Source organism: Heterodontus francisci, chromosome 1 (genome assembly GCF_036365525.1).
Source record: "Heterodontus francisci isolate sHetFra1 chromosome 1, sHetFra1.hap1, whole genome shotgun sequence".
In the NCBI taxonomy this organism is placed as follows: Eukaryota; Metazoa; Chordata; class Chondrichthyes; order Heterodontiformes; family Heterodontidae; genus Heterodontus; species Heterodontus francisci.
In genome coordinates this window covers 132,208,372-132,785,087 of record NC_090371.1, presented here as the reverse complement: position 1 = coordinate 132,785,087, position 576,716 = coordinate 132,208,372, and the positions used below count along the sequence as shown (strand labels likewise).

The window sequence follows — 576,716 nt, the reverse complement described above, 5'->3', positions numbered from 1 at the left end:
CAGTCCTCCGGCACCTCACCCATGTTTAAGGATGCTGCAAAAATATCTGTTAAGGCCCCAGCTATTTCCTCTCTCGCTTCCCTCAGTAACCTGGGATAGATCCCATCCGGACCTGGGGATTTGTCCATCTTAATGCCTTTTAGAATACCCAACACTTCCTCCCTCCTTATGCCGACTTGACCTAGAGTAATCAAATCTTTCTTAAAGTGGATGTGCTGGCCAATTCAGTAGATGTTGGATTACTTACTTGCTATGATCATAACAAGAACCAATCCAACAGGTTTTCTTGAGTTAACAAAGGAAGAGGTTAACTTTATTGTACCTAAACTGAACTAATAAAATCATAAACAATGTTCCAACTTTCAGTCTCACTCACACACTGAAGGTTTACACACGCACAAGTAGGTTACAGAGTGGGGAAAGGTAGATTGGTTGAGTTAGAGTCCATAAAAAAGGTACACAGTTTGTGGAGGTTGATGATTCGGCTGGCTTTTAGCTGAATTCAGTGGTCTTGAGGCTTTTAGTTTGAAGAGGTAGATAATTGGTTTAATGAGTCTCTTGGAAACATCAATGTGGATGATTCCTTCAGTGGGGTTTCTGATTGTAGCCAACGTATGCAAAGGTGGTCAATCAACAAGTGGTTTTTGAAAGCTTTCAAGTTAGAATGGAGAGAGAGAGGCACTCCAACTTAGGATCTGCTCATGTTAGAATCCAGTTGCTTCTCCTCTGCTACAGAGCAAAACACCAGCTTAAAACCACAGATGAGGAGGGGCTTGTTACATGATAGTCACTCAGTCATTCAAACACAGTAGTTAGCAGTATTTCTTTGCTTCCTGAGAGAACAGGTAGTTCCTTTAAACTTCCTGGGTCGTGGTTCTTGCTGGGAAATGCATACATTTTGTCTCTCTCCTCACAAGCATTGCAGTGTAGGATACAGTGTTGCAAATCAGGTAATCATCTTAAGCTGAAAGGGTAACTTTGCTGGCAGCTTATCTTTTTAAAAATGTCTTGAAAATAAATACAAATTCAGATCTCCAGTCAGTGGACCAAAGAAAATTATTATTTAACAAAACACATTGGCGTAACACCTCCCCACCATGCAAAATGAAATGTGACAACAGAAACATTTCATTATGAGGCCATAAATTAAAAAGAAACACACACACTTCTCAATCTCACTGTCATACCCATAATCTAGTTATTTTTTTATCCGGGATGGTTCCGTGCTGAGCTAAACCCTAGATAAAGTGTCACCTATCAGATTGTTTTTCCCTGCAATGTGGATAATCTTTAGGTGGTAAGGTTGCAGAAGCAGGGTCCAATGAAAAAGCCTTGCATTATGAGTTGTGAATTTCTTTATAAATATCAAAGAATTGTGGTCAGTATAAGCTACGATCTTTCTATATCTATTTTGGACATATACCTCAGAATTGTTGAAATCCAGCAACAGTCCCAGGGTTTCCTTCTCCACAGTACCACTGTTAATCAAGGATGGCATTGGTGCAATAGTCAGAGATGACCTTGGTTCAGGAGATCGGGATGTAGTATCAGTTTGGGTGGAGATGAGGAATACTAGGGGAAAGAAGTCACTAGTGGGAGTGATCTACAGGCTCCCCAACAGTAATCACAATGTAGAACGAAGCATACAAGAAGAAATATTGGGTACTTGTGATAAAGGGATGGCAATAATCATGGGTGATTTTAATCTACATAAAAACTGGAAAAATCACATTGGCAATAGTAGCCTGGATGAGGAGTTCATAGAATGCTTTCGAGATAGTTTCTTACAACAGCACATTCTGGAACCAACCAGAGATCAGGTTATATTAGACTTGGTATTGTGTAATGTGACAGGATTAATTAATGACTTCAGAGTAGACACCTCTAGGTATCAGCGACCACAATATGATTGAATTTTACATCTAGATTGAAAGAGAGAAGAGTGGGTCTAAGACTAGTATTTGAAACTTAAGTAAGGGCAACTATGTGAGCATGAAAGCTGATCTAGCTGAAGTGAACTGGGTTACTAGGCTCGGAGATAGATCAATAGAGAAGCAGTGGAAGACATTTAAGGAGATATTTCAGAATACTCAGAATAAGCATATTCCTACAATAAAGAAAAATTCTAAGAGGAGGATCCACCATTCACAGTTAACTAAAGAAGTTAAGGAAAGCATAAAACTTAAGGAAAAAGCATATAATTGCACAAAGGTGAGTGGCAGGTCAGGTGATTGGTCAGAATATAAAGAACAGCAGAGAATGACTAAAAGGCTAATCAGGAGAAAGAAATTAGGGTATGAGAGGAAGCTAGCTAGAAATGTAAAAACAGATAGCAAGAGTTTCTACAGGTATTTAAAAAGGAAAAGAGTAAGTAAAGTGAGTGTTGGTCCTCTCGAGAGTAAGAATGGGGAATTAATAGTAGATTTTTTTTTTAGAGATACAGCACTGAAACAGGCCCTTCGGCCCACTGAGTCTGTGCTGACCAACAACCACCCATTTATACTAACCCTACAGTAATCCCATATTCCCTACCACCTACCTACACTAGGGGCAATTTACAACAGCCAATTTACCTGCAAGTCTTTGGCTGTGGGAGGAAACTGGAGCACCTGGTGAAAACCCACACAGTCACAGGGAGAACTTGTAAACTCCTCACAGGCAGTACCTAGAATTGAACCCGGGTCCCTGGAGGCTGCGATGCTAACCACTGCGCCACTGTGCCGCCCTGTGGATAATAAGGAAATGGCAGTAATAGCTGTAAATCAGGAGGTGGATGGAAGAGAGGAATGTGGTGAAATTTCAATCACCAGGGAAGCGGTACTGAGCAAACTGATGGAACTGACAAGTCCCCGAGTCCTGATGGGCTTCATCCTAGGGTCTTAAAAGAGGTGGTTAATGAGGTAATAGATGCTTTGGTGTTAATTTTTCAAAATTCGCTAGATTCTGGAAAGGTTCCATTAGACTGGAAAGTAGTAAATATAACCCTTCCATTCAAGAAGGCGGGGGGAGGCAGAAAACAGGTAATTATAGGCCAGTTAGCTTGATGTCTGTCGTGGGGAAGGTTTTAGAATCGATCCTTAAGGAGGCTATAGCTGGGCACTTAGATAAACTCAAGGTAATTGGGAACAGTCAGCATGGTTTTGTGAAAGAGAAATCATGTTCAATCAATTTATTGGAGCTCTTTGAAAGGAGTAACATGCACTGTGGATAAAATGAAACCCGTTGACGTACTGTACTAGGATTTCCAGAAGGCATTTGACAAGATACCACATAAAAGGTTATTGCGCAAAGTAGGAGCCCATGGTGCAGTGGGTAACACATTAGCATGGATAGAAGATTGGCTGGCTGGCAGAAAACAGGGAGTATGCATAAATGTGTCCTTTTCTGATTGGAAGGGTGCGACGAGTGGAGTTCCGCAGGGGTCTGTTCCAGGGTCTCAACTTTTTACAATTTATATCAATGACTTAGATGAGGGGAGTGATGCCATGTTAGCTAAATTTGCAGATGACACAAAGAAAGGTAGGAAAGTTTTTTTTAATTCTTTCATAGGATGTGGACATCACAGGCCAGGCCAGCATTTATTGCCCATCCCTAATTGCCTTGAACTCAGTGGCTTGCTAGGCCATTTCAAGGGCATGTAAGAGTCAACCACATTGCTGTGGATCTGGAGTCACATGTAGACCAGAACAGGTAAGGACAGCAGATTTCTTTCCCTAAAGGACATTAGTGAACCAGATGGGTTTTTACAACAATCGACAATGGTTTCATGGCCATCATTAGACTAGTTTTAATTCCAGGTTTATTAATTAAATTCAAATTCCACCTTCTGCTGTGGTGGGATTTGAACCCATGTCCCCAGAGCAATACCTGGGTCTCTGGGTTACTAGTCCAGTGACAATACCAGTATGCCACCGCTTCCGCCTATGTTGTGAAGAGGACATTAGGAGGTTGCATACTGAAATAGATAGGTTGAGTGAGTTGGCAAAAATCTGGCAGATGGAGTACAATGTGGGAAAATGTGAAGTTGTTCACTTTGGCAGGAAGAATAAAAAAGCAGAGTATTACTTAAACAGAGAACAACTGCAGAATTCCGAGGTGCAGAGGGATCCAGGTGTTCTAGTGCATGAGTCACAAAACATTAGTATGCAGGCACAGCAAGTAACAAAGAAGACTAATGGAATGCTATCCTTTATTATGAGAGGAATTGAAAATAAATGTAAGGATGTGATGCTTCAGTTATGCAGGGCATTGGTGAGACCACATCTCGAATACTGTGTGTAGTTTTGGTCTCCTTATTTAAGGAAAGATATAAATGCGTTGGAGGTGGTTCAGAGGAGATTTACTAGAACAATACCTGGTATGAGTGGATTGTCTTATGAGAAAGGTTGGACAGACTGGGCTTGTTTTCACTGGAGTTCAGAAGAGTGAGGGGAAACTTGATTGAAGTTTATAAGATTCTGAACAGTCTTGACAAGGTGAATGTAGAGAGGATGTTTCCTCTTGTGGGTGAGTCCAGAACTAGGGAGCACTGTTTCAAAATTAGGGATCGCCCTTTTAGGACAGAGATGAGGAGAATGTTTTTCTCTCAGAGAGTTGGGTGACTTTGGAACTCTGCCGCAGAAGGTGGTGGAGGCGGGGTCATTGACTATTTTTAAGGTGGAGATTGATAGATTCTTGTTAGGCAAGGGAATCAAAGGTTATCGGGGTAGATGGGTGTGTGGAATTCGAAGCACAAACAGATCAGCCATGATCTTATTGAATGGCAGGGCAGGCTCGAGGGGCCAGATGGCCTACTTCTGTTCCTAATTCGTATGTCGTATGTTCATATAATGAAGAATGGAGAAATAGCAGTGAAGCTAAATGATTACTTTGTGTCTGCCTTCACTGAGAAAGATACAAGAAATCTCCCAGAATTAGACATCCAAGGGACTAGGGAGAATGAGGAATTGAAGGAAATTAGTATTAGTAAGAAGGTTGTATTTGAAAATTAATGGGGCTGAAGGTTGATAAGTCCCCAGGACCTGATATTCTACATCCCCGAGTGTTGAAAGAGGTAGCTATGGAGATAGTAGATACATTGGTGAGCATCTTTCAAAATACTAAGGATTCTGGAATGGTTCCTGCAGATTAAAAGTAGCAAATGTCACCCCATTATTTAAAAAGGGAGGGAGAGAGAAAGCAGGGAACTACAGACCTGTTAGCCTTACATCAGTAGTAGGGAAAATGCTAGAATCTATTCTAAAGGATGTGATAAATGGGCACTTGGATAATAATGATCTGATTGGGCATCGTCAACATGGATTTATGAAAGGGAAATCATGTTTGATGAACCTGTTGGAGTTTTTTGAAGATGTTAGTAACAGAATTGATAAAGGGGAGTCAGTGGACGTAGTTTACTTGGATTTTCAGAAGGCTTTTGATAAAGTCCCCCACAGGAGGTTAGTTAGCAAAATTAAATCACATGTGATAGGAGGTAATATACTGGCATGGATTAAGGATCGGTTAACAGGCAGAAAACAGAGAGCAGGAATAAACGGGTTATTCTCACGTTGGCAGGCTGTGACTAGTGGGATACAGCAAGGATCAGTACTTGGGCCCCAGCTGTTCACAATATATATCAATGATGTGGATGTGGGCACTAAATGTAATATTTCCAAGTTCGCAGATGACACAAAACTAGGTGGGAATGTATGTTGTGAGGAAGATGCAAAGCAGCTTCAAGGGATTTGGACATACTTAGTGAGTGGGCAAGAAGGTGACAGATGGAATATAATGTGGAAAAATGTGAGGTCATCCACTTTGGTAGGAGGAATGTGCAGAGTATTTCTTAAATACTTTCTAAGAGATTAGAAAGTGTAGATGCACAAAGGGACCTGGGTGTCCTTGTCAATAAGTCACTGAAAGCTAACATGCAGGTGCAGCAAGCAATCAGAAAAGCTAATGATATGCTAGCCTTTATCGCAAGAGGATTTGAGTACAGGATTAGCAAAGTCTTGCTTCAGTTGTATAGAACCTTGGTTCAATCACAACTGGGGTACTGTGTGCAGTTTTGGTCCCTATACCTTAGGAAGGATATTATTGCCATACAGGGAGTGCAACGAAGGTTCACCAGACTTGTTCTTGGGATGGCAGGACTGTCCTATGAAGAGAAGTTGGGGAAACTGGGCCTGTATTCTCAAGAGTTTCGAAGAATGAGAGGTGATCTCATTGAAACCTACAAAATACTTAAAGGGATAGACAGGGTAGATGCAGCAAAGATGTTTCCCCTGGTTAGGGAATCTAGAACCAGGGGACACAGTTTCAAAATAAGGGGGAAGCCACTTAGGATCGAGATGAGGAGAAATTTCTTTACTCAGAGGATTGTGAATCTTTGGAATTCTCTACCCCAGAGGGCTGTGGAAGCTCAGTCATCAAGTATGTTTAAAGCAGAGATTGGCAGATATCTAAATACCAATGACATAAAGGGATATGGGGATAGTGTGGGAAAAAGTCATTGAAGGGGATGAGCACCCATGATCATATTGAATGGCAGAGTAGGCTTGATGGGCTGAATGGTCTACTCCTGCTCCTATATTCATGTGTTCCTATGTTCCAAGTTTAAAGTGTGATTATTTTTAACTTATGGGAACCAGAAGACATAACATGCTTGGTGTCCATCTTGCCTGTTAGTGCCACCCAAATATATCACAGTGACAGATAAATTTTACCTAAAAATTCTTAGTGGTGACATGTTATCATCACTCACCTAAGAGCTGGAGTTTGTTGACTCTAATTATACAAGAGACAGGCATCTTCCGATTTAGCAATATTTTAAAATTAATTGTGCCAATGGGAATTTATATTATTTGCACCAGCCACATATCAGCTTGTCATTGATTGATGACATTTTGTATTCTGAAATGCAGTGTGACAGGTATATGATTAAGTTCAAGAATCTCATCGTGAATGTCATTATCAAGAAATAAATTGAGACTTATTTTCAATAAAAAAAAAATCCAAGCTAAAAACAGGTTTGCAAATGTTGCTGAGTGATATGATACACAGGTCAATTAAAATAAGAATAAAAAGAAAAACAGATTTATACAAATCCCACAAGTTAAAAGAAAACAAGGACCCAGAAATTCTGTGAGTTCTCTTGTGGTGTTCTGATGTAACTTCAATGGAAGATTGGAGATAACTCTCAAGGCAATGGTCAAGTTCCGTAATAACCCAGTTGTGCTGGATTACTGCTATTTTTTTGCCGGTTCTGCTGACCCTTCATCAGAGTTACTGTCGGACATCAGCAGAACTCCTGTGAGATTTCAGGGCCAAGAACTATGGGAGGAGGAATCTGGATAAAAGGCACATTGAAGATGCAAAATAGATTATCAAGATGGAAGGTTCGAGGTGACAAGCTGCTCTGTGATTTGCTAACAGAAGACAAATGTGGCAGGAAACCATGCCAATATTCCTATTGCTAACATGAGTTATCATAATAGAAACAACAAACGAGAACTGCAGGCCCAAGTGCCAAATGTGTTAAAGATGATTAATTCAATGACATACATAACAATTGCTTTCCAATCATTTCTCACCCAAGTGTCAACCCATGGTGCCTTTCTTAAAAGAAGGTTTACTAACTCTGCTGTTCCTAGTGGGCCTGAGCAAAGCTGGTGGAAGACAGCTTTCGCTCATGTTGACACCCTGGAAATGCTCATGGTCAGCAATTTCGGAGAGCTCGAGACTGTGAGTTGCATTTTTCTAACAGAAATCTTGTGAGACACCTTATTGCTACCTTCTGGAAATTCAGGTAGACTGCATTTCCTTTATCTATACAATCAATCACTTCTTAAAAATTGCTAATTTATCAAACACAGCTTAGCTTTAACAAATCCATGCTAGCTGCCCTTATTAGACATTGCATGTAACAATGCTTACTAATTTTATCGCATATTAAAGATTCTGAGGGTGACAAAATGGGCTGAGTAACACCTGTTATTTCAGGGCTTTGGGTGCTGCTCAGGGAACAAAATGGTGTCTGATGTACATGCACATACTTCTGCCATATATCACAACTTAGTGACTTGGCAATTCTGATTTGATGCCCTCTCTTAACCTTGCACAGCTGAACATGCATTAGATAGCAGGAAGGAACCCCACACCAGAGCTATTTAAATGGATCAATTATTAAAGTAGTTGCTAATTGCTGGTTTTTAATTGATGTCTTCTGGATGTTGCTAGGATTCTACAAGTGTTCGTTGCTTTCCATAGTTTTTACAAGTTGCCAAAGTCTACAGGGAGTGGTGTGACAAGTGCTGAACGACTTCTTCGTGACTTCAAGGTTCTGCACAAACCAATTGCTCCTAAAAAGGACAAAGATCATTGATCTGAATGCTCTGGACAAGTCCCGCAGTATACGGCAGAGTAGGTGTCAAGATTCATGGTGGTCTGCTGCATGCTGCAGAACCTCGCTGTCATGAGGGAACAGCCCTTGACACCAGCTATACAGCGAGCAGCTGAGGAGCAGGAGCATGAGTAGGAGCAGAAGAGGAGGAAGAAGGAGGGAAGAGGAAACCTAGACAGCTTGTTTCTACCCAGGCTCTCCATGAGGAACTAATTCAAATGTGATACCAGTAACGACAGCCCCAATTCCCCATTCAGCAACAGTCCCACACTCCCTATCTTCCCTATACTTGACCACAATTCAAAAATGAAAATTACCACAAAATAAACATTCTACACCAAATTTGTAAATGAAATTGTGCCACATTGCATACACAATTAAGCTAATCATGCTTGTGCATTCCCTTAGTGCCTGTCTTCCATGTGCCTTTGCCTATCTTAGTGCTCCTACGCAGTGCTACCCACTGGCTGCAGCATGGCTGATGGAAGGCTGCTGAGTTCCAGTTGGGGAGACTGCAGATGGTCTTGGAGGATGATCTCGTGCAGCTCTGAGCCTCAAAGCCCCAGCTGTGGACTGCACCAACTCAGCATGAGTACAATAGTCTGGGCTTGCTGGCTGACAGAAAATGGAGAGGGCATTGGTGGAGTGGTAGGGGTGGAAGGATGAATGTTATCTTCCTGAAAGGGATCAGCAGGTTTGTGCACCATAGAGCCAATGCCACTCCCCTGGCTCGACTCCTCAACAATCCTAATAATCTGTTGGATGACAGATTGTTGGACTACTGTGAGACCCTGAAAGCCCCTTTGAACTATATTCCAAAGCCATGATGGCAGCAGTCTGTACTTCCACTGCAGTAGTCAACTGGGGCATTGGGTGGCTGCTGCTTTGGTTGCAAAGTAAGTTGTGACATCGGCCATCAGACTCTGCATTATGGTTGGCTTCACAAGTGTGCGAATGGATTTTGCCACCACTTCCAATCTGGAAAGAATGGGTTCAATGCGCAAAGGGTAAAGCTGTGGTGAGTGGTGGAGGGAAAATAAGAGGTGCATACTTATACAATCTGCAGCTTGTAAGCCCGGAGAGATTGTGGGCTGAGGGATGTGTGGGCTGTAAGAAGGTCAATTAGTTATGAGGATACTGCCATCTTTGATGGTTTCAGCCCCGCCGCTGGCCACAACTTCAGCAATGACCTTTCCAAAAGTGGCAAGTATGGTCTCCATGGGGTTTAGGACATACAGGTGCACCTTTCCCACTTAGGCTAACTCCTGCTGTCTCTGGTTGTGCACCACCTTGTCCTTCAAGAGAGACATGTGTCAGTAAGCATCATGCAATCTGCTTGGGTGATTCCTACATTACAACAGTGACTACAATTCAAAAGTACTTCATTGGCTGTCAAGTGTTTTGGAGTGTCCTGAGGTCATGAAGGCAATATATAAATGCAAGTCTTTCTTTCATTTTTGATGTGGCTACCACGGTTGAATAGTTGACAGCATGTGAAGTTGTGGGTGTGAGGCTTGCAGCAGTGCTAAGTTTGTGAGGGGGAGGTGAAGCTATGAATTTTATGAGTCCTGATTGATAGAGATTGTTGGTAGGAGAGCGATGCAGGAGTAGTGAATTGAGTAGTGGCTCTGGCTAGTGGGGCAGTTGATAGGATATGGTATTTGAAGATGCAGTCACTGACCTTGACCACTTGTGTGAGGCCCTTGAGCTGCTTGTGGTACTGCACCCAGGTCCTCGGGGCTAGACTCATGGCACTGAGCTCCAAAGCTACCTGCTTTCACTGCCTTTTGACCATGTGTCTGGAGGGCCTCCTGCTCCCTATGGATCCAGGAACACAAAAACACAAGAAATAGGAGCAGAGTAAACCATATGGGTCATCGAGCCTGCTCCACCATTCAATACGATCATGGCTGACCTTAGGCTTCAACTCTACTTACCCGCCTGCTCGCCATATCTCTTGATTCCATGAGAGACCAAAAAACTGTCTAACCCAGCCTTAAATAAATTTAATGATGGAGCATCCACAACCCTCTGGGGTTGAGAATTTCAAAGATTCACAACCCTTTGAATTAAGTAATTTCTCCTCATCTCAGTTCTAAATGATCGGTCCCTTATTGCTGAGAGACCAAAAAACTGTCTAACCCTCTGTGTTTTAGATTCCCCGACCAGCGGAAACAATCTCACAGCATCTATCCTATCCAGCCCCTTTAGAATCTTATATGTTTCAGTGACATCGCCTCTTATTTTTCTAAACTCCAGAGAATATAGGCTCAATTTATTCAGCCTCTGATCATAGGACAACCCCCTTATCCCAGGGACCAATTTAGTGAACCTTTGCTGTACTTCCTTCAATGCAAGTATATCCTTTCTTAAATGTGGAGACCAAAATTGCACACAGTACTCCAGATGTGGTCTCACCAAAACCCTGTACAATTGTAGCAATCCCCTTGCAATAAAGGCCAACATGTCATTTGTAATTGTTTCTTGTACCTGCATGCCAACTTTCTGTGTTCCTTGTACAAGCACACCCAAGTCTCTTTGAACATCCATACTTACAATCTTCATGCCTTTTAAAAAATATTCTGCTTTTCTATTCTTATTACCCAAGTGAATAACTCCACACTTCCCTACATTATACTCCATCTGCCATCTTGTTGCCCACTGACTTAAACTGTCTATATCTCTTTGCAGCCTCTCTGTATCCTCCCCACAGCTTACCATTCCACCTACATTTGTATTAAGATAACTAAGATACATTACTCTCTGTCTCTTCATCTAAGTCATTAATATAAATTGTAAATAGCTGAGGCCCCAGTACTGGTCCTTGTGGCACTCCATTATTTACTGCCTGCCAACTTGAAAATGCCCCGTTTATGTCCACTCTTTGCTTCCTGTCTGTTAACCAATCATCAATCCATGTTAATATATTATCTTCAACTCCATGAGCCCTTATCTTGCTTATTAACCTTTTGTGTGGCACCTTATCGAATGTCTTTTGGAAATCCAGGTATACTACATCTACCGGTTCCCCTTTATCTATCCAAATAGTAATATCCTCAAAAAACTTTAATAAACTTGATAGGTAAATTGGCCATTGTAAATTGCCCCTAGTTGTAGGTAGGTGGTAGGAAAATGGTGGGAATGTGGTAGAGAATATGGGATTAATGTAGGATTAGTATAAATGGGTGGTTGTTGGTCGGCACAGACTCGGTGGGCCGAAGGGCCTGTTTCAGTGCTGTAAGTCTAAAAAAAAGGATTTCCCTTTCGTAAAGGCAATGTTGACTTGTATTAATCATATTGTGCTTTTCTAAGTGCATTGTTAAGACTTCCTTAATAATAGATTCCAGCCTTTGCCCAATGACTGATGTTAGACTAATGGGCCTCTAGTTCACTGTTTTCTCTCTCCCTCCTTTCTTGAGAAGCGGTGTAACATTTGCCAACTTCCAATCTGATGGGACTATTACCGAATCTAAGGAATTTTGGAAAATTATAGCTAACGCATCCACTATCCCTGCTCCCTTCCATCTCCTCCACAAGACTGCCAGTGCAACATCCAAAAGCTTTGGAATCTGCACTCTCCTATGTTGTGTCATTCCTAACTATTCTCTAGGAAAGATTCACTTTCTGCATGACTCCCAGCACCTACTCCAGCTGCAATGCACCTCCCCTTTAAGAAATGCAGTCTGGCTTTAAGCCATGCAGACTAACCTTAATTAATGCTGAGATGTTTTGGGCCCCCTGCTGGTGCGTGTAGTAAATGAACAGTGTTTTTTCTGTGTTTTATCTGCTTCTAAAAGCTAATATTTGATTTTAGCTCACATAGCTCCCTTTTCTGTTATACTTTTTACATACCCCATGAATTGTTTTAACATTGTTAGCCATAACTTGCCACCATTTTAAATTAGTTTTAATCTTTCTATTTATCCTCAGAATTTTTTTTTTTACTTTGCACCCTTTTTTTGCCTTGTAAGAATATATTTAAGTTGTTATCTGTGTTCCATCTGAAGATTTTCCACTGCTGATTTGTCCACCTGTTCTCTAACTTTTCTACCCAGTCAATGTGGACCGGACCATTCTCTGAAATTTTATTTTTCCCAGTCCAGCACCATTATCCTTAACTCTTCAGTGTCCTTTTCTGTTCTTACATAGCATCGAACTATTTGGTGGTCACTATTGTCATTTGTTCTTCTATTCTCACATCAGTTATTTGTCCCACTTCATATTCCAAAATTAAATCAGTTATTTTTCTTGTTGGATGAGAGACATAGTTAGCTTGGAAACAGTTCTGATTGCATTCTAATAATCATTCCCTACTTTGACCACATGTATTACCTTTATTCCAGTCTGTATTGGGATAGTTATAATAGCTTTGTGTTACTGTCCAGTTGTATTTATATAACCCTCTGAATTCTCTTCAGATCTCACATCTACCTCATCTCCACAATTTGGCCTGGAATGCGCACCAAAAACTGTATAATTTTTCTTCCTATTTTGTAACGCTATCTATTTGGATTCCATCTTACCACCATTTCCAGCACATTCTTACATTGTAGTGCAGTGACAGAAGCCTTTGCCAACACTGCCACTCCACCTCCTTTCCCTTCCTTCTACTCATTATTTTACAATTATTACCAATAGATTTCAATCTTCACATGGACTAGTCAGGTGGGCAGAACAGTGGCAAGTGAAGTTCAATCTGGAGAAGTGTGAGGTAATGCTTTTGGGAAAGGCTAACAGGGCAAGGGAATACACAATAAATGGTAGGACACTGAGAAGCATAGTGCATGTCCACAGATCCCTGAAGGTAGTTGGACAAGTAGATAAGGAGGTCAAGAAGGGCATATGGAATACTTGCCTTTATGAGGTGAGGTGAGAGTGACTGTCCTTGACATCAAGGCAGCATTTGACTGAGTATGGCATCAAGGACCTCTAGCAAAACTGAAGTCAATGGGAATCGGGGGAAAACTCTCTGCTGGTTGAAGTCATACCTAGCACAAAGGAAGATGGTTGTGAATATTGGATGTCAATTATCTCAGGACATCACTGCATGAGTTCCTCAGGGTAGTGTCCTAGGCTCAACCATCTTCAGCTGCTTCACCAATGACATTCCCTCCATCATAAGGTCAGAAGTGGGGACGTTCGCTGATGATTGCACAATGTTCAGCACCAGTCGCGACTCCTCAGATACTGAAGCAGCTGTGTCCAGATGCAGCAAGATCTGGACAACATCCAGGCTTGAGCTGATAAGTGACAAGTAGCATTCGTGCCACACAAGTGCCAGGCAATAACCATCTCAAACAGGAGAGAATCTAACATCTTCCCTTGATGTTCACTGGTATTACCATCGCTGAATCCCCCACTATCAACATCCTGGGGGTTACCATTGACGAGAAACCGATCTGGACCAGCCACATAAATACTGTGTCCACAAGAGCAGGTCAGAGGCTGGGAATTCTGTGGTGAGTAACTCACCTCTTGACTCCCCAATGCCTGTCCACCATCTACAAGGCACAAGTAAGGAGTGTGATGGAATACTCTCCACTTGCCTGGATGAGTGCAGCTCCAACAACATTCAAGAAACTCAATACCATCCAGGACAAAGCAGCCGCTTGATTGGAACTCCATCCACCACTTTCCTCCACCACCGACGCACAGTGGCAGCAGTGTGTACCATCTACAAGATGCACTGCAGTAACTCACCCAGGTTCCTTCGACAGTACCTTCCAAACCCATGACCTCTACCACCTAGAAAGACAAGGACAGCAGATGCATGGGAACATCACCACTTTCAAGTTACCCTCTAAGCCACATACCATCCTAACTTGGAACTACATCACCGTTCTTTCACTGTCGCTGCCTCCCTCCAATTCATCCTCACTATCCCTTTCGCCCTCCTCTTTCCTGACTGCCTGACAGACATGTGCTTGTTTGTCCCCTTCCCGGCTGTGATACCGTTTTTACATATTGATGCGGCACAGCCTTTGTTTTTCCTACGATCAGAGGTGTCAATTATATAATTCACCTGGCTAATTCTCTTTACTACTCTGTAGGGGCCACTGAACCGGGCTTTCAATGGTTCTCCCTGTATTGATAATAGCACTAACACATGGTCTCCGGGCTGAAATATTCTGGCCTTGGCACGTTGATCCACCTGCCTTTTCATAACTCTCTAGGAGGCTTTTAGGTGTTCTTGAGCCACTGCACATGCTCTCATGAGCCGTTCTTGAAACATGAAGACATAGTCCAACAGGGAAGATTCATCCCTGAGTCCCAAAAACCTCTCCTTGATTAGTTTTAAAGGATCTCTGACATTGTGTCCATAAACTAATTCAAAGGCTCTAAAGCCAGTGGACTCATTGGGTGAGTCTCTGGTAACAAACAGAATAAATCCCAGCCCTTTGTCCTAGTCATAGGGGTACTCATAGCTCTGATCATTGTCTTTAGGGTCTGGTGGTACCACTCCAAAGTCCCTTGTGACTGTGAGTGGTAGGCTGAGGACTTTAGCTGGGTTATGCCCAGATTACCCATGACCTTTTGAAAAATACTGGACAATTTGTTCCCTGATCTGACTGGATCTCAGCAGGCAGCCCATATCAGGTGAAAAATTGGGTTAGCCCTCCATCACTACCTTGGCAGAGATGGTTCTTCGAGAGATGGCCTCTGGAAATCGGGTAGCCACATCCATAATGGTGAGAAGATACTGGTAGCCCCCTTTTGTTTTTGGCAGGGGTCCCACACAATCTACCAGCGCTCTGCTGAATGATTCCCAAAAGCCGGTATGGGGGTTCACGTTTTATTGCAGGTTGAGGCTACTCCACCATCTGGCGTGTGTGGCAAGTCTTACAGAACTCCACCACATCCTTGTGGAGTTGTGGCCAGTAAAAATGCTGTCTTATCCTGGCTTGGGTTTTTCTGATACCGACATGTCCAGCCATTGGAATCTCGTGCGTTATTCTCAATATTTCCCTGTGGTACCTTGGCGGCACCACTACCTGGTGAACCACTGTCCACTCTTCGTCTGCAGGTCTGTGAGGTGGTCTCCACTTCTTCATCAGCAACTCATCCTTTAAATAGTAGCAGTCTGGAACTCCCTCTAATTCAGCTTCAGTTTGGGCTATCTGTCCTAACTTTTTTAACCCTGGGTCGGCTTGTTGAGACTCAATGAAGGAAGACCTGTTTAACCCATCCTTTGGGTCCTCTCACTTCCCAAAGAAGGTTTCAGATAGCCAGACAGTAGGGTCATCTGTCTGCAGTGCCAGTTCAGCCTCCTCTGATGGAGCTTGTTTGGCCATGGACTAAGTCACCACACAGTCAGGAAAAATGTCAGGGACCTTTTCCTATAACTGCTCTGTCTCCTTGAACTCTTTTAGTCTCTCAAAAACCACTGGGGAAGCTACCACCTTCGCCCCACCAGATCATTACCCAGGAGCAGGTCAACCTCATCTACAAGTAAACTAGGGACAATCCCCACGTTTACCAGTCCTGAAACAAGGTCGCACTCCAGGTACACCCGGTAAAAGGTATGACCATATACCTTACTCCGATACTATTTGCTAACACTCCAGCATTCAATGCACTCTGTGGGGGAAAAGTCATGCCTTTTTCTAGCAGAAGAGTTGGGTGGCCCCTGTATCCCTAAGTGTAACTATGAGCTTACTCGCCTCATTTGAGGGGTATGGAGTCACTTTTCCTCTGGACACAAAGTCCTGGTATCGCGCAGGGATTTTAAGTTTTCCAGCACTCTCATTGGTAGGTTTACTGGGTTTTACTGCCACAGTTAAAGCCACAGCCTGCTCTGCTGTGCTTTCCATCAGGACGCCTTTTCCTGCACTGGTCTGGTGTGCCCTGAAAACCTATAGGTTTTACCTGTAAATTTCAGCAGTCAGCTCGAAGGTGACTTGCCTCATTACAATGGAAACACACAAGTTTTTGAGCGTCACTCCCACTCTCAGCACCAACCTTTTTGGACTGAGGAGGGTCCTTTGTATTTTCAGCTCTCCCTTCTCGTTCAGGGCTTTTCATTTTTCATCACTTCTATCCTTTTCAGGTTTTTGGAGTTGGCTAGGAAGGGTTTCCCGAGGGGCAAGGACTTGTGAATAAGTGGATAATCATCAGCCAGGATTGCTGCCTACCTGACTCTTGGAACCTTTTGTTCCTCCACGTGGTTTCTTATGGAAAGGGGAAGCACGTTTTTGAACTCCTCGAGGAGTATTACCTTTCTAAGGTTTTCATAAGTGGACTCTATCTTAAGTGCCCGTATCTATCTGTCAAGAGCGAGTTGCTTAACCCTTTCGAACTTGATGTATATTTGTTCCAGCTGCTTTGAGAGAGTTTGGAACTTTTGGTGATATACCTCCGATAATAGCTCATATGCATTCGGGATAGCATTTTTAGTCATCTCATAATCTAATGAACTCTCATCAGGCAACAGTGAAAAAACCTCATGGGCTTTTCCTGTTAGTTTGCTTTGCCATAACAGTGTCCAGCTGTCTACAGGCCACTTCAACTGTTTTGTAAGCTTTTCAAAACAGCTGAAAAATGTTTCCACATCCCTGTCATTGAACTTTGGAATCAACGAGGAGAACTTTAAGAACTCAACTCCTGGTCCTGAGTTAGGGATAGTTCCCTCACTAGCGGTGCCTTTGGTAGAGAAAACAGAAAGGCAGAGTATTTCTTAAATGGTGAGTTGATGTCCAAAGAGACCTGGGTGTCCTTGTTCATGAGTCACTAAAAGCTAGTATGCAGGTGCAGCAAGCAATTAAGAAGGCAAATGATATATTGGCCATCATTGCAAGGGGATTTAAGTACTGGAGTAAAGATGTATTGCTGCAATTGTATAAAGCCTTGGTGAGACTGCACCTGGAGTATTGTGTACAGTTTTGGTCTCCTTATTAAAGGAAGGATATACTTGCCATAGAGGGAGTGCAACAGAGGTTCACCAGACTAATCTCTGGGATGGTGGGACTGTCTTATGAGGAGAGACTGCAGAAACTCGGCCTGTATTCTCTAGCGTTTCAATGAATGAGAGGTGATCTCATTGCAACTTACAAAATTCTTACAGGGCATGACAGGGTGGATGTAGATAGGATATTTTCTCTGGTTGGTGAGTCAAGAACAAGGGGACATAGTCTCAGAATAAGGGGTAGGCCATTTAAGACTGAGATGAGGAGGAATTTCTTTACTCATAGGGTGGTGAATCTGTGGAATTCTCTACACCAGAGGGCTGTGAAAGCTCAATTGTTGAACATGTTCAGGACAGAAATCCATAGATTTCGGAATACTAACGACATCAAGGGATATGGGGATAGTGGGGAAAAATGGCGTAGAGGTAGATGATCATCCATGATCTGTTTGAATGGCGGAGCAGGCTCGACGGGCCGAACGGCCAACTCCTGCTCCTATTTCCTATGATCTTATGATCCTATGATTTACAAGAGTGCATCAAATATTAAAGTAAATAAGCAAGAGCCAAGTCTGTGGCACCATGGGTGGCTTAGCTGCACAAGAGGGGAGGAAAAGGAATGGGAGAACTATAGTGATAGGGGTACTATTATCTTCTTCTTTGGTCTCCTTATCTCGAGAGACAATGGGTAAGTGCCTGGAGGTGGTCAGTGGTGTGTGGAGCAGCACCTGGAGTGGCTATAAAGGCCAATTGTAGAGTGACAGACTCTTCCACAGGTGCTGCAGAAAAAATTGGTTGTCGGGGTTGTTACACAGTTGGCTCTCCCCTTGCGCTTTTGTCTTTTTTCCTGCCAACTGCTAAGTCTCTTCGACTCGCCACACTTTAGCCCCGCCTTTATGGCTGCCCGCCAGCTCTGGCGAACGCTGGCAACTGACTCCCACGACTTGTGATCAATGTCACAGGACTTCATGTCGCGTTTGCAGACGTCTTTAAAGTGGAGACATGGACGGCCGGTGGGTCTGATACCAATGGCGAGCTCACTGTACAATGTGTCCTTGGGGATTTTGCTATCTTCCATGCGGCTCACATGGCCAAGCCATCTCAAGCGCCGCTGACTCAGCAGTGTGTATAAGCTGGGGATGTTGGCCGCCTCGAGGACTTCTGTGTTGGAGATACGGTCCTGCCACCTGATGCCAAGTATTCTCCGGAGGCAGCGAAGATAGAATGAATTGAGACGTCGCTCTTGGCTGACATACGTTGTCCAGGCCTCGCTGCCATAGAGCAAGGTACTGAGGACACAGGCTTGATACACACGGACTTTTGTGTTCCGTATCAGTTTGCCATTTTCCCACACTCTCTTGGCCAGTCTGGACATAGCAGTGGAAGCCTTTCCCATGTGCTTGTTGATTTCTGCATCTAGAGACAGGTTACTGGTGATAGTTGAGCCTAGGTAGGTGAACTCTTGAACCACTTCCAGATTGTGGTCGCCAATATTGATGGATGGAGCATTTCTGACGTACTGCCCCATGATGTTCGCTTTCTTGAGGCTGATGGTTAGGCCAAATTCATTGCAGGCAGCTGCAAACCTGTCGATGAGACTCTGCAGGCACTCTTCAGCGTGAGATGTTAAAGCAGCATTGTCAGCAAAGAGGAGTTCCCTGATGAGGACTTTCCGTACTTTGGACTTCACTCTTCGACGGGCAACGTTGAACAACCTGCCCCCTGATCTTGTGTGGCGGAAAATTCCTTCTTCAGAAGACTCGAACGCATGTGAGAGCAGCAGGGAGAAGAAAATCCCAAAAAGTGTGGGTGCGAGAACACATCCCTGTTTCACGCCACTCAGGATAGGAAAGGGGTCTGATGAGGTGCCGCCATGTTGAATTGTGCCTTTCATATTGTCATGGAATGAGGTGATGATACTTAGTAGCTTTGGTGGACATCCAATCTTTTCTAGTAGTCTGAAGAGACCACGTCTGCTGACAAGGTCAAAGGCTTTGGTGAGATCAATGAAAGAAATGTAGAGGGGCATCTGTTGTTCACGGCATTTCTCCTGTATCTGACGAAGGGAGAACAGCATGTCAACGGTCATGGATGAGCTGGACATACAGCCAACAAAATCGGAACTCAGTGATGCCATTGATTCTCTACCCAGCGGAAAAGCCCCTGGGAAGGACAGCATTACCCCTGAAATAATCAAGAGTGCCAAGCCTGCTATACTCTCAGCACCACATGAACTACTATGCCTGTGCTGGGACGAGGGAGCAGTACCCCAGGACATGCGCGATGCCAATATCATCACCCTCTATAAAAACAAAGGTGACCGCGGTGACTGCAACAACTACCGTGGAATCTCCCTGCTCAGCATAGTGGGGAAAGTCTTTGCTCGAGTCGCTCTGAACAGGCTCCAGAAGCTGGCCGAGCGCATCTACCCTGAGGCACAATGTGGCTTTCGTGCAGAGAGATCGACCGTTGACATGCTGTTCTCCCTTCGTCAGATACAGGAGAAATGCCGCGAACAACAGATGCCCCTCTACATTGCTTTCATTGGTACTATTATAAGGGGTATATATAGGCATTTTTGTGGCCGCAAACGTCACTCCAGGATGGTATGTTGCCTCCCTGGTGCTAAGGTCAATGATGTCACAGAGCTGCTGCAGGACATTCTGAAGGGGGAGGGTGAACAGTCAGAGGTCGTGGTACATATTGGCAGGATGGAGGTCCTGCAACAAGAATTTAGGGAGTTAGGTAGCAGATTAAAAAGCAGGACTTCAAAGGTTATAATCTCTGGATTACTCCCAGTGCTACATGCTAGTGAGCATAGGAATAGGAGGATAGAGCAGATGAATGCATGACTGAGGAGATGGTGCAGGAGGGAGGGCTTTAGTTTCCTGGATCACAGGGTCTGTTTCTGGCAAAGGTGGGACCTGTACAAGTTGGATGGGCTGTACCTGAACCTTAACAGGACCAACATCCTTGATGGGAGGTTTGCTGCTGCTGTGGGGGGGGGAGGCGGAGGTTAAACTAATTTGGCAGGAGGATGGGATACAGAGTGGAGGTACAATAGGGGGCGATGCACAGTCAAATATAGAAGAGGAACTGAGGCAGTCTGGAAGGCAGAACAAATATAGACCTGTTAAGGCACGTGAAAAATGCAAGGCTGGATTGCATCTATTTTAATACAAGGAGTCAATTACTGGAGTAAGGAGGGATAATATCTTAGAAGGTTCCTCAAATGAGGCCATATGGGCAGAACTTAAAAACAAAAAGGGGGCAATCACTTGGCTGGGAGTGTACTACAAGCCTCCAAACAGTCAAGGAGAGATAGAGGAGCAGATATGTAGGCAAATTTTAAAGAGGTGTAAAAGTAACAGGGTAATAATAGTCGGGGATTTCAACTTCCCCAATATCAACTGGGATAGTCTTAATGCAAAATGCTTAAAGGGGGTGGAATTCTTAAAATGCATACAGGAGAGCTTTTTGAGCCAGTACGTAGAAAGTCCTACAAGAGAAGGGGCAGTATTGGACCTAATCCTAGGGAATGAAGCCGGACAAGTGGTAGAAATGTCAGTGGGGGGGCATTTCAGGGATAGTGACCATAACTTTGTGAGATTTAAGGTAGTTATGGAAAAGGACAAAGATGGACCAGAAATAAAGGTATTGAATTGGGGGAAGGCCGATTTCAATATGATAAAACAGGATCTGGCCAAAGTGGACTGGGAGCAGCTACTTGTAGGAAAGTTTACATCACATCAGTGGGAGTCATTAAAAGAAGAAATAGTGAGAGTTCAGAGCCAACATGTACCCATTAAGGTGAAGGGTGGGACCAAAAAATCCAGGGAACCCTGGAGGTCAAGGGATATAGAGAATTGGATCAGGAAAAAAAAGGAGGCTTATGGCAGATTCAGAGCACTAGAGGTGGATAGAAAGTGTACGGAGGTACTTAAAAAAGTAATTAGGAGAGCGAAGAGGGGACATGAAAAAACACTGGCAAGCTAGATAAAGGAAAATCCAAAGGCATTTTATCAGTATATTAAGGGCAAGAGGATAACGAGGGAAAGAGTAGGCCAATTAAGGACCAAAGTGGTAATCTGTGTGTGGAGCCGGAGGATATAGGTGAGGCTTTAAATGATTACTTTTCATCTGTGTTCACTATGGAGAAGGACGATGTAGGTGTAGATATCAGGGAGGGGGATTGTGATATACTTGTTTATATTAGCATTGAAAGGAATGAGATATTAGCTGTTTTAGCATGCTTAAAAGTGGATAAATCTCCAGGCCCAGATGAGATGTATCCCAAGCTGTTATGTGAGGCAGGGGAGGAGATTTCAGGGGCTTTGACACAAATTTTCAAATCCCCTCTGGTCACAGGAGAGGTACCAGAGGATTGGAAGACAGCAAATGTGGTACCATTATTCAAGAAGGGTAGCAGGGATAAACCAGGTAATTACAGGCCGGTGAGTCTAACATAGGTGGTTGCGAAACCATTGGAAAAAATTCTGAGGGACAGGATTAATCTCCACTTGGAGAGACAGGGATTAATCAGGGATAGTCAGCATGGCTTTATCAGGGGGAGATCGTTTCTAACTAACTTGATTGAATTTTTCGAGGCGCTGACTAGATGTGTAGATGAGGGTGAAGCAGTTGATGTGTCTACATGGACTTCAGTAAGGCTTTTGATAAGGTCCCCCACATGGGATATTGGCTAAGAAGGTAAGAGCTCATGGGATTCAGGGCAATTTGGCAAATTGTATCTAAAATTGGCTTAGTGGCAGGAGGCAGAGAGTGATGGACGAGGGTTGCTTTTGCAAGTGGAAGCCTGTGACCAATGGTGTACCACAGGGATAAATGCTGAGACCCTTAGTGTACATTAATGATTTTAGTGTACATTAATGATTTAGACGTGAATATAGGGGGTATGATCAGTAAGTTCGCAGATGACACGAAAATTGGTAGTGTCGTAAATAGTGAGGAGGAAAGCCTTAGATTCCAGGACCATATAGATGGGCAGGTAAGATGGGTGGAGCAGTGGCAAATGGAATTTAATCCTGAGAAGTGTGAGGTGATGCATTTTGGGAGGACTAACAAGGCAACGGAATATACAATGGATGGTTGGACCCTCGGAAGTACAGAGGGTCAGAGAGACCTTGGTGTACTTGTCCATAGATCACTGAAGGCAGCAGCACAGGTAGATAAGGTGGTTCGGAAGGCATATGGGATACTTGCCTTTATTAGCCAAGGCATAGTATATAAAACAGGGAGGTTATGATGGAGCTGTATAAAATGCTAGTTAGGCCACAGCTGGAGTACTGTGTACAGTTCTGGTCACCACATTATAGGAAGGATGTGACTGCCCCGGAGAGGGTGCAGAGGAGATTCACCAGGATGTTGCCTGGGCTGGAGCATTTCAGCTATGAAGAGAGACTGAATAGGCTAGGGTTGTTTTCCTTGGAGCAGAGAAGGCTGAGGGGGGACCTGATTGAGGTATACAAAATTATGAGAGGCATTGATAGGTTAGATAGGAAGAAACGTTTTCCCTTAGTGGAGGGGTCAATAACCAGGGGGCATAGATTTAAGGTAAGGGGCAGGAGGTTTAGAGGGGATTTGAGGAAAAAACTTTTCACCCAGAGGGTGGTTGGAATCTGGAACACACTGCCTGAAGAGGTGGAAAAGGCAGGAACTCTCACAACATTTAAGAAGTATTTAGACGAGCACTTGAAATGCCATAGCATACAAGGCTACGGGCCAAGTGCTGGAAAATGGGATTAGAATAGTTAGGTGCTCGACGGCCAGCACAGACACAGTGGGCTGAAGGGCCTATTTCGGTGCTGTATGTTTAAATAAAGATGTATTTAATCTTCTGCAATATGTGTACAATATTTACAGCACTTTTGTCACCTTCGTGCTGAAAACTGTTTCTTTTTCCGTTTTCTGCCACTACCTCTAGGTGCTACCCCAACATTATCAGCTGAGCTGGAGGCAGTCTGCTCAGTGTGCTGCCCCATGGCTATGGATGACCAGGGATGGCGTCCTCTGGAATAAAAGGGCCTTAATGGCTCCATCCTACTCGTAGTCCGCAGCAATGGTGTGTGACTATGCCCTATGTGCTTGCCTGCCAGAGGTAAGGGGGTCAATTTTGGGGGAACATGAGACGTCGCTTACTCTGGGGCTGTCCTGAGAGGAAGACCCCGGGGCAGCTGACACATGCTCCTCCTCCATCTGGGTGCATGATGGCACCTGCCTGTCTCCCTGAGGGGAAGGAGTGCCTGGAGGGCAGTCCAGGTTCCTCGCCCCCTCTTGCTTAGACTCTGCTGCGTGGAGCCCACATCAACAGCGTTGGAGTGCAGGTCAGAGCGGATATGGTTCGAGTGTTCAACCAGACTCACCACGGAGCTCACCAAACTCTCGACTGAGGAAGCCATATGTTCATATGCCTGGGACTTGACATAGACTCCTCCATGGCAAATGCAAAGCCACGCATGACCTCAAGCATCTCAGACATATTTTCCACATGGCTTTGCTGCACATTCAGCAGACTTCTCGTAGCAACAAACAGAGGATCATCATGAGCCTGAGGCTGAGCAGGAGCCTGGTGCCCAGTAGTCATCCAATTGTCAGGGGATCGGGCTGGCACATGCTCCCTTATCTGCTGGGACGTGTTTGTGTTGTGGCCACCAGATTGTGACCCAGATTCTAATCTTAATCCCTCCACAGACCGTGTGGATGTATCTGCACTGGCGGAGTTGCAAGAAGAGGCAGGTGACTGTGCACCCTCTGGGGCATCGGCTTCACCTTCCTCCCCAGAGGAGGCGTCTTGGGCCATGCAGCGTTCTGAGACTCAAGTATGGGTACCTGCAGTGGAGACACAAATAGAGGCACTTTAAGCATGTGCTTCACATGAGTTCACACAATTTCTTTTGGTGTGTACATGTGGCTGCAAGACTAAAGATGACACTTCATTCTTATGCCTTGTGAACCCATCCTCACCATCTGTGATTACCCTGCCTTCCTCTTCTCTCGCTATTTCTGCTGCCTCCTCCTTAATCAGTGTCAGCACTCTGGTGTCTGGGACACCTCCACCTGTCTTTGCCCCACTCACGCTGGTTATGGGTGCGTTTATCCTGCAGGAGACAGTGCAGATTTGATGACATGTAAAAAGATGAATCACAACCATTGCATTGACATTACTCATTCAGGACTGGCTTTTGCATGACACATCCAAGCTCATCAACAATGCCAATCATCAGCTTTGCACATAATCAGAAAGTGTATAGCACCAAGGCTGCACAGGCATTCTACTGTCTGCCTTGTCTGCCCTCTGTCTTAAAGAGATGGAGTAAGGGAGAAAAACAATGGAACAGTTTCGCCAAGACTACTTACCCTTGCTGATCTGAGCAAGTCATTGATATGCTTGCAACACTGCACCCAGGTTCACCAGGTCATCCCACAGTTCGAGACCTCCTCTGCTACCTCCATCCAAGCCACGTTGGTGAGACAGGAGTGTCTTTGCACTCCATCTTCAGGGAAGAGGTCCTCCTGCTGTACCCTGACGGCCTGGAGGAGAGCTTGCAGGGAGGTCTCACTGAACCATGGGACGTGATGCTGCCTGCTGGCTGCCATTTTCTTTGTTCTTGCAGTGGGAAAAAAATGATGGGGAGTTAGTACTGGATTTGGAAAATTAAGGAAGGCGAGATGAGTTACAAATAGGTAAAAGATTTAATTTTGGTAACTCTGAAGACACTTACATAACACGAAGGCTGCTACTCCTTGAGGCTGGAAACACAGAACGTGGTGCTCGTGGTGCTTGAGTCAGTGATGGTGGAGGGTTCCACCAATGAAAGGCTGTCCCCACCTCATGATTGCATGTGTATCCCGTGCCCGTTGCTGCACTGTTCATTTACATACAGAATTGCATGGAATACGGGAAAAATGGCAGAAGTGGAAGGAGTGCCAACTTCCGGTCTTGCCCTCGGAAACCAGAATTGTCTGTCCTTTGCCCTCTCATCAATAACCTTTTTCTATATTGGCTCATGATAAACATAGTCCACTTTCAACAATAGGCTAAGTTGGAAGGACAGAGAGATCAGGAAAAGAAGAATAATAATCTAAAAGAATTCACAATCAATGGTTAGTCTGCATTCGAAGGAAGAATGAAATAAATTGACAGAGACTAAATTCCTCTTTTAAGCATCTAAAAGCAACTGAAAAATGTGAAGGTAATCTTTTCAGTAGTGTCTGTATATTTGTGGTGTAAATGATAATATCTGTAGCACTGCTTCAACAGAAATATAGATATGTTAAAATCAATATTGCCCTGTAAAAACTGCATTGAGTAATCTTCATGCAGCACCAGATGTTCCACAAATATTCCCAGAAGTTAAAATAGCAGTTCAAATAACAGATTTTTCACAGCAGCCTGCAACAGAAGGCAGCCTGCCTCGGAGCTTTGTGAAGAAACAAGTGTGTTTCATTTTTTTCAACTTTATTTTTATTTCTTCCTAAGTTATGCTTGCCCAGTCTTCAGGCAGCCAGCAACTATCTTCATCCTGAGGAACTGGTGTGCTACATTGCTCTTCCCATAGATCTCTCCCCATCTGCTTGTATGACTTTCTTGAGGTGATGGTTCCCTGACACTGACTGAAAGAGAGGTTTAAATAAGTATGAGAATTCAAATAATTACTTAAGTTTTCTTTGTTATAGTAAAGGATTCAGATGATATGCTTCAGTGCAATTTTTAGTCTGATTTGATCCTTCTGATTGCAAACAATTCGATATGTAAACCTTAAAGCATTTTTTTAAAAAATCTCTTTATGGAAACTGGCTAATCTATTCACAAATAAAAACAAAAAGTGCTGGAAATACTCAGCAGGTCTGGCAGCATCTGTGGAGAGAGAAACAGAGTTGACTGGCTGAATTTTAATAGCTTCAAGAAGTGTGCTGCACACACACCAGACATGCACCACAGAGTCGCTGCAATATTTTGCGCAGCGGCTCATTAACATGGATGGGACGGACTGCCCACCCCTGATAATGTAGAGGGGGTGGGTGCACCATCCCCAGCAACAGCGTCCAGCACAACCGCGCAGCCGCTGGTGCCATTTTTAATGGGCTTCATGCCCTTACAGGCAATTTGAATATTTAAACAGAAATGGAGGGAACATTTACAGTTATAAGTTTAATAAAAGATCGAAACCCTTCTCCCACCCCCCAATGACTAAACACTTCATTCATTGTCTTCTCCACACAAAAAAAATTCTTTCCATCCCAAACATTCCCCACCAAACTTTGTTACCTTTGCCCTTCAACCCCTTCCTGCCATCCCCTCAGTCAATAGTAGGAGTTTTCTCCACTCCCCCCTCCCACCCAGAAAATTTCACTCCTCCCCCGTCACCAGCAGTGCTATGCCCCGGATCTCCGAACGGAGACCTGAAGGCGCAGGACTTCCGGCAACTGGCTGGAGTATCGGTGTGGGATGGCCGTTGCAACGAGATAAGTAATTATTCTTCAATTATAATTTATTTACATATGTTAATGAAGTTTTTTTTGCTGAGCGACGGGTGGGCTGCCCCGAGGTCTCGCCCCCGCTGGTAACATGGGGGCAGGGCCTTCCCAGCTTCGAGGCCCATGGCGGACCTCTCCTGGAAGGATTTTCCGCAACCCCCCCGCCACAACCCCCGGAGTCAGGGGTCAGTAAATTTCAGCCCAGCGTTTCAACCTTTCATCAGTACTGGCAAAAGTTAGTAATGTAATCTAATAGTGAATATTTGGAATTGGAACATACAGCACAGAAGGAGGCGATTCAGTTTATTGTACCTGTGCTGGCTTTCAGAAAGGGCTTTCACAGAAAGAATTGTTACAGCACTGCAGGAGACCATTCGTTAAGTTGTGTCTGCGTTGGGTCTCCAAAAGAGCAATTTACCTACTGCCACTCCCCTGCCTTCTTCACATAGCCAAGCACATTCTTCCTTTTCAGATCCAATTCCCTCTTGAATGCCTTGATTAAACCTGCCTCCACCACACTCTCAGGCAGTTCCATTTTCCTGCCCTTCCAAAGGGGTGATTTTAACCCTGCCTATCCAGTGGACCCCGGTGAGGAGCGGAGGGGAGATAGGTAATTAAAATCACCCATGCGACTCACTGCCTGACATCTTGCTCTCTTCCGCATCCGGTTGCTCTTCTGAGATGGTGAGAAGGACCCTTGCTGGAACCAGAGGAGTCCCCCATTATATATGCAGATTGGGGTCAGTCGACATCATCTGGGTCGGATTGTTATTTTAACCATGTAACTGAATGGGGAAGTGGGTGTGACTTTCCTGCCAGGTTAACCCAGCAGGAAGAAGAGATGGGAGGCCCATAGATGGAAGTTTTTTAAAAATTGTGACTTTGCTTGTGAAAGTAAGAGGAGCAGAAATGGTCAGAAAGGAAGTTTCGTACTCTGCTGCCCCGAGCTTCTCCCTGATCATAAGGTCATACTCAAACCCCCTTCTTGTGACTTAACCAATTTAAAAAAAATTCTTTTATGGGATGTGGGCATCGCTGGCTAGGCCAGCATTTACTGCCCATCCTTAATTGTCCTTGAGAAGGTGGTGGTGAGCCACCTTCTTGAACCGTTGCAGTCCATGTGGGGTAGGTACACCCACAGAGCTGTTAGGAAGGGAGATCCAGGAATTTGACCCAGCCACAGTGATGGAACGCCGATATAGTTCCAAGTCAGGATGGTGTGTGACTTGGAGGGGAACTTGCAGGTGATAGTGTTCCCATGCATCTGCTGCCCTTGTCCTACTAGGTCGTAGAGGTCGTGGGTTTGGAAGGTTCTGTCTAAGGAGCCTTGGTGCATTGCTGCAGTGCATCTTGTAGATGGTACACACTGCTGCCAGTGTGCGTCGGTGGTGGAGGGAGTGAATGTTTGTGGATAGGGTGCCAATCAAGCGGGCTGCTTTTTCTGGATGGTGTCTAGCTTCTTGAGTGTTGTTGGAGCTGCACCCATCCAGGCAAGTGGAGAGTATTCCATCACACTCCTGACTTGTACCTTGTAGTCAGGCTTTGGGGAGTCAGGAGGTGAGTTACTCGCCACAGGATTCCCGGCCTCTGACCTGCTCTTGTAGCCATGGTATTTATACGGCAACACCAGTTCAGTTTCTGGTTAATGGTAACCCCCGGCATGTTGATAGTGGAGAATTCAGCGATCGTAATGCTGTTGAATGTCAAGGGGAGATGGTTAGATTCTCTCTTGTTGGAGATGGTCATTGCCTGGCACGTGTGCAGTGCAAATGTTACTTGCCACTTATCAGCCCAAGCCTGGATATTGTCCAGGTCTTGCTGCATTTCTACATGGAATGCTCCAGTATCTGAGGCATCGTGAATGGTGCTGAACATTGTGCAATCATTAGCGAACATCTGCTACGGCTCCTTGATGCCACACTCAGTCAAATGCTACCTTAATGTCAAGGGCTGTTACACTCACCTCACCTCTGGAGTTCAGCTGTTTGTCCATTTTTGAACCAAAGCAGTAATGAGATCAGGAGCTGAGTGGCCTTGGCGGAACCCAAACTGAGCATCACTGAGCAGGTTATTGCTAAGCAAGTGCTGCCTGATAACACTGTCAACACCATCGTCCATCACTTTACTGATGATCAAGAGTAGATTGATGGGCGGTAATTGGCTGGGTTGGATTTGTCCTGCTTTTTGTGTACAGGACATACCTGGGCAATTTTCCACATTGCAGGGTAGATGCCAGTGTTGTAGCTGTACTGGAACAGCTTGGCCAGGGGCACGGCAGGTTCTGGAGCACAGATCAGTGAATCGAATTGGCTGAAGACTGGCATCTGTGATGCTGGGGACTTCAGGAGGAGGCCAAGATCGATCATCAGCTCAGCACTTCTGGCTGAAGATTGTTGCAAATGCCTTATCTTTTGCACTGATGTGCTGGGCTCCGCCATCATTGAGGATGGGGATATTTGTGGAGCCACCTCCTCCTGTTAGTTGTTTAATTGTCCACCATCTTTCATGACTGGATATGGCAGGACTACCAGGGACTTTTCCTTCAGTCACTTCCAGCCTCACATTGGGGTACAGCCTTCCAGCCAGCTGCCGTTTCCCACTGGTGTTCAGTGCAAAATTGACTAGGGCATAAATGAGGCCTTGGGGTTAAAACCGCCTGGACCTCACACTGGCAATGTTAGGAGGGGGAGGGGGGCCTTACTGCATGCCACAATCCCTGCCCAATTCCCTGCCCACATTAAAAGCTTAAGTTTTACTTTTTCAACTATTTCGTCATTTCCTTTGAACTTATGGGGTGAGAATTACAGCAGGACTTACAGCAAACAGAACCTATGGCCGGGATTTTCAATTGCCTGTGGGGGCGAGATCGGTGTGGGCACGCTTTGAAAATAATGCTCACGGATGGTGTGTCAGTGGCCCAACAGCTCCAGAATGTGCTGACATTATCAAAGTGAGGGGGTGGGGAGCTGGGAATCTGCTCACCTTCAATTAGCTGCCTGTTAAGCTCCTTGAGGAGCTTGTTAACTGGTTGGGAGGGTAAACAAGGTCTATTTACTCAGCAATCAGCAAGCAGAGTCTACTTAAATAGTGCATTGCAGTAAACAGTATCTATTTCACTGGCATAGACCCTTTGGACCAAATGGCCTGTGTTTGTGGTATCAAAACCATAGGCAGGATTTTGCTGTGAGCTTTGGGACCCTGATGTCAAGATCAAATGGGGGTACTGAGCCCACGCTTGTGGGGAGACAGACAGAGGAGCTATTTTCCAGGAGGTGCCTTCCTAATTATGGATAGCGGGTGGTCTCCCAATCCTGCCTACCCAATTACAGGGCTGGCAGCTCTGGAGCCTCGGTAGTCCCATCAGGACAGATGGCACTAGTAGGGCAGGCCTGAGAATGCGAGGGCACCTCCATTTTTGAGGCATAACAATATTTTTTTTATTCTTCTCTGGGATGTCAGCATTTCTGGCAAGACTAGCCTATGTTTCCCATCTTTAATTGCCCTTGAGAAGGTGGTAGTGAGCCGTCTTCTTGAACCGCTGCAATCCATGTGGCCAATCTGAGGCACCCCATTTTGTGCCACTGTCTGAGATGAATTTCTACCCCATAGTCTCTAAAAACTACAGCCAACAGATATCATGATCAAAAATACAGCAAAGTCTCCCAATAAAAGCAGGATTATTCCTTCAGCAAAATGCAATGATTGGAGGGTTGTTACATAAAACAAATGATATCTGTAAAATCAATCAATCAAGCAGTGTGAGCTTCAGACGCGATTGACAGGGGAATTCCTCAATCATCTCCATTCTGACTGGGACTTATGGTGCAGGCATAAAAGTAAATCTACTAACCTTCCTCTCTGTTCTTTTGATCATGATCTTAAATTTGTGCCTTCTAGTTACTGAATCACTAACAGTGGAGATAGGTTTTCTTTATCTTATCAAAACCTCTCATAATTTTGAACATAGCTATTAAGTCCCAACTTAAACCACTTTGTTGTAATGAAAAGGTCTCCAGTTTCTCTAATCTCTCCTTATAACTAATGTCTCATATCCCCAGTATCATCCTTACAAATCTTTCCTGAACCCTCACCACAACTTTGAGATCCTTCCTAAAGTAGGGCTCTGACTTTCATTAATAACTTTCCTATTACCCTCTGGATCACATGTCATACATATCAAAATGGATGAAGCCTGGCTAAAAACAATAGGCCAGCAATCTAACTGCATGTCCTTTTCAAAGTGTAGGTATGATTATGTAAAATGACAGATGCCTAGATGTGCAATTGGAAACTTTTAATATAGTCTTGGGGTTCAGTTAGTATTGCAGTTTGTAAGATGTTTTCAACTATAGTAATATAGTTTCAACCATTTATAATATTTACTATATATGTGTAGAATAAGATTTAATTCTAAATTCATCAAAAACAAAATTCTAGTCATGTTTGATTCAATCGCAATTTCTTTAAAAATTCTGCTAAAATATGAAAAGTTTTCTATTTGGCTTGGAGCAGCTGCTCATCAGTGGAGACAAGCTGTCACTCCCAATCAAAAAGACATTTCTTTCAGCAGAAAAACAGCCCTTGTTTTGGAAAAGAGATTAATAGCTTAATATCTAAGACTCTGGTGGTGAAGTGTCACTTTTTGACAAGTGTCATGCTAGGCCCCCACCTGCCAAGAATGAAGCTCTTCAATTTTGTCATGAACATTGATTTTTAACTGTTGTTGGAGTGAGGAAGTGACTTGTTAAACACATCAGCCATGGCTGGAAAAAAACATTTACATACTAACAGACATCGAAGGTGAGGAAGCGCTTTCCAGGGCCTGCTAAGGAGGATACAATCCACAAGGGCCAGGACTGGGTAGACCAGCTGATCATATGACTAACTGGTGGTTCCAGGGTTTTCTTTTGAACTGGCCACAGAGAGTGTGAACTCAGAGAGAATGATTATTTGCTCCTGGACTGAGAAGATCTCTCCTGTCTGCTCCCATCTTTTTCTCACAAGCCTCTGAATCCACTGAAGAGAAATGAACCTCATGAGAGAAAAGTCTCTTACAGTGAACAAGGTGTAAGAAGAATACTGGGACTCAAAGAAAAGCAAGATATACCTACAATGAAGGACTCATGCTCGAAGAACCGTAACAAAAATTCTTCAGATATTGCCTCAAACTGTTCCACTTTATTTTTCTCCTGCTCTTTTCTGTCTCTATTTGCATGTGTGTATCGTGTATGCATGCTAGCGTAGGCGCGTAGTGTATCCAAAGGAGTTCACTGAATTAGAGTTTAAGTTTAGTCTTCTTTAAAATTAAGAAAACCTGTTTTTGCTGGTTTCTTTGCCTTATAGTTGAAAAGCGGTGAACAAGGATTCTCCAAGGAGGAGCTAAAAACACAGTAGGCTGAATTTTACCGGCCTCTCGACACCGTGGGTTGCGGCGCTGGGGCCAGTAAAATGTTACGGGGAGAGGCCCACCTCGACCCGCGACATCGAGAAGGGCCCGTCGCATATTACTGGCAGCAGGCGGACCTTGGTGCGGCCCCCCGCTGCAGGGCAGTAGGCCCTTTATCTCCATATGCAGATTGCCACTAAATAGATCCAAAATAACTTAGCTGCCATCCCATGCCGATTTTACGACCTCCGTTCAGCCTTCATGCACTTCTGGAACTCTGCAAAGAGCTCCGAGGCGAGAACCTGGTAGGGAGGGGGGAGTAATAAAAATTTTAGGGCGGGAGGGGGGAAAACAAATTTAATTTGTTTTGTGAATGGTAGGAAGGGGTTAGAGGCCAAATGTTAGAAGGTTGAGGGGGAAGTTCGGGTATTTGAGAAATCAATTGATGATCATTTCAGGCAATGAAATGGACAGTGAGTCTAACATCAGGCAATGAAATGACCATTGGGGGGGGGAGGGGGGGGTGGGTTGGAGAAGGGCCTCCATTACTTACTGTTATATTTAATGAAAATCAATTATGTTTTGCCTTTAAAAATTAAAATTAATTGTAAGGGCTGAAAGCCCTTTAAAAATGGCGCCGGCGCTGGTGCGGTGGCGCCGGATGCCGTTGACGGGGTCGTGGAGGCCGCCCCGACACGTTATCCGAGGCGGGTGCTCCGCCCACACTATTTAAATGAGCCCCCGCAAGAAATATCGAGGGGGCTTCTCGGCGGCTGCTGAATTGGGGCACCCCACTGAGTTCAAAGGGCGCCACTGCGGAGCGCAGCACCCGAATAAAATTCAGTCCAGTGTGTTTAAAAATAAAACCCTATTACGGTAAGACCAGTGAAGGATGAGAGGGACCCCTAGACACCTTTTTCACCTGGTTGCAACACAAGCTATTCTGTTGAGTTGAAATGCAGTCCATCTTATTTGGAAAAAAATATTTTCCTGGTTAACTCATTGCTTGGTATACAAGGAGTACTTAATCTAAATAAGATATTACAAATTGCATTCAGCACGCCTTGTCAGTGACTCCCACAACCCATGAAAGAATAAAAAAATTAAAGTAATACAAATAATGTTTTATTGACTAAACATAAAATTAATTAGCAAAGCTAAGGGATATAGAGGATTGGATAAGGAAAATAAAGGAGGCTTATGGCAGATTCAGAGGTCTGAAAACAACGGAGGCCCTAGAGGAGTATAGAAAGTGTAGGGAGGTACATAAAAAGTAATTAGGAGAGCAAAGAGGGGGCATGTAAAAACACTGGCGGGCAAGGTAAAGGAAAATCCCAAGGTGTTTTATTAGTAAGGGAAAGAGTAGGGCCCATTAGGGACCAACGTGGCAATCTGTGGAGCTGGAAGATGTAGCTGAGGTTTTAATTGATAACTTTTCATCTGTGTTCACTATGGAGAAGGACGATGTAGGTGCAGAGATCAGGGAGGAGAATTGTGATATACTCAAACAAATTAGCATTGAAAGGGAAGACTGTTAACAGTTTTAGCGGGCTTAAAAGTGGATAAATCTCCAGGCCCAGATGAGATGTATCCCAGGCTGTTATATAAGGTAAGGGAGGAGATTTCAGGGGCTCGAACACAAATTTTCAAATCCTCTTAGGCCACAGGAGTGGTGCCAGAGGACTGGAGGTACAGCAAATGTGGTACCATTATTCAAGAAGGGTAGTAGGGATAAACCAGGTAGTTACAGGTCGGTGAGTCTAACATCAGTGGTAGGGAAACTATTGGAAATAATTCTGAGGGATAGGATTAATCAAGAATAGTCAGCATGGCTTCGGCAGGGAGAAATCATGTCTAATCAATTTGATTGAATTTTTTGAGGAGGTGACTAGATGTGTAGATGAGGGTAAAGCAGTTGATGTAGTCTACATGGACTTCAGTAAGGCTTTTGATAAGGTCCCGCATGGGAGATTGGTTAAGAAGTAAGAGCCCATGGGATCCAGGGAAATTTTGCAAATTGCATTTAAAATTGGCTTAGTGGCAGGAGGCAGAGGGTGATGGTCGAGGGTTGTTTCTGTGATTGGAAGCCTGTAACCAGTGGTGTACCTGAGGGATCGGTGCTGGGACCCTTGCTGTGTGTACTGTTCATTAATAATTTAGAGGTGAATATAGGAGATATGATCAGTAAGTTTGCAGATGACACAACAATTGGTGGTGTTGTAAATAGTGAGGAGGAAAGCCTTGGATTACAGGACAATATAGATGGGTAGATAAGATGGGCAGAGCAGTGGCAAATGGAATTTAATTCTGAGAAGTGTGTTGTGATGCATTTTGGGAGGACTAACTAGGCAAGGGAATATACAATGGGTGGTGGGACCCTAGGAAGTACAGAGGGTCAGAGGGATCTTGGTGTACTTGTCCATAGATCACTGAAGGCAGCAGCACAGGTAGATAAGTTGGTTAGGAAGGCATATGGGATACTTGCCTAGAGCAAAGACGTTACGATGGAGCTGTATAAAATGCTAGTTCGGCCACAGCTGGAGTACTGTGTACAGTTCTGGTCACCACACTATAGGAAGGATGTGATTGCACTGGAGAGGGTGCAGAAGACATTCACCAGGATGTTGCCGGGGCTGGAGTATTTCAGCTATGAAGAGAGACTGGATAGGCTAGGGTTGTTTTCCTTAGAGCAGAGAAGGCTTAGGCTGGACCTGATTGAGGTATACAAAATTATGAGGGGCATAAATAAGGTAGCTGGGGAGAAACTTTTTCCCTTAGCGGAGGTGTCAATAACCAAGGGGCATAGATTTAAGGTAAGGGGCAGGAGGTTTAGAGGGGAAATGAGGATAGAGTTTTTCACCCGAAGGCTGGTTGGAATCTGGAACACACTGCCTGAAGGGGTTTTAGAGGCAGGAGCTCTCACAATATTTAAGAAGTATTGAAATGCCATAGCATACGAGGCTGCAGGCCAAATGCTGGAAAATGGGATTAGAACAGATCGGTGTTTGATGGCTGGCACAGACACGAAGGACCGAAGGGCCTGCTTCTGGGCGAAATAACTCTATGGCTCTACATAATGAAGCTGATTCATTTTGTGTTTTCCCATCCTCATTAACTGGCAGTTAAATGTCGATGAAGGAAACAATCCTAAAATAAATATTTTACTTGTGAGATTTTTCTTAATTATTATTTGGCAGCTTTGATGCCATTGTGTTACTTTATAACATTTCACTGATCTGAATTTTAATTTACTGGTGCCATGCGGCATCCAATAAACTGTCCAATGTATAACAACGTCACTGAAAAAAGGCATCACCACTGAAATGGTTTGAAGCATAAATCTGTTTATTTACTGAGCAGTTATTGTGTGTCTAGAATAACGGTTGACTGTTGATGCCATTTGTTAATCATTAATTGAATAATAATTGCTCTTTAATTTCTCAGATAATGTGTTCTATTGATTACACAGAACCAATAGTATCACAATTGCATGAAAACCCTTTTCCAACAGCATCAGGAATAGATTGTTAAATTATAGCAGTGCTCTCGGTTGTTCAAAATCTAGAACTGGGGACACAGACACAAACTTAGAAAGGAAGGTGCACCCACAACAACAACAACAACTGCAAGTTGTATTTATATAGTGCCTTTAACATAGTAAAACCTTCCTAGGTGCTGCACAGGAGCGTTATCAAACAAAATTTGACACTGAACAATGTAAGGAGATATTATAGCAGATAACCAAAAGCTTGGTCAAAGAGATAGGTTTTGAGGACTATCTTGAAGGAGGGAAGAGAGGCAAGAGGTTTAGTGAGGGAATTCCAGAGCTTATGGCCTAGGCAGCCGAGGGCACGACTGCCAATGGTGGAGTGATTAATATCAGGGATACTCAAGAGGCCAGAATTTAAGGATTGCAGATCACTCAGAGGGTTGTGAGGCTTGAGGAAATTATAGAGATAGGGAGGCATAAGGCCATTGAGGGGTTTGAAAAGAAAGTTGGGAATTTTAAAGTTGAGGTGTTGCTTAAATGTAGGCCAGTGTAGGTCATGAGAGGTGATGGATGAATGGGACTTGAGTTTTGGAATGACCTCAAGTTTAAGGAAGGCAGAAGATGGGAGGCCGGCCAAGAGAACAATGGAATAGTCAAGTCCAGAGGTAACAAAAGCATGAATGAGGGTTTTAGCAGCAGATAATCTGAGGTGGGGTGGAGCTTGGTGATGTTAGTGAGGTGGAAATAGGCAATCTGTCACAGATATGTGGTCAGAGGCTCATCTTGCGGTTAAATATGACACCAAGGTTGCAAACAGTCTGGTTCAATTTCAGACAGTTGCCAGGGAGAGGGATGGAGTTGATGGCTAGGGAGCAGAGTTTGTGGAGGGAACAGGAAACAATGGCTTCAATATTCTCAATATTTAGTTGGAGGAAATTTCTGCGCATCTAGTACTGGATGTCAAATAAGCAGTCTGACAATTTATAGACAGTGAAGAGATCAGGAGAGGTGGTGATGAAGTAAAATAAAAGCAAAATACTGCGGATGCTGGAAATCTGAAACAAAAACAAGAAATGCTGGAATCACTCAGCAGGTCTGGCAGCATCTGTGGAAAGAGAAGCAGAGTTAACGTTTCGGGTCAGCGACCCTTCTTCGGGTGATGAAGTAAAGTTGGGTGTCATCAGCATATATGTGGAAACTAATGCTGTACTTTCAAATGATGTTACCCAGTGGCAGCATGTAGATGAGAAATAGGAGGGGGCCAAGGATAGGACCTCAGGGGACACCCGAGGTAATGGTATGGGAACAGAAGCAAAGCCATTGCAAGCGATGTTTTGACTATAAATAGATAGTTAACAATGGAACTAGGTGACAGAAGCCCCAAATAAAAACAGAAAGTGCTGGAAATACTCAGCAGGTTAGGCAGCATCTGTGGAGAGAGAAACAGAGCTAACATTTCAGGCAACAGTGGTAATGACCTGGACTGACGGTGGTGGAAGTGGAGAAAATCAATGATATCAAAAGGAAATTGGATTGGCACTTGAAGGAAATAAACTTGCAGGGCTACGGGGATCTAGCAGAGGAGAGGGACTAAGTAGATTGCTCCATGGAGAGCCAGCATGAACTCGATATGCCATAAATGACCGTATGACTCTAGAGTTGGAATTTTACATTGTGCGGGAGGCCCCGCCCACCGGCCAAAAAGTCAAGGGCAAACACGCCTCTGTCGGGCCTGGAAGCCGTGCTACGATTTTACATGGACCAAGCCCTTAATTGGCCTCAGGCAGGGCTTCCGCCCCTTTGAGGCAGGAAGGCCTGCCTTCGAGAGCTGCCGGCCAATCAGTGGAACGACAGCTTTCAGTGCCAGCAGCGCCACCAGGAGCAGGCCATTTCTCACTGCTGCTACCCCTTGTAAAATTGCAGCGGGGGCGGGAAGGTGACAGGAATGCCAGACCATCTCCCATTCAATTTGACAACCCCTCCGCCTCCAGGGTGTGGATCAAGAGGGATGTCAGCCCAGAAAAAGGTAGGTTTGTGGGACCTGGTCAGGGACAATCAGCCAAGCCCTGGTGAGGGAAAGGGAGTCGGTTGGGAGGGGAAGTGGGAATATATTTCAGTGGGGGCAGTTGGGCCATAGAGGGTGCTCTACGTGGGGCACAGGGTGCCTGATCAGGAGCGCCCTCCCCAGCCTGCAAAGAGGCTGCCCAGTTGTACGCCTGGGGGGCCTGTACTGCCCGCTGGCCGCAGGTAAAATACCAGCGGTGGCAGGAGGAGGCTCTTAAGTGGCAGTTAATTAACCACTTAAGAGCCTTAACAGGCCTGGAGCGGACAGGCCATTTCTTGCCGCCGCCACCCTTCATAAAATTGTAGCGGGGGTGGGAAGGCAACGGGAATGGCACCCCCACGCTTCACACTCAATTTTACAAACCCTCTGCCTCCAGTCTGCTCCTGTGGAGGTGGAGGGTGGGGGGGGACTAAATTCTGGTCTGTGACTGTATGGGGGGAGTTTTATCCTGTCCCCTGCAGTGGAGGCAGGGAGAGCATAAAATTGGGTAGGATGGTGGCTGCGGAGACACCGCCACCTTCCCACCTCTGCCAAAATTAAGTCTGAGAGAGGAAGGCCTGTGAAAAATTAATACCCAATTCAGGGCCTCATCCTGCCATCGCGGTAATTAGCCCTGTCGAAACACCATGCGGGCAGCTACCTGGCTCTGCAGTGGCGCTGCTCAGTGGAAGAGCTGCCGGTCTCTGATTGGCCAGCAGCTCTCCAAGGGCAGGACTTCTGTCGCTGGGCTCCTTGATTCTGTGGAAGGCCCACTTCTGTCCACTTAGGTGCCTAATTGGCACGAGATTTGGTGGGCCTGCCACAGAAGAGGCAACATGGGGTTCTTGGCGTCACTTTTTCCAAACGACGAGACCCCTGTCACCAGCATAATATTCCGGCCTATGACTCTGTGACTTCTTTCTGTACCATAAAATAGGCCCACCCAAAATCCACAGACCTGATATCCATGGGTAAGAGCCAAACTGTTCCCACTCACAACTTTCAGCTTTGACCTCACCAAAGGTCGTAGTATTGGGTGAAGTAATTTACTTTGAAAAAGGTGGGCTGGCATCTAAGCAACCAGGGACACATCTGAGGCAACTGACTGCCCCAGCAGACTATAAACTGTGATACAGTGTACCAGACAGGGGTGGGGGTGGGGGTGGGAAACAGATGGGGATGGGGTGGGTAGGGAAATGGTGCTGGGGGGGATAGATGGCAAAGAAAAACCTGCTGATATTTTTATGAGTTTAGGCCATGTCCCAGAACAGGCAGGGAGGGCCTCTAAGCCTGCCTGGAGCTGGCCCTGGTCTGCTGCCAGGAGCCCACCTCCAGGCAGCTAAACTGTCCCCTCACCCACCTCCGGGAACCTGGATACCACCTGGAAAATCCCAGTTGGCATCCTTCAATTGGCCTTTGTGACCAGGATGAGCTAAATCGGCTTCCCGCCTTGTGCCGGTGGGTAGCCCTGCCGCTGCCCGCATCCTACCTCTGGAAAAATGGCCCAGGGTCAGGATGGAAACAGAGAACAAGTATGCAGCCTGGCAGTACTATTTTTAACTCCCACACACCTCTGTTCCTGGCCCCAGTGGGAGTTCAAAATCTAGATCCTATTCCAAATTCACTACTAACTTCTTGGGATTTCTGGCATACTTATCTCTTGCTCTAATGTAAATACTGATGCAAAGTAATTATTCAGCTCGTTTGCCATTTCCCCTCATTTTCATTGACAATCCCAAGCTACCCACATTGCTCCTCATCACCTGCTTTACCCTAACAACAGTAATTTTTTTCTGTGTTAATTTTGATATCCCTTGTAAGTTTCTTTTCATATTCCCTTTTTGTTGCCCTTACTGTTTTGTCAGTCTGCTGTTCTTTGTACCTTTTCCATTTGTAAGGATCTGTGCCTTTTTTTTTTACATTTTTGAAAGCTTTTCCTTTTCATTTTATGCTCTTAGTAAAGGGCTGCCTTTTCTGACAAGTTGAGCTCTTGTCCCTGAGAGGTATAAACAGGTTCTATATCACAGTAAATTCTCTTTTGACCACCACCGCACTGATCTTCTGTTGTTTTACCCACTGACAGATTTGCCAAGTTTACTATGGACAGTTTCTGTCTCATCCCATTGAAGTAAACCTTACCTAAATCTGGAATCTTAGTAGCTGTTTTGTGTTTCTGTCTTTCAAAAACTACATTGAACTTGATCATGTTATGATTGTTATTACATAAATTTTCATGCACTGTTAGGTTGGTAGCTAAATTGGGCTCATTGTTTATTATTAAATCTAATATTGCCTGCTCCCTTGGTAAGTCAGGACATATTGCTACAGAAAACTATCCTGGACACACCAAGAAATTCACTACCTTTCTAGTCTGCTACCCAATCCGACGTTAAAACCACTCTGTCTAATTTCTGCATTTGTATAATCCACCATTTCAGAGCTACTATCAGCGGGCATATACACAACTACCATCTGCAGTCTTAAATCCTTTTCTATTTCAAAATCCTTTGTCTTTAAATGGAACTTTCCACTAAGAAAGAAACCTACAAAGACTTCAGGCCTGCAACCACTTAGAATTTGGCTTTTGAGAGAATTCAAGAGGTTGACCATGAACCCTGAAAACCTACCTCATTTGAAAACTACTTAACCCTATCTGTCTCTTCTTGTGTGCATGTGTGTGTGTGCAAGTGAACGTGTGAGTGGATGCGGAATGGATAATTTTGGGATAAGGCATATTGCTCAATAAATAATTAACCTTGTGTTTTAAACCTGCAAGAAAACCTGTCACAGTCTGATTATTTGACAAATTAAATACAAAGGGGTTAAACCCTAATAACAAAAAACAGTTGCTGCGGTCAGGTGGGAGTTGAACCATGAGAAGCACCCACACAACTCACCATGACAATCCTTAATCACTCAGGCTACTCCTCACCCTCTACTATTTTCCCTATTCTACCCTGTAGATGTTGTAACTTGGTATATTTAGTTACCAGTCCTGATTATCTTGAAGCCATGTCTCAGTACTGGCTACCATGCCATACCCTCCAGGTTGAATTTACACCTTGAAGTTATAATTTTAATGATGGATCATAGGTACTTCACTTATTAAAAACATTGAAATGTGTTAAGACCACTGTTAAAATGACGAGAAAAGGAATTTCAGATTATCCCATTCAAACACTAAAGTCACTAATTGTAATTTCATCCCACAAAAAAAAAGAATTTCAGGCTCTTGCTATAGCTTAGCTGGTACTGATTAACACAGGCCAGGTATCACTGGTTTAGTCTCTGTTCTGTACTCTAAATTGATTTCAGCCAGCTGTGAGCATGCTACAATTAGCCTCAGTGTCTGCCAGTCAGGGAGGCAAAAATCATCCATGTTTCTGTCTCCTGATTGTGATCCAGCAACCCCTTCAGAAAAAATGCGTGTGGGTGTGTGTGTGTGTCTGTGTGTGTGTGTGTCTGTGTGTATGGGCTGAGTTTTCCCAGCCCTGTGAAGGTGGGCTGGGAAGGGGGAGGAGTCGCAACATCAGGTGGGAAGATGTCAGGGCAGAAGCCCAATGTCTTCACATCAGATCCGGATATTGCAAAATGTGCCTGGAATGGAAGGAGGCCATCGCACTTCCACAGGGTGGGCAGGTAAATAAGCTTGATAAAAAGTCAATTAACTTGTATTTTACAAGAGTTTTCAGATTTTTCCATGCCTGCAAGTAAATTACCAGAACTTGCCAGGTATAACAAGGTGGTAAGTTAGGAAGAGGTCTGTTCTGGCTGCAAACAGCAGCCATTGTGAGAACTTGAATGCCTTGGCAGGAAGGGTGGAACAGCGTGGCATTGGCATATACGGTGGGGAGAAGGGAAAAAGGTGCCAGAGCTGAAGAGGCATACTGCCAGGGTGCCATATCGACACTAGCACTTGTGCGGATGGAAGGCGTGGAAGGAGGGCCTGGACACTGACTGAATCTACAAGCCATGGGCCTTATACACTCAGGTCTTGTTTCCTCCAATGAGGAGAAGCAGCAGAGAGGGAGAGAGCTGCAGCAAAGGGCAACAGGGCAGCATCAACCAGAGTGGCAGCAGGATCACCAGCCTTGGGTGGGTGTTAGGGGGAAAGGAGGGGAAGGGCACAGAGAGTCATGCAACTGGTCTTCTGTGCAGAGAAGAAGTTACCCATCAGAGAAAGTCTACAGAACGTGTCTCAGCTACCTTCAGATGTCAGAGCAGCAGTGTTGCTGAAGACTGTACTTTTCCAGGGAGGCGGACACAGAGCTGTGTGCCATGCTGAAGGATGAGCTGAGCCCAATGGGAAGTGGTGACCACGCAGTGCCAGTGGTGCTGAAGGTCACTGTGGCGCTGAATTTCTACACTTCTGGATCATTCCAGGGATCCACTGGAGACAAGTGTTGGATCTCCCAGTCTGCAGCTCATCACTGCATCAAGATAGTCACCAATGCAATGTTCAAGAGGACCAGCCAGTACATGCAATTTTGCACCGATCCAGACAGTAAAGCTGAGAGGACCATAGGATTCTGAGCCATCGCTGGATTCTCCAAGGTGCAAGGTGTCATTGACTGCATGCATGTAGCCATCAGTGCTCCCACTGACCAGCCAGTAGCCTAAATCAACGGGAAGGGCTTCTACTCGCTCAATGTACGATGGTCTGTGAATTCAACAAATGATTCTTGCCGGCATGTGCACAGTTCTAGGAAGCAGCCACAATGCCTATGTACTAAGGCAGTGTCAGTTGCCAGGCCTCCTGTGCACCTTGAAGTATGAACTTGAAGAACTAGGGAAGTAGAGTGGGCTTTAAACTAAATAGTGTGAGCGAGGGATCAAGTGAGGGAAGATGTGATAATTTAAAGGGAGAGAAGGCAAGAGAGCAAGATAACAATGAGGACAATGATAATCAGAGTGTAGCAGAAAGGACAGGGCATACATATTCAAGAGTGAGCCAGCAGGTAAGACAAGAGGTTGTGAACTAACAGAATGGGGGGAGGGTTCTGGACAGGTGAGATTTAGAAATCCAAAGAGAAAGGCCAAGGCATTGGAACAATATAGTGTTGTGGGTAAAGACAAGCTGAATGGGACAGGACGGGACAGAGAGTTTAACAGAAATTGTACATCAGCAAATAAGGCCATTCAAGGGAATAGTCGCAAAAAAATGAAATTACAGGTTTTATATCTAAGAGAGTATTAACTTTATCCTGTACAAGCTTACATGCTACAGTTGTCCTGTTGACTGATCTACTCAGTTTTTACTTTCATTTTTCTTGACAGAACTGTTACAATGGCAATCGTCCAGTCCACTGGCATAACTTCTTTATTTAAGATTATGAAAGATTATGGTCAGAAACTCTGTATTTTGTAAGATTATTACATTACTAAAAGTTACTAACCAGAATACTAATTGTTAAAATTTAGTTATTATAAACTAAGTAACTTATTATCATAAACTAACATTAGCTTTATTAGAACCCTTCTTTGTTGTATGGTAAAGTGGGAAAACTTAGGGAATAGGGCACAATATAAACAAGATGTCAAGGCAGTGGGATTCTGGGAGATTATGTCAAGTTTTAAAATGATTACTTGCAGTAAAAGGGTGAGACCTTGACAGCAGACAGTGTAAACAGCTTCTGTAAGAACAAAATGTAGGTTTGTCTCATAATGAGATAAGGAACCACAAAATGTAGAAGCATTGCGATAAAGTAATTAACGCAAAATGGTATTACCTAAATAAATCCAAAAGGGTAGCAACCATCACAAAATGATCCTTGGTTGGTTAAGAAAGGCATCCTTTAATACAAGACTGGTCACTTATTGGGAGAGGGAGGGTTAGTTGAAAAGCTGCCAGGATAAAAGAAGTCTTGTCTTTGACACTTTACGGCAGAGAATTTTCAAACAAGAGACAAGAAACAGAGAGAGACCGACCAAAATCTTGAAGACCAGAAGTTGCAAGAGAAAGTGTCATGCACTCTGTCACCCAGTCTCTAATATGGGTAATATCTGTGTTAAACTGTTAATCACTGCCTGAGTTTGTGACTATGGTTTATCTGAAAACTTAATAAACTTGTCCTTACCTTTATCTCAGTAAAGTCGATTCACAAGAAGCTTTGTGCTGCCAAGTCTGTTCCCACCTTAGAAGGGGGCATAAACCACCCCTATCTTATTAAATCTTACACTATCTTGACTTCTGACTGTGTTATTGGTTGCATGCCATTAAGGCCCCGTGTCCATTCTACATATATCACAAGGACAGCAGCAGTTTAAGAAGAAGACCTACTTGCTCTCATCTTCTCAGGGTAACTGGGAATGGGCAATAAATGTCACCCTCTTCTTGAGAATAAATCAAATATACCTAGTCTGCTTCAGCAGGATTGGGTGTAAATTCAGTCTGACAGGACCTCTGCCAGCCACATAGATACTGATGATTTTCTTGCCTCTGTGTCTTCTAAATAGTGAGAAAGGATCTGGCCTCAGAAGATCATGAAGTGGAATCAGTATGGATGGAAATAAGGAATAGCAAGAATCAGAAAACACTGGTAGGCGTAGTTTATAGGCCCCCTAGCAGTAGTTATGTGATGGAGTATAGGTATAATAGGCTTAATTAGGTAGAATTTAGAAATAGTTAAAGTATTACACCTTTCAGAATTAAAGATTGAATAAATGGTCAGGTTTTCGAGACCCACTGACATTCCCCTTTCAGAAGGTAGAGTTAAAAAATTTCAAGGTCCCTGTTCTGAACCAGAAACAAGTTGGGAAATCCATTTATGTCTCTGTTGTCAGGGGCTTCAAAGATAAACACACACATTGAAATATCCTGTCAGTAAGAGGTGGCAATAAACTTAATTGGTTTGTGCAGACAGGTCAGCTCTGGAGGATGCTTTGGGGTGCCATGGAAAGGGCAGTTATCGATAATGAAACAATAAATGGAATGGACTCACAGGAACAAGAGGTTAAGTAAACACAATTATACACATTTTGACCAGATAAATGCTCACAACTTCAAAAGCAAAGGAATTTCAGTAAAACATTAAGTGGAGATGGTAATTAAAGATATGGATTTTAAAAGGAAGATAAACAAACACAGGAAGGTCACATCTATATGCTAAAAGATGACACTTCAGAAACATTATAAACATGAGAGATTTTGAAGCAACAATTAGAAGTGTTGAATCCTCAAACAATGCTTCTCAACTAAGAGGAATTTAAGGTAAAGGGTTTACTTTAAATTTTGATAGATGTTCTGGATATTCTAAGATATTTTGCTGTAACATTAGCAAGATTAAACTTTTGGATTCTATGTTAGAAATAAGATTATGTGTTACATCTTTTAGTAATATTTGATGTTGTGATATACTTATCCACTTAGAAGTGTATTGCATGTTAAATTCTTTAATAAATCTATAAAAGTTAATAAATCGTCTCATGTTGCATTCTGTATACAACTACAAAGAACCCCCTCTCTGTGTCTCTATAAGTGGAGAGATACATATTGAAGAGAGTTCCTAGACTCGTATAATATCTGGATTATTTATGATTTAGCTATATTTATTACAAATAGGCTATCCGAAAGATGGTAATATTCTCTGTTGGTTTTCTTTCTTTGAGGGGAAGCTAATACAATTCTTTTGACCCAAATAAGTGTCTATAAGAATTTGTCTGGTTTGAACTTGATTAAAGGAGATTCACAGGGATGTACTCCTGATTTGGTTTAGTCCCTATAAGGGGTTAAAGTCATAAATCACTTCAGTTACACCATTGGACAGAGCATTAAACAGGAAATTATTGGAGCTTGTAACAAAGGCAATGTAATAATTGTGGGGGACTCAAATCTTCATATAGATTGGGACAATGAAATTGGCAAGAGTGGTCTAGAAGATCAATTTGTAGAATGTTTTCAGGACAGTTTCTTGGACCAATACATTGTGGAACTGAATAGAGATAAAGCCATCTAAGATCTAGTATTGTGTAATGAAGCAGGGTTAATTAGTAATGTCACAGTAAAAGATCCACTGAGAAACAGTGATCATAATACCATTGAATTCCATGTTCGGTTTGAAAGTGACATGTTCCAATTACAAACAAGTATCTTAAACTTAAACAAAGCCAATTACACAAGTATGAGGGGAGAACTGGCTAAGGTAAATTGGGTAAATAGACTAAAAGGTATGGCAGTAAATGAACCTTTAAAGAACCTATTTAAAATATTTAACAAAAATACATTCCATTGAAAAACAAAAACTCAGCAAGAAACACCCATCCATGGCTCACTCAGGAAGTAAAGGATACTATTCAATTAAAAGAAGAAGCTCACAGTATTGCAAAAATGAGCAGCAAGTCTGAGGATTGGGAGTGTTTTAGAAACCAGCAAAGGGCCACCAAAAAGTTGATAAAACAAGAAAAAATAGAATATGAGAGTAAACAAGCCAGTAATATAAAAACAGATTGTAAGAGCTTTTAAAGGTATATCAAAAGTAAGAGAGTAGCTAAAGTAAACGCTGGTCCCTTAGAAGCAGAAAGAGGAGAAATTATAATGTGGAATGAGAAAATGGCAGAGGCATTGAACAAATATTTTGTGTCTGTCTTCACAGTAGAAGACAGAAGTTCCATACCGGAAATAGACAGTAATCTAGGGGCTAAAAGGAGTGTGAAAATTAAGAAAATTCATATCAGCAGAGAAAAAGTATTGGAGAAACTTAAGGGACTAAAACCTGACAAATCTCGAGGACCTGATGGCCTACATCCTAGGATTCTAAAATAGATAGCTGCAGAAATAGTGGCTGCACTAGCTATGATTTTCCAAAATTCCTTAGATTTGGGAACAGTCCCATCAGATTGGAAGTTGCCAAATATTACACCGCTTTGCAAGAAAGGAGTGAGAGAGAAAACAGTGAACTACAGGCCAGTTAGTCTAATATCAGTTGTTGGGAAAATGGTGGAATCTATTATTAAGGAAGTCTGAAGAATGCACTTAGAAAAACACAGTATGATTAGAACAAGTCAATGTGGTTTTACTAAACAGAAATCCTGTTTGACATATTTATCAAAGTTTTTTGAGAATGCAACTAGTAGGGTAGATAAAGGAGAACTAGTAGATCTAGTATACATGGATTTCCAAAAGGCATCAATAATGTGCCACACAAAAGGTTAATACGCAAGATAAAGGCTCATGGAGTTGGGGGTACTATATTAGCACGAATAGAGGATTGGTTGACAGATAGGAAGCAACGAGTGGCATTAACAGGGCATTTTCAAGTTGGCAGGCAGTGAATAGTGGAGTGCCACAAGGATTAGTGCTGAGGCCACAGCTATTTACAATCTATATTAATGACTTAGATGAAGAGACAGAGAGTTTGCTGATGATGCAAAGGTAGGTTGAATGGTAAGCTCTAGAGAGGACACAGAGAGGCTGCAAAGAGATATCGATAGGTTAAGTGAGTGGGCAACAAGATGGCAGATGGAGTATAATGTAGGGAAGTGTGAAGTTAGTCACTTTGGTCATAAGAATAAAAAGCAAAATATTTTTTAAAAGTTGTGAAACTGGTATGTGTTGATGTTCAAAGAGACTTGGGTGTGCTTGTACAAGGAATACAGAAAGTTAACATGAAGGTACAGCAAGCAATTAGGAAGGCAAATGGCATGTTGGCCTTTATTGCAAGGGGATTGGAGTACAGGAATAAGGAAGTCTTGCTACAATTGTACAGGGTTTTGGTGAGACCACATCTGGAATACTGTGTGCAGTTTTGGTCTCCACATTTAAGAAAGAATATACTTGCACTGGAGGCAGTGCAGCGAAGGTTCACTAAATTGGTCCCTCGGATCAGGGGGGTGTCATATGATGAGAGGCTGAGTAAATTGAGCCTATACTCTCTGGAGTTTAGAAGAATGAGAGGCGATCTCATTGAAACATATAGGATTCTAAAGGGGCAGGATCGGGTATATACTGAGAGATTGTTTCCACTGGTCAGGAAATCTAAAACACAGGGCACAGTCTCAGGATAAGGGACCAATCATTTAAGACTGAGATGAGGAGAAATTACTTCACTCAAAGGGTTGTGAATCTTTGGAATTCTCTACCCCAGAGGGTTGTGGATGTTCCATTGTTGAATACATTTAAGGCTGCGATAGAAAGATTTTTGGTCTCTCAGGGAATTAAGGGGTATGGTGAGCAGGCAGGAAAGTGCAGTTGAATCCTAAGGTCAGCCATGATCATTTTGATTGGTGTAGCAGGCTCAATGGGCCATATGGGTCTACTTCTGCTCCTATTTCTTGTGTTCTCGATAGATACTGTGTGACAAGGGCTACCCATTGAAGATGTGGCACTGATGCTTGTGAAGAACCCTAGCACTGCTGCAGAGGAGAGATACAACACCTACCACAGCAACTCAAGGGACCATCAAGCAGGCCATAGGGCTTCTGAGGATGAGGTTCTGATGCCTAGACAGATCTGCTGGAGCCCGACAATATGCCCCAGCAAGGCTCTCCTGGTTCGTTGTGGTTTGCTGTGCAGTGCACAACCTGGCTCTCCAGAGGGGAGAGCAATTGACCACTAAGGATATTGTTGTTCACGATGCCTCCTCCGATGATGAGGAGATACAGGAAGATGATGACCAGGCGCAGGATATTGCGAAGACCCAGTGACCACAGACAAGGCACCATGCTATATGTGCAAGGGATGCTCTTTACACGCTCATACAGGAACTGTTCACATGATCCTTTCTGACAGAACCATGCAATCCAATAAAGCTTCAGCACTCTGCAGCCCTGATGCTGCCTCGTTCATCAACTTTACCATTTACCTGGTGCCAGTTAGATTGGGCACTGTGGCATGGGAAATGCCTTGACATCACATGATGTGCTCCTATCCAGTAAACCCATTGATGAAGCCTGAGGTACAACGACCCCAATCCCACTTCCCCCCGCTCCCCATCCCCTGCAAAGGAAACAAGGATAACTCAGGGGTGCTGCATTAGAAACTTAATGGTGTTACGACTATTTTCAAGGCTTCAGGAATTTCAAAAGTAGTAACCTGTGAATCCCAAGTGCAGTTAGGTGCTCTTCTTAAATCTCTTTAGTGAACTCCTACATGGTGCTCCCCCCATGCTATCAGCTGAGGTGGAGGCAGGCTCCTGACCTTGCTGCCTGTGGCTTAGGATGAGCTTGACATTCGTTTTCTGGCTGCCTGAGGCCTTGAAGGCCCTGGCACATTGATGGCCTCCTGCAGAGGTCAATGAGTCTCCTCTGTCATTGTAGCTCAATGTGGCGCTGGTGTAACTGACCGAGGGGCCGACGAGTCGTTGTACACACCAGGAGAGCCCTGAGAGGAGCCCCCAGATACTTCAAGCAGAATCTTCTCCTCCATTTCAAGGCACACCCATAACTCCCTTATCACATGAGGAGTCCGAAGACCTGGCAGTGACTCCAGCCACCTCCTCCTGTTCTCACCATGCCATTGCTGCAGCAAGCTCATGCAGCTGCTGATGGCATGCAGATCCATGTGCCTCTCTGGCATCCAGAGTAGTCTGCTGGATATGGCAATCATTGAGGATCACCAATGTCTCCAAAGTGGAAGACAAGTGCACGTACACCAGAGACATGGCAGCACTCATAGCCTGGATGGACTCCTCAATCGTCCGTAAATGGGGGCACTTAGCCTCTGGGATCTCCGCCAGATGTTCCCTCATCTCTCGCTGCAGCTTCAGCATCTGCTGCTTTGATGATGACTCCAGAGGCATGTCATCAGCCTGAGGCTCAGCATCACCCTGGCCTCCCACAGTCCTGCGAGTATCAGTGGCCTCGTCTGTCACAGTCTCTGTCAGCTGCACGGGTATCTGTCATGTAAACACCAGATTGTGATCCCAAATCTACTTGTGAATGCATATACCTGATGTGCGAGTATCTTTGCTGGTGGAAGGTGCAGGGGAATGATGTGCTGGTGTGTCCTCTGAGGCTCGTTCTTCCTCCTCAGACATGGACGCCTGTCCCATGGTCTCTGCAGCTGGCTGCCCTTGACTTCGACTTGCATGAGAGAGAAGAGTAATTAGAGGATGCTGAGTATTCCATCATGTCCTTCAGTCCACTCCTAGTGTGGAGCTCCATCTGACCAGTGGTGGACACATGAGCACTATGCCTCATATTCGCCAGAGGCTTTCTTGTGCTCATCCATTTGGTCACACACTCTCCTGTCTCTCCACTCCCATCTCATCATCTGTGAAAGAACAGTCCCTATGCTATCCACCATGCTCCAGTGCCTCCTCCTTACTGGGGGTCAGGATTAAGAGATATGGGACACACTGCCAGTCTTTGCCCTTTCCTGAGCATTGTGGGCTGTCTTTTCCTGCAAGCTCACAGATGATCATTGTGAATCACACAACAAAGGCAGGCACATTGCCTATGATGTTAGCCACCTGATTGTCCATGATGGACCCACAGGTATGCCTTCTGCATGCGGCCACTCAGAAGCAGCAGTGCAGGACTCACCTGAGATGGGCTGGGGCCATTAATCAATATGCTGCCATGCCTGCCACAGCCAATGCTGCTGCATGGCCCCATTGCCAGGACCCTTAGTTGGCATCTCTTCTCGGACTAGCTTATCCTCACGCCTCACCACATGTAAACCCCTAAGGCTTACATAGGTGGTGCACCTATCTTGGCGAATCGCTTGAGGTCATTCACCCTCTTATGGCAATCCATCAGGATCTAGGGGAGAATCCCATTGCTGATGACCTCCTCTGCAATCACCATCCAGGCTTCCTTGGTCTGGCAAGCAGTTCTCCTCCTCCTGTCCTGGGCAAAGAAACCACCTGCCTTGACAGAGCAGCCTGTAGGAGAAACAGCAGGGAGGCATCGGGAAATGGTGGAGCCACCCGGGATCTTGTTTCTGCCATTTATCTATTTATTATTTAGAGATACAGCACTGAAACAGGCCCTTCTGCCCACCGAGTCTGTGCGAACAAGAACCACCCATTTATACTAACCCTACAGCAACCCCATATTCCCTACCACCTACCTACCCTAGGGGCAATTTACAACTGCCAATTTACCTATCACCTGCAAGTCTTTGGCTGTGGGAGGAAACCGGAGCACCCGGCGAAAACCCACGCGGTCACAGGGAGAACGTGCAAACTCCGCACAGGCAGTGCCCAGAATCGAACCCGAGTCCCTGGACCTGTGAGGCTGCGGTGCTAACCACTGCACCACTGTGCCACCCCAAATCACTTGCTTTCTGCTACTGTCCCTCTAAGTTTTCTTTGCTGCTACAACAATTGAAAAGTGCTGGCACCAATTTATAGATGGTGCCAGCACTCCCAGCGGTGTGACCTCACACCACCATTGGCGCCCTGCTGGCCACCTCCTCTGCCTGCTGGCAGCTAATTGGCCTGCTGCTGCATAATCACACTTTGCAACCTGCCCCCCTGCGCAAACGGCACTGCCGCCCACTTCCGTTCCCTGTGACAGGACTGCGGGCGGATCTGAAAAATTCAACCCATGTGTGTATCTGTCAGGCAAGGACAGAATCAGGCTGTGATTGTCCATCCACCACAGTCAAATAGTCCAGTAATAATAATTACAGTTTAGGCTATGACATGATGAATTGTCATTATGTAAGGTACTGGAGGGTTGATGATTTGATTGGAGCAACAAATCTCCTCAGGAGAGCAATAGCAATGCAGAAAAATTGGGTGCATGTGGAGGGAGGGATAAAAGCAGCAAAAATAACTGAATTGTGTGCATTCTGTATCAATTCTCCAGTATGTTTACACTGTTTGAATGTACTGATATGACAGACATGATTAATATTCTATACTTAGATGTAATGGGGTAGTTTTGAGCTGGAGCAAATAGGAAGCAGTAAAACTGATAGGTGTGAGCTGAAAATTGCTTCAGAGCTTAATTTACACAGTTCCCCACCTCTCCTGGAATTTTTCACTAGAAGTGATAGAGTGCATGCTCCCATATATAGGTAAGCATATTGGAAAAATATGCACATGACTTCAAATTGGTTATCCAGCATTTATTCCATCACTTGTGCCACAGCATTGCTGGACAATAGTGATGACTGTTTGACCCTGATATTGAGTAAGTTGTGCTACAGGTAATGCAAGGGTTATTTTAAATTTAAATGCCCCAAAAGCCTATGGAATCAATCTCAGTGCATTTGATTACATAATTTTCAAGCAATTTATACCACATTTAACTGGAAGCACAGAGGCCGATGGCTTACCAACCCGTTAGCTGACCTGCTGCAGCCCATTTCGTCCCCACTCCAGGTCGGTTCTTCCACAGAGGCCTGGGAGCCCAACAAAATATTTAGAAGACGCAGAGGCAAGAAAATCATCAGTATCTATGTGGCTGGCAGAGGTCCTGTCAGACTGAATTTACACCCAATCCTGCTGAAGCAGACTAGGTATATTTGATTTATTCTCAAGAAGAGGGTGACCTTCTCATTTATTGCCCATTCCCAGTTACCCTGAGAAGATGAGAGCAAGTAGGTCTTCTTCTTAAACTGCTGCTGTCCTTGTGATATATGTAGAATGGACACGGGGCCTTAATGGCATGCAACCAATAACACAGTCAGAAGTCAAGATAGTGTAAGATTTAATAAGATAGGGATGGTTTATTAGAATTAGAATTAGAATTAGAACATTACAGCGCAGTACAGGCCCTTCGGCCCTCGATATTGCGCCGACCATCTGACCTACACTATTCCATTTTCATCCATATGTCTATCCAATGACCACTTAAATGCCCTTAAAGTTGGCGAGTCTACTACTGTTGCAGGCAGGGCGTTCCACGCCCCTACTACTCTCTGCGTAAAGAAACTACCTCTGACATCTGTCCTATATCTATCACCCCTCAACTTAAAGCTATGTCCCCTCGTGTTTGCCATCATCATCCGAGGAAAAAGACTCTCACTATCCACCCTATCTAACCCTCTGATTATCTTGTATGTCTCTATTAAGTCACCTCTCCTCCTTCTGAGGTTTATGCCCCCTTCTAAGGTGGGAACAGACTTGGCAGCACAAAGCTTCTTGTGAATCGACTTTACTGAGATAAAGGTAAGGACAAGTTTATTAAGTTTTCAGATAAACCATAGTCACAAACTCAGTGATTAACAGTTTAACACAGATATTACCCATATTAGAGACTGGGTGACAGAGTGCATGACACTTTCTCTTGCAACTTCTGGTCTTCAAGTTTTTGGTCGGTCTCTCTCTGTTTCTTGTCTCTTGTTGTTTGAAAATTCTCTGCCGTAAAGTGTCAAAGACAAGACTTCTTTTATCCTGGCAGCTTTTCAACTAACCCTCCCTCTCCCAATAAGTGACCAGTCTTGTATTAAAGGATGCCTTTCTTAACCAACCAAGGATCATTTTGTGATGGTTGCTACCCTTTTGGATTTATTTAGGTAATACCATTTTGCGTTAATTACTTTATCGCAATGCTTTTACATTTTGTGGTTCCTTATCTCATTATGAGACAAATCTACATTTTGTTCTTACAGAAGCTGTTTACACTGTCTGCTGTCAAGGTCTCACCCTTTTACTGCAAGTAATCATTTTAAAACTTGACATAATCTCCCAGAATCCCTCTGCCTTGACATCTTGTTTATATTGTGCCCTATTCCCTAAGTTTTCCCACTTTACCATACAACAAAGAAGAGTTCTAATAAAGCTAATGTTAGTTTATGATAATAAGTTACTTAGTTTATAATAACTAAATTTTAACAATTAGTATTCTGGTTAGTAACTTTTAGTAATGTAATAATCTTACAAAATACAGAGTTTCTGACCATAATCTTTCATAATCTTAAATAAAGAAGTTATGCCAGTGGACTGGACGATTGCCATTGTAACAGTTCTGTCAAGAAAAATGAAAGTAAAAACTGAGTAGATCAGTCAACAGGACAACTGTAGCATGTAAGCTTGTACAGGATAAAGTTAATACTCTCTTAGAAACACAAGGGTTAATAGTGGACAGCTAACACTGACTTGCAAAAGATGAAATGTTGAACTGAGGCCCTGTCTGCTCTCCAAAGTAGAAGTAAAAATTCCCATGGTACTATTTCAAAGAAGAGCAGAGGTGTTATCCCTGGTGTCCTGCCCAATATTTATCCTTCAATCAACATCACCAAAGCAGATTAACTGGTCATTATCACATTGTTGTTTATGGCATCTTGCTGTGCTCAAATTAGCTGCTGCATTTCCAACATTGCAACCGTGAGTACTGTTCAAAAGTATTTCATTGACTGTAAAGTGCTTTGGGATGCCCAAGGTTGTGAATGTTGCTATATAAATGCAAGTTTTTCTTCTTTCTTTTTTGAGTAAAGAAGTTGAAGTGTACATTCGGAACAGTCACCCACAGGATCATTAAAGCTCTGATGACAAATTAAAGTGGTTTCTGATGTTCATTAAAGAGTCATTTAACTGGCGAGTGATGCAATTAATGACCTCTCCTAACAGTGACCACCTGAACAAGAGTAAAGAAGTCATTGCTGAGGATTGTGAGCACCACTTAAAGCCATGATCAGCTTTCACTGTTCTCTTGCTGCTGGAAATCAACTGACTACATTGTGCTTGAAGATAACAATTGGTACATACCAGGTGACCTTATGGGACACTTTGTCAAGACTTCACCAAAATCCATAAATATTTATTTCACAATTTCTCCAAGGAAATTTACCTAAAAAAAATGAATGCTGTGCTACTATACCTTATTAGAGACATCATTGGAGTCACCAAGAGAAAGGGAGTTCTTGGTCATGGGCATCTTGCTAAGCATCCCGCTTGGTTTGAAACAAGAATTGGAGAGAGAGATGAGGCCAGCCAGAGCTGGAGAAAAGAGAGAGGAGAGCAAGAATTCATGGTGACTTGCTGCATGCTCCATAATCTTGATCATGAGAGACCAGCCATTACCACTAGCAATTGTGCCATAGGGGCAAGCGCAGGAACCACAAGAGGAGGAGATGGAGAAGGAGATGGGGAAGCAGGAAGAGGAGGAAAGGAGAGAGACGAGGGGGACCAGAGGCAGCATCAGAGGGTTCCAGATAGATGACCTGCACCTGGGAAGGTGTTGCTAAAAAGATAGATGTTTCCTTTTTATTTGAGTGGTGCCAAAAATAGCCAATGCTGAGAGTTTCAATACCTTTATTTCTTCCTTTAGCAGAGAATGCAGTTTACATGTGAAGTAGGATTAGTTCCGGAGTACAATATGTCTCCTTTGCTACCCTATTATTTTCTTAGCAAGTGTGAATTTACCTTTGTTCCCTTGATTTGCTCCCTTTACCACCTGACCTCTCATCGTACGGTCCCTTCACTGATTCTTCATCGTTTCCAGACTGATCTAAAGCCCATGTTTATCTTGCATGTAGTCTTTCCCTCATCTGTCTGTTTTCACTGTCTGATCTGTCTGTTTTCTTTATGAAAATTACAAAGACACAGCTGCAGTCTCAGAAATCCTCTTGTTTTTCAAACCATTATAGTCAGGGGCCTTCTTCTTGCAGGCTTTCAAGGCCCAGCCACAATGCCTTATTCAATAGACCATTGTTCAATTCAGTACACATATTATCTTGCAGTATGATTTCGATTCGATATGCTGAGCTAACTTTTAATTTCCATCTACTTCTGTGCCACTTTTTAACCCATGTTCCAACAGAGGGATGCTCAGCACCAATTAATTGATGACCGCTGTTGAGAGACATCTTCCACCATCGGACTTCAGAGCACTGTTGCCACATGCCTTACCTTCCATACCTGAGGAACCATCAAGAAGTCCACACATCTACACTCAATCCTTTCAACCCCTTTCCCATCAACAACACATTAATAAAAGACCTCCAATTCCAGCACTACACAATTACTATATTCAGTCTTTATCTAGAGCAAACACAAACAAGAAAACGCATTGCAAACAACAATACTTTCAAATATTAAGCCATTTACCCGTAGTCACTATCCTATCAGAGCTCTAACCTAGTCTGGTGATTTTATAAAGTGCAACTCCAGTGGTAGCTGCAGGTGAGTTGGATGACTGCTGACAATCTGAAGAGGGCAGTTCAGATGTCCTCCTGCAATGCCTTTGAGAGACCTTGAGTGGGCCATGATGACCCCGCCTTAGACTGCACTATCTCAGCATGGGCTTGAGCAGTCTGGGCTAAAGCCTGGCTCGGATATAAAGTTAAAACACGACTTGGGCCCAAGCCGACCACAGCCAACCCGGGCCCGAGCCCTTCAACTTTTTTCCATACCTGACCCAACCCAAAAATATCAAACTTGTTATTAGTACAGGGAGGGTTGGGGAGGCAGTGGCGTCGTGGTATTGTCACTGGACTAGTAACCCAAAGACCCAGGGTATTGCTCTGGGGACATGGATTCAATTCCCACCACAGCAGAATGTGGATTTGAATTCAATCAATAAATCTGGAATTAAAAAGCTAGTCTAATGATGGCCATGAAACCATTGTCAGTTGTTGTAAAAACCCATCTGGTTCACTAATGTCCTTTTGGGAAGAAAATCTGCTGTCCTTACCTGGTCTGGCCTACATGTGACTCCAGACCCACAGCAATGTGGTTGACTCTTACATGCCCTCTGAAATGGCCTAGCAAGCCACACAGTTGTATCTAACCGCTAGCACTGTGGGTGTACCTACCCCACATGGACTGCAGCAGTTCAAGAAGGCAGCTCACCGCCATCTTCTCAAGGGCAATTAGGGAAGGACAATAAATGCTGGCCTGGCCAGCGATGCCCACATCCCATGAATGAATACATTTTTTTAAAATGCATCAAAACGTAGATTAAAAAGAAAACAATACAAAACAAAACCCGACCACAGCCAACCCAAACCCGACCCAACCAGAGCCTGAATGCTGGACACAGAATATAAACCTGACCCGAACCCGACACATGCAGTCGGGTTTGGTCGGGTTCGGGTTGGGTAGCCAGGCTTTAGTTTGGGCTGCCTGGCTAACAGGTAACAGTGAGGGCAATAGTGGAGTGGCAGGGGAAGGATCATGAATGCTGCCATCCAGAAAAAGACCAGTAGGTTCCTGCTGGATGATTCTCATGTGACTACATTGGGGTTTTTGTTGATCCAGCTCACTTCTGTGCTGGAGGACTGATCTCTGGGCAGCTGAGACATTCTGAAGCCCCTTTCAACCAAAGAGCTTGGCATCGCCTTGGCAGCTGTCTGAGCTTCCATTGGAGCACTTTGCCGTTCCATGGAAGGTGCATGACTGCAGTGGTTACTGCAACTTCAATCATCAGATGCTGCCTGATGTTGGGTTCCACAGGTTTCTGGGTGGAATTGGAAAGAAGGGGTTCCAGGCTCTGAATCAAACCACGAGCCAAGCTGGAGGCAGACTGCTCCATTCCACCTTTTTTTTATTCATTGAGATGTAGGCATCATTGGTAAGTCTAGCATTTATTGCCCATCCATAACTGCCCTTGAGAAGGTGGTGGCGAGCCACCTTCTTGAACCACTGCAGTCCATGTGGTGTAAGTACACCCACAGTGTTTTTAGGAATGGAGTTCCAGGGTTTTGACCCAGCGACAGTGAAGGAATGGCGATATATTTCTAAGTCAAGATGGTGTGTGACTTGGAGGGGAACTTGCAGGTGGTGGTGTTCCCATGCATTTGCTGCCCTTGTCCTTCTAGGTAGTAGAGATTGTGGGTTTGGAAAGTGCTGTCAAAGGAGCCTTGGTGAGTTGCTGCAATGCATCTTGTAGATGGTGCACACTGCTGCCACTGTGCGTCGGAGGTGGAAGGAGTGAATATTGAAGGTGGTGGATGGGGTCCCAATCAAGCGGGCTGCTTTGTTCTGGATGGTGTTGAGCTTCTTGAGTGTTATTGGAGCCGCACCCACCAGGCAAGTGGATAGTATTCCATCATACCCCTGACTTGTACCTTGTAGATGGTGGACAGACTTTGGGGGGTCAGGAGGTGAGTTACTCGCCTCAGAATTCCTAGCCTCTGGCCTGCTCTTGTAGCCACAGCATTTATATAGCTTGTCCAGTTAAGGTTCTGGTCAATGGTAACCCCCAGGATGTTGATGGTGGAGATTCAGCAATGGTCATGCTGTTGCACATCAAGCAGAGCTGGTTAGATTCTCTCTTCTTGGAGCTGGTCCTAACCTGGCACTCGTGTGGTGTGAATGTTACTTGCCACTTATCAGCACAAGCCTGGGTGTTATCCAGATCTTGCTGCATGCAGGCACGAACTGCTTCAGTATCTGAGGAGTTGTGAATGGTAGCAAACACTGTGCAATCATCAGCTAACATTCCCACTTCTGACCTTATGTTGGAGGGAAGATTAGTGATGAAGCAGCAGAGGACCAGCAGAGGACATTTGGGCCTAGGAAACTACCCTGAGTAACACCTGCAGGGATGTCCTGGGGCTGAGATGATTCGTCTCCAACAACCACAATCATCTTCCTTTGTACTAGCTATGGCTCCAACCATTGGAGAGTTTTCCCCCGATTCCCATTTACTTCAATTATCCTCAGGCTCCTTGATGCCACACTTGGTTAAATACTGCCTTGATCTCAAGGGCAGTCACTGGCACCTCACCTCTGGAATTCAGCTCTTTTGTCCACGTTTGGACCAAGGCTGTAATGAGGTCTGGAGCTGATTGTCCTGGTGGAACCCAAACCCAAATCGGTCAGCAGGTTATTGCTGCGTAACTGCCATTTGATAGCACTGTCGACGACACCTTCCAACACTTTGCTGATGATTGAGAGTAGACTGATAGGGCAGTAATTGAACAAATTGGATTTGCCCTGCTTTTTGTGAACAGGGCATCCCTGAGCAATTTTCCACATTGTTGGGTAGATGCTAGTGTTGTGGCTGTACTGGAACAACTTGGCAAGGGGCGTGGCTAATTCAGGAGCACAAGTCTTCAGTACTACAGCCGGGATATTGTCAGAACCCATAACCACAACTTGTAAACTTTTAGGCAGGTTGTCCATTGCGCCAAACATTTGGTTTGTCAAAACTTCTTCTGAAGCTTGGCTCTACGATGTCATCTGGCTCCTCTAGGCATAAGTAAGATGAGACCTTGCACCCACCACAACTCCCACAAGCTGGCACCTGTGGTGTCCCCTCCACACAGCATTGCTGCTGCCTAATAGCAGAGAAAGCAGATCATATGTGAAGTCGGATTAGTTCTGGAGTACAATATGTCTCCTTTGCTACCCTATTATTTTCTTAGCAAGTGTGAATTTACCTTTGTTCCCTTGATTTGCTCCCTTTACCACCTGACCTCTCATCGTACGGTCCCTTCACTGATTCTTCATCGTTTCCTGACTGATCTAAAGCCCATGTTTATCTTGCATGTAGTCTTTCCCTCATCTGTCTGTTTTCACTGTCTGATCTGTCTGTTTTCTTTATGAAAATTACAAAGACACAGCTGCAGTCTCAGAAATCCTCTTGTTTTTCAAACCATTATAGTCAGGGGCCTTCTTCTTGCAGGCTTTCAAGGCCCAGCCACAATGCCTTATTCAATAGACCATTGTTCAATTCAGTACACATATTATCTTGCAGTATGATTTCGATTCGATATGCTGAGCTAACTTTTAATTTCCATCTACTTCTGTGCCACTTTTTAACCCATGTTCCAACAGAGGGATGCTCAGCACCAATTAATTGATGACCGCTGTTGAGAGACATCTTCCACCATCGGTCTTCGGAGCACTGTTGCCACATGCCTTACCTTCCATACCTGAGGAAACATCTACACTCAATCCTTTCAACCCCTTTCCCATCAACAACACATTAATAAAAGACCTCCAATTCCAGCACTACACAATTACTATATTCAGTCTTTATCTAGAGCAAACACAAACAAGAAAACACATTGCAAACAACAATACTTTCAAATATTAAGCCATTTACCCGTAGTCGCTATCCTATCAGAGCTCTAACCTAGTCTGGTGATTTTATGAAGTGCAACTCCAGTGGTAGCAGCAGGTAAGGTGGATGACTGCTGACAATCTGAAGAGGGCAGTTCAGATGTCCTCCTGCAATGCCTTTGAGAGATCTTAAGTGGGCCATGATGACCTCGCCTTAGACTGCACCATCTCGGCATGGGCTTGAGCAGTCTGGGCTAAAGTCTGGCATCTGTGGTGTCCCCTACACCCAGCATGGCTGCTGCCCAATAGTGCCAGTGTCCCACTGTGCAGATCCAAGTTCTACATTAGGCTGTAAGTTACATATGGGACCTGTCTCTAAGCTGATACATACCAACAGTGGTAATATTTAACACAGTGCATTCTGCCTCACTATCCTCCTCTTCCTCTGGGGTCAATGTGGCGCTTCCTCCTTTTCCAGTTCCTCTAGTGCAGTGCGCATAGGCGCTATTGGAGGATGTTTGTGATGAGACCGTATGAAGCGAATGAGTGAGCATAGATCTGGAATAGTTGTGGATCTGTAATGAAGTTGAAGTGGCCACATAACTCGAAGGTGAGATATCCCCTGTTTTGCCTGAGGTCATAGCATCTGCCATTCCCCATCTAATCACTGACAGCACTGCCTGCTCACCTCCATAAATTTGCCCAGGCATGCGCCATGGAGAGGTCACTCCAAAATCACTGACCACCTCCAGGCGCGTATCCATTGTCTCTCGAGATAAGGAGGCCCAAAAGAAAGAAAGAAAGAAGAATATTGGCAAGTGTGTTTGTGTGTGTGATGCATCACCATGGTTGGAGAGCTGTAAGCTGTGGCTGAGGTGTGAGTAGTGCCCATGAAGGATGCAGTACTGTGGGTTTTATTAGTGTTAGTGTATAGTTACATGTTTTTTTTTTATTCGTTCATGGGATGTGGGCGTCGCTGGCCAGGCCAGCGTTTATTGCCCATTCCTAATTGCCCTTGAGAAGGTGGTGGTGAGCTGCCTTCTTGAACCGCGGCAGTCCATGTGGGGTAGGTATACCCACAGTGCTGTTAGGAAGGGAGTTCCATCCGGTTTCATCCCTTTTTATTGACTTCATAGTGGTTAGGTACAACTGAGGGCTTGCTAGGCCATTTCAGAGGGCATGTAAGAGTCAACCACATTGCGGTGGGTCTGGAGTCACATGTAGGCCAGACCAGGTAAGGACAGCAGATTTCCTTCCCTAAAGGACATTAGTGAACCAGATGGGTTTTTACAACAACCGACAATGGTTTCATGGCCATCATTAGACTAGCTTTTTAATTCCAGATTTATTAATTGAATTCAAATTCCACTGTGGTGGGATTCGAGCCTATGCCCCAGAACAATACCCTGGGTCTCTGGGTTACTAATCCAATGACAATACCACTACGCCACTGCCTCCCCTGAAAAAAAATGTACTCACCCAGTACATTTCACAGCTTCAGTTAAAGTATGTGCATGAGGCGAAATACATTGCTCCATGAAAATTGCTCCCAATCAGCACTTGTGTACTAAACATACGGGTCTCCATATTAATGCCACCAGGCACATCTAAGTCATGGGAATCACCAATTACCCTTAAAATTGTGGGCTAAAAGGAGACTTTTAAACAGGCATGCCTTAATAGCACAGCACACATTTAGCACCTGTTTTCAGCCTTTCCGCAAAATAATCCCCACAGTCTTAAAGGAAGTGCATCAGCATGGTTAGTAAGTTTGCTAAAGGACAGAGAGTGAGAGTTAATCAATCCTTTTTCAACACTGAAGGGATGTTAACAATAGTGTCTCTAAGGGTTTGCTTTGCTGGGAGTGTACTACAGGTCACCAAACAGTCAGGGAGAGATAGAGGTGCAGATATGTTTGCAAATCTCGAAGAGGTGTAAAAATAATAGGATAATAATAGTAGAGTATTTGAACTTCCCCAATATTAACTAGGGTAGTCTTAGTGCAAAAGGCTTAAAGGGGGCAGAATTCTTAAAGTGCATCCAGGAGAGCTTTTTGAGCCAGCATGTAGAAAGTCTCACAAGAGAAGGGGAGCTACTGGATCTGATCTTAGGGAATGAAGCCAGACAAGTGGTCAGTGGGGGAGCATTTCAGGGATATTGACCATAAGTCTGTAAGATTTAAGGTCGTTATAGAAAAGGACAAAGATGGACCGGAAACAAAGGTACTGAATTGAGGGAAGGCCGATTTCAATAAGATAAAACAGGATCTGGCCAAAGTGCACTGGGAGGAACTACTTGTAGGAAAGTCTGCATCAGACCAGTGGGAGTCATTCAAAAAGGAAATAGTGAGAGCCAACATGTTCCCGTAAAGGTGAAGGATAGGACTAATAAGTCCAGGGAACCATGGATGTCAAGGGATATATAGGATTGGACAAGGGAGAAAAAGGAGGCTTATGGCAGATTCAGAGGGCTGAAAACAGCAGAGGCCCTAGAGGAGTTTAGAAAGTGTAGGGACGTACTGAAAAAAGTAATTAGGAGAGTGAAAGGGAGGCATGAAAAAACACTGGCGGGCAAGATAAAGGAAAATCCCAAGGCGTTTTATAAGTATATTAAGGGCAAGAGGATAACCAGGGAAACAGTAGGGCCCATTAAGGACCAAAGTGGCAATCTGTGTGTGGAGCCGAAGATGTAGGTGAGGTTTTAAATGATTACTTTTCATCTGTGTTCACTATGGAGAAGGACGATGTAGGTGTACAGATCAGGGAGGGGGTTTGTGATATACTTGAACAATTTAGAGTTGACAGGGAAGAAGTATTAGCTGTTTTAGCAGGCTTAAAAGTGGATAAATCCCCAGGCCCAGATGAGATGTATCCCAGGCTGCTATGTGAGGCAAGGGAGGAGATAGCAGGGGCTCTGACACAAATTTTCAAATCCTTTCTAGCCACAGGAGAAGTGCCAGAGGACTGGAGGACAGCGAATGTGGTATCATTATTCAAGAAGGGTAGTAGGGATAAACTAGGTAATTACAGGCCAGTGAATCTAACATCAGTGGTAGGGAAACTATTGGAAAAAATTCTGATAAGGTCCCACATGGGAGATTGGTCAAGAAGGCAAGAGCCCATGGGATCCAGGGCAATTTGGCAAATTGGATCTAAAATTGGCTTAGTGGCAGGAGGCAGAGTGTGATGATCGAGGGTTGTTTTTGCAATTGGAAGCCTGTGACCAGTGGTGTACCACAGGGATCGGTGCTGGGACCCGTGCTGTTTGTAGTGTACATTAATGATTTGGACATGAATATAGGAGGTCTGATCAGTAAATTCGCAGATGACACGAAAACTGGTGGTGTTGTAAATAGTGAGGAGGAAAGCCTTAGATTACAGGACAATATAGATGGGCTGGTAAGATGGGCAGAGCAGTGGCAAATGGAATTTAATCCTGGAAAGTGTGAGCTGATGCATTTTGGGAGGACTAAAAAGGTGAGGGAATATACAATGGATGGTAGGACCCTAGGAAGTACAGAGGGTCAGAGGGAGCTTGGTGTACTTGTCCATAGATCACTGAGGGCAGCAGTACAAGTAAATAAGGTGGTTAGGAAGGCATATGGGATACTTGCCTTCATTAGCTGAGGCCTAGAATATAAGAGCAGGGAGGTTATGATGGAGCTGTATAAAGCACTAGTTAGGCCACAGCTGGAGCACTGTGTACAGTTCTGGGCACCACACTATAGGAAGGATGTGATTGCACTGGAGAGGGTGCAGAGGAGATTCACCAGGATGTTGCCTGGGCTGGAGCATTTCAGCTATGGAGATTGGATAGGCTAGGGTTATTTTCCTTAGAGCAGAGAAGGCTGAGGGGGACTTGATTGAGGTGTACAAAATTATGGGGCATAGATAGGGTAGATAGGAATAAACTTTTTCCCTCAGCGGAGGTGTCGATAACCAGGGGGCATAGATTTAAAATAAGGGGCAGGAAGTTTAGAGGGGATATGAGGAAGAGGGTGTTTGGAATCTGGAACACACTGCCTGAAGGGGTGGTAGAGACAGGAAACCTCACAACATTTAAGAAGTATTTAGATGAGCACTTGAAACGCCATAGCATACAAGGCTACGGGCCAAATGCCACAAAATGGGATTAGAATAGAGTGGTGCTTGATGGCTGGCGCGGACATGGTGGGCCGAAGGGCCTGTTCCTTTGCTGTATAGCTCTTTGACTCTATGACTCTAGGGTTCAGGTTGTGAGCCTTGCTTTATGCAATATACATATAACTGAAAAGTGAGTCAATAACTGAAGGGTACAAATTTAAGATTATCACCAATAGAAGCAAAGGATAGGTTAGCAGATTTCTGTTCTGCAGAGTACTATTAGGACACTGCCAGAAAGAGTGCTGGAAGTAGAATCCATAATAGCTTTTTAAAAAGGAAGTTGATCAATATTTGAATAAAAAACAATAATATTGTGTGGGGAAAGGGACTAATGAGACTAAGCGACTGGCTCTTTCAGAGAGCTGGCACAGGCCCAATGAGCTAAATTATTTCCTCTCATGTTGTAAAATTCTGTGATCCTATATTATACTGTGGGGCTTCTGTTAAAACATTGAAATATTTGCAAGCTTTAAAAGTATGCAAAATCAGCTACCAATGCTTCTTCGCTCTAAGATGTTGTCATCTATCAAACACATCCCCCTGATTATTTCTTATTTCATTAAACATAGATCATAAATAGGCTACTGTTACAAACTGATGCAACAATAGATTTAATAGAATCTCTTGAGAGAAGCTTAATTGCAAATAAATGCATGAATCCTCTAGCATCATGCAGCAAACAGCCCATCCAGTTTGAAAGAGAGAAGAATGAGTCTAAGACTAGTATTATAAACTTGAAATGTAGTCATGAAAACTGAGCTAGCTGAAGTGAACTGGGTTACTAGGCTTGGAGATAGATCAATAAAGAAGCAGTAGCAGACATTTAAGGCAATATTTCAGAATACTCAGAATAAGTTTATTCCTACTATAAAGAAAAATTCTAAGGGGAGGACCCACCATCCGTGGTTAACTAAAGAAGTTAGGGAAAACATCAAACTTAAGGAAAAGGCATATAATTGCACAAGGATGAGTGGCAAGTCAGATGATTGGCAGGATGTGAGGAGTGGAGTCCCGCAGGAGTCTGTTCCGGAGCCTCAACTTTTCACAATTTATATCAATGACTTAGATGAGGGGAGCAATGGCATGGTAGCTAAATTTGCAGACGACACAAAGATAGGTAGGAAAATATGTTATGAAGAGGACATAAGGAGGTTGCAAACCAATATAGATAGGTTGAGTGAGTGGGCAAAAATCTGGCAGATGAAGTAAAATGTGATGTTGTTTACTTTGGCAGGAAGAATAAAAAAGCAGAGTATTACCTAAACGGAAAACGACTGCAGAATTCCGAGGTGCAGACGGATCTAGGTGTTCTAGTGCATGAGTCACAAAAAGTTAGTATGCAGATACAGCAAGTAATAAAGAAGGCTAATGGAATGCTATCCTTTATTACGAGAGGAGTTGAAAATAAAAGTAAGGATGTGATGCTTCAGTTATACAGGGCACTGGAGAGACCATATCTCGAATACCGTGTGCAGTTTTTGTCTCCTTGTTTAAAGAAGGATGTAAATGCGTTGAAGGCGGTTCAGAGGAGGTTTACTAGATTGATACCTGGAATGCGCGGGTTGTCTTATGATGAAAGGTTGGACAGACTGGGCTTGTTTTCACTGGAGTTTAGAAGAGTGAGGGGAGACTTGATTGAAGTTTATAAGATCCTGATCGGTCTTGACAAGGTGGATGTGAAAAGGATGTTTCATCTTGTGGGTGAGTTCAGAACCAGGGGGCATTGTTTTAAAATTAGGGATTGCCCTTTTAAGACAGACATGAGGAGAATTTTTTTTCTCAGAGGGTTGTGCGACTTTGAAACTCTGCCTCAAAAGGTGGTGGAAGCGGGGTCACTGAATATTTTTAAGGCGGACGTACTTAGATTCTTGTTAGGCAAGGGAATCAAGGGTTATTGGGGGTAGATGGAAGTGTAGAATTCGAAGCACAAACGGATCAGTCATGATCTTATTGAATGGCGGAGCAGGCTGGAGGGGCTGAATGGCTTACTTCTGCTCCTAATTCATATGTACGTATGTAATTACCGAGCCTGCCTTAAATCCAAGGCTCGGCAAGTCTATGCAAACATTACAGCATTCAATCTTAACGAAAAATCAAAGACAGGAATGAATATGAAGACTTGTCTATACTTAGCACATCACAGTTTTTCAGAACTGACAACCATGAAGGTAAAATACCAACAATTTCAAATGCTCAATTTTTTCACTTGCGTGAAAAATGTTACTGTGGCATTTAAATATGAGCCTTTGGTTAGAAAGGAAGTGCAGAGTTCTTACATCCATGCTCAATGCATTTAGTACCTTCGAAATAAAATTTAAGCTGATTTATCTGCACTTTTTAAAGGTGAATAATTTGTAGCAAATAGCTCTGCAATTATGGCACATGCGGGAGCGTCAGTACAAAAGGCTTTCTGGCTCCTTTAGATAAGAATGGGTGAAATTGATTTGTTCTCGTGTCTTGGGCACCAGGAAGGATACCTGCACCAGAGCGGTTAGCTAGGTTTGAGGCATAATGCCTCATTTAAATTAGATCACCGAGCTGTGTATCACCAGGCAGCTCGCTGACAGAGATGATTTAAATTTTCAGGCCGCTGCATCACTCGGCAGTGGCCCTCAGATAGGTCCTGGCGCGGGAGGAGATGGTCAGAAGAGGCGTGGTGATCAAGAGGGGTGCAGAGGCGATCAGGAGGGGAGGAAGCAATTGGGAAGGGTGTGGAGGCACTTGGGAGAGGAAGAGAGGACGATTGGGAGGGGAAGGGAGGAGGCGATCAGGAGGGGAGGGGAGATAATCGGGAGGGTAGGGGTCATCGGGAGGGGAGGAGACAATCAGGAGTGGAGGGTGGTAATCAGGAGGGGAGGTGATCGGTAGGGGAAGAGGCGATTGGGAGGGAAGGGGGCAGTCGGGAAGGGTGAGGGGAGGGCTGATTTGGAGGGGGGTGGGGGTGTGATCGGGAGGAGCGGGGAGGCAGTAAGGAAGGGAAGTGATTGGAAGTTGAATCTATAACTGTCCAAAAGCTACTTCTGCTCAAGTAAATATGAAGAGCTTTCAAAGAATAATGCAGATGGAACATTAGTTTTCATTTTCTTCCAAGAAACAAGTATCACAGCAGAGTTGGTTCAATCTACAAAGTTATTTGATTCATAAGTAGTTTGATCAGTGAAATACATTTATATAAAAATATTTGATCTGTAAAAGTACTTGATAATTTTTGGAGAGCACATATCAGTAAGCTATAGATCATAACTCTCAGATAATTCTTGGTATCACTGAGCCACTTTTTGCCATCTGTTATTCTATCTCTAAAGTTCAATAGCAATTTTTCTTGAAAGCCTCTGTGAAGAATGTCACTTTTTGTTATTCACTGATCACTGAAAATAATCTTTCATTATGTACTTTCTCATGCTTCCCTTTGTATGGCTCTGCTCCAGTGGATATAGCCTGAGATTTCAGTTTTTCCTTTCAGAATTTTGATTGTGCAGGATTCCAAACAGAAAATCTTTCTGTAAATTACTTTAGCAACCGTGTCCCTCCTCTGCTGGTGCTAACCAATGCTTTGAGAGGAAACAATAAGATAATGCATTCTTTCGATTTTGTCACTGAGTTTAAGAGACATAATTGAGCTGAGTAAGGAACTGGCTGCATTGTCACAAATGAAAGTTGTTATTACTTGTGGACTCCTGGCAGAGTCAGTGCTTGGGCCATTGTTTTTCATCAGCTTAACCAACAACCTGGATGAAAGCATTGGGAGGGAATTTACTGCAACAAAATGGATGGCACAGGCATAGGGACAGGTGCAGCTGTAAGAGCTTCATATTTTTAAAAAAGGCTGGAGGCAAATCTAAATGTAAAAAAAGACTTACATGAATATAACAACTGTCACATCCTTAGGATATTCCAAGTGCTTCACAGCTAATAAAGTACTTTTGGAGAATAGTCACTATTTCAATGTAGGAAAACAGGCCAGTCAACCAGCAAGAAATGGCAATGTGATAATGATCAGATAATATGTTTTAGCAATGTTGGTTGAAGGATAAATGTTGCCCACGACACCATCGAAAACTCTGCTGCTCTGCTTCCAAATAACACCATGGAATCTTTTCCATCCACCTTTGAGGGCAGATAGGGCCTCAGATTAATGTTATATTTGAAAGACAGCAACTTTCAACAGTGCTACACTTCCTCAGTACCAGCCTGAAGTATTAACTTAGATTATATGCTTAAGTTCCTCAAATGGGGCTTGAACAGACAACCTTCAAACGTCAGAGATGAAAGTGTTATCACTGAGCCAAAGCTAACAGAAATGGAGTGAGGCCAGGGGCTGGAGGGTGGGGTGGAGGGGAGCGGGGAATAAGCCTGGATCTGGGGAAATCTTTTGATGTACATAGATGGTGAATTTGAGTTGGCACAGCTCTAAACATACATACACCATGCAGTGTTGTGTGCTCAAGGCTGCAGAGTGGGAGAAGAACTCAAAGGTTACAGGGTACACATCACTGAAGGTCCATGATCAATGCCACAAAGCATTTGCAAACTGAGGAGAAGAGAACTATATCGTCGTTCCTTCACTGTGACTGGGTCTAAATCCTGGAACTCGCTTCCTAACAGCACTGTGGGTGTACTGACCCCACATGGACTGCAGCGGTTCAAGAAGGAGGCTCAACACCACCTTCTCAAGGGAATTAGGGATGGACAATAAATGCTGGCTGGCCAGTAACGCACACATCCAACAAATGAATAAAGAAAATTAAAATGTGACACCGTTTCACTTCAGGAGATATTAGACTAGACGACTAAAAACTTGGTCAGAGTTTGGTTTGAGGGAGCGTCTTCAAATAGGAAAGAGAGTTCGTAAGACGGAGAGGTTTAGGAAAGGAATTCCAGAGTTAGGGCCTTGGCAGCTTGAAGACACGGCCACCAATAGTGGAACGATTCAAATTGGGGATGCCAGAGAGAAAGAGGAAGAGATTGGGATGGAGAGTGTCGGTCAGTGTTCCTGCAAAGCTGTGTGCAGCAGCCTGGAAGGTACCACGCAGGTCCTGTTCTGTGATAAATTACACACGTCTTCAAAGATTCTTCAAACATTTAGAGGCCTCGGACCCAGGCCCAACGGTGGAACCCTGGACCATAGGTAAGTGAGGTGGAATTCCCTGGCAAGCAGTGTTGGGGGGGGTGTCATCATGCAGTCCAGGGGAGGGGGGTCCCAAATTGTCCATGAAGGAGGGACTTTCCTTCCCCTAAGCCCACAGGGAGGGTGCCCTGTGGTGTAAGGCATCCTCCCTGCGCAGCTGAGTGGCAGAGGCACTCTGAACGTTAGTAAGATCCCAGCAGTGGCAGGAAGAGGCTCTTAATTGGCTGTTAATAGGCCACTTCAGGGCTTCAATTGGCCTCTGGGCAGGAAGGCCATCATCGGCCTATCCCACCCCCAGGAAGATCACTTGGCGACAGGGAGACGGCACCCCACCGTCCCCCTGCCACCCATCATGATATCCTCTGCCCCCCTCCTCCACCTCCGCCCCGCCCCGGGAGCCAGTAAAAATCACCCATAGTGTCATTGATGTCACAAAAGGAGGCCATTCAGACAATCAAGTCCATACTGGCTCTCTATGAAGTAATCCAGTCAGTCCACTCCCCTGCTCTATCACCATAGTCCTGTAAGTTTTATTCCTTCAAGTGGCCATCTAATTTCCTTTTAAATCATTGATTGTCTCTGTTTCCACCACACTCATGGGCAGTGAGTTCCAGGCCATTGCCACCCACTGCATAAAAAATTTCTTCCTCCCATTCCCCCTGCATCTCTTGCCCAAAACCTTCAATCTGTGTCCCCTAGTCATTGTACCATTAGTTAATGGGAACAGTTTTTCCCTGTGTAACGTATCTATGCCTATCATAATCTTGTACATCTCTATTAAATCTCCCTTCAATCTCCTTTACTCGAAGGAGAACAACCCTAGCATTTCCAACCTAACCTTGTAACTAAAATCCTTCATCCTTGGAACCATTCTGGTAAATCTCCTCTGCACCCTCTCAAGGACCCTCACATCCTTTCTGAAGTGTGGTTACCAGAACTGGATGCAATACTCTGGTTGTGGCCTAACCAGAGCTTTATATAAAGGTTCAGCATAACTTCTTTGCTTTTGTACTCAATGCCTTTATTTATGAAGCCCAAAATCCCATATGCTTTGCTAACCACCCTCTCAATATGTCCTACCACCTTAAAAGGTCGATGCACATGCACCCCAGGTCCCTCTGTTCCTGCACACTCTTTAGCTATTAAGTATATATTGCCTCTCCCTATTCCTTCTGCCAAAATGCATCACCTCACACTTGTCAGTATTAAAATTCCATCTGCCACCTGTCTGCCCATTCTGCTAGCCTATCTGTGTCCTGTTGCAGGCAGTTCATATCATCCTCACTGTTTGTTCAAAGTTTGGTGTCACAGCAAATTTTGAAATTCAACTCTGTATTCCAAGATCCAAGTCATTTATATAGAGCAAAAAAAAAAGCAGTGGTCCCAGCACTGACCCTTGGGGAACACCACTGTCTACTGTCCAGTGAAAATCAACCATTTACTACGACTCACTGTTTTCTGTCCTTAAGCCAATTTTTAAAATCAAATTGGTCACAGACTCGCCTATTCCATGAGCCTCAATTTTGTTAACCAGCCTTTTATGTGGTACTTTATCAAACAGTTTGTTAAAATCTATATAAACAACACCCACCGCATTCCCTTCATTAAACTTCTCTGTTACTTCATCAAAAAATTCAAATTAGAGTTGTTAAGCATGATCTGCCTTTCACAAATTTGTGCTGGCTATCCTTAATTAACTCAATCCTCTCCAAGTGCTTGTTGATTTTATTCCTTGATTATTGTTTCTAAAACCTTACACATCACTGATGTTAAACTAACTGGCCTTTAGTTGCTAGGACTGTCCTTACACCCTTTCTTGAATAAGGGTGTCACATTTGCCTTTCTTCAATCCTCTGGCACCTCCCCCATAACTATGGAAGATTGGAAGATTATGGCAAGCCCTTCTGCTCTTCCCAATCCCACTTCCTTTAGCAGCCTGGGATGCAAGCCATCTGGACCAGGTGTCTTCTCTACCCTAAGCATCGCCAACCTTTCCAGTACATCCTCCCTCTCAATTTTTACCATATCCATTGCCTCGACTCTCTCTGCTTCTACTGATATGTCATATTCCTCTTCCTTAGTGAAAACTGATACAAAATACTCATTAAATATACTAGCCTTGCCCTGCACCTCAAAGCCTGAGTACAGATCCCTGGGAACATCACTTGTCACAATAGACCAATGAAAGAACATCTCACTATCCCTGCTCTCCTACATTCTAACCTATTATTAATCCATATTACAAGGTTAACTCCAATTCCATTTGCTCTCCTACATTCTAACCAATTATTAATCCATATTACAAGGTTAACTCCAATTCCATTTGCTCTCATTTTTGCTAATATTCTTTTGTGCATAACCTTCTCAAATCCTTCTGGAAATCTATATAGAGAACACCCATTGACTCTCCCCTATCCACTATGCTATTGACCACCTCTAAAAATTAAACTAGATTAGTCAGACAAGATCTCCCCTTTCTAAATGCATGTTGACGCCCTTTGATCAACTGATATAAGTCCAAATGTTATCTTTGATGATAGATTCCAGTCACTTCAAAGAATTACTGTTAAACTGACAGACCTGTAGTTACCAAGTTTCTCTCTACCTTCTTAAATGATGGAGTGACATTTGCAATTTTCCAATCCAAAGGAACGATTCTTGAATCCAGAGAACTTTGGGAAATGATGAATGTTCTAATTATTATAGTTCTCTGTCCCCCCCGCCTTTCTCAAAAACATATCTAATTGTGACCCCTTCAATAACTTTTCTTGGTAACTTACTCCAGAAGTATATTTCTCTTTGTAAAAAGAAAACCTGGCTACCTTCCCATCTAACAATAACATATTATTAATTTGTTGCCCCTGATATTTGAACTTTTCAGAAAGTGAATAAACATTAACATTGTTAACTGTCCAGCTTTATCTGATGATATCTCACAGGGAAAAGTCCTGAGACCCCTGCTGTTCATAGCTTAATAATAATGCAGGTATTGTGAATAGAAAGTTTAAGTTTACTGATGGTATTGCAGCACCATGCTGTTTGGAAAGCAAGATTTTCTCAGAAGTGAGAATATAATTCAAAAATGTGTTCCGAGAATTCATAACTGCAAAGATAAATACCAGATGACATTTCATATTGGAAGGATGTAAAAATATATTGTTACAATCGGGTGAGGAGGGGTCAAAAGGCTCCCCTCTGGTCCCTCTCCTTGTTTGACCATAACAAGGTTTATTTCTTTTAAACAGTGAATATGCTTACCAATCCAGTAAGTGTTTAACCCTTTTAGGTGCAGTGATCTTAAAAGAACCAATTGGACAGGTTTTCTTGAGTTTAAACAAGGAAGAAATTAGTTTATTGTCCTAAAAAAGACCTTACCTAAGCAAAAATAATAAACTACACTCCAAATTTTATACACACACACACACACACACACACACACACACACACACACACAAGAATCACACACAGACAAATAGGTTATAGAATGAATAAGGATAGTTTGGTTGGATGAGAGTCCAGAACAAATAAAATAATATACAGTTTTTCGAGTCTGGTAATTCAGTTATCTTCAAGCTAAATTTGTGGTCCTGAGGTTTCTGATTGGTCGAGGTGGCCTCTTCCTTATTGGTCGAGGTTCAGGATTTAGTGATTTAGATGGTTTTCTCCCTGGAGTCTTTGTCTGCAACAATGATAGACTTGGATGTTTTTTTGCCCATAGCCAGAGTCCAGAACTTACAGTGTTACCTGGAAAGAGAGAGAGAGAGAGACAGCCTCATTGAGGTCTTGCACTCGTTAGCTCAGATGGCTTGTCTGATATGTCCAAAAGAAACTCCATGTTTTCAAACAGACCGGGGAGACTGTCACATGATCCTCACAGTATATTCTCTCTTTCACTTTAATGAGATCCAAGTCTAACAATTCCAATCTCTCTCAGGTCTTATTGTTTCAATATTTACCCCTTGGAGATTTGTCTCCACCAGTGTTAATGTTCCAACATGGCTTTGAATGTCTTGCTAATGAAAGCAATACCAAATAGCTCATTCAACTGTTCAACCCATCATTCTGGATGAGGGCTATTCAGTCATGTATCTCCATCTCGATTCCTTGGAATGTGAGGTATTTCAATGCAAATTGTGGTAGCCATCTTAGCTGCTGTCTTTTTGGAAGTTGAATTTAGGATTCCAGCTTTCATTTTTAAAAGTTTAATTTAGGTTTCCAACCGATGAATTAAAAATGATCATTCAGCATAGTACGTTTTCATGACAATATAAACATTGGTACAAAAACTGTTTTATTCAGTCAGGTGATAGCAAGGTTTCTGCTGCAATGGTTGACTAAACATTAAAAAGTTTACATTTAACACTGTCCGTTGCTAATGCAAATAAAAAGACAAGCTGTACAAAAATGAAAATGTCATATTGACACTATAAGAGACATCTGGAAGAAATTTGGTGTAGTATTGCAAAAAGATCTGATCATCAACTACAGAACCAGAATCATTGGCTCCGATTTTAGCAAGGGGGGAGGTGCAAGAAAGTTGTGCAAGTGTCTCAAAATGGGCAAAGTTTTCTGGGAAAAACTGAGATGCTGTGGCTCAGCCAGTGATTTTAACAGCCAGGCCTCATTTCAATAGATTTCCTCAGATTCCCATCCAAACCCAGCCAGATCCATCGCCGGGGGTCAGAGGGCGTTGGGAGGAGGGGCGGGGGGGGGGTGATGGGTGAGGAGAAATTCAGGTGGCAGGAAGTCACAGCAAGGGACTGCATGAATGGTCCATGGATCCCAGCAATTAGGTAAGCAGTAGGGAGGGGCGAGGGAAGCCCAGGAAAGTGAGGCCCAATGTTTCCATATGGGCCTGGTTGCGCACTTCTGCCCTTCCTGGCTCAGAAGAAAAGCTAAAGGAAAATCTTAAGCTAGTCTGCCTGGGCCTCTTCTGGCCCACAATCCACCTCCCAGCAGGTTTGACCTGACAGGGAGGACACCACTGTTATCCCCGTCAGACCACCGACTAAAATGGCAATCAGGTCCTGATGATGTCATTAGGACCTGATTTGCATATTCAGAGCAGGGCTCCACTGCCTTCCTGTGGGTGTCCTGCCCACCTGCACACCTGCTCAAAAATGTAAGTTAATAGTGGGACTCGAAGGGAAGGCAGTGGGATTACAGGGTGTAAATTGGTGCCCTTATTTTAACTGCCCACCTGGTTTCCACCAGACAAGGCAAGTAAAAATTATGGCTATTGTTTCTCTTGATTAGCTCCTCAGATTTCAACATTTAATTTAATACTTTAGTGAGGGTATTAAGAATCATTATACTGAAACATAGATGGAGGGAAAGGTAAGAGTTCAAAAAATGTATAAAGGAATGTTTGGGTCTTAAAGGGAATAGAGGGAATAGTTAAAATCATAAGTGGAGATGGTGAAGTAGATGTGGAGAACAATACAAACAATGCCCGCCCAAAATAGCACAACACAACTTTTTATAACTTTTCATAATCAGTTTCCATCTGTGGCTTTGTCTCTCAATCACAGTGAGATCTATCCACATCATAATACTGAGAACTTAATTCTTATCCTGCCTAGGGCCTTTTCCAGATATTCTGACTCATCTGTCGATTGAAACATTTTGAGTCTCTGTACTTCTATAGGGATCATTCTTGTTATCCCTGATGAGATTCTCAATCCTCCAAACTGAGACAATTACGCTACTAAACCACCCAACTTATCTATAATGATCTCTGGTTAACTGCTTCTAATGTTCTATTAGCTACTTGCCTTCAGCTCAACAAATCTGTGGTTCAGATTATTTGCGGAATAATTTTGCCCCTAGGAGATCTTATTCAGTCCAAACCATTGCATAACTTTGTTTACAGATAACTGACTCTGCTTTGTAAAACATTGAAATACATGAAATATTTATCATATCTTATTCTATTTATATTTATTGGTCTACTAAATTAGTATAATGGAGCGATCAAATTGTGGAGCATTTGTTAATGAGAAAACCTATCTGTTTAGAACCTGCAAAAGGGATTGATTCAATACTGAAGAATTTGGAAGCAATTTGATAAGCATCTCATCATGATACCTTAGATATATGGAAAAGTAGCAATAGAGGAAGTTTCCTCGGAAGATCATTTCCCTTCTTTCAGCTGGCTTCTTCATTAATGTGCCAAAGTATTTGACTGCTTTCCTTTCAAACTTCCTTCAACAATGTATAATTCACTGGAAAGTCTGAGACCACTATTCGCCAAAACATTGATGCCATCTCGTAACTTCACTGCAATCTTAGATGAGAACCCTTTTTGCTCCTTTTGCTACATATGATATGCAGAATTGACTTTCTGAATAATCAACTAACGCAATCAGTTGCATAATTTAAGGGGATATTTTCTCCAGTGTATGTGCCAAGTGGGCTGGGGGCAGAAAATAAGGACAAAAGCTGAATGCACAAAATACACAGGTTGTAAATTTCTGGTGATTAAGTTGGGACCTTCCCACTTGCATTTTATATAGCATTGCACCTGTTATGTGACGTCACTATCTTGTCCTTTTTTAAAGAGGCACACGCTAACCCCAAAAGAATAACATAGGCAGGGAAAGTACCTTCTGGTACAGCTAAAGCGGTATTGTTTGCATTGCTTCAGAAAACAATTTCAGAACTTTCCTTTGACATTTTGGCTTACTTTCGGGTGCAATAGTTTAAGTGCATTTTCTTTCTTCCATTTCAGCTCAACTTCACCTTTTTGTTTTTTCTCCACTTTTTCTCTTTAATACCTCCCATTCAGGGAGTTTTCCTGCCAATGGCAACAGCCTCCTCACCTAGGAAGGATTATACATTTATTAGTTTCTCTTGGAGAACTGAGGAGGAGTTCCATAGGAATGCACTGAATCAAGTGGCCTTACTGTATTAGCAACTGCCCTTTATCGTGGTATTGGCCATCTCTTTACCTGTGTGTTTATCAAGCTCTGTCTTTGACTTTCCAAGCTGTCTTTGTTGTTACTTTTTCTTTTATTTCCAAAATATACTTTATTCATAAAAATCTGTAAAAAATACATTGCAAAACAGTTTCAAACAGCACCAAAAAATACAAACATTGCAAGGGAGATCAGTTTCCTTCATTACAATCATGAGTTGCTTCACAACCCTTCCATTTCACATTTGTCATGCCAGTTACATTTTTACATTTACAGCAAATGAAAATTTTCCCGATACAGTTCGAGGGGTTTCCCATGGATCCAGCCCCTCAGTTCAGCTTGGTGGGGGGCCCTTACACTGTGGTCTTTCCCCATTGAGCCTTTGCTGCGGCTGCCCCAAGCTTTAGTACGTCCCTCAGCACGTAGTCCTGGACCTTGGAATATGCCAGTCTGCAACATTCGGTCGTGGACAACTCTTTGCGCTGGAAGACCAGCAAGTTTCGGGCAGACCAAAAGGCGTCTTTCACCGAATTGATAGTCCTCCAGCAGCAGTTGATGTTTGTCTCGGTGTGTGTCCCTGGGAACAGCCCGTAGAGCACAGACTCCTGTGTTACAGAGCTGCTTGGGATGAACCTCGACAAAACCCACTGCATCTCTTTCCACACCTGCTTTGCGAAGACACATTCCAGGAGGAGGTGGGCAACCATCTCTTCCCCACCACAGCCACCGCGGGGGCATTGTGCGGAGGGGGCGAGACTTCGGGTGTGCAAGAAGGATCTGACGTGGAGGGCCCTTCTCACCACCAGCCAAGCTACGTCTTGGTGCTTGTTTGAAAGTTCTGGTGATGAGGCATTCCGCCAAATGACTTTGACGGTCTGCTCGGGGAACCATCCGACAGGATCCACCGTCTCCTTTTCCTGTAGGGCCTTGAGGACATTCCGTGCAGACCACTGCCTGATGGACCGGTGGTCAAAGGTGTTTTCCCGCAGAAACTGCTCCACGAAGGATAGGTGGTACGGCACGGACCAACTGCATGGAGCGTTCCGCAGCAATGTGACCAGGCCCATCCTTCGCAACACCGGGGACGTAGTGACACTTGGAGTTTGCGTACTGGAGGTCTACACACAGCTTGACGCAGCCGCACACGAAGGTGGTCATCAGGATGAGGGCCACGTTGGGTACAATTTTCCCGCCCTTGTCCAGAGATTTGAACATCGTGTCCCTCCGGACCCGGTCCATTTTAGATCCCCAGATGAAGCGGAAAATGGCTCGGGTGACTGCCACAGCGCAGGAGTGGGGTATGGGCCAGACCTGCGCCACGAACAGCAACAACGTGAGCGCCTCGCACCTGATGACCGGATTCTTACCCACAATGGAGAGAGATCACTGCCCCCACATGCTCAACGTTTGTTGTACCTTGGCTACTCGCTCCTCCCAGGTTTTGGTGCACGCCCCGGCCCTTCCGAACCATATCCCCAGCACCTTCAGGTAATCTGACCTGACGGTGAAGGGGACAAAGGATCAGTCAGCCCAGTTCCCAAAGAACATGGCCTCGCTCTTGCCGTGGTTAACTTTGGCTCCCGAGGCCAGTTCGAACTGGTAGCAGATGCTCATCAGTCTGCGCATGGACAGCGGATCCGAGCAGAAGACGGCGACGTCATCCATGTACAGGGAGGTTTTGACCTGAGTGCCTCCGCTACCTGGGATTGTCACCCCTCTTATGCTCGCATCCTTCCTAATAGACTCAGCAAAGGGTTCAATACAGCAAACAAACAAGACCGGGGAGAGAGGACAGCCCTGTCTGACTCCAGATTTGATCGGGAAACTTTCCGATTCCCACCCATTGATTGAGACTGCGCTACTGATGTTTGTGTGGAGCAGTTGGATCCAATTGCAGATTCCCTCCCCTAACCCCATTTTGGAAAGCACGTCCATCATGTAGGTGTGTGATATCCTGTCAAAAGCCTTCTCCTGGTCCAGGCTGATGAGGCAGGTGTCCACCCTCCTGTCCCGTACGTAGGCGATCGTATCCCTGAGTAGCGCGAGACTATCAGAGCTCTTCCTGCCGGGTACAGTACAGGTCTGATCGGGGTGGATCACCAACTCCAGAGCAGACTTGACTCGACTGGCTATGACTTTGGACAGAATCTTGTAGTCAACATTAAGCAGTGAGATGGGCCGCCAATTTCTGATTTCTGCCCTCTCCCCCTTCCGCTTGTAAATGAGGGTGATGATGCCTTTCCTCATGGATTCTGACATGCTGCCGGCCAGGAGCATACTCTCGTATAGAACAAAGAACAACAAAGAACAAAGATAATTACAGCACAGAAACAGGCCCTTCGGCCCTCCAAGCCTGCGCCGATCCAGATCCTCTCTCTAAACATGTCGCCTATTTTCTAAGCTTCTGTATCTCTTTTCTTCCTGCCCATTCATGTATCTGTCCAGATACATCTTAAAAGACTCCATCGTGCCCGCATCTACCACCTCCGCTGGCAATGCGTTCCAGGTGCCCACCACCCTCTGCGTAAAGAACTTTCCACGCATATCCCCCCTAAACTTTTCCCCTTTCACTTTGAACTCGTGTCCTCTAGTAATTGAAACCCCCACTCTGGGAAAAAGCTTCTTGCTATCCACCCTGTCTATACCTCTCATGATTTTGTACACCTCAATCAGGTCCCCCCTCAACCTCCGTCTTTCTAATGAAAATAATCCTAATCTACTCAACCTCTCTTCATAGCTAGCGCCCTCCATACCAGGCAACATCCTGGTGAACCTCCTCTGCACCCTCTCCAAAGCATCCACATCCTTTTGATAATGTGGCGACCAGAACTGTACGCAGTATTCCAAATGTGGCCGAACCAAAGTCCTATACAACTGTAACATGACCTGCCAACTCTTGTACTCAATGCCCCGTCCGATGAAGGAAAGCATGCCGTATGCCTTCTTGACCACTCTATTTACCTGCGTTGCCACCTTCAGGGAACAGTGGACCTGAACACCTAAATCTCTCTGGACATCAATTTTCCCCAGGACTTTTCCATTTACTGTATAGTTCACTCTTGAATTGGATCTTCCAAAATGCATCACCTCGCATTTGCCCTGATTGAACTCCATCTGCCATTTCTCTGCCCAACTCTCCAATCTATCTATATTCTGCTGTATTCTCTGACAGTCCCCTTCACTATCTGCTACTCCACCAATCTTAGTGTCGTCTGCAAATTTGCTAATCAGTCCACCTATACTTTCCTCCAAATCATTAATGTATATCACAAACAACAGTGGTCCCAGCACGGATCCCTGTGGAACACCACTGGTCACACGTCTCCATTTTGAGAAACTCCCTTCTACTGCTACTCTCTGTCTCCTGTTGCCCAGCCAGTTCTTTATCCATCTAGCTAGTACACCTTGGACCCCAAGCGCCTTCACTTTCTCCATCAGCCTGCCATGGGGAACCTTATCAAACGCCTTACTGAAGTCCATGTATATGACATCGACAGCCCTTCCGTCATCAATCAACTTTGTCACTTCCTCAAAGAATTCTATTAAGTTGGTAAGACATGACCTTCCCTGCACAAAACCATGTTGCCTATCACTGATGAGCCCATTTTCTTCCAAATGGGAATAGATCCTATCCCTCAGTATCTTCTCCAGCAGCTTCCCTACCACTGACGTCAGGCTCACCGGTCTATAATTACCTGGATTATCCCTGCTACCCTTCTTAAACAAGGGGACAACATTAGCAATTCTCCAGTCCTCCGGGACCTCACCCGTGTTTAAGGATGCTACAAAGATATCTGTTAAGGCCCCAGCTATTTCCTCTCTCGCTTCCCTCAGTAACCTGGGATAGATCCCATCCGGACCTGGGGACTTGTCCACCTTAATGCCCTTTAGAATACCCAACACTTCCTCCCTCCTTATGCCGACTTGACCTAGAGTAATCAAACATCTGTTCCTAACCTCAACATCCGTCATGTCCCTCTCCTCGGTGAATACCGATGCAAAGTACTCGTTTAGAATCTCACCCATTTTCTCTGAGTCCAAGCATAACATTCCTCCTTTGTCCTTTAGTGGGCCAATCCTTTCTCTAGATACCCTCTTTCTCCTTATATATGAATAAGAGGCTTTGGGATTTTCCTTAACCCTGTTTGCTAAAGATATTTCATGACCCCTTTTAGCCCTCTTAATTCCTCGTTTCAGATTGGTCCTACATTCCCGATATTCTTTCAAAGCTTCGTCTTTCATCAGCCGCCTAGACCTTATGTATGCTTCCTTTTTCCTCTTAGCTAGTCTCACAATTTCACCTGTCATCCATGGTTCCCTAATCTTGCCATTTCTATCCCTCATTTTCACAGGAACATGTCTCTCCTGCACGCTAATCAACCTCTCTTTAAAAGCCTCCCACATATCACATGTGGATTTACCTTCAAACAGCTGCTCCCAATCTACATTTCCCAGCTCCTGCCGAATTTTGGTATAGTTGGCCTTCCCCCAATTTAGCACTCTTCCTTTTGGACCACTCTCGTCTTTGTCCATGAGTATTTTAAAGCTTACGGAATTGTGATCACTATTCCCAAAGTAGTCCCCTACTGAAACTTCAACAACCTGGCCGGGCTCATTCCCCAACACCAGGTCCAGTATGGCCCCTTCCCGAGTTGGACTATTTACATACTGCTCTAGAAAACCCTCCTGGATGCTCCTTACAAATTCTGCTCCATCTGGACCTCTAACATTAAGCGAATCCCAGTCAATGTTGGGAAAATTAAAATCTCCTATCACCACCACCCTGTTGCTCCTACATCTTTCCATAATCTGTTTACATATTTGTACCTCTATCTCACGCTCGCTGTTGGGAGGCCTGTAGTACAGCCCCAACATTGTTACCGCACCCTTCCTATTTCTGAGTTCTGTCCATATTGCCTCACTGCTCGAGTCCTCCATAGTGCCCTCCTTCAGCACAGCTGTGATATCCTCTTTGACCAGTAATGCAACTCCTCCACCCCTTTTACCTCCCTCTCTATCCCGCCTGAAGCATCGATATCCTGGGATATTTAGTTGCCAATCATGCCCTTCCCTCAACCAAGTCTCAGTAATAGCAATAACATCATACTCCCAGGTACTAATCCAAGCCCTAAGTTCATCTGCCTTACCAACTACACTTCTTGCATTAAAACAAATGCACCTCAGACCACCAGTCCCTTTATATTCATCATCTGCTCCCTGCCTGCTCTTCCCCTTAGTCACACTGACTTCATTATCTAGTTTCTTACAGGCTTTTGTTACTACCTCCTCACTGTCAACTGACCTCAATTGGTTCCCATCCCCCTGCCACATTAGTTTAAACCCTCCCCAACAGCGTTAGCAAAAGCACCTCCAAGGACATTGGTTCCAGTCCGGCCCAGGTGTAGACCGTCCAATTTGTAATAGTATACTTCCTGCAGGTCCGGGCCGACCCAGTCCCACAGGGCCGAGTAGGTGATAGTGTTTCCAGGGGTCACAAGAAGGGGAGGTACTGTTGAAATGTTTGATGAAATGCTGCAGTACATCCTGTAGATCATACACACTATGATCACAGTGTGTCAACAGAAGAGGGGTTGGATATTGAATCCAATGGCAGGGGTGTTAATCAAAGATGGTGTTGAGTTTCTTGAGCATTGCTGTAATTGGGCAGTAAGCATTCCTGACTTGAACCTTGTAGATTCTGGAGAGGCTTTGAGTGTTGAAGAGATGAGTTGTTCGTTACAAGGTACCCTGTTTCTGTCTGTCTTTCTGGCCACAGGCCAAGGGTTTCTACTTTGGAAACAATCAGTGGTCTAGGAACATATCAGCGAACATAAAATCTTCTGTAAAGCACCATTCTAAAATGTAATTACTTTTTAAAGAGAAAAACTGCATTAAAAGATATCCTTTGACATATTTAAGAATGGTAACCTGGTACAGTTTTATTAATGCAGCTAAAAATGGGTTTATCATAAGAAATAAGTATTTTAAATCAGAATGTCTAGTCCACCACCTCTGAGTTACCTGATTTGACTTTATCAAACTATTCAGAACCATTTACTAGTTACATTAGTATATAGTAGTCAGTTTATCATTAAAGTTAAAAAAAAAGCTTTTAAAGTGTGCCTCTTCCTGTCCTTGTGCTTGAAAAAACAAATTAATTTTAAGAGCCTCCTTGAAGGCCCATGAATGGGTGAAATCAGCGGAAACACAAAGGTGATTAATTTCATCTGGGGCGTGGCCAATGTTGTGGGCACGGTCATCCTCTAGTGCAGTGTTTTTTAAATTAGCATAAAAGATCACAGAAACTCACTTTGTGCTGGATGTAATTTGTGCTTGAAATGCCTCAATCTTTGTGCTGGCTTGGCTGATTTTGGCAAGCTGTGCTAAAAAAAATTAAGCCACAGTGTTTATACAATTGATCCAGTTAAGCTTCTGATCAGTGTTGAGCCTGCAAGATGTTTAATGGTAAGGGATTCAGTAATAGTATTGCTGTTAAAGAATAGCGGGAGATGATTGGGATTTCTGATGTTGGTCATTACCTGGGACCTTTGTGGTGTGGTTATTGCTTGACACTTGTCGGCGCAGATATAGATGTTATCCAGGCCCTGCTGTAACTTAGCATAAGTAGCTTCATTATCAGTTGTAGATGGTGCTGAACATTGTAGAATGAGTGAACAGGCCCACCCCTGACTTGATGACGAGGGAAATTCATTGATGAAACAGCTGATGATGGTTCTGCTGGTGTCCAAGCCAACATTTAACCCTTACATTAACTAACCCATACTAACATTATTAAACAGATTATCTGGTCATTTATCTCATTGCTGGTTGTGGGACTTTTTTTGTGCATATTGGATGCCATGTTTCCCTGCATTGCAACAGTGAATACATCTCAAAAGTACTTAACTGATTTTGAAGTACTTTGGAACCTCCTGAAATTGTGAAAGACCACATATAAATGCAAGTAGTTTCTTTCTTTATAAAAATAAGTTAGGTAGGACTGGGTATAATGAAAGAAATAATGGGAGCTTGTCAGAAAGATTCAGCAATAATCATGGGGGATTTTAATCTACATATAGACTGGAAAAATCAGATGGGCAATGGTAGCCTCAATGAGGAGTTTGTAGAATGTTTTTGGGATAGTTTCTTCAAACAGCACATTCTGGAGCCAACCAGAGAGCAGGCTATACTAGACCTGGTATTGTGCAATGCGATAGGATTAATTAATGACCTCATAGTGAAGGCACACCTAGGCAGCAGTGATCATAATATGAATGAATTTTACATTCAGTTTGAGGGAGAGAAGAGTTGGTCTAAGAATAGTATTTTAAACTTAAATAAGGGCAATTATGAGGGAATGAAAGCAGAGCTAGCTAAAGTGAATTGGCAAAGTAGGTTAAGGGATAGGTCAATAGAAATGCATTGGCAGATATTTAAGGGGATATTTCAGAATACAGAGAATAGATACATTCCAACGAGAAAGAAAAATTCCAAGGGGGGACCAACCATCCGTGGTTAACTAAAAAAGCTAAAGGTAGTTTCAAAATTAAAGAAAAAGTATATAATTGCACAAAGATGGGTGGCAGATCAGAAGATTGGACAGAATATAAAAAACAGCAAAGAATGACTAAAATAAGGAGGGAAAATTAGAGTACGAGAGAAAATTAGCTAGAAATATAAAAACAGATAGAGTTTCTATAGATATTTTTTTAAAAGTTAACAAAGTGAGCGTTGGCCCTATAGAAAGTGAGTCTGGGAAATGAATAATGGAAAATAAGGAGATGGCAGATGAATTGAGCAGGTATTTTGCATCGCTCTCCTCACTATACAGGATACAGGTAACATCCCACAAATAGCTGTAAATCAGGAATGGAAGGGAGGGAGGAACTCAAGAAAATTGTAATCACCAGGGAAATGGTACTGAGCAAATTGTTGGATCTGCGGGCTGACAAGTCCCTGGGTCCTGATGAACTTCATCCTAGTCTCTTAAAAGAAGTGGCGAGTGACATATTTGATGTGTTAGTTTTAATTTTCCTAAATTCTCTAGATTTGGGGAAGGTGCCATTAGATTGGAAAATAGTGACTGTAACTCATTTATTCAAAAAGGGAGGGAGACAGAAAGCAGGAAACTACAGGCCAGTTAACTTAACATCTGTCATAGGGAAAATGTTAGAAGCTATTATTAAAGACATGTTACAACCGAGGCAGGAGGAGTACACTGTTAATTCAGTCCCACTTCTCCACAGGTCACGACATGTCAATAAATTTTCCCACTTATCGAAACAGTCAGTTAGATACTCTATTTGTCCCCAGAATAAAGCACACCAACCAGGTTATTTTAATAAACAACAAAATTATCTGTATATTGTAAACCAAGTCTTAACCAATAATGAAGTAAACATATACGCAAAGTGAAATATTAAAGGTCCTTATTTTTGCATCCTAGCCCTCACACACACACTCACATACAAAATCGGTTCATCGGGGTAAAAAAAGGGATTTTTGTTTACAGCTGTTACAAAGAAATAGAAGGAATAAAAATAATTTTGACTGCAGAGAAGATATGGAAGTCCTTTGTGTTGGAAAGGTGTCCCAAAGGCAAATAGGTGGCTGCCACTAGGAATCTTTCCAGGAAATGTTGATGAAGTCTGTTTTTGATAGGCGTTCAAAGAAATTCAGCTGCAGAAGACTTCACATAGGTCTTACATCAGGTGTACAGTAACAAAGGTTTCAGTTCTCACACATTTGATGCAAAGTTCTTTGAAAAATGCAAGGTTCTTTGAAAAACACAAGGTTTCTGCAAACATTCAGGATTTCGACAAAATACAGGAGACAACAAGACAACTTCCTACAACCTTTGGCTTTTCAAGAGCAGGGATTCTTCAGAGAGGTAACAGTTGTCTGGACTTTCCTCTGTTCTCCTGGCAGATCAGTAAGCAAATTCCAACTGCCTCTCTTAGTCCAAAAACAGCTGGCTTTTAATAGTTCAAATCATAATCATAAATCCTGTCTTGTCAATAAGCAAAAATAGCTCTTAAGTCAAACCCCCTGCTATGTTTACCTGAAATCATGTGCCTTCCAATAAAAACTTGTTTACTAGTCAACCTTTTGTTGACCTTCCTTTTAAAAGTAAAACACCCACAAAGCTCAGCAATCTCCTGATGATTTAATGTCCATGAAATATTTTTCAGTTTTTGCAAATATAGATTCTCAAGTTTCAACAAAAAATGGAAACCTGGGCCGGGATTTTACCCTTGGCGGGCGGGAGTCATACATTGACTGAAAAGTCGATGGTGAACCCATTTCCGCCTGGCCTGGAGATCCGACCCGTATTTTGCAGGTCCCCGGACTTTAATTGCTCTGAGGCAGGACTTCCACCGGCTTGAGGCAGGAAGTTCTGCCAAATAGATCTGCCAGCCCATCAGTGGGCTGGCAGCTCTCAGTCCCAGCAGCACCACCGGGAGCGGTGACTGCAGCCCAGCTACCCAAAGAAGATGTCGGGGAGCCCAGAACCAAGGTAAGGATTGTTTGCCTCGTCAGGGTTGATCGGTCGGGCCTCGAAAAGGTAAAGGTGGTCGATTCGGGGGCGGGGGGCATATTGGGTGTTTGGGGTGGTTGCGGCAGTGGAGGCAGCCCTCCATTGGGCACAGGGTGCCCAATCATGAGGGCCCTCCCCAGGCCTTCAGAGAGAAGCCTTCTTTTGTCAGGCAGCTTCTCTTGGGCTCGGCCACCTGACCGGCCATGGATAAAATCCCGGTGGTGGTGGGCCACTTAAGGGCCTTGATTGACCTGGGACAGGTGGACCGTTTTTCACCACTGCCATCCTGCGTAAAGTGATGGCAGAAGCAGGAGCAGGTCGGGAAGGGTCTCCCGAGCCTCCTGCTCCATTTTACGCCCCCCGCCGCCACCTTCCCGCTCTTTGGGGGGGGGGGGGTGTAAATTTCAGCCCCTCATAACAGGCATTATAGCAGGACACAGAAAAATTCAAGGCAATCAGGCAGAGTCAACATGGTTTTGTGAAAGGGAAATCATGTTTAACCAATTTATTGGAGTTCTTTGAAGAAGTAACATGTGCTGTGGATAAGGGAAACTAGAAGGCATTTGATAAGGAGCCACATTCAAAGATTATTGCAGAAAATAAAAGCTCATGGTGTAGGGGGTAACATTTTGACATGGATAGAAGATTGGCTAGCTAACAGGAAACAGAGAGTAGGCATAAATGGGTCTTTTTCTGATTGGCAAAATGTAGTGAGTAGTGTGCTCCAAGGATCAGTGCTGGGGCTTCAACTTTTTGCAATTTATATAAATGACTTGGATGAAAGGACCAAAGGTATGGTTGCTAAGTTTGCTGATAACACAAAGATAGGTAGGAAAATAAGTTGTAAAGAGGACATAAGGAGGCTACAAAGGGATATAGAGAGGCTAAGTGAGTGGGAAAAGATCTGGCAAATGGAGTACAATGTGGGAGGAATCTTCCTGCTCATTGTGGCAGGAAGAATGAAAAAGAAGTATATCATCTAAATGGTGAGAGATTGCAGAGCTCTAAGATCCAGAGGAATCTGGGTCTCATAGTGCATAAATCGCAAAAGGTTAGCATGCAGGTACAGCACGTAATTAGGAAAGCTAATAGAATGTTATTGTTTATTGCGAGGGCAATTAAATATAAAAGTAGGGAGGTTATGCTTCAGTTATACGGGGTGAGACCACATCTGAGGTACTATGTACAGTATTGGTCTCCTTATTTAAGGAAGGATGTAAATGAATTGGAAGCAGTTCAGAGAAGGTTTACTAGACTAATACCTGGAATGTGCACGGTGTCTTATGAGGAAAGTTTGTACCGGCTCGGCTTGAGTTTAGAAGAGTAAGGGGCGACTTGATTGAAACATATAAGATCCTGAGGGGTCTTGACAGGGTGGATGTGGAAAGGATGTTTCCCCTTGTGGGAGAATCTAGAACTAGGGGTCGCTGCTTAAAAATAAGTGGCTGCCTATTGATGAGAAATTTTTTCTCTCAGAGGATTGAGTCTTTGGAAGTCTCTTCCTCAAAAGGCAGTGGAAGCAGAGTCTGAATATTTTTAAGGCAGATGTAGATAGATTCTTGATAAGCAAGGGGTTGAAAGATGATTGGGGATAGACGGGAATATGGAGTTGTGGTTACAATCAGATCATCCATGATCTTGTTGAATGGCAGAACAGGCTCGAGGGGCCAAGTGGCCTATTGCTGCTCCTAATTCATATGTACATATGTATGTTCAAATGGAGGTTACCAAATGCTTTGTAAAATCATGGTTTCTAAGTTAACATGCCAGAAAAATGACACACCAATGAATAATGCATTTTTTAATAGTACGTTGAGTTACACACTATTTCCTTGGGAGGCAGAATCTATCCCCGGGAGGTGAAAATGGTTGAGTCAAGTTTATCACAGACTGGAAAAGTGGGTTGGGCAAACCGCATTTACTTTTCCCGTGCTTTTTGTGCTGGATTTTCAAAGGGCTGCAGGGTTGGAACTCGGTGGGGGCACCATTTGAAAATTGCAGCCCCAGAAGTCATCTGAGAATCCAAATGCCTCCAAGACAGTTTCAAATTTTCAAAGTGTTAGCGGTGGGGAGGGAATGGGGAGCATGTATGCTGCCAATGAATGGCCTATTAAGCTCCTTTAGGAACTTGATAAGGGGCTGGGACATTTGGGGAGGCAATTTTTCAATCTGATTTTGGCGATCTCTATCAGCCTGGTGCACGTTGGTGCACAATATTGTGTTAGTGCCTTCTTCAGCAATAAGGTACTAAACAATGTTGAGTTGAAAGTTAATTAAAGAGTGAGTTCTTTATTATTAAGTAACAGGTTTACAAGACAGCGGTATAATACACCTGTGACTAGATGACGAACACAACTGCAACTGAAAAGTCACTTGTTAGTTGATGTCACTTCCTGTGATGATGTGTGAAGTACTCAGACTGCTAAAGTGGTATCACAACACAAAGCTATCGGGGTCACGGTGGGGCAAAAGAAAGTTTATTTCTATTTGTGTTGAAATGAAATTTGAAGGGCCAACTAGCGCTGGGCCAAGCGCTGTACTTCCACTTGCCGTCCATGGTCACTTTCCACTGCCTTTATCGTCCTGACCCTTTTTATGAGCTGTCTGCTCTCCTCGGCAAGGCAACAGCAGCCCCCAACATGACTGCTGCCTGCCTTTGCCGCTGGCGCCAGACAGGCAGTTCCCGCCTCCTGGAGCTGCTCGATGCCTCTAATTAGCGTTCAAAGATTACGTTGCGAGAGTGACGCAGCTGAAGCATTGGGTCAGGACCTGGAATTCATCAGGGTGTTGGGTTCCCGACACGACTTTGAAATTCCAGCCTCTTGTGTCTACATTCTTAAATTTAAGTCTGTGGTTCCCCCAAATCTGAATATATTCAGTCACATGTTCTGGTAACCTTCTCTCTTCAATAAGACTTATTATTTCAATATTAAATCACTTGGAATAACATCAAAGAAGCAATTGTTAGCTTCATGCTACCTCTTTCAGTTTCCAAATAGGAAAATGTAACGCTTCATCCAAACATATGTATGAACATATGAATTAGGAGCAGGATTAGGCCACTCGGTCCCTTGAGCCTGCTCCGCCATTCAATAAGATCATGGATGATATGATTGTAACCTCAACTCCACACCTACCCCCAATAGCCTTGCTTATCAAGAATCTGTCTACCTCTACCTTAAAAATATTTAAAGACTCGGCTTCCACTGCCTTTTGAGGAAGAGAGTTCCAAAGACTCAACACCTTCTGAGAGAAAGAATTTCTCCTCATCTCTGGCTTAAATGGGTGACCCCTTATTTTTAAATAGTGACCCCTAGTTCTAGATTCTCCCACAAGGTGAAACATCCTTTCCACATCCACCCTGTTAAGATCCCTCAGGATCTTATATGTTTTAAACAATTCAGTTAAATAGTATTATTTATTAATCACTGTGAACATGGATGCATATCATTATCAGTACTGTTATGATCAGGTGAGAAAGGTGTCTCGGGGTTCCTCTCAGCCTTCACCTGGTCTTACGGTAACCAGGTTTTATTTGTAAACACATTGTGTTTTTAGCTCCCCCTTGGTGAATCCTTTTTCACCGCTTTTCAATTATAAGGCAAAGAAACCAGCACAAACAGTTTTCTTAGGTTCAAAGAAGAAAAGTTGAAAGTTATTAAACTTGAACTTAAACTCTAATTCGGTTGACGCCTATGGATACACGACGCACCCACGCGAGCATGTATATGCAATACACACATGCAAATAGAGACAGAAAAAGAGCAGAAGAAAAATAAAGTGGAAAAGTTTGAGACAATATCTGAAGAGTTTTTGTTACAGTTCTTTGAGCTCACTGTAGAGTCCGTGATTGTAGGTAGATCTTTTCATTGGGGCCCAGTATTCTTCTTAAACCTTGTTCGCTGTAGAAGAATTTTCTCTCTCGGGGTTCAAATGTCTTCAATGGATTCCGAAGCTGGTAAAAGAGATGGGAGCAGGCAGGAGAAATCTTCTCAGTCCAGGAGCAAAAGGTCTTTCTGAGTTCAAACTGTTTGTACAATTCAGAAAACCCAAGGTTGCCAAGCAGGTTTGTCATGTGACTAACTGGTCTGACCATGTCTTGGATTGTATCACCTTAGCAGTCTCTGGAATGCTCCTTTTACACACAATACCTGGTGATCAAGGTTCAATGTGGGTTGAATGTGTCAGGGAATGGCCCTTTGTCCTTCCGACCACCGTCTGTTAATATGCAAATGTATTTTCCAGCCATGGCTAATCTGTTTCACAAGTCCTTTCTTCACTCCAGTAACAGTTTACAATCAATGTTCATGACAAAATTAATGTGCCTCATTCTTGGTAGGTGGGGGCCTAGCATGACAGTATATATTGTTTTGTTGTCTTGACAGAAAATTTGTTGACGCATTTTGAGGTAGCCCTTTTCAAAAGGGCATAAGATTGTAAACACTCATCATGAGCATATATAAGATAACTTTATAATAGGCACTTTGATAGCTTAGTCTGCTCTCAAGAAGTAAAGACAGGAAACAGTTTATACAGATCGATGTGCTTTCTCCCTGTGGAGTCTGGAATGCATTGCTTTCAAACATCGCTAATCATGATTCACAGCTTAACATAGAATGCCCCAGAGTGTTCCCTCTAAATTCTGTATTGCTGTGTTACATAGTAATATTAAATAATTCTGCTAAAAGATACTCAGAAGCTCTGGAAATGTTTTACTATTTCAACATCATAATTTTATATGTCTGATTGCTCCCCAAATCCTCAGATCAATGTCCATTACAGCACAGCTATGCCTGTGAACTTAAAGAAATTATATGGCAAATGGGCTAATGACAACGGCAAACCCAGCCCTGTCGATCCAGCAAAGTCTTCCTCACTAACATCTGGGGGCTTGTGCCAAAGTTGGGAGAGCTGTCCCACAGACTAGTTAAGCAACAGCCTGACATAGTTATACTCATGGAATCATACCTTAGAGACAATGTCCCAGACACCGCCATCACCGTCTACAAGTGTGTCCTGTCCCACTGGCAGGACAGACCCAGCAGAGGTGGCGGCACAATGGTATGCAGTTGGGAGGGAGTTGCCCTGGGAGTCCTCAACATCGACTCCGGACCCCATGACGTCTCATGGTATCATGTCAAACATGGGCAAGGAAACCTCCTGCTGATTACCACCTACCGCCCTCCCTCAGCAGAGGAGTCAGCAGAAGAGTTCCAGACCGGTAAGTATAAAAAACTTATCTCGGGGATTCGCGGCCTGTATCCAGGGAGAAGACTCGGAGGGCAGAGTTCCAGACCGGTAAGTATAAAAAACTTACCTCGGGGATTCGCGGCCTGCATCCAGGGAGAAGACTCGGAGGGCAGAGTTCCAGACCGGTAAGTATAAAAAACTTACCTCGGGGATTCGCGGCCTGCATCCAGGGAGAAGACTCGGAGGGTGGAGTTCCGGACCGGTAAGTATAAAAAACTTACCTCTGGTAAAAGAAAACTGAAAGTGACGTCACAGGAAAGCTGTGACCTGATTGGCTGGTAGGGAATTTGTACTGAATTTGAAAATAAAACATTGATAAAAATTGATTAAAACCCTAATTAACTAATTAATAAGTAGAGTAACTAAACCAGAGGGAGGAGATTACTGTATTTAGTCAGCATTTAATATTTATAGTAGGAATCTAGCACTAGGGACCATATAGTTAATTATAACAATTTAGTAAGGATTTAATAAAAGTATTTATTTTTATTTATTAAATAGTGCTAGAAATGTCAGTTAGAGGGGTGAAGTGCTTCACCTGTGAGATGTGGGAGGTCTGTGACGCTTCCAACGTTCTGGACGACTACATCTGCAGGAGGTGTACCCAGTTGCAGTTCCTCACTGACCGCATGGATCGGTTGGAGCAGCAACTGGATGCACTTAGGAGCAAGCAGGTGGCAGAAAGCGTCATAGACAGGAGTTTTAGAGAAGTGGTTACACCCAAAGTGCAGGCAGATAGATGGGTGACCGCTAGAAGGGGCAGGCAGTCAGTGCAGGAATCCCCTGTGGCTATCCCCCTCTCTAACAAGTATACTGTTTTGGATACTGTTGAGGGGGATGGCCTATCAGGGGAAAACAGCAGCAGCCAGAGCAGTGGCACCACGGCTGGCACTGTTGTTCAGCAGGGAGGGACAAAGCACAGAAGAGCAATAGTTATAGGGGACTCGATAGTCAGGGGCACAGATAGGCGCTTCTGTGGATGTGAAAGAGACTCCAGGATGGTATGTTGCCTCCCTGGTGCCAGGGTCAAGGATGTCTCTGAACGGACAGGGAGCATTCTGAAGAGGGAGGGTGAACAGCCAGAGGTTGTGGTACACATCGGTACCAACGACATAGGCAGGAAGAGTGATGAGGTCCTGCAGAGACGTGGCTGAACAGCTGGTGTAGAAGGGAGGGTTTCAGATATCTGGACCATTGGGATCTCTTCAGGGAGAGATGGGACCTGTACAAGAAGGACGGGTTGCATCTAAACTGGAGGGGCACAAATATCCTGGCTGCGAGGTTTGCTAGCGTCACTCGGGAGGGTTTAAACTAGTGTGGCCAACAGCCAGCAGGAGGTAGAGAAGCAGATATGTAAACTGATTTTGGAAAGATGTAAAGGTAACAGGGTTGTAGTGGTGGGTGATTTTAACTTCCCCTATATTGACTGGGACTCACTTAGTGCGAGAGGCTTGGATGGGGCAGAATTTGTCAGGAGCATCCAGGAGGGCTTCTTGAAACAATACGTACATAGTCCAACTAGGGATGGGGCCGTACTGGACCTGGTATTGGGGAATGAGCCCGGCCAGGTGGTCGAAGTTTCAGTGTGGGAGCATTTCGGGAACAGTGACCATAATTCCATAAGTTTTAAGGTACTTGTGGATGAGGATAACAGTAGTCCTCGGGTGAAGGTGCTAAATTGGGGGAAGGCTAATTATCACAATATTAGGCAGGAACTGAAGAATTTAGATTGGGGGCGGCTGTTTGAGGGTAAATCAACATCTGACATGTGGGAGTCTTTCAAACGTCAGTTGATTAGAATTCAGGACCAGCATGTTCCTGTGAGGACGAAGGATAAGTTTGGCAAGTTTCGGGAACCTTGGATAACGCGGGATATTGTGAGCCTAGTCAAAAAGAAAAAGGAAGCATTCATAAGGGCTGGAAGGCTAGGAACAGACGAATCCCTTGAGGAATATAAAGACAGTAGGAAGGAACTTAAGCAAGGAGTCAGGAGGGCTAAAAGAGGTTATGAGAAGTCATTGGCAAACAGGATTAAGGAAAATCCCAAGGCTTTGTATACGTATATAAAGAGCAAGAGGGTAACCAGGGAAAGGGTTGGCCCACTCAAGGACAGAGAAGGGAATCTATGTGTGGAGCCAGAGGAAATGGGCGAGGTACTAAATGAGTACTTTGCATCAGTATCCACCAAAGAGAAGGACTTGGTGGATGATGAGCCGAGGGAAGGGAGTGTAGATAGTCTCAGTCATCTCATTATCAAAAAGGAGGAGGTGTTGGGTGTCTTGCAAAGCATTAAGGTAGATAAGTCCCCAGGGCCTGATGGGATCTACCCCAGAATACTGAGGGAGGTAAGGGAAGAAATTGCTGGAGTCTTGACAGAAATCTTTACATCCTCATTGGCTATAGGTGAGGTCCCAGAGGACTGGAGAATAGCCAATGTTGTTCCTTTGTTTAAGAAGGGTAGCAAGGATAATCCAGGAAATTATAGACCGGTGAGCCTTACGTCAGTGGTAGGGAAATTATTAGAGAGGATTCTTTGGGACAGGATTTACTCCCATTTGGAAACAAATGGACTTATTAGCGAGAGGCAGCATGGTTTTGTGAAGGGGAGGTTGTGTCTCACTAATTTGATTGAGTTTTTTGAGGAAGTGACGAAGATGATTGATGAAGGAAGGGCAGTGGATGTTATCTATATGGACTTCAGTATAGCCTTTGACAAGGTCCCTCATGGCAGACTGATACAAAAGGTGAAGTCACATGGGATCAGAGGTGAGCTGGCAAGATGGATACAGAACTGGCTCAGTCATAGAAGACAGAGGGTAGCAGTGGAAGGGTGCTTTTCTGAATGGAGGGATGTGACTAGTGGTGTTCCGCAGTGATCAGTGCTGGGACCTTTGCTCTTTGTAGTATATATAAATGATTTGGAGGAAAATGTAGCTGGTCTGATTAGTAAGTTTGCGGACGACACAAAGGTTGGTGGAGTTGCGGACAGTGATAAGGATTGTCAGAGGATACAGCAGGATATAGATCGGTTGGAGACTTGGGCGGAGAAATGGCAGATGGAGTTACATCCGGACAAATGTGAGGTAATGCATTTTGGAAGGTCTAATGCAGGTGGGAAGTATACAGTAATTGGCAGAACCCTTATGAGTACTGACAGACAGAGAGATCTGGGCGTACAGGTCCACAGGTCACTGAAAGTTTCAACGCAGGTGGATAAGGTAGTCAAGAAGGCATACGGCATGCTTGCCTTCATTGGTCGGGGCATAGAGTATAAAAATTGGCAAGTCATGCTGCAGCTGTACAGAACTTTAGTTAGGCCACACTTAGAATATTGCGTGCAATTCTGGTCGCCACACTAGCAGAAGGGCGTGGAGGCTTTGGAGAGGGTACAGAAGAGGTTTACCAGGATGTTGCCTGGTCTGGAGGGCATTAGCTATGAGGAGAGGTTGGATAAATTTGGATTGTTTTCACTGGAACGACGGAGGTGGAGGGGCGACATGGTAGAGGTTTACAAAGTTATAAGCGGCATGGACAGAGTGGATAGTCAGAAGCTTTTTCCCAGGGTGGAAGAGTCAGTTACTAGGGGACATAGGTTTAAGGTGAAAGGGGCAAAGTTTAGAGGGGATGTGCGAGGCAAGTTCTTTACACAGAGGGTGGTGAGTGCCTGGAACTTGTTGCCGGGGGAGGTGGTGGAAGCAGGTACCATAGAGACGTTCAAGAAGCATCTTGACAAATGCATGAATAGGATGGGAATAGAGGGATACGGACACCGGAAGTGCAGAAGGTTTTAGTTTAGGCAGGCATCAAGATTGGCGCAGGCTTGAGGGCCGAATGGCCTGTTCCTGTGCTGTACTGTTCTTTGTTCTTTGTACTCCTCCATGTTGAACAGCACTGAGAGGAAGCACTGAGAGTGGCAAGTGCACAGAATGTACTCTGGGTGGGGTACATCAATGTCTATCACCAAGAATGTCTAGGTAGCACCACTACTGACAGAGCTGGCCGAGTTCTAAAGGACATAGCTGCTAGACTGCGTCTGGGGCATGTGGTGAGGGAACCAATAAGAGGGAAAAACATATTTGACCTCGTCCTCACCAATCTGCCTGCTGCAGATGCATCTGTCCATGACAGTATTGGTAGGAGTGACCACCACACAGTCCTGTGGAGTCGAAGTCCAGTCTTCACATTGAGGATTTCCTCCATCGTGTTGTGTGGCACTACCACCATGCTAAATGGTATAGATTTCGAACAAACCTAGCAATGCAAAACTGGGCATCCTTGAGGCACTGTGGACCATCAGCAGCAGCAGAATTGTACTCAACCACAATCTGTAACCTCATGGCCCGGCATATCCCCGACTCTACCATTACCATCAAGCCGGGGGATCAACCCTGGTTCCATGAAGTGTGCAGGAGGGCATGCCAGGAGCAGCATCAGGCATACCTTAAAATGAAGTGTGAACCTGGTGAAGCTGTAACCCAGAACTACTTGCATGCCAAACTGCGTAAGCAGCATGCGATAGATAGAGCTAAGTGATCCCACAACCAACGGATCAGATCTAAGCTCTGAAGTCCTGCCACATTGAGTCGTGAATAGTGGTGGACAATTAAACAAAAAACAGGAGGAGGTGGCTCCACAAGTATCCCCATCCTCAATGATGGCAGAGCCCAGAACATCAGTGCGAAAGATAAGGCCTTTGCACCAATCTTCAACCAGAAGTGCCGACTGGATGATTAATCTCACCTCCTCCTGAAGTCCCCAGCTTCACAGATGCCAGTCTTCAGCCAATTGAATTCACTCCACGTGATATCAAGAAATGACTGAAAGCACTGGATACTGTAAAGGCTATGGGCCCTGACAATATTCCAGCAATAGTACTGAAGACCTGTGCTCCAGAGCTTGCCATGTGCCTCGCCAAGCTGTATCAATACAGCTACAACACTGGCATCTACACTGCAATGTGGAAAATTGCCCAGGTATGTTCTGTACACAAAAAGCAGGACAAAGCCAATTCAGCCAATTACCCCCCCCCCCCCACCACCCCCATCAGTCTACTCTCAATCATCAGTAAAGTGATGGAAGGTGTCATTGACAGTGTTATTAAGCAGCACTTGCTTAGCAATAACCTGCTCAGTGATGCTCAGTTTGGGTTCCGCCAGGGCCACTCAGCTCCTGACCTCATTACAGCCTTGGTTCAAACATGGACAAAAGAGCTGAACTCTAGAGGTGATGTGAGAGTGACTGCCCTTGACATCAAGGCAGTATTTAACCAAGTATGGCATCAAGGAACCCTAGCAAATCTGGAGTCAATGGGAATCGGGGGAAAACTCTCCACTGGTTGCAATCGTACATAGCGCAAAGGAAGATGATTGCGGTTATAAAAACAAGAAATGCTGGAATCACTCAGCAAATGATTGCGGTTGTTGGAGGTCAATCATCCCAGCTCCAGGACATCACTGCAGGCGTTCCTTAGGGTAGGGTCCTAGGCCCAGCCATCTTCAGCTGCTTTATCAATGAACTTCCTTCAATTATAAGGTCAGAAGTGGGGATGTTCACTAATGATTGCACAATGTTCAGCACCATTCGTGACTCCTCAGATACTGAAGCAGCCCCTGTAGAAATGCAGCAATATCCAGGCTTGGGCTGATAAGTGGCAAGCAACATTCGTGCCACACAAGTGCCAGGCAATGACCATCTCCAACAAGAGAGAATCTAAACATTTCCCCTTGTCTTTCAATGGCATTATGATCGCTGAATCCCCCACTATCAACATCCTGAGGGTTACCATTGACCAGAAACTGAACTGGAGTAGCCATAAAAATACCATGGCTACAAGAACAGGTCAGAGGCTAGGAATCCTGTGGCAAGTAACTCACCTCCTGACTCCCCAAAGTCTGTCCACCATCTACAAGGCATAAGTCGGTAGTGTGATGGAATATTCTCCACTTGTCTGGATGGGTGCAGCTCCGACAACACTTAGGAAGCTCGACATCATCCAGGACAAAGCAGCCCGCTTGATTGGCACCCCATCCACAAACAGTCACTCCCTCCACCACCGACGCACCGTGGCAGCAGTGTGTACCATCTACAAGATGCACTGCAGCAACACACCAAGGATACTCAGGCAGCACCTTCCAAATCCGTGACCTCTACCACCTAGGAGGACAAGGGCAGCAGATACATGGGAACACCACCACCTGAAAGTTCCACTCCTAGCCACACACCATCCCAACTTGGAACTATATTGCCGTTCCTTCACTATCACTGGGTCAAAATCCAAAATCCTGGAACTCCCTTCCTAATAGCACTGTGAGTGTACCTACCCCACATGGATTGCAGCGGTTCAAGAAGGCAGCTCACCACCATCTTCTCATGGGCAATTAGGGATGGGCATTAAATGCTAGCCTGGCCAGTGACACCAATATCTCCTGAAACTAATAATAAAAAAAAAATAACAGTGGGTTAATTCAAACTGAGTTCAGTAGCTTCTTTGCAGCAAATAAATATAGAATTGACAGAATGATTAGCTTATGTTCATTCATTCAAACATCTTTCCAATTGCTCAAGCCTCCCACTTCTCTGTAGTTAGTGGATCTGGTTTCTATTTTTGCGTTGTACTTGTTTGCTAATCATTTGAGGTGAATGATTCCTTGCTTATGAGGATGAGAGTGCTTGAGGTACAAATAGAACTCTTCCAACAGGGGCTTTGTTGAAGAATATTTTGCCTCATGGTTTTCTCCTTTGGAATAAATTCAAATCACAGACCAGAATACAGTTGCATTGTTTGCACATATGTTTGGGTCCAACCACCTACGGAACTCAAAGACTACTCAAGGCATATGAAGGAATCATAGAACAGAACTCAAGATGTGCATGGATTGCATCCAGGATTTAGAGACTGAAGCAGGCTTTGCATGAAAATCAGTATTTTCAATGTTACTTTGAGAACATTGTTAGGTTAATGACAATGATATTTAATGGTAATTCAGGTCTACTTCCATTACTATCATTATAATTATGCCTGACAGCAAAGTTTGAGATTCAAAAGATGATAGCTAGGCATTCTTTTCTGAAAAGAAAATGGGAAAATACATAATTTATTGCAATGTGCTGACATGTATATTAGATACTGCCTCACACAGCCATTACATTTAGCTGGAAGGAAGCTTCTTGCTGAGGGGATGGTAGGAAAAGAAAATAATTATGTAAGTGTAACATTAATAAGTAGAATTGTCTGATGCAGTAAACTCCTTAAATTCATCACTGTGATAATTTAATGAAACTTGTTATTTTTCATGTCCATTTGATTTGACAGTTTAAGGTTTGAGATTTAAAGTAGCTCATCTAGTATTTCACTTCTTTTCATGCTTTTATTTGTTCCTAGGATGTGAGTGTCGCTGGCAAGGTCAGCATTTGTTGCCCATCCCTAACTGCCCTTGAGAAGGTGATGGTGACCCGCCTTCTTGCATCACTGCAGTCCACCTTGTGTAGGTACACCCACAGTGCTACTTTGCAGGGAGTTACAGGTTTTGATCCAGCGACAGTGAAGGAACAACAACATGGTTCCAAGTCAGGATGGAGTGTGGCTTGGAGGGGAACTTGCAGGTAGTGTTCTCATGCCTCTGCTGCCCTTGTCCTTCTAAGTGGTACAGGTTGTGGGCTTGGAAAATGCTATCAAAGGAGTCTTGGCGAGTTGCTACAGTAAATGGAACACACTGCTGCCACTTTGCACCAGTGGTGTAGAGAGTGAATGTTTAAGGAAGTGAATGGGGTGCCAATCAAGCAGGCTGCTTTGTACTGGATGGTGTTGAGCTTTCTGAGTGTTGTTGGAGCCACACTCATCCAGGCAAGTGGAGAATATTCCATCACACCCCTGACTAGTGCCTTGTAGATGGAGGACAGGCTGTGGGGAGTCAGGAGGTGAGTTACTTGCTGCAAAATTCCCAGCCTTTGACCAACTCTTGCAGCCATGGTATTTAAACAGCTGGTCCAGTTAAGTTTCCTGACTAGCTTTAGAAGTGTTAGCTTTCTGAGGTTTTTTTTGCATGTTTAGGGAATCAGAATGATTAAAGTCAATGTTGCATAGTAAAATGCCCAGTCGTATACTCATGAAAATAAACTCCTGTATATAAAATATTGTGGCCATTTGTGAAAATTGTCTTGGAGGAAGGTTGAGGGAGCAGAGATCCAAAATGACAGCATTGTTTTGTTTGCCATAAGTGTTAGAATAATGTTTCTGGTTAGTTTTAAAGGATGTAACACAATATTTGAATGTAATTTTATTGTTTACTTATTGTTTCAATTGTATAAACTGGTAAGTAACTTTTCCTCTCAGTAGAATAATACTAGAAATTTTAGTACATACAATTCTCCTACTAACTATAAAAATTTCACCCAAGCTTCCAGTATCACTTCTAGCTTTATCAGTACTGTAGCTATTAGTTGCATCATGCTTAATGTATGCATTATATCTAATAATGCAACTCTATTTCCTAGTGCCACTCATTCACTGGTGTTACTTTCTTGTGTTTTACTTTTGATCCATCACCTAATCCCTTTTGCCATTTTACAGAGCATTTTCTAATTCCATCAACAGTGGTGGAAGCCAGGTTAACATAGGAACATAAGAAATAGGAGCAGGAGTGGACCATTTGGCCCCTCGAGCCTGCCCCGCCATTCAACTGGATCATGGCTCAATGCCATTTTCCCCCACTATCTCTTGATATCTTTAATATCTAGAAATCCATTGATCTCTGTCTTGAATATACACAATGACTGAGTCTCCACAACTCTCTAGGGTAGAGAATTCCAATGATTCACCACCCTCTGAATGAAGAAATTCCTCCCCACCTCAGTCCTAAATGGCCTACCTCTTATTCTGAGATGGTGTCCCCTGGTTCTAGAACCCCCAGCCTGGGGAAACATCCTTCCTGCATCTACCCTGTCAAGCCCTGTAAGAATTTTGTATGTTTCAATGAGATCACCTCTCACCCTTCTAAACTCTAGAGAAAATAGTCCCAGTCTCCTCAATCTCTCCTTATAGGACAATCCCGCCAACCCAGGGATCAATCTGGTGTACCTTCATTGCACTCCCTCTATGGCAAGTATATCCTTTCTTAGGTAAGGAGACTAAAACTGTACACAATACTCCAGGTGCGGTCTCACCAGGGCTCTACGATTGCAGCAAGACTTCTTTACTCCTGTATTCAAATCCTCTTGCAATAAAGGCCAACATACCATTTGCCTTCCTAATTGCTTGTTGGACCTGCATTTTAGCTTTCAGTGACTTATGCACAAAGACACCCATGTCCTTTTGGACATCAACACTTCCCAATCTCTCACTATTTAAGAAATACTCTGCATTTCTGTTTTTCCTACCAAAGTGGATAACTTCACATTTTATTCCATCTGCCATGTTTTTGCCCACTCACTTAGCCAGTCTAAATCCCCTTGAAGCATCTTTGCATCCTCCTCACAATTCACATTCCCACCTAGTTTTGTGTCATCAGAAAACTTGGAAATATTACATTTGGTCCCACATCCAAATCATTGATATAGATTGTGAATAGCTGGAGCCCAAGCACTGATCCTTGTGGTACCCCACTAGTCACAACCTGATAATGCAAGAATGACCCGTTTATTACTACTCTCTGTTTTCTGTCCATTAACCAATTCTCAATCCATGCCAGTATATTACCCGCAATCCCATGTGTTCCAATTTTGCTCACTAACATCCTATGTGGGACCTTATCGAAAGTCTTCTGAAAATCCAAATACACCACATCCACTGGTTCCCCCTTATCTATTCTGCTAGTTACATCCTCAAAAAACTCCAAAAGGTTTGTCAAACATAGTTTTCCTTTCATAAACCCATTTTAACTCTGTCTAATCCTACCATTATTTTCTAAGTATCCAGTTATCACATCCTTTATTATAGATTCTAGCATTTTCCCTACTACTGATGTCAGACTGTTCTGATGAAAGGTCACAACCTGAAACGTTATTGCTGTTCCTCTCTCCACAGATGCTGCCTGACCTGCTGAGTATTTCCTGCATTTTCTGTTTTTGTTTCAGATTTCCAGCATCCGCAGTATTTTCCTTTTGTGTTAAATCTATGTCTTCTAGTTTTCAACCCTTCTGTCAAAGGGAACAGTTTCTCTCTATCTACTCTGTCCATTCCCCCTGGTATGGCCCTCATCTCCGCTCCCTTAAGTCCAAGGGACGCAACCTTGAAAGAATATAGCGGACAACTGGTTTAACCATCTGGCTGGACTATGTAAAACACTATTGGGTCCTGTTGACATCTGCTAAAACTGGTCATTATTCCAGAATCATCTTGGAATGCAAAGATAACCCCCAGCTTCTTTTCACTATTGCAAACTATCTTCTTAAACCTCAATACCCTGACTCTCCACCCTCACCTCACTCTTGCAAGCTACCGACCCATCTCCAAAATTCCCTTTCCCCTCCAAAGTTCTTGAATGTGTTTGTTGCCTCCTAAATCTGTTCCCATCTTTCTCAGAACTCAATGTTTGAATCCCTTCAATCAGGTTACCCCCGGCCACATTACCGAAACAGCTCTTATCAAAGACACAAATGGCATCCTAAATGACTGTGACAAAGGTAAACTTTGCCTCCTTGTCCTTCTCAACTTGTCTACAGCCTTTGACATGGTTGACCACATCAGTCTCCTCCAAATCCTCTCCACTGTTGTCCAGCTAGGTGGGACTGCTCTCACCTGGTCCATTCTTATCTATCTATTTGTAACCACAGAATCTCTTGTAATGGCTATACTTCCTGCTCCTGCAGAGCTACCTCTGGTGCTCCCCAAAGATCTATCCTTGACCCCCCTCCTATTTCTCATCTACATGCTGCCCCTTCAGTGACATCAACCAAAAGCACTGCGTTAGTTTTCACATGTACGCCTCTCCTGGGTGGTGCCTCAGCAATCCTAGTGATCTGCTGAAGAACAGAATGCTCATCAGATGTGAGACCCTGACAGTCGCTTTGAGCACTGGTATCCACAGCCATGATGGCAGCAGTCTGAGTCTGCAGGGCACCAAGCTATGAATGTGAGGTATGAGTCATGCTTGATAGAAAATGTTAGTAAGTGAGTGAAGGGTGGGGTGGGTAAGGTTGTGGTTCATTTGTGAAGATGTGGCATTAGAAAATGCATTCACTGACCCTGACCACTTGTGTGAGGACATTGAACTTTTTGTGGCACTCCATTCAGGTCCTTGGAGTTTGGCTGCTAGCATTGACTGCAACAGCTATCTGTTCCCACTGCCTTTGTGGTGTCTGTCTGGAGGGCTGCTTGATCCCCCTGAGGGAAGAGAACCTCTCTCCTCCAGTCCATCTCCTGCACCAAGACCTCCTGTGCTGCACTGGAGAACCTTGGTGGACACTTTCTCTCATTTTCTACTCCACTTGCTGCTCATAAACTCTTATGAACCAGTTCCAGCATCGGCTACAGCCAGAATGTACCTTGCCTTTAAGGGATGCAGTCTGGCTTTAAGTAGTGCAGGCTAATTTTAAGTGGTGCTAGCCTCACACGAACTCGGGCCCCCTACTGTGGTGTGCAACCACTCAGCAATGCCTTTAGCACTAATTTGTTAGCTACTGTCATTGAACTTAGCAGAAAGCATGAAGTTTGCGTGCTGCCAGCATCACAAAGGCTGGGTGCGGTTTAATCGGGCATCGCGATCCCTACATCGGTAATCAGGTAATCCAATTTTTTCATCAGATACTCAAAATGTTCAGCATATTTATGACTAGAAGGGAAGCAGAAGCAACATAGACCTGCTGTGCCCGAAATGCAAACAAAGCGTTCCTTAGAGAAGCCTAAATGAGTAGACAGCAGAAGAAGCTGCTTTCCAAACAGTTGTTCATTGCGTTTTACACAAAGGAGATAGAAGAACAGATCACCCACTAGTGCTGCTGAATAATTAATAGAAATGTGTGCCAGTAAAAGCAAATAAAGAAAAAAATCGAACAAATATCACTCATGGAGTCAAAACTTTTCTTTCAAGCAGAGGAGGAATATTTTAAATTGGTAAGCTTTCCAGCTCGGAACAAATTCTCTGATTAGAGGTTTCTAACTTCCAAATTGCTCCTCATCTCTCCCCAAGAGACAGACATATGCGGGGTGCTATTCTATGGCACGGCTCCCATCTAGTACGTCACCCAAGTGGCTATTCTTCAAGTGAATTGGTGCATGTCAGCAACTATTTCACTGTGGAAGGCTGCACAGCTGAGTCTAGTCATGTTTGTTGTGTTATTGATTTCTGAACACAAATACACCAAACAATCTGAGGCTGAATGGTAACTAAAATGAAAGGTTCTTTATTACAAAATAACAGCCTTACAGGGGAGCTCTGAAACACACATGCTGACTGTTGACTAACAGTGCTCAAACTGCTATATCACATGTTGGCTTACATCACTGCCTGTGATGATGTATGTTAAACTATTTACATATTCAACAGTATGTTAACTAATAATCAAACAGTTAAAGCAATATCACAACATCCCCCTTTCCCTAAATGGAAATGTCAGAACTTATAAGCTATGTACATAATGAAATAGGATAATTGTGAACAATATTTACACCTGTATTAACTCTCATGTTCATTATTCAAGTGTCTCTGAAATGTACAGATGTTCTGCTAACTCAACCTGATCTGGTAACTGTGAAACTTTGTTGAGATCTGAAATTGTCAACTCTTTTCTCTTGACGAATGGGTTTGGATTGACAATCATCTTGTACTTGAGCGTTGTAGGTGTCATTTTTCTTAGTTCCATTCTAAGAACTTGGATGTGAATGTGTTCTCGACGGTACAGGAGTGTCAGGCCTCATGCTGTTGGATAACTCTATCAGCTGACATCTGTTCCTTCTCAACATTGCTCCGTTCAAGCTGGTTACTTCGTATGACCATGGCACGTTACAGATCTTTGACTCTTCTGCAGTGAACCATGTCTTCTGTTGTGGGTGGATCACTCTGACTGCCTGTCCTACCTGCATAGGAGGTAGCTCCACACCTGCATGTTTGTCATTTTCTCTTGTTTCACCAATAACTTGTCTTAGATTGACAATGATCTCATCAAGTGTTGACTCAGAAGAGTTGTCTTGACTTGCCTTCCGAACATGATCTCTGCTGGGGATGGTAATCCCGTAACTAGAGATGATGCTCGTAAATGCAACATGGCTATGTGGTGATCTTGGTTAGTTTCTCTGCACTTCAGAGTTAATGACTTTACTGTGCGTACCATCCTTTCTGCCAGGCTGTTTGACCTAGGGTAATGTGATGATGATATAACATGATTTACAGCGCAGTTTGCACACATATCTTGAAATGGCTTGGCTGGTATATTATGAACCATTATCCAACACTATCTCCTCTGGGGAACCAAACAGACTAAAAATTGTGCTCATCATATTTGCTACTGTTGCACTTGATGTATGCTTCAATTGACTGATGATAGGGAACTTGGAGAAGTAGTCAGTTATGAATAGAAAGTTGTCACCTTTGACAGTAAATAGGTCAGTGGCTATTCTTGAACATGGATGTGATGGAACATCATGATAATTTTTATTATAGATTTTTTATTTAGAGATACAGCACTGAAACAGGCCCTTCAGACCACTAAGTCTGTGCTGACCAACAACCACCCATTTATACTAACCCTGCAGTAATCCCATAATCCCTACCACCTACCTACACTAGGGGCAATTTACAATGTCCAATTTACCTATCAACCTGTAAGTCTTTGGCTGTGGGAGAAAACCAGAGCACCTGGCTGAAACCCACGCAGTCACAGGGAGAGCTTACAAACTCCACACAAGCAGTACCCAGAATTGAACCCGGGTCCCTAGAGCTGTGAGGCTGCGGTGCTAACCACTGCACCACTGTGCTGCCTCTGTGGCGCTCTGTGTTGGCTCAGTTGAGCATGCATCGCACGCACATCGCACATCCTCACTGCCTATTCTATGTCACTGTTGATTCCTGGCCAATAAACTGTCTTACATGCAAGTCGTCTGGACTTTTCAAAGCCCATGTGACCTTGATGTAATTGTATAAGGATATCTTGACAAAACCTTTCTGGAATCAGCATTTGCCTTCCTTTAAAAATAACACTACTGGATATTCCTAACTCATCATGTTATGGCCAAATGTTTTTGAGTTCTGTGGGAACCTCCTGCATCAGGTCAGTCCATCCACTGATAATAAGCTGTCATAATACTTTTAGAACAGGATCTTTGGAAGCCCCTTCTTAGAGCTCTCCGTGTTTCTTCTGTCCAAATCGCATTAGGTCGATATTGAAAATGTCTTCCAGCTCAACATCGATTTTATACACTTGGACATTGTTACGATTAGGTGAGAAAGAGGTCTGGGGGTCCCTTTCAGCCTTCACCTGGTCTTACTGTAACAGGATTTTATTTTAAACACACTGTTTTTAGCTCCCCCTTTGCGAATCCTTGTTCACCGCTTTCCAATTATATGGAAAAGAAATGAACACAAATAGTTTATTAGATTTAAAGAACAAAAGTGCAATTTATTAAAACTTAAACTCCAATTCAGTTAACGCCTACGGATATACGCCGCGCCCCACGCTAGCATGCATACGTGATACGCAAATGCAAATAGAGACAGGAAAGAGCAGAGGAAAATTAGTGGAGATTTGAGGCAATCTCTGAAGAGGATTTTTTGTCACTGTGCTTCGAGCTCGCTGTAGTCCTTGTTTGTAGGTAGATCTTGCTTTTCATTGGGGCGCAGTATTCTTCTTAAACCTTGTTCGCTGTAGGAAACTTTTCTCTTTTGGGGTTCATATGTCTTCATTGGATTCTGAAGCTGGCGAGAGAGATGAGAGCAGACAGGACAGGCTGCGGCAAGCCAGCCATGAGAGGTCTTTTCAGTCCAGGAGCAAACATCTTTCTAAGTTCAAATTCTCTGTGACAAGTTCAAAAAACCTACAACAGTCAGTTAGTCATGTGACTAAACTGGTCTGACCACACCTGTTTGTGTATCCGGCCATCTTAGCAGTCAACCTGGAATGCTAGCTCCTGCACCCTAAATGTCTGGTAATCAAAAGTCCATTATTGATTGAATGTCTTTTGTCCCTTTTAAGCACTGTCTGTAAATGTGCAAATGTCTTTCCAGTCAAGGGTCTGGTGTTGCTTTCTTTTAAAAAGCAAGTTATTTCTTTATTCCAGTAACAGTTTAAAAAAATCAATGTTCATGTGGTGAAATTAATGTGCCTCATTCTTGGCGGATGGGGCCCTGCATGACAACATCTAACGGTACGTCTTCTCATTTCTTGGGGTTGGGCTGTCAGCTCAGTGTGTCAAATGTAACGATGAAGTTTCCAGGTTCATATCAAACCTTACAGTCGTGCCCTTGTATCTTAATTAATAGCCTTTGTAGTCGATGTGGCGTGCTGGTGAGTGGTTTTTGCTAAATCATTGCCAACGGCTTGTGATCTGCCTCGACAACAAGATGTTTTCCAAAGAGATATGTATGAAACCTTGTAATACCAAATACTAGTGCTAATGTTTCTCATTCTATGTTTGAATAATTCGCCTGATTGGATGACAAACTTTTGGAACCAAATGCAATCGGTCTGCCTTCTTGTAATAGACATGCTCCAAGAACCTTTTGCAAAGCATCTACCTCAAGCGGAGTTTCCTTTCACAGATCATACATTGCAAACATGCTTCTTTAGAAAGAGGCTGTTTCAGCGAATCAAATGTGTATTGATGATCTTCATGCCACAAGAATGGCGTATCTTTCTTGAGAAGTTCACCTAGTGATGATGCTTTCTCAGAAAAATTCAAGATATATGGTGCTAAAAAAATTGAATAAACCCTAACATCTCTATAAATCTTTCTTGTCTTGAGGAGTAGGCATCAATTTAATATCCTCAACCTTACTGGGATCCAGTCTTCTACATGTATCAGAATAGATTGATCTAAAAAAGTTGATGTGGTTGACATTAATAGCACATTTTTTGCTGTTCAACAAGAGACCTTCCTTTCTGGCTGTTTCCATTAAGATGTGATGATTCTTGTCTGCTTTTCTTTAGTACTTCCCATGATTACTATATGTCTGCAATACAAACACATCCAGGAACATTTTCAGTGATGCAATCTATATGCTGTTGGAACAGGTCTTGACTTACTGAGAGACCAAACAGTAAGTGTAAAAAGCAATATCTTCCAAATGGAAGTTGTGAGTTCCTGTGAATCTTCAGAAAGGTAGACCAACCAGTATCCATGCTTTGCATCTAATTTCAAAAAAATTTTAGCTATCGCAAATCTCAGATTGAACTCTTCCAAGATAGGAATTTTGTGAGGAAATTTTTTGAGTGCTCGGTTTAACCTTCTGGATCTAGACATACTCTGATGGTACCGTCCTTCTTGATCACAGCAGTTATAGAGCTGCACCAATCAGCATGTTGCTGAACATGGTGAATAAGTCCTTGCCATTGTGTCAAGCTCAACTTTTATCTTGTCCTTGATCTTGACAGTGCACTTCTGTGATAGATCTATGGAGGGAACAATGTGGTCTTTCAAATGAAGAACAGCATCTCCTCTAAAACTGCCCATGGTATCAAATTTGTCTGGGTACATTTGTCGTAAATCGTGAATGGACTTAATGTGGTCACATGTACCTTGACTGTGTAGCACAGGCATATTACAGATTTCATGAATCATCACAATCCAGAGTTCATTGTATGCTGGTAGTCCTGCTACCGCTGGACCATTGGTGTCAACAATGTATAAGACTTGTGGTGACCATGCAGAATTTCTGTATCTGCACTCCAACGTCAGTGCTCCCACACAGCATATTGGTGAACCATTATATGCAGTGAGTCGAGCTGTTGTTGGCTGTAGAATAGATTCCCATTTCGCCAGGTATCCTTTAGTATCCGTAGTGGTAAAATGTTGGTGTTTGCCCCAGCATTGAGGTTTTGTCACAGCTTGTGCTTGCCCCTCTTGTTCAGGCATATGATTTTGATTGTAGTGAAGGCTTCCAACTGTGTAACTGCATCCATGTGGTGTGCAACTGTTACCATATGCAAGGCTTGTTCACTTTCAGTGCCTTATTCGCTGTTTAGGTCCTTACCAACTTCATGGACATGCTTGTGTTTAAACTGGTATTTGATTAACTCTTTTCTGCTTTTGCCACTAGGCAGTGTCTGTTTCTTATTGAGCTGGGGCTTGTTGTGGCTTCTGACTGCTTCTTTATCACCAGACCTCCTGCACAGTCTTGCCCAGTGCCCTTTAAGACCACATGCCTTGCAGGTATCCCTGAACACAAGACCATTCCTTGGCCAGTGCATCGGACCTCACTTTCCGCATGCCTTGCCCTGTCAAGGTGTCTTGGCTACCTCGCCTATGCTTGTTGCTGCTCCAAGTACTTGTATGCACTGCCTGCTTGCAGCAATGGCTTTGTACTTTCTGCCTTCACGAAGGAGACTGTCAGCATTGTATCCTTTTTCTTTATCCAGCAGGCATTTTTGGAGCACCATTATTGGCGCTGGTGCAATTACCAGTTCCATTATCCTCTCGGATAATTCTGCATCCAAAATAATCACAGACTTTCCCTTTCTCACAGCAAATACTGACAAATTGATAGATGGTTTCTTGGGCTGCTGCCTGTATGCCATTAGTTCCAGTCAATGTATCCTGAAATTAACCTTGACCTTCAGTTGGTCTCCGAACATTGACCAGAGTTACAATGTGTCTTTCTGGTCTACCTCTGACAGTCCAGAAGTGTTGATGTGATGGAGCTCCTCATTACCAATTGCAATTTTTATCGTAATGGCCTGCTTTGAGCTCTGACAGCAAGACTGAGAAAGCACAACTCCATGCGCTGTTTGAAGAGTTGGAACTTGGGGAGGAGATCTTGAACCTTCTAGTTCATAGCTGGATATTTTGTGGCCATGGTGCCAAACATCTTGTGTATAAGAAATCTCTGCTAGAGCTTTCCCCTTTAATTGCTTTCTTTTTTTTAAAACTTTCCTTGAAGGAAAAAGCAATGCAGATCAGCTGTGCCTGCAGCGTTGGACCTCTGCCACGCCCTGAGCACTGTGGCTTCACCACTGGCTTTCAGCCTGCGATCAGGGAGACTACACACACAAAGCTCTTTTAGCAGAAGAAATACAATGCATAATGGCTGTGCCGTACTGCAGCCCTGACTCAAACAAATTCTCTTTCCATTTTGCAAGCCCGCTGCCAGCTACCAATAGAGCAAACTACTCTATTTGTTTACTCACACTCTCCCAGAGTACCGATTTTGGAGGATGGTCTTCAAATTCTTGAAGGTTCTCCTATGAGGTATAGACAGGGTGGAAAGCAAGAAGCTTTTTCCCAGAGTGGGGGAATCAATTACAAGGGGTCACGAGTTCAAAGTGAGAGGGGAAATGTTTAGGGGGGATATGCGTGGAAAGCTCTTTACGCAGAAGGTGGTGGGTGCCTGGAACGCGTTGCCAGCGGAGGTGGTAGACGCGGACACGATAGCGTCTTTTAAGATGTATCTAGACAGATACATGAATGGGCAGGAAGCAAAGAGATACAGACCCTTAGAAAATAGGCGACATGTTTAGATAGAGGATCTGGATCGGCGCAGGCTTGGAGGGCCGAAGGGCCTGTTCCTGTGCTGTAATTTTCTTTGTTCTTTGTTCTATGTGGTTTCCATCTTAATTCTTCTTCTAATTCCAGGTGTTCGGCTATTATGTCAATTATCTCTGCTTTTTGGCACCTAATTTCAATTTTAACCCCACTTTTGCTGCCAATTCATTTAATTTGTTCTTAGTTAAAGTTATCAAGTCATTTAGGGAAACACTCTGCTTTCCCCAAAACTCTGCTGCAACTGCTAATGCCATTATTATGGTATAGAATATACCTTATTATACAACAGACCTAATTCCTTTTATTTCTTTGTAATTGGCATTAGATTTAGATCCCAACAATTGAGTTTACAATTCATATGATCTGAGACACAAGAGCAATTAATATGATGTCAGACGCGAGCCCTCCAAATTAGTCTGATTCTGATCCTAGACGTGAGCCGCCTAATTAGATATGATCCAATTGTGGGCGAGCCCCCAATTAATATGTTATGGCATGACCGCTCAAGACAAAGACCCCAATCAAAATATATGATTCTGAACGCGGTGGGAGCAACACACTGTCAATTCAGTCCCGCCGTACCACAGGTCGCATCATACATATCTTTAAGCTTTCCAAATCAAAGAAAGCAGCAGCCGAATTGAAACAATCTAGTAACTCCTGAATGAGGTGAACCAAACCAGGTATCTTTAGATATCAACAAATTAACTGTTTATTAAAAAAAACTAAAATATTAAACATTACTAAGATAAACCAATATCTTCTTTGGCCTCCTTATCTCGAGAGACAATGGGTAAGCGCCTGGAGGTGGTCAGTGGTGTGTGGAGCAGCGCCTGGAGTGGCTATAAAGGCCAATTCGAGAGTGACAGGCTCTTCCACAGGTGCTGCAGAAAAATTTGTTTGTCGGGGCTGTTACACAGTTGGCTTTCCCCTTGCGCTTCTGTCTTTTTTCCTGCCAACTGCTAAGTCTCTTCGACTCGCCACTCTTTAGCCCCGCCTTTATGGTTGCCCGCCAGCTCTGGCGAACGCTGGCAACTGACTCCCACGACTTGTGATCAATGTCACAGGACTTCATGTCGCGTTTGCAGACGTCTTTAAAGTGGAGACATGGACGGCCGGGGGTCTGATACCAGTGGCGAGCTCGCTGTACAATGTGTCTTTGGGGATCCTGCCATCTTCCATGCGGCTCACATGGCCAAGCCATCTCAAGCGCCGCTGACTCAGTGGTGTGTATAAGCTGGGGATGTTGGCCGCCTCGAAGACTTCTGTGTTTGAGATACGGTCCTGCCACCTGATGCCAAGTATTCTCCGGAGGCAGCGAAGATGGAATGAATTGAGACGTCGCTCTTGGCTGACATACGTTGTCCAGGCCTCGCTGCCATAGAGCAAGGTACTGAGGACACAGGCTTGATACACTCGGACTTTTGTGTTCCGTGTCAGTGCGCCATTTTCCCACACTCTCATGGCCAGTCTGGACATAGCAGTGGAAGCCTTTCCCATGCGCTTGTTGATTTCTGCATCTAGAGACAGGTTACTGGTGGTAGTTGAACCTAGGTAGGTGAACTCTTGAACCACTTCCAGAGCATGGTCGCCGATATTGATGGATGGAGCATTTCTGACGTCCTGTCCCAAGATGTTCATTTTCTTGAGGCTGATGGTTAGGCCAAATTCATTGCAGGCAGCCACAAACCTGTCGATGAGACTCTGCAGGCACTCTTCATTGTGAGATGTTAAAGCAGCATTGTCAGCAAAGAGGAGTTCCCTGATGAGTACTTTCCGTACTTTGGTCTTCGCTCTTAGATGGGCAAGGTTGAACAACCTGCCATCTGATCTTGTGTGGAGGAAAATGCCTTTTTCTGAAGACTTGAACGCATGTGAGAGCAGCAGGGAGAAGAAAATCCCAAACAGTGTGGGTGCGAGAACACAGCTGTGTTTCACGCCACTCAGGATAGGAAAGGGGTCTGATGAGGTGCCGCTATGCTGAATTGTGCCTTTCATATTGTCATGGAATGAGGTGATGATACTTAGTAGCTTTGGTGGACATCCAATCTTTTCTAGTCGTCTGAAGAGACCATGTCTGCTGACGAGGTCAAAGGCTTTGGTGAGATCAATGAAAGCAATGTAGAGGGGCATCTGTTGTTCGCGGCATTTCTCCTGTATCCGATGAAGGGAGAACAGCATGTCAATGGTCAATCTCTGTGCACGAAAGCCACACTGTGCCTCAGGGTAGACATGCTCGGCCAGCTTCTGGAGCCTGTTTAAAGTGACTCGAGCAAAGACTTTCCCCACTATGCTGAGCAGGGAGATTCCACGGTAGTTGTTGCAGTCACCGCGGTCACCTTTGTTTTTATACAGGGTGATGATATTGGCATCGCGCATGTCCTGAGGTACTGCTTCTTCGTCCCAGCACAGGCAAAGTAGTTCATGTAGTGCTGAGAGTATAGCAGGCTTGGCACTCTTGCTTATTTCAGCGGTAATGCTGTCCTTCCCAGGGGCTTTTCCGCTGGCTAGAGAATCAATGGCATCACTGAGTTCCGATTTTGTTGGCTGTACGTCCAGCTCATCCATGACTGGTAGAGGCTGCGCTTAATTGAGGGCAGTCTCAGTGACAACATTCTCCCTGGAGTACAGTTCTAGGTAGTGCTCAACCCAGTGGTCCATTTGCTTTCATTGGTCAGTGATTATATCCCCTGATTTAGATTTGAGGGGGGCGATCTTCTTGATGGTTGGCCCAAAAGCTCTCTTAATGCCATCATACATTCCTCTGATGTTTCTGGTGTCTGAGGCCAGCTGAATATGACTGCATAGGTGTTGCCAGTAGTCATTTGCGCAGCGCCTGACTGTTCTTTGTGCAGTGCTTCTGGCTGCTTTAAGTGCTACGGATGTTAACTCACTGGGGGCTTTCTTGTCGTTCAACAGTACAATGCGCTTAGCGGCTATGACAGGTTCCAGCTCTTCAATGTGAGATTGAAACCAGTCTGCATTCCTCTTCGCACGTTTGCCGTAGGTGGTCAAAGCTGACTCATAGATGGCATCTCTGATGTGGGCCCACTTGGTCTCAGCATCCCCTGTGGGAGTGTTTTGAAGGGCTTTTACAAGTGAATTTAGAAATTTTTGTAACAGCTGTGGATGAGAAATTCTGCTCGTGTTGATGCATGGGTGGCCCTTCTGCGTGGAGTGATGCAACTTCTTTGGTCTGAGTCTAACCATGCTGCACACCAGGGAGTGGTCAGTGTCGCAGTCCGCACTGTGGAAGCTGCGTGTGATTTGAACACTGTTTAAGGAGCTGGTCAATATCTAAAGACCTTATAACTTACTTAAAGAATCTAACTCCTGCATTCACATACATATACCCAAACTAACAGTAGTTTGGTGTTTAATTAGCTGCTGGAAAAAAATAGAAACAACAATAAAGTCTTTGCAGATTACACTTCCTGACGAACGGTCATCTGATACAACACAGTCAAAGTCCACTTGCTGTCTTCCATGGTCCAATGAATCCAACGATAAATCTGGGAATTAAAACCTGGTATAATGATGACCATGCAACCAATGTTGATTGTTGTAAAAACCCATCTAGTTCACCAATACCCTTTAGGGAAGGAAATCTGCCGTCCTTACCTGGTCTGGCCTCCATGTGACTCCAGACCCACAACAATGTGGTTGACTCTTAAATGACCTCTGAAATGACCTAGTAAGCCATTCATTACAAGGGCAGTTAGGGATGAACAATAAATGCTGGCCTAGCCAGCAATGCCCACATCCCACAAACGAATAATAGAAAAACATAAATACTGTGGCTACAAGAGTTGGTCAGAGGCTGGGAATTCTGCGACAAGTGACTTACATCCTGACTCCCTAAAGCCCTTCCACCATCTACAAGGCACAAGTCAGGACTGTGATGTAATACTCTCCACTTGCCTGGATGAGTGCCGCTCCAACAACACTCAAAAATCTCGGCACATCCAGCAGAAAGAAGCTGTCATGATTGGCACCCCACTAACCACCTTAAACATCCACTCCCTCCACCACCAGCACACTATGGCTGCAGTGTGTACCATCTACAAGATGCGCTGCAGCAACTCACCAAGGCTTCTTCAGAGGCACCGCCCAAACCCACAACATCTACCACCTAGAAGAACAAGAGCAGCAGGTCAAAGGTGGAACACCAACCACTCCAAGTCATATAATATCCTGACTTGGAAATATATCACTGTTCCTTCAACTTTACAGAGTCAAAATCCTGGAACTCCCTCCCTAACAGCACTGTGAGTGTACCTTCACCACATGGAATTCAGTGGTTCAGGAAGGCTCACCACCAAACTCTCAAGAACATTTATGGATGGGCAATAAATGCTGACCTTGCCAGCGACCCCACATCCCGTGAATGAATAAGAAGCAACCCTGGTTGAAGTCACTTAACTGAGTGCAAGTATCAAACTCTGCCCCTGAATGGTCAGTATCACACCAGATACCTCATTTACACACTTAACCGTTGCTGGATTAATATAGGTACAATGTCAAAGAGTGCATCATTATATAAGGATGGATAAGTCTGTGCAATTTATTATGTGGTCCTTCCTCTGTCACCTGGCCTATAATCCCTCCAAGACACATAATCACATGTAAAATCTTTGGAATTCTCTAACCCAGAGAGCTGTGGATATACAGTTGTTGAGTATGTTCAAGACAGAGATCGAGAGATTTTTGGGCACTAAGAGAATTAAGGGATATGGAGTAAATGTGGGAAGATGGAGTTGAGGTAGAAGATAAGCAATGATCTTGTTAAATTGTGAAACAGCTCGAAGGACCAAATGGCCTACTCCAGTTCCTATTTCACAGGTTTTAGAGACCCATTGGATCATTGTTCCAATGCTCCATGGGGATGTGATGGGCGGAGAGGGACATTTCTTCCAGCCTGCCACTTCTTCGTGTCTCCTATCATCGCTGGCAGCTGAAAAACATGAACAGAAAATTGTGGTCCCAAATTGTTTGGAACCGTCTGATTTGAATTTAATAAATAACTTGTTGCTCATGGTTATAGGATGTAGGATTATTTTGGCTTTTTATCCATAAATGTGATTGCATCCATTTCTGATGCTTTCACCCATTAACATGAATTTTAATAAGGTAAACTGATGTGCTGGTGTTTTACATGACCAGGATGGGGCTTGTCCATGCTGATTTTGGAAATGGCCTCTTTTCTAAGATCTGTTGTACTATGATTCTATATCCTACCTCATACTCCTCTGGGGCAGCAGTTGAAATATATATTAGCTCGCCACTGACTTTCTCCGCTCACAGCAGTGACCTGTTGATGCATTTAATTGACGTGCTCGGTTTACAACAATTCTGTGGCAAGCAATTGTGGCAGTCTAGTCATAGGGGGCACAGTATTAGTGTTTGGGTAGTGTCATCTCCCTGTCTGTCATTGTCTCAAAGCATATTACTCCTATGGTTTTCTATATTGAGCCTCTCATGGCCACCAAGTTTTTAAATGTCAGTTGCTTCCAGTTCCATTCACTGCCATCATTAACATAGATATTATTGTACAGATGGTCTGTTCAGCCAATCCTGACACCTATACACCTACATGAGGAATTTCTGGTCAATTCCCAGCATGATACAGCATCTGCAGTATTTTACTTTTATTTATGATACAAGTTTCCTTCATTACCTGACCCACAAAACATTGTAACTGTTCAGTTAACATGTTATTCACAACCTGGAGAAGCCCTGCGTAGGACAAATGGCTTTGGCTGTGGCTAGGGCAGTGCAATGAAGAGTCGATTTTGCTTTGACTCATTTAGTGAAAGACTTCACTATGAAATGAAGGTAGTTATTACTATGAATTCACCAGTGTAATCAATTTGGAGGTGCTCCCAGAGTCTCATTGGGGTTTGGGAAATGAGAAAATGCATTCCTATATCACACAGACTAAATTCATAATATACAAAGGTATTAAAACTGACTTGTGTTTTGTTAAGCTACATTTCATTATTTCTCGTTATTCGTTATACTCAATATAGTTTTCATTATTCCCACCTCAGGTAGGAGTGATCAGCCAGGTCACCAATCATTCATTTAAAACTCAAAATTGATCCCAAACAGTAAACAGCAAACACATTCCAGTATTGGAGACAAAAACACAAACCGTAGAATCATTGAATTAACAGTTGAATGGCAGGGGTAGGGGGTGGGGAAGGAACTGGAGATTGTTTCTGGATGAATGAATGGATTAAAATGAACTAAATGGCCTTTTGTATGATTTTGTGAAATTTGCAGAGGTTCTGCTGTATCAGCTATAACTATAGAAGATAGATTTTATTGAAAAGGTCTGCAAAAAAAATGGCTTGCAGCTCCTGCCAGAATGTACTGTCAGTAGCAGTGCCACAGATATGCACTTCCATCTATACCACAAGCCCAGGGGTTCTCCAAAGTCAATTATTTGCATTCTTTTCAGCAGATTCTGACCAAAAATCTACCAGGAATTGAGCACATTTGCCAATGGGGAAAGAAACCAGTGTGTTTCTTCAGGATTTAAAGTTCTACAGCAGCTTAAAAGGGGAATTGTGTGCAATTCCTGTAAAATGGGTTACACAAAATAATGGCTGCAAGATGATCATCAGTTTGGACAAGGTAATTATGCATTTTACCAACTAAAGAACTCACCAGAACCAACTTATCTAATGTTCTTTTAGCACAATCAAAGCCAGCATGCTGTTTGTGCTGCTGGTTCTGACATTGTGAAACACCTTTGTGTAATCTTACAGTTGTCTGTTCGTCAACACACCAGTAAGAGATTTCTATATTACCAAACCTCAACAAGCTACCAATGAAATAACCATAGAAAGTGCTGGAAATACTCTGCAGGTCTGGCAGCATCTGACCTGCTGAATATTTCAAGCACTTTCTGTTTTTATTTAAGATTTCTGCCATCAGCAGTATTTCGCTTTTATATTAGGCTACTGTCATGGAGACCCCACCTGCCAAGAATGAGGCATATTAATTTTGGCCTATGAACATTGATTTTAAACTGTTGCTGGAGCGAGGAAATGACTTGTTAAACAGATCAGCCGTGGCTGGAAAAAACATTTACATACTAACTGACAGTGCTTGTAGAGACAAAGGACCATTTCCTGGCAAATTCAACCCGCAATGGACTTTGATCACCAGACATTGAAGGTGAGGACGCTCACATTCCAGGATGACTGCGAAGATGGCCAAATCTACAAACAGACAAGGTCAAACTAGCTAGTCACATGACTAACCTGCTGAGTCTTTTTGAATTTTACAGACAGTTTGAGATAGAAAGACTGTTTGCTCCTGGACTGAGAAAACCTCTCCTGTCTGCTTCCATCTCTTTCTCACGGAACTCCAAATCCACTGAAGGCATGAACGTCAAGAGAGAAAAGTCTCCTACATCAACCAAGGTTTAAGAAGAATACTGGGCCCCAACAAAAAGCAATATCTACCCACAATCAAGGACTCTACAACCAACTCGAAGAACAGTAACCAAAACTATCTTCAGATATTGCCTCAAACATTTCCACTTTATTTCTTCTGCTCTTTTCTGTCTCTATCTGCATGTGTGTATCACGTATGCATGCTAGCGTAGGCATGTCGTGTATCCGTAGGCGTTAACCGAATTATAGTTTAAGTTTAATAAAGTTCAACCTTTCTTCTTTGAACCTAAGAAAACCTGTTCGGCTGGTTTCTTTGCCTTACAATTGGAAAGCAGTGAACAAGGATTCACCAAGGGGCAGCTAAAACACGGTGTGTTTAAATTAAACCCTGTTACGGTAAGACCAGGTGAAGGCCGAGAGGGAACCCTAGACACCTTTCTCATCTGGTCGTAACAGAAATTTGGGGGCTCATCTGGAATTGACCCACAGACAAATGAGAGAAATTGGAAGTGGGAAGCCAAGTTGTTCCCAATCAAACAAGAGCAAGATTTCAATACAGGTTTTCTTGTGGTTGCGTGTCCTTTGAATATTAATCTGTCTGCGACTGAAGCTAGTAGCTCCCCAAGCCACAGTGAAATAACTTGGGATAAGTTATATGCACTGTCTAAGGAGGAGTTTAGGAAAATGGCTGAGCAGTGGGGATCACTGTACGTGGCAAGCCTAGAAAGTCTGAACACCTAAGCATATTGGCCGACCATTTTCCCCTTGAATCTGAAGAAGCAGAAACAGGATTAGAAGTAGACCCAGACAGGGTATTGATAGCAAAGGTACAATTGGAACAAAAGAAACTTTAATTTGAGGAGAGAGAGCCATCCAGAAGGAATGTGAAGACAAAGAGAGGGAGGAGAGAGAGAGAGTGGAAGAGCTTCCAGAAAAAATGCAAAGAAAGAGCTATGGCAGCTTGAGTTAACTAGGGGGCGACAAAGTAACCCCAGTGAAAGCACGGCCAATATGGCGGAGTGTAATTCAGGGCTGGGTACAGAATTGTTAAAACTATCTCAACTAATCCCAAAATTCAATGAGGAAAATGTGGAAGTGTTTTTGTGTCTTTTGACAAACTGGAAAGATAGCTAAAATGGCCAGCTGAGACCTGGCCTCTTTTATTACAAAGCAAGCTAACTGGAAAAGCCCATAAGGTTTATTCTGTGTTACCAGATGAGAGTTCATCAAATTATGAACTGAAAAAAAATGCCTCAGGGCATATAAATTAGTACCGAAAGCCTGTCACCAAAAGTTCAGAACCCTCAAGAAGCAAGCTAATCAAACTTATCTAGAGTTTGAAAGAGGTAAGCAGCTGGCTTTTGACCAGTGGCTGAGGGCTCTTAAAGTACAGCTAAGCTATGAGATCTCAGAGAAGTAATTCTGTTAGAAGAATTTAAACACCATCTCCTACTCTCCATAACGACACATGTAGAGGAGCAGCGGGTCCAGAGAGCTCAGCAAGCGGCCTTTCTGGCTGATGAGTTTGCATAAATTTAAAAGTCGGTTTCTCGGGGAGTACCTTTCCTAGTCACCCCAACAAATCTGAAAAAGACAAAGGTTGGGAAGGTGATAGGAGCCTAAACACTCCTAGGCGAGAAAGAAAATCAGGAGACACAGGGGGCTCTCCACTAGCCAAAAGGGAAGGTGCTGTGAGCAGGATTGAGACCCGGAGACCTGTATGCTTCCATTGTAGTAAGGCAGGTCATCTAAAAGCTGACTGCTGGAAATTAAAGGGAAAACCGGTAGGATTAATCAGGGTACATCCGCTCAGTGAATAAGGAATCCTGAAGGAGAGCACAACAGAGCAAGCTGTGGCTTTAACTGCAGTAAGAGTGCAACCCAGGAAGCTTACCACTGCAAGTGCAGGAAAAGTTAATAAGATTCCTGAAGGCTTACAGAGTTTTGTGTTTGAAGGGAAAATAACCCCTCATGTGGGGCAAGCAAGCCCACAGTAATCCTCAGGGAGACAGGGGCTACTAGATCCCTTTTACTGGGAAAAGTCTTGACCTTACCCCCAGAGAGTGCAGTGAACTCCAAAATGGTGGTGAATGGTATTGGAGGGCAGTGTATGCCTGTACATGTACACTGGGTGCTCCTGGAGTGTGACCTAGTTTCAGGACCGGTGGCCATAGGGAGCATCACTAGTTTGCCTTTGGACAGGATTGACCTGCTCCTAGGTAATGATCTGGCGGGAGTGAAAGTGGTAGCCCCCCCAGTAGTGAAAGAAAGACCACAGGAGGTCAGAGATTCAGGGTAGTGGAAGGAGTCGGTCCCTTGCAGTTTCCCTGAATGTGTAGTGGATCAGGCCATGATCAAACCAACTCCCCCAGAGGAGACAGAATTGGCACTGCAGGCAGATGACCATGAGGACTGCCTGTCCGAGACTTTCTTTGGAAAGTTAGGAGACCCTGGGAATGAATTAAATGGATTTTCCCTAGGTGTGTCTCAGCGAGCCAACCCAATATTGCAAGAGTTAGCACAGGCTGCCCATTCTGAAAGTGAAGCAGAGGGAGTCCCTGATTGCTACTATTTAAAGAATAAGGTACTGTTCAGGAAATGGAGTTCTCCTCACAGACCTGAGAGCAAGGAGTGAACAGTAGTTCACCAATTAGTGGTGCCACAGAGATACCGGAGAGAAATATTAAGAAGGGTCCACGAGACTAGAGTGGCTGTACATGATGGTATACAAAAAATCAAAGCCCGCATAAGACAGCACTTTGACTGACCAAAACTCCACTAAAATGTGGAGGAGTACTGCAGGAGTTGCTACATGTGCCAGGTTGAGGGGAAACCCCAACCTACAGCGAAACCTGAACCCCTAAGTCCTGTACTGGAGGTCCCTCCAGTAGACGGCTGGTGAACTGTAAGGGACCGCTGCCGAGAACAAAAGGGGACAGGCAGGCACATGGCTGGAAAAAGTTTAGAAAAGGAAGGGGAAAAAGTGACCAAGAGGGCAGGCTAAAGGAAGTCCGGGAGGAAATCCGGACGAAAACCCCGACTGTCCGGTCAGCCAACCCCGACAAATTTGAAAGGTTAGACTCCACATCCTCCTGTGAAGGGCAACCTGCGATTTTTTTGAATTTTGCAGATAGTTTGAAAAACTGTTTGCTCCTGGACAGAGAAGACCTCTCCTGTCTGCTCCCATCTCTTTCTCACGGAACTCCAAATCCTGAAGATGTGAACCTCACGAGAGTAAAGTCTCCTACATCGACTAAGGTTTAAGAAGGATACTGGGCCCCAACAAAAAGCACGATCTCCCTACAATCAAGGACTCTACAACGAGCTCAAAGAACAGTACCTAAAACCATCTTCAGATATTGCCTCAAATTTTCCATTTCATTTCTTCTGCTCTTTTCTGTCACTATCTGCACGTGTGTATCGCATATGCATGCTAGCATGGGCGTGTCGTGTATCCATAGGCATTAACCAAATTAGAGTTTAAGTTTAATAAAGTTCAACCTTTCTTCTTTAAACCTAAGAAAACCTGTTTGGCTGGTTTCTTTGCCTTACAATTGGAAAGCAGTGAACAAGGATTCACCAAGGGGGAACTAAACACAGTTTGTTTCAAAATAAACCCAGTTACAGTAAGACCAGGTGAAGGTATAGTCTAGGCCCCTTTCTTACCTGTTCGTAACATTACCAATAAAGCTGGATCTCACCTCTCTCAGGAAAGTACATCCAGGGATTCTTTTCCACAAAGCCCTCCAGATGCCTGAACATGTTGGTGTGCAGCAAGGAGATGAAATTGTCTGAACATTTGTACTGGAGATACAACCTTCAACCAAGCAGATTGAAAAATCCTGTCTGAGTCACGTTGGGTTATAAATTGGTTAAGCCACAAAAATGGGTATAGGGATTTCAATGCATGATTTACCCACACCCATTGGGTGGAGTATGTGAAGATAAAAAGATTGGTGAAGACAAATGTAGGTGCCTTACAGTCAGAAACAGGGGAATTTATTATGGAGAATAAAGAAATGGCTGACCAACTAAATGCATACTTTGGTTCTGTCTTCACAAAGGAGGACACAAATTGCATACCAGAAATGTTGGGGAGCACAGGGCTTAGTGAGAGAGAGGAACTGAAAGAAATCAGTATTAGTAGAGAAATGGTGTTGGGAAAATTGATGGGATTGAAGGACAATAAATCCCCCGGGCCTGATGGTATGCATCCCAGAGTACTTAAGGAAGTGGCCCTAGAAATAGTGGATGCATTGGTGGTCATCTTCCAAGATTCTATAGTCTCTGGAACATTTCCTACAGATTGGAGGGTAGCTAATGTAACCCCACTATTTAAAAAGGGAGTTGGAGAGAAAACAGGGAATTATAGACCAGTCAGCCTGACGTCAGTAGTGGGGAAAATTCTAGAGTCCATTATCAAAGATTTTATAGTAGAGCACTTGGAGAACAGTGGTAGAATCGGACAGAGTCAGCATGGATTTACGAAATGGAAATCATGCTTGACAAATCTACTAGAATTCTTCGAGGATGTAACTAATAGAGCTGATAAGGGGGAGCCAGTGGATGTGGTTTATTTGGACTTTCAGAAGGATTTCGACAAAGTCTCACATAAGAAATTAGCATGTAAAATTAAAGCGCATGGGATTGGGGGTAGTGTATTGTGATGGATAGAAAATTGGTTGGCAGACAGGAAACAAAGAGTAGGGATAAATGGGTCTTTTTCCGGATGGCAGGCAGTAACTAGTGGGGTACCACAGGGATCGGCCTAGGACCCCAGCTATTCACAATATACATTAGTGATTTAGATGAGGGAATTAAATGTAATATCTCCAAATTTGCAGATGGCACAAAACTGGGTGGGCGGGTGAGTTGTGAGGAGGATGCAGAGAGGCTTCAGGGTGATTTGGACAAGTTGAGTGAGTGAGCTAATGCATGGCAGATGCAGTATAATGTGGATAAATGTGAAGTTATCCACTTTGGTAGCAAAAACAGGAAGGCAGATTACTTTCTGAATGGCTATAAACTGAGAGAGGGGAATATGCAGCGAGACCTGAGTGTTCTCGTACACCAGACACTGAAGGTAAGCATGCAAGTCCAACAGGCAGTAAAAAAGGCAAATGGTATGTTGGCCTTCATAGCGAGAGGATTCGAGTACAGGAGCAAGGATGTCTTGCTGCAATTATACAGGGCCTTGGTGAGGTCACACCTGGAATATTGTGTGCCGTTTTGGTCCCCTTATCTGGGGAAGGATATTCTTGCTGTAGAGGGAGTGCAGCGAAGGTTTACCAGACTGATTCCTGGGATGGCGGTGCTGACATATGCAGATTCGCTGGAGTTCAGAAGAGTGAGCGGGGATCTCGTAGAAACCTATAAAATTCTAACAGGACTTGACAGGGTAGATGCAGGAAGGATGTTCCCGATGGTGGGGGAGTGCAGAACCAGGGGTCATAGTCTAAGGATACGGGGTAAACCTTTCAGGACTGAGATGAGGAGAAATGTCTTCACCCAGAGAGTGTGAGCCTGTGGAATTCGCTACCACAGAAAGCAGTGGAGGCCAAAACATTGTATGTTTTCATGAAGGAGTTAGATTATAGCTCTTGGGTCTAAAGGGATCAAAGGGCATGGGGCGAAAGTGGGAACAGGCTACTGAGTTGGATGATCAGCCATGATCATAATAAATGGCGGAGCAGGCTCGAAGAGCCAAATGGCCTACTCCTGCTCCTATTTTCTATGTAGTTAACAAAATATGGCCCTGTACACTACTTTTGTAGATCTGTCCAAGGCGTTCTATACAGTTGGCCAAGATGAGCTTTGGAAGATACTATTTAGCTTGGGGTGCCCTCCAAGGCTCCACATCATTCTCTGTTAACTGCAGGAAGATCAGAAAGATCAGGTCAAGCAGAATGGAGCCCTCTCAGACAGCTTCCCTATCTCCAAAGGTGTTAAGCAAGGGTGTGTTCTGGCACCAACCCTTTTCTCTATTTTCTTCAGTATGCTGCTTCAAGAGGCAAAGGCAGGCTTGACAGAGGGCATATACATCCACTTCCGAACAGAAGGCAGTCTTTTCAGCCTGCAACAACTACTGGCACATACCAAAACCACTGAAGAACTTACCGTGGAGCTTCTGTTTTCTGTCGATTGCACCTTTCTGTCACACATGGAGGAGGTAATGCAGTTCATTGTAAACTGTTTTTCTCAGGCAGCAAATGCTTTGGGTCTTACTACAAACGTAAATAAAATTGAGTGCTGTATCAACCACGGCCCCAAGGAAATTACAATCCACCGCAGATCAACATTGGCAGTGCAACCTCAATGCAGTAGAACATTTTACCTATCTAGGTAGCATTATCTCAAATGATGACACTGTCAACAGGACATAGACAATTGACTGTCCAAGGCCAACAGCTCCTTTGGTTGCCTGTCGAAGTTTGTCTGGCGAAACCATTCACTATGCATCTCTACTGAAATTCAAGTATACAGAGCTACAAGTCTGAAACAAGCAGACGTGACGCTGACAAAGAAAGATGCAGACATCAGAAGAAGTCCGCTTCTACCAGATCCCCTCCAAACCAGGAGTTCTTGTGCCCCAAGAGCCTTCAGATCAAGAATTGGCCTTTTCAGTCACCAACGATCTTGCCAACTACCACAGAGACCAGCCTTCCCATGATTGCACTTGCAAAGAATCTGCCATCATTAGATCATCATCAGTGAATAAGTACCACAACTTCACACGCTTACATGTATTTCAATGCCAAGTCTCTTGGTGAAGTACCAGTGTGCACACAGCTTGTGGAGGAGCAGGACAAATCGGATATAACTTCTAGATACCGGCGTTTTACAACACATGTGCAACCTGGAAGTTGATGCCCTATTTACTCCCTAATAATGGTGAGCGCTGATAGTCTCATAATTATTATTATTAGCACAAAATCCAGGCCAATGAATTTACTTGATGTTTATTCACTTGCTTTTATTCTGATAGCATTAGCATTACTAGGGTGGTGGGAATTAGGGCTTTTAAAAGCTTTATTTCGTCTCAGAATGTGAATGACACTGACAAGGCCAGCATTTATTGTCCAACCCTAGTTGCTATGAAAAGGTGGTAGTGGGCCTTCTTCTTTGAACTGCGGCAGTCCTTATGCTGATGATGATCCCACCTTGATATTAATTAGGGAGTTCCAGGATATTGACCCAGTGATGATGAAGGACAACAATAACATTTCAAATCAGGATGGTGTGCGATTTGGAGGTGATGGCGTTTCCAAGATATTGCTATTATCGGTGATAACAGAGGAAGGAAGTGCTCAAAGTAATAAAAACAGAAAGTGCTGGAAATACTCAGCAGGTCAGGCAGCATCTGTGGAGAGAGAAGCAGAGTTAATGTTTCAGGTCTGTGACCTTTCATCAGAACTGGCAAAGGTTAGAAAAGAATTAGGTTTTAAGCAAGTGATGGGGAGTGGGGTGGGGGAGAGAACAAAGGGGAAGGTGTGTGATAGGGCAGAAGGCAGGAGAGATTAACAAAGATGTCCTGGGACCATGGCAAAGAGCGTATTACTGGTGGGTGAAAGACAAAGCATTAGTCCAGAGACACTCTTAGTGAAAGAATAATGAGCAGTTCTGTCCAAAAGTACAACATGAAAAACAGGCATGTGATTAAAAAATAAAACAAAATCATTTGAAAAAATTAAAAAATAAAAATAAATTAATAAAAGGCAAGTCATGCTCTGAAATTGTTGACCTCCGCAAGGTTGTAGAGTGCCTAATCGAAAGATGAGGTGCTGCTCATTGATGTTCACTGGAACACTGCAGCAGACCAAGGACAGAAATGTGGGCATGAGAGCAGGGTGGTGTGTTGAAATGGCAAGCAACAAGAAGCTCAGGGTCATGCTTGCACACTGAGCGGAGGTGTTCCGCAAACCGGTCACCCAATCTACATTTGGTCTCCCCAATGTAGAGGCGACTACATTGTGAGCAGCGACTACAGTATACTAATTGAAGGAAGTACAAGTAAATCTCTGCTTCACATGGAAGGATTGTTTGGGGCCTTGGATGGTGAGGAGAGAGGCAGTAAAAGGGCAGGTATTACACCTCCTGCGATTGCATGGAAAGATGCTGTGGGAAGGGGATGAGGTGTCAGGGGTGATGGAGGAGTGGACCAGGGTGTCGCGGAGGCAACGATCCCTTTGGAACACTGACAAGGGAGGGGAAGACGTGTTTGGTGGTTACATCATGCTGGAGGTAGTGGAAATGGCAGAGGATTATCCTTTGGATGTGGAGGCTGCTGGGGTGGAAAGTGATGACAAGGGGAACCCTGTCGCAGTTCTGGGAGGGAGGGGAAGGGCAGAAATGTGGCAAATAGGTCGGACACAGTTGAGGGCCCTGTCAACGACAGTGGTGGGCAGCGGGCGGGGGCGGGGGGGGTAATCCTCGGTTAAGGAAAAAGGAAGACATGTCAGAAGCGCTGTCATGGAAGGTAGCATTATTAGAACAGATGCATCAGAGATGGAGAAACTGGGAGAATGGAATGAAGTCCTTACAGGAGGCAGGGTGTGAAGAAGTGTTGTCAAGGTAGCCATGGGAGTCAGTGGGATTATAATAAATACTAGTGGACAGACTATCCCCAAAGATGGAGACAGAGAAGTCGAGGAAGGGAAGGGAAGTGTCGGAGATAGACCATTTAAAGGTGAGAGAAGGGTGGAAATTGGAAGCAAAAGTGATGAATTTTTCCAGTTCAGGGCGGGAGCAGGAAGTGGCATCGATACAGTCTTCAACGTACTGGCAAAGGAGGTGAGGGAAGGGGCCTGAGTAGGACTGGAACAAGGAATGTTCGACATATCCCACAAAAAGACAGGCATAAGTAAGACCCGTGCGGGTACCCATAGCAACACCTTTTATTTGAAGGAAATGAGTGGAGTTGAAGAAGAAGTTGTTCAATGTGAGAACAGGTTCAGCCAGGCGGAAGAGGGCGGTAGTGGATGGGAACTGGTTGGGCCTCTGTTCAAGGAAGAAGCAGAGAGCCCTCAAACCATCCTGGTGGGGGATGGAGGCGTAGAGAGATTGGACGCCCATAGTGAAGAGGAGGCAGTCAAGGCCAGGAGACTGGAAATTGTCGAAATGGCGTAGAGCGTCAGAAGAGTCACGGATGTAGGTGGGAAGAGACTGGACCAGGGCAGAAAAGATAGAGTCAAGATAGGAAGAAATAAGTTTAGTTGGGCAGGAACAGGCTGAGACGATGGGTCTACCAGGACAGTCCTGTTTGTGGATTTTGGAAAGGAGGTAGAAGGGGGCTGTCCGGGGTTGTGGGACTATGAAGTTGGAAGCTGTAGAGGGAAGTTCTCTGGAGGAGATGAGGTCAGTGACAGTCCTGAATTTCCAGCACTTTCTGTTTTTATTTCAGATTTCCAGCATCTGCAGCATTTTGCTTTTATTTTGGTGCTCAAAGTAACCTTGGTGAATTGCTGCAGTGCATCCTTAGATCATGCGTCCTTTAAACATAGCATATTGGTGGTGGAGAGAGTAGATATTGTCCTCATCGTAACCTTCCTCCCGGCCACCACTACCTCCCCTGTCTCTGGGCACAGCAACCTCCCATCAGTTCACCACTATCAGCCTGATCACCCACCCCTCCCTTTCCCTCAGCCACAGCTCCCACCCCAACCCCCAACTACCAATCTCCCTGGCTTGTGGACACACCCTTCCTCACTTACCTGATGGCTACAGTGCTGCCAGCAGTTGCCTGGTTTGCCACTACGCTTTGTGACATTTCTGTGCAGCTCGTTGGCTCCATGGAAATGAGGTCTGAGGCCCAATGTCAGGGGCACATCTTTGGGCTTCATCATTCAGACACAGGAATTATGCCTACAGGGCTGCCCGAATTTCTAGACCCATGTGCTCATGTAGAAGCTAGATCCAGAAATTATTAGAAACAGTTATCAATGATGCTGAACCTTCCAGGGTGCATCTCTGCTTCCTCCATTTCCTGCTCCTCCACATCTACTACACCACAATCCTCTTCTTTATCCTGCTGTCTACTTACTCTTTGTAGGGCAAATTATGCAGGATAAAGCAGATCATGCTTACTTTGGACACCTTTGCTGGATTTTACAAAAGCAGGCTGCTTGAGCAGTCTAAATAGCACTAAATTGTGCAGTACACAGTAATTCAGATGGATGTATGTGCCTCATTGTTTTTGTATTCTGCAGCTGCTCTGAAGTTTCTCAATTAGTTTATCAGCCAGAACTACAGTGAATAGCATTGGTCTTGCTATCCACCCGAACCAGAAAATAATAAAGACACCATAGACTAACTCATAATGAGGGCATCATAGATTCTTCTGGAATAGAGAGCATGTATTTACATGATTCTGTTTCTGTCACCAGATACCAACTGGACATTAACTCAATTCTAAATTATTCTTTTTATGTGAGCATTTGCAGATACCACAAAGATTTGGCCCAATTTTATGACACATGTGACCCATGCCCTGCCAAAGTAGGACCATTATGATTGTTAATTCTGTTTATAAAATCTCACGAATAGAGGAAAAAATATATCAAATTGATATGTATCCAATACCTATTTTCCCCAAGTTTGAGATATTTAAAGAGGATTTGGAATAAAACAAGATACAAACATGAAAAAGTTTAACATGAAAGGGTTGAATCCTTATCACTGATTGCAGGGAGCTATTTATAATATATGACTGTTACACATGTGTTGGTATTTGGGACACATTGCTCTTAGGTTTCAGTAACCACAGTAACACAAGCTCGTTATCTTTGTTTGAAAATTAGGTCTAGATGGGATGAAAAGGAATTTGGAAATTTTGTAGACAGCACAAACTAATTTGTGAAATCCTTTAAGTTTCTGGGATGAATTCTGAGGCATTTTTTGAGCAAGTATTTGCACAGGTGAATCATATGTACTTTGTTAGTTGTTTCCTTATATTTTCTTTCTCTTTCAATGTGTTATATTTTTGAAAACTGGGTGGAATTTAGTTTATTTTAACATTTGAAAAGAAGTGCGATTAAAATTGAAATAAAACTTAAGAAATAAAACCATGCAAATCAACTTACCAAAGCTCCTTAGGTAGCACCTTCCAAACCAGCGATCCCTACTACCTAAAAGAAGAAGGGCAGCAGATGCATGGGAACACCACCACCTGCAAGTTCCCCTCCAAGTCACACACCATTCTGACTTGGAACTATATCGCCATTCTTTCACTGTCGCTGGGTCAAAATCCTGGAACTCCCTTCCTAACAGCACTGTGGGTGTACCTACCTCACATGGACTGCAACGGTTCAAGAAGGCAGCTCACCACCACCTTCTCATGGGCAATTAGGAATGGGCAATAAATGCTGGTCTAGCCAGCAGCGCCCACATCTCATGAACGAATAACAAAAATGGAGCAATAAAAGCCACAACGAAACAATATAAATAAATAACAAAACTAGAATAAAATGAAGCAAAGCAAGAGGGTCTAGAAATTCAATGACCCGCATATTTTTGAGGCACAAAATGAGTGCCCAATCATCCAATATGGCAACCAGGGTGTACGTGCTGATCAGGAATTGGAAGTTCACTGTTGGTCATATCACATTGGATTGCTCCGAAGACATGTGGAGCACATGCTAAAACTATTAAAATCCTCGAGCCTAGTCTTTAAGGTACACATTGTGCCAATCTCTGAGCTGGTACTTGTGAGGGTCAGATTGAAACATAGAATTATACAGCACAGAAGGATGTAATTTGCTCTATTGTGCCTATGTTGGTTCTTAGAGCTAACCAATTAGACCTACTCCCCTGATCTTTCTCTAAAGCCCTGTAAATTTTTCCTTTTCAGGTATATATTCAAATCGCTTTTGAAAATTACTATTGAATCTGCTTCCATCATCTTTTTGGGAAGTGCATTCCCAAAAGACCATAATAACTTGATATCATCCTGAGGAAGGCTGGCCTCCACTTTCTGAAGTGGCAGATATACTTCCACAGTTTCAGCACCTGAAATGTAACAGTGGGTCAAGGGTTAGCTTTTACTGTGAAGGGAGAGCAGAGAAAGAAATGGGTAGTGAAAGCATCTGCAGTTTATCATGCAGAGTGTATAGGCCGAAGCAGGGGAAGCCAGTCATTATGGCTGTAACTCTTCTGCATACCTGTGAATTCCACCCTCTTTGACTGGGGAGAGGTTATGTAGGCCGGCTCGGCCTCCTCTGATGACAGCCTTCTGTCTGGAGTTGTTGGCAACTTTATGCTGCAAGAAAGAAGGGAGTGTGTTAGTTAGAGTGTTGTGAGGCGTCAAGACAATGTGCTTGTCATGGTCAAATAGTTGACATGCCAGTGCGCACATGTGATGTGTGTGCAAGTGTGAGTTACAGTAATGGTGAATATGATGAGAAGGAGGTGGAGTGAAGTATGGTGCAATGATTGTAGGAGAGCAAAGGGGAGTGAAGGAGATACGTGTTGTGAATATTAAGGATGTAAGTGGTGGAGGGTGGAATCTTAACATAACAGACCTGCATGCAGAGGTGCAGGCTGGTAATTGGTCTGGAAACTGTTGGTATTTGAAGCAGGCTTTGCTGTGGCATTAGAATATCACTTCTGGGTTTCCCAACCAAACAGAGGGGGCACGTGGGATGACGTGCCGAATCTGTCAAAGGAAGAATTCCTAGTTAAAAGGCCTTCGGCGTGAATCAGAATGGCTGAACTGTATGTTGATTCCTGAAGCTTCAGCAACTACAGGAATGGAGAGGAGACCTGGGTTGGCTGCCCCCAGATCTCTCACTCTTATCTGGAGGTCTTGCTGCAGGATCTGAGGGACTGCAGTGAGGTGAGCTCCCCCAAGGGCAGAGGAAAAGGGAAATCTCTCCATCCAAGCAGGCATGGATGGAAATGGCTGAGGAAATGAGCAGCAGGAATAGAAACCTGGAAACAGTGCTCGAGGAGGATCAAGAATCTCAGGAGGGTGGGGAAGGTGAGTGGCATAACAATTTCAGGTGCCAACCCCAACATTCCGACTTCTCCAGCATTCTTCTGCACAACACTCCTCAGAAAAACACACCTTGCAGCTCCGCTCATTCCTCTTTCTTTGGGCATCTCCTCTCATCCCCATCTGAACATCTGATATTCACACTTACCCTCATCCTCATCTTTATGCCTTCTCACACCTATCCCTCACAGTCACCCTCCACAAATGCTCTCCACTCAATCCATTTCTCACACACGCAACTCTCTGCTTTCTCTCCTTGCAGAAGAGAGCGCACAATTCAAGGGAGAGGCAGAGACTCTGGTGGGGTGGGTGACCCTCCAGTGACAGACACCTTGATGGCCACTGGCAATGCTCCACTGGGAAGGAGGTCTTGTTCCAGGAGGCTGCTGGTTTCAGCAGTGACCTGCCATGAAAGCCTGAGCCTCCTGAGTCACTGCTGCTCACATATGTCGAGAGAGTTGGCTTCTACCTGCAGACCCTGTCTTGGGGGTCTCTTCTCCTTTGAACTAGATCTCTGTGTCCATCCTCTCTGTCCTGTGGAGCAGCATGTGGCTGAGCAGAAGGCAGCTGGTGCAGTTGCTTGTGTTGCTCCTGCTGCTGCTGGTGGTGTTCGTGTTGCTGCTCTTCTTGTTCCTCGTCAGTGGTGCAAGGTGGAGCTGCATTAGCTGCTCTCATGTTGTAATGAAGGCTGACAGCAGGGATGTGCAGATCAAGGTTAGTGAAGTCCAGTGCTTGTGAAATGACTTCCAAGAAGTTGGAAATCATCTTTCAAGCAGTGGAAGTACACTCTCAGAAGAAGTGCTGTGGGCACCAGCCTCTCACCTAGGCATGGCTGCAGTTCTTCAGTTTCATTTTTTGAAGGTTTCTCAGCCTGTCAGCGTCACTGAACAAGCACTGCCCCCCACTGTGCTCTCACCTTATGTACCCTGACACTGGCTGTTAGAGCCAGAATTCTGGGTTAAATCCTGAGCTAATTGGGAATTTACAATATTGTAATGGCTTACCCAACAGCTCCACAGGGGTTTCCCGCTCACCTGCAAACCTGCGCATGTTAAATCCAGAAGTGGGCAGGGTAAGTGGGATTTCCATCCCAACGTCATTTTTCAGACCACCTCCAGGCGCGTATCCATTGTCTCTCGAGATAAGGAGGCCCAAAAGAAAGAAAGAAGAAAGAAAGAATCTCCCCACCTGCACCCGAACCCATTCCCCTTGGCCGTTAAAATTCTGCCTAAGAGAGCAATTTTTTTACCTTGATAACTCTGATGAGGTCATTGAACTTTTTCTGGCCTTGCAGCTAAGCCCCTGGCATCAACCTCCTCAGGGATTGCTTCCTGTTAGAGATGGAACTGTTGTCTGGAGGGCTTTCTGCCCCTAGACAGAGCAAGATCTCCCACTAATACAAGTTCTGATGAAAGGTCATCGACCTGAAACATTAACTCTGTTTCTCTCTCCACAGAAGCTGCCAGACCTGCTGAGTATTTCCAGTATTTTCTGTTTTTAATCAAGATTTCCCACTGCCTGGACTAGGGTCTCCAAAGCAGCATCTTAGAACCACAGGAAGCAATCTGCAGGTCTTGCAGCCATTTCTGTGTTTGAGTTCAGCTATGTTTTCCTGTTGAATCCAAGGTGCATGTCCCTTTAAGAGGTGCTGGCTGACTTTAAGTGACGTCAGAGATGCCTACTTTCCAACTCCCTGGAAGAGGTGTGTAGCCCATGAGTAGCACTGGCTGCATGCCTGAATCACTATATTAATGTCCAAGCATGAAATTAACATGTTGCCGAGGAGCATGTGAATAGGCACTTGCAGTGCCCCTTGCGCGCCTGTTTTTAAGGATGATTGAATTTCTAGGCCGAGATGCACAAAATCCTACACGTGAAGTGAAAGTGATGATGCAAGCCAACGAAGCCCTGCTATGAATTATCATGGTCCAAGTGTTATTACTTCAACCTTTTTTTCCATAGTTTGCAGGTTTTTGAAGTGGATCACAACCCAATGTAACTACTGTGAGGCTCAAAACATTTTGATTCTCTGGCCTCATTTGCATTGAAGCAGTGAGCAATGTTCCCTCAAATTTCTGCTTGCTGTGTGCAGCCGGCTGGTTGAACTGCGCTGTCCCTTTAAGTTTGACTGCCGCGCATGCGTGCATCATAAAAGGAACGATATGTGTGCACGACCTGTTTGTTCCCTACGTAGCACATTCCCGATTGCTGCACAGCCACAGAGCTGAGAGGGAACATTGGCGGTGAGCTGCCAGCACAATCCGAGTGCTGATAGCCAGCTCTCCTTCTGAGGAAAAGAACTGAACCAGCAGAAATCAATTAAAGTGGAGGGTCAGGCCAGGCTAAAACAACATCAGGGTCCTAACTATGTTATAGGACCCTGATATGCATTGTCTAGTTCGTCTCCTACCTCTTTACAGTGGGAGGCCTGGTCATCTATAATGAAGCCCAATTGAAAATGATAACGGCTATGCGTCAGGCAGGAAGATAGTGCTAACTGTTAGTTTGCAATCATAGTCTTGCTACCACCCCATTCTTGCTGGAAAAAGGGTTGTTAGGGAAACCAAAAGCAGGGCCAAGATCTTGAATTTCTCAACTGTATGTCACATATCCTGATCTCTTTCCCTGGTCTGTCAGCCACGGTGACATCAACAACCTCTGTCGAGATGTTCCACAGCAATCTCTCCTCCATCCTGGACAGTCTTCTACACCACTACTCTGCTCGCCTTAAGCTTGAATATGCTTGCTGTTTGACCACCTGGGCTGTTCAACTCCAGATCTGGCTGAATCATTTCAAGCTGTGCCGTAAATTAATCTCCATGGCCAAAGCAACTTTCTATTCATGCAGTGCAGAAACAATTCACTGTGAACACTGAATTGCAAGCACACAGGGATCTTTTTGTGACCACTGCTGCTGCTACCACTGACTGTGTTTCAAATTTTGTTCCCCTCGACTCCCAACGCTCTTTCCTGCTCTCTACTCAACTGAACCTTAACAAGCCTTTTCTTTCCATTTCTTCCTCATCATCCCTCAGTCTTAAACATGCTCATCTTGTCTATGAAACTTACGGCTGCAAAATTCAGCTCTGTAGTGTTCATAGTTGCAGTGTTACAAATGCAAAATAGTGTCCATGACGCGTCCACTCACTTCCAATATGGCCCATGCCAAACGCCATCTTGTAGGGGGCATTAAAACACAGGCGTTAGGAGCATGCACTGGAAGTATGCAGAGTAAGCAGATCAGTGTCTAAGACTGATTTGATGCCAGCGCTGCCATTTTGGACCTTGCCGCTCTAGTTAACAGCCTCTCTTAAACATACACAGCTGAACATGCATTCAGCAGCAAAGGAGAACCCCACACCAGCGCTAGTTAAAGGGATCATCGACAACTTGCAAATTAGTTCCTGAGTATTTTCTACTGACTGTTTGTGGAAGGGCTGGGTGTTCTTAGCAGTTGGTTACAGTTGGTGAAGTCTGCAGGGAATGGTGCTGCACGTGGGAAAGGCATTGTTTGTGACCTCAAGGGCTTTGGGCACACAAATTGCTCTCAGTCATGGGGGCTACAATGGCAGTCCCCATTGGGCTGCAGCATGAGAGGGAGAGGATGCAGAGGCAGAAAATAAGAAGAGGAGTTGTTCGCAGAGGGAGGAGGAGGGGAGAAGGGCTCTCAGGAGGAGGCCTTATCCACTTAGGTTCTTCCAGGAGCACTTCTACCCCACCTAAGCCATAAGCAATGTGTTTGGCATCTGCGCTTCACCAAGAAGGTGCTCAAAGACTCTGTCAGCTCTTGGAACCAGACCTGCAGCCTCAGAGCAGGGTGAGGACAGCACTGTCAGTGGCTGTGAAAAAAACCGGGGCTCTGAATTTCTTTTCATCAAGATCCTTCCAGCACAGTAGACAGAAGACCTAGCAAACATCTCCCAGTTCACCATTCAGTGCTTCATCAGAGAGGTGACAGAGGCTCCGTATACCAAGAGAGGGGAGTTCATTGTGTTCTGTCTGAACAGGGAGAAGCAGGAGGAGTGAACATGTAGCTTTGCCAGGATAGCAGACATCCCCATGGTGCAGGGTGTCATTGACTGTACACAGGGTGTAGTATCTCAATGATGTACCACAACAGCAAAGGTTAGCACTCGCTGAATATGCAATTGGTGTGTGACCATGCTCAGCACATCATGCTGGTAAATGCACGCTATCCTGGCAGCAGTCGTGATCAGAGCTCCGTCTGAAGTGCATGTGTTCACAGATACGCAGTGTCACGCTAGGCCCCCACCTGCCAAAAATAAGGCACATTAATCTTGTCATGAACATTGATTTTAAACTGTTACCGGAGTTAAGAAAGGACTTGTTGAATAGATCAGCCGTGACTGGAAAAGACACTTGCATATTAACAGACGGTGTTTGGAAGGACAAAGTAGCCATTCCCTAACATTCAACCCACAATGGGCTTTTTATTACTAGATGTTGAAGGTGGGGGAGCTCACATTCCAGGTTGACTGAATACAACCCCATACACTCAGTGAACAAGAGTCACACACCTTACCATCCTTCTGTTACAGACCATTACAGAATCCTCTTGGCCACAATCCTGAAATAACAGCCACCACATTACACCCATTTCATACCCACTTTATGCAACAAAACTTCCAGTAAAAAAACTCAGTGAATCACTTATGCATTCCATTAATACCTGTCTTGCAGATGCCTTAGCCTGTCCTAGTGCTCCAATGCAGTGCTACCCTAGTGACTGCAGTATGGCTGGTGGAAGGCCGTTGACTTTCAGTCGGGGAGACTGCAGATGGCCTTGCAGGAAGACTCAACCAGCTGTGGGCCTAGAAGGCCCAAATTTGGACTACACCACCTTGGCATGAATGTAACAGTCTGGGATGGCTGACAACAGCAAGGGCACCAGCAGAGAAGCAGTGGTGGGGGCACAATTGCTATCATCTTGAGAGAGCAGGTCAGTAGGTTCATGCTCCACGGAGCCTCTGCTACTCCCCCGGGGCCGTGACTCAGTAATCTGAAGTAACCTGTTGGAGGACAGATTGTTGGTCAGCTTTGAGACCCTGAAAAACCCTTTGAGCACTGGAATCTGCAGCATGATGGCAGCAGTATGAGCCTGCATGGCACCAAGCTGAGATTTCCTGCAGGTCAGAGCTTCCACTGCAGCACTCAGATATTGGATGGCTGCTGCTTGTGCTGCATTGGAAGCTGAGAGATCAGCCACCAGACGCTTTATCATGTCGGATCCTCATGTGCTTTCATGGTGTCCGCCACCACTTCCACCCTGGAAAGGATGGGCTCCAAACTCTGCATGGAATTCAGTACCAAGTCGGAGCTAGACTCCTCCATGCCCCTTGAAAGCGACAGCAGGCATTCTGGCAGGACTGCTGGTGCACCAAGCATTTCTGTATTCATAACCATCAATCATTTTCTATACACCATCCCATCAAATCCCTCAATCTGAGTCTTCTGCAGCCGAACTCGTGTACAGCCTCGCCCTTTCCCCAGGGAGCTAGCACACAAACTATCCTTCCCCTCAGCCTGGATGCAGCCCACTCATGCCCAACGATTCACCAGGTGTAGCTCTCACCTCTAGAGTACGCAGTGTCAGTATCTGAGCTGGTGGTTGCGAGTGTCAGATCGAGTGAAAATGTTTCTTCTTCATCAGTCTTTTGTCCCTCGAGGATGTCATCCTCCCACACCACTGCCTGCCAAGGAAACAGTTATTGGGTATCTGAAAGCTTAAAGGCAGAAGGGTAGGTTTGGTGTGAGGGAGGTAGGAGAAAGCAAGAGTTGCCTGGTTACACCATCTGCAACTAATAAACCAGAAGAGATTGCGGGATGAGGTGAAGTGGGATGTGAGAAGGTGGATTAGATATGCGGATACCATCATCCTCTATGGTTTCAGCCTCAGTCATGGTCACACCAGTTTAGCAGGGGAAAGGGTTGGAAGGGGAGCCCAACATCTTACAGCTGCCACGGCATATTACCAGTGGCAGGAACCTCAGTGGCACAGCTATCCACCGAGCTATTTTTGATATTCATTCCTGGGATGTGGGCATCGCTGGCTAGGCCAGAATTTATTGCCCATCCCTAATTGCCCTTGAACTGAGTGCTTAGAGTCATAGATTCATAGAGTTATACAGCACAGAAACAGGCCCTTCGGCCCATCATATTCGCACCGGCCATCAAGCACCTATCTATTCTAATCCCATTTTCCAGCACTTGGCCCATAACCTTGTATGCTATGGCGTTTCAAGTGCTCATTTAAATACTTCTTAAATGTTGTGAGGGTTCCTGCCTCTACCACCTCTTCAGGCAGTGTGTTCCAGATTTCAATCACCCTCTGGGTGAATTTTTATTTCCTCAAATCCCCTCTAAACCTCCTGCCCCTTACCTTAAATCTATGCCCCTAGTTATTGACACCTCCGCTAAGGGAAAAAGTTTCTTCCTATCTACCCTATCTATGCCCCTCATAATTTTGTATACCTCAATCAGGTGCCCCCTCATCCTTCTCTGCTCTAAGGAAAACAACCCTAGCCTATCTCTTCATAGCTGAAATGCTCCAGGCAACATCCTCCAGTGCAATCACAACCTTCCTATAATGTGACGACCAGAACTGTACACAGTATACCAGCTGTGGCCTAACTAGCATTTTATACAGCTCCATCATAACCTCGCTGCTCTTATATTCCATGCCTTGGCTAATAAAGGCAAGTATCCCATATCCCTTCCTAACCACCTTGTCTACCTGTGCTGTTGCCTTCAGTGAACATAGAACATAGAACAGTACAGCACAGTACAGGCCCTTCGGCCCACGATGTTGTGCTGACCCTTTAACCTACTCTAAGATCAAACTACCTATATACCCTTCATTCTACTATCATCCATGTACCTATCCAAGAGTCGCTTAAATGTCCCTAATGTATCTGCTTCTACTACCACCGCTGGTGATCTATGGACAAGTACACCAAGGTCCCTCTGACCCTCTGTACTTCCTTGAGTCCTACCATCCATTGTATATTCCCTTGCCTTGTTAGTCCTCCCAAAATGTATCTCCTCACACTTCTCTGGATTAAATTCCATTTGCCACTGCTCTGCCCATCTTACCAGCCCATCTATATCATCCTGTGAGGCTTTCCTCCTCACTATTTATAACACCACCAATTTTCATGTTGTGCTGCTAGGCCATTTCAGAGTCAACCACATTGCTGTGGGTCTGGAGTCACATGAAGGCCAGATCAGGTAAGTATGGCAGATTTCCTTCACTAAAGGATATTAGTTAACCAGATGGGTTTTTACAACAATTGGCAAAGGTTTCATGGTCACCTTAGACTAGCTTTGTAATTCCAGAGTTATTAATTGAATTCAAATTTCACCATCTGCCATGGTGGGATTTGAACACATATCCCCAGAGTACTAAAATAAAAGCAAAATACTGCGGAGGCTGGAAATCTGAAATAAAACCAAGAAATGCTGGAAATACTCAGCAGGTCTGGCAGCATCTGTGGAGAGTTTCAGGTCAGTGACCCTTCTTCAGAATGAGCAGATATTAGAAATACGAAAGGTTTTAAGCAAGTAAAGCGGGGGTGGGGCAAGAGATAACAAAGGAGAAGGTGTAGATAGGACAAGGTCACAGAGAATAACTGACCAGAAGGTCATGAGCAAAGGCAAACAATATGTTAATGGTATGTTGAAAGACAAAGCATTAGTACAGATAGGGTGTTAGTGGATTGAAAATTGAACAGTCACAAGCATAAACATAAAAGAAAAGTGGCTAGGCAAACTGAACAAACTAAGATAAAATAAAATAAACTCAAAAAAAAAAGAAAGAAGAAAAAATAAAAATAAAAAATAAAAAATAACTAAAAATAAAAGTAAAATGGGGGCCCCGTCATGCTCTGAAATTATTGAACTCAATGTTGCGTCCGGCAGGCTGTAGTGTGCCTAATCAGTAAATGAGATGCTGTTCCTCGAGTTTGCGTTCATATTCTTTGGAATATGCAGCAATCCCAGGACAGAGATGTGAGTATGAGAGCAGGGGGTGAGTGTTGAAATGGCAAGCAACCGGAAGCTCGGGGTCATGCTTTCAGACTGAGCAGAGGTGTTCCGCAAAGCAGTCACCCAGTCTGCGTTTGGTCTCCCCAATGTAGAAGAGACCACATTGTGAGCAGCGAATACAGTATACTACATTGAAAGAAGAACAAGTAAGTCACTGCTTCACCTGAAAGGAGTGTTTGGGGACTGGGATAGTGAGGAGAGGGGAGGTAAATGGGCAGGTATTACACCTCCTGCAATTGCAGGGGAAGGTGCCGTGGGAAGGGAACGAGGTGGTGGGGGTAATGGAGGCGTGGACCAGGGTGTCGCAGAGGGAACGATCCCTTCGGAATGTTGACAGGGGAAAGGAGGGGAAGATGCATTTGGTAGTGGAATCACGCTGGAGGTGGCGGAAATGGCGGAGGATGATCCTTTGGATATGGAGGCTGATGGGGTGGAAAGTGAGGACAAGGGGAACCCTGTTGCGGTTCTGGGAGGGAGGGGAAGGGGTGAGGGTAGAGGTGCGGGAAATGGGTCGGACACGGTTGAGGGCCCTGTCAACCACAGTGGGTGGTAATCCTCTGTTGAGGAAAAAAGAAGACACATCAGAAGCGTTGTCATGGAAGGTAGCATCATCAGAGCAGATTCGACGGAGACGGAGAAACTGAGAGAATGGAATGGAGTCCTTACAGGAGGCAGGGTGTGAAGGTGTGTAGTAGAGGTAGCTGTGAGAGTCGGTGGGCTTATAATGGATATTAATAGACAGCCTATCTCCAGAGATGGAGACTAAGAATTCAGGGAAGGGAAGGGAAGTGTCGGAGATGGACCATGTAAAGGTGAGAGAAGGGTGGAAATTAAAAACAAACTTGATAACGTTTTCCAGTTCATGGCGGGAGCAGGAAACGGCACCGATACAGTCATCAATGTACTGGAAAAAGAGTTGGGGGAAGGGGCCTGAGTAGGACTGGAACAAGGAATGTTTGACATATCCAACAAAAAGACAGGCATAACTAGGACTCATGTGGGTACCCATTGCAACACCTTTTACTTGAAGGAAGTGAGTGGAGTTGAAGAAGTTGTTCAATGTGAGAACAAGTTCAGCCAGGCGGAGGAGGGTGGTGGGTGGATGGGGACTGGTTGGGCCTCTATTCAAGGAAGAAGCAGAGAGCCCTCAAACCGTCCTGGTGGGGGATGGAGGTGTAGAGAGATTGGATGTCCACAGTGAAGAGGAGGCGGTTGAGGCCAGGAAATTGGAAATTGTCAAAATGATGTAGGGCATCAGAAGAGTCATGGATGTAGGTGGGAAGAGACTGTACCAGTGGAGAAAAGATAGAGTCAAGATAGGAAGAAATATGTTCAGTGGGACAGGAGCAGGCTGACACAATGGTTCTGCTGGGACAGTCCTGTTTGTGGATTTTGGGAAGGAAGCAGAAGCGGGCTGTCCGGGGTGCGGGACTATGAGGTTGGAAGCTGTAGAGGGAAGATCTCCAGAGGAGATGAGGTCAGTGATAGTCCTGTGGACAGTCGTTTGATGTTCGGTGGTGGGGTCATTGTCCGGGGGGAGGTAGGGAGAAGTGTCTGAAAGTTGGCGCTGAGCCTCTAGAAGGCAGAGGGCAGTACGCCATACAACAACAGCACCACCATTGTCTGCAGGTTTGATGACAATGTCGGGGTTAGACCTGAGAGAATGGAGTGCCTCAACTTCAGAGGGGGACAGGTTAGAGTGAGTGTGGGGGGCAGAGAAATTGAGATGACCAGTGTCTCGCCGACAGTTTTTTTTCTTCTTTCTTTTTCTTTTTTCTTTTTTTATATATTTTTGTGTTTATTTTATTTTATTTTATTTTATCTTAGTTTGTTCAGTTTTCCTGCCCATTGTTTTTCCATGTTTGTGCTTGTGGCTGTTCAGTTTTCAGTCCATTAACACCCAATCTGTACTCATGCTTTGTCTTTCAACACACTATTAACATATTGTTTGCCTTTGCTCCTTGACCTTCTGATCGGTTATTCTCTGTGTCCTTGTCCTATCTACACCTTCTCCTTTGTTATCTCTTGCCCCACTCCCGCTTTACTTGCTTAAAACCTTTCACGTTTCTAATATCTGCTCATTCTGAAGAAGGGTCACTGACCTGAAAAGTTAACTCTACTTCTCTTTCCATAGATGCTGCCAGACCTGCTGAGTATTTCCAGCATTTCTTGCTTTTATCCCCAGAGCACTAGCCTGGACCACTGCATTGTTAGTCCACTGACATTACCACTACTCCACCACCTCCCCCAGTAAAATGGTTTTGTCCTCCTTAATGTAATGTGTTTTGAGATGTCTTTCTGTGTGGAGATATGTGATAGAAATGTAAATTGCTGTCATCTCTGAGGTTTCCCTTCTTTGTTAGTTGATTTTTGCATGACTGGGGCCAAAGTTATATCTGCTTACAGATGTGCACAAGACAACTTCAACCAGTCCGCTCAACCGAATCTAACATCTAGAGAGATGAAGGATCTACCAAGGTAAGGGAAATGCAGAGCAGGTAATTGAGGACAAATTTACCAATTGTCAGTTATTTCTTTCAGGTTTATGGAAAATGTGGAGAAAGTAGTTCATGTTAAGTTAGCAAAAAATAACTGAGAAGATTACAATTGCAAATTGAGTTTAAATGTTGCCTGTGTTTAGCAATTTGAAACTCTAGTTATATTAGCATCTTGTAGATAAAGAAAGAAAGTGTCAAAAACTAACCAATTTGTCAGTGATTGTGTTAGTGATGTGGCTAATTCATACAGGATGAAGCCCAATTTTAATTATAGGCATGTTACCATCCCACTTGTAAATGTAATAGCTTCCGTTAGATGTGGTTAAATGATAGTGGCACTGCAGCCTCACAGCTCCAGCGACCTGGGTTCAATTCTGGGTCCTGCCTGTGTGGAGTTTGCAAGTTCTCCCTGTGTCTGTGTGGGTTTCCTCCAGGTGCTCCGGTTTCCTCCCACAAGCCAAAAGACTTGCAGGTTGATAGGTAAATTGGCCATTATAAATTGCCCCTAGTATAGGTAGTGAAATATAAGGACAGGTGAGGATGTGGTAGGAATATGGAATTAGAGTAGGATGAGTATAAATAGGTGGTTGATGGTCGGCACAGACGCGGTGGGCCGAAGGGCCTGTTTCAGTGCTGTATCTCGAAATAAATAAAATAAAAACATTTGGTATAGAAATTTGAAAGCATCCATTTTTATACATTTTGCCCACAGAATCATTCTGTCAACTCATTCTTTCACACTAAACCCTGTCACCAGGTTTCTTGGAGGCACTCAAGATCACGTCATTGGCACCAGCTGGACCTCATCGTCACAAGGCGAGCCTCTTTAAACAGCGTTCAAATCACACACAGCTTCCACAGTGCGGACTGTGACACTGACCACTCCCTGGTGTGCAGCAAAGTTAGACTCAAACCAAAGAAGCTACATCACTCCAAGCAGAAGGGATGCCCGCGCGTCAACACTAGCAGAATTTCTTATCCACAGCTGTTACGTAAGTTTCTAAATTCACTTGAAAAAGCCCTTCAAAACACTCCTACAGGGGATGCAGAGACGAAGTGGGCCCACATCACAAACGCCATCTATGACTCAGCAATGACCACCTATGGCAAACGTGTGAAGTGGAATGCAGACTGGTTTCAATTTCACTTTGAAGAGCTGGAACCTGTCATAGCCGCTAAGCGCATTGCACTGCTGAACTACAAGAAAGCCCCCAGCGAGTTAATATCCATAGCACTTGAAGCAGCCAGAAGCCTGCACAAAGAACAGCCAGGCGCTGCGTAAATGACTACAGGCAACACCTATGCAGTCATATTCAGCTGGCCTCTGACACCGGAAACAACAGAAGAATGCATTAAGAGAGATTTTGGGCCAACCGTCAGGAAAATCGCCCCCCTCAAATCCAAATCAGGGGACACAATCACTGACCAAGCAAATGGACCACTGGGTGGAGCACTACCTAGAACTGTACTCCAGGGAAAATGTTGTCACTGAGACCGCCCTCAATGCAGCCCAGTCTCTGCCAGTCATGGATGAGCTGGATGAATAGCCAACAAAATAGAAACTCAGTGATGCCATTGATTCTCTAGCCAGCGGAAAAGCCCCTGGGAAAGACGGCATTACCCCTGAAATAATCAAGAGTGCCAAGCCTGCTATACTTTCAGCACTCCACGAACTGCTTTGCCTGTGCTGGGACGAGGGAGCAGTACCACAGGACATGCGTGATGCCAATATCATCACCCTCTATAAGAACAAGGTTGACCGCGGTGACTGCAATAACTACCGTGGGATCTCCCTGTTCAGCATAGTGGGGAAAGTCTTCGCTCGATTCACTTTAAACAGGCTCCAGAAGCTGGCTGAGCGTGTCTACCCCAAGGCACAGTGTGGCTTCCGAGCAGAGAGATTCACCATTGACATGCTGTTCCCCCTTCACCAGCTACAGGAGAAATGCCGTGAACAACAGATGCCCCTCTACGTTGCTTTCATTGATCTCACCAAAGCCTTTGACCTCGTCAGCAGACGTGGTCTCTTCAGACTACTAGAAAAGATTGGATGCCCACCAAAGCTACTAAGTATCATCACCTCATTCCATGACAATATGAAAGGCACAATTCAGCATAGCAGTGCCTCACCAGACCCCTTTCCGATCCTGAGTGGCGTGAAACAGGGCTGTGATTATCGCACCTACACTGTTTGGGATTTTCTTCTCCCTGCTGCTCTCACATGCGTTCAAGTCTTCAGAAGAAGGTGGCAGGTTGTTCAACCTTGCCCATCTAAGAGCGAAGACCAAAGTACGGAAAGTCCTCATCAGGGAACTCCTCTTTGCTGACGATGCTGCATTAACACCCCACACTGAAGAGTGTCTGCAGAGACTCATCGACAGGATTGCGGCTACCTGCAACGAATTTGGCCTAATCATCAGCCTCAAGAAAATGAACATTATGGGACAAGACGTCAGAAATGCTCCATCCATCAATATCGGCGACCATGCTCTGGAAGTGGTTCAAGAGTTCACCTACCTAGGCTCAACTATCACCTGTAACCTGTCTCTAGATGCAGAAATCAACAAGCGCATGGGAAAAGCTTCCACTGCTATGTCCAGACTGGCCAAGAGAGTGTGGGAAAATGGCACACTGACACGGAACACAAAAGTCCGAGTGTATCAAGCCTGTATCCTCAGTACCTTGCTCTACGTCAGCGAGGCCTGGACAACGTATGTCAGCCAACAGCGACGTCTCAATTCATTCCATCTTCGCTGTCTCCGGAGAATCCTTGGCATCAGGTGGCAGGAGCGTATCTCCAACACAGAAGTCCTCGAGGTGGCCAACATCCCCAGCATATACACCCTACTGAGCCAGCAGCGCTTGAGATGGCTTGGCAATGTGAGCCGCATGGAAGATGGCAGGATCCCCAAGGACACATTGTACAGTGAACTCGTCACTGGTATTAGACCCACCGGCCGCCCATGTCTCCGCTTTAAAGACGTCTGCAAACGCGACATGAAGTCCTGTGACATTGATCACAAGTCGTGGGAGTCAGTTGCCAGTGATCGCCAGAGCTGGCGGGCAGCCATAAAGGCGGGGCTAAAGAGTTGAAGAGACTTAGCAGTTGGCACGAAAAAAGACAGAAGCGCAAGGGGAGAGCCAACTGTGTAACAGCCCCGACAACCAGTTTTATCTGCAGCACCTGTGGAAGAATCTGTCGCTCTAGAATTGGCCTTTATTGCCACTCCAGGCGCTGCTTCACAAGCCACTGACCACCTGCAGGCGCTTACCCATTGTCTCTCGAGACAAGGAGGCCAAAGAAGACCCATAGAATACTAACAGCCATTGCTCAAATGGGGAGGTCTGAGGAGCCCGGGATTTTGGGCCTTGGACCTCATTATCATGTAGATGGTGCAGTGGTAGAAACATGCACAGGTTCGTAAGGCAATATTCAGATAATTGATTGGGTCAGATCACAGAGATCTGGAGGAGGAATAGTGAGGCCTCACATTGTGATCAGAGAGCTGTGGCGTCAGGGACAAGATTGCGAGAGTCTGGAGTATTGTTGCTGGGGTTCGGGGGTTGTGCTGGGATAGGGGTGGGGATGGCTAGGAAGTCAGGGCCGGGGCTTGGAGGGATATTGGGTGGGCCTGGAAGTTGAAGTCAGGAGTGAGATCGATTATAATGCTAGGTGCTTACCCTTTTGTAATTCTGGGCTCTTTCGGGTTGGTTTTCCCAGAGGCGATCAGCACTGGTGCTGGCTGCCTCAGGCACAAACCAAAGTTACAAAATAGAGCAGAAGCAGATGTTAGTCCCCTTATTTGCATGCGTTAATTGATTAACACTTGCTTCAGATGTGGGCAAAGGACGCCTCTTGTTTGGCCTTTACCAAAATGGCATCTGTCGTGCTCGCACCAGCATTGTACACACACAGCGAGAATGCCATTTTGAACACAAAACGACACCTATAGCACTGCAAAACCAGTCGCTATGGGGTCGAATTTCTAGTCCTTGTACTTATATAGCACCTTTCACAATTTCATGACATTTCAAAGCATTTTACAGCCAATCATAGAATCATAGAAAGTTTAAGGCACAAAGAGAGGTCACTTGGCCCATCGAGTCTGTGTCGGCTGAAAAAAGATCTACCCATTCCAATCCCACCTTCCAGCATTTGGTCCATAGCCCTGCAGATTACGGCACTCGAGGTGCATATCCAGACTCCTTTTGAATGAGTTGAAGGCTTTGGCCTCAACTACCCTTTCAGGCAGTGAGTTCCAGACCCCCACCACCCTCCGGGTGAAAAAACTTTTCCTTATCTCCCCTCTAATTTTTCTACCAATCACTTTAAATCTGTGCCCCTTAGTCACTGACCTCTCTGCTAAGGTAAATAGGCCTATCATCTCCACTCTATCCAGGCCCCTCAATATTTTGTACATTTCAATCTGATCTTCCCTCAGCCTTCTCTGTTCCAAAGAGAACAACTCCAGCCTATCCAATGTTTTATCATAGCTGCCTTTTTCCAATCCTGGCAACATCCTCGTAAATCTCTTCTGTACCCTCTCTAGTGCAATTACATCCTTTCTGTAATGAGATGACCAGAACTGTATACAGTGTTCAAGTTGTGGCCTAACCAATGAGTTATACAGTTCCAGCATAACCTCCCTGCTCTTATATTTTATACCTCGACTAATAAAGGAAAGGATGCCATATGCCTTCTTCACCACCTTATCGACCTGTCCTGCTACCTTCAAGGATCTGTGGACATTCACTCCTAGGTCCCTCACTTCCTCTGCATTTCTCAGTATTTTCCCATTAATCGTGTTTTCCTTTGCCTTGTTTGACCTCCCCAAATGTATCACCTCACACTTCTTCAGGTTGAATTCCATTTGCCATTTTTCTGCCCATCTGACCAGTCCATCAATATCTTCCTGCAGCTTACAGTTATCCTCCTCGCGATCTACCACACGACCAATCTTTGTATCATCTGCAAACTTCTTGATCATGCCCTCTACATTTAAGTTGAAATCGTTAATATATACCACAAAAGGCAAGGCACCCAGTACTGAGCCCTGCAGAAAGCCACTGGAAACAGCCCTCCAGTCGCAAAAACACCCGTCAACAATTACCCTTTGTTTCCTGCCACTGAGCCAATTTTGTATCCACTGCTGCATTTCCCTGGATTCCAAGGGATTTTACTTTTTTAACCCGCCTGTCATGTGGGACCTTGTTAAAAGCCTTGCTAGAATCCATATAGACCACATCAACTGCACTACCCTCATCTATCTTCCTTGTTTCTTCTTCAAAAATTCGATCACGTTGATCAGACAAGATCTTCCCTTAACAAATCCATGCTGACTATCCTTGATTAACCTGTGCCTTTCTAAGTGACAGTTTATCCTGTCTCTCAAAATAGATTCCAATAATTTGCCCACTACTGAGGTTAGACTGACTGGCCTATAATTATTTGGTCTATCCCTCATTCCTTTTTTAAACAAAGGTACAGCATTAGCAGTTCTCCAATCCTCTGGCACCACACCTGTAGGCAGTAAGGACAGGGAAATGATGGTTATACCTTCCATTATTTCCACTGTTGCTTCTTTTAATAGCCTGGGGTACATTTCATCTGGCCCTGGTGATTTATCAACTTTCAAGGATGCTAATCCCATTAATACTTCCTCTCTCCCTATGTTTATCATATCCAATACTTCACACCCCTCTTCCTTAACTACAATATCTGCATCGTCCCCCTCTTTTGTGAAGATAGCCACAAAGTATTCATTAAGATCAATACCAACATCTTCCGCCCCTATAAATAGGTTATCTTTTTGGTCTTTTATGGGCCCTACTCTCTCCTTAGTTATAAAAACAAGAAATGCTGGAAATACTCAGCAGGTCTGGCAGCATCTGTGGAGAGAGAAGCAGAGTTAACATTTCAGGTCAGTGACCTTTCTTCAGAACTGGCAAATATTAGAAATGAGAAAGATTTTAAGCAAGTAAAGCGGGGGTGGGGCAAGAGATAACAAAGGAGAAGGTGTAGATAGAACAAGGTTACAGAGAATAACCGACCAGAAGGTCATGGAACAAAGGCAAACAATATGGTAATGGTGTGTTGAAAGACAAAGCATTCGTACAGATAGGGTGTTAACGGACTGAAAACTGAACAACCACAAGTGCAAACATGAAAAAAAGGTGGGTAGGTAAACTGAACAAACTAAGATAAAATAAAATAAACACACAAAAAATACAAAAAATAATTAAAAATAAAAGTAAAATCGGGGGCCCGTCATGCTCTGAAATTATTGAACTCAATGTTCAGTCCGGCAGGCTGTAGTGTGCCTAATCGCTAAATGAGATGCTGTTCCTCGAGTTTGCATTGATGTTCACTGGAACACTGCAGCAATCCCAGGACAGAGAGGTGAGCATGAGAGCAGGGGGGAGTGTTGAAATGGCAAGCAACCGGAAGCTCGGGGTCATGCTTTCGGACTGAGTGTAGGTGTACTGCAAAGCGGTCACCCAGTCTGTGTTTGGTCTCCCTAATTTAGAGGAGATCACACTGTGAGCAGCGAATATCGTATACTACATTGAAAGAAGTAGAAGTAAATTGCTGCTTCACCTGAAAGGAGTGTTTGGGGCCTGGGATAGTGAGAGAGGAGGTAAATGGGCAGGTATTACACCTCCTGCGATTGCAGGGGAAGGTGCTGTAGGAAGGGGACGAGGTGGTGGGGGTAATGGAGGAGTGGACCAGGGTGTCGCGGAGGGAATGATCCCTTCGAAATGCTGACAGGGGAAGGGAGGGGAAGATGCGTTTGGTAGTGGCATCATGCTGGAGGTGGCGGAAATGGCGAAGGATGATCCCTTGGATATGGAGGCTGATTGGGTGGAAAGTGAGGACAAGGGGAATCCTGTCGCGGTTCTGGGAGGGAGGGGAAGGGGTGAGGGTGGAGGCGCGGTAAATGGGCCGGACATGGTTGAGGGCCCTGTCAACCATAGTGGGGGGGGAATTCCTCGGTTGAGGAAAAAGGAAGACCTCTTTAGTTATCCTCTTACTCTTAATGTATTGATAAAACATCTTTGGGTTCACCTTGATGTTGCTTGCCAATATTCTTTCATGCCCTCTGTTTGCTTTCCTAATTTCCTTTTTGATTTCACCCCTCCACTTTCTATTCCTCTCGGCTTTCTGTGGTATTGAGTTCTCGGCGTCGGCCATAAGCTTTCCTTTTCTGCCTTATCTTACTCTGTAAGCTCCTTGACATCCATGGGGCTGTAGATTTGGCCATCTCACCCTTTTTCTTTGTGGGAACATGTTTACTCTGAAGCCCTTGAATCTTCCTTTTGAACAGTAAGCTATGGCTTAAAAATATCAAAATATCCATGCCATGCATTTGATAAAAGTATGTGGAGTGTTGCACAGTTGAAGTACTAGGTCCACCCTCAGTAAACTGTGAAATATTAGATGGTGTGATGATGGTAATCGACCTGAAACATTAACTCTGTTTCTCTCTACACAGATGCTGCCAGAACTGCTGAGTTTTTCCAACATTTTCTGTTTTTATATGAAATATTAGAGCTCCCTCTAGCAGGCACATCCATTTAACAGCATATCTTGTAGGCCTTTGCCTTCAGACCTATGGAATGTTCCGCCTTTAGGTTCTATAATAGTGCTTGAATTGTGCTCACATATGGTTGGTTTAATTTTAAATCAGCGTTCATTTCCTCCATTTCTAAGGGTTCTTCATTTGAGAACCTATGGATTGGACAATAGCATGGTGTATGTAAAAACAGTGGTGTTCCCGATCTGTATTTCATTGGAAGTGAAAAGTCCTTGTCAAATTAAAATTGTGCTTATAAATCCTGCAATGACATTTTCATTCATCTGCTTTTCCATCATTGTATTTTGAGGATATTTGTTGAATTTTATGCATTTTTTTCATTGTAATCTTATTGTGACTAATAGATGCTGCCAGTACAAAGCGTCATGTTAAATCAACTGTAGAATCTTTCACCTTTCCGTCCAAAAGGAGGAGGTGGTGCCCTGCAAATGGTGGGCATTGCTGTAGCCATGGCAGTGTTTACCAACGACTACTGCTGAGCGACAAGAGCAGCTTTCTAAATTAGGCAGTAGACTCATTTAAAATGGAAATCAGGGTCCTACACCATCAGTAGGCTCCAATGGTGTTTTTCTAACTGGGCTGGATGGAGTGTGTGCTGAAGACAATCCTTTTCATATTTGTGGGACCGAGTAAAGCTGGAGTGTTCCTCCATGTTCCACCATTCCAGCCTCTACACTCCTGTTTCCACTCTGATTCTTCCTCCCTCCTCAAATTGCCCTTTCTCTTCTCACCAGGAACATACCTTCCTCCGACCCGCAGGCCAGCCAGGCCATCTAATATTGTGGTACCCGGACAGGAGAGTTCAGTTGCCAGCTATAGCCACTGGCTCCATGCAAATTAGGCCTAGTTCTCAAAGTGGACTGGGCCTTCCAGTGACTCTATTGTGCAGTCAGATAACTGTTCAGATATTGCTCTGGGTGGGGAAATCCATCCATTATTTCATCATGTGAAACTGTTGGGTGAATTACAAGTAGGAATTTGATTGTGAGATTGCCAAAGGAATGTTGTTTTCATTGGGAAAGGAAATACCATGACTCTATTATTTGAGGAAGAAGTGTATCTTATTTTACACAACCCGCAATATCACTGTAGAAATTAGAATATCTGAATCATAATTTTGACTCTTTTTGTCACAGATTGCAGTCAGAGACTGCCTTAAATTCCAAACCACGGTGCATATTGTAAGCTTCAATGGTAATCTGGTCGAGCAGATTGTCCACCAATTGTGAAATCTACCCTCAAACAATCCTCATTCCAATTAAATAAATTGGATGAAAATCAGCGGAGTCTACAGCGAACAGATAATCTGTTTTTCCAGAAGACTAGCCTGGTGATGTAAACAAAAACTTATCCCCACAACTCAAAAGATTCCCCATTTAAGGTATCCTGACAGTCTGTGCTCAATGCAGTTCCATTTTTAATAAAGTGTTCGTTCATCACATCACATTTGAATACCCGCTAAACTACAGTGGAGTAGATTTGTACAGCAGATTAGATTACAGTCAGTTCCTCTCAACAGCAAGTCAACTTTTCCAATGTCAATGAAAATACTCAGCTGAAATTGCACTCATCAGGATGAGCCTTAGAATGGCACAAAATGATCACAACATTGGCACTAAAAACAGCATAACACTTTCATTAAATGCCAAAAGCTAATTCCATCAGTTGGCTGGAAGTTAGATGCGTCAATGGGAAAAATTGTGGGTGCCACATTTTGTGGTACTTAAATAAGACAAACATATCAGATTCTTCAAAACAGTTTTAGTCCTGGCTATTATATGTCTTGGATATTTCTTATGTGATTTTGGCTAATTGGTGATTTCTGACAAGTTTTGGAGCAAATTGATATGCAAATCAATTCAAATTATCAGAGTTTATTATACTGGAAAAATCTATCAATTATTCTTTCAACCAAGATTTTAGGACAATTAATGAAGGAACATTTCTACAACACACTCTGCCTTATTGTTTGTAACCAGGTTGTTTAAAAATAAAAGCCTAGAAATTGCAGTTAGTGCTATTAGAAGACAAACTCTTAATGAGTTTGTACGATTTCTTGGAGGTAAAATTCAGCTTCAGCAGGGTTAGAGAGGCCAAATGGACAAAAATGGATTGGTTGCCCATAATACATCCCGCCCAATTTTCCTTTTCATTGATTTATTCAGAGGCATTAAAATTAAATAAGCTCAAAGAAATTTCTGATGAACACAATAAGTGTTCAGATGTTTCTATCCCATAGCCTGATTGATAAGCCAAATCTTTATTAAGAGCTCTGTTTAGCCTCAACATCCTTTCAGTTATTTCTATTTTTCGGTATTTTAAATGCCAATGATACTGAAGAAACAGCTTTTTTTTGAAGGAGCCATTACATCTGACCTGAGAGAAGACTGTACTTCAAAGGATTTTATGGCATAAGAACCAACCTTTGATGTTTCAATCATTTATGACTTGATCTACTGCAACAGATCAGACACAAATTACATCTCCATGGGGAAGGCCCCTAGGTAACCAACAAGAATCGGACGGCTAATCTTTTTAGGAGCAGTATTTGTCCACCCTTGCTTTAGCAAAGATCTGTAAGCAAAGCCAATCGAAGGAACTCAACTTACCTGTTTGTCTGTTTGACCATTTCTCTAACTGTATCAAAGATGCTGTGTTATTTGGACTGACTTCAAGAACACAGTTATGCAGTTTCAAGATTATTATTGAGGGCTTTATCTCCCTCGCATTGCCTGGCTCACTAACACCTCCAATTCAGTTATGAAATTATATATTAATATTCACTAATTAAAGAAAAAATCAGAAGTAAAAAATTGAAAAAACACGAAGGATTGAAATATTTGTTTTAATTTTTAAAAGGAGATAATCCCTCTTTAAGCAAAACACATTCAACTTGCTTTTAAGTGAAGTAGCCATTTTTAAAGGGATAAAAGGTAAAAGTAGCATCAAACAGACCAAACCATCAAGAACGTTACATTACTTGTGACAACACACAGCAAAAGAGATCATGGTTATATCACTTTACAGGATTTAATCTGTATTGACAAATCTTGTCTTTGTTGTAAGTGACAACAATCCTGCATTTCTACGCAAAGTTTTTGTTGGAGAACTGAATCCACTTCTTTCTTGTAAGGAGACTTATAGGTTGGAAAGTGATGGCACTGAACAATAAAGTTAACAGCCAGTACGTAATCATGTCCCATTTGTAATTGTTCCAGCTCATACTCTAAAACAACTATCAGCTTGCAACCAGCCTTCTTGCTCAGTGCTGGAAAAAAACTCCATTTAATTTAAAAACTGCCAGAATAGCAGAGACAAATGTGAAATTTTCTCGGGTTAATTCACATCTAGCTTAATAATGGTTATGCACAGTAAATAAAAAAATGGGAATTTTAAATACCAATATCATTATTTCAAAGACAGTAATAACATTGAAAGGAAAGAAAGACTTGCATTCATGCACCACCTTTCATGACCTTAGGACATCCCAAAGCACTTTAAGCCAATGAAGTACTTTAGAAGTGTAGTTACTGTTACAATGTAGGAAACACTGCAGCCAATTTGTACACAGCAAGTTCCCACAAACAGCAATGTGATAATGACCTGATAATTTTTTTTTTAGTGATGCTGCTTATTACAATAAGCAATATAGGAAAGTTAGCCTATTGGCTGTGATAATTCTTGTCTATAAAAATGAAACATATTTTATCAACCGTTGATGTTTATTTTCTGAAGCACAGATAGAGTTTCCTATAAGAGCATCATGGGATAGAATTTCCATAAGGGTTCTCCTGATCTCCCATCATAACTTCAGTGGAAGATTGGCAGAAACCCTGACCATATACGTTGGTTATCCAAGGTTCCATCTGATCTACCACCAAAGCTACGATGGGAGATCCCATCTTGCAATTTAACATGGAGTTCATATCCCACCCTTTAGGCGGCCATATGCTCTGCACTGTCATATTTGTTTGGCAGTTTAGGCCCATTGGGATTTTGGCTAAAGTACATTTTTAAAGCCTTCAATGGTAAGTGTGCTGCTTCTTAATATTAATTAAAACGCAGATTTCAATTTTGAACTTGGGGACGGAAAGCATTTTTGTAAGCAAATGTTTTCCACCTGAAAGCTTGGTCATATTCCTCTCTCATTTTCATTGAGATAACATGTTTCATTTTTTTTTCACCACCTTCCTGGGTTTGGAGGGCTGCTCCTTGCAGTCTGAGGAGTTCTGTAATATAAATAATAATTTTTGCTCCAGCCAATGGGAAACACACTTCAGTGATGTGGGAAAGAACTCACTTCTTTCAAGATAGTTTTTAACCACTGCCCACTTTTACTTCCCAGGTGAGAAAGGCAAACTGATAACCTGGAAGAAGCCTAGTTAACAATGACAGTCAAGGGTGGGATTCATTCAGCTCTGCTGATGGTTAGGCAGCATTGGGGATCACCGTGCTTAGCACAACATGACTAGATGGGACAGACTTGATGGACCAGATAATATTTTCCTATCCATTAATTTCATTCAAAAAGTAATGACTTTGTGAGAAAATATTTGCAAACTTTTATCTTGTTGAGGTGAGGGAGTAGAACTGAATGTTATTTCTGTCATAATGACATCGACTGCAAGTGATGCAATGATGGGTTTCAACGTAATTATCAGTTTTGCGGCATAAGCTTTCACTTATATGAAAAACAGTTTACCAAGTGTATTATCATGATGACAGTGTCGCTATCTTAATAGATTGCTATACAATCCTGTAAGCGGATATGTCAATACAATTTAAAGCGTTTATATTATTCTGGTTTACTGTAAACTCTGGAGGGCCAGCTCAATTTACCGCAGCATATCATACCAATATAAAAAATCTTCTGTAAATCTTCAATTAAAAAACAAAATAACATTAACTTTTTTTAAGAAATTGCAGTTTAAAGTATGCATGAATTATTCATAAATGTGTTTGGATTTTGAATTGCTCTTTATGAAATGCATTTATGTCAATCAAACTAAATCTATAACCAAAGTCATTACGAAATTAGGGGACGGGGGTGGGGGGGGGGGGGGGGAGATTTGCTCTACATTCTAGTGTCGCAAAATTGCAAATATGTTTATAAAGAATATAAGGGAGCTTGGATAACCAAAGTGCCTGATTTCCCTTCAATATGCATGAAAGTCGGCTGGATTCCTTTACTGGTGATTCTGATGATACTGATTTTCCGATAGTTACTGCGCCCAGACAGTCCACTGCACCCGGGCACAGATCCAGGAAAATCTTCCCTCACGCACAGAGAACACCTTTAACCGAGGCATTCATATCCCAAAAATATTGCACTTTTTTTTTAATCGCTCTGTTTTCATTCAATTTTAATAGCCGAGGAATGAACGCAGTTAGACAACAGATTTTTTTGGTATTTTAGTGTTTGTTTAAGCACTGTAATGCCTAAAACTGGGAATACTGTAAATTCTTCAAAAATATTTTAACTTAAGTCTTGGCATTTGGTTTCTATTTGTGTTAAAATTATGCAAACTATTGCTAAATTAAAAGTGACTATTCTAAGAATATAACCAAACTGGAGATTTCACTTGTGTTATTAACTATTAACTTGTGTTAATAGAGAACAATACAACGGCAGCTAGCTGGTAGTGGCCGGCATGATCTTATAACGACAATGACTGCAACCTTTTAAGTTTGCTAGAGCTGCATCACATCCTATCTTTAAGCCCATGCATAACTGTTTCTGACACATCGATGCACTGGTGGAGAATCCATTAGTTTTGCTACTGTCATTAATCAGACAGAAACGTGCCACAACAGATAAATAATCCAACTGCATGGCTTGCCAGCAGATCAGGTGAACCTACTGGAAATGTTTGAATCCAGTGAACTAACTTGTTTTTTCTAAGCATACAAGGTACGCCTCATGTCATATACAGGACTGTTTCTGACTGATCAGCTGACAGACGTTGTTCAGTTTTTTTTACAATCATCACAATTCATTAGATAAGACAAAAAATATAAGACGGACAGCAGGTGACTGAGAACCACAAACCCTTATTTCAAACAGAGCTCAAGCTGCAGCCAGTCTTTTGTTTTCATTTAAAGTCCATATTTCTGTAATAATTCAGACTGCCATGGGCGCTTACGCTCTGGAAACTGAACAGGTATTTTGATCTTCCTAAAATCCTGGATGCATTTTTTCATTTCATCCTCAACGCTCAGCTTTTCGTTAATTTTCTTTTTGCAGAGGCTTGAGTCACGGGAATTGTTCATCAGCGTTTGGAAGAGTTCACTGTTTCTGCGTTTGTCGGGCTGCTGCATCCACTGAACGGGGGCTTTCTTGGAAGGCCGATCCAGTGTTAGGGTGTTAGGCTGAGGTGGTGCGGACTGCGCTGCACAAGCGACATTTTCCTGCGGAGTGCTGCCTTCTGACTGGCTTTCACAACTGGAGCTGGAGAGCTCGTTACAAGACGTCGCACTTTCCATTCCTTTTTCTCCCTTATCAGGTTTCCTACCATCACATTCCGACTTTGGTGAGGCTGGTCTTTGTAGTCCTCCTATTAAAGTTAGAAAAGGGCTGATAAAACAAAAAATTACTCACAGACATTTTCATTACTTTGTTTCACTGCATCATGCACTGGTACAAGACAACAAAACTATACCTTCCTTTTGAAGTCACTAAGGGAAGATGTGGAAGTTCTGTGGCACGACACCCTAATAAATAGTTCACAACCACCTGAGAAAAAATGTGCATGAATTACTATCACTTTCAAAGCCTAACGCCCAGTAACATAAGAATTTCTCAGACCTGGGTTTGTGAAAATGATGAGCATTGGCAGAGTCAGCCCATGGGATTCGGCACAGCAGGTCTTTTGAGGAGACATAACAGCTACTGGGAAATGGAAGGATACTGGCTGATCCAAACGGTACTTCCCCGTGTTCCTATCATCTCCTGTGGAATTGTTCACAGATGAACATAGAATTTGTGCCCCTGTGCTTCTCCCCTTCACTTTGCCTTTCTGTTTTTATTCCATTATTTCAAACCCCCTCGATTCTCTGTATGGTTCTTACATACTTTCTTTTGTTGTCATCTCTCTCTGTCTCTTTTTACACTTGAGTGTCTCCTTCCATTGTCACCTCTCTCCACTACACCTCCAGTTTCTCTCATTGTGCGTTTCTCTTTCTTCTGTATGTAATTTTCAGTCCATCATTTTACCTTCCACTCTATACATATCGCCCATACTTTTTTGCCCATTCCCCCTCTCTCATTCCCCTCTCTCTCATAGCAAATTGAAAGCACTCATGGACTCCCATCTCTTTGATAATCACCGGTCCTTCGGTGTAAAGCTATCCAGCATCAGCCCAATCCTTAAAGTTCCCATGGAAGTGTCTGACCATCCTGGAAAAACTTCAGTTACATAATAACCCAAGAGATCACACCTCTCAATATCTTAGGCAGCAGCTCTGACACCATTTCCATCATCAACTGATTGGTCTGCTTCAACAATTTTTTTCTTGGAATGTTGGGAGACAGATTTACAACAGGCTGAGGAGGGTTGGTGCTTAACCTTATCCCAGTCCTTCACTAAACTGTTCTCAGGGAGTTTAGGGAGTCAAAATATTTACAAGCAACAGCAATCAGATCCTTTCACTTGCCAGTTGCAACATGAGAGTGTTAGAGAAAGTGGGTGGGTGGGTGGGGGGAGGTTTGGGGCTGGGAGAGAGCAGCAGACCAAATCCTGAGAGGGAGTGGGCATTGGGGGCCAGGGGTGGGGGATGGAGGGCGAAACCATGCCTGCAATGGAAGTAGACAGACTGGAGTTGGGAAAGGGTATGGAAGATAATGATGACTGGAGTGGATGTGAGACAGCAGGCATCCTGGGGCAGGAAGGGACTGCATAGCCTGAACATGAAATGATAATTCACAGAAAACTGGGCTTCAGAATCTACAGAGAAAACAGCATTAGTTTGGGGAAAAATGCTTCCAAAGGTGCTTCAGGAAATTCTCAGTTAGCAGAAATGTAACAGACCTAGAAACCGACAAAAAAACATTTCTCACAGGGAGCAACATTGACAGGAACTGAGTCAATGAACATGATGGCCCCAGGACCCAGCAGCTTTACAAGGAATGAAATGGTCCCAAAGGGAATAGGAACCCTCCCATCTGCAAAGCTCTGACTGTGATAACCTGCCTGCTGCCTTTTGAGAATCTACAATCTACCCTGTGGGTTAATTGCCAGAGGAAGTGCTGAATCAATACAAATATGTGTTAACTTCTGGGTCTGGGAAGGCATTAGAGGGGCCTGGGAAAAACCAGGCATAAAGCGGGGGGAGGACTTTGGAAGCAGGGATGAAGCACCAAAAAAGAGCAGACGCAGCCTGGGGAATGAGTAGAGCATGAGTGGGTAGGGGCTGAAAGAACAAGAGGGGTTCTAATCACTGGGAAGGGAAGGTCTGAGCTATGCTCATGCTCTAGATTATCAGGTGGAGCCAGAAACAGCAGGCTGGATTTTATGCAGCCAGCAGGGAACCCAGCCTCGTTCATTTTGGGGATATCTCCGGATGCATTTTATGGTGCACAGACAATTAATTGCCCACACCAGGAACCATGTCCATTTAAGGTTGGCGATCCCACCTCCAAGAGCTGTCGGCCAATCAAAGAGCTGGCATCTCAGAAGTCCCAGCAGCGCCACGGGGACTGTGGCAGTGCTGGAGCCTCGAAGAGGAGGTAAGTGGGAATAGGCTCACCAGGGTCAGTCAGGCAGTCCCTGGCAAAGGTGGGGGGGGAGGTGTTGTTGAGGGCTGGAGGGTGCTGTTGGTACAGGGCTGGCCTTTGCCACTGGGAGCCCTCCGTGGGCCACAGATTGCCCAAGCAGGAGGGCCCCCCAACCCCTAATCAGCCTACAGGAAGGCTGCTCGGTTTTACTGGACGACCTCCCCATATGGTGGGGCTCCCACCAGCCACTGGCGAATTACCAGCAGCAGTGGGATGAGGCCCTTACGTGGCCATTAATGGCCACATAAGGGCTTCAATTGGCCACTGGGCAGGAAGACCATCCTCAGGCCTTCCTCACCCTGACTGAATTAAATGGCATTGGGAAGGTGATGGGCACTCCACCTGCCACCTTCCCTCACTATTTTATGGGGCCTCCTGTGCCCCCTCCCCCTTCCTGCCCATCTCTAGAGGGCTGGTAAAATTCAGCCCAGTGCATATGTGAGAAAATCAGGAGTTTTAGGGAATGATCAAGAGATGTTATCAAGGAGAATAGCCTCGGGTCAGGCAAAGAAGAGGCATATATGGCTGAGATCCTTCAAAATAGAGCAGGTCAAGGCACAGCAGCAAAGTTTGCATTGAGAGGTGAGAAGAAGTGTTGGAGTGAACTCAGGCTGAGAATTCAATAAAATGCCTGGGGTGGAATGGGGAATTGTCATGGTAACTGAAAATATGTTGCCTTTTTTCAAGATGACTGGTTGGTTTCTTACTTCATGATTGTTTGGTTTTCTGAATTAATCAGTGTATAAAAAGGGTATTAAATACATTTGCAGTAAATTATTTAAGAAAGAATTTGAAAAAGAAGTCTCGGAATGTACTTGGTTGGTTTTGTGAAAACGGACAACAAATAAAAATGCACAAAAGTAGCACTTTATCACTTCATAGACACCAAAAAGTGACACTTCAGCAGTGGGAACCTTGGACTGACACCAGACACAAGAATTCTTCTTATATTGATAGATATGGAATAGTAGATAGCTACAGACAGAATTACAAGGCAGTAGTAGAATTGGCTTCAGATGAATTATATGTTTATGCTTGTCATCTAAACCATTAAATTGCTTTATATAATCAACTCCCCTTTAAATAAAGTTAAAATAATAGTTACACACCACTTTTTAATATGTTCTCTTCCCGAGGACTGTGACTCATGTTAGGTATATATATTTATTTAGAGATACAGCACTGAAACAGGCCCTTCGGCCCGAGTCTGTGCTGACCATCAACCACCCATTTATACTAATCCTATATTCCTACCACATCCCCATCTGTCCCTATATTTCCCTGCCCCTACCTATACTAGGGGCAATTTATAATGGCCAATCTACCTATCAACCTGCAAGTCTTTGGCATGTAAGAGGAAATCGGAGCACCAGGAGGAAACCCACGCAGACACAGGGAGAACTTACAAACTCCACACAGGCAGTACCCAGAATTGAACCCGGGTTGCTGGAGCTGTGAGGCTGCGGTGCTAACCACTGCGCCACTGTGCCGCCCTAAGTATAGTTGAACAAGTGGTATCAGTCTCCCAGTACCTTACTTAATTTGCTGTTAATTATATGTAATCCTAGACAATAAGTTTTGAGTGTTAGCCAAGCTCAACACTATCTCCACCTGATGTCCAAACATTCGTCTAGAAATTTAATTGCACCCAAAAACAGGCATGCAAGAGGCAGGTCACGCAATGCTTGCACCTGTCCATGTGCTCCCAGGCAGCATGCTATATTAGTGCTGGGACCTCATTAAAATGATTCAGGATTGAAAGGAGTGCTACATAAACTGCATGTCTGTTTGGCAGAGTTGGAAATTGGGCTTCTTTAATACCACTTAAATGTAACCTGCACCTTTTAAAGGGGAGGTGCATTCCAGCTGCAAACACTAGAGAAACACTTCTGAACACAGAGATGGCTGCAAGACCTGCAGATCGGACCAGCAGGTTTCCAATGCTACTTTGAAGGCCCTGGCCCAGGAAGAGGGAGATTCTGTGACCCCAGAGGACACAAAACCAAAAACCAGGAGCTTATCACCAAAGACAGGGCTGCAAAAAGGTCAATGACCTCATCAGAGTTGTCACTGTAAGAATACTTATACTTTCTGCTCATACTTTCACCACCTACAGTCTTGATACCCACTTCTCCAGTTTCCTACGGTCACTGCGTTACATTTCACCTCCTTCTCTTCAAGCTCACTGCTATTGCAACCCTCATTTCCCCACACCTCATCTGACACATTCCATATCAACTAATTGACCATGACAGCTACATTGTCTGAACAACTCGCAAGGATGTCACGAGCACATTGCAGGAGAAGGTCATGCATAAGTACATAAGAAATAGGAGCAGCAGTAGGCCATTCGGCCCTTCTGGCCTGCTCTTCCGTTCAAAGTATTGAAGTCAATGGGAATTAAAATTGGGTGAGGTCTATAACAGGCAGCTGATCGAACATTGCCCATTTAACACTATTGCCTTAAGAAAAAATTACCTCCATTGTTGTAAGCATTAGAAAAGATATTCTTCAATTCTCATTGAAGAGCCTGCCCTAAGTATTAATCTGTTTTGGGGTTTCAAGTGGTGGCTGACCTTGTGATTGTCCAGCTTTTTCTGCTTTTTTGGTTAGCATGAAGAGCATTTAGCTCATATACAAATGCACATCATTTGATTGTGAGAAGGCAATACAAAGCTCTTTTTTATTTTGAGCTGTTCAATTATTCATTGTTACAGCCATAAGGGTCAGACAAAAAGGCTGCGTAGAAGCAGAAACACAGGAGGATCTTGGACAGGGGACAATGTTTGCTAAAACATTGAACAGCCAGAGGTTGTGGTACACATCGGTACCAATGACATAGGCAGGAAGAGTGACGAGATCCTGCAGGGGGAGTTTAGGAAGTTAGGTAGAAAGTTAAAAAACAGGACCTCCAGGGTTGTAATCTCGGGATTACTCCCTGTGCCACGTGCCAGTGAGGCTAGAAATAGGAAGATAGTGCAGCTAAACATGTGGCTGAACAGCTGGTGTAGAAGGGAAGGTTTCAGATATCTGGACCATTGGGATCTCTTCAGGGACAGATGGGACCTGTACAAGAAGGACGGGTTGCATCTAAACTGGAGGGGCACAAATATCCTGGCTGCGAGGTTTGCTAGCGTCACTCGGGAGGGTTTAAACTGGTGTGGCAGGGGTGTGGGAACCAGAGCAGTAGGACAGCAAGTGAAATAAATGAGGGGGAACGAGTAAATAAGGCCAGTAAGACTAAGAGGAAGAGCAGGCAGGGAGATGTTGCGGAGCACAGAGGGACCAGTGGTCTGAAGTGCATTTGTTTCAATGCGAGAAGTATAACAGGTAAGGCAGATGAACTGAGAGCTTGGATTAGTACTTGGAACTATGATGTTGTTGCTATTACAGAGACTTGGTTGAGGGAAGGACAGGATTGGCAGCTAAATGTTCCAGGATTTAGAAGCTTCAGGCGGGATAGAGGCGGATGTAAAAGGGGTGGGGGAGTTGCATTACTTGTTAAGGAGAATATCACGGCTGTACTGCGGGAGGACACCTCGGAGGGGTCGTGCAGCGAGGCACTATGGGTGGAGCTCAGGAATAGGAAGGGTGCAGTCACGATGTTGGGGGTTTTCTACAGGCCTCTCAACAGCCAGCGGGAGGTAGAGGAGCAGATATGTAGACAGATTTTGGAAAGATGTAAAGGTAACAGAGTTGTAGTGGTGGGTGATTTTAACTTCCCCTATATTGACTGGGACTCACTTAATGCTAGGGGCTTGGATGGGGCAGAATTTGTAAGGAGCATCCAGGAGGGCTTCTTGAAACGATATGTAGATAGTCCAACTGCGGATGGGGCCGTACTGGACCTGGTATTGGGGAATGAGCCCGGCCAGGTGGTCGAAGTTTCAGTGGGGGAGCATTTCGGGAACAGTGACCATAATTCCATAAGTTTTAAGGTACTTGTGGATAAGGATAAGAGTAGTCCTCGGGTGAAGGTGCTAAATTGGACGAAGGCTAATTATAACAATATTAGGCAGGAACTGAAGAATTTAGATTGGGGGCGGCTGTTTGAGGGTAAATCAACATCTGACATGTGGCAGTCTTTCAAACGTCATTTGATTAGAATCCAGGACCAGCATGTTCCTGTGAGGAAGAAGGATAAGTTTGGCAAGTTTCGGAAACTTTGGATAACGCGGGATATTGTGAGCCTAGTCAAAAAGAAAAAGGAAGCATTCGTAAGGGCTGGAAGGCTAGGAACAGACGAATCCCTTGAGGAATATAAAGACAGTAGGAAGGAACTTAAGCAAGGAGTCAGGAGGGCTAAAAGGGGTCATGAAAAGTCATTGGCAAACAGGATTAAGGAAAATCCCAAGGCTTTTTATACGTATATAAAGAGCAAGAGGGTAACCAGGGAAAGGGTTGGCCTGCTCAAGGACAGAGAAGGGAATCTATGTGTGGAGCCAGAGGAAATGGGCGAGGTACTAAATGAGTACTTTGCATCAGTATTCACCAAAGAGAAGGACTTGGTGGATGATGAGCCTAGGGAAGGGAGTGTAGATAGTCTCAGTCATCTCATTATCAAAAAGGAGGAGGTGTTGGGTGTCTTGCAAAGCATTAAGGTAGATAAGTCCCCAGGGCCTGATGGGATCTACCCCAGAATACTGAGGGAGGCAAGGGAAGAAATTGCTGGGGCCTTGACAGAAATCTTTACATCCTCATTGGCTATAGGTGAGCTCCCAGAGGGCTGGAGAATAGCCAATGTTGTTCCTTTGTTTAAGAAGGGTAGCAAGGATAATCCAGGAAATTATAGGCCGGTGAGCCTTACATCAGTGGTAGGGAAATTATTAGAGAGGATTCTTCGGGACAGGATTTACTCCCATTTGGAAACAAACGAACTTATTAGCGAGAGGCAGCATGGTTTTGTGAAGGGGTGGTCGTGTCTCACTAATTTGATTGAGTTTTTTGAGGAAGTGACGAAGATGTTTGATGAAAGAAGGGCAGTGGATGTTATCTATGTGGACTTCAGTAAAGCCTTTGACAAGGTCCCTCATGGCAGACTGGTACAAAAGGTGAAGTCACACGGGATCAGAGGTGAGCTGGCAAGATGGATACAGAACTGACCCGGTCATAGAAGACAGAGGGTAGCAGAGGAAGGGTGCTTTTCTGAATGGAGGGATGTGACTAGTGGTGTTCCGCAGGGATCAGTGCTGGGACCTTTGCTCTTTGTAGAATTTATAAATGATTTGGAGGAAAATGTAGCTGGTCTGATTAGTAAGTTTGCGGACAACACAAAGGTTGGTGGAGTTGCGGATAGTGATGAGGATTGTCAGAGAATACAGCAGGATATCGATCGGTTGAAGACTTGGGCGGAGAAATGGCAGATGGAGTTTAATCCGGACAAATGTGAGGTAATGCATTTTGGAAGGTCTAATACAGGTGGGAAGTATACAGTAAATGGCAGAACCCTTAGGAGTATTGACAGGCAGAGAGATCTGGGAGTGCAGGTCCACAGGTCACTGAAAGTGGCAACGCAGGTGGTTAAGGTAGTCAAGAAGGCATACGGCATGCTTGCCTTCATTGGTCGGGGCATAGAGTATAAAAATTGGCATGTCATGCTGCAGCTGTACAGAACTTTAGTTAGGCCACACTTAGAATATTGCGTGCAATTCTGGTCGCCACACTACCAGAAGGACGTGAAGGCTTTGGAGAGGGTACAGAAGAGGTTTACCAGGATGTTGCATGGTCTGGAGGGCATTAGCTATGAGGAGAGGTTGGATAAACTCAGATTGTTTTCACTGGAACGACGGAGGTGGAGGGGAGACATGACAGAAGTTTACAAAGTTATGAGCGGCATGGACAGAGTGGATAGTCAGAGGCTTTTTCCCAGGGTGGAAGAGTCAGTTACTAGGGGGCATAGGTTTCAGGTGCGAGGGGCAAAGTTTAGAGGGGATGTGCAAGGCAAGTTCTTTACACAGAGGGTGGTGAGTGCCTGAAACCTGCTGCCAGGGGAGGTGGTGGAAGCAGGTACGATAGCGACGTTTAAGAGGCATCTTGACAAATACATGAATAGGATGGGAATAGAGGAATACGGACCCCGGAAGTGCAGAAGGTTTTAGTTTAGACAGGCATCAAGATCGGCGCAGGCTTGGAGGGCCGAATGGCCTGTTCCTGTGCTGTACTGTTCTTTGTTCTTTGTTCTTTGTTCTAAAACAGGGATCTCATACATCAGAGTTCATTGCAACTCTCCTTCGCAGCACACCACATTAGATATCTTTGAAATCATTAATGAATTTACAATTCTGATAGGAATCAAACAGTGTTTTATAATGAGTCAAAGATAGTAACCAATGATTAACACTGGATTGTTATCTAGCATATTGGTTTAGATGATAATTGACCAGGATAGTAGATAGAGGAGACCAATCTGACATGATTGGTGAAGAGATGATTTCAGCAATTGGGTCTTCATTTGAAGACACCGAGGAGGTCATTCAGTAGGTATGCACAGTCAACAGTCATTGACAAGAATCTACATACACTAACAAAAACTGTTTCAATGGTGATAGGCAATAATTCTAGTCTAATTAAACGATGAAATCAATGGACAATGAATCAAAAAATCAACCCTTGACCATACCATCCTTGCAAACTGCCATCCCATCTCCAACCTCCCTTTTCTCTCCAAAATCCTTGAACATGTTGTCACCTCTCAAATCCATGCTTATCTTTCCTGACACTCCATGTTTGAATCTCTCCAATCAGGTTTCCGCCACTGTCAAAGTACTGAAACAGCTCTCATCAAAGTCGCGATGTAACTGTGGCAAAGGTAAACTTTCCCGTCTCATCCTTCTTTGACATGGTCAGCCACATCCTCCTCCTCTAACGTCTCCCTATTGTCATCTGGCTGGGTGGAACTGCTCTCACCTGGTTCCATTCTTTTCTCCCTGATCATATCCAGAGTATCACTTGCAATGGCTTCTCTTCCTGCTCCTACACCGTCACCTCTGGGTTCAAGGATCTACCCTTGAGCCCCTCCTATTTCTCATCTACATGCTGCCCCTCAGTGATATCATCCAAAAGCACAGCATTAACTTTTCAAATGTACGCTGATACACCCAGCTCTACCTCACCACCTCTCTCAACTCCTCTCCTGTTGCTAAATTATCAGACTGCTTACCTGACATCCAGTACTGGGTGAGAAGAAATCTCCTCCAATTAAATACTGGGAAGACTGAAGCCATTGTTTTCAGTACCCGCTCCAAACTTTGTTCCCTAGCTACTGATTCTATGCCTTTTCTGGCAAGAGTCTAAGATTAAACCAGTCTGTTTGCAACATCTGACCCCGAGATAAGCTTCTGACCACATATTCACACCGTCACTAACACCACCTATTTCCACCTCTGTAACATTGCAACATTGGGCGGCACAGTGGCGCAGTGGTTAGCACTGCAGCCTCACAGCTCCAGCGACCCGGGTTCAATTCTGGGTACTGGCTGTGTGGAGTTTGTAAGTTCTCCCTGTGTCTGCGTGGGTTTTCTCCGGGTGATCCGGTTTCCTCCCACAAGCCAAAAGACTTGCAGGATGGTAGGTAAGTTGGCCATTATAAATTGCCCCAAGTATAGGTAGGTGGTAGGGAAATATAGGGACAGGTGGGGATGTGGTAGGAATATGGGATTAGTGTAGGATTAGTATAAATGGGTGGTTGATGGTCGGCACAGACTCGGTGGGCCGAAGGGCCTGTTTCAGTGCTGTATCTCTAAACTAAAACGAAACTTTGCCCCTGTTTCAGCTCCTCTGCTGCTGAAACTCTCATTCATGTCTTTGTTTCCTCTAGACTTGACTATTCCAATGAACTCCTGGCTGGTCTCCCACATTCTGCTCTCCGTAAACTTGAAATCATCCAAAACTCTGCTGCCCATGTCCTAAATTGCACCAAGTCCCCTACACCTATCACCCCTGTGATGACCCACATTGACCCACATTGGCTCCTGGTCAAACAACGTCTTGATTTTAAAATTCTCATCCTTGTTTTCAAATCTCCCATGGCCTGGACCCTCCCTATCTCTGTAATCTCCTCCAGTCCGAGATATCTGCACTCATTTAATTCTGGCCTCTTAAGCATCCTCGATTTTAATCGCTCGACCATTGGTGGCTGTGCCTTTAGTTGCCTAGGCTGTATGTTCTGGAATTTCCCCCCCTAAACCTCTCTGTCTTTCTACCTCATTTTCCTCCTTTAAGACACTCCTTAAAATCTACCTCTTTGATCAAGTTTTTGGTCATCTGACCTAATATCTCCTTTTGCGGCTCAGTGTCATATTTTATTTTATAAAGCTCCTATGAAACACTGTGGTATGTTTGATTACATTAAAGGTGATATATAAATCTAAGTTGTTGTTTTAAGAGTAAGCTTAATCTAGAACCCTTTAATGATTGTTGGATTATTACACCAAACCCAAGAGATTCTCACTCTCTCAGAGATAGGCAAGGTGTACCCTTGCAGGCTGCAGTAAAAAGCCAGAATCAACTTGTTTTGGAATAGTTGTACTTGAAAGTAGACCCATGCATCGGGGGTCATTAAGATTGCACCTTTATTTTCTTTTTATTATCATGGACCACAGGAAATTAACCATTCTCATTGTCTAAAGCACCTTCTGATTATTCATATATTTTATGTAAAGCTTGTTTGTTGGTTTACAGTCAACTATTTCTCAGTAGAATGCGTTTCAGTCTTCTGCAAAGAGAAGACAATACATGTGACAAAACGCACAATATTACAGTAGCTGGTATTCTCAGCCAAGTTTCCATGTTGCAATCCTGGATTATGACCATTTAACAAGATATTAGGCAGTAAAAGATGTACTCTAGATTATTGGGGATGAAGTCTGCTTACAACAACAACAAATTGTATTTATATAGCACCTTTAATGTAGTAAAACATTTTAAAGCACTTCTCAGGAGCGTTATCGGACAAAATTGGACAACAGGCCACTTAAGAGGTATTAAGAAAGGTGACCAAAAGCTGGGTTAAAGAGGTAGGTGTAAAGGCGTCTTCACAGAATCACAGAATAATACAGTGCAGAAGAGGCCCTTCGGCCCATCAAGTCTGCACCGATGCATTAAAGACACCTGACCTGTCTACCTAATCCCATTTGCCAGCACTTGGCCCATAGCCTTGAATGTTATGACATGCCAAGTGCTCATCCAGGTACTTTTTAAAGGATGTGAGGCAACCCGCCTCTACCACCCTCCCAGGCGGGGCATTCCAGACCGTCACCACCCTCTGGGTAAAAAGGTTCTTCCTCAAATCCCCCTTAAACCTCCTGCCCTTCAACTTAAACTTGTGTCCCCTCGTAACTGACCCTTCAACTAAGGGGAACAGCTGCTCCCTATCCACCCTGTCCATGCCCCTCATAATCTTGTACACCTCGATCAGGTCACCCCTCAGTCTTTCTCTGCTCCAGCAAAAACAACCCAAGCCTATCCAACCTCTCTTCATAGCTTAAATGTTCCATCCCAGGCAACATCCTGGTGAATCGCCTCTGCACCCCTCCAGTGCAATCACATCCTTCCTATAATGTGGCGACCAGAATTGCACACAGTACTCCAGCTGTGGCCTTACCAAAGTTCTATACAACTCCAACATGACCTCCTTGTTTTTGTAATCTATGCCTCGATTGATAAAGGCAAGTGTCCCATATGCCTTTTTCATCACCCTATTCACCTGCCCTTCTGCCTTCAGAGATCTATGGACAAACACGCCAAGGTCCCTTTGTTCCTCGGAACTTCTCAGTGTCAAGCCATTCATTGAATACTTCCGTGTCACATTACTCCTTCCAAAGTGTATCACCTCACACTTTTCAGGGTTAAATTCCATCTGCCACTGTTCTGCCCATTTGACCATCCCATCTATATCTTCCTTTAACCCAAGACACTCAACCTCACTGTTAACCACTCGGCCAATCTTTGTGTCATCCGCGAACTGACTGATCCTACCCCCCACATAGTCATCTATGTCGTTTATATAAATGACAAACAATAGGGGACCCAGCACTGATCCCTGTGGTATGCCACTGGACACTGGCTTCCAGTCACTAAAACAGCCAGCTGTCATCACTCTCTGTCTCCTACAGCTAAGCCAATTTTGAATCCACCTTATCAAATTACCCTGTATCCCATGTGCATTTGCTTTCTTGATAAGTCTCCCATGTGGGACCTTGTCAAAGGCTTTGCTGAAATCCATGTAAACTACATCAACTGCACTACCCTTATCTACACACCTGGTCACATGCTCAAAAATTTCAAAGAGTCTTAAAGGAAGAGAGAGAGGTGGAGAGATTTAGGGAGGGAATTTGAAAGTTTAGGGTCATGGCAGCTGAAGGCAAAGCTGCCAATAGAGGAGTGATTAAAATTGGGGTTGTTCAAGAGGCCAGTACTGGAAGAGTACACATTTCGCAATGGATTGTAGGGCTGAAGGAGGTTACAGAGATAGGGACTGGGAGTTTATGGGCCCCCTCGAGGTGGGATCGGAGGTGGGGGGTACGAACATTGCAGCTGATAGCAGGGTGGACAGCGGGGCGGAGGTCCCATTACCTCCCTGCGCCCAGCAGTCTTCACGGGGGCGGCTTAGGCCGACAACGCCTTCCCGCCCAATTGAGGCCCTTAAGTGGCCTATTAAAGGACAAGTAAGTGTCTCTACACACCACCTGTGTGATCTTACCAACAACGGGGGGGCCTCCACTACACAGGAAGATGCCTTGTAAAATGAGGTGCTCTCCCTGTGGGCTTGGGTGGGTGGTCCCCCTCGGTGGCTAATTTGTGCCCCCTGGAAGACCACCTCCGGGAACAACTTTACCCCACATAGAAACATGGAAAATAGGAGCAGGAGTAGGTCATTTGGCCCTTCGAGCCTGCTCTGCCATTCATTATGATCAAGGCTGATCATCCAACTCAGTAACCTGTTCCTGCTTTTGCCCCATACCCTTTGATCCCTTTAGACCCAAGAGCTATATCTAACTCCTTCTTGAAAACATTCAATGTTTTGGCCTCCACTGCTTTCTGTGGTAGCGAATTCCACAGGCTCACCACTCTCTGGGTGAAGACATTTCTCCTCATCTCAGTCCTGAAAGGTTTACCCCGTATCCTAAGACTATGACCCCTGGTTCTGGACTCCCCCACTATCGGGCACATCCTTCCTGCACCTACCCTGTCAAGTCCTGTTAGAATTTTATAGGTTTCTATGAGATCCACCCTCACTCTTCTGAACTCCAGCGAATATAATCCTAACCGACTCAATCTCTCCTCATACTCAGTCCCGCCATCCCAGGAATCAGTCTGGTAAACCTTCACTGCACTCCCTCTATAGCAAGAGCATCATCCCTCAGATAAGGAGACCAAAACCGCACACAATATTCCAGATGTGGTCCGACCAAGGCCCTGTAGAATTGCAGCAAGACATCCCTGCTCCTGTACTCGGATCCTCTCGCTATGAAGGCCAACATACCATTTGCCTTTTTTACTGCCTGTTGGACCTGCATGCTTACCTTCAGTGTCTGGTGTATGAGAACACCCAGGTCTCGTTGCATCTTCCCCTCTCTCAGTTTATAGCAATTTGGATAATAATCTGCCTTCCTGTTTTTGCTACCAAAGTGGCTAACCTCACATTTATCCACATTATACTGCATCTGCCATGCATTTGCCCACTGACTTAACTTGTCCAAATCACTCTGAAGCCTCTCTGCATCCTCCTCACAACTCACCCTCCCACCCAGTTTTGTGTCATCTGCAAATTTGGAGATATTACATTTAGTTCCTCATCTAAATCATTAATATATATTGTGAATAGCTGGTGTCCTACCACCGATCCCTGCGGTACCCCACTAGTCACTGCTTGCCATTTGGAAAAAGCCCATTTATCCCTACTCTTTGTTTCCTGTCTGCCAACCAATTTTCTATCCATCACAATACACTATCCCCAATCCCATGCGCTTTAATTTTACATGCTAATCTCTTATGTGGGACTTTGTCGAAAGCCTCTGAAAGTCCAAATAAACCACATCCACTGGCTTCCCCTCATCAACTCTACTAGTTACATCCTCGAAGAATTCTAGTAGATTTGTCAAGCCTAATTTCCCTTTTGTAAATCCATGCTGATTCTGCCCGATTCTACCACTGTTCTCCAAGTGCTCTGCTATAAAATCTTTGATAATGGACTCTAGAATTTTCCTCACTACCGACGTCAGGCTGACTGGTCTATAATTCCCTGCTTTCTCTCTACCTCCCTTTTTAAATAGTGGGGTTACATTAGCTACCCTCCAATCTGTAGAAACTGTTTCAGAGTCTATAGAATCTAGGAAGATGACCACCAATGCATCCACCATTTCTAGGGCCACTTCCTTAAGTACACTGGAATGCATACCATCAGGCCCTGGGGATTTATCGGCCTTCAATCCCATCAATTTCCGCAACACCATTTCTCTACTGATACTGATTTCCTTCAGTTCTTCTCTCTCACTTAACCCTGTGTTCCCCAACATTTTGGTGTGGTATTTGTGTCCTCCTTTGTGAAGACAGAACCAAAGGGCGGCACAGTGGCGCAGTGGTTAGCACCGCAGCCTCACAGCTCCAGCGACCCGGGTTCAATTCTGGGTACTGCCTGTGTGGAGTTTGCAAGTTCTCCCTGTGTCTGCGTGGGTTTTCTCCGGGTGCTCCAGTTTCCTGCCAAAAGACTTGCAGGTTGGTAGGTAAATTGGCCATTATAAATTGCCCCTAGTATAGGTAGGTGGTAGGGAAATATAGAGGGACAGGTGGGGGGGATGTGGTAGGAATATGGGATTAGTGTAGGATTAGTATAAACGGGTGGTTGATGGTCAGCACAGACTCGGTGGGCTGAAGGGCGTGTTTCAGTGCTGTATCTCTAAACTAAAGTATTCATTTAGTTGGTCAGCCATTTCTTTGATCCCCACCGGGACCCCTCATCCACTGGACTGAACCACCACCTCCCCCCCCCCCCCCGCCCCCATTTTATCTCACCTGGGCGTTCCGGATTGTCTCCAGCAACCCCACCTCACCTACCTATGTTCTGGGTTTTCACCACTGGGCCTGGGTATGAGGCCCTCTGCAGTACTGGCAGTGGCCACCATCCCCGGTGGCACTGCCGATACTGTGAGCTGCCTGCCCTCTGATTTGTCAGCAGCTCTTGGAGGCAGGCTCCCTGTCCCTTTATAGTGTTTAAAGGGCCAGGGAGCCTGCCTCCTAAAAATTTGAAGCAAACAGGCTGGAGGATTGCTCCAGGGGGGCACGAAAAGGCAGAGGCTGGGCTCCCCCCGCCTTTTCGGTACAGCGTCAGGAGCCCCGTCTCCAGCACAAAATACTGCCAGGGTGTGGGGAGCCCATTGAGAAATTTGAACACAAGGTTGAAAATTTTAAAAGGGAGTTTGTTAAGTGAGGAGATTTTAGGGGTTAATCGCTCGAAAGTCTAGTTTTTGTTTTGTTTACATTTTGCAATTAACTGAAATTACTGTTTAAGATGCAAGATAAGCTTTTTACAGTTTTAAACGGGCATGCAGGTTCTCTGAGAGTAGCTGTGGCTAGTTAATTAAGTAGCTAGCTTAAAGTGGTTTCTGAGCTCCAGCAAAGCTGACACATCATTGTTTCAGACAGTATAAATTCAGGGGACTCTCAGTGCTGCTTGGATTGCACGGAGTGCTGCTGGAGGGCACAGAGTGTGAAGAAGAGAATTTGGTAAGTGATGGAGTTTGGAAAGGAGGAGAACAATCAATTAATTTAAGAAAAAATAAATTTAATTCAATTAACAAAATAAAGATGGCAGGACAGATGATGTGTCATGGCTGCAGTATGTGGGAGTTCCTGTACGCCTCTGCAATCCATGGCAATCACATCTGTAGTAAGTGTTCGACTTGAGGAGCTTCAGCTCAGAGTCATTGAGCTGGAGGCTGAGCTGCAGACACTGCGATGCATCAGGGAGGGAGAAAGTTGCCTGGATACTTTGTTCCAGAAGGCAGTCACATCCCTTAGGATAGGGTCATCTGTTTTGGTCAGTAGTCAGGGTCAGGAGGGTGTGACTGCGAGTCAGGCAGGTAAGGGGATCAAGAAGATGGGAGTGGAGGAGCCTCAGCCCTTGCAATTCAGGAACAAATTCGAGGTGCTTGCAGCTTGGACAACAGCAAGGGCTGTAGTGTGGATGAGCATACTGACCATGGCACTATGGTATAGGAAGCCATTCAAGTGGGAGGAGCAAAAAGGAAATTAGTGGTAGTAGGGAAGAATATAGTGAGGAGTTTTGACACTGTTCTCTGCAGCAAAGAGCGGAAGTCCATAAGGCTGTGTTGCCTGCCCAGGGCCAGGATTTGGGAAATTTGCTCAGGGCTGGAGAGGAACTTCCAGTGGGAGGGAGAGGATCCAGTCATCCATGTAAGTACCAACAACATAGGCAGGACAAGGACAAAGGTTCTGCATAGTCAGTAAGAGGAGCGAGGCACCAAATTAAGAAACAGAACCTCAAAGGTAATAATCTCTAGATTATTATCTGAGCCATGTGAAAATTGGAGTAGGGCAAATTAAATTAGAGAAATGAATGCGTGGATGAAAGACTGGTATGGTAGAAGTGTGTTCCAGTTCATGAGGCACTGGCAGCAGTACTGGGGAAAGTGGGGGCTATATCATTGGTATGGTCTACACCTGAACTGTGCTAGGACCATTGTTCCAGTGATCCACATAACTAGGGAAGTAGAGAGGGTTTGAAACTAAATAGTGGGGGCAAGGGATCAAATTTGGGAAGATGTGGTGAATCAAAGAGTAGAGACAAGGCAAGAGAGAAAGGTATTAATTTGGGAAAATATAAACAGGAAGGAACAGTGAGTATAAATCTAAGAGTAAATCAGCAGACAAGGCTAGAGGTTACAAAAATATTAAAAGGACAAAACTAAAGGCTCTGTATCTGAATGCAGGTAGCATTTGAAACAAAACAGATAAACTGATAGTGCAAATAGAAATAAATAAGTATGATCTGATAGCCATTACAGAGACATGGCTGTAGGATGGCATAGATTGGAACTTGAATATTGAAGGGTACATGACATTTAGGAAGGACAGGAAGCTAGGAAAAGGTGGAGGGCTGGCCCTGTTAATTAATGATGGTATTAGCACAATAGAGAGGGATGACCTAAGTTCAGGAAACCAGGATGTAGAAGCAGTTTGGCTCTATGAGAAATGATAAAGGCAAGATGTCACTTGTGGGAGTGGTGTACAGGCCCCCTAACAGTAACCACACGGTAGAATAGGGCATTATGGAAGAAATAATAGGAACTTGTCAGGAAGGTACAGTGATAATCATGGGGGATTTTAATCTGCAAATAGACTGGAAAAATCAGATGGGCAAATGAGGAGCCTAGATGAGGAGTTCATAGAATGTTTTCAGGATAGTTTCTTAGAACAGCACATTCTGGAGCCAGCCAGAGAGAAGGCTATACCAGACCAGGTATTGTGCAATGAGATAGGATTAATTAATGACCTCATAGTGAAGGTGCCCCTAGGCAGCAGCGACCATAATATGATTAAAATTTACATTCATTTTGAGGGAGTGAAGAGGGGTCTGAGACCAGTATTTTAAACTTAAATAAGGGCAATAATGAGGGCATGAAAGCAGAGATAGCAAAAATGAACTGGCAAAGTAGGTTAAGGGATAGGTCAATAGAGATGCATTGGCAGAATTTTAAGGGGATATTCCAGAATACACTGAATAGATACATTCCAATAAGAAAGAAAAATTCCAAGAGGAGGACCCACCATCTGTGGTTAACTAAAAAGTTAAAGATAGTACCAAACTTAAAGAAAAAGCAAATAATTCTGTGAAGCTGGATGGCAGGTCAGAAGATTGAACAGAATATAAAAAGCAGCTAAGAACGACTAAAAGATTAATACAGAGGGAACAATTAGGGTACGAGAGAAAGCTGGCTAGAAATATAAAAACAGAAAGTAAGTGTTTCTATGGATATTTAAAAAAGAAAAGAGTTAACAAAGTGAGCATTGGTCCTATAGAAAGTGAGTCTAGGGAATAAATAATGGAAATTAAGGAGATGACAGATGAATTGAATAGATATTTTGCATCGGTCTTCATTATTGAGGGTCCAGGTAACATCCCAGAAATAGCTGTAAATCAGGAAATAGAAGGGAGGGAAGAACTCAAGAAAATTACAATCATCAGGGAAGTGATACTGAGCAAACTGTTGGAGCTGCGGGCTGACAAGTCCTTGGGTCCTGGTGGACTTCATCCTAGGGTCTTAAAAGAAGTGGCTAGCGAAATGGTTGATGCGTTCATTTTGATTTACCAAAATTCCCTAGATTTGGGGAGGATTCCATTTGATTGGAAAATAGCCAATGTAACTCCTTTATTCAAAAAGAGAGGGAGACAGAAAGCAGGAAACTACAGGCCAGTTAGCTTAATATCTGTCATAAGGAAAATGTTAGAAGCTATTATTAAAGATGTTATAGGAGGGCACTTAGAAAAATTCAAGGCAATCAGGCAGAGTCAACATGGTTTTGTGAAAGGGAAATCATGCTTAACCAATTTATTGGAGTTCTTTGAAGAAGTAACATGTGCTGTGGATAAAGGGGAACTAGTGGATGTACTGTACTTAGATTTCCAGAAGGCATTTGATAAGGTGCCACATCAAAGTTATTGCGGAAAATAAAATCTCGTGGCGTAGGGAGAAACATTTTGGCATGGATAGAAGATTGGCTAGCTAACAGGAAACAGAAAGTAGGCATTAATGGGTCACTTTCTGGTCGGCAAGATGTAACGAGTGGTATGTCACAGGGATCAGTGCTGAGGCCTCAATTTTTTACAATTTATACAAATGACTTGGATGAAGGGACCAAAGATATGGTTGCCAAATTTGCTGATGACACAAAGATAGGTCAGAAAGTAAGTTGTGGAGAGGACATAAGGTGGCTACAAAGGGATATAGATAGGTTAAGTGATTGGAAAAATATCTTGCAGATGGAGTATAATGTGGGAAGATGTGTAATTGTCCATTTTGGCAGAAAGAATAAAAAAGAAGCATATTATCTAAATGGTGAGAGATTGCAGAGCTCTGAGATGCAGAGGGATCTGGGTGTCCTAGTGCATGAATCGCAAAAGGTTAGTATGCAGGTACAGCAAGTAATTAGGAAAGCTAATAGAATGTTATTGTTTATTGTGAGGGGAATTGAATACAAAACTAGGGAGGTTATGCTTCAGTTATACAGGGCATTGGTGAGACCACATCTGGAGTACTGTGTACAGTATTGGTCTCCTTACTTAAGGAAGGATGTAAATGTGTTGGAAGCAGTTCAGAGAAGGTTTACTAGACTAATACCTGGAATGGGTGGGTTGTCTTATGAGGAAAGGTTGAACAGGCTAGGCTTGTATCCGCTGGAGTTTAGAAGGGTAAGGGATGACTTGATTGAAACATATAAGATTCTGAAGGGTCTTGACAGGGTGGGTGTGGAAAGGAAGTTTCCTCTTGTGAGAGAATCTAGAACTACAGGTCATTATTTAAAAATAAGGCATCGCCGATTTAAGACAGAGATGAGGACAATTTTTTTTCTCTCAGAGGGTCGTGAGTCTTTGGAATTCTCTTCCACAGAAGACGGTGGAAGCAGAGTCTTTGGACATTTTTAAGGCAGAAGTAGATAGATTCTTGATAAGCAAAGGGTGAAAAGTTATTGGGGGTAGACGAGATGTGGAGTTGAGGTTACAATCAGAGCAGCCATGATGGTATTGAATGGCGGAGCAGGCTCGAGGAGCTGAGTGGCCTATTCCTGCGCCTAATTCATATGTTTGTATGTTATAATCGAGGCTTTGCTGGACTGGGTGCCAATGTAGATCAGCGAGCATAATTGTGATGTCTGAACAGGGCTTGGTGAGAATTAGAACATGGGCAATAGAGTTTTGATTGAGCTGAAGTTTACGAAGGACGAAAGGTGGGAGGCTGGCCAGAAGATCATTGGAGTATTGCAGAAGTGATTAGAAACATAGAAACGCAGGAACATAGAAAAATAGGACTAGGAGTCAGCCATTCAGCCCTTCGAGCCTGCTCCGCCATTCAGTATGATCATGGCTGTTCATCCAAACTCAGTAACCTGTTCCCACTTTCTCCCTGTATCCCTTGATCCCATTAGCTCTAAGACTATATCTATCTCGTTCTTGAATATATTTATAGAATGAATATATTAGTGACATCAAACCTGGCAAATGAGAAAAAAAGACAAAAACTGAAAAACTGTTAACAGTAATTGTAATGAAAATGGAGTTTACATTCAATGACAAATGTATATTTTATATAGCTTTAAGATGGTGTCCATGTGCTTCTTTTGAAAGCTGTAATGATGGTATACATTCATTGGATGGGTATCACTTCCACTGCATTTCTCATCCCGTCAGGTCAGCTCCTGGTACCAGGCCCAATATGGGACAACAGCTCACTATATTTATTAAAATTAGGCTCTCCCTGGAAGTTCCTGCTGGGTCAACATTCATCTGATCAAACAGCTGCTAATGCCTTTGTGCCCTCAACCCACTTGATCCACAGATCGTCCAATAAGTCAATTTCTGAGCTCCATTAAAGTTTGATCCAGTTTTACAGATTCTTCAAAGGATAAAGGGTATTTTATATGATGTTACAGCCACACTGTCTATTAGGTTCCCTAGAAACACTGCACAAAATCAGTACAGTATTACAAAAATTCTTCCATAGGCTATATAAAAGCTGCTCCACTCATGGAGCATTCCTTGCTCACATTTAAATGGGCAGACAAAGAAAGAAGAGCAAACCCAGCACAAATTTCAGGAAATTGTGTTTGCTCTTCTTTTTGAAAAGAAAATGTATCCTCGGGATGTGGGCATTGTTGGCACGGTGAATATTTATTGACCATCCCTAGTAGCACTGGGAAGGTGGGTGGTGATGGGCCTTCTTTCTGGAATCATTGCAGTCCGTGTATTAAGAAATTGTTTAATCTTAAATATAACTCAAAATTCTATCAAAAAACAACTTGAATTTATATAGGACATTTAGCAAAGAAAATGTCCCCAGGTGCTTCACAGATGGGTTTCGGACTGAACATCAAACCAGGAGGAGAGGGATTAGCAGATGAGGTCGAATGCTGTTAGGTGGTTTTGGTGGTGGTGGTTCCAGAATTTTGACCCAATGACTATGAAGCAACAGTGATATATGTCCAAGCCAGGATGGGCATGAGTTCAAGAGAAACCTGAAGGTAATGGTGTTCCAATGAACCTTTTGCCCTTGTCCTTCTAGTGGACAGAGATCAAAGCTTTGGGAGGTTCTGCTGAAGAACCCTTCACAAGTTGCTATAATGCAAACTTTAGATAGTAAACATTGTAGCCACAGTATGACAGTGGAGAAGGGAAGTGAATATTTAGGCTCGGGGATCAAGTTAGGCTGTTCAGAAATGAAATCAAGAAGCAATCTTTTTTTTTACAGAAAGGGTGGTAGAAATTTGGAACTCTTGCCATAAGGCATGAATACTGGGACAATTGGAGCTTTCAAGACTTTGCAGGATACTCTTACGTTAGAAAAATCTAACGGATATGGAGGCAAAGTCTGGAAAATGGAGTTCAGGTGCAGGTCAGTCATGATCCAACTGAATGGTGGAACAGGTTCAAGGGATTGAATGGTCTTCATGACTTCCTAAAGTTCCTAAGTGCGATCAAGCAGATGCTTTGTCCTGGACACTGTTGAGCTTCTTGAGTGTTGTGGCAAGCTGCACCAATCCAGGCAAATTTAGAGTATTCCATCATACTCCTGACTTGTGCCTTGTAAGTGGTGGTGTCTTTAGGGAGTCAGGCTATAGTAGCCAAAACATTTATGTGGCTGGTCCAGTTGAGCTTCTGGTCAATGTTGATGGTGAGGGATTCAGCAATGGTAATGCCACTGAGGAGAAGATTAGCTTCTATCTCGTTAGACTTGACCACTTCCTGGTATTTGTGTGGTTCAAATGTTATTTGCCACTTATTAGCCCAAGCTTGGATGTTGTCCAGGTCGTGCTGCATGCAGGCATGGACTACTTCAGTGCATGGTTCACCCAGTATCTGAAGAATTGAAAATTGAACTGAACAACGTACAATCATCAGCAAACATCCCCACTTCTGACCTTATGATGGAGGGAAGGTCATTGATGAAGCAGCTGAAGATGTTTGGGCCTAGGATATTACCCTGAAGAACTTCTGCAGCGATGTCCTGGGGTTGAGCTTATTGGCCTCCAACAACCATAACCATCTTTCTTTGTGCTAGGTATGACTCCAACCAGTGGAAATTTTTTCCTGATTCACACTGACTTTGGTTTAACTGGAGCTTCTTGGTGCCACACTTGGTTATTTTAATTTTTCTTGCATTAAATCTGGGGCCTGAGTAAGGCTTAGAGAAGCACTTCAGCTCACTAATATCAGAAGGCCAAAATAAATTGGAACAGGGTCCCCTCTACCAATAATTCTCTCACTCTGTACCAGTTGCATACTTATTCTCCCGCCACACAGGCCAGATAAATGGCACTTTGGATCTGATTTCGTTAAAGTAACAATATCAAAGGCCAAGTGTAAATTCACTAGGGTGTTACCAGAGGTGACAGGTTGCAGTTATGAAGAGAAATCTGAGACATTACAGGATCTGAGATGTGTTGACGGGTGATCTGATAAAAGTCTTCAAGATTATGAAAGGTTAAGACAAGACAAATAGTGACATGTTAATCAGAAGGCACAAATGTAAGATTATCACAAAAGCAGATGGTTCAAATGGGGAACTCTCCACCGCCAACCATTTTTGAAGCAGCGTCCTTTTTTTTTAAAGGGATTTTAAAAATATTAGCGGATATGGAGAGTAAATATCAGATGACATGGCTCATGTGGAAAGTAAAAATACCCATGCAGACTTTGACTGAATGGCCTGTTCTTGTTCTACACCGTTCCATATGAAATGCTATGGCCCAACCTGCAGTATTGGAAAACTATGAACCATGGAATATGGTCAGAGTAAATTCAAAGTATTTCACTATTTTGAATACTTAGTTAATCACAGCATCTGTTTACAGCTCAATCAACGGCATTGAATCAATTTTGACATGCCATCGTTCTATTAACAATTAGATTAGCAGTAAATATTAAAGACTGAAAACCACCATAAAAATGATTCTGTTCAATGCATTGTTGCACGTCCAATCTGTTGCTGTGAAGTGAGGAATAATCACAGACATCACAGGAAGACTGGAAAACCCATTAACCAGGAAATTGGTCTCCGGGTCGCATTTGCACAGTATTGGTGAGCTACGGATGTCACTCAGCCATTCTGATGCTGCTCGCAGGTCAGGGAGTTCTCAAGATCCTCTGGCTGGGAGGCAAACTTTCCTACTCCTTCTGACTCCTCATTAAGATTAACAAAAACAATTAAAACTTACCTGTTCTTTGGTGGCCTCCAGCAGTGCCTTTAAAGATTGCTGGTCAGGCCGCTGTAGATCTGTAAAAACTGCACAGTGCATGGTCCACCCAGGCTTTGCTGGATTTGGTGTTGAGGTCCCAAAACAAGTGTTAGGCCCCAGTTGACCTATTTTAGACTGATGGCCCAGGCATGGCAACTTGCACTCAGAACTTGCTCCCCTCAACCTCTATTTTCCATCCAGAAGTTGGATACAATGCTGACCTATTTCTCTCCCATAAACTGGGGGAGGACTGCATGCTTGCTGTCAACCCTCTAATGGACCTGAGCATAGGGACCATCCTCCATATATTAGCTTATTAAACAAGGTTATCAGCATTTAGTTCCATTTTGACAATAATCAGTATCAGTGGTTAGCGATGCAGGAACTAGTTTGAGACTGGCACCTTCTTAAAGTGATGAGGAGCTGGTACAGGAGTGTGAACCCTGCAATACCTTCTGCCCAGGAAAACCATAGCCCTGTGCCTATATGCAAATGTAATAGTGCTCCATTCACTGCCACCCAAAAGTTGGTTATATTTTTAATTAGCACAGATCTTCGCCAACATTTAAAAATGTTACAAAAATTACAATTAAAAGCTTTGTTTAACCACCTAGGTACTTGTTAACGTTTGCTTTGCACTGGCTATATCTGCATTGCTTTCGATGTGAAAACAAAGCAGATGTCAGGCAATCATTTCAAAATGCTCTCCCATCATATGATCCCAGCAACTTCACTCCAGAGTTAAACTATGCAAGTTGTGTCAATGCTAACCACGTCATATACCCAGTCTTTAAAGCGCACAAACACACTGCTTTGTATCACCTAATTGGTTCAGCATCATAATGACTCAGTTGTCTGTTTTTCGCTACAATGATCTTTGCAGTGCTGTAATATTAAGCTTGCTGAACAATTTACTCAGTGAAGGACAGAATAGGGATGAGTTCATCTTCTTGAAATGTGATCTGACATGGCACCTGGCACATTTATCCACTACAACCTTGTCCTGCAGCAAGATTTACCACATCTATTTGAATATGTACATTTTACACATGTGCTAGAATGAGACTTGATTGAGTGGTAGCATTCCTGCCTCTGAATCCTACTCCAGACAACAATGAGTGCAGATAGGAGTTTCAGCCTCTGGGTTGACATCTAGCAGGATAAACACATCCGACGGGAGGGGAGCAGCAATTCCTCATTGTATAGAGCTGGTTCTCCTGATAACCTGACTCACAGAACCCTAATAACCTGTCCACATTAAAAAAGGAACTTTTTCATGAGAACAATCTGCTGGATGTAAAGCAGTGGAAGACATGCCCCAACTGCCCTTAGGCACAGGAGGGAAAGTAAAGACACTAGTGGTAGTCAACCTCCATGTTTTTCTCTTCCAATATTTCTCTTATCCTCATCTCCTGACAGTGTTGACTCCCTCATGGCAGTACAGTTCTAGGAGGGCCAATTGCTGTCCAACATCTTATTCAGTGGGTATCATTAAGGAGCGAAATTTGATAATGACTAGTAGCTAGCTACGTGACTGTGAAGGAGATCAATGACTGGATAGCCCCTATCCTACACTTGACATACATACAGACACCCGTCCACCAAGAGTCACTGTATAGAACTAAGGAGCGGTTACCCTGGCTGATAGTCCCCTCTCTAACTCAGTGGTCATACTGCCATTGGAGCAGCATATGAACATATGCACAAACATACGAATTAAGATTAGGAGTAGGTCATTCAGCCCCTTCGAGTCTGCTCCACCATTTAATAAGATCATGGCTGATCTGTTTGTGGCCTCAACTCCACTTTCCTGTCTACCCCGGATACCCTTTGACTCCCTTGTTAGTCAAGAATTTATCTACCTCTACCTTAAAAGTATTCAATGACCCTGCCTCCACCACTCTCTGGGAAGAGGGTTGCAAAGACTCACAACCCTCAGAGAAAAAAAATTCTCCTCATTTCTGTATTAAATGGGCGACCCTTATTTTTAAACAGTGTTCCCTAGTTCTAGTCTACAAGGGGAAACATCCTTTCAGCATCCACCCTGTCAAGTCACGTCAGGATCTTACATGTTTCAATAAGATCACCTCTCATTCTTCTAAACACCAATGGATACAGACCCAGCTTGTCCAACCTTTCCTCCTAAGATAACCCCCCATCCCAGGTATCATTTGAGTGAACCTCCTCTGAACTGCCTGGAATGCATTTATATCCTTTCTTAAATAAGGAGACCAAAACTGTACACAGTACTCCAGATGTGGTCTCACCAATACCCTATACAACTGTAGCAAAACATCCCTACTTTTGTATTCCATTCCCCTTGCAATAAACGATGCTTATACAGGAGCAGCTTTTTGTATTTTCTATTGCCTTTAGTCCAGATTTCTTGGCTGAATCGGCATTTCTATTTCCTTTCCACAGTGCTTATCTTCACATTCCAGTAATTCAGAAGCAAAGGGCAGAATTTTACTGTTCCCCAGTGGCAGGAACGGAGGTGGGGGGGAGCCAGTAAAATAGCAGGGAGCCACGTCGGGACGGCTCCCTGACGTCATTCCGCTGCTATGGAAGTTTTCCAGCTTCGAATTACAAGGCAGATCTAATTTGCATACTTAAGGGCCCCATTAAGGGCAATTTTACAGAACAGAGGTGGAGCAGCCACCAGCTTAATGCAGGCACCCTCCCTATGGCAGCCCAGGGGGCCATCAGAGCTGGAGACTCCATGGCCCAAAGAGGGAGCCGCAGGCAGGCACAGGTAAAGCACCCAGCAGCCACAACAATCCCCCAGAGGGGTTTCCCTCTGATCCTTGCCTTCCTGAATTGTTTATTTTTAATTTACTTACCTGGAGGTGCCCCAAGGACTCCTAGCTGCCTCAACAGCATCCACCTCTCAGATTGGGGCTGCTGAGGTTTAACTGGATGACCGGCTTGCAGGCAGTGAATTAGTAGGCTGCCTGTGATAAAAATTGTTGAGCTGGTCCCACTGTCAACAAGTGTGGACTTGGGACCTAATTTTCGTCCTGGTGTCAGGGTCCTGAAGCCCCTGGTAAAATTCAGCCCAAAGCCTCTATCCCTGAACCATGCACACAAGAAAACTCTTAGGTTTGATCCCATCCCTGATCTGCGATCATGTAACCCAGCACAGATTACAGATAAAACCTGGGATCTTCCTGAAAGCCCAGCAATGTTTGTTCAATCAATAAAAATGTAAGACACATCATCAGCCATAAATATTGACCAGTCAGTCTGCAACATTTTCATTGAGTATGTTACACATAAAAACTGAGTTTCAGCTTGTACTGCACCGTGATTGAGGTTTACTACCTCCATAATGGAAAAAAAGGCACTTAAGTGGGTTGGGAGTCCAGGGATAAGGTGTCACTTCCATTCCTGTTGAAGGCTGTAAAATATTTCACTTTTCAGCTGCATTTTCCTGATTGGACACTCCGGCTTAGAAATTTATTGATGCTACATTTGTTTTACAGTTGTAAAGTGGATGATTAAGTGTTCTATACAGTGGGCGGTGTGCACACGTACATTCTGTGCTGGAAGTGCATCACCCACCATATTAGTAAAGGCTGTCACATAGGCATTCCAGGCCCTTCCTGCATCAAACATTAGACCCTTTGTATAAGCATACAAATTGTAGTCTGTACAAAGATTGCACCAGCTGGCCTGCACTATCCAATTTCTGCCCAATGAGTCACCTCAGGTTTGCAATCCCACTGACAAAAATATGTAACTTTGCTGATGAATTCTAATGAAAGATCATCGACCTGAAATGCAGATGCTGCCAGACCTGCTGAGTATTACCAGCATTTTCTATTTTCATTTCAGATTTCCAGCATCCACAGTATTTTGCTTTTGTAACTTTTCTGTTGTTATTCACAAGCTACATTTAATGTCTGAGATACAAGTTTTAAGCTTTTCTCTTTTATATCTTCCCGTAGCTCCGAGTGGCTAGTTTCCCTTTAATTCCTGATGTTGAAGATTTTGTACATAGTTTTCATATATAAAGTGTTGTGCTGTAAATAATTCCTCACTAACAGTAATTTATTTATTAAGGTTAAAAGTGCTAATTCCCCTGTTGGATTGAAAATAATATTTTCATGCACACCCAAGCTGTGCTTACTGAGTAGGTTGTGCTTTCTTGGCAATTGAATGTGTGAGAATGGTACGTGTTTTCACTTTTACCGCCAGCAGGAAAATGGGCAGTTGTGGATTGGCCATCCGTTTTACACACAGTGGAGTCATTAGAATCATAAATTGGGCAGTGTGTAAAATAAGTGACTGATCAACCACCACCCATTTTCTACATAGCTGTAAAAATGAAAATTTATGCCAAAGTTTTTAAAATGTAATTACCATAATTTTTGCATGCAACTTATATGATCAACACAGGAGTAATGGGCCAAAATACTTCCTCAAGTGCTGAAAATAAAGGAATTGTGAATCTGTGGAAGTATTTTTTATTATTGTTATTCAGTCACGGGCAATGGGCATTGCTGGAAAGGCCCAAATTTATCGCCCATCCTTAACTGCCCTTGAGAAGGTGGTGGTGAGCCGCCTTCAGAACTGCTGTAGTTCATGTGATGATGGTAAACCCACAGTGCAGTTACATATTTAGTTGACCAATAGAGCACAGAGAGTAAGTGATACAGTGATTGTCATGAGCCTGGGGTCCCACAGCAACCTGTTTTGTGACCTCTTTTGTTTAATATCTTAATAAATGATCTGGAACTGGAATCATAAGCACAATAGATAAGTCTGCAGATGATGAACAGCTACTGAAGGTGGTAGACGCCAAAGCTGAACACAGGATGTTACAAGAAGATTTGAATATACTTGGGAATTGGGCAGATGAAACTCACGGCTGGCAATGGTCTCAACATCTGGAAAAACCAACACCGAGAACCCCATGCCGCCTCTTATGTGGAAGGCGTGCCGAATCTAGTGCCAATTAGGCACTTAAGCGGACAGCGGTGGGCCTTCCATGGGATCAAAGACCCCAGCGCCTGAAGACCCACCCTCAGAGAGCTGCTGGCCAATCAGAGGCTGGCAGCTCTTCCACTAAGCAGTGCCACTGCAGATGTGGTAGCTGCTGCCAGTGGAGCAACTACCCGAGGCCCAGGAATGTCGCTGGGCTCAGGCCACAGGTAGGTCAGGGCCAGAGGGGCCTCATGGGGTTGGAGGTCGCAGAGGAGGGGGTGTAGGGGGGTTGGTAGCAAGGGAAGTGGGTTGGCCCAGAGAAGGCCCCCACCCTCCTTCCCGCTGCCAGGTCCCTTGTTCAGGCACTAAGTGCTTTTTAACGAGGAAACCCCACCCCCGGAGCCGGGAAGCAGCCTGAAAGGTTTTACGTCCCGTGCTACCCATGTGGTGACAGGGCCGACTGGCTAATTGTGGTGGCAGCGGGATGAGGCCCTTAATTGCCCAGTTAAAGGCCTCATTTGACAGCAGGGCAGGAAGGCCGTTCACAGGCCTTCCTGCCCCAGACTTATATTTGGCGGAGGCTGGGAAAAAAAATCCCACCCAATTTTATGCTCTCGCTGCCTCCAAACACACTGTGGGGGAGAGTATAAAATTCCCCCCAAGTGTAAAGCATTGCACAGTGCTTCACATGACGAATATTACTTAAATGGAAAGAATGTCGGCATGGACTCAATGGACCAAATGGCCTCCTTCTGTGCCATAATGACTCTATGACTCGATAAAATAACAGGTATGGAAAATGAAAGAGATCTGGGGGTCCTGATTAACAATGATGCTCAGTGGCAGTGGATAAAGAAAGGGGATGTATTAAAAGGTCAACATTGTGCAGCAATTGTGAGGTAATTGTAACTGCTCACAACCTTAACTTTCTCCTTAACCCTGATCTGAACTTTTGAGCCCCTATCCCCTCCATCACAAAGACCACCTACTTCCATTTTCATAACAGCATCCTTCTTTATCCCTGCCTTAGCCCATCTGCTGCTAAAACACTCATCCTTTTGTTAACTCCTCAATTTAAAATTTTTTATCCCTGTGTTCATATCGCATCATGGCCTCGTCCCTCCCTATCTCTGTAATCTCAGCCATATAACCCTTTGAGAAATCTGCATTCCTCCAGCTCTAGCCTGTTATACATTCCCCAGTTAACGCCACTCCACCAATTGCTGGCTATGCCTTCATTCATCAAGACCCTAAACTTTGGAATTCCCTCCCTAAAACTCTGTGCCCCTCTTCCTTTAAGAGTCTCATTAAAAGCTACCTCTTTGACCAGGCTTTTCGTCACCCATCCAAGTGTCTCCTTCTTTGGCTCAGTGTCACTTTATGGCTGATTACACTCCTGTGAAATGCCTTGGGACGTTTTACTACATTAAAGATGCTAAATAAATGCAAGTTGGTGTTGTTGATTGTGCAGTGGCATTTGAAACCAATAAGCATGTTGAAAGCAATAGATGTGAATATAGCATAGGAGTGTTTCTATGACAGTATATTGCACAGTCCCTTTTTCATGGAATATATATTACATTTAATGGACACCCACATACTGGATAATTGTTGCAACCATTTGTGAGACATCAAGATCCTCTCTGCAGTATTTAAGGACAGCCTGACAACACCTTGCACCATGTTAAATTTGACTTAAATTTGCAATTAGAATGACATGATAATTAGGAGCTATTCAGCAGCTTTTGATGTGAAGGTAATAGAGGTTGCTACAAAAGAGGACAGAGTAGCAGCATGAGTTTAATGGCGAAGCACACAGCAGACGAACAAAATCCTCACAAACCCAAGCATTCCTGAATTTGAAAATGTCCTTGAACCACTGCATGTGTTAAATTTCTTTTTGGACTTGCAGAAATTGAGGTTAAGTGAAATTTAAAATGTTTTATTTTACCTTATTATCTGTATTTCACAGTTAATAACACAATTAAAGTAACTAATAATTGTGGCAAACTGGCCATATAAAATGGCAGTTTCTCAAGTCTGCATTGTTGCCAGGGTGTCGCATCAGCTGGCATTGTGCATTGGAAATTAGAATGTGCTGCCCAACAATCATCACCCACAGGAGTCTGAATTTTCAATATAGAATTATTGTATTTCAGAATTGTACAGCCCAGAAGGAGGCCACTCTGCTCAATGAGTCTGTGCCAGCACTTCCAAAGAGCAATCTAGTAAATTCCACTCCCCTGCTCCTTCTCCATATCCCTGTAATGTTTTTATACTTTAAAGATTTATCCTATTGATTTTGAAAACCACTATTGAATCTGTTTCCACCGCACTATCAGAGAGTGCTTTTCAAATCGTAGGCATTTTTGCAGAAAAAAGCTTTTCTGGTTCTTTTAAACACCTCTACCAAATCTCCTCTTAGCTTTACACAAAAGCAAAATTCTGCAAATGCTGTCAATTTGAAATGAAAACAGAAAATGCTGGAAATACTCAGTAGGTATGGCAGCCGCTGTGGAGAGAGAAACCGAGTTAACGTTCCAGTTTAATGATGTTTCAGAAGAGCTTCTGGTTTTTGTTGCCCTCCCGTTCCCCATTGTGGGAATGTACCCAGACTAAACATGAACCATCTCCTCTTTAAAGGTCTTCCACTGCTTCATTGCATGGTTGCCTGCCAGTCTTTGATTTCAAGGCCAGAATTTTATGTTGGGCAGCAGGCCCCGCCCACTGGCCAAAAAGTCGGGGGCGAGTCCACCTCCACCAGGCCTGGGAGCCATGCAAGGATTTTATAGCCCCCAGGCCCTTAATTGGCCTTGGGTGGGACTACCACCCATCTGAGACAGGAAGTCCCACCTCCAAGAGCTGCCGGCCAATCAGCGAGCTGGCAGGTCTCAGCCCCAGCAGCGCCACTGGGAGCGGTGGCCACTACTAGGACTGCACCCAGCTTCAGCAACAAGAGGGACGCCAGCCCCGGAAAAAAGGTGAGTTTGTGAGACCCAGCCCAGATGAGGCAAGGGGGGAGGGGGGTCAGTTGGGGGTGGGGTGGGATGGGGAGTGTTGTGAAGTAGGGGTGGTTAGACCATGGGGGAGCCCTCCACAGGGTGCTGATCAGGAGGGACACCCCCCCCCAGCCTGCAAGGAGGCTGTCAGGTTTTACTTGGTGGCCTCCTGAGGGACCTCAGCCACCCGCCGGCCACTGGTAAAATACCGGCAGCAGCGGAGTAGGCCTTTAAGTGACAGTTAATTGGCCACTTAAGGGCCTTGATTGGCCTGGGGTAGACGGATCGTTTCTCACTGCCGCCCCTCGTAAATTTGCAGCAGGGGCAGGAAGGCTCACATTACTCCAGATTTGGTCTAGCCAGCGCAACTTCTATCCTCTTGCATTCTAGTCCACTAGATATAAAGGCCAGCATTCTTCTTGCCTTTTTGATTAATTTCTGTACCTGTTCATGACATTTTAGTGATCTATGTACCTGGATCCCCAAGTGTCTTTGGACTGCCTGTTTTTAGCTTTTCACCATTTAGAAAGCACCTTGTTATATCCTTTTTAGGTCCAAAGTGGATAACCTCACACTTGCCTACACTGAATTTCATTTGCCACAGTTTTTTCCCATTCACTTAACCTATCAATGTCTGTTTGTAATTTTATGCTTTCACCTACACTTCTTCAACACTACTTATAATGCTGCCTATCTTTGTGCCATTGGCAAATTTGGATATGTGGCTTTCTATCCCATCATCTAAGTCATTAATAAATACGGTGAATAGTTGAGACCCGACAGATCCTTGTGGGACACCACTAGTCACATTTGGACAATTAAAATACCTATGCCTATTTTTTACCTACATTATTCCTACTCTCAGGGTTGCATTTCATGGCTGACAGTGAAGTCCTAAGTCCCACTGACCCCACTTCAGCAGGCAGCAGGACATGGGGCAGCATCTTGCCAGCAGTGGCCAATTAATAGGCCACTACTGACAATTAAGGATGGTGACCCCTACCCAAGAGCTGCCTGCCCAGTCAGAGGGCTGGCAGATCAGCAGCCTCAGCAGCACTACAGCTAGCGGTGGCCTCTGCTGAGGTTGCAACACCAGAGAGAGGGTTTCTCAATGGCAAGGAATCCTCAAAGAGGGGTTCGTGCGGTTGGGGGCAGCTGGGGCCAGGCAGGCAGGCCCCGGAGATTGGGGTGGGCATGGGTTTTGAGCACCTGCGCGCCATTGCTGCAAGGGCCACCATTGCTACCAGGGGCTCCTACGTGGCCCATGGAGTGCCTATTAAGGAGGCCTCCCTGCTCGAACTTGCTGGGAGGCTGCCAGTTTTCACAGGCAGTCTTCCCACGTGGCAGTGGGCCATCCCAGTGTGGACAAAGTGCCTGTGGAGATAGCAAGTGACACTTAATTAGCCACTTAAGTAACTCAATTGGCCACCCAATGAGCAGCTGAGCAGCCAATTTTCCCACCACTTATAATATGTCATGGCGGTGGGAAGACATCAGGTACCCTCCCAACATCTTCCCCTGCCATTTTGCCATCCCTCCCGTCTCCCAGCACGTCGCCAATGGGCTGGGAAAATTCAGCCCTCTGTCTCCTGCCACTAAAGCCAGTTTCCTAACTAGGTAAATAACTTGCTTTCAATTCCATGGGCTTCAGCTTTAGCTAACAGTCTCTTAAGAGGGACTGTATCAAATGCCTCCTAGAAGTCCATATATATAACATCCATAGACATTCCCCTGCTCACGACTTTAGTCACCTCTTCAAAAACTTCAATCGGATTCAACAGGCATGACCTACCCTTTATAAATCCATGCTGTCTCTCTTTGATCAGCCAAAAATTTTCAAGGTATAATCCTAATTACAGTCTCAAGCAATTTCCTGAAAACTGATGTTACGATAACTAGTCTATAATTCACTGGCTTTCCTCTCTTACCTTTCTTAACTAACAGAGTGACATGGGCAATTTTCCAATCTAAAGGAACAGTTCCCGAGTCAAGAGAACTTTGGAAGATCATAGTTAGGGCATCTGCAATGTTCTCCCCTACTTCAAAACTTTGGCTGAGGCTTCCCTCTCTCACTTGTAAAATTACCTCTTAAAGATTTATATCCAACTATTGTCGGTGTATGGAAATACACTACCCTGCAGCAAGATTTTCTCTATGCACTTTTCTAACATTGGTAAACTAGTGAATTAATAAGGTATCCCAATGAGAAAAGTGGGCTCTAAAGTGGGCTTTATCAGCGTGGCGGCACATTGTGAAAGCAGCGGCCTTCCGACACGGAAGTGCCGCCGCCAAGCCGGCGTGATATTACGTGGAGGGGCTCATTTAAATATGTCATCGGGGGCGGCCGCCGCGTCCCCAGCAACGGCTTCTGGCGTCACCGCATAGGCTTTTCCGCCATTTTTAAAGGGCTTCAAGCCTTTCAGTGACATTAAAATTTTAAAGGTCCCGGTCTCCGGGAAATAGAAATAAAATTTTAATTCAATTTTAAATCCCATCTCGCACCTCACAATGGGTAATCTATATATAAATTGCCCTCTCCCCCCCAGAAAAAACATTTATTGATATCCCGAACTCTCCCCCCCGAAATTTGTTCCCTTTGACCCTCAACCCCTTCCCACCATCTCTGCAACTAATAATATGTGTTTTCCCCACTCCCTCCCCACTGGCCTGATAATTTTATGCCTCCCCCCTCCCCAACAGTGTCGCGCATTGGAACTCCGTTGGAGTTCCGAAGGCGTGCGAGTCATGTCCGGTTAGCCGTAAAACCAGCGTGGGACGGCCACCGTCGGCAGGTAAGTTCATTTGAATGTTAATTATCCTCATTTTAATATTTTAATGAAGGACTTGCCACCGCCGCTAATATCTGGCGGGGCCTTCTTGGTGTCACTGGTCGAGGCGAGCCGCTACCACTAGCAATTTTCGGAGCCTCCCCGTTGCGTCCCATGGCATCGAGGGGTTGATAAAATTCAGTCCTAAGTCTTTGATTACTCGTACACTATAAAGACAGTTCCTCATGATAGATATGCCAAAGCCTACAGATATGAATGGTGGCATCTTGGTGAGCGCTGCCCGTCAAGAAATTGATCACTCTGATATGCTTTCTAAATTACACTGTCACTGAAACTACAGCATATTGTTATGAGGATGCTTCTGAGGAAGCATCTAACTCTACCGTTACGAAGGTGTTCATAGTGTGTGTGTCAGCAGAGAGTACAAGGGCACCAGTAACTACTATGCAGCAGAAGTCGAGCAGCTCCAGTGACAGTAGCAGTCAGGTGTGACCTGATAATTAGTTCCACATCATTGTTGGCATTTTGCTGACCTTTTGGGAAGGTGCCCTGGAGTGGCATAGAGAGCAACCTTCTTCACAACTATCTCAAAAACAACAACTTGCATTTCAATAGCATCTTCACAGGAACACTATCAAACAAAATGTGATACTGAGCCACTTAAGGAGATTTTAGGACATGCGACCAAAAGCTTGGTCAAAGATGTAGGTTTTAAGAAGAATCTTACTGGAGAAGAGTGAGGTGAAGATGTGCAGAGATTTAGGGAGAGAGTGCCACAAGCTAAGGCTTAGGTAGTTGAAGGCATGGCCACCAATGGTGGTGTGATGGAAATCAGGGATGCATAAGTGATCAAAGTTGAAGGACTGCACAATTCTTGGAGGTTGTAGGGTTTTATTTATTAATTTATAGATACAGCACTGAAACAGGCCCTTCGGCCCACCAAGTCTGTGCCGACCAAGAACCACCCATTTATACTAACCCTACAGTAATCCCATATTCCCCACCACCTACCTACATTAGGGGCAATTTACAATGGCCAATTTACCTATCACCTGCAAGTCTTTGGCGGTGGGAGGAAACCAGAGCACCCGGTGAAAATCCACGTGGTCACAGGGAGAACTTGCAAACTCTGCACAGGTAGTACCCAGAATTGAACCCGGGTCCCTGGAGCTGTGAGGCTGTGGTGCTAACCACTGCGCCACTGTGCCGGTTGGAGGAGGTCACAGAGATAGGGAAAGATGAAGCCATGGAGGGATTTGAACACAAGGATAAGAATTTTAACTTCAAGGCATTGTTGGACTGGTAGGCAATGTAGGTCAGCGAGTACAGGAGTGATGAGTGAACGGGACCTGGTGCGATGTAGGATACATGGAGCAGAGCTTCAGATGAGCTGAAATTTACAAAGGTTGGAAGGTGGGAGGCCAGCTAAGAGAGCATTGGAATAGTTCAAACTGGAGGTAACAAATGCATGGATGAAGGTTTCAGCAGCCAATGAGGGAGGCAGGAGGGAAAATGGGCAATATTATGGAGGGAGAAGGCTTGGTGATGAAGAGGATATGGAGTCAGAAGCTCAGATAAGTCACCAAGGTTGACAACTGTCTGGTTCAGCCTGATACAACATTCCTACATCAGCAGCTATCAAACAGGGGATTGGGTGCCAGTCTTTCAGCTAGTTCTCTGCAGACTCACCCCTGTCCCTAGAGTTACCTTTTCCTTCATTTTTGTCCCTGCTTCTTAGTCCTTTCTTGCTTCAACATTGGCTCAGACAATGAATGGGTTCCAAAGGCTACCCTATTCCTTCCCTTGAAATTTCAGCTAAATTCCATTTTCCACTTCCTCCATTAACGTACATCTCCAAATCTGTACCTGGAGCTATGCATGATTATGTTAAAGAGTTGCCCTCAGCATATTGCATAAAATTGACATCCATTTGCATCGGTCCTCAGCCAACCATGTGGGCATCCAATGTATACTGGATAGTATTTTCCTTCTCCACTTAACCCAGGGCACTGAGGACAACTGAACTCTCTCTCCTGCCTCGCTGGTTTAAATCAGCTGACTCAGCACAGACCAGAGACCAAACATGAATCTTTTCTGGTCCACATAGCCAGTCACACACAGGATAAACTTGCTGAGCTATTGGGGGAGTTAAATTGACTTTGCATCTTATATAAACTAGACAAATTACAGCATGAATAATGGATAACAGGAACTAAATTGCAAAGTTGTGGTTTAATCAAGTGAATCAGTGATGAAATGATCAACTGATAATAAACCACTTGTGTATTACTAACATTATTTAAACCCTGAAATAAGATGACAGCCTGCTTTGTACCTATTAATTTTATCACATATGGTGGCTTATTGTTTTAATCCAATGAAGCTCATGATTATTAGCTTTTAGCTTTCCAAAACTACAATTTAATCATTAAATTTGTAAAAGTACAATACAGAAAAGTTCAAATTTGACATTATATAAAGTGCCAAACAGATCAGTTTCTTTGAATACAGTACACGAGGTGCCTCACTACACTTGACATTACAGATTATATTTACAATGTACATTTACATTTCATGTCAAACATTCTCTTGTGCACATCGCCTGAGAAAGTTTACATGGTTTCCAGCCCCTTGGTATGCTATGGTGGGAGAACCTCCTTTTTAAAAATAATTATAAAAGGTACAAAGTGTGGTGAATGAGGTTGGTGAGCTAAAAGCACACATAGCAGTACGGGAATATGATGTAGTGGCAATAATGGAAATATGGCTGAAAAATGGTGAGGACTGAGTGCTTAATATACAAGGATATAAGGTGTTCAGAAAGGATAGAGTAGGAAAAAAGGGAGGTGGGGTGGCAATCCTGATTAGGGAAGACATTGCAGTCTGGAAAGGGAGGATGTCCTTGAAGGGGCAAGGACAGAATCTATTTGGTTAGAGTTGAGGAGCAAAAAGTGTGTGATCACTGTCCTCGGGGCATTCTATAGGCCTCCAAATAGTGGGAGAGAGAAAGAGAGAGAGGAGCAAATCTGCAGGGAAATCACAGAGATGTGCAAGAATGATAGGCTGGTTATATTAGGGAACGTGAATTACCCAAATATCAATCGTGATAATTTTAGAGTAAAGGGTAAGGAGGGGGAGGAATTTCTGAAATGTGTTCAGGAGAACTTTCTTGATCAGTATGTTCTCAGGCTAACTAGAAAGGAGACAGGCATTGCTGGATCTGCTACTGGGAAATGAAGTGGACCAAGTCAATGAAGTGTCTGTTGCAGAGTACTTGGGTAAGAGTGATCATCATATCATAAGTTTTAGACTAGTAATGCAGAAAAGCAAGGAACAAAACAAGGTAAAATGTTTATATTGGAAGAGGGCTAATTTCAACACGATGAGAAGGGATCCAGCCAGGGTAGAATGGAACCAAAGACTGGCAGGAAGAACTGCATCAGAACAATGGGTTATCTTTAAGGAAGAGATGCTTCAGGTACAGGCTAGGTACATTCTAACAAGGGTGAAAGGTAGGAGAACCAAGAACAAGGCTCCTTGGATGACGAGGGAGATAGAGATGATGATGAAATAAAAAAGGGGGAAGACTCATGTCAGGTGAACTCATCAAATGAGAACCAGGTCACATGCAAAACGTTGAGAAGGGAGATGAAGTAAAAGGAGGAGTGGGGTCTTTGAGGGACAGAGAGGGTAATATATGCTTAGAGGCGCAGGGCAAGGCTAACATACTTAATGAGTACTTTGAATCAGTGTTCACTAAGGAAATGGAGGCTAATATAATATCAGTAGGGGCAGAGAGAGTAGAGGCAATGGATAGGATAAAAATTGAGAGAGGGAGGTACTAAGAAGGCTAGCTATGCTAGGGTAGTTAAGTCACCTGGTCTGGATGGCTTGCATCCCAGGTTGCTAAAGGAAGTGTGGGTGGAGATAGCAGAAGAGCTTGCCATAATCTTCCAATCTTCCCTGGATATGGGGGAGGTGCCAGAGGATTGGAGCATAGCAAATGAGACACCCTTTTTCAAGAAAAGGTAGAAGGACAGTCATAGCAACCACAGACCAGTTAGTTTAACAGCAATGGTGGGTAAGGTTTTAGAAACAATAACCAGGGAAAATATCAACGGACACTTAGAGAGGTTCAAGTTACTTAAAGATAGCCAGCATGTATTTGTAAAAGGCAGATCATGCTTCACTAATCTAATTGATTTGTTTGAGAAGGTTGATGAGGGGAATGTGGTGGATGTTGTTTATATGGATTTTAAGAAAGCATTTGATAAGGAACCACATAAAAGGCTGGTTAAGAATACTGAGACTTGTGGAATAGGATGGTCAGTGTCCAATTGGATAAAAAAATTGTCTTAAGGACAGAAAACAGCAAGTCGTAGCAAATGGTTGCTTTCCAAACTGGAGGACGGTTGACAGTGTTGTTCCCTAAGGGTCAGTGCTGGGACCACTGCTTTTTTTTTGCTATATATAAATGACTTGGATCTTGGAATAAAGAGTAGAATCTCAAAATTTGCTGATGACACCAAACCTCAAGGTGTGGCAAACAATGAGGAAGGTGGCCTGCAACAAGACATAGATAGGCTAGCAGAATGGACAGACAGGTGGCAGATGGAATTTAATACTGACAAGTGTAAGGTGATGCATTTTGGCAGAAGGATCAGGGAAAGGCAATATAGACTAAATGGCACAGTTCTAAAGAATGTGCAGGAACACAGGGACCTGTGGTTGAATGTGTATCGATCTTTGAAGGTGGCAGGACATATTAAGAGAGTAGTTAGTAAAGCATCAAGTCAAAATCAGGGGACACAATCACTGACCAACGCAAGCAAATGGACCGCTGGGTGGAGTACTACCTAGAACTGTACTCCAGGGAAAATATTGTCACTGAGACCGCCCTTAATGTAGCCCAGTCTCTGCCTGTCATGGATGAGCTTGACGAACAGCCAACAAAATCGGAACTCAGCGATGCCATTGATTCTCTAGCCAGTGGAAAAGCCGCTGGGAAGGACAGCATTACTCCTGAAATAATCAAGAGTGCCAAGCCTGCTATACTCTCAACACTCCATGAACTGCTTTGCCTGTGCTGGGATGAGGGAGCAATACCACAGGACATGCGCGATGCCAATATCATCACCCTCTATAAGGACAAAGGTGACCGCGGTGACTGCAACAACTACCGTGGAATCTCCCTGCTCAGCATAGTGGGGAAAGTCTTCACTCGAGTCGTTTTAAACAGACTCCAGAAGCTGGCTGAGCATGTCTACCCTGAGGCACAGTGTGGCTTCCAAGCAGAGAGATCCACCATTGACATGCTGTTCTTCCTTCGCCAGCTGCAGGAGAAATGCCACGAACAACAGAGGCCCCTCTACGTTGCTTTCATAGATCTCACCAAAGCCTTTGACCTCGTCAGCAAACGTGGTCTTTTCAGACTACTAGCAAAGATCGATGTCCACCAAAGCTACTAAGTATCATCACCTCATTCCATGACAATATGAAAGGCACAATTCAGCATAGCGGTGCCTTTCCTATCCTGAGTGGCATGAAACAGGGCTGTGTTCTCGCACCTACACTGTTTGGGATCTTCTTCTCCCTGCTGCTCTCACATGCATCCAAGTCTTCAGAAGAAGGAATTTTCCTCCACACAAGATCAGATGGCAGGTTGTTCAACCTTGCCCGTCTTAGAGCGAAGACCAAAGTACGAAAGGTGCATATCAGGGAACTCCTCTTTGCTGACGATGCTGCATTAACATCCCACACAGAAGAGTGTCTGCAGAGACTCATCGATAGGATTGCGGCTGCCTGCAACGAATTTGGCCTAACCATCAGCCTCAAGAAAACAAACATCATGGAACAGGACGCCAGAAATGCTCCATCCAACAATATCGGCGACCATGCTCTGGAAGTGGTTCAAGAGTTCACCTACCTAGGGTCAACTATCACCAGTAACCTGTCTCTCGATGCAGAAATCAACAAGCACAGGGGAAAGGTGTCCCGACTGGCCAAGAGAGTGTGGGAAAATGGCACACTGATACAGAACACAAAAGTCCAAGTGTATCAAGCCTGTGGCCTCAGTACCTTGCTCTACAGCAGCGAGGCCTGGACAACGTATGTCAGCCAAGAGCGACGTCTCAATTCTTTCCATCTTCTCTGCCTCCAGAGAATCCTTGGCATCAGGTGGCAGGACCATATCTCCAACGCAGAAGTCCTCGAGGTGGCCAACATCCCCAGCATATACACCCTACTGAGCCAGCGGCGCTTGAGATGGCTTGGCAATGTGAGCCGCATGGCAGATGGCAGGAGCCCTAAGGACACATTGTACAGCGAGCTCGCCACTGGTATCAGACCCACCGGCCGTCCATGTCTCCGCTTTAAAAACGTCTGCAAACGTGACATGAAATCCTGTGACATTGACCACAAGTCGTGGGAGTCAGTTGCCAGTGATTGCCAGAGCTGGCGCACAGCCATAAAGGCGGGGCTAAACAGTGGCGAGTCGAAGAGACTTAGCTGTTGCCAGGAAAAACGACAGAAGTGCAAGGAGAGAGCCAACTGTGTAACAGCCCCGACAACCAATTTTATCTGCAGCGCCTGTGGAAGAGTCTGTCACGCTAGAATTGGCCTTTATAGCCACTCCCCGTGCTGCTTCACAAACCCCTGATCACCTCTATGTGCTTACCCATTGTCTCTCGAGACAAGGAGGCCAAAGAAGTAAAGCATATGGAATCTTGGGCTTCATAAATAGAGGCATTGAGAACAAAAACAGGGATGTTATGCTGAACCTTTATAAAGCTCTGGTTAGGCCCCAACTGGAGTATTATATCTAGTTCTGGTCACTTCAGGATGGATATGAGGGTCCTTGAGAGGGTACAGAGGAGATTTAATAGAATATTTCCAGGGACAGAAGATTTTAGGGGGAGGCAGTGGCATAGTGGTAATGACTAGTAATCCAGAGTCGTAAGCTCATGCTCTGGGGACATGAGTTCGAATCTCACCACGGCAGATGGTGAAATTTGAATTCAATAAATTACTCTGGAATTAAAAGCTAGTGTAATGGTGACCTTGAAAACATTGTCGATTGTTGTAAAATCCCATCTCGTTCACTAATGTCCTTTCTGCTGTCCTCACCTTATCTGGCCTATGTGATGCCAGACCCACAGCAATGTGGTTGACTCTTAAATGCCCTCTGAAATGGCCTAGCAAGCCACTCAGTTGTATCAAACCACTACAAAGTTTAATAAAAGGAATGAAACCAGATGGACCACCCGGCAGCGACCTAGGCACTGGAAACGACAAAGGCAAACCCAGCCCTGTTGACCCTGCAAAGTCCTCCTTACTGACATCTGGGGGCTTGTGCCAAAATTGGGAAAGCTGTCCCACAAACTAGTCAAGCAATAGCCTGACATAGTCATACTCACGGAATCATACCTTACAGACAATGTTCCTGAGACCACCATCACCATCCACGGGTATGTCCTGTCCCACTAGCAGGACAGACCCAGCAGAGGTGGCAGCACAGTGGTATACAGTCGGGAGGGATTTGCCCTGGGAGTCCTCAACATTGCTTACCAACCCCATGAGGTCTCATGGCACCAGGTCAAGCATGGGCAAGGAAACTTCCTGCTGATTACCACCTACCACTCCCCTTCAGCTGATGAGTCAGTACTCCTCCATGTTGAACACCAACTGGAAGAAGCACTGAGGGTACTCTGGTGGGGGACTTCAATGTCCATCACCAAGAGTGGCTCGGTAACAGCACTACTAACTGAGCTGGCTGAGTCCTAAAGGACATAGCTGCTAGACTGGGTCTGCGGCAGGTGGTGAAGGAACCAACAAGAAGGAAAAACTTATTTGACCTCGTCCTCACCAATTTACTTGCAGATGTATCTGTCCATGACAGTATTGGGAGGAGTGAACAAAGCAAAGTCCTTGTGTAGGTGAAGTCCCATTTTCACATTGAGGATACCCATCATCATGTTGTGTGGCGCAACCGCGATGCTAAATGGGATAGATTTTGAACAGATCTAGCAACTCAAAACTGGGCATCTATGAGGCACTGTGGGCCATCAGCAGCAGCAGAACTGTATTCAACCACAATCTGTAACCTCATGGCCCAGCATATCCCCAACTCTACCGTCACCATCAAGCCGGGAAACTAACCCTGGTTCAATGAAGAGTGCAGGAGGGCATGCCAAGAATAGCACCAGGCACACCTAAAAATGAGGTGTTAGCCTGGTGAAGCTACAACACAGGACTATTTGCATGCCAAACAGTGAAAGCAGCATGCCATAGACAGAGCTAAACGATCCCACAACCAACAGATCAGACCTAAACTCTGCAGTCCTGCCACGTCCAGTCATGAATGGTGGTGGCCAACTAAACAACTAACAAGAGAGGGCTCCACAAATATTCCCATCCTCAATGATGGGGGAGCCCAGCATATCAGTGCAAAAGCCAAGGCTGAAGCATTTGCATCCATGTTCAGCCAGAAGTGCCGAGTTGATGATCCATCTCAGCCTCCTCCTGAAGTCCCCAGAATCATAGATGCCACTCTTCAGCGAATCCAATTCACTCCACGTGATATCAAGAAATGGCTGAAGGCACTGGATACTGCAAAGGCTATGGGCCCTGACAACATTCCAGCAATAGTACTGATGACTTGTGCTCCAGAACTTGCCGCGCCCCTAGCCAAGCTGTTCTAGTACAGCTACAGCACTGGCATCTATCCGGTAATGCGGAAAATTGTCCAGGTATGACCTGTCCACAAAAAGCAGGACAAATCCAACCTGACCAATTACCGCCCTATCAGTCTACACTTGATCATCAGCAAAGTAATCGAAAGGGTTGTCGACAGTGCTATCAAGTGACACTTGCTCAGCAATAATCTGTTCACTGACGCTCAGTTTGGGTTCCGCCAGGGCCACTCAGCTCCTGATCTCATTATAGCCTTAGTCCAAACATGGGCAAAAGAGCTGAATTCAAGAAGTGAAGTGAGAGTGACAGCCCTTGTCATCAAGACAGCATTTGACTGAGTATGGCATCAATGTGCCCGTGCAAAACTGAAGTCAATGGGAATCAGGGAGAAAATGTTGTACTGGTTGGAGTCATACCTATCGCAAAGGAAGATGGTTGTGGTTGTTGGAGGTCAATTATTTCAGTCCCAGGATATCACTGCAGGAGTTTCTCAGGGTAGTGTCCTAGGCCCAACCATCTTCAGCTGCTACATCAATGACCTTCCTTCATTCACAAGGTCAGAAGTGGGGATGTTCGCTGATGATTGCACAATGTCCAGTACCATTTGTGATTCCTCAGATACTGAAGTAGCCTGTCTACATAGGCAGCAAGATCTGGACAACAACTGATAAGTGGCAAGTAATATTTGTGCTACACAAGTGCCAGACCATCTCAAACAAGAGAACATCTAACCATCCCCCCTTGACATTCAATGGCATTACGATCGCTGAATCCCCCACTATCAACATCCTGGGGGTTACCATTGACCAGAAACTGAACTCACCAGCTACATAAATAAAAAGCAAAGACTGCATATGCTGAAAATCTGAAACAAAAACAAAAAGTACTGAAATATGCAGTAGGTCTGGCAGCATCTGTCAAGATTCTATAGACTGGAACAGTTCCTACAGATTGGAGGGTAGCTAATGTAACCCCACTATTTAAAAAGGGAGGTAGAGAGAAAACAGGGAATTATAGATCAGTCAGCCTGACGTCGGTAATGGGGAAAATTCTAGAGTCCGTTATCAAAGATTTTATAGCAGAGCACTTGGAGAACAGTGGTAGAATCGGGCAGAATCGGCATGGATTGATGAAAGGGAAATCATGCTTGACAAATCTACAAGGATTCTTTGAGGATGTAATTAGTAAAGTTGATGAGGGGGAGCCAGTGGATGTGGTTTATTTGGACTTTCAGAAGACTTTCGACAAAGTCCCACATAAGAGGTTAGCGTGTAAAATTAAAGCGCATGGGATTGGGGGTCGTGTATTGCGATGGATAGAAAATTGGTTGGCAGGCAGGAAACAAAGAGTAGGAATTAAGGGGTCTTTTTCTCAATGGCAGGCAGTGACTAGTGGTGTACCACAGGGATCGGTGCTAGGACCCCAGCTATTCACAATATATATTAATGATTTAGATGAGGGAACTAAATGTAATATCTCCAAATTTGCAGATGACACAAAACTGGGTGGGAGGGTGAGTTGTGAGACAGATGCAGAGAGGCTTCAGAGTGATTTGGACAAGTTGAGTGAGTGGGTTAATGCATGGCAGATGCAGTATAATGTGGATAAATGTGAGGTTAGCCATTTTGGTGGCAAAACAGGAAGGCAAATTATTATCTGAATGGCTATAAACTGAGAGAGGGGAATATGCAACGAGACCTGAATGTTCTTGTACACAGTCGCTGAAGGTAAGCATGCAGGTGCAACAGGCGGTAAAAAAGGCAAATAGTATGTTGGCCTTCATAGCGAGAGGATTCGAGTACAGGAGCAGAGATGTCTTGCTGCAATTATACAGGGCCTTGGTGGGGCCACACCTGGAATATTCTGTTCAGTTTTGGTCTCCTTATCTGAGGAAGGATGTTCTTGCTATAGAGGGAGTGCAGTGAAGGTTTACCAGACTGATTCCTGGGATGGCGGGACTGACGTATGAGGAGAGATTGAGTCGGTTAGGATTATATTCGCAGGAGTTCAGGAGAGTGAGGGGGGGATCTCATAGAAAGGTATAACATTCTAACAGGCCTTGACAGGGTAGATGCCGGGAGGATGTTCCAGATGGTGGGGGAGTCCAGACCCAGAGGTCATAGACTAAGGATACAGAGATGAGGAGAAATTTCTGCACCCAGAGTGGTGAGCCTGTGGTATTTGCTACCAGAGAAAGCAGTTGAGGCCAAAACATTGTATGTTTTCAAGAAGGAGTTAGATATAGTCTTGGGACAAAAGGGATCAAAGTATATGGGGCGAAAGCGGGAACAGGTTACTGAGTTGGATGAAAAGCCATGATCATAATGAATGGCGGAGCAGGCTCGAAGGGCCGAATGGCCTACTCCTGCTCCTATTTTCTATGTTTCTACGTTTCTATCTGTGAAGAGTGAAGCAAAGTTAAAGTTTCAGGTCTGTAACCTTTCATCAGAACTGGCAAAGGTTAGAAAATAATTAGGTTTTAATCAAGGGAAGGGCAGGGAGTGGGGCAGAGAACAAAAGGGAAGGTGTTTGATAGGGCAGGAGAGATTAAATAACAAAGCTGTCCTGGGACAAAGACAAAGCGTATGTTAATGCTTGTGGTGAAATACAAAGCATTAGTCCAGTGAGACAGTTAATAGCAGAATAATGAGCAGCTCTCACTACATGAAAATTAGGCACATGGTTAAAAAATAAAATGTTAAAAAAAGGCCAGTCGTGCTCTGAAGCTATTGAACTCAACATTTAGTCCACAGGGCTGTAGAGTGCCTAATCAAAAGATCAGGTGCTGCTCCTCAAGCTTGCGTTGATATTCACTGGAACACTGGAGAAGGCCAAAGACAGAAATGTTGGCATGAGAGCACGGGGGGTGGGAAAGGGGGGGTGGTATTGAAATGGCAAGCGACCAGAAGCTCGGGGTCATGCTTTTGGACAGAGTGGAGGTGTTCAGCAAAGCGGTCACCCAATCTGCGTTTGGTCTCCCCAATGTACAGGAGACTGCATTGTGAGCAGCGAATACAGTATACTAAATTGAAAGAAGTACAAGTAAATCATTGCTTCAACTGAAAGGAATGTTTGGGGCCTTACACCTCCATCCCCCACCAGGACGGTTTGAGGGCTCTCAGCTTCTTCCTTGAACAGATGCCCAACCAGTCCCCATCCAACACCATCCTCCTCCGCCTGCCTGAACTTGTTCTTACACTGAACAACTTCTCCTTCAACTCCACTCACTTCCGTCAAGTGAATGGTGTTGCTATGGGTACCCGCATGGGTCCCAGTTATGCCTGTCTTTTTGTGGGATATGTCGAACATTCCATGTTCCAGTCCTACTCAGGCCACCTTCCCCAACTCTTTTTCTGATACATTGATGACTGTATCAGTTCCATTTCCTGCTCCCACCCCAAACTGGAAAACTTTATCAACTTTGTTTCCAATTTCCACTCTTCTCTCACCTTTACATGGTCCATCTCCAACACTTCCCTTCCCTTCCTCGGCTCCATCTGCCTCCATCTCTGGGGATAGGCTGGCCACTAATATTAATTATAAGCCCACCGACTCCCACAGCTTCCTCGAATACACGTCCTCACACACTGCCTCCTGTAAGGACTCCATTCCATTCTCCCAGTTTCTCTGTCTCCAATGCATCTGCTCTGATGATGCAACCTTCCACACAGCGCTTTTGATCTGTCTTCCTTTTCTCTCAACCGAGGATTCCCCCTACTATTGTTGGCTGGGCCTTCAACCGTGTCCGGCCCATTTCCTGCACTTCTGCCCTCACCCCTTCCCCTCCCTCCCAGAACCGCGACAGGGTTCCCCTTGTCCTCACATTCCACCCCACCAGCTTCCACATCCAGGGGATCATCCGCCGCCATTTCCGCCACCTCCAGCATGATGCCACCACCAAACACATCTTCCCCTCCCTTCCCCTGTCACCATTCCAAAGGAATCGTTCCCTTCGTGACACCCTGGTCCACTCCTCCATTACCCATGACACCTCGTCCCCTTCCCACGGCACCTTCCCATGCAATCACAGGAGGTGTAATACCTGCCCATTTACCTCCTCAATCCTCACTATCCAAGGCCCCAAACACTCCTTTCAGGTGAAGCAGTGATTTACTTGTACTTCTTTCAATTTAGTATACTTTATTCACTGCTCACAATGCAGTCTCCTCTACACTGGGGAGACCAAACGCAGATTGGGTGACCGCTTTGCTGGACACCTCCACTCAGTCTAATAGCATGACCCCGAGCTTCCGGTCGCTTGCCATTTCAATACCCCCCGTGCTCTCATGCCAACAATTCTGTCTTTGCCTTGCTCCAGTGTTCCAGTGAATATCAACGCAAGCTTGAGGAGCAGCACCTGATCTTTCGATTAGGCACTCTACTGCCCTGCGGACTAAACGTTGAATTCAATAACTTCAGAGCACGACTGGCCTTTTTATAATATTTTATTTTTTAACCATGTGTCTAATTTTCATGTAAGAGCTGCTCATTATTCTGCGATTAACAGTTTATCTGGACTAATGCTTTGTCTTTCCCAACAAGCATTAACACACGCTTTGCCTTTGTCCCAGGACAGCTTTGTTTTTTAATCTCTCCTGCCCTATCAAATACCTTCCACTTTGTTCTCTCTCCCATCCCACTCCCCTTCACTTGCTTAAAACCTAATTATTTTCTAACCTTTGCCAGTTCCGATGAAAGGTCACAGACCTGAAACGTTAACTTTGCTTCTCTCTCCACAGTTGCTGCCAGACCTGCTGAGTATTTCCAACACTTTTTGTTTTTGTTTCATTTATAACTTACCCCACTTCAAGCACAGGCCAGGTCAGTTCAGGTCCTTTTTCAGCTAAAGAGCCCTAGGAATTGGATCCCACAGGGCCCACATTTAAAAGGGCCAACATTTGATATAAACATTAAAGAATGTGCCAAACACCATGTAGTATTTGAAGACAACAGTAGAGAAGCTTTACTGTCAACACCATATTTACAGAGGGCACTAGATCCAGAGGGGGGTAGATTACTTTTGTGAATTAGGGTAGTGGGATGCTAAATGGGGCATAATGAATGTTGAGGTAATTTTGGATAAGTGATGGTTTGCTTAGTTTGCTGAAAATCCAAATGTCAACTTTTCCCTCTTTTATAAGATTATAAAAACTATCAATAGTGAAATATATAAATATTAATATTAACATTTAATATAACAATTTAAAATTTGCAGGTGGAGCATGTCAGTAAGCTCCTTGGAAACACAGCACTAGGTTTCTGCAAAGCCCATGCAGGTTCTTGTTTCCACATGTCAAAGCCACTCTTGATTTGTCACATTGTTGTGGGAGCTGTGACAGCTTTTTTTGAAATTATTGATCACCTTTTGCTAGTTTTATAGGTCAGTATATTTAGCTTGGCTTTCCTGTCAATATTTCCTGGGCTGTAAGCTTGTTCCTCTTAAGTTTGCAACCTGTGACAGTTCGGACATTGCCATTTTTGTTCTACAAAAATTTACTCCTGGACTAAATCCTACTCTCTGCTGTACTGTAGTAAAGTGGACAGCATTTGGTTATCAGCAGACTGTGTTTATTATGTTAATATGGGTGGTAGTAGACCAGGTCTTTTGTGGCTTTCTGGGTAGTAACTATCATTGAGATTTTTGAAATAAAAACAGAAAATGCAGGAAACACTCCGAAGCTATTGAAGAGAGAAAATATTGGACTTGGGTGTTAGTCTGTACTGAATACTCTGGAGTTACTTGTGCTCATTATAAAGTTAACAGTCATCAGAAGTAAATCTGGAAAAGCACCAACACCTGATATGGCTATCCATTCATTTATTGAAGCAGTGATTTTACTATTGCACTGGATACTGCAAAGGCTATGGGCACTGACAACATCTCAGCTGTAGCACTGAAGACTTGTGCTCCAGAACTCGCGGCGCTCCTACCTAAGCTGTTCCCGTACAGCTACAACATGGGCATCTACCCGATGTGGAAAATAGACCAGGTATGTCCTGTCCATAAAATCAGGACAAATCCAATCCAGCCAATGACTGCCCCATCAGTCTACTCTTAATCATAAGCAAAGTGATGGAAGGTGTCATCGACAGTTCTATCAAGCTGCACCTAGACAGAAACAACCTGCTATGGATGCCCAGTTTGGGTTCCACCAGGGCCACCCAGCTCCAGACTTCATTACAGCCTTGGCGAAAGAGATGAATTCAAGGGTGGGAGTGACTGTCCTTAAATTCAAGGCAGCATTTGAGCAAGTGTGGCATCAAGGAGCCCTAGCAAAATTGTAATCAATGGGAATTGGAGGATAACTCTCCATTGGTTGGAGTCATACCTAGTACAAAGGAAGGTGGTTGTGGCTGTTGGGAGACTAATCATCTCAGTCCCAGGACATCGCTGCAGGAGTTCCTCAGGGTAGTGTCCTAGGCCCAACCATCTTCAGCTTCTTCATCAATAACCTTCCCCCCAACATAAGGTCAGAAATGGGGATATTCGATGATTGCACAGTTTCAATACCATTCGCAACTCCGCAGATACTGAAGCAAGCAGTCCATGTTTTTCTGTTTATTTGTTCATGGGATATGCGCTTTGCTGGTAAGGCCAGCATTTGTTGCCCATCCCTAATTGTCCATGTATGCACGTAACAAGACCTGGACAACATTCTGGCTTGGGCTGATAAGTGGCAAGTAACATTTGCATCACATAAGTGCCAGGCAAACCAGCGACCTCTACCACCTAAAAACAAGGGCAGATGACGCATGGGAACACCACTACCTGCAAGATCCCCTCCAAGTCACACACCATCCTGACTTGGAACTATATCGCCGCTCCTTCACTGTTACCGGATCAAAATCCTGGAACTTCTTGTGGGTGTACCTACACCACATGGACTGCAGCAGTTCAAGAATGTGGCTCACCACCACCTCCAGAAGGGCAATAAATGTTGGCCTTGCCAGCGACGTTCACATTCCATGAATGAATAAATAAATAAAAAACCTCCAGGGCCATAGCCTTAACCTCACTACTTCTCAGCCTCTCTTACCTGCCCAACAGCAGATCTATGCAGATCCAGACATCAGGGGTTATAAGACTATTAATTAGTAAAAGGTGAGGCCAGGCCTGAGGTCTGGAAGCACTTCTTCACATAAAGAATGATCAATACATGGAATGATAGCATATAAGAAGCAAAACTCTGGAGCCATTCACAAGAGAATTTAATCATAATGTTCTGTATAAAGAGGAGTAAGAGAGGCTGATTGGCATTTTCTTTTAAATTTATCTTTGCAATCTTTTTATCAAACATCAAAATGAAGAAAAAATATAAAGAGTTACAGAAATGGAGAAGCTATCTGAGAAGCATATAAATGAGACAAGAGACCAGGAGAGATAATAAAGAGACAAACTTCCAGATATAGAAATGTGTTTGAAAAGAATAAAGAGAGAAAAAAAAAACAATAAATGATAGGTAAATAGAAAGAGACACAGAAAGAATTTGACACTGGGTGACAAGCAGTGAAACAATTACGTGAAGGAAAGAATTTTTCCTACATTTTTCTGTAAGCCACATCTTGGGATATGAACTATATTTCATAACAATATAGTAATGCGTTGTATATTTCATCGCATAACACCCCAGTAATAAAAAAGGAATAAAATTTGGAATCCAAAACATAATTACTTCAGAATAAAATACATAATATATTGTTATGGAAGTGATTCTGTTCTTTGTTAAAAATATTTTTTTAAAGGAATTTATGGTTAAGCTGAATAAATGTTGGACCAGTTTTTTTTTAAAAAAAAACCATCAAGAGGACACTGAGGGAGCCAGATTGGAACAGTGTTGCTGGTTGTCACATGGCTCAGGTTAGGCTTTGAACAGAAACCCTGCTAACAGAGGCAAAGAAGTGACATGCACTCCTTTGATTGGACAAGCCCCCAGTAGCAGCAGAACACCTGGAAGGGCAAAAAATTGACAAGCTTTTTGGTTGTTGGCCAGTGTGTGTGTGTGCGTTTTACCTTCTGGAAGGAGATAAAATCAAGTCTGTAGAAGTATCAAGGAAGGAGAAAAGACTACAACCCAACTCGCTTTCCAGCAATTCCATAAAAGACCCTGTGAAGTCCACTGTGTTGATTCACCTTGTCTCCTGTCTCAGAGGAGCAGGAGGGCCTGCTTCTCAGCACTGCCTGAAGAGAACTGTTTTAGGTGGATCTCGGTGGCCTGTCTGCATGTGCTCGGAAGCTGGACTGTGTGCCAGTTTTGGTGCAGCATGTCTCATCTGCTGTTTTCTTCAGAGGAGGGCAAGTGATCTGCCTGGGTGTTTTTTTTGTCTGTAACAGAGCTCTGATCCAAAATCCCTTTTTGTTTGGTTAACTGGTATACATATATGTGTGTGTGCATGAGTGTGAGACGCTAAAGTAAAAAAAAAGGACTCAAAAATTTAATGTTGGGACTTGAAAAATTGTAATTTATGTTTTACTTCATTACTAGTTAAGACTTGTTTTATAATAAACTGATAATTTTGTCGTTCAGTAAAGAAAACTGGTTAGTATGTTCTATTCTGGGAAAAATAGTGTATCCAATTGCCTGTATTAGTAAGTTGGAAATTTTACATATGTGTGACCTGTGGAGAAGTGGGACTGAAATAACAGTGCACTCCTCACGCCTCAGTCATAACAATATTTATATAAAGAGAAAGGAAGGAAGAAAAATTGAATCACTCTGCTGAATGAAAAACTCTGTCATGCAGATTGCACAGATCAGCAAATACTGGAATATTTTGAAAGAATGGCTGCACAATGTCAAGATAATAAACTTGTGGCATATTGTAGCACATGTTCTGATATGACAACATGAAAATGAGATGATTGCTTTACTTTCAGAAACTGCAAGAGTATGATGACACATTGATGGATTAATATGCTGGCATAGATATTCCTTCCAAGGCAGGTTTGCTGTGGCATGATCCTAACATCAGGAAATGTAAAACCACTGTTAATTCACCACAATTTCCCCCCAGGATCCTCATTAGCCATGGAGGGTGGTTTCATTGGCGTACTATAACCAGGGGAAGGGAAACACACTTCTGCTGCAGCCATTAAAAGCACAACACTAACTTATCAGCAAGATAGTAGGATGAGCAGCAATTTCAGGGATGCCAAGTGCTAGAAAGGCCCCCAGATTTTTTAATGTGCCCATGGAGGTGCAGCTGGGAAAAATGAGGACTGGAAGAGATCTCTGATGAGTAATGAAGGTAGGAGGCTCTCTACGAGTGTAGTACAGGCTGTCTGCAGGGAGATTGCTTAGACAGACAATTTAATCTTTTTTGGTACCAACAACATAGGTAGGAAGGGGGATGAGGTCCTGAAAGCAGATTTTAGGGAGCTAGGAAGGAGATTAAAAAACAGGACCTCAAAAGCAGTAATCTCAGGATTACTTCCAGTCCCATGTGCTAGTGAGCATAGGTGGATTGAACAATTAAACACATGGCTGGAGAACTGGCGTAGCAGGGAGGCCATCAGATTTCTGAGGCATTGGGACTAGTCCTGGGGCAAATGGGACCTATACAAGATGGATGTGTTGCATCTTAGCAGGACTGGGACTAATATCCTTGCAGAGAGATTAGCTACTGTTGTTGGGGATGGTTTAAACTATTTTAGCAGGGGGATGGGAACCTGAGAGAGCACTCAGATTGAAGGGAAGCAAAACTGGTAACAACAAGTAGAAAAGTAGTAGGCAAAATTAGAAGACAGATGAAGCAAAGGCGGAATTAAAGGCACTCTATCTGAATGCACACAGCATTCGCAATAAGGTTGATAATTTGAAGGCACAAATTGAGGTAAATGGGTCTGATTTAATTGCCATTACAGAGACGTGGCTAGAGGGTGACCAAGATTGGGAACTGAATATCCAAGGATATTCATCATTTAGGAAGGATAGGCAAAAAGGAAAAGGAGGTGGGGTAGTTTCTTAATAAAGGATGAGATCTGTACATTAGTGAGAGAGGATCTTAGATCGAAGGGTCAAGTTGTAGAATGAGTTTGGGTGGAGCTAACAAACAGCAAGGGGCAGCAAATATTGGTGGGAGTTGTTTATCAGTCACCAAACAGTAGTGATAGTGTTGGACACAGTATAAATCAGGAAATTAGAGTTACATGTAACGTGGGTAATACAGTAATAATGGGCAACTTCAATTTACATCTAGACTGGGTAAACCCAGTACTAATGCTGTGGAGGATGAATTCCTGAAGTGTGTACGAGATGGGTTTCTGCAGCAGTACGTTGAAGAACCAACTATGATTTGTGCTATGTTAGATTTAGTATCATGTAATGAGAAAGGGCTAATAAATAACCTTTCTGTAAAGGAGCCGTTAGTAAATAATGATCACAATATGATAGAATTTCACATTAAATTTGAATGTGCTACCGTTCCTTCTGAAACTAGGTTTTTAAATCTGAACAAGGGAAACTATGAAAATATGAGGGGCAAGTTGGCTATGGTGGATTGGGAAAATACACTAAAAGATTTGATAGTAGACAGGCAATGGTTAATATTTAAAGAAGTACTACATGATCTACAACAGCTATATATTCCTCTAAGGCACAAACACCCAAGGGGAAAGGTGAATCAACCATGGCTAACAAAAGAAGTTAAAGATTGCATTAGATCAGATGAAGTGGCTTATAAGGATACCAGAAAAAGTGGTAAGTCTGAGGATTGGGAGAAATTTAGAACCCAGCAAAGGATGACCAAGAAGTTGATAAAGAAAGGGAAAAGAGAACGTCAATGCAAGTTAATGAGAAACATAAAGGCGGACTGTAAAAGCATCTTTAGGTATGTGAAAAGGAAAAGATTAGCTAGGATAAATGTGGGCCCACTACAGGTGGAGACAGGAGAATTTATAGTGGAGAACTGGGAAATGGCGGAGAAACTAAACAATTATTTTGTGTGTCTTCCCAGAAGAAGATTCAGAAAATCTCCCAGAAATGGTGGGCAATCATGGGACTTGTGAAAATGAGGAACTGAAAGAAATTAGTATTAATAAAGAGGTAGTACTTGAAAAGTTAACTAGATTGAACGTTGGTAAATCCCTTGGACCAGATGAGCTATATTTCAGAGTGTTGAAGGAGGTGGCTATAGAGATAGTGTATGCATTGGTGGTTATCTTTCAAAATTATATAGAGTCTGGAAAGGTTCCTGCAGACTGGAAAAGAGCAAATGTAACTCCACTATTTAAGAAAGGAGGGAGCGGGAGAGGGAGAATGGAGAACTACAGACCTGTGAGTTTGATGTCAGTCGTTGGGAAAATGGTAGAATCTATTTCAATGGATGTGATAAATGGACACTTAGAAAATAATGGCAAAATTGGGCAGAGTCAACATGGATTTATGAGAGGGAAATCATTTTTGACAAACCTGTTGGAGTTTTTTGAGGATATTACTTGTAGCATAGATAAAAGAGAACCAGTCGATGTGGTGTATTTGGATTTTCAGAAGGCTTTTGATAAGGTCCCACATGGAAGGTTAGTAAACAAAATTAGAGCACATGGGATTGGAAGTAATTTACTAGTATGGATTGAGAATTGGTTAACAGACAGAAAGCAGAGTGTAAGAATAAATGGGTCATTCACAGGATGGCAGACTGTTACTAGTGGGCTACCGGAAGGATCAGTGCTAGGGCCACAGCTGTTCACAATCTATATAGATGATGTGGATGTGGGGACCAATTATAATATTTCCAAATTTGGCTGATGATGCAAAACTCGGTGGGAATGTAAGTTGTGAGGAAGATGCAAGGAGGCTTCAAGCAGACTTGGACAGGCTAGGTGAATGGGCAAGAACATGGCACATGGAATATAATGTGAATAAGTGTGAAGTTATCCACTTTGGTAGAAAATACAGAAAGAATATTTCTTAAATGATGAGAGGTTGGGAAGTGTTGGTGTCCAAAGGGACCTGGGTGTCCTTGTTTATGAGTCACTAAAAGCTCGCATGCAGGTGCAACAATCAATTAGGAAGGCAAATAGTATGTTGGCCTTCATTGCAAGGGGATTTGAGTACAGGAGTAAAGATATCTTGCAGAAATTGTATAAAGCCTTGGTGATACTGCACCTGGAGTATTGTATACAGTTCTGGTCTCCTTATCTAAGGAAGATATACTTGCCATAGAGGGAGTACAATGGAACTTCACCAGACTAATCTCTGGGATGACGGGATTGTCTTATGAGGAGAGATTGAGGAAACTGGGCCTGTATTCTACTGAGTTTCGAAGAATAAGATGTGATCTCGTTGAAACTTACAAAATTCTTACAGGGCATGACAGGGTAGATGTAGATAGGATGTTTCCCTTGGGTGGTGAGTCTAGAACAATGGACACAGTCTCAGAATAAGGGGTAGGCCATTTAAGGCTGAGATGAGGAGGAATTTCTAGACTCAGAAGATGGTGAATCTTTGGAATTCTCTACCCCAGAGGGCTGTGGAGGCTCAGTCATTGAGTATATTCAAGACAGAAATCGATAGAGAAGTATTGTTCCCTGTGGATGAGAGGAAGTGGTAGGCCTCTCAAGCCAAACAGGCATGACTGGAAGTGGCAGATGCAGGGCAGAGTCTTATCAGCCTCGTGGAGACTGCTTTGAAGGCGGGAGGGCGGGAAATTCTGAAAGTTGTGCATTGGGTAGATAACCCGATACGTTCCCGCCTCCGAGCACTCTTGCTGGAGACGGGGTTTGACTGATACCAGCTACCCACCCGGCAGGGGCGGGTAGCTAATTATAAACAATTCAGAGCCCACTTAGGGTCAAATTAGTGATGCCACCAAGATCTTACCAGCAGCGGATCGGCCCCCTGCTGAGGCCAAAGCCTGACAGGTCCCTGGACGCAGCCTCACAAAGACTGGCCAGAGACCAGCAAGGCCTCATTTAATCCCTTCCCCCACTGGAACCAGGGGTGCCAGAGGGCCATAGCTGTGGAGGGGTTCTCACTCCACAATGACTGTCTGACAGCTGTTGTATACTTATTTTGAAGTGTTCAGGGGGTGCCTCTCTCGGTGGGGCAGCTGGCCACCCACATTCTTGCATGCTCCAATCATCCCTCCCGCTTGCGGAATCTGTCCGCCGTCCCAAATTGGGTGGGGACCTACATATGATCCTGACGCCTGAGAATCTTCTAAGGTGATCAGATTCTGCTTGCATTGAGGAGCAGGTGTGTGGTCCCTAGTACCTGGATTTAGAGTCACAAGGGATTCAATGACCTCATGGGGGTCGGAAAGATGATTGGTTCCCACTTTCTGGTGCAAACTTACACCCTCTGAATTCCCCAGCATTCTCCTGCACAGCACTCCTCAGACCAACACACCTTGCAACTCCACTCATTTCCCTCCCTTGAGGCCCCTCGTCACATCCCCATCTGAATAGCCAACACTCCCAATAACCCTTACCTTAGTGCCATTTCACACCCATCCCTCATAATCACTCTCCACAAATGTTATCATTCCATCTTCTCCACACAATCCATTTCTCACACATAACTCTCTTCTTGATCACCTTGCAGGAGAAGGGAGCACAGAACTCCTGGGAGATACAGGGAACTGGGGTGACCTTCCAGTGACAGCCACTCTGACTGCTGCAGAGGAGACGGCCATGGAGATTTGCAGGGTGACAGAGTGCACGGCCATTGGAAATGTGAACAATGAGGGGGATAGTGATAGACTTCAAGAGGACCTAAAGATATGCTGATGGAATGGGTGGACATGTGGCAGATGAAATTTAATGCAGAGAAGTGTGAAGTGAATTGCTGAAAGTGGCAGGGCAGGTTGAGAAAGTGGTTAACAAGGCATATGGGATCCTGGGCTTTATAAACAGAAGCATTAGAGTACAAAAGCAAGGAAGTCATGATGAACCTTTATAAAACACTGGATCAGCCTTAACGGGAGTATTGTGTCCAATTCTGGGCACTGCACTTTAGGAAGGATGTGAAGGCTCTAGAGAGAGTGCAGAAAAGATTTACGAGAATGGCTCAGGGATGAGGGACTTTAGTTATGTGGATAGTTTGGAGAAGCTGGGGTTGTTTTCCTTTTGAGAAGAAAAGGTTGAGAGGAGATTTGATAGACATGTTCAAAATCATGAGGGATCGAGGCAGGGTAGATAGAGAGAAATTGTTCCCATCAGTGAAAGGGCCAAGAATCAGAGGACACTAATATAGGGTAAATAGCAAAAGAACTAATGGCAACATGAGGAAGAACTATTTTATGCAGCGAGTGGTTATGAGCTGGAATGCACTGCCTGAGAGGGTGGTGGTTTTTAAAAGGGAATTTGGATAAACATCTGAAGAGAAAAAATTTGCTTTGCTACAGGAGAAGGGTGGGAGAGTGGGACCAACTGAATTGCTCTTGCAGAGAGCTGGCACGGACTCGACAGGCTGAATGGCGTCCTTCTGTGCTGTAAGCCATTTTGTGATTCTATGATTCTAGTGAGAGATGGGGGTCTCCCAGATACCTGGTGATGTAACTAGATATCACACTGTCACCTGACAATCAATCAATCACTTATGTTTTATTACTGTCAGCACTAAGTAAAATATGGACATCTGCACAATAATAACTTTGAACCCTTTTCACATGTCAGTTCTAATTCATATCATTCATCTTCCACAGGCCCTTCAAACATGACAAAGGAGCTGGAGCAGGAGGAAGCTAAGGAGTCCTCAGAGAAGGTGATGCTGGCTGAGGAAACACCGTCACACAATTCATGCACACCATCCACCAGTGCAGATGAAGATCAGAATGAATCTCAATCAGGGATCCAAATGTTGTAAATAAGCAATTCAAATGAAGTTGACAAAGATTCATACTGATCCTGCTACTTAGAGAATTCATTCCCAGGGTGTAGGCTTCATTGGCAATGCCAGCATTTATGCCCATCCCCAGGTGCCCAAGAGAAGATGGTGATAGGCCTTCTCTTTGGGTCACTGGTATCTGTGTGGTGAAGATGCTACCACAACTCTGTTAGGCATGGAGTTCCAGAATTTTGACCCAGCAAAGATCATGTACACTCAGAATACTTGGTCTAGGATGGAGTTCAGTTAAATTTAGATTAATATGTTGTAATTAAGATAAATTCAGTTCACAAGGAATTAAATGTACTTATTCCACATAAATCACATCAACTTGACCCAATAGGGTCTATTAAGACATCCCAGTAATATTCATAATTGGAATAGTTTTTTCATATGAGACTAGCAACTCAGCTGTCAGGAGCCCATACCAAGAAAGACAATAGCTGGGATAATTGCCAGCTTGATTGACCAATCTGTAAGGACAGAGAGATGGGAGGGTCAGAGCTAAAGGCTTTGCAATCCTACCTAGTTGTAGCAAAGCTCATTCTGCAGAAACCTAGGCCAGAATTTTCAATCACCTGTGGGGGCAGGAACGGAGTGAGTGCACTTTGAAAATAGTGTTCCTGGACGGCGGGCAGTGGTTTCAGGAGAGCTGGGAACCCACCCAACTCCAATTTACTGCCCATTAAACTCTTTGAGAACCTTGTGAATGGGCTGGAGAGGGCCAGAAGGTGATTTTCAAATTGCCCATCACCAAACCCGAACAGTCTGGTGTACATTTGTGCAGAACTGTCGGGTCTAATGCGGGAATCCATCAAGCAATGTTTTCTCTAATGAAAAAGTTTTGGCACTAAGGGTTTTTGTCTTAGATGAGGTTTACCACTTTTTAGTTAGCTGTTTGGCCACTTCTCTGTGCCATGAGGCTAATGGCATTCTGAAGTTCTGCACCTTCTATTCTGCAAGGCAACTGCAGGCCCCGTTATGTCTGCCGTCTGCCTTTGAAAGTCTTGTTTAACAGGCAGCTCCCGCCTCCTGACAGAGCTCAACACTACTAATTGGGCTCTGAGCTTGCCTCCGGCCCAATAAGGGCATCTGCATATGAGGATAAAGTCGCTGGAGCGACGCAGACAGGGCACAGAAATTATCTGGGCATCGGGTTCCCATCCCCAGATTGAAAATCAAGCCCTTAAAATGGAAAATTGACAGTGGGAGAGAACCTTCTTTCAAAACGCTAACATGAACTGAACATTTGAATGCACTGTGCCAGAGTTCCAGAGATTTACCAGTCATAAAGTGAATGTAGCCCACTAACGGGGATAGTGTGGTGTGCTTTCGATTTTATGAGGAATGTTATGACATTTTTAAAAAATCTACTGTAAACCCATGTTTTTATCAGTAGATATCATGTAGTAAAGATAAACGTCTGATCATAGTGGGGGAGCCTATTTTTTTATTTATTCTTTCATGGGATATGGGCACCATTGGCAAGGCCAGCATTTAATGCCCATCGCTAAGTGCCCTTGAGAAGGTGATGGTGAGCCTCCTTCTTGAATTGCTGCCATCTGTGTGGTGTAGACACACCCACAGTGCTGTTAGGAAGGGAGTTGGAGGATTTTGACCCAGCAACAATAAGAAACAGCAATATATTTCCAAGTCAGGATGGTGAGTGACTTGAAGGTGAACATGCAGGTGGTGGTGGTGTTCCCATGTGCCCACTGCCCTTGTTCTTCTAAGCTGTATAGGCCAGAGGTTTGGCAGGTGCTGTCGAAGAAGCCTTGGTAATATGGTAATGCTGAACTTGAGAAAATATCGAATGACAGGCCCAAAACTTTTCATAACACCTGTCTATGTTGCTATAGAGAAGGAAGACACAGAAAGGGCACATGTCATTTTCATGGCAATGTTCTCATGTGAAAGTGAAGTCAGGACAGACTTCAATCCAATTTATATCATCCTATTTTGCATGTGGGAGCCTCAGGGAATTGCTCTCCTAGATTGCCACTTATAGCTCTTCAAAATCATTATATTGAAAAGATTGTGGCAAATGCTGGACAGTGCAATTGCTATCTAACCTGTTACCATAATCATCTCCTCACTCTCTGTAGTGGGAAGATAATAGTCATTTAAGAAGAATGAGATACTATCATTGGATCAGTGGCCTGTGTAAGTTCACTATCAACACAATACCAAAAAAAAAAGCTGCTACATCAAGTGAAATTTACCACAGTACAGGAGAAACGAGATTTCATTTGGGGATTACACAGCCATCTAAGTTTATTGTATCTGATGTTGCACTCAAACAATGATGAGATACTTCAGGAAATGAGATTCAATCCTGTTCACACTTTTGAGCTGTTCCTTTACCCAATAGTAAACTGACTACTTGGAATTCTTTCTGTTGTTTATCCACAAATTGTAGGAGGTTGTGATGACAACATAACATTTCTGGAACCTCAGCAGTCAATCATAAATCTATTGCTGTTCCTGAAATATACCTTGGTGTACAGGGCACAAAATTTGCAGGTGATACAAAACTTGGAAACATTGTGAACTTTGAGGAGGGTAGTGCAGAACTCCAAAAGGACAGAGAGGTTGGTGGAATGGGTGGAGAAGTGGCAGATGAAATTTAATGCAGAGAAGTGTGAAATGATTCATTTTGGCAGGAAGACCATGGAGAGACAATATAAAATAAAGGGTGCAATTCTAAAGGGTGTGCAGGAGCAGAGGGACCTGGGTGTATATGTGCATAAGGTGCACATATACATTGAAGGTGGCAGGACAGGTTGAGAGAGTGATTAAAACAGCATCCTAGGCTTCATTAATAGGGGCATAGAGTAAGCAAGTAAGTTAGGTTAAACTTGGATTGAACACTGGTTCAGCCTCAACTGGAGTATTGCCCTGTTCTCTGCACCACACTTGGGGAAAGATATGAAGGCATTGGAAAGAGTGCAGAAAAGGTTCACGAGGATGGTTCCAAGGATGAGGAACTTCAGTTGCGTTGATAAATTGGAGAAGTTAGGACTGTTTTCTTTGGAGAAGAGAAGGTTGGGAGGAGATTTGATAGAGGTGTTCAAAATCATGAGGGGTCTGGACAGGGTTTATAGGGAAAAACTGTTCCCATTAGTGGAGGGATCGAGAACACAAGGGCACAGATTTAAGGTAATTGGCAAAAGAGGCAATAGTGACGTGAGGAAAACCTTCATCACTTAGCAAATGGTTGGGATCTGGAATGCACTGCCTGAGAGTGTGGTGGAGGCAGGTTCAATCGAGGCATTCAACAGGGAATTAAATTGTTACCTGTAAAGGAAGAATGTGCAAGATGAAGGGGAGAAGGCCGGGGAGTGGTACTAGGTAAACTGCTCTTTCAGAGATCTGGCGCAGACATGAAGGGCTGAATGGCCTCATTCTGTGCTGTAACAATTCTGTGATTAGTTATTACAAAACAACCATTTGGGGGTATATAGATCATTAAGCTGTCATGATCTGGTACAGAAGATAATCAAAATGGCTAATAGAATGCTGGCTTTTATATCTAGTGGGCTAGGATGCAACCAGATAGAAGTAATGATTCAGCTCCACAATACACTGGTTAGACTACACGTGAAGAACTGTGAGCAGTTCTGGTCACCACACCTTAGGAAGGATATATTGGCCTTGTAGGGAGTGCAGTGTAGATTTACCAGAATGATGGCCATAATTTTCATTGGGTGGGAGGTCCTGCCCACTGGGCAAAAAGTTGGGGGCGAGTCCACCTCCACCGGGCCTGGAAGCCATGTCAGGATTTTACGTGGCCGAAGCCCTTAAATGAATTTGGCAGGACTGCCACCTCTCTGAAGCAGGAAGTCCCACCAGGATTGGTGGCCACTGCTGGGACTGCACCCAGCCAACAGCAGGATCGTGGATGTCGGCCCCGGAAGAGAGGTAAGTTTTGGGGCTTCAGTGGGGACAATCAGCTAGGCCCCAGCAAAGTCCCAGCGAGGCAAGGGGGAGTCAGTTAGGCAGGGGGGAGCATTATTTCTGTGGGGGTGGTTGGGGCTTCATAGGGGGGCCCTCTTTGGGGCACAGGGTGACAGATCAGGAGGAACCCCTCCAGCCTAAGGCTGGTAAAATACCAGTGGTGGCGGGAGAAGGCCCTTAAGTGGCAGTTAATTGGCTACTTAAGGGCCTTGATTAGCATGGGGCAGGCGAGCCATTTCTCGCCACCACTGCCCCTGGTAAAATTGCAGCGGGTGGCGGGAAGGCATTGAGAATGGCATCTCCCACCTCCCACTCAATTTTACACCCTCCCACCCCCAACCCACCCCACCACCAGCCCGTTCCTGTGAGGGGACGTAAAATTCCAGCCAATACGTTGGCTCAAAGGATTAAGTTACGAGGACTGATTCCACAAATTAAGGTTGTATTCCCTGGAATTTAGAAGGTTAAGGGGGTATTTGATCAAAGTTTTCAATATATTAATGGGAATATATAAGGTAGATAGAGAGAAACTATTTCTGCTGATTGGGGGAGTTTAGGACTTGGGAACATAATCTAAAAATTGGAACCAGATCTTTCAGGAGTATAATTAGGAAACACCTCCATATACAGAGTGGTAGAAGTTTGGACCTCTCTTCTGCAAATGGCAATTGATGCTAGGAAAATTGTTAATTTAAAATAGGTTGGTAGATTTTTGTTAACCAAAGGAATTAAAGGACATAGGGCAAAGGCTGGTATATGGAGTTAGGCCACAGATCAACCATGATCTCATTCAATGGCGGAACAAGCTTGAAGGGCTAAATGGCCTATTCTTCCTAAGATTTTTTTGAGAGCGATGTTTTGTTTTAATAAGGTTTTCTCTCCTGTCTTATCTTTCAAGTACACTTCTCTCAGCCTTTTCCCTTCCCAGGGAAAATGCATAGTTATACTGTTCCAAAGTTGATGCAAACACATTCTCAGGTTAATCACTAGATGATGTTCTAGAACAGCCTTCTATGAACTGAAATAAAAACAAGAAATGCTGGAAATACTCAGCAGGTCTGGCAGCATCTGTGGAGAGAGAAGCAGAGTTAACGTTTCAGGTCAGTGACCCTTCTTCAGAACTGACCTGAAACGTTAACTCTGCTTCTCTCTCCACAGATGCTGCCAGACCTGAGTATTTCCAGCATTTCTTGTTTTTATTTCAGATTTCCAGCATCCACAGTATCTTGCTTTTACCTCTATGAACTGACCCTGCAGCCAGTGTATACATTACAATCTCATTTTGGCCATGCACTGGGACTGCACACCCACAGCACAGGCACACTTGAGTCAGTAACACAGAGAGCAAGCCACACCAAAGTTTGCCCAGGCTCCCTGCCCATGAGAAATGCAATCAGGGAGCCAGGCCTGCAAGCTGACTGGCTGCTAGCCATAAAATCTGTTCTGCCAAGAGCATTTATAGAGAGATGGCTGCCAGCAGCAATATGGGCAAACATGCTTCCTTCACTGTTTGTGGATTCTGCCATCTTAGCAGTCATCCTGGAATGTGAGCTTCCTCCAGTGTCTGGTGATCAAAGTCTATTGTGGATTAAGTGGACCAGGGAATAGTCCTTTGTCTCCACAAGCACTGTCTGTTAGTATGCAAATATCTTCCAGCCAAGTGTCTGGTGATTTTTTAACAAGTCATTCCTTCACTCCAGCAACAGTTTAAAATCAATGTTTATATGACAAAATTTAATATGCCTCATTCTTGGCAGGTGGGGGTCTGCATGATAAGATAAAATTGAGACTGCTGAACTATTTGAAGTGGGAGCAGAAAAATTAATGAAGGCTATTGTTCAGAATGATGGCCAAAGAAGCTACTTGACCGATCTTATAAAATTCCTGCAAATCTTGGGTATGCACTAACTACTCCCCTAAGTTTCAGTTTTACTAGTGTCAGGCAAGCCCCCACCTGCCAAGAATGAGGAAAAATAATTTCACCACATGAACATTGAGTTTAAACTGCTGATGGTAAAGAAAGAACTTGCTTTAAAAAAACAATTGGAGACTTTGGCTGGAGAGTGACATTAGCATATCAACAGCAAGGGTAGCACAGTGGCGCAGTGGTTAGCACCGCAGCCTCACAGCTCCAGCGACCCGGGTTCAGTTCTGGGTACCGCGTTTGCGGAGTTTGCAAGTTCTCCCTGTGACCGCGTGGGTTTTCGCCGGGTGCTCCGGTTTCCTCCCACAGCCAAAGACTTGCAGGTTGATAGGTAAATTGGCCATTATAAATTGCCCCTAGTATTGGTAGGGGGGATGTGGTAGGAATGTAGTAGGAATGTAGGAATTGGTATAAATGGGTGGTTGATGGTCAGCACAGACTTGGTGGGCCGAAGGGTCTGTTTCAGTGCTGTATCTCTAAAAAAAACAGACAAGTACTTCAAAGGAAAAAGGAGCTATTCCCTGCTCCAATTGAATCTACAATGAACTTTTGATTACCAGACATTGAAGCATTCCAGGTTAACTACTAAGATGGCCGAATATACAAACAGTAGTGGTCGGGCCAGTTTGGTCACATGACTGACTGTTGGAGTTTTTTGAACTTGAACTTCCAACAAGGATTTTGAACACAGAAAGCTGTTTTCTCCTGGACTGAGAACACCTCTCCTGTCTGCTCTTATCACACTCTCACCAGCTTCGGAAACCATTGAAGACATATGAACCCCAAGAGAGAAAAGTCTCCTAGAGTGAACAAGGTTTAAGAAGAATACTGGGCCCCAACAAAAAGTAAGAGCTGTCTACAAGAAGGACTCTGCAGTGAGCTGGAAACACAGAAACAGTAGCAAGAAACCCCCTTTTAGAGACTGCCTCAAATCTTTCCATTTTATTTTTCTTCTGCTCTTTTCTGTCTCTATTTGCATGTATCGCATCTGCCTGCTAGCGTGGGTGCGTCGTATATCCGTAGGCGCTAACCGTATTAGAGTTTAAGTTAAGGTTTAATAAATTTCATTTTTCTTCTTGAAACTTAACGAAAACCTAGTGTGCTCGTTTCTTTGCCTTATGGTTAGAAAACTGTGAATAAGGATTCACAGAAGGGGAGCTCAAAACAGAGTGTGTTTAAAATTAAACCCTGTTACAATAAGACCAGGTGAAGACTGTAAAAGACCCCTCGACACCTTTCTCACCTGGTCATAACACTAGTCTCTCCTTTAAGTGAACTCCGTATCCACTGTGATAAGCCATATGATAGTATAACCTGGGGTTGTGAAAATGAAAGCTATGTGAACTGGACACTATGATCTCACATGTACCCCCATGTGAGTTTCTCCTACAATCCAAAAGGCAGACTGATTTTCACTCTACTGAGATGAGGTTATTTATAAATCAACTGGCTTTTTTTTTACATGCAATATGTGAACAGAATGTTGAGTATCAGCAAATTTTAACTTAGAGCTGAGACTTGGTGCTGTAACAATGCAGCAAGTGGCCCAAAGATGGATAAATATTGCTCCTCGGCCTTCAACTGAATAATTGGGCAGCTTGCCTGATGGGCGATTGGACAGCTTGCCTGATGGGAGATGTCAATTTTGGACCATCTGCCATACCGGTAACAGGATGTATGCAAATCCCAGATGGGAGGAGTGACTCCAGTGGAGTCACGGAGCACTCTTGTTCCTTTTGGATCCCCAGGAAGGTGCTTCTTATCAAGTATAATTTTACTTAACATTGGTTGGCAGCTGCAGTGCCTGCTTAAGAATCCCAATGCCTGTCCTGCTCATTGGTGGCGAATTTCTTAAAGGGGTCTGTAACAGACAGAAAGCCGCTTGAATATGTAAATTAGGCACCTAATACCCATCTGGCCAGACCCCTGAAAAATTTGGCAGTGAGACCAATGACTGTACATATTGGGCAGGCCATCCATTGTTAAATTTGTCTGCCTTGCCCCCATTTTATGCCCATTAAACAGGTTCAGTGCATGTCTATTTCTACCCTATTCATTTTGTTCATTTTCTATTGTTGTCTCCCTCATCCAGCTTTGTACTCAATTGTAGGTATATGCTACTGTTTGCAATGTTTATTGCCCTATTGCCTATAAGCTTTTGATTTATTTTTCTCTTTTCCAATGTTCAATTTTACCGTATCCATCTTCCTTTTTAGATATTCTAATCTACTATTAGAATGCACTTGCAAAAAGTGTAATAATGCTTAATGAAAATAAAAGAATTCAGATAGAGGCACACTATGGTTATTATATTAATAGTCTTTATGCGTGTGATCCCATCAACACTTAATCATGAATGCATGGGTTCATTCTGATCTCATTTGTCATTATGCTCCTGCTTTGTCAGCCTACTCGAACAACCTTCTGCTCAGCTTTGCCCTATCTTGCTACTTTAATTCCTAATTATCTACTATTCTTGTGAATAATTCCCAATTGATACAGTTCCATCTAAAAGGGAAAGCAACCACAACATGATGACAAAGTAAAGAAAAAGCAAGTAATCAAATAAAAAGCAAAATGTGATTGCTAAATAAAAGATGAAAAGAAAAACAAGCTGACAAATAAGAATGTATCTGAATGGATGTTTGCTGGGGGACGCGCCTGGCTGGAATGAGTCGTATTTGATCTTCTCTGATCCTGTATATTCCTGTGACCCAAATAATATGATGCAAAGAAATAAATGGAAAGTAACGAACTTTCAAGAAAATGTAAATTAAAGTAAAAAGGGGAAAGGAAGATGAAAAACAAATTTAAAAAGGACAATTCATTGAGTTGGTTAAAGTAAGGGGAAGAAATTTGAAATAAAAGACCAAATGACGAATATATATGTATATAATTATATATATATATATATCTTCTTGGCATTTATTCACAAACAAAGATTTTGGGAAAGTTGTAGTCATCGGTTTCAGGCCCATTGGTGGCTAGTCAGGCCTATCTGTGACTGGCAGATTCTGTAGCCCTCCTGATGTAGCATCTCCAGGCATCATGATCCATAGCCTGTGCTTCCCATTGGCGATGGCCGATGTGGCACACAGAGAGGGACTTCTTCAGGGAGTCCTTGAAATGCTTGCATGGGGCCCGGCCCTTCTGTTCCTTTTACTCGTGGTCAGCTCTCCATACAACACGACCTTGGGCAGGCGACTGCTGTACAGCCGGGCAACGTGACCCGCCCAAAGCAGTTGGCTTTGCAGGTGGATGGCCTCAATGCTGGTGATGTCGGCTGTTTCCAGGACTTCAATGTTTGTGATGCGGTCCTGCCAAAGGATCTTGAGGATGCTGCAGAGGCAGCGCTGATGGAAGCTCTCCAGAAGGCGTACATGTCAGCGGTATACGACCCATAACTTGGGTGGTGAGGAATATGGCTTTGCACACTTTGAGGTCGGTCTGAGGTTCTGGTTGCTCCATACACATTTGTAGAGTCTACCGAATGTACTGTTTGCTTTTGAGAGCCGATTGTCCACTTTCTAGTCTATGGTGGCATCAAACGAGATGATGCTCCCCAAGTAAGTAAATTGCTTGCCTGCATTTAGCTTGGTTCCCTCGATGAGAATGCTTGGTGGTCTATATTCTTCCTGGGGTGCAGGCTGATCTCGGGCTTCAGTTTTCTTTAAACTGATTTTTAGTCTGAAGAGCTGTGCCGCCTCGGAAAAATGTGTTGTTATCCGTTGCAGGTCTGACTGACTGTGGGCCAGGAGAGCACAGTCATCGGCAAAAAAAAGTTCACGGATAGGTTTTTCTTGAGTCTTTGGGTGAGCCTGAAGACGCTTGAGGTTGAAAAGGCCTTCCTCAGTCTGGAAGCGTACGTAAACTCCCTCCTTAAGGTCTTCCGTTGCCTGCTGTCGCATCATGCTGAAAAAGATGGCGAAGAGGGTCGGGGCCAGCACACACCCCTGCTTCATGTCATTGGACATTCAGAAGGGACTTGAGAGATCGCTGTTTTGCTTGACTTGTCCGTATTGATTTTCACCATGGCCCAAGTGGGCATCCACGTTTTTCAAGGATTTTCCAAAGTCCATCTCTGCTCACAGTGTCAAAAGCCAACCATTTCAGCATGATAACCAGGTCAAAAAGAGCAAGCCAGCTGTGTGTCAAGTATGATTGGTCCCACTCACAATGAAGTTGTCATGTATTTCAAGACCAGTGCAAGGCGGATGGTGCAAGAGGACACTGGGCTCACCTATGCAAGAAATCTGGCTCCAAAAACTCAGCCAGAAGTTACAGTAGAACACAACCAAACAGAAGACAGGTGCAGCAACAGAGCAACAGCAGCAAGGAAAGTGCCAGAGTCCTGCATAAAGGCAAGCTGATATACGAGGTCCACAGTGAAACAGACCTGAGACAAGACTCATAGAAGAGTGATTCTCAGTCAGGCGGCGATCAGGTGTTTCACATTATGAACCTGACACATCATGTTGATGAAGTCAAACAAATGGAAACTTTTGCTACCATTAGCATCATGTGCCCAAAGAAAGTTGGCAAACGTACACTCAGGGTTAGGATTGTCACCGGATCTAGTACAAATATCGTACTAGTCCGAATCCTGAATGATATGTACTGGAGTCATTGGAAATCAATGATACAACCAACAACTGCAAAGTTATCTGCATCCTGTGCAGTGTCACACTAACAGTGCAATGCAGCTATGACAAGCCGGCATGGAAGCCACAAATATTTTACCTGATAGACACGAGCGGACCAGCAGTGGCAGGACTATCAGCGCGTATGGACCTCAACATCGTGACCATTACAGCAGAAGATACCAAGGGTACCCTCATTGGGTCAGTCCATGACCTACAACAAATGTACCCAGGCAGGTTCGACGTCAAAGGAGATTCAAAGACGATGCCGTATTGCACCTCAGCGAGGATGCAATTCCGTCAATCGACCCTCCCAAAAAGTACAGTGTGCACATACAAGAAAAGCGTGAGTTAGATGACATGGAATGCAATGGCATCATCTGTCATGTGCATCATCACACAGACTGGTGCAGTTCAATTACATGCATACTGAAGAAAGATGGAGGAATCAGAGCATGTTTAGATCTGTGGCGTCGAAACTTCTCCCTAAAGAGATGCCCCCACAAGATTCTGACATTACAGGAATTGAATCCCAAGTTCACAGGAACCAAATTCTTCTCCAAGTTGCTGCTAAACATGATTATTGGTCGGTACACCTAGCTAAGGAGTCTCAAGAAGTCACCACCTTCAGGACACCATTTGGAAGATATTGCTTCCAGAGACTACCCTTCAGCTTATCTGTCAGTCAAGATCTATTTCAGCAGCATATGAAAAGAAATATAGAAAACGTGCCTGGCTATATATGCATTGCCAATGACATTGCATTAATGGGCAAAACCAAAGAAGAATGTGGTTGAAATCTCCATTCACTGAGGGCACTAGCTCGTCGCCAAGGGATCGTTTTTAACAGCAAGAAGTGGCAGTTGAATGTAAGTCAGATCAATTTCGTTGGCTCCATCTATTCTGGTTGTGGAATCCATCCTGTCTCAGACAGAATTGAAGATGTAAGGCATAAGCCTATCCTGCAAGACAAGGAAGAGCTCCAGAGATGTCTTGGAATTTTCAACTTCTTGGCACTATACATTCCAAATTTTTCTGACAAAGCATCATCACTAGGAGAGCTCTTAAAGAAAGATGTACCATTTGTATAGCAGGAAGTCCATCAGCATATCTTTGAGTCTCTCAAACAAGCATTGTCAGCAGAAACCTGTACCCTGCAGTACTACGATCCAAGGAAGAAGACAATCCTGGAAATCAACACCTCACAGAAAGAGCGAGGAGCTTGTCTCCTAGAGGATGGCAAACTAATTGCATTCAGGTCCAATTGTTTATCCACAGCACAATCCAATTAGTCAAACACAGAGCGTGAAACCTGTTTTTTTATTCGTTCAAGGGATAAAGGTGTCATTGGCTAGGCCAGTATTTATTGCTCATCCCTAATTGACCTTGAGAAGGAGGTGGTGAGCTGTCTTCTTGAACCGCTGCAGTCCATGTGGGGTAGGTACACCCACAGTGCTGTTAGGAAGGGAGTTCCAGGATTTTGACCCAGTGAAGGAACGGCGATATAGTTCCAAGACAGGATGGCATGTGGCTTGCAGGGGAACTTGCAGGTGGTGGTGTTTCCATGCATCTGCGACCCTTGTTCTTCTAGGTGGTAAAGGTTACAGGTTTGGAAGGTGCTGTCTAAGGAGCTTTGGTGTGTTGCTGTAGTGCATCTTGTCACTGTGTGTCAGTGATGGAGAGGGTGATTGTTTGTAAATGGGATGCCAATCAAGTGGGCTGCTTTGTCCTGGATGGTGTCAAGCTTCTAGAGTGTTGTTGGAGCTGCACCCATCCAGGCAAGTGAAGAGTATTTCATCACACCTGTGACTTGTGCCTTGTAGACGGTGGGCAGGCTTTGGGGAGTCAGGAGGATTCCTAGCTTCTGACATGCTCTTGTAGCCATGGTATTTATATGGCTATTCCAGTTCAGTTTCTGGTCAATGGTAACCACCAGGGGGATTCAGTGATCGTAATGCCTTTGACTGTCAAGGGGAGATGGTTAGATTCTCTCTTGTTGGAGATGGTCATTGCCTGGCACTTGTGTGGCACGAATGTTACTTGCCACTTATCAGCCCAAGCTTGGATATTGTCCAGGTCTTGCTGCATTTCTACACAGACTGCTTCAGTATCTGAGGAGTCGCGAATGGTGCTAAACATTGTGCAATCATCAGCGAACATCCCTACTTCTGACTTCATGATTGAAGGAAGGTCATTGATGAAGCAGCTGAAGATGTTTGGGCCTAGGACACTAAAATGAAGAACTCCTGCAGTAATGTACTGAAGCTGAGATGTTTGACCCAACAACCACAACCATCTTCCTTTGCGCTAGTTACAACACCAACCAGTGGACAGTTTTCCCCCTGAATCCCGTTGACTCCAGTTTTGCTCGGACTTCTTGATGCAATACTCAGTCGAATGCTGCCTTGATGTCAAGGGCAGTCACTCTCACCTCACCTCTGGAGTTCAGCTCTTCTATCCATATTTGAACCAAGATTGCAATGAGGTCAGGAGCTGAGTGACCCTAGCAGAACCCAAACTGAGCGTCACTAAGCAGGTTATTGCTAAGCACGTGCAGCTTGATAGCACTGTCGACGACATCGTCTATCACTTTACTGATGATCGAGAGTAGAATAATAGGGCGGTAATTGGCCGGATTGGATTTGTCTGTTTTTTTGTGTACAGGACATGGCTGGGCAATTTTCCACATTGCCGGGTAGATGCCAGTGTTGTAGCTGTACTGGAACAGCTTGGCTGGGGTGTGGCATGTTCTTTAGCACAGGTCTTCAGTACTATAGCTGGAATGTTGTCAGGACCCATAGCCTTTGCAGTATCCAGTGCTTTCAGTCGTCTCTTGATGTCATGCGGTGTGAATCAAATTGGCTGAAGTCTGGCATCTATGATGCTGGAGACATCAGGATGAGGCCAAGACGGATCATCTACTCGGCACTTCTTGCTGAAGATTGTTGCAAATGCTTCAGCCATATCTTTTTCACTGATGTGCTGGGCTCCCCCATCAATAAGGGGATATTTGAGGAGTCACCCCCTCCAGTTAGTTGTTTAATTGTCCCCCCTCATTCATGACAAGATGTGGCAGAACGGCAGAGCTGAGATCTGATCTATTGGTTGTGGGATCGCTTAGCTCTGTCTATCTCATGCTGTTTTCACAATTTGGTACGCAAGTAGTCCTGGGTTGTAGCTTCACCAGGTTGATACCTCATTTTTAGATATGCCTGGTGCTGCTCCTGACATGCCCTCCTCCACTCTACATTGAACCAGGGTTGGTGCCTTGGCTTGATGGTAATGGTAGAGTGAGAGATATGTGGGCCATGTGGTTACAGATTGTGGTTGAGTACAATTCTGCTGCTGCTGATGGTCCACAGCTCCTCATGGATGCCCAGTTTTGAGTTGCTAGATCTGCTTGAAATCTATCCCATTTAGCACGGTGGTAGTGCCGTACCACACAATGGTGGGTATCCTCAACGTGAAGACGGGACTTTGTCTCCACAAGGACTATGCGGTGGTCACTCCTACCAATACTGTCATGGACAGATGCATCTGCAGCAGGCAGATTGGTGAGAATGAGGTCAAGCAGGTTTTTCTCTCTTGTTGGTTCCCTCACCACCTGTTGCAGACCCAGTATTGCTCTGGCTCAAACCATTGACAACCGCACCACCTCGACTACAGCGACTCTTAGTGAAGGTACAGGGATACGACTTCAACGTCTGCTACAAACAGGGCTCCAAAAAATCACCTCGGATAAGTTGAGCAGATTGCCAAACCCGAGCAAGAATGAAGAAGTTCCACTGGATCTACAAGTAGACAGCTTGGACATTGAGGTGGAAGATGTGCTCAAAATCAATTTATTGCATTTTGGTCAGCACATATGTGACCAACTACAATCAGAAACAGCAAATGATGAACAACTGAAGGCCCTGTGGAGAGTTATCATAGAAGGTTGGCCTGACACGGTAAAAGACATGCCAGAAACCCTCAGATGCTTTTGGCCTTATAGAGATGAACTTGGTATCTTGAGAGATGTCACCTGCAAGGGAAAACAAGTGATTTTGCAGAAAGCTCTCCGAGAGGACATCTTGTCACAACTTCACCAAGGCCATATGGGCATAGAGCAAATGTGACAACTGGCACACGACACTGTTTATTGGCCAGAGATAAACAGTGACAGGGCCAAGTGATGGAGGCTGCCCCTGTAATGATGCAGGTGCTGCAGCCGATGGAAATGCCTCCGTAGGCACCTCCACAAGGACGACTGCCACATGCCTCCGCCTCCTCCATTGCCATCACGTCACGCAAAGCATTAAGTAGATCAATGGGGTGTGTTCTTACTGTCTCTGCCTACTGTTTTGCTTTCTTTGCACTGTATAAATAATGGCATTTTGCCACACATCTGGGACTCCTTTATTGCTGTCATGACAGGAAAAGTGGCATGACTTGGTGAAAGAGATAATGAGATCCTCCACAGTGAGGAAAAGGCCTCTGGGCAGTTGTGCTCCGTCGTTGGCAGTAAGTGATTAGATGTTCCAGGCTGTGTCTTCCATACATGTGTTAGCACAGGTATCTCAGACTCCCTTCCATGCCACGCCCCTCAACCTAGGTCACAGGAGCTCAGTTGAAATGTTCCTGAATCAGGAGATCCTGGCATTTATGGCATTCTCACAAGCCCTTTGTGCCCTGAGCCATGCCCAGCCACCTCTTTGTGGAGCTGGGGTACCTCTGCTCAGCGTCATTTCCCTCTGCCTCCACTTCCTCCTCCTCTCTCATTCCTGATCCTGCTTCTCCCCTGATGAGCTGTCTCCTTCCAGGGCCTCACCATCCTCAAGGGCGACACATCTCTGGAGGGCTTTGCTATGGAGAATGAAGCAGACCACCACAATGACCGAGAACCTTGCAGGAGGGTATTGGAGGGTGCCTCCCGACCGATCCAGGCACTGAAATTACATCTTCAGAAGCCCAATAACCTGCTCAATGGTTGTCGTAGAGAGCAGGTGGTATTGGTTGCATCACCTGTGCCTCGGTCAGGGACTCCCATAGAGCGGTGAGTAGCCAATTCTTCAGCAGATATCCCGTCCCCTAGGATCTATCCACACACATTGGGGGTTGGGGTGAAGATCTGAGGCAGCCTTGGCTGGCGGAGGATGTAAAAAACATGGCAGCTGCCAGGAAAGTGAGCTCACACATGCAGTAAGCTCTTGTTGTGGTCGCAGACCAGTTGAACATTGAGGGAGTGCAAGCCCTTCCTGTTGATGAATCTGATTGAGCGGTCATTGAGTGTCTTGATGACCACATGGGGACAATCAATGGTGCCCTGAGCATGGGGGACTTCAGCAATAGTACTGAAAACTACTGCACTCTGTGTCTGTGAGGCCACATCTGAAAATGCTGTCCAGCTCTGGCAAAGGCAGATGTACCAGCGAGATGCAGTGGTGTGCAGCCATTTGCGAGGTGTCACGAAGGTCTGCAGCTGATCCTTGGAAGAAGCCAGAAGCGAAGAAGTTCAAGGCCACAGTAACCTTGATGGTGACTGGCAGGGCATGGCAACCAGTGCTGCGAGGTGCAAGGTCTTCGACAATGAGGGCACAGATGTCTGTGACCGTCAGCCTGGAGAATTGCAGTCTTCTGCAGCACTGGTTCTCTGTCATCTGCAGGTTGCTCTATCTTTGGTGGTAGATCCTTTGCTGAGGGAATGGCCTCTATTGCCTTCCTGCCCCTCTTTCCTCTCCTGTGCTTGCCTGCTGCTCAGGGTTCCACCTTTCCTGTGGATGGTGTTGCCCCTCATTACCACTGAGCCCAAAATCTGACAGTCATGCCAGCTGCAGCCTCTCTTTTGGTCAGGTGGCTGCACTATTGGCTGTCTTGCCCCCACTATTCTGCCTTGCAATGCCAGGGGGGTGAGAACTGCATTCAATATCAGACCGCTGACTGCCCACTCTTTCTGCCACCTGCGCAACACCAAGGTCCTTTCCAAAGACTGAGTCTCCCTTTGTTCTGCTGACCATCTTATGGGGCAGCCAGGACTGGCCCTAAGGCAGCCAGGACTGGCTTCCTACTCTGTACACGCTACCTTTTAGCTGGTCAGCAACAGACAGCACATGTAACCCGTACGCCCCCATGAAAATTTCAACCGCTCTCTCTAATGAGCTAATAATGAGCTCTTTAATAACTTCATTTGGCCTTAATCGGGAGGGGGACAGGATCAGTGTCCCGCCCTGGTGAACATTGCCAGAAACCAACACACCAGGCAGCAGTAGTATTTTCAAGTCCCGCCCACCTCCATTCCCACCCCCGGAAGGACCCGAAAGTTCAGCTCAAAGCTTCACTCTGTACCTCTGACTATCCTTAAATCAGCAACTCAGAAAAACTGAATTCTTAAAGGAAGGCAGAAATCAAAGCGGAATCTCTCTGAAAGAGCATTTCCACCCCACAGCTGCTTTTCCCCCTTTTTTCCTTTTCTATTCTGAAGATATTGAAACTTTCTTGGGGATAATTGTGAACATGCCAGCAGCTTTCCAGTAGTTTACCTAGTCATTTTATCTCCATCAAACTGTGTGTTGGATGGCTATTTGACTTTGGCGAACATCATAACCAGCTCAACCCTGTCGTCACTCAGGCTCCACACATGTGCACTTTCCAGTAGGAATCACTAGATGGTGATCAGTGACACTGCCTGCTTTTCTCCTCCCTTAGCTTTGAACACTATGTTTAATTGTAGATCGCTGTAGCCTGGCTAAGATCAATACAGACTGGAGAGTGAACCTGAGAGTTTTCCAGGTTTGCAACACTGAACACTGATTTTAACTGAGACATTAGACGGAGACATATGCTATTTCCTAAAAGAAAACATTTTCAACTTGGATCCAATTCTTGTTCTTTTTAAAATAAAATACTGTTTGGTTAGCTTGAGACCCAAAAGTTGGATCCTAACAATATTCATGAACTCTGTCAGGTAATAATAGTTGCCTTACGTTTGCTAACATCCTAGTTCAACTAACTACTTTGCAGAGTGTTGGACAGAAATATTGATTTCAGTAGTTTAGTGGTGTTGGAACTAAAACTATGCCATCAAGGTTTTATACGGTCAGATTGTGATTGAATGGAAGAGGGATGGGATGAAGGCGAAGTTGAGAGTTTTCGTGGTCGGGGGAGGGGGAGCAGCATGTTCTTCCTTTCTGTTTTCTTCAATAAGTCACTTTTATTGTATAATCTCAAACATAAGTGAAATGAGCAAGGAAGTGCAGCTATTTTGAAAGAGACCCCCATAACAGAATGTAATTGGGCGAGGTGTAAAATGGACTGTCAATTTGCTATCGCCATTTTGCACGACTGCCAAGAACAATTTCACCACCCACCTCCCCCTTCCCCCAACCCCACTGTGTGCATTTTACACAGATATTCTGTGTTGTACATTTGGAACATAATTGGACTGAAGTTGCTCTTACAGGCAGTGCCTGATAGATAATTGTTTTGTCCAATTTCATGTTTCTGTTAAATGATTTTGACCAGTCTATTGTCAATAATCTTGCTTTAATTTTGTACCCTCTGATTAACATACATATATTAATTGCCATATTACTTCTGATATCACATTGAAAATATTTTGATAGGAAAGAAAAGGATGCATATTGGGGTGAGAGTGGAGCTGATCTATAGATTTCTAGAGTTCAATTAAGGCATTAAAAGCAGAATGACCTGGATGGCCAAATGCATTGTTCAACAGAGTGGTAGAATGCATCTTAGCAACCTTGATTTTCCACAAGTTCTGTTTCCAATCTCAGCTGGGCCATTGCATAAAAGTGCAAAGACTAAGCAGTTGGTTTAAACTTGTATCTTGACTCGAACCCCAATTTCCAGGTTGGGAATGGTCAGAGCATACACTGTGTTGACTTCAATTGCTTCCACAGGTGAAGGAGGAGAAGAAGCCCAGCAAAGAGCTTGGTCTGTATTTTGGGAGCCATGAGGAGCAGGAGTGCCATGTTTGCTGCCCCACAGCTCAGCAGCCCAAGGTTAATGAGGCTGCAACTCAAAATTACTGCAATTTCTTTGCTTTGAGTGTAAGCTAGTGGCTGGCACACTCTTCCAGTCACTCGCCTAAAACTCAAACCCGACACCTCGGTTTGGTGTTTCTTATCGCGGAAGAGGGAAAATTAAATGTACAGTTATTTTGGGATGCTCTCATCTGTCAATTAAAGGAAGAAGGACTTGCATTTATATAGCGCCTTTCACAACCCAAAGTGTTTTACAGCCAACTAAGTACTTTTTGAAGTGTAGTCACTATTGTCATGTAGGAAACTTAAGCTTAATAGGCTACACTGGCAGAAATCAGGGAAGAGGCCACCATGTGGACTGAGGAATTGTATATGATGTAAAGGGACATGAATAGAGGAGAAAAAATAAATTAAATTAGGCAAATCAAAGCTAGCTGTATGGAAAATACTTGACAATTCACATGGCATCATCTTAAGAACATGTGAAATATTGAATAAGGAAAGACCAGCTAACACATTGAGTCCATCCCTCACACAAACCCTGGATCATTTGGCCTGCCATGAAGTTTACTCATTTAATTTGAGGGCAAGTTCTGTAAATTGTTTTCTTGAAATTCAAAGGTAATGAGGACAACATCAGAACACCTATCATCCTCCAGCTACTATTATTCAGCTCCAGCTAGTTGTTTTACACAGCTGCCAAGTGTAAGGTCCCAGCAGAACACAGTGCATTGTGTTTGATGGAGTATATGAACACCTTTGTCTGTATTTTTCCTGATAACTCTGACTCCATTGTCTAACCACATTTTTAGCTGAATTGATCAACTCAGCCTTTACCCACATATCAACCATCACAGAGCTCCAAAAGTACTTGACTCTGTGAAGCATTCTGAGATGTGATCATGTACCACATAAATGAAAATATTTCTTTTCTTTTTAACTTGTGCATTAGCTGCTTTTATTGTAAGCAAGCTCCACTTACATACAATCCTAGTGTTGCCAATTGCTCACAATTTTATTAATTACTTGCAGTACTTTTTGCATTTTTAATCTACAATTCTCAGGAAGAGAGAAAAATTCTCTCTCTCCTTTCCAGCCCCATGTGCATTGAAAAAAACATTGCAGAAGACTAAATTAACAAAATCATGAATGCTGGCAATGGTGCAACTCTAAAGAATGTCTCATCTCATTTGAGGCTTACAATTGTGCCTTCTCAAAGTGCTATTAAACGACCACTTTTGCATCACCATGAAGTGACAATAGAGTTCTAGAATGCTGTGAGATCCCTGAGAGAGTTTTTCTCACACTGCTCAGGTTTGACACAGAGTACAGCTAAAGTAGGATGTCAAATTGGGTCTGCTGGCTCTCAAAGCATTTAACATTTACCAGCTGGGAGTGAAGCTCTGCGTGTGCACTTTCTGCTGGCTAAAGAGTTCAATTTGGAGCCAGACGGTATAAATCAGATATTGCCTAGCTGCAATCTAAGCAGTAGCTTTTTAAAAAATTATTTCATGCAATGTGGGAGTCGCTGGCAAAGCCAGCATTTATTGCCCATCTCTAATTGCCCTTGAGAAAGTGCTGGTGAGCTGCCCATCTTGAACCGCTGCAGTCCACGTGGTGTAAGTACACCCACAGTGCTGTTAGGGAGGCAGTTCCAGCATTTTGATCCAGCGACAGTGTAGGAACGGCAATATATTTTCAAGTCAGGATGCTGTGTGGCTTGGAGGGGAACTTGTAGGCGGTGGTGTTCCTATGTGCCTGCTGTCCTTGTCCTTCTAGGTGGAAGAGGTTACAGGTTTGGAAAGTGCTGTCGACAGAGGCTTGGTGAGTTGCTGCAGTGCATCTTGTAGATGGTACACACTGCTGCCACTGTACATTGGCAGTGGAGGGAGTGAATGTTTAAGGTGGTAAATGGGGTGCTGATCAAGGGGCCTGCTTTGTCCTGGATGATGTCGAGCTTCCTGAGTACTGTTGGAGTTGCACTTATCTAGGCAAGTGGAGAGTATTCCAACACACTCCTGACTTGTGCCTTGAACAGGACAGGCTTTGTGGAGTCAGGAGGTGAGTTACTCGCTGTAGAATTCCCAGCCTCTGACTTACTCTTGTAGCCACAGTATTTATGTGGTTGGTCCATTTCAGTTTCAGGTCAATGGTAACCCTTAGGATGTTGATAGTTGGGATTTAGCGATCGTAATGCCATTGAATATTATGGGGAGATGGTTAGATTCTCTATTATTGGAGATCATCATTGCCTGGCACTTGCGTAGCGTGAATGTTACTTGCCACTTATGAGCCAAGCCTGAATGTTGTCCAGGTCTTGCTGCACACGTTCATGGACTGCTTCAGTATCTGAGGAGTTGTTTACAGCACTGAACATCGTACAGTCATCAGCAAACATCCCCACTTCTGACCTTATGATAAAGGGAAAGTCACTGATGAAGAAGATGAAGAAGCTGAAGATGGTTGGGCTGTGGACACTATCCTGCAATGATGTCCTGGGGCTGAGATGATTGGCCTCCAACAACCACAACCATCTTCCTAGCTATCAGTCTTAGAATAATCCCATCCTTATTATCCAAGATGAATAATGTTCTCCTTTCTGCATTGCAGGGTTAACTTTATGGGTTTATATTCCATGCTGGGAGTGCAGGTTCATAAAATCTATCTTACTATCTCAGCTGTGACCCTTTACTCATCTACAGAGGGGTAAAATAACCCTGTACTTCATATCAAATGTTATAGCACTGCATCTCAACATTATTAGCCTTCTTAACAGAAAGATAAATTGGGTCTGCAATAATGCTGACTGCCAGCAGGTCTAAAAGGTGACTGCCTCCCCGGGTTGGCAGTTTTCGAAATTTCCAGCTCACACACAGGGTGACACTCCAACAGTACTACAATAATAAAATTTAGATGTCAGAAATAATTTAATAATTAATATTAAGCTGCTCAAAAGACAAGAATAACCATCTAAAACATACTTTTAGGCAAAACACCTCAATGTTTCAATGCAATTCCTCTTTTTTTTCACCTTTTTGTCTTTCCCTTTTCCTCAGTCCTATTGTTATTCTTTTCAACTTTAAAGATATCTTCTTATAATTATTTTTTAAAATAGGAACCAGTTATAACACCGCAATGACCTTCCCTTCTTCTTACTTCTGTTCCTATTGTCGCTTTTGAAGCTGAAAGCAACTTTGGATATGTGTAAGTTTTGTAGATGATCCACAGAATTAAAATAGGAAGGGAAATGACTACAACACCAGTGTACCTTTCAGTAGTCCACAGAATAGGGTACTCAGATATATCGACAGCAATTTTAACCTCACCTGCCCGACAGGAAACTGATAAGATTGCGTGCAACGTTGATGTTACACCCTGTTGATTTTACTCTCCATTTCACCTGATTGTATGGATTTCCCACCCAGTTAGGTTTAAATTATCCCCATAGAGTCATCTTCAAAGTATACAGGGAAATAGATTTACATTATAGCTGTGTGAAGGTTGAAAGTTTGCTACACCATCACCAGTTTACATATTCATTAATCAAGAATTGCTTCTACGTCTGGGAAATGTGAGAAGCATAATCAGGTTATTTTATTTTCTAAAGATGAATATTATGCTTTGTTGCTGGCAGGTGATGAAGTCCTGTTGACAAAACTTGATACAGTGGGTTGACTTTTATTGACAAGCGGCAAATCGTGACGGCGCACTCTGATATCTGCAGCCCACCCACGCGGAGTAGCCGTCGCTGAGCCGCTGCGATATTTCGCACGTGGGCTCGTTTAAATGGAGGGGACGGAGCAGCCGCCTCCGATGAAGTAGAGGGGGTGGGCACTCTGTCCCCGGCAACGGCATCCAGTGCCACCATGCAGGCGCTGGTGCAATTTGTAAAGGGCTTCAAGCCCTTAGAAGAAATTTGAATTTTTAAAGTAATATTATGGTGCATTGTCTTAAAAATTAAATAAAATCTGGAGGCCCTTTCCCACATCCCCACCCCCCCCCCCTCCCCCCAATGTTTGTTTTTAGGCCTATATCACCAAAATTAACTTTATTCCAAACCCAAACTCCACCCCCCCCCCACAACCTTGTTACATTTGCCCTTTAACCCCTTCCCACCATCCCCACAGCCAATAAGAAGTGTTTTCCCCATTCCCCCACTTCCCGCCCTGATAATTTCACTCCTCCCCCTCCCCACCAGTGTCACGCCTCAGAACTCCAGATGGAGTCCCGAAGGCATGGGAGCTCTGGCCAGCAGTCGGAATATTGGCGTGGGATGGCCGCCGGGACAAGGTAATTTGCATGTTTTTAACTTAATTTTAACATTAAAATGAAGGCCCCAACACCGTGCAGCGAGGTCGGGGTGGGCGGGCACACCAAGGCCTTGCCACCACTGGTAAAAGGCGGCGGGGCCTTCTTGACATCGGGAGTCACGGTGGGCCTCTCCTGGAAGAATTTTCCGGATTCCCCTGCCACGCCCCCCGACGCTGGAGGGCTGGTAAAATTCAGCTGAGTGATTTAATTTGATTTATTTTTACTAAATCCTGTTCCCACTAATGTAATTTTCAATAGCAAAATTCCCCATTGACTTCCTTCAATTTTTTTTTGCAATATTGGCATCTTGTAGTTACACCATGGGATACTAATTTAGGAACACTAAACATTTTTGTTCATGCAAGACTGTCTCAATCGCTGGCTTCTTATTTTATTTCAATCGCTGGCCTCTTATCCTTCACCCTCCATAAATTTCAGCTTATACAAATCCTGCCACCCTTATCCTATCCCCCATCAAATATTAAGTTTGACACCCGGGGGAATCAGGAACCAATGCAGATCTGTGATGACAGCCTGTCATTGTATTTAATTACCTTAATTGTCTTACCCCTTCATCTCTCTCTAATCTCTGTCCTATAGCCTCTCCCAAACTCTATGCTTCCATGACTCCAGTCTTTTGTGCATCACTCCTCAATGATGCCCATCATCAGTAGCTGTGCCTTCAACTGCTGAGGCCTCTTGCTCTGGAATTGCTCCCTCAAATCCTTTGATCAAGTTTTGGTCAAACCCCTCCCCTTAATTTCTCTGCCTTTCCACGCACCTCAATGAAGTGCCTGGAGATGATGTTGTACATTAAAGGTGCTCTATAAGTGCAAGTTCTCGTTGCTGTCATCTGAATTTCTCACTCTGCTATTTTAGTGGAAATATTAACCTATTTAGGACACCTCCATTAAAGTGGCATAGAGTTACAGACTGTGTTGAGAATTTGTATTAAGGTGTAAGTTTATAACCCATGTCTATATGCGAACATTTCTGTTAAGATATTATAACATATTGTGAAACTAAAATATTAGTTCACTCATGGAAAATGAAAATTAAATTACATAAAAACAAGAAATGCTGGAAATACTCAGCAGGTCTGGGAGCATCTGTGGAGAGAGAAGCAGAGTTAACGTTTCAGGTCAGTGACTCTTCATCAGAACATTAAATGAGATTTGCTCAGACAGCTGTCAATGCAAGTGACTACTTATTGCTTACCAGAGTACAAAACTCCAAACTTAACTGTTTTTCATCAGCACAAAACCTTACTGAAACTCATCATTAATTGGACGTTTTAATTGAAGATATGATGAAGGGTTCTCATTGGTGAAATAAACCAATTTATTCTAAACATTAACAGGAATCCACATTATTTGGAATCAATAGCGCTCGTTCAAATACCTGGGTATAAAGCTGAGTTTTGTATTGGCTTTCAAGTCTTGCACCAAACTGATCAGCAAGCTGTCAGCAAAAATAGTATTTTTTCAAAAGACCATACATTGGATTCCACTTTACCCAGCAGCAGACATTGAATTATTTAATTGTTTCAAATGAATCAGAGGAAATACTTCAGCTGCACCAATCTTGTGACTATTGTGATGAAGCCACAGCTGTGGCAAAATCTCTCCATATCTCACAAAATAGAACAAGATGAATTATATTAATAACAGGATTCACTATATAGTTATTAGGAACGGGACTTCTGACTGAAGAAGTTTTAATTCTCTGGCTTGAAGACATTGAGGCCAATTTGTTTCCCACTGCTCCCCAAGGTCAGATCAGCTAAGTCAACATAGATCAGAGATCCAAATATTTTCTTGATCTGAGTGACTTTGCAGCATTCAAATAGCATCTTGCCTAATGAGCCATTAGGGCACCCGGCTATTCGCCTTTCTATGCACACGATTACTAAAAGCCTGTCTCATCACCCAAAATATTTCTAATGAATGATGATAGCAATGAACAAGACACAATTTAACTATACAGGCATTTAAAAGAAACATTGCCACCTTAATATCCATAAACTTTAATTTCAGGAAGGAAAATTACTGTAAAATAGGATTGACTTACAATATTTATAAATGGCTACTCCGATTAGATGTTTAAATACCGTCAGTTACATTCAAAATCTTAATGCTATTTTGAGCAACAGAAATATTTACCTTGTTAGGGGATGAATTAAAAAACACTACTTCTAAACTTGCATCCTAGAATGTTATCATTTTAAACAGCTATCATTTGATAGCTTTGAATCTGATTCCCATAAAGAAATCAGGCAATATATCCTGATGAAGTTCACCATACTCAGCCTGCATTGATAGCCCTGCATTTAATTATCTGATAGCACAGAATTAAAACTGGTATAAAACACCTGATACTTTCAGGGCTATGCTGTAACATCTTCCTGTGTAATCCTTAATTCTTCCATTGGCCACTGACCCATTCCCTATTGTGCACCATGTCCCTCTACCAGCTCCTATGCCATCTGGCGCTGCATGTCCACATTGCCATTTTTCTGTTTTTCCTCAGCCATCTGGCAGTGCCACAGCTCCTGACACCAGCTATTGTCATCGAGTAACAAATAACTCTACACCTAGAATAAATTACACTGTAATCCCTCAGAAATATGTTCATTAAGGGTGCTAGGTGGCTGATGGCTCTATGTATATATGTATATATATATATATCCTCATGTAAATGAAGGTGGAAGGGTTCCACAGATTACAACAAAGCATGTAGCTTGTTGACAAAATTGTCATAAAATACATCTACAGAGCAACTGTCTTCTCAGCTGATGTGATCAAAATAGTGCAGTTACATAAGAATAGCTCAATCAAAACATTACAACTGAACCTTTTCTTTCCACAGATACTTTTGTTCCTCTTTATTAGCACCTAGAGATAATAATCACGGACACAATGTACACTGAAGGCTAAAGTTTGTGAAATTCAATTTTTAGTTTATCTTAGTTTTTCACCAACAAATTGGTTTGTTAACAATGCAATTAGTGAGGAATGTCAATTGCATAAAGTCCTACATGAACACAAACACATTAGAATGTATTTGGAACAGGTGCCAGCTGTGGCTCAGTGGTAGCACTCTTGTTTCTGCGTCAGAGGATAGTTGGCTTAAATCCCACTCCACACACTTGAGCATAAAATCTAGGCTGATACTTTAGTGCAGTACTGAGGCTGCACTGCCAAAAGTGCTGTCTTTCAGATGAGACATTAAACTGAGGATAATCTGCCCCCTCCATTAGATGTAAAAGATCCCATGGCACTATTTGAAGAGCAAAGCTGTTTTTCTCCACTGCTCTGGCCAATATTTATCCCTCAACCAACATTACTAAATCAGATGATCTCATTTCTGTTTTTGGGACCTTGCTGTGTGTAAATTGGCTGCCGCATTTCCAGCATTACTACAGTGAATACACTTCAAAAACACTTCATTGGCTGTAAAGTGCTTTGGGATATCCTGAAGTTGTGAAAGGTGCTATATAAATGCAAGTCTTTCTTTTTTTCTTTCTATTTGAACAGAAGGCTGTTGTAGGAAGAACGAATACAAACAAAAATGACTGGAACAACTATTTTCAAAATTAGAAGAGTTGAAAAAAGGTAAAGCTCTGTAAGAAATTACAATAAAGCAAATGGCACAAGGGAGATATGTCTCACAATGGATTGAATCTTAACCCTCAGAACAGATGGGCTGGGGTTGAGTGAAATGTTAAAACTTTAGAAATCTCAAACCCAACTCCAAGCCACTTAGGCAGCACCAAGGGGCGGGCAGCCCACCTACTCCCAGGAGGTGGGTCGGCCTACTAAATATTTTAATGAGGCTGGCAGATTTCCATTTCACCTACTTTGCAGGTTTAATCCTAGTTGGCTGGGTATTCCAGGCCTCAGGAAATCCAGCAGCTAAAGAGAGACGAGTTCAGCTTCAGGGCGACGTGGCCTCATGGCACTGCATGTGGGCCAGGAGGAGCAGGAGTGCTTCCCCCTGGCCAACGAAGCTTACCTACTTCCCTACCATTGCACCACCCCACAATCGTCTCCCCCAGTCAGACCCCCACCATCACCGCCCCCACTATACATGTAAGGCAACAGACCCACAGCTGCAGCCTGCTCCAGAGTGCCCTCCGCTCAACTGGAAGCCAAGCTTGTCAATCAGGCTGACTTCTGGGCAGTGAACCCATCAAAGCAAAACTGTGCACACTGGGGAGTCAAAAATCAACAGCATGCAGGGAAACCTAACAGAAACTGTGCCCCCTGCCTACCCAACCTGTCCCTGTCTAGATTCAGATCATTTGTCTTTGTTCAACTCTGGAACAAATCCATTTCCACATTATGATTATAACAAGACACTATCCCCAACTGTTTACTGTTATAGAAATCTCTCACAAGAACACAAGTATGTAATTGCAAAAATCTGCATCATTGTATTTTGAGTAAATTACACTTGTACCCTTGACATCTGCTGATTAGTATGGTAATACTGTAGTTCTAATATCATCAGACACATATCCTCATGTAAATGCTGGTCCAACATTGCATAAATTGGCAGCTAAAATATATAAAGTTACCAAAGGTGAATTTTCTCTAGTTTGTCCTATTTAGCAATATAATAAAATATAATACAATAATGAAATACATGCAAAAAGAACTAGAGTAGTGGCAGGGGAGGCTGAAGCTTTCCTAGTGGGGCCCAGAGGAGGATTCCTGCATTAAAAAAAAAATAAACTTGTCTTTGATCCTCTGTGGGCCCCGATCCACTTCCAGGATTGGCCTTGCAGGCAACCAGCTGCCACTCCATGTTGAGGATGGGCAGTTAACTTCTGTCATCAGGTTCTAATGTTGTTATCAAGAACTAACATGCCTATGTTAAAAAGGACCCCGCTGGCTTTGGGCAGATGTTTGGACAGGAGATAAGGTGAAAATCACAGCAGGTCAGCTCTTGACGGCTCCAGGGCAGGTAAGCAGCCCAGGCAATTTTCTCTTACACTGCTTTCCAGATGGGAAGGGTTAAAATTGTCACCCGAATAAAACAATTCTGTTCATCATTTATTTACTGTCTTACATTTTCTGGCACCAATTGTTTGGACAACAATTTAGAGGTATGCTCCTGGTGCAGAGTTTTGCTCACTGGCAGCACATATTAGAAATTTGGAAGCATTGGCTCCCTTTTTTAATGGACAGCAAATCACTGGGGTCACATGTCTGAGTTCCCAATATGTATTTCCTGAGTGAGACTCTGTAACAAACTTGTGCAAACTTCTCAAATTTAAATAACAGATCAAAAATATTTTCTAATAGCTTCCTGTATCAAATTAAGGACACAAGGATCCAGAGCAAGGTGATATGGCACAAAGGCACATAAATGGAGTTGAGGTACATATTGGCCATGTTGAGCAATATAGTGGGACAGGCTGGAGGGCTGAATGGCTTACTCCTACTCCTATGCTCCTCAGTTTTATCACCCAGTTTCAGATGATATCAGGGTGAACTGAAGGGAAAAATCATGCAAAGTCACACCCTCTGGGAATGTGCTGGGTTTGCAACTCAACACATTTTCTGATGAGCAGAACCAGCAGCATTAAATCATCCATCACAAAAGGGTATCATTTTGTTATGTATTTGGTTCTTTACACCAGTATCCATGAAGGAAACCTGACATTAAGGATACACATTTTAATACGTATCTAGTATTGCCATGTGCTGGTATATATCTTGAAGGTTATAGAAGCAACACTGTACTTTTATACAGGCATTTTACCCATTTTTAAAGCTGTTTTTATTCATTTATTTACCTGTCTACACTGCTGTTTTCATTAGCCATGCTATCAGTGAAATATTTTATTTCCCCCTCCCCAGTACTATTAATGGCACTAATGGATTTCCGTATGTCTATGCCTGAAAGAATAGAAGGACTTGCATAAGATTCCAGTCAAGTCAGGTTGCATGACAGATGCTCCACACTCACCTACCAGTACCTTCATATCTACCATCTGCAGAAGAGCGATGAACAAACTTCACTTTAGTAGAAAATTAATGCACATGGGGAGCCGATTTTAGTCTCGCTCTCGGGACTGGCTGGGAGGTGGAGGGGGGCCTGTAAAATGGCGAGGAAAGGCAGCAGGTGGAGTACCTGTCGCCTTCCCGCCACCATGGCATTCTGCTAGTGGAGGGGAAGGTGGAGGACAGCCCTCCCGCCCAGAAGCTAATTGTGCCACAAGTGCCAGCCCTCCGATTGACCAGGAGCTCTTGCAGGCAGGCTCCCACTTTTAAAAGGACGGGAGACCCAATGGCAGCTAATTAAAATGCAGCCTGGGGTCCCCCAAAGGGCTGAGGTGCGCTGCTCCCCACTTTCAGGCCCATTGTTGGAGTCCCCACCACTCTGACATAATGCAGCCCAGAGTTTGATCTTCCCAAAAGAAGCTAGAATAATTAGCCAGATGGTATTACTAAGATAGGTGAACATCTGATGAACCATAATGTTTGATGGTTTATCAGAAGTACGTGCAAAATATGTCATGCTTTCAGTGTTAAGAAACAAGGCCGACCGGGTTCATAGTTTTTCTATATCTACTCTACTTCCTCTGGTGGGGAGTCCAGAATAAGTGGCTTAACCTTGAAGTTGGAGCTAGGCCATTCAGTGATGAAGTGTGCAAGCAATCCTTCACACATAGGGTCATAGGAATTTGCGACTCTCACCCCCATAAAAAGCTGTTGAAGCTCAGTCAACTGAAATTTTCAAAAATGATACTGATAGATTTTTGTTAGGCAAGGGTATAAAGGCTATAAAATCAAGGCAGATAATTGGAGTAAAGGTACAGATCAGCCATGACCTAATTGAATTGTGAACAGGCTCAAGGGGCTGAATGACTTCCTCCTGTTCCTATGTTCCTATAATCCAAAAGCCAGTATCGTCTCATTCACTAAGATGTCACAATCATTTCTACAGGCCCTGCCATATCTATCTGGCAATGATTATGAGGAACTGGTTTCTGGGTCAATGAAGAGACAGATGCAAAGCTTCACCATCTGCTGCAAAAACGCAGGCAGATACTGTGCAGTATTGGACTAACCAGATGAAGCACAACCTCGGCCTCTCATTCAACCTTGACCTGGACTTTAAACCCATAGCTTATTCATTACAAAGATCTGTGATATATGGACTGGCTAGGCATTTTGTTATACTGCTGTCTCTGCTGTCCTCTCTGTTGGGGAGGTGTAAATAAAGTTGCTAGGCTGCATGCACTGAGAGACTTTGGGCTGTACTTTACAGCCCCCTCCCACATTGGCGGTTGTGGCGGGGGGCGGGGTGGTGGTGGTTGTTGGGGGGGGGCCGGAAAATGCCTCCGGCAGAGGCCTGCCATGGGCCTCGACGCTGGGAAGGTCTGGCCCAATATTGCCGGCAGTGGCAAGGCCTTGTTGTGGCCCCACCCCGCCGCTCGCCGACGGGAGCAAAATTTAAATATTTAAATTAATTTAAATAAATGAATTAATTACTTACCCATTCCTGCCGTCCATTCCGGAGTGATATTGCTGCCGGTGGCAGGCACTCCCGCGCCTTAGGATACCCGTTCGGACATCCGAGGCGGGACACTGGTGAGGAGTGGGGAGCAGGTAAGTTGTTCAGTGCGGCAGGTGGGGGGGGTGGGGTAGCGGGGTCAGATTTATTTCATTGGTCTAGGGGGTGATGGGAAGGGGTAAAGTTTAAAGTTGATGAACTTTGTGAGGTGGGGGAAGTTTGGCGGCACAAGGTAAGTGTTTTATGGGGAAGAGGGCAGGTAATTACTTCTATGCTTATTGGGGGGGAGGGGTGGTGTGAAAGAGGGTCAGGATCACGTTATTTAACTTTTTACAATCACTAGTTCTTTTAATATGTAAATTGCAATGTTGGGCTTGAAGCTCTTAAAAAACGGCGCCTGAGCCATTGCTGGGAACGGACCACCCGTCCCCCCTCCACGTCATTTGGCGGGGTGGGGGGGATGGTCCCCCCCCCCAGCTATTTAAATGAGCCACTGCGTTCTATATCACAGTGGGTCTACGACATGCGGTCTGCATGGGTGGACTGTCAGTTTTGAAGCTCGCTGCCGAAAACCCAACCCCTCATGTTAGGCTTACTCAGTGAATACACAACAGAAAGATGACGAAGAGATGGGATTGAATTTCTTTTTTTTTACATTTCATTCAAGAGATTATGGTCTGAAGAACATTGTGACACATTTTTTGGAACGCCCAAAGTATTTTTTGTGGAAGTTTGAGCGATTTAAAAGATTGCTCTGGGTATGTCTGCAGCACAGTATGTCATTGAAACAAATGGCACTAAAGACATATTGTGAGACAATGGGAGAATTCAACCTTAACAAAGAGGACTAGAGTAACTATGAACAAAGGTTACGCATTTAGCTGTAAGATAATAAAATAGGAGATGAGGTTAAAGTGAATGTTTTCCTCACCATGATGGGCCAGAGGCTTTTGAGGTGGTGTTTAACCAATGTGGTCCATGAGACCCCAGTACTTTGTGCTGTTCTGAAATTAATGAGATTCTGGACTCATATTATGGCACAACTAAGAATGAAATTGCACTACGAGTTGCATTCCATGAAAGGAAAAAGTTACCAAGTGAGTCTATTGCAGATTATATTCTTGAATTAAAGAAACTCTCTCATCACTGTGATTATGGTGTGAACGTAGAAGTCAACCTTAGAGGCATGTTCGTTGAAGGTCTGAAGAAGAGTACAATCCAGGCCAAGCTGTTGAGAAAAGGCAAAAGGCTGACGTGGAAGGGGGCCTGTTATGAGGCCACAGCCATGGAAATGGCAGGAAGAGATAGTGGCAGATTGCAAGGAAGTTCTTTTTCTGAGCCGGCAGGGAAGGTCCACTGGTTTTCAGCAGGAACCAGGTCACGGGAGTCAAGTCCATAGACTCAGAGTCAGAAAATTAGATGCTACCATTGCCATGGTGGCCACCTAAATGCCCAATTTCCAGTCAAAGTGCTATGCCTGTGGGGAAGTCAGTCATATCCAGACAGCATGCAGCAGTAGAGGAAACATTAATGCTCCAGGTCGCAGCAATGCACCAGGAAAAGACCATAGTAGAGCTAAAGCTAGTCAGGAGCCTGCAAGTGCTTGAAAGCGCATATGATGGATATGGAAACAGAAGTTGATGTTATCGAGCAGGAAGATCAAGAGTTATACTCAGTCAGAGAGAAAGAAAAACAGCAAATGGAAGATGATAAGCAATTGCAGAATTTTTTCACGTGTAGAAATGAGTGTTGATCAAGGCTGTCTCCTATTAAGGGTTTTAAGAGTCATTATTCTGCCAAGGTTTAGAGAGAGATTGTTACAGGAACTTCATCAAGAGAATGCAGAGATAGACCATAAGAAAGCAGTAGTAAGAAGCTAGTTTTGGTATCCAAAGGTAGATAGAGATATTGAAGAGTTGGTAAAAAGTTGTGAAGTGTGTCTCAGAACGAGTAATAGAGTCATAGAGTCGTACAGCATAGAAACAGGCCCATCGGCCCACCGCGTCCATGCCGACCATAATGCCTATCTCTACTAATCCCACTTGCCTGCATTAATTCCATATCCCTCTATGCCTTGCTCGTTCAAGTACCTGTCCAGATGCCTCTTAAATGTTGCTGCTGTTCCTGCCTCCACCACCTCCTCAGGCAGCTCATTCCAGATACCCACTACTCTTTGTGTGAAAAATTTACCCCTTTGATCCCCTTTAAACCTCCTCCCTCTCACCTTAAATCCTGTCTCTCAGAATCCCTTCCAATAACTTTCCCACCACTGATGTAAGGCTCACCGGCCTATAGTTCCCTGGCTTATCCCTGCTGCCCTTTTTAAATAAAGGATTATCCAAGGTTCCCTCCATTTCATGGTCAAACACAAGGAAACCATAGGAACATGTACATGTCAATTTCTCTGAAGTGGAAGGGAAAGAGTATTTTGTTTTTGGCCGATAGCTATAGCAAGTGGATGAATGTCAAGTCTATGCCCAATACCACAGGTGCCTAAGCTACCAAGGTTTTGAGAAGCTGGTTTGCAAGTTATGGGTTGCCAAAGGTGTTGGTATCAGATAATGGTCCACAGTTTACGTCAGAAGAGTTTGAAATATTTCTGGGGAAGAATGGAGTCAAACACACTCTAATACCACCTTATCACCCAGCATCAAATGATGCTGCAAAAGAAAGTGTACAAATTGTGAAGAGGTCTTTGCAGAGTATTTGCTAGGTGACAAGTAGGCACTTTCCATGTTTCTCACCAACACAGGTTAGAGAATTTTCAGGTTTTTTTTTACAGAATAACCCCACAGTCTATAACAGGTTGCTCACCTTACGAGTTAATGTTTAAACACGCTCCTAGGACAAGGTTTGTTTGCTTAAGATTGATGTCAATAGAAAAGTAAGGGAAAAGCAAGACAGAGTGAAGATGAGTCATGATACTCAAGGCATGAAACTTATAGAGTTCAATGCTGGTCTGAAGGTCACGGTGAACAACCATCAAGGCAATAAGGAAAAGTATGTTTGGAGTTGTTCTAAAAAGACTCGGCGCATTAGTAGATTTAGGGAGGATTGGAGAGAGACTCCGTCAGTGTCATGTAGATCATTTGCTTGAAAGAGGAAATCTGACAAAGGGAGAGCATGAAAAACACCTACATACAAGTCCAAGTTCTAACAGTACCAAGTGAAAGTCAGACAGAAAGTGCAAATCACGAAGAAATTGAAAGTTTGGCGATATCACAGAATCCACCAGAACAGCAAAGTGATTCAGGGTCTTAGATTAAGACTAATCAATCAATTTCACAGAACCATTAAGTGGAGTTGGTAGTCAAAGTAAAAGTTCAGGGTTGACACAGTCTGAGATGTTGAGAGGGCAGAGTCAAGCTAATGGAAATGGAAGAAGATACCCAGACAGAAAGAGAAAAGCCGGATAGGTTAATTGAAAATATGTATAGGAAAGAAGAAGAAATACGTTGTTCTTTTCATTACCTTTTGTCAAATGATGATATTTTAAAGACATACTGGTGTTAAGGAAAAACAATTTTTAAACATGAAAATTACTCTGGAAATATTTGGTTATTTATGTTTTTAACAGGTAACAAGAAGCATACAGCCTAGCTTGTTAACTTTCAGCTATTGTTATTGTATTCTGGGAAATTATGTGTTTTTTAAGGTGGGGAGTGAGTGTGATATATGTAATAGCTGAGCATTTGTTACACTGCCCTCTCTGCTGGGGAGGTGTAAATAAAATTGGTTGGATAATAGCTGCTTGCACTGAGACCTTGGGCTGAATTTTATGAGGCCTCTGGCATTGGGTGTCATGAAGGGAGTGGGTGGGGCAGGGGGTGGGGTGGCAGCCGGAAAATTCTTCCGGGAAAGGCCCGCCATGACACCCGATGCCGCAAAGGTCCCGCAGCACTTTATCAGCAGCGCCGTGGCCTCGGTGCGGCTCCCCGCACCCCCCTCCCCACCACTGCTGAGCAGCGGGACCTTCATTTAAATATTGAAATAAAGTAAAATAAATGCAAATCAACTAATCTTGGCCCAGCAGCTGTCCTGCGCCGATATTCCAGCTGCCAATCGCAACTCATTTGTCTTCGGAACTCCGTTTGGAGTTCTGAGCTGTGTCACTGGTGGGGAGGGGGGAAGAGTGAAAAAATCAGGGCGAGGGGGGTACTGGAGAAAACCACTCTGATTGGTTGTGGGGATGGTGGGAAGGGGTTTAGGGTCAAAGGGAATAAAGTTCGGGGGGATAGGTCATGAGTGGAAACTAACCTTTTTGGGGAGGATAGGACAAAATATCAACTGATTATTCATTGGGGATGTGGGAGAGGGGATTGGAAATGTTATTAAAATTTTAGTTCAATTTTTTTACAACCATGTCTCTATAACCATTTAAATGGCACTGAAGGGGTTGAAGCCCTTTAAAAATGGCGCCTGCATGGTGGTGCCGGACGCCCTTGCTGGGGACGGAATGGCCACCCTCTTTACATCATTGGGGGCTTCTCCTCCGCCCCCTCTATTTAAATAAGCCCCCGTGCAAAATATTGCGGAGGCTCAAAAACGGCACGTCCCGACTTCAAAGTGCGGCGCCACGATGTGTGGTGTGCTAATAAAATTCAGCCCCTAATGTTAGACTTAATCAGTGAACACACAACAAGACCGCTTACTTCCATCTGTATAGCATTGTCCAACTCTGCCCTTAGCTCATTTCACCGCTGCTTTTGTCACTTGCAATTAACCTATCCAACTTCTTTCTCTTTCTGTCTGGGTATCTTCTTTCATTTTTATTAGCTTGACTCTGCTCTCTGGCTGTGAAATTGATTGATTAGTTTTTATCAAAGACCCTGAATCAACTTCTCCAACATCTTCTTCACTGGCCATATAGATGCCACCTTAAAATCTAATGAAAGCTGGCCAATAACTTCAAAAAAGATAACATGTTCCCCATAAATCTGGAAACTCCAGGATTTACTTGATTAAAAGCTTAGGATGTAAAAGCAGATTGTTATACAGACTTTGTAACATAACCAAAATATACACACTTGTCTTAGGACAGGGGAAAAAACTATAACATAAAAGGCTGAAAGGGGAAGTTGCAAATGTTGAAGACACAACATTTCTTGTGCATTTTGAGGGATATCAAAAAGGAAGTGGAATTCTCCTTGGTGTCCTGTCCAATATTTATCCTTCAACCAAAATCACTTAAGTAGATTATCTGATCATTATCTTGTTGATATTTGTGGAATATTGCTGTGTGCAAATTGGCTGCATTATAACAGTAACCACACTTCAAAATTATTTCATTGGCTGTGATTGTGAAAAGTTAAATTATTCCTCCTTCTCAACCTGTCTGCAGTCTTTGATATGGTTGACCACACCATCTTCTTCTAACATCTCTCCACTCGCTTCCAGCTGGGTGGGACTGCCTGCAATGACTTCTCTTCCTGCTCCTTCACTCTTATCTCTGGTGTCCCCCTTGGCCCCTTCCTATTTTTCATCTATGTGCTGCACAGTGATGACTGAAAACACAGCATCAGTTTCTTCATATACGCTCTCAACACCCAGCTCTACCTTGCCACCACCTCTCTCAATCTCTCCACTATCTCTAAACTATCAGACTGCCCGTCTAACATCCAGTACTGGATGAGCAGAAATTTCCTCCAATTAAATATTGGGAAGACCAAAGCCATTGTCTTTGTTCCCTGCTACAAACTCCATTCTCTTGCCACCAATTTGATTCCTTTCCCTGACAACTGTCTGAGGCTGAACCAGACTGTTCACAACCTTGGTGTCATATTTGATCCTGAGATAAGCTTCCAACCACATACCCACACTAAAACTGCCTATTTCCACCTCTAACATCACCTGACTCTGCCAAGTCTCAGCTCATCTGCTGCCAAAACCTTCATTCATGCTTTTATAACCTCTAGACTTGACTATCCCAACAACCCCTCAACACTCTACCCTCCATAAATTTGAGGTCATCCAAAGCTCTGCTGTCTGCGTTCTTACAGGAACAAAGTTCCCTTCATCCATTAACTCTGTGCTTGCTGACCTGCATTGGCTTCTGGTTAAGCAATGTCTCAACTTTAAAATTCACGTCTTTGTTTTCATATTCCACAATGGCGTCACCCCTTCCTACCTCTATAATCTCCTCCAGTCCCACAACCCTCCAAGATACCTGTGTTCCTCTAATTCTGACCTACTGAGCATCTTTGATTTTAATTGCTCCACCATTGGTGGCCATGCCTTCAGCTGCCTAAGCTGTCTGCCTCTTTACCTCTTGTTCCTCCTTTAAGCAGCTCCTGAAAACTTACTTCTTTGACCAAACTTTTGATCATCTGCCTTAATATCGCCTTATGAGGCTCAGTGTCATGTGAATGCTTATGTGAAGCACCTTGGGACATCTTATTGCGTTAAAGGCGCTACAGAAATATGAGTTGTTGTTGTAAAGTGCTGAAGTCATGAAAAGCGCCATGAAAATGCAAGTCCTTTCTTTCTTATGGATATTTGGTGTCATGCTCCCCTGTAAAATTTAGAATTTTAATCTTAAAAACTATGCATTCTGCTTGATTTTAAACACTTCATACTTCACATTTGATAGATTATTTAATCTAAAAAAAGGAATTATTATTAGTCAAACCACTGTCTATACCATGTACGACATAAGATCAGGGCCACAGATTTATGGTGACTGAATAAATGAAGTTTTACTTTTATTATTTATTATTCTGGGATTTCTACTGGGGCTTTCAGGATCAAATTCTATAACTGTCCATTATTCAGTGAAAAGGCAATTAAGTGGTCTTTTTCTATACATTATTAAAATCCATGCGTTTATATGACAATTTGACTATTAGTCACATTTTCAGTCACTCCTGAATGTCACCTCAACATTATTATAAATGCAAGGCAGCAGTCACAAGTCATGTCTGTAATGTATACTTGGTCTATTGGCATTGCTGTTTGGTTCTGCTGCTGGCTGACAGAAATAAAAATTATTTCTTCATTTCTGCTTTGGGCCTGAAGTAATTGCTTCACTCCAATCTCCAAGGCCCTAGCAGATATAATTACATAAAATTGTTGATCGCCTGTCGTGTTGCATGTGGGAGCCCAATTTTAACTTCCTATGCTTGCTGAGAACCTGTCAGGGTTAAAATAGCGGTAAAATACTTACCACTCTGTTCTTGCTGCGACCCCACCAATGACATCATCAGATTGACTGCAATTGGTGCCTGAGGCTTTCCTGCCGGGCCAAATATAGCAGAAGCTGCATCAATGGCCAGAGAACACAGCCGTACATGGTATGGAAAGTGGCTGCTGTGGTGAAAATTCAACTGTTTTCCCGCTTTTTATATTAAATCTTTGTGGTCCAGGAGAAGCAGAAGAGAAGACTCTTCTGGGTCCTACAAGGTAAAGCTGGACTTCCCCTGTCCCAGTCTTCATTCTCTACCTCTTACCCACCCCACCACAATAGCCTATTGATCTCAGTGCCGGGGACCATTACAACCTGAAATCCGCCCCTCTGGCCTTTTTGTGACCTTGGCTAGGAGGCCAACTAGCTACATGTAAATGAAGAGTGGTTGTTAAAGTCAGCGGGCTCACACTGAGGACAGCATACAGGTCCATCACCTGCTTCACACTCTCCCTGGACCGATCTCAACCTGAGTTACAATCCACTAATAGAAGCTACAAGCAAAGATTTTGAAAAGTTAAAAAATGTCAGGAGAGAGTAAGGAAAATCTGAAAGCTCACAATAACTTATGAAGCAAATTTTCTAAGCTAAAAAGTTAGGAGTGAGGCCTCAGAAAATTTAAAGTGTCCAGTCAGTTTAGAAAAATGATAAAGAGCATCATTTGAATGTAACACTTAAAATTTTGAGAACAGAGGACAAGCTTAGGTTGATCAGAAAGAGAAGCAGACAGTAGAAGGAGGAAAAAATATCATAACTGAAGAGATGATCCTCACATATTGATGCTTGTCTATGCCAGCATCAAAAGACTGCCTCAGTAGGACAAGAGGATAATTTAGGAATCTCATAGTGAATACCACTCAGTGGGAACATTCCAGTCAGCAATCATCAATACCACAAACAAAATGGAACATTGTTACATAGAGGATGGTCTCAAATTATTTTTCTGATTGCAGTGTTTTTTGGAATGACTGTGACTTTAGGAGGACATTCAGCCTTTAGTGAATTTCTTCTTCTTCTCAGGCAGTCCCTCAGGAACGAGGATGACTTTCCTCCACTCCAGGGCTGTGGGTGCTTAGATGACTGAATAGTCCAATTCTGGATCCGCACACTCTGCCACAGGTGGGGCAGGTGGTGTTTGGTGAGGCAACTGAATGGGATGCTCAAATTTCTGAACGCTCCTTCCACTGTTTACACTTGTTCGCTGCCTGGGCATGTCGATGTTGTTCGAACTGGCTGGCAGCGTCGCGGATGCTTCTTCTCTGTTTTGGGTGGTCGCGGGCAAGAGATTCCCACAAATCAGTGGAGATGTCATATTTTTTCAGGGAGGCTTTAAGGACATCCTTCCAGCGTTTCCTCTGCCTTCCTGGTAGCCTCTTGCCACGACGGAGCTCATTTTGGGAGTCTTGTGTCAGGCATGCATACTGCCCAACGTAACTGACTAGCCATGACCAGTGTCCCGATACTGGGGGTGTAGGCCTGAGAGAGGACACTGATATTGGAGTGCCTATCCTGCCACTGAATTTGCAGGATCTTGCGGAGGCACACTGGTGATATCTCTCCAGGGCTTTGAGATGTCTGCTGCACAGTGTCCATGTTTCCGATGCATACAGGAGCGCAGGTAACACTGCGGCCTTGTAGGCCATGAGCTTGTTGTCAGGCTTGAAGTCTATTTCATCAAACACTCTTTTCCTCAGGTGACCAAAGGCTGTGCTGGTACACTGGAGGTGATGCTAAGTTTCATCGTTGATGTCTGCCCTTGCTAAGAGGAGGCTCCCAAGGTATGGGACGTGATCAACATTGTCCAGTGGTTCGCCATGGATCTTGATAGTCGTGGTGGGGGGGCGGGGGGGCAGTGTTTTGCTGCAGGAGCAGGCTGTTAGAGGTCCTTTGTCTTCCATATGTTTAGCTTAAGGCCCATTCTTTCATATACCTCCATGAATGCATCGACGAGGGTTTGAAGCTCAGCCTCTGAGTGTGCCCATGCGCAAGCATCTTTAGTTACTGCTTCTGAACCAGTTCTGATGAAGGGTCACAGACCTGAAACATTAACTCTATTTCTGTCAGCACAGATGCTGACAGACCTGCTGAGTATTTCTGGCACTTTCTGTTCCCATTTCAGAGTTCCAGGATCCGCTGTATTTTGCTCTTATTTTAGTAATTGGCTGGATTGGATTTGTCCTGTTTTTTGTGGATAGGACATACCTTGGAAATTTTCCACATTGCCAGGTAGATGCCAGTGTTGTAGCTGTACTGAAATAGCTTGGCTAGGGGCATAGCTAGTTCTGGAGTACAGATCTTCAGTACTATTGCCGGAATGTTGTCAGGGCCCAAAAGCCTTTTCTGTATCCTGTACCTTCAGTCATTTCTTGGCATCAATTGGAGTGAATCGAATTGGCTGAAGTCCGGCATCTGTGATGCTGGGGACCTCAGGAGGAGGCTGAGATGGATCATCCACTTGGCACTTCTGACTGAAGATTATTGCAAATGCTTCAGCCTTGTCTTTTGCACTGATGTGCTGGGCTCCCCCATCATTGAAGATAGGGATGTTTGTGGTGCCTCCTCCTCGGGTTAGTTGTACAATTGTCCCCCACCATTCACGACTGGATGTGGCAGGACTGCAGAGCTTAGATCTGATCCGTTGGCAGTGGGATCATTTAGCTTTGTCAATCGCATGCTGCTTCCATTGTTTAGTATGCATGTAGTCCTGTGCTATAGCTTCACCAAGTTGGCACCTCATTTTTTAAGTATGCCTGGTGCTGCTCCCGGCATGCTCTTCTGCACTTCTCATTGAACCAGTGTTGATCCCTTAGCTTGATGGTAATGCTAGAGTGAGGGATATGCAGAACCATGAAGTTACAGATTGTGGTGCCTCATGGATGCTCAGTTTTGAGTTGCTAGATCTGTCCTGAATCTATTCCATTTAACACAGTGGTAGTGCCACACAACATGATGGAGACAGGACTTTGTCTTCACAAGGACTGTGTGGTGGTCACTCCTACCAATACTGTCATGGACAGATGCATCTGCAGCAAGCAGACTGGTGAGGGTGAGGTCAAGCAAGTTTTTCCCTCTTGTTGATTCTGTCACCACCTGCCACAGGCACACTGTAGCAGCTATGTCCTTTAGGACTCGGCCAGCTCGGTCAGTAGTGCTGTTACTGAACCACTCTTGGTGATAGACATTGAAGTCCTACACCCAGAGTACTTTCTGCACCCTGGCTACCCTCAGTGCTTCTTCCATGTGGTGCTCAACATGGAGTACTGATTCATCAGATGAGACAGGGTGGTAGGTGGTAATCAGCAGGGGTTTCCTTGCCCATGTTTGACCTGATGCTGTGAGACTTCATGGGGTCTGGAGTCAATGTTGAGGACTTCTAGGGATACTTCCTGCTGACTGTATACCACTGGGTGTCACCTCTGGTGGGCCTGTCCTGCCAGTGGAACAGGACATACTCAGGGATGGTGATGGAGGAGTTTGGGACATTGGCTGTAAGGTATGATTTGGTGATTATGACTGTGTCAGGCTGTTGTTTGACTGTGGGACAGCTCTCCCAATCTTGGCAAAAGTCCCCAGATGTTAGTAAGGAGGACCTTGCAGGGTCGACTGGGTATTATCATTGCCCGTGCCTAGGTGGGCCGTCTAGTTTTACTCTTTTTCAACAGCGTTTTGATACAACTGAATGGTTTCCTAGATGATTTCAGAGGGAAGTTCAGAGTCAATCAAATTGCTGTGAATCTGGAGTCACATGTAGGCCAGATAAGGTAAGGACAGCAGATTTCCTTCCCTGAAGGACATTAGTGAACCAGATGGGTACAGCGATCCACTCATTTCATGGTCACCATTACTGAGACTAGCTTTTAATTCCAGATTTATTAATTAATTGAATTTAAATTCCACCAGCTGCTGTGGTGAGATTTGAACTTGTGTCTACTGAGCATTAGTCAGGGCCTCTGGATTACTAATCCAGTACACCACCATCCCCAGAATGTAAATTAGATAAACCTGATAGGGAAATTATATGGAATTAAGTCATGCCAGATTGGTCAGCGTTTTGTACAATTTATCGGCTGGATTTTTGGACCCGGCCTCCAGGCCATTTTGGTGGAGGTGGGATCAGGTGGTGAGCGGGTGGCGGGGGGGAAGCTGGTGGAAGACAGGGCTATCTGTCTGCATACGGAAGGTAGCCAATCCAGCTCATTAAGAGCTACTTGAGTCCAATTAAAGGAGGCTGACTGGGATTTGTCAGACAGCCTTCAAGTTCCAGCAGGTGGTGGGGACCAGTTTAGTTACCTGGAGCGGCCTCTGGGCAGCAGGCCACGGGGCCAGCTCTCCAGGCAGGCCTTGAGGCCCTCCCTGGCTACCTGGATGCAGGAGTAGCCATTAGCCGCCTTGTAGTGAGGATATCCCCACACATACGCCGCACCCCCACAATGGTTGACTGGTTCCAAAGCCATTTTTTAAAGTTACTTTTGCAAAGGTTGGAGAGAGGGCGCCTCCATCTTGAAGCACTCTCTCTTTTACTTACCTTTCATTACAGCCTGCTGTTCCTTTCAGGCTGGAAGGCCTCTGATTGCTCTGAGAGCCCAGTCTTTAATTGATCGGCGAACCTGTCTATGTCAATTAAGGGAATACACCGTGCAAATCACAAGAAGTCATCTTTTCACCCCTGGGGGCAGGTTCAGCACCCAGAAACAGTCTTGACTTCAGTTTCTCATCCCTAGAGGGAAGGTTCATCCTTACATATGTCCAATATAGAAAATAAATGAGGGCAAGAAACTCTTGCCCAAACCGGTGAGAGTTTCAATGCAATATTTAAATCAAGGCTGAGTGATGCGATCTTCAAGTTGCACCCAAATTCCTCATGTTCCAGTGCACATTATGATAAGTGATCTTTGCGATATATATAATGAGCACCCATGGTTGTTAGTGAATAAGCTTTATATCAAATTAAGTTTAAGAGGCCTAATAAGAATAAATCAACTCTAGATCACTTTTTCATTGCTTTTCTTGTGATTCATTTTTCCATATAGTTTTCAAGACCGGGAGTGACACTTGCTCCTTTGCTGCCTTCTTTTCTTACAGCTCCATTCATACCAGTGGTGGGTTCCCAATGGGAAGTCCCCTGTAGGTAAGCTATTTTGCAGAAAGAAAGGTAGGACCAATGAAGGAATGCAAGGTAGGTTAGTTTGCAACATAGGTGTTCTGTGATCAACTTCCAGTATCTTGACACCTACATTTATAGATGAGATACATCTTAGTCATAAGATTAGAGCACACAGAGACTCTAATTCCCAATGAAGGGTGTGAGAGCAACCCCAATGGCACAAATATGATAGAGCAAAGCCTGATTAACCATAATGCATGATGATTCTTCCGAAGCAGCCCAATGCATTATGCATTGCACATCATGCATTAAGTGGTGCTGCATGAAAGAAAGTGTTCCAGGGTGATCAACAAGCACTGTAGCCTTATTGGCTGTTCTCACCAAGATATCATTAAGCATATCTGAAGACCCTGGCACACCTGCCTCATAACCACCGCAGGTCACACCACATCCACTACAGCAGCAGGTCAAGTGGTGGGCTGCCCCATCACATACGTTCAGATTTAATTTAATGCATCTACAATGATTTTTCTTTCACCTCACGTTTCCTTTTTTCTTCTTTCCTATCTCCATCTCAGCCCCCAATAGGTTAAAATATATTTTGAGCATTTTCAAGGGCCAGTAAAAAATGTTAACTCCTATTCTGCCACTTCCCCATTACTTACAAATTCACCTGTATTGCGCATTTCTAGTTCCAATACTAGGCTGTCTTTTACACAGCTCCATTAGTGCAGCATTGGATGTATGAATAACTGTGAAAATAAGCTGACCATGAAAAATTGCTTTCAGTCAGCTCCCTATTCTTTAGATGGGCCCAGTACTCATTTCTAGTCATCCATGATTAAACTGCAGTCACACCAGAAAGTCTACGCAAATCCATTTATTTTTACCTTATCTTTTCCTTTTATTATTTGAACCTGGTCTATCAACCACCCCTGCCACTCATCCAAATCTTCTCATTTTGGGAGAATACAGCTATTGTTGCTTTAGCCTTTTCTCATAACATAAGCCCTTCATTCTTGGTACCATTATTGTAAGTTTGTGTTGTATTTTCTCTAAACTATTATATTCTGCCTGTAGGGAAAAGCCCCAAAAACACATGTGATTTTCCAGATGTGACTGAACAATCATTTGTACAGAATTAACAAGACCGCTTTGCTTTTATATTTAGTCTCTCTTGATTAAAAACCTCAAAATATAAGTTATCTTAATATTTTTTACCTGTCCACCCAAATGCAAGGACTTCTGTATGTATTGTCACAGAGAGTCCATATTTTTTTACTAAAACTTGAGAATCTAGATTTTAAAAAAACTGAAAAGGATTTCAGTGGACATTGAAACATATGGAGTTAGCTGAACTTTATAGATGCGTTAAAAAAAAAGTAAGGTCAACAGGAGGTTCCTGAGTTTGACCAGTAAACAGATATTGGAAACTAGGTAATTTCAAGGAAACCAGTGGGGGGTGGGGGGGTGGGGGTTGACCTATGAGTTACCCTTTGTGTAACAAGAGAGAACTTATGACTTAGCATGTGACTTGTTTCTGGAAAATTTTAGTTACATTTTGAACTTTAAAAGCCCGTCTGTTTGGTCTAAAGCAGGCAATTAGAACTTGAGATGGACCTGCCAGGAGATCAGAAGAAGAACCAGACAAGTATTATCTCTCTGCAAAGAATCCTTGCTCTTGAAAAGCAAAACCTTGTATGAAGTGGTACTGTTGCCTCCTGCATTTTTGAAGAAACCCTGAATTTTCAGAAACCTTGCATCTTTAAAAGGATTTTTACATCAAAAGTGAGAACCCGTTGCTACACCCCTGATGGAAGATCTATGTGAACCTTCCACAGTTGAATTTCTTTGAACGCCTACCTAACACAGACTGTTCATCAACCTTGCCTGGAAAATCTGCGAGTGGCATCCAACTATTTGGGACACCTAGCCAAAACAAAGATCTTCTTTCCAGATCATTGCAGTTTAAGGTTTTTTTCCCTTTTATTCCTTTGAAACAGCTGTAAACAAAAATCCTTTTTTTCCTAGTTAACTGGTTTTTGGATGTATGTGCGTGTGCATGAGGGCTAAGAGAAAAAATAAGGAGCTTTAATATATCAATTTGTATATATATTTACTCAATTATTGGTGATAATTTGGTTGTTTATCAAAGAAACCTGGTTGGTGTGCTTTATTCCTGGGAACAAATGGAGCATCTGATTGGCTGTTTCGGTAAGTGGGCATATTTATTGAAATGCTGTGACTTGTGGAGAAGTGGGACTGAATTAACAGTGCACTCCTCCTGCCTTGGTTGTAACAATATGCAAATCCATTTGATCCTCAACTACATCAGGAAACTTACCATTTAAGCTATATTACCACTTCCCAAATTTTTTTATCTGAGATTTTTCTGCCGTTTACCTTCCCGTTCTCCTAGCATGTTTATGTCTTCAGACTTCTGAGGAACATCCATTTACCCCAATATTTGTTGTCTGCCTTTTAGCCATCTCTCATTCCATACAACAACTTGTATAAATACGGCGCCTTTAGAATAGACAAAGAGATGCTTCACAGGGCCATGAGAGGGAAAAGTGGAGGGTGGTCAAAAGCATGGGCTAAGAGTTAGGTTTTAAGGAGAGTCTGGAAAGATGTGAGAGAGGTTGAGGTAGATGGGTTTAGGGAAGGCATTCCAGAGTGAGGTGCTTAGGCAGCTGAAGATTTGGCTGCCAATGAAGGGGTGAAGGGAAAGTTTCACAAGAGGATAGAGTCAGAAGAACAGAGAGTTAGAGGAGATTACTGAGTTAAGAAGGGTTGAATTGTTTCAACACAAGGACGAGAAATTTAAATTTGAAATGTAAGTGGGCCGGGTGCCAATGTAGGTCAGTGAGGGCAGCAGTGATAGGTGAGCAGGATTTGGTGCAGGATAAGGTCCAACTAAAAGGTTTTTGGATAAGCTGAAGTTTATATAAGCTGGAGCATGGGTGATCAGACAGGAGAGCATTGGAATCGTAACATCTGGAGCCAGTGACAAAAGCAGTATATGAAGGGTTTAGCAGCAGATGAGCTGAAGCGGGGATGGAAGCAGGAGATATTGCAGAGGTGAAAATCTTTGTAATGGAACAAATATGCTTTTGTAAATGCAGCTCAGGGCCAAATCGAATCTTTAAGTTGCAAACACCTGGTTCAGCATGAGACTGTTGCCTGGAAGGAAGATTAATTTTGTGGCAGGGGTCAAAAATAATGACTTTGGTCTCCCCAATAATTAGCTGCAGGAATTGTGCATCCCCCAAGATTGGATGACTGACAAGTGGTCTGACAACACAGAGAAAGTGGAGGGTTCAAGAGAGGTGGTGAAGATTGGAAATGAAATTCGGATGGGTTCCACAATGGTTGGGCAATCCACACTGCCAGGTTACACCTGGGAAGTGAGGTTGAAAATTATCCTGATTAATTTTTTTAGCCCTTTTAAGACTCCTTTTATTCTCCTCTCTAAACACAGAAGCAAAATATTCATTCATTTAGCTCCTGAAATCTCCTTACCTAATAGTAATCCTGACATGCTTATTTTTGAGAAACTCCATCTTTTCCTTAATGATTCTCTATTTCCTGATGTATTTATAATAAAATTGTGGATATTTTTCTTTACGCTGGTTGTACTTTATTTTCAATATCCCTTTTAATTGTCTTTAACTTGCTTGCCTATATTTGTAAGTTATGTTGGCTTATTTGACTACTAATGTTAAAATGAGACACAAGATTCTGGGCTAGTACTTCAATACACAAAAATCTGCTGTCATATCAATCAACACTTGTGCCACCACTCTTCCTTTTCTTTAGAACCTGACCATCAATAGCTTTCTGTAAGCCTTTGTAAATCTATTGAACTGAAACATTTTTCAGCACCTACAAAGTTTCTCATGTGGAAATTTTACTTCCCATATGCCCGACCCTGACTCTGCTATTGAAAGTACTTCTGGGACTGCTGAGCATGATAGGCAACAAAAGGTGCTATTATTATTTGCATCTGGCACTGGCTTCAGCTGCATGGTCCCACTGCCTCATATACATATGCAGAAAATTCTATCAATAAGGCTGCCGTATCTCTCTCATACACCAGAGATCCAGATTCTAGTCAAGGTGCAAGTAGAAAACAATGGTACATTCATTAAATTGGGTGCTGCATACATTTTGTGCCTAAATGATTCAATTCACCACAGATTTAAATGCAGAAATTTTGCGGCACCAATACATTATAAATGATTGTCTTTGCACTAGATAAACCAGTTCAGTTGCTGCACCTTGATTACAATTGGGTGTACCTTTGAGATTAGCATTTGAATATTTGTTGGTGTCAAATACCATTGACTCGAACCGAGGTTGTGAATCTCAAATAGGAAAATAAAAAGGCTGATTACAGATTATGTTCCTGATGATAGAAAGCACTTACGAAATACATCAGTGCTCAAAATGCTTAATATATAAATATTAAAATGTAATTATTTAGGATGCGATTTCCCCTGAATACTTAAGAGGTTATCAAGTTGGGGTCTTAAGCTGAATTGTCAGTTTAGCCACATTTAGCGCAAGACGCCAGGGGAAACAATTGTTTAGGCCCATTTTAGGGCCTGGGGGTCGCGATGCACAGTCAGCCCACATCCGGTCCCGTTGAGGCAGGCAGCATGCAAACTTCATGCTGCTCCTTATCTAGGATGTGTTTCAGCTAGCCTGCATGTCTTAAAGGCAGCCTGGCCCTCGTTAAGGGGAGCTGCACTCATTGAACAGAAGTTGCTGCAGAATGTCTGTGGAAGACTTGGAAAGAAGCAAAGGCACAGAACATAGAGCAACAGGCAACATATTGAGATCCCAAATTTTTTGATGCAGTGCAGAGTGCATTAGTACAGGAGATGCAAATGAGACACACACCCACAGGGGGCCAGGGGGCCCTCAAGGCACACCCTGTGAAGGGAATGTGTGCAGGCGTCCAGAGAGGTCAATCCCCAAAGTCTGGCCCCAAAGTCCTGGCAGCAGTGCTACAAGAAGTAATGCTGTTGAACGTTAAGGGGAAATAGTTAGATTCTCTCATATTGGAGATGGTCATTGCCTGGCGCTCATGTGTCGTGAAGTGTAGGAAGTGTCATCAGCTGGAGGAGCTTGAGCTCCATGTTTCTGAGTTTGAGTGGCAGCTGGCATCATTGCAGTGCATACTCCAGGTTAAAGGTTTCATGGATAGCATATTTCTGGATGTGGTCACTCTGCAACTTAAGCGTTTGCAGGCAGAAGGGAATGGGTGACTGCCTGGCAGTCAAGGAGGATCAGGCAGGTACTGCAGGAGTCCCCTGAGTGCATCTTGCTGTCCAACTGGTATATTTAGTTCTGAATACTGGTGAGATTGACGGCTTCTCTGGGAAGTGCAGCCACAGCCAAGTCCATGGCACCACAGCTGGCTTAGCTGTACATGGCAGGAAGAAGACTGGAAAAGCAATAGTGATAGGCGGCGGTTCTATAGTTAGGGGAACAAACCGGCATTTCTGCAGCCACAGACATGAATCTAGGATGATATGTTGTCTCCCTGTTGCTTGAGTCAAGGATGTCACGGAGCAGCTGCAGAGCACTCTTGAGGTGGGAGGGTGAACAGCCAGTGATTGTGGTCCATATTGGTACCAACAACATAGGGAGAAAGACAAATAAGGTCCTGCAGGCATATTTTAGAAAGCTAGGAATGAACCAAGCCAGCAGAACCTCAGAGGTAGTAATCTCCAGATTACCCCCAGTGACACCACCAGTGAGTATAGGAATACAGGATACAGCAGATGAATGTGTGGCTGGAGAGATGATACAGGAGGGAGGGCTTTAGATTCTTGGGATGTTGGGACCATTTCTGGGGACATGAGACCTGCAAAGATGGGTTGCACCTGAACAGAGCTTGGACCAATGGATTAGCGGGATGGATTGCTAGTGCTATTGGGGACATTTCAAACTAACTTGTCAGGGGGATGAGAACAAGGAGTTTACATAAGAGAAAAAAAACAAAGTCCACAAAGAATGGGGAGAATCAGATAATACGAGAGTAAAAAATTAGTAGGGTATTAGGTGAGGTCAGCGTAAGAGGGAATGTAATGATGTCTAAATTAGGTTTACAGTGCATGTATGTGAATGCACGGAGTGTAGTAAATTAGGTTAGTGAGCTGCAGGTGCAGGTAGCTATGCAGGAGTATGATGTTGTGGTGATAACGGAGACCAGGCACAAAAAAGGGCAGGACTGGGTACTAAATATTCCTGGATACAAGATGTTCAGGAAAGACAGGGAAAGAAAGAAAGGAGGAAGGATGGCAGTATTAATTAAGAAAATATTACTGTGCTGGAGAGAGAGGATGTCACAGAGGGGTCAAGGATATAATCTATTTAGTTAGAGCTAAGGAAAAATAGAGATGCCATTACACTACAGGGTGTATTCTGTGGGCCTCCAACTAGTGGGAAAGATATAGAGGAACACATTTTCAAGGAAATTACAAAGAGGCACAAAATATATAGAGTAGTTATAATGGGGGACTTTAATAAATATTGGGATAGTAATAGCGTGAAGGGCAGAGATTGGCAAGAGTTTCTGAAGTGTGTTCAGGAGAATTTACTACATCAGTCTGTTTCCAGTCCAATGAGGAAGGGGCCATCGCTGGATCTGGTTCCAGGGAATGAGATGGGACAAGTGGACCAAATTAGAATTCGAATTAGAACATTACAGTGCAGTACAGGCCCTTCGGCCCTCGATGTTGCACCGACCTGTGAAACCATCTGACCTACACTATTCCACTTTCATCCATATGTCTATCCAATGACCACTTAAATGCCCTTAAAGTTGGCGAATCTACTACTGCTGCAGGCAGGGCGTTCCACGCCCTTACTACTCTCTGAGTAAAGAAACTACCTCTCACATCTGTCCTATATCTATCACCCCTCAACTTGAAGCTATGTCCCCTCGTGTTTGCCATCACCATCCGAGGAAAAAGACGCTCACTATCCACGCTATCTAACCCTCTGATTATCTTATATGTCTCTATTAAGTCACCTCTCCTCCTCCTTCTCTCCAACAAAAACAACCTCAAGTCCCTCAGCCTTTCCTCGTAAGACCTTCCCTCCATACCAGGCAACATCCTAGTAAGTCTCCTCTGCACCCTTTCCATAGCTTCCACATCCTTCCTATAATGCGGTGACCAGAACTGCACGCAATACTCCAGGTGCGGTCTCACCAGAGTTTTGTACAGCTGCAGCATGACCTCGTGGCTCCGAAACTCGATCCCCCTACTAATAAAAGCTAACACACCATATGCCTTCTTAACAGCCCTATTAACCTGGGTAGCAACTTTCAGGGATTTATGCACCTGGACACCAAGATCTCTCTGTTCATCTACACTACCAAGAATCTTCCCATTAGCCCAGTACTCTGCATTCCTGTTACTCCTTCCAAAGTGAATCACCTCACACTTTTCCGCATTAAACTCCATTTGCCATCTCTCAGCCCAGCTCTGCAGCCTATCTATGTCCCTCTGTACCCTACAACATCCTTCGGCACTATCCACAACTCCACCGACCTTAGTGTCATCTGCAAATTTACTAACCCACCCTTCTACACCCTCTTCCAGGTCATTTATAAAAATGACAAACAGCAATGGCCCCAAAACAGATCCTTGCGGTACACCACTAGTAACTAAACTCCAGGATGAACATTTGCCATCAACCACCACCCTCTGTCTTCTTTCAGCTAGCCAATTTCTGATCCAAAGCTCTAAATCACCTTCAACCCCATACTTCCGTATTTTCTGCAATAGCCTACCGTGGGGAACCTTATCAAACGCCTTACTGAAATCCATATACACCACATCCACTGCTTTACCCTCATCCACCTGTTTGGTCACCTTCTCGAAAAACTCAATAAGGTTTGTGAGGCACGACCTACCCGTCACAAAACCGTGCTGACTATCTCTAATGAACTTATTCTTTTCAAGATGATTATAAATCCTGTCTCTTATAACCTTTTCCAACATTTTACCCACAACCGAAGTAAGGCTCACAGGTCTATAATTACCAGGGCTGTCTCTACTCCCCTTCTTGAACAAGGGGACAACATTTGCTATCCTCCCGTCTTCCGGCACTATTCCTGTCGACAATGGCGACATAAAGATCAAGGACAAAGGCTCTGCAATCTCCTCCCTAGCTTCCCAGAGAATCCTAGGATAAATCCCATCTGGCCCAGGGGACTTATCTATTTTCACACTTTCCAAAATTGATAACACCTCCTCCTTGTGAACCTCAATCCCATCTAGTCTAGTAGCCTGAATCTCAGTATTCTCCTCAACAACATTTTCTTTCTCTACTGTAAATACTGCCGCAAAATATTCATTTAACACTTCCCCTATCTCCTCTGATTCCACACACACCTTCCCACTACAATCCTTGATTGGCCCTAATCTAACTCTAGTCATTCTTTTATTCCTGATATACCTATAGAAAGCCTTAGGGTTTTCTCTGATCCTATCCGCCAATGACTTCTCGTGTCCTCTCCTTGCTCTTCTTAGCTCTCCCTTTAGATCCTTCCTGGCTAGCTTGTAGCTCTCAAGCGCCCTAACTGAGCCTTCACGTCTCATCCTAACATAAGCCTTCTTCTTCCTCTTGACAAGCGCTTCAACTTCTTTAGTAAACCACGGCTCCCTCGCTCGACAACTTCCTCCCTGCCTCACAGGTACATACTTATCAAGGACACACAGTAGCTGCTCCTTGAATAAGCTCCACATTTCGATTGTTCCCATCCCCTGCAGTTTCCTTCCCCATCCTACGCATCCTAAATCTTGCCTAATCGCATCATAATTTCCTTTCCCCCAGCTATAATTCTTGCCCTGCGGTATATACCTGTCCCTGCCCATCGCTAAGGTAAACCTAACCGAATTGTGATCACTATCACCAAAGTGCTCACCTACATCAAAGTCTAACACCTGGCCGGGTTCATTTCCCAGTACCAAATCCAATATGGCATCGTAATCATAATCGTAATCGTAAAAAATGTCAGTAGGGGAACATTTAGGGGACAGTAATCATCGTATCATCAGGTTTAGGTTAGCAATGAAGAGGACAAAGAGAAATCCACAGTGAAAGTAATTAATTGGGGGGAGGGCTAATTTCAAAAGGGTGAGACGGATCTGTCTCAGGTAAATGGGAATCAAAGCAGAAAAAGTGTGTATATGACAGATGTCAGGTGGATAATACAAGTCATAACCAGGCTGAGTATAGAAAGTTCAGAGAGGAAATGGAAAAAGTAATAAGAGCAGCAAAGAGAGAGTATGAGAAGAAATCAGCAGCCAACATAAAAGGGAGTCCAAATGTCTTCTATAGGCACAAAAATAATAAAAAGGTGGTAACACGAGGATTAGGACCGATTAGGGGCCAAAAAGGGGATTTATGCATGGCGGCAGAGAACAAGGCTGAGGTATTCAATTACTACTTTGCAATAGTCTTTACAAAGGAAAAAGATGCTGCCAAAGTTGTAGTGAAAAAGGAGGTAGTTGAGACACTGGATGGGCTAGAAATTGATGAAGAGGATGTATTAGAAAGGCTGGCTGTACTTAAATTTGATACGTCACCAAAACCGGGTCAGATGCATTCGAGGATACAGAAGAAAGCAAGGATGTAAATTGCGGAGGCACTAGCCATAACCTTCCAATCTTCCTTAGATATGGGGGTGTTGCCAGAGGACTGGAGAATTGCAAATTATACGCCCTTGATTCACAAAAGGATGTAAGGATAAGTCGTGAACAAGCCAGTCAGTTTAACCTTGGTGGTGGGAAAGCTTTTAGAAATGATAATAGAGGACAAAATTAGTTTTTTTATTTGTTCATGGGATGTGGGTGTCGCCAGCATTTATTGCCCATTCCTAATTGCCCTTGAGAAGGTGGTGGTGAGCTGCCTCTTTGAATCACTGCAGTTCATGTGGGGTAGGTACACCAACAGTGCTTATAGGAAGGGAGTTCCAGGATTTTGACCCAGCGACAGTGAAGGAATGGCGATATAGTTCCAGGTCAGGATGGTATGTGGCTTGGAGGGGAACTTGCAGGTGGTGGTGTTCCTATGCATCTGCTGCCCTTGTCCTTCTAGGTGATAGAGGTCACGGGTTATCACTTGGACAAATGTAGATTGATTAAGGAAAGCCAGCATGGATTCGTTAAGAGCAAATCATGTTTAACTAATTTTATCAAGTTTTTCAATGAAGTAAGAGAGAGAGTTGATGAGGGTAATGCAATTGAGATGATGTACATGAACTTTCAAAAGGCATTTGATAAAGTGCCACTTAGCAGGCCTGATGGCAAAGTTAGAGCCCATGGAATAAAAGGGGCAGTGGCAGCATAGGTACGAAGTTGGCTGAGTTTAATTAATTAATTATTGGCAAGATTCACACACCTGATTAATTATGTAATGGCTCCTGAAAGGGGATTAAAGATTTATGGGCAGGAATTTCTGTGATATTGCTTTAACTGCTTGAGTACTAGTTAACATACTGTTGAATATGTCAATAGTTTAGTATACATCATCACAGGAAGTGATGCAAACGAACATGTGATATAGAAGTTGGAGCAGTTAGTCAACAGTTAGCACCTAGATCTTTGAGCTTTCCTGTAATTCTGTTTATTCTGTAATAAAGAACCTTTCATTCAACTTAACATTCATCCTCACAGTGTTTGGTACATTTGTGTTGAGAATTCAGCATCACAACAGGAATAATGACATCTTATTTTATAGTAAACTGCTTCCACAAGCACACAACAATTCCATTCAAATATGTTTCTATGTGCCACAAAAAACTGTAAGCAGTCTACCATTTGAAGACAATCTCATAATGGGATGAATTCACCTTCATATATTAATTATCAGCATCTCTTACTGAGCAGTCACTTTGGAGCAACATTTTCATGGTTCACTATTTATAATGATATCATAAACGTGTGTAGCAAACAATGGTAATCTTCCTATGTAAAAGGTATAGAATTGTAAATACAAGTTTGTTTTAACTCCAAAAGAATACACGAGGGGAAGAGTTGCCTTCAAGTACTTGTAGTAAAGGTTGCCTGGTATGTGGAATGCTTTGTCCCACTTTGATGCTATTATAATTTTTTTAAGGTAAAGGAATTCTCTGCTGGCATACTGCACAGGGTTGTGTTTGTTGTTACGACCAGGTAAGGAAGGGGGTTTCAGGCTCCCCTTTCGCCCCTTCTCTGATTTGACCGCAACAGGGCTTATCTTTTTTAACTTACCACCTCAGTGAGTATTTGCTGCTGTTCCTCTAATATAATTGGAAATTAGCCAATCAGAAAGGTTTTCTTGAGTTTAAACATGAAAGATGTAAGCTTATTAACCTTATTACTCTAAACTGGTTAAAATTATGAAAATAAACGACACATCCATACTTACATTCACACGAGAGGCACAGACACACACAAATACATTACACAGGGTAAAACAGAGTTGGGAGGTTGGAGTAAAATCCATAATAAATGGAATTTAAATACTGAGCCTCAGTGTCTTTAGTTGAAATTGTAGTCTTGAAGTCCTCACTGGGCCACGTGCACTGTTTGGGCTTGCTTGTCTGGTTCTGGAAGGCAGAAGAGGGCTTTATCCGTGTCCCCTTTGTTGTTGACTGTAAAGATATGTAGATTTGAAGCTTAGTAACTGCAGCTGAGGCTTCTCTGGCACTGGAGAGAGGGATAGAGAGAGAGATGCTTTCTTGCTGGGTCTCAGTTACTGACTGACTTCTGAGTCACCACTCACACATCTCCAGAGTGGCCCAAGAATTTCTATGATGTGACCACTTTTTTATGTTTGAATCAGCATCTTCTGGAATGGTTGCGGGGGTAGTGGGGGTTGGCTCTTTCAAAGTCAATGGGTATCGATGGCTTTTGACAACCCCCATTGATAAGGCTATCCCAGATAAGTAAATCAGAGAGTACCCCATTGTTCTGGCTAGGCTGAGTAATCACATCTGTCTCCAGTCTGATTCTTTGGTTTTTCCATATGCAAATGTGTTTGGCCATCTTGGCTGCTAGTGTTCTGTTTTTTTTTTAAGTTATTTGTAATAATGTCCAGTAAAAGTCTCAGGCAAAGTTCCATACGAGGAAATTAATATTTCCATTTGGCATGTGGTGTTTCCGTCACACTGTTGATACAAGCCCAGTTATTTTTCCTTCCGTGCTTTTTGCCTTTGTTTACCTCATGATTTCAACTACTGAAAAGAAAGCCCTGGAAGCCAGCTGGGAAAGGAACAAAAAGTGGTTTGCGGCAAAGTGATTGCTGTACTAATTCCTTCCTGTCTATAATTGTGAGTGAATTTGCCAGAATCTGTATTGGCTACAGATCCCACTGTAAAAAAAAAAATCACAAGAAGCAAAGCCTAACAAAAAATCCTTTTCTATTTCTTTGAAATCCTTAAAATCACAACTTCTGTGAATCGAGTTAGAGTGACAAATGTGAATTGAGTCACTTGATTTATTTGATTTTGTTGTTTCAACAGCCACTTGTCATCTCAAGCAAGGTATATATGATTTAATTTCAGAGCATGACAGGCCCCCCATTTAACTTTTATTTTTAGTTATTTTTTCTTTTTCCTTTTTTATATTTTTTTGTGTTTGTTTTATTTTATTTTATTTCATCTTAATTTGTTCAGTTTGCTTACCCACTTTTTTTTTATGTTTGTACTTGCGGCTGTTCAATTTTCAGTCCATTAACACCCTATCTGTACTAATGCTTTGTCTTTCAAAACACTATTAACATATTGTTTGCCTTTGCTCCATGACCTTCTGGTCAGTTATTCTGTGACCTTGTTCGATTTACACCTTCTCCTTTGTTATCTCTTGCCCCAGCCCCGCTTTACTTGCTTATAACCTTTCACATTTCTAATATTTGCCAGTTCTGAAGAAGGGTCACTGACCTGAAACATTAACTCTGCTTCTCTCTCTACAGATGCTGAGTATTTCCATCATTTCTTGTTTTTATTTCCGATTTCCAGCATCCGCAGTATTTTGCTTTAATTAAGGTATATATGACAATGGCATCATAATAATAGTCAGTGAGGTTTCACTGAGACTGTCACAGGCAGCTTTTCCCTGACTTACACAATTTTAAGCCACAATAGCCTAGTATTTATGGTACTTGCAACACAAAAGTTATGAGGTCAAACTCCACTATGGCAATTTGAGAAATTGAATTCAATAAATCTGGTAATCCATGGGCTAGCATTGGATGGGAAAAATGACAAAGAAAGTTGCCAGATATATTGTAAACCAACAGGTTCACTCATGTCCTTCAGGGAAGGGAACCTGCCATTTCTACCCAGCATGATCTACATGTGACTTCAGTCCTGCACTATGTGGCTAACTTTTAATAACCACTGGGCAACCAGGGATAAACAATAAATACTGCCGGGCTAGTGCCAACCACATTTCAAGAATAAAATAAATGTTATTTAATTCTAACAGAAAGGTGCTATTTCTGTGACTTTCTTGTGTCTCTTAGCAGTGAGCAGTATAATGCTTGCAGTTTCAAAAGATGCCATGAGACTGTAAATGCCATTTTGTTACGTACAGGCTTGCATAGCTGGAGTTGAGAAAGTGAGATATAAACAAGGTTAATCCTTTCTTGATTTATAAAAGCATGTTTAGTTTATCTTACTTTTTTAGAATAATCTGTACTAATGTTAGAGTTCAGATCTGATCTTCTGAGACTTTTCCTCCCTTCTCTCATTAACTGGGTGAGTTACATTTTTATCTGTTGCAAGGGTAATATTTCTAAGGGAACAAAATTTGTATGTGGTTGTGGTAAACAAAACTTGTTCAGTAGTTTTATTATATTTGACTACTGTTATTAGCCTTGCTTGAAATCAGAATTTTGGGCCGAGGTGAGTAAATATATTGTTTCCAAATAGAAGTCCCATAGTTTTTTTTTGACACAGCTAGTAGGATGGTGCATACTTCAAAGCTTTTAGTGGAAATGCAGAAGCAAGGAGAAGACTGAATGAAGAGCGGAACAGTAAATGCCACAATATAGGTATCCACAAAAGCATCAAAACAGATTAGGTTAAAACATACAACAGCAGGGAAGTACTTTAGGAGAAGCCATGTCTAGTGTGGTGGGACCAGTGACTGGATCAGGGATGATTTCTAACATAATTCTTGAAATTTTATCAGTCACAAAGCTCTGTGAACTATGCTGCAGCCCTAATAAACACACTCTAGAGAATGAATACGTTAAATGAGGAGTCTTCTAAAGTTCTATCAACTATACTAGAGCTTAAAAGTGAAATTAAACTCTCTTTGAAAAGATGGAACATGTATACAGTGATAAAGTACCCTGTTACAAGTTATATCCACCTTCTTTGACCAGGTCCAAAGGATCATTTTGTGCATCTGTGCTGGTCCAGCAAAAGTCAGACTTCTTTCATAACCATAGCGATTTCATAGACATGAACCTGGGTGAAGATGTACACTGCAGCCATTTTCTTAAAGGGCTGCAGGGACTGAAACATGTCCTGAACCTTGGATTATCAGATGCGCAGAGATAACATGTTCACTCTAGCAGCTGTAAAAGGAGAAGCTATCTGCAGAACAAAGAGAATGGCGTTATGAAGGATAGGCATCTTCCTAATGACAAAGTCCAGCCTCTGGTCCAGAGAGAAGCAGTTGTAATCCACTTGGTCCAAAAGGTGTGGAAGGAAATGAAGGAGGGGTTAGAGAAATTGCTTAAGGAAATTAGAAAATATGAGTTTTTCTGAGTTATCTGTGGTGCCTCTGTTGCAGTAATAGTTGAACATCAAGCTAGTGAGATGGCTACAATTTGGGAATATCCATGGATGCAGACCCAGGAGGAGCCACAGTAATACAGTCAAAGAGGACATCGTGAAAAAGGGCATGGTGTAGAGCAATGAATCAGAGAGCAAGACCAGTACCATCTAATATCAACTGTGTCAGACTGACAGCAGAGAGACAACTGCCGGAGAGCAGCAATTTCAAAACTGGAGGCAGGATTATGGTCATCCCACCTGCTCCACCAGGGCATTCCACACAAGGAGTATGGACAGAGCTCAGGATAAAGCATTGATTTTGGTAAGCCAGAAACAAGTACAAAGATGTTGTTGAGAGAGAAACATTGCACCTGCAATTAGCTGAAGAATTGCATCTAGAAGAGCCATGGAACATCATCAAAAGTGGAATATTAAGAACTGGAGAATGAATATTGGGCCTCAAAAAATAACGTCAAAGAGCATAAATGGATAACAGGAGTAGTTCTGGAGTTTCGTGAAAAATGAAGGAACCTTAAGGTGAGCATAAAAGCAGATCCTAATACAAGGACCAAATACAACAGGTCAGCCAGAGAAATAAAGCTAAAAGCCAAGAGAGATAAGAACAAGTGGATAAATGACCAGTGCAAAGAGGCAGAAGATTATGCCAGAAGAAAAGAAGCACAAGGGCTGTATCTGAAGATAAGAGAGCTAAGTGATTATTACAAACTAAAATAGTTACAGTGAAAGATCAAAATGGTCAGCTAATTGACGGCAAACAGGCAAGGAACAAGTGGTGGAAAGAATATTTTGAAGATTTATACAATATACAGAGCATATTAGATGAATAAGTTCTGCAGAAACCGGCCTGTACAAATGGAGGGGAGTTGATGCTGGATTTCCTGGAAGACAACGTGAAGATTTCTATTAATATTTTGGAAAAGAACAAGCCTCCTGGTATGGATAATATAGCTGCAGAGTTGTTGCAGGCAGGTGAGGAACATACTGTGAAAGTGATTCAAAGGCTGTTTAACAACATTTGTGAAGAAGAGAAAGGGAAAGTGTGTAAGAGATTGGCAAATGGAATTTAATGCAGACAAGTGTGAAGTGATGCATTTTGGGAAGTTAAACCAGGACAGGACATATACAGTGAATGGCAGGGCCCTGGGGAGTGTTGTTGAGCAGAGAGACCTTGGGGTGCAAGTACATAGTTCCCTGAAATTGGCAACACAGGTAGACAGGGTGGTGAAGAAGGCGTATGGCATGCTTGCCTTCATCGGCCGAGGCAATGAGTACAAGAATTGGGATGTCAATTTACAGTTGTACACAACATTGGTTAGGCCGCATTTGGAGTACTGTGTGCAGTTCTGGTCGCCGCACTACAGGAAAGATGTGATTAAGCTAAAGAGGGTGCAGAAAAGATTCACAAGGATGTTGCCTGGATTGGAGGGCTTGAGTTATAAAGAGAGATTGGATAGGTTGGGTCTGTTTTCCCTGGAGCAAAGGAGGCTGAGGGGATATGATAGAGGTATATAAAATTATGAGAGGCATAGGTAGGGTAGATAGCCAGAGTCTGTTTCCCATGGTAGGGGTAACTAAAACTAGAGGGCATAGATTTAAGGTGAGAGGGAGGAGGTTTAAAGGGGATCAAAGGGGTAAATTTTTCACACAAAGAAAAATGGGTATCTGGAATGAGCTGCCTGAGGAGGTGGTGGAGGTAGGAACAGTAGCGACATTTAAGAGGCATCTGGACAGGTACTTGAATGAGCAAGGCATAGAGGGATATGGAATTAATGCAGGCAGGTGGGATTAGTATAGATAGGCATTATGGTCGGCTTGGATGCGGTGGGCCGAAGGGCCTATTTCAATGCTGTACGACTCTATGACTCTAAGAGCAAGTACATAAAGACTGGGGAATGGTGATAATAAGACCAATCTTCAAAAAAAAGTATTATTTAGATATACGGAAGTAAAAAATTACAGTAAGCATCCAAATGTTTCATGTGTCATAGACACTGTATTGAATCATCAAAATATTATTTAGCCTGTGTGTAATTTTCCACATTTATTCTAATAGATCTACAAACAGCTATTACCTGTCTACCCTTGTCATATATAAGCAACAATGTTCTTATTGCACTGCTGGCAACAAGAATACATTCTGAAGCAATATAATAGCCACTTGCCTGTAGAAGTCATCTGATAGTAATGGCAAGTGTCATTTCTTTTAAAATAACACTCACTGAAAACTGATTGCAAAAATGCAATATTAAAAGGGCATAATTTTCATAGAAAAGTATTTTTTCTCATTTATATACAAAGATTTTCTGATCTGACGATACAGTCTTCCAGCCTCACCTTACTCTCACCCTGACAAATCTTCTGTTGTCAAGCAAATTATAATTTTTGTGAAGGGCTTCTGGCTTGAATTGATGTACTATTGGGTCACCACCTTGACTGAGTGGAAGGGAGTGTGGGCAGTAGCCGCTGGGGTATTCAAATATAATGGTGAATGCCAAGCATTTCTGATGCCCAGTATTATAGAACTGTTAATGGCAAGGAATGTGGTGGGCAACATATTCCTGTCATTAATATTTCATTTAAATATGCTTGTCTATCCTTTTCCTCACTCCACCATTGGTCGCTGTGCCTTCAGCTGTCTGGGTTTCTGGAATTCCCTCTCTAAACCTCTCCACCTCTTTACTTCTCTCTTCCTTTAAGACATTCCTTAAAATCTACCTCTTTGACCTTGCTTTTGGTCACCTATCCTATTATTTCTTTATGTTGTTCAGTACCAAATTTTGTTTGATTACATGCCCGTGAAGAATCTTGGGGCATTTTACTACATTAAAAGCACTATATAATTGTAGGATGTTGTTGTAGGTTGTTGTCCAAACAGAGTATATTTAGGACCACCAACACTTCTTAGCAGAAAACTGATCAATACTTAGATTGGGCTTCCAGATTGAGTATTTAAGAAACAATAAGATGCCAAAATGATAGGATTGTGGAGTTTTTCTAGATGGATGAATGAATGACATTCCTTGTTATCTTTTGCATCCTTTTCAATAAGTAGACAACACCACGTTCTAATGTCTATCTAAAAGTCAGCACTTCTGACAAAGCAGCACCCCTCAGCACTACAGCGAAATGCCATTATAAAGTACGTACTCCTGTCATAAATGAGGTTTGAACCCATGGTAACTCAAAGGTGAGAATGTTATCACCTGAGCTAAACTGATACATAGAGCATAAATTACTGTTTTGCTTCTCTATACCTCTTCATTTCCCAAACAGTGACACATCTTGGCCACAAAGCACCATATTAGATTTGATAAAGAGAAAAAATGCCTCATGCTTCATGTACACATGCCCATCTGCATCTGATTCTGTCTTTTCTCTTTCAGATGCTGACCAACATGCTATGTATTTCCAGCACTTTTTGTCAATATCATGTTAATTTGTGTGGATGTGGTATTTTAAGCTTTTACATTCAAAATTTTTTTTCCTTTGCCTTATTCTAAATGTACTTATGGTAAAGTTTTTCACTAATGTTTTTGTGGGAGGAGTAAAGGGGTGTTTGTCAACTTCACCAAAATTAAATCACGCACAATTGAAATAATGATATATTTTGGTATAATGGATATGATATGAAATTGGGGCTTAAGAGAGACAACTCTCCAGGACCTTTTGGTTTCCATTCCAGGATATTAAAATAAATAGGTTAGAAAATTGCAGCTGCTTTAGTCATAACCTTCCAAAGTCTGATTCATGATCTGGGGCAGTCTGGTCCTGGGGTGCGGGTGTTGTATGTGGTGGAGGGAAAGTTTGGGGGGCTGGGATGAAGCACTCCTGCTCCTTCTGGTGCACAAGGACTGCTTCCTGAAGCTGTCCTCACCTGGCTGAAGCTGCCGGGTCTCCCACAGTTAAACCTTCAAAACAGGTTCAATCTAAAACTTCTAGCCTCATTAACATATTTAAAATGCCTGGGAGCAGGTTTAGTTTAGAGATACAGCACTGAAACAGGCCCTTCGGCCCACCGAGTCTGTGCCGACCATCAACCACCCATTTATACTAATCCTACACTATTTCCATATTCCTACCACATCCCCACCTGTCCCTATATTTTTCCCTACCACCTACCTATACTAGGGGCAATTTCTAATGGCCAATTTACCTATCAACCTGCAAGTCTTTGGCATGTGGGAGGAAACCAGAGCACCCGGAGGAAACCCACGCAGACACAGGGAGAACTTGCAAACTCCACACAGGCAGTACCCGGAATTGAACCCGGGTCGCTGGAGCTGTGGAGCTGTGTTGGCTGGCCACCTCTTGTCCTACCTCAGTTAAGCCCGAAAGTCAGTAGGCTCCATCTTTTGCCCATTTAACCCGCTACCTGCACCTAATCCCACTCATTCACCCATGTCAAAGTGTCCCCCCCCACCCCCGCAAGAGTGACTGAGCACTTGGACAAGTGTGAGCTACTTAAAGAGAGTCTATATGGATTTATAAAGGGTAGATAAGGTCTTATTAATCTGGTTGAATTGTTTAAGGAAGTTATTAGTATGGTGGATAGAGGACTGTCTATGGATGTTGTCTGTATAAGGCTCATAAAATAGACTGGGATCTGGGTGTGCCAGTTTCTGGTTTGTATCTAGGAGGCCTTCAGTGAGGTAGAAATTCCATTCATTCCAAACAAGGTCCCCTGCCTTAGAGAGGATGGAATCATGGTGGAAACACCTGAAGCTGGAAGTTCCTGATTCACTAGCCTTAGTGGGATTTGGTGTAAGTATAACAGCCATATGCCCAGTGATATTAGTTATATTGCCTTCTGGAGGACATAGCTGCCACCCACCCACTCTCTCCCCATCACTGCCCCCACTCCCCAGACCACATTCACTCCCCTATTGGAGACAGCATTTAAGTCTGGGAAGTGAAAAATAAAATGCCCTTCTCTTTGAGGGTACAGGCCTTGAAGGTAAGTGATTTTTAAAATATTATGTATGTTTTTATTATCAGATACAAATAGGAACAAAAGTATAATCAATTAACAGGAGAGTGGGAATGGATTAGACAGTGCATGTGGAGAAAAGCACTGGTGCATAAAGGTGTGCGAAGGAAACCCGACCCGAGTCTGAATGCTGGACCCGGAAGCCCGACCCGACCCGACCCGAACCTGGCACATGTCGTCGGATCTCGTCGGAGTCGGGTCAGGTAACAGGCCTTTACCCATGTACTGATGTAAAGGCCTACCACCCAACCCAACCCCGACAGGTCCCGACGACCTGTCTCGGGATTGGGTCCAGTTGGGTCAGACTTCCGGATCTGGCGTTCGGGCTCGGGTCGGCTTTCCTTTGCACACCTTTGCTGGTGCAGACTTGATGAGCCAAATGGTCTGTTCCTGGAGTGTAATATTCTATCACGCAGGATTCTCATGGGTGTGGGCCCACAATATAAGACCACTGCTAATTTGTCAGAAATTGTGATTTCATTCATGTAAGGGTGGCTAGTATAGGAATGGCAATGTCAAAATGAAGCTGGAGAAAGTACTTTTCTGGGGATGAGCTTGAGGCACAAGATTGTTTAATGAATTGATACCCTCAGGGTAGAGTTTCACATGCCAAGAGTGGATATTGGGAACCTGGGCAAGGAAATCCTTTCCTGTTCATTAGTGGTAATTCATAAATCTACCTCACATTACTGGGGCAAAGCAGAGAGCTTTACTCTAGCATAATATCTAACCCATGTTGTACCTGATCTGGAAGTGCTTAATGCTGACTTCGGGTGCTTGAAATGGAAATCTGCTCAATTTCCAATTACTAGCATCCTTCACCTTGATGAGGACAAAGATACAGAAGAAAATCGCCCCCAGAGAGCATAAGAGATGTGGAATAAAGTCCCAACAAAAAAATCTAATGCTATGACATCAATCACTTCAAAAATAGAATTGAAGGTTACAGGGATAAAATTAAATATAGATGATCATATTCTTCATGGAATATGATGTTTCCTGTACTTCTGGGAGCTTCGAAATGTTAGCTGTGGAAAGCAATTGACAAACAAACCCATTACTGGCATAATTTCAAAGAAAGAAAGACTTCCATTTCATAGCATTTTTCACAACCACCGGACATCTCAAAGCACTTTACAGCCAATGAAGTACTTTTTTGAAGTGCAGTCACTGTTGTAATGCAGAAAATATGGCAGCCAATTTGCCCACAGCAAACTCCCACAAACAGCAATGTGTTAACGACCAAATAATATGTTTTTGTAACATTGATTGAGGAAAAATATTAGCCAGGACACCAAGGCAAACACCCCTGCTCTTCTTCGAAATAGTGTCATGGGTTCTTTTATATCCACCTGAGAGGGCAGACAGAGCCTCAGTTTAACATCTCATCCAAAAGGCAGCACCTCCAACAGTGCAGCACTCCATCAGTACTGCAGCCTTGATTTTTGTGCTCAAGTCCTGGAATGGGACTTAAGCCCATAACTTTCCTGACTGAAAGGCAAGAGCGTTACTGACTGAGTCATAGCTGTCACCCCATATGCTCAACTGTCTTTTCATCAAGCGAGAACACACCCATGAAAAAGGGGCAACAACATTTTTTTTTTCATTCATGGGATGTGGGCATTGCTGGCAAGGCCAGCATTTATTGCCCATCCCTAATTGCCCTTGAGAAGGTGGTGGTGAGCTGCCTTCTTGAATCGCTGCAGTGCATTTGGGGTAGGTGTACCCACAGTGCTGTTAGGAAGGGAGTTCCAGGATTTTGACCCAGCGACAGTGAAGGAACGGCGATATAGTTCCAAGTCAGGCTGGCATGTGACTTGGAGGGGAACTTGCAGGTGGTGGTGTTCCCATGCATTTGCTGCCCCTGTCCTTCTAGTTGGTAGAGGTCGCGGGTTTGGAAGGTGCTGTCTAAGGAGCCTTGGTGCATTGCTGCAGTACATCTTGTAGATGGTACACACTGCTGCCACTGTGCATCGGTGGTAGAGGGAGTGAATGTTTGTAGATGGGGTGCCAATCAAGTGGGCTGCTTTGTCCTGGATGGTGTCGAGCTTCTTGAGTGTTGTTGGAGCTGCACCCTTCCAGGCAAGTGGAGAGTATTCCATCACACTCCTGACTTGTGCCTTGTCGATGGTGGACAGGCTTTGAGGAGTCAGGAGGTGAGTTATTCGCCTCAGGATTCCTAGCCTCTGACCTGCTCTTGTAGCCACGGTATTTATATGGCTACTCCAGTTCAGTTTCTGGTCAATGGTAGCCCCTAGGATGTTGATAGTGGGAGATTCAGCGATGGTAATGCTGTTGAATGTCAAGGGGAGATGGTTAGATTCTCTCTTGTTGGAGATGGTCATTGCCTGGCACTTGTGTGGCGCGAATGTTACTTGCCATTTATCAGCCCAAGCCTGGATATTGTCCAGGTCTTGCTGCATTTCTACACAGACTGCTTCAGTATCTGAGGAGTCATGAATGGTGCTGAACATTGTGCAATCATCAGCAAACATCCCCACTTCTAACCTTATGATTGAAGCAGCTGAAGATGGTTGGGCCGAGGACACTATACTGGGGAACTCCTGCAGTGATGTCCTGGAGCTCAGATGATTGACCTCCAACAACCACAACCATCTTCCTTTGTGCTAGGTATGACTCCAGCCAGTGGAGGGTTTTCCACTGATTCCCATTGACCTCAGTTTTGCTCGGGCTCCTTGATGCCATTCTCGGTCAAATGATGCCTTGATGTCAAGGGCAGTCACTCTCACCTCACCTCTTGAGTTCAACTCTTTTGTCCATGTTTGAACCAAGGCTGTAATGAGGTCAGGAGCTGAGTGGCCCTGGCGGAACCCAAACTGAGCATCACTGAGCAGGTTATTGCTAAGCAAGTGCCACTTGATGGCACTGTTGATGACACCTTCCATCACTTTACTGATGATTGAGAGTAGGCTGATGGGGTGGTAATTGGCCGGGTTGAACTTGTCCTGCTTTTTGTGTACAGGACATACCTGGGCAATTTTCCACATTACAGAGTAAATGCCAGTGTTGTAGCTGTACTGGAACAGCTTGGCTAGGGGCACGGCAAGTTCTGGAGCACAGGTCTTCAGTACTATTGCCGGAATATTGTCAGGGCCCATAGCTTTTGCAGTATCCAGTGCCTTCAGTCGTTTCTTGATATCACGTGGCGTGAATCGAGTGGCTGAAGTCTGGTATCTGTGATGCTGGAGATTTCAGGAGGAGGCTGAGATGGATCATCAACTCGGCACTTCTGGCTGAAGATTGTTGCAAATACTTCAGCCTTATCTTTCGCACTGATGTGCTGGGCTCCCCCATCATTGAGGATGGGGATATTTGTGGAGCCACCTTCTCCAGTTAGTTGTTTAATTGTCCACCACCATTCCCGGCTGGATGTGGCAGGACTGCAGAGCCTAGATCTGATCCGTTGGTTATGGGATCGCTTAGCTCTGTCTATCGCATGCTGCTTACGTAGTTTGGCACGCAGATAGTCCTGTGTTGTAGCTTCACCAGGTTGACACCTCATTTTGAGGTATGCCTGGTGCTGCTCCTGGCATGCCCTCCTGCACTCTCCATTGAACCAGGGTTGGTCTCCTAGCTTGATGGTAATGGTAGAGTGGGGGATATGCCGGGCCATGAGGTTACAGATTGTGGTTGAGTACAATTCTGCTGCTGCTGATGGCCCACAGCGCCTCATGGATGCCCAGTTTTGCATTGCTAGATCTGTTCGAAACCTATCCCATTTAACACGATGGACGGTTTCCTTAATGTGAAGATTGGTTCCATCACCACCTGCCGCATACCCAGTCTAGCAGATATGTCCTTTAGGACTCAGCCAGCTCGGTCAGCAATGGTGCTACCGAGCCACTCTTGGTGATGGACATTGAAGTCCCCCACCCAGAGTACATTTTGTGCCCTCGGCACCCTCTGTGCTTCCTCCAAGTGGTGTTCAACATGGAGGAGTACTGGCTCATCAGCTGAGGAAGGGCGGTAGGTGGTAATCAGTAGGAGGTTTCCTTGTCCATGTTTGATCTGATGCCATGAGACTTCATGGGGTCCAGAGTCGATGTTGAGAACTCCCAGGGAAACTCCCTCCCTACTGTATACTACTGTGCTACCACCTCTGCTGGGTCTGTCCTGCTGGTGAGACAGCACATACCCAGGGATGGTGATGGCAGTTTCTGGGACATTGTGTGTAAGGTATGATTCCGTGAGTATGACTATGTCAGGCTGTTTGCTTGACTAGTCTGTGGGACAGCTCTCCCAACTTTGGCACAAGCCCCCAGATGTTAGTAAGGAGGACTTTGCAGGGTCGACAGGGCTGGGTTTGCCGTTGTCGTTTCCGGTGCCTAGGTCGATGCCGGGTGGTCCTTTCAGTTTCATTCCTTTTTATTGACTTTTTAGCGGTTAGATACAACTGAGTGGCTTGCTAGGCCATTTCAGAGGGCATGTAAAAGTCAACCACATTGCTGTGGGTCTGGAGTCACATGTAGGCCAGACCAGGTAAGGACAGCAGATTTCCTTCCCTAAGGGACATTAGTGAACCAGATAGGTTATACTTAATATGTGATGGAATACAGGTATAATAGGCATGATTAGATAGAATTTAGACATAGTTAATATATTATACCTTTTTGAATTAAAGATTGAATAAATGGTCAATTTTCAGGATTCACTGAAATTCCCCTTTAAGAAGGTGAAGTTAAATATTTCAAGGTCCCTGTCAGAATAGAATTTCTGCTGATAGGGAATTGCAAGATAAACACACACATTGAAATATCCTGTGTGACAGAAGTAAGAGGTAGCAATAAACTTAATTAGTTTATGGGGTTGTTGATGCAGACAAATTGGCTCAAAAGGTTGCTTTTAGGTACCATAAAAAAGGCAATTATAGATAATAAAACAATAAATGAAAATGGACTTACAGGAACTAGAGGTCAAGTAAACACAATTATAAACATTTTGACCAACTAAATGCTCACAACTTCAAAAACAGGGGATTTCCAGGATAACATTAAGTGGAGAGTTAGTTAATTTTGAAAGCAAGAAAAACACACACAGAAAGGTAGCACCTATATGCTAAGAGGTCATATGACACCTTAGAAACAGTATAAACATGAGAGGTTCTGAAGTGAAAACTAGAAGTGTTGAATTCCTCAAACAATATTTCTCACCCCATGCCTTACTCAGGGGATTTAAGGTAAAAGTTTACTTTAAATTTTGATGGATATTCTAAGATATTTTGCTGTAACATTAGAAGGTTAAACTTTTGGATTCTATGTTAGAAATAAGAATATGTGCTGCATCTCTCAGTAATATTTGATATTGTGATATACTTATCCACTTCAGAAGTGTACTGCATGATAAATTCTTTAATAAATATATAAAAGTTACTAAATCGTCTCTTATAGTATTCTGTATGCAACTACAAGAACCCCCTCTCTGTGTCTCTTTAAATGGAGAGATACGTAATGAAAGGAGTTTCCCAGACCCTTATAATATCTGGGATATTTATGACTTATCCATAATTATTAAAAATAGGCTATTCGAAAGATGGTAATATTCTCTGTTAGTTTTCTTTCTTTGAGGGAAAGCTAGTTCAATTCTTTGGCCCCAAGTAAGTGTCTATAAGAGTTTGTCTGGTTTGAACTTAATTAAAGGAGATTCATAGGGATGTACTCCTGATTTGGTTTAGTCCCTATAAGGGGTTAAAGTCATAAATCACTTCAAATATTCAATGTACACATGCCATCTGCATCTGATTCTGTCTTTTCTCTTTCAACATGCTTTATATTTCCAGTACTTTCTGTCCAATGTCATGTTTCTTTGCATGAATATGACAGTTTAAGCTTTTACATTACATAAACTCTTTCCTTTACCTTATTCTAAATTTTGAGGTGTACTTTGCTTAAATTGACTTCCCAATCTCTCCAGACCATCAAGATGGACCAAGGAAAATGGGCAGCATAATGCTTAAGACCCCCAAGTGCACGTTTATTTAATCAAATACAGTATCACTTAATAGAAATGGGATGTGCGGCTGAGGTAGAAATTGAGAACTAATTCTTGAGGTAGAATTTGAAACTGATGGTCACCTATCTATAAAAATCATTCTAAAATCAAACCAAAAAAATAATTATTTGATTTCATTGCTCCCAGGACATATACAGTAGCCCATGCAGTAGCTCAATTACATTTCCCAATATTTTTTCTCTCATAGATGTGAATGATCAATAGCATCTTTGGTTTTAATGTTAATTTTCCTTTTAAATAATTTGCTGTAATATAGGATTATTCTCTTGATTTGTTGGCTAACAATTTTAAATCAGCCTGGACACTAATTAGCCCCAGGTTAAGGAGCAAAAAAATTAGCTAAGGACTGGTGGAGTTTTTCAGGCCCGTAAGTACATAACTGCTCCTGCTTGCTGTCCAATTATTCCTACTGGAAATGTGCATGTATGGGCATTTGGTGAGAATAGAATTGGGCTCAGCTGTTATGCCCCTTATACCTGAACGACTGCTAACGGTCACTCTTTAGACTCAAAGAAGAATAGGTAATTGAGCAAGATACTGAGGGGTGCAAGAGCCTATGGGATCATCAGAGTGAGTCTCTTCAAGGGAGAAGGTGAAAATGGACAACAAATAAGAGTTGTGTTAAGCAGTGCTGAATAGGCTGTTCCTACAGAACTGACTATGCTCTTGAAATAACAAAGATGTTTTCTAGGAATTTAACCTCCAGTATTAATAACTCATATTTTAACTGCTTTGAAGGAACTAACTGAGATTTATTGCAGACTTATTTCTATTTGTTTCTGTGGGAAACTGTCATGCCAGATGCCGGCATTCCTATTCTGAAAAAACCTTGCAAATTGCAGCAATCATAAGGTCCACAAGTTCGTCACTCCAGCATTTTGTAAAGGTTCATTACTTATAAATTGGGAAGAACCCTTGACTTTGATGCATCATTAAAAACATTTGTATCCTTTGTTACTGCTAATGCAGTATTTATTGAAACTGGCACATTGACAGGTAGAGTGGCCCCAAATGACCTTTTTTCTCCTGGTGATTCCTATCAAGTATTGCATAACAGAATGGGTTGTGAAGACAAAAAAACATAGCGGATGGCTCTTAGGAATGTAGGAATGTACATATAGCTCTTCACATTGAGATGTAAATAGAATTCTACCATGTTACTAATATTACTAGACTCAGAACGTACAGTTAAAGTAATTATCCTAGCTGCTCAACATTTTATTTCAATGGAACTTTGTGTATTTCAGTCTCTTGAACCTTGCTCTGATATAATTCTTGGGTTGAATTTTACCCTCGTCGGAAGGGAGCCGTCAACCAACCGAAAAGTTGGTGGCGATCCCTCCCCCGCCGGGCCTGGGGATCCAGTCCAGTTTTACGGCCCCCAAGGCCTTTAATTGGGCTTAGGTGGGACTTCCACCTTATTGAGGCAGGAAGTCCCACCTAATGGAGCTGCTGGCCATTCAGAGGGCCGGCAGCTCTTAGTCCCTGCAGCGCCACTGGGAGCACTGAGACTGCAGCCCAGTCGATGCCATGGAGCCAGGATTTCAGGTAAGTTGGGCTTGCCTCACCAGGGAGTTAATTGGTCAGGGCGGCGAGGCAAGGGTAGTCGTTTGGGGAGGGGGGGGCATCTTCGGTCCCGGGGGCGGGTTGGGAGGCAGGGGCGGCCTTCAATTGGGCACCCTGTGCTATCGCTGGGCAGCCTTTCACGTCCCCAGCACACCCACTCGCCATGGGTAAAATACCCGTGGAGGCGGGCGAGGGCCCTTACGTGACCATTAAATGGCCACTTAAAGGCCTTGATTGGCCTCAGGCGGGCGGGCCATTTCCCCCCCACCCCCAGCCCGACTGCCGTAAAGTTGACTGGAGGTGGGAGCGGGGCGGGAAGGCCTCCCGGAGCCTCCCGCTCAAATTTTACGCCGCCCCCAAGTCACCATCCAACCCCTGGTGCGGTGTAAAATTCATCCCATTGAAGAAACTTCCAATTCACACACTCCTGATATAAATGCCAACCACATGCAAGTGAGACCCACAATTGGTTCACAATTTTGTTAAACTGACCTAAAATGTGAGTGGTGTGATTTAAACCTGATATGAAACTTTGCATAGCATGCATATAGCTTAGATTTTCAGTCAAATTCATCAGTCACTGCACTGCTATTCAGTTTCTACTTTTTTCTGTATTTAACAATTAAATTTCTAATGTGAAGCAAGATCAAATTAAAAGAAAATTACAATCCTCTAAAGAGCAAAGGTACATTTAAGGTTGCTACATCAAACTATCAGCGTATTGAGGAGAGGTACACATTCTAATTGCTGATAAAATATCAATAGCCTTGTAAGATGTATTACCAGTCCATTAAATTTCTTTAATGCAGGTTCTCAGCAAACAAAAATTACTTGGCCATATGGCTGTAAGGGAAATCAGCTGACTTCTTCAGAAATATAGGGAGTTTTAACAAAGCAAAAAAAAAAATCGGGCGCCTTGGGGAAGTGCAGAGTGCAGATCTAAAGAGCTAATATTTTAAATGAACTCTTGAGTAAAATGAGCTGGCAATAAGCCATTTGCTAACCTAAGCCATTTCCGACATAGTAGACTTCATATTCTCATGGGTTTGCTAATGAGCCACTGATTTTACTGCTAAAACCGCAATAGATTAAGAATGTAGTCCTTGTACTCTAAAGTGAGTTGTGTTTAAATTGAATCCTGTTCTCTTCAGTGTTTGTGGAGATTGAAGTTTTTAGTATATATTTTTTCAATGTAACATGAGTTTCAAAACCTTTTCAATGGCACTTTAACAGAGTATTGATAAAGGAATAGTGAATGCCTGGGACTGGTTACAAGACAATAATCGAATCATAGTGTTCACAAGGCACCAGGAGGCACCACTAACATTATTACATAAAAACGGCATGAGAGTCCTACAAACAGCTTAGGACCCTGATTTAAATATTGCAACAAAGCTGCCACCTGTTTCAGGCAGACACTGGCCTCCATTTCGAGGTCTGTTAACAAAATCAAGTCTGACGGACAACATGCAGCAATTTTTGGTTTTAATTTTTGTCTGCCGATCGCCCTAGTTTTCATCATGAAAAGATAGGCAAATATAAATTGCCCCCGATATATTTGTAATATTATTAGAAAATAAAGTTTTCAACGACTGATTATCATTGTCGCTCTCTCCATGCTGTCAGTAGAAGGTTAACATTACAATTTACTTGAAAGTAAATAATTGTGTAGGCAAAATGAATACCTGTGCCTGTTCATATCAATAAATTAGTATTAGTGACTATTTAAAGCTTTCAACAATAATCATATGGATTAAATCATCATTAGCTTTAACACATGAAAGGAGTTCGGATGACACAACAAACTATAACACCAAATAACAGTATTTCAGTCTTTTAAACCTTATTTTTGTTTTAAATGCGTTAAAGGCTTCACCAACCAGGTAATTTGATTATTTAGTTCTTAACCTATATTGTCCACAACATAATGTTTTTCATATTTTGAGGCAGTATGCTGGCAAGTACACTGTGTGATATTATTGTACCAACCATTTAATAAATAAATATGTCTGGATAAATACCTCTCATAAAATAATGGGCAGAGGAATTTGATAGGAATATGTTTGTATGATGATAATGCACCGTGTAATTTCCAGACTCATACTTTTTGTACTCTCTGCATTATTAAATCTGACCTGGGCATCAAAATATAAGATTGATTTATTACAGCAAAAAGGTATAACTACGGTTTACTAGAATGACACCAGGGATGAAAGGATATAGTTATAAATGGTTCAAAACATCAGAGTCTTATTCATTGGAACAGAGAAGGGTAAAAGAGTGTAGACAGAGATTTTCAAAATTATTCAAGGCTTTGAGAAGTTAAATAGTTAAAGATTATTCCTAATGGTTGGAGTGATAGCTGAGGATTACCTGTTGGAAGAACAAAATAGGAAGGTAGAAGAAATGTTTTTATAATGAGCATCACAGGAACATGGAATGCTCCACCACAATTAGTTATTGGGCCAGATTTTGTGAGCACAAAAGTAATGAGGCTAATGTCACTCACTATTTATGTATAAAAAACACAGCAACTTCATGCGAAGGGCAGGTACGCTTTTATTTATTCATTCATGGCAACCATTTATTGCTGATCCCTAATTTACCTTGAGACGGTGGTGGTGAGCTACCGTCCTGAACTGCTGCAGTCCGTATGGTTGATGTAGGTACACCCACAGTGCTGTCAGGGAGGCAGTTCCAAGATTTCAAGACAGTGAAGGAATGGTGATATATTTCCAAGTCCGGCTGGTGTATGACTTGGAGGGGAACTGGCAGGTGGTGTTGTTCCCACAAACTTGCTGCCCTTGTTCTTCTAGACAGTAGAGGTCACAGGTTTGGAAGGAGCCTTGGCAAGTTACTGCAGTGCATCTTGTAGATAATACACGCCGTAGCCATGGTGCACCAGTGGTAGAGTGGTGAATGTTTAAAGTGATGCATGGGTGGCGAGCAAATGGGTGCTTTGTCCTTGATTGTGTTGAGCTTCTTGAGTGTTTCTGGAGCTGCACTTATCCAGGCAAGTGGAGAGTATTCCATTGCATTCCTGACTTGTATCTTGGAGATGTTGGACAGGCTTTGGGGAGTCAGGAGGTGAGTTACTGACCACAGAATTCCCAGCCTCTGACCAGCTCTTGTAGCCACAGTATTTATGTGGCTGATCCAGTTAAGTTTCTAGTCAATGGTGAGCCCCAGAATGTTGATGGTGGGGGACTTAGCAATGGTAATGCCGTTGAATGTCAAGGGAAGGTGGTTAGAAACTATTGTTGGAAATAGTCATTGCCTGTCACTTGTCTGCATGCATGGCCTTGCTGCATGCGGGCACAGACTGCTTCATTACCTGAGATGTTGCAATGGTACTGAGCATTGTGCAATCATCAGCAAACATCCCTACTTCTGACCTTCTGATGGAGGGAAAATTATTGATGAAGCAGCTGAAGATGGTTGTGCCTAGGACACTGCCCTGTGGAACTCCTGCAGCAATGTTTTGGGACTGAGATTATTGGCCTCCAACAACCACAACCATCTTTCTTTGTGCAAGCTATGACTCCAACCAATGGAGAGTTTTTCCCCAATTCCCATTGACTTAAGTGGTGGAATGCAAGTATCCAAAATGTGCTGTCCAAGTTGCGCCTTTCTGCTGTTAGCTTTGTGAAAATAGCATTTTGCTACTGCCTCACCATCGACATGTATTGAATGGCTTGAAGTTGTTATATTTTCACAATAGATACAAACTAAGGCTGCTGCAGATATTTAGGACTGGTAACTACAAGCGTAGGTACACATTTAACAACATGGTAAGTGTTAATGCCTGCCAATCAACATCTCTGTTGCTGAAAATGAACTATTGTAAGTGTTGAGTCTCATTCCTTCATATTGTGAATAATTTTAAGAGACTTAAAAAATGTTAGATATTTTCAAAAAAACATTGCTCTGTCTTCTGTCTCTTAATTCAATCTTTCTTTCCTTCTCTTTATTTCTCCTTCTGTACCTGATAACTCAACCCCCTCCTCTTAGTCCTTCCACTATTTATTCCCCAATCCTTCAATCTCATTGGTTAAGCAGATATCCTATATGTTGCCCTGCTCATTCAGATCCCAGATGCCCTGTTTCCCTCACTGCACCGCTATCAGCTCACACTTTCAGCAACATAGTGGGCAAAGCGTTTGAGCTGAAGAGTACAGGAGCAGGTCTAAATAATGTCAGACATCGTTAGATGCCCTTTTACAGCAAAATCTGCCCCATTGAGGCAAATCTTATAAAATCACTTAAAATGGAATTAAATAAGTAATTGAACAGGAAGAATATAAAAGGAGTTTGGAAACAGCAGGGAAATGGGGTTGGAGTGGATAATTACAGTTGAAGAACTAGTGCCCTCTGATAATTCTGGAGTAAACAGATGCAGATAGGGATTCCAGGAATTCTTTGGACATCTTGTTTGTTGGTTGAAGGAGGAATCTGAAGCACTTCTTCAATTTTAACAGCATTTGGTATTAGTCCAACTTGACATCGTGGGCTGAATTTTATTAGCGTGCCGCACATTGCGGCGGTGCACTTTGAAGTCGGTGGCCTTCAGAAACGGATGTGCCATTGCTGAGCCCCCGTCATATTTTGCGCAGGGGCTCATTTAAATGGAGGGGCCAGAGTGGCCACCCCTGATGACGTAGAGAGGGTGGCTGCTCCATACCCAGCAATGGCGTCCAGTACCATTTTTAAAGAGCTTCAAGCCCCTCAGGTTCAATAAAATTTTTAAAGGTGCCAGCACCCAGAAATAACAAACAAAATGTCAGAAACACTTTTAATCACCTTTCCAACACCCCCCCCAACAGAGTTAGTAATTAATAAAATAACCCATCCCCCGAAAAACCAATTTGTAACATTACAAACTATAACCCCCCACCTTCCGAACATTTGAGCCTCAACCCCTTCCCACCAACCCCACAACCAATCGGAGTGGTTTTTCCCACTCCTACACCCCTCCTGAACTGAAGATTTCACTGCTCCCACCTCCCAGCAGTGTCACGCCTCGGAACTCTGAATGGAGGGGGCATGCACTAAGCCCTCGCTGCCTCTGGTAAAATTCGGCGGGCCTTGTTGGCGTCAGGGGTTGTGGCGGGTTGTTCCTGCAAGTATTTTATGGGCCCCTCCACCACGCCCCCCAACGTCAAGGGGCTGGTAAAATTCAGCCCCTTGTTCCTTGAAGGTTCATTTATCTCTGTTCAGTTTTATGCCTTTTTGTTGGCCTCACTTCATAGGGCTCCTTGTTTCCATTGTGATTCTACTCATCTGTACCATAGGATAAAATCTCATTCCCACACCAGTGATTCTTTCTAGATTTCCAACTACCTCATAACACCCTGTCTGAAATTCCTCAGAAGAGATTCCCAAAAGCATTTTGTATCTTCCAAACAGCGTTGAAAAGTTAGTCAGCATACTTGATTCTTTATCTCCTGCAGAATGTCAAAGCATATTCTTTGTATCTATGACAGTGTTGTTGCTTTTACATCTGACAGGACATTGGCTGTGGTTGTTCCATCAGTCGTAATTATGTTTCAGAACTTTAACCGTCTTTGGATTGATTCCCTTTCATTACCACCATCACTGAAGAGACCCAGTCAGTCCGGTCACCAAGCTTCAAGTTTCAAATCTCCAGACTCATTAATGTGCTTCTTGACAAGTTATTTTAAAGATAGAAACAGGATTTTGTAGCTAGCAATCGGTTGGCAGGATTGAATTGTAGCCGTAGAATGACTTTTTTAACTTTCTTTCTTGTTTGGTAACTACATTTTGTGAGTTTTGATGAACCACCCATCATAAACCTCTTCTGATAGGCTTCATATATGGAAATGACTTCATCATTTGTGTTTACCAAGCACTATTTGAAACTCACTGTTGTTTTTGGAGCTGTTTACACAGGCTCATCCTTTCACAATGACTTAATTTCCTTTTCCAGCCTTACTCCCAACTCTGACCTTCTGCTCTCTTCTACCCATCCACATCCACTCTTGGTGGTGGATCCTATAGGCATCTTAACCCTATTCTCTGTCACTATCTCTATAGAATCCTTCCACCTTGCTACCTTTATGCCCAAATTCTTCAAACCTATCGCTTCAACCATGCTTTGGGTCATCTCACCAAACTCTCTCTAAAGGCTTGCTGTCCATTTCTCTCATCTTTGAAATGCCTTGGAATTTTTCCTATGCTTAAAACACAATAGCAGTAGTTCTTCAAATTTACAATCCTAACAAACAATACCTCTTCCTAGGAACAGAAATTTGTAAAATTGCTGCTTATATAAATGTAAATTGTTATTAAATTTGAGCAGGTGTAGTAACATAACAGACCGAACCTGAATGCATAGCCATTTCCAATATAAATGTTATATTTTAACAGTACCTGTGCTTATATGCAGATCTGTTTTTTTCAAATGTTAATCACAACAACATAACAAATAGTCTTGACATCAGTGGTAACTTCTGACACCCATACTGGGGAGCTGCAACATGTAGAGCACTTTTTTATTGGGACAGCTTGGCATTCTTTGCAAGCTCCTTCTCACTCTCTCTACTTGTCTTAGTTTCTGAATTATCCCACCTGTTAATTTTATCAGTTGCAGGTCACATTACATGTCTCCCCATTCCTTCCATTACTGTAATCCCAGTCAGAATGACATACATGCCAACCAGTCGCTTTTTATGCTGACAATCAACTTTTTCATCCATAAGGCAGTTTGTTGGTGTTTTACCAGAAATATCTGCTTTTTCACTGAAATTGGAGGCCATCACCATGAAAAAATCAGATCAATCAGCAGACACAACTGGTTATTTTCAGAACCAATCAGTTTAGCTGGAGGACAGAACTGATGGTGTTTTCCACCCACTGGTGGTTACGCACAAACTTGAAGCAGAAAAGTTTCAACTGAGCTGACAATTTCTGAGAATTGCAGGTTGCAGGAGCCCCAAATTTAACTGTCACACCTGGCAGAAACCAGGCAGAAACTGGGCAAGCGGCCACTCACTTACTTACCTCTTAAGCTGTGGCCTTCCCACTGTGTTCTGATCTGAACCTGCACTTTTGAAGTGAGCTGGACAATCAAGAGAAGTAAGTAGGATTCTTCTTTTCTATTTTGGTCGGAAGCATGAGCATGGGAGCAGTGATGGCTTCCCTGTCATGTCTGAAGTGTTGGGAGGCACTGGGATTGTATAAAATTCATTTTTAAGCTTCCTTGTCTGGTAAGGGGAGCAGTAGTGTTCCTTCATCCTTCGCAGGGAAGCCTTAGTCCTTCCTTGACCTGGGCTCCCCTCCCCACCCCAACTACAGCCAGAGGCCAACTGCACCACACCTCCCCACTGTTCCCACAGGTTCCCAGCTGTGACGTTCACTCCCACACACTGGCCAGGTAATGGATCTGGCAAGGTCTGGGAAATTTATATAAATGAGGCCCAGCCATTAAGATTAAGTAGACCTCCATGTCCCTGAGTGGCCTTGGTTCACGACACTCTTTGGGGTTCACATGCACCATACCTGCTATCCCTTTAAAATCAGAGCTGGTGTGTTTATTTCATGTTTGTCCCCAAAGAAAGCGCATGTAACATATAATATAACATACAGAAACATAGCTTTAATTTTTCTCAAAGCAACTTTCTGGTTTAGTCTATATGAAGATTAATGTTCTTCAAAACAAGTTGCAGTAATTTTTTTGAGAAGCAGATAAAGCTTCCTGATACAAGTGTATTAACTGGATTTATTGAGTATTTCTAGCACTGGTGGAATTTGTCAGAGCTTGGAAATATACGGTGGGGTAAAATTCGTGATGAACTTAACCTAAAAAGTTAAGCCTGCCATATTTACGTAAGACTTGTTTGTGTGCCCAAGTAACTTTGCTGTTTATGCATACAAACTTGAGGTTCCTTTGTGCTTGTGGAGTGATTGGTGAGAGAGCCCAAACTACTTATAATAGCCCAGACAACTCACAGCGAAATAGAGGAGTGACATTAATAATCAATAAGCGTACAATAGATTGCAAACCCAGACTCATACGAACATACGAATTAGGAGCAGGAGTAGAAGGCAATCTGTCAGCTGCACCTGAGAGCACGAAAATCAGTTCCCCACACCTGCTCCTGCAAACCACGATTTTGTGCATGCCTTTTTAATGATGGGCCTGTGTAATGGATTTTACTTCCATAAGATTGTAAAGAATTAAATAAGCTAAAAATGAATTTTGGCAATAACAGCATTCCTTTCTCCATATTTTAATTGGAGGCTGTGAACCAATTATTTTAATTTTATCCTACAAAGTAGTACATACAGCTACTTTTAATATTCATGATCTCTAATTCTTCGAGGAGAAAGGCAGAATTATATTAGATTCTAAAATGCCAAAACATACACTAAATAAAGTGTCAAAACTCAAAATCTTCTATGGGGACTGTATGCCATCAGATCCCACACTTTAACCACCCTTGAGTACCACTGCTGTAAACTGCTTGTGTGTTATTTAAGGCCCTTCTCCGACAATAAAACTAATGGCATTTTGGTATACTGCATCTTAAATTATAATCTTCCCATCTGTCATTGCTTTTTCAAAGCCATCCCTTGTCTTCATGTGTTATCATGGCCTTTTTTAGAGTGGTCAGCTATTCTGGGGCTGTGTCAGGTTTAGTGAAACTGTTAGCCAGCATTTTCTAGTTTATCATTTCCATTATAAGTCAATCTTTAGAAATTTATGGTGAAACCCCTCTATTACTCCGTAGCCATCCCTTAACAAGCAAAATGAGTGTTAATATGCATTAGCAGAAATTTTAGAAGTATGGGCATAAGCTAATATCCATTCCATCACTATTAATGCAAAAAATAACTACAGCATAATGCATGATGATCATGCTCCTAATTCCAAAGCACAGATATTAATCCCATGCATAATATCCGTGTATTATAAAGCCACAGAAAAGGGAATTCTGCAGTTTAACAAAATTGTACAGATTGCCAATTCTTTGAAGATCCACATTCATGGATTTGTATTACGTCTACCTTCATACTGCCAAGAGTCAAGATCCTCCAGGGACAATGAGCTGAAAGTTCAACTGGCTTTGAGCTAGGCACCACCTGAGCTTCTGATTATTTATATTTAGAGAGACAAGGAGCAATTAAGTGCAACATATCAATACCTGTACCAGCATATTCTTGACTCCATAAGTTAGGGTTTTTGAAGATCATATTGTTTTAATTTGATCCTCAAATCTATAAATTTGCCTATTGAAATGATTGTATGCTTTTCATTTTTTTTGGATCTATCCCATTAATCCCATTTGAAATATAAAGGATTAACTCGGTCATGATTGGCTGCAGTGAGAGGGGAGAAAGGATGGTATAATTGAAGCTTTATGATTCATTTCTTAAATATTGACCAAAGGTTCATAACTGAAGTTGCTTGGCTAACAGAAACCTTCCCCTGCAATCGCAGGAAGTGTAATACCTGCCCATTTACCTCCTCTCTCCTCACTATCCCAGGCCCCAAACACTCCTTTCAGGTGAAGCAGCAATTCACTTGTACTTCTTTCAATGTAGTATACTGTATTCGCTGCTCACAGTGTGGTCTCCTCTACATTGGGGAGACCAAGCGCAGACTGGGTGACCGCTTTGCGGAACATCTCCGCTCAGTCCGCAAGCAGGTCCCTGAGCTTCCGGTTGCTTGCCATTTCAACACTCCCCCCTGCTCTCATGCTCACATCTCTGTCCTGGGATTGCTACAGTGTTCCAGTGAACATCAACGCAAGCTCGAGGAACAGCATCTCATCTACCGATTAAGCACACTACAGCCTGCCGGACTGAACATTGAGTTCAATCATTTCAGAGCATGACAGCCCCCCATTTTACTTTCATTTTTAGTTATTTTTTCTTCCTTTTTTTTACATTTTTTACAATTTTTTTTGCATTTATTTCATTTCATCTTAGTTTGTTCAGTTTGCTTACCCACTGTTTTTTTTTCAGGTTTGCACTTGCTGCTGTTCAATATTCAGTGTATTTACACCTAATCTGTACTAATGCTTTGTCTTTCAACACACCATTAACATATTGTTTGCCTTTGCTCTGTGACCTTTTGGTCAGCTATGTGGCCTGGTCCAATCTAGACCTCCTTTGTTATCTCTTGCCCCACCCCCACCTCACTTGCTTATAACCTGTGACTATTCTAATATTTGTCAGTTCCGAAGAAGGGTCACTGACCCGAAATGTTAACTCTGCTTCTCTTTCCACAGATGCTGCCAGACCTGCTGAGTGATTCCAGCATTTCTTGTTTGTATTTCAGATTTCCAGCATCAGCAGTATTTTGCTTTTATTTTAGTGTTTAGTTTTAGTTTTAGTGATACAGCACTGAAACAGGCCCTTCGGCCCACCGAGTCTGTGCCGACCATCAACCACCCATTTATACTAATCTTACACTAATTCCATATTCCGACCACATCCCCACCTGTCTCTATTTCCCTACCGCCTATCTATACTAGGGGCAATTTATAATGGCCAATTAACCTATCAACCAGCAAGTCTTTTGGCATGTGGGAGGAAACCGGAGCACCCGGAGAAAACCCACGCAGACACAGGGAGAACTTGCAAACTCCACACAGGCAGTTCCCAGAATTGAACCCGGGTCGCTGGAGCTGTGAGGCTGCGGTGCTAACCACTGTGCCACTGTGCCGCCCTAATTCACTGCCACTTCTCTTCCAGGAATGCCTATCTTGAAGTTCTGCTCTTCTCTCCGACGGGATTTTCGTTTGTCTCTTTTACCTTGTTCACCTTCATTGCTTTCTATTTCCCTCCTGGTGTTTGATAAGGTATCTACCAAAACTCGTTTTCACAGCCACATCTCCTTCCTCAGTGACTGTCTCCGGCTCCGACTTATTCCACGTGGATTCCAACTGCAGTTTCACCCATCCTGCTTTGAAACCACCCAGGATCACAGGTATCTCCGAGAAATACAACGTTCCTCAGACTGCTACTCTCGCCGCATCCTAAGATCTACACTCAGTGCTATGCGCTGCCACATGCACACACTGGACCTCTCTCTCCAGCAGCACCGCCTCACCTTATCTCAAAAATGTTCTACTGCACAGTTTCATTTCATCTTTCGTCTCATCCGACGCATTAACAAAAAACTTTTTTTCTTCCTTTCAGGTGTTAAGGAACGCAAGCTCCAGCAGCTGATGGGGACTAATGCCCCTCCAGATCCTCCTTCCGCTTCACTTCCCTCTGACCCCACCCCTTCTGATCTGACCCCTTGCCGTGTATTCACTATACCCTCTGACCTCCCCCTCTCTGATGCTGAGCGTTCTGTACTCAGCAAAGGTCTCAGTTTTATCCCCTTACGCCACCACCTCAATGAATTTCGCGCTCGGCATGACGTTGAGCTCTTCTTCCATCGCCTCTGCCTCCGGGCTCACTTCTTTGACCAGCAGTCCTCCCCCCGACCAGCAGACCCATTCACCCGCCTCCAGCATTCTCCCTCTACCTGGACACCTCCCCCTGGCCTCTTACCCGCTCTTGATCTCTTCATTGAAAACTGTCGGCGAGACATTGGTCGTCTCAATTTCTCTGCCCCCCTCACTCACTCTAACCTGTCCCACTCTGAACTTGAGGCACTCCGTTCTCTCAGGTCTAACCCCGACATGGTCATCAAACCTGCAGACAAGGGTGGTGCTGTTGTTGTATGGCGTACCGACCTCTACCTTGCAGAAGCTCAACGCCAACTCACGGACACTTCTTCCTACCTCCCTCCGGACCATGACCCCACCACCGAACATCAAGCCACCGTCCAAAGGACTGTCACTGACCTCATCTCCTCTGGAGATCTTCCCTCTACGGCTTCCAACCTCATAGTCCCACAACCCCGGACAGCCCGCTTCTACCTCCTTCCCAAAATCCACAAACCGGACTGTCCTGGCAGACCCATCGTGTCAGCCTGCTCCTGCCCCACTGAACTTATTTCTTCCTATCTAGACTCTATCTTTTCTCCGCTGGTCCAGTCTCTTCCCACCTACATCCGTGACTCTTCTGACGCGCTACGACATTTTGACAATTTCCAGTTTCCTGGTCCCAACCGCCTCCTCTTCACTATGGACGTCCAATCGCTCTACACCTCCATCCCCCACCAGGAATGTTTGAGGGCTCTCCGCTTCTTCCTGGAACAGAGGCCCAACCAGTCCCCATCCACCACCACCCTCCTCCGCCTGGCTGAACTTGTTCTCACATTGAACAACTTCTCCTTCAACTCCACGCACTTCCTTCAAGTAAAAGGTGTCGCTATGGGTACCCGCATGAGTCCTAGTTATGCCTGTCTTTTTGTGGGATATGTCGAGCATTCTTTGTTCCAGTCCTACTCAGGCCCCCTCCCCCAACTCTTTTTCTGGTACATTGATGACTGTATCGGTGCCGTTTCCTGCTCCCGCCCCGAACTGGAAAACTTTATCAACTTTGCTTCCAATTTCCACCCTTCTCTCACCTTTACATGGTCCATCTCTGACACTTCCCTTCCCTTCCTCGACTTCTCTGTCTCCATCTCTGCGGATAGGTTGTCTACTAATATCCATTATAAGCCCACCGACTCCCACAGCTACCTCGACTACACTTCTTCACACCCTACCTCCTGCAAGGACTCTATTCCATTCTCCCAGTTTCTCCGTCTTCGACGCATCTGCTCTGATGATGCTACCTTCCATGACGGTGCTTCTGATATGACCTCCTTTTTCCTCAACCGAGGATTTCCCCCCACTGTGGTTGACAGGGCCCTCAACCGTGTCCGGCCCATTCCCCGCACCTCTACCCTCACCCCTTCCCCTCCCTCCCAGAACCGTTACAGGGTTCCCCTTGTCCTCACTTTTCACCCCATCAGCCTCCATATACAAAGGATCATCCTCCGCCATTTCCGCCACCTCCAGCGTGATGCCACTACCAGTCGCATCTTCCGCTCCCTTCCCCTGTCAGCATTCCGAAGGGATCGTTCCCTCCGCGACACCCTGGTCCACTCCTCCATTACCCCCACCACCTCCTCCCCGTCCCATGGCACCTTCCCCTGCAATCGCAGGAGGTGTAATACCTGCCCATTTACCTCCTCGCTCCTCACTATCCCAGGCTCCAAACACGCCTTTCAGGTGAAGCAACGATTTACTTGTACTTCTTTCAATGTAGTTTACTGTATTCGCTGCTCACAGTGTGGTCTCCTCTACATTGGGGAGACCAAGCACAGACTGGGTGACCGCTTTGCGGAACATCTCCGCTCAGTCCGCAAGCAGGACCCTGAGCTTCCGGTTGCTTGCCATTTCAACACTCCCCCCTGCTCTCATGCTCACATCTCTGTCCTGGGATTGCTGCAGTGTTCCAGTGAACATCAACGCAAGCTCGAGGAACAGCATCTCATCTACCGATTAGGCACACTACAGCCTGCCGGACTGAACATTGAGTTCAATCATTTCAGAGCATGACAGCCCCCCATTTTACTTTCATTTTTAGTTATTATTCTTCCTTTTTTTTACATTCTTTTTTACATTTTTTACAATTTTTTTTGCATTTATTTCATTTCATCTTAGTTTGTTCAGTTTGCTTACCCACTGTTTTTTTTCAGGTTTGCATTTGCTGCTGTTCAATATTCAGTGTATTAACACCTAATCTGTACTAATGCTTTGTCTTTCAACACACCATTAACATATTGTTTGCCTTTGCTCCGTGACCTTTTGGTCAGCTATGTGGCCTGGTCCAATCTAGACCTCCTTTGTTATCTCTTGCCCCGCCCCCACCTCACTTGCTTATAACCTGTGACTTTTCTAATATTTGTCAGTTCCGAAGAAGGGTCACTGACCCGAAACGTTAACTCTGCTTCTCTTTCCACAGATGCTGCCAGACCTGCTGAGTGATTCCAGCATTTCTTGTTTTTATATTATATTATATTAGACAAAAAATCTAATTTGTTAACCTGCATACTTGATAATCACAGGCAGAATCTCAGTTGAAGGCAGCGGGGAGGCCAGTAACGGGTCAGGAACCCGATTGGTGCTGGAGTGGGCTTTGCTGTGACTCTTTAACTCAGCCATGGCATTAGCATCCCGCTTCTGGGTGGGCAGGATGACGCGCCAAATCTGGCAAAGGAAGACTTTCTAGTTAAAGGCACCCCAGCAGCAGTCAGAATGGCTGAACTGCACATTGATCGCTGTGGTTTTGGCAACCACAGAGATGGAAAGGAGACCTGGGAAGGCTGCTCCTGGGTCTCTTACTCTTGCCTGGACGTCCTGCTATAGGATCCGAGGGACTGAAATGAGGTGATGTTTGTTAAAGATGGGAGGAAGAGGTCAGCCTCTCCAACAAAACAGATGGAAAAGGAGTGGCCAAGGAAGTGAGCAGCAGGCATTTGGTCCTTCAAATCTGAATACAGTGTGTTATACATTGTTATATTATTCGTAAAGAGCTAGGAACTAATTTTTATGTGTATGTGTGTTTCAGGGTGCTACATTCACTGCCGTGCTGGAGTCATGTGATGCATAATACTACACCAGTCTAGGGAGTTCCTACCAAGCAGTATGTAGAACTGTATTAAAACACCAAGAGCTCCAGCCTTTCCAAGTCAAAAGTGTGATTATTTCTAACTTAAGGCCAGGAACCAGAGAACAGAACACAGTGCCACAAGATGCATAAGAACTCAGGAGAACAGGAAAGGTGAGTGGCATAATACTTCGAGGTCCCAAGCTCTATACTCTGACTTTCCGAGCATTCTCCTGCACAACACTCCTCTGACCACACATCCTGCAGCTCCAGTTATTCCTGTCTCTCAATCATCTTCTTACATCTCCATCTGAACAGCCAATGCTCATCCTCACCCTCATCTTGGTGCCATCTCACATCTATCCTTCATTGTAACCGTCCACGAATGTTGTTCTTTCCTCCTTTCCACACAATTCCTTTCTCATACATACAACTCTCTGCTTTCTCTCCTTGCAGAAGGGAGTGCACAAATCCAGGGAGAGGCAGAGAACTAGGGGGTGGGAGGTGGGGGCAGTGGCCCTCCAGTGATAGCCACCTTGATGGCACCTGGTCCATTGGGAAGGTGGTCTTGTTCCAGGAGGCTGCAGATATCAGTAATGACCTATTTTGAAAGCCTGAGCCTCCTGAGACACTGGTGCTCACACATGTTGAGAGAGCTGATCCTCTGCCTGTAGATCTTGTGTTGGGGGTCTCATTTCCTTCCAGCTGGATCTCTGTGTCCATCTACTCTATCCTGTGGCAAAGGCAGTGCTAGTGTTGATGTTGCTCCTACTGCTCTTGGTACTGTTGGTGTTGCTACTCCACTTGTTCCTCATCGGAGGTCCAATCTAGAGCTACATTAGTTACTTCCATGCCACAGTGAAGGCTGACAGCAGGGAAGTGCAGATCAAGGTGAGTGAATTCCAAAACGGATGAACTGACTTGAAGAAGTTGGAAATCACCTGTCAAGCAGTAAGAGCACGCTCTGAGAAGAAGTGCTGTGAACAGCCAGCTCTCACCTTGGCATGGCTGCAGCTCTTTAGTTTCATTGTTTGAAGGCTTCCCAGTCTGTAAGTTTCATTGAAGAAGCACTCCCTTCTATGCTGTCATTGTTGCCCTGGCAAGTTCCACACTGCTTGGGAAACATGTGCACTGGCTGTTTAAACCAGATTGCCGGGTTAAATTAAAAGTTAATTGCTTGTTTCTATATCGTAATGACTTACTCAAATGCTGCACGGGGATTCCTGGCTTGCCTGCAAACTTGCCCAGGTTCCCAACCCATCACCATTTTTCGGGGATTTAATCCACACCTAAGCCTGTCTCTCCTTGGCAGTTAAAATTTGGCCCCATACTTTTGGTGCTCACAATAAAATGGGTTGTATTTCTGGATCTAATACTTTCTCAGGTTCTATAATGATAAGTCTTTTTAAACCCAGTGAGGTAAGAGTGACTGCCTTTGTCATCAAGGCAGCATTTGACTGGGAATGGCATCAAGTAACCTTAGTAAAATTTAAAGTCAATTGGAATCAAGGGAACATCTCTCCACTGGTTGGAGTTATACCTGACACAAAGAAGATGGTTTGGTTGTTGGAAGCCAGTCATCTCAGCCCCAGGATATTGCTGCAGGAATTCCTCAGGTTAGTGTTCTAGGCCCAACCATTTTCAACTGTTTCATCCTTGTCCTTCCCTTCATCATAAGGTCAGATGTGGGGATGTTCGCTGATGTGTGTTCAGTTCCATTCAGAACTCCTCAGATATGGAAACAGTTCATTCCCATATGCAACAAGACCTGGACAGCATTCAGTCTTCGACCTATATGTGACAAGTAACATTCTCGCCACACAAATGCTAGGCAAGACTATATCCAAGTAGAGTGAGTGTAACCATCTCCCCTTGACATTCAAAGACATTATCATCACTGAATCTCCACTATCAACATCCTGGAGGTCGCCATTGACCAGAAACTGAACTGGAGTAGCCATATAGATACTATGGCTACAGCAGCAAGTCAGAGACTAGGAATCCTGCGGTAACTCACCTCCTGACTTTCCAAAGCCTGTCCACCATCTGCAAGACACAAGTAAGGAGTGTGATGAAATACTCTCCACTTGCCTGGATGGTGCAGCACCAACAACATTCAAGCAACTTGACACCATCCAGGAAGAAACAGCCCACTTGACTGGCACCCTATCCATCACCTTAAACGTTCACTCCCTCCACCACCATTGCACAGTGACAGCAGTATGTACCATCAACAAGATGCAGTGCATCAGCTACTCACCAATGCTTCTTCGAATGCACCTTCCAAACCCACATCCTCTACCACCAAGAACGACAAGGGCAACAGACACATGGGAACACCACCACCTGCAAGTCTCCATCCAAGTCACACACCATCCTGACTTGGAACTACATCACTTTTCCTTCACTGTCACTGGGTCAAAAGCTCCCTTCCTAACAGCACTGTGGGTGTACCTACCCCACACTGACTGTAGTGGTTCAAGAAGGCAGCTCACCACCACCTTCTCAAGGGCAATTAGGGATGGGCAATAAATATTGGCTTTGCCAGTGATGCCCTCATACCATGAATGAATTAAAAATGACATATTCAGACATCAAATATCTGTATCAGTCCTTGAAATTATGTTATGTTTAAATTGAGAAATGATGGTGACCCACCAAGGCCCAAAGTACAGAATACCACCTTTTTTTTTCTGCATTCTTGGGATGTGAGCATCTTGGCAACACCAGCATTTATTGCTGATGCTTAATTACCCTTGAGCAGGTGGTGATGCACCTAGGTTAAAAGAATAGGAGAGCATCAATCTATAAGTAGTGGTTAAGTGATATTAAGTTGAGTTTTAAAACTTTTATATTGTATGAGGGAAGGGAGTCTGAGCAAGGTAAGGATTTCCACAGTTTTAAGATTATAAAATAAATGTAGATACATAAGACTATTTGGCACATCTTATTTAATCAACCCATACACCATTCAATTGTTTTCTAAATAATTCCAGAGTGTTTGTCCTCAGTACTTCAGCTGGCGGTTTATTCCATGTATCATCACTCTCTATGTGAAGATGGGAGAAAAACCTCCTGACAATCCTTAATTTGCCTTTCATAGTTTGCAACTCTGTCCCATCATCCTAATTCTGCAATTTAACTTCAAGTAACATTCCTGATTTGCCTTCTCCATTTTCTTAACTATCCTATCTGCATTTATAAGACCACCTCTCAGTCACTTCATCTCAAGGCTGAAATCCCAAGCTTCTCCTGTCCTTCCTCATCATTCAGAACTTTAACACTAGGGCTCAGTCTCCTCCCTCTTCTGTAAATTGTCTGTAGTACTTATATGACTCACTTGTGTCTTGGTGCCCAGGATTAGGAGAAGGAATGAATAAGAGCATAGGCAGTATGATAAGATAGACAGTATTTGGGTTCAGCAAGTAAAATAGTTGCAGCAAATTTTGTTTTAAAGTTGTTAAGGAGCCAGAGGTGACGGAATGCAGATTTTCAATCAGATACTGCTGAACAGTCAAGCAAAGAGCCAGCACTGACACAATGGACCAAATGGACTCCTTCTGCACTTAAATTACTATGGTCATATACAAGTGTATTGAAAATGAAAATTATGACATAATGTGAAATTGGACATGTTTTCTAAATTTGGAGAAAGTCTCTCAGTATTCATTCATTTAAATACAAAATGATGGAGCAGCAATAGCCCATAATATTTTATCATTGAGATGCGTGAGGTGTGTATGAACTACCGAAGGTCATTTTTCACAAAATCGTGTCTAATGCAGTATAATCTGTCTGGTCTTTGTTAGATTTTAGTCATTGCTGCGAGGTTATTGAATGTATTCCAAAATGCAGCATAAGTTGTGGTCCTTCAAATGATAATGCAGTATAATTAATTATTGTTTTTAATATGAAATTGTGAATTATTATCAGCACAAAACAAACATATTGATGATGGGTCAAGCAATTACAATTCAATGTAATTTATTTTTGTCCAGGATCGGACAAAGTCAACGTGGATTTATGAAAGGGAAATCATGCTTGACAAATCTACTAGAATTTTTTGAGGATTTAACGAGTAGAAGAGATAAGGGACAACCAGTGGATGTGGTGTATTTGGACTTTCAGAAGGCTTTCGATAAGGTCCCACATAAGAGATTAGCATGCAAAATTAAAGCACATGGAATTGGGGGTAAGGTACTGACATGGATAGAGAACTGGTTGGCAGACAGGAAACAAAGAATAGGAATAAACAGGTCTTTTTCTGAGTGGCAGGCAGACTAGTAGGGTACCGCAGGGATCAGTGCTTGTACCCCAGCTATTCACAATATATATTAATGATATAGATGAGGGAATTAAATGTAATATATCCAGGTTTGCAGATGACACTACACAGTGGCGCAGTGGTTAGCACCGCAGCCTCACAGCTCCAGTGACCCGGGTTCAATTCTGGGTACTGCCTGTGCGGAGTTTGCAAGTTCTCCCTGTGACCATGTGGGTTTTCACCGGGTGCTCTGGTTTCCTCCCACAGCCAAAGACTTGCAGGTTGATAGGTAAATTGGCCATTGTAAATTGCCCCTAGTATAGGTAGGGGAATTGAGGGAAGGTGGGGATATGGTAGGAATATGGGATTAATGTAGGATTAGTATAAAATGGGTGGTTGATGGTCGGCACAGATGGGCCGAAGGGCCTGCTTCAGTGCTGTATCTCTAAATAAAAAATAAAATAAAGCTGAGTGGGAGTGTGAGCTGTGAGGAGGATGCAAAGTAGCACCAGTGTGATTTGGACAGGTTGATTGGGTGGATAAATATATGGCAGATACAGTATAATGTGGATAAATGTGAGCTTATCAACTTTGGTGGCAAAAACAGAAAGGCAGATTATTATCGGAATGGAGATAGATTGGGAAAGGGGGAGGTGAAGCGAGACCTGGGTGTCCTTGTGCACCAGTCGCTGAAAGTAAGCAGGCAGTTAAGAAGGCAAATGGTTTGTTGGCCTTCATAGCGAGAGGATTCGAGTACAGGAGCAAGGATGTCTTGCTGCAATTATACAAAGCCACATCTGGAATATTGTGTGCAGTTTTGGTCTCCTTATCTGAGGAAGGATGTTCTTGCTATGGAGGGAGTGCAGCGAAGGTTCACCAGACTGATTCCTGGGATGGCAGGACTGACGTATGAAGAGAGATTGGGTCAATTAGGCTTGTATTCGCCAGAGTTTAGAAGAATAAAAGGGGATCTCATAGAAAACTATAACATTCTAACAGGACTGGACAGACTGGATGCAGGAAGGATGTTCCCAATGGCAGGGGAGTCCAGGACCAGGGGTCACAGTCGAAGGTAAGGGGTAAGCCATTTAGGACTGAGATGAGGAGGGATTTCTTCACGCAGAGAGTGGTGAACCTGTGGAATTCTCTACCACAGAAAGCAGTTGAGGCCAAATCATTAAATATATTCAAGAAAGAGTTAGATATTGTTCTTAGGGCTCAAGGGATACAGGGAGAAAGTGGGAACAGGTTATTGAGTTTGGATGATCAGCCATGATCATATTGAATGGCAGTGCAGGCTCGAAGGGCCGAATGGCGTATTCCTGCTCCTGTTTTTTCCATGTTTCTATGTTCCTATTTCCTTTAATTGACACTAAATGAAATGTCAGAGATCAATTGACTGTAAAAGTGTTATTGGGAAAAGTTAACAAAAATGAACAATGATAAATAAGGGTGAATTGTTAAGTGAAATGAATATGATTGAAACTTTCAAGCATGCAAAGTGACATTGATTTTATTCAGACAAACTCACAACTGCAGCTTGCATTTATATAGCATCTTTAACATCATTACATTTCCCAAGGTGCTTAACAAGAGCAATTATCAAACAATGAAAGACTGAGCCACAGAAGGAGATATTGGGACAGGTGACCAAAATCTTGGTCAAAGAAATAGTTTTTAAAGGAGCATTTGAAGAAGGTGAGAGAGGAAGGTAGGCAAAGAGGTTTAGGGGGGAATTTCCAGCACTTCGGGCCTAGGCAGCTGAAAGCCCAACCACCAATGTTGGACGATGAAAATCGAGTATTCACAAGAGGCCAGAATTTTATGAATGCAGAGATCCTCACTGGATACAGGTGTGGTGCTGGAGGATTGGAGGTCTGCTAACATTGTACCTTTGTTTAAAAAGCGAGCGAGGGATAGATTGAATTATTGCAGGCCAGTCAGTCTATCTGCGGTAGTGGGCAAATTATTGGGATCAATTCTCAGAGGCAGGGTAAACTGTCACTTAGAAAGGCATGGATTAATCAAGGATGGTCAGCATGGATTTGTTATGGGAAGGTGGTGTCTGACTAACTTGATTGAATTTTTGAGAAAGTAAAAAGGATTGATGAGGGTAGTGCAGTTGATGTGGTCTACATGGATTTTAGCAAGGCTTTTGACAAGGTCCCACATGGCAGACTGGTTAAAAAAAGTGCATGGGATCCAAGGGAATGTAGCATGCTGGAGATAAAATTGGCTCAGTGGCAGGAAACAAAGGGTAATTGTTGACGCGTGTTTTTGCGACTGGAAGTCTGCTTCCAGTGATGTTCCACAGGGCTCAGTACTAGGTCCCCTGCTTTTTGTGGTATATATTAACAATTTGGGCATAAATGTAGGGGGAATGGTCAAGAAGTTTGAGATGACACAAAAATTGGCCATGTAGTTGATAGCGAGGAGAATAGCTGTAGATTGCAGGACGATATCAATGGACTGGTCAGGTGGACAGAAAAGTGGCAAATGGAATTTAACCCAGAAAAGTGTGAGGGGAAGTATTTGCGGAAGTCAAACAAGTCAAAGGAAGGTATAGAATCTTCAGGCGTGACTGGGAGGGGGGGAGGGTGAGTGGTGTAAAAGAGGAGGTCTTCTTCTTCTTCGGCCTCCTTGTCTCGAGAGACAATGGGTAAGTGCCTGGAGGTGGTCAGTGGTTTGTGAAGCAGCGCCTGGAGTGGCTATAAAGGCCAATTCTAGAGTGACAGACTCTTCCACAGGTGCTGCAGATAAACTTGGTTGTCAGGGCTGTTACGCAGTTGGCTCTCCCCTTGCGCTTCTGTCTTTCTTCCTGCCAACTGCTAAGTCTCTTCGACGCGCCACACTTTAGCCCCGCCTTTATGGCTGCCCGCCAGCTCTGGCGATCGCTGGCAACTGACTCCCACAACTTGTGATCAATGTCACAGGTCTTCATGTCGCGTTTGCAGACGTCTTTAAAGCGGAGACAAGGACGGCCGGTGGATCTGATACCAGTGACGAGCTCGCTGTACAATGTGTCCTTGGGGATCCTGCCATCTTCCATGCGGCTCACATGGCCAAGCCATCTCATGCGCCGCTGGCTCAGTAGGGTGTATAAGCTGGGGATGTTGGCTGCCTCGAGGACTTCTGTGTTGGAGATACGGTCCTGCCACCTGATTCCAAGTATTCTCCGGAGGCAGCGAAGATGGAATGAATGGAGACGTCGCTCTTGGCTGACGTACGTTGTCCAGGCCTCGCTGCCATAGAGCAAGGTACTGAAGACACAGGCTTGATACACTCGGACTTTTGTGTTCTGTGTCAGTGCGCCATTTTCCCACACTCTCTTGGCCAGTCTGGACATAGCAGAGGAAGCCTTTCCCATGCGCTTGTTAAATTCTGCATCGAGAGACAGGCTACTGGTGATAGTTGAGCCTAGGTAGGTGAACTCTTGAACCACTTCCAGAGTGTGGTCACCGATATTTATGGATGGGGCATTTCTGATGTCCTGTCCCATGATGTTTGTTTTCTTGAGGCTGACGGTTAGGCCAAATTCGGTGCAGGCAGCCGCAATCCTGTCGATGAGTCTCTGCAGACACTCTTCAGTGTGAGATGTTAATGCAGCATCGTCAGCAAAGAAGAGTTCCCTGATGAGGACTTTCCGTACTTTGGTCTTCGCTCTTAGACGGGCAAGGTTGAACAACCTGCCACCTGATCTTGTGTGGAGGAAAATTCCTTCTTCTGAAGACTTGAACGCATGTGAGAGCAGCAGGGAGAAGAAAATCCCAAACAGTGTAGGTGCGAGAACACAGCCCTGTTTCACGCCACTCAGGATAGGAAAGGGATCTGATGAGGCGCCGCTATGCTGAATTGTGCCTTTCAAATTGTCATGGAATGAGGTGATGATACTTAGTAGCTTTGGTGGGCATCCAATCTTTTCTAGTAGTCTGAAGAGACTACGTCTGCTGACGAGGTCAAAGGCTTTGGTGAGATCAATGAAAGCAACGTCGAGGGGCATCTGTTTGTCACGGCATTTCTCCTGTAGCTGGTGAAGGGAGAACAGCATGTCATTGGTGGATCTCTCTGCTTGAAAGACACACAGCGCCTCAGGGTAGACATGCTCAGCCAGCTTCTGGAGCCTGTTTAAAGCGACTCGAGCGAACACTTTCCCCACTATGCTGAGCAGGGAGATTCTACAGTAGTTGTTGCAGTCACCGTGGTCACCCTTTTTCTTATAGAGGGTGATGATATTGGCATCACGCATGTCCTGTGGTGCTGCTCCCTAGTCCCAGCACAGGCAAAGCAGTTCATAGAGTGCTGAAAGTATAGCTGAAAGTAAAAGAGTTGGTGGTATTGCACTATTGATCAAGGAGTCAATTACTACAGTAAGGAGAGATGATGTCTTAGAAGGTTCCTCAAATGAGGCCATATGGGTAGAACTTAAAAAAAAAGGGAGCAATCACTTTGGTGGGAGTGTACTACAGGCCTCCAGTCAGGGAGAGATAGGGGAGCAGATATGTAGGCAAATCTCAGAGAGGTGTAAAAATAATAGGGTAATAATAGTAGGGGATTTCAACATCCCCAATATTAACTGGGATAGTCTTAGTGCAAAAGGTTTAAAGACGGCAGAATTCTTAAAGTGCATCCAGGAGAGCTTTTTGAGCCAGCATGTAGAAAGTCCGACAAGAGAACGGGCAGTACTGGATCTAATCTTAGTGAAAGAAGCCGGACAAGTGGTAGAAGTGTTAGTGGGGGAGCATTTCAGGGATAGTGACCATACCTCTGTAAGATTTAGGGTAGTCATGGAAAAGGCCAAAGATGGACCAGAAACAAAGGTACTGAATTGGGGGAAGGCCGATTTCAATATGATCAAACAGGATCTGGCCAAAGTGCAGCTACTTGTAGGAAAGTCTACATCTGACCAGTGCGAGTCATTCAAAAAGGATGTCTACCTTCTTCAAGGCACAAGTCAGTAGTGTGATGAAATACTCTCCACTTGCCAGGATGGGTGCAGCTCCAACAACACTCAAGAAGCTCAACAACATCCAGGACAAAGCAGCCCGCTTGACTGGCACACCATCCACAAACATTCACTCCCTCCACCACCGACGCACAGTGGCAGTAGTGTGTACCATCTACAAGATGCACTGCAACAACGCACCAAGGCTCCTTAGACAGCACCTTCCAAACCCGCGACCTCTACCACCTCGAAGGACAAGAGCAGCAGATGCATAGGAATATCACCATCTGCAAGTTCCCGTCCAAGTCACACACCATCCTGACTTGGAATTATATCGCCGTTCCTTCACTGTCACTGGGTCAAAATCCTGGAACTCCTTTCCTAACAGCACTGTGGGTGTACCTACCTAACATGGACTGCAGCAGTTCAAGAAGGCAGCTCACCACCACCTTCTCAAGGGCAATTAGGGATGGGCAATAAATGCTGGCCTGGCCAGCAATGCCCACATCCCATGAATGAATAAAAAATATAGTGAGAGCTCAGGGCCAGCATGTTCCCGTAAAGGTGAAGGGTAGAAACCAACAAGTCTAGGCACTACATAAAACCAAGTTTTTCCTTTTGTTTGAGTTTAATGTTCGAAGTGCCAATTCACACTAAAACAGAACATGATAGTTAACTCTGAATTTGGATTGCTGTACACTTTTGGATAGTTCAAGAAGATGACATTGTATAGAAGAGGGTTTGACAGGTGTCATGGTCCTGTAGCTTTTATTCAGAATATGCGGTTTGCCTTTAAGGCTTGCAAGGGATCAGTATTGCTTTAAGAACCAGAAAGCCTTAGGAGTTATAGGAAGGTGCATTTTCGTTGCCTTCGAAACAGCCATTTGGAGACTGCGATTCAAAGGGTGCATTCTTGTTACCATGGAAACAGCCACTGGGAGTGAGTCTGATGCGATACATTTGTTTCAATTCAGTTTTGAACTGGCTTTTAGTGAGACAGTTTGTTCGAACAGACAGAGAGACAGAAGACACAGCTGTGGTGTTCAGACACATGAAAAAGAGCTCTCAACCATTTAAACTGAAGGAATAGGATTTTAGTCTGTTTATTATTATCTCTCAAACTTCTAAAAAACATGGCCACCCGATCTGAACCCGACCAGACCCAACAACGTGTTTCGGGTTCGGGTCGGGTGGGGTCTCTCTTCCAGGACAAGCATTCAGGCTCGGGATGGGTCGGGCCGGACGTGGACAGTGCTGCCTACAAATGAACATTCAGGACATCAAGGTGGGAAACGTGCGGTCTGGATTCTATCTAAGATGTCAAATGACAACATTTAAACCTCAAAACTGCATTTGTGTACAGCAGTTTATTATAGTTGCTATTTTGGACTTGGCATATTAGATGGTATCACAACAGGATGCAGCTGGAGAAAACAAAAATGGATACCTCACAAAATTGATTCACATACTTTCTGGAAAGACAGAAATTTCTGAAGAAAATAATCTACTGCACTAACAGATTTCTACAGTGTATTGTTTGTTCTAGTTACTCTTCCTCAGGTAGGTGGTCGAGAAATATAGGGACAGGCGGGGATGTGGTAGGAATATGGAATTAGTGTAGGATTAGTGTAAAATGGGTGGTTGATGGTCGGCACAGACTCAGTGGGCCGGAGGGCCTGTTTCAGTGCTGTATCTCTAAATAAATACAGGCAGCAGAGTATGGATGAAGTTGATAAAAGGTGGAATGTGGGAAGCCTGGAGAGCATTGGAATAGTAAAATATATTGCCGCTCCTTCATCATTGCTTGGAATGGACTCCATTCCATTCTCCCAGTTTCTCCGTCACCGATGCATCTGCCCTGATGATGCTACCTTCCATGACGGTGCTTCTGATATGACCTCCTTTTTCTTCAACCGAGGATTTCCCCCCACTGTGGTTGACAGGGCCCTCAACCGTGTCCGGCCCATTCCCCGCACCTCTACCTTCACCCCTTCCCCTCCCTCCCAGAACCGTGACAGGGTTCCCCTTGTCCTCACTTTCCACCCCACCAGCCTCCATATCCAAAGGATCATCCTCCGCCATTTCCGCCACCTCCAGCGTGATGCCACTACCAGTCGCATCTTCCCCTCCCTTCCCCTGTCAGCATTCCGAAGGGATCGTTCCCTCCGCGACACCCTGGTCCACTCCTCCATTACCCCCACCACCTGGTCCCTGTCCCATGGCACCTTCCCCTGCAATCACAGGAGGTGTAATACCTGCCCATTTACCTCCTCTCTCCTCACTATCCCAGGCCCCAAACACTCCTTTCAGGTGAAGCAGCAATTTACTTGTACTTCTTTCAATGTAGTATACTGTATTCGCTGCTCACAGTGTGGTCTCCTCTACATTGGGGAGACCAAGCGCAGACTGGGTGACCGCTTTGCGGAACATCTCCGCTCAGTCCGCAAGCAGGACCCTGAACTTCCGGTTGCTTGCCATTTCAACACTCCCCCCTGCTCTCATGCTCACATCTCTGTCCTGGGATTGCTGCAGTGTTCCAGTGAACATCAATGCAAGCTCGAGGAACAGCATCTCATCTACCGATTAGGCACATTACAGCCTGCCGGACTGAACATTGAGTTCAATAATTTCAGAGCATGACAGCCCCCCCATTTTACTTTCATTTTTAGTTATTTTTTCTTCCTTTTTTTACATTCCTTCTTACATTTTTTACAATCTTTTTTTGCATTTATTTCATTTCATCTTAGTTTGTTCAGTTTGCTTACCCACTGTTTTTTTCAGGTTGTTTTTCTTCAGGTTTGCACTTGCTGCTGTTCAATATTCAGTGTATTCACACCTAGTCTGTACTAATGCTTTGTCTTTCAACACACCATTAACATATTGTTTGCCTTTGCTCCGTGACCTTTTGGTCAGCTATGTGGCCTGGTCCAATCTGCACCTTCTCCTTTGTTATCTCTTGCCCCACCCCCACCTCACTTGTTTATAATCTGTGACTTTTCTAATATTTGTCAGTTCCGAAGAAGGGTCACTGACCCGAAACGTTAACTCTGCTTCTCTTTCCACAGATGCTGCCAGACCTGCTGAGTGATTCCAGCATTTCGTGTTGTGTAAGGGATATAGAGGATTGGATAAGGAAAAAAAAAGTAGGCTTATGTCTGATTCAGAGGGCTGAAAACAACGGAGGCCCTAGAGGAGTATAGAAAGTGTAGGGGGGGTGGGGGGGGGGGTACTTAAAAAAGTAATTAAGAGAGCAAAGAGGGGGCATGAAAAAACACTGGTGGACAAGATAAAAGGAAAATCCTAAGGCGTTTTATAAGTATATTAAGGGCAAGAGGATTACCAGGGAAAGAGTAGGGCCCATTAGGGACAAAGGTGGCAATCTGTGTGTGGAGCCGGAGGACATAGGTGAGGTTTTAAATGATTATTTTTTATCTGTGTTCACTATGGAGAAGGATGATGTCGGTGCAGAGATCATGGAGGGGGATTGTGATATACTTGAACAAATTAGCACTGACAGGGAGGAGGTATTAGTGGTTTTAGCGGGCTTAAAAGTGGATAAATCCCCAGGCCCAAATGAGATGTATCCCAGGCTGCTATGTGAGGCAAGGGAGGAGATTTCAGGGGCTTTGACACAGATTTTCAAATCTTCTCTGGCCACAGGAGAGGTACCAGAGGACTGGAGGACAGCTAATGTGGTACCATTATTCAAGAAGGGTAGCAGGGATAAACCAGGTAATTACAGGCCAGTGAGTCTAACATCAGTGGTAGGGAAACTATTGGAAAAAATTCTGAGGGACAGGATTAATCTCCACTTGGAGAGGCAGGGATTAATCAGGGATAGTTAGCATGGCTTTGTCAGGGGGAGATTGTGTCCAACAAATTTGATTGAATTTTTCAAGGAAGTGACTGGGTGTATAAATAAGGGTAAAGCAGTTGATGTAGTCTGCATGGACTTCAGTAAGGCTTTTGATAAGGTCTCGCATGGGAGATTGGTCAAGAAGGTAACAGCCCATGGGATCCAGGGCAATTTGGCAAATTGGATCCAAAATTGGCTTCGTGACAGGAGGCAGAGGGTGATTGTTGAGGGTTATTTCTGCGAGTGGAAGCCTGTGACCAGTGGTGTATTGCAGGGATCAGTGCTGGGATCCTTGCTGTTTGTAGTGTACATTAATGATTTAGATGTGAATATAGGAGGTATGATCAGTAAGTTTGCAGATAACACAAAAATTGGTGGTGTGGTAAATAGTGAGGAGGAAAGTCTTAGATTACAGAAGATATAGATGGGCTGGTAAGATGGGCGGAGCAGTGGCAGATAGAATTTAATCCTGAGAAGTGTGAGATGATGCATTTTGGGAGGACTAACAAGGCAAGGGAATATACAATGGATGGTAGGACCCTTGGAAGTACAGAGGATCAGAGGGACCTTGGTGTACTTGTCCATAGATCACTGAAGGCAGCAGCACAGGTAGATAGGTGGTTAGGAAGGCAAAAGGGATACTTGCCTTTATTAGCTGAGGCATAGAATATAAGAGCAGGGAGGTTTTGATGGAGCTGTATAAGACGCTAGTTAGGCCAGTGCTGGAGTACTGTGTACAGTTCTAGTCGCCACACTATAGGAAGGATGTGATTGCACTGGAGAGTGTGCAGAGGAGATTCACCGGGATGTTACCGGGGCTGGAGCATTTCAGCTATGAAGAAAGACTGGATAGGCTAGGATTGTTTTCCTTAGAGCAGAGAAGGCTGAGGCGGGACTTGATTGAGGTATACAAAATTATGAGGGGCATAGAAAGTGTAGATAGGAAGAAAATTTTTCCCTTAGCGGAGGTGTCAATAACTAGGGAGCATAGATTTAAGGGAAGGTGCAGGAGGTTTAGAGGAAAAGTTTTTTCACCCAGAGGGTTGGAATCTGGAAAAACTGCCTGAAGGGGCGGTAGAGGTAGGAACCCTCACAACATTTAAGAACTATTGAGATGAGTACTTGAAACGCCAGAGCATACAAGGCTATGGGCCAAGTGCTGGAAATTGGATTAGCAGAGATCAGTGCTTGATGGCCGGCATGGACACGATTGGCCGAAGAGCCTGTTTCTGTTCTGTATAACTCTACGACTCTATGACTAATAAATGTGAGGCTACTGAGAGATGTAGAGGAAGTGAGGGACCTTGGAGTATATGTCCATAGATCTCTGAAGGTAGCAGGACAGGTCAATAAGGTGGTTAAGAAGGCAAATAGAATCCTTTTCTTTATTAGCCGAGGCATAGAAATAAGAGCAGGGAGGTTATGCTGGAACTATATAAACGTTAGTTTGGTCACAACTTGAGTACTGTATGCAGTTCTGGTCACCTCATTACAGAAAGGATGTACTTGCACTAGAATGGGTAAAGAGGAGATTTATGAGGATGTTGCCAGGACTGGAAAAAATGCAGCTACAAGGAAAGATTGGTTAGGCTGGGGTTGTTCGTCTTGGAACAGAGAAGGTTGAGGGGAGATTTGATTGAGATGTACAAAATTGTGAGGGGTCTGGATAGAGTGGATGGCAAGGGCCTATTTACCTGAACAGAAAGATCAATGACGAGGAGGCCTAGATTTAAAGTGATTAGTAGAAAGATAAGGGGGGAGGTGAGGAAACATTTTTTCACCCAGAGGGTGGTCGGCATCTGGAACTCACTGCTTGAAAGGGTGATAGAGGTAGAAACCCTCAACTCATTTAAAAGATGCCTGGATGTGCACCCGAAGTGCCGTAACCTGCAGGGCTGCGGACTAAATGCTGGAAGGTGGGATTAGGCTGGATAGCTCTTTTCGGCCAGTACAGACACGATGGGCCAAGTGGCCTCTTTCTGTGCCATAAACCTTCTATGATTCTATGATTTAGAAATCTCAAAAGATTGTAGGGCTGGAGGAGATAGGGAAGGGTGAAGTCATGGAAGGATTTGAACAGAAGGATGGGAATTTTAAGTTCAAAGCATTGCCGGGCCAGGAGACAATGATAGTCACAAACACAGGGGTGATGGTTGAACAGGACTTGGAACGAGTTGTGGCATAGTGGTGCAGTGGTTAGCACCGCAGCCTCACAGCTCCAGCGACCCGGGTTCAGTTCTGGGTACTGTCTGTGCGGAGTTTGCAAGTTCTCCCTGTAACCGTGTGGGTTTCCGCCGGGTGCTCCGGTTTCCTCCCACAGCCAAAGATTTGGAGGTTAATAGATAAATTGGCCATTATAAATTGCCCCCAGTGTAGGTAGGTGGTAGGAGAATGGTGGGGATGTGGTAGGGAATATGGGGTTAATGTTGGATTAGTATAAATGAGTGGTTGTTGGTTGGCACAGACTCGGTGGGCCGGAGGGCCTGTTTCAGTGCTGTATCTCTAAATAAATACAGGCAGCAGAGTATGGATGAAGTTGATAAAAGGTGGAATGTGGGAAGCCTGGAGAGCATTGGAATAGTAAAATATATTGCCGCTCCTTCATCATTGCTTGGTCAAAATCCTGAAACTGTCTCCCTAACAGCACTGTGGGTGTACCTATACCACACAGACAGCGGCAGCTCACCATCATCTTCTCAAGGGCAATAAATATTGGCCTTGCCAGCGATGCTCACATCACATGAATGAATAAAGAAAAATAAAATTGAATGTAACAAAGGTATAGATGTGGGCTTCAGCAGCTGATTGCCTGGGACAGGGAAGGAGACAGGCAATATTACAGAGTTGGGAGTAGGCAGTCTTGGAATGAAGAGGATAAAGGGTGCGGAGCTCAGCTCAGGGTCAAATAGGATGGTACAGATGCATGCAGTCTAATTCAGGCTGAGACAGTGGCCGGGGAGGGGGATGGAGTCGGTGACTAGAGGTCAGAGTTTACGATTCAGACCGAAGGCAATGGGTGGAATTTTATCAGTTGTGCGGACGTGGTTTTGGAGGCGGGAGGGTGGGAAAATTTTGAAATTTGCACAGCGGGTCTTCTACCCAACGTGTTCCCGCCTCCGTGTGATCTTGCCAGAGGTGGGGTGAGTCCAGCATTAGCTACCTGCTCGGCAGTGGCGGATAGCAAATTATCAATTAAGTGGCCACTTAGGGAAAAATTGGTGATACCACCAAAATCTTACCAGCGGCAGATTCCCCCCCATGCCACCACTCCACGCAGACCATAGCCCAGCAGGTGCCTGGAGGTAGCCTCCCAGCAGTAGGCCGGGGGGCCAGGGGGCCCTCTTTTACTTCCCCCATCCCTCGGAGCTGCAGGTGCCAGAGGGCAACAGCTGCAGCCGCAGGCCATCCTCTGGAGGGTTCCCTTCACAATGATGGCTTGATATTTGTTAATTGTTTGCCTCCAAGAAGATCCAGCAGGTGGACAGACCTCAGAAAACATTGGTGTTGGGACCCGGAAAGCCCGCATTTAAAAACTAAGGCAGTAAGATTCCACTCAATGACTTTGGAATCCCCAATATTTAATTGAAGGAAATCTCTGCTCATCCAATACCAGATATCAGAAAAACAATGTGACAAAGCAGAGACAGTGGAGATGATGACGGCAAGGTAGAACTGGAAGTAATGTTCCCTCTAACGGCTGTTTGCTGTGCACAACCAGCTTATTGCACCCCGTGCATCTTAAAGGGAGCGTTGCTTGACCGCAGCCTCTGTGTTCTTTGCACCCGCACAGCTGAGAGGGAACACTGGCTGGGAGTTATCAACTTAAGAGGGCCTTGAAATCTGAAGTCATAATTTTGGATGATGTCGCCGAAGCATAGCACGTGGATGAGAAATAAAAGGGGCCAAAAGATGGATCCTGGGGTATTCCAGAGCAAATGATGTGATCACAGGAAAAGAAGCCATTGCAGGAGATTCTCTGGTTCCGACTGAACAGATAGGAATGAAACCAGGTAAGGGCAGTCCCACCCAGATGAGACAACTAAAGCGAGGCTTTGGATTATTTAAAGAAGTGGCTGTGATAGAAAATATCTAGATGAGTACATGTACAATGTATAACTTTGTGCATCTGTATTAATGTGGCTGTAGCATAAGATTGTAGCATATTTAATTCTATATCGTTAACAACTTTGCATAATATTAGTGAGGTGAAGCAAGCGAGGGGGTCTGTTGGGTCATCTGACCTCAGCAGCAGGGGATTCACCCTGGGGTGCAGCATTGGTTCACAGTTGGCAATTTGGGATGTTGGAGAGATGTGTTTTACTGTTTTCAGTGGGGAGTATTTTCAGCTGTTGAAGGATTTTTGGCCTCTTCCTGTGCAGGTTTGTTCCTTTTTAATCAATGTTTCTTCCTCCTTTCCTGAACTGACTTCCTAAGGTAGCTTTGGGTTGAATGCATCGCTCATTGAAGCTATATTTCTGTAACAAGCAGGATCCATTTCTTTCTGATAGGCTCTGCTCAGCAGAATATATTCCAGATATCAAGTACTGTGATTTTTCTTTTACTTAAAAGATTTACAGTGGTATTTTCTGAGTGTGAAGGGCTGTCACATTAAATTAGTAGCAGTTCCAGTTTGTTCAATTAGTTACAGAACATTACATTAAAATTAACACTTCTAGGTGCAGAGCCTTTGAGATTTATTTATTTAAATATATAAAGGAAAAGATGACGCAAATTTGTGAAAATATAAAACAGACATCAGAAAGAGGTGCTTTATGCTGATAAATGTGAATAAAAATTTATGTTCGTGTCTGGGGTGGGGGGTGGTGGTGGGGTGAGTTTTATGCTGGCAGCAGAGGTCTCGATGTCGGGGGAAACCGATGCCGAGATCCTTGTGTCGCCTCTTTTCTGGAAGGACCACCGAATTTAGTGCCAATTAGGCACTTAACTGGACAGCAGCTGGTTTCGAGAGGATTTAGGACCCCATCACCGAAAGTCCCAGCATTGCGGAGCTGCCGGCCAATCAGAGGCCAGCAGCTGCAGCGCCACCGCGGAGGCAGTGGCTACTGCAATAGCTGCAGCGACCAAACACCGAGGAGCGGTGCTGGAACCAGGCTGAAGGTAGGTCAGGGTGGGAGGGTCTCGTGGTGTGGGGCCGCGGGTGACGGGGTTGGCAGCAAGGGCAGGGAGGTGGCCCTCAGTGGGCACCCCCCCGACCCCACTTCCTGATGCCAGGTCCCTTGTTCAGGCACTAGGTGCCTTTGAATGAGAGCCCCCCTGGAGCCAGGAAACAGTCCATATGGTTTTTCACGCCATGCTTCCCGTGCGGTGACAGGGCCACTTGTCACAAGGGTAATTGTAGCTGCGGCAGGAAGAGGCCCTTAATTGGGGGTTAATTACCCAGTTAAGGGCTTCAATTTGCGGCAGGACGGAAAGGCTGTTCACAGGCCTTCCCACCCTGGACTAAGTTTTTGGCGGAGGCACCACCCAATTTTATGCTCTCCCCGCCTCCAAATCCGACATGGGGAGATAACAATAACTAAATAGAGCACAATTTGATTCATTGATAACCTTTATTTTATTTCACTACTTCTAGATAGGCATGGTTTCTTCTTCTTCTTCTTCGGCCTCCTTGTCTCGAGAGACAATGGGTAAGCACCTGGAGGTGGTCAGTGGTTTGTGAAGCAGCGCCTGGAGTGGCTATAAAGACCAATTCTAGAGTGACAGACTCTTCCACAGGTGCTGCAGATAAAATTGGTTGTCAGGGCTGTTACACAGTTGGCTCTCTCCTTGCACTTCTGTCTTTTTTGCTGCCAAGAGCTAAGTCTCTTCGACTCGCCATTCTTTAGCCCCGTCTTTATGGTTGTCCGCCAGCTCTGGCGATCACTGGCAACTGACTCCCAAGGCTTGTGGTCAATGTCACAGGACTTCATGTCGCATTTGCAGACGTCTTTAAAGCGGAGACATGGGCGGCCGATGGGTCTGATACCAGTGACAAGCTCGCTGTACAATGTGTCCTTGGGGATCCTGCCATCTTCCATGCGGCTCACATGGCCAAGCCATCTCAAGCGCCGCTGGCTCAGTAGGGTCTATATGCTGGGATGTTGGCCGCCTCAAGGACTTCTGCGTTGGAAATATGGTCCTGCCACCTGAAGCCAAGGATTCTCCAGAGGCAGTGAAGATGGAATGAATTGAGACGTCGCTCTTGGCTGACATACATTGTCCTGGCCTTGCTGCCGTAGAGCAAGGTACTGAGGACACAGGCTTGATACACTTGCACTTTTGTGTTTCATGTCAGTGTGCCATTTTCCCTCACTCTCTTGGCCAGTCTGGACATAGCAGCGGATGCCTTTCCCACGTGCTTGTTGATTTCTGCATCGAGAGACAGGTTACTGGTGATAGTTGAGCCTGGGTAGGTGAACTCTTGAACCACTTCCAGAGTGTGGTCGCCGATATTTATGGATGGAGCATTTCTGACGTCCTGTCCCATGATGTTTGTTTTCTGGAGGCTGATGGTTAGGCCAAATTCATTGCAGGCAGCCGCAATCCTGTCGATGAGTCTCTGCAGACACTCTTCTGTGTGGGATGTTAAGGCAGCGTCGTAAGCAAAGAGGAGTTCCCTGATGACGACTTTCCGTACTTTGGTCTTCGCTCTAAGACGGGTAAGGTTGAACAACCTGCCATCTGATCTTGTGTGGAGGAAATTCCTTCTTCTGAAGACTTGAATGCATGTGAGGGCAGCAGTGAGAAGAAGATCCCAAACAGTGTAGGTGCGAGAACATGGTTTCTAATATTTTCATTATAAAATGTACAATAACTTAGTTTCAAAGTTGCAGTATAACAGCCTTAACTTCACATCATATTAACAGAATATTCAATTCCAGGGTTTATAATGTATGTTTGGCAAAATTACCCTTTTGTAATCTATATGGCAATGAAACAGGTATCAATCATTCCTGTTTAAGTCTATAACCTGCAACTTTTTGATCATAGCAGGTAATTTGAAAAGTTCAGTCTTGCTCTCCAGATACCAATTTCTCTTCTGTGGCATTCTTCTTTCCTGGTTCATTGACAGACTTCTTGTCCTGATTTCTAGCTAACTGCTCACGCTATGTTTTTTGTTAAATACTATTATGAATCTAAACGAATACTCTTTATTCCTGTACCAAAAACCCCTTGTGATGAAAGCCAACGTATCATTTGCCTTCCTAATTGCTTGCTGCACCTGCATGCTCGCTTTTAGTGACCCATGAGCAAAGAGATCCAGGTCCCTTTGGACATCAACACTTCGCAACCTCTCATTTAGGAAATATTCTTTCTGTTTTTCCTACCAAAGTGGATCACTTCACATTTATTCACATTACATTCCACCTGCCGTGTTCTTGCCCATTCACTTAGCCTGTCCAGGACCTCTTGAAGCCTCTTTGCATTCTCCTCACAACTTACATTTCCACATAGTTTTGTGTCATCAGCCAATTGGGAAAGATTATATTCGATCCCCACATATCACAGAATCACAGAATTCTTACAGTGCAGAAGGAGGCCATTCAGCCCATCGTGTCTGCACTGGCTCTCTGAAAGAGCAATTCCCTCAGTTCCATTCCCCTGCCTTCTCCCCGAAACCCTGCACAGCCTTCCTTTTCTTATAACTGTCTAATTCCCTTTTGAATGCTTCATTTGAACCTGCCTCCACCACATGCTCAGGCAGTGAATTCCAAACCTTAACCACTCGCTGTGTGAAAAAGTTTTCCCTCATGTCACTTTTGCTTCTCTCACCAAATACTTTAAATCACTGCCCTCTCATTCTCGATCCTTTCATGAGTGGGAACAGTTTCTCTCTATCTATTCTGTCCAGACCCCTCATGATTTTGAATACCTCTATCAAATCACCTCTCCACCTTCTCTTCTCCAACGCAAACAGTCCTAACTTCTCCAATCTATCTTCATGATCAAAATTCCTCAGCCCTGGAACCATTCTCGTGAATCTTTTCTGTACTCTCTCTAATGCCCTCATGACTTTCCTAAAGGGCGGCGCCCAGAACTGGACACAATACTCCAGTTGAGACTGAAATAGTATTCAACATAACTTTTAAATAAAAGAAAAATAGTGCAGATGCTGGAAATCTGAAATAAAAACAAAAAGTGCTGAAAATACTCAGCAGGTCTGTCAGCATCTGTGGAGAGAGAAGCAAAGTTAACGTTTCAGGTCTGAGACCTTTCATCAGACCAGTTCTGATGAAAGGTCACTGACCTGAAACATTAACTCTGCTTCTCTCTCCACTGATGCTGCCAGACCTGCTGAGTATTTCCAGCACTTTTTGTGTTTATTTCAACATAACTTCCTTGCTCTTGTACTCTCTGCCCCTATTAATAAAGCCCAGAATACTGTATGCTTTATGAACCACGCTCTCAACCTGTCCTGCTACCTTCAATGATTTATGCGCATATACACCTAGGTCCCTCTGCTCCTGCACCCCCATTTAGAATTGTACACTTTATTTTATATTGTCTGTCCATGTTCTTCCTTCCAAAATGAATCACTTCACATTTCTCTGCATTGCACTTAATCTGCCACTTGTATGCCCATTCCATCAACTTGTCTATGTCCTTTTGAAGATCTATACTATTCTCCTCTTATAATGGATGAGCTGGACATACAGCCAACAAAATCGGAACTCAGTGATGCCATTGATTCTCTAGCCAGTGGAAAAGCCCCTGGGAAGGACAACATTACCCCTAAAATCATCAAGAGTGCCAAGCCTGCAATAATTTCAGCACTGGACGAACTGCTTTGCCTGTGCTGGGACGAGGGAGCAGTACCACAGGACATGCGCGATGCCAATATCATCACCCTCTATAAGAACAAGGGTGACCGCGGTGACTGCAACAACTACCGTGGAATCTCCCTACTCAGCATAGCGGGGAAAGTCTTCGCTCATGTCGCTTTAAACAGGCTCCAGAAGCTGGCTGAGCGTGTCTATCCTGAGGCACAGTGTGGCTTTCGAGCAAAGAGATCCACCGTTGACATGCTGTTCTCCCTTCGCCAGCTACAGGAGAAATGCTGTGAACAAGAGATGCCCCTCTACGTTGCTTTCATTGATCTCACCAAAGCCTTTGACCTCGTCAGCAGACGTGGTCTCTTCAAACTACTAGAAAAGATCGGATGTCCACCAAAGCTACTAAGTATCATCACCTCATTCCATGACAATATGAAAGGCACAATTCAGCATAGCGGCGCCTCATCAGACCCCTTTCCTATCCTGAGTGGCGTGAAACAGGGCTGTGTTCTCGCACCTACACTGTTTGGGATTTTCTTCTCCCTGCTGCTCTCACATGCGTTCAAGTCTTCAGAAGAAGGAATTTTCCTCCACACAAGATCAGGTGGCAGGTTGTTCAACCTTGCCCGTCTAAGAGCGAAGACCAAAGTACGGAAAGTCCTCATCAGGGAACTCCTCTTTGCTGACGATGCTGCATTAACACCCCACACAGAAGAGTGCCTGCAGAGACTCATCGACAGGTTTGCGGCTGCCTGCAATGAATTTGGCCTAACCATCAGCCTCAAGAAAACGAACATCATGGGACAAGACATCAGAAATGCTCCATCCATCAATATTGGCGACCACACTCTGGAAGTGGTTCAAGAGTTCACCTACCTAGGCTCAACTATCACCAGTAACCTGTCTCTCGATGCAGAATTAAACAAGCGCATGGGAAATGCTTCCTCTGCTATGTCCAGACTGGCCAAGAGAGTGTGGGAAAATGGCGCACTGACACAGAACGTAAAAGTGCAAGTGTATCAAGCCTGTGTCCTCAGTACCTTGCTCTACGGCAGCGAGGCCTGGACAACGTACATCAGCCAAGAGCGACGTCTCCATTCATTCCATCTTCGCTACCTCCGGAGAATCCTTGGCATCAGGTGGCAGGACCGTATCTCCAACACAGAAATCCTCGAGGCGGCCAACATCCCCAGCATAGACACACTACTAAGCCAGCGGCGCATGAGATGGCTTGGCCATGTGAGCCACATGGAAGATGGCAGGATCCCCAAGGACACATTGTACAGCGAGCTCGTCACTGGTACCAGACCCACCGACAGTCCATGTCTCCGCTTTAAAGACGTCTGCAAACGGGTCAGGAAGTCCTGTGACATTGATCACAAGTCGTGGGAGTCAGTTGCCAGCGATCGCCAGAGCTGGCAGGCAACCATAAAGGCGGGGCTAAAGCGTGGCGAGTCGAAGAGACTTAGCAGTTGGCAGGAAAAAAGACAGAAGCGCAAAGTGAGAGCCAACTGTGTAACAGCCCCGACAAACAATTTTATCTGCAGCACCTGTGGAAGAGTCTGTCACTCTAGAATTGGCCTTTATCGCCACTCCAGGCGCTGCTTCGTAAACCACTGATCACCTCCAGGCGCTTCCCCATTGTCTCTCGAGACAAGGAGGCCAAAGGAAAGGAAAGGGACTGTTCTCCTCATAGTTCACAATGCTTCCAAGTTTTGTATCATTTGCAAACTTTGAAATTGTGCTCTGCACACCAAGGGCTAGGTCACTAATATATATCAGGAAAAGCAAGGGTCCGAAAACTGATCCCTGGGGAACTCCACTACAAACCTTCATCCAGCCCGAGGAACATCCATTAACCACTACTCTTTGTTTCCTGTCACTCAGCTAATTTCGTATCCATGTTGCTATCATCCCTTTTATTCCATGAGCTACAAGTTTGCTCACAAGTCTCTTGTGTGGCACTGTATCAAATTCCTTTTGAAAGTCCATGTACACCACATCAACAGCATAGCCCTCATCAACCCTCCCTGTTACCTCCTCAAAAAACTCCAGCAAGTTAGGTAAACATCATTTTCCCTTAAGAAATCCATGCTGGCTTTCCTTAATCAACTTGCATTTGTCCATGTGACTACTAATTTTGTCCTGAATAATTTTTTCCCACCACCGAAGTTAACCTGACTGGCCTGTAGTTGCTGGACTTATCTTTACACCCTTTTTTGAACAAGGGTGTAACATTTGCAATTCTCCAGTCCTTGGCACCACTCCTGAGTCTAAGGAAAACTGAAAAATTATGGCCAGTGCCTCCGCGATTTCCACCCTCACTTCCCTCAGTATCCTTGGATGCATCTCACCTGGTCCTAGTGCTTTATCCACTTTAAGTACAGACAGCCTATCTAATACTTCTTCTTTATCAATTTTAAACCCCTCTAGTGTCTGATGTACCTCCTCTTTCAATATTGCCTGGGTTGCAGCTTCTTCCTTGGTAAAGACAGATGCAAAGTATTCATTTAATACCTCAGCTATATCCTCTGCCTCCATGTGTAAATCCCCTTTCTGGTCCCTAATTGGCCCCACTACTCCCTTTACCACCCTTTTACTATTTATATGCCTATAGAAAACTTTGGGAATTCCTTTAATGCTGGCTACCAGTCTCTTTTCGTGCTCTCTTTTTGCTTCTCTTATTTGCTTTTTCACTTCCTCTCCGGACCTTCTGTATTCAACCCGGTTCTCAATTGTATTTTCTACCTGGCATCTGTCATAAGCACACTTTTTCTTCTTTATCTTAATCTCTACCTCTTTTGTCATCCAAGGAGCTCTGGATTTGTTTTCCCTACTTTTACCCTTTGAGGGAATTACATGACTGTGCCCAAGCTATCTCTTCTTTAAAGGTAGCCCATTGTTCATCTACCGGTTTTCCTGCTAGCTTTTGACTCCAATCTATTTGCCCTAGCTCCATTCTGACCCCATTGAAGTTGCCCTTCCCCCAGTTAATTATCTGATCCTGGATTGTTCCTTGTCCTTTTCCATAGTCAGCCTAAACCTTATGATACAATGATCACTATCCCCTAAATGGTCTCCTACTGAATCTTGATCCACTTGGCCCACCTCATTCCCAAAAACCTGGTCTAGCAGTGCCTCCTTTCTCATTGGACAAGAAACATACTGTTGTAGAAAATTTTCCTGAACACACTCTAGGAACTCTTGCCCCTCACTGCCCTTTGCACTACTAGTATCCCAGTCTATGTTTGGATAATTAAAGTCCCCCATTATAACTAGCCTATAATTTTTGCATCTCTCTGTAATTTCCTTACAAATTTGTTCCTCCATGTCCTTCCCACTAGCTGGTGGCCTATAGGCAAACCGAGCAATGTAACTGCACCTTTTTTGTTCTTCAACTCTAGCCAAATTGATTCTGTCCTCGACCCCACTGGGACATCCTTTTTCTCCAGCACTGCACTGCTCTCCTCAATCAATACTGCCACCCCTTCCCTTTTTTCCCTTTCCTATCTTTCCTGAACACCTTGTATCCAGGAATATTTAACACCCAGACCTGCCCTTCTTTGAGCCAGGTCTCTGTTATAGCCACAACATCATATTTCTGCATGGCAATCTGCACCTGTACCTCACCAATCTTATTTAGCACACTCCATGCATTCAGATACATGCACATGAACCCTGATTCAGACTTTATTACTTTCTCCCTTACTCTGACCCCACCTAATAACGTATTATTCCCTTCTCTAGTGCTATCTGCCCCAGCGATCTGTGCACCTTGCTATTCCTCTCTGATATTTGGTCCTGGATCCCACACCCCTGACAAGTTACCAGTTTTGCTTCCTTCCAATCTGAGCTCCCTCTCAGGTTCCCATCCTCCTGACAATTTAGTTTAAACCCTCCCCAACAGCACTAGCAAATCTTCCTGCAGGGATATTCGTCCCAGTCCTCCTAAGGTGCAAACTGTCCATTTTGTACAGGTCCCACCTGCCCCAGAACCAGTCCCAATGTCTCAGAAATGTCTCTTATGTTCTTATGAAATCTGATGCCCTCCCTCCAATACCAGTTCTCCAGCCGTGTGTTCAATCGCTCAATTCTCCTATTCCTATGCTCACTTGCACGTGGGACTGGGGGTAATCCTAAGATTAATGCTTTTGAGGTCCTGCTTTTTAATCTCTTCCCTAGCTCCCTCCAATCTGCTTTCAGGACCTCATCCCCCTTCTTACCTATGTAATTGGTACCAATGTGGTCCACGACCTCGAGCTGTTCACCCTCCCCCAGAAGAATGTTCTGCAGCTGTTCCATGACATCCTTGACCCTGGCACCAGGGAGGCAACACACCATCCTGGAGTCATGTTTACTGCCTCAGAAATGCCTTCCTGTTCCCCTAACTAATAAGTCTCCTATCACTACTGCTCTTCCATTCTTCTTCCTCTCCTCCTGTGCAGCTGAGCCAGCTGTGGTGCCATAAACTTAGCTCTGACTGCACTCCTCTGAGGAACCATCACCCTCACCAGTATCCAAAATGGAAAACCGATTAGTGAGTGAGATCATATCAGGGGACTCCTGCACTACCTACCTCATTCTCTTGGACTGCCTGGCAGTCACCCATTCTCTATCTGCCTGTATGTTCCTAACCTGCAGTGTGACCACCTCCCTAAACATGCTATCCACATAGTCCTCCAAATCCTTTATATAGATTATGAACATCTGTGGCCTGAGCACTGATCTTTTTGGTGCCCCATTAGTAACATCCTGCCATCCTGAGAATAGATTGTTTATTCCTACTCTCTATTTTCTTTTTGTTAACAAATTCTCAATCCATACCAGTCTATTACCCCCAATCCCATGAGGATCGGATCATGTCGGGATCCCGACCCAACATCAATTTCCAGGACTTTCCCATCTCACTTGTCCCCGAACCTGCCCCCTGGGAAAATTCTGCCCCTGATTTCTATCTAAACAGTATTCACTTTTAGACTCAACAATGCTGGAAATGAGGAGCCAAATCAGCGGATGTATTTTATGCAGTTAGACCTCATCTGCAAGAAATCAAAGGGTTGTAAAGATAGGCAGGACATGGTGAACCATGTCTGGCTCTCCACCCACCCCAGTCTGTTGAAATCTAGAAATGGGAGAATGGGTTATCTTAACCATACATTCCTACAGTGATGCAAAAGATGTGCACCATCTCATTTTACTTGCAAAAGCCTATTTCCCAAATTGATCTCATTAAGATGGTTCCCCATGGATAAACTCTTATTTCTACCTTATCTGCAGAGAAAAAAAATGAATTGCCAAGGCATTTCATCTGTAAAGCAGCTATTAGTTTGATGGATTCATTTATCATAATTCTGGTTTAATTCAATAGCCAAGTGATGAATCGCTTTCCAAAAGTAATTTATGGTCACAGGTACAACAGGCAAGATAATGTAATGGTGATTCTCCTCCAAAATTAGCAGATGTAACACATTTTGTACAGGTTTGTTCCTATACTTTATTCTGTTCCTGACATTTATTGAATTTAAACAGACTGACAGAAGTTGAAATACAGTTTCAGATATCCTATTGTCTACATTTCAAAGGTGTGTAACAAAAATAGAGTAGTAATAGGAGACTTTAACTGCCCTTATATATAGTGGGAAAAACAGAGCCAAGGGTAGGGAAGAAGAGGAATCTGATATGTACAGGAGTGCTTTCTTGATGATTATGTCCCCAGTCCAACAAAGAAGGAAGCAGTTTTGGATCTGGTTCTAGGAAATAAAAGTAGGGCAAGTGGAGTGTGTTATGGTAGGACGTCTGCGAACAGTGATTACAATATAATTCTGTTTAGAGTAATTATGGAAAGAGAATAAAAAATATCAATTGTAAAAATGCTCAACTGGGCGAAGAGCTAACTTCAGTGATTTAGGGATCTAACATTGGTAGATTGTAAAAGTGATTACAGGGTAAAGCAATAACAGAGCAATGGAGGGCATTCAAGGAAGATATAGTTTAGGTATAAACAAGGCACGTTCCGTTAAAGGGAAAATGTACAGCATTCAAAGCTAATACACTCTGAATGGCAAAGGAAATAAAAGTTAAAATAAAACAGAAAAAGAAGGCTCATAACAAATATCAAGAGCAAGATTCAATTAATAACCAGGAAGATTATGGAAAGTACAAGAGGGAATTGAAATAATTAAAACAACAGGCAAAAGAGAGGTTTTAAGAAAAGATTAACAACCAACATTAAATTGAACTCTTAAACATTTTATAAACATGCCAGGAGCTGGCAGTTAGCTAGTGAAAAAGTTGGGTCTATTAAAGATCCAAAAGGGAAATTTTCAGATAGATGGAGAGGACACAGCTAAAGTATAATACTTTTGCATCTGTCTTCACAAAGTAAGTGAATAATGTGAAGGTTACACTAAAAGGGGTGAGGGAAGTTATGAGCAGGATAGTAATAGATTGAGAAGACTTACTAAAAAGATTACTGAAAGTTGGTAGGTTACCTGGTTCAGATGGGGCTGCTTCCTAGGCTGCTGAAAGAAGAAAATGTAGAAATAGCAAAGGCTTTGGTCACAATCTTCCAGTCCTCATTGGATACAGGAGTAGTGCCAGAGAACTGGAGGGTTGCTAATGTTATACCACTATTCAAGAAAAGGGAGATGGATAAACCAGAAAACTACAGGCCAGTTAGTCTAACATAGGTGATGGGGAAGTTATTGGAAACCATGCTTAGGGAAAAAATAAACTTTCATTTGGAAATGGGTTAATTAAGGAGAGCCAGCATGAATTTATTAAAGGCAATTTATTTCTGACTTACTTGATTGAATTCTTTGAGGTAGCAGAGAAAGTTGATCCAGGTAGTGCATAGATGTTGCACATATGAACTTTTGGATGGCATTTGATAAAGTGCCACCCAGGAGGCTTGTTAAGAATAAGAAACCCATGGAATTAAGAGGAAACTGGTGGTATGAATTGGCTCAGTAACAGGAAGCAGATGGTGGTGTTGAATGTTGTTTTTCAGACAGGCTTACAATGGTGTTCACAAGAGTCACTTTTGGGTCCAATTTTTTTTTTAGAAACTACCTAGACTCGGGTATAGGGAGCAGCACTATAATGTTTGCAAATGTTATAAACCTTGGAAATGTAATAGTGATGAGGATAGTTGTAGACTTCAGGAGGACATGTACAGGATGGTTAAAAGGCAGAAGCGTGGCAGATGCAGTTTAATGCAGAGAAGTGTGAAATGACGTTCTTTGCGAGGACTAATCTGGAAAGACAATATACAATGAATGGCACAATATTGAAAAGCATAAGTAAAAGAAAGAACTTGGTGTACATATACACAAATCTTTAAAAGTGGCAGGGCAAATTGATTATGTGGTTAAATAAACTTGTCGCTGACATACTGACTCTCAAAAGAAAGTCGGACTTGCATTTACATAGCACCTCTTGCTCAATGTGGGAGCTCAGGGACATGGCCGATGTCCCTGACTCCTTCACGTGCAGGAAGTGTGTCCAGCTGCAGCTCTTGTTGGACCGCATGACGGCTCTGGAGCTGCGGATGGACTCACTTTGGAGCATCCGCGATGCTGAGGAGGTCGTGGATAGCACGTTTAGTGAATTGGTCACACCGCAGATTAGGATTGCTGAGGGAGAAAGGGAATGGGTGACCAAAAGGCAGAGAAAGAGCAGGAAGGCAGCGCAGGTGTCCCCTGCGGTCATCTCCCTCCACAACAGGTATACCATTTTGGATACTGTTGAGGGAGATGGCTCACCAGGGGAAGGCAGCAGTAGCCAGGTTCATGGCACCGTGGCTGGCTCTGCTGTTCAGAAGGGCGGGAAAAAGAGTGGAAGGGCTATAGTCATAGGGGATTCGATTGTAAGGGGAGTAGATAGGCGGTTCTGTGGTCAAAAACGAGACTCCCGAATGGTATGTTGCCTCCCAGGTGCACGGGTCAGGGATGTCTCAGATTGGCTGCAGAACATTGTGAAGGGGGAGGGTGAACAGCCAGTTGTCGTTGTGCACATAGGCACCAATGATATAGGTAAAAACTGGGATGAGGTCCTGCAAGCAGAATTTAGGGAGTTAGGAGCCAAGTTAAAAAGTAGGACCTCAGAGGTAGTAATCTCAGGATTGCTACCAGTGCCACGTGATAGTCAGAGTAGAAATGAAAGAATAGTCAGGATGAATGCATGGCTTGAGAGATGGTGCAGGAGGGAGGGGTTCAGATTTTTGGGACATTGGGACCGGTTCTGGGGGAGGTGGGACTATTACAAATTGGACGGTCTACACCTGGGCCGGACTGGAACCAATGTCCTTGGGGGTGCTTTTGCTAACGCTGTTGGGGAGGGTTTAAACTAATGTGGCAGGGGGATGGGAACCAAATGAGGTCAGTGGAGAGTAAGGATGTAGTAACTAAAGCCTGTAAGGAACTAGATAATGAAGTCAGCGTGACTAAGGGAAAGAGTAGGCAGGGAGCAGATGATGAAAGCAAAGGGACTGGTGGTCTGAGGTGTATTTGTTTTAATGCAAGAAGTGTAGTAGGTAAGGCAGATGAACTTAGGGCTTGGATTAGTACCTGGGAGTATGATGTTATTGCTATTACTGAGACTTGGTTAAGGGAAGGGCATGATTGGCAACTAAATATCCCAGGATACCGATGCTTCAGGCGGGTTAGAGAGGGAGGTAAAAGGGGTGGAGGAGTTGCATTACTGGTCAAAGAGGATATCACAGCTGTGCTGAAGGAAGGCACTGTGGAGGACACGAGCTGTGAGGCAATATGGGCAGAATTCAGAAATAGGAAGGGTGCGGTAACAATGTTGGAGCTGTACTACAGGCCTCCCAACAGCGAGCGTGAGATAGAGGTACAAATATGTAAACAGATTATGGAAAGCTGTAGGAGCAACAGGGTGGTGGTGATAGGAGATTTTAATTTTCCCAACATTGACTGGGATTCACTTAATGTTAGAGGTCTAGATGGAGCAGAATTTGTAAGGAGCATCCAGGAGGGTTTTCCAGAGCAGTATGTAAATAGTCCAACTCGGGAAGGGGCCATACTGGACCTGGTGTTGGGAAATGAGCCGGGCCAAGTGGTTGACGTTTCAGTAGGGGACTACTTTGGGAATAGTGATCACAATTCCGTAAGTTTTAGAATACTCATGGACAAAGACGAGAGTGGTCCAAAAGGAAGAGTGCTAAATTGGGGGAAGGCCAACTATACCAACATTCGGCAGGAGCTGGGGAATGTAGATTGGGAGCAGCTGTTTGAAGGGAAATCCACATTTGATATGTGGGAGGCTTTTAAAGAGAGGTTGATTAGCGTGCAGGAGAGACATGTTCCTGTGAAAATGAGGGGTAGAAATCGCAAGATTAGGGAACCATGGATGACAGGTGAAATTGTGAGACTAGCTAAGAGGAAAAAGGAAGCATACATAAGGTCTAGGCAGCTGAAGAAAGACGAAGCTGTGAAAGAATATCGGGATTGTAGGCACAATGTGAAACGAGGAATTAAGAGGGCTAAAAGGGGTCATGAAATATCTTTAGCAAACAGGGTTAAGGAAAATCCCAAAGCCTTTTATTCATATATAAGGAGCAAGAGGGTAACTAGAGAAAGGATTGGTCCACTCAAGGACAAAGGAGGAAAGTTATGCGTGGAGTCAGAGAAAATGGGTGAAATTCTAAACGAGCACTTTGCATCGGTATTCACCGAGGAGAGGGACATGACGGATGTTGAGGTTAGGGACAGATGTTTGATTACTCTAGGTCAAGTCGGCATAAGGAGGGAGGAAGTGTTGGGTATTCTAAAAGGCATTAAGGTGGACAAGTCCCCAGGTCCAGATGGAATCTATCCCAGGTTACTGTGGGAAGCGAGAGAGGAAATAGTTGGGGCCTTAACAGATATCTTTGCAACATCCTTAAACACGGGTGAGGTCCCGGAGGACTGGAGAATTGCTAATGTTGTCCCCTTGTTTAAGAAGGGTAGCAGGGATAATCACGTCAGTGGTAGGGAAGCTGCTGGAGAAGATACTGAGGGATAGGATCTATTCCCATCTGGAAGAAAATGGGCTTATCAGTGATAGGCAACATGGTTTTGTGCAGGGAAGGTCATGTCTTACCAACTTAATAGAATTCTTTGAGGAAGTGACAAAGTTGATTGATGAGGGAAGGGCTGTAGATGTCATATACATGGACTTCAGTAAGGCGTTTGATAAGGTTCCCCATGGTAGGCTGATGGAGAAAGTGAAGGCGCATGGGGTCCAAGGTGTACTAGCTAGATGGATAAAGAACTGGCTGGGCAACAGGAGACAGAGAGTAACAGTGGAAGGGAGTTTCTCAAAATGGAGACGTGTGACCAGTGGTGTTCCACAGGGATCCGTGCTGGGACCACTGTTGTTTGTGATATACATAAATGATTTGGAGGAAAGTATAGGTGGTCTGATTAGCAAGTTTGCAGACGACACTAAGATTGGTGGAGTAGCAGATACTGAAGGGGACTGTCAGAGAATACAGCAGAATATAGATAGATTGGAGAGTTGGGCAGCAAAATGGCAGATGGAGTTCAATCAGGGCAAATGCGAGGTGATGCATTTTGGAAGATCCAATTCAAGAGTGAACTACAGAGTAAATAGAAAAGTCCTGGGGAAAATTGATGTACAGAGAGATTTGGGTGTTCAGGTCCATTGTTCCCTGAAGGTGGCAACGCAGGTCAATAGAGTGGTCAAGAAGGCATACGGCATGCTTTCCTTCATCGGACGGGGTATTGAGTACAAGAGTTGGCAGGTCATGTTACAGTTGTATAGGACTTTGGTTCGGCCACATTTGGAATACTGCGTGCAGTTCTGGTCGCCACATTACCAAAAGGATGTGGATGCTTTGGAGAGGGTGCAGAGGAGATTCACCAGGATGTTGCCTGGTATGGAGGGCGCTAGCTATGAAGAGAGGTTGAGTAGATTAGGATTATTTTCATTAGAAAGACGGAGGTTGAGGGGGGACCTGATTGAGGTGTACAAAATCATGAGAGGTATAGACAGAGTGGATAGCAAGAAGCTTTTTCCCAGAGTGGGGGATTCAATTACAAGGGGACACGAGTTCAAAGTGAAAGGGGAAAAGTTTGGGGGGGATATGCGTGGAAATTTCTTTACGCAGAGGGTGGTGGGTGCATGGAACGCTTTGCCAGCGGAGGTGGTAGACCCGGGCACAATAGCATCTTTTAAGATGTATCTGGACAGATACATGGATGGGCAGGAAGTAAAGAGATACAGACCCTTAGAAAATAGGCGACAGGTTTAGATAGAGGATTTGGATCGGCGTAGGCTTGGAGGGCCGAAGGGCCTGTTCCTGTGCTGTAATTTTCTTTGTTCTTTGTTCTTTCATGACCTCAGTTTGTCCCAGAGCGCTTTACAGCCAATGAGCTACTTTTGAAGTGTAGTCATTGTTTAATGTAGGAAACATGGCAGCCAATTTGCACACAGCAAGCTCCCACAAACAGCAATGTTATAATGCCCAGACAATGTATTTTATGCGATGTTGATTAAGGGATAAATATTGACCAGGATAGCGGGGATAACTCCCCTGCTCTTCTTCAAATAGTGCCATGCGAAATTTAACATCCACCTGAGAGAGCAGACAGGCTCTCGGTTTAATGTCTCATCTGAAAATCACAATCACCCTGCTACGCCCTCACAGCCCAGCATAGACTTATTGGCTCCAGATGCCTATGTCACAAGGCAATGTGCTTAAGAGAGGGCATTAGCATTCCCATAATTACTTCTGGCCATGTTCCACCTCAAAACAATAGGGCCAGTGTGACAAAATCCACTGGGTAGCAGGCAGTTTTTTCTTTGTTGGACCACATTTTTTTGGGCGGCACAGTGGCGCAGTGGTGAGCACCGCAGCCTCACAGCTCTAGCGACCCGGGTTCAATTCTGGGTGCTGCCTGTGTGGAGTTTGCAAGTTCTCCCTGTGTCTGCGTGGGTTTCCTCCGGGTGCTCCGGTTTCCTCCCACACGCCAAAGACTTGCAGGTTGATAGGTAAATTGGCCATTATAAATTGCCCCTCGTGTAGGTAGGTGGTAGGGAAATATAGGGTCAGGTGGGGATGTGGTAGGAACATGGAATTAGTGTAGGATTAGTATAAATGGGTGGTTGATGGTTGGCACAGACTCGGTGGGCCGAAGGGCCTGTTTCAGTGCTGTATCTCTAAACATCCTTTTGAGGGGCACTAGGAGAATCTCGTTACCAGTAGGTAGTTTCTCAAAGTTTCTTAGCCCATTTAATTGAAGGGATTCCTTCTGTACTCTTGCTCACTTGGCATGTGATGTTGTTTCTAACTATTTGAAAGAGAGAGAGCACGAGAACAGCTCATAAATCCACTTGAGGTATTGGTTTGAAGGACAAATATTTTGCTAAAGCCTCCGACCATGAGCACAGGATTATTATACAGTGATTGGCTTAGGTTCCTGAAAGCAGCTTCCACCTCAGGGCTCTACCCTACCCTGTTTGTTTGGTGTCTTAGCTTTAATCAGGTCAATAAGGGGGCAGCTTTGGTACAAAAGTGCAGAATAAATTGTCAGTATCCAAAGAGGTCCTGAATTGTTTCTTAACCCAGAGTTTTATAGCTTCCACTTTGTTTACCTGAGGCTTCCCCGCCCTGTCCCCTACAGTCTAGCCTAGATATTTTCTCTGACAACCCAATGTGGTACGTTTCTCAATTTTCCGTGAGCCCAAATATTCTTAGTCTGTTTACTTTATGTAAATGTGAACCCTATTCTGTACTTTTGATGATGATGTCATCCAAATATGCTACTGCATACCCAGAAGAAGGACTCAATGCTTGGTCAATGAGTCTTTGGAAGATGGCTGGAACGCCATGCAATCCAATGGCAAGGCAGTGTATGAGTTGAGCCACTCAAAAGCTGCGAAGGCTGATTTCTTTTTCACAGACTCTGTTAAAGCGATCTGCCAGTACCTTTTGGTCAGATCCAATGTAGTAATCCCTGATTTCTCAATCAACTCATCTCGCACGGCATTGGGTAACCACCGAATTTGGATATCTCATTTAGTTTCTGAATGTCATTACAGATCCAATAGTTCCTCTGGGGGTTAGGGCCCCTAACGGTTCAGCCATCACTGCGAGGGCCTCTCTCTCTTTCGGCATGGCTTCAGCAGGTTCCCATGGTATATCTGCTCAGGCTTCCTTCTCTGAGATTGTTTGATCTTGTCGTTCACCAGACCTCTATAATCTCATATAAGCCTCCTTGCCATGCAAAAGATATGGTTTTCAATTGTGGAGACAAGGGTCAGGTTTTTCAATTGCTGGTGGGGTCAGGAATTTGATAATCGCATTCTCAGAGGGCAGCATTGGATCCCGCTGCCTCTGGTAACTTTCAAAAGGAGGCCAGTAGCGCAGGAATGGGGAACTAACTCACATCCAATTAATGGCCCATTAAGCTCCTTGATGAGCTTGTTAATGGGCTAGGGAGGGCAAGAAGGCAATTTTCAAAATTGGGACCACCAAACACAAACAGTCTGGTGCACAGCTACCGGGTTCAAAGCGGGCAGAGGATAAAGTTTTTTTATTGATGAAACATTCCAGGAGCTGGGGGTTCTAATGGCAGATTGTGTGCTTTACCATCCATTTGGCCATATGGCCACTTTTGTGCTCGGTTAGGCTGCTAGCCCTCCGAAGGACTGCCTGCTCTCTTCTGCAAGGCAGCAGTAGACCCCATTTTGGCTGCTGTCTGCCTTTGCTGCTTGCACTCTGCAGGCAGCTCCCACCTCCTGCTGCTGCTCGGTGCTATTAATTGGGTGTCAAGCTCCATTCTCCCAGTTTCTCCGTCTCCGATGCATCTGCTCTGATGATGCTACCTTCCATGACGGCACTTCTGATATGACCTCCTATTTCCTCAACCGAGGATTCCCCCCCACTGTTGTTGACAGGGCCCTCAACCGTGTCCGGGCTATTTCCCGTACCTCTGCCCTCAACCCTTCTCCTCCCTCCCAGAACCGCAACAGGGTTCCCCTTGTCCTCACTTTCCACCCCATCAGCCTCCATATCCAAAGGATCATCCTCCGCCATTTCCGCCACCTCCAGCGTGATGCCACTACCAAATGCATTTTCCCCTCCCTTCCCCTGTCAGCATTCCGAAGGGATCATTCCCTCCGCGACATCCTGGTCCACTCCTCCATTACCCCACCATCACATCCCCGTCCCATGGCACCTTCCCCTGCAATCGCAGGAGGTGTAATACCTGAACATTTACCTCCTCTCTCCTCACTATCCCAGGCCCCAAACACTCCTTTCAGGTGAAGCAGCGATTTACTTGTACTTCTTTCAATGTAGTATACTGTATTCGCTGCTCACAGTGTGGTCTCCTTTACATTGGGGAGACCAAGCGCAGACTGGGTGACCGCTTTGCGGAACACCTCCGCTCAGTCCGCAAGCATGACCCTGAGCTTCCGGTTGCTTGCCATTTCAACACTCCCCCCTGCTCTCATGCTCACATTTCTGTCCTGGGATTGCTGCAGTGTTCCAGTGAACATCAACGCAAGCTCAAGGAACAGCATCTCATCTACCGATTAGGCACACTACAGCCTGCCGAACTAAACATTGAGTTTAATAATTTCAGAGCATGACAGCCCCCCATTTTACTTTCATTTTTAGTTATTTTTTCTTTTTTTCTTTTTTACATTTTTTACAATTTTTTTTTTTGCATTTATTTCATTTCTTCCCAGTTTGTTCAGTTTGCTTACCCACTGTTTTTTTTTCATGTTTGCACTTGCTGCTGTTCAATCTTCAGTCCGTTAACACCTTATCTGTACTAATGCTTTGTCTTTCAACACACCATTAACATATTGTTTGCCTTTGCTCCATGACCTTTTGGTCAGCTATGTGGCCTTGTCCAATCTACACCTTCTCCTTTGTTATCTCTTGCCCCACCCCCACCTCACTTGCTTATAACCTGTGACATTTCTAATATTTGTCAGTTCCGAAGAAGGGTCACTGACCCGAAACGTTAACTCTGCTTCTCTTTCCACAGATGCTGCCAGACCTGCTGAGTGGTTCCAGCATTTCTTGTTTTTATTTTAAATTGTACCATGTTGTGGTCGCTATCACCAAAATGCTCCCCCACCAACACATCAACCATCTGTCCGACTTCATTCCCCAGAATTAGGTCCAGCACTGCACCCTCCCTTGTTGGATCCTCTACATATTGAGCTAAAAAGTTCCCCTGTACACATTTTAAGAACTCCACTCCAAATAAGGCCTTAACACGATGACTATCTCAATTAATGTTGGGAAAGTTGAAATCACCTAATATAATTACCCTATTATTTTTACACACCTCTGCAAATTGCACACATATTTGCTCCTCAATTTCCTGCTGACTATCTGGGGGTCTATAATAAACACCTAGCAATGTGGCTGTCATTTTTTTAGTCCTTAACTCTACCCATAAAGCTTAATTTGATGCCCCCTCCAAGATATCATCTCTCCTTACTGCAGTAACTGACTCCTTAACTAATATTGCAATGCCCCCTCCTCTTTTACCCCCTCCTCTGTCTCGCCTGAAGATTCTATATCCCAGGATATTGAGCTGCCAATTCTGCCCCTCCCTCAACCATGTCTCTGTGATGGCTACTATATCACAATTCCACGTGTCAATCCTTGCCCTTAACTCATCCGTTTTACCTGAAATACTCCTGGCATTAAAGTAGAGGCCTTCCATCCTTGTCTTACTCCCTTGAAACTTACTTCCACTGTATTCCCTCTGACTTGTTCGCTTTCCTGTGTTTAGCTGTGTCCCTATTCTGCTAGGAGTCTGCATCCCCTCCCCCTGCCAAATTAGTTTAAACTCCTCCCAACAGCACTAGCAAACCCACCAGCAAGGATGTTAGTCCCCCTCTGGTTCAGATGTAGACCGTCCCGCTTGTACAGGTCCCACCTTCCCCAGAAATGGTCCCAGTGGTCCAGGAATCTAAAACCCTCCCTCCTGCACCAACTCTTAAGCCACGCGTTCATCTGTGCTATTCTCCTATTTCTAGGGCGGCGCAGTGGTTAGCACCGCAGCCTCACAGCTCCAGCGACCCGGGTTCAATTCTGGGTACTGCCTGTGTGGAGTTTGCAAGTTCTCCCTGTGTCTGCGTGGGTTTCCTCCGGGTGCTCAGGTTTCCTCCCACATACCAAAGACTTGCAGGTTGATCGGTAAATTGGCCATTATAAATTGCCCCTAGTATAGGTAGGTGGTAGGGAAATATAGGGACAGGTGGGGATGTGATGGGAATATGGGATTAGTGTAGGATTAGTATAAATGGTGGTTGATGGTCGGCACAGACTCTGTGGGCCGAAGGGCCTGTTTCAGTGCTGTATCTCTAAACTGCACTATACTCGCTAGCACGTGGCACTGGGAGTAATCCAGAGATTAGAACCCGAGAGGTCCTTCTTTTTAGTCCACTGCCTAACTCCCTGAATTCTTGATGCAAGACCTCATCCCTCTTTCTACCTATGTCATTGGTACCAACATGTACCATGACCTCTGCCTCATCACCCTCCCCATTCAGGATGCCCTGCAGCCATTTGCATGGAAATGAACAGTGGATCAAAATAAAACAATGTAACTCAAACCAATTTAATGGGGTTTCAATTTAGATCTAAAAACCACAAACTTCCAGATTTTTTTTGGTTTATTGGACTAATTTTTTTTTCATTCAAAGTTTGACAAATTTATTTGAGTTCTTTGATGATGTAAAACAAGGGTAGATGTAAGTAAACCAGTAAATGCAGTGTATTTGGATTTCTAGAAGGCATTTGATAAGGTGCCACATCAAAGGTTATTGCGGAAAATAAAAGCTCATGGTGTAGAGGATAACAAATTGGCATGGATAGAAGATTGATTAGCTAACAGGAAACAGAGAGTAGGCATAAATGGGTCATTTTCTGGTTGGCAAGATGTAACGAGTGTGTGCCACAGGGATCTGTGCTGGGGCCTCAACTTTTTACATTTTATGTAAATGACTTGGATGAAGGGACCAAAGGTATGGTTGCTAAATTTGCTAATGACTCAAAGATAGGTAGGAAAGTAACTTGTGAAGAGGACATAAGGAGGCTACAAAGGGATATAGATATGTTAAGTGAGTGGGCAAAAATCTGGCAAAAGGAGTATAATGTGGGAAAATGTGTAATTGTCCTTTTTGGCAGGAAGAATAAAAATGAAGCATATTATCTAAATAGTGATAGATTGCAGAGCTCTGAGATGCAGAGGGATCTGGGTGTCCTAATGCATGAATTGCAAAAGGTTAGTATGCAGGTACAGCAGGTAATTAAGAAAACTAATAGAATGTTATCATTTATTGTGAGGGGAATTGAATACAAAAGTAAGGAGGTTAAGCTTCAGTTATACAGGGCATTGGTGAGACCACATCTGGATTATCATGTACAGTACTGGTCTCCTTATTTAAGGAAGGATCTAAATGCCTTGGAAGCAGTTCAGAAAAGGTTTACTAGACTAATACCTGGAATAGGTGGGTTGTCTGATGAGGAAAGGTTGGACTAGCTAGGCTTGTATCCGCTTGAGTTTAGGAGAATAAGAGGTGACTTGATTGTAACATATAAAATTCTGAGGGGTCTTGACAGGGTGGATGTGGAAAGGATGTTTTCTCTTGTGGAAGAATCGAGAACTAGGGGTCACTGTTTAAAAATAAGGGGTCGCCCACTTAAGACGGAGGAGAAATTTTTTCTCAGAGGGTCGTCAATCTTTGGAACTCTCTTCCTCAAAAGGCGGTGGAAGCAGAGTCTTTGAATATTTTTATGGCAGAGGTAGATAGATTCTTCATAAGCAAGGGGGTGAAAGGTTATTGGGGTTAGGCAGAGGTTAGAATGTGGAGCTAAGGTTACAATCAGATCAGCTATGATCTTGTAAATGGTGAAGCAGGCTCGAGGGGTTGAGTAGCCTACTCCTGCTCCTAATTCGTATGTTCGTATGTTCGATCAAACGCAAATTTTCTGATAGGGACATAGGACATAGGAACATAGGACTAAGGAGCAGGAGTAGGCCTTTTGGCCCTTCGAGCCTGCTCCACCAGTCGATAAGATCATAGTGATCTGGTTGTGGTCTCAAATCCACTTTCCTGTCTGCTCCTCATAACGCTTGACTCTCATGTCTATCAAAAATCTATCATTCATTTGCTGTTTGTGGAAACTTGCTATGCATTAAATTGACATTTGCCTACATAACAACAATGATTGCACTTTAAAAACAATGCATGGGTTATGTAGCACTTTGGGATATTGTGAACACATAAGTCATTATATAAATGTGTCCTCAGTACCTTGCTCTACGGCAGCGAGGCCTGGACAACGTATGCCAGCCAAGAGCGACGTCTCAATTCATTCCATCTTCGCTGCCTTCGGAGAATATTTGGCATCAGGTGGCAGGACTATATCTCCAACACAGAAGTCCTTGAAGCGGCCAACACCCCCAGCTTATACACACTACTGAGTCAGCGGCGCTTGAGATGGCTTGGCCATGTGAGCCGCATGGAGGATGGCAGGATCCCCAAAGACACATTGTACAGCGAGCTCGCAACTGGTATCAGACCCACCGGCCGTCCATGTCTCCGCTATAAAGACGTCTGCAAACGCGACATGAAATCGTGTGACATTGATCACAAGTCGTGGGAGTCAGTTGCCAGCATTTGCCAGAGCTGGCGGGCAGCCATAAAGACAGGGCTAAATTGTGGCGAGTCGAAGAGACTTAGTAGTTGGCAGGAAAAAAGACAGAGGCGCAAGGGGAGAGCCAACTGTGCAACAGCCCCGACAAACAAATTTCTCTGCAGCACCTGTGGAAGAGCCTGTCACTCCAGAATTGGCCTTTATAGCCACTCCAGGCGCTGCTTCACAAACCACTGACCACCTCCAGGCGCATATCCATTGTCTCTCGAGATAAGGAGGCCCAAAAAGAAAAAGATAAATGAAATTACTGTAATACAGGACCACTTTACTAATACCAAACCAAAATACTGTGAATGCTGGAAATCTGAAATAAAAACAGAAAATGCTAGAAATACTCAACAGGTCTGCCAGCATCTGTGGAGAGAGAAACAAAGCTAACGGTTCAGGTCAATGACCTTTCATCAGGACTGGGTAATGTTAGAGATGTAATAGGTTTCAAGCAAGTGAAAGGGCGGAAGGTGGGAAACAGAATAAAAGGAAAAGTCTGTGATAGAGTGGAAGACAGGAGGTATTAAATGTCAAAAGAGTTGGTGGGGTAGAGCCAAAGGGAATGGTAATGGGACAAGTAAAGAAACAAAAGCTATTTCCAGAGGAGGTGAGAATGGCAGAATCATGAACAGCTGCTGTCTGAAAGTAAAAAAGGGAGAGAAACAAAAGAGATAAACCAAAGCCAGCAAAGAAAAAAAGCAACAAACAGAGGCATAAGTTATGATCTAAAATTGATGAACTCAGTGTTGAGACCCGTAGGCTGTAAAGTGCCCAGTTGAAAGATTAGGTGCTATTCCTCGAGCTTGTGTTGAGTTTTATTGGAACACTGGAACAGGCCAAGGTCAGAGCAAGGTAGAGAATTAAAGTGACAGGCAACTGGAAGTTTGGGGTCATACTTGCAGACTGAATGGAGATATTCCACAAAGTGGTCACCCAGTCTGTGGGTCAGTTCAAATCACACGCAGCTTCCACAGTGCGGACTGCGACACCGACCACTCCCTGGTGTGCAGCAAGGTTAGACTCAGACCAAAGAAGTTGCATCATTCCAAGCAGAAGGGCCACCCGCGCATCAACACGAGCAGAATTTCTCACCCACAGCTGTTACAAAAATTTCTAAATTCACTTGTAACAGCCCTTCAAAACACTCCCACAGGGGATGCTGAGACCAAGTGGGCCCACATCAGTGACGCCATCTATGAGTCAGCTTTGACCACCTACGGCAAAAGTGCGAAGAGAAATGCAGACTGGTTTCAATCTCATAATGAAGAGCTGGAACCTGTCATAGCCGCTAAGCGCATTGCACTTTTGAACTACAAGAAAGCCCCCAACGATTTAACATCCGCAGCACTTAAAGCAGCCAGAAGTACTGCACAAAGAACAGCTAGGCGTTGCGCAAACGACTACTGGCAACACCTATGCAGCCATATTCAGCTGGCCTCAGACACCGGAAACATCAGAGGAATGTATGATGGCATGAAGAGAGCTCTTGGGCCAACCATCAAGAAGATCACCCCCCTCAAATCTAAATCGGGGGACATAATCACTGACCAACGCAAACAGATGGACCGCTGGGTTGAGCACTACCGAGAACTGTACTCCAGGGAGAATGCTGTCACTGAGACTGCCCTCAATGCAGCCCAGCCTCTACCAGTCATGGATGAGCTGGACATACAGCCAACCAAATCGGAACTCAGTGATGCCATTGATTCCCTAGCCAGCGGAAAAGCCCCTGGGAAGGACAGCATTACCCCTGAAATAATCAAGAGTGCCAAGCCTGCTATACTCTCAGCACTACATGAACTGCTATGCCTGTGCTGGGACGAGGGAGCAGTACCCCAGGACATGCGCGATGCCAACATCATCACCCTCTATAAAAACAAAGGTGACCGCGGTGACTGCAACAACTACCGTGGAATCTCCCTGCTCAGCATAGTGGGGAAAGTCTTTGCTCGAGTCGCTCTGAACAGGCTCCAGAAGCTGGCCGAGCGCGTCTACCCTGAGGCACAGTGTGGCTTTCGTGCAGAGAGATCGACTATTGACATGCTGTTCTCCCTTCGTCAGATACAGGAGAAATGCCGTGAACAACAGATGCCCCTCTACATTGCTTTCATTGATCTCACCAAAGCCTTTGACCTCGTCAGCAGACGTGGTCTCTTCAGACTACTAGAAAAGATCGGATGTCCACCAAAGCTACTAAGTATCATCACCTCATTCCATGACAATATGAAAGGCACAATTCAACATGGTGGCTCCTCATCAGAGCCCTTTCCTATCCTGAGTGGTGTGAAACAGGGCTGTGTTCTCGCACCCACACTTTTTGGGATTTTCTTCTCCCTGCTGCTTTCACATGCGTTCAAATCCTCTGAAGAAGGAATTTTCCTCCACACAAGATCAGGGGGCAGGTTGTTCAACCTTGCCCGTCTAAGAGCGAAGTCCAAAGTACGGAAAGTCCTCATCAGAGAACTCCTCTTTGCTGACGATGCTGCTTTAACATCTCACACTGAAGAATGCCTGCAGAGTCTCATCGACAGGTTTGCGTCTGCCTGCAATAAATTTGGCCTAACCATCAGCCTCAAGAAAACGAACATCATGGGGCAGGATGTCAGAAATGCTCCATCCATCAATATTGGCGACCACGCTCTGGAAGTGGTTCAAGAGTTCACCTACCTAGGCTCAACTATCACCAGTAACCTGTCTCTAGATGCAGAAATCAACAAGCGCATGGGTAAGGCTTCCACTGCTATGTCCAGACTGGCCAAGAGAGTGTGGGAAAATGGCGCACTGACACGGAACACAATAGTCCGAGTGTATCAGGCCTGTGTCCTCAGTACCTTGCTCTACGGCAGCGAGGCCTGGACAACGTATGCCAGCCAAGAGCGACGTCTCAATTCATTCCATCTTCGCTGCCTTCGGAGAATACTTGGCATCAGGTGGCAGGACTATATCTCCAACACAGAAGTCCTTGAAGCGGCCAACATCCCCAGCTTATACACACTACTGAGTCAGCGGCGCTTGAGATGGCTTGGCCATGTGAGCCGCATGGAAGATGGCAGGATCCCCAAAGACACATTGTACAGCGAGCTCGCCACTGGTATCAGACCCACCGGCCGTCCATGTCTCCGTTATAAAGACGTCTGCAAACGCGACATGAAATCGTGTGACATTGATCACAAGTCGTGGGAGTCAGTTGCCAGCATTCGCCAGAGCTGGCGGGCAGCCATAAAGACAGGGCTAAATTGTGGCGAGTCGAAGAGACTTAGTAGTTGGCAGGAAAAAAGACAGAGGCGCAAGGGGAGAGCCAACTGTGCAACAGCCCCAACAAACAAATTTCTCTGCAGCACCTGTGGAAGAGCCTGTCACTCCAGAATTGGCCTTTATAGCCACTCCAGGCGCTGCTTCACAAACCACTGACCACCTCCAGGCGCGTATCCATTGTCTCTCGAGATAAGGAGGCCCAAAAGAAAGGTCACCCAGTCTGCATCTAGTCTCCCCAGTGTCGAGGAGACCAAATCATGAGCAGTGAATACAGTATACTAAATTGAAAGAAGTACATGTAAATCGCTTAGCTGAATTTTGTCAGCCATCTGTGGACGGGCAGGGAGCCCATAAAATACCGAGGTAAGGCAGGGGGTGGAATGCCTGTTGCATTTCCGACACCATTCAATGTAATTAGGGGCCTTCCCACCCAGAGACTAATTGAGGCCCTTAAGTGCCAATTAATGGCCACTTCAGGACCTATCCCTCACCCTGACTGGCCATCGAACCCGCCCCACTTACCTCCTCTCCGAGGCTCCAGCGCTGCTCCTGGTCCCGAGCCCACTGCAGTCCCAGCAGTGGCCACCACTCCTGGTGGCACTGCTGGGACTGCTGAGCTGCTGGTCCAATGATTCGAGGCAGGATCTCCATCCTTGAAGGGACGGGACCTCAGCACCAGGCAGTTTATTGCCCGAGCCCTGTAAAATGCAGCCGGGGGTCCCCAAAGTGGCTGAGGCAGGGATCCCCTCACTTTTCTGGCCCAGCATCGGGACCCCTTCCAGCTGCATAAAATTCAGCTCACTGTTGTACCTGGAAGGAATGTTTGGAGCCTATGATGATGAGAAGGGAGGAGGTGAAAGGGCAAGTGTTTCTTCTCCTGCACATGTGTTGAAAGGAGCCATGGGAAGGTGAGGGTGTTTTACTCTGTTTCCCACCCTGCCCCCTTTCACTTACTTAAAACCTGTTACATCTGTAACATTTCCCAGTTGTGATGGAATATCATCAACCTAAAGTGTAAACTCTTTTTCTCAGGTACTGCTGGACCTGTTGTCCATTTCCAGCATTTTTTGCTTTTATACCACTTTGTATGTTATCCAGCTACCTGTCAGCCAGAATCAACAGGAGCTTTCCTTTCAGATGTCAGGGCAAGGATATTTAGTATTTCTGGACTAAAATAATAAGAAAAAATTATTGAGTAAACAAGCTCACCATACACCACATTTGTAATGGAAGTGGATTAAGGTAGTATCCAACAAAAATCAATAAAATCTCATTTATCATCTGACCTTTTTTTGCATCATCTCGAGCAAAGAATATGAATATGAATTTTACTGGCTAATAATTATGAGGGTGAAGTTTTGTAAAACTGAATGTCTGTGGGCAAGAGCATAGGTCTAGTGGGCCTGTAGGTCCAAACACAGTTAACACGTTCTTTCCTGGAAAGCTTCAGTTAGAATGCAAATTGTCTTTGCAAACTAAAACTTACATCACCGCAAGTCACTTCATTAATTATAGCCACATACAAATTCTGAGAAAACAATTTCATTTTTTTCCAAAAGGATGAAGTTTTAAAGTATATAGCTAATAACCCAGTTCATCACAAATAAATTAACTGTTCTAATTAATAGTAATTGTCTTACATTAAAGAGACAGAGATCCCACAACAGAAATTACCTGAGCTGTAATAGTTTTATTCTAATAAATTAGTTTGACACGAATCAATTATTATTCTTTCTTTGCTCTCTTCATCCCCTTCCTGAGGAAATGAGCAGGTTTCATTCAGTGCTCCCTGTGATGGCAGGACTCAACATTTGCAGAATCACAAGGCCTAGCAGTCCACTGCAGCGCATCCTGGAGCTCCAATGTTCTATGCTACTATGCTGCTCCAGATTAGAGTTGATCTGGATGAGGAACACCACAAATTAAAGATAAAAATTAACAAACTGCAAACCTTTAACTACAAGCCATTAAGCCTCAAATTTACCAAAGAATATTATTGAAAGGTGAAACGAAGAAATTAAAGTACATTTCGTGTTCAAATTCTGAATAGGATCATTGGAGGTGTCAGGTCTGGATTAGAATTGATTATTTAAATATTATTCTTGGATCAAGGATTTTGCATCCTGTGGCTGGGAAATGGTTTGGCCTGCTGGAATTCTTGATTAGATATGCATTTATCTAGAATTGACAGTAACTCTTGGCAGAACTTTCAGCCACTCCTTATACACCTTGTCTGATTTTCCTTTTCTTTGACTTCAATGGAAAGGAAAATTTGGGCAGGGCATATAACAGGCGGTCATTTCACACCTCCACCAAAATTGAAAGTTACGGTGTATATATTTTTTTACAGATATTTACAAAATTAATCATTTTAGTGAAAGATAAGCAACATTAGATGAAATTGAAAAACATAAGAATTGGATTTCCACAGGCATTGTCTTTCTCATCTGTTGTAACTCTGGCAGATTAGCCACTGGGATATTATTTACACACTCTTACCAGAGGTTTTACGACTCTCCTGTTGAAGTTACAGGAGATGATCAGGAGATCGTTCATTGAAAGTTCCGCCCATAATTGTGCAAAAAGAGAGTATTACAGCGACAGAAAGGACATTTGAGGACTCGTCTACTGAGGTAGTATGGGCAGAGGTTAGAAACAGGAGAGGTGAGGTCACCCTGTTGGGAGTCTTTTATAGACCTCCAAATAGTTCCAGAGATGTAGAGGAAAGGATAGCGAAGATGATTCTCGACAGGGGTGAGAGTAACAGGGTAGTTGTTATGGGGGACTTTAACTTTCCAAATATCGACTGGAAATACTATAGTTCGAGTACTTTAGATGGGTCAGTTTTTGTCCAGGTTGTGCAGGAGGGTTTTCTGACACAGTATGTAGACAGGCCAACCAGGGGCGATGCCACATTGGATTTGGTACTGGGTAATGAACCCGGCCAGGTGTTAGATTTAGATGTAGGTGAGCACTTTGGTGATAGTGACCACAATTCGGTTAGGTTTACCTTAGCGATGGGCAGGGACAGGTATATACCGCAGGGCAAAAATGAAAGCTGGGGGAAAGGAAATTATGATGCGATTAGGCAAGATTTAGGATGCGTAGGATGGGGAAGGAAACTGCAGGGGATGGGAACAATCGAAATGTGGAGCTTATTCAAGGAGCAGCTACTGCGTGTCCTTGATAAGTATGTACCTGTGAGGCAGGGAGGAAGTTGTCGAGCGAGGGAGCCGTGGTTTACTAAAGAAGTTGAAGCGCTTGTCAAGAGGAAGAAGAAGGCTTATGTTAGGATGAGACGTGAAGGCTCAGTTAGGGCGCTTGAGAGTTACAAGCTAGCCAGGAAGGATCTAAAGGGAGAGCTAAGAAGAGCAAGGAGAGGACACGAGAAGTCATTGGTGGATAGGATCAGGGAAAACCCTAAGGCTTTCTATAGGTATATCAGGAATAAAAGAATGACTCGAGTTAGATTAGGGCCAATCAAGGATAGTAGTGGGAAGTTGTGTGTGGAATCAGAGGAGGTAGGGGAAGTGTTAAATGAATATTTTGCGTCAGTATTTACAGTAGAGAAAGAAAATGTTGTCGAGGAGAATACTGAGATTCAGGCTACTAGACTAGATGGGATTGAGGTTCACAAGGAGGAGGTGTTATCAATTTTGGAAAGTGTGAAAATAGATAAAACCCCTGGGCCAGATGGGATTTATCCTAGGATTCTCTGGGAAGCTAGGGAGGAGATTGCAGAGCCTTTGTCCTTGATCTTTATGTCGTCATTGTCGACAGGAATAGTGCCGGAAGACTGGAGGATAGCAAATGTTGTCCCCTTGTTCAAGAAGGGGAGTAGAGACAGCCCTGGTAATTATAGACCTGTGAGCCTTACTTCGGTTGTGGGTAAAATGTTGGAAAAGGTTATAAGAGACAGGATTTATAATCATCTTGAAAAGAATAAGTTCATTAGCGATAGTCAGCACGGTTTTGTGACGGGTAGGTCGTGCCTCACAAACCTTATTGAGTTTTTTGAGAAGGTGACCAAACAGGTGGATGAGGGTAAAGCAGTGGATGTGGTGTATATGGATTTCAGTAAGGCGTTTGATAAGGTTCCCCATGGTAGGCTATTGCAGAAAATACGGAAGTATGGGGTTGAAGGTGATTTAGAGCTTTGGATCAGAAATTGGCTAGCTGAAAGAAGACAGAGGGTGGTGGTTGATGGCAAATGTTCATCCTGGAGTTTAGTTACTAGTACCGCAAGGATCTGTTTTGGGGCCACTGCTGTTTGTCATTTTTATAAATGACCTGGAAGAGGGTGTAGAAGGGTGGGTTAGTAAATTTGCGGATGACACTAAGGTCGGTGGAGTTGTGGATAGTGCCGAAGGATGTTGTAGGGTACAGAGGGACATAGGTAGGCTGCAGAGCTGGGCTGAGAGATGGCAAATGGAGTTTAATGCGGAAAAGTGTGAGGTGATTCACTTTGGAAGGAGTAACAGGAATGCAGAGTACTGGGCTAATGGGAAGATTCTTGGTAGTGTAGATGAACAGAGAGATCTTGGTGTCCAGGTGCATAAATCCCTGAAGGTTGCTAACCAGGTTAATAGGGCTGTTAAGAAGGCATATGGTGTGTTAGCTTTTATTAGTGGGGGGATCGAGTTTCGGAGCCACGAGGTCATGCTGCAGCTGTACAAAACTCTGGTGAGACCGCACCTGGAGTATTGCGTGCAGTTCTGGTCACCGCATTATAGGAAGGATGTGGAAGCTATGGAAAGGGTGCAGAGGAGATTTACTAGGATGTTGCCTGGTATGGAGGGAAGGTCTTACGAGGAAAGGCTGAGGGACTTGAGGTTGTTTTTGTTGGAGAGAAGGAGGAGGAGAGGTGACTTAATAGAGACATATAAGATAATCAGAGGGTTGGATAGGGTGGATAGTGAGCGTCTTTTTCCTCGGATAGTGATGGCAAACACGAGGGGACATAGTTTTAAGTTGAGGGGTGATAGATATAGGACAGATGTCAGAGGTAGTTTCTTTACACAGAGAGTAGTAGGGGCGTGGAACGCCCTGCCTGCAACAGTAGTAGACTCGCCAACTTTAAGGGCATTTAAGTGGTCATTGGATAGACATATGGATGAAAATGGAATAGTGTAGGTCAGATGGTTTCACAGGTCGGCGCAACATCGAGGGCCGAAGGGCCTGTACTGCGCTGTAATGTTCTAAAAAAAAACTTTCATACAAAAATATTGGAAAATACTGTCAAGAATCAGGTTGAAAAATGATTCATCACTATTGGGCTGTTATTATCAGTCTCCATCAATATGCAGTGCAATTATATCATTTGTGTCACAAAAAAGTTATTTGCATCGCAAAGCATGCCAACATCTCAAAAATGTCAAGCACAATGTTACAAATTTTGGGTCTGCCTCAGATATTCTCTTGAGTTCAGTGCTACTGATCTCTCGTATAAACAGTCCCCACTTCTTATGTTCAGGAGTGTGCCTGTACTGTCCAAAATTTAATCACATGTTCGCAGAATCCTGGGCACATAATGTTAGGACCCTTTGCGATCTAAATTGGATATTGTATCCTTCACACATGCCTTTATGTATACTTCTCCAGTCTTTCGAAAGGCAGATTAAAATACTTCAGTAAGAAGGTCCTGGACATTTTCCTTCCATAAAAATGCTTTATAAACACAATGCCAATGTGGACATGATGGGCCAAATGGTCTCCTTCTGTGCTGTAAATTTCTATGATTCTATAACTGTCTCCGTCCATGTACAGAGTTGTCAACTATATGGAGCATCAAATGTGGCAATCAAACGAGTGTATGCAGGCTGTTACAGTCAAGTGAGGAGGGGTCGAAGCGCTTTCCTCTTTTCCTTCTCCTTGTTAGATCACAATAGGTTTAATTCTTTCTTAAAGTGGACGTACTGGACAATTCAGCAGGGTTTTGATTACTTACTTGCTATGATCATAACAAGAACCAATCGGACAGGTTGTCTTGAGTTAACAAAGAAAGAGGTTAACTTTATTGTACCTAACCTGAGCTAATAAAACAATAAGCAATGTGCCAACTTTCACTCTTACACACTCACTAGAGGTTTACACACACACAAATAGGTTACAGAGTGGGGAAAGGTAGATTGGTTGTGTTAGAATCCATAAAAAAAGATATATAGTCTGTGAAGTTTGATGATTCAGGTGGCTTCTAGCTGAATTCAGTGGTCCTGAGGCTTTTAGTTTGAAGAGGTAGATAATTGGTTCGATTGCTTTCCTGTAAACAGTGATGGAGATGATTTCCTCCAATGGGGTTTCTGATTGTAGCTAGAGTATGCAGAGGTGATCAGTCAACAGGCAGGATTTGAAAGCTTTCAAGCTGGAATAGAGAGTGAGAGAGGGATCCCCACTTACAGTCTGCTCAGTCAGAGCCCAGTTGCTTCTCCTCTGGTTGCAGAGAAAACACCAGCTTGAAAAAACACAGAAGGGGAGGGACTCATTACATGACAGTCACTCAGTCATTCAAACATAGCAGTTAGCAGTATTTCTCTGCTTGCTGAGAGAACTTCCTCATAGTCCTTTGCAATGTAGTAAAGTTGTAGTAAACTAAGTGATCATCTTAAGCTAAAAGGATGACTTTGCTGGCAGCTGTCTATTTAAAATGTCTTTTAAAAAATATAAATTCAGATCTCCAGTCAGTAGGTTAAAGAAAATTATCATTTAGCAAAGCACAATAGTACTGAAGACCTGTGCTCCAGAACTTGCCGCCCCAAGCCAAGCTGTTCCAGTTAAGCTGCAACACTGGCATCTACACGGCAATGTGGAAAATTGCCCAGGTATGTCCTGTACACAAAAAGCAGGACAAGTCCAACCCAGCCCCATCAGTCTACTCTCAATCATCAGTAAAGTGATGGAAAGTGCCGTCAACAGTGCCATCAAGCGGCACTTGCTTAGCAATAACCTGCTCAGTGCCGCTTAGTTCGGGTTCCAACAGGACCACTCAGCTCCTGACCTCATTACAGGCTTGGTTCAAACATGGAAAAAAGAGCTGAACGAAAGAGGTGAGGTGAGAGTGACTGCCCTTGACATCAAGGCAGCATTTGACCGAGTATGGCATCAAGGAGCCCAAGCAAAATTGGAGTCAATGGAAATCAGGGGGAAAATTTTCCCCTGGTTGGAGTCATACCTAGCACAAAGAAAGATGGTTGTGGTTGATGGAGGTCAATCATCTCAGCTCCAGGACATCACTGCAGGAGTTCATCAGGGTAGTGTTCTAGACCCAACTATTTTCAGTTTCTTCATCAATGATCTTCCTTCAATCATAAGGTCAGAAGTGGGGTTGTTCATTGATGATTGCACAATGTTCAGCAACATTCTCAACTCCTCAGATACTGAAGCAGTCCATGCAGAAATGCAGCACAACCTGGGCAATATCCAGGCTTGGGCTGATAAGTGGTAAATAACATTCGCACCACACAAGAGCCAGGCAATGACGATTGCCAACAAGAGAGAATTGAACCATCTCCCCTTGACGTTCAATGACATTACAATCATTGAATCCCCCACTATCAACATCCTGGGGGCTACCATTGACTAGAAACTGAACTGGAGTAGCCATATAAATACTGTGGCTACAAGAGCAGTTCAGAGGCTAGAAACCCTGAGGCGAGTAACTCACCTCCTGACCCCCCAAAGCCTGTCCACCATCTACGAGGTGCAAGTCAGGAGTGTGATGGAATACTCTCCACTTGCCTGGATGGGTGCAGCTCCAACAACACTCAAGAAGCTCAACACTATCCCAGACAAAGCAGCCCGCTTGATTGGCACCCCATGCAGCGCCTTAAACATTCACTCCCTCCACCACTGACGTACAGTGGCAGCAGTGTGTACCATCTACAAGATTCACTGCAGCAACACACCAAGGCTCCTTAGACAGCACCTTCCAAACCCACAACCTCAACCACATAGAAGGACAAGAGCAGCAGAAGCATGGGAACACCACCACCTGCAAGTTCCCCTCCAAGCCACACACCATTCTGACTTGGAAATACATTGCCGTTCCTTCACTGTCGCTGGGTCAAAATCCTGGAACTCCCTTCCTAACAGCACAGTGGGTGTACCTACCTCACATGGACTGCAGCGCTTCAAGAAGGCAGCTCACCATCACCTTCTCAAGGACAATTAGGGATGGGCAGTAAATTTTGGGTAGCCAGCGATGCCCACATCCCATGAACGAGTAAACAAAAGTGGCATAACAAGGCCTTCAACAAACTTTTGCACACTCTGAATGTCCCCTTAAATAGAATTAATGATTGCCTTGCCTTTTAGTACCTCATTGATCCGCAGCAAAGATTTTTGTTGGGCCAGCTCATTGTTAGCAGGGAAGTGTGGCTGGCCCATAAGAGGGATGATGGTGAAAGGAAACTTGGAAGTGGGGACTTCATTCAAAGCAGTTCCACTTTTCACCAGTGTACCCCTCTCAGTTAGTGCCCTACATGCTGCCTCATGTCCCAATGGCCAAGTCTGCACAGGTGCAGGTGGAGCATTCTTTGGAGGGAGCCTCATAGGCTCCAAAGCCCAGAGGACATTGGTCAAGATAACTCAACCTTCAGAGCACGGATCTGAACAGCCTGCCTCTACCTCTTGTGAAGCCACAGGAATTTAACCACATAGAAGTGCTCAGAAAACAGATATTAAAGATTTGTGGTTGCACAAACTTATGCACAAGGGTGTGTTAGACATTGTTATATGGTTTGGTTTCTGTTGTCTATTTGAAGCACTAAATAGTATTCTTTTGCGCCACTTGTCCATCTTGTTCATTCTTGGTTGTTGGCTGGCAAGTGGCCTTTTCAGTTGTTTGATGATGAATGGGAAGATATGAATTGATGTGACCAGTAGGGGTCTATGAAAGGGATGCTTGGTTGTTTACATGATTTTGTGTTGGTATTGGTCCAAGGCGGTAGGCGGGGGGGGTGGGGTGCGGCAGGGGGGTGGAATGGTTGGCAGAGGCTAAAGTGGCTTTTGCATGCAGTTGTTAAATAGATGCATTGGTGAAACCTAAGTGACCCTCACAGTAATGAGAGCATCCTGGGCATCCCAGGCAGCAATGTGCACCACTGGTGAGGCTTTGCCCACATCACCTCTGTCTCGTCGTCTTCCTCCTCCTCCTCGTCTTCCTCATCTTCCTCCTCCTTGGAATCCACTGATGAGGATGTGTGCTCTGTGCCTTGTTCCTGCTGCAAGTCCAAACCTCGCTGCTGTCCAATGTTGTGAAGAGCTCAGCACACCACGAGCATTCTAAAGACCCTGGTTGGTGCATACTGAAGGGTGCCTCCAGATCACTCCAGGCACCTGAAGTGCATCTTCGGCATGCGATGGCTTGTTTGATAACACATCTGATGGTCAGATGGTATTCATTGTATCGCTTCTGGGCCTCGTTCCTCGGGTTTCCAACAGGTGTCACCAACCACGTTTTAAGTGGGTATCTCTTGGCTCTGAGCAACCTGCCGGTAACTCGGCTTCAAGTTGCAATGACATCTGGGAGCTTGAACTGCCACAGAATGAGAGTATCATGGCATCTGCCCGGGAATCTTGCCAACACCTGCATAAAGACCTTTTTGTGGTTAACTCCAGCTGCACATTGCAATTTGCAAACACTCCTGCTTGTTCTGGGGGTGCCTGGATTGCCATGTGTGGTCAATGATGGCCTGAACCTGAGGGAAGCCAGCCAGAGTCTCAAACCTGAGTGCCCACTCCTTCTGATCGGCATCATTGCAGGAAAAGTTGACATAATTGCCAGCTCAGGCAAAGAAGCAATCAGTCATTTGTAGCCAGTCGTTATGCAAGAGCACATTTAATATAAAGAAAACTGACATTAAAAGGGTCAAGCAGCTGTACTGTAAAGGTAGTTTTGTAAATTGACCAATCATCAGAAATTGACCATGTTTCGTATGCCTCAAGGAACCAATGGGACTTTTAAATTAACTTGTAAAAACAAGGTGTGAGCTGAAATTATCCATACAGCGACACAAACATGATTGAATTGACTTCATGAATATGCTGACCAAGGAAATAACTGGAGAAATCAGACCACACAATGGCATGTGTTTGTTTAAATTTAACTGACTATCCTCCCCATTGAACTCCTGTGGCCAAGCTATTAACAGGATTTACAAAGTAACAACCATGGTTCCATCACATCTGGTTTGGTTCCCACATCCCTTGGAAATGTTAATATCAAAATTGTTGCTGGTATAAATCTCATTCACCAACCTATCAGATTGCAGATAGGTCCAGAACTTTTCCCCATCAAAACAATTTTGTGTGATAATAGTTAAACATTGAACAGAATTGAAGACATTTCCTTGTGTGTTAATGAATTATTCACTGACCCAGGATGGGAAAATGATCAAATCAAAATGGTACAATCAAAGGGAGGGAGGGTTGTCAATCTATTGTGACTGGTGTGATCTTGTATTATAAGAAGTGTGCGTTTAGGGGCAGTCTTTGACAACTTGCAAGGAAACTGCGGGCGGACTTGATCATCCACATAGATGGGAACATGTTCTTGAGTGAGTAATCGCCAGGGTTAATAGTATTTGAATTGAAGGAAAGCTGAAGGTAATAGTGTATGTGGGTACTGTTCAAAATTAAGGAGAGTTAAAAGGGGACAGGGTATGGGGGTACTGTTTGAAATTAAAGGGAACAGTGTATTGACATCTGCATGTTATCCGTGGTACACTAAACAGTTAAAAGAATATTGAGTTGTACTGAGTTGTGAGCCTTGACCATTTTACCCACCCAGATGGGTTCAGGTTGGACTCTAGAATTAAGATGGAAGGTGCAGGTTCACCTACCAATCTGTCCGTCTTATGCATTTGCGCGTGGCTGACTATGAAATCTTGAAAATGTTTCCTGCACAGCCCTGATAGGATCCAGCGGCAAAGAAGTTGAGAGCAGTGGTAACTTTGACAGCTACTGGTAAAGCATGGCTACCAGCTCCGGTGGGCAGCTGGTCTTGTTCCAGCAGGCTACAAATGTCTGCCACTACCTCATGTGACACCCTGAGCCTCCTCAGACACTGGTGTTCAGACATGTTGAGGAAGCTTATCCTCTGTTGGTAGGCTCTGTGTGCCGGGTATGGGCTCCTGCTAGCTGCATCTATCTACTGCTCTCCACTGTCCTGTGCAACAGTAGGTCTGTGAGCAGCAGCTGTTGCTGGTTATCTTGGTTCTCATCTAAAATCCAATCTAAAGCAGTATAAGCAGCACCCACGTTGATCTGATATATCAGTGCTCCAAAATGCAGGTTAGATATCCAAACCTCCAAAGTGTTGATGAAACCACCAGATGTGTAAAGTAACCTCCCGGCACAAATACTGTGCAGAAACCCTTCCCCACAAGCAGGTTAGAAAGCAGTTGTGAGTACCGAGTACTTATTGGCATTTTTCCCTGACATAGCTTCAGCCCCCTCAATTGCAGCGATGTTATTGCTTTCACTGGCAAGTTCCAGGAAGCCTGGGAAACACATGGATCCAAAGTAAAAGCTGAGAACCCATGTCATTGTTTACGAGATTGGTACCTACAATGAGTGGGTTCTTATGAGGAAAGGTTGGACAGACTGGACTTGTTTTCACTGGAGTTTAGAAGAGTGAGGGGAAACTTGATTGAGGTATATAAGATCCTAAAAGGTATTGACAAGGTCGATGTGGAAAGGATGTTTCCTCTTGTAGTTGAGTCCAGAACTAGGGGGCACTCTTTTAAAATTAGGGATCGCTCTTTTAGGACAGAGATGAGGAGAATTTATTTCTCTCAGAGGGTTGTGCAACTTTGAAACTCTCTGCCTCAGAAGGTGGAGGAGGTGGGGTCATTGAATATTTTCAAGCTGGAGATAGATAGATTCTTGTTAGGCAAGGGAATCAAAGGGTATCGGGGCTGATGGGAGTGTGGAATTCAAAACACAAACAGATCAGCCATGATCTTATTGAATCGTGGAGCAGGCTCAAGGGGCCGAATGGCCTACTTCTGCTCCTAATTCATATGTTCAATATCACTCTAATTGGGTAATTAACATATGTCATGCGGCAACCTGCCTCTCCCGAGGGAGTTGCTTGCACGCAGTCGGATGTGCTGCAGTGAAATGCCAAAGTCGGCACATTGGAGCTGGCTACTTGACACACTGTCAATTTGGCTTGTTTTAATCTCCCACGTGCTACCAAACCCATACACCACTGCAGATTAAAATTCAGTCAAATGGTTTTCATAACTGGTGGGGTGGATGGAGAGGGGAGCACCCGAAAATGTGCGCTCCTGAATTTAACAGTACTGCAGTGATCCCAAATTGTATGCTCAATTCCCTGGAGTATGACATGAACCCATAATCATCTGATTCAAAGAGAAGCGTGCTGTTCCAGAGCCAAGGCTGCAAAATTTTTAAGTATGTGTAAAGTGTTTAGGTTTGTTAGTGCATTATTAGAGTCAATATCAGTTTGCACTCTGTAAAGTTTAAATTTTTTTTTTATTCATTCATGGGATGTGGGCGTTGCTGGCCAGGCCAGCATTTATTGCCCATCCCTAATTGCACTTGAGAAGGTGGTGGTGAGCTGCCATCTTGAACCGCTGCAGTCCATTTGGGGTAGGTACACCCACAGTGCTGTTAGGAAGGGAGTTGCAGGATTTTGACCCAGCGACAGCGAAGGAACGGCGATATAGTTCCAAGTCAGGATGGTGTGTGACTTGGAGGGGAACTTGCAGGTGGTGGTGTTCCCATGCATCTGCTGCCCTTGTCCTTCTAGTTGGTATAGGTCACGGGTTTGGAAGGTGCTTTCTAAGGAGCCTGGTGCATTGCATCTTGTAGATGGTACACACTGCTGCCACTGTGCGTCGGTGGTGGAGGGAGTGAATGTTTGTAGTTGGGGTGCCAATCAAGCCGGCTGCTTGTCCTGGATGGTGTCGAGCTTCTTGAGTGTTGTTGGAGCTGCACCCATCCAGGCAAGTGGAGAGTATTCCATCACACTCCTGACTTGTGCCTTGCAGATGGTGGACAGGCTTTGGGGAGTCAGGAGGTGAGTTACTCGCCAGAGGATTCCTAGCCTCTGACTTGCTGTTGTAGCCACGGTATTTATATGGCTACTCCAGTTCAGTTTCTGGTCAATGGTAGCCCCTAGGATGTCGATAGTGGAGGATTCAGCGATGGTAATGCCGTTGAATGTCAAGGGGAGATGGTAAGATTCTCTCTTGTTGGAGATGGTCATTGCCTGGCACTTGTGTGGCGCGAATGTTACTTGCCACTTATCAGCCCAAGCCTGGATATTGTCCAGGTTTTGTTGCATTTCTACACGGACTGCTTCAGTATCTGAGGAGTCACGAATGGTGCTGAACATTGTGCAATCATCAACGAACATCCCCACTTCTGACCTTATGATTGAAAGAAGGTCATTGATGAAGCAGCTGAAGATGGTTGGGCCTAGGACACTACCCTGAGGAACTCCTGCAGTGATGTCCTGGAGCACAGATGATTGACCTACAACAACCACAACCATCTTCCTTTGCGCTAGGTATGACTCCAGCCAGCGGAGGGTTTTCCCCCTGATTTCCATTGACCTCAGTTTTGCTAGGGCTCCTTGATGCCATACTAGATCAAATGCTGCCTTGATGTCACAGGCAGTCACTCTCACCTCACCTCTTGAGTTCAGCTCTTTTGTCCATGTTTGAACCAAAGCTGTAATGAGGTCAGGAGCTGAGCGGTCTTGGCGGAACCCAAACTGAGCGTCACTGAGCAGGTTATTGCTAAGCAAGTGCCGCTTGATGGCACTGTTGATGACACCTTCCATCACTTTACTGATGATTGAGAGTAGGCTGATGGGGCGGTAATTGGCCGGGTTGGATTGTCCTGCTTTTTGTGTACAGGACATACCTGGGCAATTTTTCACATCGCAGGGTCGATCCCAGTGTTGTAGCTGTACTGGAACAGCTTGGCTAGGGGCGCGGCAGGTTCTGGAGCACAGGTCTTCAGTACTATTGCTGGAATATTGTCAGGACTCATAGCTTTTGCAGCATCCAGTGCCTTCAGTCATTTCTTGATATCACGTGGAGTGAATCGAATTGGCTGAAGTCTGGCATCTGTGATACTGGGGACTTCAGGAGGAGGCCGAGATGGATCATCGGCACTTCTGGCTGAAGAATGTTGCAAATGCTTCAGCCTTATCTTTCGCACTGATTTGCTGGGCTCCCCCATCATTGAGGATGGGGATATTTGTGGAGCCACCTCCTCCAGTTAGTTGTTTAATTGTCCACCACCATTCACGGCTGGATGTGGCAGGACTGCAGAGCTTAGATCTGATCCGTTGGTTATGGGATCGCTTAGCTCTGTCTATCGCATGCTGCTTACGCAGTTTGGCATGCAAGTAGTCCTGGGTTGTTGCTTCACCAGGTTGACATCTCATTTTGAGGTATGCCTGGTGCTGCTCCTGGCATGCCCTCCTGCACTCCTCATTGAACCAGGGTTGGTCTCCTGGCTTAATGGTAATGGTAGAGTGGGGGATATGCCGGGCCATGAGGTTACAGATTGTGGTTGAATACAATTCTGCTACTGCTGATGGCCCACAGCGCCTCATGGATGCCCAGTTTTGCATTGCGAGATCTGTTCTAAATCTATCCCATTTAGCAGGGTGGTAGTGCCACACAACACGATGGAGGGTATCCTCAATGTGAAGGCGGGACTTCGTCTCCACGAGGACTGTGCGGTGGTCACTCCTATCAATACTATCATGGACAGATGCATCTGCAGCAGGCAGATTGGTGAGGACGAGGTCAAGTATGTTTTCCCATCTTGTTGGTTCCCTCACCACCTGCCGCATGCCCAGTCTAGCAGATATGTCCTTTAGGACTCGGCCAGCTCGGTCAGTACTGTTGCTACCGAGCCACTCATGGTGATGGGCATTGAAGTCCCCCACCCAGAGTACATTTTGTGCCCTCGCCACCCTCTGTGCTTCCTCCAAGTGCTGTTCAACATGGAGGAGTACTGACTCATTAGCTGAGGGAGGGCGGTAGGTAGTAATCAACAGGAGGTTTCCTTGTCCATGTTTGATCTGATGCCATGAGACTTCATGGAGTCCAGAGTCGATGTTGAGGACTCCCAGGGCAACTCCCTCCCTACTGTATAGCACTGTGCCGCCACCTCTGTTGGTGATAATGATGGCAGTGTCTGAGACATTGTCTGTAAGGTATGATTCCGTGAGTATGACTATGTCAGGCTGTTGCTTGACTAGTCTGTGGGACAGCTCTCCCAACTTTGGCACAAGCCCCCAGATGTTAGTAAGGAGGACTTTGCAGGGTCAACAGGGCTGGGTTTGCCGTTGTCGTTTCCGGTGCCTAGGTCGATGCCGGGTGGTCCATCCAGTTTCATTCCTTTTTATTGACTTTGTAACGGTTAGATACAACTGCCCATTTCAGAGGGCATGTAAGAGTTCACCACATTGCTGTGGGCCTGTAGGCCAGACCAGGTTAGGACAGCAGATTTCCTTCCCTAAAGGGCATTAGTGAAGCAGATGGGTTTTTACAACAATCGACAATGGTTTCATGGCCATCATTAGACTAGCTTTTAATTCCAGATTTATTAATTAAATTCAAATTCCACCTTCGGCTGTGGTGGGATTTGAACCCATGTCCCCAGAGCAATATCCTGGGTCTCTGGGTTACTAGTCCAGGTTCAATACCACTACGCCACCGCCTCCCCTCTCCTATTATAGATGAGTAGCAGCTTGTGCTGTCATCACATTTACCTTCACTAATCTTGTGAGCTTATTAAACTTCATCTGTACAGAAATTGCAACACACTGCCTATACTAACTCCATCCATGCATTCTGCCTGATATGTTGACAGATCTTTTGCCATCCCCTCTCATGATTCCATGCATAATTTCACAGAAGCATATTTATATCAATCTTTTGCAGTTCATTGCTCCTTTCTCACGTCCTCATTGGAGCTATGCCATCACCTTCCTTCATGCTAGTTATGCTCGAAAAGCAGTCCCAACGTAAATCCTGTCGCTGTGCCCATAGATGTACCTCTTCCACACTTCCTCATACCAGGATTCCTAGGTACTTCTCAACTATTTCTGACAAGACGTGCCCCCTTTTCCCATCCATCAATATACAAATGAGCTCACTCTATGATTTCTGTCTGGATCAGTATTAGTCAGTGGGTGGGCAGCAGATCATAGAAACCTATGATACAAAATCTATTATTCCGTTTGCCTTTTTTACAGCCTGATCTACTTGTAAAGCCCGTTGTAATGACTTACATTCTGCAATTCAAATCTTTTAATGTTAAGTGTATCTTCTTCTTTGATTCTTAATTTCAAAATGTATTGCTTCATACTTCTCTACAGTAAACTTCTTCTGTCACCTATCTGCCCATCTTGCCAACTTATCCATGTCCTCCTGCAATACTGCAATGCCAATTTCTCATACGTCCCAATTTCATGCCATCAGCATTTTCCAAGATTGTTTCCCTAGTTCTCAAGTGCTGTTCATTTATGAATATAGTAAATGGGTCCAACTCAATGCAGACCCTGTGCAGCACCACTCACCACATCTTTGCAATCTGAGAAGCTTCCTTTTACCCTTAACCGTTGCTTTTCTAACTTGCCTTTCTTTCTATGTCAACCATATATTAATTTTATGTGCCATTATCTTTGTCACAAGTCTTTTATATGATTTCTTATCAAATACTTTTGACTGGCCTTGATTAACTAATTTCTTGAAGCGCTTAGTAATTTCATCCTGGGGGTAATTTTCTCAGTTTATGTTACTGCTGGGAAGCTTCACTTGCTGGCTGTGCATATTGACAAGCTGGTCGTGTTGTCTATGATTTTCCATCCATTAGATGGCATATTATGGACAGTGCCCACCATTATTTCCTGAAGAGTGTGGCCAGTAGCTAAGACTCTGTTAGTTGTGCAAATTGGAAATTGTCCACAAAAAAGGTGAAACTAACAGGCCAACATTTTTCCAGCTTATCTGCATCTCCTTTTTTAAAGGAGGGTGGGCACAATTTTCACACTCCAGCTCCCTGGCACAATTTTTCTCTCTGTTGTTTCTTAGGACCCTCAGATGTAAACAATGCTGCTCCTGTGATTTGTTTACCAGAAGTTTAAGTAATTTCTTCAATACCATCTCTCTTTGAAATAATAACCTCCACAAACTGCTCTGCACCCACCACTAGCAGTTCTACAATCCCAATATCCACTTCTGTGAAAACTGAGGCAAAATCCTTACTGAATACATCTGCTATTCTTTCACAACCCACTATAAGTTTCATCGCTTAGCAGCCTTATTCCTATTTAGATGATGGGCCGAATGGCCTCCTTCTGTGCCGTAAATGACTCTATGACTATCCTTGTAGTGCGAATATGTCTATAAAAAGCCTTTTCTATTGCCCGTTTATGGGTTTTTTTGCTGCTTTTAGAATTACACAGAACCTACACCACAGAAACAGAACATTCAGCCCAACAACTCCATGTTAGTCATCCGACGCATTAACAAAAAACTTTTTTTCTTCCTTTCAGGTGTTAAGGAACGCAAGCTCCAGCAGCTGATCGGGACTAATGCCCCTCCAGATCCTCCTTCCGCTTCACTTCCCTCTGACCCCACCCCTTCTGATCTGACCCCTTGCCATGTATTCACTATACCCTCTGACCTCCCCCTCTCTGATGCTGAGCGTTCTGTACTCAGCAAAGGTCTCAGTTTTATCTCCTTACGCCCCCACCTCAATGAATTTCGTGCTCGGCATGACGTTGAGCTCTTCTTCCGTCGCCTCCGCCTCCGGGCTCACTTCTTCGACCAGGAGTCCTCCCCCCGACCAGCAGACCCATTCACCCGCCTCCAGCATTCTCCCTCTACCTGGACCCCTCCCCCTGGCCTCTTACCCGCTCTTGATCTCTTCATTGAAAACTGTCGGCGAGACATTGGTCGTCTCAATTTCTCTGCCCCCCTCACTCACTCTAACCTGTCCCCCTCTGAACTTGAGGCACTCCGTTCTCTCAGGTCTAACCCCGACATGGTCATCAAACCTGCAGACAAGGGTGGTGCTGTTGTTGTATGGCGTACCGACCTCTACCTTGCAGAAGCTCAACGCCAACTCACGGACACTTCTTCCTACCTCCCTCTGGACCATGACCCCACCACCGAACATCAAGCCACCGTCCAAAGGACTGTCACTGACCTCATCTCCTCTGGAGATCTTCCCTCTACGGCTTCCAACCTCATAGTCCCACAACCCCGGACAGCCCGCTTCTACCTCCTTCCCAAAATCCACAAACGGGACTGTCCCGGCAGACCCATTGTGTCAGCCTGCTCCTGCCCCACTGAACTTATTTCTTCCTATCTAGACTCTATCTTTTCTCCGCTGGTCCAGTCTCTTCCCACCTGCATCCGTGACTCTTCTGACGCCCTACATCATTTTGACAATTTCCAGTTTCCTGGTCCCAACCGCCTCCTCTTCACTATGGACGTCCAATCGCTCTACACCTCCATCCCCCACCAGGATGGTTTGAGGGCTCTCCGCTTCTTCCTGGAACAGAGGCCCAACCAGTCCCCATCCACCACCACCCTCCTCCGCCTGGCTGAACTTGTTCTCACATTGAACAACTTCTCCTTCAACTCCATGGAGTTCCGAAGAAGGGTCACTGACCCGAAACGTTAACTTTGCTTCTCTTTCCACAGATGCTGCCAGACCTGCTGAGTGATTCCAGCATTTCTTGTTTTTGTTTCAGATTTCCAGCATCCGCAGTATTTTGCTTTTATTATAACTCCATGTTAGTGTTTATGCTCCACATGAGCCTCCTCCCATCCTACTTCATCTAATTCTAGCAACATATCTTTCTGTTCCTTTCTCCCCCTGGACTTATCAAGCTTCCACTTAAAGGCACCTATGCTATTCGCCTTAACTACTCCATGTGGCAGCAAGTTCCACATTCTAACCACTCCCTGGGTAAAGAAGTTGTTCCTGAATTCCTTATTTTAACTATTAGTGACTGTTTTATATTTAGGATACCTAGGGCCGGACTTTCAAGGGGCTGCAGCCTCAGGACCCAGTACGGGCAGGATTTCAAAATTGAGGTCCCGGAGGTTGACTCAGGATCCCGACACCTCCAGGATAGTTTTGAATTTTCAAAGGGCCAGCAGTAGGGAGGAAATGGGAAATGCACTCGCTGTTAATTAAGCTTCTTAAGGAGCTTGTTAAGGGGCCTGAGCAGTTGCAATTAGAATTTTCAATCTTTAATTCAGCGAACCCAAACAGTCTGGTGTACATTAGTGCACAGCTGTCTGGTTTGCTGCGGAAACATCAAACTTTCTCTCCATTTAATTTAAGCTAACCTTTCCTGGACACATCTCCGCCCATTCGAGCGCTGTACCATCATCTAGATTGCATGACCACTTCCATCCCCTGGGATGCTGCTGGTCCATTAAGGAGCTGCCTGCTCTCTTCAACAAGGCAGCAACAGCCCTCAACATGGCTGCTGCCTGCCTTTGCCGCTGGTGCCAGGCAGGCAACTCCCCCCTCCTGGAGGTGCTCGCTGCATTTATTTGGGTGCCAAGCTCACCTTCTGCCCAATTAAGGCATTTACATTTAAAAATGGCATCGCAAGAGCAACACAGCACAGGCACAATGTCAGGACCCGGAATTCATCTGCATGTCGGGTTCCCAACACTGCTTCACAAATTCGGTCCCTAGTTTTGGATTTGCTCACAAGGGAACACATTTCCTCTGCACTACACTATCAAACCACTCCATAATTTTAAAGACCTCTATTAAGTCATCCCTCAGCCATCTCTTTTCCAGGGAAACGAGCCCCAGTCTGCTCAGACTTTCCTGATAGCTGTAACTGCTCAATTTTGTTATCCTCCTTATAATTTTATTTTTCACCTTCTTTAGTGCCTCAATTGCCTTTTGTAGCATGAAGACCAAAACTCTGCACAACACTCTAATTATGGACTAACCAAGGTTCCATACGAGTTTAACATAAGTTCACTCTTGCTCAATTCTACTCCTCTGAAAATGAACCCTAGTGCTTTGTTTGCAGATTTATGGCCTTATTAACCTGCATTGCCATGTTTAATGATTTATGAATCTGTATACCTACACCCCTTTGTTCCTCTATCCCATTCAGACTCTTACTTCCCAACATGTATGTGACCTCCTTATTTCTCTTACCAAAATGCATCACCTCACACTTATCAAGATTGAAATTAATTTGCCATTTGCATGCCCATTCTATCAATTTATCTTGTATTTTATCACAGTCTTCCTTAGTAATTAACTATACCCACTCCCCCACCACAATTGCATAGAATCATGGAATAGTACAACACAGAGGGAGGCCATTCAGCCCATTGAGTCTGCATTAGCTGTTTCAAAGAGCAAACCAGACATTCCAATTCTCCCACTCTTTCCCAATATCCCTGTAATTTTTTTTCTCCCTATAAGTATTTATCCAATTCTTTTTTGAAAGCTATTATTGAATCTGTATCCACCACCCTATCAGACAGTGTCTTCCAAATCCTAACCACTTATTGCATAAAAAAGATTTTCCTTCTGTCACCTCAGGTTCTTTTGACAATTACCTTAAATCCATGCCCTCTGGTTATCGACCCTTCACTCATTGGAAACAGTTTCTCTTTATTTACTCTATCTACACTGTCATAATTTGAAACACCTCTATTAAATTCCCTCTTCGCCGTCTCTGCTCTAAGGAGTACAATCCCAACTTCTCCAGTTATCCATGTAACTGTAATCGCACATAACTGGAACCATTCTAGTAAATCTCTTCTGTATCCTCTCCAAAGCCTTCATGCCTTTCCTAAAGTGTGATGCCCAGAATTGGACGCACTACACCTGCTGAGGCCAAATTAGTGTTTTATATAGGTTTAGCATAACTTCCTGGCTTTTGTACTCAATGATTATATTTATAAAGCCCAGGATCTCATATGCTGTCCTGCCACCTTCAAAGATTTGTACAGAAACACCTTCAGGTCTGTTTCTTCTTGCACCCCTTGGAAATTTTACCATTTAAGTATGTAATGTTTCTCCTCATTCGTCCCACCTAAATGTATCACCTCACAATTTTTTGCTTTGACTTTCAGCTGCCATATTTGGCCCATTCCACCAGCCTATACACGCTCTCTTGAAATCTATTATCTCCCTCATTGTTTACTGCACTGTCAAGTTTTTTGTCATCTGCAAATTTAAAAATTGTGCTCTATATCCCCAAATACAAGTCATTAATATACATCAAAAATAGCAGTGGGACTACACTTTACATCTCCCTTGCCTGTAATTGCCAGGTTTATCTTTTCTCCCCTTTTTTTTGAATAAGCATGTGATATTTTCAATCCTCCAGTCTTCTGGCACTCCCCCATTATCTAAGGATTCAAATATTATGGCCAGCAGCTCCACAATTTATACCCATATTTTCCTCAGCAACCTTGCATTCCTTCCAGACCAGATGATTTATCTACATTAAGTACTGCCAGACTTTCCAGTATCTCCTCTTTATCTATTTTTATCTCATCCAGTATCTCAACAACCTCCTGGTTTACTGTAGCTTTGACAAAGTCCTCTTCCATGATAAACACCAACACAAAGTACTCATTTAGTAGTTCAGCCATGTCTTCTGCCTCTGCCAATTCTGGTCCCTAATTAGCTCCACCACTCGTCTGACAACAATTTAACTGTTAATATACCTATAGGAGATGTTTGGATTCCCTTTTATGTTAGCTGCCTTTTTATTTTCGTATTCTCTTTGTCCTTCTTATTTCCTTTTCACTTCTCCTCTGTATTTTTTACATTCAGCCTGATTCTCCTTTGTAATATCAAGCTGACATTTGTTATATGTCCCCATTTTCTGTTTCATCCTACTCTCTTAACTCCTTCATCATCCAGGAAGCTCTAGCTTTGGTCACCCTCTCTTTCCCCTTGTGGGAATGTATTTGAACTGGAACTGAATCACTTTAAATGCCACCCAACCATTGCTCCATTACATCTCTGCCTGCCAGCCTTTGACTCCAATTTACCTGAGCTGGATCCCTCCTCAATTTACTGAAACTTGCCCTCCTCCAGTTAAGTATTTTTATTCCAGATTGCTCCTTTCCTTCTGCATATCTAATCTAAATCTTACAACACGATGATCACTATTCTTGAGATGTTCCCTGACTGTGGCACTTGATCCATTTCATTCTCTAGGATTAGATCGAGCAATGCCTCCTTCCTCATTGGGCAGGAAACAGAATGATCAAGAAAATTCTCCTGAACACACTTCAGAAATTCCTCCCCTTCTTTGTCTTTAATACAATCACTGCTTCATTCAATATTGGTGTCATATGCAAATTTTGAAATTGTACTTCCGATTCCCGAGTCTAAATTTTTATGTAAATGATGAACTACAGTGGTCTTAGCACCAGTCTCTGTGAACCACCACTTCACACCTTCTGCCAATCTGAGTAAATGTCTTTAACCCCTACTGTCTGTTTTCTGTCTTGTAGTCAGCTTGCTATCCATTCTGCTACTTGTCCCCTAACTCCACATGCTCTGACCTTAGTTGTGAGTCTACTATGCAGTACCCTTTCCTATCTTGAGTGGCGTGAAACAGGGCTGTGTTCTCGCACCCACACTTTTTGGGATTTTCTTCTCCCTGCTGCTTTCACATGCGTTCAAGTCCTCTGAAGAAGGAATTTTCCTCCACACAAGATCAGGGGGCAGGTTGTTCAACCTTGCCCGTCAAAGAGCGAAGTCCAAAGTAAGGAAAGTCCTCATCAGGGAACTCCTCTTTGCTGACGATGCTGCTTTAACATCTCACACTGAAGAGTGCCTGCAGAGTCTCATCGACAGGTTTGCGGCTGCCTGCAAAGAATTTGGCCTAACCATCAGCCTCAAGAAAACGAACATCATGGGGCAGGACGTCAGAAATGCTCCATCCATCAATATTGGCGACCACGCTCTGGAAGTGGTTCAAGAGTTCACCTACCTAGGCTCAACTATCACCAGTAACCTGTCTCTAGATGCAGAAATCAACAAGCGCATGGGAAAGGCTTCCACTGCTATGTCCAGACTGGCCAAGAGAGTGTGGGAAAATGGCGCACTGACACGGAACACAAAAGTCCAAGTGTATCAGGCCTGTGTCCTCAGTACCTTGCTCTATGGCAGCGAGGCCTGGACAACGTATGTCAGCCAAGAGCGACGTCTCAATTCATTCCATCTTCGCTGCCTCCGGAGAATACTTGGCATCAGGTGGCAGGACCGTATCTCCAACACAGAAGTCCTCGAGGCGGCCAACATGCCCAGCTTATACACACTACTGAGTCAGCGGCGCTTGAGATGGCTTGGCCATGTGAGCCACATGGAAGATGGCAGGATCCCCAAAGACACATTGTACAGCGAGCTTGCCACTGGTATAAGACCCACCAGCCGTCCATGTCTCCGCTTTAAAGACGTCTGCAAACGCGACATGAAATCCTGTGACATTGATCACAAGTAGTGGGAGTCAGTTGCCAGCGTTCACCAGAGCTGGCGGGCAGCCATAAAGACGGGTCTAAAGTGTGGTGAGTCGAAGAGACTTAGTAGTTGGCAGGAAAAAAGACAGAGGCGCAAGGGGAGAGCCAACTGTGTAACAGCCCCGACAAACAAATTTCTCTGCAGCACCTGTGGAAGAGCCTGTCACTCTAGAATTGGCCTTTATAGCCACTCCAGTTGCTGCTCCACAAACCACTGACCACCTCCAGGCGCTTATCCATTGTCTCTCGAGATAAGGAGGCCAAAGAAGACTATGCAGTACCTTATCAAAGGCCCTCTGAAAATACAAATATGTAACATCAATTACATCACCCATAAACCCTCACCTGTTCTTCCTTCAAAGAATTCGATAATGTTGGTCAAATATGACTTGGCCTTTTGAAAACCATGCTGACTATTCTTCGTTACATTTTTGGTTTCTAGGGATGGGATTTTATCCTGCCCTTGGATATGGGAACAGAGGTGGTAAGGTGGGGTTAGGCTCACAAAATGGTGAGGAGTAGCGTGCCTAACATTGTCCTAGCCCCTGTCATTTTGTCTGGAACAGGGAAAGACACAATTAATGGCCACTTCAGTGCAGCCTCCTACCTCAACTCCGATTTTATGGAAGACAGAGGAACCCACCGCCAAGTGGAAATGTCACCAGGTGAGACCTGGTGGCCACCTAATGGGCTCGGGTAGGGGTTTCCTCCTTTGGAGGCAATCTATGGCCCTTGGAGGCCCCCATTGCAGTGGCGATGGCCACCCATATCCAGCAAGACCCCCCCACTCTTTCAAAACCCCCCTCCACCCCCACTTAACTGCGTCCTGGAGTCGCTTCCATCTTTGGCAGTGCAGGGCCCCCTGCAATACTGGTAGTGGACATGCTCCTGGTGGCACTGCCGGTATTGCAGAGTTGCCAGCCCTCCAATTGGCCAGCAGCTTTGGAGGCGGGAGCTTGTTCCTTAAAACGGCGGTGGGCATTTAATTGGCTGCATGCCATGGAATTGCAACGGAGATCTGACGGAGCGCGGAGGCGGGTTCTCCCCTGCCTTACGGCTCGCCACCAGACCCCCCGTCGCCAGAATAAAATCCAGTTCTAGATGTTTTTCTATTACATCTTTGAATAAAGATTCTATTAGCATGCCTAACTTATTCTATCTCCCTTTTGAAATAGAGGACTAACATTAGCCATCTACCAGTGTTCAAGCATTATTCCCTTTTCAAATGAATGATTCTAAACATATAATAGTGCCTCTTCGAACTCTTCTCTTGCTTCTTTTTATATGTGCGATGTAATCCATCCAAAGCAGAGGTTGTGTCCTCTCTAAGATTAATTAGTTTATCAATTATCTCCCCCTTACGAAAATGTCTTTATATCTTTTTTGATCTCTTCTTTTGATGTTATATCAACCCTGTTAGTCTCCCTGGTGAATACTGAGGCAATTATTCAATATTTCTGCCATTTTGCAGTCATTAACTGTGAGTTTATCTTGCACATCCCTTAGTGGCCCTCTCCCTATTCTGATTTTCCTTTATTTATGTGTCTGCAGAATGCTGTACTATTTCATTTTTTATTCCTTGATAATCTAATTTTGTAATTCCACTTTGTCTTCCAAATTGTTTTTCTTAACCTCTTCATATTCCCTTTTCCCATCATCTTCTGTATTATCTATGTACTTTGTATCTGCATTTTACTTTAATTTCAGTTTTGGCCATACTTCATCATGAATCCATGGTGTTTTATTATTGGCTAGTTTATTCTTTTTTTTCGGGTATAAATTTTTCCTTGGCTCTGTTGCTTACCTTTTTAAATATATCCCACTGCTGTTCTATCAAATTGTCAATATTCCTTTCCAATTTATCTTCCTTTTAAATCCATTCTCATCTACTCAAAATTAGCTTTTTCCAACCTATTACTTTGATCTTTGCCTCATGTACGTCTTCCTCAATCATTATCTTAAACCTTATTATGCTGTGATTGTTATTCCCTCGGTGTTCCCTTACGCTTTGGCTGGAATTTTAAGCCTTCCCACAGAAGGGGGCTTCTGGTGGCGGGTGAGGGGTTTGGGGCGGTGCCATTCCCAATGCCTTCCTGCCCCTGCAGCAATTTTACCAGGGGTGGCAGCGGCATGAACCGGCCTGCCCGCCCTAAACCAATCAAGGCCCTTAAATGGCCAATTAACTGCCCCTTAAGGGCCTCCTCTCACCGCCGCTGGGATTTTACCAGTGGCCGGCAGGCACCTTAGACCCGACCAAAGACCGCCAGGTAAAATCTGGCAGCCTCCTTTCGGGCTTGGGGGGGGCAGGGGGCGCGGGGAGGGGTTGCCCACCTGATAGGGCAGCCTGTGCCCCATGGAGGGTCCCCTCCAAAGACCCAACCACCCCCACTGAAATAAAGTCAACCCTCCCCACCCCCACAATCAACCCTGCTTGCCTTGCTGGGCCCTGGCCAATTGTTCCCAGTGAGGTCCCAAAACCTGCCTCTCTTCCAGTGCCAACATCCTGATCCTGCCTTTGGCTGGGTGCAGTCCCAGCAGTGTCCAAGGCTCCTGGTGGTGCTGCTGGGACTGAGCTGCCAGCCCGCTGATTGGCTGGCAGCTCTTGGAGGTGGGACTTGCTGCCCTAGTCCAATTAAGGGCCTGGGGAACGTAAAATCCTGGCGTGGCTCCCCAGGTCCTGCGGAGGCCAGCTCGCCTCAATGTTCTGGCTGGTGGGCAGTGTTTCCCACCCAATGTAAAATTCTGGCCATTATTCACTTATTTGCTCTGACTCATTTCCCATTAGGGCATCCACAGTGATTCCTCTTCTCTTGGGTGTCTTACACACTGGGTAACACGGAATTCTGTACACACTGTAAAAACTCTATTTTGTTTTCCATTTCTCTGTCTCTTCTTACCAGCTTATTTTTGGGATAGTCAAATTCTTCTTTTATTCATTTTACTTATTTGCTGACATATTTCTCCTGTTTGCGTCCATTATTAGGTTGTCTGCAGAATACCCAATTAATGTATCAATCCATTTTTATTGTTAATCAAATCCACATGGATTCTCTTTCTATCTTAATGTTAGTGATGCATCTTTTTATCTGTTGCCATCATGTTGTCTTTAATTAGTAGAACTATGAATTGAGGGAAGGTGGGGATGTGGTAGGAAATATGGGATTAATGTAGGATTAGTATAAATGGGTGGTTGATGGTTGGCACTGACTCAGTGGGCCGAAGGGCCTGTTTCAGTGCTGTATTTATCTATGACTCTATGTCACCCCACCCTCTTTCTTTTCTATCTTTTCTAAATATGTTACATCCTGCAATATTTAACTGCTGGTCCTGTCATGCAGCCATGTTTCAGTTATCCCTATTACATCTGGTTCCCACCAAGAATTATTGCATCCAGTTCCCCTATTTTGTTTTGGATGGTGTGCACTTTGTAAATCAGGCAATTAATTGTTTTTTTAATCATTCCTCTCACTTTATTTTTGCAATCATTTTATATTTATGTTGTGGTGGTGAAGGCAGCTGCAGTCTATAACTCTATCTGTTCCCTCAGCATTTATGTTACCCTTATTCCTTACCTTGGTCTGACCTTAACTCTCATCCCCTATATCTTTTACCTTCAGGTTTATGCAGTTGCCACCAGATCCCTCTCCCCACATTCCCCCAGCTTTTCTCTCCTACTTCTTCTCGGCCTTTTCAATCTCCTTTTTCTTGTTGATATTTTCTTTTTAACCATTTTTATTTAGTATGTCATCAGTAAATAATTCACCTGACTACCAATACAGTGAGTTACTTCTTGAATTCCATAAGGACTTTTCTCAGCTTGTTTAAGGGACAATTGAGATACCACTGGTCCTTATATCAGTATCCTTTTCAGAAACATATTATTTTGCAAACATAAATGATTGGATTGCACTTTAATTTTTGAAAAGGCAACCACAACAACAATATTGGAACAATTTAAAGTATTACAGATGCATAATTTTAAGAAAAATGCTTTTACTATATCAAAGGACTGACATCTTTCATTTGGCTTAATGTGGTTGGTTAAAGTTTTGCGACTGGCTTGTTTCCTGTTCAGTGTCCATCATGGACATAGTTTCCTATTTTTAAGCTGCCTTATATTTCTGGCCTGAAGCAATGCCTCAGGCTGTGACTAAAAATCTCATATCCAGAATGCATCTATTATTTTGGCAGTTTTGGGAATAAGGTTTTTGTTTACAAAGGCACAGTTCATCAGTTATTTCCTCCCTACCCTGCACTACCTTCTGGGCTATAGATGTCGAATATGCTCAATGTGCACCTTGATGTATGTTACTAGACTAGTAATCCAGAGACCTGGACTAATAATCTGTGAGCTCACATCCCACGAACAGCAGTTTGAGAATTTGAGTTCAGTTAAAAAAAATATCCGCAAATAAAAAGCTAGCATCAGTAAAAGTGACCATGAAGCTACTGGATTGTTGTAAAGAAACCAACTAGTTCACTCATGTCTTTTAGGGAAGGAAACCTGTGGTCCTACCCAGTCTGGACTATAATTGACACAATGTGGTTGACTCCCAACTGCCCTCTAGAGGGGTCTGGCAAATCTCTCATCTGTATCAAACTGGAAAATTGCTGTAAAACATATCACTGGGGAGTACGGTATTGATGTAAGCTCTTGTTGACTGTCTATGTCAACAATAAAAGCCTGGCAGATATTATCTGGCAAAATATTTTTACAAAAATAACATGGCAGTGATATTATGTAACGCGTCCTGTTCCAGCACTGTTTAGCGAATGGGGAAGAAATTCTGGCCTTGCCAGCAATGCCCACAGACCAAGAATGAACTTTTAAAATAACTATCCACACTTGGTGAACAGTATTAATGATTTACTTCCAGGTTACAGATGCTTAGTGAATACCTTAGCTAAGCAAAAGTAAACAAATCAAAAAATATTTATCAATTCTGAACAGCGCTGGAACAGGCCACGTTACATAATATTATTGCCATGTTATTTTTGTAAAAATATTTCACCAGATAATACCTGCCAGCCTTTTGTTGTTGACATAGACAATCAACAAGAGCTTACATCGGTACCGTACTCCCCAGGGATATGTTTTTATGCTTTACAGCATTTTACACAGGATGAAAGGGTCCAGAAGGATTTGCAACGTGGATAAAAGTATAACCACTGGAGGAAACATTTGTCAAGGCCTGTTTTCAGCTACGCAGGGGTCACAATGGGCAATCACCCCACACACGATCCCATTGAGGTAGGCAGCCCGCAAATTTCATGCTGCCCCTTCATCTAAATTATTTCAGCGTGTAGCCCAGCGCGGAACACGCTGTTGACTGGTTACAGACTGAAAAGGGGGCCCAGCAGCATGCGTGACTAGCACGTGTTCCAACTAGCCTGCACCTCTTAAAGGAGGAGCTGCAATCATTGTACAGAAGTTGCTATGGACTGTGGAAAACTTGCAGAGAAGCAAAAACACAGAAAACTGAGCAAGAGACAAGAGAGAGGACTCCCAGGTTTTTTGCTGGGGTGCTGGAGGTATTAGAGGAGATGGAAAGGAGGAGAGAAGCAATGCTTTTGAAGGTGGCGAGGAGGCCCTTAAGGCAAACTCTGAGGAGGGAAAGGGAGCAGGTAGCCAGGGAGGTCAATTCCAGGAATCTGTACCTGAGGACTTGGCTGAAGTCACAGAAGTTCAATAACGGCTTACAGGTGGCCAAGGTCAGTGAATGCATCTTCATATGATATCTCCTACCCACCCCACCACCAGCTTCTCAAACAGCTCAATGCACCACAGCCCTATCACTCGCCCTTCAGCAATTTCTAGCAAACAGGACTCAGGCCTGCATTCACATGCTCCACCTCACCCTCACACACCTACCAATTCTGCCAGCTTCACACCAACCATCGTTGCTTTCGCTTAACTCCAGCTATTCAGCAATGCCAGGCACATCACCTAAACATATTGCAACACACTCACTGACATTCTCCCTTGACTCTTGTATGACAAGGTGGCACATAACAGGAGAGTGCTGAGCAGAACCAGATGGGGACAGGCAGGCGTGCATCTCCTGAGCCCTCTGAAGAAGCGGTGCTCCATATCATGGGGCCGGATACAACAGTACTAGTAGCATCTGATGTCACTGAGAATATTCAAGGTGATGGTATGTTCCTGCCTTATGCTGCTTCTCAAATCCAACCTCATCCTCACCCCCTTCTGCTATCTGACATGATGTGTAAGCTGCAGATGGTGGGACCATGGGCTTCAAACTTTACACCCAGCCCTGCATCCCTCATCCAAACCCTCCCTTTCTGCAATTCTACTTTCAAATGCCCAAGAACTGCTGCCTGGTCAGCCACTGCAGCCTCATGAGGAAGGGCAATAGCTACACATGATTTCTGATGAAGAAATGGTATCACAACCATCAGCTTAGACACAGGTACTGAGCATACCTTAGAGGGTACTATAGAGTTGGAATCCGAACATGGTGAGTCACGAACATGGCAGAGGTGGGCTGCAGCCAGGCCAGGAGGAAAGGATAGTTTGTGTGCCAGTTTACTGGAGGTGCCAAGGTTGCAGACGGGTTCTGCTGCAAGGACTCAGATGAGGACTTTGATGAGGCAGCATACAGGAGAACGCTGATGGTCTTGCACATCGAGATGCTTCGTGCAATGGCAGACCTGCCAGATAGTCTCATGCCACTGTGAGGAGCCTGGAGGACTCTGGCTCCAACATGGCACAGGGCTTCTCTCAGAGCTTGGAGCCCATCATTTCCAGTGTGGAAGTGGTAGCCAATTCCTTGACAGTGCTTGCAGATCTAGCCGTGATGCAGTATCTGGCGCCCAATGTCTCAACTTCCACTGCAGCACAGGCACAATTCAACCAGTGTCTCAGTGCTGCAGTGGAAGCTCAGACTGTGGTCATGAGACCCATGCATGGTGTCATGCAGGTTCAGACTGCTGCCATCATGGCTGTGGATACCAGTGCTCAAAGGGGGTGGAAGGTTTTCACAGCAGTCCAGAAATCTGCACTCCAATAAATTGTGGGGATTGTTGAGGTTTTGCCCCAGGAGAGTAGCAGTGGATCCAGGGAGCAGAAATCTGCTGTCCATTCTCAAGATGACAACATTTATGCAGCACCACTGCCACTCCACCAATGCCCTAGCTATTGCCCTTCGGGCAGCCATTCAGGACTGCTGCAGCCCATGCCGAGGTGGTGCCGAGCCCACAGCTACTCAAGGCCATCCTCTGAGACAATTTGCAATCTCCCCCGGTGAAAGTCAGCCACGAGCCATGTTGCAGCCTTTGGGGAACCACTGTATAGGAGCACTCTTCTTCTTTGGCCTCCTTATCTTGAGAGACAATGGGTAAGCACCTGGAGGTGGTCAGTGGTGTATGGAGCAGCGCCTGGAGTGGCTATAAAGGCCAATTCTAGAGTGACAGGCTCTTCCACAGGTGCTGCAGAAAAATTTGTTTATCGGGGCTGTTACACAGTTGGCTTTCTCCTTGCACTTTTGTCTTTTTTCCTGCCAACTGCTAAGTCTCTTCGACTCGCCACACTTTAGCCCCGCCTTTATGGCTGCCCGCCAGCTCTGGCGAACGCTGGCAACTGACTCCCACGACGTGTGATCAATGTCACAGAACTTCATGTCGTGTTTGCAGACGTCTTTAAAGCGGAGACATGGACGGCTGGTGGGTCTGACACCAATGGCGAGCTCGCTGTACAATGTGTCTTTGGGGATCCTGCCATCTTCCATGCGGCTCACATGGCCAAGCCATCTCAAGCGCCACTGACTCAGTAGTGTGTATAAGCTGGGGATGTTGGCCGCCTCGAGGACTTCTGTGTTGGAGATACGGTCCTGCCACCTGATGCCATGTATTCTCCGGAGGCAGCGAAGATGGAATGAATTGAGACATTGCTCTTGGCTGACATACGTTGTCCAGGCCTCGCTGCCATAGAGCAAGGTACTGAGGACACAGGCCTGATACACTCGGACTTTTGTGTTCCGTGTCAGTGCGCCATTTTCCCACACTCTCTTGGCCAGTCTGGACATATCAGTGGAAGCCTTTCCCATGCGCTTGCATCTAGAGACAGGTTACTGGTGATAGTTGAGCCTAGGTAGATGAACTCTTGAACCACTTCCAGAGCGTGGTCGCCAATATTGATGGATGGAGCATTTCTGACATCCTGCCCCATGATGTTCGTTTTCTTGAGGCTGATGGTTAGGCCAAATTCATTGCAGGCAGCCGCAAACCTGTCGATGAGACTCTGCAGGCACTCTTCAGTGTTAAAGCTGTGTATTTGGAGGACCAAGGACACACACTTAGAGGCCTTTTTATCATTCATGAGTCAGCAAAGAGGAGTTCCCTGATCAGGACTTTCCGTACTTTGGACTTCGCTCTTAGACGGGTAAGGTTGAACAACCTGCCCCCTGATCTTGTGTGGAGAAAAATTCCTTCTTCAGAAGACTTGAACGCATGTGAAAGCAGTAGGGAGAAGAAAATCCCAAAAAGTGTGGGTGCGACATCCAATCTTTTCCAGTAGTCTGAAGAGACCACGTCTGCTGACGAGGTCAAAGGCTTTGGTGAGATCAATGAAAGCAATGTTGTTCGCGGCATTTCTCCTGTATCTGACGAAGGGAGAACAGCATGTCAACGGTCGATCTCTCTGCACGAAAGCCACACTGTGCCTCAGGGTAGATGCGCTCGGCCAGCTTCTGGAGCCTGTTTAAAGCGACTCGAGCAAAGACTTTCCTCACTATGCTGAGCAGGGAGATTCCACGGTAGTTGTTGCAGTCACCGTGGTCACCATTGTTTTTATAGAGGGTGATGATATTGGCTTTGCGCATGTCCTGAGGTACTGCTCCCTCATCGCAGCACAGGCATAGCAGTTCATGTAGTGCTGAGAGTATAGCAGGCTTGGCACTCTTGATTATTTCAGGGGTAATGCTGTCCTTCCCAGGGGCTTTTCCGCTGGCTAGAGAATCAATGGCATCACTGAGTTCCGATTTTGTTGGCTGCATGTCCAGCTCATCCATGACTGGTAGAGGCTGGGCTGCATTGAGGGCAGTCTCAGTGACAACATTCTCCCTGGAGTACAGTTCTAGGTAGTGCTCAACCCAGCGGTCCATTTGTTTGCATTGGTCAGTGATTATGTCCCCTGATTTAGATTTGAGGGGGGCGATCTACTTGATGGTTGGTCCAAAAGCTCTCTTAATGCCATCATACATTCCTCTGATGTTTCCGGTGTCTGAGGCCAGCTGAATATGACTGCATAGATGTTGCCAGTCGTCATTTGCGCAGCGCCTGACTGTTCTTTGTGCAGTGCTTCTGGCTGCTTTAAGTGCTACGGATGTTAACTCGCTGGGGGCTTTCTTGTCGTTCAACAGTACAATGCGCTTAGCGGCTATGACAGGTTCCAGCTCTTCAATATGAGATTGAAACCAGTCTGCATTTCTCTTCGCACTTTTGCCGTAGGTGGTCAAAGCTGACTCATAGATGGCATCTCTGATGTGGGCCTACTTGGTCTCAGCATCCCCTGTGGGAGTGTTTTGAAGGGCTGTTACAAGTGAATTTAGAAATTTTTGTATCAGCTGTGGACGAGAAATTCTGCTCGTGTTGATGCGCGGGTGGCCCTTCTGCTTGGAATGATGCAACTTCTTTGGTCTGAGTCTAACCTTGCTGCACACCAGGGAGTGGTCGGTGTCGCAGTCCGCACTGTGGAAGCTGAGTGTGATTTGAACACTGTTTAAGGAGGCTCGCCTTGTGAAGATGAGATCTTGCTGGTGCCAACGACGCGATCTTGGATGCCTCCATGAAACCTGGTGACAGGGTTTAGTGTGAAAGAACAAGTTGGTGATGCAGAGGTTATGATAGGTACACAACTCAAGCAGTCTCTGCCCGTTCTCATTCATCCTTCCAACGCCATAGCGCCCAAGGCGGGAGGGCCATGAGTCATGGTCGGCCCCAACCCTGGCATTAAAGTCCCCCAGCAGGAGCAGGTGTTTGGTGTTGGGGATGCTGCTAATGATATTATGGAGTTCCTCGGAGAACTGGTCTTTAGCTTCAGGTAGGGAGCAGAGTGTTGGAGCATAGATGCTGATTAGGTGCACTGGACCAGAGGTGGTGAGCAGTCGGATGGACAGTATGCGTTCCGAGCCATTTGAGGGAGGTTCTATCATGCTGAGCAAGGAGTTTCTGTTGGCGAAGCCCACTCCATGCTGTCTTGGTTCTTCAGGATCAACAAAAGCACCCACAGGTCAGGCACTGAGAGAATGCACAAGGGTGAAGAATTAAGTTTTATGTATACTATTGGAAGTGTTGTTGGATAACATTGCTCTGGAAAGTTTTTTTGCTGCTGGCTTGTATTTTAGGGCTTTGGTCAATAGGATGCTGCGATGGTTCAAAGCAGATGAATTGAGAGGTGGGAAATTTGGAGCAACTGTGATGTTGCGATGACATCTCAGGGGAACTAGAGTCCAAGTATCAGCTCACGGACTGCCTATCCGGATCAAAGGCGTCCTGGATACTTCCTCACTTCCTCCTTCTCCTCCCTCTGTGCCCTGCCTCCCCTATTTGCTATCTGCGCTCCATTTCCAAATCATGCTGTAGCCCAAGAGGGACTGAAACTATAGACTGCATTACTGAAGCAGACTTTCTCCTGACAGGCCAAACAAACCTTCTTACCTCCTTGTCAAGGTCTAGCACCACTCCCTTGAAAATCCAAAAGGTTTTCAAAACTCCTCCCATAACAATCAACATTGTACTTCCACTAACTTTGCACAAGCAAAAGTAAGTCTATAGCACCTCAGCTGGATGTTGGATGGTTGCCCTTTAACTAGTCCCAAGGGGTCCCTTGGTCAGCTGAACATGCATGGTCCAAAATGGAAGATTGTGCATCAAATCAGTATTAGAGGCTATTTGACATCACGATCCGCTGACTATGCATGTTTCCAGCGTACACACAGCATACCAATGCCTGCGCCCGTACCATCGGGGCGCACCATGCAGGCAGCACCGAAGATGGCTGGAAACATCCAGGCCGTCGTTTCACTTTGCGGCTTCTGTAATGCTGGCATGAGCAGTGTCAGGGAATCCAAATTCACAGCTTCGGATATTTAACCATGTTTTAGGCATCAGTCAATCTTCATCAGCTGCAAACAAACACAGGGGCTCCTCTATCTTATGGACAACTTAACTGCTGTGACATTAATAACTCTCAATTACTTATCCAAAATTCACAATAATAATACTCAGGAAACTATTAAATCAAAACGATTAGGAAAAAAGTGTTCCCAGGAAATTGCGCTCAATGGAAAAACCTGAAAACGTTATGACTGTTGAAAGCCCTAATTTAACTATTGCGGATTTATTAATTGTAAATTCATTTCTGTATCAAGGAATCTCTACTGAACATCCTCTAAGTAAATTAAAGTTTGGTTCAATTTCTCCATGAGTTTTATAATGCTATTAAATATTAATGCATGTGATGTCCGCAAGTTGTACATTATCTGCAAGGGACTTATAACGACCGTTAATAGGTCATGTTTTCTAAACATAACCAACCACTTGCATTGTATGTGGAAAACCATCGACACATGTGATGCAAATCAGTATCATTGTCTGGAATTTCACAGAACTCGGCGGGAAAGGGAAGAGGGAACTGGAAGCGGGTGGAGAAGGCCCTCCCACTCCAACTCCCATTCATAAGAACATAAAAACATAAATATTAGCGGAAGTAGGCCATTCAGCCCCTCAAGCCTGCCCCGCCATTCAATAAGATCATGGCTGATCTGTCCCAGGCCTCAACTCCTCTTTCGGGCCTGCTCCACATAACGCTCAACTCCCTGAGATTTCAAAAATCTATCTACCTCCTCCTTAAATACATTTAGTGATCTAACCTCCACAACTATTCCCACCTATTTTTGTATCATCAGCAAATTTGAATAAACTACACTCTGTCCCATCCTCCAAGTCATTAATATAGATCGTAAATAGTTGAGGCCCTAGGACCGATCCTTGTGGCACCCCACTAGTTACGGCTTTCCAACCTGAAAAAGACCCATTCATCCTAACTGTCTGCCTTCTGTGTGTTAGCCAATCCTCAATCCATGCCAACACATTATCGCCAATACCCTGAGCTCTTATTTTGCGCAATAACCTTTCATATGGCACCTTATCAAACGCCTTCTGAAAATTCAAATATACTACAGCTACCCCTTTATCCACTCTGCTTGTTATATCCTCAAAGAACTCTAACACATTTGCCAAACATTGATTTCCCTTTCATAAAAACATGTTGACTGTTTGATTGCATTATGTTTTTCTAAATGACCTGCTATTTCTTCCTTAATAATGGACTCTAGCATTTTCCCAATGACAAATGTTAAGCTAACTGGTCTATAGTTTCCTGCTTTCTGTCTCCCTCCTTTCTTGAATAGGGGCGTCACATTAACAGTTTTCCAATCCACTGGTACCCTACCAGAATCGAGTGACTTTTGGTATATTACAACCAATGCCTCCACTATCTCTGCAGCCACTTCTTTTAAAACCCTTGGATGCAGGCCAACAGGTCCTGGCAATTTGTCTGCCTTTAGTCCCATTAGTTTGTCAAGCACCTTTTCCCTCGTGATACAGATTGTTACAAGTTCCTCCCTCCCATTTACACCTTGCTCATCTATTATTGTTGGGATGTTTATAGTGTCCTCCACTGTGAAGACCGATGCAAAATATTAGTGTAAATTATCTGTCATTTCCCTGTTCCCTGTTATTAATTCCCCAGTCTCGTCCTCTAAGGGTCCCACACTTACTTTAGCTACTCTCTTCCTTTTTATAAACCCGTAGAAGCTCTTACTGTTTGTTTTTATATTTCTTGCCAATTTACACTCATAATCAATTTTCTCCCTCTTTATTAGTTTTTTAGTCATGCACTGCTGGTTTCTATAACATTCCAAATCCTCTGGCCTACCACTAGCTTTCGCTGCATTCTACCCCCTAGTTTTTGATTTGATACTCTCCTTAACTTCCTTTGTTAACCACGGGTGGTTCATCGTTCTCATCGAGTCCTTCCTTCTGACCGGAGTAAATATTTGCTGAGTGTTATGAAATATCTGCTTAAAAAACTGCCACTGCTCATCCACTGACTTTCCCATTGGTATCTTGCACTGGAATAACTAACAGCTGGCAGCTGCGTGGCTGGCTACTCAGTGACGGGATGCAGGCCTTGAGACGTCATCTGCATTGCCAGCCGACATGGAAGGAAATGTTGGCGATATGTTTAAAGGGCCGCCAGTACCCAAGCCTTGTATCAAACTGTGGCCAGCAGGAAGCCTGCGACCAGCAACCACCCTTTTCCCAGCAACCAGACCCCTTCAGCCTCCAGCCAAAGACCCCCATCAGCCTGAACAATGCCCATACCCTGTGCCCTGCCGCTATATTGGGGGCACCCTTCCAGTGGGTGCTGAAAAACTACCCAGCCCTCCCCACCACCTCCTCCTTCTCAGGCCCTTCTCCAGTGAGTCCCCTGACAGGAGGAATAACTCAAGGGGGCCTCGACCACAAATATATGGTTGCTCGACTCCTTCCTTGCAATGAAATTTTGTTGCTGCCCTTTAAAAGTTGCTTTTTTAAAAGAGGCTCTGACACCCTATGCGCGACTCAAAAAATTCGGAGGGGCCCATAAAATCAGTTTTAATCATCCAAATCACCTTTTAATTGCTAATTTTCAAAATGTGAGTGGAATCCCCACACGACTTGCCATCTGTCGCTTGTGGAATTGCATCTAGGTCCAATGACCCAACACCATCTCATGCAATCCTACAGTCCCCCCACCTCCATCATCATCCGGCTTTTCCCCATAAAATCCTGGCCATTGGGTGGGTGAATTCAAACTTCCCATGGAGTGGACTGTGAAACCACCGATCAGTCAACTCACTTAAAGGAATAAAGTATACACACTCCCAAATTTGGCAGTTGCCAACAACCACTGCCACTTGCTTCCACTACAGCTCAATAACGAGGTCTTCAAAATCTCTAAACTCCTTAAGATCTAGGGTTGATATCTGACCATTCCTGGGCTTTGTGTGCTCTGGAACAACATTAAAAGCAGCAGGTGATGGTACACATCTAAAAGGAATCTCCCAGGTGGAAGCAGACAGCTGGAGTAACTGAAAGGACAAGTGCTCGAGGAATGCTGTAACATCAGAAGGTGGAGTTTACAGAAAGTCCACGCAAAACGTGCTTGTGAGGGAACTCCAAACAACAGGGTTTTGGTAGAGCTGTATATTCAGTGAGCCATGGAAATATGATATTGTTGCTATTACAGAGACTTGGTTGAGGGAAGTGCAGGATTGGCAGCTAAATGTTCCAGGCTTTAGAAGCTTCAGGCAGGATAGAGGGGGATGTAAAAGGGGTGGGGGAGTTGCATTACTGGCTAAGGAGAATATCACAGCTGTACTGCGGGAGGACACCTCAGAGGGGTCATGCAGCGAGGCAATATGGGTGGAGCTCAGGAATGGGAAGGGTGCAGTCACGATGTTGGGGGTTTACTACAGGCCTCCCAAAAGCCAGCGGGAGGTAGAAGAGCAGATATGTAGACAAATTTTGGAAAGATGTAAAGGTAACAGGGTTGTAGTGTGGGTGAATTTAACTTCCCTAATATTGACTGGGACTCATTTAGTGCTAGGGGCTTGGATGGGGCAGAATTTGTGACGAGCATCCAGGAGGGCTTCTTGAAACAGTATGTAGATAGTCCAACGAAGGGATGGGGCCATTCTGGACCTGGTATTAGGGAATGAGCCCGGCCAGGTGGTCGAAGTTTCAGTGGAGGAGCATTTCGGGAGCAGTGACCATAATTCCATAAGTTTTAAGGTACTTGTGGATAAGGATAAGAGTAGTCCTCGGGTGAAGGTGCTAAATTGGGGGAAGGCTAATTATAACAATATTAGGCAGGAACTGAAGAATTTAGATTGGGGGGGGGGGGCGGCTGTTTGAGGGTAAATCAACATCTGACATGTGGGAGTCTTTCAAACGTCAGCTGATTAGAATCCAGGACCAGCATGTTCCTGTGGGGAAGATGGCAAGTTTCAGGAAGCTTGGATAATGCGGGATATTGTGAGCCTAGTCAAAAAGAAAAAGGAAGCATTTGTAAGGACTGGAAGGCTAGTAACAGACGAATCCCTTGAGGAATATAAAGACAGTAGAAAGGAACTTAAGCAAGGAGTTAGGAGGGCTAAAAGGGGTCATGAAAAGTCATTGGCAAACAGGATTAAGGAAAATCCCAAGGCTTTTTATACATTTTTTTTTAGAGATACAGCACTGAAACAGGCCCTTCGGCCCACCGAGTCTGTGCCGACCATCAACCACCCATTTATGCTAATCCTACACTAATCCCATATTGCTACCACATCCCCACCTGTCCCTATATTTCCCTACCACCTACCTATACTAGGGGCAATTTATAATGGCCAATTTACCTACCAACCTGCAAGTCTTTTTTTGGCTTGTGGGAGGAAACCGGAGCACCCGGAGAAAACCCACGCAGACACAGGGAGAACTTGCAAACTCCACACAGGCAGTACCCAGGATTGAACCCGGGTCGCTGGAGCTGCAAGGCTGCAGTGCTAACCACTGTGCCACTGTGCCGCCCATAAATATATATAAACATATATAAAGAGCAAGAGGGTAACCAGGGAAAGGGTTGGCCCACTCAAGGACAGAGATGGGAATCTATGTGTGGAGCCAGAGGAAATGGGCGAGGTGCTAAATGAGTACTTTGCATCAGTATTCACCAAAGAGAAGGACTTGGTGGATGATGAGCCGAGGGAAGGGAGTGCAGATAGTCTCAGTCATCTCATTATCAAAAAGGAGGAGGTGTTGAGTGTCTTGCAAAGCATTAAGGTAGATAAGTCCCCAGGGCCTGATGGGATCTACCCAAGAATACTGAGGGAGGCAAGGGAGGAAATTGCTGGGGCCTTGACAGAAATCTTTGCATCCTCATTGGCTACAGGTGAAGTCCCAGATGACTGGAGAATAGCCAATGTTGTTCCTTTGTTTAAGAAGGGTGGCAAGGACAATCCAGGAAACTTTAGGCCGGTGAGCCTTATGTCAGTGGCAGGGAAACTATTAGAAAGGATTATTCGGGACAGGATTTACTCCCATTTGGAAACAAACAAACCTATTAGCGAGAGACAGCATGGTTTTGTGAAGGGGAGGTCGTGTCTTTCTAATTTGATTGAGTTTTTTGAGGAGGTGACGAAGATGATTGATGAAGGAAGGGCAGTGGATGTTATCTATATGGACTTTAGTAAAGCCTTTGACAAGGTCCCGCATGGCAGACTGGTACAAAAGGTGAAGTCACATGGGATCAGAGGTGAGCTGGCAAGATGGATACAGAACTGGCTCGGTCATAGAAGACAGAGGGTATCAGTGGATGGGCGTTTTTCTGAATGGAGGGATGTGACTCGTGGTGTTCCACAGGGATCAGTGCTGGGACCTTTGCTCTTTGTAGTATATATAAATGATTTGGAGGAAAATGTAGCTGGTCTGATTAGTAAGTTTGCGGACGACACAAAGGTTGGTGGAGTTGCGGATAATGATGAGGATTGTCAGAGGATACAGCAGTATATAGATCGGTTGGAGACTTGGGCGGAGAAATGGCAGATGGAGTTTAATCCGGACAAATGTGAGGTAATGCATTTTGGAAGGTCTAATGCAGGTCGGAGGTATACAGTAAATGGCAGAACCCTTAGGAGTATTGACAGGCAGAGAGATCTGGGCATATAAAGGTCCACAGGTCACTGAAAGTGGCAACGCAGGTGGATAAGGTAGTCAAGAAGGCATACGGCATGCTTGCCATCATCAGTCGTGGCATAGAGTATAAAATTTGACAAGTCATGTTGCAGCTGTACAGAACCTTCGTTAGGCCACACTTAGAATATTGCGTGCAATTCTGGTCGCCACACTACCAGAAGGACGTGGAGGCTTTGGAGAGGGTACAGAGGAGGTTTACCAGGATGTTGCCTGGTCTGGAGGGCATTAGCTATGAGGAGAAGTTGGAAAAACTCGGATTGTTTTCACTGGAACGACGGAGGTGGAGGGGCGACATGATAGAGGTTTACAAAGTTATGAGTGGCATGGACAGAGTGGATAGTCAGAAGCTTTTTCCCAGGGTGGAAGAGTCAGTTACTGGGGGACATAGGCTTAAGGTGCGAGGGGCAAAGATTAGAGGGGATGTGCGAGGCAAGTTTTTTACACAGAGGGTGGTGAGTGCCTGGAACTTGCTGCCGGGGGTGGTGGTGGAAGCAGATACGATAGCGACGTTTAAGAGACATCTTGACAAATACATGAACAGGAAGGGAATAGAGGGATACGGTCCCCGGAAGTGCAGAAGGTGTTAGTTTTGGCAGTCATCAAGATCGGCGCAGGCTTGGAGGGCCGAATGGCCTGTTCCTGTGCTGTACTGTTCTTTGTTCTTTGTTCTTTTGTTCATAGTGCAATAGGAATGAAGACATGTCATTCCATTTATGAACTGATGAACAGTGATGCTAAAGTGAAAATGGAAAGGCTGCGTTTCTCTTATCTTGGCTGTCAGCTTAGAGCCACTACTGCATGGTGTAAGCCATCATGACATCTTCAGAAAGTAAAGGAACCCTTTGATGAGACATCAATGCATTTTAACATGCTGATAAAAGGTGAAGGTGAAAGTACACACAAAACATGTACTTAACTGCTGGAACTTCAAGAGCCTGGCGCCACCTTCGCTCACTCTAGGCTTTAAAGTCTTGCAGCAGCAAATTTCCTCCTCCTTCCAATGAACTACTTCTGTTTTTCTTTGGATTTATGCTCCTGAGCCAAGCAAGAGGAGTAGCCTTGATTCCTGAGGAAATATTCAGGAATACCGTTTTATTGCTTATTGGATCAGGCTATTTGCACAGAGGGCTAAAGCGGTGATGATGGGAGCCTTGGGGATGATCCACATATTTTCACCCATGTGCAATACTTTACATTTCTATTCGTATGAAAATTAATTTGCCATATGTCTACCAATTATACAACCAGTCTAAATCCTTTTGTAAATGATTAGCTGCATTCCATGTCTCAACTGCTCTTCATAAGAACTAGGAGCAGGAGTAGGCCGTCCGGCCCCTCGAGCCTGTTCCGCCATTCAATAAGATCATAGCTGATCTTTTCGTGGACTCAGATCCACTTACCCGCGCTCTCACCGTATCCCTTAATTCCTTTATTGTTCAGAATGATATGTACCTTAGCTTTAAAAACATTTACTGAAGAAGCGTCAACTACTTCACTGGGCAAGGAATTCCATAGATTAACAACCCTCTGGGTGAAGAAGTTCCTTCTTAATTCAGTCCTAAATCTGCTCTCTCTAATCTTGAGGCTATGCCCTCTTGTCCTAGCTTCACCTGCCAGTGGAAACATCCTCTCTACTTGTATCTTATCTATTCCCTTCATAATTTTATATGTTTCTATAAGATCCCCCCTCATTCTTCTGAATTCCAATGAATATAATCCCAATCTACTCAGTCTCTCCTCATAAGCCAACCCCCTCAACTCCGGAATCAACCTAGTGAACCTCCTCTGCACCCTCTCCAGTGCCAGTACATCCTTTCTCAAGTAAGGAGACCAAAACTGCACACAGTACTCCAAGTGCGGCTTCACCAGTACCTTATACAGCTGCAACATAACCTCTCTGCTTTTAAACTCAATCCCTTTAGCAATGAAGGACAAAATTCCATTTGCCTTCCTAATTACTTGCTGTACCTGCAGACCAACCTTCTGCGATTCATGCACAAGGACACCCAGGTCCCTCTGCATAGCAGCATGCTGCAACTTTTTACCATTCAAGTAATAATCCTTTTTACTGCTACTCCTACCGAAATGAATGACTTCACATTTATTAACATTGTATTCCATCTGCTAGACCTTCGCCCACTCACTCAATGTATCTATGTTCCTCTGCAAAGTTTCACAGTCATCTGCACACTTTGCTCTGCCACTCATCTTAGTGTCATCTGCAAACTTTGACACCCTACACGTGGTCCCCAACTCCAAATCATCTATATAAATTGTAAATAATTGCGGTCCCAACACCGACCCCTGAGGCACACCACTAGTGACTGATTGCCAACCAGAATAGCACTCATTTATCCCCACTCTCTGCTTCCTGTTAGTCAACCAATCCTCTATCCATGTTAATACTTTACCCCTAATGCCATGCATCCTTATCTTATGCAGCAGCCTCTTGTGCGGCACCTTGTCGAAGGCCTTTTGGAAATCTAGGTACACCACATCCACTGGGTCCCCATTGTCCACCTTGCTCGTAATGTCATCATAGAATTCCAAAAGATTTGTCAAGCATGACCTGCCCTTCATGAACCCATGCTGCGTCTGCCCAACGGGACAATTTCTATCGAGATGCCCTGCTATTTCTTCCTTGATAATAGACTCAAGCATCTTCCCCACTACAGAGGTTAAACTAACCGGTCTATAATTCCCCATCTTTTGTCTACCTCCCTTTTTAAACAGTGACGTCACATCTTCTGTTTTCCAATCTGCTGGGACTACCCCAGAGTCCAGCGAATTTTGGAAAATTACCGCCAGTGCACCTGCTATTTCTCCCGCCATCTCTTTTAGTACCCTGGGATGCATTCCATCAGGGCCAGGAGACTTATCAATCCTTAGCTCCATTAGCTTGCCCAACACTACCTCTTCCATAATAATGATTGTTTCCAGGTCCTCACCTACGTTCGTCTTTGTCAATTACTGGCATGTTATTAATGTCCTCCACTGTGAAGACCGATACAAAATACCTCAATGCCTCGGCCATTTCATCATATCCCATAACTAAATTCCCCTTCTGATCCTCTAAAGGACCAACGTTTACTTTAGCCACTCTTTTTCGTTTTATATATTTATAGAAACTTTTGCTATCTGTCTTTATATTCTGTGCTAGTTTTTTCTCATGTTCTATCTTACTTTTCTTTATAGCTCTTTTTGTGGCTTTCTGTTGACCTTTAAAGTTTTCCCAATCTTCTAGTTTCATGCTGTTTTTGGCCACTTTGTATGCCTTCGCTTTCAATTTGATAGCCTCCCTTATTTCCTTAGACACCCATGGCAGATTACCCCTTTTCTTCCAGTCCTTCCTTTTCACTGGAATATACTTTTGCTGAGCACTTTGAAAAATTGCTTTGAAAGTCCTCCACTGCTCGTCAACTGTCCCACCATAAAATCTTTGTTTCCAGTCGACTTTAGCCAAGTCCTCCCTCATTCTATTGTAGTCCCCCTTGTTCAAGCACAGGACCCTGGTATTGGATTTTATCTTCACACTCTCCATCTGTATTCTAAATTCAACCATACTGTGATCACTCCTTCCAAGAGGATCCCTAACTATGAGGTCATTAATTATTCCTGTCTCATTACACAGGACTAGATCTAGGATAGCTTGCTCTTCTTACTATAATAGTGTCAGAAATTTTACAAGCTTGTGGTTGGTTTAGAGATCCAGGTCAGTTTTTTAGATTAGAAACAATACAGGTACTAGTACAGACCACTACAGGATTCTATTCAACATCTCCATGAGATTTGACATTATTTTTTTTACAAGTACACTTAGCATGAAATTTTATTCCGGGGCAGAAGCCCCGCCCTCTGGCTTAAAAGTCAGGGGCAAGCCCGCCTCCACCAGGCCTGGGAGCCACGCAGAGATTTTATGTGGCCCAGGCCTTTAATTGGCCTCGGGCAGGACTTCCGCGCCTCTGAGGCAGGAAGTCCCATCTCCCGGAGCTGCCAGCCAATCAGGGGGCCAGCAGCTCCTCAGTCCTAGCAGTGCCACAGGGAACTTCAGGAGGATTGTGGAAGCCAGCGCCAAAAAAGATAAGTGGGGGTTTGGGCCTCGCTGGGTCAGAACTTCAGTGGAAGGGCAATGGAAGCCCCACAGATGCAGTGTAAACCAGGTTCACACTAACCTTATGGCAAAATTACAGTGGTGAATTTGGAGGTAATTCCCAGCCCAGGTCTAAAAGTGACCTTCCCCAGCTGGGTCCTTATGTATTGACAATCTTATTCCACTTTCATTAATTTTTATTCTGTTAGCTCACTTTATGTTAGATGTTCATCTTTAAGGCTTGGGTGCAAAGCAATGACAAGATGGAGTGTAGGAAGAAAAATCAGGCAGGAAGGATCACATGCACATTCCAGAGACCAACCAATTGTCCTTCTATCAATTTCAATGATGTAGCAGCTCTCCAGTCTCTTTTCTATTCCAGGTGCTGTGATAAGGAAAATCAACCTTCTTCTTCTGAATACTTTTAGCATTCAAGTAATGGCACTTTGGAGAATATTCCCTACATTTCTGATATTGTTTAATCCTTCCAAAATGTGTTTACTTTCTCGGATTTACTTTTCCTTCTCGTTCTCCTCTTGGTCATCGCCCAAACTTAATTTATTTAAAATCTTAGCCCCTCCTATGCAAATTTAAATGGCCTGAATTCCTACCTCTGTTAATAGTAGCTGTGTTACAGTAGAAAATCTCTATGATAAAGTCATTGCACAGCCTCTCATGGAATATTCCTTTCAAAAAAACCTTTGTGGTAAAGTAATAACATAAATGGCACACTTCCAATCTCAGATTATTCCCTTTGCCTTGCTCATGAACTGGTCAGGCTCCTTGTTCCATCTGTTCCTACTTCCAAACAATTAGGAAAGCTAATGGTATGTTAGCCTTTATTGCAAGAGGATTTGAGTACAGGAGTAGTGAAGTCTTGCTTCAATTGCATAGAACCTTGGTTAGACCACACCTGGAGTACTGTGTGCAGTTTTGGTCCCCTTACCTTAGGAAGGATATTATTGCCATTGAGGGAGTGCAGCGAAGGTTTACCACACTTGCTCCTTGCATGGTGGGACTGTCCTATGAAAATATATTGGGGAAACTGGGCCTGTATTCTCTAGAGTTTTGAAGAGTGAGAGGTGATCTCATTGAAACCTATAAAATACTTAAAGGGATAGACAGGGTAGATGCAGGTAAAATGTTTCCCCTGGTTGGGGAGTCCAGAACCAGGAGACACAATTTCAAAATAAGGGGGAAGCCACATAGGACAGAGATGAGGAGAAATTTCTTTCCTCAAAGGGTTGTGAATCTTGGGAATTCTCTACCCTGGAGGGCTATGGAAGCTCAGTCATTGAGTATGTTTAAAGTAGAGATTGACAGATTTCTAAATACCAATGACAGAAGAGGATATGGGCATAGTGTGGGAAAAAGACATTGAAATGGTTGATCAGCCATGATCACAGTGAATGGTGGGGCAGCTTGATGGGTTGAATGGCCTACTCCTGTTCCTATGTTCCTCGCAGTTAAATCAGTGGATTCAAATTTCCCTCACACTGGGGAATAAACTGATTAATCATTGCAGCTTTCCAGATTGCAGGAAATTTCAATCTGAAAATGCATTTAACTGGGCCATCCTGTCCTTGAGCAAAGTAATGACCTGCTTTTCTATGTTTGCACTTATTTTATGAAGATCATCAGCTAGTGCTCAGACTCCACTGCACCTGCAGATGTAACCATAGATTCAACCAGCATTTAGCACTGCAAGTGCAAACTCATTATTTGTGAAATAATATATTTAAAACAAGTATTCAACATTGAAACATGTTGCTTTTCCAAATGATGTTTTACAATTTACCAGACATTTGCAGTCAGTGTTCAGTTTCTCCCTAACTAGTCTTAAAAAAGATCCTGAGTTGGGACCAAGGATCTGAATGCTGACATTTTTTGGGAATAGTGATCACAATTCCGTAAGTTTTAGAATACTCATGGACAAAGACGAGAATGGTCTGAAAGGAAGAGTGCTAAATTGGGGGAAGGCCAACTATACCAAAATTCGGCAGGAGCTGGGGAATGTAGATTGGGAGCAGCTGTTTGAAGATAAATCCACATTTGATATGTGGGAGGCTTTTAAAGAGAGGTTGATTAGCATGCAGGAGAGACATGTTCCTGTGAAAATGAGGGATAGAAATGGCAAGATTAGGGAACCATGGATGACAGGTGAAAAAGGAAGCATACATAAGGTCTAGGCGGCTGAAGAAAGACGAAGCTTTGGAAGAATATCGGGAATGTGGACCAATCTGAAACGAGGAATTAAGAGGGCTAAAAGGGGTCATGAAATATCTTTAGCAAACAGGGTTAAGGAAAATCCCAAAGCCTTTTATTCATATATAAGGAGCAAGAGGGTAACTAGAGAAATGATTGGCCCACTCAAGGACAAAGGAGGAAAATTATACGTGGAGTTAGAGAAAATGGGTGAGATTCTAAACGAGTACTTTGCATCGGTATTCACCGAGGAGAGGGACATGACGGATGTTGAGGTTAGGGATAGATGTTTGATTAGGTCAAGTCGGCATAAGGAGGGAGGAAGTGTTGGGTATTCTAAAAGGCATTAAGGTGGACAAGTCCCCAGGTCCGGATGGGATCTATCCCAAGTTACTGTGGGAAGTGAGAGAGGAAATAGCTGGGGCCTTAACAGATATCTTTGCAGCATCCTTAAACACGGGTGAGGTCCCGGAGGACTGGAGAATTGCTAATGTTGTCCCCTTGTTTAAGAAGGGTAGCAGGGATAATCCAGGTAATTATAGACCAGTGAGCCTGACGTCAGTAGTAGGGAAGCTGCTGGAGAAGATACTGAGGGATAGGATCTATTCCCATTTGGAAGAAAATGGGCTTATCAGTGATAGGCAACATGGTTTTGTGTAGGGAAGGTCATGTCTTACCAACTTAATAGAATTCTTTGAGGAAGTGACAAAGTTGATTGATGAGGGAAGGGCTGTAGATGTCATATACATGGACTTCAGTAAGGCGTTTGATAAGGTTCCCCATGGTAGATTGATGGAGAAAGTGAAGTTGCATGGGGTCCAGGGTGAAGGGGACTGTCAGAGAATACAGCAGAATATAGATAGATTGGTGAGTTGGGCAGAGAAATGGCAGATGGAGTTCAATCCGGGCAAATGCGAAGTGATGCATTTTGGAAGATCCAATTCAAGAGTGAACTATTCAGTAAATGGAAAAGTTCTGGGGAAAATTGATGTACAGAGAGATTTGGGTGTTCAGGTCCATTGTTCCCTGAAGGTGGCAACGCAGGTCAATAGAGTGGTCAAGAAGGCATACGGCATGCTTTCCTTCATCGGACGGGGTATTGAGTACAAGGGTTGGCAGGTCATGTTATACAGTTGTATAAGACTTTGGTTCAGCCACATTTGGAATACTGCGTGCAGTTCTGGTCGCCACATTACCAAAAGGATGTAGATGCTTTGGAGAGGGTGCAGAGGAGGTTCACCAGGATGTTGCCTGGTATGGAGGGCGCTAGCTATGAAGAGAGGTTGAGTAGATTAGGATTATTTTCATTAGAAAGACGGAGGTTGAGGGGGGACCTGATTGAGGTGTACAAAATCATGAGAGGTATAGACAGGGTGGATAGCAAGAAGCTTTTTCCCAGGGTGGGGGATTCAATTACTAGGGGTCACGAGTTCAAAGTGAAAGGGGAAAAGTTTAGGGGGGATATGCGTGGAAAGTTCTTTACGCAGATGGTGGTGGGTGCCTGGAACGCGTTGCCAGCGGAGGTGGTAGACGCGGGCACGATAGCGTCTTTTAAGATGTATCTAGACAGATAGATGAATGGGCAGGAAGCAAAGAGATACAGACCCTTAGAAAATAGGCGACAGGTTTAGATAGAGGATCTGGATCGGCGCAGGCTTGGAGGGCCGAAGGGCCTGTTCCTGTGCTGTAATTTTCTTTGTTCTTTGTTCTAAATCAAAAAGTGGCTCAGTAACTGCATTAACTTAACTTGCAAATCTACTAATCTGATAACTTGACCTATTTTATTTGTGTTTAACTCAATGGATTTAAATTTCCCATGCTCCAGGGAGCCACAATGACCTTGTAGGCAGCTTTACAGTGCATGGGAAATATCATTGTGACCATAGTCTTGGGCATTATTATCACGCTACTGAGCAATGGACACTGCATGAACATCTCCAGGTAGTTCACCAGAGAAGAGGACTCGTGGATTGAGCCACTGGGATGCCAGCAATGGCCCTTAGATAAGTCTTTAAAGGGGAGTGGGACAACCAGGTGAGAGAACAATCAGGAGGGAGGGTAGCAGTGATCAGGATCGAGAAGGGTGGGTGGCAGTGGGCGATGTTAGGAATGGGTAGAAGCCAGGATCAGGGAAGGTGGTGGTGACAATTAGGGAGAGCAGTGGTCATATTAGCTGGCAGTGGTGATCAGGGAGATTGAGGTTATGATGGAGTAGGGTATGGTGGGCAATGGATGTTATGAAAGATAATGTGACACATTTTTTTTGTTATTAAAAACTTAGAATTCTGTGTGTTTTAAAAATACTAAAAATAGGATGTTCAGTGGACATTTAAGACACCTGGAAATAGTTGAAACTTTTGCAATGTTTTGAAAGGAAGTTCATAACAAAAGCTGAACTTTATGGGTGCTTTGAAAGGAAGTTGAACGTGTACAACGACAGGAAAGCAAGCAATTTTAAGGAAACAACAGGGGTTTGACCTTTCTTAGAGAAACTTTTTGAATGACCGAAGAGACACTGTGTCTGGATATGTGGCCATGTTCAGGAAGGTTTTTATTCACTTTGGACCCTTTAAATAGCCAGTGAGTCGGACAAAGAGCAGGCATTTGAAATCTTTGCTTTGACCTGCCTGGAGCAGGAGAGGAAGACCCAGAAAAGTGTTACCTCCCTCTGCAAAGAAATCCTACATCTCTTAAGAAGCAATCATGTATTTTGAAAGGTGGCAGATTCTTGTTGCCTCCTGTCTCTGAAGAATCCCTGCATCTTTGCAGGGTATGGTTCCTACTGCCTCCTATGTCTAAGAATTCCTGAAATCTGAAGATTTATTCTGCTGCTGGACTGCTGCTGACCTAAGCAGACCTGTTGTGACACCCTGATGGAAGACCTATGTGATGCCTACCACAGTTAAATTGCTGTGAACGCCTACCCATCACAGATTGTTCCCCTCACCTGGAGAGACTTCAAGTGGCAGCCGGCTATTCGACTCTGGGACATCTCACCGTACCAAAAACATCCTACCAGAATGTGATAAACTCAATCATTTTCTTTTTTTCTTTTAATTCCTCGGAAAGCTGTAAACCAAAAAATCCTTTTTCCCCAGTTAACCAGTTTTTTTTAATGTATGTGTGTGTACATGAAGGTTAAGGAACTAAACGGCTTTTCATATTTATATGGATTTATCTCATTAGTAGTTAATACTTATTGTTGTTGTTTAAAGAAACCTGGTTTGGTGTGCTTTATTCTGGGGGACAAATAGAGTGTTTAATTTGGCTATTCTTCAGTAGGTGGGAAACTTTCTTGATATACTATGACCTGTGGAGTAGTGGGACTGAATTAACAGTGCATTACTCCCACCTTGGTTGTAACAATAATCAGATTGTTCTTTTTTAAATACCTATATTTAAATACATTTTTAAAATATAATAGTATATATACACATGAAATGATCTTTTTCTCTCACCCTAATTATTACTCTATATAATGAATTTTTCATAAGATTTTCTACCTCATCCTAATGATAAATTGAGTTCTGGGCTTGTCTGGGTCCAAAGGTATATTTCTCAAGAAAAATCTGTTTAAGAAGAAAATCATAATCCACTCAGCTCACAATTCACAACATTTACCAATATAGTAAAATCCAACTGATTATCAATCATTATCAAGTCACCAATTATCAATCGTCTTCCGTGGAGCCTGAGATCAGTGTGAATGGTAACTGGCTTTTTTGGGTAGCATTTGACTGGTTATTTTTGTGGGATATGGTTGGTTATAAAATATGATAGTGTACAGAAAATGATCAGTCATTGGTCATTTATGTTCAATGAGCTTGCTGTGATAACCAAAGCAGAGAAACACACCCATTACAGAGACATAATCAATATGAAAGAATAACAAGAAGATGTTGTTGACATTCAGGGAAACAAAAGTTAAATATTTTTTCTTTTTTTGAGATCAATTTTCTTCCCTCCTCTTCTCCTAAAGATGTTAACTACATGTTAAGGAGTAGCTCCAGCGTACTGGATACTCTTCTGTGTCATACCGAAGTGGCCATGCTTTACAGCTGAGCGGAAACAATGCTGGAAGATCATAAAGAGTTTCCCAACAGAGACTTCTCGTCCAATGTTCACACAAGCAGTTTCGAAAGTGCTTGGCTCATTCTCATCTCACTAACTCAGGGGTATTAACATAGCATTATATCAACCCTACAACTACCTCTGCGTAGATCAGTAACTAAACACAAACCAGCAAATGAGATCAGGATCTTCCAAACCTTTATCACACTGCTATTCCTTACTTAACCAGCTGAGCTGACTGGGAACATAAAAACTTAAATAGGAGCAGAAGTCGGCCATGTGACCATTTAATAAGATTGTGGCTGATCTTTGACCTCAACTCCACTTTCCTGCCTGATTCCCATATCTCTTGATTCCCTTAGAATTCAAAAATCTATTGATCTCATCATTGAATACACTGATTGTGCATCCGCAGCCCTCTATGATAGATAATTCCAAAGATTCACAACCTGCTGAGTGACGAAATTTCCCCTTATCTCAGTCCGAAATGGTTGAAGCCTTATTCTGAGACTAAGGCCCTTATTTCTGGACTCTCCAGCCAAGGAAAACAGCCTCTCAGCATCTGTCAAGCCCTTTCAGAAAAATTCGATTAGGCCTGATATCAGGCATGGAGATCACAATGCACGATTACCCCGCGCTGGGTCCCGTTGAGTCAGGCAGCACATAAACTTCATGCTGTCTACTCATCAAGATGATTGCAGTGTGCAGTCCAGCAAAAACATACTGCTGACTGACTGCACGCTCAACAGGGAGCTCAGAAGCCTGCATGGCTTTCATGATGCACAGCTAGCCTGCACTTCTTAAAGGCATTCTGCCCCTCTTAATGGGGAGCTGCATTCAGGATACAGTAGCTGCTGGAAAAATGTCAGGAAAGCTTTGGTGGAAGGAAGAGGACTGGTAATGGAGCAGAGAGAGGCGTCCCAGGGTTTTGGATGCAGCACCGGAGGCCTTAGTGATGGAAGACAAAAGGAAGAGGAAGGCCATTTTCCACAGGGGGCCAGGAAGCCCTCAAGGCACACTCTGAGAAAGGAATGAGAGCAAGTGGTCGTGGAGGCCAATTCCTGAGGTCTGGTCCTGAGGACCTGGCTGCAGTGTCAGAAAAAGTTCAATAACCTACCCACAGGACCACCAGCTTCTCACACTGCTCACATCACCACACCCCCATCACACACCCATTGGCAACCAGGACTCATGCCTAATATTATGATGTTCCACCTCATTCTGACACACTTACCAATGCTGCCAACCTCACATCCACCTCTCACAGCTTACACATACCACCAGCGACTCAACTATTGCAGGCATCTCACTCAAATACATTGCAACAAACTCATTGACCGTCTTCCCTCTCTCTTGCAGGACAAAGTCACACATAACCGCAGGGAACAGTAGAGAACTGATGGGGAACAGGCATGCCTGCATCTGCCAAGCCCTTTGGAGGAGACGGTGTTTTGCACCATGAGACTGAAGCTTTTTATACCCCTTCTCAAATCCCACTTCACCCTCATCCTGCTAACTGCCATGAAGTGCATGCTGCAGATGGTGGGCTGGATTTTGTTGTCCTGTTGCCGTGATTATGCAACGATGGGTGCAGAAAATGGCAGCCGCCCCACATGGGAGCCACGCCGCTGTGATTACGCGACAGGCGGCCACTTAACATATTGACGGTGGCTGCCCTCCCCAATCATGTGGTGGGGGCGGTATTGCCGGAGCAGGTGCTGGTTCCATCTTTAAAAGGCTGCTAGCCTTGCAAATAGTTCAAAATAATGCAGAGTTGACCCCTCCCCCACCACATACACTAAATAATGCAGAGCTGACCCCCTTCATTCCTATATACTAAATAATGCAGAGTTGCCCCTTCCCACCTCAGTGGCACCTGCTTCTCCTAGACAGGAAGGTGAAGCCGTGTGAGTGCCACATGAAGTGCTCAAGATTGCGAACTGAAGGTAATGTTCCTGTGAGGAAGAAGGACAAGTTTGGCAAGTTTCGGGAACCTTGGATAACGCGGGATATTGTGAGCCCAGTCAAAAAGAAAAAGGAAGCATTCATAAGGGCTAGAAGGCTGGGAACCAACGAAGCCCTTGAGGAATAAAAAGAAAGTAGGAAGGAACTTAAGCAAGGAGTCAGGAGGGCTAAAAGGGGTCATGAAAAGTCATTGGCAAACAGGATTAAGGAGAATCCCAAGGCTTTTTATACGTATATAAAGAGCAAGAGGGTAACCAGGGAAAGGGTTGGCCCACTCAAGGACAGAGGAGGGAATTTATGTGTGGAGCCAGAAGAAATGGGCAAGGTACTAAATGAGTACTTTGCACCAGTATTCACCAAAGAGAAGGACTTGGTGGATGATGAGCCGAGGGAAGGGAGTGTAGATAGTCTGGGTCATGTCGTTATCAAAAAGGTGTTGGGCGTCTTGCAAAGCATTAAGGTAGATAAGTCCCCAGGGCCTGATGGGATCTACCCCAGAATACTGAGGGAGGCAAGGGAGGAAATTGCTGGAGCCTTGACAGAAATCTTTGCATCCTCATTGGCTACAGGTGAGGTCCCAGAGGACTGGAGAATAGCCAATGTTGTTCCTTTGTTTAAGAAGGGTGGCAAGGATAATCCAGGAAATTATAGGCCGGTGAGCCTTATGTCAGTGGTAGGGAAATTATTAGAGAGGATTCTTCGGGACAGGATTTACTCCCATTTGGAAACAAATTAATTTATTAGCGAGAGGCAGCATGGTTTTGTGAAGGGGAGGTCATGTCTCACTAACTTGATCGGGTTTTTTGAGGAAGTGACGAAGATGATTGATGAAGGAAGGGCAGTGGATGTTGTCTATATGGACTTCAGTAAAGCCTTTTACAAGGTCCCACATGGCAGACTGGTACAAAAGGTGAACTCACACAGGATCAGAGGTGAGCTGGCAAGATGGATACAGAACAGGCTCGGTCATAGAAGACGGAGGGTAGCAGTGGAAGGGTGCTTTTCTGAATGGAGGGCTGTCACTAGTGGTGTTCCGCAGGGATCAGTGCTGGGACCTTTGCTGTTTGTAGTATATATAAATGATTTGGAGGAAAATGTAGCTGGTCTGATTAGTAAGTTTGCGGACGACACAAAGGTTGGTGGAGTTGCGGATAGTGATGAGGATTGTCAGAGGATACAGCAGGATATAGATCGGTTGGAGACTTGGGCGGAGAAATGGCAGATGGAGTTTAATCCGGATAAATGTGAGGTAATGCATTTTGGAAGATCTAAGAAAGGTGAAAAGTATACAGTAAATGGCAGAACCCTTAGGAGTATTGACAGACAGAAAGATCTGGGCGTACAGGTCCACAGTTCACTGAAAGTGACAACGCAGGTGGATAAGGTAGTCAAGAAGGCATACGGCATGCTCGCCTTCAGCGGTCGGGGCATAGAGTATAAAAATTGGCAAGTCATGCTGCAGCTGTACAGAACTTTAGTTAGGCCACACTTAGAATATTGCGTGCAATTCTGGTCGCCACATTACCAGAAGGATGTGGAGGCTTTGGAGAAGGTACAGAAGAGGTTTACCAGAATGTTGCCTGGTCTGGAGGGCATTAACTATGAGGAGAGGGTGGATAAACTCAAATTGTTTTCACTGGAACGACAGAGGTGGAGGGGCGACATGATAGAGGTTTACAAAGTTATGAGTGGCATGGACAGAGTGGATAGTCAGAAGCTTTTTTCCAGGGTGGAAGAGTCAGTTACTAGGGGACATAGGTTTAAGGTGCGAGGGGAAAAGTTTAGAGCGGATGTGCGAGGCAGGTTCTTTACACAGAGGGTGGTGAGTGCCTGGAACTTGCTGCCGGGGGAGGTGGTGGAAGCAGGTACGATAGCGACGTTTAAGAGGCATCTTGACAAATACATGAATAGGATGGGAATAGAGGGATACAGTCCCCGGAAGTGCAGAAGGTTTTAGTTTAGACAGGCATCAAGATCGGCGCAGGCTTGGAGGGCCGAATGGCCTGTTCCTGTGCTGTACTGTTCTTTGTTCTTTGTAAGATCATGGGGAATTAAATTTAAATTTATGCAGAGAGGTATTTTAACTATGTATTGTAGGGTCCCATTGCAGAGGGGCAGGGGTGCTGCTACGGAGCCTTGCCACTGACAGGAAGATCAGGCCCGGAAATCCCGGCGTTGGGCTCCATTGCGGCCACTGCTGCTCCGATTCTCCGGCACCCCCAGCCACAAAACCCACGTCAGGCTGGGAACAAAATCCAGCCCAGTGTGGGCAGCGGCGCTATGGAGTCGTATTTTGAGGCCTAAAAGGTTCATTGAGTTCACCCCTCATTCTTCAAAACTCCAGAGAATATTGGCCCATTCTACTCAATTTCTTCTCATAGTACAACCCTCTCAACCAAGAGTCAATCTAGCAAATCTTCGTTTCACTGGCTCTAAGATAAATATATCCTTCCTTAAGTACAGAGACCAAGGGGGGAATTTTAACCCCAAAAACAGGAGGGTTTGTGTCAGGTGGGGGGTTTAAGTGTTAAAAATCTGCATCCTGAACCCAACCAACTTCCAACCTGCCCACTTCCAGTTTTAACAGAGGCCGGATAATGGATGGGTGACCAACACACTCCAGGAAAGCAGTTAGGCACTTTAATATTAGAATGAAGCTGTAAGCTATATTTACCATTTGATATTTAAAACTGGCCGTCCGGTTTTCCCAAGCCTTGGGAAACCGGTCAATTAAATCATGGGACTGGTGGATGGGGAGGATTTCCCTCCATGAGGCCTCCAATTTGCCCCGACAACCCCCGATTAATGCCTCCAATCACCCCCCAAACCATCTAATCCCCTTGCTAGGCTCTGACCACCTCCTAGACGTCCGATCTTTCCCAGAGGCTATCAAATCCTGCACAGGCATCTGTGGCCCTGCCCCCTCACCCCTCTCCCTGAAGCCTCTGACCTCACCTCAAAGCCTCTGACTTCCCCCTCACCCAGGCCTTCAACCACTCGTCTGGATCCCAGCTCAGAACCTGAGATCGCACACACATATCCATCCCCTCAACCCCCAACCGGAGACCCTAGGATCGGCCTCCTTCCTTTCCACTCCGCTCCACGGAATGGCCCCTGGTTCACAAGGCACCTTATTGAATGCCCAACCTACCTTAACCAACTTGCCTCTCCTACCTATGTAATTAATTTTATTTAAGTTTAAGAGTCTATTTTGTGGCTTATGTATGTCACTCAGAACCTCCATGTGATCATGTTATGATCACTCTTCCCAGGAGAATTCCTTATTATGAGATTATTAATTAACCAAGCCTCATCACACAAGACAAGATCTAAAATAGCCTCTTCCCTGGTTAGTTCTATGACATAGTGTTCACGGAAACTGTCTTGAATGCACTCCATGAACTTGTCCTCCAAACTACTTTTGCAATTTGATTTGTCCAGTCTATAGAAAGATTAAATTCCCCCATGATTACCCTTGCTACTAGCTCCTCTTATTTCGTGATTCAAACTCAGTCCAACAGTATAGCTACCGTTAGGGGAGCTATAAACTACTCCCACCAGTGTTTTCTGCCCCTCATGATTTCTTATCTCCATCCATACTGATTTTATTTCCTGCTCTTCTGAGCCAAGATCCTATCTCACAACTATCCTTATGTCATCCTTTATCAGAGCAAAACCACTCCCCCTTCCCCCACTCAACACTTCTTTTCCATTTAGTCTGTCTTTTCAAAACTTCAGCTACCATGGAATATTTAGTCCAAATCTTGGTCACCATTTGGTCCCGTCTCAATAATGACTATTAGATCAAACCCATTGATTTCTATTTGTGCCATTAATTCATCTATCTTTTTATGAATGTCCCATGCATTCAGATAAAAAAAAATCTTAATTTTTGCAATTTTTTCTCTGATTTGATCTTATTCACTGACGTACTATTATGGTTAAACTCTTTGTCCCTTCCTATATTAATATTTATGCAAGGAACTGCCCACATGTGTGTGGGGCAAGTAGGTTAAGTTTCATTGTTAATATATGCCAGCTGAAAAATTAAACATGGGACATGCACAAGCACACAAAATGCATTTTACACAATATTACCTTCAAACATTATAATTAAAAACATTATAGGACAAAAATATTAACTTGATATTTCTGTGGTACCTAAATAATCTAAACAAAATTAACTTCCATACAGTTTTTATTCTGAAATGCTTCAAGCAAATTAAGAACTTTATTTGGACACAATCTAACACTGGTTCTATTTACATGAGGTGTTCCTGAGACTTGAGCCATCCGAGTTTCTCTAGAACTACATGTTGCTAAATCAACTGATTGTTGCTTCTAGTATCAGAATGACACCAGTTTGTTATTCATTATTCAAGGTGAAAAATCCAAGATACTAATCTACTGATCTCAAACTGAGCACTGATTATAAAGATGACTTCAAGGTCATCAGTTGCCATTAAAGATGATTCACTGGAAACTTAGTCTTTAAATGTGTTTCTATGACACAGCTTTGTTCTTCATGGCCTTCTCTAATACCTTTGACCTGTAGACAGATTACTTAGGGGCTGCTCTTCATGGGTGCTGAACACTTCAAAAAATATGACATATCAGAAAGAGGAGAATGTTATTTGAAGTGAAATGCATATCAATGTTTCTTTTAGAAAAAAATGTTGTATCATTATTAAAGGACTCTGTATACAGAAGTATCTATATCATATCAGTTTCAGTTCAGCTTAGCACCTAGTTTAGTTATGCTATCACCAACCATCTCAAAAGTTCCAAAAAGTACTTAGATGAAAGAACAATCCTGCCTAAATCATCACATCACAGTGTTGTGTAATATAGGTGTTAATCCAGATAAATTAGGCAAAAGGTTATTCAAGTGTGCGCAAAAGGTTTTAAAAATATATAGTACATTCAAAGGTGCTCTTATGAAACTGAAATTAGAATTTAAAAGTTATTGGGGTAGTTGGAATTTTATTCAGCATGTAGCTCAGCCTATATCTAACTTGAGGAAATTGGATACAGACACCTGGTTAAACAAAAATATGAGATGAGATGTTCCCTGTCCCAATAAAGATATTGTTTTATTTCACCTTTAATATGAAAATGGGAGTGAACCTTTGGCCTAATAGTAGCAATCTTGCCTCTGTGTCAGAAGGTGAAGGGTTAAGTCCCACTCCAGACAGCATTTCATCTCTTGACGTTTTTTCGCACAATGAGCAGCAATCCATCAGTTCTTGGTCAGCTCTTCACAGGTGCTGCTGAATCCATAAAGAATAAAGGTACAACAGATATAGAGGGGTTTTTTCTTTGTCTGTGTAACTACATTGCACTTAGCAACATCATTTGGGGCCTCAGATGCTGTTCGATTTATGCTGGCTGCCTTGGAGCAATGTGGTTAACTCAATCTGCACCTCAGTATAAGGGACGTAAGCAATAGGATTTGAAATATTTTTCCATTTCAAGCGCCAAGCATTCTCTACACCAGATATAAAAGTTTAAGAAAGATAAAACTTGCATTTATAGACTGCCTTCACAGCCTCAGGATGTCTGAAAGTGTTTCATCAGTGAAAATATTTTTGTAGTGTAGTCATTGTTATAGCCTTAAGAGAAAATCAGATTGTTCTTTTTTTAAATACTTATATTATTGTTTAGTATATCTCATGCACAATTTAAAAAAATTACATCCATAAATGAGTACGTCCCCTAACACCAATTATTTCTCTTTACAATGAGTAAAGCAGTCAATCCGTGTCCAACAAGGCTACTGGACCCATGTAAAATTAATGTGTCTCACATCAGCTATCCTGTGGCCACTTTGAGTAAGATTACCAATTTGTGCTAGATTAAGGGCAGTTTTATGCTATAGTCCATTTTTACTAAGAACGGATTGATTCTGTCCAAAATCATTTCACCTGGGACCATAAAGGGTGTCCTTAGAAGCTCTATCTTAACATGGCAGGAAAGTTTGCATGTTCCTAGGACTCTGATAGCAATCCTGGCAGGAGTATAATTCCTGGTAGGGCCACCCAAGCCATATAGGGCAAAAGGTCAGAGTTGACTAAAGACAGTTCACCAATTGTCCTGGCAAAGTCTGAGAGTCAGGTTAATGATCAGCAATCTGTGTTATCCAGCCCTACAAGCATTGCATTGGGGATTGGGGAGTTATAAGTATAAATGTGGATTGTGATTAAAGTTTGATTTGCCTTTTTATTGTCTACTTATTTATATGTAAAAATGTAATTGCTGCTGTCTGCTGACAGGTGTTGATCGGGGTTGCAGCTGAAATCTGGAGCTTGAAACTTTCCTCAGCTGCTCACTTAATGTTCACAGAGAATCCAACATGTATATTTAAATACACTGACCAGTGCAAACATGCGTTGATTTCATGATATCTACACAGGACACTGCAGGATGTTTAGAAATGGTGCATTGGCGAAATTTGTTTCTCGGCTTATTTAGGTCTAGTATTTCCTCGGAGCTGTTCTCACTCCGCCATTGTAATTTTACTGGAAGTGTGGCAGTGGCTGCATTTATGTGCATGAATGTAGTTTCCGCCACTCTTCGGGTGAAATTACGATGGCAGAGCAGGACCAGCTTTGAGGAAATTCCAGTTCATAATTTCCCAGTGTGTTTTTTTTTCTAGGTGGCCTTGTTATATCTGAAATGATAGCATTGATCTGCATTCCATTCCTTCACTATTACATTTTTGTAACCAATTCGGTACGCAGCACTCAGGACAGCACTAATGCCGAACATGTAGGATAAATCAGCACCAGAATTTCAGTCAGCAAGGGCAGGATCAGTGGCTGGAATGCCTGATGCAAGTGAGGTTGATCTGGGGGTTCGAAGCTGGCATTATAGTTTGAAACCCCGATGGAGAATCTGGAATTTGTTTTGAAAATAAAACATTTAAATCTGGCCTCCTCACTCAGTTCTTGCTGTGGAAGGTGGTGAGGTCAGCAGCATCTTACTTGTGCCAAGTTACTGACTGAACACCTATACTATGAAATACTACACAGCCACAACCTTCACGGTCTCCTTAATCCCACAGAAATATTGCTTACCCATTCTTGACTTCAATGCTCCTTTCCTGCAGATGAATCACAGCAATGGGTGATGCAGGACATGGAAGGTGTTGATGGTGGTGAAGCAACCCAAGTGTCACAGCTGTATTATCCTTCCATCCTGCAGTATAGCAACACATGCCAGACTTCCAGCTTTCACCCTTGGAACATCATGCCAGTGGAATGTGGGAAGCAAGACCACCCTCCAGAGATGCAGCCATCAGCAGCTTCATGCCTGGAGCAAACCCTTTTGTACAGCATAAGGAGATCACCACCTCAGGCCTTCAAGTGGTACTTAGAAGGAGCTCTGGAACAGATTATAGAAAAGTGCAAGCAGACACCCATGGGAATTACAATATTGGGAAGGAGTAGGATGACTGTCTGTTTGCACTTTGCAATTATTAGTTTAGAGTTTAGAGAGAAACAGCACTGAAACAGGCCTTCCGGCCCACCGAGTCTGTGCCAACCATCAACCACCCATTTATACTAATCCTACACTAATTCCATATTCCTACCACATCCTCACCTGTCCCTATATTTCCCTACCACCTACCTATACTAGGGGCAATTTATAATGGCCAATTTACCTATCAACCTGCAAGTCTTTGGCATGTGGGAGGAAACCGGAGCACCCGGAGGAGACCCACACAGACACAGGGAGAACTTGCAAACTCCACACAGGCATAACCCAGAATTGAACCCGGGTCGCTGGAGCTGTGAGGCTGCGGTGCTAACCACTGCGCCATTGGCATTGTACTTTGTTATTATGAAAATCACAGTTCTACAGCAAAGATTCACTCATTTGGCATTCACTAAGGTGATGATTACCAGCACAGTCATGTCAAGGTAAAGGAGGCTGATTTGTTGTGATGTGATAGGATGGATAGTGGATTTTTTTTATTCTTTCACGGGATGCGGGTGTCACTGGCAAGGCCAGCATTTGTTGCTCATCCCTAATTGCCCTTGAACTGAGTGGCTTACTAGGCCATTTCAGAGGGTAGTTAAAAGTCAAGCCCATTGTTGTGGGTCTGAAATCACATGTAGGCCAGACCCAGTAAGGACAGCAGATTTCCTTTCCTAAAGGACATTAAAGAACCAGATGGGTTTTTACAACCATCAACGAATGTTTTATGGTTACTATTTGACTAGCTTTTAATTCCAGATTTACTAGTTGAATTTAAATTTCACCATCTTGCATGGTGGGAATCAAACCCATATCTTCAGAGCCTAAGCAGTACTAATCCAGTAACATTACCACTACACCACTGCCTCCTCTTTATTGGCAAGTGAGGAGAACTAGGTCAGGTTATCGTAACCAAGGATGACTGATTTAAACAGAGAAGACTTTTGAGACCTCTGATGCCCCTTACAATAGTTAGTGTGCATACCATTGTGCTGGTACACTCAATGTAACCAGAGCCTCATTGTCAGCCATGTGAAGCTAGTCTTTCCTGAGTGGCAAAGTTGTGAAGGATGCACAGGCTACAACTATTATGGACATGTGAATTGAAGCATACTGCCGATCCACTTCGACCTGTTCAGGCAGCATAAGCATGCTTTCAGCGTCCTGGTGGTCCTCTTGATAGTTGCAATTGCCTCATTGTGGCCTTCCTCTATTGCTGTGTGGGGTATTCTGATTGGGGCCATTGGCCATGGACACTTTGTTGCCCAAAATCAGTTTATGGATCTGATTGTGTTCCCTGTAAAGGTCAGGTAAGGCCAAATGGCAAAGAATAAAGAAACATAGTTACATCCTGCATATATGGTTTTGGCATGAAGGATACTATCATTGCTGTCACAAATTAACAAGGAATCCCTTGAGGTCATTGAATGGGTATTCTGTGGGCACCCTTGATGTACCATCAATTGCATCCTGGACCTTGGTGAAGCCAGCAAACCCATGAATCAATATGGCTTTTCTCTCTGTTGTCTTGCTGTGATTCCAAATGTTAGATATTGGCCTGCTTTGCTACAAATACTTGATCTGCTCCATGGATAATGTTACAGAGATTCCCCCATGGGTGTTCAAAATTACCCTGGACCATAGATATTGAGGGTGATGTTCACCCTCATAGATAGAAAGGAAGAGAGTACAGTGCAGAGGGGTAGCGTGGCTGTAGATCTTCAGCAGGTCACAGAGAATGCCCCATTGCCTCTTCAGTGAAGTACATGCTCCTTTACAGAGCTCCTCAGTAAGGTTCTCACATGATCTGTGTCACCTGTATATTTTTTGAAGGGAGACATTACTGGGTAGGCTAAATCGTCCTTTAATGGTGTCTGACTCTCCTCAGCTCCATCCTGTGCTACTCCTCCTCTTCCTCCATGATAATGGCTTAGAATAGTATTACATACCTGTTCCGGAGTGTGTTGTAAAGCCACACAAGTTCCTCACTAAAAAAAAAATCTCCTGTACGATTCGTGCCTAATTAGAACTCTGGTAACAGTGAGAAAATTAATTCCCATTCTCTCCTCTTACCTCTATTTTAGACCTGGTTATTTGTAATGAGACAGGATTAATAAATTACCTCATAGTAAAAGATCCTCTAGGCAAGAGTGATCATAACATGATGAATTTCACATTCAGTTTGAGGGTGAGAAGTTTGGATCTGAAGCTCGGATCTTAAACCTAAGGCAATTACAAGGATATGAAGAAACGAGTTGGCTAAGGTGGACTGGGAAAATAAGTTAAAAGGTAAAACAGTTGAGAAGAAGTGGCAGACAATTAAGGAGATATTTCATAACTCTCAACAAAGATATAAGACTCTTTGAGGAGGATGCAGCATTTGTGGCTAACTAAGGAAGTTAAAGATGGTATCAAATTGAAAGAAAAGACGTACAATGCTGCAATGATTAGTGGTAGGCCAGAAAATTGAGAAAATCTTTAGAAACCAGCAGAGGATGACTTAAAAAATAATAAAGAGGGAAAAATTAGAGTATGAGAGTAAACTAGCAAGAAATATAAAAACAGACAGAAAAAGCTTCTACAGGTGTATAAAAAGGAAGAGAGTAGCCTAAAGTAAGCATTGGTCCCTTAGAGGATGATGAGAATTAATGATGAGAAACAAGGAAATGGCAGAGACTTTAAACAAGTATTTTTTATCTGTCTTCACAGTAGAAGACACAAGAAGCATTCAAGAATAATAGAAAATCAAGAGGCAAAAGAGAGGGAGGAACTTAAAACAATCACTTTCACGAGTGAAAAAGTACAAGAAAATGGGTCTAAAGCCTGACAAGTCCCCTGGACCTGATGACTTGCATCCTAGGGTCTTAGAAGAAATGGCTGCACAGATAGTGGATGCATTGGTTGTAATCTTCCAAAATTCACTAGATTCTGGAAAGTTCCCAGCAGATTGGAAAACTGTGAATGTAACACCTCTATTCAAGAAAGGACAGAGGGCAATAGAAAGCAGGAAACTATAGGCCAGTTAGCCTAAAATCTGTCATTGGGAAAAAGCTAGAATCCTTATTAAGGAAGTAGTAGCAGGACATTTAAAAAATCATAATGAAATAAGGCAGAGTCAACACGATTTTATGAAAGGGATATTGTGTTTGACGAATTTATTAACGTTCTTTGAGGTTATAACAAGCAGGGGAATCAGTAGATGTAGTGTATTTAGATTTCTAAAAGGCATTTGATAAGGGTTACTATACAAGGTAAGAGCTCATGGTGTTGGGGTAATACATTAGCATAGATAGAGGATTGGCTAACTAATAACTAAGTCGGAATAAATGAAGCATTTCCAGGTTGGCAAACTAACTAGTGGAGTGCCTCAGAGATCAGTGCTGAGGCTTCAACTATTTACTAAGTGATATCAATGACTTGGATGAAGGGGCTAAGTGTATTATAACCAAATTTGCAAATAATACAAAGATAGCTAGGAAAGCAAGTTGTGAGGAGGACACAAAGGCGAGAATTTTACAGCCCCCCACAGGAGTGGGCTGGTGGCGGGGGGCCCTAAAATTGAGTGGAAGATGGGGGGGGGGGGGGGGTGTCATTCCCGATGCCTTCCCGCCCCCGCAGTAATTTTACATGGGTGGCGACTGTGAGAAATGGCCTGCCCACGCAAAGCCAATCAAGGCCAATTAACTGCCACTTAAGGGCCTCCTCCCGCCGCCGCTGATATTTTACCAGCGGCATCCAGGCGGCAAAGGGCCCCAGAATGCCGCCAGGTAAAACTTGGCGGCCCCCTTACGGGCTGGGAGGTGCCCTCCTGATCAGGCACCCTATGGTCCACGGAGGGCTCCCCAATGGCCCAACCACTCCCACTGTACAACACTATCCCCCCAACAAATCCCCTTGCGTTGCCGGGGCCCGACTGACTGACCCCATGAGGCCTCAAAAACTTACCTTCTTGCGGGGCCGTCATCCCTCTTGCTGCCATTGACTGATTGGTTGGCAGTTCTATTAAGCAGGACTTTCTGCCTCAGAGAGGTTAATTAAAGGCCTCGGGGCGACCGCCCAATGTAAAATTCTGGCCAAGGTGTCTGCAAAGAGATATAGATAGGTTAAGTGGGTGGGCAAAAATTTATCAGATGGGGAATAATGTGGGAAAATGTGATGTTGTCCACTTTGGCAGGAAGAATAGAAAAGCAGATTATTATATACATGGAGAGAGACTGCAGAATGCTGTGGTACAGAGAGACCTTTGTGTCCTTGTACATGAATCACAAAAAGTCAGCATGCAGGCACAGCAAGTAATTAGGAAGGCAAATGAGATGTTAGCATTTATTGCAAGGGAGATGGAGTATAAAAGTGTATAGGGCATTGGTGAGACCGTACCTAGAGTACTGCATACAGCTTCAGTCTCCTTACTTAAGGAAAGATATAATTGCATTAGAAGCAGTTCCGAGAAGGTTCACTAGGCTGATTCCTGGGATGAAGGAGTTGTCTTCTGAAGAAAGGTTGAGCAGGATGGGCCTAAACTCATTGGAGTTTAGAAGAATGAGGTGATCTTATTGAATTATACAAGATACTGAGGGGGCTTGACAGGATAAATGCTGAGAGGATGTTTCAGCTCATGGGGGAATCTAGAACTAGGGGGCACAGTTACAAAATAAGGAGTCTCCCTTTTAAGATGGAGATAAGGAGGAATTTCTTCTCAGAGGGTTGTTCATCTTTAGAATCCTCTTTCCCAGAGAGTGGTAGAGGCTGGGTCAAGTGGATTTAAGGTCGCAATCGGATCAGTCATAGAGTTATACAGCACAGAAACAGGCCCTTCGGCCCACCATGTCCATGCTGGCCATCAAGCTTATCTATTCTAATCCCATTTTCCAGCACTTGGCCTGTAGCCTTGTATGCTGTGGCATTTCAAGTGCTCATCTATATACTTCTTAAATGTTGTGAGGGTTCCTGCCTCTACCACCCCTTCAGGCAGTGTGTTCCAGGTTCCAACCACCTTTTGGGTGAAAACATTTTCCTCAAATCCCCTGTAAACCTCTTGCCCCTTACCTTAAATCTATGCCCCCTTGTTACTGACCTCTCCACTAAGGGAAAAAGTTTCTTCCTATCTATCCTATCAATGCCCCTCATAATTTTGTATACCTCTATCAGGTCCCCCCTCAGCTTTCTCTGCTCTAAGGAAAACAACCCTAGCCTATCCAGTCTCTCTTCATAGCTGAAATACTCCAGCCCAGTCAACATCCTAGTGAATCCCCTCTGCACCCTCTCCAGTGCAATCACATCCTTCCTATCGTCATTACCTTATTAAATGGTGAAGCAGGCTCGAGGGGCTGAATTGTCTGCTCCTGCTCCTATTTCTTATATTTATTTTCTCTGCATTGGCATGTACATGAGGTCTGTGTGATATTGATCTGAATCAAATACCTGCTCAATTTGTACAGCATTTACAAAGTATGTCCCAGATAAAAATCATTAATGCATCCAACACATTTAATGGAATAACAGCTTTCCAAAAATATAACTTTCAATGTTCCATCCAGGGTACTAAATATCTTGTTAACTTTATACAGCCAAAATGTACATTGACTTGTTCTCCTGGATTTACTTCAGATTTTGACAATTGATACAGATTTAAAATTAAACCACATATTTACTTAGCTATTGGTTTTATATCAGTTGTCCTGAAATAACACTATTATACTTACATTTTGGCTTAAATTCACAAAACCTTTGTGCCCAACCATATGAGCGTAATATAATACATACTCATTGATAAGCTGACTGCAGTACTGCAGAAGTTAGCTGGAATATGGTACTTGATGAGTTTGGCTGTAGTTGGTCTGTTTCCTGTTGGAACAGAGGTCATTGCTAAACTCATTCCTCTCCAAGGTTTTGTTGTTCAGCAAAATTTGAATGGAGGTAAACAATAAAAGGGAAATACACCTCATCTGGAAATATGCCAAATACAGTGGCAGCAAAAATGGATAATAGACATGATCTCTTTAGTTTGGCATGATTGAGGTGTAATCAAATGTATCTTTCCTGGATCAAATGGCCAGTATCACAACTGGGTGCAAGAGGCCTGCAGGTGCTGGTTGCAGAGTAAATCAACTGCACAAAAAGAATCACAAAAAAAACACCAGTGTCTGAGAATCTGCCATTTACAATGCAGTAATTGCTATTGGTTTTAAAGATATTTATGGGAAAAGTCTGCAATTGATGCTGTTGTTGTAGCTATTTCCTTCTAACTAGCTCCAATTACAAGAATTTGGTATCTCAGTCCGATTTTAACTCTGGGTGGGTTTTGGTAGTGGAGCGAGGTGAGGGTCAGGCTATTTAATTAGTCAGACTTCATTTAAATTTCACCAGCCAATGGAGAGGAGGCTGCTAAAAGACCCTCTCCCTCCTTCTGGATGTTCACCACCTTTTCGATCGCCACCTCCAATTGATAACCCCAGGAAGTAGCTGTAATTGCGGCAGACAAGATGCAAGGAAGTAGCAGGCAATGGCAGTCCTGGTGGAAGTGGAGGAAGAGAAATCCACTAACACTTTGATTTTAAAATTTGCATCCTCAGTTCAAATCCTTCCATGAAAAATAGCATAAACATATTCTTTGCACCCACAATTTTATTCACAATAAAAGTTAGGAGTCCAAGATTTTGCCAACACTCAGAAGGTCTCCCCCATTAGTGTTTCTGCCATTGCACTGTCCATTGATTGAAACTAATGTAAGAATTCTGCAGTATAATTTTGAAATAACAAGTCTTTAGAATATAAATCATGCTCTTTTTGCCTAAGGACAGTTAGCACCATTAGGACTGAAATGGAGATAAATAAACATTCTTTCTTTCGCTCATCTGTTGATATACATAGTGTGAGGTAGTGCATGTTTGTTATTGGTAAGAATATTGAATTCCACCTGGATTCCTTGCAGACGTTCATCAAACAGCAACAGAAATGGAACCATTTTATATGAAACAGCTAAGATGAATGTGGGATGAAGAGCTATAGCCTTACCAGCAAACTGGCTATTCAAGTATCTAATAGACACAATAGATGGAATCTTATTCGCTGCGCGGACGTGGCTTTGGAGACGGAAGAGGGGAAATTTTAGAAAGGTGTGTGTCAGGTTGTCTAGCCAACATCCCTTCTCCAAGTGAACTTGCCTGAGATGGGGTGAACCCAGACCTGGCTACCAGCCCGGCAGTGGGGGGTAACCAATTAATGGAAATTAAGTCGCCACTTGGGTGCAGATTGGTATACCGCTGAGATCTTCCCGACAATGGATGGGCCCCTTGCTGAGGCCGAAGCCTGGCAGGTGCCTGGAGTCAACCTTGGCCAGCCGGGGAGCCAGTGAAGCCTCCTATATCCCTACCCCACCGGAGCCACAGCTCCTGGAAGGAGAACAGCCCCAGCCTCTCCAATCTATCCTCGTAACTGAAGTCCTTCATCACTGGAACTGTTCTCGTGAATCTTTTCTGTACCCTTTCTAAAGGCTTCACATCCTTCCTGAAGTGTGGTACCCAGAAATGGACATAATACTCCAGTTGAGGCCAAACTAGTATTTTATAAAGATTCATCATAACTTCCAGTAGAAAGTCTTACTGCAATTATATAGGTCCTTGGTGAGATCACATCTGGAGTCTTATGTACAGTTTTGGTCTCCTTACCAAAGGAAGGATATACTTACCTTTGAACAGTACGACGAATGTTCAACAGACTGATTCCTGGGATGAGGGGCTTGTCCTATGAGGAAATATTGAGTTCACTAAGCCTATATTCCCTAGAGTTTAGAAGAATGATTGGTGATCTCATTGAAACATTTGACTTTCTTAAGGGGCTTGACAGGCTAGATGCTGAAAAAATGGGGTTGGGGAGTCTAGAACTAGGGGTCACAGTCTCATAATAAGGGCCGCTCATTTAGAACTGAGATGAGGAGAAATGTCTTCACTCAAAGGGTTGTGACAGAAAGCAATAGATTTTTAGATACTATGGGAATCAAGGGATTTGGAAGTAGTGCAGAAAGGCAGAGTTGAGGTATTAGATCAGCTATTGACCTTACTGAATGGTGTGTTCCTCTCCCATTCAGTCCACAAGCAGGAGCCTGAGCTTCCAGTCTCTTGTCATTTTAATTTTTCACCTTACTCCCACTCAGACCTTTGTATCCCTGACCTGCAGCAGTGTTCCAATAAGGCTCAATGCAAACTCAAGGAACAGTAACTCGTCGTTTGACTGGGCACTTCACAGCCTTCTGGGCTCAATACTGAGTTCAACAATTTTATGTCATTATCTCTGTCCTAATTTTGTCCTAATTAACAGGCTCCAGAAGCTGGCCGAGCACATCTACCCTGAGGCACAGTGTGGCTTTCGTGCAGAGAGATCGACCGTTGACATGCTGTTCTCCCTTCGTCAGATACAGGAGAAATGCCGTGAACAACAGATGCCCCTCTACATTGCTTTCATTGATCTCACCAAAGCCTTTGACCTCGTCAGCAGACGTGGTCTCTTCAGACTACTAGAAAAGATTGGATGCCCACCAAAGCTACTAAGTATCATCACCTCATTCCATGACAATATGAAAGGCACAATTCAACATGGTGGCTCCTCCTCAGACCCGTTTCCTATCCTGAGTGGCGTGAAACAGGGCTGTGTTCTCGCACCCACACTTTTTGGGATTTTCTTCTCCCTGCTGCTTTCACATGCGTTCAAGTCCTCTGAAGAAGGAATTTTCCTCCACACAAGATCAGGGGGCAGGTTGTTCAACCTTGCCCGTCTAAGAGCGAAGTCCAAAGTACGGAAAGTCCTCATCAGGGAACTCCTCTTTGCTGACGATGCTGCTTTAACATCTCACACTGAAGAGTGCCTGCAGAGTCTCATGGGCAGGTTTGCGGCTGCCTGCAATGAATTTGGCCTAACCATCAGCCTCAAGAAAACAAACATCATGGGGCAGGATGTCAGAAATGCTCCATCCATCAATATTGGCAACCACGCTCTGGAAGTGGTTCAAGAGTTCACCTACCTAGGCTCAACTATCACCAGTAACCTGTCTCTAGATGCAGAAATCAACTAGCTCATGGGAAAGGTTTCCACTGCTATGTCCAGACTGGCCAAGAGAGTGTGGGAAAATGGCGCACTGACACGGAACACAAAAGTCCAAGTGTATCAGGCCTGTGTCCTCAGTACCTTGCTCTATGGCAGTGAGGCCTGGACAACGTATCTCAGCCAAGAGCGACATCTCAATTCATTCCATCTTCGCTGCCTCCGGAGAATACTTGGCATCAGGTGGCAGGACCGTATCTCCAACACAGAAGTCCTCGAGGCGGCCAAAATCCTTAGCTTGTACACACTACTGAGTCAGCGGCGCTTGAGATGGCTTGGCCATGTGAGCCGCATGGAAGATGGCAGGATCCCCAAAGACACATTGTACAGCGAGCTCGCCACTGGTATCAGACCCACCGGCCGTCCATGTCTCCGCTATAAAGACGTCTGCAAACGCGACATGAAATCCTGTAACATTGATCACAAGTCGTGGGAGTCAGTTGCCAGCGTTCGCCAGAGCTGGCGGGCAGCCATAAAGACGGGGCTAAAATGTGGCGAGTCGAAGAGACTTAGTAGTTGGCAGGAAAAAAGACAGAGGCGCAAGGGGAGAGCCAACTGTGCAACAGCCCCGACAAACAAATTTCTCTGCAGCACCTGTGGAAGAGCCTGTCACTCTAGAATTGGCCTTTATAGCCACTCCAGCCGCTGCTTCACAAACCACTGACCACCTCCAGGCACGTACCCATTGTCTCTCGAGATAAGGAGGCCCAAAAGAATTTTGTTTTGAGTTTTTTTGCTGGTTTGGTTTTATTCTCTTTCTTTCTTAATTCCTTTACTTTGCATTCAGATGGCAATCCGTCCATGCACACCTCTTCCAGACACATCTTTTTGTTTCTTTACTAGTCCCATTACCACTTCCTCTGGCTTTGCACCATTTAATCTTTCCTGCCCTCCACACTATCACAAGGCTTCCCTTTTGTTCTTCTTCCCACCCTCTCCCCTTTCACTTGCTCAAAACCTATTACATTTCTAACTTTAGACAATCCTGATGAAAGGTCATAGACCTGAAACGTTAACTGTTTCTCTCTCCACAGATGCTGCCAGACCTGCTGAGTGTTTCCAGCACTTTCTATTTTTAATTCCGATTTCCAGCATCAGCAGTATTTTGCTTCTGTATTGGTGAGATTTGCACCAGTTCTTAACCATATAGACCAGTCATACACCCATAAATGAGAACACTGACTTATGTAAACAATACAGAGCATGGCCTCATGCATGTGAAAATCAGCCCTGTTATTACTTGCTAAACTCTTATCAAACCACAAACCCTGACATAAATCCAATACCATTGTATTCAACACATGTTCTCTAAATGTTTAGTCAGCCTTCTGAAACAGTAACCCTCTAGAGAAATCAAAGGAGCAGAGTTTTACTTAAAAATAACATAGTGTAGGTCAATAGAGTTTTCACCTATGTCTCCTTCAATCAACTAACCTTGTCAGACTCATCTGTCATTTTCTCTTTAGAGTCTTTAAGGTTTAGAACCCCTTGTACAATATTAGTCATGGACACATTAACACATTCACATAAAATGTATTTGGTTTCTAAAGAAGAACATTGACCTATTTATTTTATGTGTGTTAATGACTTCTCTAAAATAAACAGTGAAATTCTGAATAATTAGTTACATAACCCATGACCCCTAACAAGAAGACAGCATCACAAATAGGTAAACAAGTACTGAACAATTGAAAACAAATTTGGAAGAGAAATGGTTAAAATGAAATTCAGGCAATTTTGGGTAAAAAATCCCTTACTTCCCTGTGTTACGGCCACATGGGTGGTTCCCACTGTTCAACCGCCTACTTGACCGCAGCAGTGTATTTGTATTAGAGTTTAGCCTCTTGGTGTTTTATTTTTCAAATAAACAGACAGTGACAGGTTTTCTTGTAGGATTAAAAAAAACAGAAAGTCAATTATTTATTGATCAATACACCTTATCCTGAAATTGTTGCAACTGCATCCACTCACACATTCGCTTGCAAACACACACACATACACACAGACAAAGAGACAGGGAAGGGAAAAAAGATGCTTTCCAGTGGGGGGAAAGGTTACAATAAACCTGTTGAATTCTCTTGAGAATTAAGTTCTAGATGGATGTAGGCCTGAGATGGTTGTACATTTCTCTCTTGGTTGAAGGTTATGTTTAAGATGGTGGGTTACTTCTAGCTCTCACTGCTGTATACTGTAGATGTTGGATTTTTTCAACAGGGCACTGTGCTTCCTGGCTTTACTGGAACTCAAGCTGTTCATCTTCTGGGTCAGTCTCTCTCTCTGGCTGTTTTTTTTAGCATAAAACTGTGTCACTTCTCACCTCATGTTAGGAGATACTCTCCTCTTTTCCACATGGTGATTGCACAATGGATGTGGCTATTTCACACCTCCTTTGTTTCAGAAGAAGACATTCAATTCTGGAATGTTTTTAGGAAAGGTGTAAAATGAATTTCATTAACACCTTTTGACTTTGAAGGTTTGTTCTTTGTCTTTGTCAGACTGTTTGAATACACAAAAGGCCTATCCCCTTTTTCTTCGGTGATCTTTCTGGATCATTGTTCACTTTTTAAAATACAGTTCATTTTTTAAAGACAAAGTCTTTTTTTCATAACTCTTCAGAGTTAGTCCATGATGGTTGTCTCATGCACTTCCGATGTGCATGACACCTGTCTTTGTCAAATGTCATTGGCATCCTCCTTGTATGTGCATCAACAACTTCAGTGACTTTCTCCAGTTGTATATGCCAGCATATGTCCTCCGCTCCTTTTACTCCGGTATACTGCTCATTTCCCCATTCTTTTCACCACCACTCCAGTCCTGTGGAACTCTCTCCCTAAACCATCCTGTCTTGCCAAATATTCCCTCCTTCAAAGCAGGTTTATTTGACTGCATATTTGAATTTTCACCTTTCCCATTACCTGCTAAGCATCTTTTTCATCCCTTTTAATACTTCAAGGCATTCAATGCAAGAACTGCTACAAATATAAATGCAAATTGATGTTGCTGGAAATTAATTAATTGTCCCAAAGCTCTGCTTCATTAACTGCTATCTCATGGGCCACTGCTCTGTTTCTTTTCTCTGGGGTTCAGATGTCTGATTACTAACCCTGAACGTCTGCAAATCTTCCAACTTATATTAATTTCAAAACAAACACTTTTTTTTAACACCTTTATGAGCAGGAAGTTCTCCCTGATGCCCTAGCCAATATTTATCCCTCAAACAACATCACTAAAATAGATGATCTGGTCAATGTCGCATTGCTGTTTGTGGGAGCTTACTGTGCACAAATTGGATGCAACATTTCCTACATTACAACACTGACGACAATTCAAAAGTACTTCATTGGCTGGAAAGCGCTTTGGGATGTCTTGAGATCATGAAAGGCACTCTGTAAAATGCAAGTCTTTCTTTGAAGTTATGCCTTATTTTACAGATATATTTTATCTCAATCAGAATAATTGGTGGGGTGGTGGGTGGGAGGGGGGAGGGGTTGGTTGTGACAGCCCAAAGCTTCTGTGGGCCTGAAGCAGTGCCTGAATCCGATGAAAATGTGGTTATATTCTGCACCTTCAATACTTGATTACGTTTTCATCCTCATAACCATTTTATCAAATTGGACAGTCTATACTGGTTACTGTACCTAGATATATACAGAGATTTCTATCGCCCCAGGTCAAAGGAGCACAGCAGAGGATCATCGCTCTCCCAAATTGCCTTTAAATTAAATCACCAGTTTTCTTGTAATTTGGTGACAAATAGGGAAGAACATGCAGAAAGGCCATGACAATTTAGCCACTGTGTTTAATCAACATCGCAACATTGCCAACTAGTTGCATCATGATGCATAAAATGTACGTGGAATTAGAGCACAAACATGATAATATGCCATCAAGAGAAGGATATGCACAGAGCAAAATTGTACTGATAACACTTTTCCCAAGCACTGTTAGACAATAAGATGCAGAAAAAAAATCGAGTCTTCCTACCCCTGGTTTCACAAAATCTGGCAGTTTACCTTCATCTGGCTGGCTATGGGCATGGGCGGTATTAGGATCATACAAGAGATCCCAAAGCAATCAGTGACCCTGAACAGATCCAGTGAAAGATCACCTATACCATGGTAACAGTTGATCCCTGATGATTTTGTCAACTATTTTTATATTACCTATTGCAAACATGCCTTTTCATGATTACATGCGTATAGATTTGACACCAAATGAAGAGATTAGTATTCAGGATCACTGCCTAGTGAAATATCAGGGCCACGAACTGGCCCTTGCTTTTGGGGAGACGGTGGTATAGTGGTAATGTCCCTAAACTAGTAAACCAGAGGCCCAGGCTATTGCCCTAGGGACATGAGTTCAAATCCCACCATGGCAGCTAGTGGAATTAATTAAAATCTGCAACTGAAAGCTAGTCTCAGTAATTATTATCAGCTATTATTGATTGTTGTAAAAACCCATCTGGTTCACTTTAGGGAAAGGGAAGGAAATCTGCTGTCCTTACCTGGTCTGGCCTAAATGTGACTCCAGATCCACAACAATCCACTCAATTGTCAGAGGCAATTCAGGATAGGGAACAAATGGTGGCCTTGACAGTGATGCCCACGTCCCATGAAAGAATAACAAAAAGATCCCAACAAAGCAAGCATTACCCCTGACTCTGCGAATGGCTGCTAATGAACACTGCAAAGCAGTTTTTTTCCCTCTGGTTACACACAACAACAACTTGTATTTATATATCGCCTTTAATATAGTAAAACATCCCATAGTACTTCACAGGAACATTATCAAAAAAAATTGACACTGAGCCACATCAGGACATATTAGGGCAAATGACAAAAAGCCTGGTGAAAGAGGTAGGTATTAAAGAGCATTTTAAAGGAGGAAAGAGGGGTAGAGAGGGAATTCAGAGCTTAGGGCCTTGTCACCAATGGTGGCGCAATTAAAATCTGGGATGCTCAAGAAGCCAGAATTGGAGGAGAGCAGATATTTTGGAGGGTTGTAGGACTGGAGGAAATTCCAGAAAAAGGGAAGGGCAAGGCCATCAAGGGATTTGAAAACAATTATGAGAATTTTAAAATCAAGGTGTTGCTTAACCAGGAGTTAATGTAGAGCAGCAAGCAGAGGGGTGATAGGTGAACAGAACTTGGTGCGAATTAGGACAAGGACAGCAATTTTGTATGACCTCAAATTTTCAGAGGGTAGACTGTGGGAGGCTGGTCAGAAGGGCGGCACAGTGGTGCAGTGGTTAGCACCGCAGCCTCACAGCTCCAGGGACCCGGGTTCGATTCTGGGTACTGCCTGTGCGGAGTTTGCAAGTTCTCCCTGTGACTGTGTGGGTTTCCGCTGGGTGCTCCGGTTTCCTCCCACAGCCAAAAACTTGCAGGTTGATAGGTAAATTGGCCATTATAAATTGTCCCTAGTATAGGTAGGTGGAAGGGAATTGAGGGAAGGTGAGGATGTGGTAGAAATATGGGATTAATATAGGATTAGTATAAATGGGTGGTTGATGGTTGGCATAGACTCAGTGGGCCGAAGGGCCTGTTTCATGGCTGTATCTCTAAACAAATAATAAATGAATGCATTGGAATAGTCAAGTCTAGCAGTAACAAAGGCATGAATGAGGATTTCAGCAGCTGTTGAGGTGGAGTCGGGCAATTTTATGGAAGTGGAAATAGGCAGTCTAGGCAGAATATGTGGTCAGAAGCTCACCTTGGGACAAATATGACATCAGGTTGCGAATGGTGTGGTTTGGCAGCAAACAGTTGCCAGGGAGAGGGGTGGAGTCAGTAGCTAGAGAACAGAGTTTATTGCAGGGACCAAAGGTTATGGCATTGATCTTCCAAATATTTAGTTGGAGGAAATTTCTGCTAATCCAATACTGGATGTTGTCAAGTAGTCTGACAATTTAGAGACAGTGGAGGGGTTGAGAGAGATGGTCGTGAGGTTGAGCTAGGTTACGTCAGCCTACACATGGAAAGTGATGCTACGTTTTCAAATGATGTTGCTGAGGATGTAGATGAGAAATAGGAGAGTGAGTCAAGGAGTCAAGTGGGCGGCACAGTGCGGCAGTGGTTAGCACCACAGCCTCACAGCTCCAGCGACCCGGGTTCAATTCTGGCTACTGCCTGTGTGGAGTTTGCAAGTTCTCCCTGTGTCTGCGTGGGTTTTCTCCGGGTGCTCCGGTTTCCTCCCACAAGCCAAAAGACTTGTAGGTTGGTAGGTAAATTGGCCATTATTAATTGCCACTAGTATAGGTAGGTGGTAGGGAAATATAGGGACAGGTGGGGATGTGGTAGGAATATGGGATTAGTGTAGGATTAGTATAAATGGGTGGTTGATGGTCGGCACAGACTCGGTGGGCCGAAGGGCCTGTTTCAGTGCTGTATCTCTAAATAACGGACTAAAACGTCATTATGGCCCTTTTTTGGGCACAGGGGCCACGGTTCATACCCCGCTCACACCCCTTGCCATTGAGGCAGGCTGCATGCAAACTTGGTGCTGCCTCCTCATTTACCTGCCTGTACCGTTAGCCCAAATGGGGCCCATGCTTCTGGCTGTCAGTGCTCAGTGGGGGGCCAAGGCGCGGTGCTGATCTCATATGATGCAGACAGCCTGCTCCCTCTAAAGAATGTCTGCCCCTCTTAAAAGGGGAGCTGCATTCAGTGAAATGGTAATGCTGCTGACTGCCTGTACTGACACTGACTGCAAGTAGGAGCTGCACAAATGGAGCACTAGGGAAGAAAGAGGGCTATTAGGCTCATAGATGTGATGCTGGAATCCTTAGTGGTGGAAGGTGACAGGAGGAGAGAGGTCATGTTTCTGTGGGGGGCCAGGAGTCCCTTAAGGAACACCCTCTGAAGGGAATGGGAGGAGATGGCCAGGGAGATCAATGCAAGGAGACTGACCCGCCAGGACCTGGCAGCAGTGCCACAAGTAGTCAACAGACCTCATGCAGGTGATCAAGGTCAGTGAATTCATCTTCATATGACATCCCATACCCACCACACCGTCAATCTCCCTTGCCCCCATCACTTACCTGGCAGTGCTCCCTGGCATGCAGGACTCAGGCCTAACATCCAGATACTCCACCTCACTCTCTCACACCTACCAATGCTGCCGACTCACACCTACTTCCTGCTGTTTCCACATGCCTACAGCTATGTAGCTGTGGCAGGTATATTACCTAAATGCAGTACAACATAATCACTAACCTTTTTCCCTTTCTCTTGCAGGACCAGGTGGCCCATAACCACTGGGAACACAGCAGAACCAGTTTGGGACAAGGATGCCTTCATCTCCTGAACCCTATGGAGGAGATGGTTCTCTGCATCATGGGGCCAGTTGCGACAGAGTCCATGGCATCAGCATCGCTAAGAACATTGAGGATGATGGTATCTTCCTGCCTTATGCCCTTTCTCAACTCCCACCTTATCGTCATCCTGCTATCTGGTATGATGAGCAAGCTGCTGATGGTGTGACCATGGACCTCTTGTTCCCCACCCCAATCCCCTTCCCTCAACCCAACCTACCCATTTCTGTTTTTCTGCTTTCAGACACCAAAGAACTGCCACCTGCCCAGCCTCCGCACATCCAGGAGGAAGAAAGAGCAACACCACATCACTGATGAAAAGGTCCCATTGCTTGATTGGATACTTGCAGCCACCAGCTCAGGTACTGACAAACACATACCTTACAGGCTAGTATATAGTTGGAATCTACTGCCGGGGTTTTGTGTTGGAGGCAGGGCTCCCGGCACCGGGCTGATTCTCCATGCCACCACCCCCCCCCCCCGCCCCATCTCCGACACCACATTGGGGGAGCCCTATATGTGATGAGCAATGGTCCCTCTAAGCTGCGTGGGTGTGTGGCTGTGCAGCAATTAGGAATGTGCCACAAAGCAAACATGGTGTGCACAAGCAACGTTCCCTTTACAATGCACACACCCACATCAATTTTAAAGGGACCGCAGAGTGCAACAAGACAGCCGTGCACAGCAAACAGAGTGCATGAGTCAAAAAACATTAGTTTGCAGTAATAAAGAAGGCTAATGGAATGCTATCCTTTAATATAAGAGGAATTGAAAACAAAAGTAAGGATGTTATGCTTCAGTTATACAGGGCATCGGTGAGACCACATCTCAAATACTGTGTGCAGTTTTGGGCTCCTTATTTAAGGAAGGATATAAATGCATTGGAGGCAGTTCAGAGGAGGTTTACTAGATTGATACCTGGAATGAGCAGGTTGTCTTGTGAGGAAAGGTTGGACAGACTGGGCTTGTTTTCACGAGAATTTAGAAGAGTAAGGGGAGACTTGATTGAAGTTTATAAGATCCTGAACAGTTTTGACAAGTTGGAGGTGGAAAGGATGTTTTCTCTTGTGGGTGAGTCCAGAACTAGGGTGCACTGTTTTAAAATTAGGGGTCGCCCTTTCAGGACAGAGTTGAGGAGAAATTTTTTCTCTCAGAGGGTTGTGCAACTTTGGAACTCTCTGCCTCAGAAGGTGGTGGAATATTGAATATTTTTAAGGCGGAGGTAGATAGATTCTTGTTAGGCAAGGGAATCAAAGGATTTCGGGGGTAGATGGGAGTGTGGAATTCGAGACACAAACAGATCAGCCATGATCTTACTGAATGGTGGAGCAGGCTAGAGGAGCTGAATGACCTACTTCTGCTTCTAATTCGTATGTTTGTATGTTCATATAATTGATAATACAAATGAGAACGAGGCTATATCGGAAGTTCATAGACGAAGTGAAGAGAGAAATAAGAGAAGCAGACAGCATGAGAAGAGACTGGTAGCTAACATAAAAGGGAATCCAAGTCTTCTATAAGCTTATAGATAGTAAAAGGGTAGTAAAAGGAGGAGTAAGGCTAATTAGGGACTACAAAGGGGATTTATTCATGGGGCAGAAGGCATGGCTGAGGTGCTAAATGACGACTTTGCATCTGTCTTTACCAAGAAAGAAGATGCTGCCAAAATCATAGTGAAGGAGGAGGAGGCTGAGGCAGTGAATAAACTAAAAATTGTTAAAGAGAAGGTCCAGAATTTTTTCACAATGGCTGAACTGACACTGCCAGGTCGGAAAATGGGAGGCGACCTCGATTCAGCAGGCGGCAACGGCTGTGAAGGCATATTCCTGGCGGTGGCCAACGAAGTGGCTGCCGTTGGGGCACCTATTCCTATTAAGGATGGAAGCCGCCCCCAAGATCTGCTGACCCTATCAGAGGGCCAGCAGCTCAGCAGCCTCACCACTAGTGGTGGCCATTGCTGAGGTACAGTTGCAAGGAGAGGGCACCTCAATGGCTGTGGCAGGTGGGCCCCAGTAATCGGGGTGGGGGTGTCGTGAAACACAGGCAGAGCTGTTGCCATGTGAGTGGGCACTGCCGCTGGGTGGCCCCTCCATGGGCCCTGGTGTGCCCAAAAATGAGGGCCTACCCCACTGGAGCCCACTGGGAGGACACCAGGTTTCACTGGGCAGTCTCCCCATGTGGCAGCGAGCCCTCCCCGACATGGGAAAAATGCCCACAGAGGTGGAAAGTGGCCCATAATTGGTCGCTTAGGTGTCTCAATTAGCTTCCTGGCAGGCGGCCAATTTGCCACCTTTCCTGACACTGGCAAAATAGCATGCTGGCAGGAAGATGGGCAACCCCCCGATGCTTTCCCACACCATTCTGCGAGCCTTCCCACCTCCCAGCCCATCTCCAAAGGCCTGGTAAAATTCTCGCCGAGGTATTCGAAAGGCTGATTTTACTTAAAGTTGATAAGTCACCAGGACACTATGCATCCTTGGATATTTAGGGAACTGAGAGTGTAAATTGTGGAGGCACTGGCCATAATCTTCCAATGCTCCTTAGGTGGTACCAGAGGACTGGTGAATTGCAAATGTTAAACCCTTTTTTGAACAAGGGTGTAAGGATAAACCCAGTAACTACAGGCTAGTCAGTTTAATCTCAGTGGAAGAAAGCTTTTAGAAATGATAATCCAGGACGAAATTCACAGTCACTTGGACAACTGTGAATTAGTTAAGGAAAGCCAGTATGGATTTGTTAAGGGCAAACTGTGTTTAACTAATTTGATTGAATTTGAGTTTTTCTATGAGGTAACAGAGAGGGTTGATGAGGGTAATGCAGTTAATGTGGTGTACATGGACCTCCAAAATAGAGTCATAGAGTCATACAGCACAGAAACAGACCCTTCAGCCCACTGTGTCCATGCCGGCCATTAAGCACCGATCTATTTTAATCCCATTTTCTAGCACTTGGCCTATAGCCTTGTATGCTATGGCATTTCAAGTGCTCATCTAAATACTTCTTAAATGTTTTGAGGGTTCCTGCCTCTACCACCCCTTTAGGCAGTGTGTTCCAGATTCCAACCATCCTCTGGGCGAAAATATTTTTCCTCAAATTCCCTCTAAACCTCCTGCCCCTTACCTTAAATCTATGCCCCCTTGTTACTGACCTCTCCGCTAAGGGAAAAAGTTTCTTCCTATCTATCCTATCAATGCCCCTCATAATTTTGTATACCTCAATCAGGTCCCCCCTCAGCCTTCTCTGCTCTAAGGAAAACAACCCTAGCCTATCCAGTCTCCCCTCATAGCTGAAATGCTCCAGCCCAGGCAACATCCTGGTGAATCTCCTCTGCACCCTCTCCAGTGCAATCACATCCTTCCTATAGTGTTGTGACCAGAAATGTACACAGTACTCCAGTTGTGGCCTAACTAGCGTTTTATACAGCTCCATCATAACCTCCCTGCTCTTATATTCTATGCCTCGGCTAATAAAGGCAACTTACCCATATGCCTTCCGAACCACCTTATCTACCTGTGCTGCTGCCTTCAGTGATCGATGGACAAGTACACCAAGATCCCTCTGACCTTCTGTACTTCCTAGGGTCCTACCACCCATTGTATATTCCGTTGCCTTGTTAGTCCTCCCAAAATGGATCACCTCACACTTCTCAGGCTTAAATTCCATTTGCCACTGCTCTGCCTATCTTACCGGCCCATCTATATCTTCCTGTAATCTATGGCTGTCCTCCTCACAATTTACGGCACCACCAATTTTTGTGCCACCTGCAAACTTACTGATACATCCTAAATTCACGTCTAAATCATTAATATACACTACAAACAGCAAGGGTCCCAGCACCGATCCCTGCGGTAAACCACTTGTCACAGGCTTCCAATCGCAAAAACGACCCTCGACCATCACCCTCTGACTCCTGCCACTAAGCCAATTTTGGATCCAATTTGCCGAATTGCCCTGGGTCCCATGGACTCTTACCTTCTTAACCAATCTCCCATGCGGGACCTTATCAAAAGCCTTACTGAAGTCCATGTAGACTACATCAACTGCTTTACCCTCATCTACACATCTAATCACCTCCTCGAAAAATTCAATTAAGTTAGTTAGACATGCTCTCCCCCTGACAAAGCCATGCTGACTATCCTTGATTAATCCCTGCCTCTCCAAGTGGAGATTAATCCTGTCCCTCAGAATTTTTTCCAATAGTTTCTCTACCACTGATGTTAGACTCACTGGCCTGTAATTACCTGGTTTTTCCCTGCTACCCTTCTTGAATAATGGTACCACATTCGCTGCCTTCCAGTCCTTTGGTACCTCTGCTGTGGCCAGAGAGGATTTGAAAATTTGTGTCAGAGCCCCTGCTATCTCCTCCCTAGCCTCACATAACAGCCTGGGATACATCTCATCTGGGCCTGGGGATTTATCCACTTTTAAGCCTACTAAAACAGCTAATACTTCCTCCCTTTCAAAAGGTCTTTGATAAAGTGTCACATAACAGGTTTGTTAGCAAAGTTGAAACCCATGGAACAAAAGTGGCAGCTTGGATACGAAGTTGGCTGAGTGACAGGAAACAGACAGCAGTGATGAACGGTTGTGTTTTGGACTGGCGTAAGGTATGGAGTAAGGTTCCCCAGGGGTTGGGATTAGGACCATTGCTTTTCTTGATCTATATTAATGGCCTAGCCTTGAGTACGCAGGGCACAATTTCAAAATTTGCAGATGATACAAAACTTGCAAGTATTATGAACTGTGAGGAGGATTGTGATCGGCTTCATGAGGACACAGACAGGCTGGTGGAATTGGCAGACACGTGGAAGATGAAATTTAATGCAGAGACGTGTGAAGTGATACATTTTGGTAGGAAGAATATGGAAAGGCAATATAAAATAAAGAATGAAATTCTAAAGAGGGTGCAGGAGTAGAGAGACCTGGGGTATATGCACACAAATCGTTGAACGTGGCAGGGCAGGTTGAGAAAGTGGTTAGAAAGCAGTCACAACTGTAACACACATAAAGTGCAGCGAGTGAAACTACAAGAACTCATCCTGAAGAATTATAAACATTTATTTTTCTTTTAAAACAGTTGACAATGTGCTTAAAAAATGGCTGCTAAAGCAACAACGACCTTGCTTTTGTATATTCAAACTGTCTGGCCAGGACTAAAGAACACATTCAGAGCTAAGAGGTGACAATTGCACCCATCCTGAACCCATCAAGAGACATTTTTGAATTGAATGTGTTCTTCTGAAACAAAGAAGATATTAAGTAGCCACATTCTGGGCCACTGTCGGTCACCACAGGGAGTAAAATCTCTGTCTCCCAGCAGAGGCGAGATATGAGAAACTTTTTTGTTGAAAAAGGGAGCTCCCTGAAGAGAGAGAGAGAAAGGGAGACCCAGGAAGAAATATCACAAAATCTTGTCCAGCTGAGAACTGGGGAAAAAATCCAACAAGCCAAGAAGGAAAGTGTCCTGCTGTGAATTCTACATTTTTCAACTTGCGCAGCAGTGAATTGGAAGTGATCCTTTGTCTTCAAACTGAACTTTCAACCAGCAGAGTAAGGTACGAACACCTCAGGTCTGCAACCAAAGAAAACTTGACCTCCAAGAGAATTCAATAGGTTGTTCCCGGGATGGCGGGGCAGTCCTTTGAAGAGAGATTGGGGTAATTGGGCCTGTATTCTATAGTATTTCAAAAAATGAGAGGTGATCCCATTGAAACCCACAAAATACTTAAAGGGATAGACTGGGTAGATGCAGGCAAGATATTTCCCCTGTTTGGGGAGTCTAGAACCAGGGAACACAATTTCAAAATAATGGGGAAACTTAGGACCAAGATGAGGAGAAATTTCTTTACTCAGAGGGTTTTCAATCTTTGGAATTCTCTACCCCAGCTGGCTGTGGAAGCTCAGTCATTGAGTATGTTTAAAGCAGAGATTGACAGATTTCTAAATACCAATGACACAAGGGGATATGGAGATATTGTGGGGAAAAGGCATTGAAGTGGATGATCAGCCATGATCGTATTGAATGGCAGAGCAAACCTAATGGGCTGAATGGCCTACTCCTGGTCCTATGTTCCTATGTTTACCATGAACCCCGAAACCCTACATCACTTCAAACCACTTATCCCTTTCCATCTTTATCTGTCTCTTTTTGTGTATATGTGTGTGTGAGTGAATGTGTGAGTGGATGCGGTTGCGACAATTTCAGGTTAAGGCATATTGCTCAATAAATAATTATTCTTCTGTTTAAAATGTACAAGAAAACCTATTGCTCTCTGTTTATTTGACAAATAAAACACAAAGGGGTAAAAACCCTAATAACAAAAACACTTGCTGCAGTCAGGTGGGAGTTGAATGGTGGGAACCGCCCACACCCCTCGCCACGTGGCCGTAGCACAAGGCATACGGAATCCTGGGTTCTGTAAGTAGAAGCATAGAGTACAAGAGCAAGAAAGTTATGATGAACATTTATAAAACAGTTGTTTGGCCACAAATGGAGTATTGTGTACAATTCTGGGCACCACACTTTGGGAAGGATGTTAAGGCTTTAGCAAGGATGCAGAAAAGATTTATCGGAATTATTCCAGGGATGAGAGTCTTCAATTACAAGAATAGACTGGCGAAGCTGGGGCTGTTCTCTTTAGAGCAAAAAAGTTTGAGAGGATATTTAATGGAGATATTCAAAATCATGAGGAGTCTGAACCGAGTAGATAGAAACTGTTCCTGCTGGCAAAAAGGTCGAGAACCAGAGGACACCGATTCAAGGTATTTGGCGAAAAACAAAAGAGGTGACATTCGGAAAAACATTTTTACACTGCGAGTGGTTAGGATGTGGATTGCACTGCCTGAGAGTGTGTACAGATAGATTCAATCGTGGCCTTCAAAATCAAATTGGATAATGATCTGAAGAGAAAAAAACTGGGACTTTGGGGAAAGGGCAAGGGACTGGGATTAGCTGAATAGTTATTACAGAGAGCTGGCACAGACATGATGGGCCTCCTTCTGTGCTGTCACCATTCTATACTTTTATAATTCTGTTCTATGATAACTTAGTCTAAGTCATATGATTTGCAAGTTAGGTACCTCTGGCCCTGTAAATAATGCTGGTGGTGGGTCTCTCTCGCAGCTGTGCGAATGCTCTTTGTTAAGTGACAAGCGAATATGTTGAGTGGATCTGCCTGGTTGAAGTTTGTAAATCGTGCCTCAAATCAGCTGCAACAGCTATTTGACATCACTATCTGCTGGGAATATTCCAGTGCACTCATGGCAAGCCCGCATGAGCTCCCTTACCAGCATGGGGTGCCGTGCAGGCCATACCGGAAGCGGCTGGAAGCACTGCACACCCTACCTGGAGGACCTCCGGCTTCCGTAGGGTGGCTCTAGTGGTGTATACAGCTGAATTTCTCAGATTGAGTTTCGGGAAAGATGGGCACAGATTTGGGAGACACTAGCACATTCAACTACTTTGGAGGAAAAAGAGAGGTTGGAGATGGGACAGTAGTTTGTAAGGACAAAGAGATCAAGGGTTTTTTTTAAGGAGAGGGGTGATGATGGCCGATTTGAAGAGGGGGATAGTACCTGAGGAAGCACATTTGAGTGTTCATATCTCTGGCTGCTGTACATTACTGCATAGAACATTGGTTGTTCTTCATTCTGCGCCTGTCGGTTAAAACGCTTAGAGGTGTTAAATATTTCATTTTAAAATGTTGATGGCTGTTTTAAAAGGGCATCAACATGATAGTCTTTTATCCTGGTCGCATCTGTATTGGAGTTAAGGTTCTTATTAAATACAAGAATCCCACTAGATCTAAGACAGTGGCTTCTGACATTTGTTACAGCTAAAATATTTTAGTTACATGTTTGTATAACACCTGCCTAACAAATAATTTTGTATGTGTTGCTTTGGTTGAGCTTCATTTCCGCTTCATTATGTCTGATTCATTTAAATAGTCAATAAAGTTTTATAACTCACAAATCCATGTTGTAATGAAACGATGGAGTCTGTTAATGAATTTCACAGTTGGAACTGTATATAAAGATAGTAAAAGATTTCACACTTAATTGGTGTCATTAACTATTTAAAGAAATACTCACAGTCTCACTGACTCATTATAGTTTGACTAAACTTCATATACAATCTGTTCAATTTGTTTTAAACAGGCATTGACTTTAAAAAAATATACAGATTATCATTTGTTTGCAATTTCATGATGTGATGATTTATATCAGACCAAAATACGCCATCACACGTTATCATCATCATGATGAAATTGACATGATGGGCTGAAATTTATGTTGCCGACGTAATCGGCGGCGGTCATAAAAAATGAGGGTCCGTACGCGCAGCCTTTACTCCACAGAGTACCGTGATATTTAATGCGGCGGCTCATTTACATGGTCAGGGTGGACCGCCCTCCTGGAGGGGTGGGCGTTCCGTCCCCAGCAACGGCATCAGGCACCACTGTGCAGGCGCCGGCACCATTTTTAAAGGGCTTCCAGCCTTCCATGACAATTTAAATTTTTAAAGAAAAAAGACTTTGAAAAATCAAATAAAGTTATCCCGATCCACTCCCACCCTCTACCCCCTCCGCCAATGACCATCAGATTCATTATTTGCCCTCTCCCCGCCAAAAGAACTTAACTTGTGCTCCCAACCTTCCCCCTCCAAAGTTCAATAACTTTAACCTTTACACCTTCCTAGTTAAAACATTAGTTTTACCCCGCTCCCCGCCCTGAAATACGTACCTGCTCCCCCCTCCCCACCAGTGTCCTGCATCAGATCTCCGGATGTAGATTCGAAGGCGCAGGAGTGCCAGCCACCAGCATGAATATCGCACTGGGACTGACAGCAGGAGCGAGTAAGTATTTAATTCATTACTTAAAATAAATTAAAATATTCAAATTTTGTTCTCTCCGCCGCCGGCAATATGGGGCTGGGCCTTCTCAGGTTCAAGGCCCATGGTGAGCCTTTCCCGGAAGCATTTTCTGGCCCCCCACCTCTATGAACCGCAAACCCGGGGGATCTGTAAAATTTGCCCCGACATCTCTGCCTCGCCCCCCTTCTCCAGCTAAAGAAAAGATTGACATTTGCTTCTTCATTGAAGATAGTGCTGTGTTGAAGTTACAATGCTGAGCCTGACAGGCTGACATATTCAGAAAGGATTTGGATCATGTGACACTGTAATGATTACATAACATGATATATTTAAATTACTTATTTGTATCTGGTGCTGATTTATTGGCTGATTCCTACAATGTGCGATTGTAATTTAAGTTAATAACTTCTGCCTTGATCTCACAATGACCTGGGTCATTAAGCAGAAATTTCTCCCTGCTGGAATATACACCCGCACTCAATTACTGCTCTCTTTAGGAAAGCATAATTAAGCACATGTACCATTTAAAAAAGGAATATAACCAGATCGGGGTGAGTATACCTTTAGATACAATGGCCCCAGTATTCCTAGGATCGTGAAAATGAAAAAGATTTGCACCAAGGCACTTGGCTGCGCTGAGGTTTGTACCTGTCCAAGTGACTCCTTAAATGACTGTGGGGTTGTGGGTTGATCTTTCATCTGCTCCACATCACATCAAGGAGTATGTCTGGAGATGCTCCCAGATTGCTCCAGGAAATTCCACCCAGTTCAGCTCAGGGCTGTCCTTGGCTGGTGGTGAGAAGGGCCCTCCCTGTCAGATCCTTCCTGCACGCTCGGAGACTCGCCCCCTCCACACACTGCCCTCAAGGTGGCTGCGGTGGGGAAGAGACAGTTGCCCACCTCCTTCTGGAATGTGTCTTTGCAAAGCAAGTGTGGAAAGAGATGCAGTGGTCTTTGTTGAGGTTCATCCCAAGCAGCTCTGCAACACAGGAGTCTGTGCTCTAGGGGCCGTACCTAGGGACGCACACCGAGATAAACATCAACTGCTGCTGGAGGACCATCAATTTGGTGAAAGATGTTCTTTGGTCTGTCCGAAACTTGTTGGTCTTCCAGCGCAATGAGTTGTCCACGACTGAGTGTTGCAGACTGGCACATTCCAAGGTCCAGGACTACGTGCTGAGGGACGCACTAAAGCTTGGGGCTGCTGCAAAGGTTCAATGGGGAAAAGACCACTGTGTAAGGTCCTCCCACCAAAGTGAACTGAGAGGCTGGACCCATGGGAAACCCCTCGGGCTGTATACACCAAAATATGGTTTTGCTGTAAAATGTACATGGCAGGTAAAATACAATGGAAGGGTTGTGAGGCAACTCACTCCTGTATTAAAGAAAACTGATTTCCTTTGCACTTTTTGGAATGTCAACTTGATGCTGTTTTGAACTCTTTTGTAATTTCTTTTTACTGATTTTTATGAATAAAGTATATTTTTGGGGAAAAAAGCCTTTTGAAAGCCCCAAGTATTTACTAAGGAAAGGTAATTAATTCCAGAGAAGAATGGTTACCCTACCTAACAGGAGCAGGAAAGGTAAGAAAATAAGATTTCAATCAATCCATTCTGGGGCCCCTTCTCTGCCATCAGAATGACAGGGGACTGCTCCAACGTTCAGACCAGCACTTAGAAGCAGGTGCTACTGAAGCGTCTTTGCTGGCACAAGCGTCTCCCCAGGTCATGCAAATGATCACATCCTGAAATGTGGGGCAGGGTCTGCATCTATTAGGCATGGGCAGATGTGGGTTCTGCTCCATTGCACATGTGCTGGCAAAACCCCCCAGGATTCAGAGAATCATAGAGCGATTACAACACAGAAGGAGGCCATCTGGCCCATCATGTCCATGCTGGCTCTCTGCAAGAGCAACTCAGCTAGTCCCATTCCCCTGCCCTTTCTCTGTAGCCTTGTATTTTTTTTCTTCAGCTGCTTATCCAACTTCCTTTTGAAAGCCCCAACTGTATTTACCTCCACCACACTCTCAGGCAGTACATTCCAAATCCTAATCACTCCTTGTGTAAAAACGTTTTTCCTCATGTTGTCCTTGGGTCTTTTGGAAAGCACCTTAAATCACTGTCCACTGGGTCTCAACCCTTCCTCCAATGGAAACAAATTCTCTCTGCTTGTCTTGACCCTTCATGATTTTAAACACTTCTATCAAATCTCCTCTCAACCTTCTCGTCTCTAAGGAGAACAAACCCAGCTTCACCAATCTATCCACTTAAATGAAGTCCCTCATCCCTGGAACCATTCTTTAAATCTTTTCTGAACCCTTCTAAACCCTTCATATCTTTGCTAAAGTGCAGCGCCCAGAATTGGACACAATACTCCAGCTGTGGCCGAACCAGAGTTTTATAAAGGTTCCTCAGAACTTCCGTGCTTTAGCACTCTATGCCTCTATTTATAAAGCCCAGGATCCCATATGCTGTATTAAGCACTTTCTCAACCTGCCCTATCACCTTCAATGATTTGTATATCTATACCCCCAGGTCCATCTGCTCCTGCGCCCCCTTTAGAATTGTGCCCTTTAGTTTATATTGCCTTTCCTCATTCTTCCTAACAAAATTTTCTTTTATTCTCTAATGGGATGTGAGCAATGCTGGGGCCCCAGCATTTGTTGCCAATCATTCATTGCCCTTGAGAAGGTGGTGGCGAGCTGCCTTCTTAAACCACTGCAGTCCATATGGTATAGGTACACCCACAGTGCTAATAGGAAGGGAGTTCCAGGTTTTTGACCCAGCAATAGTGAAGGAATGGCAATATAGTTCCAAGTTAGGATGGTGTGTGACTTGGAGGGGAACTTGCAGGTGGTGGTGTTCCCATGCATCTGCTGTCCTTGTCCTTCTAGGAGGTAGAGGTCGTGGGTTTGGAAGGTGCTGTCTCAGAAGGCCTAGTGAGTTGCTGCAGTGCATCTTGAATATGGTACACACTGCTGCCACTGTGAGTCGGTTGTGGAAACATTGAAGGTGGAGGATAGGGTGCCGATCAAGCAGGCTGCTTTGTCCTGGATGGTGTCGAGCTTCTTGAGTGCTTTTGGAGCTGCACTCATCCAGGCCAGTGGAGAGTATTCCATCACACTCCTGACTGGTGCCTTGCAGATGGTGGACAGGTTTTGGGGAGTCAGGAGGTGAGTTACTCGCCGCAGAATTCCCAGCCTCTGTTGGGCTCTTCTAGCCACAGTGGGCTGGATTTTATGCCCATGGTGGGGCTTCCGGCGCTGGGCCAAAAGGCGGGGGGAGTTCTGCCTCGGCCAGCTGGGCCCACCCCAAAGTGATTCTATGGCACCAGGCTAATCAACAGCCTGGCGCTGTGATCCCCGACCCTTTAAAGACAGGGATCATGCTTCGAAGAGCTGCTGGCCAATGACAGGGTCGTGGCCACGGCTGGGACTGCAAGAGGCCTTGGACCCAGGCCCAGTGCTGGAACCCACATCCAAGGTAAGTGAGGCTGGGTCGACACGGCCAGTCCGGAATGCCAGAATGTCCCGGCGAGGGGGGTTGGGAGGGTGGGCGTTAAGTGTGACGGGGGGTGGGGCGGTTCAGGGAGTTGCAGGTTTTCCCAGCAGGACTCCTCCATGGGTCAGAGAGCTCCCACGGAGAAGGACCCCCCCCCCCTAAAGCCCACAGGGAGGTCGCCTCGGTTGAATGGGTCAGGGAATGGCCCTTTGTCCTTTCCAAGCACTGTCTGTTAATATGCAAATGTCTTTCCAGCCAACGGTCCGTTATAGGTTGAATGTGTCAGGGAATGGCCGCTTTGTCCTTCCAAATGCTACCTGTTAATATGCAAATGTATTTTTCAGCCACGGCTGATCTGTTTAATAAGTCCTTTCTTCACTCCAGTAACAGTTTAAAATCAATGTTCATGACAAAATTAATGTGTCTCATTATTGGCAGGTGGGGTTCTAGCGTGACAAACTTTGAATCCATGCTGCCACTGTCCCTTTTATTCCATGGGTTTCAACTTTGATGTCAAGTCTATTATGTGGTGCTTTCTGAGAAGCATTTTGAAAGTCCATGTACACCACATCAACTGCATTACCCTCATCAACCATCGCCGTTACCTCATCAAAAAACTCATTTAAGTTAGTTAAACATGGTTTGCCTGAAACAAATCTGTGCTGGCTTTCCCTAATTAATCCACACATATCCAAGTGACTGCTAATTTTGTCCCAGATTACTGTCTCTAAAATCTTTCCCACCACCGAGGTTAAACTGACTGGCTGTAGTGGCTGGGCTTACCCTTACATGCTTTTTTGAACAAGGTTGTAACATTTACATTTCTCTAGTCCATTGGTACCAACCCTATATCTAAGGAAAACTGGAAGATTATGGCCAGTACCTCTACTATTTCCACCTTTACTTCTTTCAAGACCCTCAGATGCATCCCATCTGGTTCCAGTGACTTATCAACTTTACGTACAGCCAGCCTTTCTAATACCTCCTCTTCATCAATTTCTAGTCCATCAAATGTCTCAACTACTTCCTTTTTCACCATGGCTTGGGCAGTATCTTCTTCCTTGTTAAAGACAGATGTAGTGTATTCATTTCATTCCTCAGCCATGCCCTATACCTCCATGCATAGATCTCCTTTTTGGTCCCTATTTGGCCCCGCTCATAATACCCTTTTACTATTTATATACTTAGTAACCTGTCTCTAGATGCAAAAATCAACAAGCGCATGGGAAAAGCTTCCACTGCTATGTCCAGACTGGCCAAGAGAGTGTGGGAAAATGGCTCACTGACACGGAACACAAAAGTCCGAGTGTATCAAGCCTGTGTCCTCAGTACCTTGCTCTACGGCAGCGAGGCCTGGACAACGTATGTCAGCCAAGAGCGACGTCTCAATTCATTCCATCTTCACTGCCTCCGGAGAATACTTGGCATCAGGTGGCAGGACCGTATCTCCAACACAGAAGTCCTCGAGGCGGCCAACATCCCCAGCTTATACACACTACTGAGTCAGCGGCGCTTGAGATGGCTTGGCCATGTGAGCCGCATGGAAGATGGCAGGATCCCCAAAGACACATTGTACAGCGAGCTCGCCACTGGTATCAGACCCACCGGCCGTCCATGTCTCCGCTTTAAAGACGTCTGCAAACGCGACATGAAATCCTGTGACATTGATCACAAGTCGTGGGAGTCAGTTGCCAGCGTTCGCCAGAGCTGGCGGGCAGCCATAAAGGCCAGCTAAAGTGTGGCGAGTCGAAGAGACTTAGCAGTTGGCAGCAAAAAAGACAGAGGCGCAAGGGGAGAGCCAACTGTGTAACAGCCCTGACAAACAAATTTTTCTGCAACACCTGTGGAAGAGCCTGTCACTCTAGAATTGGCCTTTATAACCACTCCAGGCGCTGCTCCACACACCACTGACCACCTCCAGGCACTTACCCATTGTCTCTCGAGATAAGGAGGCCAAAGAAGAAGATACTTATGGTAAACTTTTGAATACCCTTTTCTACTAGCTGCCATCTCTTCTCATACTCTCTGTCTCTTTTATTTCCTTTTTCACTTCCCCTCTGAACTTTCTGTATTCAGCCTGGTTCTCACTTGCATTATAAGCCTGAAATCAATCATACATTCCCTATTTCTGCTTCATCTTACTCTCTAACACTTTCATCATCCAGGGAGTTCTGGCCTTGCTTGCCCTACCTTTCAGGGCCAATTTATCCTAGAATCTGAGCATTTGCCAATCATAAGCTTTATCCCTAGCTAACAGTACTGTTGGCTCCATACTGAATAGCACTTTGGATGTACCTATACCACATAGGCTGTAGTGGCTCATGAAGGTGCTCACCATGACCTTCCCAAGGGCAATTAGAGATAAGCAATAAATGCTGGCCCTGCCAGTGACATCCACATCCCATGAATAAAAAAAAATCCTGGTAACCCAGCATAAAGATTAGTATAAAACATAGACCTATCCCTTCTGCTCGATTTGAGGTCAGGCACAAACAATGGAATCTCCATTCTATGGAGTCCAGTATCTACTTTCCCCATAATTTTCCAGGATTTTCATGGTGCAAAGCTTTGCATGAAACATTAGAGGTAATTTTGACTTTGTATGATATTGTGAAACGGCAAGAGTGACATAAATGGAAATAAAAGTCTGGAGAGATGTAAACCAAGTGGCCAATTCACTTTCACCCATTTTACACGAGCACACAAAGTCAATATTATCACCATTATCCATTGCACAGCTTACTAATATCAGTAGCCTCCTGTCTGATATAAGTCAACCTTATAATCCAAATAAAATTAAACTCAATTAATGGCATTTGCATTCTACTTGTCTTCATTCTTGTGTCATGTTGAAATTTGGCCTTTGTTATCCATCAATTCCATGACCTCTGCATTATGGAGATTATTAAGGTTCTATTGTACTCGCAGTTAGACCACCAGAGTAAGTGGGTACATGTCTACAAACTCTATTGCTGCATACCATCCCCGTCCCACCACCATCCCCCCCCCCCCCCCCCCCCCCCCCACGGCAGTTTTCAAGATTCATGGACACAATAAAAAAGGCATAAACCCCATAAGCTTTTAAGATGCCAGAGAGCATGAGCACATACCAACCATGAGATTGCCAAGGATTGACACCTCTATACTGTTGAATTATCAAGAAACATGGCTATATAATCCTAGCTAATTAAAAACACAATCATCTCACCCTCCCCCACTACACATACACATAAACACCCAAGTCTCTTGGACTACCACAGATCACATATTTCAGAAACAGTCATTTTGAAAATCTCACATATGGCTGCCAGCCTTGACTCAGTGAGAGCAATCGCACCTTTAGGTCAGAAGATCATAGGTTCAAACCCAACTGGAGAAACTTGAGCACATCACTAAGAAAGCACTGAACGTTTGGAGACGGCATCTTTGGGATCCAAGTTTAAACTGAGGCCCCGCCTGCCGTCTCAGGTGGGCAGAAAAGATTCCATTGCGCTATTCAAGAGCAGGAGCATTCTGCCAGTATCCTAACAAACATTTGTCCTTCAACCAACACCTAAAACAGCAGATGGTCTTTCATTTCATTGCTGTTTGTGGGACCTCGTTGTGTGCAAAATTGCTGCCACATTTCCTACATTACAGTAGTAAGTACACTTCAAAAGTACTTTATTGGCTATAAAGCAACTTAGCGACATCCTGCGGTCATGAAAGGCACTACATAAAACCAAGTTTTTCCTTTTGTTTAAGTTTAATGTTCAAAGTGCCAATTCACACTAAAACATGGCCACCCGATCTGAACCCAACCAGACCCAACAACGTGTTTCGGGTTCGGGTTGGGTGGGGTCTCTCTTCCAGGTCCAGCATTCAGGCTCGGGATGGGTCGGGCCTGACGTGGACAGTGCTGCCTACAAATGAACATTCAGAACATCAAGGTGGGAAACGTGCGGTCTGGATTCTATCTAAGATGTCAAATGACAACATTTAAACCTCAAAACTGGATTTGTGTACAGCAGTTTATTATAGTTGCTATTTTGGACTTGGATGGTATCACAACAGGATGCAGCTGGAGAAAACAAAAATGGATACCTCACAAAATTGATTCACATACTTTCTGGAAAGACAGAAATTTCTGAAGAAAATAATCTACTGCACTAACAGATTTCTACAGTGTATTGTTTGTTCTAGTTACTCTTCCTCAGAACATGATAGTTAACTCTGAATTTGGATTGCTGTACACTTTTGGATAGTCAGTTCAAAAGTGACTATCCAAAGTATAGAAGAGGGTTTGACAGGTGTCATGGTCCTGTAGCTTTTATTCAGAATATGCGGTTTGCCTTTAAGGCTTGCAAGGGATCAGTATTGCTTTAAGAACCAGAAAGCCTTAGGAGTTATCGGAAGGTGCATTTTCGTTGCCTTCGAAACAGCCATTTGGAGACTGCGATTCAAAGGGTGCATTCTTGTTACCATGGAAACAGCCACTGGGAGTGAGTCTGATGCGATACATTTGTTTCAATTCAGTTTTGAACTGGCTTTTAGTGAGACAGTTTGTTCTAACAGACAGAGAGACAGAAGACACAGCTGTGGTGTTCAGACACATGAAAAAGAGCTCTCAACCATTTAAACTGAAGGAATAGGATTTTAGTCTGTTTATTATTATCTCTCAAACTTCTAAAAAAAAAGTCAAGCCAAAACAGAGATCTTTGGTCATTTAAATTGAAGAAAGGGAAGTTAGACTATGACAATCTTTTATCCCTCAAAAACTCTAAAGTCAGATTGATTCTGTGGAAAGTGTTTGCAAGTCATTAATTGTTGAAATTTGTTGGAGAAGGAAAGCAACATTCTGTGAGGACTTCGAGCAACATCCTGTGAGGACTTCAAGCAACATTGGACTGTAAATTTGCAAGGACTCTAATTTTTTTCTATTTTAAATGTTGTTTATATCTTCATAGTGTTTAAGAATTTAGTTCTTCTAATTAAAGAGTTAATTTATTCATTTAAAGACACCTGATTTGGTTAGCCTCATTCGGGGTTAATAGATGGTACAATTTGGCTGAGTCTTTCTTTAATTTGGAAAGTTTTTATTAACGATATGTTAGGCGATCTGTGGAGCGACGGGATTGAATTATCAGTGCGTCAGTCCCACCACAATCAGAATCGTATATTTTGATTGGGGGCTTTGACAGGAGCGGTCAGTCGTAACACAGGCCTAAGAAGTGATATGCGAAGGTTCTGCACTGGCACTTTTTTTGGTCACTATAGGCTATTGAGGTTCAGTTACAGCAAATATTTTGATCATGGCATAAACATGGATGTCTGGGTGTGCCTTGTTCTTTCAGTCATGAAACACGAACAGCCTTGCTCCATCTCTCTGATGTTATGAAAGATTTTAGATTAGGGATGCTTGTCTGTAGTTATTAGAATCTGACTTTGATCCTTTCTTCTGGGCAGGCACAACTGTTACCTGCTTTCCATTTTAATGAGACAATGTTGGTTGACAGAAACAGCTAAATTAGATGAGTTAATTTTTTTTAGATAAACTCAGATTACTTAAGATCTCATATCATTTTGATGTTATTCCTAATCACTTGGTTAATGAATTTTTATTTTTACTATTTGTTTTTGGATCCATACCCAGTAATTACAAGGAAAGTTTTTATGATCACTTAACAGTGCTTTAGCACCTCCAAACAGTATTAGGGAGGAGAAAGTGATTTTAAAGGCTATTCTGCATATTTTGGAGTCGTCTTGAATCCAACCAGGATTAGCCCCTTATTGAAAGCTACAAATGAGATCAGTGTTCAACATCATCTTCAATGGAGAAGTAAAGCATAAAACAGCCCATAATTCAGGAAATCTCAATGATTAGGCAGAAGCGAGATGCCTACCGCATTCAAAATCACTTTGTTTTTCAGTACAGAAAGCATAATGTCTGTGTAATTATTTATGCAGCTGTGACCACCTAACAAATAATGCATGTTAATTTGGTTGGTGATTTAAAACATTTCTGTTATAAAGTCACACCTATTGCAATCATAAATATACTGGTCACTGCTAATAAATTGGTTCGAAGTCAATACAGTCAAAAACCCTTAAAGAAAAATTATTCATGTGGAGATAGTAGACTGAATCAGAAAACAAAAAGACAGTTATTATCACAAAGTTAAATCTAATATAAAAACATGAAAACATAGTAAGGTAACATGTATATATTTACTACATTACATGCACAGCTTTTTGTTTGCATTCTAAAAAAGTGTACTAATTTGCTATTTGGCACATGCTGGATGCTGTACAAATGATCATTTGTTCCGCAATTCTGTTTTGTGGGGTTTTAGTATCAGATTCTGCAATATTTGCATATTTGTGAAGACAAAGCCAACCTCATAGCTGCAGGTCAATACAACCATATTGGTAATACATGCATTCCCCTCCCCTCCCCTCTAGAAAACAACGACATACACTCACCTCTTGACCAGTTTTCACCAGGCACAGGCATCACAAAATGGCAACCCTAATAATCCAGCTGCTTAAGCTAATAAGCACTACACGACAACTAAGGCATACACAACCTTTCTGCATCAATTAGCACTAATGCCATACAGCAAGTTAAACTTTGGTGGAAATTGGACACTAGTGTAAAGATAAATATAGTCAGGGATGATCAAGCACTCTATAAAACACAATCGCTGCTCTGCTATAGGTAGCTTGTGAATGTCCTTTGCAGTTCGTTGTGTATTTTGGGTGTTAACATGTTTGACCATTTGGGGCGTTATTTTAATTGGCCATTTACTAGCCATAATATGGAAGCCCTTCACTAGTGAGACTCCTTTCCTGCACAAAGCGCAAATCATTTAACTCTTGAGCCTGCTCCATCATTCAATTAGATGATGGATGATCTGCACCTTAACTCCATTTACAGTCTTTGATTCATTTCCCTTGGTAACTTTAACAAAAATCCATCCCAGTTTTTAAAGTTCCATCATCCACAACCGTTTGGGGTAGAGTGTTCCAAACATATGAATTAGGAGCAGGAGTAGGCCCCTCAGCCCCTCAAGCCTGCTCCACCATTAAACAAGATCATGGCTGATGGTAACCTCAACTCCACATTCCCGCATACCCCCGATAACCTTTCACCTCCCCCCCCCCTTGCTTATCAAGAATCTATCTACCTCTGCCTTAAAAATATTCAAGCACTCTGCTTCTACCACCTTTTGAGGAAGAGAGGTCCAAAGACTCAACTCTCAGAGAAAAAAATTCTCCTCATCTCTGTCTTAAATGGGCAACCCCTTATTTTTAAATAGTGACCCCTAGTTCTAGATTCTCCCACAATAGGAAACTTCCTTTCCACATCCACCCTGTCAAGACCCCACAGGAGCTTACATGTTTCAATCAAGTCGTCTCTTACTCTTATAAACTCCAGCGGATATAGGCCTAGCTTGTCCAACCTTTCCTCATAAGACAACCTGCCCATTCCAGGTATTAGTCAAATAAGTCTTCTCTGAACTGCTTCCAATGCATTTACATCCTTCCTTACATAAGGAGACCAATACTGTACAAAGTACTCCAGATGTGGTCTCACCAATGCCCTGTACAACTATAGCATAGCTTCCCTAGTTTTGTATTCAATTCCCTCACTATAAACAATAACATTCTATTAAGCTTTCCTAATTACTTGCTGTACCTGCATACTAACCTTTTGTGATTCATGCACTAGGACACCCAGATCCCTCTGCATCTCAGAGCTCTGCAATCTCTCACCAATGAGATAATATGCTTCTTTGTTATTCTTCCTGCCAAGATGGACAGTTTCACATTTTCCCGCATTCTACTCCATTTGCCAGATCTTTGCCCACTCACTTAACCTATCTACATCCCCTTATAGCCCCCTTATGTCCACTTCACAACTTACTTTCCTACCTGTCTTTGTGGCATCAGCAAATTTAGCAACCATATCTTTGGTCCCTTCATCCAAGCCATTTATATAAATTGTAAAACGTTGAGGCCCCAGCACTGAGCCCTGTGGCACACCACTTGTTACATCTTGCTAACCAGAAAATGACCCATTTATGCCTACTCTCTGTTTCCTGTTAGCTAGCTAATCATCTTCCTTGCCAATATGTTACCCCCTACACTATGAGCTTTTATTTCCTGCAATAACCTTTGAGGTACACCTGATCAAATTATTTCTGGAAATCTAATTACAGTACATCCATTAGTTCCCCTTTATCCACAGCACGTTACTTCTTCAAAGAATTCCAATAAATTGGTTAAAACATGATTTCCCTTTCACAAAACCATGTTGACTCTGCCTGATTTAATTGAATTTTTCAAAGTGCACCACTATAACATCTTTAATAATAGCTTCTAACATTTTCCCTAAGACAGATGTTAATCTAACCGGTCTGTAGTTTCCTACTTTCTGTCTCCCTCTCTTTTCGAATAAAGGATTTATTTCACTATTTTCAAATCTAATCGCACCTTCCCCAAATCTAGGGAATTTTGGAAAATCAAAACCAATGCATCAACTATCTCCCTAGCCACTTCTTGTGAGGCCCTAGGATGGAGTCCATCAGGACCCGGGGACTAGTCAGCTCGCAACTCCAACAATTTGCTCTGTACCACTTCTCTGGTGATTGTAATTTTCTTGAGTTCCTCCCTCCCTCTATTTCCTAATTTACAGTTATTTCTGGAATATTGCCTCGACAGTGAAGACCAGTGCAAAATCCCTGTTCAGTTCATCTGTCATCTCCATATTTTCCCTTATTAATGCCTCAGACTCACTTTCTATAGGACCAATGCTCACTTTGTTAACTTTTCTTTTTTAACTATCTATCGAAACTCTTACTATCTGTTTTTATATTTCTAGTGAGCTTTCTCTCATACTCTAATTTTTCCTTCCTTATTAATCTTTTGGTCATTCTTTGCTGATTTTTATATGCTGTCCAATTTTCTGACCTGCCACCCATCTTTGCGCAATTATATGCTTTTTCTTTAAGTTTGATACTATCTTTAAAGTTTTTAGTTAACCACGGATGGTGGGTCCTCCCCTTGGAATTTTTCTTTTTCATTGGAATGTATCTGTGTATTCTGAAATAGCCCCTTAAATGTCTGCCACTGCATCTATATTGACCTATCCCTTAACTCTATTTGCCAGTTCACTTTAGCGAGCTCTGCTTTCATGCCCTCATAATTGCCCTTATTAAGTTTAAAATAGACCCACTCTTCTCTCTCTCAAACTGTATGTAAAATTCAATCATATTATTATTGCTGCTGCCTAGGGGTGCCATCACTATGAGGTCATTAATTAATCTTATCACATTGCATAGTACCAGGTCTAGTATAGCCTATTCTCTGGTTGGCTCCAGAACATGCTGTCCTAAGAAACTACCCCGAAAACATTCCATGAACTAAAATAGGCTACCATTGCCCATCTGATTTTCCAGTCCATATCTAGATTAAAATCCTGCATGATTATCGTCGTACCTTTCTGACAAGCTCCCATTATTTCTTCCTTTATACCCCATCCTACAGTGTGGTTACTGTTAAAGGGCATGTACACCACTCCCACAAGTGACTTCTTGCCTTTATCATTTCTCATCTCAAGCCAAACTGCTTCCACCTCCTGGTTTCTTGAACTTAGGCCATCCCTCTGCATTGTGCTAATACCATCATTAATTAACAAATATCTTCTACCGTTTGTGAAAAAGTGCTTCCTGATTTCACTCCTGAATGATCTAGCTCTAATTTTAAGACTAAGTCACCTTTTTCTTGATTTCCCCAGAAAAAAGATTTTCTTTATCTGTCCTATCAAATCCTTTCATTGCGTTCCGATCAGATCATCCTCAATCTTCTAAACTCAAGGAAATACAAGCCAGGTTTATGCAACCTGTCCTCATAATTTAATTCTCTAAGCCCTGGTAATCATTTTCAATTGTGCTGCTGTTGAGCGAGTCACATATTTGGGGAGCTATAAATTAGTAGATCTTCTTGAGGTAGGTCTTTCTCACAGGTAGTCCAGAACTTAGAGAGCACTTTCTCCCATCTCTTGCTGCCCTTTTGTTGTTTAAATATGACAGGACTTTGCAGGCTATCTTTTGGTGAGGTAACTGCTTAACAGGACATTATATTTATATAAATATTGTTTGCCTTAAGAGAAGAAACAAGTTGGGTAGAGTCCATGACAGGGCAAGTTGTAGATGGCTAAGTCAGAAAGTATGCCTGACGGGTCACACACTTTCTCCCCACCAATTTTGTTATTTTCTTATTCTACACCATTAGAATGCAATACTTCCCTCACTGGGCCATCAGGGTGTCACACCCTCTGAAAGACCATTAGGGCTCAACTTTAAAGAATAGATGTTTCTAAAATTTTTTTGCACATGATAATTTTTCCGAACTACCTAGTCTCCCACATTCACAGTGGCTGCTTTTTTTGATGAAGCTACTGCTACAAAATCTCCTCTGAGCTTTCTCTTTTGTTCTCCTTAAACTCCATATATATTATCCAACACAAGTCTCCTCCTCCTGGAACTTACTGCACTGGAATCGAGACTTGCTGCACTGCCCGCAGCCCCCCACCCCCCAACCAATCACATGGAGGGGACAGGCTGTCTGTCGCCAGCAATGACTTCAGCTGCCTGTGTGCAGGCGCTGGTGCCATTTTTAAAGGGTAGTCAGCCCTGCTGGCATGTTTAAATTTTTAAAGAACGATTCCCCCAAAATTGAAGAAATAAATTACTTAAGCCCCTTTCCCACCCCCACGAACAAATACAATAACTATTTGCCCTATCCCCCTCAAAACACTTAGCTTTTAAACCTGACCTTTGCCCCCACAAACTGTACAAAGTTTAAAGCTCAAAGCTGCTCACCATCCCCTAAACCCATTACGTTTATTTGACCCCATTCCCCCACACCCCCCCACCGCTCCCGTTCTGATAAACTTACCTTCTCCCCCCTCCCCAACAATGTGGCACCTCGTTTCCCCAGGGGGATCTGAAGGCGTGTGTGTGCAGTCTGTCGTGCCAAAGATCACGGCGGGCCCTCAGGATCTCGAGTAAGTATCTTTAAATTCATTAATTTTACTGATGCGAATATTTAAATTGTGGTCCCGTTGCCCAGTGGCAGGGGGCTGACACAGAGCCTTGCCACGGCCGGGAGAATAGGCTTGGCCCTGCTGGCGTCGACGTGCGTGGCGGCCTCATCCGGAGCCATCTTCAGGCACCCTCACCATGGATCACAAAGTCAAGGGCTTGTTAAAATCCAGCCCCCTGTTCCCGTGTCCCTTCCTCCCCATTGTCATAATCTACCCATACAATCTAATCTTGAATGTTACCAGGGTTTTTGTCACAACCACTTGTAATATCATTTGTTCCTTTGGTATGTGAACTACTGTAAGATTCACAGGACTCAAAGCAATAACTCCGTAAGATTTAAGATAGGTATGGAAAAGGACAAAGAGGGACCAGAAATAAAAGTACTGAATTGGGGAAAGACTGATTTCAATATGATAAAACAGGATCTGGCCAAAGTGGACCGGGAGCAACTACTTGTAGGAAAGTCTACATCAGACCAGTGGGAGTCATTCAAAAAGGAAATAGTGAGGGTCCAGGGCCAACATGTTCCCGTAAAGATGAAGGGTAGGACCAAAAAGTCCAGGGAACCCTGGATGTCAAGGGATAAAGAAGATTGGATAAGGAAAAAAAAGGAGGCTTATGGCAGATTCAGAGGGCTGAAAACAGCGGAGGCCCTAGAGGAGTATAGAAAGTGTAGGGGGGGGGGGGGTACTTAAAAAAAGTAATGAGGAGAGCGAAGAGGGGACATGAAAAAACACTGGCGGGCAAGATAAAGAAAAATCCCAAGGTGTTTTATAAGTATATTAAGGGCAAGAGGATAACCAGGGAAAGAGTAGGGCCCATTAGGGACCAAAGTGGCAATCTGTGTGTGGAGCCAGAGGACATAGGTGAGGTTTTAAATGATTACTTTTCATCTGTGTTCATTATGGGGAAGGACAATGTAGGTGTAGAGATCAGGGAGGGGGATTGTGATATACTTGAAAAATTTAACATTGAAAGGGAGGAAGTATTTGCTGTTTTAGCAGGCTAAAAAGTGGATAAATCCCCAGGCCCAGATAAGATGCATCCCAGGCTGTTATGTGAGGCAAGGGAGGAGATAGCAGGGGCTCTGACACAAATTTTCAAATCCTCTCTGGTCACAGGAAAGGTGCCAGAGGACTGAAGGACAACGAATGTGGTACCATTATTCAAGAAGGGTAGCAGGGATAAACCAGGTAATTACAGGCCGGTGATTCTAACATCAGTGGTCCAGAAACTATTGGAAAAAATTCTGAGGGACAGGATTAATCTCCACTTGGAGAGGCAAGGATTAATCAAGGATAGTCAGCATGGCTTTGTCAGGGGGAGATCGTGTCTAACAAATTTGATTGAATTTTTCAAGGAAGTGACGAGGTGTATAAATAAGGGTAAAGCAGTTGATGTCGTCTACATGGACCTCAGTAAGGCTTTTGATGAGATCCCACATAGGAGATTGGTTAAGAAGGTAAGAGCCCATGGGATCCAGGGCAATTTGGAAAATTGGATCCAAAATTGGCTTCGTGGCAGGAGGCAGAGGGTGATGGTCGAGGGCTGTTTTTGCGAGTGGAAGCCTTTGACCAGTGGTGTACCACAGGGACCGATGCTGGGACCCTTGCTGTTTGTAGTGTATATTAATGATTTAGACATTAATATAGGAGGTATGATCAGTAAGTTTGCAGAAGATGCGAAAATTGGTGATGTCGTAAATAGTGAGGAGGAAAGCTTTAGATTACAGGACGATATATATGGGCTGGTAAGATGGGCGGAACAGTGGCAAATGGAATTTAATCCTGAGAAGTGTGAGGTGATCCATTTTGGGAGGACTAACAAGGCAACGGAATATACAATGGGTGGTAGGACCCTAGGAAGTACAGAGGGTCAGAGGGACCTTGGTGTACTTGTCCATAGATCACTGAAGGCAGCAGCACAGGTAGATAAGGTGGTTAGGAAGGCATACGGGATACTTGCCTTTATGAGCCGAGGCAAAGAATATAAGAGCAGGGAGGTTATGATGGAGCTGTATAAAACGTTAGTTGGGCCACAGCTGGAGTACTGTATTCAGTTCTGGTCACAACACTATAGGAAGGATGGGATTGCACTGGAGAGGGTGCAGAGGAGATTCACCAGGTTGTTGCCTGGGCTGGTGCATTTCAGCTATGAAGAGAGTGGATAGGCTAGGGTTGTTTTCCTTAGAGTAGGGATGGATGAGTGGGACCTGATTTAGGTACACAAAATTATGAGGGGCATTGATAGGATAGATATGAAGAAAGGTTTTCCCTTAGCGGAGGGGTCAATAACCAGGGGGCATAGATTTAAGGTAAGAGGAAGGAGGTTTAGAGGGTATTTGAGGAAAAATGTTTTCACCCAGAGGGTGGTTGGAATCTGGAACACATTGCCTGAAGGGGTGGTAGAGGCAGGAACCCTCACAACATTTAAGAAGCATTTAGATGAGCACTTGAAATGCCATAACGTACAAAGGTACGGGCCAAGTACTGGAAAATGGGATTAAAATAGATAGGTGCTTGATGGCCGGCACAGACCCGATGGGCCGAAGGGCCTGTTTCTGTGCTGCATAACTCTATGACTCTATATCCAAAGAATATGTGATTTGTATTAGAACTTAAAACTAGAACATATATATACATATAGCTACTACAACAGCCTCATTGATGCACGTCTCACTCTGTCAGACGACAACCACAACTCCCTGGTCATGTGTGACCTGACATCACTTCATCTGGTGACTTTCACTTACAGTTCCTTCAAGTGATCCTCTTAAAGTCGTCCCACAACATTTTCCTTTTTTCCAAAGATAAAAACATATGTACAATAGACAATGATGTTGTGGTTTGTACTAACTATACATGATTAAAACAAACTTTATTTACAGGTAAACAAGTTTAACACTCTCTAAAACGTCCTAAAGAGGTTTGCTTAGTCATCCCGATCTTGTTATTGTAAACCTGTTTCCAGAGCTGAGCTCGTCTTGACAACTCCTCTGAAACTCTGATGCCTTGAAACTCTGGTTAACGTGCTCTTTCTCTGTGCTCGTAGCCTCTGTATGTTTATCTTCAGACTTTGTCTTTGAATGTGTCCGCGATGTCACAGGGTTGTCACATGTAGTGTTGTCGTATAGTTCTCTGAGTTGACTTCAGCTCCTTCTGAGAATCACACCAGTGGGTGTCTGAACCTCGTATGATATGGGCTGGTCGCATATCCTAGCGGGAAGGGGCCATACTGGACCTGGTGTTGGGGAATGAGCCCGGCCAGGTGGTTGAAGTTTCAGTAGGGGACGACTTTGGGAATAGTGATCACAATTCCGTAAGTTTTAGAATACTCATGGACAAAGACGAGAGTGGTCCTAAAGGAAGAATGCTAAATTGGGGGAAGGCCAACTATACCAAAATTCGGCAGGAGCTGGGGAATGTAGATTGGGAGCAGCTGTTTGAAGGTAAATCCACATTTGATATGTGGGAGGCTGTTAAAGAGAGGTTGATTAGCGTGCAGGAGAGTCATGTTCCTGTGAAAATGAGGGATAGAAATGGCAAGATTAGGGAACCATGGATGACAGGTGAAATTGTGAGACTAGCTAAGAGGAAAAAGGAAGCATACATAAGGTCTAGGAGGCTGAAGAAAGACGAAGCTTTGAAAGAATATCGGGAATGTAGGACCAATCTGAAACGAGGAATTAAGAGAGCTAAAAGGGGTCATGAAATATCTTTAGCAAACAGGGTTAAGGAAAATCCCAAAGCCTTTTATTCATATATAAGGAGCAAGAGGGTAACTAGAAAAAGGATTGGCCCACTCAAGGACAAAGGAGGAAAGTTATGCATGGAGTCAGAGAAAATGGGTGAGATTTTAAACGAGTACTTTGCCTCGGTATTCACCGAGGAGAGGGACATGACGGATGTTGAGGTTAGGGACAGATGTTTGATTACTCTAGGTCAAGTCGACATAAGGAGGGAGGAAGTGTTGGGGTATTCTAAAAGGCATTAAGGTGGACAAGTCCCCAGGTCCGGATGGGATTTATCCCAGGTTACTGAGGGAAGCGAGAGAGGAAATAGCTGGGGCCTTAACAGATATCTTTGCAGCATCCTTAAACACGGGTGAGATCCCGGAGGACTGGAGAATTGCTAATGTTGTCCCCTTGTTTAAGAAGGGTAGCAGGGAAAATCCAGGTAATTATAGACCGGTGAGCCTGACGTCAGTGGTAGGGAAGCTGCTGGAGAAGATACTGAGGGATAGGATCTATTCCCATTTGGAAGAAAATGGGCTTATCAGTGATAGGCAACATGGTTTTGTGCAGGGAAGGTCATGTCTTATCAACTTAATAGAATTCTTTGAGGAAGTGACAAAGTTGATTGATGAGGGAAGGGCTGTAGATGTCATATACATTGACTTCAGTAAGGCGTTTGATAAGGTAGGCTGATGGAGAAAGTGAAGTCGCATGGGGTCCAGGGTGTACTAGCTAGATGGATAAAGAACTGGCTGGGCAACAGGAGACAGAGACTAGTAGTGGAAGGGAGTTTCTCAAAATGGAGACGTTTGACCAGTGGTGTTCCACAGGGATCCGTGCTGGGACCACTGTTGTTTGTGATATACATAAATGATTTGGAGGAAAGTATAGGTGGTCTGATTAGCAAGTTTGCAGACGACACCAAGATTGGTGGAGTAGCAGATAGTGAAGGGGACTGTCAGAGAATACAGCAGAATATAGATAGATTGGACAGTTGGGCAGAGAAATGGCAGATGGAGTTCAATCAGGGCAAATGCGTGGTGATGCATTTTGGAAGATCCAATTCAAGAGTGAACTATACAGTAAATGGAAAAGTCCTGGGGAAAATTGATGTACAGAGAGATTTGGGTGTTCAGGTCCATTGTTCCCTGAAGGTGGCAACGCAGGTCAATAGAGTGGTCAAGAAGGCATACGGCATGCTTTCCTTCATCGGACGGGGTATTGAGTACAAGAGTTGGCAGGTCATGTTACAGTTGTATAAGACTTTGGTTCAGCCACATTTGGAATACTGCGTGCAGTTCTGGTCGCCACATTACCAAAAGGATGTAGATGCTTTGGAGAGGGTGCAGAGGAGGTTCACCAGGATGTTGCCTGGTATGGGGGGCACTAGCTATGAAGAGAGGTTGAGTAGATTAGGATTATTTTCATTAGAAAGACGGAGGTTGAGGGGGGACCTGATTGAGGTGTACAAAATCATGAGAGGTATAGACAGGGTAGATAGCAAGAAGCTTTTTCCCAGAGTGGGGGATTCAATTACGAGGGGTCACGAGTTCAAAGTGAGAGGGGAAAAGTTTAGGGGGGATATGCGTGGAAAGTTCTTTACGCAGAGGGTGGTGGGTGCCTGGAACACGTTGCCAGTGGAGGTGGTAGACGCGGGCACGATAGCGTCTTTTAAGATGTATCGAGACAGATAGATGAATGGGCAGGAAGCAAAGAGATACAGACTCTTAGAAAATAGGCGACATGTTTAGATAGAGGATCTGGATCGGCGCAGGCTTGGAGGGCCGAAGGGCCTGTTCCTGTGCTGTAATTTTCTTTGTTCTTTGTTCTTTGTTCAACCGCTGCAGGATACCAAGTACCTGATGGATGATTGAGGACCCTGATCCTCTGTCCTACTCGCAATCAAGATAATTCTGGTCCTACTTGCCTTTCATACAATACCTTCATCTTCCCTTGATTGGAAAGCTTAGAATAATGATGACTGGGAACATTATCAATCATTGGCACTCCCTCTGACCTTTGGGTACTTGCTACAATGAACTGAAGCCTGACGAAAAATTGTTGGTCATACCGCCTCTTTGTGTTAAGTCTCTCAATCTTTGTGTCGTCCTTTGCGTGGACCAACCTGATACACTCGACCTGGATATTTTGTAACATCTTTGGTGTGTTACTGAATCCATGTATTCTAACAATTCGTAAATCTCAGCATACTGGAAGTCCTGCAACAGCTGGTCCAGTTGTGTCAACGATATAAAATGTTTGTGGAAGCCATTCGGAGCTTCCATAGCTGCACTGCAATGTTATCTTTCCAATGCAGTTGATTGGAAAACCATTGTAGACAGTCGGTCTAGCCGTGGTGGGTTTCTTTAAGTGGCCATTTCTTTAAGTACATGTTCTCCAGTATGTGGATGGGCAGAATATTTGCACTTGCTCCAGTGTTGATTTTTACTCTGAGCTTATGCTTGCCACTCTTCTGCCGACATATAATCCCAATCATGGTGAATAACTCATTGCGTAATAGCATTGACATGTTGATCCAAATTGACTACATGAAATGCTTGCTCGCTGTTCACACGAGTGCATTCTTCACCCATATCCTCCTGACAATCTGTCTCTCTGCTGACCTGATGTACCTGACTGAGGCTTTTGTTGTATGGAGGCATACGTTTTGTTGCATTTGCCATCCTGTCTTGCAGATGTTCTGTCTGCATGTGTTCTGCCACCATTCCTGTGTGAAGTATCTGAGCTTGGCCTTCTGCACTGCCTTGCCCAAAGTCCTCACATGCCACAAGCTTTGTACTGGTCCTGGTACACTGGACAACTGTGAATTGGGTGAGTCAGGCCACATTTTCCACAGCCTTAGCAGACCTCTGCACCTTGGTAACTACCGATTGTTTTGGTGTTACAAGCGTAACTGTTGCCGCCCAGCCATGATGGCTTCACATTTCCATCCATCATTGCGTTGTGCATCTATGGTGTGCCCTTTCTTATTTTCTAGCAGATTTTTTTGAAAGGCCTCCAGTGGGAGAGATGCAATTACTAGTTCTATAAGCTGCTCCAACCATTCAATATCTGCAAAGTTGCATTCTTAAGCTTTGCCTCGGCACCTTGCAACAAACTGGTCAATGGACTCATCTTGCCTGTGCCGGTAGGTCATAAACTCAAGGCTATGTACTCAGAAATTGACCCTCACCTCAGTTGCTCCTCCAGAAATGTCCACAACTTGCTAAGGTCTTTCTGATCCTCTGCTGACAATCCTGATGTATTGAATATTCAGTGTATTAACAGCTAATCTGTACTAATGCTTTGTCTTTCAACACACCATTAACATATTGTTTGCCTTTGCTCCGTGACCTTTTGGTCAGCTATGTGGCCTGCTCCAATCTAGACCTCCTTTGTTATCTCTTGCCCCACCCCCACCTCACTTGCTTATAACCTGTGACTTTTCTAATATTTGTCAGTTCCGATGAAGGGTCACTGACCCAAAATGTTAACTGTGCTTCTCTTTCCACAGATGCTGCCAGACCTGCTGAGTGGTTCCAGCATTTCTTGTTTTTATTTCAGATTTCCAGCATCCGCAGTATTTTGCTTTTATTTTAGTGTTTAATTCACTGCCACTTCTCTTCCAGGAATGCCTACCTTGAAGAAGTTCTGCTCTTCTCTCCGACGGGATTTTCGTTTGTCTCTTTTACCTTGTTCACCTTCATTGCTTTCTATTTCCCTCCTGGTGTCTGATAAGGTATCTACCAAAACTCGTTTTCACAGCCACATCTCCTTCCTCAGTGACTGTCTCTGGCTCCGACTTATTCCACGTGGATTCCAACTGCAGTTTCACCCATCCTGCTTTGAAACCACCCAGGATCACAGGTGTCTCCGAGAAATACAACGTTCCTCAGACTGCTACTCTCGCCGCATCCTGAGATCCACACTCAGTGCTATGCGCCGCCATATGCACACACTGGACCTCTCTCTCCAGCAGCACCGCCTCACCTTATCTCAAAGCTGTTCTACTGCGCAGTTTCATTTCATCTTTCATCTCATCCGACGCATTAACAAAAAACTGTTTTTCTTCCTTTCAGGTGTTAAGGAACGCAAGCTCCAGCAGCTGATGGGGACCAATGCCCCTCCAGCTCCTCCTTCCGCTTCACTTCCCTCTGACCCCACCCCTTCTGATCTGACCCCTTGCCGTGTATTCACTATACCCTCTGACCTCCCCCTCTCTGATGCTGAGCGTTCTGTACTCAGCAAAGGTCTCAGTTTTATCCCCTTACGCCCCCATCTCAATGAATTTCGCGCTCGACGTTGAGCTCTTCTTCCGTCGCCTCCGCCTCCGGGCTCACTTCTTTGACCAGGAGTCCTCCCCCCGACCAGCAGACCCATCCACCCGCCTCTAGAATTCTCCCTCTACCTGGACCCCTCCCCCTGGCCCCTTACCCGCTCTTGATCTCTTCATTGAAAACTGTCGGCGAGACATTGGTCGTCTCAATTTCTCTGCCCCTTCACTCACTCTAACCTGTCCCCCTCTGAACTTGAGACACTCCGTTCTCTCAGGTCTAACCCCGACATGGTCATCAAACCTGCAGACAAGGGTGGTGCTGTTGTTGTATGGCGTACCGACCTCTACCTGGCAGAAGCTCAACGCCAACTCACGGACACTTCTTCCTACCTCCCTCTGGACCATGACCCCACCACTGAACATCAAGCCACCGTCCAAAGGACTGTCACTGACCTCATCTCCTCTGGAGATCTTCCCTCTACAGCTTCCAACCTCATAGTCCCACAACCCCGGACAGCCCGCTTCTACCTCCTTCCCAAAATCCACAAACGGGACTGTCCTGGCAGACCCATTGTGTCAGCCTGCTCCTGCCCCACTGAACTTATTTCTTCCTATCTAGACTCTATCTTTTCTCCGCTGGTCCAGTCTCTTCCCACCCACATCCGTGACTCTTCTGACGCCCAACGTCATTTTGACAATTTCCAGTTTCCTGGTCCCAACCGCCTCCTCTTCACTATGGACGTCCAATCGCTCTACACCTCCATCCACCACCAGGATGGTTTGAGGGCTCTCCGCTTCTTCCTGGAACAGAGGCCCAACCAGTCCCCATCCACCAGCACCCTTCTCCGCCTGGCTGAACTTGTTCTCACATTGAACAACTTCTCCTTCAACTCCACGCACTTCCTTCAAGTAAAAGGTGTTGCTATGGGTATCCGCATGGGTCCTAGTTATGCCTGTCTTTTTGTGGGATATGTCAAGCATTCTTTGTTCCAGTCCTACTCGGGCCCCCTCCCCCAACTCTTTTTCCAGTACAGCGATGACTGTATCGGTGCCGTTTCCTGCTCCTGCCCCGAACTGGAAAACTTTATCAACTTTGCTTCCAATTTCCACCCTTCTCTCACCTTTACATGGTCCATCTCTGACACTTCCCTTCCATTCCTCGACTTCTCTGTCTCCATCTCTGGGGATAGGTTGTCTACTAATATCCATTATAAGCCCACCGACTCCCACAGCTACCTCGACTACACTTCACACCCTACCTCCTGTAAGGACTCCATTCCATTCTCCCAGTTTCTCCGTCTCCGATGCATCTGCTCTGATGATGCTACCTTCCATGACGGTGCTTCTGATATGACCTCCTTTTTCTTCAACCGAGGATTTCCCCCCACTGTGGTTGACAGGGCCCTCAACCGTGTCCGGCCCATTCCCCGCACCTCTACCCTCACCCCTTCCCCTCCCTCCCAGAACCGTGACAGGGTTCCCCTTGTCCTCACTTTCCACCCCACCAGCCTCCATATCCAAAGGATCATCCTCCGCCATTTCCGCCACCTCCAGCGTGATGCCACTACCAGTCGCATCTTCCCCTCCCTTCCCCTGTCAGCATTCCGAAGGGATCGTTCCCTCCGCGACACCCTGGTCCACTCCTCCATTACCCCCACCACCTGGTCCCTGTCCCATGGCACCTTCCCCTGCAATTACAGGAGGTGTAATACCTGCCCATTTACCTCCTCTCTCCTCACTATCCCAGGCCCCAAACACTCCTTTCAGGTGAAGCAGCGATTTACTTGTACTTCTTTCAATGTAGTGTACTGTATTCGCTGCTCACAGTGTGGTCTCCTCTACATTGGGGAGACCAAGCGCAGACTGGGTGACCGCTTTGCGGAACATCTCCGCTCAGTCCGCAAGCAGGACCCTGAGCTTCCGGTTGCTTGCCATTTCAACACTCCCCCCTGCTCTCATGCTCACATCTCTGTCCTGGGATTGCTGCAGTGTTCCAGTGAACATCAACGCAAGCTCGAGGAACAGCATCTCATCTACCGGTTAGGCACACTACAGCCTGCCGGACTGAACATTGAGTTCAATCATTTCAGAGCATGACAGCCCCCCATTTTACTTTCATTTTTAGTTATTTTTTTCTTCCTTTTTTTTACATTCTTTTTTACATTTTTTACAATCTTTTTTTTTTGCATTTAGTTCATTTCATCTTAGTTTGTTCAGTTTGCTTACCCACTGTTTTTTTTCAGGTTTGCACTTGCTGCTGTTCAATATTCAGTGTATTAACACCTTATCTGTACTAATGCTTTGTCTTTCAACACACCATTAACATATTGTTTGCCTTTGCTCTGTGACCTTTTGGTCAGCTATGTGGCCTGGTCCAATCTAGACCTCCTTTGTTATCTCTTGCCCCACCCCCACCTCACTTGCTTATAACCTGTGACTTTTCTAATATTTGTCAGTTCCGATGAAGGGTCACTGACACGAAACGTTAACTCTGCTTCTCTTTCCACAGATGCTGCCAGACCTGCTGAGTGGTTCCAGCATTTCTTGTTTTTATTTCAGATTTCCAGCATCCGCAGTATTTTGCTTTTATTATACTGATGTATTGATCCATTGCAGGCCCTCATTGCCCAGGGCAATCTTGATTTTGATAGCTTATTTCTCTCGTTCACTCATTTCTTGATCCAGGATACACAGTTCCTTCCGCGGTCGAAACATTTTCAATTCAGAGGCTATATCTGACACCATCCAATCCATGATTGGATATCTGAAAGCCATTTCTGGATAATTCTGCCTTTTTATAGATATAAAACTTTTTGCAGGCCTTCTTTTTCACATCTGCCCCTTTTAAGAGTGATGACAGCAGCTGCTTTTGTTTATACAGCTCGTATTTTTAAAGCGAGAGAGCAGTTCTTTTTTACACAACTTGTTCAATTTTTTTTAACTCAGAGAGCAGGTTTTTTAAAACTGAGAGCTGTTATTTTAAGAGGGCTCTAGCTTGCAGTATTGGCAGCTGCCACAGCCAACGTTTTACTTCGTGCAGGACCTCCAGTGGTGCGATCAAGTTCTTCCCATTCTTTTCAGTTTAGGCCCTGCTCATGAATCAATAAAAAAAAGGGAAAACTAAAGCAGTAATGGCTGTACTACTTATTTTCAAATTTCTCGACCCACTGCCAGATTAGTTGAAAACTCCAATCTCTGGCAAATTGCCTGTTGTACTCACAGAGTTTCAATACCTCCCAGGGTCCTGTCTGTGCTCTCTGCCTGAATATTCAGCCACTCCAAGTGGGAATCGGATGTTCCTTGTTCTCTCCTAGTGTGTCCTTCAGAAAAAGTCAATTGTTGCCATGATGTAATATATCCCACTGCTGCCACCATATATTAGAGTCATAGAGAGATACAGCACCAAAACAGGCCCTTTGGCCCACTAAGTCTGTGCCAACCATCAACTACCCATTTATACTAATCCTATTATTAATCCCTTTTTTCCCTCTCACATCCCCACCTTCCCTCAATTCCCGACCTACACGAGAGCAATTTTTTTTAAACAATGGCCAATTTACTTATCAACCAGCAAGCCTTTGGCATGTGGGAGGAAACCAGAGCACCTGGAGGAAACCCACGCAGTCATATGGAGACCTTGCAAACTCCACACAGGCAGTACCCAGAATTGGGGGGCAGGCAGTGGCACAGTGGTATTATCACTGGACTAGTAACCCACAGACCCAGGGTATTTCTCAGGGGACATGGGTTCAAATCCCACCACAGCAGAAGGTGGAATTTGAATTTAATTAATAAATCTGGAATTAAAAGCCAGTCTAATGATGGCCATGAAACCATTGTCGATTGTTGTAAAAAACCCATCTGGTTCACTAATGTCCTTTAGGGAAGGAAATCTGCTGTCCTTACCTGGTTTGGCCTACATGTGACTCCAGACCCACAGCAATGTGGTTAACTCTTACATGCCCTCTGAATTGGCCTAGCAAGCCACTCAGTTGTATCTAACCGCTACAAAATCTATAAAAAGGAATGAAACCGGACGGACTACCAGGCATCGACCAAGGCACCGGAAACGACAACGGCAAATCCAGCCCTGTCGACCCTGCAAAGTCCTCCTTACTAACATCTGGGGGCTTGTGCCAAAGTTGGGAGAGCTGTCCCACAGACTAGTCAAGCAACAGCCTGACATAGTCATACTCACGGAATCATACCTTACAGACAATGTCCCAGATACTGCCATCACCATTCCCGGGTATGTCCTGTCTCACTGGCACGACAGACCCAGCAGAGGTGGTGGCACAGTGGTATACAGTAGGGAGGGAGTTGCCCTGGGAGTCCTCAACATCGACTCCGGACCCCACGAAGTCTCATGGCATCAGGTCAAACATGGGCAAGGTAACCTCCTACTGATTACCACCTACCGCCCTCCCTCAGCTGATGACTCAGTGCTCCTCCATGTTGAACACCACTTGGAGGAAGCACTGAGGGTGGCAAGGGCACAAAATGTACTCTAGGCGGGGGACTTCAATGTCCATCACCAAGAGTAGCTCGGGAGCACCACGACTGACTGAGCTGGCCAAGTCCTAAAGGACATAGCTGTTGGACTGGGTCTGTTGACCTCGTCCTCACCAATCTGCCTGCCACAGATGCTTCTGTCCATGACTGTAATGGTAGGAGTGACCACCGCACAGTACTTGTGGAGACAAAGTCCCGCCTTCACATTGAGGATACCGTCCATTGTGTTGTGTGGCACTATCACCGTGCTAAATGGGATAGATTTCAAACAGATCTAGCAATGCAAAACAGGGCATCCATGAGGCACTGTGAGCCATCAGCAGCAGCAGAATTGTAATCAACCACAATCTGTAACCTCATGGCCCGGCATATCCCCCACTCTACCATTACCATCAAGCCAGGAGACCAACCGTGGTTCAATGAAGAGGGCAGGAGGGCATGCCAGGAGCAGCACCAGGCATACCTCAAAATAAGGTGTCAACTTGGTGAAGCTACAACCCAGGACTACTTGCATGCCAAACTGCGTAAGCAGCATGCGATAGACAGAGCAAAGCGATCCCATTACCAACGGATCAGATCTAAGCTCTGCAGTCCTGCCACATACAGCCGTGAATGGTGGTGGACAATTAAACAACTAACTGGAGGAGATGGCTCCACAAATATCCCCATCCTCAATGATGTGGGAGCCCAGCACAACAGTGTGAAAGATAAGGCTGAAGCATTTGCAACAATCCTCAGCCAGAAGTGCCGAGTTGATGATCTATCTCGGCCTCCTCCTGAAGTCCCCAGCATCACAGATGCCAGACTACAGCCAATTCGATTCACTCCGCATGATATCAAGAAACGACTGAAGGCACTGGATACTGCAAAAGCATGGGCCCTAACGATATTCCAACAATAGTACTGAAGACCTGTGCTCCAGAACCTGCCGTGTCCCTAGCCAAGCTGTTCCAGTACAGCTACAACACTGGCATCTACCCTGCAATGTGGAAAATTGCCCAGGTATGTCCTGTACACAAAAAGCAGGACAAGTCCAACCCGGGCAATTACCACCCCATCAGCCTACTCTCAATCATCATTAAAGTGATGGAAGGTGTCATCAACAGTGCCATCAAGCGGCACTTGCTTCGCAATAACCTGCTCAGTGATGCTCAGTTTGGGTTCTGCCAGGGCCACTCAGCTCCTGACCTCATTACAGCCTTGGTTCAAACATGGACAAAAGAGCTGAACTCAAGAGGTGAGGTGAGAGTGACTGCCCTTGACATCAAGGCAGCATTTGACCGAGTATGGCATCAAGGAGCCCTCGCAAAACTGAGGTCAATCGGAATCAGGGGGAAAATCCTCCGCTGGCTGGAGTCATACCTAGCACAAAGGAAGATGGTTGTGGTTGTTGGAGGTTAGTCATCTCAGCTCCAGGATATCAATGCAGGAGTTCCTCAGGGTAGTGTCCTAGGCCCAACCATCTTCAGCTGCTTCATCAATGACCTTCCTTCAATCATAAGGTCAGAAGTGGGGATGTTCGCTATTGATTGCACAATGTTCAGCACCATTCGTGACTCCTCAGATATTGAAGCAGTCCGTGTTGAAATGCAGCAAGACCTGGACAATATCTAGGCTTGGGCTGATAAGTGGCAAGTAACATTCGCGCCACACAAGTGCCAGGTAATGACCATCTCCAACAAGAGAGAATCTAACCATCTCCCCTTGACATTCAATGGCATTACCATCGCTGAATCCCCCACTATCAACATCCTAGGGGTTACCAGTGACCAGAAACTGAACTGGAGTAGCCATATAAATACCGTGGCTACAAGAGCAGGTCAGAGGCTAGGAATCCTGAGGCGAGTAACTCACCTCCTGACTCCCCAAAGCCTGTCCACCATCTACAAGGCACAAGTCAGGAGTGTGATGGAATACTCTCCACTTGCCTGGATGGGTGCAGCTCCAACAACACTCAAGAAGCTCAACACTATCCCGGACAAAGCAGCCCGCTTCATTGGCACCCCTGACACCGCCTTAAACATTCACTCCCTCCACCATTGATCTGCGAACTTACTGATCATGCCTCCTAAAGTCACGTCTAAATCATTAATATACACTACAAACAGCAAGGCTCCCAGCACCGATCCTTGCAGTACAAAGGCTTCCAATCGCAAAAACAACCCTCAACTATCACCCTCTGACTCCTGCCACGAAGCCAATTTTGGATCCAATTTTCCAAATTGCTCTGGATCCCATGGGCTCTCACTGTCTTGATCAATCTCCCATGCAGGACCTTATCAAAAGCCTTACTGATGTCCATGTAGACTAAATCAGCTGCTTTACCCGCATTGACACATCTAGTCACCTCCTCGAAAAATTCAATTAAATTTGTTACACGTGATCTCCCCCTGACAAAGCCATGCTGACTATTCTTGATTAACTCCTGCCTCTCCAAGTGGAGATTAATCCTGTCCCACAGAATTTTTTCCAATATTTTCCCTACCACTGATGTTAGACGTACTGGCCTATAATTACCTGGTTTATCCAAACTACAGTTCTTGAATAATGGTACCACATTCGCTGTCCTCCAGTCCTCTGCTGTGCCCAGAGAGGCTGTGAAAATTTGTGTCAGAGCCCCTGCTATCTCATCCCTTGCCTCTCATAGTCGCCTGGGATATATCTCATCTGGGCCTGGGGATTTATCCATTTTTAAGCCCACTAAAATAGCTAATACCTCCTCCCTTTCAATGCTAATTTGTGCAAGTATATCACAACCCCCCTCCCTGATCTCTACACCTACATTGTCCTTCTCCATCGTGAACACAGATGAAAAATAATCATTTAAAACCTCACCTACATCTTCCGACTCCACACACAGATTGCCACTTTGGTCCCCAATGGGCCCTACTCTTTTCCTCGTCATCCTCTTGCCCTTAATATACTTATAAAACACCTTGGGATTTTCCTTTATCTTGCTCGCCAGTGTTTTTTCATGTCCCCTCTTCGCTCTCCTCATTACTTTTTTAAGTACACCCCCTACACTCTCTGTACTCCTCTAGGGCCTCCACTATTTTCAGCCCTCTGAATCTGCCATAAGCCTCCTTTTTTTTCCTTATCCAATCCTCTATATCCTTTGGCATCCAGGGTTCCCTAAACTTGTTGGTCCTACCCTTCACCTTTACGGAACATGTTAGCCCTGAACTCTCACTATTTCCTTTTTGAATGATTCCCACTGGTCTGATGTAGACTTTCCTACAAGTAGCTGCTTCCGGTCCACTTTGGCCAGATCCTGCTTTATCATATTGAAATCAGTCTTCCCCCAATTCAGTATCTTTATTTCCGGTCCATCTTTGTCCTGTTCCATAACTACCTTAAATCTTACAGAGTTATGGTCACTATCCTCGAAATGCTCCCACAAAGACATTTCTACCACTTGTCCGGCTTCATTCCCTAAGGTTAGGTCCAGTACCGCCCCTTCTCTCATAGGACTTTCTATGTGCTGTCTCAAAATGCTCTCCTGTATGCACTTTAAGAATTCTGCCCCCTTTAAGCCTCTTGCACTAAAACTATCCCAGCTAATATCGGGGACGTTGAAATCCTCTACTATTATTACCCTATTATTTTTACACCTCTCTGAGATTTGCCTACATATCTGCTCCTCTATCTCTCCCTGACTGTTTGGAGGCCTGCAGTACACTCCCAGCAAAGTGATTACCCCTTTTGTTTTTAAGTTCTACCCATATGGCCTCATTTGAGGAACCTTCTAAGATATCATCCCTCCTTACTGCAGTAATTGACATCTTGATCAATAGGGCAATGCCACCTCCACTTTTACATCCCCCCCAACCCCGCACTCCCCACCCCACCTCCCAACCCCTGTCATGCCTGAAGATTCTATACCCTGGAATATTGAGCTGCCAGTCCTGCCCTTCCCTCAACCATGTCTCTGTGATAGCAATAATATCATATTCCCATGTGTTAGTGAATGCCCTCAATTCAACTGCCTTACTTGTAAGACTCCTTGCATTAAAATAGACACAATCCAGCCTTGCGTTATTCGTTTAAGGCTTGAGGATGGCAAAATGAAGACTCTATTAGCCTGGGGACTGCAAGTACAGCTTTCAATCTCAGATAAGATATTGTCAGGTGAGAGTTTGCCTCAGAATCGGGAACTCAATTAAAGAATAAATGGGCAGCCAAATGAAAAATGCTGTGTTACTCAGCTGTGAGATGGATGGAAGTGGCAAGATCTGAAGAAGCTCAGGTGACAGATTCAAAAGCAAACAGAGTCTGCTGATTATATTTGTTTTATTTCTCATCACTTTCACCTTTGATCTGTTGTTAATCACTGTAAAAGGTAAAGTGATGGCTCTCCTACACTGTGTGGTACCGTAGGATTATATTTCGAAGAATACGAAGCTGTCTTTATAGTGCAACTTCAGTGCCAGTATCACACTGAGAATTTTGATGTATTGATTCTAAAAGACAGTACTAGGCCACCGACATGGGCTGGTATCTAACAAAAGCATTTCCAAGAAATAGCCTTCATTCATTTTTGCTCTTCACCCACAGTCCCATTACCGCCCTATCAGCCTACTCTCAATCATCAGTAAAGTGATGGAAGGTGCCATCAACAGTGCCATCAAGCGGCACTTGCTTAGCAATAACCTGCTCAGTGACGCTCAGTTTGGGTTCTGCCAGGGCCACTCAGCTCCTGACCTCATTGCAGCCTTGGTTCAAACATGGACAAAAGAGCTGAACTCAAGAGGTGAAGTGAGAGTGTCTGCCCTTGACATCAAGGCAGCATTTGACCGAGTATGGCATCAAGGAGCCCTAGCAAAACTGAGGTCAATGGGAATCAGGGGGAAAACCCTCCGCCGGCTGGAGTCATACCTAGCACAAAGGAAGGTGGTTGTTGGAGGTCAGTCATCTGAGCTCCAGGATATCACTGCAGGAGTTCCTCAGGGTAGTGTCCTAGGCCCAACCATCTTTAGCTGCTTCATCAATGACCTTCCTTCAATCATAAGGTCAGAAGTGGGGATGTTCGCTGATGATTGCACAATGTTCAGCACCATTCGTGACTCCTCAGATACTGAAGCAGTCCGTGTAGAAATGCACAATATCCAAGCTTGGGCTGATAAGTGCCAAGTAACATTTGCGCCACACAAGTGCCAGGCAATGACCATCTCCAACAAGAGAGAATCTAACCATCTCCCTTTGACATTCAACGGCAATGGATTCAATGGCTGAATCCCCCACTATCAACATCCTAGGGGCTACCATTGACCAGAAACTGAACTGGAGTAGTCATATAAATACCGTGGCTACAAGAGCAGGTCAGAGGCTAGGAATCCTGAGGCGAGTAACTCACCTCCTGACACCCCAAAGCCTGTCCTCCATCTACAAGGCACAAGTCAGGAGTGTGATGGAATACTCTCCACTTGCCTGGATGGGTGCAGCTCCAACAACACTCAAGAAGCTCGACACCATCCAGGACAAAGCAGTTCGCTTGATTGGCACACCATCTACAAACATTCACTGCCTCCACCACCGACACACAGTAGCAGCAGTGTGTACTATCTACAAGATGCTCCTTAGACAGCACCTTCCAAATCCGCGACCTCTACCAACTAGAAGGACAAGGGCAGCAAATACCACCACCTGCAAGTTCCCCTCCAAGTCACACACCATCCTGACTTGGAACTGTTTCACCGTTCCTTCACTGTCGCTAGGTCAAAATCCTGGAACTCCCTTCCTAACAGCACTGTGGGTCTACCTACCCCAAATGGACTGCAGCGGTAGTCACCATCACCTTCTCAAGGGCAATTAGGGATGGGCAATAAATGCTGGCATAGTCAGTGTCGCCCACATCCCATGAATGAATAAAAAAAAGTCATAGGAATACTGCTGCTGCAGAGTTATGTCTTACAATGCACCCGATTTCAAACAAAACTCTAGCAATACAAATGATTGCCTTTCAATTCAACTGGCTGAATGTCACATAAGTTCTTATCAATCAGTAGAACTAACGCACAATTGGAAGCCAGTAAATAGGGTTTTTTTGCATTTAAGTGCACATGATGAGCTCCAGATTCTCCACTTCACAGCACTTTGGATAGGCAGTGTGACTGCTACTTCATGATTACATCACTATAGAAATATTATCAGCACAGCATCCGTTATTGTTAAAATATTCTGCTGTCAATTCTATTTCCAAATTTGTTTATCATGAAAACTGCACTGAATTAGTTGTCACACTTTCATCTTTGATATTGTTAGACATGATTGCAGAAAGAATCTTGCATGCTGTTTTTAATGTTTCTTGCAAAAAGATTTTAGAAGAATCACAAGCTCTTTTTCTGTGAACGGAAACCTTATACTACAGCATTTTCACAGTTCAGTTACATTATTTTGTACCATGTGAGATGGTGTAATTACTTCCACAGACAAATATGTCATAGAAGTTAAGGGTTACAGTTGCTGTGGCATGTGGAAGGAAGATCGTCATTGTAAAGCTGCTCAGGGAAAGAAATTTAGAGCACAGCAGAGTAAAAACCAGAGCTAAAAGAATCATAACTATGAATTAAGTTAAATAATAAAGTTGGTGAGGAGGAAATGAAGGAAGGAAAGTCACAGTTTCAAAGAAATGAGCACAGCGCAGAAGCAGCACATGTACTGGGACCAAAGAAAGATGGATTGAAAAGGAAGATGCTTGTTGGCTTTTGTTTACTTTCTTGGATGTGTAGTGGTTATTTTATTGGTTGGTTTGCCCTTGGTGTGTCCTGTTACAGGCTGTGAACAGTGTACTGCATAGGAACCTGTTGGCGATATCAGTCCCGTGAAAAAGTGGTGGTACAGTGATGTTATCATGCTTATCCAGAGATCACAAGGTATTTTTTTAAATATATTTTTGAGTTCATTGTGTTAAAGGAGATCAGTGCTGGAGTATGCAACATATTTCGAATTATAGTACCCAATATCAATAATGAGCACTCCACAGTAGGTATAGTATAACAGGAAACATGTAAAGCTTCCTCCACTCAGCCCAACAATGTGTCTTAAGCCCGACATCAAAAGCATATCCCTTTCTGGACCAGCCTGTGTTTTTTAACTTCTCACTCCAGCCAACTTTCGTGTATCTGTCCTGACCACAAGCCTATCTTCAGCTTCCCTAACACATTTCTCCTGCTCCAGTTCGAGCCCTCAGAGAGGGGTGAGTATCATTCCTTTGGTTTGGACTAGATTTGAGCTAATACCGATGGTGGAAAGACTGCATTGGCTTACTCCATCATCAAAGCATTATTGCTATTTTTTTTTAACTTAATAAATAACATGTACCATAAAATAAAGAACTCACGGCATTGGATTATAGAACCCACTTCCCTTACACTACAAAGTGAAACTCAAGCCTCCATTGCTCACCCAGGCCCAAAGGTTCTTAATGTAGTCCTGGAATGCTAGTTGGGCACAGGAGCAACCGTGGTAGGAATTATGACAGGATCTTTGAACGCCAGGTCTGTACTCAGAATCCTTCCCACCTCCCAATTCACACAGTTTCCTGGGGAAGGTAAAAAAAATTAATCATGCGCTAAGAGACACTTGAGCCTGGATTGTGAGTATCCATGGTTGTTGATCTTGAGGCCATCTTTGCTGAGGATGCTCAATCCTTTCCCAATGTTTATGTGATTTCAGAAGGCGTTACTGGGTGACAATTAAAAATGGGCCTATTATGTGGGTTTTTCCTCATAGCAATTGTAAGCCATATTATTGACCAGTTGAAATGATCTAACTTATCACAGGTGAAAGATTGAACTGGAGCAATGAGTCTTCTGGGTGAAGCCAACTAATTATCCCTTTCCACTCAGTCTCACTTTTGTACTCTATATTGTTTAATTGCAAGACTACTAGTAATATTTTTGCTGCCAAGGCATTTTATTTATAATAGTTAAAATATCTAAACTTAAACTTCAATTACTTATTATTTAATGGGTTACGAAGGTTATGTGCACGCTATTGCCTTGTCATTTGTATAACATCGTACATATAAATATCTCACCCTCCTTAATCAAATCAATTGATGTTGTTGATTTTTATCATTTCCACAGATTATTTCAATCAGTCTAAGTGTTTGTTTTCATTACTTTTTTGCCGAGTTAATAATTTATATCACCATTTTTTGGGGGAAGATCCAGACTTTCTCAGCTTAATGTCCAATAACGGTACAGATAATGGCACCAGGATGAACGCCTGTCAATTTAACCTTCCAGCTAATTGTCCTCAGAGTATATTAAAGTGACACTGCTGCTTTCGATCTGCCCAAAGACAGCTGTCAGGTTGTTGCTGTCATTCAGCAACTTGCAATGACTCATTTTATTTCTACTTGCTGTGACAAAAATATAACTTGTGTGGCTGAACTATTGACATATACATTCATTAATTTATAAAAAGATAAAAGTTTGACCCAATATCTACATTATGAGATTTTTTTTAAATTAATAGATATTTACATTCTCTAAATATACATAATATATAAATAGTAAACAATTTTAACAGTTGGTGATTTTCGATTACCATTGTAGCTAATTCACTACATCAGTGAATTGGTCACAGAGTGTTTAGTCTGCATTTGGCAGCTTCAACAGTCAAGCGTTAAACATCTCACTCTTTATCACTTAGTAGAGAGGCATCAAGAATGGAACAGAGTCCTCTTCATGGATTTATATTTTCATATTTATTCACCACTGTTCTTCATACAATTTCTTGGCCAAGACCTCAATTCCCAAGACTTATTTATATAATTATATAATAACTCCAGCTTTCAATATTTAATAATCTAGGGTTTTTAAATAATCTCATACAGAAGCAAACATCCGAAATTAAGAACATATGATCAAACAGCTTTTTTAGGAATAGTAAAAAACTATTAAGCTCAGGGAAACATCTATTTTTTGAAAGATCAAACCCACTAACCACCATCACACCTTAGCACCCAGCCCTTATTCTCTCGGGACCATTTGTACTGTCCTCTTCAATGCCTTCCCAAACCTTCTTCCATAAATGTACTATCCTTTTGGATGAACAATTTCTGCCTGACTTCCCTTACTGTTAAAGTATATATTTTTGCTGCTGAGCTGAGAATTCCATTTAAGGATGGTGGATGCTGTCACAATGTTGCTGTATTGCAGTATACTTACGGATCTCAGGGAGTTGCTGGTGGTCTGATGCTTATGCATCAATTTTTTAGATCAGGCAAAAATGACATTGACCTAGCACACAGCAAATGTTGGCTTGCATTACCAGTTGAGGTTTCCGGGCAAACCAAATTTTCGAATGAAAATTCCCCCCAACCGCCCAACCTTGACACATGAAAAACTGACCCAAACAGCTGTCCCTGTAGCATACTTGATTGTGAACCATAAAACTGATGGGTTAGAAGCTCTTCAAGTGCTTCAATTCATCATAAAAGAGCAAATTGTGATGGAGACACAATAATCGACTAATTGTTCACGATGACACAGCACTTGGGGACAGCACTGCTACTTTGAATGTTGAAGAGTTGGAGGTGCAACAAAGGAAGGTGGGCCTATATGGGACTGAAGGTCAACCCCCATCAGTAAGAGCAGACATGCAAGCTGTATGCTGGGATGTTGCAGACCAAATAAATGTAAGTCCCTTACACGTGGTTGGAAATGAGGGAGACCTTTGCTGGTATCACGAGGAAGGCGAAAGTAACTGTACTACTTAATTTTACTAGCATTTCTTTTGAGGCATTTTTTTTAAGCTGGTTTAAATATTTGCATGAGGCCAATGCATACCAGTAGCATTACCAAATTACTTTTCTTCTTATATTGCACATTGGAAGATTGGACAGCCAGCAAATCAATCACGCCAGGTTCAGCACCCATTTTTTTGGCCCTAGTCCACTGTCCGCAAGGCTTAGGAAAATGGTCCCTTAAAAGTAGTGTACCAGGGAAATCATACACGTGTACCCCTCATAGAGACATTTTGTCAAATAAAAATGGTAAAAGTTGCTTAATCCCACTTCGCCATCGCAACCCTAGTTCCTTCTGTGTCCTCTCCGGAATAAAACTAACATCAATTCACTTAGAACTGCACTTCCAAAATCCCAACTGTCTAGCTTTTGGCCCTCCATTTACCATGACATTTCTGTGGTGACTGCTTTGCTTAACCACAACCTCATCCTCACCTTTGATTCCCTAGTTTATTTAAACCATTACTATCTCTCACCCTGGCCTTTCTGACTGATATTTCCCTCATCTCTGCTCCCTTAAGTCCAAGGAATGCAGATTTGAATGGATATGGCAGATGACTGGTTTAGCCATTCACTGCCAGAGCTGGCTGGACCACATAGTGCACTATCAGGTCCTGCTCTCATTTGCTAAATCTGCTGACTATTCGAGGATCATCCTGGAATGCAAAGATAAACCCCATCTTCTTATTGCTAATACAAACTGTCTTCTTAAACCCCTCTCCCCTGTGTCCTCACCTCCAACAATAAGTGCAAGAAGCTCATGGACTTCTAAGATTGAGACAATCTGATCAACTGCCACTGCCACTTCCCTCCCTAACACTTGCCCATGGGGCCAAACTTCCTCTAAAGTTCCCCTCTACCCTAGCCCTGAGCTCGCAACATACTCTAGTTTCTCTCATATCTCCCCTAATGCATTCTCCAAGCTTATCTTGTCCATGAGACACACCTCCTGCTCCCTTGATCCTATTTCCACAAAACCTCTGACCACCCAACTTTTCTTCCTGGTCTCCATGTTAGCCAATATTTTTAACAGTTCTCTCAGGTAGAGCATGGCTACCCAACCCGAACCCGACAGGACCCAATGGCCTGTGTCGGGGTCGGGTCGGGTCACTCTTCTGGATCCGGCATTCGAGCTCAGGTCGGTTCGGGCTGGACATAGTGACAGCCAGGATGTCAAGGCGGGAAACGTGCATTTGGACTCCGCACTAGTCTGCAGTGAGCGATTCCATCCAAGGTAGAGCACAACCTCTTCAATAAAGTTAATTATATTCCGGGGGTTGCGTCAGGCTCAGGTCGGGTTTCATTTGCAGACCCAAATAGGCCTTTACTGTCAGGTATTGACCTTCTCTCCTTCGAATCTGCTGCCATTACACATCTCTTCAAAAAAAAAAACACTTGACCCTACCATCTTTGCAAACTACCATTCCATCTAACATCTCCCTTTCCTATAGAAAGTCCTTGAACATGTTGTCACCTCCCAAATCTACACTCATCTTTCCTGGAACTCCATGATTGAATCCCTCCAGTTAGGTTTCCGCCACTTGCCACAGTCTCAAAATGGCTCTTATCAAAGTCACAAATTACATCCTAAAGGTAAACCTGCCCTCCTCAACCTGTCTGCAGCCTTTGACACGGTTGACCACACCATCCTCCTCCAATGCTCTCCACTGGGTGAGACTACATTTGCCTGGTTCCACATTCTTATCTGTCCAATCGTAGCCAGAGTATCACCTGTAATGACTTCTCTTCCCACTCTCACAACATTACCTCTGATGTTCCCAAAGGATCTATCCTTGACACCCTCCTATTTCTCATCTACATCCTGCCCCATAGCAACATCATCCAAAACACACCATCAGTTTTCACATGTAGATGACACCCAGCTCTACCTCACCACCACCTGTCTCAATTCCTCCACTGTTGCTAAATTATCAGACTGCTTGTCCAACATCCAGTACTGGATGAGCAGAAATTTATTTCAATTAAATATTGGGAAGACCGAAGCCATTGGCATTGGTCCCCCTACAAGTTCCATTGCTAGCTAATGACTCCAACCCTCTCCCTGGCAACTATCTGAGGTAGAAGCAGATGGTACGCAAACTTGGTGTAATTTTGACTCTGAGACGAGCTTCCACCCACATATCCATGCCATCACTAAGAGCACCTATTTCCACCTCTGTAACATCACCTGACTTTGCACATGCCTCAGCTCATCTGCTGCTGAAACCCTCGTCCATGCCTGTATTACCTTTAGATTTGACTATTCCAACACACTTCCGACTGACCTCCCACTTTCTACCCTCTGTAAGCTTGAGGTCATCCAAAACTCTTCTGCCCTTGCACTTACTCACACCAAGCCCCATTCACCCATTACCTCTGTGCTCACTGACCTACATTGGCTCTTGGTTAAACAACTCCTCAGTTTTAAAATTCTTATCCCTGTTTTCAAATCCCTCCATGGCCTCAACCCTCCCTATCTCGGTAATCTCCTTCAGCCACACAGTCCTGAGATATCTATACTCTTCTCATTCTGGTCTCTTTATCATCCCCAATTTTAATCGCTCCACCATTGGTGGCCAAGCCTGCAACTGCCTAGGACCTAACATCTGTAATTCCCAGCCTAAACCTCTCTGACACTCTACCTTTCTTTCCTCCTTTAAGACATTCCTTAAAACCTAACTCTTTGATCAAGCTTTTGGCCATCTGCTTTAATATGTGTCAAGTTTTGCTTTATGATGCTCCTGTGAAGTGCTTTAGAATGTTTTGTTACATATAAGGTGCTATATATTAAAAGTCGTTGTTGTAATTAGGAAAGCAAAATATGACATAAGAACATTTTGGATGGTATTAATAAGAAAAGGCATAATATTATTATACCTCAGATTTTATTAATATGAAGTGGTATGAGTGTGTTCTTCTGTTCACTGTTCCCAAAAATAACTACAGCTTAGAATGTTCATAATTTTAGTGGATCAATCTTTAACATATTCCTACACATTCTTCTACCTGCTATTTTAATATGCACATTAACTTGCTTATTTTAATTGGGTTAACACATCTGTTAAAGTAGCAGTCACATGAATGCATTAAACATTCACCCACTGATTTCACCAATAATTAATCCTAGGCTCATATGTTCAACAAACAGAAAAGTGGGGACAGCTGGTATAAGTAACTCACTCATTGCATCATTAATTTTCTTTACAAGTTAGATGTTTATGATGATTTTCTAAAATGTTATACAGATACCAACTTATTAGGGAAATGTTCATACAGTTTTTCAAAAACATCAATAAATCTGAGGTATAAAGACCTTATGTTGTAATGTTATTAATACCTGCTATCAGAATCTTCTTGTGAGCCTAACTGTGATATTTATCTCATGAAAAGGAAATCTGAAAGGATAATGAGGAGGCTGTAAATCTTGGGCTAAAAATTCATCTGCACCCATTTTTGGGTCGAGGTCTAGTTGCACCAGCCGAGGCAGGCAACATAGAAACTTTGTCTGATTGCTGTGTGCAGCTGAGCGCAGTCCATACTGCTGGCTGGCTGCATGCTCAACAGGGGGCCTAACAGCATTTGTTCCAGCTAGCCTCCAGTTCTTAAAGGCAGTCTGCCCCTCTTAAAGGGGAGCTGCACTGGCAAAAATGAAGGTGCTGCTGCTGACTGCTGGTATTGCAATTGGCAGCCAGAAGAAATAAAACAAATGAAGCGCCAGGGAAGAGAGAGGGCACCCAGGCTCGTGAATGCTGCACTGGAGGCCTTAGTGATGGAGATTCATGGGAGGAGAGAGGCATGCTTCTACAGAGGACCAAGAGGCCCTCAAGGAAGCCATGCAAAGGGAATAGGAGAAGGTGGCCAGGGAGGTCATTGCTAAAAGTCTGGCCTGAGGACATAGCTGCAGTGCTGGAGAAAGTTCAATAACCTCACATGGGTGGTCAAGGTCAGTAAATGCATCTTCACATGACATCTCCTATCCACCACACCACCAGCATAAGAGCATTTGAACATAAGTAATAGGAGCAGGAGTAGGCCATTTGGTCCCTCAGGCCAGCTCCGCCATTCAATAAGATCATGCCTGATCTGAGTGTGACCGTAAATCCACTTTCCTGCCTGGCCCGCATAATCCTGGACTCCCTTGCAGATCAAAACTCTGTCTAACTCAACCTTGAATATATTTAATGACCCAGGCTCCACTGCTCTCTGGATTAGAGAATTTCAAAGATTAATGACCCTTTGAGAGCAGAAATTCCTTCTCATCTCCATCTTAAATGGGAGACCTCTTATTCTGAAACTGTGCTCTAGTTCTAGATTCCCCCACGAGGGGGAACATGTCTCACCTCTCATGCTGTTCAATGCACCACACAGCCATCACACAGCTATCAGCAGTTCCTGGAAATCAAGTTTCAGTCCAAACATTCAGATGGTCCACCTCCCCCTCACACACCTACCAATGATGACAACCTCACACCCACTTCTCGTAGCCTCTGTTTATCTCATGCTATTTGGCTATGGCAGGCACATCACCCATATACCAAGCAACACACTCACTAACATTCTGCTCTCTGACAAGAAGATCACACACAACAGAAGAGAGCAGAGTAGAATTAGTAGGGAACAGGCACACCTGTGTCACCTAAACCATACAGAGGAGATGGTGCTCCACATCATGCAGCTGGCTTCAACAGAGCTGGGTACATCCTGCATCACCAAGAACATTGGGCATAAAGCAGGAATATACCATCATCCTCATTCTCAAATCCAACTCACCCTCATGCTGTTATCTGGCATGAAGTGCAAGCTGCTGGTAGTGTGACCATGGCCTTCTTACTTTCAATCCCATCTCCCTTCCCTCACCCCAAGTCTCCTGTTTTGATTTTCTACTTACAAACATCCAAGAACAACCACCTGCGCAGGCCACAGCAGCACCAGGAGGAAGAGCAGATGCAATACCACAGCACTAGTGAAGAAACAACACCACTTGATCCAACACTTGCAGCCACTAGCTCACTGGTACAGCGCAAATTTTAGATGGTAGTGTAGAGTTGGGATCTGCACATGGTGAGCCACTGGGCATGAGTGGACTGAAGCAGTCTAGGGGAAAGGATAGTCTGTGTGCCAGCTCACTGGCGAGTAAAGTCGCAGACGAGCTCTGCTATATGGGACTCAGATGAGGACTTTGATGGGGCAGTGTACAGGAGAACACTGATGACCATACACACTGAGAGGCTCGGTGCATTGGCAGACCAGTCGGACAGCCACTTGTCACTGTCATGGAGCATGGAGGAGTTCGGCTCCAATGTGGCAGAGCCGATCAATCAGAGCTTGGAGCCCATCCTTTCCACTGTGGAAGTGGTGGCAACTCCATAGCTCCACTACTAGACCCAGCCATGATGCAGCGTCATGTGGCGAATGTCTCAGCTTCCACTGCAGCACAGGCAGAAGCCACCCAATATCTCCATGCTATAAATGGAAGCTCTGGCAGAGGTCATGAGATCCATGCTTGGTGCCATGCAGTCTCAGACTATTGCAATCACAGCTGTGGCTTTTGGTACTCAAAGGGGTTTTCAGAGTGTTACAGCAGTCCAACAGTCTATCCTCCAACAGGTTGCTGAAATTGCTGAAGTGCCACCCCGGGGGAGGGCAGTGGTTCTGTGGAGCACAAGCCTGCTCTCCTCTTTCACAGTGACAGCATTCATGCTCTCACCACTGCCTCTCTGCCAGTGCATTTGCTGGTGCCCCTCTGACAGCCAGCCCAGACTGCTGCCACCCATGCAGAGGTGGTACAGTCCGAAGTCGGGCCCTCAAGGCCCAGAGCACCTCAAGGGCATCCCAAAGAGCCATCTTCAGTCTTCCCCACTGAAAGTTACCAGCCTTCCACCAGCCATACTGCAGCCATTGGGATAGCACTGCGTAGTAACACTAGGACAGAAAAAAGCACCCATAAAACAGGCAATAAAGAATGCACAAGGGTGGATAGTTCATTTTTGTTTGTATAATTTTATGTGTTGTTGGATAAAAATGTTATGGAAAGATTTTCATTAATGTTTTTATTGCAGTATCTTAACCAAAAGGACCCTGTGAGGGGCATCCCAGATAAAAGGAAGGTGGGGAATAGTGCAGCCATGGTGATGAAGGAATGATCTAAGTAAGGTAGAGTCTGAGTAGGTGCTCCTGGACAGCCCGTCCAGGGCAAAGGGGTCCTGGATGATTCCTCCCTGCCTCTTCTTCCTCCTCCTCCTCCTCCTCCTCCTCCTCCTCCCAAGGTTGCTTAAGCATGCTGATGGTCTGCTCCATGATGTTTCTGGTAGCAGCATGGCTTTCATTGTCCTCGCGTGGTCAAGTGGTAGAGTGGGGTCATCAGCCAATTGTCTCAGAGCAGCCACCCTGTGGTTCTCTTTGGTGGCCCGAAGATGACAGAAACGGCAGACTGCCTCAAGGTGAGGGCTTCATGGCTGCTGCCAGGATTGCGGGCATTCACCGACAAGATGGTTTGGTCATGGTCACACAAAAATTGCACATTAATGGAGTGGTAGCCCTTGCAGTTCCTTTACCTTTCCCTGTTGATATATGGGGGCAGAGTCACATGAGCACAGTTGATGGCACCCTGCACCATTGGGAATCCCACTATCCTAGCAATGCCACATGCCATCTCATTGGGTCAGTTTCATTAAAATTCTGCCCATTGAATCTGCATTTTAAATCTCTGAATTTAACAACGGTCAAATTTTAATGTTACGACCAGGTGAGGAAGGGGTCTGAGGCTCCCCTTTCACCCCTTCTCTGGTTTGACCGCAACAGGGTTTATTCTTTTAACACAGTGATTTTAGCTTACCCCAGAGTGAGCACTTGCTCACTGCTCCTCGAATATAATTACAAATGAATCAGATAGGTTTTCTTGCATTCAACAAGAAAGATGTAAGTTTATTAACCTTATCACTCTAAACGGGTTAAAATTACTATAATACGTGATGCATCCATGCACACATTCATACAAGAGGCACATACACACACAAAATAGATAAAAGGGGAAAAAAGAATTGGGGGTTGAAGTAAAGTCTGTAATAAATGGAATTCAAATACCGAGTTTCAATGTCCTTAGTTGAAGTTAAAGTCTTGAAGCCCTCGCTGGGACCACGTGCATAATTCAGGCTTGCTTCTCTGCTTCCCGAAGGCTGAAGAGAGGCTTTATCCATCCTCTTGGTTGTTGCCTGTGAGAGTCTGTAGATTTGAGGTTTAGCTGCAGCTGAGGTTTATCCTGAACAGCTCTATAACACAGGAGCCTGTGCTCTACGGGCTGTTCCCAGGGACCGAGATAAACATCAACTTCTGCTGGAGGACCATCAATTCGGTGAAAGACGCTTTTTGGTCTGCCCGAAACTTGCTGGTCTTCCAGTGCAAAGAGTTGTCCGTGACCGAGTGTTGTAGACTGGCACATTCCAAGGTCCAGGACTATGTGCTGAAGGACACACTAAAGCTTGGGGCAGCCACTGCAAAGGCTCAATGGGGAAAGGCCACTGTGTAAGGTCCTCCCCCCATCGTAAGCCGAGGGGCTGGACCCATGGGAAACCCCTCGGGCTGTATACACCAAATATGGTTTTGCTGTAAAATGTGCATTGCATGTAAAATAGAATGGAAGGGTTGTGAGGCAATTCACACCTGTATTGAAGAAAACTGATTTCCTTTGCACTTTCTGGAATATCAACTTGGAGCTGTTTTGAACTCTTTTGTAATGTTTTTTTTACAGATTTTTATGAATAAAGTATATTTTTGGAAAAACAAAGTTTGTACAGTTATCAGGTGCCAAATGGAAAGCATCCTGCCTCCAGGGACGGGCTTATCCCTTCAAATCTCATCACTGAACGACACTGGTTTGTCACTCTTCAACAGCACTCTGATGCATTATGGGTTGGCCTGCCTCAAATATTAGAACCAAGTCTGTAGGCAATTAACTCTCTTCTGATGTTTCAGTGCTAGTGACATCATTGTGAAGCCAACTTGATCCAAAAGACATCTGATTTATTTCCACCCCATTCCAAGAAGGCTAGTCACGATTTGCTCATTTGACAAATGACAAGTGCAGGTTTCTAGCCTCTTCAGATGGAAACAGCTTTTAGGAAGCGTCATGACAAATCTATGAATACATTTCCACCTTCATCCTGACCACAGCATGGACATATACCATGCCCCATTAACTGGCGGTTGAAAGACGTAGAGCAGCACAAGCATACTGCCTCTCTCTAACCCAAACAAGGGAGGTCCAGCATGATGCTGACTCCTCCACCTGGAAGCTCACAATAAGTTGGTGGATGTCAGGCACTCCCTCATTGTAACCATTTTCTTTTTTACCATAAATCCACCTCACAGCTTGGTTCTGGATCCTTCACATGGGCCAAAGAAACTTCTTGCATTGTACACCTAAGAATTCTAAGAATTCTAAACACAGTGATTTTTCTTTTTGGACATAACCCTGACTCTGAACTTCTTTGCATCTTTTGTTACCTCCATTCCACTTTCCGCTGTCTTGGACCCAACACTCTGGAATTCTTCCTCTAAACTCTTCCACCTTCTTGCCACTTCTGCACCATCAAAAAACTTCTCAAAACGTCACTCTTCAAACATCCGTTTGATCATCCCCCAATGCTTCTCCCATTATGCTCGGCATCTCCCTTGTGAATCATCTTGGAACATTTTCAACATTAAAGATTCTATAGACATGAAAGTTATTTTTGAGGTTTAATACACCATGACTTTAACCTGAGCTGGAGCTTTGCCATCACAGAAAAGATAAGAAAGGTCACAGCTGCCTTTGTACTTTCTCTGCCAAAATTTCTAAAGGACATTGCCCAAGCTAAATTTAACATCCACCAGAACTGCCAGGTATTGATATGGATCCTGTATGGGTCAGAAGCTTTTACATTTCTAAAACAATATCTATGCATACACTGAGAATCTGATTTCTATTTGCTGATGTATTGTACAAAATATTAGATTTCTACTAAAACCCTTCACAGCATCTGATGCAAAACAACAATAAAAGCAATTATAGACATGATCGGAAAGATCAATTAGCATCTTACAGAAATATAGATTTTACTGTTTTAGACGAAGGGATGTGTAACCAAATATTTTTTTTCTTGTCAACTTTTCAGACTTTTGCTTCTATTATAAGAAAGCCTTATGCAGCATTAGAAGTTGTTGCTTTTCAGTTTTTGATTTCTGCACTCCACCTGTTTTCCTTAGTCATTTTCCACAACATATAGTAACTGATTTGATGTAGTTTTATGGCACAGCAATTCTGAAAAATCTGCTTGCCTTGCTATAACTTTGAATTGTTTATTAGAATCAATGGGCTGGATTTAGTGTTCCTGTTGCAGGTCACGGCGGACCCGAAAGTGGGAGCCATTGCCATTCGTCACATGTGCAGCCGGATCACCACAATCACGGAGTGGGTAGCCAATTATAATAATGCAAGCGCAGGGCCCGGCCAATTACGCGACGGAGGCAGGATTCCAGATGCCTAAAGCAGCATTGGATGATTCCAGTGCAGGCGCTGGTACCATGTTTAAAGCCCTGCCAGCCCTGCTTGCATTGCTGCCTTTTAGTCATCAACAGGAAGGGCTTCCATTCAATCAATGTTCAACTGGTCTGTGACCACTGAAAGCCTTTCCTTCAGGTGTCTGCCCATTTCCTGGGAAGCAGCCATGATGCCTACATACTTCAACAGTCCCCAGTGTCTCAGCTTTTCAATCACCCCTGCTCACCTTCAGGGATGGATTCTCGGGGACTAGGGCTACCCATTGAAGACATGGCTTCTGAGGCCTGTGAAGATCCCTCGCAACGCAGCAGAGGAGAAGTACAACACTTGCCACGGCTCCATCCAAGCAACCATTGAGCAGGCCATAAGGCTGCTGAAGGCGAGATTCTGCTGCCTTGATTGATCTGGTGGAGCCCTGCAGTATGCCGCTGCGGGGTCTCACATATCGTGGTGGTCTGCTGTGCTCTGCACAATCTAGCACTACAGAGGGGGAAGGCCTTACATCTCGAAGATATGCATGAATGACAAACATTCTCTGACAAAGAGGACATGGGGGAAAGGCAGGGGCAAGCAGCTATGGAAGATGATAACATGGCAATGCAGGCCAGACATGTTGAGTGACATGCAAAGGGGTAAGAGACACCTCATAATGACACACTTTCAGTAACCCTGATGTCAATTCAATGAGAATCCAATAAAGACTTACCTTCATGCATGTAGTTTTCCATCTCCTTTCCATCTGTGTTCCCTGAATGCCGACCAGCTGCAATATGTGTTAGTGCCCATGGGAGGATATATTTTAATGAGATCTGCAGTCACATTGCGATGATAATGAGGGCCGCGGTCACATTAGCACTGCACTAAGGGGTAGGATGGAATTCAGAAGCTCACAATTAAGGCATGTTGGAATTTGGTTTTCACACAATGATCGCTAATGATTGGCACAAAAGAGCATTTAATTACATTCCACATAACATATTCGCGTCACCCATGAATACGGATGTGTAGCTAAGTGCTTTACTTAATCACTTCCAGGTGCTCCTAAGTGGTGTGACTCCTGCGCTAGCAGCTGGGCTGGAGGCAGACTTCTGATCAGGCTGTCCCTTGGCCTGAGATGACTTTGGTGGCCGTCCTCTGGGATCCTGAGGCTGGAAGGCCCCGGCTGCCTAAGGTTTTCCTGCACTGGTGCAGGACTATTCCCAGGTGTCGAGGCTGCTCGAGCTGGGCTCACGGGGGCTGAGGACCTGTGTCCACACTTGGAGCACCCTGAGGGGAGCCCCTGATGTGGAGTACAGCTTCTCCTCCTCAAACTCAAAGCCTGCTGGAACCTCCCTACTCATGAGAGAAAGACAAGGAGTGGGAGAAGTCTCCTAGACATTCCCCCACCTTGCCACTGCTGATTTAAGCTCATGCCCAAGGCGACAGTATGCAGGTCCTGGTGCATCTGTGGGATCTAGCTCTCCAAGAGGGTTGCCAACCTCTCGATGGAGGAAGTCATGCGCTCGTATCTCTGAGATATGGCAGCAGTGATGGCATGGATGGAGTCCTCCATCATCCACTCATGGCTGTGCATGGCCTCCCACATCTCCGCCAGATATTGCCTTAATTCTCCCTTCAATTCCAGCATGCCCTGTTCTGTAGACAACACAGGCTCATCATCAGCCTGGGGCTCAGTATGGGCCTGGACACCTCCGACTATCAGAGTCCTTGGCTGTCTCAGCCTCTGCTAGTTGCTCAGACATGTGTCCAGTGCTCTCACCAGCTTGTGACCCTGATTCTAATGCCAATCGATTACCCACTGAGGTGAAAGTATCTGCACTGGTGGAAGGTGCAGGAAAGTTATGGGGCGGTGCATCCTCTGAGTGGTCCTCCTCCTCAGAGGTCGACGGGTGTCCTTCTGGGGCTGCAGTCACCTGCGAACGCCGTCCTGCATGTTAGGACAGAAACATGTGTGGGTTAGTCTAACAGTATATCCTGTTATGGCAAACATGCCTGAGGTGGCTTTCCATCATTCATGAATTTTTCGATGAACAGAAATCATCACACTATTGCGCACGACCCCAGTCTCTCCGTCAGATAAACCTTGTCCACTTTGGCTTGCCACTAGTTCTCAGGCCTCTTCCTCAGACTGGCTGAGAGGACGTATGTCAGGAACACCGCCCCCTGGTCCTGACCGCCTCCCTGCAATTATGGGCCCTCTTCTCCTGCAACAGGAAGGATGGTGTAATTATAAATAGGTGAATAGGCGTATATTTTACCATGACGGTTCTGCTACTATAGGCCCCTCGTCACCAATGTGGGGATCTGGTGTATATCATGCTGACACACACCGTCATGGGATTTACTGGGACTGAGCTATGAACGAGGGTGGGGTGTGCCCCAAACGCAGCCATGCACCTGTCATGATGAGGTTATAACTTCTCTATCATCACGCTGGCAGTGGCATCCTTTCCATGTCGCACACCCTGTAGTGACCATGTCGCACACCCAGAAAAGAGCATTGGAATGTAGCACTCACCTTGGCTAAATGCAGGAGGTGATTGACCATCTTCTTGCACTTCACCAAATTGTATTGACTGCTGACATCCTCTACGATCTCCACCCAGGCTTGCATGGTCAGGTGGGAGGACTGCTTCTTGCCATCGCTGGGTAAAAGAACCTCCCGCATTTCCCTTGCAGCATGGAGAATCAGCAGGGAGGCATCACTGAAGCATAGGGCCACCCTTGGTCTAACCTCTGCCATCCTCTCCACTCTTCCGACAGGGGGCGTTAAATGTTGAAAATCACAGTGATTTTCTATGTCTAACAGTAAACTGACCTTCTGTAGACTGCAAAGCAGGAGTGAATGCAGGGCTGACAGGCTTTTAAAAATGGCGGCAGCACCTTAGCCGATGTCAGCTGATGCCATGATCGGTGTCTTGCCTGCTGTTCTGCCACGTGATTGTGGGCGACCGCCGCCTCCATTTTGTTGAATGGAAACCCGCCACATAATTGCGCAGCGCGGCCACACACGTGACACACAGGACCTCCACCATTTTCCACACCCGCCGCAAGTCCCGATTGCAGGCTCATTAAATTCAGCCTGCAGCATGGCAGAGGCAAAACACAGGATGGCCCCATGGTTTAGCAATGCCTCCCTTGAGATTCTCCTCCAAGCTGCAAGGGAAAGGCGGGAGGTCTTCTTTCCAAGGGATAGCAAGAAGAGGTCCTCCCACCTGACCAAGCAAGCCTGGATGGAGATCGCAAAGGATGTCAGCAGCCATGGGGTCACCCACCAACACCTCCCGCCACTGAACATGGGTGCAATGCGGGAAAAGAGTCAATGACCTCTTTCATTCTGCCAAGGTCAGTGCTGCATATTTCTCCCCTTTTTAGGGATTGCATGTGACTACACATCAGGGTGCACGACATGGGGAGGGAGGCACCACAAAGGCACTGGCACAGGGAGTTGGCATCACGACATCCTGCCAGATGCCTGGCTGCATCTCGGCCACAGGCCACCTTCTTTCGCAGCTCATCCCCATTAACTCCCTGAGAGTTGACGTGAGGATGAGCTACATGGGAAACCCCAGCAGGGGACGAGGCTCTGCCAATAGCACACTTGTCCTATAGCTCTTCCTGTGAAATATGACAATCTTCCTCTTTCCTCTTGCAGGACAAGCAGGCCCATAAAAACAGGGAGACCTCACAAACCTGCAAAGAAATTGCAGGCATAAGTCCTCCCTCAGCAGATTAAAATGAAGCACTAGAGTTAGCGGAGACCCACGGCAGCCGCTCAGTAGCAAATGGTGAGACTGGAGTTTCCGTGCAAGAGAGTGAGGATTGTCTTCAAATGACATCCAACACACTTCTGGAGATCCACATCACGTATGGATAGCATGACGAGATCTGCACAGCCTAATGTTTGTGTTCTCTTATGCACGTCGGCATCCGCAGAAAACTTCACCAGAAGTGGGACAGCAACCTCTGAGGACAAGCAGTCAGAGGATGCACCATCACATGACTCTCCTGCACCTTCCACCAGCACAGATACTTTCACCTCGGTGGGTTTGCACTCGACTGTAGAATCAGGGTCACAAACTGGTGAGAGCACCGCACACGTGCCCAAGCAGCTAACTTAGGCTGAGATAGCCAAGGAGCCAAGGCCTTTGACAGTCGGAGGACTGTGGGTGGCCAGGCCCGTGCTGAGCCCCCGGCTAATGACGAACCTCTAGTGTCAATAGCAGAGGGCATTCTGGAGTTTCAGAGAGAGGTAAGGTAACATCTGGCAGAGATGTCAGAGGCCATGTGCAACCATGAGCAGACGATGGAGGAGTCCATCCATGCCATTACTGCTGTTGTGTCTCAGGCATGTGAGCACATGGCTTCCTCCACTGAGAGGTTGGCGACCCTCGTGGAGAGCCAAATCCCACAAATGCCCGCAGACCCGCACACCGTCACCTTGACCATGAGCTCAATGCAGCAGTGGCAAGACGCGAGACGGATGAGGCACCTGGCGTCTTCTCCAGCTTCTTGTGCTTCTCTGGTCAGCAGGGAGGTTCAAGTGAGCCTTGAAAGGGAGGAGGAGAGGCTGATCTCCACAGCTATGGACTCCCCTCAGGACGCTCTGTGTGTGGACACCGGCTCCTCAGCCCCTCCACCAGTGAGCCTAGCTCCAGTAGCCACGATGCCTGAGGAGAGTCCTGCACCTGTGCAGGAAACCCTCAGGCAGCCGGAGGCCTCAGGCAACCAGAGGAGGGCCACCAAAGTCATCACTGGCCAGGGGGCAACGTGATCAGCAGCCTGCCTCCAGCCCAGGTGTTAGTGCAGGGGTCACACTATGTAGAAGCACTTGAAAACGTATAAAGAAAACCACCTAGACAAGCTTTGGGTTTCATGTGCGTTTGAAATTTGCCATTAATTTTGTGTTATTAAGTTTTTTCACTTTTGATTTTAACATTCGTTGCCTAAAATGCTTATTCTATCATGCTTTAATTGTGAGATGCTGACTTCGCCCTTCTTCCTCAATGGGCTGCCAGTGTAGCCACAGCCCTCCTTTGGTAAGCATCTCAGATGTGCCGGAGTGCGTGGTTAAGCTGGACGCTTGGCACAGAACCCTAATAGAAATAGGCAACAGAATGAATGCTTTTTGGTAAGTTTTTATAGCCTGCACTCTGAGAGGCAAGCATAATGACTGGATGCAGGTAAGTATGAGGCTGTCTCTTGCCTCCTGGCCCTCCCCCGTCGGCGGCACAGCATCATGTCATGGAAGTCCACAAAGAGAGCATGTGTGAGACCCATGCCAGGAGATTAGTAGGCCTCAAGAGCACTGTTCTTGCAGAGCGAAGTTGCCTTGGCATCTTTGCCTTTGTTACTGGTTTGACTTAAGTCATACCAGTTTGCTTCAACTGGTTTGGTTTCACTTAAATTTATAAACAGTTTGCTTTTAGTATGTTCACCTGCATGCCAACCTGCTCCAGTTAAACCAGCTACATGTCAACTGGCTCCACTTAATTCCAACTGGTTCCAGCTCAAACTTGTACATCTAACAACTGGATCCACATTTACCAGTTAACATGTTAACTGGTACCAGTAAAGTTCAACTGATTCCAGTTTAAGTTGGCTGGAAAAAGCTGCCTGCAACTGGACAACTGGCTTCCGGTTATACTTGTCAGTTATCCCAACTATCTCCAGTTGAAATCAGTTGAGGCCACAAATCATCCCAGGTTTTCCCTTCTGCCTCTTGGCTTACGCACTGATGGCCCTCAGTGCCCATCCTTGCTGATAACCAACCAACTCACCCAATAGTATGGCCATCCAACCATCTCACCCAGCAGTATGGCCACCCTGTGCTGACCACCCAAGACCAAGTAGACCTATGCCAACTACCTGAGACCAAGCCCACCCATGCAAAGTTCACAGCACTGCAGCCCAACAATGACCTCCACTCCTGTCTCTTCCCCTATCCAGTGCCCGTCATGGCTGCCTTCCCATTGTGGCACTGAGGCCTCGCCTCGGTGCTGCCACCTTTCAATGGTTGGAAATCCGAAGGCACGTAAGCGCCACCCATTGTCCACTTAATTCCAAGCCCTCCATTGAAACACTTTCAATTACATGAAACTGTATTGTAACTAACTGTTCTAAAATTCAAATGGCAGTCCCATCACGTCGGGGCGGCGATGCCGCCTTGGTGCTTTCCTGCCGTTAACTGAATCTAGAACCGAAGTCACTACATTGGATTTCCGGACAGACACATCAAATACTATTCTGGACCCTCCAACCCCCCCACCCTGCCCGCCTCCATTCCCGCTCTAAACGGCCTCACTAAATTCAGCCCTAAGAGTGCACAACTTAAAAGAGTGACATGTATTTTGTGCAGGTGATTTCACTTGTTGAATAAGTTCACATTAGTCACATTATTCTAGAAATTGTGTGATACTCCATTCAATAATGTGTGAGGCCTGGACTCTAATATGCTTTATGAAGAAATCAATTTAAACTAGATATCATTCTAGTTTCCCTCCCCTGAACCTTACCTAAGCCTCTTATCGTGTGAGCGCACCAGTTGTGCTGAATTAGTTAGCCTCAGTGATCTTGTATGCAAAGGTGAAATTAGGAGTATTGTTTTTGAGTGGGCTCCAGTGATTCATTTATGGTTAGATCGTTTAACACATGGTAAAAATGGGAAAAGCATAGCAATGAGGGTCCTACAGCCAGTGTGGAATGCTGATTTACTTATTTATGCTGCCTCTGTCAGAAGCTAGCAAATGGCTGCTTACACATTTATGCCAAGCAGGATTTCAGCATCAATGGAGCAGCTGAGGTGGCCCTTAATTTTCAACTGCTTGCTGTCTATTTTCAGACCAGGAACAGTTGGCAATCATCCCCAATATATCAAAGTAACACTCAAAAGGGATTATGTTTTTAGAGGTTTTTAACACAGAGAAGAATAATAAACATTTCTATTTTATCACAGGCTAACAATGTTATCCAGTTAGAACAATATGAGTTGTAACACCTAGAAATCATTGAAAAACTAAATCAACCTCTTAGATAATTATCTTACCCTGGTGCATATCGGCCTCGCTGTTTACAGTATTTGGCCAGCCTGTTACACATTAGAAATAATTTTGCAAATAATTCACTCAAATCAATATGGATTGTAACCATTTCTTTTCTGTAACCCTCAATAGCAAAACAGTATTTCTTTTTTTCAATAACCACTGCTTGTACTTCAATTCCAGAATGAGCAATTGTGATGAACTTTCTGTTCATAGTACAAAAGTGATTCTTATTAGGATAACAGGCACTCAGCTGGAACATTTGTACATTCTGGGGTGATAGTTACTTGTTCATACTAAATATTTATTTTCAGATGACTTCCATCTCTGCAATATGTGCAGATGTACAAGCTTAGAAGAGCAAAGATGAACCGACAATTTAGATAAAGGGGGTGGTGATTTTAGCCCTGCTTGCCCAGCAAAAACTGGATGGGCAGTCAGTTAAAAACACCCAGGTAGCAAAGGTTCCCAGCTAAAGCTGGCTTGATCCTTCTTAACATGTTTATTTTGACTAGGAAGCTTGAGCAGGAAGCAGGTAGGCTACCTGAGAAGTGGATTGGGGTCAGAAGAGGTGCAAAATGTTATGTTTATGGTATGTTTATCCTATTTTCTTTTACTTTTCTTCTGGGGCCAGAAGGAGCTGGAGTATTGCTCCAGGGCCACAAGGGAAACTTAGGCCTCCATTGCCACATCTCACCGTCCCCTCCCCTCCCCTCCCCACTCCCCCAATCGTGGGATCCCCAGGAAATGGCCCAGCAGCTGATCCTGCTGTCAGTGGGTGCCCACCAGGTTGTGATTTTCCACTGTTTTTCATTGACTTCCTGCGTAACTAGATGGAAAGTCAGTGGGAAGGATTTAACTGAGGTCCCAAGAGTTAAAATAACCTGGGCCTCATTTTTGCACCAGCTGTTCAATGGCTGTAAACTGGTCTGCAGTTAAATCGGGGCCAGAGAGACAGTATTGTCAGGTTTTTTTAGGAAAAGTGTAGAGGAAACTGGTTAGATATTTGGCAGAGAAAGAAATTGAAGGGTCTAATAGATAGATTGGTGCAGCTAAGGATAGCCAAGTTCCCTCCAACCAGAACTCAAAAGCCTGGCCAGGTTGCTTTTTTTGTGTGCATGTTTGTGCAGAAGTTCTTTTTTTTGCCATTGGCTTGAACATTATGACATTCCCAGGCATGGAGTATTAGAAAGGTCTATTCTGTTATTGGTGGATTGAAACTAATGGGGGAGCAACCGATCATCTTGCAGTTACTACCAACCCTCCAGGCTCAGGAGATTTGCTAAGATTTTCCATTCCTTTGGAGAATTTGGGAAGAACACTTGCAACAATGAAGATGCCGGAAGGGGTGGTGGAGGTGGAAGCAGAAGCAATCACAGTGAATGGTGGAGGCAAGCAGATAGAGGAACAAACAAAATGGGGTAGCAGAAGACAGCAGGCGCTAGTAGACCAAACTAATCTGACCAGCAGAGGGCAACAGTCAGCGGTGGGGCATGCCAGGATGGGTGGCAAAAAGTAGCAGACTGCAGTAGAGCGGAGCGCATTACGTCAGGAAGCGAAAGGCACCAGCATTAAGCAGAATGTGGAGGGGAAGGAACACCAAATAAATGATAAAGATAAATAAGGAGCAAGCAGCCAGCCAGAATTTAGTATGCAAGCTTAAAGTTTTGTGTATGAGGGCTTGGTTTTGTAAAATCTGGTGGTTTGATTTCTTTTTTATATGTAGGCATCTGAATTTTTACAGGTAATTGATTTTTTTTTCATAAGTGTCAGCGAGGAGTAGTGTGCATGATGTCGCCAGCACGTTCAATTCCTTTTTTTTTGGGAAGTTTTTTATTTAAATGTTGTGTCACAATAATATCAAAATAATTGAAAAGAATGGAAATGGATTGCCTTGGACATGATAGGTAATCATGATTCTGAATCCAAAACATTTTTGTCATCCATGGCTAGCTCACTGATTGTGGCCTGTGGATCTGGTATCCTGATCTAAAAGCTTCAATGTCATTGGAACAGTGTGTGGTCAATCAGTCAGATGGATTTCAGTATCTATTCTGGTCTTGATAGAATGGTCCTAGCTGTAAATGTACAAATAGGAACATTCGATCTTCCTGTCTGTTCACTTAACAAAATAAGACTGATCAACAACAGAAAATGTAAATCATCTCAAAAACACCAACAGCACCTATTGGTAGACTAGCATGTTTCTATCTGCCTAAAACAAAGCACCATTTTACTCGCTAAACAAGAAAGTGTGGAAGAGATCATTTCCCCAGTTTAATGCTTCATGTCTATGTTAAATAAAAGAAAACAGAAACAAATCCACTCCTGAAATGCTTCCTTCCCTAGGTTTCCATCTTATGATTAGACAAATATTATTAACCCACCAAATTCTGGGCATCCAGAGAAAATATCATTCACAGTCACAAAAATAACAGCACAGAAGGAGGCAATTTGGCTCACTGTGTCTGTATTAATGCTGGTCTTGGTCGTCGACTGCTACAGCCTAATTGTCTTACTGTGCAGCTGCAATGCAAGGAGCAGTCAATGCAATAAAGTCCAATTTTGCACTCTTTGCCAAAGTTTAATGACCTTAAGAGTACCAACATAATGATGGATACTCTAATTCATCTTTAAAATGGAATCAGAACAATTTTCCTTCAGCAAAGCAAGGTGTAAGTAAAGATGGTGATATAAAATTAGGTGGCCTGGCCTTTTAAACATACCTATATTGAAGAGTAGGGAAGGCAGCAGAGCAGAAACTGAAGAGCTGTCAGTGTGTGTTCAGCAAAGAAAAGAATATTTACATTCTCTCTTGCACTAATGGGCTGGGATTACTTCTGTGCTCCACCATATTATTCAATTTACGTACTATCCAACTATAAGTTGCAGTGCTGTGGCAGGACACCATAATGTAAACAAAGTCAGCAAATATAGTATTGATGCCAGAGCTGTACACAGAGCAAGTCCTATTTGTGGATCTTGATAGGCGAATGCAAATCCAATAACATTGTGAGAATAGGAGCTTACTCTGGTGTTTTAGCTAATATTACTCCAGGTAAGCATTCCTTTTTACAGATAGCTGGCACATGCAAATATTCATCACTGTATTTCAGGTGCTTCAAACTAGGCTCTAGCAGTTTATCTGTGATGCCATTGAGTGCATATTCTCTCTCCTGTAGAGATATATCAACTTATTTAAGTCCAGAGAGTTTAGGCACGTGTTGGGAATAGCCAAGACTTCAAGAGTACAAGTGTATACTGAAGTTTAACCAGCTGAAACCATGCACTTAACCGTCACAGATGACTGGTAAATTTCCTGTTGCTATCCAGCTAGGATCACCCTATGAATTGCTTACTAGATTATCTGTTACCTGGAGCCAAATTGAAAGCAGTGCAACCTCCCTATTGATAGGTTTACTCCTCCGTGTTTTTTTTTAGAGATACAGCACTGAAACAGGCCCTTCGGCCCACCGAGTCTGTGCCGACCATCAACCACCCATTTATACTAATCCTACACGAATTCTATACTCCTACCACATACCCACCTTCCCTATATTTCCCTACCACCTACCTATACTAGGGGCAATTTATAATGGTCAATTAACCTATCAACCAGCAAGTCTTTGGCATGTGGGAGGAAACCGAAGCACCCGGAGGAAACCCACGCAGACCAGCCTACATGTGACTCGAGACCCAGAGCAATGTGATGACTCTTAACTGCACTTTGAAATGGCCTAGCAATCCATTCAATTATATCAAAACCTCTACGGAAAAGTCACTTAAGAATAAAACCGGATAGACCACATAGCATCAGATACAACAAAGGCACACCCTGCCCAATTGATTCTACAAAGTCTCCTGGGGACTTGTGCCAAAATTGGGAGAGCTGTCCCACAGACCGGTCAAGCAACAGCTTGACATAGGCATATAGTCATACTCACGGAGTCATATCAGCCGAGGTCCCAGATACCTCCATCACCATTCCTGTGTATGTCCTGTCCCACTGGCAGGACAGACCTACCAAAGGTGGCAGCATAGTAGGATACAATTGGGAGGCCCTGGGAGTCCTCAACATTAATTCTGGACCTAATGAAATTTCATGGCATCAGATCAAACATGGACAAGGAAACCTCCTTCCGATTACCACCAAAACTCTCCCTCAGCTGATGAATATGTAACTCCTACATGTTGGACAGCACTTGGAAGAAGCAATGAGGGTAGCAAGGGCACAGAATGTACTGAGTGGAGGACTTCAATGTCCATCGCCAAGAGCAGCTCGGTAGCACCACCACTGACAGAATTGGCCGAGTCCTAAAGGACATATCTGCTAGACTGAGTCTGTGGCAGGTGGTGAGGGAACCAACAAGAGGGAAAAACATACTTGACCTCGTCCTCACCAATCTGCCTGCCACAGATGCATCTGTCCATGACAGTATTGGTAGGAGTGACCACCGCACAGTCCTTGTGGAGAGGAATTCCCACCTTCACATTGAGGATACCCTCCATCATGTTGTGTGGCACTACCACTGTGCTAAATGGGATAGATTTCAAACGGATCTAGTAATGCAAAATTGGGCATCCATGCGAAGCAGTGGGCCATCAGCAGCAGCAGAATTGTACTCAACCACAATCTGTAACCTCATGGCCCGGCATATGCCCCACTCTGCCATTACCATCAATCAAGGAGACCAACCCTGGTTCAATGAAGAGTGCAAAAGGGCATGCCAGGAGCAGCACCAGGCATACCTCAAAATAAGGCATCAGTCTGGTGAAGCTACAACCCAGGACAACTTGCGTGCCAAACTGCGTAAGCAGCATGCGCCAGACAGACATACAACATGTGATCCCATAACCAATGGATCAGATCTAAGTTCTGCAGTGCTGCCACATCTAGTCGTGAGTGATAGTGGACAATTAAACAACTAACTGGAGGAGGTGGCTCCACAAATATCCCCATTGTCAATGATTGGTGGGGTGTGGGGGGGCAGCACATCAGTGCGAAAGATAAGGCTGAAGCATTTGCAACACTCTTCAGCCAGAAGTGCCAGGTTGATGATCCCAGCCTCCTCCTGAAGCCCCCAGCATCACAGATGCCAGTCTTCAGCCAATTCGATTCACTCCACGTGATATCAAGAAACAACTGAAGACATTTGATACTGCAAAGGCTGTGGGTGCTGACAATATTCTAACAATAGTACTGAGGACCTGTGCTCCAGAACTTGCTGCGCCCTTCGCCAAGCTGTTCCAGTACAGCTACAACACTGGCATCTACCCAGCAATGTAGAAAATTGCCCAGGTATGTCCTGTACACAAAAAGTAGGACAAGTCAAACCAGGCCAATTACCGTCCTATCAGTCTACTCTCAATCATCAGTGAAGTGATAGAAGGTGTTGGCGACAGTGCTATCAAGTGGTATTTGCTTAGCAATAACCTGCTCAGTGACACTTAGTTTGGGTTCCGCCAGGGAGACCCAACTCATGACCTCATTACAGCCTTGGTTCAAACATGGACAAAAGAGCTGAACTCAAAAGGTGAGATGAGAGTGACTGCCCTTGACATCAAGGCAGCATTGGACCGAGTATGGCATCAAGGAGCCCTAGCAAAACTGGAGTCAATGGTTGTGGTTGTTAGAACATAGAACATAGAACATTACAGCGCAGTACAGGCCCTTCGGCCCTCGATGTTGCGCCGACCTGTGAAACCATCTGACCTACACTATTCCATTTTCATCCATATGTCTATCCAATGACCACTTAAATGCCCTTAAAGTTGGCGAGTCTACTACTGTTGCAGGCAGGGCGTTCCACGCCCCTACTACTCTCTGAGTAAAGAAACTACCTCTCACATCTGTCCTATATCTATCACCCCTCAACTTAAAGCTATGACCCCTCGTGTTTGCCATCACCATCCGAGGAAAAAGACTCTCACTATCCACCCTATCTAACCCTCTGATTATCTTATATGTCTCTATTAAGTCACCTCTCCTCCTCCTTCTCTCCAACGAAAATAACCTCAAGTCCCTCAGCCTTTCCTCGTAAGACCTTCCCTCCATACCAGGCAACATCCTAGTAAATCTCCTCTGCACCCTTTCCAAAGCTTCCACATCCTTCCTATAATGCGGTGACCAGAACTGCACGCAATACTCCAGGTGCGGCCGCACCAGAGTTTTGTACAGCTGCAGCATGACCTCGTGGCTCCGAAACTCGACCCCCCTACTAATAAAAGCTAACACACCATATGCCTTCTTAACAGCCCTATTAACCTGGGTAGCAACTTTCATGGATTTATGTACCTGGACACCAAGATCTCTCTGCTCATCTACACTACCAAGAATCTTCCCATTAGCCCAGTACTCTGCATTCCTGTTACTCCTTCCAAAGTGAATCACCTCACACTTTTCCGCATTTAACTCCATTTGCCATCTCTCAGCCTAGCTCTGCAGCCTATCTATGTCCCTCTGTAACCTACAACATCCTTCGGCACTATCCACAACTCCACCGACCTTCATGCCATCCGCAAATTTACTAACCCATCCTTCTACACCCTCATCCAGGTCATTTATAAAAATGACAAACAGCAGTGGCCCCAAAACAGATCCTTGCGGTACACCACTAGTAACTAAACTCCAGGATGAACATTTGCCATTAACCACCACCCTCTGTCTTCTTTCAGCTAGCCAATTTCTGATCCAAAGCACTAAATCACCTTCAATCCCATACTTCCGTATTTTCTGCAATAGCCTACCGTGGGGAACCTTATCAAACGCCTTACTGAAATCCATATACACCACATCCACGGCTTTACCCTCATCCACCTGTTTGGTCACCTTCTCAAAAAACTCAATAAGGTTTGTGAGGCACGACCTACCCGTCACAAAACCGTGCTGACTATCGCTAATGAACTTATTCTTTTCAAGATGATTATAAATCCTGTCTCTTATAACCTTTTCCAACATTTTACCCACAACCGAAGTAAGGCTCACAGGTCTATAATTACCAGGGCTGTCTCTACTCCCCTTCTTGAACAAGGGGACAACATTTGCTATCCTCTAGTCTTTCGGCACTATTCCTGTCGACAATGACGACATAAAGATCAAGGACAAAGGCTCTGTAATCTCCTCCCTGGCTTCCCAGAGAATCCTAGGATAAATCCCATCTGGCCCAGGGGACTTATCTATTTTCACACTTTCCAAAATTGCTAACACCTCCTCCTTGTGAACCTCAATCCCATCTAGCCTAATAGTCTGTATCTCAGTATTCTCCTCGACAACATTTTCTTTCTCTACTGTAAATAATGACGAAAAATATTCATTTAACGCTTCCCCTATCTCCTCTGATTCCACACACAACTTCCCACTACTATCCTTGATTGGCCCGAATCTAACTCTAGTCATTCTTTTATTCCTGATATACCTATATAAAGCCTTAGGATTTTCCTTGATCCTATCCGCCAATGACTTCTCGTGTCCTCTCCTCGCTCTTCTTAGCTCTCCCTTTAGATCCTTCCTGGCTAGCTTGTAACTCTCAAGCGCCTTAACTGAGTCTTCACGTCTCATCCTAACATAAGCCTTCTTCTTCCTTTTGACAAGTGCTTCAACTTCTTTAGTAAACCACGGCTCCCTCGCTCGACATCTTCCTCCCTGCCTCACAGGTACATACTTATCAAGGACACGCAGTAGCAGCTCCTTGAATAAGCTCCACATTTCGATTGTGCCCATCCCCTGCAGTTTCCTTCCCCATCCTACGCATCCTAAATCTTGCCTAATCGCATCATAATTTCCTTTCCCCCAGCTATAATTCTTGCCCTGCGGTATATACCTGTCCCTGCCCATCGCTAAGGTAAACCTAACCGAATTGTGATCACTATCACCAAAGTGCTCACCTACATCTCAATCTAACACCTGGCCGGGTTCATTACACAGTACCAAATCCAATGTGGCATCGCCCCTGGTTGGCCTGTCTACATACTGTGTCAGAACCCTCCTGCACACACTGGACAAAAACTGACCCATCTAAAGTACTCGAACTATAGTATTTCCAGTTGATATTTGGAAAGTTAAAGTCCCCCATAACAACTACCCTGTTACTCTCGCTCCTGTCGAGAATCATCTTCGCTATCCTTTCCTCTACATCTCTGGAACTATTCGGAGGTCTATAGAGGTCAATCATCTCAGCTCCAGGACATCACTGCAGGAGTTCCTCAGGGTAGTGTCCTAGGTCCAACCATCTTCAGCTGCTTCATCAATGATCTTCATTCAATCATAAGGTCAGAAGTGGAGATGTTTGCTGATGATTGCACAATGTTCAGCACCATTTGTGACTCCTCAGATATTGAAGCAGTCTGTGCAGAAATGCAGCAAGACCTGGACAATATCCAGGCTTGGGCTATTAAGTGGCGAGTAACATTTACGTCACACAAGTGCCAGGCAATGACCATCTCCAACAAGAGAGAATCTAAGCATCTCCCCTTGACATTAAATGGCATTACAATTGCTGAATCCCCCACTATCAACATCCTGGGGGTTACCATTGACAAGTAACTGAACTGAAGTAGCAATATAAATACCGTGGCAAGTAACTCACCTCCTGACTCCCCAAAGCCTGTCCACCATCTACAAGGTACAAGTCAGGAGTGTGATGGAATACTCTCCACTTGCCTAGATGGGTGCAGCTCCAACAACACTCAAGAAGCTTGACTCCATCCAGGACAAAGCAGCCCGCTTGATTGGCACCCCATCCATAACCTTCAACATTCACTCCCTCCACTACCGGTGCACAGTGGCAGCAGTGTGTACCATCTATAAGATGCACTGCAGCAATGCACCAAGGCTCCTCAGACAGCACCTTCCAAACCTGTGATCTCTACCACCTGGAAGAAAGACAAGGGCAGCAAATGCATGAGAACACCCCTACCTGTAAGTTCCCCTCCAAGCCACTGACTTGGAACTCTATTCCCGTTCCTTCACTGTTGCTGGGTCAAAATCCTGGAACTCCCTTCCTAACAGGAAGTTGTGTACCTACCCCACATGGACTGCAGCAGTTTAAGAAGGCCACTCACCACCACCTTCTCCAGGGTAATTAGGGATGGGCAATAAATGCTGTCCTAGCCAGCGATGCTCCCATCCCATGAATGAATAAAACAAATATCTGCCAGACTGGGCCTGCGGAGGTGGTTAGAGAACCAACATGATCGAAAAACTTACTTGACCTTGTTGATGCAGCTGTCCATGAGAATATTGGATATTGTTGCACAACCCTGGTGGAGACAAAATCCTGCCTTCTCACTGAGGACACCTTCCATTGTGAAAAGTGGCATTGATTCAGAACAGATCTAGTACCTGAAAACTGGACATCCAGGAAGCGCTGTGAACCACGAGCAGCAGCAGAATTGTATTCAAACACAATCTGTAACCTCATGGCCCAGCATATTCCTCAGCCTACCATTACCATCAAGCCAAGGACCAATTCTGGTTCAATGAGAACTGTAGGAGATTATGGCAGGAGCAGAATGAGCCATACCTAAAATTGAGGTACCAACCTGCTGAAGCTACAACACGGGACTACAAACAAGCTAAACAGCAGAAGCAGCATCCTACAGACAGAGCTAATCAATCCCACAACCAATGAATCAGATCAAAGCTCTGCAGTCCTGCCATATCCTGTCCTGAATAGTGGTGGACAAATAAATAAGTAATGGGAGGAGGAGGCTCCATGAACATCTCCATCCTGCTTATTGGGGGAACCCAGCACGTCAGTGCAAAAGACAAGGCAGACAAGGCTGAAGCATTTGCAACTATCTTCCGCCAGAAGTGTTGAGTGGATGATTCATCTCAGCCTCCTCCCGAGGTCCCCAGCATCACACATGCCAGCCTTCAACCAATTTGATTCACTCCACATGGTATCAAGGAACAGCTTAACATGGACACTGCCAAGGCTCCGGGCCCCAACAACATCCCAGCTGTAGTACTGAAGAATTATGCTCCAGAACTAGTCGCATCCTTAGTCAAGCTGTTCCAGAGCAACTACAACACTGGCATCTACCCGACAATGTGGAAAATTGACTAGATATGTTCTGTCCACAAAAAGCAGGACAAATCCAATCCAGCCAATTACCGTCCCATCAGTCTACTCTCAATCATCAGCAAAGTGATGGATAGTGTTGTCAATAGTGCCATTAAGTGGAACTTACTCAGCAGTAATTTGCTCACCGATGCCCAGTTTGGGTTCAGCAGGTCCACTCGGCTCCAGACCTCATTACAATCTTGGTTCAAACATGGTTACAAAAACTGAATTCCAGAGGTGAGGTGAGAGTGACTGCCCTTGACATCAAGGCAGCATTTGACTGAGTGAGGCATCAAGGAGCCTGAGTAAAATTAAGGTCAATGGGAATCAGGGGGAAAACTTTCCACTGGTTGGAGTCATACCTAGCACAAAGGAAGATGGTTTGTGGGTGTTGGAGGCTAATCATCTCAACCCCAGGACATTGCTGCAGGAGTTCTTTAAAGTACAGTCTTCGGCCCAACCATCTTCAAATGCTTTATCAATGACCTTTCCTCCAACATATGGTCAGAAGTGGGGATGATCGTTACTGATTGCACAGTGTTCGGTACCATTCGTAACTCCTCAGGCACTGAAGCAGTCCGTGCGTGCATGCAGCAAAACCCAGACAACATTCAGGCTCGGGCTGATAAATGTCAACTAATATTCGCATCACACAAGTGCCAGGCCATGACCCTAACCAACAAGAGGAAATCTAACCACCTCCCCTTGGCATTCAATGGCATTACCATTGCTGAATCCCCCACCTGGGGTTACCATCGACCAGAAACTTAACTGAATCAGCTATATAAATACTGTGGCTACAACAACAGGTCAGAGGCTGGGAATTCTGCGACAAGTAACTCACCTCCTGATTCCCTAAAGCCTGTCCACCATCTACAATGCACAAGTGAAATACTCTCCACTTGCCTGGATGAGTGCAGTTCCAAGAATACTCAAGAAGCATGAAACCATCTAGGACAAAGCAGCCCCTCCAGTACCTTGAACATTCACTTCCTCCACCACCGATGCACAGTGACAGCAGTGTGTACTATCTACAAGATGCACTGCAGTAATTTTCCAAGGCTCCTTAGGCAACAAATTCCAAATACGCAACCTCTGCCACCTAGAAGAACAAGGGCAGCAGATGTATGGGAACACCACTACCTGCAAGTTCCCTCCAAGTCACACACCATCTTGACTTGGAACTATATTGCCGTTCCTTCACTGTTCTGTGTCAAAATCCTGGAACCTCCTCACGAACAGCACTGTGGCTGTTCCTACACCACCAGGACTGCAGAAGTGTAAGAGAACAGCTCATCACCATCTTCTCAAGGGCAAGTAAGGATGGGCAATAAATGCTGGCCTTGCCAGCGATGCTGACATCCCCTGAACAGATAAAAAATAAATAAATAAAGAAGTTGAAAGTGAGATAAGTTGGGAGAAGAGAAAATTTAGGTGTGAAATTGATTGAAAATTATGAGGTCATGACCTATAATTGCATTGTCCAGTCCTCCTTTGACCTGAATAACCTATACTTTGTTTGATTTTAAAATTAGTAAAATTATAAAACCTTGTACACTATGCTAAATCTACAAAAACTCTGTGAAGAGATTAATTTTAAATGAATGTTAGATTAGATACCCAGGAGTCAGCAGTGATTAGTGATTAACCACACAGATGTCCACTTATCATAAAAGTGTCCAAATAAATAATAAGCACAGCTGAAAGTTTTATACTGGACTAAGACCACAAGCTGAAAGTTTGGAGTGTGAAGTGTTCCAGGCAAGTGGAGAGTATTTCACTTTCCATCCTTTATAAAAGCATGAAGCAACTTGGATAATCACTGAGCCATAGCAACTCCGAAACTGATCATTCCCTAACTAAACAAGCTGGCATTAGGATCCGATGGCCCCCAGCAATATTGGACTAGGCAACCCTACCCAACCTGCTTCTTCCTTTTTAAAAATTGTATTGCTGTTTTTGTTGTCATTGTGGTTTATAGTCATATTCATAATTCAGTAGCCTGTTATAAGTAATGAATGGTCCCAAGTAGCAGCAAAGTATTACTGAGCAGTGCCTGCAGGGTATCACCCACATATCATATAAAATTGTATCAAACAATATTGGAAACAGTTGTGTCACCTTACTAACCCAACCTACATGGACAAACCGAGTCTGATCATCAGTAGCTGAGGGCAGCCAGATTGTAATGTCATCAAGGTCAGAATAATAACAAGTGTAGGCTTCTACTTCATTCACAAAAGAACTGCTTAAATTTAATTCTAACCCTGCATTGCTGAGAAGCCCTTGTACTGAATACAGTCCTCTCTTTGGTTGTGATGTATCCCTGACTACAATATTCATCAAGGAGCTGCAGGACCCCAGTACAGCGGGTTATCTATAGCTGATGCTTGATGATTGCTTACAGCCGGCTCTGCGATTAAGCAGTATGTACCTGTGCAGGTCCTGAGGTCATAAAACATTCATGCATTCCTTTATTCAGGCTGGGGAGCTGTATCTGAAAGGTAATATTTTACTTTGTCTTGCCTCATTTACTAAATTCTTATATATCTTTCATTATAATTTATTTTATTGACATTAGAATTCTAGATCAGTAACAATGGAGATTTCCTTTGCACCATGTAACAGTATCATAAACACATCTGGTATAGACAGGTTTTGTTACACCTGGGCCCTAAAGAAAATCTTCTCTCTATTTGTCCCACTTTGACAATCTTGTGTGTAATATATATTTTATGTGGTAAGACCAGCTTCCCCATGGCTTATTGGGCTTACACATTTAGTAGCCAGGGCGTACAGATTGTATGCCTCAGATAATCATTGTGTAAAACACTGACGGGCACGCTGACTTTGCTGATCTCAATAGTACAGGTACTACAATGTGCTCCCTGAGATCGACTAATTCATTACAGATTGCTGATTGGGACAGAGAAGATCAAAGAAAGAACAAAGAAAATTACAGCACAGGAACAGGCCCTTCGGCCCTCCAAGCCTGCGCCGATCCAGATCCTCTATCAAACCTGTCGCCTATTTTCTAAGGGTCTGTATCTCTTTGCTTCCTGCCCATTCATCTATCTGTCTAGATACATCTTAAAAGACGCTATCGTGCCCGCGTCTACCACCTCCGCTGGCAACGCGTTCCAGGCACCCACCACCCTCTGCGTAAAGAACTTTCCACGCATATCCCCCCTAAACTTTTCCCCTCTCACTTTGAACTCGTGACCCCTCGTAATTGAATCCCCCACTCTGGGAAAAAGCTTCTTGCTATCCACCCTGTCTATACCTCTCATGATTTTGTACACCTCAATCAGGTCCCCCCTCAACCTCCGTCTTTCTAATGAAAATAATCCTAATCTACTCAACCTCTCTTCATAGCTAGCGCCCTCCATACCAGGCAACATCCTGGTGAACCTCCTCTGCACCCTCTCCAAAGCATCTACATCCTTTTGGTAATGTGGCGACCAGAACTGCACGCAGTATTCCAAATGTGGCCGAACCAAAGTCTTATACAACTGTAACATGACCTGCCAACTCTTGTACTCAATACCCCGTCCGATGAAGGAAAGCATGCCGTATGCCTTCTTGACCACTCTATTGACCTGCAATCAGTCAAAATTTCTGCTCCTTAGCATTAATCAGAGGACTGAATTTTATGACAACAGCTGAAGTCCCACCACTGGGGCCGAAAGCGTGAGATGAACCCGGCGGCAGAACCTGGGGAGGCATATTCCCATTGGTGGCCAATTAAGTGGCCCTACTAAGGACGGCGGTCCGTCTCCAAGAGGGCTAGAAGATCAGCAGCCTCAGCAGCGCCCCTGCTAGTGGTGGCCATTGCTAGGGCTGCACCTGCAGAATGAGGGTGCATCGATGGCTGTGCACCCTCGAAGACAGGTAAGTAGGGTCCAGAGACGCTGGGGCCAGGGAGGCAGGCCTCGGGTATCGGTGGGGGAGGTGTTGCTGAGGGCAGGCAGCGTCATTGCCGTAGGGGCAGCCATTGTAGCCGGGAGGCCCTCATGGGCCATGGAGTGCCCCCTCCCCCACCCCCAGAGCTGACTGGGAGGCTGCCAGGTTGGTGGGAGGTCGGAAGAGACCTTTAATTGGCTACTTAAGTGGCTCAATTGAGCTCCCGGCAGGCGGCACATCTGCCAGCTTTCCCCCCGCTGTCAAAATGGCATGTCGGCGGGAAGACATCAATCAACCCAACTGATGGCTTCCCGCGCCATTTTGACACCCTTCCCACCTTCCAGCCCATTGCCAAGAGATTGTTAAAATTCCAACCAGAGACCCTTTATACATAGATATATTGAAGTCAGATAAGGATAGATAAATCAAGTGTAGACAGGGTCTGTCCTATTTGTGATGTTCCCTTCATCTTTAAACCTTGTCGCTCACTGTTAAGGCTCATCTGTGGGTAATAGCAACTAGGGTGAGATGCTGCAGGGTAACTATTAACCATAGAGCCATCTCTCTGCAAGGAGTCAACAATTTTAGAAGCAGAGAAAATAGGTTAGGAAAGAAAAAAAACAGTTATAAGTTTTGATTTTGAGAAACACTTCTTTTCTTAAGTCATTGTTATCCAGATGTTCATCGGTACCATTTAGAAAGTACACAAAAGGATTGTAGTTGGAGACATTTGGTTTTTGCTTGATTCCTTCCAAAGTCCTGTGTAGATGAGATGATACAGAGGAAGCCACATGTAGAAATATAAAATACTATTTTCACATTAAAGAATCACATCATTACAGCCACAAGCCCAGAACAATGTACATACGTAACAATTATGTCATGCAGATCAACACTGTACCAATCAAGTATGTTTTCTGAAAATAGAAAGAAAGAAATTGCATGTACATAGTGCCTTTCAGAACCTCAGGACATCCCAAAACATTTTACATCCAGTGAAATACTTCTAAAGTGTAGGGCTGGGTTTTATCTTTTCGAAGCATGGGCAGCAGGGGAGCCCAAAGTTTTAGCAGCGCGTCCATCAATGGCTTTTTAAACCCATCCATTGCATTTGCATCTGGATTCCGGGTTTCCTGACCAATTAGCATCAGTAGGCATGGTGACAACCTGCATGAGTCTATTTCAGTTGAAATGTTTAAAGGGACCCTGCTATGATGAAACATGAAGCATTGTCCAGGTGTTTCAACAGAGGTAGAAAGTGCAGCAATGGACTCGCAATGTTGCAAGGCAGCAGATTACTTCACAGATGCCTCCCCAGAGCTGATGCTGTGAGTTGTAAGGGATCACAGGGAGATTTTCTTCCCTACCAATGGGAAGAAGAAGCCTTTCTCAGAAAACAAGGTGGCATGACAAGAAATCGCTGACAAGGTGAGAAGTAGGAGAGTTGGGTCGTGCCCCTGGATACAGTGCCAGAAAAGGTTTAATCACTTTATCAGGTCAGGAAAGGTGAGTGTAATGGCACATTCAAGTATATCCTGATGTCCATCTAACCCCAACTTCCCTCATTCTTGTCTTCCCAAGCCTACTCCTGCACATCACTCCTCATACCAAATTACTTTGTATATGCACCCATCCCTCTCTGTCTATGCACCTCCTCACGTCCCATCTGACCATTGACCTCTGACATTCATCCTCTTCTAATTACAATATCATACCTTCCCTTCACAGTGACCCTTCACAAATGTTGGCCCATCCATCCACTCAACACAGTCCATTACTCTCACTCATAGGTCTCTTCTTTCCCTTCTTGCAAGAGGAAAGGGCACAAAACATCAGGGAAGGGCAAAGAACCAGAGGTGGCCCTCTAGTCATTTCCATACTTACAGCTGCAGAGAGGAGGTTCTGAAGATAAGCTGTCTCGTCATGCTGAGCCATTGAAGACGGAGAAATGGAGGGGCCCCAACTACATGGTCACAGAATTAAATATTGCATAGCCACACAGGATACAACACGCACTCATGTTGACTTGATATCTGCAGTCAATGAATCTGATCATGATGATTTAACAGCTTTTTACCTTGAGCTATAATTCCCATCTTTCATCTCCCACAGGTCCTTCAAGCATCCCGCAGGAAGGAGGATGAAGATTCATCAGAGGAGGTCACTCACTCTGAAGATGCACCATCATAGAACTCATGCAGACTATATACCAGCTCAGATACACACACATCAGTGGGATTGGCAAGACATTAGTTGGGTTTTCAAACGGTGTGCCACACAGCACAAGTGATCAAGACCAGGTAGTGGAGACAGGGACAGCAGTGGAGAGCCTCCTTGGAGAGTGCAAGATGGTCCAAGCTTTGCTCAACTGGATGCAGATGCTGAGCCTTGGAGACTGTCGACGAACAGTATACTTCTGGAGCAGCAGCAGAAAATGTGTGAGGTGCTGTCAACCTTTCCAGCTGCAATGCACACACTTGGAGAGATTGGAGGAGTTTGTCTCTAATTAAAGTACCATGATGTCACAGGCCTTTTCAATGATGTCTATGTCCATGGAAAGAGTGACCACCTGCATGGAGCATCAGACGCAGCAGGTAACGAGTGCATATTGGCCCTCACCAATGGCCTGCACACTCAGAATGACACCTTAAACAAGACTGATGAAAATCTAACCCTGGCCGGTCAGCATCTCACTGATGTGCAGCAAAGTGGTCTCCAGCTGATTGTTAGCAGGGAAGTTTGGGTAGACCATCAGAGAGAATATGATTATAGGGGACATGGAAGTGAGAACTCAACTCAAGGTGCTTCCAATTCTCGCCCATTGTTCCTTGAGAGTTGTGGGAGTGATCGCCCTTGACATCAAGAAAGCATTTGCCCGAGTGTGGCATCAAGGAGCCCTAGTAAAAAACAGTCAATGGGAATCAGGGGAAAAACTCTGTGCTGGTTGGAGTCATATCTTAATGCAATGGAAGATGGTTGTGATTGGAGGCCAAACATCTCAGTCCCAGGACTTCACTGCAGGAGTTGCTCATGGTAGTGTCCTAGACCCAACCATCTTCAGTTGCTTCATCAATGACCTTCCCTCCATCATAAGATCAGAAGTGGGGATATTCTCTGATGATTGTACGATATTCAGTACCATTAGCAACTCCTCAGATACCGAAGCAGCCTGTGTCCATATGCAGCAAGACCTGGACAACATTCAGGCTTGTGATTATATGTGGCAAATAACATTCACACCACACAAGTACCAGGCAATGACCATCGCCAACAAGAGAGAATCTAACAATCTCCCTTGGCATTCAACGGTATTACCATTGCTGAATCCCCCATCAACATGCTAGGGGTTATCATTGACCAGAAACTTAACTAAACCAGCCATTTAAATACTGTGGTTACAAGAGCAGGTCAGAGGCTGGGAATTCTGCAGAACTAACTCACCTCTTGACTGCCTGTCCACCATCTACAAGGGACAAGACAGGAGTGTGATGGAATACTCGCCATTTGTCTGGATGAGTGCAGCTCCAACAACACTCAAGGAGCTTGACATCATCCAGGACAAAACAGCCTGCTTGATCAGCAACTGTGGGAGTACCCGCACCAGATGGACTGCAACGGTTCAAGAAGGCAGCTCATCACCACCTTCTCAGGGGCAATTAGGGATGGGCAACAAATGCTGCCGTTGCCAGCGACAGTCACATCCCATGAAAGAATATAAAAAAATAGGAAGAGTAAAGATTTGTAGTGGCTGTTTAATACAATGTTAGATTGTTTTAGATCAATTTTTTTGTATGATTAAAATTACATGTTTGCTTCACTTTCTTGTATTGCCCTTTTTGCCTGGCAAGTTTTTTTTTATTCTTTCATGGGATGTGGGCATCATTGGCAAGGCCAACATTTGTTGCTCATCCCTAATTACCCTTGACAACTGAGTGGCTTGCTAGGCCATTTCAGAGGGCAGTTAAGAGTCAGCCACATTGCTGTGGGTCTGGAGTCACATGTAGGGCAAACCAGGTAAGGACAGCAGATTTCCTTCCCTAAAGGACATTAGTGAACCAGATGGTTTTTTACAACAATTGATGATAGATTCATGGTACTGAGACTAGCTTTGTTTTTATTAATTAATTGAATTTAAAATCCACCAGCTACCATGGTGGGATTTGAACCCATGTCTCCAGGCTATTAGCCTGAGCCACTGGATTATTAGTTCAATGACATTACCATTACCATCTCTCACCTTCTCACATGTGATGAATGGTAAGACAAGGGTGAAGGATGAACAATTGGTGTTTGTGACAGGGATGCTTTGTTGATTGTAGGACTGCTTTGTGTTGGAGGATGGGGGCAGGGTGGTAGGGGGGAGCAAGTGGGTTCAAACTTTGCTTGCCAGATAGGTTCAGTCTAACTGAAGCATGCCAGAAATAGGGCATCCTGACAGCTATGTGTACCACTGCTGCAGCCTTTGCCACATCAAGTCCCTCCTCCTCCTCCTCCTCATGTTCCTCCTCTTCCTCCTCCAAAGAGGCAGTGCGCTCAGCACCTTCATCCTCCTGGAGCTCACTGTTGCTATGCTGTGCAAGGCGCAGCACACCACTATCCTTCTCAAGACCCAGACTGGTGTATACTGAAGGGTGCCCCCAGATCTGTCCAGGCCTCTAAACCACATCTTCAGCATCCCAATTGCTTGCTTGATGACAGCTCTGGTGGTCAGGTGCCTTCGATTATATTTCTCCTGGGCATCATTGTCTGGGCTCCTAATAGGCATCATTAGCTATGTCTTCAGTTGGTAATCCTCGACTTGAAGGAGCCAGTCACGAACACTGCTTCAAGGTGTGAAAAACTTAGGGAGGCCTGACTGGTGCAGAACGAAAGCATCATGACAGCTCCCTGAGAAACTTACACAAACATGCATGATGATCTTTTTGTGGTTGTACATGAGCAGAACAAGGATGAAGTGGAAGCTCTCACTTGATGAAGACTCCAGGGTGATCTGGGGGGCATCTTGATTGCCACATGTGTGCAGACGATGACTTCCTGGATCTGTGCAAAGCCAGCAAGAATCACAAAGCCGAGCGCCTATTCATTTTGACTGGCCTCTTCAGTTGCAAAGTGTACATAAATCATGGCCTTGGCAAACATGGCATCAGTCACCTGTGAAATGCATTTTTGGGTGGCAGATTACGTGATTCTGCAAATGTCTCCTACAGATCCCAGGAATGAGCCAGAGGCAAAGAAATTAAGGTTTCTGATGAAGGGTCACTGACCTGAAGCATTGACGATGCTTCTCTCTCCACGGCTGCTGCGGACCTGCTGAGTATTTCCAGCATTTCTTGTTTTTATTTCAGATTTCGGCATCTGCAGAATTTTGCTTTTAAATTAAGGGTGGTGGTGACTTTGACAGCCATTGGAAATGTGTGTCCATCTGGTCCACTTGGCAGCAAATCTTCCATGAGGTTGCAAATGTCAAAGATCACCTTCCACGATATCCTAAGCTTCCTGAGGTACTGGTGCTCTGACATGTCCAGGAAGCTTATCCTCTGCCTATAAACTCTATGTTTTGTTTCTCACCTCCTGCTGTTGCTGCTCCTGCAGCTGGTGCTGTTCCTGCTGCTGCTCACCTTGTTCCTCATCTGAGGTCCAATGTAAAGCTGCATAAGGGGCACCCATGCTGAACTGATGTTTGGCAGATGGCAAGTGTGGAGCAGACACACTAAATCTCAAAGGAACATAGGACATAGGAACATGAGGAGGCCATATAGCCCATCGAGCCTGCTCTGCCATTCAATATGATCATGGCTGATCATCCATTTCAATGCCTTTTTCCCACACTATCCCCATATCACTTTAAGTCATTGGTATTTAGAAACCTGTCAATCTCTGCTTTAAACATACTCAATGACTGAGTTTCCACTGTCCTCTGGGGTAGAGAATTCCAAAGATTCACAACACTCTGAGTAAAGCAATGTAGTTGAACTCACTTCCAAAATAGTGCAAATCACTTCCAAAGCAATGAAAACACACTCTCAGAACAAGTCCTGTGTCAAAAGCCTTTCACTTTGGCAAGGAAGCAGGTGTGAGATCACAGTACTTAAAGGATGTTTTGCCTATCATTCATTCAGCCTCCTTAAATCCCTTTGTCCTCTCATCTTGATTTCACTGGTGAGTTCCACAAAACCCAGAAAACCCACACATACATGGATAAAGTTGATGTCCATAGTTAAAACTGCAATTATTGACCTAGTAACATATTACAATTGGCAACCTCCCTCTCCCACTGGTTTCCCATGCACAGCCGAACACACTGAAGTTAAAGGCAGAAGTCAGCGGGTTGCTACCAGCTTCCTGACACACCGTAAATTTCAGTCCTTATGGCAGCCACCTTCTCCCAAACTCACTCACTTTTTCAGGCTAAAATTCTCCCCATTGTCACTGTGGTAGTGTAGGAAGAACAGTTAACAGACTTTGCATACAGCAAGTTTCCACAACCAATAATGAGATAATGACCACATAATCTGATGTTAGTGACGTCAGTTGATGGATAAGTATTGCCCAGGACACTGGGGAGAAAACAAACCAAATCTTCTCAGAATGAGACAATAATAAGATATAAAGATAATTTTATGAAGTTCCATTGCCAACACATCCTCAGGAGATGTGAGTGCAAACCAGAATAAAACGACACATATCACTAATTTACTCAGCATTAGTGAGGCTCTGCTGGCTGTGGAGCCTCATGCAAATCGCTTTGATATATGTATTATCAAAATTAATTTCATTAAAAGTATCATGGCACATAGTATAGTGCCTTTTTTTCTAAAGCGAGATTAGATAGTGTAGTGGTTTACATAATGGACATGTTATCACTGGGGAAGGGCACAAATCAGACCATATTTGTGGACCAAGTGTGAAAGGTGTTGAGGGTTTTTTTTACTGTCTTCACCTGGTCTTATTGTAACAGGGTTTAATTTTAAACACACTGTGTTTTGAGCTCCCCTTTTTATGAATCCTTGTTCACAACTTTCCAATTATAAGACAAAGAAATGAGTACAAACAGGCTTTCTGTGGTTGAAAGAAGAAAGATGAAATTTATTAAACCTTAAACTCGAATGCGGTTAACGCCTACTGATATATGGAATGCCCATGCTAGCATGCACACGCGATACACACATGCAAATAGGGACAGAAAAGAGCAGAAGAAAAGATAAGTAGAACAGTTTGAGGCAATATCTTGTTACTGTTTCTCAAACTCGTTGTAGTCTTGAGTTTCGTTGGGGCCCAATATTCATCTTAAAAGTTGTTCACGTAGGAGACTGCCCTCTCTTTTTGTTTACAGGTCTTCACAAGATTCAGTTCCATGGGAAAGAGATGGAGGCAGGCAGACAGTAGAGGAGATGTTCTCAATGCCAGGAGAGATCTTTACTCCATGAGCACATGGCTTTGCCTCTGTTCTAATCCTTTGTTGGGAGTTCAAATTCCAAAAACTCCCAGGTTGCCCAGCAGGTTAGTCATGTGACTAGCTCCTTATATGGAACAGCCTCTCCTGCGAGGTTTGTGGATTGTATCTTCGCAGTCTCTGGAATGTTATCTCCCCCCAGCTTCTACGTCGGGTAATCAAAAATTCATTGTTGGTTGAATGAGTCAGGGCATGGCCCTTTGTCCCTAGTTCCAACACTGTCGGTTACCGTGGAAATGTCTTTCTGGTCAGGGGCTTGCAATTTTAAGTTTTAATGTTCATGTGGAGAAATCCTGTGTGCCTCAATCTTGGCAGGTGTGGGCTTTGCCTGACAGTGGATAATAGATGCTCGTGCTTACTGGGTCCTAAAAATGCTTTTGGCAATCTCAATCTACTTAACAGTTCCTAATTAGTCTCAATTAGAGAGACCCCAAGGTGATGTGGTAAATGAAAAAATGTTACACTGGTACAGGGAGGGGGTTTACTTTTTACTGAGACATTTTGTTAAAAGTGCACAATGCTAACACTGGGAACTTAAAAGGAAAATAACCCATTCTCCAGCAGTAATTTTCCTCACCTTGATGACCCCAAAATTCACAAAACATGAAAGTAAATGTAAGAGTAGCTCCCCTTAATTTTCATGTCCAGTAATTTCTCATCCAGGGTCAGGTATGACAAATGTAACACCAAACCTCTCAGTTCCATCCAAACTTCTCACTTCCATCTCTGTATCGCATGTCATCAGACAAGTGAAGTTGGACTGCTTACAAAGAAAGTAGGAATACATAATGTTTGTGTAATACCATACTAACTTGTAGACAAAAACATAATTTTATAGCTAAAGTGCTGAAGTTCAGAAAGCCTGCAGACAGACATTATTACCCATACATGTGTGAAATGTGTCCAGATAAATTAGTTATATGTATGGTCCAAATAAATTTATAATGATTCTTTTAATTTTCGAAGTAATTTTAACTTTTATCATTAAAAGGTTAGTTGTATTACATCGACCAATACTTTTCGAAATCTGCATACTGTTTTGTAATGAAAATAACATTTTAAAAATATAATATGGCAAGTAACAAACTGAAGCATTTCCTTGCAAATTGCAAACATTACAGTTGAGTTTTAAAAGTCCCAAAACAAATATAGTGTGCACAATATTAGGATTTTGAATATAGTCTCTAGTCTCTTATTGTTCATTCCAGCTGGAATGTTGAAGTTGCCTGTTATCTTCGTATTTATTTTGTCTCTGTATCTCTTGTACTAGCCAGTTGAGCCCTTGGACTCAAAGCACCAATAGGGCTGGGAAAATAAATTTCCCCATTTTGTTTTTTGTTTGAGTTATGCCTTCCCTTTGCTCCCCATCCACTCTGCATTCTGGAATTGCCACTGATATTTCCTCTACCTATTTATTTGTGACTGTGCCTCTGATTGAACCTCTGCAAATGAATGATAACTTATGCAATAAATTGTTGTATTTCATTAATTCACTGTGCAGTTGGGCTAGCTACTGACAAGGCTAGAAATCACTAAGTGTGATATTAGCATACAGACACATATATATACATAGCCTGCTATTTTAGTAAGGGTTAAAATAGCAGAGAAATTAATGCCCTACAGTTACAATCAGCTTTTTATACTTTAATAACACACACAGAGTGATTTCTAGGCTGCAATTTGTTAAAGCTGAGCTCGATCTAATTTACATTAATTATAATAACCATAAGGCTGAAACTATTGTTTGGAGTTTAGAGAGAAATGAAACATGAAAACAATTGTCAGAAAAATGCAAAGAGTATTCCATGAGGACTTTGTAGAATCATTGGCCTGGATTATATTGTGCAATAAATATAAATACTCATTAAAATTTGAAAGCAGATTTTATGTCCTGGCAATGTTTGAGCGTGCACAAACTGATCCGTGCCAAGGAACAAATAAAGCAAGCCAGCTTACCCCTTCTTCCAATGCATACCTAAAGAAGAGGCCAATTGAAACAAAGTTCTGAATGAACAAAAGGTTAATCGCACACCATATGTACGAATCATTTTTTTCCCCAATTCACAACAGTGGTTTCCATTAACAAAACCTAATTTGACAATGACTAAGCTGAAAGGTCAAGGCTGGTTGTGCACAACGCCACCAAGGTTGGAATGGTAATGTAAAATCATAAAGTAGCCATTGAGCGATGTTCAGCTTGGGTTTTAAAAAGCCTTAAGATTGTAAGAGAAAGGAAAGACCAACGGAGGTCCAGTGAAAGATTGAGTTAAAGTAGCGGACTATGTGATGAGTCTTCATTTCAACACAGTGGAGTTCGAAGGGAGAAAGGGTATGTAGAACAGGACCTTTGAAACTCACAAGGAATATGATGAACGTTCACAGGCACTCCAACCATATTATAAAGCAAAGGAATGCAAGAAAGTGATTGGAATTCAGACAAGTTTATGACTAAAAATGAAATAGGGATAACTCTGGAATTCGTGCATAAATTTATATCTAAAACTGTTAATGTCTAACACCTTCCAGTCTTGACCTGAAAAATTAACTCTTCCTCCCGCCACAGATATTGCTTCACCTGCTGAGTGTTTTCCAGTATTTTCTGTTTTTTTTTTATTTCAGATTGGCAGCATCCGCAGTATTTTGTTTCTGATTTCATTTATTAACTAATATTTTAGCTTCAATTACTCAGCTAGTGTGATTTAAACATATTACTTGATGAGCAGCCACGGGATAGATCTATCTCAAACTTAGCAGCTGCCCAATTCAGAACAATGGTATCCCATGGTGTCTAGTCCTGTATCCCCACATATATATGTCAAGTACGCATTTATGTGAAGAATAAATAGGGGGTTTAACAGATTGCATGCATGATTGGCTTGCTTATATTCAAAATTGCATAGATGCCGACTCAATTACACGACATCTGTTTACTATTGGCAGCAAGGAGTCCAACACTATTACGAGCGCGTTCGTGCATGCACTGCTTGAAGACCATACATATAAATCATTCAGTGTTGCCTCGTTAAAAATTACAATAAGACCAATAAGAAACAAATAAACTAATAGACTGTGACAGCTGCGAGTCTGCGAAAACGGCCTGAAATGTTTTCCTGCCTCAGTAGAGATGTCACTAGAATGAACAGTCTGCAGTCTGGGGCTGCGCTATCGATCTCGGCAACTGAAAGGAGATATTCTGGCAAATATAAAGTAATCCATACGCAAGACTTTTCCTCGATCGACTCTGCGCTCTCAAGTGAGATTATTTTTCTCGTATTTGATACGGGGTTGTGCTCCCTCCCTTCACTCAGTCTCTCTCGTGTTTACATTCAGAAGAAAAGGTTCTGTTTGAACTAACAGAAGCTGATTCCAATCCTGCCAATAAAACAAAATCTCTTTCGTGGTTTTCCTATCCAATGATTTTATCAGTTTTCTCATGGGCTGGATAATTGGAGCTGACCTGAAAACGGTAAAAAGCACCGAATCTTATCAGAGGTAAATTCAGTATTTCATGAGAGAAACTTTTAAAAATGCATTTTATTTGCATATATTATTCAGCCGGCTGATATCTTATACTGACTGAAATTCTACATCAAGTCAAAAGGAAAACCAGACCATGATTATGTAGTTTATAAACTTGGCGAGTTGTTCCCTCACCATGCCAGGAAGCTCCTCTAGTCGCTTCCTGTTGAAAATTCCCTCCCTGCTTTAAATGTATGGCCCCTTTCTCTTCTAACTAGGGATGTGTTCAGCCCTAAAGAAACGTTGTTTTTGCTCTCACATCCCAGCAGGGATTGGATACGATGAAGCGCTTGGTATCACTAGACTGGATGGTAACTACCCGTCCGAAGAGAGGCGCAGCTCAGCGTTTTGTCTGAATGAATGAATTCAATATTCCGGGGGAGCGGGGGGCAGAACTGATTTATGCTTCATAATAGTGTTTAACTCGTACATGCATCAAAAATTGACTAAGGAAAGTGGGCAATAACACAAGCTATTCCAGAAAAGATTCAACCTGAATGAAATATTAATTAGAATACTCTATCGTATTTAGTGAGTTGCACAAGAACTTCGCACACTTCGATTCTCGCATCGCCACCTCTCTGGGACCCGGGATATTAGGTTGAAGTTTCTCCTGTTTGCTGTTAAGGTCTCACCGCTAAATAAATGTAAGTACTGCAGGCTTGAAACTCACGGAAGAAGATGTACTCGGTGTAGCTGCTCCACATCTTGTCGTCCCTGTACTGGTTGATGAAGGTGGCCGTTCCGGTGGAGTTACAAGCCACCATGTGGAAGCCAGCCTCGGACAGCCTGTCGAACGCTTGCTCCAGGTAGGTGAACTTCAGGTAAAACCTGGAAGTGTACTTTTCAGGGGGGCGGTCGGGGTCTCGGCTCTCGTTCAGGGTGTCTCCGAAAACCTCCTTGGTCAGGGCGATCCTGCCACACACCATGATCCTGGCCACCCTGCGAAACTTGGCATCCGCCTGGTTATCCCGCACTAAAGTGTAAGAGCCGCGGTAGCCGATGGTGATAAAGCCCGATCTCTTGTCTGCTGACGCCGAGTCAGGGACATTCTTGGCCAACAAATCACTGCTCTGGGAGTTCTCCTCAATGTCACTCTGCAATGTCTCCTCTGTCACCGAGCTCTGCTTGATGACCTTGGGCATCAGAAATTTGACCAGCTCGCTGAGCTGGAAGTGCTCAGCCTCTCTGAGCAGTCTCTCCTTCTCCGGGAAGTGCTCGGGCAGGACCAGCTGCTTGTCTCGGAGATAATCCAAGATGTACCTGAAGAGGAAGCCGTCCCGGTCCAGGAAATACCGGCCCCTGTTGTCCCTGGGAAGCACTTTGAGATTGTTTTTGCAGAACAGGTTGGCCAGGAGGGAGTCGGAGACACTGAGCAAGGTGTCGTGCTTGGTGACATACACCTGCCCGCCAACGTTCAGCTCCACCACCTCGGGGAACGAGCTGGCCATCTCGCTGATGGGCAGCACGCTGTCGCGGACAGCCATGTCTTGGATGAAGCTTGGAGTTGTGGTGGGGAGCAGGAGCGTGGAGACGGTCTGTCTGCTGATCTCAGCTCCCAGGCGAGAGTCTGCACATCCCTCACTGGGAAGATAGCGTGCCGGCTCCACGTGAAGGTGACGGGAGGACGGAGAGGGAGAGTGGACGCATGCATGTGATGGAGGGAGGCAGACTGACAGTGCAATGGAGCAAGTGGCAGCATCATTCTCCAGAAGAGAGTCTGGGGAAACACCCTGACGTCAGGCCGGTTGCAGGGGAGGTTACTTTTCAAGTATAGACTGAAAGTAAAAGATATCCAGAAAAACCCTGTCCCCGCAGCATTGTGGACCCCAACTGGCGGAATCATCCAGCTACAATTAAAGTTCGTATTCACCGGAAACTTTAGCGTGTAGATACATTTAAACAAGCTCTCGAAGTTACTGCTTTCCTTCTTAAGATAATGCTTTCTAAAATCTATCTGGAAACCGGGCATTAATAAATTCAACTGAAAATATCTATTCGCGGTCCCATTATATCGGTTGAACAGAGATGTTACTGCTGTTTGCAATGGAAGTTTCTCTCTGTAGAATATTGCATACTTACAATGTTGGATATAATGTTTATAGTTATCCCGATTAGCGTTATTTATCTAAAAACTTTTTACTATCATACTGGCTTTATGTTTTAAATTATGATTTTTTTTTACTCAGATGCGAAGGTTTATAGACGTTATTATATGTTTAAACTTTGAAAATATCATTGCCTTAATCTGTTGAATAAACTTAAAAAGCTTCTTGGAAATGAAAATGCTTTAAGTGGCTTAAATTGACCGGGGTGTCAATAGCATAAGATTCGCAACAAAATATAAAAACCCCACTGGAATGGTAATTGATTTATACATAATCAATTACCACCTGAACGATTTTATATATGTCTGTGTGTGTTTTAATATGTTTGATATGAATCCTATAGGAAATGTTATTGCTTGTCCACTGCCACTGTATTAATGCAGTACATTAACCATGATTTATGGGAGGTTCCAAAATAAAATTGCTCTGTAGCAATTTTCAGAATTTCAGAATGAAAGTTAACTTACATTAGATTATGAAAGTGAAATTGTAGTCATAATACTCCATCCATGGAACCTAAATTGCACAATAGATTAAAGTAAGCACCAATACGGATTTCACCAACTGCAATCTTGCCTTTACCCTTTAAAGCCCAAAATAAATAACCTAAAATATTAGCTCTTAGAAACAAAAATAGTAAATTGAAAATATGAAGTGAAATAGGTGGCATAGTGAATGAGAGGTACGCGACGGTCACTGCAGTTCAAAATAATTAATCATTTGAGCAATTTTGAAGTGATAAGGAACATTGAACGCCTATTATTCCAATCAATATACCACATATGGCACTCTTAGCATTTGGGTGTGTGACTATTGATTGTGCAGAGGGCCGGTCCCTTATCTTGCCTATAGCACAAAGGGGTGGCAATGAGTGAATGCGAAGCGCATTCCCACAGGAGGGAAATAAAATAGTCGGTGACTCACTCTAGACTGCTCTTGAGCGCTTCCTAGCGACCAGTTTTAGAATTGCATTAGACGGGATCTGGCAGATCGTTGCTCAACAGGTTACATGGTACAGAACATATAAAATGGGCGAAAAAAGGAGCAAAATAATACGGTGAAATGAAAAAACCTTTAAATGGGTATATATATAATATTTGGTGACTTTCCAAAGTGTTTAATTACAATAACAACTTATATTTATATAGCACCTTTACAAGAATAAAATGTCTGGAGGTGCTTCACAGGAACATTATAAAACAAAATATGACACTGAGCCACAGAAGGAGATATTAGGTCAGATAACCAAAAGCTGGATCAAACAGCTAAGTTTTAAGGAGTGTCTTAAAGGAGGAAAGTGAAGTGGAGAGGTGTGGGGAGGGTATTCCAGAGCTTGAGGCCTAGGCAACTGAAGGCATGGCCACTAATGGTGGAGCAATTGCATTCAGGGTTGTACAAGAGGCCAGAATTAGAGGAGTGCAGCTATCTCTGAGGGTTGTCGGGCTGGAAGAGATTACAGAGATAGAAAGGGGGAAGGCCATGGATGGATTTGAAAACAAGGATGAGAATTTTTAAAATCAAGACTTTGCTTAACTGGGAGTCAATGTAGATCAGCAAGCACAGGAGGGATAAGTGCGAGGAGTGTCCTAGCGTGAGTTAAGACATGGGCAGCAGAGTTTTGGATGACCTCAAGTTTATAGAGAGTAGAATGTGGGAGACCAGCCTGGAGTGTCAAGGAGCCAGGAATAGCCAAGTCCAGAGGTAACAAAGGCATGAATGAGAGTATCAGCAGCAGATGAGCTGAGACGGGGCAAAGTTGGGCGATGTTGGGGAGGTGGCAATAGGCGGGCTTAGAAATGATGTGACTATGAGGTTGGAAGCTCATCTCAGGGCCAGATATGACACAGAGGTGTAAACAGACTGGCTTAATGTCAGACTGTTGCCAGGGAGAGGAATGGAGTCAGTAGCTAGGGAATGGAGTTTGGAGCAGGGATTGAAAACAATGGCTTCAGTCTTCCCAATATTTAATTGGAAGAAATTTCTGCTCATCCAGTACTGGATGCACTTGTCTCCATCTGTAGGAAGAACACAGGAAGACAGAAGCAGGAGTTAGAGAGAGAGAGAGTCATGACCAAGGAGCCAAAGAGAGAAATGAGCAGAGCCATTTCCATGGCCATGGGGTCAAAGAGAGAAATGAGAAAAGCCATGGTCATGCGGCCAAAGAAGGAACTGAGCAGGGCCAGGGCCATGGCCATGTGGCCAATGAGGGAAATAGGCAGGACCCATGGGCAGAACGACAGGACCAAAGAGGGAAAGGGTCAGTACCATAGCTATAGTGCCAAAGAGCTGAGGGCCATGGTCATAGGGCTAAAGAGGAAGAGAGATAAAAGAGCAGCAGCAGCAGTTAACCCTGAGAGACACTGTTCCAGTCAGAAAGGGGGAGGCTCAGTGAAGGGGCTGAGGGAAACATGGGGTTAGACACATTGAAAGAAAGCAGCACTTAACCTAAAAATCTACCACTTTGACCCCACTTTTGGTCACCTTTCTCAATATTGCTTTATGTGGCTCAGTGTTAAAGTTTATCTGATGATGCTCCTGTGAAGCGCCTTGGGAAGTTGAGGTGTACAAAATTATGAGGAGCCCTAGATAGAGTAGACAGGAAGGATCTGTTTCCCCTAGTGGAGAGGTCAATTACCAGGGGGCACAGATTTAAGATGATTGGTAGAAGGATTATAGGGGACATGAGGAAAAACCTTTTCACCCAGAGGGTAGTGGGTGTCTGGAATTCACTGCCAGGAATGGTGGTGGAGGCAGAAACCCTCAGCTCTTTTAAAAGGCACCTGGATATGCAGCTGAAGTGCTGTAACCTGCAAGGCTTCGGGCCAGGGGCTGGAAGGTAGGATTAGATTGGGCGGCTATTTTCTTCGGCCGGCGCAGATACGATGGGCTGAATGGCCTCCTTCTGTGCCATAATTTTTCTATGGTTCTAGGAACCACATTTAACCCAAACCCACTGTATTTTACAGTATCACTTTTCTCACTCCTGTGTATTTACAACTGGCTTCATTCAGTTAAATATTTTGTGTTATTTTATAGCCATAGTTGTTGCTTTGAGAACTGAATTAATTAACATGAATAATAATCAAAAATGGGAACTTTATTGTATGAAAACCACTTTACAGTTAGCAACAGAGGTTTTCCAAATTTGCCAAACTCTAGCAGGAGCCACTGGGTATCACTAATGATTGATCTTCAGACTTTTTTAACTTTAATTTAAAAGACTATTGTAAAATTCACTCACAAGCCACTGGCTTCCATTTTTTTAAAAGAAAAGTGCAGAATGTTAGAAAATGAAAGGTCCATTTGGTCCATCAAACCTGAATTTAAACTCAAAACTTGGCATAATCGAATCACAGCTGCCTGATTTGTCTTCTGTTTTACTCTTTTCAATTGTGTTGGTGTCAGCACCATGGGTTTAACACTTCACCTTGGATTTTGCTCTTTTAAAATGGCCTCTTCCTTCCAATAGATCACATACAGTTTATATTGTCATAAACACACCTCAGTTTATGCTATCTCTGGAGTTGGAGGAAGATGAATAATTCAAAGAGCAAGAAAAACATTCTATCTGATCTCTGGAGGTAGGGTTGGCAGGATACATTAACAATTACAATCCATTATTCAAATATGACTGGTTGAACTCTGCATTCCTGGTTGCATTTGCGTTTTGAACTCCACCAGTATCAGTAAAAATGAACAACACCTTCCCTCTCTATAATGCCTTTAATTTAATAAGTGTGTTCTAACACACTTCACATAAGAGACAGATGGGACCAGTGGTGGAAATGTTAGGAGAGTTGGCTGAAGCATCATCAAAAAGACAGATTTAAGAAGACTTTTAAAGGTAGGGAGTGAATGAGCAAAGCAAAGAGATTTAGAAAAGAGCTTTAAAGGATGGGACCAAGCCAGATGAAAGCTTCTCGATCAAGGAAGGTTCACTAATGGATGAATTTTGAAATGCCAGTGGGTGCAGGAGTGGGTGTGTGTGTGATTTGAAAATCGCATTCTTGAAGGTCTGCACCAGGTCCTGCTGCCTCTGGAATGTGAAGTGATTTTGAATGGGATGCCGGGAGGGAGGGAACAGGAAGCCCGCACAACTCCAATTAATTGGCTGTTGAGCTCATTAAGGATCTCATTGTTAGGAGCAGTTTGTAACTTTCAATAGGAGGGCATGGGGAAAACATGGCATCTGGAACATGGCAGGGTGTAGAAGTTGTTAACATGTGGGAGGCCGTGAGGGCTGTTGGAAGGGCTGTTTACCATATTGTAGAAGCACAGAATAAAGCTCCACTGCTCAAACAGTGGCGCAGAGTAGCCATTGCTGGAGCTGGAAGACTTGCTTTTCTCAGTGGTGAGTGGCAGAAATCCAGAGAGTGACATGAGGCAGCTGGCATCACTTGGGCACTTGGGATTGTCAGGGGAAAGCCTGGTCAATGAACAAACTCCAGCTGAGGGAGTTCGGACAGGAACAGGCTACTCTGACATTGGACAGAGCAGCCAGGATGAGCTTCAACAGATGCAACCTCCTGGAGAGCAGGAGGCCAGAGGAGCACAGCAGGGGGCTGCAAGGGGAAGAATGTGCTACCTAAGATATCAGGTCTAACAACCAAGAGTCAGCTACCTGCAAATGACAGCGCACCAGTGCCATTGGAGGCTGCGCATATTCAGGCACTTGGTCTCGGACCTTTGTGCTCCCATGGCAGTCCCTTACCTGCAGCCATCAAGGTCACTGTCACCCTGAACTTTTATGCATCTGGGTAATTACATGGATCAGCTGTGAACCTAGGTGACACCTGGCTATCAAGGAGGTCATGGATGCATATTCTGGAGGGCGGAGGACCAAATTGACTTTGACACAGATGGGCCAGCTGAGGCACAGAGGACTTTGGCCACCATCACTAGATTCCCTCAGGTCCAGGGGATCATCAATTCCACCCACGTAGCCATGAAGGCACCAACAGACCAGCCAGTCAGATTCCTCAACAGAAAGGGTTACCACTCATTGAATGTCCAGCTGGTCTGTGATCACAGGAAGCGAACCTTGCAGATCTGTGCCCAGTTCTCGAGCAGCTGTCATGATTCCTTCATCTTGCAAGAGTCCCAGGTGCCTCTTCAGGCCCACATCCAGACTTCATGGGTAACGATTAGGGTTATCTCCTGAAGAGATGGCACCTGACGCCTGACCACTACCCAGACACGGATGGAGAGAGGCGCTACAATCAGAGCCATCTCCTAATATGGACCTGCATTGAACAGACCATTGGCATCTTGAAGATGCACTACTGTTGCCTTGACCAGTCAGGTGGTGCCCTCTAATACAAAACAGCCAGAGAATCTTATACTGTGGTCATTTGCTGTGCCCTGTACAACATGACAATGCAAAGAGGCCTGGAGATGGATGAGGAAGAGCAGCTTGAATGGCATTCCACCTCAGAGAAGGACTGGGAAGAGGAATAAGAGGAGGAGGAACGGATCGCTCCAGAGGTGGCTGGCGCCCAAGCATGGATGGACACCTACTAATGCCGTCCAGACCTCAGGGTGAGCTGCAGACTGCATGGTCACAAGGGCCATGCTGATTCAGCAGTGTTTCACCTGATCATCCTCATCGCTGTCTCCAAGAGACCTACCGAATCTGTTATCTATCGCTTCAAATTAAAAGCCTCAAGACCACCGAATTCAACTAAAGCCAGCCAAATCCCCAAGCTCCACAGACTCTGTACCTTTTTTCTATGGACTCTAACTCAACCAATCTACCCTTCCCCACTCTGTAACGTGTGTGTGTGTGTGTGTGTGTGTGTGTGTGTGTGAAAGTTGGTGCGTAGCTTATTATTTTACTTAGTTTGGTTTAAGTACAATAAAGTTAACCTCTTTCTTTGTTAAATTCAAGAAACCTGTCCAATTGGTTTTTGTTATGATCATAGCAAGTAAGTAATCAAACACCTACTGAATTGGCCAGTACATCCACTTTAAGAAAGAATTAAACCTGTTGTGGTCAAACAGGGAGAGGGAAAAGAGGAAAGCCCTTCGGCCCCTCCTCACCTGATCATAACATTGTAGTGAAAACAAATGAGCACACAAATGTGGCAAACAGCACCCAGGTGACCCATTAAGTGAAATCAATGGCCTGGTGCTTTTCTTTCCCTTACACTTCTAAGCAGTGTTCCCCCTGTGGAAGAGGATGAGCTGGAGGCAACCTGCTTCCTACTCTCTGCCTCTGGCTGAGATGCATGTGGCTTCCGTCCTTGTCTTGAAGGTGCCCGTGGGGGCACCTCCACAGGGTGCTGCACCTGCATCATTGCAGGGTCAGCCTCTGACACAGGGCCTTGACAGACTGATGTTTCCTGAGTCGGAGGGAGCGAGGGGCTGAAGGGTGATGCCGATGCTCCCTGAGGGATGGCCCATTCATCTGCCGCTTCAGCTGCCTCGGCCGTTTCCTGGCGTCCTCGGATGCTGGATAAGGCCACTGACTGGGACACAGCTGGTGTCCAGTCTGAGTATCTCAGCACCATCAGCAATGCTGAGCAGTCTATGCTGCCAAGGGTCTCAGTTTTCTGTGCATGTGAGGTTCACTCAGTGCTCCTCTTTCTACACTATTCTGGGCCCAACCGAGGGGAGTATGTCTGTGCTGGTGGAAGGTGTGGAGGTATAATGTGTCGGTTCTGGTTCTGTTGAGTCTCCCCCTGCCGAGGAGAGTGGTGCCGGTTGTGCTTGAGCACTCTGGCCCTCTGCAACTGGTCCTGTAGGAAATACAAGAAAGTGTAAATAAGAACTCAGCCTACTCAACAAGTGTCCCAGCACAACCAGCCCCTTAGACGATAGCGGTCAAAGATCCACACCTCACATTGGGCAGGAGTCTCTTCCATGCCCTTCACCTCAGGATAGAGCTATAAATTACCCTGCTGTTTATGGCCTCCCATCTCTCCTTCTCCCACAGACTGACGCGTTGTCATCCTGGTGATCTCCAGTGCCTCTTCCTCCATTGGGGTCAGAGTGTGGAGCTGGGCCACACCAGGCATTGTGGGCTCTCTTCTCCTGCAGTGTGAGAGGAGAATGATTCATCAGTAGGCTGCCCTCCCTCATCTCTTCCAGCATGACATTCACATGAACTGCTGTGCCCCTCAGCGAAGTCCACTTCTGAATTGCGCCCCATATGTGACTGTAGCTACTGTCTCAGTGATGCAGCTGGACACTTGATCTGACAATACATAGGAACATACAAATTAGGAACAGAAGTAGGCCGTTCGGCCCCTCTAGCCTACTCCGCCATTCAATAAGATAAGATTAATAATATTGTGTCTCGAATTCCACACTCCCATCTACCCCCGATAACCCTTGATTCCTTTGCCTAAAAAGAATCTATCTACACCCGCCTTAAAAATATTCAATGAGCTCGCCTCCACCACCTTCTGAGGCAGAGTTCCAAAGTCGCACAACCCTCAGAGAGAAACAATTTATCCTCATCTCTGTCCTAAAAGGGCAACCCCTAATTTTAAAACAGTTCCCCGTCTAGTTCTGGATTCACCCACAAGTGGAAACATCCTTTCCACATCCACCTTGCCAAGACCATTCAGGATCTTATATACTTCAGTCAAGTCTCCCCTCACTCTTCTAAACTCCAGTGAAAACAAGTTCGGTCTGTCCGACCTTTCCTCATTAGACAATCTGCTTATTCCAGGTATCAATCTAATAAACCTCTTCTGAACCGTCTCCAATGCATTTACATCCTTCCTTCAATAAGGAGACCAAAACTGCACACAGTATTTGAGATGTGATCTCACCAATGCCCTGTATAACTGAAGCATAACATCCTTACTTTAATTTTCAATTCCTCTCCTAATAAGGGATAGCATTCCACTAGACTTCTTTATCACTTGCTGTACCTGCATACTAACCTTTTGTGACTCATGCATTAGAACACCTAGATCCCTCCGCACCTTGGAGTTCTGCAGTTGTTCTACGTTTAAGTAATACTCTGCTTTTTTATTATTCTTGCCAAAGCGAACAACTTCACATTTTCCCACATTATACTCCATCTGAAGTGAAAAACTTTACGTTTTCTCACATGATACTCTATCTGCCAGATTTTTGCCCACTCACTCAACCTATCTACATTGGTCTGCAAGCTCCTTATGTCCTCTTCACAACACGTTAAGGTTTTTCCTACTTATCACTGTGTCACCTGCAAATTTAGCTACCATGCCATTTCTCTCCTCATCTAAGTCATTGATATAAATTGTCAAAAATTGAGGCCCCAGCACAGATCCCTATGGGACTCCGCTCAATCAGAAAATGACCCTTTTACACATACTCTATTTTCTGCCAGCCAGCCAATCTTCTATCCATGCTAATATGTTACCCACTACACCATGAGCTCCTACTTTGAGCAATAACCTTTTATGTGGTACCTTGCCAAATGCCTTCTGGATATCCAAGTACAGTATATCAATGGGCTCCCCTTTATCCACAGCACATGTTACTCCTTCAAAGAACTCCAATAAATTGGTTCAACACAATATCCCTTTCACAATGCCATGTTGATTATTCCCGATTACCATGAATTTTTCAAAGTGCCCAGCTATAGCCTCCTTAATGATCACCTTCCCCATGACAGACATCAAGCTATCAGGCCTGTAGTTACCTGATTTCTCCCTATCCCCTTCTTGAATAAAGGGGTTATATATGTTATTTTCCAGTCTGATTGAACCTTTCCAGAATCTAGAAAATTTTTCAGGATTCACACCGATGCATCTACTACCTCATTAGCCACCTCTTTCAAGACCCTAGGATGAAGCCCATCAGGACCCGGGGACCTGTCAGCCCGCAGCTCCATCAGTTTGGTGAGTACCACTTCCCTGGTGATTGTAATTTCACCAAGTTCCTCTCTTCCTTCCACCTCCTGATTTACAGCTATTAATGTCATATTTTTTGTATCGTCAATAGTGAAGGCAGAAGCAAAATAATTGTTAATTTCATCTGTCATTTCCTTACTATCTACCATTAACTCCCATTCTCATTCTAGAAGACCAATGCTCACTTTACTTACTCTTTTCCTTTTTAAATACGTAGAAACTCTTGCTATCCATTTTTACATTTCTAGCTAGCTTCTCTAATTTCTCTCTCCTGTTTAACCTTTTAGTCATTCTCTGCTGTTCTTTATATTCTGACCAATCATCTGACCTACCACTCATCTTTGCACAATTATATGCTTTTTCCTTACATTTGATGCTTTCCTTAACTTCTTTAGTTAACCACAGATGGGGGGGTCCTCCCCTTAGAATTTTTCTTTATAGTAGGAATATACTTATCCTGAGTATTCTGAAATATCCCCTTGAATGTCTGCCACTGCTTCTCTATTGATCTATCTCCAAGCCTAGTAACCCAGTTTACTTCAGCCAGCTCAGCTTTCATGCCCATATAGTTGCCCTTATTTAAGTTTAAAATACTAGTCTTCAGGAGAACTATGGACATACTGTGAGGCCAGTTCATCTGCATGCTGGTGTTTACTGAGTTGGTGACCTGTCACCCAGGTGTCACTTGCCACTGACCTTTCCAGATCTTACCAGGTCATTGAATCTCTTCCGATACTGGGCCCACGTCCTTCAGGTCACTGTATAGCTGCTGGTCTTCATCGCCACCTCCATCCAAACCCTCTTTGTGTCTCTTGGAGGGTTCGTTTTCCCAGATATCAGGAATAAAATATTATGCCTGTTGTCAATAGCCTCGGTTAATGCCTCAAGGGAGGCATCAGAAGAGTGTGGGGCCACCTGAGGATGTCAGTCCGTGACTTTGCTGTCCCATCAACTGAGGTTTGGCATTCCTTAATTTTCCCAACATTGACTTCCCCTACTGAAGGTACTGATCTTTGCTACACCTGCCCTGCCCATTACAATCTTGACCACATAAACTAGTGTAGGGCTAAGGGAGTGATGCACTGACGGAGGTATTCTCTCTTGGATGAGGCACAAAACTGAACCTCACATAGATGTAAACAATCCCATAGCACTTTTAGTAAAAGAGTAGGGAGTTCTTGCAGTGCTATGATCAAGATTTATCTGTCAATCAACATCATCCAAAGAGATTAAATACTCATTACTAGTTTTAGGGCCTTGCTGTAGACAAATTGGCTTCCTCGTTTGCCTATAAAACAAAGGTAATTAATTGGCTATGAAGCGCTTTTGGAATGTCTTGAGGATGTGAAAGGTGTTATACAAATGTACATTCTGCCTTTGTTTCTTTCTATTAGATAAGAAAGTCAAACAGGATTACAATTCTGGCAAGTTAGACCAATTACACTAGTTTAAATGCAGTCTTTTGTTTTACTAGTCAAGAATAAGCTCCGTTTCCTCCCACAGCCAAAGACTTGCAGGCTGATAGGTAAATTGGCCATTATAAATTGCCCCTAATATAGGTAAGTGGTAGGGGAATTGAGGGAAGGTGGCGATGTGAGAGGGTAATGGGATTAATGTCGGATTAGTATAAAATGGGTGGTTGATGGTCGGCACAGACTCGGTGGGCCAAAGGGCCTGTTTCAGTGCTGTATCTCTAAATAAGTAAATCAATAAATAACACTCAAATGTAGCAATTTACATTTATAGAACACCTTTAATTTAATACACATCCCAAATAGTATAAGGAAAATGGATGGTAATACAGGAGATGCACAGGGTGCATTCAGATATGTAAAACATGAACGGGCAATTCCAAGTTGCTGGATGATGGAGGAGAGTCATAGGAGGAAGATGTAAAATCAACCATATTAAACACTGCAGAAAGGTTGAGAAGGACAAAGAGGAAGATGGAACCATTGTTAAATTACAAGACAATACATCGTTTTCGAAAGATCTTCAGTATAAATACCATATTTTATAGGACTGCGATCCCAATTAAATAGTTTCATATAAAACAGGGTTGTAACTAGATTTCAAGATTTGCCCGGGCAAAAATGTCAGATCCCAGAAGATGAATTCAAAGAAAGTCTCATTCAAAATTCTGTAGATTAATGTCTTGATTGTAGAAGTCTCTCCAGGCAAGACACTTGCATTATTTAAAATAACTAATATCTAAACCGTTGGACCTCATAAAACAAATGAGATTTTCTGAAACAGCTGAAGGCAATAAAACTGCATTGTGGGGATAAAGAAATATGAAAGATGATGGTGATGACATGCGGATGATAAGGCAAATCAGAAATGATTCGAGATCAGTAGCCACCTCCCCAAATAACAGGCTGAAATTATTACTATATTAATTGTGGTGTTGACTACATTAGGCAGGATAGATGATGTGGTCCAGCTGTATCAATGCTTCAGTTATTGCAAAGCTCAGTGAAATATATCAAATATAAATATCATCATTGCTAGCATCCTTGACATGTCACTGCACACACATTTCCTCGGGAACTGTAATCTGTGGCTCCTGACAACTTTTAAATATCCACTTCACAAATCAGCAGATCAACATTTTAGTAGAGGGAGGAGAGAATAATTAGTGGCAGCAATTTTAAGGTTTGAATAACTTTTGAAAAACTTTGACTTAGAGACATTTAAGTTCCTTAGTCTGAAGAAAGAAGGGATACATTGCTTCATTATTGTAGTAAAGCCCAAAAAAATGATCAAGAATTCCTTTAACTTATTACATGCAAATCACTTTTAGCCATGATCACATGCTTCCACAGCTGCCATAGGCATGTTAGAGATATTTAAAGTAGATAAATTATAAAACTTGCAGACTAATGATGAGTCCTACCAAGACAATAGGAAATTTTCTTGGCATTTTACATCAAGGAATACATTTTTTATAAAGACCATTTTATATTAAAATAAATGGGACTTGAAATTGTGAATTCAAATGCAATCAGAAAAATTTTGCTTGTGCTCTGAAGAAAATTCCAGATATGTAACAGATTGGTGATCTTTGATCAATGACAGTTTTTTATTGCTGGGTTGAAATTCAAGCATCCCCAGTGTATCTCTGCTACACAGCTCTTTGTCTGAGATGAGGATGAACTTTTGTGAACTGGATTTACTTCATCTGTTGTTATCTAATCTCATTTAATTAAATTCCAATTGATCTTAGCCAGTACTTTTCTCTGGTTTGAAAAGTTTATTGCAATTACAACACTGATACTTATAATATGCTATTAAAATGAAATAGATGAAGGTTCTATGCTGGACTTAATTTACAATATATTGAAGTTACATTAACAATGCTACACAATATGCATTTTCATTGATGACAAAGCTGATGCACCCACCATCCTAAGAAGTTGTTGTATCATTGATTGCAAATGATGTGGCACTTTGCAATGCACCGTGACCATTCTACACAACTTGAAAACATTACCTTTTGCAACGTCAACTTGAGTACTGGGCAGTCTCCTGAGGAAAATTTTAAGAACTGTGGAATTTTACCCTTTACCTGATGTTTCTCTTCATCTTTTCCATGCCTATTCACTAGTGTCAGCCAGCTTCTTCTACTTCTGTGCATCTAGTAGATCTTGCTCTGTCTGGGTTGTTTCCATAAGAAGGTCCCTTTTTATCTGCACAGGTAATTACTCTGACTCACAACTCCCTACCAGAAGAGCAGTCTAGATGCAGCAGGAGATTCTTGTTCCATTCCCATCAGTTGTGAATACCCCACAGAATTTCTACCCAGTGTATAGAAACCAGAGCTGTGGTCTCCGAGTCACCAAGGCTATGGTGGGTGTTTTGGGCACTCCACTCCCATAGGATGTGGGCACCCGAAGGGATTGTGAACCCTGAATACTACTCATCGGGACTTTCATGATATTTAGTCCAATAAAATAGATCTATTATACGTCATAATAAAATTGTAGTCAGAAAAGAACAGAAACATTAATTTTTAAAACAGTTTGTAGAAAGAAGCATTTCCCCCCCTGCTACAAAGGTTACAAAACCAATGCACTGTCAGGAAAAGATGTGAGACATCCAAAAGAGTAACACATAACAAATTGCGCATTTCTTTATTATCTTTGAAGTTTATGAAAAACTGAAATAATAGCTGCATAATGCCAATTGTTATTTCAGCACAAAGATTTATAAATGTTTTGCAATTATTCGTTCAATAACATTTAAAAAAAATTCACATCAATTTTTATCTTCAACTTTAAGGGATGAATTAATTTGAATTTATTTTGCTGTTTTTCTTGCTGCCCCGTAATTCTTGTTTCACCAACAAGATCTATTCTCTGAAATTTCTAGACTTAATTTGAATCCTGGTACAGGGTGTTCCTTTTTTCTATATTCAACATATTTAAAATGAAACAAAATGTTTCTTCAGCAAAATATATTGAAGACATAGTAATAATTGAACAGAAATATTTCAAGTAAGTGACACAACTCAAATTTTAAAAGTTTGTTGCATTTCCTAAAGGATCTGAATAAGGTTAAAACTGAACACTTGTCCTATCACTATAAAATAATACAGTAATTTTCAACTCAAACATATACTTTGTTTACCTGTTTGTACAGAAATTGTGTAAATGTACATAATATTTTGTTAATTAATTACTACATAAAGAATTTTCACCTCACAATGCAAGGGAAAACACATTTTGTTGTAAACATGGAAACCTCGTGTTTATCAGTCTGTAGATTTGTATTTGGATGTTGTCATGCAGGCCAAGAATGAGACACATTAATTTCGCCACATGAACATTGATATTTAAACTGTTACTGGAGTAAAGAAAGAACTTGTTTTTAAAATAACAACCAAATCCTTGACTGGAAAGACATTTTCATAGTAACAGGCTGTACTTGGAAAGGACAAAGGGGCCATTCCTGCTCCAATTTAATCCACAATGGCCTTTTGATTACCAGACGTTGAAGGTGAAGAAGCTAGCATTCCAGGTTAACTGCTAAGATGGCCAAATACACAAACAGACGTGCTCAGACCAGTTTAGTCACATGACCAACTGGCTATTGGAGTTTTTTGAATTTGAACTTGCCACAGAGAATTTGAACTCGCCACAGAGAATTTGAATTCAGAAAGCTGTTTGCTCCTGGAATGAAAAGACCTCTCTCCTGTCTGCTCTCATCTTGTTCTCACCAGTTTTGGAATCCATTGAAGACATATGAATCCCGAGAGAGAAAAGTCTCCGACAATGAACAAGGTGTAAGCAGAATACTGGGCCCTGACGAAAAGCAAGATCGACCTACAAGCAAGCACTACAGCGAGCTAGAAGCACAGTAACAAAAACCCCTCTTCAGATATTGCCTCAAGCCTCTCGACTTTATTTTTCTTCTGCTCTTTTCTATCTCTATTTGCATGTGTGTATCGCGTATGCATGTTAACGTGGGGCATGGCATGTATCCGTAGGCGTTAACCGAATTAGAGATTAAGTTTAAGTTTTAATAAATTTCACTTTCCTTCTTTAAATCTAAGAAGGCCTGTTTGTGCTCATTGCTTTGCCTTATACTTGGAAAGTGGTGAACAAGAATTCACCAAGGGGAGCTCAAAACACACTGTGTTTAAAAATTAAAACCCTATTACAACAAGACCAGGTGAAGGCTGAAAGAGACCCCTAGACACCTTTCTCACCTGATCATAACAGAAATTTGGGTGCTAGCATCTGGGATTTTACCCACAGACAAATGAGAGAAATTGGAAGTGGGAAGCCAAATTCTTCCCAATCAAAAAAAGAGAAAAGATTTCAATACAGGTTTTCTTGTGGTTGTGTGTGCTTGAATACTAACATGTTTGCAACTGAAGTGGGTAGCTCTCCAAGCCAGGGTGAAGTAATTTTGGATAAGTTAAAAGCAGTGCCTATGGAGGAGTTGAGGAAAATGGCTAGGCAGTGTGGGATCACTGTACGTGACAAGGCTAGGAAGTCTGAACTCCTAAGGCTAGTGGCCAACCATTTTTCCCTTGAATCTGAAGAAGCAGAAACAGTGTTGGAAGCAAACTTCAACAGGGTATTGTTAGCAAAGATACAAGTGGAACAGAGGAAACTTGAATTTGAGGAAAGAGAAAGGGAGAAAGAGAAAGCCTTCCAGAAGGAACGGGATGAGAAAGAGAGGCAGGAGAGAGAGAGAGAGAGAGAGAGAATATTCCAGAAACAATGCAAAGAAAGAGAGTTGAAGTGGCTTGACGTAACTAGGGGTCGACCGAGTAACCCCAGTGAAAGCATGACCAATATGGAGAAGCTTAATTCAGTGTTGGGTACAAAATTGCTAAAACTCACTCAGTTAATTCCAAAATTCAATGAGGAAGATGTGGAAGCGCTTTTGTGTCTTTTGAGAAATTGGCAAGGCAGCTAAAATGGCCGGCTGAGACCTGGTCTCTTTTAATACAAAACAAGCTAACTGGAAAAGCCCATGAGGTTTATTCCTTGTTTCCAGATGAGTGTTCATCAAATTATGAACTGACCAAAAATGCTATCCTCGGGGCATATGAATTAGTACCTGAAGCCTATTGCCAAAAGTTTAGAACCCTCAAAGAGCAAGCTAATCAAACTTATCTGAAGTTTGAAAGAAGTAAGCAGCTAGCTTTTGACCAGTGGCTGAGGGCTTTTAAAATAAAGCTCAGCTATGAGACTCTCAGAGAAGTAATTCTGTTAGAGGAATTTTAAAAATCTCTCCCATTCTCAATAAAGATCCATGTAGAGGAGCAGCGGGTCCAGGGAGCCTGGCAAACGGCTGTTCAGGCCAATGAGTTTGCTTTAATTTATGTTGGTTCCCCAGGGGAGAATCTTTCTAATCACCCCCACAAATCCAAAAAGGACAAAGGGTCCTACAGCGAACATGGTTTAATAAGAATAATGGGCCCCAATGAAGAGCAAGATTTACCGACAAGCAAGGACTACAGTGAGCTAGAAGCACAGAAACAAAAACCCCTCTTCAGATATTGCCTCAAGCCTCTCGACTTTATTTTTCTTCTGCTCTTTTCTATCTCTATTTGCATGTGTGTATCGCGTATGCATGTTAACGTGGGGCATGGCATGTATCCGTAGACGTTAACCGAATTAGAGATTAAGTTTAAGTTTTAATAAATTTCACTTTCCTTCTTTAAATCTAAGAAGGCCTGTTTGTGTTCATTGCTTTGCCTTATAATTGGAAAGTGGTGAACAAGGATTCACCAAGGGGAAGCTCAAAACACAGTGTGCTTAAAAATTAAAACCCTATATACAACAAGACCAGGTGAAGGCTGAAAGAGACCCCTAGACACCTTTCTCACCTGGTTGTAACAATGTGATTAATATTCCATTTACACGGTGTCTGCTCCTTCCCTGCTCTGCCAAATTCACAGCTGTTAAGCATTTTCCATTAACTCAGTAGTTCCTCACAAATATATCTAGCTGCAGGAAATATCATTATTTCAGTTTACTTTAAGATATTAAACTGTTTTTTCTTGAATTAATTGAATGTGGTCACTGTTTATTTTTAGTCTGCTTTAGTTAGTGTAATACCATTTTATTCTACACAAAGATATATTCCATAATTATAAATATAATTATATTTAATTAAGTTTAAGTTTTAATAAATTTCACTTTTCTTCTTTAAATCTAAGAAGGCCTGTTCGTGCTCATTGCTTTGCCTTGTAATTGGAAAGTGGTGAACAAGGATTCACCAAGGGGGAGCTCAAAACACAGTGTGTTTAAAAATTAAAACCCTATTACAACAAGACCAGGTGAAGGCTGAAAGAAACCCCTAGACACCTTTCTCACCTGGTCATAACAGAAATTTGGGTGCTAGCATCCGGGATTTTACCCACAGACAAATGAGAGAAATTGGAAGTGGGAAGCCAAATTGAGGGTGGCACAGTTGTGCAGTGGTTAGCACTGCAGCCTCACAGCTCCAGCGACCTGGGTTCGATTCTGGGTACTGCCTGTGTGGAGTTTGCAAGTTCTCCCTGTGACCACGTGGGTTTTCGCCGGGTGCTCCGGTTTCGTCCCACAGCCAAAGACTTGCAGGTTTATAGGTAAATTGGCCATTATAAATTGCCCCTAGTATAGGTAGGGGAATGTGGTAGGAATATGGGATTAATGTAGGATTAGTATAAATAGGTGGTTGATGCTCGGCACAGACTTGGTGGGCCGAAGGGCCTGTTTCAGTGCTGTATCTCTAAATAAATAATATGACTTTTAAAAAATGCATCTTCCATAACCTTCACATAATATTGGTTCGTGCTAATAATATTATCAATCACATCATTAACTAGGAAAATCTCTCTGTTCATGGCCAGAATCTGCAGCCAATGTCCCAGCTACCTCCAAATTCCAGGTCCAACCTTCATTCCCTCAAAGATTTCTGCCTTCCAACCCAGGTCCTGGGCTATTGCTGTTACCTCTCAGCCTGAGCCAAGCCTGCCAGCTTCTTTCTCAGCAACATTTGTTTCAACAGCTCCTGGACATGCCAGTTCTCGTCAAGTTGTATCTCAAAAGAGTTGTTAAAAGTTCTGACTCGGACTGTACTGGTACCTTGCTCACATGGTTGTTTTCTCCCAAATAATAAAAAGTGAATCAATCAAACCAAAATGAATTCAATCAAATAGCTCTGATAAATCTGTTCATTGCAAAAGTTTTACTTTTTAAAATCTATTGGTTGTGTAATGAGAATTCTTCAATATTCCTGGCCCCTATTCATAGAATTATAGAAATCATAACTCAGAAGGAGGCTATGTAACCAATCATGCCTGTTCTGGTAGAAACTCTTTAACTGGAGTGACCTGCTCTGATTTCATTTCTCTGCTCTTTCCTACATTCATTTAGAACTTCCTTTTCAAGTATTTATCCAGTTAGATTTTGGGGGTGGGGGGTTAATTTTTACAGCATCTTGGAGGCAGGTTTAGAGAGGTGGGGCTGGGATCCAGGAAAAAGGCAAAATAATGAGTTGGGCCAGCTCCCCGACGTGTTCCAGCCTCTTTGCACATATTCAGGAGGCGTCTTCAGAGCGATGACAGCAACCCGCCCAGCAGCAGCGGGAAGCCAATTAAGGTAGTTGAGGATGTAATCAATAGGGATTTTTCACTAGATTTTCCAATCTTCCCAGGGCCAGCCGGGATCCCTGCAGTGTACAGAACTCGGCAACTCACAGGAGGTGAGTGCACAGCGGGAAGTTCCAGCTGCTTGACATTTGCATGCAATCTGACCTTTACTTGCTGAAAACAGAAAGTCAGCGATCATCCCCAGGCACAGGCCTGCCATTGCAACACTGTCTCATGAAGACTGCTGCGATTGAGAGTTAAACAAAAGCCATGTGGCACGTTCAGCCTCATCTCCTTTTCCTCGCGTTCCTCCCTCTTGTGTCCCAATCACTCCCTTCTTCTTCTTTGATCTCCAACTAGAGGTGGTCAGTGGTTTGTGAAGCAGCACCTGGAGTGGCTATAAAGACCAATTCCAGAGTGACAGACTCTTCCACAGGCGCTGCAGATAAAATTGGTTGTTGGGGCTGTTACACAATTGGCTCTCTCCTTGCGCTTCTGTCTTTTTTGCCTACAGCTAAGTCTCTTCGACTCGCCACTCTTTAGCCCCGCCTTTATGGCTGTCTGCCAGTTCTGGCGATCACTGCAACCAAAGTGAAGGCTGCCAGCCTCCCTCACATCTCAGTTCCTGATTTGCCCTCCTCCCTCCCCAGCCCACCAAGGGATAGGTTCTCAATTGGCCGCCTCCGATAAGATCACCCCGGAACTCCCGTTGCAGCAGCAAATGGGGTCGGGGCCGAAAATGAACCCGACGCCCAAAAATTTCAGAGTCTGGAACATTCCCTCTTCTAATTAATCTCTGTGTGTAAAAATGCCTTCAAACATCCCCTCTAATTTTGTTTATAATCCTGAGGTTACGCTTCCTAGTTTCTGTTCCGCCAACTTTATAGAAATAATCTTTCATTATTTTTCCTCTCCAAACCTTGCATAATTTTTGAAAACCTCTGTTAGATCTTGACTTAATGCCGCCAGGTCTAGTGAAAAAAGTCTCCTTTTTTTAGTTTTGCTTCTTAACTATAATCTCTCATTCCTGGCACAATTCCAGCGAATCTTAGTTCCACCCTCTCCATGGCTCTCATATGCTTCAGATAATGGAGTGTCTAGAACACTCAAACTGTAGTCCAGCCAATGTCTGGTACAAATCAATATCACTTTCTTACCATAAAACCAATGTCCCTATTTATAAACTCATAAAGACTTTTTATGCCTTTACAAGTTATGTTCTTTCCATAGATATTCTCTCAGGTACAATGATGCTCATCACTCTCATAAGCACATGAGTATGCCCGTACTGCTCAATATCTGATTATATTCCCAGATCAAACAATGCAACAGCAAGAACTTGCATTAATATAGCAACTTTAATGTAGTAAAATGTTCCAAAGTGCTTCATAGGAGCATGATCAAACAAAATTTGACACCGAGCCACACAAGGAGACATTAGGACAGATGAGGGAGGTAGGTTTTAAGCAGTGTAGGGAAGAAAGAGCGGTGAAGAGGTTTAGGGAGGGAATTCCAGTGCTTAGGGCCTAGGAAATTAAAGGCACAGCCGTTAATGACGGGTGAAGAAAATTGGGAATGTGCAAGAGAGCAGTATTGGTGGAGCACAGGGATCTCAAAGAGTTGGAGGTCTGGGGGAGGCTACAGCGATAGGGAGGGACGAGGCCATGGAGGGATTTGAAAACAAGGAGCAGAATTTTAAAATGAGGTGCTGCTGAACCAGGAGTCAAAGTAGGTCAGTGAGCACAGGGGTGATGGGTGAACCGAATTTGATGCGAGCTACAATACCAGTAACATATGAGACTCCTTATGATCTGAACTGGATACTTGTGCATTTTGCACATGCCCCTATGTGAAAGTAAACCAAGAAAATACTTGGTAAAACACAAAGATTTGAATTGTTAATCTGCTCCATTTCTCAGAAAGTAAAAATGCAGAGTATCATTTACGATTAAGCTCACTTACTTCAATCAGTACCACATGTGTTTGTTTAATAAAACAAAATAATTACTACACTATCCTTCCTCACCTCAGTGTGTCATATTGCTTAACTTAACTACATTAAGTACAAAGTACTCCCCTGAATTCTAGCCTTCTCACATCCTTTGCTTATTGCCTATCCTGAGTTCCCCTGCGAAGGTGGTAGTGGATCTTCTCTTTGAACTGCTGCAGTCCTTGTGAGATGGTTGGTGCTCCCATGATGGTGTTATGTAGGAAATTCCAGAATTTTGATCCAGCAACAATGAAGGAATGGCAGTATATCTAAGTTGGGATGGTGTGTGACTTGGAAGAGAACTGGAAGGTGGCGGTGTCCTGCTGCTTTCCTCTTGTACCCTGCATTCCTTTAAACTATGCGTGTACCTTCTATTTGCTCCTTGCATCACTTCCTCCCCTCACCCATATCTACTGCTGCTTCTCATTGCTGTATCCTTTCACCCCCATCACTGCTCACCTGTGGTCTTCCCTCTCATCAGCAAGGGGTCTAAAGATCAATTAGCATAACTTTATACCCCTCATCTGTCGCAGATCCGCCTCTGTTTTCATACCTTATACTTTGCTCTAGTTAACCCCATTCTTCATCCACTACCTGTTCCACTGCCCCCCAGCTACTTATTTCTAATTCCCTCTTACCATTATTGTCTTATCGCCCCAGCAAACCCTGGCTATATTTCATAAGCTCACAATGGCTCCTATTTTGCAGTATAGCTCTGTGTCCCCTATGTTACTCCCATCATCAGTGCTATGCCGCTTCCCAAACTCTGCAACATTTCTATACCCTCGCAGTGCTCTGAGATAAAGCTGGCTCAGTAATCTTTATTTAAAGATGATGGTCTAGAAATTCAGGAGTGTCCATTTTTTTGCAAATGTGAGTCGGAACAAAGTGTAAATATTGTGCTCCAGAACGGTGAGGTCCAAGACTCCCCAGATATTGTGCCTTTGACAGCAATGTAACAGAGCTGAAGTGCCACAAGAGCCCACTGGCAAAGACTACAGAAGATCTGGCCACTGCTAATGTCGAAACGACTTTCAGAAGGGAGAGTCGGGCTGTTAGTTCTGGGATGGAGAGGATGAGACAACACAGGGGGCTGAATTTTGTTAGCCCGCCGCCGCCACCCCCCCCCCCCCATCCATATTATGTGGGGAGGGGCAGGACATCCAGCGCAGTGAGGGTCTTTTTGTCAGCTGTGTAGCAGGTGCTGGGGCCCTATCAAAGCGCCTCAGCATCTGCTCTCTGAAAGCTGCCAAAGAAATACTTACCGCACTATTGAAGAGTGGAGCTGCTGTCAATCTGGCAGCAAAGCAGAAAGTGCTGGAGAAACTCAGCAGGTCAGGCAGCATCTGTGGAGAGAGAAGCAGAGTTAACTTTCAGGTCTGTGACCACATTCTTGTGGGCGTGCTGCACCTGGATGAATAATCTTAATTTTGCACATACCAGAATGCGAGACTTAAATGAACCATAAATGGCAAATACACAACAGAAATAAAACCATAATTGAAGAATATCTACATACAATGGGCTTCTAATCTGTGAAAAACCCCAGACTAATATGCATTTGGAATCTGTATTCATTTCTCTGCTAACTGTTATGTGAAAAGACATGTAACTGCAATTGAACAATATTTGCTGAAAATAGAGACACGTTGTCAATGCTTTTTGTCTTGCACTCATCAGGACAATACGCAAGAATAACCAAAGTAAGGGAAAACAACAACTTATACTACATGAGATAAAAACAAGAAATACTGGAAATACTCAGCAGGTCTGGCAGCATCTGTGGAGAGAGATGCAGAGTTAACATCTCAGGTCAGTGACCCTTGTTTTTATTTCAGATTTCCAGCATGTGCAGTTTTTTGCTTTTATATAATATTCTACATGAGAGTTCACTTGCCAACCAATCAGTACTCTCATGCAGTATAAGTTGTTGTTTTCCTTTATATTGGTTGAAAACAAAGATGAAAAGCTTCGACAACATGTCTCTATTTTCAGCAATTCTCAAGTTCTGTACTACCAAACGACTATAAACAATTTTTCTAAAGAACCAGGAAAATATGTTCATGTTCCAGCTGCATTGCCAACTAGAAATATTACATCAATAATTATGATCAGCTGCTGCAGAAGCAAAGTGTACGTGAACATCTGACATAGATGAAAAGCTGTGACAACAGCACAGATTTCTTCACTAATCCTGCATTGGTTTACAAACATGTGCAAGAAAAACCTTGCAGCCAGAAGTTAGAGCAGTTACACTGTGGAATCACCTTTGCATTTAAAGACCAGACCAAAGACCGAGGATGGCAGAAGAGTACTCTAGGGTAGCCCTGCAGTTCGGCGATGCCTCCCTGTCACTCTCCTCCAGGCTGTGCGGGCAAGGCAGGAGGTCCTTTTCCCAGAGATGGTTAAAAGAGGCTCTCCCGCTTGACCAAGGCAGCCTGGCTGGAGGAGGCAGGTGAGGTGAGTAGCCGTGGGGCCATCCGGCTTCAAAGGATCCAATGCCGGAAGAGGATGAACAATTATTCCCCCAGCCAGCCGGGGCCCTCCAGGCCTCATGAGCACAGAGGACAACTGCCAAAGTCATCCACAGCCAAAGGGCAATCAGGTCAGCAGCCTTCCTTCAGTCAGGCTGCTAGCACAGAGGTTGCTCCGAGAAGGGGCACTTGCAAGCTTTTAAAGAAAACACACTGACACAAATGGGAACAGCAATGTTCTTCACCAACATGTGTGTCCTTTTCCCTGTGTGAATGATGTGTGCCAGCATGTAGTGTCAATGTCACATCCCTTTGCACCATTGGCCCTTCAGGAAAGCCAATGTATGCAATAACATCATTGCCATGCCACCATTACTCATGAGCATCTCCATGGATGCAGTGACATGGACATTGGCTCAGTCAGCTGCTGCCTCTAATGCTTTACACAGAGATGCTGCAGATGTGGACTGGTGCACAGCAGGTGAGCAAGGGTGATGTGTGGCTTGCAGAGCTCATGCCAGTTCCTATGGAGCAGAGAGCCTTTGTCTGATATGCCACTGTCGTTCATCCCTATCTCACTGATAGCCCTGTATGCGGAGCCTGGGTGCCATCTGCCCTCCCATGTGTCTTTCCTGTTGTAGGTCCTCCATGTCCTCATAGTCCAAGGAGGAATCCTGTTGCCGTCTCTCCTCATCATGCCATGCCTGGCCCCTATTGCATGTGTAGTGCAGAGCAGCAAAGAAAGGAGTTGGCCTTTTCGACCCGTAGTACAGGGAATCACCCTATCAATCCAGGCATTGGAAGCAGGTTTTCAGCATGCCAATCGCCTGCTCAATGGCGGCTCTTGTAGCTCAGTGGATTGCGTTGTTATCTCTCCTCTGCAGCAGTGGTGGGGTCTCCATCTGGTGTCAGGAGCCATGTCTGCAAGGGATAGCCCTTTTCTCGAAGAAGCCACCCCTCCATCTGAGCCAGTTCAGTGAACAGCAGTGGCAGCTGGGATTGGCGCAGGACCCAGGTGTCATGGCAGCTGCCTCAGAAGTGGGCACAGATTTGCATCTACGGTAATCACATACCAGCTGCACCTACATCGGGAGGATTCCTTTAATAGTAATGTCTGCAGGTGGTAGCTTGGCAGGAGGTCTGATGGTCACATGTGTGCAGTCTATGAACCCTAAAGCCTTTGGTTATCTGGCAATGGTGCCGAAACCGATGGCCCTCTGGACCTGGCTGTTGGGGTCCGTCCTAAAGTGGACATAGTCACTGGCCCTCCAGTGCAGGGCATCAGTGACATCCCTGATGCAGTGGTACATTGCTGACTGTGTGACCCCACAAAGGTCTCCGGTGGGCCCCTGAAATGCTGCATAAGAATAAGAGCCTCTGTCACTATGAGGACCGCAGGCATAGGATGTCCACCGAAGGCCATGGGCTGCAGGTCATCGTTGAGCAGGGCACAGAGACGTGTCACCACGCTCTCTATATGCGCAATTGCCTCTGACACTGGTGCTCTGAAATCCGCTGGCATGTCATGTGGAGCCTGTAGATATGTGGCGACCGTAATGGCGAGCTCCCCTTGGGGACTGCTGCTCACGACCAGGGGCCTCTACGTGGATCGCACCTACCTGTTGATTTTGCATATGGATCCTCAGGAGCAGCAGATCACACAATCTAGGATGAGACATACCCATTTCCATGTGATATATAAAGTTGTTGATTCACTTAATCGAAGGTTCCTAACAGGTCAGGCATTGTTGTTGATGGGTACATCAGGTGCTTTCATGGATCAACTATGTGACATGGCATGGCATTGCCCATCTTTGTTCTTATTAAGACTGGCACAGCATGACCACATGAAGATTCTACCAGTTGCATCGATTGCCCCCACCAGCCAGGTAACTTTTACACTCCTGCCGGTTCTGGCACCCTCTGCACACACAGGGTGACTAGAGTGCCATCGCTCCTTCACACACACAAATGTACAATGGGGCAGAGCAGATACCATTTACGGAGGGAGGGTATGCAATACCTCCCTTCATGCCTACAGAGCTTTGCCTCCAGTCGTCCCACCCTCCCTTCAAGTATGCAGAGCTTTGCCCCCCGTACAACCCCCCTCCCACCTTCCTTCAACTATGCAGAGTTCAGACCTGTGTACATCTGGACTTAGCTTCACTGTGAGCGAGTACTCCTGGTTCCGATGTCCCTTCAGCTTCTCAGGTTCGTGAATGTGACCATTCAACGTAAAATGTGGCAGTGTGGATTGAGAGGCGGAAGGATGCATAATCAGGAGAGGTATATAGTCCTTTATATCATAATTGGTGTGCCACCACTGAGCTACAGGGAGACCGCACCGAGGTCCCGCCACCACCGGTAACGTGGTGGGGCCATCTTGGTTTCATGGGTTGAGGCAGGCCTCCCCCGCAAGTATTTTACGGGCCTCCCCAGCATGATCCATGACATCGAGGGGATGGTAAAATCCAGCCCAAGACCATGGATTGGATCATGGATCAGGCTCAGGTCATGGGAGTGTGATCAGGAGTCAAGACTGTGGGGGAGAGCAATTGGGTGTTGAAGCCGGGTGAGAGGACAATCGAGGGGAAGGGCCAGTCACGGTGCTGGTCTGGAAGAGTGTTAAAAATGGGGTTGGGAGAGGCATTCCTGTTCCTCCCAGTTCCACATTCAGGTAAGTTACTCATCTTCTTTATTGCATGATTGAGGCCTGAAGTTTCTTGAGTAAACAGAGCCCACTAAGTTAAAAATAAAATTAAATCCTGTAACAAAAAGGCAGTTCCCCAAATTAAAGTGCAAAAACACTTTGCTCCCACACAACATGCCAAAGCTATGATTAAGACTGGTGGATTAATGGCAGCAACAGGGACCAGGCCAAGTCCAGGCAATTGGTGGCAGCAGCAGGAGGGATCAGGACCGAGGTGGATGAAGGCTGGAGATTCAATGGCAGCACGAAGGAACTGGACTAGGGGACTGAGTTGGGTAATCAGTGGCAACAGCAGAGAAGACTTGGCAGCCAGAGGTCAAAGTTGGGTGTGGCTTTGAGACCAGGTGGTGGCCAGGGACACAATGGGGGTGGCGGATGGGTGCAGGAGAGGAGTGCAGGGAGAGAGAGGGAGGAGTGAGAAGGGGAATAGTGGGGGAGATGGGAAGGGGAGAAAGGGACAAGGGGGAGGAGGAGGATGGAGGAATCTGAATGGGAATTCAGGACTTAAGTAAGAATGGATTATGAGGGGAGTTCCAAACCAAATATTGACAAAAAGTTATCAAAGCCACAAGTCCCTTTAAATGGTTCACTTCTGCCGCTTTAGCTGCTTGTAAGCTACACCAACAAAAATTAAGTCTAGTGGGAATTCTGGGGAAGAAATTCACCCCCTTAGGGGGTCAAGTGCACAGATGGGAGGCGGAAGCAAGTAGCGGGTAGCCAATTGAGGATACTTAATGGTCTATTAAGGCATATTATCGGAGGCTAACTGGAATTTTCCAATTGGCCTGTGGGCCCCTTGTAGAGTAGGCCATCAGTCTGGAGGTGGCCTCCCAGCATAAAACTGGAGTTCCAGCATTCCAAGCAGGCTTAGAGGCCCTCCTTGCCTGCCTGGCCTTGGCTGCAACCACAGGCTGCCCTGGGGAAGGTTCCCCTTCCATAACGATGGCCCAGCTGCTAAGACTATTTTTTAATTTTAAAGTTTTAAGATGTGCAGAGAGGGTGCCTCGAAATGGAGGTGCACTGTCTCTCTCTTACCTGAATTGTAAGCTTTGTCTTCCTATTGACCCTCCAACTTTAAGAACCCACCTGCCGTCCTTAACTGGACAGTGAGCCTGCCTCTGGCCATTAATTGGCCAATTCAGGTAAAATCACTGCCAGAAGACTGTTTACCAGATCGTGCGGGTGTTGTGACCACCATTTAACCCCAATGTCGGAGTCCTGACCCAAAAGGCAAAATCCTGCCCTGATGTCTCACACCAAATATTTCATTTACCTGTGTGAGCAGGTGTATGAAATAATCCCTCCCACCCATTGGAAATTCATTGGAATGAAAGAAATGCATAAACTTAATAGAAATCGGTCCTACTTTTACCTTGCCAACAACAACATGGCTTTTTCGCCCATTGCAGTTCTTATCACCTGACAGAATGGTCAATGTGGCAACCTCTGGGAAACAAAACAATGCTGCTTAGCAAAAAGGACAAGTATGACGTTCATAGTCTAATTCAAATCCCATGTTGATATCTGCTACTGAGCACTATCCGTGAGTAGAACTTGCAATTTGATGCCATTTGATGAATCCTTGCTTTGAAGACAAAGTGCTGCATAAAAGTGAGACAGTTTGAATTTAATTCAGATCAATATATCCAAACTGGATTCAATTACTGGTGTAAACAGAATATCTCCATGCCTGCTGCATTTGAACTGGTCAAAGTAAGTAATCAAGTCAACTGATAATTTAAGGATAACCACAGTATTGGGTTGATTAGTTGAGTGTGATCTGATAGGGTGAACTAACTAATGAATGACTCAGCTGATTGTGAAGCATCTGTGTGAGCAAGTACGTCTGCATTTAAGGTGCTGTCTACTACACATATTGTCAGCATTATTGCGGTGTAACAAGGTGCTGAATTGCATTCAATTAATACGATCTTGAAGGTAATGTTCAACTTCGGTGGGGCTGAACACAGACAATGCCTTGAAGGGAAAGAAAAATGAAGCTGGGTGAATAACAATTATTTCATAGATGCTATAGGAGTTATTTTGTTACATTCATGTGCTGAATAAACATTTTTACAATGCTTTGTGTTGATGCATGTTTCTACTGTCTCTGAGACTAGTTAATTCAACGTCTGATGTTGCCAAGTTTTCAGTTCATAAACCTTGCTCTCCAGTAAAGTTCTAATGGTAGGAATAATCACTGGGGTTCACATGTAAGTGAATTGAAGAATAAAGAGGACCTAAATTCCAAGGGTGAGGCCAAGATATTCCAAAGGAAAATAAGATTGATTTACTGCAACATTTATTTTGTGGTTGGGGCAATAAGGACTTGATTTAAATATTTTAACTCATAGTAAATGATAATGGTGTTTACTCGTAACAGAAAGATTACAATATCCACAGTAAAATGTCCGACCATATGATAAAGCATGGCCAAGAAACATCTTATTTGACATGATTGAGTCCTCTTCCATTGAGGACAAAGGCGACAGCCATTTATGGAGGCAGATTTTTGAAAAAATATCCTGTCTCATGCTCTTTAGGTTCGGGATTATGACTGCCAAGGAATGGAACATTTTTTCTATTTTTTGCATTCATTGTCAGCGCCAACCTTTTCAAGAACAGGTTTGGTGAGGTTCAATACAAAGTTAGCCTCTCTCTACTCAGCTCCGATAATATTTCTTAGTTCCTACCTCAGAAGAGTTTACCTTACTGTAGCAATGTGACATTTTTTATTCCTCATACATTTTGGCTTTTGTACAGCTAACCAGTGCTGGCCGGCTGCCCTATCTGGCAACAGCGAGAACCCTGCGATTCTGAGGCCCAGACCTCATTGAATCCCACCGGTGAGCTGCGGATTGGAGCCCCTTTCTTCCTAATTGGCCATTTCCTCTTGAAATTGACAACTCTTCGACCACAGTGGGGTTTCCACTTAGTATTAGCCATGTGCTAATGAAAGTGGACAATTAGAGGTTTTAAATAAGGTTAGAGGATATAAACTTGTAAGGGAAAAAGCAAGACTAAACCAATAAGCAAATGAACCACAACTTTCTTGGAAGAATGGACAAGTTTAATGACTAGGTTGCATTGCTGGATATGAGAGGACATAGCTACCAATTATGATGAGATATACATCAGATGCTTGAGGCAGGTTGAGCAGTTTAGTGGATGATGACCCTGGGCCAATGATCTGTTACTGCTTGCTTGGCTGACAATAGATTGATTCTTGTGAGCTGATATGTTTTTGGCTATATTGCTGTTGTGTTGGTAAACTATTTTGTTATGCACTCTTCTTTGCTGAACTAAGTCACCTTAGTGAGGATTATGTATATGGAGAAACATGATGCTATATAACCAATTAGTTCTTTAGACTAATGTATTTATTGGTGTGGTTAACAGTACTCAAGTTTAAGGCTTGATTCCTCTCTCCCTGGCTAGTTTCCCAGAAATAGGGGTCAATAGGGAGGTACTTGAAATCAAGGTTCTCAGGTCCTGATTCTATCCATTATGACACCAGGTAGCTCTGAGATGAGGCTGAGGGCGACAAGCTTAGCTGATAGTGGCCTGCAGTATTTTTGCTCCTAGAACATGTGTGAAAGAGATAAGTGTTCCATGGGAAAGCTGTTATTGTTAGCAAGTGATTAGCAGCTGGTAGATTTCCACCATTCAGTGTTATCACCATGGCTACTTCCAGAAACATAAGCTTCCTTAGCTGTTTTCCAAAGCAGAATAGCACAAGCAGAGAAGTAAAATGACAGGCAACTGGATAGCTTGGGGTCACGTTCACAGACTGAATGGAGGTTTTCACCCAATCTGAGTTTGTTCTTCCCAATGTAGAGGAGACCGTATCGATTGCAGAACATCTCTGTTCAATCTGCAATCATAACCCAAGCTTCCGGTTTCCTGTCATTTTAATATTCTGGCTAACAGCACCTCAGCTTTCAATTATGCATTTTACAGCCTTCCAGACTCAATAGTAAGTACAACTGTTTCAGACCATAACGTCTGCCCCCATTTTTTTGGATGACAATTGTCACGCTCATGCAAGAAGCAATTATAGACTGTAAAAAGAATGAACTGGTGAATTAACCTTCCAAAAGATAGACTCACATTTGCTGCCAGACAAAATGGAGTAAGAGGTCAGGTGACCTCTCCTGTACTGCGAATATACATAGTTACTGACCAAAGAACAAAGAAAATTACAGCACAGGAACAGGCCCTTCGGCCCTCCAAGCCTGCGCCGATCCAGATCCTCTATCTAAACCTGTTGCCTATTTTCTAAGGGTCTGTATCTCTTTGCTTCCTGCCCATTCATGTATCTGTCTAGATACATCTTAAAAGATGCTATCATGCCCGCGTCTACCACCTCCGCTGGCAACGCGTTCCAGGCACCCACCACCCTCTGCGTAAAGAACTTTCCACGCATATCCCCCTTAAACGTTTCCCTTCTCACTTTGAACTCGTGACCCCTAGTAATTGAATCCTCCACTCTGGGGAAAAAGCTTCTTGCTATCCACCCTGTCTATACCTCTCATGATTTTGTACACCTCAATCAGGTCCCCCCTCAGCCTCCGTCTTTCTAATGAAAATAATCCTAATCTACTCAACCTCTCTTCATAGCTAGCGCCCTCCATACCAGGCAACATCCTGGTGAACCTCCTCTGCACCCTCTCCAAAGCATCTACATCCTTTTGGTAATGTGGCGACCAGAACTGCACGCAGTATTCCAAATGTGGCCAAACCAAAGTCTTACTGCTGAGGAATGAAACCATCATGATGTCTGGATCAGCCTTGAAGGAAGTATTAGAAATGCTAATGGACCCATTCCATGTTAATGTCTACCTTTTCAACCAGTTGGACTCACAGTGACCTTTGCAGACATAGCGTCTCCAGAACAAAAATCTGGATAATTGGTGTGACTAAACATTACATTAACAAGATGAACAACATTTAAACACCATTGTCTAACAATGGCCTCACATTCAGAGACATTACATGAAAACACCTGGGGAGAGCAACTTTGGCCACCTCACATGAACCAAACCTGATAAGGTTGTTTTTAAAAAAGAGAATTTTCTGTGCATGCAGCCAGAGCAGAGAAGTAGACAAAAAGCCAGCCAGTCAGGAGGCTGAGAGAGATCTATTCCAGTCAAGAAGGAGACCCTGCCGAATACCATCTTAAAAACTACAAAGAAGCAGAGATGAAAAGGTGACCTTTGAAACCTCCCCATCTGAGAGATAGAAACAGAATCCTTCATCTTTGGACTGTAACTGGTATTTAACCAAAGAAGAAGTCTGCAACCAAGTATCCGTCCACCTGAAACTCTCCAAAACTTGTCTCCAGTGAACCAGGAGAAAAGGAAGAACAGGTCTGTACCATTTAAATTTCCCTCCCAGGAAAATAAACCAGGTTTCGCTATGAATGCTTAAAAAAAAACACCAGGACTAAATGCATGCTATCTTTTGATCTCTATCATTTCTTGTGTGTGGGTGACGTTGTAACATTTCGGGTTTTGTTGTTTAATAAACATTTATCTTTCTTTAAAACTATGAGAAAACCTGTTATTTGTGTTTGTTGACCATTAAAATGCTCAAGCGGTTAAAAAATAATTCTAATAAAAAACACTTTCTGCGGTCAGTTGAGAGGTGAAAAGGGAAACCATCGCTATCATTTCCTACCTGTCCTTAACACAATATTGATGATTTGGCTATTCCCATTTACAACTCCTGTAGACCAGTCTCTTGTTTCTTTACTTGACCTCTTTTCTTTTGCCTTGCACCATCATTCTTTTTGTCATATCTCATCTGCCATCCACACTATCAAAGACTTCCCCTTTTGTTCTTTCCCTCCTCCCTCCTTTCCCTGCCTCTGTACTTGCTTAAAAGCTCCAAAGTCTCTAAATGTTTCCAGTTTTGATTTAAGGTCATCACCTCATATGTTAACTTTGTTTATCTCTCCATAGATGCTGCCTGACCTGAGTATTTCCAGTATTTTCTGTTTTTATTTCAGATTTCCAGTATCCGCAGTATTTTACATTTGTAACTTGTAACTAATTTGATGCACTCTTTTTGCCTCAGATAGATGGGTTTAGTCTCCCTGAGGTAATGAATAAGGACAACATGATCTTAAATTGCAACGAGTTTTATGGATTGATAATGGTTGAAATTTTACGTTGGACGGGAGGCCCTGCCCAACGGCCAAAACGTCAGAGACGAGCCCACCTCTGCTGGGCCTGGGAACCATGTGAGGATTTGACGTGGCCCAGGCCCTTAATTGGGCTTGGGCAGGGCTTCCAACCCTCTGAGGCAGGGAGTCCCGTCCAATCAACGGGCCAGCAGCTCTCAGTCCCAGCAGTGCCACCGAGAGCGGTGGCCACTGTTGGGACTGCACCCAGCCAACAGCAAGATCGGGGACGTCGGCCCCAGAAGAGAGGTAAGTTTTGGGACTTCGCCGGGGAAAGTTGGTTGGGCCCCGGTGAACCAAGGGGGTTCGGTTGGGATCTGGGGGGATTTTCTTTCAGTGGGAGCAGTTGGAGCTTTGGACGGGGCCCTCCCCGGGGCACAGGGTGCCCGATCAGGAAGGTAAAACCTGGCAGCATTCTGTGGGGCCCAAGGCACCCGTTGGCTACTGGTAAAGTACCAGTGATGGTGGGAGAAGACACTTAAGTGGCAGTTAATTGGCTACTTAAGGGCCTTGATTAGCCTGGGGCAGGTGGGCCATTTCTTGCTGTCTCTAATAAAATTGCAGCGGGGGCAGGAAGGTAGTGGAAATGGCCCCCTCCCACCCCCTCGCCATCAGTCTGCTCCTGTAGGGGGGCGTATAATTCTGGCCATTATTTCAACAATTATCTGTGGCTTTACATGTAGTCCACACGCAGCTTATTTAGTTAAAGAATTACCAGTTTGCTTGCTCTACATGAATAAAGTGGAACCTTGATTAAAAAGTTGGTATAGTTGGTATACTAACTAGAATGTAACTGTTTTTGATTTTGCACTGACTCTGGCTTGGGTCTTCCTTTGCGATCCCAATCCATATTAATCAGGATAATTGTGGAAAATGTGGACAAATTGGGCAACAAGATCTGCTGCTGTGTTTCCGCTCCAACTTGTATTGTCTGCTCCCCATCTCAGCTGTAAAGGCTGACAGCTGCTCCTTCTCTGCCTGCCACATGTAAAGGACAGAAATGAGGCACGGCCTAATTTCCCTTCTTGGTGCCGCTGATACTGCCAACCCCTGTGACCCCTCGAAAAGGGGTGATGGTAGTCGCTGGTGCAATGGCAGCAAATCCCCTACATTGTTGGTTGGAGGGAGAGGACCTACTAGCAGCCATTCCCTGCAGAAAGGCCCCAAACACTAACTTGTCCATCCCGAGGCCTTCAGCAAAAATAATTGCACTGTTGCCACTTTAATTGTGTCTCCCACCTCTTCTTGCTGCTGAATTGTAGGAAAGATACCAGTGTAGATTTGCAAAGGCAGGAGTGATGGAAGAATAATTTTTCATGCAGGAGAGGATATGAGCAGTGCATTTTGGACAAGTTGGAGTTTATTGGCCATAAATAAAAGAAGACCAATGAAGAACATAGGAGTAATCAAATCAGGAGATGGCAGAAGTATGGATAAGGGTTTCAGTAATTGATGCTAAGAGTGAGGTTGAGGAGAGCAATGTTCTAGAGATGAAAATAAATGGTTTTGTTGCTGGAGAGAATATAGGGTTTGAGCACAGGATTGGGCAGGATGCCAATTTTGCTCATGCCCTGATTGAACCTGTGCAAGAGGCCAGAGTAAGAGATACAGGCAGTGACTAAAATTCTGCAGGGGCATCCCAGTCTCTCATCATAACCCTGATGGTAGATCAGTAGAACCCACAAAAGAGCAGTGCAAGTCCCATTCCGAGTTTTAGTTATTTCCCTGGGAGATCCACTTACAACAGGAAGGAATAAGAACTCCCATGGAATTTAATGTCAGTGTCGAGAGAGTAGAGCTTGTGGTGATCACTGGAAACTATAGCTCTGGAATTCCCAATGTTCAGCTGAAGGAAGCTGTGGCTCATCCATCAGACCTGCAGTCTGACAGCACTGAGAGGGTCATGGAGTTGAATGAATTGGTGGAGAGGTAGAGCAGGGTATTCATCATCGTTATCATAATACAGATAAAAGCTGATGATGCCATTGAAAGGCTGTATAAAGATGAGGAAAAGAAGCAAGTCAAGGATAAGCCCTTAGGGGAATTACCAAGTTGGTATTGCAGGGAAGGAAATGTGGGTTCAGATCCCAACAATTTGAGAATTTGAATTGGGCTTTTTTTTTAATCTTCAAAAAAGCAGCTGACATCAGTAAAAGTGACCACAAAACTGTCAGATTGTTGTAAAAATCCAACTAGCTCACTAATATGCTTGTGCTGTCCTCACCCAGTCTGGCCTATATGTCACTCCAGTCCTACACCAATAAGGCTGTCTGCTAACTGCCCTCTGAAGTGGCCAAGGGAGCCATTCAGTTGTACCAAACTGCTGTTCAATGGCTCAAGAAGACCCACTGACATCTTTTCAGGGCAACAATGGATGGGCAATAAATGCCATCCTTGCCTGCAATGTCCATGTCCCACAAATGAATTTTAAAAATGGTTACCAATGGGATGATAGAAAGGACGGGTAGCTTTATGTAGATTTTTGAGTACAAACATAATGACAGCAGATTTAAAGAGGAGAATGGTTCCTGTGGTAAGGGAAGTTTTAACAATATCAGCTAGCATGGGGCCAAGAGTGGTATTGGGGTAATCAGGAGTTGGGCCGGGAGCAGATCAGGAAGTAGCTGGTAGTTCTCATGGATACTCTTAAGCGTCAAATCGTTTCTTTGAAGCATATGATGATTAGCATCAGATCAATTTAATTCTCTATTTCCAATGACTATAAAGTCTCTGCAATTGCAGATTAATGATGTCTTGATTACTTATGTAAAAATTAACCAGTTCAACAACGTCATTTCAGCAGGCTATTTCAACATTGGGGTTTACTTTCTTCGAGCAGTACAAATGTTTAACATGTCTGTGTAAAAATGCACTTAAATCTCGATTTTAAGGCAGTCATTAACCCAGAACACATACAGGAAACTTGTTAGGTAGTCTAGTACTGCGAGAGGAAATTAAAACCCTTTGTTATTAAATAATGGCTAACAGTCTGGGCTCTAAATACTACATTTCTTTATTGTTTTGTACTGCAATGTTCGTCATGCTCCCTTTTCTAGAACCATAAAATGTTACAGTGCAGAAAGAACATGGGTGGCAGTGTTGTAAGCTAAATCGGTGGGAACTACTCCCGTTAGAGGAATGCAGCACCAATCACACTCACAAGACCAGTTTGTTGTAAGATCTTTAGGAAATAGATTAGATTCAGTTGAAGTATTCTATTGCAAGGGGAATACTACAATGTGCTGGCATAGTTTTATAATATATTTTTGATGGGAAAATGGTGCAACTGATCAAAACGTAACATTATCTGGAATTATAGAAATTGTAAAATGCAAATGTATGTTCCATTGTGAATTATTTAATGTGGTAATGCCCACGTTTTAATTCAGTTATGAAAGTTAGCAAACAAAAGTTTCAAGCCTTAACAACATGATGTCAGATGGATAGCCCGGATTTTGGCCGAGAAATGATTGCTGGGAATAGTTGCAGATGAACACTTGGGGCAGGGTTTCAGCTACTGTCTATTTATTTCTCAATTGAAAAACAGGTGACGGGTAGTTGAAAATCTAGTGACAGCCCAGTCCACCCATTGGCTCGCCTCAATCAACTTTCAGGCAGGCCTCTAATTGGGTGCCCAGCACTACAGCCCAAAACAGGCAGGAGACAGTTTAAAAATGCAAATCAGGATCCAAAGCCTGTTGTAGCATTGTTTATTACATTAAAGAAGCTATATATGTTTTTGTATTAGTAGTAGTACAAAGAACAAAGAACAGTACAGCACAGGAACAGGCCATTCGGCCCTCCAAGCCTGCGCCGATCATGATGCCTGTCTAAACTAAAACCTTCTGCACTTCCGGGGTCCGTATCTCTCTATTTCCATCCTATTCATGTATTTGTCAAGATGCCTCTTAAACGTTGCTATCGTACCTTCTTCCACCACCTCCCCCGTCAGCAAGTTCCAGGCACTCACCACCCTCTGTGTAAAAAACTTGCCTCGCACATCCCTCTAAACTTTGCCCCTCTCGCCTTAAACCTATGTCCCCTAGTAACTGACTCTTCCACCCTGGGAAAAAGCTTCTGACTATTCACTCTGTCCATGCCACTCATAACTTTGTAAACCTCTATCAGGTCACCCCTCCACCTCTGTCGTTCCAGTGTAAACAATCTGAGTTTATCCAACCTCTCCTCATAGCTAATACCCTCCAGACCAAGCAACATCCTGGTAAACCTCTTCTGAACCCTCTCCAAAGCCTCAACATCCTTCTGGTAGTGTGGCGACCAGAATTGTACACAATATTCCAAGTGTGGCCTAACTAAAGTTCTGTACAGCTGCAGCATGACTTGCTAATTTTTATTCTCTATGCCCCGACAGATGAAGGCAAGCATGCCGTATGCCTTCTTGACTACCTTATCCACCTGCTTTGCCACTTTCAGTGATCTGTGGACCTGTACGCCCAGATCTCTCTGCCTGTCATTATTCCTATGGGTTCTGCCATTTACTGTATACCTCCCACCTGTATTAGACCTTCCAAAATGCATTACCTCACATTTGTCCGGATTAAACTCCATCTGCCATTTCTCCGCCCAAGTCTCCAACCGATCTATATCCTGCTGTATCCTCTGACAATCCTCATCACTATCCGTAACTCCACCAGCCTTTGTGTCGTCTGCAAACGAACTAATCAGACCAGCTACATTTACCTCCAAAACATTTATATATACTACAAAGAGCAAAGGTCCCAGCACTGATCCCTGCGGAACACCACTAGTCACAGCCCTCCATTCAGAAAAGCACCCTTCCACTGCTACCCTCTGTCTTCTATGACAGAGCCAGTTCTGTATCCATCTTGCCAGCTCACCTCTGATCCCATGTGACTTCACATTTTGTACCAGTCTACCGTGAGGGACCTTGTCAAAGGCTTTACTGAAGTCCATATAGACAACATCCACTGCCCTTCCTTCATCAATCATCTTCGTCACTTCCTCAAAAACTCAATCAAGTTAGTAAGACACGACCTCCCCTTCACAAAACCATGCTGCTTCTCGCTAATAAGTCCATTTGTTTCCATATGGGAGTAAATCCTGTCCCAAAGAATCCTCTCTAATAATTTCCCTACCACTGACGTCAGGCTCACCGGCCTGTAATTTCCTGGATTATCCTTGCTAACCTTCTTAAACAAAGGAACAACATTGGCTATACTCCAGTCCTCTGGGACCTCACCTGTAGCCAATGAGGATACAAAGATTTCTGACAAGGCCCCAGCAATTTCCTCCCTTGCCTCCCTCAGTATTCTGGGGTAGATCCCATCAGGCCCTGGGGACTCATCTACCTTAATGTTTTTCAAGACGCCCAACACCTCCTCCTTTTTGATATCGACATGACCCAGACTATCTACACTCTTTTCCCTAGGCTCATCATCCACCAAGTCCTTCTCTTTGGTGAATACTGATGCAAAGTACTCATTTAGTACCTCACCCATTTCCTGTGGCTCCACACATAGATTCCCTCCTCTGTCCTTGAGTGGACCAACCCTTTCCCTGGCTACCCTCTTGCTCTTTATATATGTATAAAAAGCCTTGGGATTCTCCTTAATCCTGTTTGCCAGTGACTTTTCATGACCCCTTTTAGTCCTCCTGACTCCTTGCTTAAGTTCCTTCCTTCTTTCTTTGTATTCCTCAAGGGCTTTGTCTGTTCCCAGCTTTCTAGCCTTACGAATGCTTCCTTTTTCTTTTTGACTAGGCTCACAATATCCCTCGTTATCCAAGGTTCCCGAAACTTGCCAAACTTATCCTTCATCATCACAGGAACATGCTGGTCCTGGATTCTAATCAACTGACGTTTGAAAGACCCCCACATGTCAGATGTTGATTTACCCTCAAACAGCCGCCTCCAATCTAAATACTTCAGTTCCTGCCTAATATTGTTATAATTAGCCTTCCCCCAATTTAGCACATTCACCCGAGGACTACTCTTATCCTTATCCACAAGTACCTTAAAACTTACGGAATTATGGTCACTGTTCCCGAAATGCTCCTCTACTGAAACTTCGACCACCTGGCCGGGCTCATTCCCCAATATCAGGTCCAGTACGGCCCCTTCCCTAGTTGGACTATCTACATATTGTTTCAAGAAGCCCTCCTGGATGCTCCTTACAAATTCTGCCCCATCCAAGCCCCTTGCACTAAATGAGTCCCAGTCAATATCGGGGAAGTTAAAATCACCCACCACAACAACCCTGTTGCTTTTACATCTTTCCAAAATCTGTCTACATATCAGCTCCTCTATCTCCCGCTGGCTGTTGGGAGGCCTGTAGTAAACCCCCAACATTGTGACTGCACCCTTCCTATTCCTGAGCTCTACCCATATTGCCTCGCTGCATGATCCCTCCGAGGTGTCCTCCCGCAGTACAGCTGTGATATTCTCCTTAACCAGTAATGCAACTTCCCCACCCCTTTTATATCCCCCACTATCCCGCCTGAAGCCTCTAAATCCCAGAGCATTTAGCTGCCAATCCTGTCCTTCTCTCAACCAAGTCTCTGTAATAGCAACAACATCATAGTTCCAAGTACTAATTCAAGCTCTAAGTTCATCTGCCTTACCTGTTATACTTCTCGCATTGAAACAAATGCACTTCAGACCACCAGTCCCGCTGTGCTCAGCAACATCTCCCTGCCTGCTCGTCCTCTTAGTCTTACTTACCTTATTCACTAGTTCCCCCTCAGTTATTTCACCTGCTGACCTACTGCTCTGGTTCCCACCCCCCTGCCACACTAGTTTAAACCCTCCCGAGTGACGCTAGCAAACCTCGCAGCCAGGATATTTGTGCCCCTCCAGTTTAGATGCAACCCGTCCTTCTTGTACAGGTCCCACCTGTCCCGGAAAAGATCCCAATGATCCAGATATCTGAAACCCTCCCTTCTACACCAGTTGTTTATCCACGTGTTTAGCTATTTCTAGCCTCACTGGCACGTGGCACAGGGAGTAATCCCAAGATTACAACCCTAGAGGTCCTGTTTTTTAACTTACTACCTAACTCCCTGAACTCCCTCTGCAGGACCTCGTCACTCTTCCTGCCTATGTCGTTAGCATCAATGTGTACCACAACCTCTGGCTGTTCACCCTCCCCCTTCAGAATTCCCCCTGTCCGTTCAGAGACATCCTTGACCCTGGCATCAGGGAGGCAACATACCATCCTGGAGTCTCTTTCACGTCCATAGAAGCACCTATCTGTGCCCCTGACTATAGAGTCCCCTATAACTATTGCTCTTCTGCGCTTTGTCCCTCCCTGCTGATCAACAGAGCCAGCCGTGGAGTTACTGCTCTGGCTGCTGCTGTTGTTTTCCCCTGAGAGGCCATCCCCCCAACAGTATCCAAAATGGTATTCTTGTTCGAGAAGGGGACAGCCACAGGGGATTCCTGCGCTGACTGCCTGCCCCTTCTAGCGGTCACCCATCTATCTGCCTGCACCTTGGGTGTAACCACGTCTCTAAAACTCCTGTCTATGATGCTTTTCGCCACCTGCATGCTCCTAAGTGCATCCAATTGCTGCTCCAACCGATCCATGCGGTCTGTGTGGAGCTGCAATTGGGTACACTTCCTGCAGATGTAGTTGTCCGGAACGCTGGAAGCATCACGGACCTCCCACATCTCCCAGGTGAAGCACTTTACCCCTCTAATTGACATTTCTAGCACTAATTAATAAATTAATTTAAAATAAATACTTATTAAATCCTTACTAAACTAAGTTACAATTAACTATATTGTCCCTAGTGCTAGATTTCTGCTATAATTATTAAATGCTAAATACAGTTATCTCCTCCCTCCGGTTTAGTTACTCCTCTACTTATTAATTAATTAGTTAATTGGGGTTAATTAGTTTATCAATGTTTTATTTTCAAATTCAGTGCAGATTCCCTACCAGCCAATCAGGTCACAGCTTTCCTGTGACATCACATTTTCAGTTTTTTTCCACCCGAGGTAAGTTACTCCGCCCTCCGCGTCTTCTCCCAACCAATCACCTTGCAGCTTCCCTCTGACGTCACTGTTGGCTTTTTCTCTTCAAAACTCCAGCACGCTGGAAGAGCTCCTCTCTGCTCAGCTCCCAGAAGGTAAGAGACTGGGCCACGATCCTCGGGGTCGATTTATAGGCTCCACTCTCGGCATTCTCCCCACAGGTCCTCTCCGTTCCTCTCCGCTCTGCTCCCGGAAGGTAAGAGACAGGGCCTCGATCCTCGGGGTCGATTTCTAGGCTCCGCTGTCGGCGTTCTCCCCATAGGTCTGCTCCGTTCCTCTCCGCTCCGCTCCCTGAAGGTAAGAGTACTTAGATTACAATTTTCAATGTGAAATGTTTACAGCTTGAATGACACATATCGTCCCACATACCGCAGGTAATGAGCGGCCGCTGAAGGCTGTTCCCAAAAGGTACGTTTTTGGAGGGTTTTAAAAGATTTATGACAGGCTAGGAGCAAGTGAGCAGATGGCAGTGGCAGGTAAGGGTCCATCTTGGAGATTGCAGGCCTGGCCAAGATCTGCTTAGCTGGATGCATTTGCTGTATGTACCCTGGGGCCATGGGTGAAAAGGAAAATCATTGAGCAGCAGCAAAGAATGTGTGATGTACTGACAGGCCTCCCAAACACATTGACCTCAATTGCAGTGAGAATGGAGTAGTCTGACTCAAGTAGGAGTTTACTTTTGTTGCAGGGCATTTTGATGCCTTCTTGCATGGATAATGTGGAACATCAAACATGGCAATCACATGAGTCCATGCAGGCCTTATGTACAGAGTCTGGATGCCAGTATGCCTGCTGGCTTAAGTAGGGTAATCAATATCTTAGCCTTGGCTTTACAGGCTGCATTGATCTGCACCATAGTGCTCTCCAACAAAGTGATAGCAGAGAAGTGAAGCTGCGTCATAAGGGGGATGATGGTGAAATGGGACCTGGAAATGGGAACTCTGCTCACAGCAGTTCCACTTTTCACATGTTGACCCGCTCTCAGTCAATGCCCCATATGCTGTCTCTATCCCGACGGACAAGTCTGTTCCTGCACAGGTGCCCTAACAGGCTCCAAACCTAATGTTGTCAGCCAAGAGCATCTCAGCAGTTAGAGCAGCAATCTGAGCAGCCTGCCTCTACCTCTGCTGAAAGCTCAGGGTGGAATCCTATGAGTGCTGCAGCATTTCCGAAAGCAGAACCAGAAGTTGTCGTAACTTATGCTTCTGCCACAAATCCCGTTTCCCATGTGATTTTGTATGTAAATTAGCCATGCAGCGATGGGCACGGGGGATATGTGGGATCAAGCTGCAGGGATGGCCTTCCTTTGGCGGAATCCGCCTCACTGCCCAAGCACCATGGTCGCCACAGATAAAAAACATACTGTGCTTGCAGCCTTCCTTTCATGTAGGCATCTTCAAACTCACTTAAATTGAAGCTTTTACTTCAATCAAAATGTTTTTGCCTCCCTTATTTTGTGAAAGTCACCACCAACTTCACAACATTTATTTTCCCGATAGCCAAAGTGAATCAAATGGCAGCCAGTAGACAGCGTTCCGCCCATGGTTCAGTGATGCCTTCCTGCAGATTCTCCTCCAGGGAAAGGCGAGAGGTCCACTTCCCTGCAGATGAGTGCGATGACCCTCCTCCCTGACCAAGGTGGCCTGGATGGAGCTTGCAGAGGAGGTCTAGAACCATGGGGTCACTTGTAGAACATGGGTGCAATGTTGCAAGTGCATCAATGACTTGCTTAGATCAGCAAGGGTAAATGGTCCTGGCAAAGCTGCTCCATCATTTTCTTCCATGTCTCTAAGGCAGAGGGTACTCAAGGAATGAAGTGGAATGCGTGAACAGCCTTGGTGCCATTCACTAAATGATGTTGTGCCAAGATGAAGATTGGCATTGTTGATGTAATTGGATGTGTCCTGCAAAAGCTATTGCAGAATGAGTTATGTTGATGCATGTATGAAATGGTTGCGATGCATCATTTGCCATGTCATTAAATTTGCACTGTCTGCTGCAGGATAAATGAAGCCACAACCAGCGCGAGAGTGCTAAGATGGGAAGAGGGGTCCCTGACGTTAGGCTGCTGACCAAGACTGCGGAAGAGGCATCCGGGATCGTGAGAGAGGAAGGAGGCAGGGCAAGTGGAGATGGCAAGGCAGAAGCCACAAGGTGTAAGGATCAAGTATCATCTCTGCTTTTGCAGCCATTAGTGGAAACTGAAGGAAATTGTGTGAACTCTGTGAAACACGTGCTTAAAATGCCTCTGTTTGTGTCTCCACCAGGGTCCCGCACTCGAGTCACAGAATGCTGCATGGCTCAAGACTCCTCCTCTGGGGAGGAAGAAGAAGCCAATGCCCCCAGGTGCACTAAAATAAAAGCAAAATACTGCGGATGCTGGAAATCTGAAACAAAAACAAGAAATGCTGGATTCACTCAGCAGATCTCTTTCCACAGATGCTGCCAGACCTGCTGAGTGAATCCAGCATTTCTTGTTTTTGTTCCCCCAGGTGCATTGTCATCTGCCTCTTCTTCCACCTCTGCCAACGCAGATACATCCACACGGTCAGGGGGAGGGTTGAAAATTAGAATCTAGGTCATAATCTCGTGTTCACGACTCAGACACCTCCCAGCAGCTGAGGGAACATGTGTCAGCCAGGTCCCCTGACAATCAGAGGGATGCTGGGCACCAGGCTCCTGCTCAGCCCATGCTCATAATGATCCTCTGTTTGTTGCTACGAGAAGTCTGCTGGATCTGCAGCAAAGCCATGTGGAAAATATGTTGGAGAGACCTGAGGTCATGCATGGCTTTGTGTGTGCCATGGAGGAGTCCATGCAAGCCATGATGTCTGCCATGTCCAGGAATTTGAGCGAATGGCTTCCTCAGGCAAGAGTTTGATGAGCTCTGTGGCGAGTCTGGTTGATCACTTGAGCCATATGCGATCTGACCTACACACCATCACTGTTGCTTTTGGCTTCATGCAGCAGAGTCTAAGCAAGAGGAAATCATGGAACCTGGTCACCCTATGGGTGCTCCTTCCCCTCAGGGTGACAGGCAGATGCACCCAGATGGAGGACAAGCGCGTGCCAGCTTTCCTGGGGCCTTCCTCTCAGGACATCCCCAGGGTAAGAGGCATCTCATCCTTCTCCATGACATTGACCCCTTTACCTCCAGCAGGCAAGCACACGGGGGATACTCGAGCACCATTTCTCAGACCCCCAGTAGGATGGAGCCGTCAAGGTCCCGTTCCTGCAGAGGATACCCGCCACGGTCACCCACAGCAACGGGGCAGCGCACTGAGCAGACTGTCTCCATCTCATCTGCTAATGTCAGGGTAACATCGAGACATAATGGGAGAGAAAGGAAATTGAAAGAATTTTGAGCATGAAGGTGCCACGGGTGCTGTACAAATTGTGATGATTGAAAAGATTTATTAATACATTTTTATTTCATGCAAAATTTGACCCACTTTCAGTACTGTTTTCCTTGGTTACAGATGGATACAAAGATATTTTTTGAAGGCCGATGGCAAGAATACAATGATGTTTGCAAAGCATCTCAGGAAATGTCCAGTGTCCATATCTCATTGGAATGTGAGCCTTCACTGTTCAATGATGTCTGTTTTCCTATTGATGATGATAAATTTTTCCAATACTGTCATGCCTTCCTTTTGTTTTCTACAGTCATAACTTAATGCTGCTTGCAGTGCTGTGTCGTCACATTCATTGTAGTCCATAGATGATTTCAAATGCCAATCACATGAAGGAAGGTGCAGCAATGCTTCGTTAAGATGGCAGCAATGAATAAGACCTCATGCAAAAGGGAATTTCTGTGGGAAATTGTTATGTTTCTCCTTCCAACTTTCCTTGATTTGGCTTATTGTTGGCTGAAATGTGCATAAATGAGGTTCTCCCTGATGTCCCTTGCATATCTCTCCATTACCCTCCTATCGATGACAGCATCATTGTCATTGAAGTCTCTTGTTATGACCACGGCTGGAGCAACGCATTGTTAATTCAGTCCTGTCACTCCACAGTCACAGCATATTATTAAGCTTTCACCAAATCAGAAAAAAAAACAGCCAAACTAGACACTCTGGCATCTCCAGAATGAAGCAGACCAAACCAGGTATCTTTAGACAACAACAAATTAACTATTTATTTTAAAAAAACTAAATCTTAAACACAATTAAGATAAATCTATATCTAAAGACCTTATAACTTCTTAATTTAATCTAACTCCTGCATTCACACTGTCATGAAGGCCCCCACTTGCCAAGAATGAGGCACATTAATTTCACCACATGAACATCAAATTACAAATTGTTGCCGGGAAGAAGAGAAGGCCTGTTACAAGGGTTGCCAGGCCCCTGGCTGGAAAGACATTTTTGCATATTAACAGGCAGTATTTGTAGACAAGGGAGCTACTCCCTGCTCCAATTCAATCCACAAACAGATGTGGTCAGACCAGTTAGTCACATGACTGATTGCCTGTTACAGAATTTGAACTGAGAGTTTTAAATTAGAGAAACAGTGTTTGAACTGGCATAAAGCAGAATGCTCCTGGACTGAAGCAGACCTTCTCTCCTGTCTGCCTGCTCCCATCTCTTTCTCATGGAACTCCAAAACCCACTGAAGACACATGAACCCTAAGAGAGAAAAGTCTCCTACAGTGAATAAGGTATAAGAAGAATACTGGGCCCCAACAAAAAGCATGATCTACCTACAATCAGGACTCTGCAGTGAGCTCGAAGAACCGTAACAAAAACTCTTCAGATATTGCCTCAAACCTTTCCACTTTATTTTTATTCTGCTCTTTCTGTCCTTATCTGCATGTGTGTATCATGCATGCATTCTAGAGTGGGAAGCATCGTGTATCTGAAGGCATCAACCGAATTAGAGTTTAAGTTTAATAAAATTTCACCTTTCTTCTTTAAACCTAAGAAAGCCTGTTTGTGCTGGTTTCTTTGCCTTATAATTAGAAAGCAGTGAACAAGGATTCACCAAGGGAGAGCTAAAGACACAGTGTGTTTAAAAATACAACCCTGTTACAGTAAGACCAGGTGAAGGCTGATAGGGAACGCCAGACCTCTTTCTCACCTGGTTGTAACACACACACATAAGTTCAAAAATAACAGTGGTCTGGTTTTAAAGGTAGAGTGTTTAAAAATTAGCTATCTGCTAAGAATAAATAAAAATGAGAAAGTTTTTGCGTTTAACGTTCCTGGTGAATGACGTCTTCTGATGTGCAGGTAATCAAAGATCACTTGAAGTCATCATCCAGATTTGATGAAAATGCTTTGTTCTTGATAGGCATTTAAACAGTTCGGCTGCAGTAGCATTAAACAGTTCTTTCAACGATGAGCACAGCAATACAAATAGTTTGTTGAAAAAGAAAAGTTTTTCTTCCTTGTTCAGGGAATTAACTTGGCTTGTAGTTTTGTAGAAATTTTCTTGAAAGAGTATAAAATAGCTCCTTTCTTCAATCGCCTCACTGGAAAAGTCTCTCAGAACTAATTGGTTCAGACCAGTTTCTGCCAGCTCCACACACAGTCAAAATGGACACATCATCCTATGTGACCTCTCTCTCTACTGCTGTTACTACTGCAGGGTAACCACACGTGCAGCTATGGTACACTGTGTTTCCAGATTGCTGGCATCTTCTCTCCCTTAAAGGTGCACTGTTGTATTTTTATCAGTCTTAAAGGCACACACACAGTTTAATCCAAGGAGAAAAAAATAATACAAATCTCTGACACCTCCGCCCTTAGCGAAATGAAACGCCATTCCCAAAATACATTTCATTACAGTGCAAAAAAAAAAATTGGATAAACACTAACATTTTTTTCACATTCATGCACCATTCACTCTAATAATTTATAGCATTTTCTTTCGACCATTGCCATCTAAATGAGTTAACATAGTTAAAGTTTTGACAAAGCGTCAGCGATAACATAATTTTTTCCCAGAAATATGTACATCTTATAGATGATAAGGCTGTAACAACAAACTCCATCTAAAGATTCTAGCATTTCAGTTTTTAAACTTTTCCACAAACATTAATGGATTATGGCTAGTGTAGATTAGTATTTCTTTGTAGTCCTGGCAGACATATATCTCAAAATGTTTGAGATCCAGCAGAAGTCCTAATGTTTCTTTTTCAACAGTGGAATACTTTTTTTGATGGCAATTTAATTTTCTTGAAAAGTACTCTACTGACTTCTCTATGCCTGATTTATCATCCTGCAATTGGACTGCACCAACCCCCAGAGCGCTATCATCAATCGCTATTTTAAAGGGTTTAGTGAAATTTGGAGCAGCCAACACTGGTTCATTAATTAGGATTGCCTTTAGCTTTTCGAAAGCTGCCTGGCATTCATCTGACCATACCATTTTGTTTTTCTTTTTTTGTAGCAAATCGATTAATGAGGCAGCCACAGTACTAAAGTTCTGTACAAATTTCCTGTAAAAGCCACATATCCCTAAAAACCTCATTATTTCCTGTTTAGATTTAGGGGTAGGGAACTCTACTAAGGCTTGTACCTTTGCAGTTTTTGGCAATACCTGTCCTTGCCCCACTATGTGTCTGAGGTAAGTTGCTGTTGCTTTTCTGAATTCGCTTTTTGCTGGATTTATTGCTAAATCCAGAGCTTGTAACATTTTAAACAGAATTTTTAGCTGGTTGAAGTGTTCTTGCCAAGTGTTACCGTATATTAGTACATCATTGAGATACACTACACAATTGGGCACACTGGCTACCACTTGATTCATTAATTTTTGAAAAGTGGCTAAAGCATTTGTTAACCCAAATTGTATCACCTGGCACTGATAAAGATTGTCAGGTATGACAAAAGCTAATATCTCTTTGGCTCGAGGAGTCAAAGGAACTTGCCAGTATCCCTTTAACAAGTCAATCTTGGTAAGAAACCTAGCACTGCCCACTCTGTCGATACAGTCTTCTAAATGCAGAATTGGGTAGGAGTTTGCCTTCATTACCACATTGACTTTTCTATAGTCTATACAAAACCGAGAAGACCCGTCAGGTTTAGGTACTAGAACTATTGGTGTACTCCAGCTACTTTGATGAAGTTTGATCAAATTGTTTTCCGGCATGTACTGGATCTCTGCTTTCCCTTGGGCCTGTTTGGACTCAAGCGGTAAGGAGGTTGTTTTAAAGGAATGCTTCCCCCTATATCCACATCATGTGTGGCTAAGGTTGTACATCCCAGCTACACCCTATAAACTCTTTTAAATGTTGTGAAAAGCCTGGATATGTCTTCACATTGTTTTGCCTCTAAGTGCAAAAGCATGTTGTTCAATTTTCCTAGCCATTCTGTATTCGCTAATCTGATAGTCGGAGGTTCAATCTGAGAATTTTCTAGGCCTGCTTCTGCCTCATCCTCACTATCCTTTTCCTTCTCAATAGTCCCGATTACCTGACATACCATCTACTGGCTTATCCTCCTCCCTGCGATAATATTGCTTTAGCATATTGATGTGACACAACCAGTTCTTCTTTCGGCGATCAGGAGTGTCAATCAAGTAATCTAGTTTAGTTTAGTTTAGTTTAGAGATACAGCACTGAAACAGGCCCTTCGGCCCACCGAGTCTGTGCCGACCATCAACCACCCATTTATACTAACCCTACACTAATCCCATATTCCTATCACATCCCCACCTGTCCCTATATATTTCCCTACCACCTACCTATACTAGGGGCAATTTATAATGGCCAATTAACCTATCAACCTGCAAGTCTTTGGCATGTAGGAGGAAACCGGAGCACCCGGAGGAAACCCACGCAGACACAGGGAGAACTTGCAAACTCCGCACAGGCAGTACCCAGAATCGAACCCGGGTCCCTGGAGCTGTGAGGCTGCGGTGCTAACCACTGCGCCACTGTGCCGCCCAACCTTACCCACTCTTTTGATCACTCTATATGGGCCACTGAATCATGCTTTTGGTTCTCCCTGTAATGGAAATAACATCAATACTTCGTCTCCCGGTTGAAAATCGCAGGCTTTTGCATTCTTGCCTACCCATTTTTTCATATTAGCTTGGAATGCTTTAAGGTGTTCCTGAGCCACACTGCAAGCTTTTGTGAGCCTTTCCTGGAACACAGATACATAGTTCAGTATCAATGATATATTTTGTTCCAAGTATCTGTCTTTTATGAGTTTTAAAGGACCTCTTACTTCATGTCCGTAAACCAATTCGAAAGGACTGAAGCCTGCAGACTCATTCGGTGAGTCTCTGGTGGCAAATAAAATAAAATCTAGTCCTTTATTCCAGTCATGTGGACATTCGTGACAGTATGTTCTAATCATTGTTTTGAGAGTTTGGTGGTATCTCTCTAAAACTCCCTGTGACTGTGGGTGATATGCTGAAGATTTCAACTGTCTAATCCCCAAATTGCCCATGACTTCTTGAAATATCTTAGACATGAAATTAGAACTTTGATCTGATTGAACTTCAAGTGGTAACCCATATCTCGTAAAGAATTGGGTTAACTTTTCTCCTACTATTCTAGCAGTAATTGTCCTCAAAGGAATGGTCTCTGGAAATCGAGTAGCCATATCCATGATAGTAAGTATGTATTGATGTCCTGCTTTTGTATTTGGCAAGGGTTCTACACAATTTATCAATACCCTGCTAAATGGTTCTTCAGTCACTGGTATGGGAACTAGGGTGCCAATTTTACATAGGTTGTGGTTTTCCCATCGTTTGACCTGTATGGCATGTCCTTCAAAATTGTCTCACATCCAATGTAAGACCTGGCTAGTAATAATGTTGGCTTATGCGTGGTTTGGTCTTCCGAATTCCCCTATGTGCTGCAAAAGGAATGTCATGTGCTAACCTTAATAATCCCTGGAGATATTTAGGTGGTACCACTATCTGTTCAACAACTGTCCCGTCTTCATCCACAGATCTATGAGGCGGTCTCCATTTCCTCCTCAAAACCCCATTTGACTTATAATAGCCTTCCAGAACTCCTTTCGCCTCAGCTTCTGTCAGAGCTATCTATGCTATTCGGTATATATGCTATTCTCTGGATCAGCTTGATGTGCTGCGATGATAGAAGATCTGTTAAGCATCTCATTTGGATTATCTAAGTCCCCAAATAAGGTTTCAGATACTTGGCTATCTGTTTGTGGCGCCACTTTTACCTCTGACGATGGATCCTGTTTAGCCATTGCTCAGGTGACTACACACGCAGGAAATATTTCTGGAACTTGTTCCTGTAATTGCTCTGTTTCCTTAACTTCACTTGGTTCCTCTGTAATTATAGGAGAAACTGATACTTTTGATCTGGCCAAATCATTTCCGAGGAGTAGATCAATTTCCTGTACTAGCAAACTGTGGACAACTCCTACAGTTACAATGCCAGATATTAAGTCACTCTCTAGGCGTACTTTATATAAAGGTATGGGTATATACTCCATACCAATTCCATTAACTAAAATCTTAGCATTCATGGCGCTCTCTGGTAGAAAGGTTATATCTTTCCCCAGCAAGAGTGTTTGGGTTGCTCCTGAGTATGATAGGTTTTCCTGTCTCACTTACAGGATATAGAGTTACTTTCCCCTTTGAGAAAAATTCATTCTAACTTTTGGGTATCTTATTCTTAACCTCTACATTCTCTTTTGTTTTTGTATCTGTTTTACAGCTGCCGTTAAAGCTATAGCCTGGTCTGCTACACTCTCAGTCAGAGTCTTTTCCTCTGCATTAGCTTTGCATACCCCAACAGGTCCTATGTGTTTACCTTGCAATTTCCAGCATTCTGACTGAAGATGACCTGTTTTGTGGCAATGATAACACTTTGGCTTGCAAACCTCACTTCCACCCTCAGCACCTTCCTTTCTGGCCTGAGGAGATGATCCTGGGGCATTCCCAGCTGTTCCTTCTTGTCCCCAGCTACTTGCCTTCTTTTCATTTTTCCACTTTCTATCCTTCTTGGGTTTATGGGAGTGATGGACAAAAGGTTTTGGTTTATTCACAAGCTTGAAATCGTCAGCAATTTCTGCTGCTTGCCCAGCTTTCAAAATTTTCAGGTTATCTACATGAGTTCTCACTACTGTAGGAATGAAGTTTTTAAATTCCTCCAAGAGAATCAACTCTCGAAGGTTCTCATATGTGGTTACCATCTTTAATGCCCGTATCCAAGGGTCAAAATTAATTTGCTTCACTCTCTCAAGTTCTACATATGTCTGCCCAGCCAATCTCCGTAAGTTACGAAACTTCTGACAGTAAGCTTCAGGGACTAACTCATGCGCAGCGAGAATAGCCTTTTTTCCCATCTCATAATTTGCAGAAGCCTCTTCAGGAAGTATGACATAAACGTCATGAGCTCTGCCTACCAACCTGCTTTGCATAAGCAGTGTGCAGCTTTCCTTTGGCCATTTCATCTGTTTGGCTATTTTTTCAAAGGATATGAAAAGTGCGTCTACGTCCCTTTCCTCAAATTTAGGAAGAGCTTGATTAAATTTAAACAGCTTTATGCTGGGAGGTGGGCTGAATTCAGATTCTTCCTGACCCAAATTTTCCCTGGAATCTAGACCACCCCTTTGTTTTAGCTCCATCTCTCTTAACCTAAATTCCCTCTCTTTCTGCTTTTCCTCTTTTTCAAGTTCAAGTTTTCTTCATTCTTTCTCATCCTCAAATTTTCTTATTGCTATTTCTTTTCCCTGCTCAAGTTTTATCATTTTGAAATGAATCTTAGCCAATTCCCTTGCATCACTCTCTGACTTACTATCTTCCTGTTCCTCTCCTAATTTTAAATTTTGGACTATTACATAAAATATCTCTGCTTTTTTAGCACCTGATTTCAACTCTAACTCCAATTTTGCTGCTAATTCTTTTAGTTTATTCTTAGTTAAGTTATCAGGTCACTGAGGGAAACATCCTCCTTACCAAGAAACTCTGCTGTAACTACTGATGCCATTACAATGGTATAGACTGTACCTTATTATACAAGAAAACTGCTTCCTTTTGTTTTCGTAATTGGCGTTAGATTTGGATCCCAAAAATTGAGTTTCCAATTAACATGATCCCAGATGCGAAAGCAATTAAGATGATGCCAGATGCAAGACCCCAATTTATGTTATTCCAGAGACGAGTAATTAATACAATTCCAAATGTGAGCCCCCCAATTAGTCTGATCCTGATCCCAGACATGAGCCGCCCAATTAAATATTATTCGGATTGCGGATGAACCCCAAATAAATATGTTACAACCGTGGCGGGAACAATGCACTGCTAATTCAGTCCTGTCACTGCACAGGTCGCAGCACATTATTAAGCTTTCACCAAATGGTAAAAAAAACAGCCAAATTAAACATTCTAGTCTCCCCAGAATGAAGCAGACCAAACCAGGTATCTTTAGACAACAACAAATTAACTATTTACTAAAAAAAACTAAATCTTAAACACAATTAAGATAAACCTATGTCTAAAAACCTTACAACTTGTTAATTTAATCTAACTCCCACATTCATGCATATACATTCAAAAATAATAGTGGTCTGGTTTTAAAGGTAGAGGCCGGAATTTTACGGTGGATGGATGGGAGCCGGACTCCGACGTGAAAGTCATTGGCGAATCCGCTTCTGCCTAGCCCGGGGATCTGTCCCGTATTTCACGGGTCCCCGGGCTTTAATTGTCCCAAGGCAGGACTTCAACCCACGTGAAGGAGGAGGTCCCGCCACTGTGAGGTGCCGGCCAATCAGCGGGTTGGCAGCTCTTAGTCCCCGCAGTGCCACAGGCAACGGTGGCTACTGCTGGGACTGCAGCCCAACCAACGCCATGGATCAAGGAGGGAAGGTAAGTTGGGGCATGCCTCACCAGGAGGATCGGTCCTTCCCTGGTGAGGCTGGAGTGGTCGATTGAGGGAAGGGTGGTGTCTTGGGTCTCGGGTGGGTTAGGAGGCGGGGGTGGCCCTCTTTCGGGCACCCTGTGCCCGACTGCCATGCAACCACCACCCGCTGCACCCCCCCCCCCCCCCGAGGCACGGAAAGGCCGGCAGCTGTCGCTGGGCGGCCTTTCATGTCCCCAGCACACCCACTTGCCATGGGTAAAATACCCGTGGAGGTGGCGAGGGCCCTTAAGCGGCCGTTAAGTGGCCACTTAAGGGTCTTGATTGGCCTCGGGCAGGCAGGCGGTTTCCCCGCTCCACCCACCCAACCCCGCCACGACCGTCGTAAACATGTCCAGAAGCGGGGCGGGTAGGCCTCCCGGAGCCTGCTGCTCAATTTTACGCCGCCTCCACGCCACCACCCAACCTGCTGGGCAGCGTAAAATTCCAGCCAGAGTGTTTAAAAGTCTGTTAAGAATAAATTCAAATGAGAAAGTCTTTGTGTTTTACGTTCCTGGTGAATGACATCTTCTGATGCGAAGATAATCAAAGTTCACTCGCAGCCTTCATCCGATTTGATGAAAATACTCTGTTCTTGATAGGGTGCAGTAGCATTAAACAGTTCTTTCAATGATGAGCCCAGCAATACAAATAATTTGTTGAAAAAGAAAAGCTTTTCTTTCTTGCTCAGGGAATTAACTTGCCTTGTAGCTTTGTAGAATTTTTCTTGAGAATAAAACAGCTCCTTTCTTCAGATTGTCTCTCTGGAAAAGTCTCTCAGAACTAACTGGTTCAGACTGGTTTTGGCCAGCTCACCACAAAGTCAAAATGGACACATCACCCATGTGACTTCTTTCTCTACTGCTGTTGCTCAGGGTAATCAAATGTGCTGCTGTGGTACACTGTGTCTCCAGATTTCTAGAATCTTCTATCCCTTAAAGGTGCACTTTTTTTTTTAAACAGTCTTAAAGGCACACACATGGGCCAGAATTTTACACCCCCCCCCAAAGAGCGGGAAGATTGGGGGGCGTAAAATGGAGCGGGAGGCTCGGGGGGCCCTTCCCGGCCTACTCCCACCTCCCGCCTCCCACCCCGCCTGTGTGTCACAGAATATGAGATGCCATGTATGTCACCCATGGATCCCTGGAAGGAGCCGCTGGAGAAAATATTGAGTGCAGCAGTCACCTTGAGGGCAACTGGCATGGGATTTCCATCCAAGCCAAACAGCTGCAGGTCATGCCGCAGGATCCTACAAATTTCTGTGACCATTTTACGTGACATCCTTAGACGTCTCTGGCATTGCCTCTCTGATATTTGACGGTAATTTGTCCTTGTCCTGAGGATGCGATGACGTGACAGTGCCTGTCTTCAATGAGCCTGTTCCTGGATGTTCTCATTCGGAACATCCTCACCTTCCTGTTCTGCCTGTTGCTGGTACTCAAGCATCATGAGTTCAGGGAAAAGAGCCCTCCATAGCCTTTCCCTCTGTCTTCTTCCCGTGGTACAAGATAAATTGGGTGTATGAGACCCATGTCGCTGTGGCTTTTCTGAACAATAAATAAGCAGAGCATGGCGATTCAGCCCTCTGTTGTTAATGAGCTGAAACATCGAGGCAATGAATAGCTCCCTTATATCTGTCTTCAAATTGCAGCCAGGTAGAAGACACACCTGTTGCATGTTTGGTTAGTCTTCCACTGTTGTGTATTTGGTTAGTCAAGATAGGAGAGATTACTGAGTCTACATTAATTTTATCATGAACTCCTTTATAACATTTTAACTATTTACAGCTTTACATAAGTCTGTATGACTCCTCTGAAGCCATGCTGCTTCTCCCTCCAGCCTCTCTCACATGTAATCTCTTACATCATCATGGTGGAAGTATTCCTCTCATTGTCTCAAACATTAACCCTTTCAAATCCTTAAACTAGACCATCCACTGTCATTTGTCTCCTCCCACTCTCTTGCAATCCTCCAGTGTCCATATGGTTTCCATTATTGTTGGAGAAAATGATGCGTGTGGAATTCAGGGCAAATCTCCCCACCTTCCAACCTCCTCCTGCAACCTTCCAGCTTGAACCCATCACTCTTGACCCACACAGTGCTACCGTTACCCTTCGCTCCATTACCATTGAGCCTCCCTCATTACCGTAATCATCAATGTACTCATGTCATTCCTCCTCCCTGTTCGTGCTCCAGTTACTATCGACATACCGACTCTTATCCTTGAACCTCCTCACATTGAACTGACCATTGTTGCTGAGTCCTGTTCCCCTCCATATGAAGCTGCCGAATACCCATCCATTAGTCTTGACCTTCCACCCTACAGAATCCATTTGCCCCATTGACTGTGACCATTCCCTCTGCTAACCAGTACCCTCAATTTTCCCCACAGCTCCCCAACATTGATAGCACTCATCCCTCCCTTTAGGCCCTTGCCAAATATCTTCACGCAGTACTGATCTAATCCACCCACCACCCCCCACCGCCAACAACATGCATCTCCATCATCTACATTAACCATTCAACAACCTGGATGCTCTACCCCCCCCTGTCCTGCTTCTCCATGCACCTGATCCACCCCACCCTTCCCTCCCCGACTATCCTTCCCTGTTCCTCCATGTAGCTCTGCCCATGCTGTTGCCGCCATCCCCTGAGATGATTCACCCTTGCTGGTGCTGAGCTGGAGGCAAACGTCCATTCCAATGCTGGCGTTGGTTAAGCGGCTGAGTTAAAGAGAGAAGAACACAGTCCTGAGACTCAACTGCACGAATCTGACTGTTGTACGCCACGTTGAAACATTCATGAACTGGGTGGCAATTGAATATCGTGCACCGTTCACGTAATCTGGCTGATAGGACTGAATTGTAACTATGTGTAGGGTAATAAGTATTCATGTTATTTAAATGAATGCCGTGCTGCAATCCGCCACGCGCTGGGGGACCCCGGAACACCGCAAACCCACCGCTGACTTAATTCCTCTAAAATATCCCGCCGTCGGGAATCTGAAAAACCACCTCATGCCTAATTATATCACCCCGCACACCACCAAATCTGCCGCGGCGGATAGCATAGAATGTCCCTCAAGGAGTTGCGCCACGTAGAGGCAGTAGGAAAAGGAAGAGTAAAGACTTATCTACCGATTAGGCACACTACAGCCTGCCGGACTGAACATTGAGTTCAATAATTTCAGAGCATGACAGCCCCCCACTTTACTTTCATTTTTAGTCATTTTTAGTTATTTTTTCTTCCTTTTTTTTTACATTCCTTTTTACATTTTTTACAATCTTTTTTTGCATTTATTTCATTTCATCTTAGTTTGTTCAGTTTGCTCACCCACTGTTTTTTTCAGGTTTTTTTAGATTAGAGATACAGCACTGAAACAGGCCCTTCGGCCCACCGAGTCTGTGCTGAACATCAACCACCCATTTATACTAATCCTACACTAATCCCACATTCCTACCAAACATCCCCACCTGTCCCTATATTTCCCTACCACCTACCTATACTAGTGACAATTTATACTGGCCAATTTACCTATCAACCTGCAAGTCTTTTGGCTTGTGGGAGGAAACCGGAGCACCCGGAGAAAACCCACGCAGACACAGGGAGAACTTGCAAACTCCACACAGGCAGTACCCGGAATCGAACCCGGGTCCCTGGAGCTGTGAGGCTGCAGTGCTAACCACTGCGCCACTGTGCCGCCCCTGTTTTTCTTCAGGTTTGCACTTGCTGCTGTTCAATATTCAGTATATTCACACCTAATCTGTACTAATGCTTTGTCTTTCAACACACCATTAACATATTGTTTGCCTTTGCTCCGTGACCTTTTGGTCAGCTATGTGGCCTGGTCCAATCTGCACCTTCTCCTTTGTTATCTCTTGCCCAACCCCCACCTCACTTGTTTATAATCTGTGACTTTTCTAATATTTGTCAGTTCCGAAGAAGGGTCACTGACCCAAAACGTTAACTCTGCTTCTCTTTCCACAGATGCTGCCAGACCTGCTGAGTGAATCCAGCATTTCTTGTTTTTGTTGTAAAGACTTATAGTTGCACAAGGATATGCACATGAGTGTATGAGAAAATGTTACATTGTAAAGTTTTTGTTCTTTAGTTCAATGACATAAATTTTATTAGCTTGAACTACTTTTAAATGATTTAAATGATTACTTTTCATCTGTGTTCACTATGGAGAAGGACGATGTAGGTGTAGAGATCAGGGAGGAGGATTGTGATATACTTGAACATATTAGCATTGAAAGGGAGGAAGTATTAGCTGTTTTAGCAGGCTTCAAAGTGGATAAATCCCTAGGCCCAGGTAAGATGTATCCCAGGCTGTTATGTGAGGCAAGGGAGGAGATTGCAGTGACTCTGACACAAATTTTCAGATTCTCTCTGGCCCCGGGACAGGTGCCAGAGAACTGGAGGACAGTGAATGTGGTACCATTATTCAAGAAGGGTAGCAGGGATAGACCAGGTAATTACAGGCCAGTGAGTCTAACATCAGTGGTTGGGAAACTATTGGAAAAAATTCTGAGGGACAGGATTAATCTCCTCTTGGAGAGGCAGGGAATAATCAGGGATAGTCAGCACAGCTTTGTCAGGGGGAGATCATGTATAACTAACTTGATTGAATTTTTCGAGGAGGTGGCCTGATGTATAGATGAGGGTAAAGCAGTTGATGTAGTCTACATGGACTTCATTAAGACTTTTGATAAGGTCCCACATGGGAGATTGGTTACGAAGGTAAGAGCCCATGGGATCCAGGGCAATTTGGCAAATTGGATCCAAAATTGGCTTAGTGGCAGGAAACAAAGGGTAATGGTCGAGGGTTGTTTTTGCAAATGGAGACCTGTGACCAGTGGTGTACCACAGGGATCGGTGCTGGGACCCTTGTTGTTTGTTGTGTACATTAATGATTTAGATGTGAATATAGGAGGTATGATAAGTAACTTTGCAGATGACACGAAAATTGGTAGTGTCATGAATAGTGAGGAGGAAAGCCTTAGATTACAGGACGATATAGATGGGCTAGTAAGATGGGCCGAGCAGTGGCAAATGGAATTTATTCCTGAGAAGTGTGAGCTGATGCATTTTGGGAGGTCCTAACAAGGCAAGGGAATATACAATGGATGGTAGGACCCTAGGAAGTACAGAAGGTCAGCGAGACCTTGGTGTACTTGTCCATAGATCACTGAAGGCAGCAGCATAGGTAGATAAGGTGGTTAGGAAGGCATATGTGATACTTGCCTTTATTAGCCGAGGCATAGAATATAAGAGCAGGGAGGTTATGATGGAGCTATATAAAACACTAGTTAGGCCACAGCTGGAGTACTGTATACAGTTCTGGGCACCACACAATAGGAAGGATGTGATTGCACTGGAGAGGGTGCAGAGGAGATTCACCAGGATGTTGCCTCGGCTGGAGCATTTCAGCTATGAAGAGAGACTGAAAAAGGCTAGGGTTGTTTTCCTTGGATCAGAGAAGGCTGAGGGGGGACATGATTGAGGTATACAAAATTATGAGGAGCATTGATTGGTTAGATAGGAAGAGACTTTTTCCCTTAGCAGAGGGATCAATAACCAGGGGGCATAGATTTAAGGTAAGGGGCAGGAGGTTTAGATGGGATTTGAGGAAAAAGTTTTTCACCCAGAGGGTGGTTGGAATCTGGATCTCACTGCCTGAAGGGGTGGTAGAGGCAGGAACCCTCACAACATTTGAGAAGTATTTAGATGAGCACTTGAAATGTCATAGCATACAAGGCTGCGGGCCAAGTGCTGGAAAATGGGATTAGAATAGTTAGGTGCTTGATGGCCAGCACAGACACGATGGGCCGAAGGACCTGTTTCTGTGCTGTATAACAATGACTCTATGACTCTACTTTCCTGTCTTGCCCATTCTTGGCTGCTGGATGACAAGTTGCCTTTTAACTTGTTTGATGAATATGAGGCTATGAATTGATGGAAGCTATGGGCAACAGTACAAGGGCTGGTTAGTTGTTAGCAGTACTGGTTTGTGTCAGTGGTATTGGAGCAGGTGAGAAAAGTGACCATTACATCTGCTTCTGACATCAGTCCACTGGTGCAACCTGAGTGAACCTTGCATTAGTAAGGCCATCTCTGGCATCCTGGGCAGCAACAAGAGCAGCATTACCCTCATCACATTCCTCCTCCTCACCTTCTCTGAATTGTTTGCAGACAATGTGCGGTCTGCACCTTGTTCCTCCTGCAGATCCAAACCTTGTTGCTGAGTAATGTTATGCAGAACACAGCATACCACAATCTTTTCGGACACCCTTGTGTGTACTAAAGAGCACCTCCAGATCTGTTTAGACACCTGAAGCGTATCTTCAGTATGCCAATGATATGTTTGGTCACACATCTGGTGGTGATATAACATTCATTGTCACGTTGTTGGGCTTCATTGGTCAGCTATTTGACAGGTGTCATGAGCCAAGTTTGAAGTGGGTATCCCTTCTCTCCTAGAAACCATTGCTAGAAACTTTGCTTCCAGGTTCAAAGAGGTCAGGGAGCTTAGACTGCTACAGGACTAAAGCATCAGGACAGCTTCCTGGGCCTCCTGTGCACACCTTTTGAAATGTCTTTCGTAGTTCCACACCAGCTGCACATTGTTAATGCAGTGGAAGTCCTTGCAGTTCACAAATACTCCTGGTTAATCTAGGGGTTTGTGGATTGCTATGTTGGTGTAGTCAATCTGGCACCTGTAGGAAGTCAGGCAGAGCAGCAAACTGAGCATTTGTTCATTCTGACTGACTCATCACAGGTGAAGCTCACATAATTGCAGACCCTGGAAAACAAGCTATCAGTCACCCTTCTTTGGCATTAGTGGGTGGCCGACTGGGAAATCTTGGATATATCTCCCATACAGCCCTGAAAGATCCAGAGGTAAAAAGGTTGAGGGCTGTGGTGACTTTGAGAGCCACTGGTAATGCATGGCCGTGAGGTGTAGTAGGTCTGCTTCTAGAAGGCTGGAGAACCTTGCCACCACTTGATGCAACAACTTGAGCCTCTTGAAGCTGTTCCAACATGTCAAGGAAACTCAGCTTCTGCCAGTAGACTCTGTGTTGGGGCTAGTGCCTTCTGCAAGCTGCACCCCTCTCTGATGTCCAGCTGCAGGTATCTGAACAGCTAGTAGTGGCTGTTGCTGCAGGTTCTGGTCACACTGCCCCTTGTCTTTGGTCCATTCTAAGGCAGCCAAGGTGCCACCCAACCTGCTGTGATTCAGAAAACCTCAAGTGTGGAATGTAAACTCTCAGCAAACGTACTGGGGACAAACCCTTTCTCACTGGTAGGGAAGAAAACAGAAGTGAGTACTGAGGATTTATTGCAGTATTTCCAGGAATTTTAATCAATCGCCTCAATTATCCTTGTGTTCTCACCTTGTTTTCACTGGCGAGGGTCAGGAAGCCCAGGAAATAAGCTCCACTAAATTTGAGTCTGTTGAACTATCACTCCAATTGACTAATTAGCATATGTTAATAGGCAGTTGAACTCTCCTGAAGGGGTTGTGCACAAGCATCCTAACGCACTCAAGTTAAACATGGAAGTCGGCGGGTCGGACTCGGCTACCCATACGTTCACATTTTTCATGTTTTTGTCGCACCGCACACCCCCTACCACCACCACCACCACCACCACCACCTACCCACACCCAATCCCACATGAGGTGAGAATGACTGCCCTTGACATCAAGGCATCAAGGAACCCTAGCAAAACTGGAATCAATGGGAATCGGAGAAAACTCTCCACTGGTTGGAGTCATATCTAGCACAAAGGAAGATGGTTGTAGTTGTTGGAAGTCAATCATCTCAGTCTCAGGTCATCGCTGCAGGAGTTTCTCAGGGTAGTGTTCAAGGCCCAAACATCTTCAGCTGCTTCATCAATGACCTTCCCTCCATCATAAGGTCAGAAGTTGGGATGTTCACTGATGATTGCACAATGTTCAGCAACATTCACGACTCCTCAGATAATGAAGTAGCCCGTGTCCATATGTAGCAAGACCTGGACAATGTCCAGGCTTAGGCTGATAGGTGGCAAGTAACATTCATGCCACACAAGTGCCGGACAATGACCATCTCATACAAGAGAGAATCTAACCATCTCCCCTTAATGTTTAATGGCATTACCATTGTTGAATCCCCCAGTATCAACATCCTGGGGATTACCATTGACCAGAAACTGAACTGGACCAGCCACATAAATACTGTGGCTACAAGAGCAGGTCAGAAGCTGGGAATTCTGTGGCGAGTAATTCACCTCTTGACTCCCCAATGCTTGTCTACCAAGTACAAGGCACAAGTCAGGAGTGTGATGGATCACACCCATCCACTTGCCTGGATGGGTGCAGCTTCAACAACACTCAAAAAGCTCAACACCATCCAGGACAAAGCATCCCGCTTGATTGGCACCCCATCCACAACCTTCAACATTCACTCCTTTCACCACTGACACACAGTGGCAGCAGTGTGTACCATCTACAAGATGCATTGCAGCAACTCACCAAAGCTCCTTCGACAGCACCTACAAAACCTGTGGCCTCTACCACCTAGAGGGACAAGGGCAGCAGATGCATGGGAACACCACCACCTGCAAGTTCCCCTCAAAGTCACACACCATCCTGATGTGGAACTATATCAATGTTCTTTTACTGTCTTTTGGTCAAAATCCTGGAACTCCCTTCCTAACAGCTGTGGGTGTACCTACACCCCAAGGACTGCAGTGGTTCAAGAAGACAGCTCACCACCACCTTCTCAAAGGCAATCAGGAATGGGCAATAAATGCTGGCCTCACCAGCGACACCCTCATCCCATGAGCGAATAAGAAGAAGCATGTTCCTCGTAGTTAAAATTCTCCTATGGTGTAGTAGATCCAATGTACTTCTCTGATGTGCCAATGATTTTTTCCAAGAGTCCACTTTATATATTCAATGCTCTTTTAATGCATGTTTCAAGCTCCTTTTCTCTTACATGGTAATGAAGGCAGTCAGCTTCAGAGGCAGTAACAACCTATTTCCAAATGGCTGCAACTAGGCTCCACACAAAACAAGTTTTGAGCAAACGTGAGAAGGCAATTTGAGGCGCTCTTTCTACCCAAATCTTTTTCTGTTCCACTGTTCTTGGCATTGAAAGTGATAACTCTGACAACTCTAAATTCAAGTTATTCATCATCACCAGTTCAATTAAGCTTCTTTCCATTAGCAAATATAAGACATCTCTTTATAAACATTGTGAGTGGCCCCATCTTGCAAGTAGATTGCTTTTTATTCCCTAGAGTGGACTAGTTCATTTTTAAATTTACAAATGTCCAATGCATAATAATATAAATAATATAAATGGAATAATTCCTGGCAGTACTGTCTTGCATTTTGCACTTTAATGGCAACAGTAAAACCTTGAGTGCAAATATAATGTACCTGTTTTGTGTTCAGTCTGGAAAGAAAAATAGTACTGCTCTTCCCACACCCCCACCCAACACCTTCTCCCTCTGTGCTATCTCACATCTCCTATTTCAACCAGTTACTAGCTGCACAGATTCAGGCCTCTGACCACCCTGGAATTAGGTCCAGAGGAAAATCAGCAAATGGGTGAAAATAGCTTAGATATGGTAAATCTGGGTCACTACTTCAATGTAAATCAAAACAGGAGAACAACAGGGAAAAGGAGAAAATGGGTTAAAAATAATTTAGGACAGATGCCAAGAAGTATATTACTCCACAAAGTGTTTTCAACACTCAGTAACTTCTTTGTGGTACAGCAGTGAAAGCAAAAATGTAATACTAATTCAAGATCCAGTTACATGGCATGAATTATCCAACTTTCGTTATCAATGGATAAGCTAAGATGGATTGAATGGCTTCCTTCATCCACAATTGTCTTGTGAACTTGTAGTTGTCTTTTTCACTAGTATCTTGTTTTTTGATCTAATCATGGCCTCTTTTACCTATATTTGTCTTATGACCTTGTAATGGCTTCCTTTATCTGTATCTGTCCTGTGATCTTGTCATGGCTTCCTTCATTTGTATTTGTCTTGTGAACCTGTGAAAACAAAAATGCCTAAATTTTTACTTTTAAATATAACTTTTAAAGTTTTCCATTAATCTTTTTCCAACAATTTTTTTGCTGTCCTAGCCTCTGCTCCTGAAGATGTTTATGCTTTGCATGGTATAGTTCCACAATTGTCAGTCACCTTCCAGTACCTTGACCAAGTTGCTGTTGTACACGTACCCTGACAGTTTGTTGGCAAACTATTTGATGGACGGGGCATTACAAAAATCCATCTTCTATCCTCATTCAATGTTTATACATGCACATTTATAGCAGGGGTTGATGTATAGGGACAGACATGAAGGAGGCCATTACCATTGTGTGTTCCTTGAACCTCTGTGTTTGTATAGACGGTACACAAATATTGATTGTTAAGCTCCAGAAAGCTTGCTATCGAAAGATAAGTCTGGAGCCTATATTTATTCAGTTTCACATTTATTGTGCAGAGTAAAAGGACTAGAAATATGTAGCTCTACACACAAATCCTTCCCCCAGTTCCAGTGAGTGTCTGCTCTTAAGTGCTCAACCAAAACCCCAATTAACTCCCTTCACCTGCATATAATCACACAATTAATACATATAATCACACAATTAACAGATTCCCTTCTTTCTTTTACAATACAACTTAGATTAACATCTGAAAGGATATTTCAAAATAAATCAAAATTAAATTCCATATTAGGCACAATTTTCTTTTTACTTTGTGAGACGCCCCTCATCCAGCACCTCCAACAATTTCTTTGCACTTGCATTTCTCTTTGTGAAACAATTGGATAGCTGATGACTTACATCTACTCATTTAAGTTTGGAGATTTCCTTTCTCTCCAGCATTTGTTTCAATCCAGCGAGGTCAATCCGTAATGTTTTCTCACTCGCACTTTTTGTAGAATGTACATTGTCCCACAAAGACTGATTATCCACATAACATTCAATGGGTTTCCTATCTTCAGGATGTCCCTTGTTCAGAATTTCACCCAAAATATTTGATAAATAGAACCCCGTATCCTTTGCCTCCACAAGACCCAGTGTTTCCGCAGCTAACATGCTTTTAACAACCCGTTTTATTTTTTTAGCCTCCCAAGCTAAAGGATAACATTTCCCATTTTTACCCATCAGAAATATTATGAAGCCAGCTGCACTCGAATACCCATCAGCAAGATCAGCATGTGAAGCATCACTAAAAAGTATTAGCTTCATGTTCTTTGAGAAACCCAAGGATGGGAACTTCAGTACATGTTTCTTCAGATTTAGTTTCCTCATTGTTTTATTTGCCCTTAAAACATTCTCAAATTTTGGATGTTTCATCATCGTGCTTAACTCCAGCACATCAAAACTAACATCAGGCCTAATCTGAGAGCGCAACCAGTTTAATTGACTCACCAGGCTTCACAATTCTCAGTCTCTGTTTTAGATAGATCATAATCTTTCTGTGATGACCCAACACGATTAACTGGGATGGGAGTAACACTCTCTAAATAGGATTGTTGATTCAAACTTATTCCAGACTTATTCTGCTTAATATCTAAACCAATATATGTAAAGGCCCCACAAGCCTGAATCCCAATCTTAAATTCTGCCTTAATTTTATTAATAACATATTTCTCAAAATCCGCACTACCACCCCATAAGAAATCATCAACGTGCATCATAAAGATGCCTGACCGTTTTCCTTTATGATACCAATAAAACATCGCAGGATCTGCTTTTAGTTAAACACAACCGATTTTCAACAAAACAGATCTCACTGAGAAATACCACACCCTGGAAGTATCATTAAGGCCATAGATGCATTTGTTCAGTTTCCATAGTTTTCCTTCTGTATCTGCTGCCTCTTTAGGTGGTTTCAGATACACTTCTCCCTGAAAAGTATCACCTTGCAGAAATGCAGCTTTTATGTCAATGGATCTACATTCCCATGAATATATGGCCAAAAGAGCCAAAAGGATTTTCAAGATTACTTTTCCAGCTGTGGGAGAGTTCACTCTAACAATGGTATCGGCCAGTCACTCTTCAAAACCCCTCGCAACTAACCTCACTTTAACCTTATAAGGTCCATCGGGAAGGACCTTTTCAGTACAAATCCATCTGTGTGATAAGGCTGGCTGTCTCCTATCTGATACCTCAGAATAGACTCCAAACTCTCTCCAACTCTCTAATTCCTTATGTTTTGCTTCTCTTATTAGTTTATCCTCAAGTTTATTGGCAGCCATTAAAACTTCACGATCATGAGGACTTCTGCTTCTAGTTCTATTCCGAGACTACCCTCTAGCCTTCGTTTCATTGTGGAATCTGTTCATACTACGGCCTCTATTAGCACTTTGATGTCTTTCGGAACTACTGCCAGAAGATCTCCCTCGCACTTTATCAGAGGTTCTTTCCCCAGTACGTGATCGCTTCTTTACGCAAGAGTCACTTCCTGACCCACTAACAAAACTTGCATTGCGCTTTCTTACACTCCATTCTTTCACCCCATTCTGCCAGTGCATAGATAAGGCTTCTTGGCCATCATCTTGAACATTTAACCAATATTTAAACTTGCCTGTAGATTTTCCTGCATGCCCCAAATTTGTCGCATCCCTCCATTAACAAACCCCTCTGGAATATATGCCACCCGAGTACCTACTCAAGGCAATTGGCCTTTGGATGTGATAGCTCCTTCCTGAGCATCATGATCAGTTTCATTACTATCTAACTCTTGATCTACCTGTGCCTCAGGACCTTCATCACCAAACACATGAGTATTTGAGGTACAAGGTGCCTCTGTTCCCTCTATCAGCTGCTCATATTCTGGGATTTTGTAATCAACCCCGATTAATCGTGAAGAATGAACCGTAATAGTTTGATTTCCATGCTTGATAACTACTGTCTTACCATCCCAACCAATTACCTTACTCGGGCCCTTCCATTCCCTATGGCCCTCTCTTTAATAATACACCAAATCTCCTGAACTAAATTCCGCCTCAGATGGCCTAGACCTCAGCCTTGATGAAAGCCCATCTCCCTGCATGTAAAGCATTCAAATGTGTAGAAAAAATTTTAACTAATTGTAGTACTTTCTAGAGTAAGAGGACTGTCACACAGTACAGAAGGCAATTTGGGATTCCGCCCATAGCCCAATTGATAGGGACTATATCCCCAACATCTGAAGTGAATTCTTCAGATGAACTGCCCATGTCAGGGCAGTTGTCACCTAGCAGTTTAGCTGGTCAGCCAAGATTTTATGTAGCATTTCATCCACCACTGCATGATTCCTTTCACAAAGCCCATTACTGAAAGGACTTTCACCTGCAGTATTCATAACCGTAATGTTCATGTTTTCACACTTATCCCTGACCTTGTCAAATACCCCTTCATTATCGCTCAGAAGCTTAGCTGGTGCCCCAAGCCCAGTCCCTATCCATTTCTCCATAATTTTGTCTATAATCACCCTTTTGTCCTTACTATTAAATATTGTAGAAAGACTAAATTTAGTTGCTAGATCTATAAAATGTAGAATGAAAATATTCTTGTCTTTGTCCCACATCTTTAAATCCATGGTAACTACCTCATTAAAGTCACGTGCCAAAGGAAGGCTGACAATAGGAGATGACGGTGTCCTCCGATACATTTTACAAATTTTACACTTTTCACTAATCTCTTCTATTATCCTCGTATACTCTCCATCAATCACACTTGCACCTTTAAGTAGGGTTTTTAATCTCTGACAAGGAGGGTGAGCAAATTGCCTGTGCAACTTTCAGACAATTTGCCTTTTATCTCTGATTTGTAACACTTAATGCCATCAATGCTTCTCCAACACTCTGACGAGAAATATCAGGTTTTGTTAAGGGGATACAATAATGCCCTGACTGGGTAAATTGCAACCTCACTGGCTTCCCAAAAACAATTGCCTTATCATGCTCCACATCAAGTTTCATCTGTGCTTCTTTCATTGAAGGCTTACTCAGGAGTAAAGGCATCTCATTGGAGACTACATCAGTACTGATAAAGTGGCTTACTTCAGCTATTTTACATGGAATTCCTACTCTCTTCAGTGACTTCAATGTGTTGTCATCACCAAACCTAAAACTGGTAGTACTTTTATACTCCTTAACCTTGCATTGATCCTCACTACCAAGTGAATCCAGATAACACTGTAACGAACCAGTTCCACATACTGTCAACATACAAGCACTATCCAATACAGCACAGTTGAACGAATCCACAACCAACATATTCATCACAGGACTAAAACTCCTTGTGACTAGTACAATTCCTTCAGATCCATCAGTATCTTCCCCTTCTACCTCAAAATTTTCTGCATCATGTATTATTTCAAAAACTCTGCCCCTCCGCTTAGGATAGTTCATTGCATAATGATATTTTGAGACACATCTGAAGCACCTGCTATCTGTTCCTTGGGCATTCCTGGGGTTCATTCGCCTCTGATTGCTGATCCAATTCTGTCTTCCATTGTAATATTCAGACCTACTAACGGTGCTTTCATCCTCATTCCTGCTGTCTTTAACTCTTCCATTGTACATAGGCCTGCTTCCAGTATCTGGATTATTTCTAAATCTTGTAAACATTGAGTCCTCCATTCTTTATGTTATCGCAGAGTGTCCTGCTTGTGCTACCAGGACTACAGGAAATGACTGTTTGCCCAGGAATTTTATTAAGGCTGAGGACATTTGGGGAGTCTTTGTCCAAGAACCGAACCCCAATTAAAACCAAGAGCCTGTCCATATGTGACACCCTAGCACAATCTAGCAAGTTAAAAACTAGCACTGAACCAGGGATCTCCAAATTGAATTTCCTCAATCTTCTATACAGTCTGTTAAAGTCCATGATACATTCCTCCATTGAATAACCATCTGCTTTCCAAAATCTATCAAAGTCTGACCATGTCTCATACGCATTTAATAAGTCATCGTTCTTGTAAATTTAAGCACATAATCCAAGCTGGCAGTTCAGTGCCGCACTAAGGAAGTATTGCATTGTCAGATGAGGTGTTAAACTGAGCTGTGCGCCACATGTTCACATAGTTATAAAAGGTCCCATAACACTACATAATGGAAAAACAGGGAGCTTTTCTAGTGCCCTGACTAACATTCCTCCCTCAGCCACATCCCCCAAAGCAGATTACTGGTCAGTCATTCATTTACTGTTGATGAGATCTTACTCTATGCAACTTGGCCTCCATGTTTGCCTGCATGACAACAGTAATTATGCTTCAAAAGTAATCCATTGGTTTTAGCTACACACTCTAGCCAGTTTATGTCTCCTTCCCACAGAAACAGCGACAAACATGTTGCCCCTTGCAAAGCTAGCATTTGTCACTTCCCAGATACAAGCAATTAAATAAGAAATGAACTTATACAATAAGGCAATTTTTCAGTTCTCTTCAGGGACGGGGAAAGCAATTAGGCTCATCCTGTTCAGAAAGTGCCATCTAAAGTGCTTTTTGTTCTTATCAGATTTGCTTCCAGCCGACACATTAAGGGATGCTGCTTCTGGCTGTTTCCTGCTCTATGTAGTGAGGGAATCTAGTGCTTAGCAGGTCCCACACTGTCCTTTCCCAGAAAAGCATCAAGGTTCTAACTACATTATAGGACCCTGATTGCTATTGCATAATGGCAATTCCCAATGGCTTTGGCCTGGAGTGCAGGCTGTCTAAATTAAGACTCACATGAAAATTACAGCATGCAGGTCTCAGGCGATCCTCAATAAGTGAGCAAGGGTGGGAAATCAGGACTAGACTGAGGTGGAGGTAACATTGGCTGGGTCTGGGTAATTGTTAGCCGGGTTATAGGTATTGGTGTCTGGTGGGTGGTGGAGGAGGAAGCAACCTCTGTTATTTAATGCAGGGTCAGGAAGCCTTGCTGCCAGTTAGTGCCATATTGTGCTGTGTGAGTTTACCACATGACGAGTGAAGCACAGGAGTGAATGATAAACAAGAACTGATCCTGCAAGAAGCACAGGACCCTAATTTATATAAAATATTTCCCCCCTTTAACTGTTCCTGCTTTATGAATTTTCTCAGGATTTGGAACTATAAATTCTCTTGTAAATTGATTTGTTAAAACCTGTGCTACAATTAATAATATTGGATTGTTGTTCCCAGATATCTCCAAATCAAATAGTAACAATTGACTCAGCATCCACAGCCTTTTGGGAAGAATGTTTCTCAATTTGCACTACCTTTTGTGTGGAAAAAGTGCTTCCTGATTTTACTTCTTTCATTTGTCGACTTAATGCCCAGGAGAAAATTTTTATAATATCATTGAAGTGTAGAATTTCTGGAGTGCAGAGATAAGGACAAATGTCAGAAACAGAGGCCGGACTTTTACGCCACCCCAACAAGCCAAATGGTTGCGGTGGGGTGGCATAAAATGGAGCGGGAGGCTCTGGGATGCTTTTCCGACCCATTCCTGCCTCCGACCCCCTTTACGTACGGTGGGGGGGAGGGGGGAAACGGTTCACCCGCCCCAAGCCAATCAAGGCCCTTAAGTTGCCACTTAACGTCCATTTAAGGGCCTTCGCCTGCCTCCACGTGGATTTTACACATGGCAAACAGGCATCCTGGAGCTGGGAAAAGCCACCTGGGAAAAGCAGGCGGCTTCTTAGTGCCCAGGGGGGGTGAGCCCTGATAATCAGGCACAGGGTGCCCAATGGAGGGCTGTGCCCACTTCCCCAACCACCCCCAGGACACAATACGCTCTCCTTCCCCCCAAATGACCACCCCTGCCTCACTGGGGCCCAACCGATTACCCCCGGCAAGGCAACCAAAACTCACCTTAAATCCAGGCTCCATGCCTTCCCCTATGGTCGGCTGGGCTGCAGTCCCAGCAGTGGGCACTGCTCCCGGTAGCGCTGCTGGGTCTAAGAGCTGCCGGCCTGCTGATTGGCCTGCAGCTCAATGAGGCGGGAGTTCCTCCCTCAAGCAGTCCCGCCTCGGAACAATTAAAGCCTGGGGACCAGTAAAATGCAGGACGGATTCCCAGGCGAAGTGGAAGCGGGTTTTCCACTGACTTTTACGTCAATGGCCAGCTCCTGTCCACCCAACGTAATATCCAGCCCAGATAGTCTTAAGTCCTAAAAAAAAAATCATTTTCAGTTCTTAGGGCATAAAAAGATGCCATAGAGGGAATAAAAACAGGAAATGCTGGAAATATTCAGCAGGTCAGGCTGAAGTAGCTGTATCCAGTCCACTTTCACCAGGTCATCTCTCAGTTTCTTAAAACTTGCCTTCCCCCAATTTAGAACTTTTACTCCTGTTTTATCTTCGTCCTTTTCCATGATTATGCTGACACTTACTGTATTATGGTCACTATCTCCAAAATGGCCACCCACTGTTACTTCCTCCACTTGCCCAGCTTCATTACCGAAGACTAAATCTAGAATTGTGCCCCCTCTCATTGGGCTTGTTACACGCTCGCTAAAAAAGTTCTCTTGAATGCAGTTCAAGAATTTTGTCCCCTCTGTGCCCTTCACACTGTTTGCATCTCAGTAGATATTGGTGTAGTTGAAATCCCCAACTATTATCGCCCTATAGTTTAAGCACTCAGAAATTTGCCTACATGTTTGTTCTTCTACCTCCCTCCCACTATTTGGGGGTCAATAGTACATTCCTAGTAGTGTAGCTGCCCCTTTTTTTATTTCTGAGCTACACTTATATGGCCTCATTTGATGATTCATTTAGCATATCATTCCTCAAGGCTGTTAATGATTCTTTAACTAATAATGCTACGCCCCCTCCTTTTTTATCTCCCTCTCTATCCTGCCTGAAAACTCGATATCCAGGGATGTTGAGCTGCCATTCTTGCCCCTCTCTGAGCCAAGTTTCCGTTATAGCAACGATATTATGATGCCATGTGTCTATCAGTGCCCTCAGCTCATCGTCTTTATTTACTATACTCCTTGAATTTAAATAAATACCCTTTAACACTACCAAATGCCTGTGCTGCACACTTTTTAACCTTTGCTTCTTCTGTCTTTCAGAGTCACTCGCTAATTTTCTGCCTCCCGTTCCTTGCCCTGAAATTGTCCTATCTAAGACTGCGTTCAGGTTCCCATCCCTCTGCTAATTTAAACCATCCCCAAAAGCACCAGCAAACTTTCCTGCAAGGGTATTTCTCCCAGTCCTGTTCAAGTGCAGACCGTCTGGCTTGTACAGGTCTTACCTTCCCCAGAACTGGCCCCAATGCCCCAGAAATCTGAAGCTCTCCCTCCTGCACCATCTCGCCAGCCATACATTCATCTGGTGTATTTTACTATTCCTATACTCACTAGCACGTGGCCTTGGGAGTAATCTGGAGATTACTACCTTTGAGGTCCTGCTTGCTAATCTCATTCCTAACTCCCTAAACTCAGCCTGCAGGACCTCATCCCTCTTTCTTCCTATTTCGTTAGTACCAATGTGGACCACGACCTCTGGCTATGCACCCTCCCCCTTCAGAATGCCCTGTAGCCGCTCGATGATATCCATGACCCTTGCACCAGGGAGGCAGCATACCATCCTGGAATCACGTCTGCGACCATAGAAACGCCTATCTGTTCCCCTAACTATAGAATCCCCTACCACTATTGCTCTCTTGTCCTTTCTGCTCCCTCCCTAACAGTGGAATTGTGCAACTCAAAAAGCAGCTTTTGGATAATCACATTTAATCACACGTCTGCTCCTTGCTTGAAGTTGCTGTACCACTTACCCATAAATAACTGTGACTGCTAATAGCCTTGCCATTATTTTGACAGCAAATTTTGCCCTGACATTTGTATTGGATGGCACTTTGAACACAGTAAATAGAGTGGAAAGATGTCAGCTTTCAAGTTATGTACAAAGATTATGGCCCTCAATGTCCTTGGACCTTTTTCAACTGTAACATTGTAACTTCATCAGAAATGCAGTTGAAACCTCAAAGATCTAGCCTATGAAAGAAGATTTCTTGACATACACCAGCAGTTGCTGGAGGTATTATACTGTCTGCTTTGGGGTTACTGTAACTTGTCTGAGACTACAGAGGAATTTCATTCCAGTATGTGCTGTCTTCTGCTCAGCGGCTTCAGCAGTCTCAAGTCTACCACAGAGCATGTAGTCACTTCT

At 44.1% G+C, this 576,716-nt stretch overlaps 1 protein-coding gene across 6 annotated transcripts; it reads right to left on the bottom strand.

The window, feature by feature from the left end:
- Positions 1-153,795: 153,795 nt before the first annotated feature.
- On the bottom strand, positions 153,796-505,804 carry LOC137384696 (BTB/POZ domain-containing protein KCTD8-like). Of its 6 annotated transcripts, none has more exons than XM_068059280.1 (6): positions 504,987-505,804; positions 407,319-407,329; positions 263,475-263,480; positions 255,251-255,274; positions 233,814-233,824; positions 153,796-154,194 (listed from the first exon to the last, which is right to left on the bottom strand). In XM_068059280.1, the coding sequence occupies exons 1-6, from the start codon at positions 505,802-505,804 to the stop codon at positions 153,796-153,798; spliced, it is 1,269 nt and encodes a 422-aa protein (XP_067915381.1). The 6 variants fall into 6 exon arrangements, with proteins under 6 accessions (XP_067915381.1, XP_067915132.1, XP_067915303.1 ...); XM_068059031.1 differs by lacking the exons at positions 233,814-233,824; positions 255,251-255,274; positions 263,475-263,480; positions 407,319-407,329 and adding exons at positions 358,402-358,416; positions 388,960-388,989; positions 440,019-440,043; positions 467,218-467,232 and having other exon boundaries at positions 153,796-154,174; positions 504,991-505,804; XM_068059202.1 differs by lacking the exons at positions 233,814-233,824; positions 255,251-255,274; positions 263,475-263,480; positions 407,319-407,329 and adding exons at positions 243,505-243,515; positions 339,152-339,159; positions 440,019-440,043; positions 467,218-467,232 and having other exon boundaries at positions 504,991-505,804.
- Positions 505,805-576,716: the final 70,912 nt, after the last annotated feature.

Excerpts from the sequence above, each read along its gene's own strand:
- LOC137384696 (XM_068059031.1), bottom strand. The coding sequence starts at position 505,804 with ATGGCTGTCCGCGACAGCGTGCTGCCCATCAGCGAGATGGCCAGCTCG. Across the intron at positions 388,990-440,018 it reads CTGTCCCCTCCATGTGATTG|CTGCCTACAAGGTCATTGTG; the intron begins GTTGGGGGGTGG and ends TGCACTGTAAAG.